The sequence below is a fragment of the Calliphora vicina genome, chromosome 3 (assembly GCF_958450345.1).
Source record: "Calliphora vicina chromosome 3, idCalVici1.1, whole genome shotgun sequence".
Classification (NCBI taxonomy): domain Eukaryota; kingdom Metazoa; phylum Arthropoda; class Insecta; order Diptera; family Calliphoridae; genus Calliphora; species Calliphora vicina.
This window is the reverse complement of record NC_088782.1, coordinates 22949135-23525850: the sequence shown is the minus strand read 5'-3', so window position 1 is coordinate 23525850 and position 576716 is coordinate 22949135. Positions and strand designations below refer to the sequence as shown.

The window sequence follows — 576716 nt, the reverse complement described above, 5'->3', positions numbered from 1 at the left end:
TATTACAACAGATAAAGAGTTTTTTTTGTAGGAATTTTTTAAAAAGTTCAAATGGTTTTTCGTGTTTATTGTAATCCTTGTATTATTAGTATTGTAATTTCGTTTAGGATCTCTATTAATATTTAATTGAAACATTATTAAATTGTGTATTAAGTTAATACTATTAACATTTCATTAAGAGAGAGAAGGGAAATTGTGATATTTTGGACAAATCTGTCAGCAAAAACTCAAGCTATAGACAAGTGAATTTTGCACAACGTGGTGGCCCTACATTGTTATCAATAAAGATAGCTTCTCTTTTATTGATACTCTGACTTCAGATTTCTAGTCATTTCGCAGTTAAACATTTTCCAAAACTACTCAAATAAGTTTTTTTGAAAAAAATTGTGCTTATCAAAATTTAGTCAAAACAAGTAAGAGAGCTATATTCGGCTGTGCCGAATCTTATATACCCTTCACCAAATTATACTTCAAAATAAAAATTTTAAATATTTTTAGGTAAACAAAATTTTGTTTTTTTTTCAAAGTTGTTTTTTTTTAATTTTTTGGAAAAAAATTTTTTTGAATAGTTTTTTAAAATTTTTTAAATTTAAAATTTTTTTTTTGTTTTAATATTTAGCGAAAAAAAAAAATTCGGGTGAAAAAATATTTTTTCCGATTTTGACCCATTGAAGGTCCAACTTACTATGGTTTTAATACATACGGCGTTGCAAAGGTCATTGAAATATATATCATATTGTCTGTATTAATGACTTAGTAATCCAGATATATATACATAGGTCAAAAATAGGCAAAAATTTTTTTTAAATTGCAACCGAGCCGGAAGAATTTCGGAGATATTGATGTATGAATCGTGTATGTAAGTAATTTGGGGGCTTCGGAAAGTTTATTTCAACAGACAGACAGACGGACATGGCTTAATCGACACCGCTATCTATAAGGATCCAGAATATATATACTTTATAGGGTCGGAAAATTATATTGTGGAAATTACAAACGGAGTGACAAACTTATATACTTATACCCTTCTCACGAATGTGAAGGGTATATAAAAAATTAGGTGAACAATAGGTATCCGCGGTATCTCAGTCATTTGTGGACCATTTTTTCTCGAATTTAAGTAGTAATCTAAGTCGGACTATGGCGGATATATTGATGTAAGTTATTTGGGGGCTTCGGAAAGTTGATTTCAACATACAGAAGATGGACATCGACTCCGCTATCTTTATGGGGTTCGCAAATTGAAAATGTGGAAATTACAAGCACATGCCCTCCACAGTTACGTTGCTAAAATATGCTTTTCCGTCTAGTCGAAATTTTTCATTTCTATTTTTATCCCTTTTTAAATTTAGCTTTTTCTTAAAAATCCGGACTGCTCATCAAAAGTAGTATCACGAATGATATCTTCAGTTTCTGACAACGATGATTCCGAAGACGGATGGTAAGAGCATCCAGAGTATTCAAAGTCACTTTGGAAGTTCTGAGTTGTTGAATTGCTGGCTGGTAACACAAAGCGGCCTGTTCATTAGTTCAAGACCAATCCATGATGGTATTAAAAATCGCTTTCAGTGACTTTAACTTCGTCTAGAAAAACTTAAAAAAAATGTATTTATCGCCCCTTGAAAATGTTCGTTTTCGAAAAATTTCAAAATTTACAAGATTTCCAGTGGTGAACTATTGCATGCATTGTGCCAGAAGTTTCTTTATTGAATGCTCTATATGAAAATTTAAGAAAACATTGTCGAAAGAAAAATGATTTGAAAAAATTTACATGAAAAACACTCAGTTTTTGTAAATTCTTTCGAATAGTTTTCATACAAATTTATTCGAATAATTTTTCTTTCGACATCTTGAAACATGCCCTAGAAATTAACCATCTGATGGCACGCGATAACCCCATAGGGTCCGAAAAAAAACATTATTTTTTGCATGCAAATGTTATTTTCTACCATAAAAACAAAAATAGTAAAGTACTCACAAACAGTTGGATCATCCCAGCCAGTCACCCGATCTCAACCCCATCGAACATTTGTGAGAACATCTGGACCGACAAATAAGAATAAAGAAATTGCCAGCAAGGATTCTATCAAATCGCTGATAAATGAGTAATGACAGAAATGTTCCGCTTGTATTTTTGATGCAATATATTCAATTGGAAAATCTCATGATATCGATCACCATTAACAGTCACTGCTTACCAGTCTCATTTTGGAAAAAGTATGATTCAATGGTGGCTCCAGGCCAAAATCTGCACCAAACAGTGACACATTGTAGATGAATTGTTTTTTCGATAATCACATGTGGATTCTCTGAGCCTTAAATTTAGAAATTTAGCTTCTTCGCTTAGGAGGATTTTTCTCGAAATGTGGCCTCTAAACTTTCAATATTTCTGAAATATTTTTCAACAGTGAAAGCAATTCTTACTAACTCTAAACCACTGATACGCACACAAAGATAATGTTAATGAATTGCTGTTTTACACTCAGAGTAATTTCTGGGCTCTAAACTGTCAGCTGTCAAACTGTGTATACCCTACACTACCCTAATGGGGCGGGTATATTGGATTAGTGCTAATGTTTGTAACGTACAAAAATATTTTTTTGTTTTGGTTGGCAAAACTTTACTGCAAAAATGACGGAAAATTACTTTATTTATACTGGCAACTAATTCTAATGTTTATTTTCAAATATTTTTTTTAAATCAATATTAATGGATTTTAAATTTGCTTAAATTAACTAAAAAATTTTGATATTTAAATAACCTACAAAAAAGTCAAAATTAATCAACATCTTTGTTTGATTTTACTTAATACATACTCATATTTAAATAAAATTCTTTAACAATATGATTTTGAATTTATTTGACGAAATTTTCCATGTTTTGTCAATAAAAATTAATGAATATAAACAAACATAAATATTTAGTTAAAAGACTTTAATTTAAAATGGATAAACAAATGATGACGAAGATGATAAAACAATATTTATCTTCTTTTCTGTGCATCTAGGATATTTTTTGTTACAATTTGACTAAGTTAAAACAAAAAGTAATGAAATACAAAAAAGTATTTGCTAAACAAAAGTTTAAAAATAACAAGCATTTAATAAAAAATTTAACAATTCATTAATAACCCCACACAGTCCTACATTAAATATGGATGAATGCTTAAATTGAAGAGGCAAAAACAACAAACAAATGACAGCAACAAAACCACCGAACCGAAATCTATTATCAAGGACATGTTTGTGTGAATCTTAGAAATGTTGCCTAAAATTTTGTTAAATATTTGAAAATAAAATAATTAAAATAATTTAAACAAATTAAAACTTACTTGTCTGGATTTTATGTAAAGTGCAGAAACGATAAAATTAAATAAAATAGAAATTAGGTGGGATTTGTTAATGAGTTAATATATAAAGGATATCGAAAAAGTAAATGTTAGGTGTGGATTTTGGGATGACGGCGTCATCGGTCCATATTTCTTTGAGAATGATGCTGACCATTCCATCACCATCATATATAAAGGTCGATGATTACCAACTTCTTTTGTCCGAAATTGGATGATATGAACACCAACGACATTTGGTTTCAATAGGACGGAGCTACACAGCTCATATCCCATTGGGCATTCAGCACGAGAGATTTGAGGGCATGGTCATCTCAAGTTGAGGTGATGTGAACAGGCCATCGAGATTGTGTGATTTAACCCCGTTAGAATTTTTCTTGTACGGCTGTATTAAGTCGCAGGTCTATGCAAATAAGCCGCAAGCCACAGCGGTCCTCAGAGCCAACAAATCCAGTGCCATCGGCCAAATTCAGCCTGATTTATGCGTCAGAGTTATCAATATTTTGCCATACTCCGGAAGTTGCTTTAGTAATACAAATAACATTTGATTACATATTTAGTTAAGAGTATTTGAGTGTTAACTTTAATTGCAAAGAAAAAGTAGTTGAGGAGCAATAACTTTATAAAGTCACTTACACTAGATTAGATTTTATGTAATTATTTTATTTTATGTCTTTATAAACTTTACCTATCCTATGATCCCCTTCTAACGCACTTGTTGTTATTATTATTGTTTTTCATACTTTACTAAACAAAACCATCAACATTACCAACAAGTCAAATTGCCAAATGTCTGCGAATGTCTATTTTTACATGAGTTTCTGTTCTCTTTTTTTACCTCAAATATTTTTTTTTCACCATGTTTTATTTTTATACGTCCCTTTCGGCCACTTTTGTAACAAACATGAAAAAAAAGAAAGCAAAAAAACACAAAGAATATTAATTCAAATTTTCAATGTCAAATGTGGGTTTGTCTGACGTCTCATGGTCAAATAAAAAACAATAAAAAAAAATGTTGTCTGAAGTTTTTGGACGGCTAAAGTATATTAAGGGTTGTTAACAAACGCACTCGTCGTGTCTAGCTACGATACTTTATCTGGCTATAAATATCGTTAATGCAATTTATATACTGCATACATTCAGACATACATACATATGTAATTCAGTTAAATAACACCATGTAACAAGAATATTCAGTGTCAATGCTTACAAAACGTGAAATAAAACTAGACCATTATGCAAAACAAATCATAGAGGATTTTGCAAAAGCTGGTAGGAATTTAATACTCGAGTAAAACAGTATAAAAGTTAATGGTTAATTTTCTAAAGAAATTATCTCTCAGATAGTGAGAGAGGAACATTCTCTATAGAAAATAACTGGCATAATGTGAGAGAGAAAAGTTGTTTATAGAAAATTACTGCCAGAATGAGAGAGAGTATATTTTCAATAGTAAATTTGTTTACAATTTAGGAGAGGGAAACATTTTCTATACAAAATATCTCACAGAATCTGAGAGAGGTAATTTTTTTATAGAATATGTTTCTCAGAATTAGAGAGAGAACAATTTTTAATAGAATGAGAGAAAATTTTTTTATAGAATGTGAGTGAGGAACATTTTCTGAGAAAAAAAGTTTCTATAGAAAATATCTACCAGAGAAACATTTTCTATGAAACAAGTAAGAGAGCTATATTCGGCTGTGCCGAATCTTTTATATCCTTCATCAAATTATACTTCAAAATACAAATTTTTAATATTTTTAGGTAAAATTTTTTTATTTTTTTTGGAATTTTTTTTTTCGAATTCTTATTTAATTTTTTTTTTAAATTTAAAATTTTTTTTTTTAAATTTTAAAAAAAAATATTTTGTTTTCTAAATTTTTTTTGGGAAAAAAATTTCCGATTTTGACCCATTGTAGGTCCAACTTACTATGATCTAATACGTCGTTGCAAAGGTCTTTGAAATATCTATCATTAGATATCCATATTGTCTATATTAATGACGTAGTGATTCAGATATAGGTCAAAAATCGAACAAATTTGTGGACCGATTTTGCTCATTTCAAATAGGAAACTTCTCGAAAGCATGTCTGACAGAATTGTTGAAGATTTGGATCCCGAAGATATCTGGGGTCTTCAGAAAATTGATTTCAACAAACAGACGGACAGACAGACAGGCATACATGGCTCGACCCTATAAATATATACTTTATAGGGTCGGAAAATTATATTGTGGAAATTACAAACGGAATGACAAACTTATATATACCCCTCTCACGAAGGTGAAAGGTATAAAAAGGCCCCAACAATCTAACACAGAATGTGATACAGTAAAATTGTCTCTCAGAATGAGAGAGACAGAAATTTGACCTAGAAAATATCTATCAGAATGTGAGAGGAACGATCAGATTTCTCAGAATTAAATAGAAATGAAAATTTTTTAATAACTTATATGCCATTTTGAATGGTTCATATCTGTCATTTATTTGCACTTAGTTATTGAAAATTATAGTGTAAATAACTATTTTTTTGCTACGACAATGTCGAATTTTAGGCCAAAAAAGCGTCATATGCCTAAAGTTTTGCTTCTTTAATTTGAAAAAAAAAACTGCCGCCACAAGACACCGATTGTTCACGAAAGCTAATGGTGAATGTTCGGTTCAATAGTGGTGATTTTGACACGGAAGACAAAGATCGCCTATTCCAGCCAAAAAAATTTGAATACCAAGAATTGGAGGCATTATTCCATGAAGATTGTTGTCAAACTCGACAAGAGCTTGCAAAATCATTGGCAGCTACTCAATCAGCAAATTCAACAATCAGCGAACAGCAGGATTCTTCCATACTAAGCTGAGAGACTTTGAAACAATATTTAACATGTTCGAAATGATGTTTGAATGCTATAAAAGAAAATCATTTTTGCACCGAACCATTACTTGCAATGAAAAATGTATCCATTACGATAACCTGAAGCGAAAAAGATCGTATGTGTAGCCCAGCCAACCAGCCGAGTCGACACCAAAATTTGTCTCAGAATGAGAGAGAGGAATATTTTCTATAGAAAAATTCTCTCAGAATGAGAGAGAGAGGAATATTTTCTATAGAAAAATTCTCTCAGATTGAGAGAGAGGAACATTTTCTATAGAATATGTCTCAAAGAATGAGAGAGAAGAACATGTAAAGAAAATGTATCTCATAATGAAAGAGAGGAAAATATGTCTCTCATTCCTCAGAATCTGAGGGAGGAAGTTTCCGTAGAAAATGTATGCCATAATCTGTGATAGAAAATTGTCTGTAGAAAATTCCTCTCAAAGGCTGAGAGCACAGTGTTACTGTAACTCTTGTAAAGCCAAACAAACATTATTGGAAGGTGTCCTTAGAGAAACACACATTTACAATTTCTTTTTTAAAATGATAAAAATAATTCTATATTTAATAAAGAACTCAAATTATGATAATTGAATTTATTACTATTTAAAGGATCCAAAATTAATATTTTCTCAGTTGTAATAACAAAATGTTAGTTGTTTTTTTATGAATTAGCAACATGTTGTTTTCTCAATTAAAACTATTTGTAATCACAATTAAAACTCTAAACCATTCAATGGGACACAACATAGACATTTTTATCGGTTTTGTAATGATTTCAAAGTTATTTTAAGTTCGTAGAAAACCCTTTAGACATGTCTAGCCAAGGTTACCTTCCTGCCTTCCTGGCGTAAAATACAACATTCTCATAATCATGTATTTCGTTGTGTTGTGCTAATCGTAATTTATGGCCTTGAATTTTTCTGTATTTTTTTTAAAAATTTTTTTTAGTTCCCTCTTTGACTTTAATATTAATTTGTTTTTATGTTTTTTTTTTGCTGCAATCCAAGGAAAATGATTTCAAAAGTGTCTGGTCAGACGACTACTGTTCCAGTTCTTATTCTGCTACTGTTGGCAGACTGACTAATGACTGGCCGGCTGGTTGACTGGCTGGCTGGTTGGTTGATTGGTTGTTTGGCTGTTCGGATGTGACTTTGTGCAAAAGTTAATTTTAGGTTGGCAACGGACAGCCCGCTTTTGTAGTGGAATTGATTGAATGTGTTTTAATTGAGTACGTTTTTATGGTCAATATTTATTTGCTAATAATTTATACAACATGTTTTCGTTTTTTTTTTATTTTTTTAAATTTTTGTAACTAAATTACACCTTAGGATTATTAATATTTATGAACCTTAATAAATTTGCTAAGAACTGAAATTGTTAAGCTCTTGTTTAAGTACTAGGCGGATTTGATATATAAATTGTGATCTGTGGTTGCAGAGGCTTTAGAATAAGGAGATTTTTTAAAAGGAAAATACCTTAATTACAGCATATTTTAGATATTGTGTTCAAAATAAAGTTCTAGGTACATTAAGTTAAATTAAAATAAGGTATTTTCTTTCTTTAAGAAATGTTAAAGGTTGCAGCTTTTAAATGTTGTTCACACCCTTGCAAAATGACTTATTTTGTGATAATGCAAAAATACATTTTTAGAGATGAACTTTCATAGATTTTCTGTTTATATTCCCAAACTGTTTTGTCACAGATCCTTTGAAAATAGAGACACCCCAAAATCACTGCTTGACAATCTCTGGTAAACGATACATTTCAAAGTCTGCAAAGTTATTGTTGCCAGCTCTCGTATTTTCACATAATGTAAGGAGTATAAATAATCTAAAAAAAAGTTTTCATTTATAAACTTTTAACAACCTTTTTGGCTTTGAATTGTAATTTTGAAATTATTGTAAATTAAAAAACTTTTATCAACAAATTAATAGAATTTAGAAGGATTTGGCAAAAAAAGGACCTTGGAGATTTATAGTAAAGTTTAGCAGTTAGTAGTTTTCAAAAGTCGAAAGTGATACAAGACAGATTTTTTGATACACTACAAATTTATATTTTAAATGAATCGCCCTTGGAAATATTACACTGTATTGGATTCCATTAGTAGAGGTGGGATATATTTTCTATGATTTTGTTATGTTTATACGACAGAAATATCTATATATATAAAAATTAAATGGTCCATGTATGTAATGTCATCACGTGAGAACGGCTCGAGCGATTTTTTTTTATTCGATTCGAAATTTTCAGGAGATGGTTTGTAAAGAAAAAAAAATTAAAAAATTCTGGTAAAACTCGGAAATTATTTTATTTGTGAGTCCAGTCAACTGTAATAAAAGAGCTCCCTAAAGTATGCAGTACAAATTTAGATATTTTATTTGCAAATAAGAACAGGCTGGTGTGCGTGGGTTGGAGATACTTGAAGAACTAACATTAGTAAATGCTACCGGGCGAATCCGGGGCGATCAACTAGTTTAGTAACATGAGAAAATGTATACTGATATACATCACAGTAGATATCTCTTAGAATTTAACCAAAAAATGTGTGTCAGAAACTGAAAGGGGAAAATTGTATATAGAAATATTCTGTCATAAACTGAGAAGGAACAATTTCTCTCAGATTACGATCGAGACAAATGTTCAATGGAAAATATTTCTCAGATTGTCAGAGGAAAAAATGTTATATAGAATATGTTGGAGAGAAAATTTTCAATAGAAAACTATTTTGTATATAGAATTTCTCTTAGATTCAGAGTGAGAATAACTGTCTATGGAAAATTTCTCTCATATTGAGGGATGGGGAAGTTTTTTTTTAGAAAATTTACCTCCGATAGTCAGAATGATGCCTTTTTAATTGGTTCAAAATGCAAGATCTTTTCAAAATTTTAACTTTTATTTTGAAACAATTGTATAATAGAAATTTACTCAAAGTATTTGCCATTGTTAGCTATGACCTTTCCCATATTTCTGGCAACATATTTATTCCGAGCCAAATGAACTTCTCACCTTTTGAGGCCATGAACTAATCAAGCCAATATCGGATACTCTGTTCCAAAGTGAAGCGTAAGCCAGAGTCTGCACGGTCTGCACTATGAAGCGGGTGAACAAAACTTCCCAACCACTTCATTCTAAATACTTTTTAACAGGTATTGCAGTATGTGTTCGAACTTTGTCATGATGCAATATTACGGTTTCATGCCTGGCGGCATATTCTGGACGTGTTTTGGCCAACGATCGCCTCAAACGAATCAGTTGCTGGTTGGCCGGGTTTCACATATGATCTCTTATGATTCGGGTGAGTGTAATGAATCCAATTTTCATCGCTAGTAAGGATTCGGTGCAAAAATGATTTTCTTTTATAGCATCGGCTTAAATTAATATGGTACGCAATTTCCCTGTTTTTGGTTGAATCCTGCTGCTTGCAAGCGTTTTTTCTGCTTGAGTAGTTGCCTATAATTTTGCAAGCTCTTGTTGTGTTTTACAACAATCTTCATGGAGTAATGCCTCCAGTTCTTGGACTTCAACCATTTTTGGCTGGCCTGGGCGATCTTTGCATTCCCTGTCAAAATAACCACTTGTGAAACCATCTCTCGCACGTTGAAACCGATGGAACACATTCAACATAAGCTTTGGTGATCAATCGGTGTGCTCAACGATTTCTTAGAATTTGCTAGAAATTTGCTGTAGAAAATTACTCAAAATATCCTTCAAATTTTCTGTTGAAAAGAGATCAGAATTTGTGCATAATTTTCTATAAAAAATTTCCAAATGAAATTGAAGAATATTTCCAAATTAACTCAATATTTTCTGTAGAATTTTGCTAAATTTACTATAAAAAAATTGTCTGGATTTGGTGAAAATGTTTTTTAGAAAATTTTTCTGAATTTTGGTGAAACTAAGCTCAATTTTCTATAAAATTTTTCTCTGAATCAATGTTAAATGTTCCATAGATAAATTTATCAGAATTTGGAAGAAATTTTTCAAAGAATATTTCTTAGAATTTGTACAAAATTTAATGTAGGAAGTTCCTCACAATTTACACTATATTTTCTATAGCAAATTTATCACAATCTCAGCTAAGTTTTTATATCTAATTTATCAAAATATGATCAAAATTTTGGCTAAGAAACTGGATTAAGTTTTCTGTAAAAAATTGCTAAGATTTTAAAATAAATGTTGTATAGAAAATTACTTTGAATTTGGAAAAAAATTGCTCAGAATTAAGGCTAAGATTTTAAAGATTTTAAAATTAAGACATTTGATTGGAATTTGGGCAAAACTTGTTTGGAGTCTGGAATAAATGTTCTATAAAAAAATACCCAGATTCTAAACAAAAAAAATTTTCTTTGAAAATTTTGATTTTTTATTTTCTATAGAAAATTAATTAAAATAAAAAAAAACTACAAAGCCAATGCAATGTCCATCAACCAGACTCAGAGTGCCTCAATTTGTGAATGTAGAGTATTAAAAAAAACTGAACTTTTGTAAAAATATTACAAAAAGAAACCAACAACCAAGTCTAAAGACAGTCATATAGACACAGACAAACGGACAGACGATTATGGTTGATGGCCTTATTGTTGATGCTGATGAAGAAACACACACAAACTCTTGCTAAAAATTCGAATGAAGGCTTGTTTGGTTGTACGGTCCAAATAGAGGGAAGGAAAGAGAAAAGGTGCCGTGTGCTGATATGCGGGTCAGACGTTGAATGTTGTTGCAGTATTTGTTTGCAACTGACTCGCGGTGAAGATGACGATGATGGTGATACTGGGTATGATTGTATGATGGTGGCAGTTGTAGTGGTTCCTTTTGTTGCCGTGGTAGTGATGATGATGACGACGATGATGGCTTATCGTAATTTTATGCACAGACAACGTCATTCCTCACGTTTAGTGCAGCAAGTATGAGTGTGTTTGTGCAGTGTTTGAATGTATTTTATGAACGTTGCAATGCTTTTTGCAATCATGCTGTAGTATTTTCCCCCGTTTTTTCTTTTCGACAACCTCCAATTTGCCACTATAGCTCAAAAGTTATTTCAAATTTAGTAGGAAATGTAAAAAATTTAAATTTCAAGTGATCAATATAGGAGGGACGAAACGAAAAATATCGATCAAAAAATTTAATTTTTGAACTTTTGCTTTTCTGAATTCGGTAAATAAATGGTATAAATTTTTTTCATGGCCATAGAAAATTTTAAATTCTCTAGAATTTCGAAATTCGTTTTAGTTTTTTTTATAGATTCAAAGCATGCAAAATATCTCAATTTAAAAGTTTTTCCTAGAAATTGATTTATCATTAAAACAGGATATAGCATATGAAACAGTCATTGAAAAACGGATATCTCATAAATGACATCTTCCATTTTCCAAAGACGTTGATTATATTGGATGTATGATTTAAAAATGCGGAATTTTTTCAAAGTTTTAGCTTTTATTTTGTAAATTTGTACAATATAAATTTATTCAAAGTATTGGCCATTGTTAGCTAGGACCTTTTCTCATCTTTCTGGCAACATATGGATTCCGAGCCAAAATAACTGCTTATCTTTTGAGGCCAAGAACGAATCAAGCCAATTTCGGATAATCTGTTCCCAGAGAGAACATTCTGCATCGATCGAAAAAAATATTAGTCTGGACTATAAGGCGGGTGAGGCAAAACTTCCCAATCACTTCATTCTAAATAGTTTTTAAGAGGTATTGCAAAATGTGGCCTAGCTTTGTCATAATGAAATATTATGGTTTCATGCCAGGCCTCATATTCTGGACTTTTTCGACCAATGCTCGCTTCAAACGAATCAGTTATTCAGATTTCAGCAGCTTTTGCTCCCACCAAATACAGAGCATTACCTTACCACCATGGATATCTGGCTTTTGGTATATATTTGGCTGGTTGGTCGGGCTTCATCGTAATGGATCCATTTTTCAGCGCAAGTGATGATTTTCTTTTAAAGCTTTCAAGCATCATTTCGGACATGCAAAGTCGTATGGTGAAGGCTTTAATTCGTATGGTACCCAATTTCCCTGCTTTTAGATGAATACTGCTGCTAGCAAACGTATTGAAATTGTTGCATGAGTAGTTCTTGTTGAGTTTGACAATAAACTTCATGGAGTAATGCCTCCAATTCTTGGTTCAAAGTTCAAAGGTTTTTGGCTGGTCTGGGCGATCTTTGTCTTCCATGTCAAAATCAACACTTCTAAACCGCACAAACCATCTCTCGCACATTGAAACCAATGGGGCACATTTACCGTAAGCTTTTTTATACCCTACACCACCATAGTGGGGAGGGTTATTATGCGTTTGTGCAAATGTTTGTAACGCCCAAAAATATTAGTCTAACACCCACCGATCGACTTAGAATCACTTTCTGAGTCGATTAAACGATGTCCGTCCGTCTGGCTGGCTGGCGGGCTGTCCATGTAAACCTTGTGCGCAGAGTACAGGACGAAATTTTGAAGATATATTGATCAAATTTGGTACATATTATTTTTTCGAAACTGGCTGAAATCGGTCCATCATTTCACCTAAACCCCATAAAAATGTCCTTCCGAAATTGGACTTTATCGGTCATAAATGTTTAATTTATATATGTATCTCCACAAATTCCGCTCCAAATAAGTTGTATATATACAAAATTCATGTCACCAAATTTTGTTAAGATCGGTCCATAATTAGTCATAGCTCCCATATAGACCCGCTTCCGAAAATCACTTTAGCGTGCATAAATCGCTTAAAAATTTTGGTATACTCACAAAATTCAACATAGTAAACTTTCATATAGACATAAATCACACGACCTAATTTCATGGTGATCGGTCCATAATTGGTCATAGCCCCCATATAAGGCCCACTTCCGAAAATCACTCACGAATATAAATTATTGAAATTTTTTTACGGGCCCCCAAAGATTTGGAGCCTCAATGTCATAAAAGTGATAATTTTGTCAGGCTCATATCTTCAAAACAGTTCGGAATTTTGATGTACTCTGTGAGACAAAGTTGTAGTGCTTGCCATAAATCACAAAAATGTTGAACATATAAAAAAACTCCATCTTCAAGATCAAAATCGCTAAAAATTCGAACGGTTTGCATGATATGAGCCTAAGAAAATTACCACTTTTTTGCATTTTGGGGGCCCATAAAAAAGTGCATGACTTTGGGCAAAACTGGGAGATACGGGTCTTTTTTTTCGGTCTTTTATCACGTATGGGTGTCCGTATATGGTTATATTTCCATGACTCAAAAAATTACACACAGTGTAACTAAGTGAGAATAAATGACAGATAAAAAACACATTCAAAAGAAACGCCATCTATTGTAAATCCAGCATTTTACCATCCATATACTACAGATTTTGATCCCTTAGAACATTTTATTGACCCACTGTGCATTTTCCTGTTATTTTTTGTGTTGACTTGTGTATTCTTTGTTTGGATGCAAGCATGCATGCATGTGCCCCGTGTATTGCATTGTGTGCTCTCTCATGCCTGTGTATTATATTTGTTAAAGTGTCTGCTTGTCTGGCTGTTTGCCTGCAAGCGCCTGTTGCAAGCTGTTCTTAAACGATAGAAGAAGCAAGAAATCAACAGCGAAAAAAAAAGTATTGAATAAAAAAAATAAACCAAATCTAGTAATGTCTGACTAAATGTCTTGCTTAAATGTCTGGCTGTATGAGAAAACAAAGATAGTCTCGTTTAGAGCTGATGGAATTGCGGCCCCGGAATAAATAACCCAAACAAAACAACAACAAGAATGAAAGCAAAAAAATAAAAAATAATGAAATAAAAACAGTGAATGCCATAAACATCGTGTCGCGACTTTTTCGAGTGCAGAGTAAATTTTCAGACAGCTGTTGTTTTGTAGGCTTTTTTAGGTTTTTAGAAGGCAACAGCACCAGAAGAGGAAAACACAGACAGACAGACAAACACACAATCATAAACTGCAGAATCAGGCCAAATGTTCAAGAGAGTGATTGTTGGTTATTTTTTTTGTCGTTTTATTTTGGCGGGACAATTTCCAATGCACTATTAAAGTGCAATATTGCTGCATTGCCTTTATGCACGAGGCAAGTGTTATTGACTGGCTGCAGCAATAGTAAATGTTAACGAACAAAAAAACTGCACTAAATATCAAACCTTCGATAAGTGTAGTGGTTTCTGTTGCTGCTGCTGCTGATGATGATGACAAAGCCAGCTATATAGAAGACGTATGACGATGACGGTGATGATGTTGCAAGAAAAAAAGGTCTCCTTTCTATCTTTAAGTTAAGTTAAACTTTATGTTTTTATTTTATTTTGCATTTAAAGATATTGTAGCAGTGAAGTATGCTTGAGTGGTATTTCTTGTCTCAAGTTGATTGATGTTGTCTGACACAGACAGTAACCAACCAACCAACCAATCTATGGGCCATATACCTACACCCCCATCCTCATGTTCTTCTCCCCCTTAATGCATCTTTGTGTTGTATATTTTGAAACCCAAAATGTAGTAAAACTCTTTTGTGCACTCAAATACCCAGACACTGTTAACAATTCAAACCAATCAGTATTAAATTCTATGAATCCTTTTGTTGAAAGCCATCATTATTGTACGAGATTTGATGATGATGATGATGCTGATGCTGATGAGAAGTGCTAATTTACCACGAATAGTTAAAACAATGTCTAATTAGGGATGACGAAAATTGCCAGAATAAATTAAATATAGATATATAGATCATCGTTAATCACAATCATTAGGGGATTTTGTAAAGAAAAGCTGAAATAGTTTTTCAAGAAAACTCTGATTGTGCACACTTTTCATATTTCCCCATAAAATAGTTCACTTAACTAGTCAAAACTAAATTACAAAACCATTTATTAGTTAGTCATTGTCAGGAAAACTTCAAAAAAAACTCTTAAAAGGGTATTTGATGTGCATAAAATATGCTGTAAAATACAAAACATTTGCTCTTAAAATTTAAAAAAATATGCTACTTCGAAAATGTCGTATTTTGTGGGAAGTTTTGCTTTACTTCTTTAATTTGCCGCTGAAGCACACCGATTGCCCACCAAAGCTTATGTTGAATTTGTTCCATCGGTTTCAATGTGCGAAAAGACAAAGATCGACCAGGTCAGCCAAAAAAGGTAGAAGACCTAGAACTAGAGGCTTTACTCCATGAAGATTGTTGTAAAATAATCGAAGTCCTACTAAAGTTCTTTTCGCATAAACCTAAAAGACCGGAAGACGTATTGAGAACCTTAACCCAAGAACATCACAGAAGACACCAGATTCAACGCCATAGTTAATTTTGGTACATTCAGTAATAAAGACGTTAGGGGCGTTACGTAGTTGTAGGTTGGGTTTAAGAAGGAGGAAAGCAGAAGGTATTCCGAAGTACTTCTGCTTAGTGCACCCGTGGACACGATCTAAACAGATCTCTGAAGTTTTCACAGTTGGTCCACGACGCACAGTGCTTGGTCCCCATATAACGATGGGACAAAAATAGAAGGAGTTGTCGTAGAGCTTTGAAATTTGGTATGCCAATATAAAATACCTTGGTTAAGAAAAATTAAATTTTTGGAAAAAATCGGACCAAGGACACGCCTCACAGTGCTTTGTTTAATGGACAAAAATCATAAACAAAATCATGTCTTTGATGTTCATGAAATTTATATTTTTCAATAGACAACTAAATAACTGATTTGTGTAAGAAAGACTTTTTTATAAATATCTATTTTTGTCGTCACTAGAGGTCGCTAAAGTTAGTACATTTTCAATATAAATTTTATGGAGAAAAATATATTTTTTTATGGTTAACTAAAATCATTGTTAAAAGTTCGTTTTAAAAGATATAAACTCGCGATTGGCTGCAAATGAAAGAATATGAATGTGAAATTATGAAAAATTACTGTCTTTGTCAAAAAAGGCTTAACAGTTTAATCTGCGCAATTTTGAATAATTAACATTTTTTTTATTGTAAGCCTGAAATTCTAAAACTTTGTTGGAATATTAGCAAAATACGTGTTAATCTATTTTAATTATGTTTAACTACAGAATAGCCTTAAGTATTATCTATAAGAAAATGTAATCATTGGTTGTCCTTACGTATGAAAACTATTAAAATTTTGTTTTTGTTTAAATGTATAAATTACCATTTTGTAAATTTTCAATTTGATGGTTTGGGGAAATAGCTGCAGATTTTTGGTTTTTTATAAAATAATACCGTTTTTTCTTTTAAATAACTAAGAAATATTGCGTTATTTAACAAAAGTAGTTTAATGGCATAAAGTGTAGTAATAGGTCTTTATTTGGTTCTTGATGTTGTATGTTTTGTTTGCTGAAATCAAAAAAAATTCGAAAGTTTGATTTAATTTTGAAAAAAAACGTGTTAATCAAATTTAATTTTTCTTTAATTTTATCTAATGCCTATCTCTTATTTATTATAATGTGAAATCAATATTTGTCCGTTTTGACTAGAAATTTAAAAAAAAATTTGTTGTTGATGGCACCCATATATAATACATTTTTACCGTAAATGTAAGTAACTCAATAATTGAATATAACCTACATATCCTTAGATTGAGATAGTAATATGAGCTTCTGCTGATATTATGAACACTTAAAGTATAATCCAACATCCAGTTTCTAATATTACAGCTGAACTATAAGGCTATCAACATTTGAAAATGTCCGTCCATTCATCCTTCCGAATTTAGAAAATACATACAATATTTCAGTATTTTTTTAAAAAAGGATATATGGCAGTTATGTAAATCCTTGCTAGAATTGAAATCTTAATAACTAAATTAATCTGATATTATAAGAGAACAATAATTTCTGAAAATAAATAATTTTATTCAGGTTTATAGGTTTTTTAAGGAAAAGGATGTATGACAGCCACCCGAATCCTTGCTGCGATTGTAATACAAATTTTCACAAACAACAATAACTTTATTAGAATGATTATAACCAAATTGGTTCCAAAATAAGAAACGATTTTTACGAATTTAAAAAAAAAATTAGATGTTATACAGGATATTGAAATCTTGATGTCTTGGAATTATGAATATCCTTCCAATAAAATTTACATAATTTTGCATCTAATATTGTAAGAGAACAATAATTTCTGAAAATTAATAATTTTATACAGGTTTATAGGTTTTTCAAGGAAAAGGATGTATGGCAGCCTCCCGAATCCTTGCTGCGATTGTAATAAAAATTTTCACAAACAATAATAACTTTATTAAAATGATTATTACCAAATTTTAAAATATTAGGAGTATAACTGTGAATTTTATTCATAATTATATGTTCAGGATATATGGGAGGTACCCGTGTCCTTGCACGGATTTTTTCAAAAATTATATTTTTTCTTAAGCTTACCAAAAGGTAATATTCTACTAATTTTGATTCGTCTGCAATAACTCCTTCTATTTTTGTCCATTGCCTATATGAAAACAAAGCACTGTGCGCCTACCTCCCATATATACCAAAAATATAATTTTTAATTTTGGCTACATAATTGATCTAAAAATCATGAAAATCTGCATTTGTTATACGAACTAAGCTAACAATCTTTCTGTTAATTTTTATTGTGATTGCAGCAAGGACTATTGGTCCTGTCATATATCCTTAATTGTAAAAATCCTATAATTTTTGCAAAAATTATCTGATTGTAATGAAACTTGGTATGTTTATTTGTATTTACCGAATAACTTTTTAGGTTGAATACGCTTTGTCCGTCCGCCAGTCTGTCCATCTCCATCTGTCTGTCCAAGTAAATTTGTTAATCAAGGTACATATGTATATGTCGCAATTTTAAACATGTTCCCATTATATTTGGTCCACATCACTTTTTCGAGCCAAGGAACAACTTTGCTAATTTTGGTCATAATCGGTTTATAATTTCACCTAGCCCCCGTACAAATGTCCTCTCGATCACAGTGGGGGGAATGAAGAAAAAGTGGAAATAAATCTGTAACTTCTAAAGCAACAGTTCGAAGTTGATAAAATTCCACGGCTATAGAGGAGGTGTAGCTGAGTTTAAGATTTGAATTTGGACTTTAGAAGGTAGGGCGGAGCCTCAAGGCCCCAAAATAGGGTATATATGAAAAATTAAAAATGATGCCAAATTGTTGTTCTCGATTTGATTTGAATGATTTTTATAGGTGTAGAATCTACAAGAAGATTGCTACAAAAAAAATTGCATGAACTATATTTTATCTCTTATAGTTGACGAGATATTCACATTTGAAAATTAAAATTTTAAGTTTTTTCCTACTTTAATCTGGATTTTTGCTAATAGTGAATCCAAATCTCTTTCTATTTTGTTAAAATATACATTTTTGAACTACCAACAAATATATTAGTAATAGAAAAAAATAGCAATTTTAAAATCTATACTAATTCAAAAGTTTTAAATTAAAAATATTTTAAAAAGTAGTTTTTTCACGAATTTTTTCGCAAGAAGTGCTTACATTAATGTTTAGTTATACAGAAAATAAAAACAAAATAAATAATGTGTTTATATTTTTCACAAAGATAACATTTTGGAAGAACTATAAAAGAAAAATAATTTCAAATCTTGTATATCTGCGAGTTCCATAGCCAAATTAACTCTTATCACATAGCTGCTTTTAAAATATTAAAACCATTCCTATATGTTCTTACACAAAGTCACAAACCTAAAAAATAAAATTTTTCGGATTTTTAAAATTTTTTTTTTTTTAATTGTGGATTCTCAATATGAATTCACAAATTTCTTTCATACTTTCGCATTTGGACCAAAAATTTTTATATAAGTTTCAAATTTCGATAAAAACGATTCATAAACAAAACTTTTATTGTATTAAAATTTTATAAAGAATCCGCTACCATTTTTGATTCCCATATTTTTGACAAAAGTCTTCTATCAGATTTATAATTCTTAAAAATTTAATATATTTTTGAAAAGAAGACACAATTTCCTTTAAGTTGATATATAATATGTATATGTTATATTTTCCAAAAGTCTCATTAATGGCTTCAAAATTCATAACTCACAGTAAATAACTTCATCTTGTTGTGTTCTCCAATTTTCGGCAATGCAGTGCACAAAAATATATTACAAAATGGCAATATTCTGTAAATTTTAAGATTGTTGTTGAATTTGAATCCATAAGAAAAATATTGAAAGAGATGTCACAAAAATAGATGGGTATATAAAGTATTACCTCATCGTCGCGACGTATTCCCTTTTCGTTGCAATAAGATACGTAAGAGCTCAATCCTCATTTAGCATCTAAAACAGCAGTGGTAATCAACCGTAATATTCTTCAGTGTTAACGCTGGTGCTAAGTGGAATCATGTTCCATTTTCAATAGCAAACAAACCTTATCAACAGAGAGTATTTGTGGAAAATTTCAGGCAGATAGCTCCTTTCGTTTGGGTTCTATCGCAGTTTTTTCATGTTCTGCAGCCAACTTTCACTACCTAAATAACTGACAAAATTGGATTTTCCAATAGCTCAGCGATGACGTCGCGTTATCTCGGTATACTTCATACAAGTTATATGGGCATGACAATTTTGTTTAATAATTTGGAAATGCCTTTCGGATAAATCGAATAAAGATTAACTTGTATCAAAGAGAACTCCAAGGAAATTTGTATCAAAAATAAATATTATTCATGAAAACATTCCGAAAACTCAGGGATCAGTTGAATTGATTTACAAAATTCTGTCATATTAGACAAATATGTCATATTGTTTTCTTTTGGTGAATTTATCAAATTCATTTTGAAAGGATTATTACAAATCCTGCAGGAACTTGGTAATGAATTGAAATTACTGAATACCATACTTTTTAATTACTACTACATATTGTCTGCATACTTGGCAGCAGTCTAGTAATGTCTTATTTATTTGCTGATATATGTATACAATTTTTACAAATAACGTCTTCTGTAAGTAATTACAAGTACTAAATAATTCTCAAAAATAAATATCTGTTTGTTACTAAGCCCACCAAAAGATGCTGATGGCCCCATAACATAATAATTTAATAAAAACTGATTTAATTATTCATATTATTGCTTTATTTCAAAGACAACAATTGATAACGAAACAAAATTGTTTGTGGTCATTATTAGTATGAGCACGAGTGATTCCATTTATTTAACATTTGCTTGATAATTCTAATTAAAAGCACAAGCACAAGCAGCAGCAGCAGCAGCAGCAGCATTTTTGCCAAACAAAGACGTTCATTCTAGAAATCGACACCACAAAATTCAGCCTACATAAAATAAACTCACACAGCGACACAGACACAATCTTTTCTATCAGCCAGACACTTTTAAATGAGTCAGACTAAAAAAAACAAAAAATATTAAGAAGAAAAAAAAGCATCAAAATCAAAATAAGCAACCCTTAAAGTTAAAACCTCAATATGAAACAATAGAAAACTGTCTGGGATCATTAAACATCGACATGCATACGGACAGACATACACAGCCAGAACAAATTGCACAGACATATACAATTCTTACCTTCATGAATATATAAAGGGTCTTCCAATAGGGACTTCTGAAATTTCATTGTTGATAGCGGCCCAACAATATGTTTGGCCAAATAAACATGGGCGGATATAGCATGCAAACGTTAAAATTGTGTGATCAAAATATGTGTTCTGTTCGGGAAAGGCTTCGCTTCGCCTATTTCTGGATGAATGGATCAACAATTGAAATTGTCGAATTTGGAACGATACCAATCCACATGAGATCCAAGAGTGTCCAAAACTTCCCAAAAAAGTCACTGGTTGGATTTTGTGGATTTGGGCTGGCTGGCATCGGTTCATATATCATTGAGAACTTCGTTGGACAGGTCGACATCGCACGCAGAGAAAAAATATAATTGGGCATGGTTACTGTAACCATTTAAATAGTGTTACAAGATTTTTAACAATATTATAGTCACAGTAACCATTTACATGATTGTGGTAACCATAACATGGTTAATTTATGATTCACATGATTGTATCAACCATATATATGGTTACAGTAAACAAATATATGTTTGTGGCACAACGGAACAGAAAGCCAACATAACCCATGCCATTAGCCAAGTTCAGCCTGATTTATGCTCCAGAGTCATGGGAAATTGGAACACCGAGCGCAGTCGCGGCGGACATCACGCTATTATATTCCATACGTAATGGCAACGTTAGGTCTTTCAAACGAATCCAAAATGTCAATGATATCTCACACACTAAAGATATGAAGCCCTTAATGAAAGACCCTTTATAAACAAATAATGTCTGGCTAGAAATAAATGTTAAATGTTTGAGTGTTTCTATATGTATGTGGAAGTGTATCTACAGGATGCAAGTGTATGCTCATGTGTGTGTGTTTTTTACTTACCGGCTAAAATACAACATAATCGACATAAAATGACAAACACATTCCATTCTGAGTTGGAGTGTAGACACAAATACTTACACTTGCATTCAAATTCAACATAATTCACATAAAAACGTTAAACAAATGCACACTCATATATGTACATGCAGCAGACATACATTTTATTGGGTGTATTAATAAATTTTAAGTCCGCTGCATTTAAATAACTTTCTAGTGTAGAAGAAGACAACAATACTTCATTAACAGCCAACAAATTAAGATCTGTTCAGGTCTCTAAAGCAGGTCTCTAAACCAGTGGTGGCCAACGAGAGAGTGCTTAAAATGCATATGTTGTAGTGAAAAAATAAATGAGTACTCAAATGGAAATGCGTGTGCTTTTCACTGAAAAAATTTTATGAAATTGTTTTTGTTTTGAGTTTACTTTGTGTTTTTACTCAGAGCATTCGTATTGCGTATGTATTAGTGAGAATATCATAACAACAACGGGTAGTGTTTGGCCACCAACGCTCTAAACCCGGGATCGGCAGACATATACTACTACATTTTGCACTTGTATAAGTGTAAGAGCGAAAAAACAAGAAATGAGAAATAGTTGCACTCTCATCTTCACTACAAGACAGACATGGAAAACTTAACATGTTAACTAACCTATTTGTCTAGCAATTATTGTATATTAAAAAATAATAATTTACAAGAAATTTCTAAAAACCCATTTAAGCATCTAAAGGTGAGAGAAAAAACATTTAAAATAGTTTATAATTCTAAAAACAAGTTAAGATGTAGTGTAGATGCTAAAAAAGGTACAAAAATAAAATGAATTATCCACCTCTGCTTTAACATTTATTCATAAACATTCATGTGCTAAACCAAGAAACGAGCGACAACACAACCTTCTTCAATGACAACTAATAAGAGACTGAATTGTGTTTTCTATGCGTGTGAGTAGTCTGTGTAAATTTAGTAACGCCCACAATGCACTGTGCATAGGAGTTGCCGATCCCGGCTCTAAACACATAGCCGCCAGTGGCAGAATATCATCGGTTATTAACCTGTAACTTTAAACAACACAAGTGTCAACGAAGTTCATAAAATATCAAATAAGAATCAAAACATGATCAGATTATAACAGAGCAAACAAGTTTTATTGCATCTATTTATGCACACCAATGCTCTAAAGTCACTAGAGCCAAAATAAATATACCTAATCTGTGATCACTTTTATTTCCCACCAATAATCGTTTTTTTTTTTTTGGGAAATTATGAAAGTGGATTTTTACAAACATAGACTATTTTCCTCTCTCATCATCACTTAATCAGATTAGGGTTAAGCGAACATCTGGCGACAAGTGTAGTTAGGAACTATCTTCATCCTGCGATGTAGGTTTATTTTCAATCATTATTTTGATTCCAGGATACTATCTAGATATTTCACACTGTCTGATAGGGAAAGTTCGCAGCCTCATATCCATATTATTGAGTTTAATACTTGGTACCTTGGTCTTATGGAACTAGTTATGTTGCTTGCGATTACTTCTAGCCCACTTTCTGTTTCTGAGTGTTTTTAAGGAATTGGCCATCATACTTTTAATCACTTTCAGAAACACACCTGGAACCAACAATCACTTTTATTTCCCAATTATTTAACAATGTCCTTGTAAACATCAGCTTTCACTTCTTTACTTCTCTTACATTATGCGATTTTTGTCGCTGCAATTCTTACTTCGTGGGCGAGAGGAATTAAAGGGAATGAAATGTACTATTCAATTTGCTTTCGTCAAAATCCCTCCAGTTACTGCCTTAAATATGAATCGGTGAGTCTTTCCAAGGTTTTCAACAGTGACTTCTTTTGTTATTTCTGGAGAAATAAATGAAATCCAAACATTTCCAAATGTAGTAGAAAGAGAGGAATATTTTACATATTATAATAAGCCTGTGTATAATGGATATATGTATTTGCACACTGCAGCATCACTGTAATGTTTAAAATTAACTACAACTTTCCAGAAATAGGAACAATCCTTTATTCTTTAATTGCCTATGTTGAATGTGTTCCATCGGTTTCAATGTGCGATAGATGGTTTGTGCCTTTCAAAAGTTGTGATTTTCACATTTGTTTTGGAAGACAAAGATCGCCCAGGCCAGCCAAAAAAGAATGAAGACCAAGAATTGGAGGCATTATTCCATGAAGATTGTTGTAAAATTCAACAAGAGCTTGCAAAATTATTGGGAGCTACTCAAGTTTCCAAAAGCAGTAAAATTAGTTACCATACGAAGCCGAAACACCTTGAAAGTCGATTTTTCATATTTGAGTTGCTCCTTGAATGGCATAAAAGAAAATAATTTTTGCACCGAATTATTACTTTCGATGAAAAATGGATCCATTGCGATAACCCGAAACGTAAGATATCATATGTGAAGTCTGGCCAGCCAGCCGAATTCACACCAAAGCCAAATATCCATGGCGCTAAGTTAACTCTGTATTTCGTGGGAACATAAGGGTCCTATCTATTATGAGCAGCTTAAGTCTGGCTAGACCATCACGAACCTGGAGTGTTACTTCCTAATTCGATTTGAAAGGAAATCTATCGAATTACAATGAATTTAGTACACAATTTCGAATATTTCCGTTTTCGGATTGAGTTACGCAGTAATCCCCCTGTATCAAACTCATCTCATTCGTTTGAAGACAACATTGGCCGAAAAAAAGCCCAGAATATGCGACCATACATGAAACCGTAATTTTCGATCATTGCAATACTCTACCGCTTTTTTAAGTTATACACCCACTATATAGAATACGTTACTATCTCACTATCTGAGAGACATTTTCTGTAGAGAATATTAATCCTTCACTGATCATCTGACAGAAATGTTCTATAGGAATGTTTCCTCACTTACTATCTGGGAGATATTTTCTATAGAAAGTATTCTCTCAATATTTGAGAGAAATTTTCCAGTTTTTTCGGAAACTAGTGGTGCTACGATACAATGAAAATCTGTGATCACTTGTATTTCCCACTAAAAATCTAAAAGTTCTGGCGTAGTAGATGGTAAAAGGACGATTTTGTTTGGATAAATTTCGTATGTAGTAAAATTCACAGGAATATCCGAAAAATTGGGAGATGATATTTAGATCAAATGTTTTTTTTTTACATTGTAAATGATGTAGTGAAGTTTAGGATGATGGAAAAGAAAACTCTTTCTTATTATATTATGGACTTCTGAGTAATAATGACCAAGCCTTTAGCTGGCACTCTTATATTAACAAATATTTTAAGGAAATTCATTAAAATAAATCCCTAATACAACATATTTCTTCCCGCTCAAACATCTAGTGACAATCCACTTTTCAAGTATTTATACAAATTTATACCCCCAAAAAATATTTCGAATATTTTTTAAACATGTCATTCATCATGACTGTCCCATTAGCTAACAGACCAAGAAATTATCTTTCCCACTCATACATCTAATGATACTTCAAAGCTCATTTAAGCCTATCATCGTTGTAGTTGTCGCCGCCATCGTAGTCATAGTCGTCGTCATCATTATCATTGTCATTATTATCACCACAAATGATTTGCTAAAACAAAAAAATATAAATATGTTTAAAAAAACAAAAAAAATTTACTGTGAACTCATACTAAATAGAGATGCTTTTTTGTTTGTTTGGATTTTATTTTGGGGAAAAACTAAATCAAGCATTATGACTGAGTGACTGTCTGTCTGGTTGACTGATTAAAAAAAAATAAAGAAAAAAAAGTCCAACAGACGAGTACTTTACCGGCTTGTTGGCTGAATGGCTCAATGGCAGGCTGGCTGGCTGCATGTTTGGATGTGTCTGGTTGTTAAGTTGGTTGGCAACATGATACCAGACGTTTGCAAACAAAAACAACAACAGCAGCAGCAAACTTTAAGTGCATTACTGATGAAATAATATCCACCCCAAGACACAGAAAGAGAGCAAGAAGTGGTTGGTTGGTTGGAAGTATATGAGTGGTGTGTCTGATGCATAAAATGTTTGTTCTGTTTGATGGTGTAAAATAACCTAAAATATATTTATTTCACTTTTTCTTTTATTTTGCTTCTCAAAAAAAATTGTGTATTAAACGATAACAAAGTATAACAAAGATACGAGTACTATGAACAAACATACAAACAAACCACTGCGCTACGTACCATGTTGTTCCATCATGACCTTGAAAAATATTCCAAAACCTACTCATTCAGTAAATTTTCTCGTATTATTTTAAAACATTTTTACGAGTATACAATAACAACAATAATAACAACTACAACAAACAGTCTACACAAATACGACACAGTCTACGACTGCACAAACTGACAGTTTAAGGTCACATAAAAAAGGATTTAATCCGTATAATAAGTTTCACAATATATCCATATAAAACCATCGCAATTTTGATTACTATCTGAAATTAAACTAAAGATAAGATGTACTATGATCAATAACTCATTGTTAATTATTTTTCACTTCGCAACCTTCGAATTTGGCATACTGCCGATTTTATTGAACAAAGTAATCCAATGGAAACTTGAAAAAAAAATTGTCGTCAAGTTGGGAAATTACCTCGTATTGAAAGGAACTTAAGTTCATCTTTCATCTATTCGTCTATTATTATATGGAAAACGCATGCGCTGTCGATATCTCCGATATCTGTTTCTCTATAAATATAGATCTGATCATTAGGCCAGACAAGACCTCAAAAATATCATTAGTTTTCTCCACAAAGCGGGATAATGCTCCGCTTCTCCATATTATCTCCGCTGCTCTTAAATACATTTTTTATTATAAAAATAACGTTTAAAGAGACGGTATCCAGTTATCACTGCTCATGGCTTCTAGTAATAGAATGCAATGAGGTTGATCTGATGAGACTTGGCTATCCTACAACCATTTATGATGACCCATTTTATATTCCCGTACTCTTCAAAACCGATACCGAAATCTACCACTACCAGAGAGCTTATACACAGTCAGTGAATCTCTTCTGGTCAGATGTTCCAGTGGAAGTTCCTCTTCCTTGTGTCCCGAATGCAATAAGATAGAAAGCCTTATGATCTAATACGACTTGGCTATCCCACAACCATTTGTGATGACCCATTTTATATTCCCAAACTCTGCAAACCGATGCCGAAATCTAAGATTCCAAGAGAGGTTATTCTAAGTTATTAAGCCTTTTCTGGCCTGATGTTCCTGTGTAAGTTCATATTTCCTGTAACCCGTAAACCAACTGATCCTTATGATACCGTTTAAAGAGACACCATCCAGTTATCACTGATACCAGCACCTAAGAATGGCTTTTAGTGATCGAATACAATGAAATAGAAATCCCTATGATCTAATACGACTTGGCTATCCCACAACCATTTTTGATGATCCATTTTATATTCACGAACTCATCAAATCGATGCCGAAATCTAAGATTCCAAGAGAGGTTATTCTCAGTTATTAAGCCTTTTCTGTCCTGATGTTCCTGTGAAAGTTCATCTTTCCTGTATCCCGAGAACCAACTGTTCCTTATGTTAAATTGCTCAGTGATCTCGTTAAGAGATGAGCGACATTCGTGGTTTTTTCCTTCAGGAATGAGGATTGCAAGGCTTTGGGATTGGATGGATGTTCCTTTGCCCCATAGGATCAATTATATGGCTACATTAACTTTTTTAATCGTCTCATTAAGAGATGACGACATTCTAGAACTGTTTTCGTTCTCAAGAGCGAGGATTAATGATGTTCCTATGCAAGTTCATCTTCCCTATATCCCGTGAACCAACTGATCCTTCTGTTAAATTGCAATCATCTCGTTAAGAGATATGCGACATTCATGACTTTTTTCCTTCAGGAACGAGGATTGCAGGGCTTTGGGATTGAATGGATGTTCGATTATCAAAAAACATGTGTACGACAGTCTGTATGTTCCTTTGCCCTTAAGGATCAATTATATGCCTACATTAACTTGCTCAATCGTCTCATTAAGAGATGATGACATTCTAGAACTGTTTTCGTTCTCAAGAGCGAGGATTAATGATATTCCTATGCAAGTTCATCTTCCCTATATCCCGTGAACCAACTGATCCTTCTGTTAAATTGCTCAATCATCTCGTTAAGAGATGATCGACGTTCTTGGCTTTATTCCTTCAGGAACGTGGATTGCAGGACCGCTATGGATGGATGTTCGATTATCAGAAAACACCTGCACCATAGTCTGTATGTTCCCCACCCCCACATGATCTATTATAACCATACATTAACTTGCTGAATCGTCTCGTTAAGAGATGTCTAGAACTGTTTACCTTCTCAAGAGCGAGGATTAAAAAGACGCAATTGATATTCGATTGTCAACATACATGACAATTGTGGAGTAAACATTCGATCCCAACCAGTGAGGAACTGCTATAACAGACACAATTTCTCAGCGCTTAAAAATTATTTCACAAATTAGGGATTGCAACCGAAGTGGTTAATTGCATCTAAATATCAGATCAATTCGAACTTACGGTTCTACTGTATGGTGAAATACAATAAGGATGTGCTTCACGTGAATTACCTGACCCAAAAAAAGCACGCATGTTCATGAAAATCATTCTGCTACTTACTCACGCAGAGAAAAAATATAATTGGACATGGTTACTGTAACCATTTTAAATAGTGTTACAAGATTTTTAACTATATTATGGTCACAGTAACCATTTACATGATTGTGGTAACTATAATATGGTTAATTTACGATTCACATGATTGTAGCAACCATATATATGGTTACAGTAAACAAATATATGTTTGTGACAACCATTCATATGATGAAGGTCTTATCATATTATGTTGCTCTCGGCTTAAGGCTTATCATAATCTGAGAACAACATATTATGATAAAATTATTCATCATAAATATGACTGCCACAAACATATATTTGTTTACTGTAACCATATATATGGTTGATACAATCATGTGAATCGTAAATTAACCATATTATGGTTACCACAACCTTGTAAATGGTTACTGTGACTATAATATGGTTAAAAATCTTGTAACACTATTTAAATGGTTACAGTAACCATGCCCAATTATATTTTTTCTCTGCGTGTACTCATTGAGGAATATTGGCGATTGCAACCGAACGATCTACATAACAGATGATGGACCAATTCTACTGAGTGTAGGGATTTTAATTTCCCGACCATTTTTAATTCCCGGGAATCGGGAAATTTTTTCTACATTCCCGGGTACCCGGCTATTCCCGAAATATATAATGATACTGTAAATTAGGAGGATTATAGCCAAATTTCATATAAAAACTTAGTGTTATAATTATTAAATATTAGATCTTCGAATTAATTAATAAAATTTTAGCTTAATTCACTAAAATCTTAATCCGGGAATTCGGTAGTGAAAAATTGGCAAAATTCCCGGGAATTCCCGGGATATAAACCCTAACTGAGTGTTATAAAAAGACCAGTGTCAAAGCTCAAAGATGTGTCTCACTTGGCCTTACCGAAGCTAAAGTATCATACCACAGACGTTTACATTGAGGAGTATGATAACAAGAGGCTTCAGACTTTATGAATCAGCTCTGTTGAGATCAAGAGAAACGGACCATATGAAGATCTTATACGAATTTGGTTTCAAGGCTCAAGGATTTTCGGTGATCCAGTTCTCTTGGAACTCCCAGCTGAAATGTAGGATAATGATGTCTGGAAGAGTTTTGGTTGCATTAGTTTTCTCATGAGATTAATGCCGAATTCCATGTAGCTTAAAACTCTTCTTTAGTTGATATTCTCCAAAATTCCTTTTATGATTGGCCAATATCCTAATCGGCATTTTGGAGGTGGATTTTTCATTTCATTCAATAACGACTCTTGCCTAATGACAACTGTCTAGTACTTGGTCTCTAAACTTTTCAATCAATTTAAGTGCACTTTTGGCTGTTCTCATATTATCGCCATTCACTGTTCTAAAAAAAAACACTGCCAGACAAATAAAGCCTAGACAAAAGCCGATGATGATGGTGGTGCTTTTGTTTATGTGGCCAATATTGGTGGTTCAGCTGATGTTGATGATGGTGGTGGTGGTGATGATGATGAGGATGACGACGAAATTGTTGGTGGTACTGGTGATGGTGGTGTTGGTGATGTTGGTGGTTGATGTCTGGTCTTTTTTATATTTTTTTGGTTTGTCGTTGTTCGATGTCGCAATTGTTATTTTATTGTTGTTGTTGTTGTTGTTGTTGCTGCTGCTGTTGTAAGTATGTACTTGGTTACTTGCTGAGTTTGGCTGCAATTTTTACTTGTTGTTGTCTGGATTTAACAAGAACAACAAAATGGAATGAATGTTAACGAGGACAAAGTAGTTAATACTCAATCTGTCTGTCTGGCTGCCAGCCAGCCTTCTTTACTTCACTTCAAACCGAGGAAATTTGGCAAAGCCACAATTATTAAATATATGTACTTAACAAATATTTATTTGTGACAAACAAATTGTCCTTCATCGTAAAAATTTAGAATTTTTGCATTACTTTTTGCTTAAACATTTCTAAAGTAAAACTTTAAATGCAATTGTTTGTCTGTGGTTTTGGGTTTAATTTGGTTTTATTTTGTGGTTATTTAATTCTAAATAAATACTAACTCTAGACGAGTCCAGGGAGAAGTATAAATGTAATCCCTCTTATTATAAAAATAAGTCATGGGAGTGACTGTCTGCTGGTGTTGTGCTGAATATTGTTAAAAATGTGTTGCTTTTTTTTGGGGAATTTTTTTTTGTTTGTCTGGCTTAAAGTTAACTCACGTTGACTTGACCAGCCTGAGAATTATCATTTATTTTTTTGTTTGTTTGGTTAGCTAAACTTACTTTGAGGATTTACTTTGGCTTTCTTTGTAATTTTATTTATAGATTTCTGTCTTGTTATTTTTGTTTAAGATTTGTTCTTCAGTTGTATTGACAAACATATTGAAGTGTTTTCTTTTAGTTTTAGGTACTATTGTTTATTTTTTCAAGTCTTGGCAGGAAATTCAAGTCTTTTTAGTTTATTTTCGTTTTTTGAAGATGTTTCTTAAGCTGCTTAAAATGGGTTTTTTGTTTTAGCTTCTTATGTATGTAATCACTTGGCAAAAGGTTTTTTAGTTATAAAGATATTAGTTGTCGGAGATGAAGTTGAGTTTCTTATTATTTTTAATTGCAATTTGTTTTGGCTTTATAAATATTTAGGTCACATAAGTTGAAAATAAATTTCTAGTTTATGTGGTGCATGATTTTGTAGTAATTTATATCTTATCCTCTTCAAAAATGGTAGCTTTTTAGAATAAGAAGTGAATAATATTGAAATAATAGAACATGTTGGTAAATTAGAAACTAAAAGGAAGTAAAAGGAACTTTAAAGAAGACTTCAAAAACAGTTTCAACCTCAGAAGAGTTCAGAACTAGTTCTGAAAAAGTCTCATGATTGATTCGTAGTGAATTGGATACCGACGCCAAATGAATATTCATCATTATCCACTTATTACCCATTTAGGAGTATGTAATGGGAATTGTAGCAAGCTTATTCAGACTTTATGGACCAGCTCGGCAAAGGTTTTCGTACATGGATTATGAGTAATCCATTTCTTTTGAACTACATGCCTACGGAAATCAACTTCAGTAGAGCCCAAAAGAAATCCTTGATGGGGATGTCTGAAATAGTTTCGGAAGATTACATAAAGGTACTGCGGTATTTACTGAAATCGAATCGAAAATGGAAAAAAGGCACTGACTTTGGTGTCTACATATTCGAGATGAATACAATGAGGTATTTTCCGGATGAATTTTCAATATTTCTAGCAGAAATCCTGACGGTTTGGAATGCATCAGATCTCGTGTTTAGAATAGTCACTTGCAGTAATAAGTTGAATTTTTATGTTGATAGTTAGGCGGCGTTAAGACTGAAGGGTTACAGGTAGAGTATTTATTTTCATATCCCGGGAAATCGGGGTTAGTTTTGAAATTTCCCTAGAACAAATTATTAAATTTTATGAATGTAGACTTTGTTAAAAATTTAAAAATGTCTTTGGTTTTAAAATTTAATAAATGAATCCAAAATAAAATTAATATAAAGAGATAAACTGACTCGATTTCTAATTTTGGTTATATACAAACCTTGAAGCCATTTCGATACTAATGAACCATTTGTAATTATTATCGGATTTCCATCAGATTTTGTTATACCTTCGTTATATTGTAATTAATTCTGTTAATTCGCAAAAAATAAATATTGTTACGTTTTAACCTTTTCAAAACGTTGGTTTATTTATTTTAAATAAACCGGATACTTTTGATTGCAAATAAAAGCCGTCTAATAGTTTAAAACTTGTAACAACTCTTTATTTATTTAAAATGTACAACAACAAAATTAAATAGTCACAGTGTTTTGTTATACACGTTTATAAATTCGCAGAAATACAGACACACTTTATAATGTACACGAATTCACTTGAAAAACACAGCACACTTTAAGGCTGTTGATGGTTATTCGATCAGCGTCTCTGATAAACTCACTTACGACTGCAACTTCTGCCACTATTTATAACAGCCATCTGCACTCTAGGTTGTTCTTTAACTGTAAAAGCACACGCCATCTCTGGTGAGCTTTCTATAATGTTATTTAGCTGTCAAAGCTCGTATATTAGAAGCCTAGATCACACGCCATCTCTGGTGAACTTTCTACAATGTTCTTTAACTGCCAAAGTATATTCGAATTCGAATATACGAGTCGCAGCACACATTCAGCGTTGCCATACTTACGATCAATGATCAACTCAAAGCTTTTATTTAATGTTAATAATGCCCACAGATATGTTACAATTTGAGAGGCACTGCTTTCAAATAGCATTATGCAACTTTAAATCAGCCGTTAAAATCGTTATATTTGAATTCAAGTACAATTTCGTAACAATATTTTATTATTTTAATTTTTAAAACCTAATAACATTAAACAAAATTTACTCTTTGCGAAAAAACAAAATACTAAAATAATTCCACTTTCGATCGGAATAGAATTCTGTGACAGCCCTGAACATTCACGAGTTTTTGGAATAATTTGAATAATAAACTTGTTATTGGTCTATTTGGGTTAAATTTTGTTTTGTTGTATGAATCTTCTACATTTGTTTTAAAGCTTTAATCATCTTTTAGAGAAAGTCAAGTTCAAAAAACATTACATAAAACTAAGGAATTCCGGCACAATTTCCCGGGATTTCGGGATGGAAAATTTTGCGGAATTTCCGTGTAAAACCCTAGTCACAAGGTCAAATCCAAGTTGGTACACGACTGTAAGAAACACTATGTGGTAAGATTGTGTTGAGTTCCAGGACGCTGGAATATCGAAGCAACGAGATTGCGGATGATCTTGCAAGGCAACGATCGGATCTATTCTTCAAGCACTTAGTCACATTCGCAGATTTGTTTTGAAGAAAATTCAACCAACTCTGTATGGACAGATCAGGAGGCTGAATATGACTGAACATTGCATGTACCATACTGCTACTACACTTTGAAAGAAGTACTATTTTAGTAGTCATATGTGAGGTTACAGACCATTTAGCCATTTAAAAAAAACCTTCAAAAATCGCCAAATACCACAACGAAATAAATTAAATACCTATCTCCTCAAAAATGAAGAAAAATAGAGTTTGCCTCTAGCTTCTCGTTATGCTCAATTAAAAATGTATTACATTCGATGAATAAAAATAAAACATAGTCATTAATTATACAATCTTAGTCTCACTTTTAACTCACTTTGCCCCTTTTTTCAAAGCACACACATTTAATGTTCAACCACAAAATACACCCCTAAAGGGTCAAAATAAAAGGTGTGATCTTGTCAAAAGAATTTTAGGTGGCCATTATTCAAAATCTAAATTGAGATGTTATAGCACATACAGACTCATACAGAGAGAGATACATTTATACAAAAAAAAAAAAAAGATTAAAATCATTTGGTAATTTGAAATAAAAAAAATCCATTTAGAATAAAAGGCAAACAATTACACACCAGTAGACAAAAAGGTTTTAGGTAAAACGGAGGGAAGGTGACAATGACTTTAAGCAAATATGAGGAAAAAAGTAAATGATAAGATTATTAAGAGAAATGAGGACAACAAAAACGATCATTTTGGTTCTTAAGATGTGCAAATACATACTTGAAAATTAAATATTTAAAAATTATTCATAACAAAACTCAAATGATTTATACAATTAGCATGAACTAGTTTTTTTAAAAAATTCTCAAGGACTTAGTGTCCTTTACTTTCTATCTTATATATTTGCACAATTCAAATTTCTTTTAAGGCCAAATAAAAGAATTGCAACAGCCACCAACATCATCATCACCATCAACCAAAAATTTCTTTTCAATCACATGTAGACTGGAATGAAATAAAAGAACGACTTATAGACACATAAAAATCAGTGTAGTGAGCATAAAATCTCAGACTATTTAAGTTTTATTTTACGGGTTTCATTTTAGCTTTTTTTTTGTTTGGCGTTCATCAACATCTACGACGTCTTTATGACAAACAATTTCTCTTTATGAATTTTTTATGCAATTGAAGGAAGACTGCATGTATGTATAAGCATAAGGGTTGTCCTTATTTTGTACTTTTTGGATTTTCTATGGTGCCAAGGTATAAAATTGTTTTGAGTCATCTAAAAACCAAATTCTGAAAATTTTAATAAAATCGGAAAAAGTTTAGAAGTTACACATTTTACCGGGACTTAAAAATGAGAATTTTTGTTTTAAATTTTTTTGCTTTTATTTTGAAATATGTACTTTTTTGTACAATATTGTTAGCTATGACCTTTTCCCATCTTTCTGGCAACATATGGATTCCGAGCCAAAAGAACGGGTCATCTTTTGAGGCCAAGAACGAATCACGCCGATATCGAATACTCTGTTCCAAAGTGAATCGTATCCCAAAGAGAGCGTTCAGCATCGATCAAAACAAATAGTAGTCGGACGGGCACAGTCTGTACTATAAAGAGGGTGGGCAAAACTTCCCAACTACTTCATTTTAAATCCTTTTTAACAGGTATTGCAACATGTGGCCTAGCGTTGTCGTGACAGTTTCATGTCTGGCTGCATATTCTGGCCGTTTTTCGGCCAATGATCGCTTCAAATGAATCAGTTGCGTTTGGTACAGGTTCCCTGTGATGGTTTGGTCAGATTTCAGCAGCTCATAATAGATAGGACCCTTTTGCTGCCTCCAAATCCAAAGAATTACCTTAGCTCCATGGATATTTGGCTTTGATGTTGATTTGGCTGGTTGGCCGGGCTTCACATGTGATCTCTTAGGCTTCGGGTTATCGTAATGGTGCAAAAATTTTCTTCTATAGCGTTCAAACATCATTTCGAACATGCAAAATCGTATTTCAAGATCTCTCGGCTTCAATTCGTATAGTACACAATTTCCCAGCTGCTTGCAAACCTTTTGAATTTGCTGCTTGAGTAGCACCCAATGATTTTGTAAGCTCTTGTTGAGTTTGACAATAACCTTTATGGAGTAATAGCTACAATTCTTGGTCTTCAAACATTTTAACCACTTCTGAACCGCACAAGCTATCTCTCACACGTTGCAGCCAATGAAACCCATTCACCATAAGCTTCGGTGAGCAATCGGTGGGCTTCAGCTTCAAATGGTAGTCGGATGCGTCAAGGTCTGAACTATAAGGCGAGTATCATGTCTCGCATATTCTGATCGTTTTTCGGCCAATGCTCGCTTCAAACGAATCAGTTGCATTCCGATAAGGTTCCCTGTGATGGTCTGGTCAGATTTCAGCAGCTCATAATAGATAGGACCATTTTGCTCCCTCCAAATCCAGAGAATTGCCTTCGCGTAATACATAGATACATACGATCTCTTACGCTTCGGGTTATCATAATGGATCCATTTTTCATAACAAGTAATAATTCGGGGCAAAAATGATTTTCTTTTGTAGCTTTCAAGCTTCATTTCGAACATGTAAAATCGTCTTTCAAGGTCTCTCGTCTTCAATACGTTTTGTACCCAATTTCCGTCTTTTTGGATGAATCCTGATGCTCGCAAACATTAGCTTGAGTAGCTTCCACCGATTTTGTTGAGTTTTATAACAATCTAATGCCTCCAATTCATTGTCTTCAAACTTATTTAGATTGCCTGAGCGATATTTGTCTTCTGTATCAAAATCAACACTTCTGAACCGAACAAACAATCTCTCGCAAGTTGAAACGTATGGAACACATTCACCATAAGCTTTGCTGAGCAATCGGTGGGCTTCAGCGACACTTTTGTTATACCCTACACCACCATAGTGGGGAGGGTATAATGCGTTTGTGCAGATGTTTGTAACGCCCAAAAATATTAGTCTAACACCCACCTTAAAGTACACCGATCGACTTAGAATCACTTTCTGAGTCGAAATATTTACAAAATTCATATCACAAATTTTGTTACGATCGGTCCATAATTAGTCATAGCTCCCATATATATCCGCTTCCGAAAATCACATTAACGTTCATAAATCCCTAAAAAAATACTCACAAAATTCAACGTAGTTTCATGGTGATCGGTCCATAATTGGTCATAGCTCCCATATAAGGTCCACTTCCGAAAATCGCTCAAAAATATAAATTATTGAAATTTTAAAAGAAACATGTTTTTGCACTTTTACTTAGTGTAGGGTATATACTTTCTTCCTTGTTTTCAAATTAAAGAAGTAAAGCAAAACTTCCCGCATATGACGCCTTGTTGGCGCAAAATTCGACATTTTCGAATCAAAAAAACTTGGTTGTTTACTAACTAAGTGAGAATAAATAATAAGGATATTATGTACTCTTCAAAATGACATAAACATAAACTATCTATTGTAAATCCCGCATTTTTAATTCATACTCCCAATATTTTTTATTATTTTTTTCAAAATTTAATTTTTAAAATGTTTGTGAAAATATTGCTACTTCAAATTTAAACTTCAAATCTAAAGGTTAACCGATTTTGATCAAATTTATAACATTTGATGGAACAGAACAATATTAGACCTTGGGAGCATCGTAAATCGCAAAATAAAGGCCATCCTAATGTACATGTAATAAAGTGTGTCTGTCAATTTGTATGAGTTTATAGAGTGGGATAACAAAAGTGGGCTTGCAGTTGTTGTGTTGAATATAATAATCATGCAACAAAATTGTTGGTAGTTACGTATTTTAACTATGTACTCAAATGTAAGGGTACATTTATTAATTAAGGTGGTACATTTTATAGTTACAAATAAAATTTAACACTTCCAAATACTCATTTTTATATAGAAAACTATACTCAAGTTAAAGTTCAATCAACATAGGATAATATCGTCCCCTTAATAAAACAATAGTGTATAATTTGTTTGCCATTTCGAAATATCTTTTGACCCAATTTGTGGAAGTAGAATTTTGACCACATTTAGAATCAGTTATATAGATTCTTATTATGCAATATATATGTATGTATATGCTTATACACTATTGTTTTATTGAGGGGACGATATAATTAACACAAAATATAATTTGTTTTACCTTAAAATGTTACTTGTATATAAATAAATTTGTACCCTTGATGACATTTGTATAGAATAATATAATTAACACAAAATATAAACTTTGTTGCGATGAAATGTTGCTCATATACCAGTAAATTTGGACCCCTCTAATATACATATGAATGTGAATTAACTCAAACAACCCTCTTCTTACAATGTTTCAACATCTGACAATAAATGCAAAGCTTTTGACAACTACAACAACAACAAACTAGACAGATAAACTTAAACAGCCGTCATTAGAATCGACAACTACTGTATTCATTTGATGGCATGTTGCTGCAAAAGACACAATCAAAATAAGTAGTAAAAAGAACGATAACAATAATACAGCTTGCTGCCAGCAACCTACTTATTGAAATGCCACCGACAATTCTTGTTGCTTTAAAATAGACAAAACAAAAATAAAGAAATTACTAATGTAAATAAAGACAAAATTATCTATTTTTATGGCTTAATCATAAAAAGGTGAAAAAAGGATATTCAAGTTTAAATAGACATATTTGACAATAAATGTAAATTGAGGATTAAATTGACTGAGTAAAGATCATTGAAATGGGATAAAATGTTGTTAGATATACTGCAAATTTACAGAATATTGGAAGATATTTACGGATTTGTCGAAAATAAGGTTGACCTTCGCGAATGTCTATTCGCGATCTTTGTTGATCAATGAATGCAGTCTTCCTCTTAGGGACAGATATTAAGGAAGGATCCAATTCTGGTAGCGCAGTTAACCGAAAATTGACATGACCAAATATTTAAATGTTAATAAACAAATGTATTTAAAGAACAAAAATTGTGTTGAAATCAAAAATCATTATGAAAATTATTAGTAGTCTTAATGTTTCCAAATAAAATTCCCCTAATTCAGGGATAAATAATATAAAATTTCTGTACTCAATTTTAATGTCTATAGAAAAGAACTCATCCCAAATTTGAATGCCAGCTCTGCATTCAAATACATGTATGTAAGTACATCCCTTTAGTTCTGCTGGAGACTATGTACCCTATAATTTATCTGATGTCTATTGGATGACTGCATTTTTGTAATATTGTTATGTCATTTGACTTATAAGGACACGTTAAATAGGATACTTTATAAAAACGACCGAATCATAGAGTTGAAAGAATTAAATCTTCAGTATAACAGTATTTTCTACAGAAAATGTGATATTTTTCAAATTTTTAGCTTTTATTTTGAAATATTTGTATAACATAAATTTATTCAAAGTATTGGCCATTGATAGCTATGACCTTTCTGGAAACATATGGATTCCAAGCCAAAACAACTGCTCATCTTTTGAGGCCAAGAACGAATCAAGAGAAGCGTTTCTCAGAGAGAGAGCGTTCTGAATCACAAATAGTAGTCGGACGGAGCAAAGTCTCTAAACTATAAAGCGGGTGAGCCAAAACTTCCCAACCACTTCATTCTATATACATTTTAACGCATGGGCGAGCGTTGTCATAATGGAATATTACGGTTTGTCGTTTGTCGGCCAATGCTCGCTTTAAATGAATCAGTTGCGTTCGGTACAGGTTCCTTGTGATGGTCTGACCATATTTCAGTAGATCATAATAAATAGGACCCTTTTGCTTCCACTAAATACAGATCATTACTTTAGTTCCATGGATATTTGGCATTGGTGTCGATTCGGCTGGTTGGCCGTGCCTCACATATGATTTCTTACGTTTCGGGTTATCGTAATGAATCCATTTTTCATCGCAAGTAATGATTTGGTGCAAAAATTATTTTCTTTCTTAGTGTACAAATCGTCTTTCAAGGTCTCTCGACTTTTGGATGAATCCCAAACGTTTGAAATTGCTGCTTGAGTAGCTCACAATGATTTTTCGATCTTCATGGAGTAATGCCTCCAATTCGTGGTTTTCGATCTTTATTGGCTGGCCTGGGCGAGCCTTGTTGGTACAAAATTCGATATTTTCGTAGCAAAACAAAACGTTGCACAGTGGTTTGGAAACATTTTTTTTTGTAAATAATTCGGCCCACAAAATTGGTCACCTCGGGTCTAAAATTTAAAAAAAAAAAACGTCAAAAATCCATTATTGATCCCAATGAACTGAAATTAAAACTAAAAATAGTCCTTTAGAATGTCTAAAAAAATACGCTTACATATGTGTAGATTATCCCTTTTAGTTGAAGAGATATTTTGTTTTATTTTTTAATTTTGCTCGATGTTTTTTTCGTTTGGTGAGGATATGGCGGGCCTATTATCGCCTATTGGCTATGAAATTCTAAATAAAATATCAATAATTTGCTAACAGTTATCTGATACATATAAAAACTTACACGCATCCAAAGTTGGAACATGTAAAATGGGGCATATTTTTTAAGTTTTTTCCCAAAAAAGTAACTATATTTTTTCTTTTGTAGAAAAAATTTTTCTTCAGGAATATATAAATTTATTAAATGATTCGTAAAGAGAACTGAATGCAAAAGCGTATAAAGTAAAATTTGGTTCACTTAATCCCCACCAGACGTATCCAAACTTGGCCAAATTTAAACAAAAATTGCAAAAAAGGAAAGAACCGATCCTCGAAAAAACTCCACATTTGTATAAATATTAAGGTATTCAATTAATCGGGTTTCTGGTTTAATCGGTTAATCGAGCAAATAATTAATCGAGGTTTAGATTTATTCGGTTAATAATCGGTTAATTTAAAATTATTCGATTAACCGAATAATTTCTATTTTAATTTTAAATTGAAAATACAACAACGAATTTTGTGTACAAAAACATAAAAAACACCAAATAAGTTATTTGAGATCATTTTTGTAAATATATCGCCTATTTGCAACAACGTCATAACTCAAAATCTGTATTTTTTGAACTGAGTAATACAAAATATAATCTTTCATATATTTTTATCAGTTTTCAAAAAAGTCAATTGTTTTTTGTTGTAAACATCAAAATTAAAATTCATGTTTTCTCGTATATTTGATAAGTAAAAATTTGGGTTAAATACAGATTAGAAAGATATTAGCATCTACAATTTATATTTCTGAAATCGCATGATTTGTTGAAAATTTATTTAAGAAATAAAATGTCATAAAACATTCAAAGACGTTTTTCTCGAAACGACTTTTTTTAATTATGACGTTGTTGCAGCAAATGAGGGATGTGTGAGTTTTTTAGGGTTTTAGTGAGATCTTCTGAAATAATATTTTATAAAAAGAATATAATTTAAACGATGTTTTTTCTTTAGATTTTATAAAACTTTTCTTGGAAAAACACTCTCTAGCTGATTGTATATGTTGGAGAAATCAAAAGCATGATAAAGAATATTCCTTTTTGGATTGTTTTAGATTTTGATTAATTTAATAGTTTCGTTTAGTTATGATAAAAAACTAATTTAAAAAAAAATTTCGTCTATACATGTAAATACAAACAAAGTTTCAAAGACATGTAAATTAAATATGCCAGTTATTATACATACCCACTAATCATGTTTATTGGATGTTCAAAAATATCTAATTTTAATTTGAAATTTGTATTTGAATTGAAAGGGAAAAATAAATACAAAAAAAATTTTAAAGTGCAAAAAATAGGACTTCCGGTTAATCGGTTAATCGACACAAAATAATCGGTTTATTTGTTATTTGAAAATCGGCAATTTTAAATTATTCGAACAGTTAACCGTCCAAAATTAATCGGTTAACCGATTAACGGTTAATCGATTGAATACCCTAATAAATATATATGTTTCTTAAATCCTACTAAAGTTTTTTTACTATCACACGGTAGGCACTTTTATAAAAAAAACTAATTTTTGGAACACATTTTCCCAATTTTAAGAAATTCGGTATTTCAAAATGAAAAATTTCAAAAATTATAATGCTATTGATTTAAGGACACTTGTATATAAATTAATTTAAAATTTTGTTATGATATCTTTAACCTTTAAACTTTTACATTAATTAAAATTTTATATTTTTCTTCATGGAAAATCATCATATTATATTTTTTTTAGTTTTTAAGGTAAATGACGTCTGAAAATTATTTCGTTTCACTAAAATATCAATCTCCAGGTCCTAAGGTTTTCAAAAGCTCCACAAACCTAACCCCCTTTAAAAAATTTTTCATGCAAAATGTATTTTTCTCTCTAGCACAAAAAACTGTGGGACCAGCAGTTTTTGTATTATTCCTTCGTAGATTTTACTATGGTGGGTTGTTTAAAAAAAACCTGAGAGAGATTGAGTTAATTAACTTCTCGAACGGACTTTGAAACTGAATTCAAATGAAAGACTCACCACTATTAGCGGTCAATAGCTTATCCCTATGAAACGTGTCTGTTGAAATATCGAGTTTAATAAATAAATAAATGGTAGTTTAAATCACTAGTTCAGGGACAGTCACCAGAACAGCAGGAATATCTACAAACATATCAACTTCTGTATAGTGCAAACATACTAATCTCACTATAGGTGTGTGTCTGAATATAGGATATTCAGAAGAAAAAAAAAAACCAAAATAGACTTGTTTTGTTTGTATAAATACAACACGTACATCTTTTTTGTTTATTTTTTTTAATATTTTTTTTTGGTTTTTTGCTTTGACAACTCCAGACGGCCTTCGCTTAAATAAAAAAAATAAAACAAAAACTAAACCAGACATTGTTGACGTTTTTGTGCTTATTTTTTAATTTTGCCTTTTTTGCATTTTTTTTTCTCTTCCCCGTTTAGTTTAGTTTTTGTTTTACTTCGTCTTCTGCAAGTTTTTATAGTCGAAACTTTCTTTATCCAACATTAGCAAGTAGCAGCAGCAGTTAATATTAATAAAACTTTATGTGGTTGTTGGTGTATCTTCCCTTATTTTATTTGTTGTTTTTGTTTTAGCTGTTATTATTTGTTTTGTTTTTAGTTGTTGTGAAAAAATGCGCCCTCAGTCAGTCTGTGTGGAAGTTTGTCTGGCTGCCTTTTGATTATTATTATGTATAAATACTTTTTTATTTCAGTTGCATTTGCTTAATTTTATGTTTCACAATATTTTGTTTTAAGTGTTGACAATACTTTCAAGTGCTTAATTAAGAAACTGATAAATTAGAAGTTTCTCGAAGGATCCTACTAATTCACATGTTTGGTTTTTGGGGGTAATTTTGATAAATTTGTTTTGAGAAATCATTTGTGTGAAAATTCGTATTTATAAACCGTTTCAAATTTGGATTTTTTCTTCTTAAAAAAAATCATGTCCTTCTCCGGGAAATTTTTGATACTTAATTAAGGCAAAACCAGTACATTTTTTCAAATAATTTCTCAAATTTTAATAATAATTTATTAAAAGATTTAAGAGGTCCGACCAGAGACCTGCGCTGACTAAATTTCGCGACGGCGGCGGCTGACTAAAAAAAAGGTCTGCGGCTAGCCGGCTGTCAGCCGACTAAAGAGTAAATACTCAAATTCTAAAAAATTAAAAATTGAAAAAGTGAAATTCTGAAAATTTTATGAAATTACTGAGGAACTTTTACCATAAACGGCGGCTATGTTCCAGCCGACTTAAGCCGAAAAAAGATTTGCCGTCGGCGGCTTTGAAAATTTATCGCCGGCTCGGCTCAGCTGTTCGGCGCAGGTCTCTGGATCCGACCGCTTTTTCAAATCATACATTCTGATACACAAATTTAAATCAGTATTATTGTCAACTTTATCTCGAAGTTAAAATTTAGAAAAAATCAAGCATTTTAAAGTTTTTAAACAAAAATTCAAAATAAATTACTTTTTATCTGAAATCTCTAGCAACCAATTTTTTACAATGCCCACTGTAGGTTATTAAAACTAATAATTTTTAAAAGCAAGAGCTGTAGCTTATACATTTTATGCGAAAATCTTTGTTAATAAATAAAAAACCAAAAAAAAACAAAAATTTAAATTTAAATAAAAACCACTGAAATTAGATGCAGTGAAGTGTGTGAGAGTCAGTTGCCAGGTTTTAATAACATCCATACCTGTTCTGTGGACCGTTGAGGTTTTTTTCCACCTTTGTTTAGTTGTTTGTTATTTTTTAATCAAAATTTGTTTGCAAATTACTTTAATTTAACTACTACTATCTGTTTGCTAAACAATTTAAAATATTTTATTAAAACTTTTTTTGTTTCGTTTTTTTTTTTTTTAATTAATTCTAAAATGTTTAACAAAGAGTTAATAAATTATTTTTATCATAAAATAAATTTGAAACAAAATAAAAAACACACACTGAGGAAAATAGAAAATTAATTACAAAAGCCATACAATTAACATGCACAGTTTGGATGGGTTTTTTTGTGTGCACTTTTTTTCTAAAGAGGACTTGAGTTATATCTGTAATAAAAATTTAATTATTTACAATTAGTTTCACTAGAAAGTGTGAGGAAGTTAGTTAGTAAGTTAAGGCATGAGTAATGATTTTGGTAAAAGTTTACAAAATTCTGCACAATTTCCAATACAATTAGAAAATTTTGAAAAATTTAAAAATTTTCTAATTGTATTTAGAAATTTCCATTTGTATTTCTATTAGAAATTTCTAAAATACAATTGGCCTAAAGCTGAAATTTACATACCAAATATATCTAATACGGAAGTCTTGGTAGCTGTATTTTTGCAGAAGGTTTAGCGGTAACGGTAATAAACCTTGTTATTAAGGTTCTAAGCGGAAATTCGTGATTTGCTGCCAAAGGAATGATTCGTTTAAAATTCATATATTGATTCGGGACTAGTAACAGACAATCAGCTGACATATAGGAACTCCTAGTTAAATAACCGAATTTTTTTCACCCCAATTTAAATTTTTCAGTAACAATAAATTCGGTTATCACAACCAAAACTGTACAATATTAATTTATTCATAGTATTGGCCATTGTAAGGTATGACCTTTTCTCTTCTGTCTTGCAACTTATGGATTCCGAGCCAAAAGAATTGTTCATTTTTTGAGGCCAAGAACGAATCAAGCCTATTTCGGATAGTCGTTTCTGAAGTGATGCGTAACCCAGAGAGAGCGTTCTGCATCGATTGAAAAATATATAGTCGGACGGGGCAAGTTCTTAACTATAAGGCGGGTGAGTCAAAACTTCTCAACCACATCATTTTAAATAGTTTTTAACAGGTATTGCAACATGTTATTTCATTACGGTTTCATGTCTGGTCGCATATTTTGTGCGTTTTTCGGCAAATGAATCAGTTCCGTTCGTCAAAGGTCTGGCCAGATTTCAGCAGTTCATAATATACAGTAGCTCCCAATGACTGCAGTGGTACGGTCCCTCTAATAAGGTGCTTCACATATTGGAGTTCGATTCAGTGTCGAACCCATCAGATGCACGAATAAACGAATCCATCTTCTTAATATCCAACTTCGATAGATTCATAAGGTCATGCAGAAAAGGACTACCCATGACAACTTTCTCCTTGCTTTCTAAGCATGTTTATTAGAATCCGTTGTCGATCCTGTGAGAGCCCCGTCACCTATGATAGTCGTATAAGGGGCCATAAAGTTCTCACTTTAAAAGTGACTTACAGAATTAAAGCGGTAAACCACACAAAAGATCGATCTCGCCGACTTGCAAGCGTGTGACCATCCGCGATCCCATTTACAGGTACATCAGAATGACCCGGCGCCCAAAGTAACTCCAGGTTTGAATGTCGTGCCATCTCGTTAAGATACAACCAGCATTCATGTACCAATATGGATGTCATGTAAACACCAGAGATAGATTTATCTTCTGAATGTATGACCAAGAAAGGCTGGCCGAATATATCCGAGTCAGCAAGGTTATAATCAGATCCTAATTCGGTTTTTAATTAGCCACCAGGACGCGGTGAATTAAATAGGTGAATTTAGTATTAGAAAGTTCCGCTGTGTTACCCTCGGACATAGGAACACTGACAGGAAATTGAGCATTTATCAAAACATCTAAGGTTTCCTTTCCGCTGGTAGTCTAGCTGTCGCTCGATGTCTGGATTTAATTTGGGGCGCAAAAGTCTCATCTCAGAAGATACTTCCATGTCGCTACAGAAGATTCTTCAGTATTTGCTATTTACGATTCTTAACAGGTTCTTGAATTTGTTTACAGAGGGCTTGCTACCACCATATTGTTCTCTGCAAATCATGTCGAAGTGTCTCAAATGTTTTGTTATTTGACCAGTTTTAAATAAGGCAATTATAACCTTTGACCTCCAATATCTCTAGTAACGGACTCATTTGTAAAATCGAATTACTGTATATGCATTGACAAATATCATTTTATTTTGGAAGGCATTTAGCTCATACACAATAAACCTTTTAAGCGAAGACACAACAGTGTTGCATAGAAAAGACTAGGGCTTGATAATTAAGTGCATTAATAAACTGTTTTCAGATATCAAGTGTATGAAAATACATAATTTCGGATAGGTAAAAACTTATTAAAGTTGCAGCAAATGCTTAAATATTTAAAAGCCATTTAATTTATTTTATTTTCATAATCAAACTTATTAAATGAAAACTCAACTTAAAAAGACCTTTATTATATATTCATTACTTCTTTTTTTTTTATAGATTGTATATTCTATTAACGTTAAATTTTCAAGTTCATCTAACTCTCAACCTTTTTCCTTTACGAGTTTATTATTATTTTTTTTCGCTTTTTTTGTTGCATTTATTTTGAACAAGTTGTAGTTCAGAGTCTCGATGTGAAAGACAATTATTTCTTTTTTGTTACTTATTTTTTGTTGTTAGTATGTATTAATATTATGAACATTTTAGCACTCGTGTCTTTAGTGCAACAATAAAAATTCAATGAACTTTGTTCATTGAATGTCTCAATAAAATAAATAGAAAAACAAAAACAACAACTACTTAAATGAAAATCATATTAAGCACTTAACTTGCAACAATGACAAAATAACAAAACAGAAAGAAACTGCTTGAAAATAAATAATAAATCTTAATTTAATGGGGGTATTCACTGTCTCTGGCCACAGGATATTTTTTTTAATAGTGAAAATTGTTTATCTAAATATAAAAAAATATGATTTTGTCAGCTAATGAGACTTAAGTTATCAAGTACTTGAACTAATGTTAATATATCTCATTCCTTCAACTATTTATTTAACTAAAATAATATTAAATTAAGAATAGATCCTCAGTTAATGATCATTAATGTATTGTTTCATCATTATATTGATCATACACAAAGTCATATAAGATCAAATAAATACTAATACCTGTGTGTAGAAATATGATTCGATTTCAAACAACAGTGATTTTCTAAAACATATTTTTATTTACTTTTATTTTTAAAAACTTTCTTCTCTCATCATATCATACGATCTCAATGAATGTTTATGGAAAAATTTAATATCAATAAAATTTCCTCTACAACATGTATTTCCTACTAGAATTTGTTGTCTTTATTATTTCTTTTATTTATATATTTAGTTCTCTTATCGTTCGACCTCCATAGCACAAACAAACTCCAATTATATTTATAGTGTTTATCTCCGTTAGATCATTGACGCTAGACAATGATAAATATTCGAAAAATGATCGTAAAACTGCTTCGATGATTTGTTTTTGCCAAATTAAAACCTAAAGTATAGATGAGTAAAACTATTAATGACTTGCACAAATTCAATTCATCGTTTTGTTTTATTTTTTTTTTAACAAAAGTAGTCAAAGAAAAGAAACTAGATTTTAAAGTTAGAGTGACGTCAATAGTTCCTAAAATATTGATTAATTAATAACACTGTGCGGCAAAAACATTAATGAATTAATCACTAGCTACACACTTGGCTAGACCAGGCAGAGTACTTTATATTCTCGTTAAGAATTTAAGATTTAATAGATATTTTAAAAATTTCAAAACAAATTACTTTAAGTAAATCGTGTCATAACAGTTTTGACTATATAAGTTGTTGTTTTCTTATATGAATTTTCGAAATCAATTGGATCTGATTTTGTGAAAAGAAAATCTTTTGTTTTGTGAATTAAAAAATCAGCTGAGTTGTTTAGTAATGACCAGGGAAACCGGAAATATGCTCTAAAAAAAGTGTTTTATGCGCATAAAATATGCACTTAAAAACGAAAAATATGCTCTTAAAAGATAAAAAATATGCACTTAAAAATAGTTGGTTATTTTTTGATTTCAAAGTTTTCTTAAAAAAATATATAAGAAGTAAATCAAATATTGAGATCATAAATTAAAATTGCTTATTATTGGGTTAAATTTCGATTTTAGTGACTCTGGGACTATATGAATTAATTTTATTATATTTAGCAATAAATTACTGTGTTTACTTAAGTTTTAAAATTTTCAAACTAAATCTTTATTTTAGATTTCCGTGTTTCTTAGACAATCTTAATCTATTGATTTGTCTCATCTTTTAAACTGCCCAATACTTCAATCTTTTTTTAGTAATTAGTGGCATACAATTTTACTTTCTCAATCCATATGTCAAATGTTTATAGGATCCCTACTGAGGATGTACCGAATAAATTTCTCGAAATATTTCTATTCTATAAAAAGCTTTAACATTGAATAATGTTTCAAAAACCCTATGAATATCGTGTGTCATTTTTTGGTAAAAAATTGCAATGGATTTTGGAGCATTCATATTGTATCTAGATTAATAAAATTGAATTTATTAATTTATTAAATTTAATTAGAATTATAAAAAAATGATTTGTTCTATTTTTTTCCTCATAAAATTTGAGGAGTTTCTATTTAAGACTGCGACAATTAAAAACAAACATTTTTGTTTGCAGTTTTATCATTGGGACTCAAAATACCGTGACATTTTCAATGTTTCTTCCTTTCTCATAAATTGTATCGGTATCGATATCCACGTATATTGTTTTTCTTTTAATTTTTTAATGAAAAATAAATGAAAATATACAACAAAAATATGCATTTATGAGTTAGATATGCAAAAATATGCTATAAAACGCAAAATATGCTAAAATATGCAGTAAAGAGCAAAATATGCAAAAATATGCACTAACAAATCGATGCCAAAATTCTTAAAATTGTCTGAAACGGATAAATAACTAACTCATATACATTATACGAAGCACAGCAAAAAATATGATATTGCATATTTTTGGTTGCCCTGGTAATGACTTGTAGCTAAGACACAATAAGTAATTAAGGAAAGACACAATACCGTATTGCAAAAACAAGTTTGAACATGATTTTGAGTAAAACAAGAAGAAACATAGCTAACACAATAATGTAAGCTAATAAAACATTGATTGTAAATATTTAACTTTAGTTTTACTGAAGCCAAGCAATTATCTGTGGATCTGTTTGGCTTATCATTGTAATATAATAAGGTAGATGTCATGTTTAATACCCTTCAACGTCCAAAATACACAACCGAATTTAATGAGATTCCCAAAAAAACTTATTTAATCATTATAAGATCATCATTATAATAATACTATACAACACCAAAATAAATGACGAGGTCCGACCAATAAATTTTGATAGAGGAGACAAAAAAAAGACACGTGTATCGGCGTTTTGAAAGTTTACATCTGAATTTCATTTGAGAAGGGGTTAAAGTTTACCAACTCTGGCACATTGTTATTGTTAATCGTCATAAGAAACCATGTGATCCTTACATTTTAGGTATAATATGTGTTCAGCAAAGTTATGTAAAATGTTGCGGAGAATATTTTTGTAAAATATGTTAACCCTCTAAATCCTCAAGGCATGGGTCTTTTTTGTCCTTCTTTTAAAAAAGAGCAACAAACTCCATTAAAACAGGGATTTAAGGGGTTAAATTCAACCAGAAAGTCAGAAATAAGACATAACAAAAGAGAGCTGAGGATTAATTTCGCATTTATTAAGAATTTTATTTTAAAGAACATTTTAGGTATAAAATGTATGCAGCAAATTTATGTAAAATGTTATTTTTGTATATTTTAACCCTCTAACTCCTCAAGGCATGGGTCTTTTTTGTCCTTCTTTTAAAAAAGAGCAACAAACTCCATTAAAACAGGGATTTAAGGGGTTAAAATGTTCCGAAAATTTTTTGTTGTGAAATGAGACACAACAAAAGAGAGCTTAGGGTTAATTTCGCATTTATTAAGAATTTTATTTTATTTATTGAAGAACGCTTATAGCTGACATATGCATATGGTAATAAAGTGGAATTGCCTAGAGCTAAAAAAATTTAATTAATGAAGACTTCCTATCCAAATTCTTAATAAATACCAAATTAACCGTAAGCTCTCTTTTGTTGTGTCTTATTTCAGAATTTCTGGTTGAATTTCCATTTTGGTGCATTTAATGACTTATAGTAAAATTTCACGGATAATATTTTTGCGGAACCTTTTAATGCCTTAAATCCCTGTTTTAATGGAGTTTGTTGCTCTTTTTTAAAAGAAGGACAAAATAGACCCATGCCTTGGGGATTTAAAGGGTTAACATATTCCACAAATATGTAACTTTGCGGAACACATTTTATACCTAAAATGTAAGGATCATATGGTTTCTTATGAAGATTAACAATAAGAATATGCCAGCGTTGGGAAACTTTAACCCGCTTTCAAATGAAATTCAGATGTAAACTTTCAAAACGCTGATACACGTGTCTTTTTTTTTTGTCTCCTCTATCAAAATTTATTGCTCGAACCTTGTAATTTTGGATAAAATTTGATTTTGTTGTATAGTGTAATTATTCTAACCAATTTGGTATTGTAAATCAGCAAAATCCGTTTAGTAGAAAAAATTGTGAAGCAAAATGTGAGAAAGATAACTTCTAAAATTTTTTCCCAAAACCACAGAAAAAAATTACAAAGTTACTTTTCTTAAAAAGGTACTTTTTTTGATTTGTTTTTGTTACAATAACAAAACACATGTAAAATTTACACTCAAAGTACACGCTTGTAAGCAAATACAATTTTGTGAAAATGAGCGAATTCATTTAATTGTGAATAAATTCGAAAAGAATCCACTGATTTTTGTGATCGATATCTCATTTTGTTCCTATAACATGTGGCTTTATTATAAAGCAATAAATCTGAACAATTTCTGCCGCTTTAGATTTTTCATGATTTTTTTTAAAACACAAAAATTGCTATTTTCACGTAAAAAATATATTTGTTCCTTCAATTTGTTATTATAACTCCGAAACTACTGAGCCGATTGAAACGCAATATATATGTGAAATCAATCATTCAAAAGAAGAACATTAACTACTCAATTGTATGCATATCAAACAAAAACTAAAAAATTGTGAAAATGAGCGAATTCACTTTATTGTGAATAAATTCAAAAAGAATCAATCGATTTTTAAAACAAAAGAATTAGCTATTTTCACTTAAAAATATATTTTTTGTTACAATTTGTTATTATAACTCCGAAACTGCAGAGCGGATTGAAACGCAATATATAAACGGCTTAAAGGTTATGTAAGCCTCAACTTTTCTAAGTTTATTTTAATAACATCGGACTAATCCTTTTTGAGTTATCATTTATTATGTGGAGAATTTTTTAATTTAACATAAAATTTTTTTAAAAAAAAATTTAAAAATTTTACCATTTTTGTACTTAGGTAGCCATGATGAATCAAATCTGTATAATGGTTAGTCAAGCCTTTTTTTGACTGTTGACCTGTGTAGTATTCTTAAAAATGTATGTATGTATAAAGCTATTCATTTTTAAAAAATATACTAACTCATTTATAACAAGTAAAAGAGCTATATTCGGCTGTGCCGAATCTTATATACCCTTCACCAAATTATACTTTAAAATAAATTTTTTAAAATATTTTTTGGTAAACAAAATTAAATTTTTATTTAATTGTTTTTCAAAAAAATTTTTTTTAAATTGTTTTTTAATTTTTTTAAAAAAAAGTTTTTTTAAATTTTTTTTTTTTAAAGATTTTTCCAAATTTTTTTTCCAAATTTTTTTTAAAATTTTTAAATTTTTTTTTTTTGGAAAAAAAATGTATGACAAAAAAAATTTTTTCTTGAAAAAAAAAATTCGGGTTAAAAAATATTTTTCCCGATATTGACCCATGTAGGCCTTATTATAGCCTTATCTACATCGTTGCAATGGACTTTGAAATATCTATCATTAGATACCCATATTGTCTATATTAATGACTTAGTAATCCAGATATAGATCAAAAATAGGTCAAAAATCGAGGTTGTCCCGGTTTTTTGCTCATATCTCCGTTATTTATGGACCGATTTTGCTGATTTTAAATAGCAAACGTCTCGAAAGCATGTCTGACAGAATTATTGAAGATTTGGATCACGAAGATATCTGGGGTCTTTAGAAAATTGATTTCAACAGACAGACAGACGGACATGGCTTAATCGACTCCGCTATCTATAAGGTTCCAGAATATATATACTTTATAGGGTCGGAAATGAAAAATGTAGAAATTACAAACGGAATGACAAACTTATATATACCCTTCTCACGAAGGTGAAGGGTATAAAAAGGTATTTTTTTTAGACTTTTTTATAATGTTAAAATATTTTTATAAAAAAGTACTAATTTATACTTTATTATAATTTATTTTATTTAGGCTTTTTATAAAATGGTACTTATTTAGATTGTTTTATAAAACGTTAATTATTTAGACTTTTTATAAAACGGTACCCAGTTTAAAAAGGTACTTAGGAACTGTTTTAAAAGGGTACATTTTGATACTTTTTTATATAAGAAATTTGGTATTAAAATTTAATACCTAATTAGAAAAACATAGAACAAAATGTGAGACAATGAATTTTCCCAAAACATGATAAGGTACTTTCTGGAAACAAATACTTTTTTAAAAAGGTTCTTCTTTATAAAAATTTTTTAAAAATGTTTTTTTTTTTCACCTTTCACCATGAGTGGCAGGTGGATATATATCTAAGTATGTCATTCCGTTTGTAATTTCTACGTTTTTTTCCGCAAAATTTTTTTCCACCAAATCTTTTTTACCAAAAATTTTTTTTTCACTAAAATTTTTTTTTGCGAAAAAATTTTATTTCAGCAAAAATAGGTTTTAATATTTATGTTAAATTTTACTTTGGTGAATAAGATTCGGAATAGCTGAATATAAAATTCTTTAAAAAGGTACTTTTCTACAAATTTATTTTCTTTTTTAATACTTTGTTTATACTTTTTACAAAAAGGTACTTTTTAAAAATTTTCTTTAAAAAGGAAATTTTGTGAAAACTACTTTTCTAAAAAGGTTTTTTCTGTTTTAATATTTGTTTAAAAGGGTACTTTTTTATACTTTCTTAAAAATGGACTAATGACTGCCCATTTTTAAAAATATTGAAATATTAAAATTAACTAAATCAATGATGTATGTTGTCTTGTGTATTCACCTAAAAATTACCCCTCCACAGCCATTATCTACCATTTTTAATTACTTTTTTTTGTACAATATTTCAATATTAATAAAAACGAACAAAAACTTGTATTGTTAACTTTTCCATCACCCCGCTACCAATTTCTTACGATGATTAACAGTCATTGAAATACAAACGGATCTTGTAGTTCAAAGTCTAGCTGTCTGTTGCTTAAATTAACACCTTCTATTTCGATTTCAAATGAAAGCAAAAAACAAAATTGCAGACAATACAATTTATTAAATAAAATATATTAACAAAGACATCAATATTCAGACATACAGACAAATTATTAGTTGGTTTTAAGAAGAAATACAATATTTAAAAAAGAAATAAATATTCTGGATGAAAAACAAGAAATCTATTGGAAAAAACTTTTATATTTTTATTGTATGGTTCAGACACATGTCAAATATTTGTGGCGTTTTATTTTATTTATTTTTTTGTTTCTTGCTCAGGTATTTCTTTTAAAGGTGAAAGATAACAAAAAAATATCAGTTTTTGTTTGTTTGTATTTTAAAGACAAGTTATTATCATTTATTATTGTCATTATTACTCCATTTAGGTATAAATAGTATAGAAATTTATTTAATTTTTTTTGTTTTGTTTGCTGTTATTTGGTACAAAAAATATAGAAATGTTTATGGTATTGGTACTCGTGCTAAGTTTTTTTTTAAGGTTGTATAGCTGGCTGATGACGAAAATCACATCAAGTGTTAATTAAACGTCTGGCTGTCTAATATTCGTCTGTGTTTGCACAACTATTAAATAAATATTTGATTTCTGGTTTAAAATTTTTTTGCCAAAATTTTGTTAATTTGGTTTGGTGTCTAGGTTTGCAAATTGATGTTTATGTTTTATTAAATGTCTGTTAAGAACAAAAGCTAAATGTTGATTTGGTTACGGGAATTTATTAAGTAGTAGTCGAAATAAAGTACGTGACAAAATTCTAATTCCGTTTATTTAAATTATGGCTAAAAGGTGTTGTTGACAGTATTAGAATTATTTGTTGATACAATTCTCTTAATAAGCTGATTCGGTTGAATATTGAATGCAAATATTTTAGAAAAGAAAACTACTTAAAGTATAAAAGACGGCTGTGCTCAATCTTAAATACGTTCCAAATAAACCACACTAATTAGTCTAGTCTCATTCACACACAAATTTGGAGTATTTTATTGTTGTTTGTTCGTAAACTTATATACAAATAAAAACAACAAATTCAGCAAACGTCAAAAATTGTTTTAGTTAAAATCATCAAATTTATTTTTTGAGCTTGTTTCACATTTCAGTTCATAACTATTTTTCTAATGCATCCATATGGGTGATTTTTAATACCAATTTAACTAAAACAATAATAAACATTCTGGAAGAGTTTCTTTAATTTTGGTTTGTCATTTTAGAAGTGACTGTAATTTACACATACACAAATTTAAAAGAATAGCTCAGAAGTTGATTCACATGCAAAACATCGTTCTTTTTCCATAAATGTTTACTGGAGACTTTCCTATTACTATTTGACTGCCAAATTTCACTTAATTTTGATGCCATTTATAGTTAAAACCATCATTTCTGTCTCATATAAAGTTTCTTTCTTCAATTAGACGAAATCCTTATCAATCACATCCATTGTTTTCTCTTGGTACAAAATCGATTTCGTGGCTAGATCTGAACTGCTCATCATTTGAGGCTAAGAACGAATCAAGCCAATTTTGGATACTCTGTTCCCAAGTGAAGAATATGCCAGAGAGAGCGTTATGCTTCGATCGAAACAAATAGTAGTCGGACGGAACAAAGGCAAATCTTCCCAACCACTTCATTCTAAATACATGTGACCAAGCGTTGCCATCATGGAATAATACGGTTTCATGTCTGGCTGCGTATTCTGGGTGTTTTTCAGCCAATGCTCGCTTCAAAAGAATCAGTTTCATTCGGTACAGGTTCCCTGTGATGGTTTGGGTAGATTTCAGTAGCTCATAATATACCCTTTTGCTCCCACCAAATACAGATAATTATCTTAGCGCCATAGCTATTAGGTTTTAGTGTCGATTCGGCCGGGTTTTACATACGATCTCTTATGCTTCGGGTTATCGTAGTGGATCAATTTGTGATCGCAAGTAATGATTCAGTGCAAAAATCATCTTGTCAGACTACAGCAGCTCATAGCAGATAGGATCGTTTTGGTCACAACAAAGTGCGCTATGGATATTTGGCTTTAGTGTCGATTCGTCTGGTTAACCGGGCTTCACATACGATCTCTTACGCATCGGGTTCTCTTAATAGATCCATTTTTCATCGCAAGTGCAAATGATTTCTTTTGTAGCGTTCAAGCAGCATTTCAGACATACAAAATCGACTTTCAAGGTCCCTCGGTTTCAATTCGTATGGTACGTAAATTCCCTGATTTGGATGAATACTGGTGCTCGAAAACATTTTAAAATTGCTGATTCAGTAGCTCTCAATGATTTGGCAAGTTCTTGTTGAGTTTGGTAAGAATCTTCATGGAGTAAAGCCTCCAATTCATGGTCTTCAAACTTTTTTGGCTAGCCTGGGCGATCTTTGTCATCCATGTCGAAATCACCACTTCTGAACCGAAAAACAAGTAAGAAAGTATGGTCGGTCAGGCCCGACCATATAATACCCTACACTAAGTAAAAGAGTAAAAACATTTTTCTTTTAAAATTTCAATAATTCGTATTTTTGAGTGATTTTCGGAAGTGGTCTTATATGGGGGCTATGACCAATTATGGACCGATCACCATGAAATTAGGTCGTGTGATTTGTGTCTATATGAAAGTTTACTATGTTGAATTTTGTGAGTATATCAACATTTTTAAGCGATTTATGCACGTTAAAGTGATTTTCGAAAGCGGGTATATATGGGAGCTATGACTAATTATGGATCGATTGTAACAAAATTTGGTGACATGAATTTTATGTATATAAAACTTATTTGGAGCTCAATTTGTGGAGATACATTTATAAATTAAACATTTATGACCGATAAAGTCCAATTTCGGAAGGACATTTGTATGGGGGCTAGGTGAAATAATGGACCGATTTCAGCCAGTTTCAATAGGCTTGGTCCTTGGGCCGAAAAAATAATATGTACCAAATTTGATCAAAATATCTTCAAAATTGCGACCTGTACTCTGCGCAGAAGGTTTACATGGACAGCCAGCCAGCCAGCCGACCAGACGGACGGACGGACATCGTTTAATCGACTCAGAAAGTGATTCTAAGTCTATCGGTATACTTTAAGGTAGGTGTTAGACCAATATTTTTGGGCGTTACAAACATCTGCACAAACGCATAATACCCTCCCCACTATGGTGGTGCAGGGTATAAAAATATCTCTCTCTCTCATGTTGAAACCGATGGAACACATTCACTAGATTTGGTGAGCAATCGGTGTGCTTCAGGGGCACTTTTTTCAAATTAAAGATGTAAAGCAAAACTTTCCCGCATTTGACGCTACGTTTTTTTTGTACAAAATTTTCAAGCAAAAAAAGACTTTGTTGTTTACACTATAATGTTCAATAGCTAAGTGAGAATAAATGACAGATATCTACCCTTCAAAATGACTTATAAGTTATTAGAAACAAAAACCGCATTCAAAAGATACGTCAACTATTGTAAATCCGGCATTTTTAAGTTCAAGTCATTTCCTTGTATGGGGACTAGGGATGAATGTTGCCCGATTTTCGCCATACTTTACAGTACAATTTCTCAGTACTTTTAACTAATTTTTGTAAGTCTGCGATGAATATTTCGATGTGTTATAAATGGAATGAAAAAATCAATATACCCCATCTTTTTTGATGGTGGGTATAAAAATGGTTCCCTCAAAAATCATGATATTATTCCAGATAATGATACAAGATGGAATTGTTAATTGCTGTGCTGCTAAAGCATTTAATTATTTCATTAACTTGTTTAACAAATGAAATAAATTTCCTTTCCAAATGGTAACATGAACAATTTTGCTTTGGAGTCACCCCAATAAAAAAAACGTATACGTAATATTTATTTATAACTCACAACTTTCAATAACAATAGGTGGCGTATGATAAATATTTAATCCTTTATTCATAAAATTGCTCATACTCGACAAAGACCTTGCAGACATATAAAAAAAATTTTTATTTACCTTCAATTTATTATCTATTTTAATTAAAGCCACGTGTAAGGTATTAATTAGTATTTATTTGTTTATTTTCAGTTTGTTTATAAATTATTTATGGTTATATTTACTGTTTGGCCTAAGAATCTACTACACACAACAACAACAACAAATCACAAAATTTGCAATAAATCGCTATTCATTTTTATAACACAACGAAACGAAAACAATGTAATAATAAATGCATCTGTTTAAAGTCGACTACAATGTGTAATGTGAACCTGTGTAGACTCTTTGTCTACGTATTCAGCACAGACAGTCAAATGTGTGCCAAAAAAAAAATGAAAAAAAACACTGCGAACACTAGCTAAGGCTGCAAAAAAAAAATCACTGAAATTTATAGGAATAACAAATACAAAATACAACTATACAACGAGTATTTACAAATTATAAGGCAAGTGTAAAAAGAAAATGTGTGTTTTTGTGTTTTTGAATCAGAAATTTAAAGTATTGTAAACGTTGCAACACAGAGAAAACAGATTCGTAATGGCAACCGAATTTGTTGCCAATCGAATGACTGGAATTCAACTTGTTTTACACTTGAATTCCAGCTATAGTCTTATATATACGTCGTTGAAAATGTCAGCCATTTGTGGACCGATTTTAAATAGCAACCGAGCCGGAAGAATTCCGGAAATATTGATTTATGAATCGTGTATGTAAGTTATTTGAGGGCTTCGGAAAGTTGATTTCCACAGATAGACGGACAGACAGACGGAGATGGCTTAATCGACTCCGCTATCTATAAGGATCCAGAATATATATAATTCATACGGTCGAAATATTATATTGTGGAAATTACAAACGGAATGACAAACCTTCTCACGAAGGTGAAGGGTATAAAAAAGTGCCTTTTAGGAAAAATACTTAAGAAAAAGCACATTTTATGAAAAATACATTAAGACAAATTTTATAAAGAAAAAGTACCTTACAAAAAATTATATCACGGAAAGGTACCTCTTAGAAAAAGTAATAATAATAAATACTTTATAGAAAAATATTTAAGAAAAAGTACCTTTAAAAAAGCTTTAAGAAAAGTAATTTAAATAGTCGATTCAATAATAAAAAAAATCATTAAACATTACATCATTTTAAAGTTCACTTGATATTTTGCGCAACATTTTTAAATGTATGCAACAAATGTGTTGCACACAAACCAGTACACATGAATACTTATATAGACAGAGTATTTCATGTCTTATTGATTACAAAGTTCATTGGGACCCAACAATACCCAGGAAAATAAAATATAAAGTAATTGTAAATAAAAAAAAATAAAAATAATCGTAAAATTACAACAATAAGAAAAGCACAATAATCTATTGTGTCTCGTGTTAGACTGCGTGAATGAAAAGCAAAGCAAAGAAAATAATCCAAGTTGATTCCCTTACATTCAATTATTTACGCTTAAAATTTTTTTCAAAATTACTTTCAGTCCGTTTCTTATCATTTCATTATTACACGAAGTGCAGCTACAAGAAAAAATAAGCCAATTCAGGCCATGCAACAGCAATAGCAATAGTTAGTAATTGCTTGAAAGTATATGCTGGTTCATGTCATTTGTTCATCATTTGTTCATTCGTTTTTATTTTATTTTTTATATGCAATAATTGCTGTAGTTAGTCAGTCAGTGAAACAGACAAATCGGCAGCAACACAACACAAAAGTCAACAACATTATCAGCAATAAAATAACTGCAATAAAAAAATGCATGAAAAAAAGAAATCGTACGATTTCGATCAAGTAACAATAACAACTAAAGTAAAACAGCAAGCAACACTTGCACTATGAGAATGAATGAGCTTTAGGAAATGTTTGTGCAATTTCACTTAAAAAAGCCCTCTGCCAATCATGTGTTACTCGCAATTGAGAAAAAGCGCCTGGGAGTGCAATAGTCCTAGTTAGGTTTTTTGGTTCCCAAGGATACTGATATCAGGATATTTCCATTCTCCTTAATATTACTTCAATGAGAGTACAGTTTGTCGCCTTGTCTAATGCTTTACATCTGTCAGTTATCATATAGAATTATATCGGCCTAGTAACAGTATCAAATAGCCAGTTGACATTTCTGGGTTTTGGGTATTCAGGATAGTTTATTGTCAAGAATAATAAAAATGAAATGAAATCTCTTTGACAACAATACGATGTAAATTTTTTCTCGGATTCAGATTTAATCCACAGGCTGTTATCCATTGATCGTCTCTTCTAGTCTCTGCGATACCGTGTTCAAGTAAATCCCTGAAACTGGTACAACTATATTATTCGCATTGGCAACAGTTTTATAGTTCATGGTATTCAATTTCCTGAGCTGGCACATGATACCAAACTTCACAGTAGCCAAGATAAGACGACCCCTAGTCAGTCTTGATATCGATTCACTTATTTGAAATGGTTGACCTGGATCCGCGCCTGCATTAGTGCCATGGATTTTTGGCTTTCCTGTCGATTCGACTGGTTGGCCGGGCTTCACATACTACTTATACGCCTCGGATATTCGTAATGAATCCATTTTATAGTAATGACTCGGTGCAAGTAATGACTCGGTACAAAATTTTTTTTATTTTATAGCGTTCAAGTTTAATTTCAGACATACTAAATCGTCTTCCAAGGTTTCTAAGCTTCAATTTTCTTGCTTTTGGATGAATCCTACGGCTCGCAAACGTTTTGAAATTGCTGCTTGAGTAGTTCCCAATGAGTTTGACAACAATCTTCATGGAGTAATGCTTTCAATTCTTAGTCTTCAAACTTTTTTGGCTGGCCTGGGCGATATTTGTCTTCCGTGTCAAAATCACCACTTCTGAACCTAATAAACCATCTATCGCACGTTGAAACAAATGGATCACATTCACCATAAGCTTTGGTGAGCAATATGTGTGCTTAAAGAAGTAAAGCAAAACTTCCCGCATATGGCCCCGCATTTTTCAGTCATACACTCAATGCCTTACGAATAAGTACAGTTTGAAAAAATATTTGAAGAAAAAGTACTTTTTGGATAAAGTACTTTAAGGAAAAAGTACTTTTCTTTATGTATTTTTTCTTAAAGTACTTTTTCTTTATTTATTTTTCACAAAATGTACTTTATCTGTAAAGGTACGTTTTAGAGAAAGTACTTTAAGCAAAAGTACTTTAAAAAAGTCTTATAGAGAACGTGCTTGGTAAAATAGAACCTCATAAAAAAAGAACCTTTCAGAAGTAACTTCTAGAAAGAGTTCCTTTTCTAAAAGGTACTTTAAGGAAAAGTACATTGCAGAAAAGTAACTTTTATAAAACTACTTTAAAAAAGGACATTTTAAACTATGTAATTTAAAAAAGTACTTTAAGAAAAGGTACATTTAAAAAAAAATGCATTTTAGATAAAATACTTTAAGAAAACTAAGTTTTTAGAAAAGGTACCTCAAATTTAGAAATATTACTGTGGTAAAAATAAACTTTAAGAAGTAAATGTCTTACATAACCATTCTGATATGTAGGCCCATAGTGCCTGAGTATAAAATTCTGTTGTCAGTGTTTTGTTGTAACTCTAAACAATTTTCTTGTTTTTTTTTGTTGTTTGTTATTTTGCTGCTGCTGTGTTGTTGTTGTGTGACATTTGTGCCTTTCTTTACATTGTTGAGGAGATTGATACCGAGTGACGATTTATTTGCATGTCTGACTGGCTGCCTGCCTGCTGCAGGAATGTGAGTTGCACTGTAATGCTGATTGCACATTGCGATTACTAGTGTGTAGCTTGATTATTATTATTTTTTTTGTTGTAGTTTACTTTACATTGTTGCAGTTAGTGTTATTTTGGTTTTAAGTGTATGAGTTGTTTGTCTGGTGGTTTAATGTGTGTGAACAGTATTGCAACACACTTACACTGACATATATGTAGCAAAGAAATACTTAGGAAGGCCCAAAAATTAAATGATCCTGATTTAAGTTTGTTTTAAGGTACCAAAATTGTAAATTCTTCCCTTCAAACAAATATGGAAAATTGATAGAAATAAGATTCCTACCATCCAGGAATCAGTTATATAACTAGTTTTTTAACAATTCCCTCCCTCTAGGAATAATACACCTCAATATAATTTTTATTTTAATTGATGACAACTTGTTTGCTTCTTGCAAATCGGGGCCATCCTATTGCATAGTTGGGTATGTATGTATGTGGATGTGTTTATATTTATAGATGATAATGACGTTTGACGGTGCTCATAAGCGTGTCGAAAATTTGCAATTTTGTTGATGTAACAAATTTTTGTTTGTTCTTCATTGTTTTTATAAAACAGTGACTCAAATTGCTTATATTCTTTAGAACATAACCAGCTTTTTGAAGGTGTTCCATTAGCTATAAAAACTATTTCATTTAGAGACCAGTCAGTAAAAACAAAGACTAAAAAAAATTGTAAAAATATTTTTTTTATAAACAATTAAATTTTGTGCGGATAAGCCCAAAACAGGCATTTTTATTACATAGAGGTTTATTAGGTATTACACTTAATATGTTTTCTTTCAGAATCCCTTTAAAATAATGTAATACATGAAAAAGTCACAAATTTATAAACATTTTTCCTTAGCAACCTCGTAATTAATATTAATCATACGTTCCGTAGGATTTTTATAAACAAATGCGATTTTTAATAATTTAGGCAAAATTTTTAGCACAAATTTTAAAAGATTTTAATAGAAGCTACAAAAAGCTTAGTAATATCAGACAATTACAATGAAAATTCTTGATTTTCTTTGATAAAATATAAATGGTTTTGACTTTTCTAATACTTACAAAATATCATTATTAACATAAAGCGATTTTTTATGTCAAAACCTTGGGAAACTCGGTTAGACATACAAGCTTATATACATGGAGGACTATTAGGCCAGACACGGATTCTGGTCAACCATTTGGAGGGGGAAAAATATTAAATTTATTTTACAATTTTCTTTTATTAGATTTTTATATTAAAACTTTTCGGTTTTGGGTGGGGAACTTCCTTTTTTCACCCCCACTGGATCCACGCCTGTATTATGCAATACTCTTAATATCTTAGCTTTCAGATTTCTTTTAAAATTATAAGATATTTTAGATAGCTACGAAATTATAGAGATTATTAGACAATAACCTCTTAATTAATATTAATCATACGTTCCGTAGGGTTTTCACAATCAAATACGATTTTTAACAATTAAGACACAATTTTTTGCAGAATTGTTAAAATTAACTAAAAAAAATACACTGAAATTTAATAACAATTTCAGATTTTCTTTGATATAAATTTTTGTATCAATTTTAATTAAAAAAAAAAACAAGTAAGAGAGCTATGTATGTATATTCGGCTGTGCCGAATCTTTTATACCCATCACCAAATTATACTTTAAAATAAATTTTTTTAAATATTTTTAGGTAAACAAATTTTTTTTTTTTTTTTGAAATTTTTTTTAATTTTTTATAAAAAAAGTTTTTTCCAAATTTTTTTAAAAAAATTTTTAATTTTTTTTTTAGATTTTAAATTTTTTTTTGTTGGAAAAAAAATGAATGACAAAAAAATTTTTGGATGAAAAAAAAATTTGGGTTAAAAAATATTTTTCTCGATTTTGACCCATTGTAGGTCCAACTTATTATAGCCTTATCTACATCGTTGCAATGGACTTTCAAATATCTATCATTAGATATCCATATTGTCTATATTAATGACTTAGTAATCCAGATATAGATCAAAAATCGAGGTTGTCCCGGTTTTTTGCTCATATCTCCGTCATTTATGGATCGATTTTGTTGATTTTAAATAGCGAATTCTCGAAAGCATGTCTGACAGAATTATTGAAGATTTGGATTCCGAAGATATCTGGGGTCTTCAGAAAATTGATTTCAACAGACAGACAGACGGACATGGCTTAATCGACTCCGCTATCTATAAGGATCCAGAATATATATACTTTATAGGGTCGGAAATGAAAAATGTAGAAATTACAAACGGAATGACAAACTTATATAAATTTTTGTAATGCCGAAAACATGGGAAATAATGTTGTACAAACAAGCTTCTAAATGTATTTCTTATTTCTGTTTGCCAACCACTTAAACCACTGTGCATAGCAAACTAAAATCCCATCACTAAAATTGGCACTTTGAAGCTTTTGTCGCAGTTTGATGGTCACGAACAACTAAAGCAAAGAAAACGGACAGACGGCAGCAAAACCATCATCAAAACAAAACAAAAATTTATACTACATATTCACTATAATTGTAGTATGTAGACAAATGCAACATACATAAATACAAAATGTATAAAAATGTTTTTCTTTTTTAAAAAAATATGTTAAATTTGTTTAATTCTTCAATTTAATGTCAAGTCAAAAGTGAGCTGCCGTCAACTGAATGTTCATAGTTTACTGACTTCTGGCTTTTTAAATTTGATTATATGCCTTTCAACTGTCTGTTTGTCTGTCTTTTGTTTATGTCAAGCCATATTTTTACTTTAACATAAAACTTGGCAATAAATGTGTTTAACTCAGCTTATCTGTAACTGTCTGTCTGTGTGACAGTTAGTCTTAATGTCATCTATATTTTTGCATATATTATTGCAGCTGGTAATCGTAGACAGCAAGATTTAAATACTACGTTCACACTGTTTAAATATTTGAGGTATTTTCAGCATATTTCTATTTAATCCTACGTGACTTTTGTAGCAACAAACAAAGATAACTAATATATGTAGTAATAACCTAATTTTAAATATGTTTATTTAAATAAAATGATTATTTCTATAAATATTTGCACAATGTGAACGTATTTTATGCTAGAGGCTATCGATTGTTATAATATATCTCTATATATAACTGTCTTTTAATCCTTTATATGTTACATGCGGCATATTTGTCTATTTCATGGGTTTCCCTCTTTCTCATTTTGTAATCTGCTTTATCTCATTACTTCAGCACTCCGTTTGAATACTAAATGATTTCGAAGTAGAGAGGAGCACGTGACAAATCAGTAAATCACACATTCTGACAAATAAGTCAACCAATATTTAAGCAATTTTTAATAAATTGCTTCGAAAATGGAAACTATTTTGCCGATCTTTTGTAGTTATTTCTAACAATATCCTGAGAAGTCATTGTAAATCTATAAGCAACAATAAATTATAAATCATTCTTAGAAAAACATTTGGAAAAGACCTCATATTTAAATTGGAGTAATTAATGGAATATGTAAAAAAACGATTTCAATACTTACATATATCCAAACAAGTAAGAAAGTATGGTCGGTCAAGCCCGACCATATAATACCCTACACCAAGTAAATGAATAAAAATATTTTTCTTTTAAAATTTCAATAATTTATATTCGTGAGTGATTTTCGGAAGTGGGCTTTATATGGGAGCTATGACCAATTATGGACCGATCACCATGAAATTAGGTTGTGTGATTTGTGTCTATATGAAAGTTATTTATGTTGAATTTTGTGTGTATACCAACATTTTTAAGAGATTTATGCATGTTAAAGTGATTTTCGGAAGCGGGTCTATATGGGAGCTATGACTAATTATGGACCGATCGTAACAAAATTTGATGACATGAATTTTGTATATATAAAACTTATTTGGAGCGAAATTTGTGTAGATACATAGATAAATTAAACATTTATGACCGATAAAGTCCAATTTCGGAAGGACATTTGTATGGGGGCTAGGTGAAATAATGGACTGATTTCAGCCAGTTTCAATATGCTTGATCTTTGGGACGAAAAAGTAATATGTACCAAGTTTGATCGAAATACCTTCAAAATTGCGACCTGTACTCTGCGCACAAGGTTTACATGGACAGCCAGGCAGCAAGCCAACCAGACGGACGGACGGGCATCGTTTAATTGACTCAGAAAGTGATTCTAAGTCGATCGGTATACTTTAAGGTGGGTGTTAGACTAATATTTTTGGGCGTTACAAACATCTGCACAAACGCATAATACCCTCCCCACTATGGTGGTGTAGGGTATAAAAAAGGCTAGCAATAATAGAACATGCGACTTGGCCTGGACCAATATGTATTATCAAGGTGGCAGCGTAACTACAACAATACAAGAACAAAAGTTATTTTTACCTTTTCAACTGTCAAAAAAAAAATTCACAAATACACACTTTTTAAAATGAAATAGCTTTTTCTTGCAATAATAGTACATCGCGTTACCAAAAATAATGAGAGTTTGGCGGTCACAGTTCGAATTGTCAAAACTCACGCATTTTGGATTTCAGAGAATCCACAATGTGTCACTGTTTGGAGGGGATTTTGGGGTGGGCCATTTGTGCCGTACGGGCCATTTGTGCCGATTTTCTTGATTTTAAATAGCAACGTATACTGGATATATTGATGTATCAATCATGTATGTCAGTTATTTAGGGAAATCGTAAAGTTGATTTAAACAGACACACGGCCAAGGCTATCTATAATGATCTGGAATATATATGGAGGATTTCATGTCAAGTGAACCAACTTTTGAAATCGATCGTAAAGGAATAGACCTAAGCTTTCTTTCGAGCAAAAAAAAAAAATATAAACAAGTAAGAGAGCTATATTCGGCTGTGCCGAATCTTATATACCCTTCACCAAATTATACTTTAAAATAAATTTGTTTAAATATTTTTAGGTAAACAAAATTTAATTTTTTTTTAATTGTTTTTCAAAATTTTTTTTTTAAAATTTTTTTAAATATTTTTTTTTTTTGAAAAAAAATTTATGACAAAAAAAATTTTTTGATAAAAAAAAAATTCGGGTTAAAAAATATTTTTCCCGATTTTGACCCATTGTAGGTCCAACTTACTATAGCCTCATCTACATCGTTGCAATGGACTTTGAAATATCTATCATTAGATATCCATATTGTCTATATTAATGACTTAGTAATCCAGATATAGATCAAAAATAGGTTAAAAATCGAGGTTGTCCCGATTTTTTGCTCATATCTCCGTTATTTATGGACCGATTTTGCTGATTTTAAATAGCAAACTTCTCGAAAGCATGTCTGACAGAATTATTGAAGATTTGGATCCCGAAGATATCTGGGGTCTTCAGAAAATTGATTTCAACAGACAGACAGACGGACATGGCTTAATCGACTAAGCTATCTATAAGGATCCAGAATATATATACTATATAGGGACGGAAATGAAAAATGTAGAAATTACAAACGGAATGACAAACTTATATATACCCTTCTCACGAAGGTGAAGGGTATAAAAAAGGTCCATTTTGAAAAAAAAATTTTAGATTTTGCAAAAAAAAAATCAAAAATTTTACGTCTGTAGTTCGAAACTGAAGCTAAAAATCATCTTCAGCAACAGGCCCATTTCTTGATGAATGGGTACGTCAACAAACAAAATTGTCCAATTTGGGATGAGAGTCAAGTGTGTTCAATGCATCGCGAAAAAGTCAATGTTTGGTATGGATTTTGAATATTTCTTTGAGACCAACATTGGCCAGGCTATTACCGTCAAAGGTGAGCACTACTTTTAGCCTGAATTGTATGATTTGGACACCAACGACATGTGGTTTCAACAGAAAAGCGCAATGTACGACACAGGTCATGCCACATTTGACATTCTGCACGAGCGACTTGAGGGCATGGTCTTCGCACATGAAGCTGATGTGAACTGGTCACCGAGATCGTGGGATTTGACTCCGTTAGACCTTTTCTTTTAGGATTTTCTTAAGTCTCAGGTATATACGAATAAGTCACAAAACACTAGCTGATGGTCTGAATAGATCTGTTAAATACACTTCCGGGGTTAAAAAAAAAACAAATCGGTTTATGAATGAACAAGATATCATCAACATTTTGTTTATGTTAGTATCAAAAAAGAAATCGTAGAAGCAATAAATTAGGATAAAAAGAACAATAATTTCATCAAAATGTTGTTGACTGGAATTCAAGTTGAAAGCAAGTGTAATTGAAGCCTTGAATTATAGTCAAGCAATTGAATTACAGTTGTATTAAACATTATTTCAGTAGCATTCTCCAGTAAAAATATTTAATAAAGTTTAAGACATAATTACATTAGGAGTCAAGTCCAATTCCAACAAAATATTGAAGTGCTTAAATTTTTGGGGCTTTGGTGCTTATTGGGTTAGCAAATGGTTTCGATATCTACTTCACATAAATACTTAACAAAAAGCTATACTTAACTATGTCATGCTCTGCTATGTCTCAAATAAGGTCATGTGAGGTCATGTCGTAGAAAAAGTAGCTAAATTGTTTGCCAAAAATACTAGCCAATTATGGACTATTAAAAGCGAGTTTAAGATATGCTAATATTAAAAATATGCTACAATTTACTTGAGTTATGTTGGGCATTGTGTTTGAATATCATGTCGGGCATGTTTGAAGAACACGACATGACTTGTTAATGTTTTGTGTGACTTTTGTGGCCATGTTAAGCTATTTAACATTGTCTGGCATTTATCAGTTTCTTGATACATATGTTATTTTTCCACTTTTAGTTAATTCTACTTCTTTGGAAGTTATTTTTGTGAGGAAATCGTATACATTTTATACTCAAATATTTTACTTTACTTCACCCTATCATCACTAATCCAAAGTAATAATTCAAGTTGTTAATACTGTACTTATTTTTATATTTGTTGCTGATTTAAAAAAACACATACTCGTACATACATATTTCTTATTTTTAAGATTGTCAATGTCATGTTTTGTGTGCATATTTACTCTACAGTACGTGCATTCATGTCATTTTTATTATTATTTAGTATTATTTGTTGTTGCTGCTGTCATTGTTGTTGCTGCTTTGTTTTAAGAAATAAAAAAAAAACTGTCTAGTGATTAATACCTGGAGACAGATTGGCGTTCAGATTAAATGCAATGATTGATATACAAATTACACTGTGCAATTGATAATGTTACGTTAGTTTACATGATGATGTACAAGTGTTTTAAAATTCATCAACATTACGCTTGTATTTTAAGATTCCAGAGACATTCAATGAAGTGTTACGAAAAATAATACTACACATTGGATTATTTTGAAAGTGGTGACAAAATAATGGTTTTTAAATCCATGACCACATTTACTCTTTTGGATAATATTCATACAATTCGAGCTCTTACCGTGCGTGTGGAAGAAGTCATCGCCACTGTAGACGTGAATGTGACAGAGAACTCGAATTTATCGATCCGATGCCGTTCTTAACAACTCGGACTCTGCCCGTCCACTACTTGGAAATCAATCAATGATCATAAATTGCATCGTGTGTTCGTTGAATTGATTGCGAATCTACTAGAAGTTGCACCACATTTTTATCGTCAAATCATCTTCAGCGATAAAGCTCATTCGTGACAAGCTAAATTGTGGTTTTTTGGGAGACAATCATTATGAGACTCTTGAGACTCCATTACATCCCGAAAAAATCACTGTTTGGTGCTGTTTACAAGGCGTAATTTGTCTTTAAATCTAAAACCGGTGCCAACATTTCTGTGAATGGCGAACGCTACAGGCAAATAATTCATGAAATCATCATTTTGATGAGCCAAAATGGTGCAAAATTGGACCGATAGGATCCAATGAGCTAATAAAGCCAAAATGGTGCAAAATTGGACCGATAGGATCCAATGAGCTAATAAAGCCAAAATTAAGGTCATTCCATGGAATTCGTCTCGAAATTATTTAAAATTTTATTCAAATTACTACTAATTGACAAAACTTTTTTGAAGACTGACACTAGTATTCCTAAAATACGATTTTCCAAGCTGCCGTTGTCGTTATTCTATAAATATTATTCTCCAAACACATTACGCATTTTTGCAACTGCTTCATACTAGAATATTTAAAAGAAGAAGAACCCTCACCAATTCTTTTTTTTCAAAATTTAAAAAAAAATATTTTTTCAAAATTTTTTCGATTTTTTTTCAAAATTTTTTCAAAATGATTTTTTAAATATTTTTATTAATTTAAAAAAAAAAAATTATTATAAAAAATTTGTTTGGTAAAAAAAAATTCGGTTAAAAAAATATTTTTCCCGATTTTGGCCCATTGTATATCCAAATTACTGGCCTTTGAAATATCTATCATTACATATCCACATTGTTTATATTAATGGCTGATATAGATCAAAAATAGGCCAACAATCGAGGTTGTTTTTTTCCTTATATCTCTGCCATTTTTAGTGTATCAATCATGTTTGTAAGTTATTTGGGGCCTACGAAAATTTGATTTCAATATACAGCTATATCGACTTCGCTATCTATAACGATCCAGAATATATATACTTTGTGGGGTCACAAATAAAAAATATAGAAATTATGTTGAATGTTATAAAAATGCTATTGATAGTGATTGTTTCAAATACTCTGGATTAATTCATTATAAAATTTAAGCTTTTTCCTAACCTGCAGTTTAAAACTGTTGCCAAGCATTGGAAACTTTTTAAAAAATTAAATTTCCGGAACTGCAAATAACTAAATTCGAAACGCTTTAATGTCTGCTTAAATATCTGGTCAAACATTTTTAAGCAGCTGATAACAAAACGAAATGTTAGAAACTAATCAAAATGGTTAGGTTTAATTAAACACTTGTCTGACTTCAAAGATAATTATCAGCCTAAAAAAAATGATTCCATTTAAGCTGGTACAAAGTTAAAATTGCATCAGACATTTAGTTATCAAGAAGATTTAACTAAAAATTCATAGTATTTTTTTTATTATTTCTTAACAGTCATGGTCAAAAACTACTATAAAAAAACAAAGAAAATAAATGTTACCAACCAACAACGATTTTACTTATTCTATATTTTTCTAAAAGTTTACAGAAAGAGTTAGCAAACGAGAGCATTCGTAATGAAAAGAGTTGGGAGAGGGAGAGAAACAGAGATATTGTTCCCAAATATCAATATTGTTTTTTTTTAAATGCATACAATATTGCACACAAACAATTTATGCAGTTTTGTTGTTTGTTTTTGTTGGTTTCAGCACTCTGTTGTTATTGTGGCCATATGAAAACCAAAAGCACCAACAAAAAAAAATAGAGATACGCCATATTAAGAGGAAGAGTTGTTGTAAATTTACAAATGAAAGAAGGAAGCACAAGAAGAAAAAGAAGAAGAGTCACACAAACAGAAAACAACTAAAAAGAAGCAGCATAAAAATTTAACAACAAAAATGCCTGCACACTTAAACTAAACAATAATTTATGAAAAATTAGAAAATATTATAGATTAATAATGCTTTATTAATAAATTTCCAAATATTTTTAACTAAAAACATTGTTTGGCTTTTTTTAATCTGTGTCATTACTGTGTCACTCTGAGTTTGCACGTGAATGCAGTTTTCCTTTTTGCGCTAAAGCCCAGCAATTACTTCAAAATAATAGAGACCTACAACCAGAGAGAGAGATAGAGAGAGTCAGAAATTATTTCTTGTAGAAATAGTTAGAGCAAGAGTGAGCATTATAGAAATTAGCACACGAATATTGAGAGAACTTTATTTTAGGCCAGTAATGTTCACGCCATACAACAATTGTTTGAAAAATTTACACACATTTGTTACGCTCTTTTAAAAACTTTTGTTCATTCATCGTTTAGCTCTCGATGAAAACACATACGACGGACTATCGTCATTTTTTTCAGACATTTACTAAGCATTGTTGTTGGTTGTTTTTGGACGAAGCATAGCAAACACAAGCGTTTCAATTGCAATTGAACACAAAATAACAAAGTCAAAAATAAATACAAAATTAAATAGAATTTAGGCCGTATAATGCATATTTTTTCTTTTCCTTAAAATTTAAATTACATTCATTAAATAAATTGGTTATATGTGACAAAAATTCTAAATCTAAACTTTCATTATTTTGTTCTTATTTTAAATGTTTGACATTATGTTTGCTGGGTAGCTCTCTCACCAATACATCTTCATTTTTATTTTTGAACATCACTGTTTTAGGCAGAAAAATGCAACCACTTGCCAAATTGAGTATGCAGCAGGGTTGGAAAATATGTGAGGCAGTTTAACTGTTCAGGAATTTTATAGCAAAATTAATGAAAATTTGGTAAGCATTTCAAAACAACATAAAATTAGTTGTATTGGTATATTGGGCTATGCTGAATATTGTATTCCTTCCACCTAGTAAATCTTAAAAGATTGGCTGGCTACCTTAAAATACTCTTTCAGCAATTGCAATTACCGCTTAAATTATGACAAGTAAAAGTTATATATTTTGTCCTTCACTTTAAGATAAAGATTAGAAACAATTTATTAGGTGAAAAAAGTAGTTTGTGAAAAAAATTAAAGTAAATTGGCCCATTGCACAGTGGTCGGTGCTGTATGGAGTCGGCGGCCAAAAATACTTCCAGTGTAGGTATCAACTTGTAATTTCGGTCACGGCTTTATAAATATGTCAGAACTGTTTAACCCGGCAATTCCCATACTCTCGCCAAAGGGAGAAATAATTTGTTTTTATTAAAAATAGTAAAAATACGTCTAGTTTACACTATATATAAGTTTAAAATAAAAAAAAAAATATAGCTAGTTGCGATTTTATAGCGGGGTCACCAATAGGTGACACTGGGCAGAGAAAGAATAATTTTCTAAAAATACTTGCTGATATTGTATGCCTGAATATCAAGCAGTATTTATTAAAAAAAATTATTGTGATACTTAACCGTTTGGCATTTTTATAACAACTTATTTATCATAAGACATACACCAGTATGTTAAAATCAAAAACACTGATTAAAGATTTTTAAAAATCCCCTAGTTAATAAAATTCTAGCGTTGCCAAAATAAAATCAGATATAAAACAGGATCTTGTCTTTATATAAATAATATCAATATTTATCAGTGATATCTGTTTCTATGTTTAAAACTACCGTTAATCTTTGTCACCTGTAGGTGACACTGGGAATTGCCGGGTTAATGATAAAATGGGAGTGTTTGATGACTCATACCCACCCCCTACCATACCTTAGCATCCAAATTCACCACAACGATCAGAGCGAGGTTATGACATTCTAGTTAATCAAAATTCCATATATCGGTAATAAATAATAGTACATTTATAATTTTTGGTACAATATATAATAAGGATATTACACAATTTTTTTTCAAAAATGGGCGTAATTTTACAACTGCCACACCCACTCCCCATATAAGTGAAACTATAAACTTTTTAAAATTGATAAAAAATTAAAAATCAATAAGAATTCTTACTAAAAAAATTGCAAACTAAATCTGGGTGTGGTCCGCCCGCTCATGTGAGTTTAATAAAATCGACTTTTGAAGCTATTCCTGAAGAGTATAGTTGGAATAAAACAAAGACAACTATAAATTTTAAAACCTTGTTTTTATAAGAAATATTGAGGACACATTTGGTGACAAACTTTTCACTTTGTTTTTTTATTTTTGGCCTATGGGATCGACCAGTGTGCATTGTTAATCCTAATTTCTAAGCCGCGATGTATATCGCTAAAAAGGTCTTTTATTGGATATGCATATTGTTTATGTACATAAGCATGGCCCTTATTTTGCACTTTTTGGATTTTCGATGTCCCCTGGTCTAAAATTCCAACTCCATCATCTCAAATGAAATGTGAGTAAAATCGAATATATATTTCCACATATTTTTGTCTATACTTGTACCGATTTTTCTTAACATTGTTGAGCTACTAAAAATAATAATAAATTACATACCCCTAGGTCCTTTTGTTTTGGACTATTGCAATGAAAAAAAATCAAGTATTTGTCCCTAAATAGCTGGCCGCCATTTAAAATCGAGAAAATCGGCCCACAAACGGCTGAGATATAAGGAAAAAGCGTGGACAACTTCGATTTTTTATCTATATCTGGATTACTATATAGATAGTATGGATATCTAATGATAGATGTTTTAAAGTCTTTTGCAACGACGTATACAATGGGTCAAAATCGGTAAAAATATTTTTTTAATTTTTCGAAATTTTTTTTTCACCAAAAATTTTATTTTTTCACAATCATAGCTAACAATTCAATAAATTTATATTGCACAAATGTTTCAAAATAAAAGTTAAAAATTTTAAAAAATCCCGCATTTTTAAGTCATACACCCAAAAATAACTCGATATTATGGTGAAAATTTGGTTTTGATGTAAAAAATCTGTTTTATGCTAATTCCTAAAGTACTCCTTCAAATGTAAATCACACGTCGCACAGTGGCTCATTTTCGTTTTTCATCGGCCAAAACTCTGTAACTTTTGAACCGGTACACTGTGGGAGAAATCAATAATTTAGTGGCGCAAAATAAAAAAAAAAACTTTGGCATATTTGATTTATTGTTATGTAGTTTCAATCTATAGTTGTTGCTGTACTTAAAAATATTTAATATTTATTAATAACTTCAGTGGTTTGGTATTGACAACTATTTAAATGTAAAAAAATTTTCAGAAATGTTTTTATGAAGAATTGTTTTCAAAGTTGTTATTAAGCAGGATAGTACAAGGTTTTTTTAAGTTGTATTTTTACTTTTTTTATGTAGATGGAATATGAGGCTTGGTAAATCAGAAAAATAAAAATATATTTTCCGCTGTTTGTGATAACCAATGGCCATATTCTTATAAAATTTTTTTTTTTTCTTTTTGAATTTTCGGAAGGTTGCCAGTTACTAATGCTGTGAGATGCAGTCCTAATTTTTTTACCAATATCAAGGCTATATTATAGACTACATATGGTGAAAAATTTAGCTGCGAAAAAGTGCGAGGTGAATTTATATAATTTTTTTAAGAAATTATTATCGTTGGGACGATGTAAAATCTCGTACTAAATTTGTTCCTTATTTTTTAAGATTGTACATAAGAAGTGCTATTGGTAATTACATTATATAAAAATGAAATTTATGTAATTCTAACTACTTACAAGTTGCTAAAAACAAATGCCCATATACCAAATTTGACATAAAATTATGAGTCCTTTTAAATATGGTAGTGCTTTATTTAGATTAAAAATATAACATTTGCAAAGCGTTTTATGTCAATATTAATATATTTGTTTTAACGCTGTGTTATATCCACATTGTCCAGAACTTCATCTGCAAGCTATAAAAAAGTGAAACTGTTATCGAAAGATGTTATGCAACTTTTGTTGGATCCATTATTTCCTAGTGATTCATCAGACTCCAGTTTTTTGATAACAGCGGGTCCAAATATTTCCTGATTTTCTCCATTCCGATTTTGGTTGTTGCATAGTGCAATTGTTATTCGTTTTTAAAAATAAACTTATTAATAAAACTAAAAAAAGTTTAACTTTATATGAATATTTCGACCTATGCCGGCAATAGGGTAAATGTCCAAAATCTATAGATTTAAATAGTTACTTGCTATAAATAAAATTACTTATAAAACTTAAATTTTTTGAAAGATATATTAAAATAATTTCTTAGAATTGAAAATAGTATAGAATTTCTTCCGAGGTAGTGTAGTTTAGCAGCCTCTCCCCCTCATTCTATTGAAGCAGCAGTACCCATTTTGCATTACTTTATTAGCTTACCCGCTTGCCTGCAATATTTCCATATAAATGAAATTAATTTGGCCAAGCGTTTAGGTTTTCTCCCACTGTACGATAGAGATATTTTAGATTTTTTTTTTTGGTGGACAGAATTTTTCTCCAGTTTTAATTTCATTAAAATCGGTTCAGCAGTTGTTGCATAACATTTAGTATGAAAATGCTAATTTTTTTGTTTTTTTGAATCAGCTATCGGCCAAGCTCGACTATATAATACCCTACACTATAATTTATTTTCGTGAATGATTTTCGGAAGAGGGCATTATTATATACATATACCAACATTTTTAAGAGATTTATGCTCGTTAAAGTGATTTTCGGAAGCGGGTCTTATATGGGAGCTATGACTAATTATGGACCGATCGCCATGAAATTAGGTCGAGTGATTTATGTATATATGGAAGTTATTTGTGTTGAATTTTGTGTTTATACCTACATTTTTAAGAGATTTATGCTTGTTAAAGTGATTTTCGGAAGCGGGTATTATATGGGAGCTATGACTAATAATGGACCGATCATCATAAAATTAGGTGACATTAATTCAGTTTATATAAAACTTATTTGGAGCAAAATTTGTGTAGATACATAATTAATTAAATTATAACTTCGGGAGAACATTTGTATGGGTGCTAGGTGAAATAGTGGACCGATTTCAGTAATTTTCAATAGACTTCGTCGTCGAGTCGAAAAAAATGTATGTACCAAATTTTATCGCAATATCTTCAAAATTGTGCCAATTTGGGAGTAATTTCATTAAAATGGAAAAAGTGTTCAACAAACAGGTCAAAACGGGTCAACAAGTATATATAGGCTTAAAGAGGATACTTTGGACTTTATCTTGGTTGTAAAATTTGTTTAACCCCTTTTGACCCTAAGCACTTTTACTCCACTGAAATTCAAATTTGGCTAAAATATAGTACCTGAGAAAAAAATTAATAACACATCAGGTATAAACGGTACAATGACAAATCATATCAGCTCTTAAAGACTATTATCCTACCAACATAACAAAAGAAAAATCATCCAATTATCTATAATAGTTTGCAAGTAATGATAATTTACTTCTGATCAAATTTACAAAAATCACATTTTTATAAAATGACATAAAATATTTGACTTCAACAGCATGCCACGCACACAATTGACAATATTTTTATCTAATTTTTTGGCTACATTAGTTTCAATGTGTTTACTATTGAATGGCATTAAAATTTTTGAAATCGGAGTTAACAAAAAGTTGGACTTTTGGCCGATGAAATTGAGATATGAGCCACCGTGCGTCGTACCGAATTTGTCTCAAAATGTTCAAAGCAAGGTTGACTATCGCCTTCCATAAATACCATATCTGGTCAAAATCAGAAGATATTACATGTTTAAGTTTGTATTGTCTTATTTTGATTACTCAGAAGTGAAAAACCAAGTCAATCTTGATAAAAAAAATATTTTTATCAAACATTTAAGACAATACAAACTCGGTCTCAGTGTTTTGCTATGTCATTTCGAAAATTAAAATTTTACTTACAGTGTTATTAACTATTTTGTCAAGATTATTTAAAAATCGTTTAAAAGTTGCCTTAAATATCAATTCTATGGAGACGTATGATTAATATTAATTGAGAGGTTGCTACGGAAAAGTTTATGATAATTTTTAATTCTATTTTAATTATTCTTGTTTTAATGGATTATGAAAGAAAAGGCTAGAGGATTTGTTGCTAATAGATTCTAATATAACAAACGAATATAACCTGTGACTGGACTTCTCATGTTTTGGAAAAATCTCTGAAATTTTCAATCACATTTTCAAGCAAAGACAGTAGAGAGTAAAATTTAACTAAGTATTTGATCAAAGTTGATATGAATGTAGATTTTTCATCCTTTAAAGAATCAGTTACTCTCACTTTTCAAATATTTTTAATGGAATGTCTAAAAGGCGATAAGATTTTAATAAAATTTCATAGGAAACGATTTTAAGCCAATTTAGTATAGAACACCAAGTTTAAACAAATGACTAGCTAATATTGGTATTAAAATTCAGTTAAATTACTCAATATCGAGACATTTTTTAGTGACAGATAGAAAATTATTTAAACCAAAATAAAATTTTACTGAAGAAAAATTTTTACTGGAAAAAAAAACAAAACATTTGGTGAAAAAGTTTTTTTAAAAAAAAAAAAAAAACAAACACAAACTGCGAAGCGTTTTGCTTGCCTGCAGTTACACCCAGAGTCTCTGCTGGGAATCGAGCGCGCAACCCTCAGATTAATAGTTCAGCACACTATCGACTGTTCTATCGGGGCACCCAAGTCGAGGTAGTCACGTTATATCTCAGCTATTTATGAGCCAATTTTGTTGATTTTAAATAGCAATCTAAGTTGGACTATAATGGATTTATTGTGTATCAACCATAATTGCAAGTTATTTGAGGGCTTCGAAAAGTTGATTTCAACAGACAGTCGGACATGTTAATTGTTTGTTAATTGGATCGCAAATGAAAAATGTAGAAATTACAAACGGAATGACAAACTTAAATATACCCTTGCCACTCGTGTTGAAGGGTATAAAAACTTTAAACAATCAAAGAAATAAAATTAGTTCAAAATCACCACAAATTCAATCAACCCCCTTTTTAGCTTTCAACAATAATTACAAATTCCCACATCTGCAGGCATAGAGAGAGAGAGCAGGAAAAAATTACCACCAAGAGACAATCTCTCTCTTTTTGAATAGAGGGAAAAACAACAAATAAAAATCCTTTTTTTTTGTGTACATTTTTCACTATTTCAAATAAAAACAGTTGCTCGCGTTCTACAGATACGAGCAGACACATGAAATAGAAAAGATTTCAGCAGTGCAATATTTTTTTTAGTTTTTTCCGTTTCATTTCTGCTTCTTCTTCTGTCTTGTCTAAAGAAAAATATAATTTTATGAAAATTAAAATTTTCAACAAATATTTTGAATAAAAATAAAAATACCAGCAGCAACAGCCCAAAAACAAGAAATATAAAAAGTAAAGAAAAACACGTTATTTAAAATAAATAAAGATACAATTAAAGTGCAAATATTGAAGATAAAAATTGAAGGTATTTAAAAAACAAATACAAATACATACCTACCATGAATGTAAAAAAATGCAAGGAAATGCAGAAAAAATAAGGAAAATTTAGCAGTAGGAAGTGCAAATGAAAAATTATAGAAGAAGTAGAAGGAGAAAACAAAACATGAAGAAATATTGATTTTTTATGTAAAAGAATGCGGTGGCACAAATGCAAGCGTTACAAAAAAATGTGGCAAAATAAAAGAAAAACTTAACAGGAATAAAGTTGTAAAAGAAAATTTCAACAAAAAAAAAAAACGTGCATAAAACAAGAAATATTATACAGTGGTAAAGAAAATAAGAAGTAAGAGAAAAATATTACAAAACTTATTAAAAATATTAGCAAACAATATCTTTTTAATTTTTGTATTAATTAAAAGTGTAAATAAAAAATTTCGTTTAAACTTATCAACTTATAATTTTTATAAATTTGTTGCAATTACAACTAAATAATAATAAAAATCAAAATCATTTTATTGAAATGTATGTATTGACATCATTACGTTACGTCACTTTTTCTTAACCGAGGCACAAAACACAGAATTTCCCATCTGAAATTCTTGCTACAAAATACAAAAACAAAAAAAGAACTCGGTTGCAGATTTTTTTCAACATCTTTTTTTTTTTGCTTTTTGTTCTTAATGTTTTGTTTTGTTGTTTTTTGTTTTTGTATGGGGACAACAACTAGAAATTGCATAGACACAGAAAATAACAACAAATTATTGCTACAACAAGACAGCACTAACAACAACACGCAGAAACAAAAACACATACGGAAACTGTAAACAATTTCTGTCTAAAGAAAACACCAGCAATAATAACAACTACAATAAGTTAGAAAAAAAAACACACATAACAACAACAACAACAGCATGAAATAAAAAATAAAAACACTTGAATATCTGTGATTTGTCATTACCACCAGAGTGGCCACTTGTCCAGGAAATGGGGAAAATGTACAAAAAATGTATTCCTTAATACTATGTTCATATTTGCAGAGTTAATCATCTCAAACGTGATTAAGCTCTAATCACTTCAAAATCGAGATGATTATCCATACATTTAAATGATTTGTTAATCACTTCAAATTGACATGATTAAATCTTAATCACTTCATTAATCACGTAGGATCAACTGAACATACCTCAAACTGATGATGATGTAGCATCGGCCACCTTTTAGTGTAGTACCGATAAATAAATTTTGACAGAAGTTTTTTTTTTCCTTAAAAAACCCTAAATAATTCATCAATGTTCACAATTTCATAATTAAAAAGTTTAAAATAAGCTGCTATCTTTAATAAAGTATTTATTTCCATATTTAATGCCTTAAAGAAATATAAATTTGTTTGTTGTTTTTTATTTGTCAACTTAATCATCTCAAATGTAATGTGAACGGCTTTGATTAACTTAATCAAAATTTTGCTTAAACGCGTTTAAAAGCCCGAGTGTGAACATAGCATAAGACAGATTTCCGAGGCTTCCTTTATATATATATTGAGCAAACAAGCAAAAACATACATAAGTATGTTTCTGAAGATCAATTGAATCGTTTATTTTAAAAACCAGTCAAGCAACAAATTATTGATTTTCAGTAAATCAAAGAAAACCTTCCCCCAAGCAACCTAAAAATAACATTTACAAAATTTATATTTTTTCTTATGAAAGCTATTCATTTGTGTAACGGTTTGCAAAACATAAAACTTTTTTTTATCTACATTAACATATATTTAAAAAATATTATAAAGTTTGCACTTGACTGGTTTCTGCAACAAACAACCATCACTATTGTAAATCTTATACGAAATATTCTCATTTTATTAGGAACTTCAGAAAAATTAATTTCATATTCATATATGGGGGATTTCATGTCAAGTGAACCAACATTTGATAGCTTCTTCTTCAGTCTTTCGAAAAAAAAATAAAATAATTTTAAAATTTTTTTCCGAAATCAAAAACTTTTTTGACATAATTTTCAAAATGGGGCCTTTTTTACGAAAGAAAGCTTAGATATTTACCTTGAAGATCTACTTGGTCGCTTAGTGGGATGCGAGTGGAATATAAATCAAAATAAATGTTTTGTAACTCAAAACATAAAATTTTTGACTTTTTTGCAAAATCAATTTTTTTATTTTTTTGCTCAAAAGAAATCTTACGTTCCTTTAAAAGGTTTTTGGTCGCTTAGTGAGCTGCGAGTGGGACAACATTTTGTAACTCAAGATATACAATTTTTGATTCATATCCAACCAAATAGGATTCTAGAGCTTGTAAATCTTTAATTGCTTCACACTTATTGAAACCTACAACATTTATGATAAAACAAATAGATTACGGCCTGCTAGGGCCAGTCAAGCGGATTTCTCGGCTTTGCTTCACCATATTTGGGAACAGTATTTATTTTATTTAGCATTAAATGATGCCTTTACCTTTACAAAATAGTAATCGCCCAATAACTCAATTTTGGAGTTTTTGTTGCTTAACTGGTTTTTGAAATAAACGATTCAATTAAAAGTCTGAACCAATTTTCAAAACGCTGATTCTTCTCCGAATTTCAAAACATTTGTTTTAAATAAAACTTCAAAATGATTTGTTGAGTGTCAAACTGTTTGTGCATGCATTGTCGTGATGAAGCATGAATCGTGAATCTGCTAAACAAATCAAATAATACAGTCGAATTTTGTTAGAATGAAGACTGAAAATCACAATCGATTTTCTCAAAATTTCTTTCGATCAAATGAAAGCTAGGTATTTAAATAATTAAGCATAGCGAAAAATTGTTTATAGGTTAAATGCTTTATTAAAGATAAGTAGGTAAAACTGCTATCATTTCGAATATAAATCACATTTCGATCTTACAATATCTGTTTCCGAACAGTAAACTTATTTTACCGGTTTACAGTCGATTTTAGAAAACCGTCACGAAACGACGAGTGGGTAAACAACGGCAATTGAATTTAGAAAGCCAGTAAAACATAATAACCTGGGTTCATCTATGACTTTTTCCCATCGTTCTGGCAATATAGAACTGTCCATCTTTTAAGGTCAAGAATGAATTAAGCCAATATCGGATATTCTGTTCTGAGAGAGAGTGTTCTACATCGATCGAAAGAAACAGTAGTCAGACGAGGCAATGTCTGGATTATAAGGCGGGCGAGGCAAAACTTCGCAACCAGCTCTTTCTAAATAGTTTTTAACAGTTATTGCAACATGTGGGCTAGCGTTGTCATGATGGAATATTACAGTTTCATGTCTGGTAGCATATTCTGGACGTTTTTCAAACGAATCAGTTGTCTTCGGTAAAAGTTCCCTGTGATAATCTGGCCATATTGCAGCAGCTCATAAAAGACAGAACCTTTTTGGTCCCACCAAATACAGAGCATTACTTTAGCGCCATCGACATTTGTCATTGGTGTTGATTCGGCTGGTTTCACATACGATATCTTATACTTCGGGTTATCGTAATGGATCCATTTTCATCGCAAGTAATGATTCGGTGCAAAACTGATATTCTTTTTTAGCGTTCAAACTCCATTTCCGACATTCAAAATCGCGTTTCAATGTCTCTTAGCTTCAATTCGTATGGTACATAATTTCCCTGCTTTTGGATGAATCCTGCTGCTCACAAACATTTTGAAATTACTGCATGAGTAGATTCCAATGATTTTGCAAGCTCTTGTAGAATTTTACAAAAATGTTCATGGAGTAATGCCTCCAATTCTTGGTCATCAAACTTTTTTGGCTGGTCTGGGCGATATTTAATTTCCGTGTCAAAATCACCACTTCTGAACCGAACAAATGATCTCTCGCATGTTGAAATCGATGGCACTCATTCACCATAAGCTTCGGTGTGCTTCAGCGGCACTTTTTTTTTCAAATTAATTGGTACAAAATTCGACATTTTCAAAGCAAAAATATCTTTCTTGTTTACACTGTAATGTTCAATAACCAAGTGAGAATAAATGACAGATATGTACCCTTCAAAATGACATATAAATTATTAAAAACAAAAATCGCGATCAAAAGATATCTTTTCCCGAACAAAACATAATGACCTGGGTTGATGGTTCTAATATGTTCTAGATTTAGTTGAATTTTTTTCCTACATATAAATATTACAAGTCTCTGTTTAAAAGGCAATAATCACTCAAAAATGCAGAAGATGTGTACTATCGAAGACCTCAAACATTTTGAGTTTGATTGTTAAAACATTTTTAGTAAATCTAATATACTTATGTTCAGAATTTCTTTTACACTTTGTTTAATCTAAATCTTTCTAAAATCTTTGCTAAAATGCTATATTGTGGGCTTTATTGATTGTATTGATTAAAGAAAGTGTTTTCTAACAGCTTAATTTTTTTTTTTAAATCCTACTTAAAAATAGGAAGATTCAAATATTAAAATACTTTTAAAGCATTTTTTTAAAAATATCCTCTGAATTGATATTAATCATACGTTATGTAGGTTTCTCAATAGAATTGTATATTTTTGGCAATTTTTAAACGATTTTGAAATAATTTTGACAAAGTAAGTAAAATGTTAATTTTGAGTCGTAAATTAAAATTTAATTTTTAAAATCAGAAGATATTCCAATTTTAAGTTCATATTATCTTAAATGTTTGCTAAAACCATTTATTTCAATAAAACCTTTTATTTATAGGGTGCAATTGAGATAATTTCGTTATAGTTTAAGGAAAAAAGTTAACAAATTATTATAACACTGCATATATGTAAATCTGGCTATTTTTTGTAGCCCTTTTACCGCTAAGAGTTGAGAATTTCTGTATAGGGCAACCCTAGTTTCCACCACTTTTGTTTCACTCTCTCATATTTCTTTTTAGTTCAACCATAATAAAGCCTCAGCCAAAGAAACAAAATAACAAAACACACACAAAACCAATCTCTTTCGTGACACACAGATACGAAAATCTGCCCTACACATACTCATTTTTACCCTCAGATACTGTGTGTATTTCTCTCTCTCTCCCAGTATCTCAACTACTTTGTATCTAATGCAACAACGAATGACAAATTGAACTAAATGCGGAGACAAAGTAAAATAACAATAATAAGAACGAAGAGTAGTGAATAAGGCTGTGACGAATCTTATGCACTATATTTGTTAATAATTTTTCTTTTGCAAAATAGGCATTTTGTAAAATCTTAGAATTTTTAGATTATGAATTTCAAGAAATTCTTTTTACAATTTCAAAAATGTCTTTATAGAGTTGTAGTTTGTTAAACCAAAGTATTTTGTGTAAGTAATTTAAAGTCTTGGCTTTTAAAATCCGTTTCAATTTTCAAAATATTTCAAATAATAAAGGATTTATAAGCAATTTTCTTTAAAAACCCAAGAATTAATATTAATCATACGTTATGGTGGCTTTTTAAATAAAAGTGCAGATTTAAGCAAGTTGCAAGAGATGTTTTGCAAATTTTTTTTAACTAGCGTAGATTTTATGATTTGTTGAAGACTCTGGCTGGTTTGATTAGCCAATAAACCATTAATCGCAATTACAAAAGCCTAAGAGTTGTAGCCATTTACATGTTTTAACTCTTGCCAGAAAAACCAATCGATCTTTCTAGTACTTTCTGATAGTTTTTCTCATAATTTTACAGGTTTTTTGTAACAACTTGATATATTTTGGAAATAACAAACCTACCACTTATAGTGAAGGTTATAGCGCAATAACAATAATAAACTTATACGAAAACACTTACTGAGCAAAGCAGAAGAGAGCTAACAATTGTGTTTATATGATAAAAAGAGCAAGAGCTAGATAGAGTGCGAGAGAGAGAGGGAGAAGCGAGCATATTGAAAAGCAAAATTTATATAGTAAACTGTAAAGTAGGAAATTTTGTTTTAAATATTACTGCAGCCATTTACTTTCAAATTAAACAGACATACAGTCAGTTGCCGTAAGATCATCTTGCGTGCCGGTTGTTCTTTTAAACGACAGCAAGAAAAACAAGAAGCAAACTACAAAAAAAGATATCTATGAAAAATTTTAACAAATAATACAACACACAAACGTTTAAAAACGTATTGAATTTTCAAGCTAAAATAATAATAATAAAAAAAATCAACAACAGATTTAGCAGACCAAAAGCCATGATTTATTCATGACAAATAAATAAAAAAAAAATAAGGGAAAAATATATTTAAAAAAAATTCAAATCTGTTAGCGTTCCTACACAAATAAAAAAAGTAAAATAAAACAAAACCAATAACAAATAAATAAATTATTATAAAATAAAATAAAATTAAAATAATCTACATTCCTAATAACGACAAAACAACAACAAACATCATCATTATTTTGTAATTATTATTGTAAAAAAACAACAAGCAAAAAATAAATTCTAGTTTTTATTTTATGATTTAATGATTTCAAAGCAAAAGCCAGCAGAAAAAAAGTGAACTTGTTTATTATTCATTAAATCAAATTAAACAAATACAAATATAAAAAATTACTAATTCTTTTTTATTTCAAATTCTATTTAAAGTGTAATCACTGAAAATTTAGAAGAAAAAAAAGTTGCAAAAAAAAACAATTTTATTTAAAACTAAAAAAAAAGTTTCAAAAATAATACAAAACAAAATAATTGTATAAATTATAGTCCATTTAAAAATTAAACAAATTTAATATAAAAATTTAAAAAAAAAATCCCTCCTTTTAACATCTACAAACAACAAATAAATAGTGACATTTAATTAACAACAAAATTAATAAATATCTAAAGTAAAACAACCACTAAGGATTACTGGAAAAAGAAAAACAATTAATGCTTAATTGCGCTAAAAGAAAAAGTAAGTAAATGTTAAAAAATTTTAATAAAAAATAATAATTTGGAATTTAAAACAAAAATATTGAAAAAAACGTAAATTTAATTTCAAACTGTTTAAAAATCATTTTATATTTTAGGTACGCCCACTCTGTTGCTTTACGAAATCGAATATTATCCTTTATATAATATATTTCCTTTAATAAGATCTTTATTTAGTTCGAAATATTTTTGTTTAGAAAAGATCACAAAAAGATCATGTAAACTAAAACAAAAATTTGCTAAAAGTTTGTTTATAACCTTTTTTATTTACAGTATAATCGATTAGCTTTGAAATATTATATCCTGTAATTTTCTGCTTTGCAAATACGAGCTATTTTTAACATATTTCCCATAACTTTTCACAAAATTTCGAGTGTAAAGGCCATGATTTCATTTATTAATTCCCCAAGTTTTCTCCACAAAAAGTTATAAAGAATTCAAACCATATATCTCATTCTTCGCCACCCTGTACTTACACATACTTCGTCTTACATTTGAGCAATGTGGAATTTCCACTTCCTTTTTAGATCAATTTATTGAATTTTTATTACAAATATGTTTGAAATACTAAAAAAATGGCATAAAAATGCGGATTTTTTTTTAAATTTTTAACTTATATTCAATTTAAATTTATTCAAAGTATTGACCATTCTTAGCAATGATCGTTTCCCATCTTTCTGGCAACATATGGATTCCGAACCAAAATAAATGCTCATCTTTTAAGGCCATGAACGAATAAATCCAAAATGAACTAAATCCCAGAGATAGCGTTCTACATCGTTCGAAACAAATGGTAGTCGGACATGGCAATGTGTGGACTATAAAGCTGGTAAAACTTCCCAATCACTTCATTCTAAATATTTTTTAAGAGATATAGCAACATGTGGCCGAGCGTTGTCATGCGTTCGCCAATGCTCGCTTTAAATGAATCAATTGCGTTCGGTACAGGTTCTCTATGATGGTTTGGTCAGATTTCAGCAGCTCATAACCGATAGGACCCTTTGCACCCACCAAATACATGGATATTTGGCTTTGGTGTCGATTCAGCAGGTTGGCCAGGCTTCACATATGATCTTCTCCGCTTCCGGTTATTGTAATGCATCCATTTTTAATACCAATTAATGATTCGGTGCAAAAATTATTTTCTTTTATAGCGTTCAAGCATCATTTCGGTCAAGCAAAATTGTCATTTAAGGCCTCTTCAATTCGTATGCATGGAAGTGTTTTGAAATTGCTGTTTGAGACGCTCCCAAAGATTTTCGTTTAATTTGTTTGGAAAACCATGGCTTGTTTTATTAGCAAAAAATATCCGGATCATTTACAAGCATAAAGTGACTAACAAAATGAGAGTTAGCTTTCAAAATCCGTTTCAATTGTTAAAATATTCCAAATAGAAAACAAATTATAACGAATTTTCTTCAATAACCTGCTAATTAAAATTAATCATACGTCCTGTTTGATTTTTCAGCAAAAATGAAGATTTAAACAAGTTAGAGGAAAATTTTTTAAACAAATAATAACGAATTTTCTTCAATAAGCTTCTAATTAAAATTAATCATACGTCATGTTTGATTTTGCAGGAAAATTTTTTGAAAGATTCTTTGATTGTGGTTAAGATTCCCTGTTTTATTTAATTAAATGTCTGAAGAGAATCTTTATATACATACCTACATTGAATTAGTGTCTCTCTGATTTTTATTTTATTTAATTTTATTTTTTTATTGTCAATTTTTTATAAATTTATTAACGGAAATATATTTTTAGCATATAAAACATATCCTTAAGCTCTTCTGTTTCAGAAACAGTTTTAAGTTCTCAAATATTTGAAACAATGACAATGTTATAACGAATATTCTATAGCTGCTTCGGAATTAATATTAATCATACGTTCCCAATAATTTTAATAAAGAAATGAGATTTTAAGACTAATAAACAAACATTTTGACAAAAATTCCACTAGATTATGCAAATAACTAATAGAAATAATTAATATTATGTAAAAAGTAACAAAAATTTTGAATTTTTTCAAAATAAAATTAAATAAAAGTATAGAAATTTAAATAAATTTTCTCAAGTAGGACAAATCATAATGGCAAATATTAGAAATGTTTTCTTGTAGTTCAAAAATTATATCCCAATTGAGAAAACCAAAGTGGTATTTGAGTCAGTTTTAATATCAAGACATTTGACTTAAACAGATAAATGAACATAAACATATAGGCTTTGCTTTCAAAAAAGCATAATTCTTTACATATTAAATTACTTGATTATACTCCTATCTATGTTAGGAAAATAGGTTTGTCATATTTAAGCGCATTGAAAAAAATAGCTTAAAATTTAAATGGAATTTATGAAAATACTTTGTTAGTGATTCCCACGTACTATGAGGATACAGCCTTAAGTCTTTGCATTCCAAATTTGAAAATATTTCTTGTATGTGTCAAATCATAAAGGATTTCAAAAGTTCTTACTTATTCAACCTTTGCTTTTAAATAAGCAAATAATTATCAAGAATTTTTTAACAACCTAACAGAAAAGAACAGAAAATTTCAAGCAAAATCTTCAAAAACACCCTTAAGATCAGAAAAAATCGTAAAATTATGTTTTTTCCATTTTTAGTGGAACTTTGGTGAATTTCAAGACATATTTTATAACACATTACTTGAGGTTAATAATTTCAAAGTTTAATGTGACTATAAGCTGAAGTCTTTGCTTTTAAAATCCATTTTAAATTTTAAAATACTTGAAACAATAAAGAAATTATAATGAATTTTCTTTATTAACCCATTAATTAATATTAATCATACGTCCTGTAGGATTTATTCATAAAATTAAGAATTTAAACCTGTTACATGGAATTTTTTACAAATTTTATTTAAACATTATAATGTTAACACAATAATCTGCCTTGTAAATTTGCAATGAAACTTTAAAGATTGGTTTACTTGCAACATTTAAAAAAAATATAAAAATTATAAAAAAAATTTAATTTCAAAATTGAAAAAAACTTTAAAAGCAGCCTCATAAACCTCCTTTTAATATTATTACATTTTTATTATTTATTTCTTTAGTGATCCAAAAAAAATATCATAAAAAATACGTAAAATTTTAAATTTATTTTCTTTAAGCTATTTATAATTTTAAAGAAATTCTTAAAATATTTTCGCATTTCACAAAAAATTTAAAAAAAAAACAACATTCATAAAAACAAACAACCAAACACACACTCAAAATGCCACTTGTTAATAATTGTCGAACATCAACAAAACCATACAAAAAATTTAAAAAAAAAAATTGCGAAAAAAAATCACACACATCTTAAAATATTTCTAAATTTATGTTTTATTATAAATTATTAATATACATACGTAATTTAGCCTATGACGCTTTTTGAAGGCAAAACAATGCAATAACAAAAATATATAGAAATTAGAATTGAGCAGCCTTAATGGAGGTTAAAATTATTATTAAAAAAAATAGCAACAAATTAAACAGAAAGAACTATTTTAAATGGAAAAACTATTAATTATTTAAATTTAGTTTTAAAAGGGATATTTCTGCACAAAGATTTGTGTCAAGTATTTTGAATTCTAATAATAGATCTTAAGCAAAAATGCTATAGTTTTTGACCACTGAAAAATAAGGCACTAAAAAACATTCAAATAATGTTGATCTAAGAGTTAAAAGGAAATTCCGCTTTATAGTCTAGATCGTGCCCCGGCCGACTACTATTTGTTTTGATCGATGCAGAACGCTCTCTCTGGGATACGCTTCAGAACAGAGTATTTGAGATATTGGCTTGATTCGTTATTGGCCTCTTAAGATGATTAGTTCTTTTGGCTCAGAATCCATATGTTGCCAGAAAGATAGGAAAAGGTCACAGCTAACTTTGAATACATTTATATTGTACAAATATTTTAAAAGCTGAACATTTTAAAAAATCCTGCATTTTTAAGTCATAGACCCAATATTTGTTTGTCAGTTTGTTTGAATTCAGCTTTAAGTTTCTGTTATTTTATTTTGGATTTCTTATATCTCTTACTCTTTTTATTTTACCTCCTTGCTTTCTTCTATTTCACTATATTTTTTCAAGCTTAACGCTAAAAACAACCAGCAACAGAAAAAACTGAAGAAATTAAAATCATCTTTGTTTGTATTCAAACCAACGTTCATTGAACTTTTTATGCGTAAAAGTGCTAAAATGTGAGCAAAAAGATAAATATACCAACATACATACATACAATCACATACAAATATACATATTTACATGAATATATAAAAAAAACCTAATACATGAGTACATATATGTACCCATTTATAAATGAGAAACTGAAAGGGTTAAAAACAAACTAGAGCTTATGAATAGAGTACCTTTATAACAAAAAACTTCTCTAGCTAAACGTCAAAGACTTCAAGTCAACTTTAGTTCTTTTTTGTTGTTGTTGTAAGAAACAAAAATACAACAATACTTAAACACACATACACCCATACAAACATCTTTTTGCTAAACTCTTGTAAAACAACAACTACGACATAAATTGTAGTTGTTTGTAGCCAAAGACGTCAGTCAGTCTTACACATGTTTTGCAGTTGTAGCTGTTTAACCATCTTAACTTGGCAACACATGTTTAAGCAGGGCAACAAAAAAACTAATATTAAAATAAGCAAATAAAGCAAGCAACAACATTAAGAAAACAATAATAGCAAACATGATAGAAAAACTTAGCAGGGCCCATCACAATTTAGATTTGAACTAAAAAAAATATTAGAAACAGATATAAAATAAAGCTAGCAATATTAGTTATTAAACACACAAATTATGAATTAATAGTTTGAAATATAATTTTGTTCATTTCATTTAAAAAAATTAAATTTTGAAAAAATTTAAAAAAAATTATTTTTTTTGTTATTCCCCAAAAAAAATAATTAATGAAACAAATCTGAATTTGTTTTTAACAACAAATAGTTTACACTATAAGCTTTCAAAATATAGACAATTTAATTTAATCTTTTTATATATATTTTTTTAATAAGAGTTTAAACTTTGTGTTAAATCAAAAGCCCACATGACGTATGATTAATATTAATTCATAGGTAAATAAAGAAAATTCATTACAACTTCTTTAGTATTTAAAATATTTCAACATTTTAAACGGTTATTTAAAGCCAATACCTTTGGTTATAAACTCATTATACTTTATAATTAAAAGTTTTAGGAATTTCTAATAAATTTTAATTTCTTGAAGTTAATTTCAAACATAAATATGTTTTGGAATATTTCTCACAAAACATAAATGCAACACACTTAAATTAAATTTCAGGACGTATGCTTAATATTACATCGATTACTATTTTAAATATTTCAATATTTTAAACGGTCCCTGAAAGCAAAGACTTTAGGTTATGAATATTTTGTGTCTTTGGTGGTTTCTTGGCAAAATTTAATAAAGTAGATCAGTGATCATTTAAAAAATAAACAAAACTTGCAATGATACTCTTGCGGAATGTGTTATCCGCATAAACAGTTCGTATGATTAATATTATTTCATAGATTATTAAAGACAATTCCTTATATTTCTTTTAAAATTTGAAATACTTAAAAATTTAACACTGATTATGAAAGCAAAGACTTTTAACCATTACCACATTGTACCTTTTAAGTTGTTTGGCAAAATTTGGCAGTCACAATACCACAATAAGCAAATAATATTTACAAGAAATCATATGTATTCTGTTTAAATACATATTTTTATTACAAAATCATACAAACTTATAATTTTAAAAGAAAATTATTTATAATTTCTTTACATTTGAAATGTTTTCTGAAAGCCAAGACTTTATATTAAGAAGACATTCTTCTCTTAATTCCTAAAATATTAATAACTAACGGCAATTGGCTGAAAAATTCAAATATAACTTGTTTAAATCCATATCTATATTATAAAAGGAAACGGACGTATGATTAATATTAATTCACAGATTGTAACAAGAAATTCATTATAATTTCTTTACTATTTGAAATATTTTGACATTTGAAATGGATTCTGAAAGCAAAGACTTTAGTTTATAACCACTTTATACTATGAGCAGCATTTTAGCAAAATTATACAAGATATTGTCTTTTTAAACCATAAAATTTTCAAAAGCGTATGACTAATATTAACTTTTAATTATGACTTAAAAATGCAGTACTTTTTCATAATATTTAACTTTTATTTTGAAACATTTCTACAAGCAAGCTATGGTCTTTTTTCCATCTTTCTTGGATTCCGAGCCTAAATAACTGCACATATTTTGAGGCCAAGAACGAGTCAAGACTGTCTATGATACTCTGTTTTGAAGTGTAGCGCATCCCAAATTTACGGTTTCATGTCTGGCCAATGATCGCTTCAAAGAAACTAGTTACATTAGATATAGGTTCCCTGTGATGGTCTGGTCAGATTTCATTAGCTCATAATTGACAAGACCCTTTTGCTCACACCAAATACAGAAAATTACCTTAGCACCATGGATATTTCGCTTTGGTGTCTATTCGGCTGGTTGGCCGGGCTTCACATATGATCTCTTACGCCTCGGGTTATCGTAATGAATCCATTTTCATTGCAAGTAATGATTCAATCGAAAAATTGCTTTATTTTATAGCATTCAAGCAATAATTCAGACATGCAAAATCGTCTTTCAATGTCTCTCGGCTTCAATTCGTATGGTACCCAATTTCCCTGCATTTGGATTAATCCTGCTTCTCGCGAAAAATTGGAAATTGCTGCTTGAGTAGCTTCTAGTGGTAAATCCCGCATTTTGTAGGCATACATTACATGTAACTTGCATAAATTCTTAATTCTGTTAAAAAAAAAATAAACAGGTCGTATGATTAATATTAATTCACGAATTGTTACAGAAAATTGCTTATATTTTTGTTATTATTTTATATATTTTAAAGATTGAAATGGATTTTGAAATTAAAGACTTTAAGTTAAGGGCATGTAATAGTTTGGAATTAAAAACTGCTCAAAATATTCCAATAACACTGCAAAATATGAACTATGGATGTTGACAAATTCAACAAATTTACATGTGCAATTTGTGTTTGAATAAGTTTTAGGGTTTTTTCTTCTAAACATTTCAGTTACTGTTATTATTTAATTTAATTATTTTGTGTACACTCACCTAGAGTAAGAATATCGTTGTGGAAGTTTGCCATAACTATTTCAACATTTTTACAAGTTTTTGTTAACTATACTATGGTTACAGTAATTATTTATATGATCATATATATGATCGTAGGTTATGGTTATCATATACCTAATGACAGTGACCATAATATTGTTAAAAAACTTGTGAAAATGTTGAAATGGTTATGTGAACACATATTTTTACTCTGCTTGCTGTTTGTTTTGAACTGTGACAATCCCAAATGTTTTACTTATAAAGTATTTTCGTATTTGTGTTAACAATTTTTCTGAGACTTATAAAATGCAGTAAAAATACAAACAAAAAAAAAACAACACAGAAAACAAAACAACTGCAATGCAGTGTGCTGTAGTAGCAGTGAATACACTGCTTAATATTGTATTTTGTTGTTCTTGTAATAATTTCCACCGGTTAATGTACTACAAAAGATTGTATTACACACATTTACATATAAAATATACATATAGAAACACATACGCATTTGCCAGAGATTTAAAAGAGTGAATTCATTAACAACTATAATTCAAAATAATTCTAGTACATGTTGCTGCAAAATGTTGCTATAGAAAATTTTGCAAAATGTATAAATAAACATGTTTCTATGTATTTAAACTAAATTGTGGCGTATTTAAAGAAATAGTTTCTAGCAACTTGTTGCAGGAAAATATTGACAAAGAAAATTTATTATAAAAATATTAATTTATGTTTATTATACAAGATATTTCTAGCAACATGTGGCAAAAAAATGTTTATAATAATTTTTTGTAGGTAACTAAATTATTACATTTATTTTTACATAGAGTTTTTCTATTTAAAAGAGCTGAAGATTTCATTATTTTGCATTTCTATTTGCTGTGGCATTTATTGCTCTAGCTTCATTGTAGTTAAGAGGTATGACCAAGTAACATGCAAAATACCTGTAAATGTGAAATAAGAAAATTCAAACTAAAAGAAATTCAAGAAAAATGTAAATAAAAGAAAATTGCAACAAAACTTAACTAAAAAGAAGAGAATAGAAAATACGTATGTAAAAGATTGGAAAAACTTCGAGAATACACTGTAAAGTTACAATATTATAATAAGTGTGCAAAAATTTAACTAAGATTTTTAAAAAGCATTATATTTATATTGTTTTGACTTCATTTTTTATTCAAAAACATGTACTTGATATTCATTTCATATTTTTTTTTTAATTTTACCCTTTTATTTTTCCTTGAGTTGTCTACAAATTAGACAACAAAAGTCTTTGTTGAATATTAACTAGAAATAACAGCAAATCAAAGCATTTTTGTACTATTTTTTCTTTTTTGGGTAAACACAATCTCTAAAGTTAAAGTAAACGCAGACAAACAAAATCACAGATAAAAATAATAGACGAAAAAAAAATCTACTTAAACCCACAAAACCCAATATAGACTTTGATCCAAAAAAATTTATTTTTTAAAGAGTCATACAACAACAACAAAAAAAGCAATTGAAATACCAACAAATATAAGCCAAAAACCAAAAAGTCATTGGTACAACAATTGAACAGCAAACAATGCTCTATATGACTCTAATGACTTTGATAAACAAATTTTTTTGGGGAAATATTAACCCATTTTGAAAAAAAGAAAATCTGAACAAAATAAATTGGACAGAAACTCTTAAAACTAGGGCCACAATATATTGCTTATTGAATAATCTTGAGAAATAGATGAATTTTAAAAATATGCTTACATCTTGTTTCAGCAACATGTTGCTAATAAATATTATGCATACGGACAACTTTTTCTACAAGGAAAATTGTATTGAGAACATGATTTTATTATTAAACGATTAATGTTTTTATATGACAAATGTTGCTGGCAACATGTTGCCAAGTCTATTTTTACATTTTGCAACATGTTGCTAGAATTTTTTTGTTACTAAAGTAAAAGACATTTAAGTCAAAATAAATAAAAATGTATTCATTCACAAATTTTGTTTAAAAAAATTTTTAAGCAACATGTTGCTGGTAAATATTTTTAATTAAAATAAACCAAAATTTAGTTAAATTTAATTGAAACATTGTAGTCCTTACTTTTTGTCAATTTTCTCTATCAACATTTCACAGTAACATGTTGTTAGACACTTTTTTTTTTTTTGAAAAATACATCACAATTCAATTTGAATACTTAAATGATCTTAGTTTATTCTTTTTGAAAAAATGTCTATCAAAATTTTACAGAATATATTTTCTTTTGAGGCGACACAATTAAATTTAAGTAAATATAAACTTTTCGTTGTTGTCAACAAATTTATTACATAACATAGTTTGAATAAATAGAAATACAGTTTTTTTTAAATAATTTTTTTTGTCAACATTTTCCTACAACATGTTGCTAGAATTTTGTTTTACTAAAATGAAAGACATTTAAGTCAAAATAAATAAAGATGTATTTGTTAACAAATTATGTTTAAAAAAAAAATTCAGCAACATGTTGCTGGAAAATATTTTTCATAAAAATGTTTATTTATACATTTTGCAAAATTTTCTTTAGAAACATTTCCTAGCAACATGTTGCTAGAATTTTGTTTTACTAAGATGAAAGACATTTAAGTCAATAGATGTATTTTTTAACAAATTTTGTTTAAAAAAAAATTCAGCAACATGTTGCTGGAAAATATTTTTCATAAAAATAATCCAAAATTTAGTTCAATATTATAGAAACATATTTTTTAGTGCTTTTTTAAACATTTCTCCATCAACATTTTACAGCAACATGTTGCTAGAATTTATTTTTACTAAAATAAGACATTTAAGTCAAAATAAATAAAAATGTATTTATTCACAAATTTTTTAGCATTGTGTATTATTTCAGCAACATGTTGCTTGTTAGTATTTTTCATTAATATAATCCAATATTTAGTTGAATTTAATAGAAGCATAGTAGGTGAAACTTTTTTACAATTCTCTCTATCAACATTTTACAGCAACATGTTGCTAGACATTTTTTTTCGATAATTGCACCACAATTTATTTTGAATAAATGAACTTAGTTTTTTATACATTTTCAAAAATGTTCTTTAGCAACATTTTCCAGCAACATTTTGCTGAAAATTTTATTACTAAATACATCACAAATAGTCTAAATAAATAAAGAAAAAATATTTTTTGCCAATTTTTTAAAATTTTATTTAGCAACATGTTGCTGAAATTTTTTTTAATTAAAATTCACCAAATTTTATATAAAAGGCAACTTAGTTTTTTTTAATTTTGAATATGTTTCCTATCAATATGTTTCAGCAACATGTTGCTAGCTAATTTGTTTAACAAAAATACTTCATAATTAAATTTAAATAAATAAAAACATGGTTGTTTAAACATTTTTTAAAATTATCTCTAGCAACTTATTTCAGCAACATGTTGCTGGAAATTTTATTTAGTTTTTTATTTTCTTTCTACCTAAAACAGTTATATTATAAACAAATCTTCACCTTAATGGGTTAATGCCCTGCCAAAATTGCAAAAACAAACAGCAAATAGAGAAATAATCATACAACAAACTAAACACACAAGAAAATCAAATCAAATAAAATAATTTTGTACACGTAATAATGTGCAGGTGGAAAGTTTTATTTCATTTTATTTAATTTCTTTTTCTGTGCAGATATTTTTTCATTATTTTCACGTAGTTATGTTTCGTTGCGTACAAAGTACACATGTGGTGTGGCATTCGTTTATTTTTAACCCAAAAATAAGTGATAAAAACCGCACACTAACAAAATAAAAAACAGCAACAAAACCTCAATAGAAGACTGTAAAGAAAAACCTTAACAAATTAATAAATTCATATATCAACTATAGAGATCAAAGTGATAATTCGTTTTAGGTATAAATAATTTTATGCTCAGAAATTTAATTGCGAATTAAATACTAGAAATTAACCAATGAAATGGAAAAATATTTATCAAAAAATTTATAGATTGTTTAAATTTAGGGCTACTATGGAAGATATATTAGATAATAAATTAATTAAATTTAAAATAGGGCCTTTTATCTTGAGGGTTATATTCTGTAGGGAAAGCAATTAAGTTCCAAATGTTTCAACATGTTGCAATTAGTTTACACATGTAAAATTGCTTAAGCAACATGTTGCTGGCAACATTTATAACTAATTTGAAACGTTTTACAAGTAAAAATTATTGTAATCAATATATTAGTGTAAAACATTACTAAGCTACATTTAGCTGGCAATATTTTTTGGAAAATAAAGACTTTATTTTAAAAGACCAACAAAAATCGATAAAAAAAAGTATAAGGAACATTTTGTATAGTCATCAAGTATAGGCAACATGTTGCTAACTAAAAAATCGATTAAAATTTATGTCTCGCAAACCTTTTCCAATGACTTAACAAAATCTATAGAAATGCTATGTTTCCAGCAACAATATACATGTGAAATTTTATGATTAAAAATCAAACACACTTTTCTAACGTGAACAAAGAATGAAACCGTCTCTTTATCATGTGTTTACGATTAAATGATCTTGAAATATTGTCCTGCTTAACTAACTCATTGCAGGGCAAAAATCTTATAAATTTAAAAATCACATTTATAACACTTAATCATCATCTTATGTTTGCAATAAACATAAAATTGTTTTTGGTTTTGAAATATTTAAATAATCATTTAACAAAATTCCATAAGCACTTGGTACTTGGTGAATTCTATGATGTTATTCTCCTTTTAATATTGTTATTTTGTTGAAATAATCTTTAAGAAATATTGACAGCTGCTAAACCTTTTTGACCTTTACTTCCCTTTTAATCTGAAATTCTCTAGTCAATAATAAATTTTATTGAAATTAAACAAAATGTTAAGATTGTTGCAAAAAGCTGACTAATTATTTGTTTCTTCATTTATTTTTTTTTTCAACAAATTTGTTTGGAAATATTTAGTATTCATGATTACCCCCATATTATAAATTATTTATTAGTTCATATTTATTTTTTTTAATTAATAAACACAAAATGTTTAAATGGTTTTCAAACTCTTATCGCAGAGACACAAAAGTAAGTACAAAGTCTTATTTATTTTGTTCATTATTTATTCGGGTTTGTTATTTTGTTCTAACAAATAAACTCTATTCAGATACGGCTAGAAATTGTATACATAAATTGTATGATTTCATTTGTTTTAGAAAAATAAAACAATACAAAGCTGAAAAAAACAAATGATTAAGCAACAGAAATAACCTTTTTTGGTTTGATATTGCGCCACAAAAGAACAAATCGAAAAAAAAAACAAAATAAAACTGAAATATAATACGTATTTCCGTTCCATAAATAATGACAAAAGAGAAATAAAAGATATAAGAAATATATATAAAAAAAACTTTTTTTAGATTATTTACTAAGAAATCAAAATGTTGCTGGCAACATGAAACATACTTTATAATAAAAATGCCATAATAAAGAAAATTGTTGCATTAGCAACATGTTGCTGGCAACATAAAGTTTACACAAACTTTTCTAAAAAATTATTTAGTTTAATATAAAAAATGAGCATAAAAATTTAATATTAAATTTATGTTTGCATAAAAATATAGCTCAGCAACATGTTGCTAGCATTGAAAAGCTAGTGAACAACTTTATAAACAATATTAAGTTAAGAAATACGTTGAAAAAGTTAAAAAACTCGGTTTTTCCCAAAAAATAGTTTGGCAACATTTTCGAGCAACATGTTGCTAGCAAATTTTTTTTCACAGAAATACACCAAAATTCATTTAAAATAAATAAAAACTTATTAATTTAAAAAATTTCCTAATTTTGTTTAGCAACATGTTGGAACTTAGTTTTAGTTCAAATACACCAAAATTTAATTCGAATAAGAGGAAACTTAGTTATTCTTATATTTTGTAAAATTTCGCTATCAAAATTTTTCAGCAACATGTTGCTAGCAAAATTATTTTTTTCTTTCACTGAAGTGCACCTAATTTCAGTATAAATAAATGAAAACTTATTTATTACAAAATGTTGTTAAATAGTGTTTAGCAACATATTTCAGCAACATGTTGCTTGAAATTTATTTTAGTTGAACTACAAAAAAATTTAATTCGAATAAGAGGAAACTTAGTTCTTCTTACATTTTGAAAAATATCTCTATCAACATTTTTCTGCAACATGTTGCTAGCAAAGTTTTTTCACTGAAATACTAAGTCTAAATAAATATAAACTTATTAATTTAAAAAATCTGCTAATTTAGTTTAGCAACATATTTCAGCAACATGTTGCTGGAAATTTATGTTAGTTGAAATACAAAAAAAAACTTAATTCGAATAAGAGGAAACGTAGTTCTTCCTACTTTTTGAAAATTTTCTCTATCAAAATTTTTCAGCAACATGTTGCTAGCAAATTTTTTTCACTGATATACACCAAAATTCAGTCAAAATAAATGAAAACTTATTTATTTAAAAATATTGTTAAATTGTGTTTAGCAACATGTTGCTGGAAATTTGTTTTATTTCAAATACAACAAAATTAAATTCAAATAAGAGGCAACTTAGTTCTTCTTACGTTTTGAAGAGTATGTATCAATATTTTTTTAACAAATCCTTTATAATTTTATAGTGGTTGTCCAGCAACATGTTGCAGGCATTATTAGCTTGTATAAAATGTATTAAAAGGAACGAAAAAAAGTCCCCTAAATTATATAAAACATTTTTTAGAAAGGTTTTGCTACAGTACCATTTTTTAGCAACATGTTGCTGACAACATTTTCAGATATATTTCATAAAATCAAGTAAATTATTTTATCAGTTTCTTTACAAACCTCAATGACAAAATTAACAATTTGTGTTTTTTGTTACTGACCTAATTTAAAAATGTTTTTTTTTTGTTTTTGCTTTGCGGAAAAGAAATACACTTCAGACAAAATTTTAGGAATTTTCTCATTTACTACTGACCTAATTTCAATAAAGTGGTTGTGGCGCACACACATGTTTATAAATACTTATTTTATAATAGAATTCTAGCGAAATCAATTCATCTTTTCAGACAATAAAAAGCACAATTCTTACACGACTTGCCTGCATGGCAACAAGCTCAAATACGTAAAAACCTTTTATATCATTATCTAAAAAAAACAAAACTGCAGGCAGAAAATACTTATAAATTTAGTTGGAAACAACATGAGAGCAAAAAAACCCAGTTACGAAACACACACAAAACTTCCCTATTTGAAAAAAAGCACTAAATAATCAAGAAGGAAACCAGCCACCACATTAGTGAGTGAGGGTAGCAGTAGGTAGGTAAGAATCATGTTTTAGGAATACACGCAAAACGCACATAAATAACAAACTCAAACATATTTCAAATCCAAAAAGATGATGATGATAATGATGACGATGCCGATGAGCTAAAGGAAACACACTCACTACTTAACAAAAGAAGGAAGGAGAATATGCCAACGAGAGCATTTAATGGAAATTAAGTAGGACAACAACAAAATAATATTAGTAGAGAAACAAATGTTTACATAGATACAGACATATTTATACATCTGAACTTATTCGCATAAGAAGCTTAGATGTGTATTCATACCTCAATCAAATCTTTGTTAAATTTCTAAAAGTAGGTCATCATTATATCTACCTACCTACAAAAATATAAAAGTTTACAAATGTATGTGGATATAATGCTGGTGATGCTGCCAATGTTTTTTGTTTGGTTAGATTTCAGGACATGTAGCAAAAGGTAGGGAGAAGAGAAGTTTATTTTATACAAAAAAGCATAATTCAAAAGAATTCGGCAATTTGTATTGTCTTGCTTGGAAGATATTTGGGATATATTATATAAATTTATATGTAAATGTTGCTTGTAACAAGATAGTTTAATAAAGACAGCTTCTCTTACCATACCTTTTATTAGGAACATGTTGCTGTAACTTTTAGTTTAAATTTTTAACTTATAAACAAATTTCCAAAGCTTTATTATTCCTTAGCAACATATTGCTAGAGAAATAAGGAAATTTGCTGAAGTATAACTATACAAGTTGTAGTTCAGCAAACAATTTATAGTTTTTTGTAATTTCTTCTAGTTTTAAAATTCTTTAGCAACATGTTGCTGGAAAAAAATATTCAAAATGAATTCACTTGGTTTGTTAAATTAAGAAAACCTTATTAATATGATTAAAATAACTATTTATTTCCTTTTGCAACATGTTGCTAACAAAAATAATAAATTAATAAAATGTTGCTAAGCTTGAAAATGTTATCAGTTTATTTTTGCAACATGTTGCTTACAAAATAGACATCAATAAAATGTTGCTAAGCTTACAAACGCTTAGTTTCACTTAGAAGCATGTTTCTAATGAAACATAACTGGATAAAATAATTGTTAAATGCTATAATTTTGCGTTTTCAACATATTGCTGATTTAGAATTGAAAGAAAAATGTATAATAAATCATTAAAATCTATTGCAAAATTATTTTAATGGCTTTTTTAAATGCAAAAATTATATAATTTCGGCATAATATTTGAATAAATCTTAAAAACAATTCCTAGCAAAATGTTGCAGAATTTAAGTTTCAAAGAAAAATGTACAATAAATTACTTTAATCTATTGCAAACACCTTCTAATAGCCTTTAAACACAAAAGGATGTCTTAGCAACATGTTGCTAGTCAATATTATTTTAAAGAAATTTTAGCAACATGTTGCTAGCATTAAATTTAAAAGCAAAATACTAATAAATTACTAAATTTTAATGCAAACCTATTTTAAATTTAGTTAACCTCAAACAAATTACATAAAATGTTGCAGCAACATGTTGCTAGACAGAAAAATCTTTAAACAAACTTAGTTATTTCATAGCGTTATAAGGTTTTAATTAAAAATTAGAAAATATAGCAAATACTTTCTAAAACACTATCAGCAACATGTTGCTAGCAATATAAATTAATCTAAAAATAGGGACTCTTTTAAAATTTTTCTCTAAAAAAAATCTAAATTATCTTTATTACAATATTGTTAGCATTATTATTTGACAGAAATATATAATTTAAGTGTTACAGTACATAAAGTGTCCTTAGCAACATGTTGCTAATGAAAAACTTTTTTAATTGCCTTAGAATATATTGCAAATAGTTTTTAAGTAAGACTTTGAGCAACATACTAACATTAGAATCATATTGCTAGCAACCAAGTTGATTTAAATACAATTTATTAGAAATGTTTTCGAAAACATCTACTAAGAAATCATTAGCAACATTATTTGTACGAAAAATTTAATTTAAAAATGCTTCAATATGCTGCTAGCTAAAAAATCTAATATAAACTAACTTACATTGTTGAGTTTTCCTTAGTTCAGGAAAAAATATCATTACATAACTGTTTTATTTCTGTTTAAGCTTGTAAAATATATTATTTATCAACATTTTTGAAAATTAATATAAAAAAATGTTTAGCAACATGTTGCTAATAAAAAAATTATCTAAAATTATTTTATTTTTCAATTTAAATTAAAAATTAAAATAATATTCCCAACATAAATCTAAAATTTTATAAAAAACTTATTACTTAAACAAAATTTAAGACTCATTCAAATTCTCTAAATCAAAATGCCACCATGACTGAACTATTTTGTATAACTAGCAACCTATAGACAGCTAGCAAATTGATCAATTAAACTCCACAGACACCACTTAAACCATTTTATTGTTCTAAATTTTGTTGCTATAAAATAATACTACTACTTAATACCAGTTAATAATAAAAAAAATACGCACGTAAACTATTTAATTTACAAAATACTTCAATACATTGTTGTTTTACGCGATCAATTTTTATCGCTTGAAATGAAAAAAAAAAAACAGCAACAATAATTTGTATAAAATTTACGAAATATGTTGTTTATACATACAATGGATGGACGGCAAGGTTTTTTTTATTATTTTATATATATTTTGTTGTTGATTTTGGGTCTGCTGTGTATTGGGTAGAAAACAAAGTATGTCTAGACTTTATAGACTCAATTAAAAATAAAAACAACAAAAGCCACACACCACAACAATAACAAAAGAAACTACAATGTATTGTTTTAAATTACCAACAATTTCAGCCATAAATACGAGAGAATGTAACTGAGAGAGAGTAATATATATAAAAAGAGATCAAAAAACATATAATATTTGTTTGGCTAGAGAGGATTGAAAGACTTTGTGGGGGGTAAAGGCAGGGGAAATGATAGTGAGTGTCACACCAATAAACAGTCTTGTTATCAGACAACACAAACGTCAGTTTTATTTCGTTTTTTTTTTATTTTGATTTCTTTTTTTCTTTTATTTTTTGTTTTTGCTCATTTCATCAGAAAATATTGAATAAAATTTAGCGAAAAAAACCCGGTCTATGATAAAATAAAAAAAAAGTTTCCCTTTCATTTTTTGCTGTTCTGTTTTGCTGGTGAATTTAACACTGAATAAATGGAAAGGGTTGTGATAAAAACAAATTTTAAAGGCAAGTAACAAAAATAGGGCTTTTTATGACTAGAAAATTTTTTTGCATTATTAGCAACATGTTGCCAAGAACATAAGATTTAGTTTCTATAGACTTAATACAAGATTAGTAACAAACATTTATAAAAATAAGATTAATAACATAAAATTTTAAAGTGTTTTTAAAAGGCTTGCTTTGTTTAAACATATTTAGCAACATGTTGCTAACGAAAAAAGTAGCTGGAAATCTAAAGTTACTAATTTTGCTAAACTATTTTTCTGTAATTAGCAACATGTTGCTAAGAGTTTGTGATAAAAGTATTTCATGTTGCCAAGAAATTATTTTGTTGCTATAGATTAATAACAAATTTGTATCAAAATACGGTTGCTAACATGAAATTTTAAAAGTCTTGCATTATTTAAACATATTTATGCCATTAGCGACATGTTGCCAATGGAAAAAGTTGCTGGAAATCTAAAGATACCAATTTTATTATACTCACAATGTTGCAAAACTATTTTTCTATAATTGGCAACATGTTGCTGAGTGGTTAAGATACAAATATTTAAAGGGATGTGAGAAATATACAGCTTTTTAAGACTAGGAACATTTTTAGTATTATTAGCAACATGTTGCCAAGAAACTATTTTGTTTCTATAGATTAGTAACAGAAATGTATAAAATTATACTTTCTAATATGAAATTTTAAAGTTTTTTTAAAAAGGCTTGCATTGTTTAAACATATGTATGTGATTAGCAACAGTTGCTAATGAAAAAAATGTTGGAAATCTTGTGACAATAATTTTATAATACTCAAAATGTTGCAAAATTATTTTTGTGTAATTAGCAACATGTTGCTAAGGGGTTGAGATACAAATAATTACGGGGAAGTGGGAAAAATAGGGCTTTTTAAGACAAAATGTTTTGTTTCTATAGATTAGTAACGAAATTGTATAAAAATATGGTTGCTAGCATTAAATTTTAAAGTGTTTTTAAAAGGCTTGCATTGTTTAAACATATTTAAATGCTTAGCAACATGTTGCTAAAGAAAAAAGTTGCTGGAAATCTAAAGATACTAATTTTATGGTACTCACAATGTTGTACAACTGTTTTTGTTGGATAAGCAACATGTTGCTAACAAAAAATATTGCTGAAAATACAAAATAATATTAATTTTATTATATTTTTAATATTAAAAACACATCTTGACAACATGTTGCAAACGAGTTACAACTATTAGCAACATGTTGTCATATAACAGGATAACAAAATCATTAATTGTTTTAAGAAAAAATATGAAAAAGCTTCTAGCAACATGTTGCTATCTGTAAAACTAATCAAATTTGAAACTAAAAACTTCCATAAACATGTTGCTAAAGATATTTGTAAAACAAACGATCTCATGCTGCCCTCAATGTGACATTATTTACTTCCATTTCCTCTTCCTTTTCATATAGTATATACAATATATGTGTAACCAAGCCTTAGCAACATTGTTGCCATTATGTAGCCCACATTATAAGCCATAAATTTACAATGCTTTACAAATGTTTCACAGAAGCTTGTTTTGTTTTAGTAACATACATTTCGCCAACTATCTACATGAAAGTATGTTTGTGTGTCTTCGACCCAAACAAAGTCTTTTTAGAATATTTTATTACGTTAAACCGAAAAGGAACATCAAACAGACACACACAAAAAATAAAAAAAACTAAGTATTATTTGTTTCATTCTTTGATGTTTTGCCGTCTTTTGTAATTTTATACTACCATAAATAAAAATAGCAAAAAAAAAAACAAACATATTGAGAAACAAAACAAAAACCCGTCCCAGTTTTTTGCTGCATTTGCAATAAATTATTAAATACATAGACAAATACATGCATACAGCTACATAGTATTTACATAGATACAAACATATTTAAATTTATAGATACATATTCATATAAACATATTTGCTTGCAATATTTAATTGCATTTTGTTGATTGATATTTTTTTTTTTTTTATTTATTGTTACGTTGTTGTTTTGTTTTTCTGTCTGGGAATCTAAAATTTCAGTAAACAAAAACAAAATAACAAACATTACAAACTTTTGAAGCAGAACCAAATAGAATAATTATTTTTATATTTGGGGGATTCAAACAGTCTCCTATTAGGACGTATTGTCATAATGTCATAAAATATTTTTTTAGTTTAAACAAATTTTTGTTGGGTTTCAAACAAAAAAGTTATGAACTAATAAGACTTTTTGAGCTATGTTTATTGGTTTGTCATAAAATAACACTTTTTTTTGTTTGCAGCACAAGAAGAATTTGTTTTAACTAAAAAAATATTTTACGACATTATGACACTACGACCTAATAGCAGTCTGTTTGAATCCCCCAATTATTTATACTATTGTTTATAGAAATTTAAAAGTTTCATACAATATTTGAATTTTTTTGCTAAAATACTTTAGCAACAAAGTTGCTAAACATTTTCTATTACAACATTTTAAAGCTCGGTATTCTATTCGATTTAATGTGAAAAAATATATTAAATTTTATATAAAAGAACTATAAATGAAATTACTGTGAAATTTATTTAAACATTTGCATCTTGTTTTTCATCATGAAATGTTGCTAGCAACATTTTTTCAATAATTCGAAAAGTATTTTCTCAAGCAACATGTTGCTGTTTATCGTATCTTATATGATTAGCAACATTTCAAATTTAAAACCAAAACAATTCATGCTGAAAATTGTTCTTATTTAATTTTAGATATTAAAATATTTCCATTATTTCTTCCTAGCAACAAAGTTGCTAAACATTAAAAGTGTTTATGTGAAAAAATTAATTTAAAGAATTTGATTATTATCAATTCTAAACTATAATTTCTAAAGCAACATGTTGCGAAAATGTTTAGCAACAATGTTGCTGAGCATTATTTTTATACAGTTTGCTTTAACTTGAAGCAATAATTGTCATTAGGGCTATGAAATTCAATTTCTAAAACATTTCTTAAGCAATTTATGTTTGGCAACATTTCTTGTATTGTACAAAAACTCTTTACCCCTTTGACTGCTTGCAACTTGCGTTATGTATTTGGTTCTCTTTTTTGTCTTTTGTTTTTGCTGATTGTTGTAATATAGTTTTATATTGTTGCCTCAAACTACTTGCGACTTAGTAGTGATGAAGCAACTTTAAAAGCCAACCACGAAAAATCGTTTGATGTTGTTAGTTTTTTTTTACAAAGATAAGAGTGTGTGAAACACACTGCCAAAGTAGTAGGGTGCTAGAAAGAGATAGAGATAGAAAAAAATACATAACAATAATACAACTTCTTTTTTGTTTTGTTGCAATATATGCAATGCATATACATATGTATGTAAGTTATATACATAAAGTAACAACTGACGCCACAAAGAACCAGGTCAATGAGTCATTGACCACTTTTTAGCATAAAGGAATTTAGAAACAAACAAAAAGAACATAAAAAGCAACAGCAACAATAACAAAACCAATAGTTTATACTAGAGAATTTGTAAAAGTTAAATACTTTACAATATTAAATAAGTAAGTTATGTTATTTTGTAGGGGAGACCTTCCCCAATTTATAAAATTTCATAATATTTAACTAGTTAATATAAAAATATTTAATGGATAGTGAGAAAAATAGAACTTTCTAGGACCAGGAACATTTTCAGCATTATTAGCAACATGTTGCTAAGAAAATAATTTGTTTCTATAGATAAGTAACAAAATAGTATAACAAAATGACTGCTAACATGAAATTTTAAAATGTTTTTAAAAGGTTTTCATTGTTTAAACAGATTTATGTGATTAGCAACATGTTGCTAATGAAAAATGTTACTGGAAATCTAAAGATACTGATTTTATTAAACTCACATTGATGTACAACTATTTTTGTTAGATTAGCAACATGTTGCTAACTAAAAATGTTGATGATAATCCAATATAAATATTCACTTTATTGTATTCTAAATATTGAAAACACAGCTTGGCAAAATGTTGCAAACAAGTTACAACTATTAGCAACATGTTGCCAAATAACTATTAATTGTTAAATTTATTTTCCTATGTGTAGCTGTGTCTGATCTACCTTAATTGTTCAATATTGGCTGTCGTAAGTAAATTCCTGTGCCCGTTTCGTAATCTTTTATGTACATTCTATAAATATATAGTTTTTAACTTGATGTTGTCGCAATGACCGAAATGTGTTTTATTATTGGGTGTATGACTTAAAAATGAGGGATTTTTTCAAATTTTCAGCCATTATTTTGATATATTTGAAGAATAATTCAATTTATTCAAAATAACTGCTCATCTTTTGCTTCCATGAACGCATCAATCCAATTTCGGATGCTCTGTTCCGAAGTGAAGCGTATCCCAGATATAGCGTACAGCATCGATAGAAACTAATAGTAGTAGGACGGGGCATGGTCGGGACTATAAAGCGGGTGAGGCGAAACTTCCCAACTACCTCATTCTAAATACTTTTTAACAGGTATTGCAACATGTGGTCGAGCGTTGTCATGATGGAATATTATGGGTTCATGTCCGATCGCAAATTCTGGTCAGTTTTCGGCCAATGCTCGCTTCAAACGAAGGAGTTGCGTTCGGTGCAGGTTCCCTGTGATGGTCTGGCTAGATTTCAGCAGCTCATAATAGATAGGATCCTTTTGATCTCACCAAATACAGAGCATTACCTTAGCGCCATGGATATTAAGCTTGGCAGTCGATTCAGCTGGTTGGCCGGGCTTCACATTCCATCTCTTGCGCTTCATAATGGATAGGACCTTTTTGCTCCTACCAAATACAGAGTATTGCCTTAGCGCCATGGATGTTTGGATTTGCTGTCGATTCGGCTGATTTTCCAGACTTCACATACAATCTCTTTCACTTCGGTTTATCGTAATGGATTTATTTTTCATCGCAAGTAATGTGTCGGTGCAAAAATGATTTCTTTTATAGCGTTCAAGCAGCATTTCAGACATACAAAATCGTCTTTCAATGTCTCTCAGCTTCAATTCGTATGGTATCCAATATCCCAGCTTTTGGATTAATCCTGCTGCTAGCAAACATTTAAAATTGCTGCTTGAGTAGCTCCCAATGATTTTGCAAACTCTTGTTGAGTTTTACAACAATCTTCATGATGTAATGCCCCCAACTCTTGGTCTCCAAACTTTTTTTTGGCTGGCCTGAGCGATCTTTGTATTCCGTGTTAAAATCACCATAAGCTTTGGTGAGCAATCTGTGTGCTTCAGCAGTACTTTTTTTAAAATTAAAGAAGTAAAGCAAAACTTCTCGCATATGACGCTTTGTTGGCACAAAATTCGACATCTTCGAAGCAAAAAAAGTTTTGTTGTTTACAGTAACTAAGTGGGAATACATAACAGATATTTACCTTTCAAAATGACATATGGGCAATTCCATGTCATCGTACGTGACATTAGAGTGGAATAGATTTTACAAATATAAGAATATCTGAAAAATAATTTGGTCTTTATGTTGCATTCAGAGGGTATTATATTTTAAAAAAATAATAAGTTCTTTCGAAACATTATTCTGCAAAATATCGAGCGAAATAAGGGTATATCGTACGTGACATAAAACGGAAGTAATTTTGAGGTACATGTAGAAATATCCCAAAATTTGGGAATCGTGAAAGGCTTTATGTTTTCTTTTAATTTCTTACACTAAACCAAATATTTTTCCTTTACAATCCGTCATATTTAAATAAAAAACAATCTTTGGATGATTTTCTAATAAATAAAATTTAATATCGTACGTGACATACCGAACGTGACAGAATTTTCTCTGAAGCCGGTGAAATATAACGATTTTAAAAATTGTATGAGTGTTTTGTTCTGTTTAAAACAGTGGTCGGCATAAAGTGCTTAGTTTTTTACTGGGGTGATTCCAAATTTTTTTTATCATTTTGAGTAGACGATCCATTACTACATACTTAGTTTCGACGGCTAATATTTATAATTTATGAAAATTTTAGCAAGTTTTTTGTTAGCAGTGAATTATTTTGTAATAAAAATCTTAAATTCCTTTAAAAAAATTTCAAATGTTTGCTTTAATTACAGCACCAACAAAAAAAACATAATTTCTCATTCTAGTTTTATATATTTTTTCCATATCAAGGCAGGGGGAAAAAATCCATATTGCACTGCGCATATGCATTTTTTTTTATAAGTTGGAGGCAACTAGCAACAGCAGCAGCCACAACAACAAAAACAACAACTACAAAAAATATAAAAAGAAAAATAAAAATCATAAGAAAAGCCACAGCAGCATAAAAAGAAACGGAATGCAAGAAAAGTAAAGATAGAAAAAGAAAAACGAAAGAAAATCAAAAAGCAAACAACTAAAAGGTGGTTGTCGCTTATATGCAGCAGCAGCTGCTGCTGACTGACTCTTTTACAAGAACACACTGATAGCAACATATTGCTGAGATAGACAGACTGACAGACACCCAAATGCTTTAAACAAAACTTTTGCCAGCCAAATAGACGTTCAAAATTTAAACTAAGCGAATGAAAGCCGTTGGCCGTAGTAGTGGTGTAAGTGTACCAGTCAGTACTTATGAAGCCCCTTCCCTGCCTGGCACTGAGGGAAAACAAATTGTGAAACATTTTTTGTTGTTGCTGCTATTTTTTTATTTCAGTGTTTTTTTTACATTCCGATTAAGTGTGACGTTGTGTCTAGCCAAATGCAAATGCTGATTAAATACACTAGTAGAAAAGCAGCAGCAACAAAATGAAAAAAAAACCAACAAATTGCAAAAAATATAAAACAACAATAACAAAATATTTTAAATACAAACAACAACAGCAGCAAAAAAAAAAAGTAAAATACGAAAATGTTGTAATTAAAGGTCATCGCCACATCATACCACCACATTAAATTATTGTATATATTTTGTCCGTCCGTCTGTACATTTTTAGTTTAGTTTTACGTACGTTCACTCGAACTGTCTAACTGTGATTACATTGTAAAACATTTTATATTTTTTTTTTGGTTTAAGTGCCTAGACTAGACATTTTAGAATTTGTTTCACATGCTAGGAAATAGATAAGAGCTTAGGGGGGGGAGGACTTGAAGAAGGTAAAATTTGTAACACATTAATTAAGACATTGTAAAATTCTTATGAAATTCTACTACAAAGTAGAGGCCATCATTAATCATTATAGATTAAGTAGGTATAGCTATAATAAATGAACAGAAGAATAACTTTTTTTTGGTGAAATAAAATTCATTAATTATTTAGAAAGTTTTAAAATGTTTGATAATTATTTGTTGAAAGTGCTAAAAAAAATAAAAAAACTTGAAAAATTTAGTAAAGTTCAAAAAGAAAAAAATACTTCTGGGTGGCTAACGAATTGAACGAATTGAAAATATTTTCATCAACAACAAACCAATACAAACAAAAAAATAAATTTGTTCAAGTTCAAATGTCGCGTTCTTGCATCTAAATCATCGTTTCTCATCAATACTCCGTGATCGTTTTAAACAAGTGGCTGAAATATCTAATTTAAATCAAACTTAAGTTAAAACTAAATAAACTTACTAAATAATCTACATTAGGAAAGGCAAGCAATAATAAATAAAATTGTTTATGTTCTAATGTCACGTTCTAATAACTAAATCATCAGATTGTTAATCAAATCAAAATTTAAAAGTTTTAACAATAAATTATGCAAATTATAATGGGAGTTAACATTATGATTAGCAAACTGTGTCACGTTCGCTATCGTTATAGATAAAGCATGAATACTATTTTTTATATGCCGTGAAGAGCTAGAGAAATTTACAAAAACAAAATGTTATACATCAACGACCTTTCTACCTCCACGGTTTGAAATCTTCTGGGCTACACATTAAATAAAAATAAAGTATTATTGTTAATGTTAACAAACTAATGCAAATAAGAATTAAAAGAGACCCAATATAAGTTAATTTTTTCCACTTGATTTTGTTTATGTTTTAATGTCGCGTTCTTGTACTAAAATTGTCGTATTTTATCAGTATTCTGCAATCACTCTAATCAAGTAGCTAAAAATTGTAATTAAAACCCAAATTTAGTTACTTTAACTAAGAAATGTTACTAAACATTTTAATTTTATTTTCTCACTATGTCGCGTTCGCTATCACAATTGGCAAAAACAAATAGCAAGTCGAGGAAATAAAAAAGGGAGACAAATTTTCGCTATAGAAAGAATTAAAATTATGTTAGAAAAAAAGATATTTTGCAAGCAACAATAGAGAAACTTAGTAAAGAAGGCAGAAAATATATTTGTTAAAGAGTTTAAGTCAACGTAAAAGTATTTGAAACCAATAAGTAATAAATTAATAACAAATTGGAAGCGTTTGTTATAATTACTACAACTGAAACCTATTACAAAGGTGACGGAAATTATGCCGCGTTATAAATGTCGCGTACTAAATCATATTAAACACTTATAAAAAATCGAATTTCAACATGACAAATAGTAACAGCAAGCCTTGTTTTATATATTAGTTTAAACAAAAATTACAAAAATGTGTCGCTTTTGTTAAAATTCCCTTAACTAATTACTATTAGAAAATGTAAGGGAAAATATGTCACGTTATAAATGTCTTGTGCTAAACCCTACTAATGCCTGTAGAAAAACTAATGTAAATATTTCAACGTGAAAACTATTAACAGAAAGCCACATTATTATACTTTATTTTAAAACAAAAATCACAAACGTGACGGGAAAATGTGTTCCTTTTCTTCAAATAGCTTTGACTAAACCCGTAAAGGGTAAATATGTCGCTTTTGTTCAAATTACCTTAACTAATCTCTATTACTAACTTAAAGGCAAATTATGTCGCGTTATAAATGTCTTGTTCTAAACCATTGAAAAAAATTAATGTAAATATTTCAACGTGATAACTATTAACCGAAAGCCACATTATTCCACTATAGTTTAAAACAAAAATTACAAACGTGACGGCAAAATGTGTCGCGTTTTAATGACGAAAACAAAATCATACTAAAGATTGTAAAAAAATTAATGCAACTGTTTCCACATAATAACTATCAGCAAAATTCCACATTATTGTACTTTAGTTTTAACGAAAAATCATTTCAATAAAATGGGTTTTTTGAACTCATGCCTATTGCTAAATATATTGGAAACAACAAAATCAAATGAAACCTTTTGATTGAACTAAACATAGTGGTAACAAAATGCTATCCAAAAATTTAAACAAAAAGAAAACAGTTAGGATTTCTCTTTTTTTCACTTCAAAGGCAAATGTCGCGTTCTTAACAGTGGAAATTCCCAAAATGTAACAAATCTTACATAGTGCTACTACAATGCTATCAAAAAGTTTAAACAAGCAAAACAAATATTGTTAAGATTTCTTTATTTCACTTTAGATGTATACGAATGTCGCTTTCTTGACCGTGGAAATGCTTTAATGTTCTACAATAACACAAATCATGCCAATACGTCCTCATGTATTGGGTTTTTGATAACAGACTTAGGTTTTTTGCAGTCAGTTAGCTAGTTAGTTGTCATATATGGTCTTGAATATATCGCACAGCCACAGAAATGATAATATTTTTTATACTTAAGATATCGAACGTGACACACTTTGCTAATCGTAATGTTAACTCCGATTATCATTTGCTTAATTTATTGATTTATAAGTTAAAGCCATCACATTTTGATTTTAATTAAAATTTAGAACGTGACATTAGAACATAAACAATTAAAATTTGTATTGCATGCCTTCATTCTTTCCACATACATTTTGGCAAATCTAAATAAGCATTTTACAATCTTAAAAATATTTGTTTTAGGAAAATGATACACTTACGATAGCGAATGCGACGCACTTTGAAAATCAATATAAAATGATTGTGTGTGATTATTATATGCAGTAAGTTAATTTAGTTAAAACTATTTAATTTTGATTTAAATTAGAAATTTCAGCCACTTGTTTAAAACGATCGCGGAGTATTGATGAGAGAAAATGGAGATATTGTTGTACTTAACACTAGAAATATTAGCAAAGATTTGATTAATTAAGTTTACAATGTAGTTAGACTTTTAGTTGCCTATGAGAGGCAATTTTAAATAATTTTTGCTGAATTGATAATATCGATCATTAAAATTCTAATATTTTTTATAATTTCTAGCTATACTTAAACCAAAACTTTTATTTTTCTAGCTATTTGAGTTTGTAATCATTTTGCCAGCCAGCATTTGTGGTTTTCATTATCGATTGTTTGAAAACATTTGCTTTAATTTGTTGTTTTTTATTTTTTTTTGCTTATTATTCAATATTAATTTTATACAATTTTACTTACACGTGTATGTAAATTTTTTAGCTATTTAACATATTTTGTTTTCGTCTTCTACCGCTACCACTTCTAATAGCAGGTTGTATGGCTTGTTGTATTTTAGATCAGTTGATGTTTATTTTTTTTTTTTTTGTTTAAAATGTATGTGATTCTTGTTTAGTTAGTTAAATTATACAAAATATTTATTTTGTTTATTTACTAAGTATTTCTATTAATTTAATTTAATTTAATTTTATTCAAATTGTGTGTCTACTAGTTGTCTGATTATCTATGCAGTTTGCTAAGTATTTAAGGTTTTTCTTTGAAAATTCTATAGAAAACAAAATGTATTAAAAGCAAGAATAGATGGATGTGTCTGTTGTTATGCCAACATTTGTGTCGCAGTGTGATTTTGTTAAACAAATATTAAGAAATTCCTAGAAAAGCAACATGTGCCAGACTGTCTGAGTTCCTTAAAAAGGTTTATTTGAATTCCTATGGGTTCTTACCCCTCAATATTTCAAGCAGAGATTTATGCCTTCCTTATGTGCGCGCGGTTGAGTATTTTAGGAGGAGTTTAATAGGCATTAAAACTTTTGACCTTTTCATTTATAATTAATCTGGGGGACTAACAAATTGGTCGCCCATAGTTCAAAGAATTTATTTTCATCAACATCAAATTTATACAAACAAATAAAACATATTCTTCAGCTTTTAATGTCGCGTTCTTGCACCTAAATCATTGTTTCTCATCATAACGGCGCGATCGTTTTAAACAAATGGCTGAAATTTATAATTTAAATAAAAATTAATTGGTTTTAACTAAATAAACTTACTGCATATGATAATCTCACACACAAACATTTTAAATTGATTTTCAAATTGTGTCGCATTCGCTATCGTAAGTGTATCGTTTTTAAGATTGTAAAATGCTTACTTAGATGTGATGAAAGAAGGAAGGTAATTGCTACAATCATGTGAATTGTAACTTAAACTTATTATGGTTACCGCCATCATATACCTAATGACAGTGAAAAATGTTGAAATGATTATGGCAAACATGCACAATTATATTTATTCTCTCGGGGTGTAAGCTCAGAGGTTCTGGAATAATAATGTTCATAATGGTGGTCTAATGAAAGATAACAAAACATTGAACCTATCTAATTAAATTGTTTATAAGTCATTTATTAGATCGAGAACAAAGCTATTTTATTTGATAAAATTTTTTTTAAAATTTTTGAAAATTTCTGCTGCTTTTTTTCTCCTCCCAGATTAACACATTTATGGCTGCATTAGTTTTTGAGCTTTTAAATAATAAATTAACAATCAAGATGCTAATGACAAATTCACAAGAATAGAAAATTGAACAAACAAAAAAAATGACAAATTCTGATCATAACAACAGTAACAATTGCATTAACTGGCGGGCACAAACATCTGCCCCAGGGGGCTCCAAACAATAAACGTAAAAAATAATTTAGCTTCAAGGGGTTCAGTGACATTTCAATTACTATCAAGGTAAAATAATTTAAAGCTCAGCTAATGTTTCTCAAAAATTTTGCAATTTTAGTTGACATTGAACTTGAGTTATATTTTCTCTTGATCTTGCTTCTACTAAATAAGTGTACTGTCATTTTGTCAAGTTTAGATTGGGATTTTTTTTTAGAATATTTTCTTTAAATTCAATTATTGTGATTATTGCTTTCGTGCTAATATCAATTTGTTTAAAATACAAAAGAATTTAGTTATGAGCTGGACAGGCAAACAGAAACCTTGAACTTGAATTTGAATTATTTCAAACAAATGAAAATTTAGCAAATAAAAGGTCTATTAAGAAGATATAAAAAAACCACAGATAAATACAAATAAATCGGAAACTCTGCTGTCAAAGACCTAACTCTATTGTCAAAAACCTAAGTAGTGAGAATGTAAAGTAAAGAAAACTAAGTATTTTGATTATATTTTGGTTTGAGTTTTTCTCTAGTTTCCGCTCTATGTGTATTTCTCTATGTAGAGAACTACAACAGAAAAAAAACTCAAACAAAAAAATTACTCAAAATAATCACACATACGAGTGATGTTTTTGTTTTCACCTTCTCACTACCTTAGGTTTTTTAACAACTGAGTTAGGTCTTTGACAGGAGAGTTTCCGATCTATGAATATTTCTCTATTTCTCTAACATTAAATACGAAAACAATGTGTGTTTACATTATTTGTCATATTTGAAAACATGTGCTTTTTCCACTATAAACAAATAACCGGAAATTCTAAATTATTTAATCAATAAATAAACTATTTTCCTTAACCAAACTCCTCACCTTCACTAGTTTTCCCCTTTGAAATTAATAATAGAAAAAACCAGTAAAAAACACAAAAATTATTAACCAAATGTTGGAAAAAACCAACACAAGCAAACAGCAAAAAATAAATAAATAAAAAAATGTTAATAATATTTAATATATAATAGTGTCTAGACTAGATAGCAGACAAATAAAGAAACTATTACACACTTTATGAAAAATAAAAAACAACACGAAATACGTAGCAAACAAAAATCCACAGCAGGCAGACACACGCAATAGTTTTGCTTAAAAAATAGCTAGAGAAAAAAAGTTTTATTTCAAAACCAAACCAAAAACAAAATAAATCTCTAAATTTAATGGAAACGTAGATGAACTCTTTCTTTCTAATTTATAAAAAACAGCACAAAATTATGATAAGAAATACTTGAACAGCAAAAATAAAGCAGATGTTTCAGAAATTAAACATTGTTTCTTATCTTTAGTATTAGCAAATAATGGGGCTGTAACAGTCTCTAAGTCAAATCAAACAGAAGCTGGAAAAAACAGATAAACTGGGAGAAAAAAAGCACAAACACAAATTAAACAATTAGATGAATAGAAATCTTAGGAACCAACAGCAATTACCAGCCATTTGAATAAAAAAAAATCATACTGGAATCAATGTTAAAAATTAATGAAATCTTGGGTTCTGGAGTAGAAATATTCAAAATGATGGCCTTTGAGAGGTTGGCAGTATGATTTATTTTTTAGCAACATGTTGCTGGCAACATGTTGGTAACATTAAGGAAATCATGGGCTCTGGTATAGAAATTTTCAAAATGATGGCCTTTGAAAGGATATCAGCTTGAAGCGACTCATAAAAATCTATCGTATGGTACTTAAATTTAATATAGCGCATTTTGCTTGCAACATGTTGCCAGAAAATATAGAAACATTTTGACAATTTAGCTATGATTATAGAAAGAAACAATAAATAAGCTGAATAACAAGCTGAATGTTTTAAATGTAAATATTTCGTTTTATTTTAGCAACATGATGCCAGCAGCATACATATTTTGAAAATTGAACAATAAACAAACATAAATTGTGTCCTTCCTTTACAATATATAAAATAAAAAGCTAAGCAACATGTTGCCAGCAAAATCAAAGTATAAAATGTAAAGCTCAGCAACATGTTGCCTGAAAGTTCAGCAACATGTTGAATGTTTTATAAGGATTATAACCAACAAAATTTTAATACTAAATTATATTGTTTAGCAATATTTGTTTAAAATTTCTGCAACATGTTGCCAGCATGTCTAGCAACATATTAAAAATTGTATAATGTTTATAAATAAAATTAAAAAATTATTTAGTAGCAAATTGTATTTATTTCAATTGAATATATTTTATTCCTTTTTCGCAACATGTTGCCAGCATGTTTAGCAACATTTAGAAAATTTAATAATTATTATAACTAGAAACAAATAATTATTTAAATACTTAAATAAATTTTTTAAAAACAAAAACTTATTTTGAATTTCTGCAACATGTTGCCAACAAGTTTATCAACATTTTAAAATTTTATAATATTTATAACTAAAAATAAAAAGTTTTTTAATATCGAATTATATTTGTTTAACTATAAATATTTTTTTTATTTCCGCAACATGTTGCTAGAAACTTTAGCAACATTTGGAAAATTAAATTATATTTAAAGACTAAATAAATAAGCTTTAATTATCAAGTTGAATCAAAAGATTTCTATTCTAATAAAAAAAAATATAATATTAAACTTGGCAACATGTTGCCAGAAAGTTAAGCAAAATGTTGCCAACAAGTTAAGCAACTTATTGAAAATAAATTTTAGTTGAGCTACATGAAAGTTAAATAAACTAAATTTGTTTGATGATTTATTTTAAAAATTTCTAGCAACATGTTGCTAAGCTATCACATTAATTCTCCAAAAGAACCTCATTTTAAATAACACTGTGTGAAAAATTCCAAAAAGCAAAAAATAATACATTATACATGCGGTTTTAGATTGCATTATATGAATTAATCAATCGATATTGTTGTTGGCCAGCAACAAACACTCTCAATCTTTCAAACACAAAAACCCCTAGATTTAATCAGACTTTAGTTACTCGTTATTTTCTAGACCTTGAAATTGCATTCAAGCGTGTCAGCCAGTGTTGTTTAACAACAATTGCACAACTCGTGTTATTTTTTGTGTGATTATTTTACACTATAATTTATTTATTTTTTATTTTTTTGTTTTGTTTGTTGTTAATTTCAGTTTCTAGTTCTTTAGCCAATGTAACATATTATTGCATACAGCTAGCAAAATTTATAGATGGAATTAAATTAAATTACCCGAGATTGAAAACGATTAATATGAAATAATTTTTTAATAATAAATAAATAAATATTTTCAAGACACGATGACAGCTTAGCAATTTGACACATTATTTATTAAATGACATAATGTTATTAGTAAATATTACAAACTACAGGAATTTATTCCATTTTAAATTTGTTCCCTTTAATATTAATTGGCTTTTTTTTAAATTTCAGTTCCTAATTTCCCTTGTGACTTTTATTTACAATTTCAACATCATTCATTCATTGTTTTCATTATGGGAAAAGTCCAAAACTCACATTTCTTTTGTTTACATATTAAATTGATAAACAATTTAGTATTTTTTTTTTCTGTTTTTTATTGTTGTATAAAATTTTCCACCATATGACAAGTGTCTAACTACTTGTTATTATATTTATTATCAACTCATTTAGAGAATGTTTTATGTGTGACAACTTAAATAAATGTTAATTTCATTTATTTTATTTTTCACTTTATTCACAAAATAAATACAAAAAGTCAGCATGTAAAAATCATCCAGTAATTGAATGTTAAATAAAAAGTTTTGTATGAGTATTGTTTGTTTGTTGTTGTTTTATTTTTTTTATCGAAAAATTTATTAATTTAAAAGTGTAAATTTTTGATGTTCCATAAAGAGCAGAAAAAGAAACAACAACAAATTAAATTAGAGTAATTGTTGCTAAGGGCGCAAAGTAAATGATTATAATAAAATGTATTTTTCTTTTTAAAAAAAAAAACATGTTGCTGGCAACATATATGAAACAAATAAAGAGGAAAGTGTAATAAATATGAAGGTTAAACAATATTTTTTACAATTTTTAGTAATTATTGTTTAGCAACATGTTGCCGGTATCTTGCAACGACAAATTAATTAACAAATTGTGTTAAATTTTCATAAATATAATTACTTAGATCTATTATAGATATTATATTGTTTAGCAACATGTTGCTAAGGTCCATTCTTTAATTACTTTAAAATATTTATGTTTTAGCAACATGTTGCTGGCAACATTAGTCATCATTTTGGCTAGCAACATGTTGTTAATTAAAAAAAGCAATAAAACACTTTAATTATGATGGTTTTCATTGTAAATATTTCTAGCAACATGTTGCCTCAATATCAAAATAAGTTTTTTAAAAAATTTTATGATAAAATCGTAATTAATATAAAGAAATTGGCATATTATTTACTAAATTTTTATCAATTTTTAATATATAAGGCTTCTCAACATTTTGCAGGCAAGATTTGTGAACTATTTGTAAACAAACTCAACAAATATAAAGTTCAGGCTACTAGTTTAATGTTTATCAATAAAAATGTTGATGCAACATGTTGCTGGTAACATAAAAAATAAATTATTACTAAAAATCATGAAAACCAATATAAAAATAAAGTAGACGTTTTTATGAGTATTTTTAAAATTTGTTACTTAGCAACATGTTGCTAGAACATAATTTTTTAAAATTTCTAAATCACACCATTATATCATTTCGATTTTTTAAAATGAATTGTTTTTAATGCATTATTTATGTTGCCAGCAACATGTTGCATCAACATTCACAAACATCATAATAGTATTGATGACTGGGAATATAAATGTTGAAACAACATGTTGCTAGCAACATAAAGCAAAATATATTATAAACAATAAGTTTGTTTAAATATAAGATAAATATTGACATAATATTTATATTGTGTTGAATTTCCTGCTAGCAACATGTTGCTGGCAGCATTAATTTTAGCATACTATTTAAAAGCTTTTCATTATAAATGTTGAGGCAACATGTTGCTGGCAACATTAAAAATAACTTTACCCAGCAACATGTTGCGAGTTTATGTAATCTGTAAAACACTTAATTAGTGTATGTCATTCTATTTTGATTAATTTTAATATAAATGTTGATTCAACATGTTGCTGGCAACATCAAAAAGGCATTAACCACAATTCATTTTAAAAAAGGAAATGACAAACCCATATTTACTGGTGTTAATACAATAAATTAAAAAAACTTATGTTTTAGCAACATGTTGCTGGCTACATAAAACTTCCCAGAGATTAAAACAGGTTTCAAATTTGTAACAAGAACAGAGTTTAGCTAAATATTTCAATAAAATTTAATTATAAATTCATAGCAACATGTTGTTAACATGGTTTTAAATAATTGTTTTCTAGCAACATGTTGCTAACAGCCTAAAATATTCATGAGCTAGAAACAGGTTTCAAATTTGTAAAAAAATAAAGTTTAGGTATCTACTTCAATAATGTCTTACAAAAACTGTATAGCAACATGTTGCCAACAACAAAATACTTTGTTTTGAAAATAAGTTTTGTGTTGCAAAACAAATGGCGCATAATCATACTTTAGCAACAATTAAAATATTTAATAGGTTTAAAATATGTTGGACAATATGTTGCCGGCAACATTGTATCCAAATTCTGATACCATACGGATTTAAATTGCTATTTTCCTCTGTCATATGTGACCACAACCACTTAAATTATACACATTGCTCCAGACAACATGACACTTTTTGTATTTAATTTTCTAAAAATAAAACAATTATATCAACTAAGTAATAAAATAAAATTAAAATTGCTTTTTATGCAGCAGCATGTTAAATGCATTTCAGTGACATTCACAGTTGTAGCAACATTTGTGTATATATAAAATAAGTGTGTTGCTTGTCAATCTGCAACTTCTCTAACACCCATTTGGGTCTGAGTATTGAAGTAAAAATGCAATGCAACTGTGTTGCTTTAGAAAACAAATATTTAATTTGTATGTTTTCTTTTTATTTTTTATACAAATAAATTTTTTTATTTTGAACTGAGTGAATTTGATGTCTAAATAGCGTGACTAGACATTGTGTCTACATCAGTTAAAAAAATGGTCATGTTTGCAAAATGTTGTTACAATGTTGCAAATTTATGAATACTGTTTTTTTTTTTTTGTTTGGTTCTGCTTTTATTTGTCTTTTTTTAAAATGTTTATAATGTGTGTGTGTGTTTATCTTGTTTGGCTGGCTGTCTGTCTGTCAAATTGTCTATTCTGTATTTTATATTTCTATGCATACATACATAAATGCCTTTATAATTTTGTTATTTAATTGTAAAAAAATAAAAATTATAAATTTTTTTCTTTCGCATTATTGTTATCTTTTTAGGACACACAACGCAAAAATTCACAGAGCTGTGGGCATAAAAATAGCAATTATACTTGTATAACGGGCATCCGCTGAGTTTTTGGCTAAAAAAAAATATAAAAACCAAACAAAGTTTAAGCCAAACGCTAATAATTGTGTTTGGTTAGAGAAAGACAGCGAGCTGTGTGAAAAGAAGACGAAGTATTTAATAGCTGCAGGAAGAACATCAGCAAGATTGAGTGCATCAGCATTATTAAGAATTATAGGTGCTCTGGCTTTAAATTTAACATTAGAGTCGGATAAAGAAACAATTTTATTTAAAGAGCCGGAATATACCGTATCCGTAAGTAATTGAAATTTTTTTTAATATAATTTTATAATAAATATTAAAAAATAGTAACATAACAACATGTTTCATAAAATTTCTTATGATTATCAACACAATTTTATAGGATATAGACTAAATATCAAAAATCGTTTGCAACATGTTGCTGGCAATATTTTTATTTTCTAAATTTTATTAAAATATTATAAATTTTTAATGAAAATTTAACAAAATTCATAAAAATAAAACAAATGTTGCTAGCAACATTTATATTTTCTTAAATTTCTTTAAGCATTAAAAGTTTCTAATGAAAATTTAACAAAATTCCAGAAAATATAACAAATTTGGTTTAATTTATAAATGTGTTAGCAACATGTTGCCAGCAACATATGTATTTTCATTTATTTCTTTAAGTTTTCTAAGCAAAATTTTACTAAATTCTTGACTACAAAACAAATTTGGTATGATTTCTAATTCTTATAGCAACATGTTGCTAGCAACATTTTTATTTTTCTCATTTTCTTAAGTATTACTTATTTTTAATGAATCTTTAGCAAAATTCTTGAAAATATAACAAATCTCGTTTGATTTATAAATTCTTTAGCAACATGTTTCTGGCAACATTTTTATTTTCTAAGTTTTATTCATTTATTATATATTTTTAATGAAAATTTAACAAAATTCCTGAATATATTTGTATGATTTCTAACTTTTTAGCAACATGTTGCTAGCAAAATTTTTATTCTCCTCATTTTCTCTATGTATTATATAATTTTAAAGAAAATTAAACAAAATTCTTGAAAATATAATGAATTTGGTATGATTTATAAATTCTTTAGCAACATGTTGCTAGCAACATTTTGATTTTCTTAAAATTCTCTAAGTTTTATTATTATTTTTAATGAAAATTGTACAAAATTTCTAAAACCATAACAAACTTGGTATGATTTCTTAATTTTTATAGCAACATGTTGCTAGCAACATTTTTATTTTCCTCATTTTCTTTAAGAATTATATTTTTTTAAAGAAACGTTTACAAAATTCTTGAAAATATAACAAATTTGGTTTGATTTGTAAATTCTTTAGCAACATGTTGCTGGTAACAATTTTAAAAATTGTATATTTTTCTATTCTTAACATGTTACACAATAATTTTCTTTTATTATCAACAAAATTTTATGAAATATAGATTAAATATTTAAAAACCTTTGCAACATGTTGCTAGGAAAAATTTTTTAAATTTCACATTTTCCTTAAATATGGAAAATTTTTCATGAGAATTTAACCAAAATCCTGAAAATAAATCAAAATTTTTAGCAACATTGCTGTCACGATTTTTTAATTTGAAAATTTTATTCAATTATTTTATATTTAGTATGAAAATTTAACAAGATTCCCAAAAAATATAAATTCTTCAGCAACATGTTGATAACATTTTCTAAGATATTATTTTTTATTTATGACGACCAACAAAATTTCATAAAATGGACTAATAACAAAATTACTTTGCAACATGTTGCTGGCAACATTTTTCATATTCCACTTTTTCTATAAAAAGTTATTTAAATCCTTGAAAATATTAAAAATTTGTTATTTTAAAAATTATTTAGCAACATGTTGCTGGCAACATTTTTTTAATTTCCACATTTTCATTAAATGTTGTAAAATTTTTCTGGAAATTGAAATGAATTCCTCAAAATATAATAAATTCGGTATTTTAAAAATTATTTATCAACATGTTGCTGACAAATTTTTTTTAAAAAAATTCAACTTTTTCTTTAATTTTTGTAAATTGTGTGTGGAAATTCAAATGAATACCAGAAAATATAATAAATTTATTTTGTTTTAAAAAAGTTTAGTAACATGTTGCTAGCAACATTTTTAAAATTACGAGTTTAGAAGAAAAACTTAAAATTGTTTTATAATTATCTTAATTTTCTAAAGAAATATTTAAAAATTTTATATAAATTTTCTTATGCAACATGTTGCTAACAAGGTATTTGTTCAATTCTAACGTCATTTTACAAAATTTAAACATTTATTACTTAAATTTTAATTCTATTTAAAAAAAATATGATTTAAATTCTTGGCAACATATTTTTTATTTAAACAACTATAGCAGTAATTTTAAACTTTTGCTGCAAATTAAATAAATTTCCGTTCTTTCAAGCTCTTTAATTTGCAAAAAAATAAATCTTTTAAATCTTATTAAATAGACATAAAGCTTACATATTTTATGTTTTCTCCAACATTATATCTACATAATTATAGCTTAGTTTAACTCATCTCAGTTGTTGGTTTTTTTGTTGTTGTTCGTTTCCATAAATACAACCTACATCATTAATAACAAGCAAAACCATAAAAGGCGGCCAAAAACCATAGACAAAGAATCACAAGGATTTGCAAAAGGATCTTAATGAAATGTTTTCGAAAAAGAAAAAAAACCAACAACAACTAGCGACAAAAGGGACTAAAACATAGACTTAAAATATTGTAATAGTTGAGAAGATTGAGGTATACATAGAAAAATATGCTTCAAAACAGACATTTACTTACATATGTATAAAATTTAATACATAACTATGTATTTTATATACTCAAAATTCATTCATACATTTCAAGGAGACTGGCAAGTATAAAAGGACGTACAGTATAAGCAGACAGACGGACGAACGAAAGGACAGACATACTCCCAGAGTTATACAAAAGAGCGTTGTGAATGTTAAAGTGGTCTAAAAGTTATTTTATGGCAAAATATATTCTACTGACAAATTCTCGTACCAGGAAAAAGCCATTTTTATTCCATGTTTTGTAATAAATACAGACAGCAGGACAGACACTCGCTACTCACACGCAGAGACGTTTTTATTATATAATACTTTCCAAACAGCCTAAAAGCAGACACACTCAATATTTATTTATTTATATATGTGTGTGAGTGCGTGCGTGTTAGTGTCTCGGTAAAATTGTTGGCAGCAACAAAAACTAAAGCCAATGCAAACAAAAATAAATTTAAGTATGTCTGCGTGTGTTTGTGTATGTTGTTGTTTTTTTGTTGTAACTTCAAGGACTTTTGTTTCCTTAAACACCAGCTCTCACTCACTCACTCGCTCACTCATACACATATACCCACTCAGGAAAATTTCAACCAGACAGACAGTCAGGCAGTCAGTCAGTTTGATATAAATGTCTGCCTTATATACTCCCTATTACAGTGTTTTTTTTGTTATATACACAATTTATGTAAATACTTATGTAAGTAGTAGAACAGAAATTGTTGTAGGTATTGTAAATAACAGTAAAATACACACTACACCATTTCCAATTGTATTTCAGAAAATTCCAATTAAATTTCAGAATTTTCTAATTGAATTTCAGAATATTCCAATTATATTTCAGAAGTACTACACCATTTCCAATTGAATATCCGAAATTTCCAATTATATTTCAGAATTTTTTAATTGAATTTCCGAAATTTCCAATTATATTTCAGAAATTTCCATTTGTATTTCAGAATTTTTAATTTATACTTAAAAAATTTCAAATTGTATTTCAGAATTTTCCAATTGTTTATCAGAAATGTCTATTTGTATTTCAGAAATTTCCATTGGTATTGCTATTAGACTATTCTGAAATATAATTAGAAAATTCTGACATTCCTGAAATACAATTGGAAATGGTGTAGTACTCGTACATTTAAACATTTTGTTTTTGCCTTAATAATATTTGTTAGTCTAACGGCATTTTTATTTTATTTGTTGTTGTTGCTGCTTGATTGTTTGTTCCATTTGTTGCTGAGGGGTTAGAGTTGCAAGTAGTAGTCTTGTTTTTGTGGCACGTTTTAACTTTTTTTTGTTGCGAAAAATTTATTTAACTTTTGTTTGTATCATTTTGGAACTTGCGTCAGCAAAATTTTGTTTAACATTTAAGACAGAATGATTACTAAATTTGTTTATTTTTATTTTTTTTTTAAATAATGCAAACTAATGGTGGAATTCAATAGCACAGACTTTTTACTATCAATCAATAAATTAATTTAAAAAACAATTAAATATGTAGGCATTTAGAAATAAATTTTAAAATTTCAAATCATCAATGCTGCTTAAATAATGTTCAGCAACATTTGTAAATTTGACTAACATTGTGTTGTATACAATGTTGATATAGAAATGTTTAGCAACAATTCTTGTCATGTTTCGAAACATTTTTTACTTTGAAGTAATAAGCAACATTGTTGGTAATACATTCCGTAGCAACATTTCCCAACCACTTCAATCTAAATACATTTTAACTCTTTGCAGTTTAGTGGTCGCTTTTCTAACCACCTTTTCTATAGTCTTTAAAACCTAGTTTATTGGCATCAATTGGCATTTTGCTAAACAATTATATTTTTTGAAGTCATTTTTGCAAAGCTCTACCGTCAGGGTGCTATGGTTTGAAAAATATATTAAATTGAATTCGATATAAAAAAACACAGAGTATTTATTGTTCATCGAAATCAGTGTTACTTTGCTATTTCGTTTGTTTGGTCAGAAAATTTAGTAAAACATATTCGATTTCCATTTCGATACGAAAATTTTTATCATAATTATTTTTAATGCCAATCGCCCCACTCCACAAAAACCTTGTGTCCTAGCGTTATGATGATATTACGGTTTTTCGGCCAAACGATTTCAGCAGCTCATAATAGATAGGACCGGACCTTTCTACTTCCACCAAATACGAAGAATTACCTTAGCGAAATGGATATTTGGCTTCAGTATCGATTCGGCTGGTTGGCCGGGCTTCACATACGATCTCTTACGTTTCGGGTTATCATAAGGAATGCATTTTTCATCGCAAGTAATGATTCGGTGCAAAAATTGTTTTATTTTATACGTTCAAGCATCATTTCGGATATGAAAAATCGTCTTTCAAGTTCTTACGGCTTCAATTCGTATGGTACCCAATTTATTTTATTTTCAATGAATCATGCTGCTCGCAAACGTTTTGAAATTGCTGCCTGATTAGCTCTCAATGATTTTGCAAGCTCTTGTTGAGTTTTACAACAATCTTCATGGATTTGAGCAGCATTGTTGCTAACATATTTAATTCTTAATGTTTATCAATATATATATAATTTAAGCAACATTGTTGCTAACATTATGTTTATCAATAATGTTGCTAATATCATGTTTAGCAACATAAACTAATGTCTAGCATCATTGTTGCTAATATTTTTAATTTTGTGTATATTTTATATTTAATGTTTCTAAAATAATATTAACAACATTGTTGCTAACATTAGTTTTAGCAACATTGTTTCTAATATAATATTTAGCAACATTATTGCTAATATAATGTTAATATAACAAACTCTGTTGCTGAGAAAATGTTTAGCAACATTATAAAATGATTAGCAACATTATAAAATGTTTAGCAGCAGTATAATATGTTAAGAAACATTGTTGCTAAAGTGATTGTAACTATCATAATGCTTAAAAAGTCAATTATAACTTAATTTAAGCAATTTTATGCAAAATTTCTCTGAGCAACATTTGTTGCTAATCTTAAATAGTAAACAATTTGCACACAATTAATATCTAAAAACTAAAAAATTCCCTAAAAATCTCAGATTTTTTTACATTTTATTAAACAAAAATACTAAAAATTTAAAATACAACAAATAAACCATATTTCAAAATAGCTATACATACATGAACATAAATTTTGCTAGACCACTTAAAATCTGTTGTAAACATGCATACGTACGAGTAATTCGTATAAGAGAAAACAAACAAAATATATACAAAATTGTTTTTTTTTTGTTTGTAGGCCACACATTTTTTTGTGATAATAACTCAGGTTATGACCGTCTATAACCATAACAACGTTAACCGAATAAAAAAGCATCCAAATACAAATGTGCATATAGTGCCACACAAACATGGCCAACCGAAGCTACAACAAAACAAATGGTATTTTGGCTAAATGCCAACTGAGGCAACTGCACTCATCATCTTTTTTTATTTTGACTTTTTTTTGTTTTGCAGCAATTGTTGTTTATGTCGCTAACAATACACGAGATATTGTTAGAAAAAAACTCGTGTATTTATGTACTTTAAAAATAACAAAAATACAAAAAAAATATATATATAAAATGTCTCACAACGCGGAATACAAAATAAATGTAGAAAATTACCATAGACTCATGTCAGACGTAAAGTCTCAAAATGAAACTAAAAAAACAGCAATAACAACAATAAATATACCCACGAAATATACATAGCAGAGCCAACAACTATAGAAATACGTAAAATAACAATATATTTTTAGAATTTTGATTTTTTTTTTTAGAAAAATATTTGAGTTTTTTTTTAAATTTTAATTTTCAAAAAAGGTAACAACTTATTAGGAATATGGCATATTAGAAAACAAGTATAGGTAGTATATAAGAAATCAGTTTAATAATAAAATATTTATAGTTAGTTGAGTTATTATTATTATTAATATGTATCTGGGTTTAGCAACATTGTTGCATAAACAAATAGGAACATTAATTTAAAATTTTCTTGTACCGATAAACTAACGTTAAAGTCATTTGGCTTGTCACCAGGTAAAATAAAACAATGTATTTGTTAATATTTTTGTCAATGTTGCCATCGATAGTATTAATGATCTAAAACACTAAGTGAACAAATAAATTTTTATTTTTTTTTTTGTTTAAATTTATCGATTATTGTGTTTTATGAGATTTTATTGATTTAGGGAAATGTTTAGCAACATTGTTGCTGGTTGAATTTGTTTTAATATTTAGTTGGCAATTGTTAAAAATGCTTTTAGAGCAGGTTATGGATTTGAAAGTATTGAAAAATAATGAAATTGTGGCGAAAATTAAAGATTTTTTTAATGTTCAGCATCATTGTTGCTTCAATAAAAGCTAGCAACATTGTTGATTTAATAATGTTTACTAAGTAATATTTTAAAAATTTCGCAACTTTGTTTCCACTAAGCGTATAGCAACATTGTTGTTTCAATAATAACGCCTTAATAAAATTAGCAATATTGTTGCTTAAATTCTGTTCAAAATCATTATTTCTTAAAAGACCTTTAGCAACATTGTTTCTACAATTTTTCAACATAGAGCTCAAAGGAGACTATGTTGAAAAATTAATTTTTTTTTATCCAAAATAATTAATAGTTATTTAGCAACATTGTTGCTCATATAATGTTTAGCAACATGTATAGCAACTGATATAATGTTTAACAACATATAATATAATGTATATCAACATTGTTGCTGATATAATGTTTAGCAACATTATTGCTAATATAATGTTTAGCAATATTATTGCTAATATAATCTTTGGCAACATTGTTGCTGATATACTGTTTAGCAACATTGTTGCTAATATAATGTTTAGCGACATATAATGTTTGGCAACATTGTTGCTCATATAAAGTTTAGCAACATTGTCGCTAATATAATGTCTACCAAAATTGTTGCACTTATAATGTTTAGCAACATTGTTGCTAATATAATGTTTAGCAAAATTGTTGCTCATATAATGTTTAGCAACATTGTTGCTGATATAATGTTTAGCAACATTGTTGCTGATATAACGTTTAGCAACATTGTTGCTGATATAATATTTAGCAACATTGTTGCTAATATAATTAGCAAAATTGTTGCTCATATAATGTTTAGTAACATTGTTGCTAATATAATGTTTAGCAAAATTATTGCTGATATAATGTTTAGCAACATTGTTGCTGATATAATGTTAAGCAACATTGTTGCTGGTATAATGTTTAGCAACATTGTTGCTAATATAATGTTTAGCGACATATAATGTTTGGCAACATTGTTGCTCATATAAAGTTTAGCAACATTGTTGCACTTATAATGTTTAGCAACATTGTTGCTAATATAATGTTTAGCAAAATTGTTACTCATATAATGTTTAGCAACATTGATGCTAATATAATGTTTAGCAAAATTGTTGCTCATATAATGTTTAGCAACATTGTTGCTGATATAATGTTTAGCAAAATTGTTGCTGATATAATGTTAAGCAACATTGTTGCTGGTATAATGTTTAGCAACATTGTTGCTAATATAATGTTTGGCAGTACTGTTGCTAATATAATGTTTAACAACATTGTTGCTAATATAATGTTTAACAACATTGTTGCTAATATGTTGTCTAGCTAAATTTTTCACATATAAAATTTAGCAACATTGTTGCTGATATAATGTTTAGCAACATTGTTGCTATTATAATGTTTGGCAGTACTTTTGCTAATTTAATATTTAGCAACATTGTTGCATATATAGTTTAATAGTTCAACATTGTTGCTAAAAATTATTGGAAATTGTTGCCAATAGTGTTTATCAACAATGTTGCTTTTATAATATTGAGCAACATTGTTGCTCCAATAATGTATAAGAACATTGTTCCTCAAAATATTGTTTAACGATGCTTAACCTCAATAATGTTTAGCAACATTGTTGCCTTAATATGGTTTAGCAACAATGTTGCTTTAACCGCTGTTCTAAACATGTTGCTAATGAAAAAAGTATAGCTTTCTTTTCAAAAGTATATAAAAAATTAAGTAAATTCTACCTTGTCTTGGGAATTTTTATTAAAAAAATGTCTGGCATCATTTTAAAATAACTTTCAAAAGTAAACAAAAAAAGATATACGTCTGCAAAATAACTTATTTTTTTCAGTTCCTCAACTCAATATGAATTTACATTTTTGCCAGTCATTTAGTTTAAAAACTTTAATGAATATTATGCCAACTTTATGAATAATTAATTAAAAAATGTTATTAGTATTTATTATAAATTATTTAAATAACTTTTTGTCTGGGTTTTAACACAGTCACACGCATTTTAAAACAACAAAAAAATCACACGTTTATTTTCAAAAAAAAAAAAAATCAAAACCAAATTCGTAAACACTTAAAACAGCCAATAACAAAAACCCATAATTAATAAGATGATATCTTAAGAAAACCGCTGATCTGTAAAAATATTTAGAAAGTGTGTTTCATAAGTAATTTAAAACTTTGTTTTCGCAAATATTTTTTAATATTGAAATGGAATTTTTTCGCACAATGATGTCAATGCCTAAATTACAATAAGTATTTGCTTAAGTAGTGCTAGCATTATGAGCTTGAGTGTTTTAAAGTTGTATATAATGAATTTTTAATAGCGCTTTTATGCTGCCATAAAATATAAATTTTAAATTTATATTTTCATAAACAATTTTTGCTGTTGTTGTCTAGTCTGTCTGCTAGTTTTGGCTCAGAGTTAATGGGTCCTGTGAAATAAATGTGGTCATAAATATTTATATTAATTGGTTTATAGAAAATTATAATATAAATACTTAAAACCATACACAAACTATTTGTCGTAATAAAAAAAATTAAAAGATTTACTTAATGAAACATTTGTGTATATTTATTTAAATAATAAAAAAATCTTAATGATGTCTAGTTTCAAAGTGATCAAGACATTTGTATTCCTTCTTAATGTAAAAAAAATGCAATTTATGTTTACAATTGACCTTTAAAAGTATAGCAACATTGAGGTGAAACATGTTGCTGTTAAGCATATTTAATTGAAACGGAAATTGAGAAGGGATTAATATAAATAATTCATAAAATATCATTATATAATAAACATTTTCCATAAAAACATGTACAAGAATTCAATAATGTTTAGCAACATTGTTGCTTACACAGTTTAGCAATATTGTTGCTCCAATCTGTGTTACTTGAATCATTTTGAAAAACATTATAGCATCAATAATGTTGCTACAAAAATGTTTAGCAACATTGTTGCAAAAGTAACATTTACAAACATTGTTGCCAAAGCAATACTTATTGCCACATACATTGCCACATTTCTGTTTTTCAAAATTCTCTTTTTAGTTTTAACTTTAAAAAAACTTTATTTTAAAGCCATTATTAATTATTTCCATTTTAATTTTACTTTTAGATGCTATCGGTACAGACAGCCGGCTGCGCGGGAATGGAGCGGCTTGGCGTTCCAACCCGCACCTCTTTAAACACACCGCCCGATGATAGGTAACATAAAATAGTTAAAATATTTCCCAAATATAAATATTAATAATATATTTCTTTGTCTAAATAACAGGGGCCAATACATTTGTAGAATGCGTTTAGATGCAGCAAGAGAACTTTTAGCAGTACGTAGCGAAACTGTGATTCGTGGCAGTAGCAGTAGCAGCAGCAGCAGCACTAATAATACTAATAGTAAAAACAATAGCAATATAAGTAACAATCAACTACAACAAACACAACAGCAACAGCAACAACAAAATCATCACACAAATAAAATACATTCCCACCATCATCATCATCAGCAACAACAACAGCAGCAGCAACAATATCATCACAACTACAGTTTGAATAACTATCAACGTATGACGACAACACCAAATAATAGCAGCAGTAGTTGTAACACAGCAGCAACATCAACAAGTGGCAACCATAGTATTAGCAGCAGCGGTCTCAACAATAATAACGCCAACCACACCAGCAGCATTAGCCAGCAGCACAACAACAACAGTTTTTCCTCAATGACCAACAATAGTGATGGCAGCAGTAGCCTTAGCAGCAGTAGTGGTAGTAGCAGCAGTGTTGCCCGTGGCGGTATAGAGGCCACCACCTTGAAATATGGCAATACGGCCAGTGGGAGTGGTGGCAATGGCAGCAGCAACATTAGCAGTTCTTGCGGCAGTAGTGGTTCATGCAGTTTGGCCTGTTCGGTGAGTTCGCATAGTCACGATCATCATCAGCACTATCAATATCTGCCACAACAGCAGCAGACTTTATGCTGTCCGCATCATGTGCCGCTGCCCGACAGTGAGTGGACACCCTCGGAACGTTACAGTGCTCCGCTTAGAACCAGTTATCAAGTAAGTGTTTTATTTCTTTTTGAAATATTAAAAAAAAATTGCTAATTTTTTATTTTGATTTTTAGCAATCGGAAATAACACGCTCCTATATCAAGCCACCACCCAATAAAACAATTAAAGATGTTCCAGATCATTCCTTGGCCGCCGGCCTTTATTTGGCCAGCAATTATTCTAGCACTAGCAGTAGTTCATCCAGCTTACATCATCATCATCACCACCAGCAGCAACAGCAGCAACAACCAAAATCAAAACCTAATGTGATAACAAAATTCTTTTATCGAAAAAGTTCACCAAAATCTCCAAACAATCTAACGTCGGGTTCTTCGTCAGCTTCACTATCGTCCTCATCCGGCTCCTCATTATGCTCATCACTGTCATCGGCCTCTACGTCGTCATCGTCTTCGGGCTCCTCATTAGCTTTAGGCAGTAATACGTCCTTATTGTGCAACACCACAGCCTCGGTAACATCACTAACAACGGCACCACTTAACACGCTACCCATATCAACGGCCTCAACGCTAAAGACCACGCTCTGCAATTACGGTCCAACACAATTGCCACACTCAAACTCAGGGACATCAAGCAATAATATATCGGCTGGTCTAGTACCCAGTACCCAGCTATTAACCACAATCGGGGTAGCAACCCCAACGGCAACCACAACATTCCCTCAAACATCGACTACACAACAACAACATATGGAACGCATACCAACACCACCCTTATCGGTGTCGGTGCCCATAGCCTCATATCATCCTCCACAACAACAACATCAACAGAAACAACAGCTCCACCAACAACTACTATTGGACAGTTTGGTGGGCGACACTTCAGTTTCCGCTTCCAGTACTCTACAGACTCTCAAGAGTAGTTCATGCAGTCCCACATTGGCTGTCTCTGCGTCTGTTTGCTCGAAAGACGAACTCGTCCATATGGAATGTCAATCGGGCAATATAACGCGTAACAATAGTAATACAAGTATGAAAAGTCTATCGGCATCAGCGTGCAATTGTCATAATAGTAATTGTAAGCACTGCAATACGTAGTAAAGAGATGCACGAGTAAACTGTGTGTTTTTTTTAGATTAAAAAGGTTTGGAATGTGGTGAACATTAAACAATGTTTATAAACATAAGTGAGAGAGAGCGATAAAAGAGCAACATGTTGCCAAAATAATAATGCTATACAATGTTCTGAATAATCAAACTAAATTCAGCATAAAGTTGTTGACAAATTGTTAGCAACATTTAACTATTTCAAACGTTTCTTTGTTCCCAAGTTGTTACACATTTTCTTAAATATTTATAGCTGTCTTTAAGCATAAAAACATTAATTTGGATTTAGCAACATGTTGCCCAACAATAGATATCCATTTAAAGTATGAGCAACATGTAACCAAAGTTATATAAACATGTTGCTGAATTATCTATTAAAATGACTTTAAGCTGTTTCCAATTTAACATATTTTCTGTCGACAATTTAATAGCAATATTGATAGCAACATGTTGTTGTTAGCAACATGTTGCACAAATATTGAAATAGAAATGTTCAGCAATATTTAATAAAAACCTTTTGATTAACTTAAAAATGTTGGAGTCCATGTAGCAACATGTTGCTGGACTATAAATACACATTTGATATATTAGCAACATGTTGCCGGAGTAATTTCAAAATGTTGCTGAATAATGAATCGGTATACAAAATCCTTTACGATTTCCAAAAAAAAACGTGTCAAATTAAACAGAAAATGCCTGTTAAAATAAATATTATTGACAGCAACATGTTGCCAAAAAATAAATCAAAATTTTATCAACATTTTAACTTTAATTGCAAAATTAAAAAAAGTACTCGGAAACAACTTGTCAGCAAAATTAAACAAAGTTGTTTCTAGCAACATGTTGCGAATATTATGATCTTTTCAGTCATATTTATATCACTCTAAGCTTAAAAACATTTAAAAGAGAATTTTGAATCATTTTTATATTAGTCTATGTAGTAACATGTTGCTGGACTATAAATACTCACTTGATATATGAGCAACATGTTTCCAGAGCAATTTCAAACTGTTGCTGAATAATGTATTAAAACAAATTTAAGCTGTACTCGATTTGCAATGTTTTTTGTAGACAACATGTTAGCAATATTAATAATATTCATTACTAGCAACATGTTGCGCAACATTTCAAGCAACATATGATTTAAATTTTTGAAACTTATATAAAAAGGTATTTTAGTTAAATTGTCAATTTTTGGTGTGTTTCTGGCAACATGTTGCTAGACTTTAAATACAAATTTACTTATAACAATATATTTTCTTTGATATTCATAATGAGCAACATTTTCATTCTTGTTGCCTTTAATGCGTCTTTACAAAAGATCGTCAGCAACATGTTGCTGATGTAAAATACCACAATTGTCAGTATATTATTATATCATAGACATTGAAGTATTTCTTTTTGTAACATTATTTTCTTTAAATTATTATTCCGGCAACATGTTGCCAAGGTAGTTTTTATAATTATTAACCAAGTTTTTTTTTTTCAAAATGCTGCTAGCAACATGTTAGTGGAAATGTAGTTCAATACAAGTTTATATTATTTGCTAAAGCTTTATGTTCATAAGTTCTAAATAAACTTTGTTGCAGCAACATGTTGCTAGAATAAAATTTTAACAATAACAATAGAATAATTACACATTTTACCAGGCTTTGAATATTTCTTTTTTAAAAATGTTGCCAGCAACATGTTGCCATAAACTCTCTCTCTCTCTCTAAAATCTTAATAAACATTAACATAAACAAACTAAAGACTGCTTTTCATGAATAAAATTGATAAATAAATAAATAAAAATCCAAACATTCTTAACAGCCTATAGAGAAAACTTTTAAAACATAATTTAGAGAAATGGTTTAAAATGATAGATATTTGTTGCCCACAATTACTATGAAACAATGTTGCTGCATTTTGATGCTAAATACTAAGTGTCCACTTTAACTTTAAACATAATTATTAATAAATAAAATATATATAAAACAAAACAAAATACACATCATTTCCATTTGTAACTAATGTCGCTATATTAAAACAAAACAAAATAAAAATAATAAAAAAAACCAACAAAATAAACATTTAAATACCATACTTATAATAATGCTTTATATATTTTTATTTCTATATATTTTTTCTAATTAAGACAAAATACAAAAAAATCTACATACATAATTTTAAAGAAAATAGTAAAACAGCGCTTTAAAGACACACATACACAAAAACACAATAAAAACCTAAAACAACATTGCCACTTTTTATAAAAACTTAAAAAAAATATTTAAAAATTTTGTTAACTTTATAATTTTTTAAAATTTTTATTTATTTATCATTATTTTGTTTATTAACTTATTTAAAAGCAAGAAAAAAAATCACACATAATGTGTTCAAAATTTATTTATTTTATTTAATTATAATTTGTTTATTTTATTTTTTTATAGAAAATTTATTATTGTAGAGGAAATTTATTTTTTTTGTTTATTTCTTTTTATTATTAAAATAACATAATATTCATGGCAATGTTAACAACTAAGTATTTTAATTTAATCTTATTTTTATTCTATATAATTTAATAAAAAAGCGCATATTTTTCTATTTTATTTTATAGAAATTGTTTAAGTTTTTATTTAAAAATAAAATATAATATTGTACATATATATAAATCCAACATATTTTTTTTAATAATTACAATTTAGTTTTTAGTTTTAGTAAATTTAATTATTAAATATAATTATATATATATTTAAAATATAATAAAAGAATAAAAGAAATTTATTTAAAAAAAAAAAATCTAAAAATATTTATATACCTTAAAATTATTACAAAATATATTTAATTTAATAAACAAAATTAATAAATTATATAGAAAATCTTACACTCCGCTCTATACTTGAAAAAAAAATCATAACTGATATTGTTCAGTTATGATTCCAAATAACAACATTTTGTTTCTAGCAACATGTTGCGAATATATTCATATCACTCTTTAAGCTCAAAAACATTTAAAAAAAGGATTTTGAACAAGTTGTATATTTTGTAGAGTATGTTGCTGCACTATAAATACACATTTGATATAAAAGCAACATGTTGTCAGAGTAATTTCAAAATGTTGCTGAACAATCTATTGGAAACATAACAATTCATACAGTGCAAATTTAAGCAGCTGTATACAAAATCCTTTACGTTTTCCAAAAAAAAATGTGTCAAATTAAACGGAAAATTTCTCCGAAAATAAATAATATTGTTGACAGCAACATATTGCCAAAAAAGAAATAGAAATTTTTTCAACACTTTAACTCACTTGTCAGAAACACTAAACATTTTTGTATCTAGCAACATGTTGCGGATAGTATGACATTTTCAGCCAAATTTATATCACTCTAAGCTTAAAAACATTTAAAAAAAAGGATTTTGAACAAGTTGTATATTTTATAGTATATGTAGCAACATGTTTCAGGACTATAAATACACACTTGATATATGCGCAACTTGTTGCCAGAGTAATTTCAAAATGTTGCTGAATAATCTATCATAGACATAAGATTTCGGAAAACAATTCAAACAGAGCAAATTTAAGCAGCTGTATACAAAATCCGTTAAGAATTCTAAAAAAAAAACTTGTCATGTAGCTGTCAATATTATTGACAGCAACATGTTGCCAAAAAATAAATTAAAGTTTTATCAACACTTCAACACACTTGTCAGAAACATTAATCAGTTTTGTTTTTTAGCAACATGTTGCGAATATTATGTCATTTTCAGCCAAATTTATATCACTCTTTAAGCTTAAAAACATTTAAAAAATAAGAATTTAGAATAATGTTGCTGGACTTTAGATACACATTTTATATACGAGCAACATGTTGTCAGAGTAATTTCAAAATGTTGCTGAATAATCTATTGGACACATACGATTTCACAAAATCCTTTACGGTTTCCCAAAAAAGTGTGTCTCTGAAAATAAATATTATTGACAGCAACATGTTCACCAAAAAGAAATTAAAGTTTTATCAACACTTTAACTCAGTTGTCACAAACATTAAACATTTTTGTTTCTATCAACATGTTGCTAGACTCATTCTCTAAGCTTAAAAACATTTAAAAAATAAGGATTTTCAATCATTTTTATATTTTGTAGTCTATGCAGCAACATGTTGCTGGACTTTAAATACACAATTGATATATGAGCGACTATTGCCAGCGTGATTTAAAAATGTTGCTGAATAATCTATCGGAAACATAAGCTATTAGAAAACAATTCAAACAGTGCAAATTTAAGCAGCTGTATGCAAAATTGTATGGATTCCAAGCCAAGAGAACTGATCATCTTTTGAGGCCAAGAGCGAATCAAGCCTATATCGGATGCTTCAAAATGAAGCGTATTCCAGAGAGAGCGTTCAGCATCTTATCGAAACAAATAGTAGTCATACGGGGCAGGGTCTGCACTATAAAGCGGGTGAGGCAAAACTTACTAATAGGACCAAATACAGAGAATTACCTTAGCGACATGAATATTTGGCATTGCTATCGATTCGGTTGGTTGACCGGGCTTCATATACGATCGATTATGCTTGGAGTTATCGTAATGGATTCACTTTTCATCGCAAGTAATGATGCAGTGCAAAAATGATTTTCTTTTATAGTGTTTAAGCAGCATTTCGGACATGCAAAATCGTCTTTCAAGTTCTATCGGCTTCAAATTCGTATAGTACCCAATTCCCATGCTTTTGTTTGAATCCTGCTGCTCGCAAACGTTTTGAAATTGCTGTTTGAATAGCTCCCAATGATTTTGCAAGCTCTTGTTCGGTTTTACAACAATATTCATGGAGTAATGCCTACAATTCTTGATCTTCAAACATTATTTATCAGTAAAAAAAATTTTGTGACAAAAAAAAAATGTCTGAAAAAAAAATGTTATAAAATGTTTTTCCTGATTTTGACCCATTTTTCGACTAACTATAGCTGTATATACGCCATTTCAAAGGTCTTTGAAATATCTATCATTAGATACCCATATTGTCTATATTATTGTCTATAATAGGTAAATAATCGAAGTGGTCATGGTTTTATCCTTATATCTTAGCCATTTGTGGGCCGATTTTCTCGATTTTAAATAGCAACCGAACCGGGTCTATAGTGGATATATTGATGTATAAATTATGACTGTAAGTTATTTGGGGGCTACGGAAAGTTGATTTCAACATACAGCCTGGCAGACGGGCGTGGCTATATCGAGTCCGCTATCTATAACGATCCAGATTATATAAACTTTATGGAGTCGCAAATAAAAAAATGTAGAAATTACAAACAGAATGCCACTCATGGTGAAGGAAAGTCTGGTATTTTAAGCTGAAAATAGCAATTGCATTTATATCATTAATTAGTTGAACAATATGAACATAAGTAAACCGAAATTTCCACAGTTTACTAACATGTCTTTAGGAATTTTTCAAATGGTAGAGCGTATTTTTTCTTAAATATCTTTTATTATTTATATTCTCATGAATTGGAGCTTCCATTTTTGTTTAAAATTTTAATTAAATATAACATTATTTAAATAAACATGATAAAATACTTATAATTTAAAAGGAAATGCCTACTTTTAGGCCCTCCATGAAAAACAAAAAACACCTAAAAATATGCCCTTTCATAATGTAAGTATATTTTTTCTTTAATTAAATTATTTCCTTAACTTAAGTTTAAAACAAATATTTAAATAAAATTTAACTAAAGAAAAACATAAAACAAAAAAAAAATGGTTTCATAAAAAAACACAAACATAAAAAGATAAACATAAAGAAAACATAACAAAACAAAACAGCAACAAAATATTTCAATTAAAACTAAAAACAAAAGAAAATATAAAAAGAAATTTAGCCAATATATCGATGTCTATAAAAAGAATAAAAAAAAATATATAAACAAATAGCCTCAAGCATTAACAAAATATTAAACAAAATATAGACAAAATAACTTAATAAAATAATAAGAAAGCAAAATTTATTAATTAAAAATAATTTTTAATTAAAGCTAAAACTTTTTTTAAAAAAATCTTTATAAATTATGTTTAATTTTAATAAAAAAAACATTAAACAAGATATGAAGAAAAAGCAAAACAAAACAAAAGAATATTAAGCCTATTTTAAAACTACCTCTGATATCAAATTTATCTATAATTTAAAAGAAATATATTAAAACAAAACACAAAAATTATAATATTATAATTAAACAACAACTAAAATAATTATTTATAAAATTAATTTAAAGAATTTTTTTTTTAGTAATTAGTAATTTAAAATAATAAGAAATAATAAAAATAAATAAAACGAAAATTATTTAAAAATAAAATAACAAAGTTTTAAATTCGGCTGGGCTGAATCTGTAGTATCCCCTTAACTTAGCTTTCGATTATAGAGTTTTACAAAAATGTTCTTTAATGACAGTGTAAATTATATTTTCCTTCTAAGATACATTCACACTGCTGAATTATAAAACTTGATACTTATCTCGCGGATCCAAGGGGAGAAGGAAATTTCCACACCCAAAAACCGAAAAGTTTTAATATAAAAATGGAAAAAAAGAAAAATGTAAAATATATTTTACTTTATTAACGCCTCCCAAATGGTTGATCTAGACCATTTATCTGCTTTATCAGTTTGAAAACATTTGTTGATGAAAAAAACATTATTTCTTTCAAAATTAATATTTTATTTGTGCAAAAAATTTGGTTAAACAATAAACTTTTGTTAAAAACATTTTGGTTGAAAAAAAACTCGATTTTGACCCATTGTTGGTCCGAATTTCTTTGGCGTTTTATAAGTCGTTGGAAAGCTCTTTGAAATATCTATCATTAGATATCCATATTGTCTATATTAATGACTTAGTAATCCGCATATAAAATATAAGTAAAAAATATCGAGGTTTTTGCTTATGTATATCTCAGCCACTTGTGGGTCGATATTCTAGATTTTAAATAGTAACGAAACCGTTATTTGGGGGCTCTAGAAAGTTGATTTCAACATACAGACGCACAGACGAAGATGGCTATATCGACTCTGCTATCTATAACGATCCAGATTATATAAACTTTATGGGTTTGCAAATGAAAAATGTAGAAATTACAAACAGAATGAAGGGTATAAAAAGATCACAATAGTCAAACTTATTACCCTAAATTCTTTAAATATTTGAACATTTTGAAAAATGATTTCACAATTAAATAGTTTTTATCGACAAATATCGACTTTTCAATTTGATTTTTATCTAAAGGAATTTTAAAAATGGTTTTCATAAAAACCGGTTTTTGAAACAAATAAAAAACATTTTTCAAAACGAAAGAGTTTTTTTATCATAATCGTTTTTAAAACAAAAAAAAAATGGTTTTCATAAATTTTTTTTTTGCGACAACCGTTTTGCATTAAAATAAACTTTTTCCCACAAAAATTGTTTTTGCCTTAAACGTTATTGAACGATATTAAACAATATTTTACGATGCAAAAAACAAAAGGTTCTTAATTAAAATAAGACGTTTTTGAAACCAAAAAAAATTGATTAATAAAAAACGTATTTCATGAACAACATTTTTGAAAAAAAAAAAAATTGTGTAATTGTGTTTTTAATAAAACTTTAAAATAAACTTTATCCTACCTAAAACGTTTTCATCCAATTAAATGGCTCCTTTTATACTGAGTTTTTAAACATAATCGTGGCTCTTTTTAAACTTAATCGTGGCTCCTTTTATAGTGAATTTTTAAACTTAATCGTGGCTCCTTTTTTACTGAATTTTTACATATAATCGTGGCTCTTTAAACTTATTCGTGACTCCTTTTAAATTGTTTAAACTTAATCGTGGCTCCTTTTTTACTGAATTTTTACATATAATCGTGGCTCTTTAAACTTATTCGTGACTCCTTTTAAATTGTTTAAACTTAATCGTGGCTCTTTATTAACTTAATCGTGGCTCTTTATAAACTTAATCGTGACTCCTTTTATAGTGAATTTTTAAACATAATCGCTGCCCTTTTTAAACTTAATCGTGGTTCCTTTTTTACTGAATTTTTACACATAATCGTGGCTCTTTTTTACTGAATTTTTACACATAATCGTGGCTCTTTTTTACTGAATTTTTACACATAATCGTGGCTCTTTTTAAACTTAATCGTGACTCCATTTACACTGATTTTTTAAACATAATCGCGGCCCTTTTTAAACTTAATCGTGGTTCCTTTTTTACTGAATTTTTACACATAATCGTGGTTCTTTTTAAACTTAATCGTGACTCCATTTTCACTGATTGTTTAAACTTAATCGTGGCTCTTTTTAAACTTAATCGTGACTCCATTTTCACTGATTGTTTAAACTTAATCGTGGCTCTTTATAAACTTAATCGTGGCTCTTTATAAACTTAATCGTGACTCCTTTTATAGTGAATTTTTAAACATAATCGTGGCTCTTTGTAAACTTAATCGTGACTCCTTTTTCACTGATTGTTTAAACTTAATCGTGGCTCTTTATAAACTTAATCGTGATTCCTTTTCACTGATTGTTTAAACTTAATCGTGACTCTTTATAAACATAATCGTGACTCCTTTTTCACTGATTGTTTAAACTTAATCGTGGCTCTTTTTAAACTTAATCGTGACTCCTTTTATACTGATTTTTTTTACAAAACAAACAACAAAAACCGTGAAACAAAAATGTTTTTCAGAAAAACCGTTTTTTAAGCAAAAACTATTTTTACGACCCGTTTTCACATAAAAATCGTTTTTATGCTTTCCACAAATTAATATTTATTGAACGAAACGTAACGTTTTTAACAAAAAACCGGCAAGAAAAAAGTTTTTTTTTAAAAAGCCATTCTGAAACAGAACAGAAACGTTGTTAATGGTTTTTTCGTATCCTTTTTTAAAAAAGGATTCGTCTTCAGCGAAACAAAAAAAAAAACCTGCTTAACAAAATAAAAGGTTTTAAAGTCTTTGAATCCAAAAAAAAAAATTGTTTTATAACAAAAACCGCTTTTGCAGCAAAAAGTTTTGAAATAAAAATTATTTTTAAGAAACAAAAAAAAGCTTTTAAAAAAAACCGTTTTTGGAAAAAAAAGTTTTCATGAAAATTGTTTTTGAAGAAAAAAAACTTTTTTAAAATACCAAAAACTTTTTTTATAAAAACCATTTTTGAAACCAAAAAAAAATATTTTTATAAAAACTGTTTTTTGAAAGAAAAAAAAAAAAAAAACGTTTTGGCCAAAAGCGATTTTCATAAAAATGTTTTTTAAACAAAAAAAAGTTATTCATAAAAAATTTGTTTTAAATTAAACCGTTTTTGATACCAAAAAAAATTCCATTTTTTGAAGCATGAAAACTTTTTTTCAAACTTCATAAAAAAATCGTTTTTAACAAAAACATAAAAATAAACAAAATAAATGTTTTTCATAAAACAGTATTTCAAATAAAAACAAACGTTTTTTCAGTTTTGGAAACCAAAATTTTGTTTTTGAAAGCAAAAATTGCTTGTTCATAAAAACCGATTTAAAAAAAGTGTTTCGTAAAAAAACATTTTTGAAAATTTCATAAAAATTGATTTTGAAACAACAAAATTTATTTTTTCACAAAAGAAAACATTTTAATTCTAATTTATTGAAATTTTTTTAAACCGCTTTTTGGAAACGTAAAAAAGTGGTTCATAAAAACCGTTTTGTAACCAAAAACGTTTTTTATAAAAACTGTTATTGAAGCAACAAACAAGAGAGGAGATGAGATTGGAAGATTTTACTCTTTTTCTTCCTCTGTCTCTTATATAAACCCAAAATTTGCTCAAGTAAACTTGAAGTGTGTGAACCAGCACTTAATAAATTTTTGTTTTACGTTTTTCCCACCAAACTCGTTTTTTGCAAAATCTATTTTTTTAAATCACAAAAAAAACTTTTTTAACTCCATATTTACTACCATTTGCACTAAAAAAGTGTATAACAAAAATCCTTCTTTTAAAACCGTTAATACATTTTCTAATACTTTTTGCAATTTATAAAATCTTTTGCTTTTGTTAGGTTATTAAAAGAACATTGACATTTAAAACTCTAAAAACATTTTGTTCAATAAATAAATGTTTTAAAAATTAATTTAAGTAAAAGCTTACTTTTAAAACAAAAATTATCAAAAACAAAAAAAAACATAATGAATAGAAGAAAAAACACCGTCGACTGATACATTTTAAATAATTTAATTATGTAATAATTAATTTAATTAAAAAACTAAACTTAACTTTAAAAGAAATTCTAAAAGAACATTTGAATTAATAATAAAATAAAATTACCATTCTAAATTCAATAATTTGTAAATAAAGTAACAAAATTTACAACTGTTAAATTATTGTATTATTGTAAAATAAATTTATAATTTTGCCATAAGTCTCAAATATTTCCCCATTTCCAAAAATTATTTGATATAATTAAAAAATAGTAAAGCCACAACAAAATCCAATATTTAAATCAAATTAACAATAATTACAGATATTTAAATTATACAAAACATTATTATTATTAAATAATAAATATTATTACTATTATTATTGTTGTTGTCGTAATAATTAATATTTATCTTTAGGAAAACAAAAACCAAAATAATAATTATAAAATAAAAATAAAAAAATAATGATTAAAAGAGAACAAAAAAACAAAATCAATGAAAATCTAGTAAAAATGCAAAAAAACATAAACAAAATGATCCAGAAAATAAATGAAAAAAAAAGAAAAAACGAGAATTATAAATAAAAATTTAAATCAAATATAAAATTATTAAATAAAAATCATAAAACAAAATTGTGTTTTATTTACAACCAGAAATGAATGATATGAAACTTTACTGTTCCCCTGAATTGATACTTTACTGTCTCCTTGTGACCCAAACGTAATCAATTGCGGTGATTTTTTGTACTCTATTTATCGGATTAGGTGCTTAATTTTTATATTATAGGGCAATTTAAATTTTACTGTGCTTTAGTAGAGCAGAAAATGCTTAGTTAGAATGATTTTAATTGCCTTTTCGGACAAACTACTTGACTGACCCCAAGTTATCTATGGTGATAACTTGGGGTCACCATAGTCACATAGATTTTCAAAAAATCTGTTACCGACGCACGGTAGCTCATATCTCAATTTCATCGGCCAAAAGTCCAACTTTCTGTTAACTCCGATTTCAAAATTTTTTATGCCATTCAATAGTAAACACATTTAGACTAAGGTAATAAATAAAAATATTGTCAATTGTGTGCGTGGCATGCTGTTAAAGTCAAATATTTTATGTCATTTTATAAAAATGTGATTTTTGTAAATTTGATCAGAAGTAAATTATCATTACTCGCAAACTATTATTTTCGTTATGTTGGTAGGATAATAGTCTTTAAGAACTGGTATGATTTTTCACTGTACCGTTTACATCTGCTGTGTTATTACATTTTTTCTCAGGTACTATAATTTATAAATATGAATTTCAGTGGAATAAAAGTGCTTAGGGACAAAAGGGGTTAAACAAATTTTACTACCAGGAGAAAGGCCAAGGTGTCCTCTTTAAGCCTATATATACTTGTTGACCTGTTTAGACCTGTTTGTTGAACACTTTTTTCATTTGAATGAAATTACTCTCAAATTTTTTTTCTATTTTTATTTTACCTGTTCATATGACTGGCGCAAAGTACAAGTCGCAGTTTTGAAGATATTGCGATAAAATTTGGTACATATGACTGAAATCGGTCCATTATTTCATCTAGCAGCCATACAAGTGTTCTCCCGAAATTATACTTTATCGGTCATAACCACAAATTTTGATCCAAATAAGTTTTATATAAAATGAATTAATGTCACCTAATTTTATGATGATCGGTCCATTATTAGTCATAGCTCCCATATAAGGCCCGCTTCCAAAAATCACTTTAACGAGCATAAATCTCTTAAAAATGTAGGTATAAACACAAAATTCAACAGAAATAATTACCATATAGACTTAAATCACACGACCTTATTTCATGGCGATCGGTCCATAATTAGTCATAGCTCCCACATAATTCCCTCTTCCGAAAATCATTCACGAAAAAAAACGATTTTTTTGGAAATAAATCTGGCATTTATAAACGGGATAAAATTTGAATAAATTTTCTTAATATTTTATTCAACAACAAGGAAAAAGTAAAATAGGAAACAAAACTCAGTAAAATTTTGAACGTTTTTTAAATTTGTCATGCTAAATACTAAAGTTTAAAAAACTTGAAGAAAAGTCAACGAGGAATTCCAAAAATGTTATTTTTTACAATTTTGCCCTTTACTTCGGGGCTGGGAAAATACTTTGGGGATAAATAGGGAACTCAACAAGGTTTCTAAAACTGCTTATCGCTTTCTGATCCCAGCTTTGGAATTTTAGAACATGTCACCCAAAGTTGAAATGTTTATAAAAAATAGATCAAATTCCGAAGGGCGTAGGGGCGACATATTCCAAAAATATTACCAAATGATACCAAAATGTTCTCCGTAAAGATACCTTACAAAAAAACATAAAATTGATATATATTCTTAAAGAAAGTTTTTTTTTAATAAAAAAAGAGTTGGGTCCCATTTTCGTCCAAAAAACTAAAAAAATCTACTTTTTTAAAGTTTTTGCATCCATAATAGCCATTGCTCTGAAATTTATTGTGTATTATTAGTAATTTAGTTGTTTAACTAACAAAAAAAAAATTCGAGTTCATTCGGTCCTAAAGTACGCCCTATAGTTTTAAAAAATCGGATTAAATTATGGCAAAATTTTAAAATTTAAATTTTGAAATGCCTATAACTCGGAAATTATAAGAGACACATAGCCGAGCTAAAAAAAATATAAAAATCTTTGAAATCCAATGGGAACCAACAAATGGCACGTGTTTAAATATTTTACATGTCGAAGGCACCCTGTACCCCCATAGCGCCGCCCCTGGGGAATTTTTGGTAACCATAATATGGTTACCACAAATTTATCTACCATATATATGGTTACAGTAAACAAATATATGTTTGTGACAACCATTCATATGATGAAGGACTTATCATATTATGTTGCTCTCGGCTTAAGGGTTATCATAATCTGAGAACAACATATTATGATAAAATTATTCATCATAAATATGGTTGCCACAAACATATATTTGTTTACTGTAACCATATATATGGTTAACACAATCATGAAATGGTTACTCTGACTATAATATTGTTAAAAATCTTGTAACACTATTTAAATGGTTATAGTAACCATGCCCAATTATATTTTTTCTCTACGTGCAGAAAGAACTAATCAAGCCAATTTCGGTGTATCCTAGAGAGAGCATTCTGCATCGATCGAAACAAATATTATTCGATCTCTAAGGGGGATGAGGCAAAACTTCACAACCACTTCATTCTAAATACTTTTTAACAGGTATTGCAACATATGGCCGAGCGTTGTCATGTTGGAATATTACGGTTACATGCCTGGCCGCATATTTTGAGCATTTTTCGGCCAATGCTCGCTTCAAACGAATCAGTTGCACTCGGTACAGGTTTACTGTGATGGTTTAGTCAGATTTCAGCAGCTCATAACAGATAGGACTCTTTTACTCCGATCAAATACAGAGCATTACCTTAGAGCCAGGATGATATGATTTTGGTGTCGATTGGGTTATCGTAATTGATCCATTTTTCATCGCAAATAATGATTAGGTATAAAAATGATTTTCTTGTATCTCTTTCAGTCACGTTTTTTTGTGAATAAGTTTAAAATCAAAACAATTGCATTATTACTTTAATCAAAGTTGTAAGACAAAATAAATCAAACCATACAAAAAACCACCCCATTCCATTTTTTTTGGGGGTGGTTAGTTTACTAACCACCTTGGCGATTGGCATTTCAGACATACAAAATGGTCTTTCAAGGTCTCTCGGCTTCTACTCGTATGGTACCCAAATAGTGTCTGCTAGTTAAATAACCCAAGAATGACTCAGTTCATAAAAATTAGCAAATGAAAACTTGGCTTCTAGAAAACTTTCTGACTTGCTGGGTAAATGACGATTTCTCCAAATTATTTTCCATTTGTTTCTATTCAATACTTTAAATAATGTTCAAATCATGTGTGTTAGAAGTTCAATAACAACAACTTTGTATATGATACACATTTGTTAACATTTACTTAACTTTAATTGTATTGTTAAAAATAAAAACAAAATAATTATTTAAATATTTATTTATTTGTTTGTAAATAATTTCGAATGCGTTATCTTTTTCTGTTTAAACAAAAACCTCAACCTGAAAAACATTAAAAATTCAAGCAAAAACAATTAAAATTGTTTTGCAACAAAATGCCGGTGATGAAATTCCCAGAATAATATTTATTCACTACAGAAATTGATCTACATATAAGTAGTAAAAAGTTAAGGGCAAATAAAATAAGTAAATTAACAAAAAAAAAAGTAAGAGTAATACATTCGGCTGTGCAGAATATTATGTAACCTTCACCATAAAAAATAATTAGGTGAAAAAAACTCGTTGAAAAGAAATTGGTGAACAAAATTGTTGGTGGTTTTTTGTTAATTTGTATGGGGACTAGCTGAAATCATGGACGGGTATTACCCATTTTCAAATCCAAACATACCTCATCAACAGAGAGTATTTGTGGAAAATTTCAGCCAGACGGACGGACATAGCTAGAATCTTATGAGGATCCAGAATATTTATAATTCTTTTGATCTACTACCATTATTTCGTTATGTTACAAACGGAATGCCAAAACCAATATACCCCCTATCTTTTTTGATGATGGGTTTAAAAATGTAAACAAAACTGTTTCATGTTTATGTCGCAAAAAATCATTTATTAGTATTTGCCCACAACTGCATGAGGGTAGAACTTTTTCCTACCTTTTTCTATATAAAGTAATTGTCAAACTACAAATTTAACACAGTGACATCAATCTTACTTTGGCATTAACACCTCTTACTTTGTTTATACTTCAACATGAAATTCAGCATTTTAATTTTTGTGGTTTTTGCGATATTATCAGTATTTGTAAAACTTGCTCCTGCTACACCAATTTTGGAAAATGCCAAGACTCCAAATGATTTAGAAACCGGGGTAAATTATATTGTTTTGCATAAGTGTTACTTTAACTTTAATTATAATTTTTTTTCTAGATATCAGTTAAGGAACCTAAGCAATGTGAACTTGTTGGCGGATCATGTTATACTGCAGATGAATGCTGCACTAAACGTTGCCATTTTTATGCTCATAAATGTACGACATAAATTTTTAATTGTAATAAAATTAATTTAGATAAATCAAACATTATCCTATGACTCTATTTGCATCAAAATGTTGGTGAAAATGGGAATTTAAGTGAAAAAATTCTGTGCATTTGGGTTACGAAATTTGAGTTCCAAATTTGAGGCAATTAGTTCATACTCTAAATAAATTGCACCAATATTTAAGGTTTAAGGTGATTTAAAGCATCTTAAAAGGAGCTGAACTAATAATAAAGAGCTGACTCTTATTATTAGTTGAAGTATTTTATATTATTCAGCAATTTTATTATAAAACATAAACTCCACTAGATAAAATCCGGCGTGGCTCGCTACCCGTATCGTAATGAAATAAAAAGTTTAGATTAAAAAAATATTGCTACGAATTTGCACTAGCGATTTAAATTTAACGGTCTGTAGCAACTGCCAGGAACATTTATAGTATTTATAAACATTTCCATCAGTAGAAGCTACTACTTATCAACAATGTTGATAGCATGGGGTTGTTAGCATTGTTTGAAAGTATGACAGCACTGATTTTTTAACATTAAGATCGTTAAGATCATTGTAGAAGGTACACGAAAGATGGCGAGTGTATAAATAGTGGTAGAGGTTGCAGTCGTGAATGAATTTATTATATGCGCTGTTAGAGTTAACATCAACTGTCTTGTATATTATAAAGTGTGTCTGTATTTCTACGAATTTATAAACATTTATAGAAACACTGAGTGACTATTTAATTATGTTGTTGTTGTACATTTGAATAAATAAAGAGTTGGTAAAATTTTAAACTACTAAACTGCAATCAAAAGTATCAGGTTTTCTTAAAGGAAATAAACCAACGTTTTAAAATGGTTAAAACGTAACACTATATTTAAAATGAGAGAGCTATTCGGACAAAGTTTGAAGAATCTTGCCATTATAGTTCTCAAAATATAGAAATAACTATTTATGTGAATCACCCCCTGTACCGATTCTTCCCATTTTTTGATTAAACTGATACGAAATAGTTTGAAGACTTTCACAATTATAGATCACCAAATATCGAAATGTCTGCTGCCTGCCGGTTTTGTTGTGCATTGAATATTTCCATATTTGTTTTTCTCTAACACTGTGAGTTCAATTCTAGTGGTTCATAGCAAATATATATTTCCTTCTCTAATTTGACTGTACCAAAAATGTATCGTAGACGTCTGCTGGTACTTGAACTTGTTAGATTTCAAATGCATTATATATGAACAGTTTCTATGATCAAGAACGCGACATTCGTAACTCTTTTCAAGTGAAAAAATAAAGAAATCTTAAAGTTTTTATTATTCGATACCATTTCAGTAGCATTATGTAGGTTTTGTCTATTTGTTCAAAAACGCGACACAACTACTTTTCTAATGCATCTAGAAAAATGTAAAATTTTCAAATTTTGGAATATAATCTTTTTAAGCGATATTTTTAAATTAAAGTAGAATAATGTGGCTTTCTGTTTATAGTTGTCATGTTGAAATATTTGCATACGTTTTTGTTTTATATTTAGTATGATTTAGCCCGCAACGTATTTTCCTGTCACGTTCGTAATCAGAATTAGTTCAAGTAATTTTTAGCTTATCCCACTGGTAATGCATTTGCTGGTGTTTTGCAGGTATGAGGCTTAAAATTTGTTCTTTGCATCGCGTAGCAATTTCTGCCTTATACGATATATTTTCCATTTTTTCATTCAGCAGCTTGATATTTGATTCAATTTCTCAGTTGCTTTATTCCAATATTCTTTATACTTTAGAAGATCTCCGCATTGCATCGAAACACATTTTATCCATCCAAATATACATATTTAAATAAAAAATATTTGGTTTTGAAATAAATACACTTACGATAGCGAACGAGACACAGTTTGAAAATGAAAATAAAATGTTTATTTGATTAGTTAAAGCTTGATTGATTTAACTTTTGATTTGAATTATAATTGTCAGCCTTGTGTTTAGAACGATCGTTGAGTACTGATTAAAAACGATGATTTAGGTACAAGAACGCGACATTAGAAAATAACTAAAATCAAATGAAGAAGTTGAGATCTTCATCAATATATTCCGTATAGTCCTGGTCCGGTTGTTATTAAAAATCGACCAACAAATGGCTGAGATATAAGCAAAAAACGACCACTTCAATTTGTTGACATATTTTTAATTTTCAACAAAATTTTATTTTTCACCAAATTTTATGCAATATTTATTGTAAAGTATGCTTCACCATGAATGGCAAGGGTTTACATAAGTTTGTAATTTACAAATTTTTCATTCATCAACATTCATCATATTTATAAACATGTTCATCAGTAGAAACTTCTACTTATTATTTATAAGTATGACAATATTAACTGTGAAGCAGCTCTATTTCATTGTTGAAATAGAACATTAGAGTCCTTCAGTTAGATTATTCTTGAGACTTCTAGAAGATGGTGATGAGTATATAAATAGTAACTGAAAGTTGTGAGTGAGTCAGTGTATCGTAGGTGCTGTTATATTTAACATCAACTGTATTACCAGTGCACTTTGTTCTTGAAAACACAACATGACAATGTGTTTCAGTGGGCATGGCAATACACAACATCAAGTTTGCGTTGTCATAATATAATTGCGAAATTTAAGACGTGTTAGACAACCATATAAAATTATGTCACCCCTTAAAAACTAAGTTTAATTAAATTTAATATAATATTTTGAATATATTTGTTCTTTTTAGCGTTAATAAGCTAGTACTCCGAATTAAATGCTGTATTTTCCAAACAATGTGATTTTTTTATTATATGAAAGGTCTTTGGCCTGCGTATAAGATAAATTGAAACTGGCTGCCGAAATTTTTGGAATTAATATAAAGAGGCTTCCAGTAGGGACTTCGGAACTTTGATATTTGGTAGCGGCCATATTGTAGAAGCTACATCTGTCGAATTAGCTGTCATTTATTAAGTTGGTTTTGCCAAATCATCATGGATGGATATAGCGTTCAACAACATGTGCTAATGATTTAAGGACATGGTCATCTCTCATAAGTAAGTGTATGAACTCGCCACCGAAATCGTTTTATTTGACCACGTTAGACTTTTTCTGGTGGGGTCGCAGGTACATATATGCGATTTATCCACAAATACAAGCGTCACTCACAGCCAACTTAACCCATGCCATCGATCATATTCAGCATGATTTATGCGCCATAGTAATGGAAAATAGAACATTTAGGATGCGCGCCACTCTGTAAAGCAGCGGCGGTTATTTGCACGATGTTATATTCCATACATAATGGAATCGACAGGACTTTCAAATTAATAAAAAAAATGTCGATGATATCTCACACACAGCTTGTTATACCCTTCACCATGAGTGGCATACCGTTTGTAATTTCTACATTTTCCATTTGCGTCCCACAAAGTATATATATTCTGCATCATTATAGATAGCGAAGTCGATATAGCCATGTCCGTCTGTATGCTGAAATCAACTTTCTGTAGCCCCCAAATAACTTGATTGATACAGTATATCGGGAATTCTTCCAGATCAGTTGCTATTCAAAATCGAGAAATTCGGCCAAAAACCGGGACAACCTCGATTGCAATGATGTATATAAGTACCTAGACCTAGAATGGGTTAAAATCGGGAAAAATATTTTTTAACCCGATGTTTTTTTATACATTTTTTCACTAATAAATTCCAAAAAAAAATTTTAAAGAAAGTTAAAAAAACAAACTTCAAACATTTTGAAAAAAATATTTTTTTTTAATTTTGGTTACCTAAAAATATTTAAAATTTGTATTTTAAAGTATAATTTGGTGAAGGGTGAATTTAGCTCTCTTACTTGTTTTATATTTATACCCTTCCCCTTCGTGAGAATAAGTTTGTAATTTCCACAATATAATTTTCCGACCCTATAAAGTATATATATTCTGGATCCTTATAGATAGCGTAATCGATTAAGCCATGTCCGTCTGTCTGTTCATATCAATTTTCTGAAGACCCCAGATATCTTTGGGATCCAAATCTTCCATGATTCTGTCAGACATGCTTTCGAGAAGTTTCCTATTTAAAATCAGCAAAATCGGTCCACAAATGGCTGAGATATGAAACCAGGACAACCTCGATTTTTGACCTACATATATCTGGATTACTAAGTCATTAATATAGACAATATGGATATCTAATGATAGATATTTCAAAGACCTTTTCAACGACGTATATAAGACCATAGTAAGTTCGGAAGTCAAAATCGCCAAAAACTATTTTTTAACCCGAATTTTTTTTCACCAAAAAAAAAAAATTAAAAAACAAAAAAAAATTTTTTAAAATTAAAAAAAAAAAAATTTAATTTTAAAATAGCAATTCGTAAAAATTACTTTGGAAAAAAAATTAATTTTGTTTACCTAAAACTATTTAAAAATTTTATTTTGAAGCATAATTTGATGAAGGGTATATACGATTTGGCACAGCCGAATAAAGCTCTTTTACTTGTTAAATTTACAGATAGGAAGACCCTTTAAAAATTTAGTATTTTTGAAAATTTTCTAATGATTTGTTGAGAATTTTGTAAAAATTTCAAATACTAAACCCATTTTAATAAGCACGTTCTGAAGCATTTTAAAAATCTCCTTAATTTATTTCTATAAACATCTTATTTGTTAACAATACGTTAAGTGTATTAAAGTTTATTACTAAAATAATAGATATCTTGGGGATTTATTTGCTAACAAATATGTTTTATTTATTTTGCTTGCCAAACAAAACATTTTGTCTGTTGCAGTCAGCCAGCAACCGAAACCATGGCAGGAAGGAAGGAATGTATTTTGACAACCCAACTAATAACCACAGTAATGCAGGGGGAAGTATACCACACAATTGATGTTCAAATTCTGACAGGAGTCAGCGGACATATGACTATTGACAGGAGCAGTGGTGACCTTTCAGTTAAGAGCCGAGAAATTCAATATTTCAAATTCTTATTAAGTAATATTCCTTTGGATACCTTCCCTTTTAACTATACAAACAACTAAGTAACTAAGTACACCTGTTCTCTATGCCACACACTATTTTTGCAGTTCAATAAACGACAGACAGTGCAAAAAAGAACAACATGAATACGGATCCAGTGAAAAAAATTGGGAAAATGTAAGTAAATAAATACTAGACAACAAATACAATTCAAACTCACAAAACAAAATAGAAAATCTTTTTGAATTTATTTATTGTACACTATTGCAAAAAATAAATGCAAATAAAAACAATATCCGGCGGATGTAAAACATCTGGCAAACGGAACTAAACTATAAATTTCCATATTTACTTATAAGGTAGACACAGCAACAAATAAACTGCTAAAGATAACTCTTCTTTTAAATTGAATTACTAAAACTATTATTCACTTCACCATCAGCAAAGAACAAATTGAGATGGAGTATAAATCACGGCGAAATTATCCCCGTAAATGGTCGAGGTTTTGCAATGAAACACCCTGGAAAGAAATGTATAATCAAACCGAAATCAACAACAACATGAAAACGGATTTAAAAGGTAATTTATATAATTTTATTATTTAAAATTATTTTTAAATACAAAACAATAACTTTTACTTTCTAATTAGAACAAACTTGCCCCTTTAACTATTCTAATGAGGGTGATTCATATTTTGTTTCATCGGAAATGCATAAATCTTTAGTGGCTGTCTGTCGTTGTGGTCGACCACGCAGTGATTTGCATTTGCTTAGATGTTTGCAAAGTCAACAGAATAAATATTTATTAAAACATTTAAACAGTAATGAGGAGAATAGGGTAATAAACTTAAACAAATTACCAGCAACATCAAGTGGTAGGAAAAATTTATTTTATAAGAAATGTTTAAAAATACATATGTTATTTATAATAAATATTTTATAGGTTTTGTGGGATGGCAGTCAAAGCAACCAAATTATAAACAATGGGAGAATTCTATGAAATATGTCTCGCCCCTGTATGATATGCCGGGAGAGAAAATTACCACCACGCCTTATAATGCCATCATTATTGGTTAAATAAATATGTAATAATTACTAAGCAGCTGATGAAAACCTTTGTTTCTTTTTAAACTAAACTACACACTATAAATAACACTCTGCTACAAAATGACACTTTTTGTCAGAACTTGAAAAGCCACCTAATGGGGGGTTGTAGGCCTAGGTGAGGACATACTAAAACCGTTTTCAAAGATTTTCAAACACCCTCAAAATTTTGAGATATTTTGAAAAAACTGTTTTAGGGTAGGTCGTAGTACTCTACTACCTCTAACTCACACATTTTTAGACCGATTTCAAACTTTTAAACAATTATGGATAGACAAAGAATTAAACTTTCATAAAATGTATGCACGAAATGTGTATCAAGAAAAAATTTTTTTTAATTATTTTTTATTTTTTTCGTAATTTTTCATATTCAACAATAGTTAATTTAATTTTTTTCAATGAAAACCTATTCTTTTTTGTACAGTGTTTTAAAGACAACTTTATATGGGAAAAAATTAGATATAACTTGTTAAAATCGGTTCATATTTGCAAAAGTTATTAAACTTTTTTGAAAAAAGTTCGAAAAAATTTACCTTGTAAATTCAACATTTTACAAATATAAGTTTGTCATTCCGTTTGTAATTTCCACATTTTTCATTTGCGACCACATAAAGTATATATATTCTGGATCGTTATAGATAGCGGAATCGATATAGCCATGTCCGTCTGTGTGTTGAAATCAACTTTCCGAAGCCCCCTAATAACTAATATACACGATTCATACATCAATATCTCAGAAATTCTTCCGGCTCGGTCGCTATTTAAAATCGAGAAAATCGGTCCACAAATGGCTGAGATATAAGGAAAAAACTAGGACAACCTCGATTTTTGACCTATTTTTGACCTATATCTGGATTACTAGGTCATTAATATAGACAATATGGATATCTAATGATAGATACTTCAAAGACCTTTGCAACGACGTATATAAGACCATAGTAAGTTGGACATATAATGGGTCAAAATCGGAAAAAATATTTTTTAACCCGAATTTTTTTTTCATCAAAATTTTTTTTTTGTCATAAATTCTTTTTCCAAAAAAAATAATTAAAGAAATTTAAAAAAAAAAAATTTTGAAAAAACTTTTTTTAAAAAAAATTAAAAAACAATTTGGAAAAAAAAAATTTAAAACATTAAAAAAAAAATTTTGATTTTATTTAAATAAAAATATTTAAAAAAAAAAAATATTTTTAAATATAATTTGGTGAAGGGCACAGCCGTTTTTCTACAGTTTTTTGTTTATTGTTATGCGCTGGGGGAGAAAATACTAAAAATGGTGTTTATTAAAAGTTGAATAACTTTTACAATTTTCATCCAATTTGAATAATTAAAACCATGTTTTGTTAAGAACTAAATTTCCTATATATGTTGGTATAAAGTTTTATAAGCTTTCATATCAAAGTAAGCAATGAAAAGCGACTAAAATCAAAAATTTTAGATTTGACTTTTCTTTTAGTTATTCTTAACAAAAACAATACTTATAACTTACAAATGTATCAAAAAATGCACGTCATTTTAAAGCGTAATCAGTTTTCTTTCCAAACCCGTTAAAAAATTTAAAGTCGGACAAAAACTGACTAAGCTACAGGTCGATAAGTCGACGAACATCACTGAAAACTGTTTTTTCAGAATAACTTCTGAATTTGAGGGTGTTTCTGAAATTTTTAGAGACAATTTGTAGTGTACTCAGCAAGCACTATAACCCACGCTAGGCCGTTTTCCAAGTTTTTTTCCATCGTAGCACCGTGTAATTGACAATTAGATTAAAGTATAGTCGGTCAAGACCCACTATTCAATAATCAATAAGTTCCTGGTTTAGTAAGGGATTTCCGGAAGTAGTCCGGAATTATATGCAAGTAATTTCTGTTTACTTATACCCTACACCACCATAGTGGGGAGGGTATTATGCGTTTGTGCAGATGTTTGTAACGCCTAAAAATATTAGTCTAACACCCACCTTAAAGTATACCGATCGACTTAGAATCACTTTCTGAGTCGATTAAGCGATGTCCGTCCGTCCGTCTGGTCGGCTGGCTGGCTGGCTGTCCATGTAAACCTTGTGCGCAGAGTACAGGTTGCAATTTTGAAGATATTTCGATCAAATTTGGTAAATGTTATTTTTTCGGCTCAAGGACCAAGCCTATTGAAACTGGGTGAAATTGGTCCACTATTTCACCTAGCCCCATACAAATGTCCTCCCGAAATTGGACTTTATCGGTCATAAATGTTTAATTTATATATGTATCTCCACAAATTCCGCTCCAAATAAGTTTTATATACACAAAATTCATGTCACCAAATTTTGTTATGATCGGTCCATAATTAGTCATAGCTCCCATATAGACCCGCTTCCGAAAATCACTTTAACGTGCATAAATCGCTTAAAAATATTGGTAAACACACAAAATTCAACATAGTTAACTTTAATATAGACATAAATCACACGACCTAATTTCATGGTGATCGGTCCATAATTGGTCATAGCCCCCATATAACCCCACTTCCGAAAATCACTCAAAAATAAAAATTATTGAAATTTTAAAAGAAACATTTTTTTTTGCTCTTTTACTTAGTGTAGGGTATTATATGGTCGTTTTGTTTTATTGGATACAACAATTTTTAGGAGATTTATGCTCTTTAAAGTGATTTTCGGAAGTGGGTCTTATATGGGAGCTATGACCAATTATGGACCGATCAGCACATAATTTTTATATATTTCTATATACAACTTATTTGAGCAAAAATTTGTGTGTTGATCTGTGTAAATCAGGCATTTGAGGAAATTTGTTTTGGGGCTAGATGAAATAATGGACCGATTTTAATAGGTTTCGTCCTTAGGCTTAAGGAAATGTATGTGCCAAATTTGATCGAAATATCTTCAACATTGGACAGACAACCAGACGGACGGACATCGTTAAATCGACTCAGAAAGTGATGCTGAATACATATACTAGTGATTTTAGCTACCATCTAGTGCTTAATCAGACGCCATGAATCATAATATAGAAACTATTGTATTTAACGATGAAAACAATTGGCACGGGAAGTAGAGTTTCTGTGAGAAGTTGGGTATTAAATAGACATCTAGGTATTTTCAGAAGCATAGTCAGGCCGCCAAAGAGGCAATTGGTAATAGAAATATTAACTCGAGTCATCCATTGTCACAGAGAACAATACGTACTGAAACTGTGCTGGTAACAAGCTCCTAATAATATTGGAGGTATTAAAACCACCCGAAGCGAATGTTGATACAGACGTCAGTTGTGAGGATATAGGCCCTGGCGTTGACTTTGTATACAAGACGACAAGGTTCAGATTCGATGCAGACCAGGCGCGGATCTAGAGGGGGTGAAATAGGAAACTTAACCCCCCCAAAACCGAAAAGTTTTCATATAAAAAAGGAATAAAAAGAAAAATGTAGAACAATTTTTAATTTTTCAACATCCCCCCTCTCAAATGGTTGCAATAATTCTTAGAGATGTATAATGACGAAATTCTGGTGGGAATCTAAAAGCAATGGGGTAGTGGATAGAGGTGTGCAGTTCTGATTCAGTTAAAAGGTGGGATTTGTGTGATTGCACTTTAGGAAATTTCACCTATTTTTGTGGCCATAATTAATTACAGCCAAACGACATGTGTTCCAATTGTGCAATGTCCTGTAATAAAAAAGAAACAATTAGCCTAACTTATTTGGTCACGACGGAATTCTATAAATTCTGTAGATTCGTCCTGCCGGCATCATATACGGGCCATGTCGACCACGTAATAACGCTGGTGCATTCATTGGTCCATCTGATCTGTTCTGTGCAGTTTTTGTTTGAACAATCGTCTTGCAATATGCATGGGAAATACCAGAAAAGAGGTCAATAGCCAATCTATCTGCTATATAATTTACTTTGAATTTCGCTGTGTCCAGGGACCCATATAAGCGTTATCCTAGAATGTCTTGCTATCTCATTTAGGGGTACTCGGCATTCTTCAGACATACGCTATTTTATTAAAGCCAGCCTTGCTATCAGTAAATATACATATATCCCCAGATATTCGATACCTAAGCCAGTTTTATGGCAATAATTTCCGCCTGAAGAGCATTGCAAAAGTTTGGTAGCCTAAAGTAGGATTTCATCACATAGTTATCGAAAAAGAATCCTCCACCAAAACTATTACTCCTCTTGGACCCGTCTTCCATAGTAGTCCAGTATTTTAGAGTGTCATAGGTCCTTATCAGACCAGGAGCCTCGATCGTTCAATTAATGTAGTGAAGGGGCCGACACTGACAACACCTACCGAAGTACCAGCCACCTGCGCCGAACGGCTGTAAGCCGGCTGTGCCGATAAATTATAAAAGCCGATGCCGCCAAAATTTTTTTCGGCTTAAATAGTCTTGAAAATAGCCGCCGTTTTTGATAAAATTTTCGGAGTTTCACTTTTTAAATTATTAATTTTTTATACATAATTTCAATAATTATTCTTTAGTTGGCTGACAGCCGTCTTTGAGCCACCGCCTATATTTTTTGGAGAAAGCCAAGAGAAATCCCCAAATAGGGATGTATGGAAGATTTACCAGACATCCCTATTTGGGGATTTCTCTAACTATCTTTTTAATTTTATAAATTAATTTTTCATTTAATTTTAACACTCGTTTGACATTCTAACTATTTATATCCATAATAAATTACTGTAAAAAATAAATATAAACACAGCTATATGTCAGAATTTAATTAGATATTAAATAACAAATAAAAAAGGTGTATTTTTATTATTTAATATTTTCGGTAGATTATTAGTTTGGCTATTGAGTCATCCATTTGTGCAGTAAAGTGATGCCAACAAAAAAAAATAGTTTTAAGATTACATTGTTGAACGATATTTCAAAAAAATATTCTCTCATGTTGAACGATATTTCAAAAATGAATTTGTTTGAATTCTTTATTCTTTTAACATTCGAAGCAGTCAACATGACAATTAATCAGTGTTTTGTTGTATCTTCTATTTATATAAGACCAGTCACAATAATTATTAGTCACAATAATTATTAAATTTCAGAATAAAAGACCTTGAAATAAAATTTCTAAAGAAGGTGCTAATGATTTATGTGACATAAACAGGGCTGTACCGAATATAATTTAGGCACCACCAATATAATACAGGCATCGATTGTTTTGCGTTTTGTATACAAAAATGTTTCTGCTTCAGTCGATTTGGTTAGTATTTCTAACACTAGAAAAAATCAGTGGTAAATTTCACAAGCGTTGTTCTTAAGGCAGTACTCTTCGACCTTAGCTCATCTATTAGCTAACTTGTTCAGCACTTAATACCGTGACGGCCGTGTCACGCCAATTCCAAAAAAGGATTGGCTAATAACCCTAAAAATGATCATTCAATAGAAATTTGTTCTGCACTTGTCCAACAATTTACTTAAAAATGAAGTCGTTCCATTCACCGTTAAGTTAAGAAAGTTAAGTGGTGGCTTCGATAGAGTGTGGCAATTAAACTTATTACTTTTGGTGTCGGTATTAACATCTCTCGATTTATATCGAGCTTTCTCAGAGATCGCACTATACGAGTTGTTATAGTTGGGATCGCATCAAACGAGTTCAAGATAAATTCAGGGACTCCTTTCTTTCTCCTACTCTATTTCTTATTTTTCTAAACGACTTTCTACGCCACATTTCCAACCCTATCTATTGCAGATGACAGCAATATTTGCCATTCACATTTATTCAGTTACAGACCAATCCTGTCGGAGATTGGGGCAGTAAGGAAAAACATGAACTATTGCCTTAATCGGGACCTTCTAATACTCTCTGAATGGGGTCGTGCGAACAGGATCGCCTTCAACGCTCGCAAGACTCAGTGTTGCATGTTGACACAAAAACGAACGGCTTCATTTGTATTTATGGGTGATGTAAATGTTGTGGAGTCAGACGCTCCACAGTGGTTTTGAAACTTTTTTTTTTAAATAATTTGGTATCTCGCGAACTATTAGACACATTGTTACGAAATTTCACATAGTTGGAGCTGAGGGGTTCAGCTTCCTAGCGATAATGGGGACCAGTGCATAGCCCCCCAAAGTTGGTCACCTTGGGTCTCAATTTTTTTCAAAAAATTGCCAAAAATCCATTTATGATCCGAATGAGCTGAAATTTTTAATATAGTCCTTGAGAAGGTCTACAAAAAAACTCGCTTACAAGTGTAGGTTATCTCTATTAGTTGAAGAGATATTCAGGTTTATTGATTTATTTATTTTAATTTTGCTCGATCTTTTCATGGTTTTTTAGATATGGCGGGCCTACGGAGAGTCGAAATTTATTTTTAAAATATCAGCTATATTGGCGATAAAATTCTAAATAAAATAAAAACAAGTAATAGTGGTATATTCGGCTGTGCCGAATCTTATATACCCTTCACCAAATTATACTTCAAAATTTTAAATATTTTTAGGTAAACAAAATTTAATTTTTTTTCCAGTTGCTTTTTGAATTTTTTGGAAAAAAAAAATTTTCGATTGTTATTTTAATTTTTTTTTTTTAAATTTAAAATTTTTTTTTTTAAATTTTAAAAATTTTTTTTTTAAAAAAAAAAAAATCGGGTTCAAAATTTTTTTTTCCCGATTTTGACCCATTGTAGGTCCAACTTACTATGGTCTTATATACGTCGTTGCAAATGTCTTTGAAATATCTATCATTAGATATCCATATTGTCTATATTAATGTCTTAGTAATCCAGATATAGGTAAAAAAATAGGTCAAAAATCGAGGTTGTCTTGGTTTTTTCCTCATATCTCAGCCATTTGTGGACCGATTTTGCTGATTTTAAATAGCAAAATTCTCGAAAGCATGTCTGACAGAATTATTGAAGATTTGGATCCCGAAGATATCTGGGGTCTTCAGAAAACTGATTTCAACAGACAGACAGACAGACGGACATGGCTTAATCGACTCCGCTATCTATAAGGATCCAGAATATGTATACTTTATAGGGTCGGAAATGAAAAATGTAGAAATTACAAACGGAATGACAAACTTATATATACCCTTCTCACGAAGGTGAAGGGTATAAAAAACTGTAAAAAGGGCCGTATTTTTTACTTTTTTTTTTCCCAAAAATGCCAATATATTTTTTCTTTTGTAGAAAAAAATTGACTTAACACATATTGACTTAACAGAAATTTTAGTGTAACAGTTTTTTACAGATTTTGGTGGATGTAAAAATATGCTAATTTTTATTTCATTCCACAGTAAAAAGATTCATTGACTGGACTATATTCCAAGTTACATATGTATCCATGATACCAGTTAATAATCTAGCTGTCTGTGCGTAGTTAATTATTTTGTTTAAATCATGCTTAATAATAGGATTTCAGTTAAACGAGTTTGACCTACCATAATTTCATGTTTTTTATTAAGAAAAAAACTGCATATTAATTAAAACTTAACACTAAAATCCCCCGTTAAAATGTTGTTTACTACATCTTCGTTACGTATTCATAAAAATGGCAAATATACTAAACAAAAAAACCAAAACATTTTCGGCCAGCATTCAAAACAAACAAACAAATATGAGAAAGATACAGAAATTTAAACTGGATTTAGTTTAAAAATCGGGAGAATGAACCTCTACTCATAAACAATTGATTAAATTGGCAGTTACTTTGTTTTCGTTGGCTTATTAAATTGAATATGAATGAACGACCGACCACCATGATTCACAATTAATTGAAATGAAATGAAATGAATACAGGTAAATATATAAACAACTACAGCTTAAATTGAAACTTAAAAAAGCAAATCAAATCACTTGCTATAAAGATTCGTCTAGCATCACACTTAAAGATTCAGTTGAATTTTAGATACATTCGCAGTAACAACACGAAACTAAAAAATGTGGCCGGCTTTGTGTTTTAACAAAAGTAATATTTATTCAACTAATTAATAAAAAGCAATAAGCAAATAAATAATAAACAAAATTTAAACATTTGATTTATGAACTTTTACAGTTTTCTCAATCATCGTTATTGTAATCATCAGCAGCTGTTTCAAATTCTCATACCAGCAAGATTTTCCATTTAATCCCTTTGAACCTTTTCCCAATTTCCAAAGGCCTCTGAGACAGAACAATTTCAATACCCAAAGCGGTTTAAACAATCAAAATTGGCTAAGTCCTGGCCAACAGCTGGTGTTTGCCACCACCACTTCTAGTCCCCAAGATAACTCGGTGGTTTTCGTCAATAATCAGCCAGCTGTGCCCACCATGGTGCCATTTATACCAGCAGCTACCACTCCCACGCCTCAGTTCCTGGACTGTTTTAGTAGATGTCCCACCACTTCCGAGTTCAATCCAATTTGTGCCAGCAATCGCGAGCAGTATGGCAACGAACAGAAATTCAATTGTGCCCGACAATGTGGAGCAGGTATGTACAGAAAGCTGAAATGTGTCAAAGATGTTGAGGCTGGTTTAATTTTGTGTGTATAATAAGTGTTATTAGGTTGTTAAGTCTTTGAAAAAAAGTCACGTAAATGATAATTGAGTTTGAATACTTAATTTGTTTAAACAAAAATTCATTGCCAAGTTCATAATCTTGTCCTCCATTGCTGTGCAATAAGTGAGAAATTTCAAATTCGTGTCAAATTTTCGGTTCACAGAAATCTAAGGGAAAACTTTTTTAACAGGCCTTATTTCTCCAATACAAATTTTTAATCTGCAAAGCTTTAGATGAAATAGCTCCCAAAATAGATGTAATAATTCCCAAAACAATTAAATAAAAGCCTACAAAAAAACAAGTAAGAGAGCTATATTCGGCTGTGCCGAATCTTATATACCCTTCACCAAATTATACTTTAAAATAATTTTTTTTACAAAAATTTTTTGATAAAAAAAAAATTCGGGTTAAAAAATATTTTTCCCGATTTTGACCCATTGTAGGTCCAACTTACTATACCTTATCTACATCGTTGCAATGGACTTTGAAATATCTATCATTAGATATCCATATTGTCTATATTGATGACTTAGTAATCCAGATATAGATCAAAAATAGGTAAAAAATCGAGGTTGTCCCGGTTTTTTGCTCATATCTCCGTTATTTATGGACCGATTTTGCTGATTTTAAATAGCAAACTTCTCGAAAGCATGTCTGACAGAATTATTGAAGATTTGGATCCCCAAGATATTTGGGGTCTTCAGAAAATTGATTTCAACAGACAGACAGACGGACATGGCTTAATCGACTCCGCTGTCTATAAGGATCCAGAATATATATACTTTATATGGTCGGAAATGAAAAATGTAGAAATTACAAACGGAATGACAAACTTATATATACCCTTCTCACGAAGGTGAAGGGTATAAAAATAAGCCGGCCACTTTAAACGTCTACCAACAAAGCGTCATATGTGGGAAGTTTTGCTTTACTTCTTTAACTTGAAAAAAGTGCCGGCGAAGCACACCGATTGCTCACCAAAGCTTACGGTGAATGTGTTCCATCGGTTCCAACGAGCGAGAAATGGTTTGTTAGGTTCAGAAGTAGTGATTTTGACACGGAAGACAAAGATCGCCCAGTCCAGCCAAAAAAGTTTGAAGACCAAAAATTGCAGACATTATTCCATGAAGATTGTTGTAAAACTCAACAAGAGCTTGCAAAATCATTGGGAGCTACTCAAGCAGCAATTCCCAAAGGTTTTGCGAGCAGCAGGATTCATCCAAAAGCAGGGAAATTGGGCAACATACGAATCGAAGACGAGAGACCTTGAAAGACGATTTTGAATATCCGAAATTATGCTTGAACGCTATAAAAAAAATTATTGTTGCTCCGAAACTTGCGATGAAAAATGGATACATTACAATAACCCGAAGCATAAGAGATCGTATGTGAAGCCCGGCCAACCAACCGAATCGACACCAAAGCCATGAAGAATGTCGTACTTGGAGGTCGCCCACCACCGATAGCAGACGCCGAGAAGGTTCTGCCGCGTGGAACAAGAGTCGTTCTGGCACAACTTAGATCAGGATGGAGCAACAGGCTTAATGCCTTTTGGTCTCGCATAGACCGTGCCATCCTTAACTTATGCCCAGCATGTGGTCAGGGTCCTCATGACACCCTCCACATATTTAGCTGTTCAGCCAACCCTACTTCACTCAGTCCAATGGATTTATGGACTCATCCTGTTGAAGTAGCTCAATTTCTTGGACTTGAACAACATGCAGAACCACCAGAACATCCAGATTGATTATTGTAAATTGTTCATGCTGCTACAACAACAACAACAACACCAAAGCCAAATATCCATGGCGCTAAGGTAATTTTCCATATTTTATGGGAGCAAACCATCAAAGGAACCTGTACCGAAAGCATCTGATTCATTTGCTGCGAACATTGGTATAAATATGCAGCCAGACATGAAACTGTAATATTCCATCATAACAACTCTCGGCCAAATGTTGCAATACCTGTTAAAAAGTATTTAAAATGAAATGGTTGGGAAGTTTTGCCTCATCTGCTTCAAAGACCAGACCATGCCCCGTCCTACTACCATTTGTTTCGATAGATGGAGAACGCTCTCTCTGTGATATGCTTCACTTTGGAACAGAGTATCCGATATTGGCTTGATTCGTTCTTGGCCTTAAAAGATGAGCAGTTCTTTTCGGTTGGAATCCATATATTGTCAGAAAGAGAGGGGAATTCTGAATTTCTTCAGCAGTACAATAAGTTAACATTTTGCTTAAAAACTCTCCAAGAAAATCTCTTTGAAACCGAACAAGTTTACTTATTGACCATCAGTGGGACTGAAATTACAAGGGGTATGCCAGAGATAAACCTGGATCCTGGGTTAAATTGCCATTGTAAAAGCATATATGACCTTAGCTATTTGATAAGTTGTCAATAGGAAAATTAGAGTTTGTTTATTTGACATTTTGGTCTAATATACCACCAATATTCTCTTGGTAATGCTGCGATGGATAGATTTTTTGAAACTATAAAGAATTCATTACGAATTAATGCCTTTGTATTTCAAACGTAGTGAATTCATTTCTTTGAGAACTAATTCTCTATAGAATTAATTCCTTATTGAATCATTAAATATTTCATTATTTGAAATTCATTACAAAATAGCTTAAATAAATCTATTGAATAAAGGATTATATATAAACGATTAACCCCCATGAAGCCTGGTTAGGTATTAACCAATACTTATGTATACTGTCGGTGAAAATTATTTTTGTTTGAATACTGCCAGTATAACTATTAGTTAAAACATAACCTGACTTCGTGTTAATGGGGGTAAGTAGATGTTTTTCAGTTCATTTTGTAAATGATTAAAATTAAAACAAAACTGAATGAAGAAAACATATTTTAATTTAACTCATATTAGATTTCAATTAATTTGAATTCAAAGATTGAAAGAATGCTGTTTTGAATTACTTCAACGATGAATGAATTCTATTTAAATAAAAGCCTTTGAATATAGCTAAAGAATTATATTATGGGAATGGATTTATGGAATGAATGGCTTACATTTTTTAAATTCCGATTTGCTTAAATGGATCGGAATATTCCAGCACTATTTTGCATAAATGTGGCTGAATTTTCTTTTATTTCCTCCTTCAATACACCAGTGGTTGTGAGCTTCGAATTCAAATCTCGCGCTCCAATTAACGGGGTCAAATTCTAATTACCGAAACCGAGAGACTACTCGATCTGAAAATATCACATGCAGTAATTAAATCGTTTCACGTGCTGTAAGACATGTGGCACAGTCCAGTTGAATATCCTTCATTTTAAGCAGAAAGGACTCTGTAATCTTAACGCGATATCCAGCAACAGTACAGCCAGTGTTTGATCAGCCTTATTTTCAAAGAAGTATGGTCCAATTATATCTAAAATATGTACCAAATAGCGACATAATGCAACGAAGTGGATGCATTTGTTTTTAGACAAATACATGTGGGTTATCTTAACCCCAAATGCGGCAGTTTTGAGATTAACAAAGCCTTCAATGAGAAAATGTGCTTCATCTGTTTTTACTCGATACTGTGGCCGTTAAACTTTCAGTAATTTTGAAATATTGTTTAACAATGAAAAGGCGATATTCTGTCATATAATGCTTCATTTTTACCAAACCTAATCTGTCAGCACCTTACTATACAAATGTCAGTAAATTCAATTCTTTTGGATTTTAGGACCGCATTATATCCAAATAAATCTCAAATTTTCATATATTTTTTTCGAATTTCCTACCGCCAGAAAAAGTGTAAAATATTTAAAACTTTTAAATTGATTACCAATTATTTTCAGGGACGCCAAAAATTTACTGCACGTGTCAAATTTCAACAAGAGATTAAAATATCAAAAACAAGTTCCTTTTTTTAACAACAGTTCAAGTACGTTGCATATAACAAAAAAAAACAAAAATATTAACAATATACATAAAATTATTCAACAAAAAAAAAAACCGGTGAATTCAGTATTTATTGAAAATAAATGTTTAATAATTATAAATAATGAAAACAGACAAGGTCATTTGGTTCCATAACCCATTAAAGAATTTGTGCGATGCACTCAAATCATCAAGAAAGTCAATATTCAAATAAGATTTGCTTATTAAAAACAAAATTATTGTGCAAAAAATATGTATGTAGGATAATTAAAATTTAACAAAAAGTTATTAAAACAAAATTTTTAATTTTTAAATCTTAATCTTGCGGATGTAAAATAGTTATAACTGGAATAACCTTAATTCCCAAATATTGTCTTGTATAGACAGTTTTCTATAGAAAATTGTCTTTGTTTAGACAGTTTTCTATAGAAAATTGTCTTTGTTTAGACAGTTTTCTATAGAAAATTGTCTTTGTTTAGACAGTTTTCTATAGAAAATTGTCTTTGTTTAGACAGTTTTCTATAGAAAATTGTCTTTGTTTAGACAGTTTTCTATAGAAAATTGTCTTTGTTTAGACAGTTTTCTATAGAAAATTGTCTTTGTTTAGACAGTTTTCTATAGAAAATTGTCTTTGTTTAGACAGTTTTCTATAGAAAATTGTCTTTGTTTAGACAGTTTTCTATAGAAAATTGTCTTTGTTTAGACAGTTTTCTATAGAAAATTGTCTTTGTTTAGACAGTTTTCTATAGAAAATTGTCTTTGTTTAGACAATTTTCTATAGAAAATTGTCTTTGTTTAGACAGTTTTCTATAGAAAATTGTCTTTGTTTAGACAGTTTTCTATAGAAAATTGTCTTTGTTTAGACAGTTTTCTATAGAAAATTGTCTTTGTTTAGACAGTTTTCTATAGAAAATTGTCTTTGTTTAGACAGTTTTTCTATAGAAAATTGTCTTTGTTTAGACAGTTTTTCTATAGAAAATTGTCTTTGTTTAGACAGTTTTTCTATAGAAAATTGTCTTTGTTTAGACAGTTTTTCTATAGAAAATTGTCTTTGTTTAGACAGTTTTTCTATAGAAAATTGTCTTTGTTTAGACAGTTTTCTATAGAAAATTGTCTTTGTTTGGACAGTTTTCTATAGAAAATTGTCTTGGTTAAGACAGTTTTGTATATATTTTCTCTACAAAATTGTTGTTGTTAAGAAAGATTTCTCTACAAAATTGTCTATGTTTAGACAGTTTTCTATACAAAATTGTCATTGGACATGATCATCTATTTATCTAACAATTGTTGAGAAATATAATTCAGAATTGTTTACAAATCTATGTACGTCATAAATGTCTAACAACGTATAAGTAAATTTCTGTATTAACCCACATTCGTTTATATACAATTATAGAATAAGTTTTTCCTAAAAAAATCTTTAGAAGTTAAAGCTAAAAACCTCTTACTCATAATCAGCTGCATGATCTTATTAAACTTAATGCGTGTAAACAATTGAAACAAAATGACATGTGTTACACATGTAATTTACCCTGAATTTATAAACTATGAAAATGATGTGAATTTTATTAGTATAACAATAGTTTTGCTACACTATGTTAAAAACTATGCCCGACATTGTCTTCGTCAGCCTAGTTGGCATGTTTGAAGAGCACGACATGACTTGGCAAAGTTTGGTGTGACACTTGTTTGCAATGTCAATTCAAATTAAGAAGTTGTTTAGTTTATACTTTGTACTTGTACATAGTTCAATTTCTTAAATATACATACATATATTTTGCTCTACAAATTGTTAATTTCCTTTTTTATTTTCAGCTATAGAAATTGTACGACGAGGTAGCTGTCAGGGCCTATTTCCCATGGCTAGAGGTTAAATATTTGGAATCAAAATTTTTTTTATGACTTAAACACCACCGACAATGCATTTGGATTCTAGTTTTAAGAGGCTTTTTTTACGATATTAATAAAAATTAATTACATTACATTTTCGATGACTGTTATATTTTTTTGACACAGAAAAACAATTCTTATCTGAAATGAATTTTTATATAAACTGAATGAATTTGACATTGAAATTTATTACCAACTTTTTAATTGCGAGTAGAACATCGTCGGAATGTAGGCAGCTTATACTTATGTTACAGATATAACCAAGGGTGTTGTTCAGCAGACATAAGTAATCTTATACATAATACTCGCACTTTCATTCGGAGCACAGGACTATCACGCAGATCGCACCCGTCGCAATATAATATTTAATCATACGTCAGCAAACACTATTCGCTCTTTCCACCTTCCCATAACTTTATTTCCTAACATCAAAACAATGCACTACATACACAGAAAAAACTATTTCTTAAACCGTTTCAATTCAAACATTTATCATATATTAAACTGGTTTTAATTATTTCATAATTGAATCATGTATTCATGTGCTCAAAAACACAATTTTCTGATATTTTCTATTGAATTTTGAGTTTTGAATTTGATAATTTTGACAATTGAATATACAATTTTCGTTATTGGATGAAATTTAAATACAAAAATTATTGAATAGATAATTTTCGTAATTGAAAACACAGTTTTGTTATGTTTTGTCAAAATTATCAAATTCAATAGAAAATATCAGAAAATTGTGTTTTTGAACACATGAATACTTGATTGAATTATGAAATAATTGAAACCAGTTCAATATGTGATAAATGTTTGAATTGAAATATAGTTTTTTCTGTGTATGTATATAGGGGTATCCCCTGAGTGTTGCTTACACAAAAAAGTAAATCTTAAACCTTTCAATATAAAACTTCTCAAAAATACTTAAATCTAGGCAAATATTGTCCAAATTCGTTAAACATTAAAATATTGAAATATGGAAATCCTCCCTTTAAAGATGTTATAGTTGCTTCCGTTACCCAATTGAACGAGGTGGTCCACTTACGCTAAAAATTGGACATCTCCTGAGATACCTTTTCTGTGTACTAAATTATTTTTTTACAACAGCCCTTTCCACACGCCGAAGTTCTGGACTGTTGGGTGGATTTACTTCTCTTTGGTACAAAAATTACATTATTGTTAGGTCCTTTTTTCCATAGTGACATGATGCCAAATCGGGCCAGCAATATGAAAGCACTCTGTGCTGTTTTAAGAAAGGTAAAAGCCATTTTTGTATACACTCCATAAAACAAGTATATATCTGTGTTTATCATGCCTGATGTTACAAATGATTGGTTTCTTTTGCCACAACAGCAAATGGCTTGCCACACAAGAATATTCATGGGGAATTTTGTTTGTTTTTCGTCTGGTATTATTCCTAAACATTACCTCGTCCATCAGCCACATAAAAATTCTAACCCGGAAGTTTTTAAAAAGTTGCCAGTACATAAATTTCATCAACCATCACACAACAGCTGTATTTTCTTTTTAATAAATTTTAACTCTTCGCTCGTTATTTTGCTTTTAAGTTCTTTAACGTACTGCGATCTGGAACTTTGTACGACTTCAACCCAGCATTAGCTTTACCTCTGTGCACAAAGGAATCAGAGCTGCGTTTCTGATAGAAGTGTTCGGTGCTCCTCGAAAAAGTTGTTCGGCTTATTTTATCTTTCCAATATCAGTGAGACCTTTTTTCTTCCTGATCCAGGGTTTCTTTCAATGTTTAAGTCTTCCTTGTACTGTTTAATGGCTTTTGAAACAGTGTGACGATGAACCTTCAAATCTTTTGTTATTTTTTTCAAAATCCATATTGGATTTTTTTGAAAAGTTTTAATTATTTTTTCACGTACTTTTTTTTACTCAGTCTTTAAATTTATTCAAAGTATTGGCCATTGTTAGCTATGACCTTTTCCCATCTTTCTGACAACATATGGATTCCGAGACGAAAGAACTTCTCATCTTTTGGGGCCAGTTTCGGATACTCTGTTCCAAAGTAAATCGCATCCCAGAGAGAGCGTTCTGATTCGATCGAAACAAATAGTAGTCGGATGGGGCAAGGTCTGGACTATAAGGCGAGTGAAGCAAAACTTCCCAAGCACTTCATTCTAAATAATTTTTAAAAGGTATTGCAACATGTGTCCTAGCGGTGTCATGATGGAATACTTATTACGGTTCCATGTCTGGCCGCATATACTTATAATTTTTCGGCCAATTATCGATTCAAACGAATCAGTTGCATTCGGTACAGGTACCCTGTGATGGTCTGGCCAGATTTCAGCAACTCATAATATATAGGACTCGTTTGCTCCCACCAAATACATAACATTACCTCAGCGCCATGGATTCGCTTTGGTGTTGATTCGGCTGGTTGACCAGGCTTCACATACGATCTCTTACGTTTCAGGTTATCGTAATGGATCCATTTTTCATCATGAGTAATGAATGATTAGGTGCAAAAATGATTTTCTTTTTTAGCGTTCGGACATGCAAAATGGTCATTAAAGGTCTCTCGTCTTGAATTCGTATGGTACCAAATTTCCACTCTTTTGGATGAATCCTGTTGCTCGCAAACATTTTGAAATTGCTGATTGAGTTGCTCCCAATGATTTTACAAGCTCTTGTTGAGTTTGACAATAAACTTCATGAAGTAAGCCCTCCAATTCTTGGTCTTCAAACTTTTTTGACTGGGCTAGGCGATCCGTGTCAAAATTATCACTTCTGAACCGAACAAACCATCTCTCGTACGTTCAAACCGATGGAACACATTCTCCATAAGCTTCTGTGAGCATTCGATGCATGTTTGGAGAGCACGAAATGACTTGACAATTTTTAAAAGAGCTTTAGTAGCACCTTTAATAATATCTTTTACAAAAATTTATCTTTTCCATTTGTTATAAACATATGTTTAAGCTATACATCTTTACTTGAAACGTCATTTCTTTTTTATTTATTTCCAGCCATTGAAATTGTACGACGAGGAAGCTGTGAGGGACTATTTGCCATGGCTAGAGGATAAACAATTGGAATCAAAATTTATTTATGACTTAACCAGACAATGTGCATTTGGTTCTTAGTTTTAAGAGGCGTTTTTTTAATCAAAATTAATTACATTTGTATACAAATATTTATTAAATTTAAACAAAACAAAAATAAACAATTCTTTTAGGAAAAACAAACAGACAAAATTGTGTTTCAATACCAAACCAAATGATAAGAACTGTAGAGGGGCAATTTGATAATAAAGATGGGGGAGAGATGATGATGAAGAGTATTATTAAATAAAATAAAGTTTCAAGATAAGAACCAAAAACATTTGGAATAGTGTTTTTAAAAAAAGCTTACTTTTTCCACTTAGTTTATATTTGAAACCCGGAATAACAGCAACGAGATGTTATTGAACGCATTTAAGAGAAAAGGTATTAAAAAGAAATGAAAATAAAAATAATTCCCCAGCTAGATACATTATTTATTTGTAATTTATTTATATTTTCTACTTGCATAACACCAACTGTTTTATTTTGCTGCTGAATGTGTTTTGTGTTTGTGTTCAGTATTATTCCTTTGTGTAATACTTGGTATTGGTGGCATTTCTGCTTTGGCACGTGTAGACAATAATTGGTCACACAGGCGACCAAACCTTACAGTGACCCAAAATCATGGGGGTCAAGCTGGCTATCGACCAGGCTATCAACAACCTTTAGTGCGCAATCAAACCCAATCATACAACAATCAGCAGCACAACCAACAGCAGCAATGGCAACAGCACAACAATCGTCCTCAAGCCAACCAATCATATGCAAATGCATATAAACCCCAACAGCAGCCTTCATATGGTCAGGGAGCATTTAATCAATCACGTCCTTCGTGGCAACAACCTTCAGCTCCAAATGCATATAAACCCCAGCAGCCTGCATATGGTCAAGCAGCTTTTAATCAATCACGTCCTGCTTGGCAACAACCAGCCAATCAGCCTCAATATCCTTCCCAAGGATCCGGCGCTTTTAATCAAACGCGTCCCGCTTGGCAACAACCTAATGCTCCCCAACATCAACAATATCCTCAAGCACCCAACTATCCACAATATCCTCAACCTGCTTTCAATCAAACACGCCCTCAAGCACCCAACTATCCACAATATCCCTCTTATGGAGCACAAAACACTTTAAATCAAACACGTCCGGCTTGGCCTCAACCTTCAGCTCCACAAGCTCCAAATTATCCAGCACTACCCAATAATGTCAACAATAAGCCAGCAGTACCCTCAAACTCTTGGACTCCTCCAGCTAATCACACACACTTATATCCCCAACTACCCAATACAAATTTGCCACAACCTCCACCAGCTATCGGAATCAATGGTATACCTTTAGCTCCTCTACAACCTGCTCCGCAAAGCCCTCAAGGCCCCCAGAATTGGCATTCAGGTGGTCAAGCTGTGTTAAGTTATGGTCCGGGTTATAATCCGTCTCCAGCTGGAAATCCAAATAAAAATCCACCCACTCATCAGGGCAGCAGCAATCCGTATGCAAGTATGTTTAATTGAAATTGAGAGATAAGTAAAAAGTTTGAGAGCAATAAAAATTAATAAAATCTCCAAGTTGTGAAAAAAGAGCTCAATGCATTTCTATGATATTTATGCTCCTTAAAGGGTTTTTTGGAAGTGGGACTTCAATGGTCCCGATATGGTCCGATCGCCATGAAATTATGTAGACTCTGAGTCGATCGATCTACTTTAAGGGTGGTGTTAGAACATTTTTGGTCAATACAAACTTCAGCACAAACTCAATAAACCCTACCCACTATGGTGATGTATGGTATAAAAAACAAAATAAAACTAAGGAGAATTATTGCTCATAACTCAGCCATAAGAGACTGCTGATTTATAATAATTGTCTTACTAATTATTCTGATTGTTTAATTAATGTGGGATTTTGGATTGTAATATGTACAATAATGTTTATGCCATTTCCAAATGCAATTCTATTAACTATAAAAATTATAAAGAAAGGAACGCTCAGCAAAATAAAAAAACTCAAACGACCTTGCCTGACCTTGAACAAAAGGTTAATTAAATTTGTGTAAATCAAAAGTAGTCTAGCACAGTTTCACTTCTATTAAGTCAATAAAAGACTTGTGTTACAAATAATGTGTAAATTAAAGTTTAATGTACATGTTGGAATTTTTAACAAAACCAATAAATGTTCATTCTACAAAAGCGACACTAGCTCCATCTAGTAGTCAGTAGCAACAGTAGAAAGATATTTTGGTTTGTGTCTGCAATAAACAATACAGTGTTGAAATATGGACAGCTACAGTTGAATATAATTTGTTTAAAAATTGTTGAATTCGAAAATGTATGCGTTATAATAGAATATTAATTATACCCTACACCACCATAGTGGGGAGGGTATTATGCGTTTGTGCAGATGTGTGTAACGTCCAAAAATATTGGTCTAACACTGTACACGTCGCAATTTTGAAGATATTTCGATAAAATTTGGTACATATACTTTTTTCGGCCCAAGGACGAAGCCTATTGAAACTGGCTGAAATCGGTCCATTATTTCACCTAGCCCCCATACAAATGTCCTCTCGAAATTGGACTTTATCGGTCATAAATGTTTAATTTATATATGTATTTACACAAATTTCGCTCCAAATAAGTTTTATATATACGAAATTCATGTCACCAAATTTGGTTACAATCGGTCCATAATTAGTCATAGCTCCCATATAGACCAGCTTTCGAAAATCACTTTAACGTGCTTAAATCACTTAAAAATTTTGGTATACTCACAAAATTCAACATAATAAACTTTCATATAGACATAAATCACACGACCTAATTTTATGGTGATCGGTCCATAATTGGTCATAGCTACCATATAAGGCCCACTTTCGAAAATCACTCACATAAATTATTGATATTTTAAAAGAAAACTATTTTTACTCATTTACTTGGTGTAGGTGGTCTCACTATAAACGGTTTATACAGTTGTTTATCAGGGAAGATGATACGAAGGTCCGAAATTTGCGAAAAATTAGTTATATTTAAAGTACATTGGGGGCCATTTTGGACTGACCTGAATGGGGTACCGACAAACCAGGTAAAAGCTGGGATGGAGTAGACTTTATAAAGTAAAATTGATTTTACTTTTTTCCATTTTTTATTAAAATTGGGATGGAGTAGACTATATAAAGTAAAATTGATTTTACTTTTTTCCAATTTTTATTAAAATTGTTCGGTTTGGATTCCTTTTTTCAACCCTGGACCCAAGCCTGATATAGGATATATGCAGTTGTTTCTTAGGAAGGGCGCTATTAGGGGTGAAATTTGTTCAAACATTTATGTTCAGAGAGCGAAAAGACCTGAATGGAGTTTCGACATACCAGGTAAAAGCAGAGAGGGAGTAGATGTCAAAACTATAGAGGGTATATGCAGTGTTTTCTCAGGGAGGGCGCTACGAGGGGTAGAATTTGATATAACATTTATTTTCAGAGAGTTACAGTGGCCATTAAGGAATGACCTAAATGGTATTTCGACATATCAGGTACAAGCTGGCAGGGAGTTGTTTCTCAATGTGACTGATCCGTCCTACAAGAACTCAGATTAATATATATCGGTACTCTTTCATGATCTAGACTGTCTCAAAGCTGTCATGACACTTTAAATCCGTCTGCAAAATTTTTCAAAAGTTCCGGTTGTTTCTAACTGAAACGACAAGATACACAAAGTGTTTAGGGATTATGGAGGAGGATTTTTATTAGTCAGAATTATACGTGAAAATGTTTAAGTGTATCACAATGGGCCTGCCTTGTAAACCGTTTAATGTAATTAGAGTTAGTTGAAATGAACTTTAGAAAATTTTATTAGGATTTTTAAAAAGATTTAAAAAAACCTAACAGGTTTTTGGATAAAAAATTATTTTATTTTTGAACATTTTTTGTCCAACATTTTGTATCCTTTCCAAAAAATAAGATTTTTCGAGATCATTTCATCGTTGCAGTCAAATCTCTTTCCGCCGAGACATTTTTTCAAGTTTAGAAGCATGAAATATTCACTCGGAGCTAAATCCAGAGAATACTGAGCCATGTGAGATACTTATGGCTTTCACAAGCTCTTGCACTTTCAATCTTATATCGGCCAACACCATATCGTATTTTTTTTTCAATTGTTTCGGATGTAGGGACCTCAACTGAGAATCAAAAATAATGACGATCCGTTACATAGTTTTTAATATACATATTGTGTCTGAAAGCGGACCAAATTACCTAAAAATGGTCTGAAATCATTGGACAATTTACTGTAAAAGAGGTTTATTCAATATTTTTTACGGCACGGGCGTCACTGTGCGACGTATATAGGACCATAGTAAGTTGGACCTACATGGCCAAAATCAGAAAAAATATTTTTTAACCCGAATTTTTTTTTTCACCAAAAGTTTTTTTTTCGCTAAATATTAAAAAAAAAATTAAAAAACTAAAAATAAAAATTTTTAAATTTTAAATTTTTTTTTTAAAATTTGAAAAAAAAAATTTACAAAAAATTAAAAAAAAAAACAACTTTGGAAAAAAAGTAAATTTTGTTTACCTAAAAATATTTTGAAGAATAATTTGGTGAATGGTATATAAGATTCGGCACAGCCGAATATAACTCTCTTCCTTATTTACCTTTGAAATTGATGGTGCAGAGTTCCCATAGTATTTAAGTAGCTTAGCCTTAGTTTGAAATATGGCTAAAGAGCAAAGGAAATTTACTTTTTTCCAAGGGTTTATAATGCTTCTCAAGTCACGAGGCAGTCTGCTATCAATGGCTGTCAAACACAAACTAAATGCCTATTAAAATTTTGACAGGAGTAAACTGACAGATACCTGTTGACAGCAGCAGTGTTGTCCTTTCAGTTCAGAGCCGGGAAAAAGTTGAGGACCCACCGTTGTACCAACTTTGCATTTAAATAACTACTAATTTGCAAGACTATTCCTTAAAAAATATTCCAACTTCCTAGTAAGTGCACCTCTTATCATTTCACTCACTATCTAAATGCCAGTTGTGTTATAAATTTCAAACTAATATTCAAACGAATACGTTTAACTGAATAATTATTGCAATAAATTATAATGCAATTAATATTACTTATACGTACCCACCCTCCACAGACAAATCAAAGTGAACTGATATCATTTCTTCACAAATGGCATAAAATTTATGCATGAATGCAAAATGCTTATTATTTTATATTATAAATAATTATGACACACAATTATTGCAAAACATTGATAGATAATGATCGATAAAATGCCAAAAAGAGAGTCTAACAAACGGCTGATGTTTGTAAGACCAAAATGAAATGGCAGCAGAGACATTGGCAAACAATGTATATTTAAATGCGAAAAGGGAAAAAAGGTGGTTAATAACAGAAATACAAAATGCATAATTCAAATGCATGAGCATTGCACAGACTCCAAATAAGGGAGAAAGTGTTAAGTGCAATAGAAGAGCAGCAGGCCTCTTGTGAATTTTCTATATAAAACTTGCATTTTACTGCTAGATTGTAGTTTTTCTAGAGAATTTCAAACAGTTGGTTGGATAACAGCAACAGATTTAAGGATTTAACAATGAAATTGGTAAGCAGATTAAAATATACTCTACTGTTTAAATTGTATAAATAATAATTTGTTTAATTTTAGCTTTTGGTAATAGTGTTGTCAGTTTTGGCTGCTGCTGTTAAGTCGAGTATTATACCAGCAAATCCCATCACAACCACCTATGCTTTGCCAGCTGCACCAGTGGCTACCTCTTATCAAGTTGTGTCTCGCAATGTCAATCGTGTAATTGTGCCTCATGTGCCCTCTATAACCACCTCAGCGGTAGCATATCCCGGCTATGCCTCCACCTGGGGCAGTTATCCCTATAACTATCGTTATGGCTTTGGCTATGGTTATCCTTATGGCCATGTTCACAACTATGGCTACGGTTATGGTTATCCTTATGGTTATGGAGCCACTGTTTGGTAATTCTTATATTTTATTAGTAGACTAACCTTAAGACTGTGTAAAACCAAATATAAATAAAACAAATAAATAAAATACCCACCACCCTTCAAAATATTCTTTAATCCAAAAGGTCACTCAACTTCTTGTTTTGTCTTATTACTTGTGGTGTGCCTTTATTTGTTTCTTTTTAAGTAAAACACAACCTTGGCATGATTTCCATTTAAATTTTTGTTTTAACATGACAATTGAGTTTCTTTCAAAGACCTCACAACCCAAAAAACCAACAGCACACTGAAGCACATCATACATTTATTAAAACAAAACAAATATATGTAAACAAACCATAACTTTTATGTTATAAACAATATAAAAAAAACTAAAAAAAATAAACATTAATAACTACGTGCTCCCACTACTGCATTTAGCAGTTAAGCAAATGCATAATACTGGATTATACCAGAGACAGCAAATAAGGGGACCACTTATTTTCAAAAGATTATCAGCAATCGTTTACGATTTAAAATTCTCTTTTTGCAGCAAGGCTCTGAGAGAAACATTTATGAGAGAAATTGGTTGATAAGGGCATTCAACCAATTTCTCAACCATGAAATGCATTGTGTTGGAACTAGGACAAGAGGTTATGGGAGGGAGGATAGATGGAGTAGTGCTTGCGGATATTTGGTTTGAATTTTCCTAAATTGAATGTGACGGAAAAGACGAATAAAGAACGAATTTTCCCTGTAATTCGTTGTGCGATCCACTGTCGAGTCAACGACAAATTGATAAGCCCTTTCCGAAGAACGTGCATTGAGTAAAAAACTAAAGGTTTCGGGTACAAGTTCCCTAATTTCAGCAGAGCACATTCTATTGTAGTATCGGTAGAACAGTGAAACAAAACCCACATTTCAACCATGTTCAGTGAGTCAATAGAGCTGGATTACCTACTTTCACCGATAACTACCTTCGCCATCTCCTGAACGCGGTCTCCAAAATAATCTTCGAATCACCGTAACATACATGATAGTTGTATTACTTTGATGGAGTGAAGTATTTCCTAAACCGATTTAGAAAACCAAGTCACTTGAATGCTTCTTTCGAAACTTGAAAAATGTGTTTGGTTCAGCGGACATGAATACTCATGGGTTATCAGCAATCGTTTACGATTTAAAACTAGGGATTTGTGGAAAAACTCAAGTTCCCTAATTTCAATGCAGTATCGGTAGAACAGTGATTTACAACCCACATTTCGACGATGAACAGTGTTATAGGAAAAAATAGAGGTAAATAAATATGTAACTTCTAAACGGTAAGTCTGATTTGAATGAAATATCACATGCGCAAAGAGGAAGTGTTTGCAAAATTTAAAACTTGGACCTCATAGGCCCACCAGGGCACAGTGTGGTAGATCGCAAATCTAACTGGACAAAATTAATAAATCACGTTCGGTTCACTTCTCACTTATGAATCATATAAAAAATGAGTTCAAATATATAAACGATTATAAAGAACCAACATTTTTTTCGCAATGTATTTTGGGAGTTTTTACCCATTCTTCAAAAATTTTCTTTCGTGAAGTCATACTGGAAAAGTGAAAAAATTTATGGCGGTCGCAAGAATCCGCAAGATGTTTTTGATTTACCTTGAAGTGAACACTTGACAGATTAACCCAAATATAGTTTTACAGCGGAACTATGCGGAATAAACAGCTTTAACTCTACTTGAAAAAAGGAAATATTTTATTTTTTCTTTGTGTAGGTCATACTGGAAAACTGAAAAAAAATTTATGGCGGTCGCAAAAATGCGCAAGATGTTTTTGATTTACCTTAAAGTGAACACTTGACAGATTAACCCAAATATAGTTTTACAGCGGAACTATGCGGAATAAACAGCTTTAACTCTACTTGAAAAAAGGAAATATTTTATTTTTTCCAATTTCTGATCTCACAAAAAATAGTTTTTTTTAATAGTTACAATGGAAATAATTAAATGAAAATTGTTGCATATTTCTTTGAAATAGAGCTTAATAATAATATAAAAAAATTATGACAATAAAATCACCGTAGCCTTTTTAATCATAAACCAAAGTCACACAAAAAATACACTTCTCTTTGAAATCTTAATGTACCTGTTGACAACAACTGACTTTAAAGCTTCGTTCTTCCTAATCGGAGCTAAAAACCAAAAAAACAAAACATGAATTACAGTTCCCTATTGTATTGTATAGATCAGAAGGAATGTTGCCAGACATTTATTTTTTAATTTTGTCCAGCTATATTTGTGATTTACCACAGTGTGCAGGGGCGCGACCAAGGGTCCTCAAAGTAGGACACCTCGGGTATGTTCAATTTTTAAAACGATCCTATTTCTTCGTTTGTGTTCCGATTTCAAAATTGCACATACAGAATCTCCTCATCGATCACTACAAAAAACATCCTCGAGACTATCAATTATCTCTAATAGCTTAGGAAATATTAGCATTTGAAAGATAAATTTTCAACATTATTAACCACCTTACTCCAGCGGATGCAAATATTTCTCCGATTTTCTCCAATTTTCATTTATTGGAGTAACAACACATGTATGTATCAAATAGAAAACGAATTGTTTACAAATAATGACTAAGTCCAAAATTATATGCATTTGAATTTAAAAAATGTTAAAAAGACGATTTTTTGCTAATTTTTGGGAAAAGGTACTTTTTTTCTTTTTAAGTTATCTCAAAAAATTTCTACGAAGATGTATAAGAAATTTCTACTTTTTGAAAATCCAACTTTTCATCTAATATTTTAAATGAAAAAAAAAATATGGAAATTGTTGATACCGAGTGGACCAGGTCCATTCAAAAAATGTCTATTTTTTATGTTAAATTCAATTTTAGGGCAAAAATTCTCAAATCGCATATTCGATTTCTAAATATAGTAACCTATTTTATATGGCCCAATATGTTTCTAATTATTTTGTAAAGGATTCCGATAACCCCGACCCTGGTATGGATATTATAGCCAAAAAACTAAACATTTCCATTTTTGGGATTTTTCAACACTTTTTGGGAATTGTGGGATTGTTGATAATAAATTTAATTTTTTTTCCATTTTAAATAGAAAATTCTGTGAAATTTTACGAAAAAACTATTCATAAATAAAAATTTAATTTCAATTTGAAAAATTTGTATCTAAGCAAAAATTCAATAGAAACACACAGCAGTCGGGCGGGCCTATAAAGCGGATGAGGCAAAACATCCCAACCGCATCATTCTTAATACTTTTTGACATATTCAGGGCTTTTTTCCATCAATGCTCACTTCAAACGAATCAGTTGTTTTTGGTATAGGTTCCATGTGATGTTCTGGTCTGTTCTTATTTCAGCAGCTCATAATAGATATGACCCACCAAAAGGACGCAAAGCCTTACCTTAGCGTCATGGCTTTGGTGGCGATTCGGCTGGTTGGTCGAGGTTCACATACGATCTCCTTCGCTTCGGGTTATCGTAAGGGAACAATTTTTCAACGCAAGTAATGATTCGGTGCAAAAATCATCTTCTTTTATAGCGTTCAAGCATCATTTCGAACATGCAAAATTGTGTTTCAAGGTCTCTCGGCTTCAACTCGTAAGATACCAAATTATCCTCCATTTGGATAAATCCTGCTGAGGCCAAGAACGATGAATGAAGCCTATCCCAGAGATAGCGTTCTGCATCGATCGAAACAAATAGCAGTCGGACATGGCACAGTCTGGACTATAAAGCGGGTGGGGCAAAACATCCCAACCACTTCATTCTTAATACTTTTTAACAGGTATTGCAACAAGTGGCCGAGCGTTGTCATGATGGAATATTACGGTTTCATGTCTGACATATTCTAGGCATTTTTCAATAATGCAATAATGCTTCAGCATTCAGGTTCGACGGGTTCTACGTGATGGTCTGGCCAGATTTCTGAAGCTCATATTAAATAGGAAATTTTTTCTCCCACCAAATACAGAGTACTACCTTAGGGCCATGGATATTTGGCTTTGATGTCGATTCGGCTAGTTGATCAGGCTTCACATACGATCTCTTACGCTTCGGATTATTATAATGGATCCATTTTTTATTGCAAGTAATGATTTTTATTTAGTCCTATTTCGGAAGGACATCTATATGGGGGCTAAGTGAAATAATGGACCGATTACCAGTTTCAATAGTCTTCGTCCTTAGGCCAAAAATAATTCATGTGCCAAATTTTATCGAAATCTCTACAAAATTGCGACCTGTACTTTGCATACAAGGTTTACATGGATAGCCAGCCAGATGGATTGACTCTGAGGTACATTTTTCATTTAATTTTGTCCTAATGTCGCGTTCTTGTATATAAATAATGTTATAATCATGTGGCGTACAATTAAAATACAAATCAAAATGGAGTTGCATTAACTAAAAAATTTATTGGATTTTCAAAGTGTGTCGCGTTCCCTATCGTAATTATATCAATTGTTATCAATATTCCACGATCGTTCTAATCAAGTGGCTGAAAATTTTAATTCAAATCAAAATTTAGCAGCTTTAACTTTAATACAATAACCACTCTAAACAATTTATTTTCAATTTAAAGTGTGTAGCGTTCGATATCCAAAATTTTTAATCATATTCATTTGTGGCAAATTTGGATTTTCTAGATCTACACGTTTAGACGCAATCATGTTTTAATGTTCTTTAAAAGTTGAAAAGGAATTTTGTTTTAACATTTTTTTGTTTACACCAAATTTGACGACTATCACTACCCAAATTTGAGCACAATCGAATTTTGTACATTATTTGTTTAATTTAATTCTAAAATTATGTTTTGCAAAAACCGAGATCGAATATTGAAGTCTGGAAATACTTTTACAAAACTTAATTGAAATCTATACTGAATCCTGCTGCACGTTTTGAATTGGTTCATAATTCAAGGCTTGAATTACACTTGTTTTGAACTTGAATTCTTATTGGTAATTAAGTCATACACCCAATAATACCCAGCATTATAAACAAATAGCATTTTATAACAGTTTTATAATTAAAGTAATTTATTTTTCATAACTAAAAATAAGTGGTAATTTCTAACACTTGGATTTAAGGACAAGTTATTTTCGGTCTCTGCAATATAAGTACCTACTCATGATCATATGTAAGTAGCACTTGTGGTTGTTTTTGTTTTCTTTGGTCTATTTTGTTGGTCATTTTCATATCCATAGCTCCCGCACCAGCACCACACCACCACCGTTTGCTTGTTAGTGGTAATACTGTCATGGCAGACAGTCTTCATTGCAGTATTTTTTGGACATTTTAATTTGTCTACGTGCCAAGTTTTATTAAAATTTTTAATTTCAATTTCAATTGTTCGTTTTGTAGTTTTATTTAACCATTATTATAATTATTATTTTTAATTAACTTTAATATAATTTCCAACACATTCGCCTTTACTGTTTGCTGGTTTCTTTCCACTTTTCAACGTGTAAATGTTCGCGCTTACATTGTCACTTTATTTACAAGTTTTTATTTTCTTCTGGTGTTTTATTTAATCATGCCAAAATTGGTTAGATAAGTTTGTGTGTTGAGTGACAGGAAATTAGAGGAAAATATTAAGAAATGTTAGAAAAAAAAAACTATGAAAATATGTAATAGTGGTGATAATACATATGTACCACTAGTATTCCCCTAGAATTTTTGTTATACCATTTACTATTTTAAATTACATTTTCTTGTGATTGCACAGATCTTTTAAAATTTTCTTATCAAGAACAAATATGAAAAGTGGCCAAAAAAAGCTCGAATAAGGGTTAAATTTTCATATGATTTTGTTTATATTCTAATGTCGCGTTCTTTAACGGGATTTTAGATTTGATTTATTTGTATACAAAACTTATTTGTGGACAAATTTGTCCTATTTCGGAAGGACATTTATATGGGGGCTAAGTGAAATAATAGACCGACTACCAGTCTCCGTCCTTAGGCCAAAAATAATTCATGTGCCAAATTTTATCGAAATCTCTACAAAATTGCGACCTGTACTTTGCGTACAAGATTTACATGGATAGCCAGACGGACGGACGAACAGACTTCGTTAAACCGACTCAGAAATTGATTCTGAGGTACATTTTTCATTTGATTTTGTCCTAATGTCGCGTTCTTGTACATAAATAATGTTATAATCATATAATCATTAAATTACAAATCAAAATAGAATTGCATTAACTAAAAAATGTATTGGATTTTCAAAGTGTGTAGCGTTCCCTATCGTAATTATATCATTTGATTTTTTTCTAATGTCGCGTTCTTACATCTAAATTATCGTTATTTATCAATATTCCATGATCGTTTTAATCAAGTGGTTGAAAATTTGAATTCAAATCAAAATTTAATCGCTTTAACTTTAATACAATAACCACTCTAAACACTTTATTTTCAATTTTAAAGTGTGTCACGTTCGATATCCAAAATTTTTCTTTTGTAAGAAAAAGAGAAGCTGGAGCATTATAGCTGCATGAAAACGTTGGGAAAAAAAGAATAAATAAAGGCAGCTGAAATAATCATTTGTGGCAAATTTAGATTCTCTAGATCTCCACGTTTAGACGCAATCATGTTTTAATGTTCTTGAAAGGGAATTTTGTTTTAAAATTGTTTTGTTTACACCAAATTTGACAACTATCACTACCAAATATTTCAGATAAACAGAGAATATTTTGGAATAAATTCATCTACCTACCTTCATCGTGCCTTCAAACGACAGATGATCAGATTGACTAGAATTTGATAAGGACCCAGAATATATATACTTTTGTGGATAAACATATGTCAATGTGTTACAAATGGAATGACAAAATCAATATATCCACCATCATTTTTTGTAGTGGGTATAAACAACGAAGCTTCTGTTTTAAATACTTATTAGGAAAATATGTCGCATGCTAGAGCATACTTAAGATTGTAAACAAAACCAATGCAAATGTATATGACAACTATGAACTAAAAGCAGCATTATTCTACTTTTGTGAAATTAAAATCGCTAAAAAATACTGTCGAAAGCGAGTTTTTATTTTTGTAGCGTTATGGATCCCATATGCATTGCTAATATATCGGAATCAACAAACCTTTATTCAGCACTAAACTATAGTGCTAATGAAATGCTGTCGAAAATGGAATCAAAAAAAACTAATTGTTAATATTTATTTGTTTTTCACTTTAATTCCAACGAATGCACGATGGGGCCAACGACCAGTTTTGAGGCAATAAATCACAGGAAACAGCTAGACCTTTAAAACTTCGTACAGATGATAATAATAAGTTTTTAAATCTTCAGTAAAAAATTTAAGTCTATCGGGCAGTGCCACGCCTATTTCCAGTAGGTGGATTAAAGTGCAACTACGGATGAAGATCACTGGAATATAATAAGTTTCTGACTTTCAATTAGGTCGCATAAATGTTCACCAAAGACTTTAGTAAACATTTCAAGTCAATCCGCCTACTGCCACACCCACCTCTAGTGACAGGAAATATATGCACGGCGATAGGCGGATCGTGAAATTAAGCGAGGAGCTATCACTAGTTATGGACAAATCGCCCTAAAATTAGGTGGCATGTTTTCTGTGTATATGAAACTTATTTGTGTTGAATTTTATTTTAATACGAACATCTGTAAGAAATCTATGCTCGTTAAAATGATTTTTGGAAGTGGGTCTTATATGGGAGCTATGACTAATTATGGACCGATCGTTATAAAATTTGGTGACATGAATTTTGTATCTATAGAACTTATTTGTATTGAATTTTAATGGAATACCCACATTTTTAAGAGATATATGCTGGTTAAAGTGATTTTCGGAAGTGGGCCTTATATGGGAGCTATGACTAATTAAGGACCGATCGTCACAAAATTTGGTGGTGCGATTTCGGCTTATATAAAACTTATTTGTGGTGAATTTGGTTTGGATATCTATATAACTAAGATTTTTATGAGAGCTTAACTATTTTCAGATAGGGCAATTATATAAGGGCTAGGAGAAATAATGGACCGAGTCTAACCAAATACAATAGGCTTTGTCCCTGGGACAAGAGAAATACTTGTACCAAATTTTGTCGTATTATCTTTAAAATTGCAACCTGTAGTTTAATTACAAGATTTACATTGACAGAAGGACAGGCGGACGGACGGACATCGGTTAATCGACTCAGAAAGTGATCCTCAGCAGATTGGTACACCATAAGGTGGGTGTTGGAACAATATTTTTGCTCGTTATAAACATCAGCACTAACCCAATATACCCTCCCCACTATGGAGGTTTAGGGTATAAATATCCAAATTTTTAAGTTATACGCTATCTGGAAATAAATTTTTACAAACAGCGGCAGATGGTTTTTCTAAAAAATTATAGTACACATTATTACCTTTCCCCAAACATATATTTTTTCACGGATACGCTCGGACAAACAAAGTTCTATTGCAAAGAATATATGGACGACAGCAAAAACTTCACAAAAAAGACAACACAAGTTGACACAAAAAATTATTTACAAAAATTAAATTTACAAGTGTTCTCCATTTTACAATTTATTCTGGATCCTTATAGATAGCGGAGTCGTCTGTCCGTCTGTTTGTTGAAATAAATTTTCTGAAGACCTTCAATAATTCTGTCAGACATGCTTTCGAGAAGTATCCTATTTAAACCTCGATTTTTTACCTATATCTGGAGTACTAAGACATTAATATAGACAATATGGTTATCTAATTATAGATATTTCAAAGACCTTTGCAACGACGTATATAAAACCACAGTAAGTTGGAGCTACAATGGGTCAAAATCGGAAAAAAATATTTTTTAACCCGAATTTTTTTTTTCATCAAAAAAAAAAGAAATTGAAAAACCAAAATTTTTTTTTTTAAATTTAAAAAAATTAAAATAACAATTCGAAAATTTTTTTTTCCAAAAATTGAAAAAAAAAAATTGGACAAAAAAATTTGTTTACCTAAAAATATTTAAAATTTTTATTTTGAAGTATAATTTGGTGAAGGGTGTATAAGATTCGGCACAGCCGAATATAGCTCTCTTACTTGTTTAAAATCTATTTTTATTGAGCAAAAGAACACAAATTTGAATCGTTTGAGACCTGATCTTAACTAACAGAGTGTTATTGGGAACTCGAGTGTGTAAGTGCAAAGGAACACAAATTTGAACCGTTTAAGACATATTTATGTCACAAAAACTTTTGGCAAAATGGATTATATTGAAATTTCAAGCTTGAATTTTTCGGAAATATGTATGTTGTAGAAATATACTCAAACTATTCGTATGTAGTACACAGAAAAAATTATATTTCAATTTAAACATTTATCACATATTGAACTGGTTTCAATTATCATGTGCTCAAAAACAAAATATTCTGATATTTTCTATTGAATTTTCAGTTTTGAATTTGATAATTTTGACAATTGAATATACAATTTTCGTTATTGTTTGAAATTTAAATACAAAAATTATTGAATAGATAATTTTCGTAATTGAAAACACAAAAAATAACAAAAATGTGTTTTCAATTACGAAAATTATCTATTCAATAATTTTTGTATTTAAATTTCAAACAATAACGAAAATTGTATATTCAATTGTCAAAATTATCAAATTCAAAACTTAAAATTCAATAGAAAATATCAGAAAATTTTGTTTTTGAGCACATGAATACTTGATTCAATTATGAAATAATTGAAACCAGTTCAATATGTGATATATATTTGAATTGAAACGTTTTAAGAAATAGTTTTTTCTGTGTAGATAAGGAAAAACATAGAAAATAAATATGAATAAGGTCTTCATCCCTGCTAGTGACTGAAAATCAAGATATCAAAACAATTTGTCTATCAATTCCATCAAAAAGACTAAATGTGTTTTTTTGTTTAATAAATTAGTTTTTTTTTATTCTTTATTCCACTCACATCAATTTATCCATAATTAGCAGTTGTTAAATCTTTAAAAGAAAACTGGTGCGGGAGCAGCATCATAAGTCAAAGGAGCAGAGTAGGCCAAAGGAGCAGCAACAGGGGTTGCATAGGCGGCAAAGGTTTTGGCAACAACAGGAGCGGCTACGGGAGCAACAACGGGAGTGGAGACAATACCATTGTGGTTGCGGGCAATAAATTGGCTACTGGTGGCTGTAACAACACCGGCTGGGGCAGCAACAACAGCGGCAGGAGCAGTGTAAGCCAAAGGAGTACCAATCAAACCGGGTTTGGCAGCAGCACAGGCAATCAAGGCAAAGATAACAAAGGCCTATAAGATAATAAATCATAAAGTTAAACCAGTGTTAAGTAACATGAATTATTTTTAAAACAAAATACTTACAAATTTGAACATTTTAAAAACTTTTTTATCAAGGAACTGTTTGGTAAAACAACTAGAAAGAGATTGATAACAATCTGGAAGTGACCAGCACAATTTATAGGAATTAATTTCAAACTTGATTAAAATGCAATAAATGTTTTAAATTTATTGTATTAAGGTTGAAAATAAAAACCTACTTGTGTTTGCAAGTAATGGTGGAGAACTACACTAAACCAAACTTAAATACGTACAACTAAATGAAGTAATTGTTTGAAATCAAATAACTAATACAGTTCATTATTTATGCGTGTGACAAACTGTCATTAATATTTTTGGAAATTTTATTATTATTTAGAGGACTGTTTAGATTTGTGTTTATATTTGTTGAAAGACAACCTTAATTCAAGAACATTTTCAATAAAATCAATGAAGGACTTTGTTTTAGAAATAGGTAACGGGTTTTTATATTACAATCCCCTGTTCAAGTATAAATACCCAAAAATTTAAGAAATTTGTCATCAGTTACAAAAACTAAATCTGTTAACCAACATTAAATCTTAACTTCAACAAAATGTTCAAATTCATCGCTGTTATCCTTGCTTTGATTGCCTGTGCTGCTGCCAAGCCCGGATTTGCTTACACTGCTCCCGCTGGAGTTGTTACTGCCACCAGCAGCCAATTTGTTGCCCGCAACCACAATGGTATTGTCTCGACTCCCGTTGTTGCTCCCGTAGCTGCTCCTGTTGTTGCTAAAACTTTTGCTGCTCCATTTGTAGCTCCAGCTGCCTATGCTGCTCCTTTGGCTTACTCCGCTCCTTTGCACTATGCCGCTGCTCCAGTTTTATTTTAAGGTGTAATAACTGATGACGACTTGGTATAAGATTTTTAGGCAATAAAATAGATAATTTATTAAAAAAAAAAAACAATAGAAAAAACGATTTTTTATTAAAACAAATTTCAATACCGACGATTTATATGGGGATTTTTAAGTGGGATTTATATGGAAGCTATGACAAATTATGGATCGATCTCCATGAAATTAGGTCGCTATCGGCCACATGTTGCAATACCTGTTAAAAAGTATTTATAATGAAGTGGTTGGAAAGTTTAGCCTCACCCGCCATTTAGTCCAGACCGTTCCCCGTCCGACCACTATTTCTTTCGATTGATGCAGAACACTCTCTCTGTCATACGCTTCACTTTGGAACAGAAGTGGGACTGATAAGGGAGCTATGACAAATTATGGACCGATCGCCATGAAATTAGATCGCTCGATTTCATTCTATATGGAACTTATTTGTGATGAATTTTTATATAAAACTTATTTGTAGACAAATTTGTATGGATATTTATATAAATCAAGCATTTATGGTCGATTAAGTCCTATTTCTTAAAGACATTTGTATGGGGGCCAGGTGATATAATGGACCGAGTTTTACCAGTTTCAATAGGCCACATTTTTAATGATCACAATCGAAGAAAAACCATTATCATTTATGCAATTTTCTTTTATGTAGCTTCTAAATATTCTAAAACTCTTCTTTTTGCTTCCATTTTGATACTTTTAATTAAAAAATACAAAAACTATTTTATTGACACAAACGAATTGCAAAAACCATAACAAGAAAAGCTGTTCGATAATTGAGGGTGAAGCATGTAGCATATTTCCGGGGTTTTAGGGCAACATTATTTGAATAGAACACGTTATACTCTTACCAAACTACATGAGTCTTATGGTGTTTTCTTTTCTGGCATAAATGATGCATTTTTTACGCCTTTTACCCCTCTTTGTGTTCTTTTCTAATAATGTTACCCTAAAACCCTGAATATATGCTACATGTTTCACCCTCAATTTTATCAAAGGGTTAGAAATGCACCACTTTTTATGTAAGCAAAAAGTATAGTTTTATAATATTTAGAAGCTATATAAAAGAAAATTGCATAAATGGTAATGATTTTGTTCTATTGTGATCGTTAAAAATGCAACACATTATGAGGGTATGGGTAACATTTAATAAATGGTACAAAATATATAGGCAACATTTTGTGTCAGAAAACACCATTAAGTGTGTTAAAATTAACACAGTTTAATTTGCCCCATATTGACATTGTCATGAGGTTAATATTAAGCGAGTCTTCTGCATTCATTCTTGACAGTCTAGTATCAGAAAGATCTGATCTATGGTAAAATGAATACGAGTGACAAATATTACTGGCATTCGCGAAATAATAAATATGTTTTGTAGTGACTGCTTCATGAAAATCAAAAATAGGGAATGAGATAGAATAAAGCCTTGGCGAAATCCGGAAATCAGTGTGACTACCTTATTCACCCTCATGCGGTGTATTGATCGAATTAATTAACAAGGTTCAATATGATCTCCATAACTTTAGAGAACCCAGAACAAATTTCGTTTGGTCTGTAGTTCGACGGGTTTGAGGAGTAGATTTTTTGAAAATTGCTTGGACGTTCAAAACCATCAACAATGAGAAAAATTACTGAATTCCGGAATTCTAAATAAAAGAGTCTCCTATAGGAATTACTTACTTAAAACAAGTGCAGTTATAGTATCCGAAACAGGATATTTCTTTACACTGATTTCGGATAGAATCTTCTTGACTATTCGAGTCCTGAAGAATATTGTTACGTTTTAACCTTTACGTTTTAACCTTTAACGCTGGTTTATTTCCTTTAAATAAACCGGATACTTTTGATTGCAAATAAAAGCCGTTTAGTAGTTTGAAAATTGTAACAACTCTTTATTTCTTTAAAATGTACAACAACAGAATTAAATAGCCACTCAATGTTTTTTTATATACGTTTATAAATTCTCAGAAATACAGACACAATTTATAATGTACACGTATTTACTTGGAAAAAAACACAACACACTTTAATGCACTTAGTTGATGTTTATTTGAAAAGCGTCTCTGATAAACTCACTCCCGACTGCAAACACTGCCATCTGCACTCGAATATTCTAGATTGCTCTTTAACTGTCAAAGTTTGAATTCGAATACAGCGTTGCCAACTTACGATCAAATCAACTGAAAGCTTTTATTTAATAATGCTGTAACAGATATGTTACAGTTTGCTATTACAGCACTGTTATTTGAAAGCATTATGCTACTTTTAAATCAGCCCTTAAAATCGTTATATTTGAATTCAAGTACAATTTCGAAACAATATGCTAGGTCTAGTAAAAAGAAGAAAGATTATAATCGAAAACAAAAGAATTTTATAAACAAATTCCGCCTAAATTTGTTGCCTGTGCTATCTTTTCATTAGAAATACAAACTATTGAAAAATTTTACATTTGACCTTCACGATTTAAAGGTTAACGTTTTCCGATTTTAGTAAAACTGTCAGACCATATTTAAAATTACCAGGACTATAATATTATGAATAGGTTTTACTTAAAATTAGTAACAGGAATTTGGGCTCATTCGCCAAAATATGGACAAAAAATTAGTTTTTCTTGAAAATCGCAAAATTTTAAATCGCAGGTACGGAAAAACTGTAAGATATATTGACATAATTTTTTCATATTTTTATTCCCTATTATGATCTCAATAAATCCCAATGTGATGATCAAAAAATTCTGAAATTTGTTTAACAAAATTTTTAAAAATTTGAAAATGGAGATTCGAAACAGCCGTTAAAAAAATATTTTTTTTTGGCCACACCTGCAAATAGGTTAACGGTATCCTACAAAGACAAAAATTCATATACAAGTAAATACGGATATATTTTCAATAAAAATTAACTTTTTAATTTTTCTCGAAATATGTTAATTATACCCTACACCACCATAATGGGGAGGGTATTATGCGTTTGTGCAGATGTGTGTAACACCCACCTTAAAGTATACCGATCGACTTAGAATCACTTTCTGAAGATATTTCGCAATTTTGAAGATATTTCGATCAAATTTGGTACATATAATTTTTTCGGCCCAAGGACGAAGCCTATTGAAACTGGCTGAAATCGGTCCATTACTTCACCTAGCCCCCATACAAATGTCCTCCCGAAACTGGACTTTATCGGTCATAAATGTTTAATTTATATAGGTATCTACACAAATTTCGTTCCAAATAAGTTTTATATATACAAAATTCATGTCACCAAATTTTGTTACGATCGGTCCATAATTAGTCATAGCTCCCATATAGACCCGCTTCCGAAAATCACTTTAAAGTGCTTAAATCACTTAAAAATGTTGGTTCAACATAGTTAACTTTCATATAGACATAAATCATACGACCTAATTTCATGATGATCGGTCCATAATTGGTCATAGCTCCCATATAATTATTGAAATTTTAAAAGAAAAATATTTTTACTCATTTACTTGGTATGGGGCATGACCGACCATACTTTCTTACTTGTTTTTTTTCCTAAATTTCAAGTTTTTTCCTAAAGACACGTTAATGGTCTGGCGAATTTGTAATAACTTTAAAATTTTTTAACCAAATTTTGTCATTTATATCTCATTACAACGATAATTACTTACACATTTCGATTCTTTTGCATTCAATTGCAAAAGTATTTATTTAGTAGCAAAATTTTTACAAACAATTTTTTTCAGAATTTTGGCGATAATACAGTTTTTGGGTCATTTTGACCCAAAGGAGATACAGGGTTAATTTCCCAAAAAAAAAATTAATGTAATATTCATTAATATAAATAAATCTACATATTTTTAGAAAACAATGCAGAAAGTTAACGAGTTTCTTCTATTTATTTCATATAAATAGTAAAATTTTGCATATATCTGAACTTTAACCCCGATGCGCATCCAGAAATCGTTGTCCGATTTGGCTAAAATTTTCAGCACTTAAATTTTAGGCCTAGTGTCACAATATTCCACCCGGCACTATTTGCACTTTTTTTTAAACAAACACAAACTGAGATGCGTTTTGCTTGTCTGCAGAAACACCCAGAGTCTCTGGCAGGAATCTAACCCGCAACCCTTGGATACACTATCGTCTAACCAATCGGGGCACCCTTAATAAATAAACCAACAAAAACCTAAAATTTCATATTTAAATGTCTGCAAAATGATCAAAAGAAAAAAACAAAAAAACTCTCAATTTTGTTTATAAATAAATTATGTTTATTTTGTATTTCGTTAAAGGATTCTAGTTACAGTCTATTTTTATCATTTACCACAAGGCAGGTGCAGCAGCATAAGTCAAAGGTGCTGAGTAGGCCAAAGGATGAGAGTAAGCGGAGGCGTATTTGGCAACAACGGGAGCGGAGTAAGCCAAAGGATGAGTGTAAGCGGCAGCATATTTGGCTACAACTGGAGCAGAGTAAGCCAAAGGATGAGTGTAAGCAGCAGCATATTTGGCAACAACGGGAGCGGTATAGGCAGCAGCAATTGGAGCAGTATAAGCATCAACAGTCTTAGCAACAACAGGTGTAGCTACGGGAGCAACAATGGGAGCGGTAGCAATACCATTGTAATTGCGAGCAATAACTTGGCTACTGGTGGCGGTGACAAATGGAGCTGGAGCAGCAACAACGGCAGCGGGAGCAGTATAAGCCAAAGGAGCACCAATCAAATGGGGTTTGGCAGCAGCACAGGCAATGACAGCGAAGATGACAACGGCGAATTTGAACATTTTGTTTAAGTTGATTGATTTTGCTAGAAGTTTGCTTAATGAAACTGTTTAACTGAGTTTGATGTTAAATCCCAGTAAACATAAACTATTTATAACAAAAGCAGTTTTAAATTGAAGCGCTCAAAAAACAAACAAAACACAAATTAAAACCATTGTCATTAATTATGCATGGAGCATAAATACCGCAACGTACAGTAAAGTGTGCTGTGACGTGATTTTAGCAGCAAACAATGATTATCTATAGATACTTTTAACCCAAAATTAAAATATAGTACTATTCAAGACATACATACGTATGTAAATATATTTAGCATGTTTATTTCTTTCACAAAAAATTTCAAGAACATGGACATGACCAACATGAAGGACAATATGAAATTTTGTAAATAACTGTAAAGTTTTAATTGTTTGTTTCATATAAATACCTTTAACGTTAAGCTTACTTTATTATTAACAATTCTTTTTTTGTGAAGAAAACATTATCAAAAACAAATTTCTACAAAATGTTCAAATTCGTAAGTTTTTCTTTTTCAAAAATTAAGTTGGTCATTTAATAATTCTCAATTATTTTAGGCTGTTGTCATCTTTGCTTTGATTGCCTGTGCTGCTGCCAAACCCCATTTGATTGGTGCTCCTTTGGCTTACACCGCTCCCGCTGCCGTTGTTGCTGCTCCAGCTCCATTTGTTACTGCCACCAGTAGCCAGGTTATTGCTCGCAATTACAATGGCATTGCTACCGCTCCCATTGTAGCTCCTGTAGCTGCCCCTGTTGTAGCCAAAGCTGTTGCCCCAGTTGCTTTCGCTGCTCCTGTTGCCAGATACGCCTCCGCTTATGCAACTCCTTTCGCTTACACTGCTCCTGTTGTAGCTAAATATGCTGCTGCCTACACTCATCCTTTGGCCTACTCTGCTCCCGTTGTTGCTAAATATGCTGCTCCTTTGTCCTACTCAGCACCTTTGACTTATGCCGCCGCTCCTGCTTTGTGGTAAAAACTGTTTTGTAACGAAAATATTAAATAGTAATAAAAAAAAAATTATAATTTATTAAAAACATATGCCAATGTCGTTTTTTTACTGGATTTCAATAACTGTAATTTGTTGGACATAAGTTAGAACACAATATGTAACTCATTACCAAGGCAAGGATTTTCATGCACAAAAAAATTAAAAATATGCATAATATGCACTATAAAGAGAGAAAATATGCACTAAAAATAACAAAAATATGCAATAAAAACATGTTTTTTATTTGAAGTATATTTATTAATACAAGAAAAATATAAATTTCTGGTCATAGTTTCAAATCGGGCAACGATTTCGAGACACGCATCTAGGTCAAAGTTCAGATATATGCTAAATTTTACTATTTATATTAAATAAATAGCACTGTGACACAAAATCGAAAATCGAGCAAATGAAAGTCTACGTTTTCCATAACAAAACTCTCAAGGCTTTTTTCTAGTTCAGCGCTAGATTTTTTTTACATGCATTTGAAGTTAGTGATTTTGGAACGCTGGCTAACAAGAAAAAATCATTAAAAATTTGATAAAACACTGCTTATATATTTTTATTATCCCGGAAAGTTATGGTATCATACTATTTTTGGGGTCGGGGAATCCATTTTTGATATTTATTTTTACCTAAAAGTCATGCTAGAGGGTGCTGCACAGTGGTGTAGAAAAATAAAGAGCGAAATAAATCTGTAACTTCTAAACGGTTGGTCCGATTTTAATGAAATTTGGAAAAGAGGAAGTATTGTCGTATTAAACTTTTGAACTAGGACCTCATGAGCCCACCAAAGGCGCGGACAGGGGTTCCCAAAGTTGGACACCTCGGTATGTTAAATATTTAATACAATACTATTTTTTCATTTGCTCTCTGATTTAAAAGAAAAATACATGTATAGAATCTCTTCGTCAAGCACTACAAAAAATCTTGTCTTAGCTATTAATTAACTTTTATAGCTTAGGAGATATTCGCATTTAAAAATTAAATTTTCAACATTTTTACCCCCTACTCCAGTTTTTTGATAACAGTGGGTCTAAATATTTCTCTATTTTTCTTTTATTGGATTAACAACAAATGTATATGGTAAACAAAAAAAGAATTGTTTAAAAATCATTACTGAGTCCAAAGTTATATGCATTTGAATTTGAAAAATAGAAAAAAGGTCTTGTAAAATGGGATTTTTGTTTTTAAAAATAGAAAATTGTCAATTTCAATAGTGGGGTTATTTTAACCACAAGTGCCATTAAGGGTTAATTTCCATTTTTGTTCTGTTATTATAAATACTAGACTTCATGTTATAATTCTCTTAAGTTTCATCAAAATCGGCGCAAAAAATAAATAACATTACGCTATCTTTAAATTAGAAATTCCAAATATTGAACAATTTGACCTTTGACCTTCACGATTTAAGGTTTAACGTTTTCCAATTTTAATAAAACTTTCAGAGTCTATTTAGAATTATTTGGGCTATAATATTCTGAATAGGTTTTACTTAAAATTTATAACAGTAAGGAAATAGAGCACATTCGCCAAAAAATGGACATATAATTGGTTTTTCTCGAAAATTTCAAAATTTAAATCGCAGGCACGGAAAAAATAAAAAGGAGCTTTTGTTTTAAAATTTATCAAAATATGGTCTTCAAAATTGCGACCTGTACTCTGTGCACAAGGTTTACATAGACAGCCAACCAGACGGACGGAAGGACATCGTTTAATCGACTCAGAAAGTGATTTTGGCATTACAAACATCTGCACAAACGCATAATACCGTCCCTACTATGATGGTGTAGGGTATAAAAAAAGAAATAGAAAATATTTGGTTTTAATAAATTATTTCGTTTATTTGTCAAATCACATCAACTTGTTAACAAAGCAACAGTTTTTAAAACAAAACTGGAGCTGGGGCAGCAGCATAAGTCAAAGGTGCGGAGTAGGCCAAAGGATGAGAGTAGGCAGCAGCATATTTGGCAACAACGGGGCTAGAGTAAGCAGAGTAAGCCAAAGGAGAAGAGTAAGCCAAAGGTGAAGAGTAAGCCAAAGGATGAGAATAGGCAGCAGCGTATTTGGCTACAACAGGAGCGGTATAAGCAGCAGCAACTGGGGCAGTGTAGGCAGCAACAGTCTTGGCAACAACAGGGGTAGCAACATTAGCTACAATGGGAGCAGTAGCGATACCATTGTAATTACGAGCAATAACTTGGCTGCTGGTGGCAGTAACAACACCGGCGGGGGCAGCGACAACAGCAGCTGGAGCAGTGTAAGCCAAAGGAGCATCTAAGAAACCGGGTTTGGCAGCAACACAGGCAATCAAAGCAAAGATAACAACGGCCTAAAGAAGATATTTAAAATTCTGTTAAATTTTGTTAATTTTTTTAAACCAAATAAATAAACTTACGAATTTGAACATTTTGTTTGGTTTAGGAAGACTTTAACAACTTAAAATTTGTTAATGATACCTTAAACAACTGAAATGACAGTTTATATAGCTCAAAATAATTTACAAATTTACTGTTCAATAACGGATTTTTAGTTCAATTAAATTGACCCTCATAATAAATAGCATGTTCTTGAATTAAAATTAAGCTAAGAATTCCATACAGTTATTTGGTGGGTTTTTTTATTATAAAACAATATAATTTAAACTAATTTAAAATCACAGCTGTGTGAACACAGTTAATCGCTAAAATTGACCATTACTCATTGTAAAATACTAAGCAGTACGCATGGCTTGATGTTAGTATGCCTGATGAATAATTAAATCATGAATTAAAACTGAAAGTTGAACCCTTTATATTATTTATCAAGTAAATGTTTTTAGTTATTGATACTTTTGTATTAATAATAAATCGTATACAAGTTGTAAGATTTAAAATTATTATAAATAGTTTTAGTTAATTTGAATTTTTCATCAAACACATTTTATCTCTTACGATAATCATAACATTTCAAAATAACTTCAACAAAATGTTCAAATTCGTAAGTATTTTAAAATATTTTCTAAAATCGACTGAAATATTAATTAAACTCAATTCCTTTAGGCTGTTGTTATCTTCGCCGTCATTGCCTGTGCTGCTGCCAAACCCGGTTTCTTAGGTGCTCCTTTGGCTTATGCTGCTCCTGCCGCCGTTGTTGCTGCCCCCGCTGGTGTTGTTACTGCCACCAGTAGCCAATTCGTTGCCCGCAACCACAATGGTATCGCTACTTCTCCCATTGTAGCTCCAGTAGCTGCCCCTGTTGCCGCCTATACCGCCCCAGTTGCTGCTGCCTACTCTCATCCTTTGGCTTACTCTGCTTACTCCGGCCCCGTTGTAGCTAAATACGCCACCGCTTACTCTCATCCTTTGGCCTACTCAGCTCCCTTCACTTATGCTGCTGCCCCAGCTTCAGTTTTGTTTTAAAAAACTGTTCTATCATGAAAAACCTGTGTTGATTTTTGGAAAATAAACGAATTTATTTATTGTATTAAGAAAGATTTTATTTTTTTTTTCAATCAATTGAAATGGAATATGAGGTAATTTTGGTTCTAATTGAAATATCGAACACATGTTTGTTAGTTTTTGGTTACTTTTCTTATTAACTTACCTAAATTTTTCTAAACATATGAATTACTTAGCATGAGCTCCTATTAAGATCCTATTAAGATATTTAGTAGGAGTTTATACAAAATGATTTGTAAAAAATATAATGTTTGTTTGTTCGTTATTTTAGTTGAATTAATAGGACTCTCTTACTTAGTTACTGCAACATTATTTAGCCTGATTTGTCTATTTCATATACTAAGTTAAAATTTGAAGCTAGCTTTACTACTTCCAAAGTTATAGTGATTTTAGTAAAACAAGCTCAAATTAATATTAATCATACGTACTGTGGGAAAATTTTAAAATTTTAGTTTTTTGTTATTTAAAACTAGAAACTTAAAAAATTTTCAATAAATTCATATTAATTACAATTAGAACTTGGTTATTACAAAAGGAGTCAAGCATATAGCTAACATTTTTCTTTAAACAAAAATATTTTTTTAGAATTTTTAAAATTTTTAAAATTTTCATAATTTTATTTTAATGTTTACATTGCTGCTACGCCATTTCTACTTGTAATTGTGAAGACCCCAATTTATATTAAAAAAAAACAATCTGAAATTGAGAAATCCAAATTATTATAGAGAAAATATATATTTTTCTTAAATTAATAACTAACCCTCATGGTTATTGCTGTAAAATTGCTTAGCCTGCTTTATCTTCTTTCTATACTATATTCAAATTTAAAGCTAACTTTACTAATTCCAAAGTTATAGTGATTTTTATGAAACAAGTTCAAATTAATATTAATCATACGTACTGTTGGGAAAAATTTTAAATTTTAGTTTTTTGTTATTTCGCACCAGGAAATTAACAAATTTAAAATTAATTCATATTAATTGCACTTTAGAACACCGCTTAAATTTTGATTGAAATAAAATTACTTTTCATAAAATTTTAAAATTTTCATATTTGATTTTATTGTTTACCCTGTTTCAACACCATTTCAACTTCAAATTGAGAAAATTTATATTCAGAAAAAAAAAAAAAAAATTAAAAAATTTAGTTTTTTGTTATTTCGCAGCAGAAGATTAACAAATTTAAAATAAATTCATATTAATTTCAATTCGTACTTTGTTTTTAAATTTTGATTGAAATGAAATTTAAAATTCTTACCTTATTTCTGCACCATTTTAATCTGAAATTGAAAAAATTAAAATTATTATTAAGAAAAACAAGTAAGAGTGCTATATTCGGCTGTGCCGAATCTTATATACCCTTCACCAAATTATACCTTAAAATTTTAAATATTTTTAGGTAAACAAAATTGAATTTTTTAATTTTTTGGAAAAAAAATTTTTTCGATTGTTATTTTAAATTTTTAAAATTTTTTTTTTTTAAATTTTAAAATTTTTTTTTTAAATTTTAAAAATTTTTGTCTTTAAAATTTTTTTTTTTTTTTGAAAAAAAATTCGGGTTAAACATTTTTTTTCCGATTTTGACCCATTGTAGGTCCAACTTACTATGGTCTTATATACGTTGCAAATGGCTTTGAAATATCTATCATTAGATATCCATATTGTCTATATTAATGCCTTAGTAATCCAGATATACATATGTAGGTCAAAAATCGAGGTTGTCTTGGTTTTTTCCTCATATCTCAGCCATTTGTGGACCGATTTTGCTGATTTTAAATAGCAAAATTCTCGAAAGCATGTCTGACAGAACTATTGAAGATTTGGATCCCGAAGTTATCTGGGGTCTTCAGAAAATTGATTTCAACAGACAGACGGACATGGCTTAATCGACTCCGCTATCTATAAGGATCCAGAATATATATACTTTATAGGGTCGGAAATGAAAAATGTAGAAATTACAAACGGAATGACAAACTTATATATACCCTTCTCACGAAGGTGAAGGGTATAATATCTGTCTTTCAGCAGCAAACAAGAAAATCAAATAAATACATATTATTACCAAGTTCGTAAGTTTTGAAGAGATACATAATACGAAATATCTTCTTCAAGTTTTAGTTTAGTTCATCCTTAATTAAATTATTAATAAAATTTACAGAAATTTTAAATATAGAATAAACATATAGAACGGAAGGCGACAGAAATGTTAATTAAAAAATTAAACCATATTAATATTTTTTCACACATGTAGGTGAAACAATAACAAAATACAAAATGGAAATATATTATCATGAATTAGATTTGACAACAGACTTATTAGGGTTTTGGCTCTCAGTTACCAATCTAGTAGTTGTCATCTATGGTTGGTAATTTATTATGAATTTTTGCCTGATGAATTGTGCTACATTAAATTTTTTGTAATGCATGGAATTTATTCAATCTTTTTTTCATTTGAAAGTCCATTCTATGACAAATTGTTTAATTAGTCTAATGATAAATGCCAGTCCTGCTCGTTGATGCAGATGTGGGATCTGAGCAAAAAGTTGTTCATTACTGCCAGCACAGTTTGTTGTCGCTCGAATTGATTGTTTTAGTTCATCCACATTTGTCGGTTGCGATTTGTAACACAACCTGTTAACAATAACTCCACAAGAAAACGTCCGATGGAGTTAAAGGTTATTTTAGGAGTAACGGTAGCCAACCTGGATTTTTTCAAACGCTTGTAGTTTCGTTTTATATATAATGAGGCCCTAAATATATTTTCTGATTTCAATATCGAACGATTCTAAAACAATTTGTATTGATTTTTTTTCATACAAATTAACTTCATATTTATGCCAGTTTAAAAGTTTTTGGTCCAATCGCGAACTCTAATTTCTTAAGTACTCATTAGAGAAGATCAGCATAAAATCAAAGATATATCCACAACTATTCTTTTTAAATACTAAACCATATCCTATTTTAAATAAAAAAACTACAGAATTTTTTAAATAAATAAATTTTTTATATTTCACATGCTATTGAAATATCAACAAGAAATTCAGCTTTTAAAACAAAACTTGTGCAGGGGCAGCAGCATAAGTCAAGGGAGCGGAGTAGGCCAAGGGATGAGAATAAGCGGCAGCATATTTGGCAACAATGGGGGAAGAGTAAGCTGAGTAAGCCAAAGGAGAAGTGTAAGCCAAAGGATGAGAGTAGGCAGCAGCGTATTTGGCTACAACGGGAGCGGTATAAGCAGCAGCAATGGGGGCGGTATAGGCGGCAACAGGGGCAGCTACTGGAGCAACAATAGGAGCAGTGACGATACCATTGTGGTTGCGGGCAAGAAATTGGCTACTGGTGGCAGTAACAACACCAGCGGGGGCAGCAACAACAGCAGCGGGAGCAGCATAAGCCAAAGGAGCACCAATAAAACCGGGCTTGGCAGCAGCACAGGCAATGACAGCGAAGATAAAAACAGCCTAAAGAAATTGAGTTTAATTAATATTTTAGGCGATTTTAGAAAATATTTTAAAATACTTACGAATTTGAACATTTTGTTTAAGTTATATTGAAATGTTATATTTATCGTAAAAGATAAAATGTGTTTGATGCAAAATTCAAATTAACTAAAACTATTTATAATAATGTGATTTCTTACAAGTTATAACAATTTTGAATAGTACAAATATTCACAAATACTTAATACATTTATAAAATAGTTTAACACTTTCAACTGATTTGATGTAAATCATGGTTTAATTATGCTTAAAGCATACAACTAGCAAACGATTCATACTGCTTAGTAATTTTTTGGGTGAATAATAGCAGTCTTCAGTTTTGTTTTAAGTGTGAACAGCTGTTAATATGAATTTGTTTAAAATAATTAAGTTAATTTTTGAGGAATTCTGTCTTTTATTTTATTTCAAGAACATGAATATTTTTAAGGTCATTTTATGATTTAAACCCAAAGCCTTTTAATAACGGTTTTTAATTTGTAAATAATTTTTAGTATAAATATGTTCATATCAAGTGTTTAAAGTATCATTAACAAATCTTAACTTGTTAAAGTCATTCTCATTTAAACAAAATGTTCAAATACGTAAGTTAAATTTATGCTTTAGAAAATTAAAAAAAATCTAATAAATTTTATATATTTCCTTTAGGCCGTTGTTATCTTTGCTGTCATTGCCTGCGCTGCTGCCAAGCCCGGTTTGATTGGTGCTCCTTTGGCTTATGCTGCTCCCGCTGCTGTAGTCACTGCCCCCGCTGGTGTTGTTACTGCCACCAGTAGCCAATTTGTTGCCCGCAACCACAATGGTATTGCCACTGCTCCTATTGTTGCTCCAGTAGCTGCCCCAGTTGCCGCCTATACCGCCCCCATTGCTGCCGCTTATACCGCTCCCGTTGTAGCCAAATACGCTGCTGCTTACTCTACCCCCTTGGCTTACTCTGCCCCTGTTGTAGCTAAATATGCCGCTGCTTACTCTCATCCCTTGGGTTACTCCGCTCCTTTGACTTATGCTGCCACTCCTGTAGCTTATACTAATGCTCATTTGGATGCCGCTTATGCCAGCAGCCGTGTTGACCTCAAGCAAAACTACAATGCTGCCGTAGTTCCTGCCACTTATGCTGCCGCTGTAGCTCCTCTTAAATATACTGCTGCCCCAGTTTTGTTCTAAACTTAGATTTTCTTAATGATGCTGCGAAAAAAAATAAATGATCTGTGATTTAACGATTTTAAAATTACTTATTTTGTTTTCTTTGAATATCTTTAAATTTCTTATTGAAGGATTTGGGACCTGATTGAAAAACACGGAGAGAAAATGTATTTAAACAAAATTTGTATGAAAAGCACTTAGTTTTAAAATAAATGTTGAGTCTTTTTCTTACTAAATTTTTATAGGGACAAGTGATTAACACCTTTTTTATTTCACTGGCTTTCACAATTTATTCATTATTGTAAAAGTTTTGTGTCACGTCCTGAAAATGAACTAAAATATTAACCTATATCTATAAGTGGGTAAATAATGGTTCAATTGGAAAAAAAGCGATAATCTGTGATCACTTATAGTCTCATATAAAATTTAACTGAAACATAAACGTGGCTATAAGTCGGTAAATAATGGTCCAACGAAAAAAATACGATAATCTTTGATCACATTTATTATCAAGCAAAAATCGATTTTTTATATGAAAATAAGTGAAGACGAATTTAAAATAAAATATTAGAATAAAGAAAAAGTTACAATTATTCCTTTTTGTAAGTTTCAATTTTACTTAGCTTCATAAGTATCTAATTTCATAATTCCAAGTTCATTATTATAAATTACTAGTTAGTTCTTCAAGTTTCTCAAACCCACATACACCTGCCTGTTCTAATTTGTTTGCAAATAAATTATGTAAATTTGTACTGCATACTTAAGGGGCATTTTTTATTACAGATGACTGGACTAAACAAAACACTGGACTCATGTTATATTTTTCTTAAGTTTCATCAAAATCGGCCCTAAAATATATAACATTTCGCTATTTTTCCATGAAAAATTCCAAATATTGAAAAATTTTACCTTTGACCTTCTCGATTTAAGGGTTGACGTTTTCCGATTTTAGTAAAACTTTCTCACTATATTTAAAATTACATGGACTATAATATTCTGAATAGCTTTTACTTAAAAATCATAACAGTAAGGAAATTTGGCTCATTCGCCAAAATATGAACAAAAAATTAGTTTTTCTCGAAAATCGCAAAATTTAAATCGCAGGTACGAAAAAACTATACTAGGTATTGACATAATTTTTTTCACATTTTTATTCCCTATTATGTTGACAATAAATCCCCAAGTGCTGATCAAAAAATTCTGAAATTTGTTTAACAAAATTTTTAAAAATTTGAAACTGCCGTTAAAAAAAATATTTTTTTTTGGTCATACCTGGGAATAGGTTAACGATATCCTACGAAGACAAAAACTCATATACAAGTAAATATGGATATATTTTAAGTAAAACTAAGCTCTTATTTTAATATTTCTCAAAATATGTTAATTTTGTTCCTACGTTTCTTGTTCTAGTGGCCTGAGACACATTAATGGTCTGGCGATTTTTCAATAACTTTAAAATTTTTTAACCAATTTTTGTGTTTTATATCTTATTAGAACGACAATTACGTACACATATCGATTCTTTTAAATTAAATTGCAAAAGTAATAATTTAATGGCAAAATTTTTACAAAAACTGAAAAAATTTCATTTTTTCCCTTTGTAAATGCACCACAAAACTAAATCGCAAGTCGGCACGGGTTGCAATCATGATAGAAAGACAAAATTTCATATTTAACTATAGTTTTATATATATAAAAAATTAGAGGGTATGCGTTCCGAAATTCCAAAAAAAAAATGTTTGGGACGCTCTAATATATTTAGATTAAGAAAGTACCATTCGAGTACAGAAGAAATACCCCCATTTGGATTCTAAATCACTCAGAACAATATACGAATTTCTGATTATTATAAATTATTCAAAAAGTACCATTAGAATAAACAAAAGGTACCATAAAGAGTCCCCCATGGATTCTAATTCATCCAGTACCATATATGCTTAATTTAGTGTATCTTAGTGGAACGAAAAAACATCATTTGATTTCTCTTTATGGTACCTTAATAACTTTAAGCAACCTATCTCTAATTCTAACATCACTCAGAAGTATATCGGCTAACTTTTATATCTATAATTTAAATAATTTAACATATTAAAAAAGTACCATTAGGAGAAAAAGTACCGATTTATCTTTTCCCTCTAGAATACCCATCAAGTTTGAAATTTCAAAATACTCCATTGTGTTGAACTTTTTTTGTGAAACAATATGTCTGAAATGATTCAAGTCTGTATTTATGTGCTCAAGAAAAACACTTGTTCTAAAAAAGTACCACTGTGTTCACCCAAATTTGGCCCAATCTACACCTTCGCTCACTAGTTGCAAATAACAATCTGTTCTTTAATTTTTATTTCACTGGAAGACCCAAATTTTATAAAATGTTTGCAATTAATTTTTTGGATGCAATTAATTTTCCTGTTTTTTACCGTTTTTTGGTACTTTTTTTTGTTCCCATTCAGATGATACAAATTTTATTCAAAAAATTTTAGTATCATATTAAGAGCTCATATTAAGATATTTATATTTCTATGTTAATTTATAGAAAAACATATTTTATGAAAAAAGTACTAAAATAAAAAAGATTTTTGCTGCTTAAGCGTTCGAATTTCCAAAAAGTACCAAATTCATATTTGGTATTTTTTGAGATGCTAAGAATAAAATTTAAAATTTATTTTATAGGTTTAAAAATACATATGGTATCAAAAAAGTACCAAAATTAAGTTTTTCCAGTTTTCTTCCCCAAAATGTTGGAATTTCGAAAAAAGTACCAAAAACCTATAATAATTTAGAAGTTATAAGTTTACAGAATTTAGCCCCTAAACCTTCGAATTTTAAAAATCTCTTCTTAGAGGATCTACATAGGGAAAGAGAAACCTGTAGTACAAATTTCATATCTTTACATTTTGTCCTTGGACTGGTCGATGTTGAATCTATCAGTCACTAACTAACTTTACTCTTTCATATTTATAGATAATGTTTTTTAAAATTATGGAAATATAAAACAAAATTATTAATTTTAAAATCGTTTAATCACAGATCATTTATTTAATTTCGCAGAATCATTCAGAATATTTAAATTTACAACAAAACAGGGGCGGCAGCATAAGTGGCAGGAACTACGGCAGCATTGTAGTTTTGCTTGAGGTCAACACGACTGCTGGCATAAGCGGCATCCAAATGAGCATTAGCATAAGCCAAGGGAGTGGCGGCATAAGTCAAAGGAGCAGAGTAAGCCAAGGGAGTAGAGTAAGCAGCAGCGTATTTGGCAACAACGGGAGCGGTATAAGCAGCAGCAATGGGGGCGGTATAAGCAGCAACAGGGGCAGCTACTGGAGCTACAATGGGAGCAGTGGCAATACCATTGTGGTTGCGGGCAACAAATTGGCTACTGGTGGCTGTAACAACACCAGCGGGGGCAGCAACTACGGCGGCAGGAGCAGTGTAAGCCAAAGGAGCACCAATCAAACCGGGTTTGGCAGCAGCACAGGCAATGACAGCAAAGATAACAATGGCCTAAATAAAATATATAAAATTTATTAGATTTTATTTTAATTCTTCTAAAGGATAAAATTAACTTACGTATTTGAACATTTTGTTTAGTTGAGAATGACTTTAACAAGGGAAAATTTGTTAATGATGCTTTAAACAATTGAAATCACAATATTTATACTAAAAATATTTCACAAATTTACATTTTAATAACGGTTTTTTAGGAACATTTTGACCCCCAAAATAATGTCCATGTCCATGTTCTTGAACTGAAACTGCTAAAAGAATTAATTCAATAAAACATTATTTAACTGTTATTAAAACAAATTCACAGAAACAGCTGGTTTCTACTGAAAATAAAACTGGCTGACCATTATACTCACATAACTGTGCTGAGCAGTATTTTTAATTTGATGATTGTTAAGTATGCTTGATGCATAATTTTAACATGATTTACATACATAAAATCAATTGTAAGAGTTCAACTATTTTAAATATTTGTCCAGTAATTATGTTTTTGTTTTATTAACCTTTTAAATTTTACATTCTTTTTAGTTTTGGAAATAATTTTATTATAAATAGTTTAAGTCGGGTGTTAAGTTTCATCAAAATCATTTTATTTGTTGCCATAAACAAATCAGTTCAACAAACTCAAACAAAATGTTCAAATTCGTAAGTATTTTTAAATATTTTCTCAAATTTAACCGTGAAATTAATTGAGTTCTATTTCTTTAGGCTGTTGTTATCTTCGCTGTCATTGCTTGTGCTGCTGCCAAGCCCGGTTTGATTGGTGCTCCTTTGGCTTATGCTGCTCCCGCCGCTGTTGTAGCTGCCCCAGCCGGTGTTGTTACTGCCACCAGTAGCCAATTTGTTGCCCGCAACCATAATGGTATTGCTACTGCTCCCATTGTAGCTAATGTTGCTACCCCTGTTGTTGCCAAGACTGTTGCTGCTTATACCGCTCCTGTTGTAGCCAAATACGCTGCTGCTTACACTCATCCTTTGGCTTACAGTTCGCCTTTGGCTTACTCTTCTCCTTTGGCTTACTCCACCCCTGTTGTAGCTAAATATGCTGCTGCTTACTCTCATCCTTTGGCCTACTCAGCTGCTTTGACTTATGCTGCTGCCCCAGCTCCAGTTTTCTTTTAAAAACTGTGATTGTTACGATTTTGTTATGAATGCGATTTGTTTTATTAGTTCGAAATAAAAGATAATATATTTATTAAAAATTTTTTGTTTTATTGAGGTTGGTTTCTTAAAGTCCGAATTAAAATTAAACTGCTATAAATTTAGAATGACAGTTTTTTGCTGGACTAATTGGAATGTAATCTTAAGCAAGAGTTGAAAATAAAATGATTTATATAGTAAATTTTCTTACATTAAATTAGTAAACTTGTGAAACATTACCAATTTGTATAAATAAGTAAGAAAAATAATACAGTAGACCATTGTAAGGATTCTATTTTTGAAGATTATTTCATATTTTTATACCTTTCAATCTTGTGATTTCCTCAATATTTGTTTGTAATTTCCAAATTATTTATTTGAGACTCTAAAAATAAAGTTTTTTGTATATTCTGTAACATTACTCATTAAAAGGAAAGACTATTTGAAAGTGTCCGTCTATAGGTTGAGTAGAGCTTTCACAGCTTCCTAAGCACTTACTGACTTATTTTATTACATCAATATATCGTAAGTCCTTTTGACTGTGTTGCTATTAAAGATCATACATATCTCTCAATAAATTCTTCATATAAATAGTTTTTCATAAAAATAGTGAAATGAAAATGAATCACGTACTTCTGATTAGAATTAAGAAAATTGTGTTTTGGTAATTTTAATACTTTTATAAGGAATTTTGAATTTTAAACTGTTTATATAAAGAGTTTTTCCTAATAATATAGAATTCCAAAAATAAATCCAATAATTTTGATTCAAATTTAAATTTTGGGTATTTTGGGGATTTCAGTTATTTTGTTTAGGAATCTAAAATATTTAGTTACAAATTGATTTTTCACTGAATTTTATTCTTAAAATAACTAAAAATCCATTTTTTAATATAATTTTTAAAATCGATATTTTGGGCATTTTTAATTTGAGATTTCTTATTTTTAAACAGTAGTTGGCATATTATGTCTCAAACAAGAATATCAATCAATTATTTAAATTTTTCATAAATATATAGGTATTTTGTGGATTTTTATTGGAAGTTTGGTAACTTACTTTTACATAAGAATTGTTAACTGAGCTATTTTTCTTTATAAATATTTAATTTTGAATTTTAGTTTGATTTAGGAGTAATGAAAGTTATGGGGATTTAAATTTCTATTTTGGGAATTAAAATTATTGTTGTATCATGGATAAATTAAACAAAAAATTGTTAATACAGTTTTTTTTTCTTAAAATCTGTCATTTGGGATTTTGATTTCAAATTTAGAAATATTTTTTTAACTTTAGATTTTTTATTTGAACTCATTTTCTTAAATAATTTCTGTAAACAATACGAATTTTTCAAAAAGGTAAAGTAATTTTAGTTTGTATAAATAAATGGGTATTTTAGGGATTTTCATTTTACTTTTAGGAATTAAAATTTCTTTCAACACAATTAGTTTTTTACAAATAAACTGGGAACAATACCAAAAATGTCAAATATATTTTTCTTAAAATTTAAATCTGACATTTTGGAGATTTGGATTTTAAATTTGGGAATTTGAAATTTCAAACGAAATTCTTTGAAATTATGTATATGACAAAATAAACATGGTTTTGTGATTTATAAAAACCAAATTTGTAACACATTCGTTTGTTGATGAATAGATCTTTTAGAAATTAGTTAATTTTATTTAAAAATTTTTCATTTTAGCGATTTTTATTTTAAATTTGGGAATTTTCTTTTTAAACAACAGAATTTGTATTTGAATACATAATTTTCAATAAATATTGTACACAATAGAAATTTACCCAAAAATCAAGTAATTCCAGTTTGGGGATTTTAGAGATTTTCATTTTACTTTTGGGAATTCAAATTTTTTTTAATTAAAATTAACGTTTAAACAATATGTTAAAAGTTGCTGTAAATACAAGTATTTTTTTCTTAAAATTCAAATTCAGTAATTTTGGGGATTTGGATTTTAAATTTGGGAATTTGAATATTAACTTTAAAAGTTTAATTTGTAGACATTATGTTTAATAATTATTGTAAACATAAGAAATATGACATAAAATCTATCAAATTCTGTTATGGGTATTTTAGGTATTTTCATTTTACTTTTGGGTATTCAAATGTTTTTAACTAAAATTTATTTTTAAGCAATAGAAACAAGTTATTAACTTCCCAATAAGCATTTTTACCGGAATTAAAGTTGAAAGCAAGTGTAATTCAAGCCTTGAATTATAGTCAAGCAATTGAATTACTATTGTATTACACTTTATTTCATTGGCATTCTCCAGTAAAAAGAAAACATAAATTCAAGTCATATGATTTTTGTTTGAAAAATATTTAATTTTTTCAAACATTTTTCAAGTTTAAAACGTAATTATATTTGCATTCAAGACAAATTCCAACAAAATGTTCAAGTGCTTGAAATATTGTGGCTTAAGTGTTTATTGGGTTTATTTTTTATCTCAAGTTAATTTCTTAAGTAATACAGACAAATATTTCTTCATAAAAAATGTTTTTAAAATCCCCAACCGCTTGCACATATTTGCATTTTTAGAAAATATCTCCCACAAAAACAAAGCAAAACAAAATTTTTAAAATAAATATTTTTTTTATTATTTAAAACAAATCATATCATAATCACAAGTTGTTATTACAAGCATTCCCAAAAATTACAGTTTTTAAAACAAAACTGGAGCTGGTGCAGCAGCATAAGTCAAGGGTGCGGAGTAGGCCAAAGGATGAGAGTAAGCAGCAGCATATTTAGCTACAACAGGGGTGGAGTAAGCCAAAGGTGAAGAGTAAGCCAAAGGATGAGAGTAGGCAGCAGCATATTTGGCTACAACGGGAGAGGTAGTGTAAGCAGCAACAGTCTTGGCAACAACAGGGGTAGCAACAGGAGCTACAATGGGAGCAGTAGCAATACCATTATGGTTGCGGGCAATAAATTGGCTACTGGTGGCAGTAACAACACCGGCGGGGCTAGCAACTACAGCTGCAGGAGCAGCATAAGCCAAAGGAGCACCAATCAAACCGGGCTTAGCAGCAGCACAGGCAATGACAGCGAAGATAACAACAGCCTAAAGGAATTGAGTTTAATTAATATTTCAGACGATTTTAGAAAATGTTTTAAAATACTTACGAATTTGAACATTTTGTTTAAATGTTTTGAAATGTTATGTTTATCGTAAAAGATAAAATGTGTTTGATGAAAAAGTCAATCTAACTAAAACTATTTATAATAATGTGATTTCTTACAAGCTATAACAATTTAAATAGTACAAATATCCACAAATACTTCATACATTTATAAATAAGTTTAACACTTTCCGATGATTTTATGTAAATCATGGTTTAATTATGCTTAAAGCATACAAATAGCAAACAATTCATACTGCTTAGTAATATTTTGTGTGAATAATAGCAGTCTTCAGTTTAGTTGTAAGTGTGAACAGCTGTTGTTATGAATTTGTTTAATACAATTAAGTTAATTTTTAAGGAATTCTGTCTTTTATTTTATTTCAAGAATATACTTAATTGTAAATCACACTATGAGGGTCATTTTATAATTTAATCTAAAAAACCTTTAAATAACGGTATTTAATTTGTAAATTTGTAATTTATTTTTAGTATAAATATTGTCGTTTCAATTGTTTCAAATATCATTAACAAATCTTAACTTGTTAAAGTCATTCTCAACTAAACAAAATGTTCAAATACGTAAGTTAATTTTATCCTTTAGAAAATTAAAAAAATCTAATAAATTTTATAAATTTCCCTTAGGCCGTTGTTATCTTTGCTGTCATTGCCTGCGCTGCTGCCAAACCCGGTTTCTTAAGTGCTCCTTTGGCTTATGCTGCTCCTGCAGCTGTAGTTGCTGCCCCCGCCGGTGTTGTTACAGCCACCAGTAGCCAATTTGTGGCCCGCAACCATAATGGTATCGCTACTGCTCCCGTTGTAGCTCCAGTAGCTGCCCCAGTTGCCGCCTATACCGCCCCCATTGCTGCTGCTTATACCGCTCCCATTGTAGCCAAATACGCTGCTGCCTACTCTACCCCCTTGGCTTACTCTGCACCTGTTGTAGCTAAATATGCCGCTGCTTACTCTGCTCCCTTGGCTTACTCTGCTCCTTTGACTTATGCTGCCACTCCCTTGGCTTATGCTAATGCTCATTTGGATGCCGCTTATGCCAGCAGCCGTGTTGACCTTAAGCAAAACTACAATGCTGCCGTAGTTCCTGCGACTTATGCTGCCGCCCCTGTTTTGTTGTAAATTTAAATTTTCTAAATGATTCTGCGAAATTAAATAAATGATCTGTGATTAAACGATTTTAAAATTAATAGTTTTGTTTTATATTTCCTAAAGTATGTACTTAAACATTTCTTATAGAAGGTAACGTTACTGAATGACTGACAAAAAGTAGAGACATGAAAATTGGACTACAGGTTCCTCTTTCCCAATAAAGATCCAATAAGAAGGAATTTTTAAAATTCGAAGGAAAAACGTGTAAATTCTGTAACCTTATATCTTCAAAAGTAATACAGATAAAAAAAACTTTAAATGCATCTTCATCTACGTAATAAAAGTATTTGGTACTTTTTTGAAATTCGAATATTTTGTGAGAGAAAATGGGTAAAAACTATATTTTAGCAGTTTTTTGGAACCATATGTATTTTTAAACCTATAAAGTTAATTTTAAATCATATTCTTTGCATCTCAAAATATACTAAATATGAATTTGGTACTGTTGGAAATTCGAACTTAAGAAAAAATTGTATTTATGTTTGGTACTTTTATCATAAAATATATTCTATAAATTGACATAGAAATATGAATATCTTATCATGATCTCCCGCTATGATACTAAAATTTTCTTGAATAAAATTTGTATTAGTGTGGTACTTTTGAGCACATTAAAACAGACTAGAATCGTTTGAGACATATGTATATGAGGAGCCGCAGAACAAAAGGTACTTTTTTGCAGGGACCGAAAATAATAATTATTCTTGAAATTTCTAAGGAAAAAAGCCATCACAGGATAATATCGGAGAGTCAAGTCAAGCATACCATTTTGATTGTTTTCAACTATAATTTCATAAAATAACATGCTTTTTAAATTCTTGATTTTTATTTTTTTTGTCAGAAATAATTGTTATTTTCTGATTTTTATTTTTTTTGTCAGAAATAATTGTTATTTTTGATTTTTATTTTTTTTTGTCAGGAATATTTGTCGGACTTTGAGTTTTATTTTTTTTGTCAGGAATATTTGTCAAACTTTGAGTTTTATTTTTTTTGTCAGGAATATTTGTCAGACTTTGATTTTTATTTTTTTTGTCAGAAATAATTTTTATTTTTTTTGTCAGATATATTTGTCAGACTTTGATTTTTATTTTTATACCCTTCACTGTGAGTGGCAAGGGTATATATAAGTTTGTCATTCCGTTTGTAATTTCTACATTTTTCATTTGCGACCTCACAAAGTATATATATTCTGGATCGTTATAGATAGCGAAGTCGATATCGCTTTCAACTTACCGTAGCCCCCAAATAACTTACAAACATGATTGATACATCAATATATCGGGAATTCTTCCGGCTCGGTTGCCATTTAAAATCGGCCCACAAATGGCTGAGATAACGGGACAACCTCGATTTTTGGCCTATTTTTGATCTATATCTGGATAACTAAGTCATTAATATAGGCATTATGGATATCTAATGATATATATTTCAAAGTCCATTGCAACGATGTATGTATATAAGGCTTTGACCTACAATGGGTCAAAATCGGGAAAAATATTTTTTAACCCGAATTTTTTTTTAACAAAAAATTTTCTTGTTTGTCAAAAATTTTTTTGTTTCCAAAAAAATTTTTTTGTCATAAATCTTTTTACCAAAAAAATTTTTTGGTAAAAAAAATGCCTATATTAATGACTTAGTTATCCAGATATAGATCAAAAATAGGCCAAAAATCGAGGTTGTCCCGTTATCTCAGCCATTTGTGGGCCGATTTTCTCGATTTTAAATGGCAACCGAGCCGGAAGAATTCCCGATATATTGACGTATCAATCATGTTTGTAAGTTATTTGGGGGCTACGGAAAGTTGATTTCAACATACAGTTGATTTCAATAGACGGACATGGCGATATCGACTTCGCTATCTATAACGATCCAGAATATATATACATTGTGGGGTCGCAAATGAAAAATGTAGAAATTATAAACGGAATGACAAACTTATATATACCCTTGCCATTCGTGGTGAAGGATATACAAATAAAAATCAAAGTCTGACAAATATATCTGACAAAAAAAATAAAAATCAAAAAATAACAATTATTTCTGACAAAAAAAATAAAACTCAAAGTCTGACAAATATTCCTGACAAAAAAAAATAAAAATCAAAAATAACAATTATTTCTGACAAATAAAATAAAAATCAGAAAATAACAATTATTTCTGACAAAAAAAATAAAACTCAGAAAATAACAATTATGTTGTGATTTTTATTATAAATGTCATAATTGTTACGGTCCCTGCTTTTTTGCTCATTTAAAAATTTTGGAAAATTTATTTTTTCTTATAAAAAAACCAAAAAAACTTTTTGTCTTTTCTAGTCTGTTTTAATGTGCTCAAAAGTACGACACTGTTTACCCGGATTTGGCCCAATCTACACCATCGCACTCTAGTTCCAAATAACAACTTGTTATTTAATTTTTGTTTCACTGCAGGAACCAATGTTTAAAATTTTATCTACATTGGCTTAATAACTGTGGATGCAATGTATGTATGTGTCATTAAATCATGTACACAATGATTGATTCAAGATCGAATCCTTCTAGCTTGAAACTGTTAATTGCAGCTCTCATTAAGAATATTGTAGGGCATAAAATTGATCTTAAAATTGACTTGTTCTTAAAAATTGTTTTCTTGATGCTCACATCAATAGAATGTGATTATTTAAGAATGACTAACCTTGAATTAATGTCAAAATGAGCTTCTTTCAAGATTTCTGATCATCATTTAAGCTTATATTTTTATATTGAATTTTTCCATTCTATGTAATGCAGTGTAATTCATTACTATACCACTTCTAAGTAATGCAGATGTAATAGTATCCAATAACTTGACAAATCCTTTGAAATGTCTAAATAATTTCACTTAAATAAAATAACTATTATTCAAAATTCGTTAGATCACAGATCATATATTTTAATTCGCAACATCATTAAGAAAATCTAAATTTACAACAAAACTGGGGCAGCAGTGTATTTAATAGGAGCTACGGCAGCAACTGTGGCTACGGGAGCAGCCAAAGGGGTAGCTACGGGTACAGCAGCGGCGGCAGCATAAGTGGCAGGAACTACGGCAGCATTGTAGTTTTGTTTGATGTCAACACGGCTGCTGGCATAAGCGGCATCCAAATGAGCATTAGCATAAGCTACAGGAGTGGCAGCATAAGTCAAAGGAGCGGAGTAAGCCAAGGGATGAGTGTAGGCAGCGGCATATTTAGCTACAACAGGGGCGGAGTATGCCAAAGGTGAAGAGTAAGCCAAAGGATGAGAGTAGGCAGCAGCGTATTTGGCTACAACAGGAGCGGTATAAGCAGCAGCAACGGGAGCAGTGTAGGCGGCAACAGGGGCAGCTACTGGAGCTACAATAGGAGCGGTGGCAATACCATTGTGGTTGCGGGCAACAAATTGGCTACTGGTGGCAGTAACAACACCAGCGGGGGCAGCAACAACGGCGGCGGGAGCGGTGTAAGCCAAAGGAGCTCCTAAGAAACCAGGTTTGGCAGCAGCACAGGCAATGACAGCAAAGATAACAACGGCCTAAAGGAAATTTACAAAATTTATTAGATTTTTTTAATTTTTCTAAAGGATAAAATTAACTTACGTATTTGAACATTTTGTTTAGTTAAGATTTACTTTAACAAGTTAAGATTTGTTAATGATATTTCAAACAATTGATATGACCATATTTATACTAAAAATACTTTAACAATATTCATATTAATAACGGATTTTTTTGTTAAACTTTCAATAACATTAAACTGACCCTCAAAATAATGTTAATGTTCTTGAATTAAAACTGCTGTAAGAATGTCATACAAATTGATTTTATTAAACCATAAAATCTAAGTAAATCAACAGCTGTTTACACTTACAATAAAAATCCTTAGTTTAAAACAAAAACTCACCATTAGTCATATTAAAATTGTAAGCATGGCTTGATGGTGTTATGCTTGACGCATAATTATTTCATGATTTACATATAAAATCAGTTTTGAATTGTTAAACTATTTAAAAAAAATTATCAAGTAAATGATTTCTTATACAAAATATATTGAATATTTGTATAAAGAAATCGTCTACAAGTTGTAAGAGCTGAAATCATAATATTAATAGGCAAGTCGATTACTTTAGACCCCTTTTACGCTCACATTATACATTCAATTTAGGAAAGAAATATACCATTTTAAAGGGATTTATTCACAGAAGTGCAGAATATATATTTTATTGAAATCGGTTCAGTTTTTTAGGAGTTATAAGCGTTTAAAGATGTAACTAACACATATGCAAAAACGTGTACATGTGAACCTTAAGCTAAAAAGTAAACAAAGCAATGCGTGTTTGTCCAATTTGTTGTTGTAAATAAGAGAAACAATTAAACAGTATTGATTTCGCTCCGTTTTAAGTGAGATTGGTTATAGAAAACAATTAAGAAGAAGATTTTAATAATTTAAAGTCGCTTGAAAGAAATATTTTGAAGGTTTTTTTTATTTTGTAATATGTAAATAGTAAGTATATAGTTATTTTATAATATCTGCAGAACCATAATTGTGACGGTCTTTAAACTTTATACGAATCAATTTCTTATCACTGCATGAAGTTTAAGCAAAAATGGGACGGATCGGAACAGGTGGCGAGTCACCTCCCATATAAAGTAAATAGTTATTTTTAAATATTTTGTGAGCTATAATTCCAAGATTATTCAAACTTTGTATAAATGGCTCTGTTATCATTTTGCATAGTTTCGCTGAAAATTTTCGGGATTAAATAAATATTTATTGAAAATAGGCGAAATTAGATTAGAGGACGTAGCACCTCCCATGCAAAGTAAATATTAATTTCGAATGTCTGGGGAACCAAAATGGGAGGGTCGGAAAAGGATGTGAGTCACCTCCCATACAAAGTTATAATTACATGATTCTTCAAACTTTGTCCGCATAGCTCTATTACCATTATACAGAGATTGGCTGAAAGTGGCCGGGATTGCATTAGTGGTGGCACCTCTCATTCAAAGTAAATAATTAATTTTGAATATCTGGAGAACTATAATTCTAAAAGTATTTAAAATGTATATCAATCAATTTATTACCATATTAAAAACGAATTTATTCTTGATCATTTTACAAAGTTTAGCTAAACATGATCGGCTTAGTTGGAATGACGCCTCCCATATAAAGTAAAGTTAAAGTGAATATGAGTTATTTTTTTACATAAAATACATAAAAATGGGTGGGATCAGAACAGTGAAGTAGTGTCTCCCATACCAAATTAGTTAATGTTTGAATATCAAATAAACAGTAATTGGGAGATTCTCAATACTTTGCATGTGTTATTATCATACCATTGTACATAGTTTAATTTTACTAGGATAGGGGTAGCGAAGTGCACCGGGATATACTAGTTATTATAAATAGTTTCAATTAGGTTGCAAATTTTATCAAACTAATTTTGTATCTCTTACGATAAACAAATCATTTCAACAAACTTAAACAAAATGTTCAAATTCGTAAGTATTTTAAAAAAATTTTTAATATTAACAATGATGTTTATTAAACTTAATTCTTTTAGGCCGTTGTTATCTTCGCTGTCATTGCCTGTGCTGCTGCCAAGCCCGGTTTGATTGGTGCTCCTTTGGCTTATGCTGCTCCCGCTGCTGTTGTAGCTGCCCCCGCCGGTGTTGTTACTGCCACCAGTAGCCAATTTATTGCCCGCAACCACAATGGTATTGCCACTGCTCCTATTGTTGCTCCAGTGGCAACTCCTGTTATTGCCAAGACTTTAGCTTACACTGCTCCAGTTGCTGCCGCTTATACCGCTCCCTTTGTAGCTAAATATGCTGCTGCTTACTCTCATCCCTTGGCTTACAATTCTCCCTTGGCTTACTCTTCTCCTTTGGCTTACTCCACCCCTGTTGTAGCTAAATATGCTGCCGCTTACTCTCATCCCTTGGCCTACTCCGCACCCTTGACTTATGCTGCTGCCCCAGCTCCAGTTTTGTTTTAAAAACTGTAATTTTTGGGAGTGCTTGTAATAACAATGTGTGATAATGATATGATTTGTTTCAAATAATAAAAAAAAATATATTTATTTTAAAAATTTTGTTTTGTTTTTGTGGGAGAAATTTTCTAAAAATGCAAATATGTGCAAGCTGTTGGGGGTATTAAAAATATGCAGCCCAATTATGAATAAAAATTCACCGGGAGTTTTTTTCCCTTTTCTCATTATTCCTATTCAAATTCAATGGGAAAAAACTCCCGGGGAACAAACTGCCTCGGAATTTTTTATTCATAATTGGGCTGATAGTTTTATAAGGAAATATTGCCTGAATTTCTTAAGAAATAAAATTGTGATAAAAAAATAAACCTAATAAACACTTAAGCCCCAAAATTTCAAGCACTTGAACATTTTGTTGGAATTTTACTTGAATGCAAATATAATTACGTTTTAAACTTGAAAAATATTTGAAAAAATTAAATATTTTTCAAACAAAAATCATATGACTTGAATTTATGTTTCCTTTTTACTGGAGAATGCTATTGATACAAAGTATGTATAATACAACTATAACTCAATTGCTTGACTATAATTCAAGGCTTGAATTACACTTGCTTTCAACTTCAATTCCAGTAAAAATGCATATTGGGAAGTTAATAACTTGTTTCTATTGCTTAAAAATAAATTTTAGTTAAAAACATTTGAATTCCCAAAAGTAAAATTAAAATACCTAAAATACCCATAACAGAATTTGATAGATTTTATGTCATATTTCTTACGTTTACAATAATTATTGAACATAATGTATACAAATTAAACTTTTAAAGTTAAAATTCAAATTCCCAAATTTAATATCCAAATCCCCAAAATTACTGAATTTGAATTTTAAGAAAAAAATACTTGTATTTACTGCAACTTTTAACATATTGTTTAAACGTTAATTTTAATTAAAAAAAAAATTTGAATTCCCAAAAGTAAAATGAAAATCTCTAAAATTCCCAAACTGGAAGTATTTGATTTTTGGGTAAATTTCTATTGTTGACAATATTTATTAAAAATTATATATTCAAATACAAATTCTGTTGTTAAAAAGAAAATTCCCAAATTTAAAATAAAAATCGCCAAAATGTAAAATTTTTGAATTTCTAAAAGATCTACTTTCATCAACAAACGAATGTGTTACAAATTTTGTTTTTATAAATCACAAAAACTTGTTTATTTTTTCAAATAAGTATTTTTTATACCAAAATTTCAAAGAACTTCGTTTGAAATTTCAAATTCCCAAATTTAAAATCCAAATCTCCAAAATGTCAAATTTTAATTTAAAAAAAAAATATTTTAAATTGTTGGTATTGTCCCCAGTTTATTGTTAAAAAACTAATTTTGGTGAAGGAAATTTGAATTCCCAAAAGTAAAATGAAAATCTCTAAAACACCCATTTATTATACAAACTAAAATTACTTGTACTTTTTGGCAAATTCGTATTGTTTACAGAAATTATTTAAGAAAATGAGTTCAAATACAAATTCTAAATTCATAAAATTAAAATCCCAAAATAACAGATTTTAACAAAACAATAACTGTATTAACAATTTTTTGTTTAATTTATCCATGATACAACAATAATTTTAATTCCCAAAATAGAAATATAAATCCCCATAACTTTCATTACTCCTAAACCAAACTAAAATTCGAAATTAAATATTTCTAAAGAAAATGAGCTCAGTTAACAATTCTTATATAAAAGTGAGTTACCAAACTTCTAATAAAAATCCTCAAAATACCTACATATTTATGAAAAATTTAAATAATTGATTGATATTCTATATTTATAGCTTGTTTGAGACATAATATGCCAACTACTGTTTAAAAATAAGAAATCTGAAATTAAAAATGCCCAAAATATCGATTTTTAAAATTATATTAAAAAATTGATTTTTAGTTATTTTAAGAATAAAATTCAGTGAAAAATCAATTTATAACTAAATATTTTAGATTCCTAAACAAAAAAACTGAAATCCCCAAAATACCCAAAATTTTAATTTTAATCAAAATTATTGGATTTATTTTTGGAATTCACTATTATTAGGAAAAACTCTTTAATATAAACAGTTTAAAATTAAAAATTCCTTATAAAAATATTAAAATTCCCAAAATACAATTTTCTTAATTCTAATTAAAAGTACTGGATTCATTTTCATTTCACTATTTTTATGAAAAACTATTTATATAAATAATTTATTGAGAGATATGCATGATCTTTAATAGCAAATTAGTCAAAAGGACTTACGATATATTGATGTAATAAAATAGGTCAGCAAGTGCTAAGGAAGCTCATAGCAATCTATAGACGGACACTTTCAAATAGTCTTCCCTATTAATAAGTAATGTTACAGAATATACAAAAAAACTTTATTTTTAGAGTCTCAAATAAATAATTTGGAAATTACAAATAAATATTGAGGAAATCTCCAGATTGAAAGGTATAAAAATATGAAATAATCTTCAAAAATAGAAACCTTACAATGGTCTACTGTGTTATTTTTTTTTACTTATTTATACAAATTGGAATTGTTTCACAAGTTTACTAATTTAATGTAAGAAAATTTACTATATAAATCATTTTATTTTCAACTCTTGCTTAAGATTACATTCCAATTAATCCAGCAAAAAACTGTCATTCTAAATTTATAGCAGTTTAATTTTTATTCGAACTGTAAGAAACCAACCTCAATAAAACAAACAATTTTTAATAAATATATTATCATTTATTTCGAACTAATAAAAACAAATCGCATTCATAACAAAATCGTAACAATCACAGTTTTAAAAGAAAACTGGAGCTGGAGCAGCAGCATAAGTCAAAGGAGCTGAGTAGGCCAAAGGATGAGAGTAAGCAGCAGCATATTTGGCAACTACGGGGCTAGAGTAAGCCAAAGGAGAAGAGTAAGCCAATGGAGAAGTATAAGCCAAGGGAGTAGAGTAAGCAGCAGCGTATTTGGCTACAACAGGAGCGGTATAAGCAGCAACAGTCTTGGCAACAACAGGGGTAGCAACATTAGCTACAATGGGAGCAGTAGCGATACCATTGTGATTGCGGGCAACAAATTGGCTACTGGTGGCAGTAACAACACCGGCGGGGGCAGCAACTACAGCTGCAGGAGCAGCATAAGCCAAAGGAGCACCAATCAAACCAGACTTGGCAGCAGCACAAGCAATGACAGCGAAGATAACAACAGCCTAAAGAAATAGAACTCAATTAGTTTCACAGTTAAATTTGAGAAAATATTTAAAAATACTTACGAATTTGAACATTTTGTTTGAGTTTGTTGAATTGATTTGTTTATGGCAACAAATAAAATGAGTTTGATGAAACTTAACACCCGACTTAAACTATTTATAATAAAATTATTGCTAAAACTAAAAAGAATGTAAAAACTAGACAAATATTTCAAATAGTTGAACTCTTACAATTGATTTTATGTATGTAAATCATGTTAAAATTATGCATCAAGCATACTTAACAATCATCAAATTAAAACAAGTAAGAAAGTATGGTCGGTCAAGCCCGACCATATAATACCCTACACCAAGTAAATGAGTAAAAATATTTTTCTTTTAAAACATCAATAATTTATATTTTTGAGTGATTTTCGGAAGTGGGCCTTATAAGGGAGCTATGACCAATTATGGACAGATCACCATAAAATTAGGTCGTGTGATTTATGTCTATATTAAAGTTAACTATGTTGAATTTTGTGTGTATACCAACATTTTTAAGCGATTGAATTTTGTATATATAAAACTTATTTGGAGCGAAATTTGTGTAGATACATAGATAAATTAAACATTTATGACCGATAAAGTCCAATTTCGAGGGGACATTTGTATGGGGGCTAGGTGAAATAATGGACCGATTTCAGCCAGTTTCAATAGGCTTGGTCCTTGGGCCGAAAAAGTAATATGTACCAAATTTGATCGAAATATCTTCAAAATTGCGACCTGTACTCTGCGCACAAGGTTTACATGGACAGCCAGCCAGCCAGCCAGCCAGCCAACCAGACGGACGGACGGACGGACGGACGGACGGACATCGTTTAATCGACTCAGAAAGTGATTCTAAGTCGATCGGTATACTTTAAGGTGGGTGTTAGACTAATATTTTTGGGCGTTACAAACATCTGCACAAACGCATAATACCCTCCCCACTATGGTGGTGTAGGGTATAAATACTGCTCACTTAGCACATTTATGTGAGTATAATGGTCAGCCAGTTTTATTTTCAGTAGAAACCAGCTGTTGCTGTGAATTTGTTTTAATAACAGTTAAATAATTTTGTATTGAATTAATTCTTTTAGCAGTTTCAGTTCAAGAACATGGACATTATTTTGGGGGACAAAATATTTCTAAAAAACCGTTATTATAATGTTAATTTATAAATTATTTTTAGTATAAATATTGTCATATCAATTGTTTGAGGTATCATTAACAAAATTTAAGTTGTTAAAGTAAATTCTAACTAAACAAAATGTTCAAATACGTAAGTTTATTTTATTCCTTAGAAAAAGTAGCAAAATCTAATCAAATTTTAAATATTTCATTTAGGCCGTTGTTATCTTTGCTGTCATTGCCTGTGCTGCTGCCAAACCCGGTTTCTTAGGTGCTCCTTTGGCTTACACCGCTCCCGCCGCCGTTGTTGCTGCCCCCGCTGGTGTTGTTACTGCCACCAGTAGCCAATTTGTTGCCCGCAACCACAATGGTATTGCCACCGCCCCTATTGTAGCTCCAGTAGCTGCCCCAGTTGCCTCCTACACTGCCCCCATTGCTGCTGCTTATACCGCTCCCGTTGTAGCCAAATACGCTGCTGCTTACTCTACCCCATTGGCTTACTCTGCCCCTGTTGTAGCTAAATATGCCGCTGCTTACACTCATCCCTTGGCTTACTCCGCTCCTTTGACTTATGCTGCCACTCCCTTGGCTTATGCTAATGCTCATTTGGATGCCGCTTATGCCAGCAGCCGTGTTGACCTCAAGCAAAACTACAATGCTGCCGTAGTTCCTGCCACTTATGCTGCCGCCGTAGCTCCTCTTAAATACACTGCTGCCCCAGTTTTGTTGTAAACTTAGATTTTCTTAATGATCTTGACAAATAAAATAAATAATCTGTGATTTAACGATTTAAACAAAGTTTACATGTTTTTATTAATTTATTTAGAATGTAAATTATAATGGTTCTCGAAACAACAAGGGCTGAATCCTTAAAAAAAAATATTAATTGTTTGAATTTCATATTTAAATAGTTATTAACAGTTTGCTCGTAATACAATTTGGTTGACACTTTTAAATGTCTTTTGTCTGAATGTTAGATTTATTAAAATTCTTGTTATTTGGATTTAATGCTTCTGATATTATCATGTCTCAGTCTTGACATTATAGGTCCTTCTAGATATTAGCATGTCATGATTATAGTTTTGCAATTGATTGAATACAGCTTTGGAAAATAATAAGGCAACCAAACCTTTTGCAATCGATTTTCGACAAAACATTGGAGCACAATTTCAAGAATTGATCGCGAAAATTGAAACAATTTCTTGAATAATTTTGTATTTTTATTTTTAAATAAGGAGTGAGATCGAAAAATTCTTAACATACATATATGTTTATAAAAAAGAAACCACTAAACTTACAGCTTTAATTTTTTTTTTATTTGATTGAAATTATTATTACAATTTACAAAAAAAATTATTTTTATAGTTTTAATCACTAGTGATGAAATTTTGAACCTTTTTCGGAAACCCTTCCATTAACGTTTTTATAGTGCTTTCTGTCACTTTGCTCGAACATGTAGTCCATCTCCGTTTAAAATCTACCACACTTTTGGACACCTTTTTTGTACTCTTCAATTCTCTTTTAACAAGAGCCCAATATCTCTCCACTGGCCTTAGCTCCGGGCAGTTTGGAGGATTTGCCTCTCTTGGTACAAATACCACATTATTGTTCTTGTACCACTCAAGGGCTTGTTTGCCATAGTGACAGGATGCCAAGTCAGGCCAAAAATAAGTGGACACATTATGAAGTCTTATGAATGGAAGCAGCCTTTTTTGTAAACATTCCTTGATGTAAATTTCGGTATTTATAGAGCCCGTTGTAACAAATGAGTGGCTTCTTTTGCCGCAACTGCATATTGCTTGCCATACCAAGAACTTTCTGGGAAATTTTGTCTGCTTTTGGGTCCTAAACTTTTCTTCAACATTCCCTCGAGCATCAGCAACATAAAATTTTTGACCTGGAAGTTGCGAAAAATCTGCCAGAACATACGTTTCGTCATCCATTATGCAGCAAGAATATTTTTTTATAAAACTTGACTTCAATTTCCGTGCTCTGTTTTTGGCCTCTAAATTTTTAGTAGCGTTCCTGTCAGGAACTTTTTGAGCCTTGTATGTTTTTAAACCTGCATTAGCTTTAACTTTTCGTACCAAATAGTCCGAGCACTGAGCTAACCGGGCTGCTTTCCTACCGGATGTGTTGGGAGCTCTTTTGAAAATGCGTTCTATTTTTTTGGCTTTAGAAACATCATGTGGACCATTCCTTCTACCTGAACCAGGTTTTCTATCAACTGACAAGTTCTCCCGGTACTGTTTAATAACATTGGAAACAGTTTGACGGCAGACCTTTGTATGCTTGGCCAACTTTTTGTAAGACCAAGTTGGGTTTTGTTGAAAATATTTAATAATTTCAGTACGCACTTTTTTCTGGTCACTCATTTTAATCAGATTAACAAAAAAATTAATATAATTGACATTACACATAATAACTGACATGTTTTTCAAAGGTAACTTGATCAAAAAAAAATTCAAATAATACTTGGGTTAAAAAATGTAATGAAAAACGTGTGTTAAGAATTTTTCGATCTCACTCCTTATTATCAAACATTTACATATGAATGTGTTTTAGGATTAATGATGGAGAATTACTCGTTTTTGCTGGAGTTCATAAATATTTCAGAACTTTCGTTTTAACTCTCGAAATGGAATATAATGGTTTTAATACCAATGATTATTATTATCCCTCTCTAAATTCTAATGTGCCCTACTGAATTAATATTCTATTCATGATTTTCAATATATTTTATGTGGTTTTTTGCAATGATATTCAAATTGGGGTTTGGTAGGACACCTTCAGCTAGAAAGGTACTTCCATAGGAGCGAACAAAAAGTATAATTTAAAGAGAATAATTTCAAATAAATTTAATACAGAATTACACAGGTTAGCAGGATGCTTCTGTTCCGATAATATTCCTATTTGATATAGCGGGAATTGGGTAAATTGTTTAAAATAACTTCTAAAGGACAATCAAATTTGCATCTGCTTTGAATACTCCCCCAATTTTTGATACTTATGGTGAAACTTCAATAAAATAGACTATTTGTTAATTCTGTCCTGCAGTTATTTAACCATGAAATTCAGCAGCGATCTGATATTTGCAACAGGGTACTTTTGAAATGATGAATATGTTGTAAATTTTCGATATTTTGTTTGTCCCATAACGAAATATTTAAAACCCATTTTAAACTTTGAATATTATCCATTTTATTCGATCTTATTTAATTTTTATAAATTAAGTTCCATTTTCTCAAAGTTTTTCGTAACGATATACTTCTAATTAATATAATTTTTGTAACAGAACTGTCAGTATATCGTCAAGATAAAAAATAATCAGATATTGAGAAAATGGAGCTAAATGTGGTACTCAACTGAATGAGGTGTATTAAGTTAAAGTTTTATTGTAATAATATAAAAATAAACGTAATTATTATAGACATATATAGCAGATTGTAATGCATTTTCTGGACCGCTACGTTCTTCTCCAGCACTCTTCTGGCCGGCAGAGTATAAAGCCGTAAATATCATATATTTAACTCACATTTTTTATACACTGAAGCCAAATTTCATTAAAAATATATTTCTTTGTATTGCAATTAATGAATATTATATGCAGAGCTAGTTTTTCTAGCTTTTTGCTTGAAAAGTAAACTTTGCATATTTGCGAAGTTTTTTTTTTTTTAATATTGAACACTGCATATTTCGCACTTTGTCTTTAAAGAAAATATTGCTTTTGAGTTTTTTATCCACCACGATTGGCTGTAGATCCCCTAATTTATATATATTTTGGGTCCTTAAAAAACTTAACGACCATCTAGCTATGTCCGTCGGTTTGTCTGTCTGTTTAATAAAGATAATTTAATTTTAAAAACTAGAAAAAACATTTTAATGTTCTTTGTAACCAAAGCATTTTTACTGGAATTCAAGTGTAAAACAAGTTGAATTCCAGTCATACATTCAAACTTCAAGGGTTGAAATACAGTTGTATTACACATGATTTCAATAGCGTTCTCCAGTGAAAAGGAAACTGGAATTCAAGTCGAACATAGCAGTGTTAATACAATTGAATTCCAATTAAATTTCCAATGCTTGAATTTAAATTTATTGGGTGCTTATTGGGAATCAAATGAATTTAAAGCTTTTATTTATATTGTTCCTTTGAATATCCATGCTTTTTTCTGCATATCTGTGGGCATATTTTATAGTTTTTTTGAGCCTTTTTACTTGCTTATTTTAAATTTGTTTATGCATATTTAAACTATCCTTGATTATATGTAATTAGCGCAAGTTGATGGAAGGATTTTTTATGTACGATTATTTTGCTATTATTTTGAATTCACTACATTTCACAAAATTTTCGGACCGGATTCCAAAGTGATGAAAATTCCCAAAAGCGTACTATTTAAGATGTTATATTCTAATCTGTTCTACAATTTGATTTCTGATAAGAGATATGTTTAAACCTGTTTAATTAATGCCAGTAAAAATAAAAAGTTTTGTGTTTGTTTTACTATAATAATAAATTAGTTCGTTTATTTTTCACATCAATTCAAATTCGTAACAATCACAGTTTTTAAAACAAAACTGGAGCTGGGGCAGCAGCATAAGTCAAAGGTGCAGAGTAGGCCAAAGGATGAGAGTAGGCAGCAGCATATTTGGCTACAACTGGGGCAGAGTAGGCCAAAGGAGATGAGTAAGCCAAGGGAGAGGTGTAAGCCAAAGGATGAGTGTAAGCAGCAGCGTATTTGGCTACAACGGGAGCGGTATAAGCAGCAGCAACGGGGGCAGTGTAAGCAGCAACAGTCTTGGCAACAACAGGGGTAGCAACATTAGCTACAATGGGAGCAGTAGCAATACCATTGTAATTACGTTCAATAACATGGCTACTGGTGGCAGTAACTACACCGGCGGGAGCAGCAACAACGGCAGCGGGAGCAGCGTAAGCCAATGGAGCACCTAAGAAACCAGGTTTAGCAGCAGCACAGGCAATGACTGCGAAGATGACAACAGCCTGAACAAAATATTTAAAAATTTATTAGATTTTGCTTATTTTTTTATCAAATAAAATTAACTTACGTATTTGAACATTTTGTTTAGATGAGAAAGACTTTAACAAGTTAAGATTTGTTAATGATACTTTAAACAATTGATATGACCATATTTATACTAAAAATACTTTACAAATTCATATTTTAAATAGCGGTTTTACAGTTTAAAATGTAAACTATCTCTTAAACTTAATATTGACCATGTTCTTGAAATTAAACAGCTAAAAGAATTCAATACAAATTATACAATTTCTATAAACTTATACAAAACAGCAGCTGTTTACACTTACATTAATTATATCGAATACTCCCCCCAAAAACAATGAACAGTTTGAATAGTTTGATGGTTGTATGCTTCATGCATAAATAAATCATGATTTAAATAAAAATTAGTTGAAATTAGTTCAGTATGTTAATAAATGCTAATAAAATTGTTTACAAACTCAATCACTATAAATAGTTTTAGTTTGTTTTAAGTTGTCATCAAATACATTTAATTTGTCGAGATAAACAAATCATTTCAATCAATTAATCAACATGTTCAAATTCGTAAGTATTATAAAAAAACATTCTTAAAATTAAACGTGTTATTAATTAATTATGTTTGATATATTTTTGTATTTAGGCCGTTGTTATCTTCGCTGTCATTGCCTGTGCTGCTGCCAAACCCGGTTTCTTAGGTGCTCCTTTGGCTTACGCTGCTCCTGCTGCTGTTGTTGCTGCTCCCGCCGGTGTTGTTACTGCCACCAGTAGCCAAGTTATTGAACGTAATTACAATGGTATTGCTACTGCTCCCATTGTAGCTAATGTTGCTACCCCTGTTGTTGCCAAGACTGTTGCTGCTTACACTGCCCCAGTTGCTGCTTATACCGCTTCCGTTGTAGCCAAATACGCTGCTGCTTACACTCATCCTTTGGCCTACACCTCTCCTTTGGCTTACTCATCTCCTTTGGCCTACTCTGCCCCTGTTGTAGCCAAATATGCTGCCGCCTACTCTCATCCTTCGGCCTACTCTGCACCTTTGACTTATGCTGCTGCCCCAGCTCCAGTTTTGTTTTAAAAACTGTGATTGTTACGAATTTGAATTGATGTGAAAAATAAACGAACTAATTTATTATTATAGTAAAACAAACACAAACGTTTTATTTTTACTGGCATTAAACAGGTTTAAACAGGTTTAAACATATTTCTTATCTGAACAGATTAGAATATAACATCTTAAATAATACGCTTTTGTGAATTTCCAGCACTTTGTCTGCAGTTCAGATATTTTGTGAAATGTAGTGAATTCAAAGTAATAGTAATAAATACTCATAGATAAAAAACCCTTCCATCAACTTGCGATAATTACGTATAATCAGGGATAGTTTAAATATACATAAACAAATTTAAAATAAGCAAGTAAAAAAGCTCAAAAAAACTATAAAATATGTCCACAAATATGGAGAAAAAAGCATGGATATTCATAGGAACAATATAAATAAAAGCTTTAAATTAATTTGATTCCCAATAAGCACCCAATAAATTTAAATTCAAGTATTGAAAATTTAATTGGAATTCAACTTTATTAATACTACAATATTCGACTTGAATTCCAGTTTCCTTTTCACTGGAGAATGCTATTGAAATCAAGTGTAATTTCAACCCTTGAAGTTTGAATGTATGGCTGGAATTGAACTTGTTTTACACTTGAATTCCAGCAAAAATGCTTTGGTTACAAACAACATTAAAATGTTTTTTCTAGTTTTTAAAATTAAATTATCTTTATTAAACAGACAGACAAATCGACGGACATATCCAAATGGTCGGTAAGTTTTTTAAGGACCCAAAATATATATAATAATTTTTATTATTTATATTTTTCCAATAAAACTTCAAGTTGAGACACCTCATTCAGTTGAGTACCACATTTAGCTTCATTTTCTCAATATCTGATTATTTTTTATCTTGCCGATATACTGACAGTTCTGTTACAAATATTATATTAATTAGAAGTATATCGTTACGAGAACCGATAACCAGACATTTAGAAAATGGCGCTAAATTTATAAAAATTAAATAAGATCGAATAAAAATTAAGATAATATTCAAACTTTAAAATGGGGTTTAAATATTTCATTATGGGACAAACAAAATAGTGAGAATTTACAACATAATTTCATCATTTCGAAAGTACCCTGTTGCAAATATTAGATCGCTGCTGAATGTTTGCATCCGCAGCCTTATAAAAATCTGCAGACACCCCCTGAACTTCATGGTTAAATAACTGTAGGACAAAATTAGCAAATTGTCTATAGTATTGAAGTTTCACCAAAAGTATCAAAAATTGGGGGAGTATTCAAAACAGATGTAAATTTTATTGTCCTTTAGAAGTTATTTTAAACAATTTGTAAAAACCAATTTCCGATAAATTAAATAGGAATATTATAGGAACAGAAGCATCCTGCTAACATGTGTAATTCTGTATTAAATTTATTTTAAATTATGTTCTTTAAATTATACTTTTTGTTCGCTCCTATGGAAGTACCTTTCTCGCTGAGTTTCTCCTGAAGGTGTCCTACCAAACCTCAATTTCAATATCATTGCAAAAAACCACATAAAATATATTGAAAATCATGAATAGAATATTAATTCAGTAGTGCACATTAGAATTTAGAGAGGGATAATAATAATCATTGGTATTAAAACCATTATATTCCATTTCGAGAGTTAAAACAAAAGTACAGAAATATTTATGAATTCCCGCAAAAACGAGTAATGCTCCATAATTAATCTTAAAACACATATGTATGTAAATGTTTGATATTTTTTAAAAATAAGAATACAAAATTATTCAAGAAATTGTTTCAACTTTGGCGATCAATTCTTGCAATTTTGCTCCAATGTTTTGTCGAAAAACGATTGCAAAAGGTTTGGTTGCCTTATTAGTTTCCAAAGCTGTATTCAATCAATTGCAAAATTATAATCCTGACATCTTAATATTGAGAAGGACCTATAATATCAAGACTGAGACATGATAATATCAGAAGCATTAAATCCAAATAACAACAATTTGAATATATCTAACATTCAGACAAAAGACATTTAAAGGTGTCAACCTAATTATATTACGAGCAAACTCTTAATAACTATTTAAATATAAAATTCAAACAATTAATATTTTTTTTAAGGATTCAGCCCTTGTTATTTCGAGAACCATTATAATTTACATTCTAAATATGTTAATAAAAACACTTAAACTTTGTTTAAATCGTTAAATCACAGATTATTTATTTTATTTGTCAAGATCATTAAGAAAATCTAAGTTTACAACAAAACTGGAGCAGCAGTGTATTTAAGAGGAGCTACAGCGGCAGCATAAGTGGCTGGAACTACGGCAGCATTGTAGTTTTGCTTGAGGTCAACACGGCTGCTGGCATAAGCGGCATCCAAATGAGCGTTAGCATAGGCCAAGGGAGTGGCAGCATAAGTCAAAGGAGCTGAGTAAGCCAAAGGATGAGAGTAAGCGGCGGCATATTTAGCTACAACAGGGGCAGAGTAAGCCAAGGGGGTAGAGTAAGCAGCAGCGTATTTGGCTACAACGGGAGCGGTATAAGCAGCAGCAATGGGGGCAGTGTAGGCGGCAACAGGAGCAGTTACTGGAGCTACAATAGGGGCGGTGGCAATACCATTGTGGTTGCGAGCAACAAATTGGCTACTGGTGGCAGTAACGACACCAGCGGGGGCAGCGACTACAGCTGCGGGAGCAGCATAAGCCAAAGGAGCACCAATCAAACCGGGCTTGGCAGCAGCACAGGCAATAACAGCAAAGATAACAACGGCCTAAAGAAAATATTTAAAATTTAATTAGATTTTGCTACTTTTTCTAAGGAATAAAATAAACTTACGTATTTGAACATTTTGTTTAGTTCGGATTTACATTAACAACTTAAATTTTTTTAATGATACTTTAAACAATTGAAATCACAATATTTATACTAAAAATATTTCACAAATTTACATTTTAATAACGGTTTTTTAGAAATATTTTAACCCCCAAAATAATGTCCATGTTCTTGAACTGAAACTGCTAAAAGAATTAATTCAATACAAAATTATTTAACTGTTATTAAAACAAATCCATAGCAACAGCTGGTTTCTACTGATAATAAAAACTGGCTGACCATTGACTCACATAACTGTGCAAAGTGAGCAGTATTTTTAATTTGATGATTGTTAAGTATGCTTGATGCATAATTTTAACATGATTTACATACATAAAATCAATTGTAAGAGTTCAACTATTTTAAATTTGTGTCTAGTAATTATGTTTTTGTTTTATTAACCTTTTAAATTTTACATTCTTTTTAGTTTTAGAAATAATTTTATTATAAATAGTTTAAGTCGGGTGCTAAGTTTCATCAAACTCATTTTATTTGTTGCCATAAACAAATCAGTTCAATAAACTCAAACAAAATGTTCAAATTCGTAAGTATTTTTAAATATTTTCTCAAATTTAACTGTGGTATTAATTGAGTTCTATTTCTTTAGGCTGTTGTTATCTTCGCTGTCATTGCCTGTGCTGCTGCCAAGCCTGGTTTAATTGGTGCTCCTTTGGCTTATGCTGCTCCTGCTGCTGTAGTTGCTGCCCCCGCCGGTGTTGTTACTGCCACCAGTAGCCAATTTGTTGCCCGTAACCATAATGGTATTGCTACTGCTCCCATTGTAGCTAATGTTGCTACCCCTGTTGTTGCCAAGACTGTTGCTGCTTATACCGCTCCCGTTGTAGCCAAATACGCTGCAACTTACACTCATCCATTGGCTTATACTTCTCCATTGGCTTACTCATCTCCTTTGGCTTACTCTAGCCCCGTTGTTGCCAAATATGCTTCTGCTTACTCTCATCCTTTGGCCTACTCAGCTCCTTTGACTTATGCTGCTGCCCCAGCCCCAGTTTTCTTTTAAAAACTGTGATTGTTACGATTTTGTTATAAATGCTATTTGTTTTTATTAAATAGTGTGAAATAAATGATAATATATTTATTAAAATTTTTTGTTTTATTGAGGTTGGTTTCTTACAGTTCGAATTAAAATGAAACTGCTAAAAATTTAGAAATGCATTTTTCTGGATCACTTGGAATATATGTAATCTTAAGCAAGAGTTTAAAATAAAATGATTTTATAGTAAATTTTCTTACATTAGATTAAGAAACTGGTGAAACATTTCCAATATTTATAAATAATTAAAAAAATAACACAGTAGACCATTGTAAGGATTCTATTTTTGAAGATTATTTCATATTTTTATACCTTTCAATCTGGTGATTTCCTCAATATTTGTTTGTTATTTCCAAATGATTCATTTGAGAATCTAAAAATTATGTTTTTTGTATATTCTGTAACATTACTCATTAAACGGGAAGACTGTTTGAAAGTGTCCGCCTATAGATTGATTAGAGCTTCCACAGCTTCCTTAGCACTTACTGACTTATTTTATTACATCAATATATTGGCTTTACTTTTGACTATTTTGCTATAAAAAATCATACATATCTCTTTATATAAATAGTTTTTCATAAAAATTGTGAATTGAAAATAAATCCAGTACTTTTGTATTTTGAGGATTCCTTATTGAATCATTAAAATTGTCTTTAATTCAACCTGAATGAAGAAAAACCAAGTAAGAAAGTATGGTCGGTCAAGCCCGACTATATAATACCCTACACCAAGTAAATGAGCAAAAAGATTTTTCTTTTAAAATATCAATAATTTATATTCGTGAGTGATTTTCGAAATGGGCCTTATATGGGAGCTATGACCAATTATGAACCGATCACCATAAAATTAGGTCGTGTGATTTATGTTTATATTAAAGTTAACTATGTTGAATTTTGTGTGTATACCAACATTTTTAAGCGATTTATGCACGTTAAAGTGATTTTCGGAAGCGGGTCTATATGGGAGCTATGACTAATTATGGACCGATCGTAACAAAATTTGGTGACATGAATTTTGTATATATAAGACTTATTTGGAGCGGAATTTGTGGAGATACATTTATAAATTAAACATTTATGACGGATAAAGTCCAATTTCGGGAGGACATTTGTATGGGGGCTAGGTGAAATAATGGACCGATTTCAACCAGTTTCAATAGGCATGGTTTTTGGGCCGAAAAAATTATATGTACCAAATTGTATCGAAATATCTTCAAAATTCCGACCTGTACTCTGCGCACAAGGTTCACATGGACAGCCAGCCAGCCAGACGGACGGACATCGGTTAATCGACTCAGAAAGTTATTCTAAGTCGACCGGTATACCTTAAGGTGGGTGTTAGACCAATATTTTTGGGCGTTACAAACATCTGCACAACGCATTATACCCTCCCCACTATGGTGGTGTAGGGTATAAATATTTTAGTTCAATTTGTAATAGATTTGATTTAACAATAATTGAATCATGCAAAGCTCGAATAAATTCGTTTATGAATTAATTCTATTATGAATTAAATCAATGATGAATGAATTCTGTTTTAATAGTGGTGTTAAAATACATATCATTACAATATCGATGGAATTATTTAACAATTTTTAATTACGATTAGGCTGGGCAACTGCGTCAGCTAGTAATATTGGGTGTTTTTTTTAATGCTAAAAAAAATATCTAAATTTACTTAGAAAATCAGTCATGATTCGCTTATAGACGATTTTTTTATAGCAAAATTGTGTTCAGCGATGATGTTCATTTTGGTTTGTTAATAAACAAAATTGCAGCATATGGTGTTAAAATGTGCGAATTCACTTAATTGTGAATAAATTCGAAAATAATACATCGATTTTTATGATCGATATCTCACTTTGTTCCTATTACATGTGACTTTGCGATAAAGCAATAAATCTGCACAATTTCTGCCGTTTTCGATTTTTTATGATTTTTTAAAAAAAAAAATATTTTAATTTTCACTTAAAAAATATAATTTTTGCTTCAATTTGTTATTATAACTTCGAAATTACTGAGCCGATTGAAACGCAATATATGTGTGAAAAGTTGTACATAGCATGTGGAAAATGTTTTCAAAATTCAATCATTCAAAAGAAGAACATTAACGACTCAATTTTATGTATATCAAACAAAAAACTAAAATTTTGTGAAAATGAGCGAATTCACTTAATTGTGAATAAATACGAAAATAATCGATAGATTTTTATGAGCGATATCCCATTTTGTTACTATTATATGTGGGTTTGCGATATAGCAATAAATCTGAACAATTTCTGCCATTTTTTGATTTTTAATGATTTTTTTAAAACAAATATTTTTTTTATTTTCACGTAAAAAATATAATTTTTGCTTCAATTTGTTATTATAACTTCGAAACAACTGAGTCGATTGAAACGCTATTAAGTTTATTTTAATAATATCGGACTAAACCTTTTTGAGATATCATTAATTGTATGGAGAAATGTCTAACAAAATTTATAATTTTACTTAAACATTTTTTTAAAAAAAAAATCTATTCACAGAATTGAAAAATTTTACCATTTTTGTACTTATGGTTAGTCAAGCCTTGCCTTCTTTGCTGTTAACCTGTGTTATGAATATGGGGTCAATCTATAATATCTACTTTAAACCAATTCTTCAACTAACAGTTATATTTCAAGTGAGGAGCCGCCAAACAAAAGGTACTTTTTCCAATTTTTTTAAACATTTATTTTTTGGTATTTTTATAATATTTGAGTAGAATTCATCTAGAAAAAATAAATTTCCTAAAATTTTTAAATTTTCAAAAAAGTAACTTTTGTTCTGCGGCTCCTCAAGCAAAAATTGTTCCATTTTCAAAAACAATTTTTATCATTTACATAAACTAAAAAACCAAATAATTACTTTTGTCATTGATAAACACTAAGAACTATTAATAATTCCCTTACATAAATACTTATTATTTAAAAAAAATACAATATGATCTTGAAAACATAATAACTACAAATACACCTTCAATAAATATTTTGGTTTATGTTCATTCACATCACGTACCCCCAAATACTTGCTCTTTAAAATCTACGCTCTTACTACCAATTTAATATACAAGAAGCTTAAATTTCAATACACTTCAATTGTGTATAAAACTCACTGGGAATTAATTTAAAATCATATTTCAATTACTGTCTTTCAACAGCAAACAAGAAATTTACCAAACAATCTACAAAATGGCCAAATTCGTAAGTTTTAAATTATTTCTAAATATTTGTTTAACAATGTATTAAGTAAAATCCTTTTTTAAATTATAGATCATTGTATTGTGCGCTTTCATTGCCTGTGCTGCCGCCAAACCCGGTATTGTAGCTCCTTTGGCTTATACCGCTCCCTTTGCCGCTGCCACTCCTTTGGCTTACTCATCCCCCTTGGCCTACTCTCATCCCTTGGCTTACTCTGCTCCTTTGACTTATGCTGCCGCTCCCGTAGCTTATGCTAATGCTCATTTGGATGCCGCTTATGCCAGCAGCCGTGTTGACATCAAGCAAAACTACAATGCTGCCGTAGTTCCTGCCACTTATGCTGCCGCCGCTGCTGTGCCCGTAGCTACTCCTTTCGCTGCTCCCGTAGCCCCTCTTAAATACACTGCTGCCCCCGTTTTGTTGTAAATTTCTGGTTAATGAATGTTGTTAAGGAAATAAACTGAAATATCTGTGATTAATTGTTTTAAAAAAAATTAAGTTGTTTTCTTTTTATAAAATTTTTTTAATTAGCTAAAACTTAAGCTATGGCAGTTGCTGGATTTTGTGAATATCTTTCTAAAGATTAATGATCATAGCCCACAATTTAAATACGCACGAATCTCTTATAAATGTCGTAATCAGTTTGAAAATTGACATCTATAATCTTCATGTACACTAGGTTGGGTCACCCGTGTATGAAGAAAAATTTTGTTTAAGTTTTTTTTATGGGCACGGTGACAAAAATGTGCCAAATTATAAATATTTTCATGTCACTAAGTTTGGCTGCAATCGGAAATAATTTTCTGCCTCCGGTTTCATGTTGAATTTTTAGAAAATTTGATTAAAACTGACAATAGAGCATGATAAGCAAGTTTATTCTAGGTAACTGTATTTATTTGTAAAAATAGAAATCAATTATAATTATATACATATAAAGGTATTTATAGACCACAATACTGAGTATTAACACTTTTCAAATTTAAAATATTATTGAATTCATTCGGTATTTCAAGAAATCGTTTCGAAAAATACATTTATTCTTTACACGACAGTATTACAAATATTTTATTTCTTTGTTGATGGATATTTTTCAGCAAACTTTTTTTATACCCTTCAGCTTCGTGAGAAGGGTATATATAAGTTTGTCATTCCGTTTGTAATTTCTACATTTTTCATTTCCGACCCTATAAAGTATATATATTCTGGATCCTTATAGATAGCGGAGTCGATTAAGCCATGTCCGTCTGTCTGTCTGTCTGTCTGTCTGTCTGTCTGTCTGTCTGTCTGTCTGTCTGTCTGTCTGTCTGTCTGTCTGTCTGTCTGTCTGTCTGTCTGTCTGTCTGTCTGTCTGTCTGTCTGTCTGTCTGTCTGTCTGTCTGTCTGTCTGTCTGTCTGTCTGTCTGTCTGTCTGTCTGTCTGTCTGTCTGTCTGTCTGTCTGTCTGTCTGTCTGTCTGTCTGTCTGTCTGTCTGTCTGTCTGTCTGTCTGTCTGTCTGTCTGTCTGTCTGTCTGTCTGTCTGTCTGTCTGTCTGTCTGTCTGTCTGTCTGTCTGTCTGTCTGTCTGTCTGTCTGTCTGTCTGTCTGTCTGTCTGTCTGTCTGTCTGTCTGTCTGTCTGTCTGTCTGTCTGTCTGTCTGTCTGTCTGTCTGTCTGTCTGTCTGTCTGTCTGTCTGTCTGTCTGTCTGTCTGTCTGTCTGTCTGTCTGTCTGTCTGTCCGTCTGTCTGTCTGTTGAAATCAGTTTTCTGAAGACCCCAGATATCTTCGGGATCCAAATCTTCAATAATTCGGTCAGACATGCTTTCGAGAATTTTGCTATTTAAAATCAGCAAAATCGGTCCACAAATGGCTGAGATATGAGGAAAAAACCAAGACAACCTCTATTTTTGACCTATTTTTTACATATATCTGGATTACTAAGACATTAATATAGACAATATGGATATCTAATGATAGATATTTCAAAGACATTTGCAACGACGTATATAAGACCATAGTAAGTTGGACCTACAATGGGTCAAAATCGGGAAAAAAATTTTGAACCCGAATTTTTTTTTTTTTTAAAAAAAAAATTTAAAAAACAAAAAAAAAAATTTTAAAATTTAAAAAAAAAAAATTTTAAAATTTAAAAAAAAAAATTTTTTTAAATTTAAAAAAAAAAAAATTTTTTAAATTTAAAAAAAAAAAATTTTAAATTTAAAAAAAAAAAAAAAAATTTAAAATAACAATCGAAAAATTTTTTTTTTCAAAAAATTCAAAAAACAACTGGAAAAAAAATTAAATTTTGTTTACCTAAAAATATTTAAAATTTTGAAGTATAATTTGGTGAAGGGTATATAAGATTCGGCACAGCCGAATATAGCACTCTTACTTGTTTTTATTTTATATTTTGTTGACATTTTTGTTTGCTTTTGTTTAGACGATGACATTGTATTATGAAACTTGAGTTTTTGACAAATATTAATATTCAGTATTGCCGTCTATAAATACCTTAACATATTAAATATTTAGAGAGAAAAAGTATTACAAAAATGTTTACAGAAGCGAAAGAAAGGATAATCAAAATAATAATAAAGTGTTCATTTAGCGACAAAATTCTTATTGCTATCAAATTTTGGTATTGATTTTCTCGATTCTATCTGAGCTTTGACGAAGAAGAGAAAGCTCTTCTTGTTTTGTTGCCCTCTTTACCACTTGAGTATGGCATGAGGGTTAAAATGGCTCAATTCCTCCGTTGTTTTCTTCTTCAATAAACAGAAGAAGATTTTTTTCATCTACAGATTTTAATATAGGTGATTCAGTAATATTTGCATCCCATTTCAAAAGGTCAAGTCTGACGAAACAGCCGTAATTTATTTGATGTTGTGGATCTATTTTTCAAAATTCGATGGACAGCTAATTCACGAATATGTTGTTGGGCATCTGTTAACATTACAATTAATAAGTTTTCAGGATGTGCTGTTTCTTTGAATCACTGGGCCGAGAAACCTTCAAAGTTGTTGTTAATACATATCTGCTAAGTTTGATTAGTTCAAAAAGGTGTCGAGGTCCTTCTTTACAACTGGGAAGAGTTTTTATAGAAAACCACACTGGATCGTAAACATTTACAATATATATTGCAAGAGTTGTTAGATTTGTTCTCAACTGAAATATATAGACGAATATCTGCTCTTATATATTCAACGCAAAGCTCTGGTATGTTCGTTTTTTACCAAATATTATTGAAATACGTTGAACCGGCATTGAATAAGTGCGCTTAGGTTAGTTCTGCGACTTGTTCACTTGGGACAATATATGAGACAGGTCTTGTATTAACCGAAATTGAATACGTCCATTTAGGTAAGTTCAGAGACCTGTCACAAAGTGTCATAAAGGTGTCAATTAATCCCTTCCTAGGACATTCCCATGTTAAAGTGACAGTTCCCCTTCATATAAAGTGTTAGAACTAGAACCGGTCCCTACCACTTTGGAACTGTCACGTGATAAGTTTGGTGTTAGTTCCTTTTCCCCTAGGGATACTTCAGGATTTTGTGACCAACAATTCATAATTATACAGTCCACGTCCGGAAAATTCATTACCCTACACCAAAAAAATGGGGGTATATTGATATTGCTACGTTTTAACCTTTTCAAAACGCTGGTTTATTTCCTTTAAATAAACCGGATACTTTTGATTGCAAATAAAAGCCGTTTAGTAGTTTGAAAATTGTAACAACTATTTATTTCTTTAAAGTGTACAACAACAACAGAATTAAATAGCCACTCAATGTTTTTTTATACACGTTTATAAATTCTCAGAATTACAGACACTATTTATAATGTACACGAATTTACTTGAAAAAAAACACAACACACTTTAAGGCACTTAGATGATGTTTCTTAGAAAAGCGTCTCTGATCAACTCACTCACGACTGCAACCTCTGCCACTATTTATAACACTGCATTACCATCTAGAAAGCTCAAAGTTCGAATATTCTAGATCATACGCCATCTGTGGTGTACTTTCTACAATGTTCTTTAACTGAATATTTGAATACAGCGTTGCCAACTTACGATCAAATCAACTGAAAGCTTTTATTTAACAATGCCCACAGATATGTTACAGTCTGCCATTACAGCACTGTTATTTGAAAGCATTATGCTACTTTTAAATCAGCCCTTAAAATCGTTATATTTGAATTCAAGTACAAAAAGTCCGTGACTTTTTGAATGAAACACATGGTTTTGGATAAAAAATCATTTTATTTTTCAACATAGTTTCCTTTGAGCTCTATACACTTTGTCCAACGTTTCTCCAATTATTTTATTCCTTCCAAAAAATAAGATTTGTCGAGGTCATCAAAATAGGTATTTTTTGTGAGATGATTACATAGTTGGGGTCAAATCTCCTTCCGCCGAGAGTATAGGAGTATAGGACGGTAAGGAAGCAATTCGTAGCCTAATTTATGTTTTTTTGACATGGAAACTCTTTTGTGTACCCGAGTATGAAAACGTGGCAGCCATCTTGTGAAAAGCTTTCGCATACCCAAGTGATAATTTATTATTGCAAACACAGATCCATGTGAGATGCCTATAGCTTCTCTCTCCCACTTTTAATCTCCGACCTCAACTGGACATCCAGAACATTCGGCATTTTCCGTGCTTGTACGACCACAACGAAATTCAGTAAATGGTTTTTTTCCGCAAAAAATAATGTTTAATGAGCACACAAAATTAACTTTTATCCATTTTATCCTCAAGTCACGTGGTAGTCTGATATCAATGGACTCAAACTCAAACTAAATGACGCAGCTTGTTCAAAATTTGACAGGATTAAAATGACAGATTCAAGTTGATAGGAGCAGTTAAGAGGCGGGAAATTCAAAAAGTCACGGACTTATTGACTCGTCTTCGTAACACATGGAATTATTGGTTGTAGACCCAAAGGTATTTATAAAATTATAAGACGATATAGCTATGTATGTTTGTCTGATTAAGACCTAAAGGGACGGATTTAGGGGGATGAAATTTTCCCAAAACAATTATTTTATTTTGATCGATTTAAACATAGTGTTAAACATGGACAAAATTGGTCCAACCAAAAAAAAGTAGAACAAAATGAATCCCGATAACATTTAAATTAAAAAATATCAATTCAATAAATAAAGTTTATGACACACTAATTCTGTTTAGTTTGGGTTAGTATAGCCAAATGGCAATTCCTTTTAGAGACGATTTAATGTCCAACTTTGTGGTCAAAGTACACAAGGCAATTTTAAAGATTGCGGAAGAAATTGATATTATTTGCGAATAGTTTCCAAATTAGTTAAAATCGGTACATGATTTCAGAACTTCTTAGAAGGTTACAAAGTCCCTGAACATTCATAGTTTTATAGAAACTGTAACCAATTACGCAATGATTTACAATATCAGTAACTGCTAATGTTAGGAGTAAATAAAAAACCAAAAAATTCAAGTTTTAAATAGGTAATTTTTTTATTTCGCACTAAACTAATCTAAATCACAGCCGATACAGTTTTTAAAAGAAAACTGGAGCTGGGGCAGCAGCATAAGTCAAAGGTGAAGAATAAGCCAAAGGATGAGAGTAGGCAGCAGCGTATTTGGCAACAACAGGGGCGGAGTAAGCCAGAGGAGAGGAGTAAGCCAAGGGGGTGGAGTAAGCAGTAGCATATTTGGCTACAACGGGAGCGGTATAGGCGGCAACAGGGGCAGCTACAGGAGCTACAATGGGAGAAGTAGCGATACCATTGTGGTTGCGGGCAATATATTGGCTACTGGTGGCAGTAACAACTCCAGCGGGGGCAGCAACTACAGCTGCAGGAGCAGCATAAGCCAAAGGAGCACCAATTAAACCGGGCTTGGCAGCAGCACAGGCAATGACAGCGAAGATAACAACAGCCTAAAAATACAGGATAAGTTTAATTTTTATAATTTAAACATTTTGCTGACAATAAAACTTACGATTTTGAACATTTTGTTAGTTTTGAGTTTATTCTACTTGAAGAAGTGGAAACGAGTAAGTGATGCCAAAAGCTCTCAAGCAGCTAATATTTATACCAGAATTTTAACAAACTTGGAACAGTTATTTTAACATTTGTGTTAAAAAAAGTCCTTCGGATTTACATAAATTTACACTTCTTGAACATTTTATGAAAGAAGTTTTGATTTTTAAATAATAATTTTTATTTGTTGCTTTACAAAATTTAACAATCACAAGAAATCTAAAATTTAATATGTAAATCATCACAAAATGTTGGTAAAATTCAGCGTTAAATTATAGATAAAAATTCCAAAAGTTAAAATACCAAAAATTGTTTAAAATTCATAATGCATGTGAACACAAACTAAATGATCGTTATAAATAATGAAGTTTAACACTTGTGTTTAATGTTACATTTATTTTTAAGACCCTGATATCCACGTATTATTTAGTGATTTAAAATATCAAGACGTGCCTTAATTTTACGCCTCTTAATTAGTTCATTTTATAGATCTATTACTATAAATAGTTTAACGGATTCTCAGTTGATTATCAATTACAATTTAACTGTTTTAACCAACAAGTCTAAATCACAATCATCTAAACAAAATGTTAAAATTTGTAAGTTTGATTTTTGAAAGAAAATTTTAATAAAAACTGGAATATTAATTATAAATTTTTATTTATTTTGAATAGGCCGTTGTTATCTTCGCTGTCATTGCCTGTGCTGCCGCCCAACCTGGTTTGATTGCTGCTCCTTTGGCTTACACTGCTCCCGCTGGAGTTGTTACTGCTACCAGCAGCCAAGTTATTGAACGCAACTACAATGGTATCGCCACTGCCCCTGTTGTAGCTCCAGTAGCCACCCCTGTTGTTGCCAAATACGCTGCTGCCTACACTGCTCCAATTGCTGCCGCTTATACCGCTCCCGTTGTTGCCAAATACGCTGCTGCTTACTCTACACCCTTGTCTTATTCTTCTCCCTTGGCTTACTCTGCTCCAGTTGTAGCCAAATATGCCACCGCTTACTCTCATCCTTTGGCTTACTCAGCTCCCTTGACTTATGCTGCTGCCCCAGCTCCAGTTTTCTTTTAAAAACTGTTAACAGACAGGCTGGACTTACATATTACAACAACCAAAGAACTGTGATTTAGAGAAAATGTTAATAAATTCGAATATTTTATATTATTGTTAAACATACAACTTTAAGAGTTTTCATTTTAAGTGTCTATCACTAGAATTAGCTAAGTGGACTTGATTAAACATGTCAAGTCCGCTTTTTTTTAAAATTTGGATTAGAATACAAAATGTAAGAATAAATCAAAATACGCTGTTTGTTCCAAGGTCAATTACTAAGGTCTGTGCAACTCTACAACAATACAAAAAAGAAAAACACTTAGAAAAAATCCGACAGCCATGGTGGTTAATAAACTAACCACCCCATTCCACAAAAACCTTGGAATGGGGTGGCTTTTTATACCCTACACCACGATAGTGGTGTAGTTTGCACAATGCGTTTGTGCAGATGTTTGTAGCGCCCCAAAAATATTAGTCTAACACCCACCTTAAAATATACCGATCAAATTAAAATCACTTTCTGAGTCGATTAAACGATGTCCGTCCGTCTGGCTGGCTGGCTGGCTGTCCATAAAAACCTTGTGCGTAGAGTACAGGTCGCAATTTTAAAGATATCTCGATAAAATTTAGTAGATATAATTTTTTCGGCCTAAGGACGGAGCCTATTAAAACTGTCAGAAATCGGTCCATTATTTCATGTAGCCCCCATACAAATGTCCTCCCGAAATTGGACTTGATCGGTCATAAATATTTAATTTATATAGGTATCTAAACAAATTTTGCTCCAAATAAGTTTTATATTTACGAAATTCATGTCACCAAATTTTGTTACGATCGGTCCATAATTAGTCATAGCTCCCATATAGACCCGCTTTCGAAAATCACTTTAACGTGCATAAATCTCTTAAAAATTTTGGTATGCTCACAAAATTCAACATAGTAAACTTTCATATAGACATAAATCACACGACCTAATTTCATGGTAATGGGTCAACAATTGGTCATAGGCCCACTTCAGAAAATCACTCAAAAATATAAATTATTGAAATTTTAAAAGAAACATGTTTTTGCTCTTTTACTTAGTGTAGGGTATTATATGATCGGGATTGACCGACCATACTTTCTTACTTGTTTTTATTTATTTTTTCATAATAAATAACTAATCTTAGTTAAAGTACAAATGCAATTGTTTTGATTTAAAATTGTAACACCTAAAATCGTGGCTGAAAGAGTTAACCCCTCTAACCCGCAAACTTTAAAAAGATAAAAAAAAGTTGTCGAATAAAATTTTTTAGGGTAATTATGACCCAGTAAACTCAAAACAGCCAGAAACTAATTTGCAAATTAAGCTTAGGAACCTGGTGCAAAATGGTGAAGAGTGCCTCAGGGCATTGTTGCCAGTTTAGGTGTAAAAAAATAATAATTATGATACGATTTTATTGAAAAACTAATGAAAAAGAACTAATAACAAATATTTCGAATAGATCAGGCAACTAAAAGTTAGTAAAACTTTGATTTAAAAAAAAAATTACTCACAAAATTTTACGTGCTAAAATTATGACATCACTCACCAAACAGCTGACAGAACAAAAACTAAAAGTCAGAATGCATTTCGATCTTCGAGGGAAATATTAACAAATCTGTAACTAATGTCACAAATAAATTTAAAAAAAAAATTTTAATTACTTTTTGAGATAATTGGTGTTTTGTAATGCATGCCTTGAGGCACTCTTGCGTGTTAGAGGGTTAAGTAAGTCCCTAGTCGATCTATACCTGCATATAGGAAGCTGGAATGCTTAAAACAATTCACGATATGAAATTTAAATGGTACTCCACATTAGTAGTAGTAGTATCGAAGAATTTTAATGGTCTCCACCAGGGTTTGTCCAAATTAAAAGACACGCCAGAGAAAATGCAAAAAAAAATTAAAACGGGATTGAATTCACTTAAAATATAATCACAATGACGCGCTAGTTGTTAAACAAACCAGACTTACTTTGCGATTGGACTATACTGAGCTTTGTTAACAAACAGCTGACATCAATACCAAGTCAAACCTACTTATCAAGGCGAATTCAGCATAAGGTGGTATCGATAGCACAGCTGATTACTTTTTCCTTCATAGATGCTCAAGCTGTCAAATTCACTAGTGTTTGTTGTTGCGAATACCACAACAAACGTAAAAGCAAGAAAAACAAAAGGCAGACTTTGACAGTTCCAGCCAACTTAAGCAAAAATTTTGACAACCACAGTATGTGAACACAAAAGGGAAAAAAATAAAACGATCACCTGATTAGTTGCAAAACCCGTTTATAACACGGTGCTACGATGGAAAAAACTTGGAAAACGACCTAGCGTAGGTTATAGCTTGCTGAGTACATTAAAAATTGTGTTAAAAAATTTCCAAAACTGAGGGTGTTTTGGAAAACTGAGGAAGAAGTTATTCTGAAAAAACCGTTTTCAGTTATGTCCGTGAACTTATCGATCTGTAACTCAGTCAGTCTCTGTCCGACTTTAAATTTTTTAACGGGGTTAAAAAGAAAACTGATTACGCTTTAAAATGACGTGCATTTTACAAATTTATACCAACGTATTAAGGAAATTTAGTTCTTAACAAACCATCGTTTTAATAATTCAAATCGGATGAAAATTGTAAAAGTTATTCAACTTTTCATTAACACCTTTTTTAGTATTTTCGCCCCCAGCCCATATGAATAAAAACAAGTAAGAGAGCTATATTCGGCTGTGCCGAATCTTATATACCCTTTTTTAAATTTTTTTTTTAGTTTTTAAATTTTTTGCTCATTTCTCCGTTATTTATGGACCGAATTTGCTGATTTTAAATAGCAAACTTCTCGAAAGCATGTCTGACAGAATTATTGAAGATTATGATTATTGATTAATACTGATTGCTGAACAACCACCGCACATCGATGTAGTGAAGTAGTAGTCGTTAAGAAGATTCGGTTTAAGGAGGTCGTAATTAATTATATGGGAGCTACGAGCAATTATGGACCGCTAGCTATGAAATTAGTACTTGAAATTTATTTCTTTTGAATTTTATGTGGAAACCAATATTTTTAAGGACCGATCGTCAAAAAAATTGGATGACATGAATTTCGTATATTTTAAACTTATTTGGAGCGAAATTTGTGCAGATAGCTATAAAATTTCGGGAGGACATTTGTATGGGGGGCTAGTTGAAATAATGGACCGATTTCAGCTAAGTTCAATAGGCTTCGTCCTAGCGCCTAAGCAAATGTACAGTGGGGAGCTCAAATGAGTACATGTTTCTATTTTGTGCACATCTTATGGAATACAAATAAAACTAATAAAGCAAATCCAAAAATGTTTTCTGTCATTTATTTTATGTTTAATATGTAACAAAATGAATTACAATTCAAAACAATAAACATCCAGTTCTAAATAAAAAAACAGACAAAACTAAAATAACTAGCATGTACTCAATTTTGCACACCACAATAACTTTAGGGAAGAATTGCATTTTTTTAAAAAATTTTCAAAATCCTTTATTACGAAAATAAAATTTTACACGCATTGGCATATTTTCTATAAATTTTTCATTAACTTTTTTTGGAATACTCTCTCTCTCGTGCTCAATCCGCTGTTAAAGCTCGTACAAATTGGTAGGAGTTAATCGGTATTGTTTCAACCGCCAATTCACGATTCACTAAAAATTCTCAATAGGATTGAACTCAGGACATTGAGCTGATAACTGCATTAATAAGAATTTTTTCTAGGAACACCATTCTTTACGATTTTTGACGTGTGTATTGGGTCACCATCCTATTGAAAAATTACTTCTTCTGCAGGATAAGCGTTATAATGTACAAAGTCAAAAGATGAATGTGAAAAATACAAAGATGATTGCGTATTGAGGTCGGTATATCGAACTGGACACTATTTCGGTAGAAATTTTGCTCACTAAACCAAGTTTTTGATGAGTGCTTTAATTCGCCGTCCTGCTGTAAAATAACTTCTTCGACATGATTGGCGCTCTTATCTACAAAATCGGAATGGCAAGTCTATAAATTCGGTATGATTAGTCTTCAATATACGCAGATAGTCTTCTTAACTCATTATTTCGCCTATTTTTTCAAAATTGGTGACACAGTAAGGAAACAGTAAAACACGGTAATGATATGGGTTTGCTTTATATGGTGTCACCTTGGACTAATGCAAAGAATCAATGAAATAATGGGAAAAGAAAACCATCTGCGTATTTTGCAGACTCACCATACCGATTTTGTAGTCTCATCATCACGTTTTTGTATATAAAAGAGGAAATCCTGCAGAAGAAGTAATTTTTCAATAGGATAATGACCCAATGCACACGTCAAAAATCGTAAAGAATGGTGTTCCTAGAAAAAATTCTTATTAATGCAGTTATCAGCTCAATGTCTTGAGTTCAATCCTATTGAGAATTTTTAGTGAATCGTGAATTGGCGGTTGAAACAATAACGATTAACTCCTACCAATTTGTAAGAGCTTTAACAGCGGATTGAGCACGAGAGAGAGAGTATTTCAAAAAAAGTTAATGAAAAATTTATAGAAAATATGCCAATGCTTGTAAAATTGTATTTACGTAATAAAGGATTTTGAAATTTTTTTGTAAAAAATGCAATTCTTCCCTAAAGTTATTGTGGGGTGCAAAATTGAGTACATGCGAGTTATTTTAGTTTTGTCTGTTTTTTTATTTAGAACTGGATGTTTTTTGTTTTGAATTGTAATTCATTTTGTTACATATTAAACATAAAATAAATGATAGACAAAATTTTTGAATTTGGTTTATTAGTTTTATTTTTATTCCATAAGAAGTGCACAAAATAGAAACATGTACTCATTTGAGCTCCCCACTGTATGTGCCAAAGTTGATATAAATATCTTCAAAATCTCCATCCAGTCAGCGTTTAATCGACTTAGAAAATCATTCGATCGTGTCGATCGGTATACTTTAAGATGGATGTTAGACTAATATTTTGGCCGTTACTGGTATAAAAAGTAATGCTTCTGGTAAATTTCGAAGATGATTTCATCATTTGTTAAAAAATAAAAAAAAAACTTAAAATTTGTATACCTAAATTACATAAAATATTTATTAATATTTTCTTTAAATCACAATTAGTTAATTAATAACATTTTCGCAGCCAGACTAAACAGTTTTTAGAACAAAACTGGAGCTGGGGCGGCAGCATAAGTCAAAGGTGCTGAGTAGGCCAAAGGATGAGAGTAAGCGGCAGCGTATTTGGCTACAACAGGAGCAGAGTAGGACAAAGGAGCTGAGTAGGCCAAGGGGCTGGAGTAAGCAGCAATAGGCGAAGTATAAGCAGCGGCAACTGGAGCAGTGTAGGCAGTAGCGTATTTGGCAACAACGGGGGCAGCTACGTGAGCTACAACAGGGGCAGTGGCGATACCATTGTAGTTGCGTTCAATAACTTGGCTGCTGGTAGCAGTAACAACTCCAGCGGGAGCAGTGTAAGCCAAAGGAGCAGCAATGAAACCGGGTTTGGCAGCAGCACAGGCAATGACAGCGAAGATAACAACGGCCTATTCAAAATAAATAAAAATTCTAATTAATATTCAAGTTTTTCTTAAAATTTTCTTTCAAAAATCAAACTTACAAATTTGAACATTTTGTTTAGATGATTGTGATTTAGACTTGTTGGTTAAAACAGTTAAATGGTAATTGATAATCAACTGAGAATTGGTTAAACTATTTATAGTAATAAATCTATAAAAACATTAACGAATTAAGAGGCGTAAATAAAAGGCACGTCAGAAATTGTTAAATCGCCTGCTATTATTATGTGTATCAGCGTACATTTAATTGAAACTTTAAAAACAAGAGTTTAATTTCGTTATACAACTGGCAATTTAGTTTGTTTTTGTATGCTTTATGAATTTTAAAATATTGTTTTGATTTTTATTTAAACTCTTGGAATTTTTATGTTTGATTTAACACTGAATTTTACTCGCTTTTTGTTTTGATTTTCTTAAATCAGATTTGTACAAATAAAAGCTATTATTTAAATTAAATATAAAAAAACTTCTTGTATAAAATGTAAATCTGAAGGACTTTTATTAAACTTAAATGTTTAAATAATTATTTCATTTACATTTGTACTTTGTATTTGCCAATTTTATTAAAGTTCTGGTATAAATATTGGTTGTCTGAAAATATTTGATACCAATTCTGCTAGTAGCTTCAACCTAAAATATAACAACATGTTCAAATTCGTAAGTTTTATTGATAGAAAATTTAAAAATGATCTGACTTTAATTTATCCTGTGTTTTTAGGCCGTCGTAATCTTTGCCCTCATTGCCTGTGCTGCTGCCAAACCCGGTTTGATTGGTGCTCCTTTGGCTTATACTGCTCCCGCCGGAGTTGTTACTGCCACCAGTAGCCAATTTGTTGCCCGCAACCACAATGGTATTGCCACCACCCCTATTGTAGCTCCAGTAGCTGCCCCTGTTGCCGCCTATACCGCCCCAGTTGCTGCTGCTTATACCGCTCCCGTTGTAGCCAAATATGCTGCTGCTTACTCTACACCTTTGGCTTATTCTTCTCCCTTGGCTTACTCAACCCCTGTTGTTGCCAAATATGCTGCTGCTTACTCTCATCCTTTGGCCTACTCTTCACCTTTGACTTATGCTGCTGCCCCAGCTCCAGTTTTGTTTTAAAAACTGTGATTACTGTGATTTGATTTGATTTGATTAGTGCTAACAAATAAATAAATAATTTAAAATTCCTAATCTTTTGGTTTTAATAAGTCCGTGACTTTCTGAATTTCCCTCCTCTTAACTGAAAGGGCAACACTGCTCCAGTCAAAAGTCATCTGTCCGTTGACTCCTGTTAAAATTAGAACAAGCTGCGTCATTTTGTTTGTTTAGCAACAGGCTGAATCAAATACCTACATATTTTGATGACCTCGACAAATCTTTGTTTTGGAAGGGAATTCGGAATTAAAAAATGTTGCATTCCTAAAATCTAATTTTAAAACTTCATTCAAAGACTATTATTTAAACAGAATACATTAATCTTTGAACTAATTCATAGTGGAATTAATTCATAATAGAATTCATTCAACCTTTGAATGAATAATTTTTTACAAGCCGCTAAATATTTTAATATGAAAAGTAAATTTTTGGTTAAAAACATAAATGATCGAAGATTTTCCTCCTTTTTCCATTTGCACCACTATTTACGGACTCTTATCCACATTTATGTTTCATTTCCTTTTTATGTGTTAAATCTAGTTTTGTTTGCAAATGTAAGTGATCAGAATTCCACTATTTACCGACTGCTGGCCATGTTAATTTTTTAGTTAATTTTCATATGAAAAATCGATTTTTGGTTGAAATCTCAGTGATCACAGATTTTTGTTCCTTTTTCTATTTGAACCACTATTTACGAATAATTCAAAATTGTCGATTTTCAAATAACGAATAAACCGATTAATTTGTGTCAGTTAACCGATTAACCGAAATTTCTTATTTTTGCACTTTAACATATTTTTTTTGTTTTTAATTTTCCATTTTAATTCATAGAAAATTATTTACTTTTTGGTTGAATTGTTATGTTTTATTTATTTTTTATGTTTTTGTTCTTTTTATTAATAAAATACTTCAATAAGTTCACAAAATTCGTGATTTAGTTTCAGTTTAACATTTAAATAGAAATTATTCGGTTAATCGAATAATTTAAAATTAACCGATTATTAACCGATTAAATCTAAACCCCGATTAATTATTTGCTCGATTAACCGATTATACCAGAAACCCGATTAATTGAATACCCTACTATTTACTGACTTATAGTAGGGTCGCCAATTTTATTTTTTCAAAAAGCGGACAACATGTGGCAGTTGTCACGGAAAATTCATGCTTCAAATGAATCAGGTGCTTTCGATACAGGTTCCCTGTGATAGTCTGGCCAGATTTCGGCAGTTTATAGTAGATAGAACACTTTTGGTCCCACCAAATACAGAGCATTACCTTAGCGCCATGGATATTTGTTTTTGGTGTCGATTCAGCTGTTTGACGGGGTTTATATCTTATGCTTCGGGTTATCGTAATGAATTCATTTCTCATCGCAAGTAATGATTCGGTGCAAAAATGGTTTTCTTTTATAGCGTGCAAGCAGCATTTATAGCATACGCACAGTGGGTTCGATGGTACCCAAAGTGGAGATTAATTCATAGAAGCCGTAGTTTTAAAATATAATATTTTTTTATTGATGAGTTATTATAAGCACATAAAAACACAACATTTTAGAAAAAAAAGGTTAAAAACAATTTTAAAAAAAATTTTAACCCTTTAAGCGCATTATTGTTTTTAGGAAAAAAAGTCCTTAGCTCATAATTTATGCTATAACTTTGGAATGGAAAGCGATAAATTAATGAATAAATTTGGAAATTAAAGCATTCTTAATGTGCTATTAAAAATATTAAATAATAAATTTATTTTATGTATTTATAGTAGCATCAATTTAATTTAAATTTTAATTTTTGTTTTTCACAAAATTTTATAAATGTAAATTTTGTTCAAAAAAGTCACACAAGAGAATATTATAAATTTTTGTAATGAATGAAATGAAAAAAAATGTAAAAAAAAAAATTTAAACTGTTAGGCGTTTTTGTTTTTCGGAAAAATATAATTTTCGTTGTAACTTTGAAAACAAAGTAAATTTAAAGAATAAGTTAATATGTAATATGTATTTCTATTAGTATAAATTTGTATCCAGTTTTTCTTTCACTAAATTCAGTAAATGTAAAATTTAATCTGAAAAAATAAAAAAATTCAAAAGTTTTGGGGGAATCTTTGGTTTCGTTTTACCTTCTCAAATTCACCACAAATATCTCAATTATCATAAGTTTCATTATAATCATTATCTTCATCATTATCATCATTACTATCTTCATCGTTGTTATCATTTACTGGTCTTGTTAAATAAATGACAACCAGAGTTTTTACACAAAAATGAAAATAAAAAAAATTACTTTTTTTTTCTTAAATATAAGCTGATCTCCTATACTATTCTAAAATCTATAAAACTAATTTCAACTATTACTAACTTAATACTTGTGGCCCATTAAATTCGGAAATTATCCCAATTTTGGACCTTTTTTAAAAAAATTATTAAAAATGTATACACATAATTTTTATAAAAAAAAAAAAAATTACTCTATACTTAAATACCTGATGTTGAAGGTTCCATTATAAAATATTTACGTTTAATAGATTTAACACTAACAATAATCGCTTAAATTGTAAAAATTTCCAATTTTTTCACTTTTTTCAAAAACAGCAATAATTTGCTAACTTTGACCGCTCACTGAAAAGAAAGTAAACAACTTAAGGCCATTATTACAACTTGCCGTTATAGTTAAAGTTACCTTTAAGGTACCTTTTTCTATTGCTTAAAGTTACCTTTAACTATAACGGCAAGTTGTAATAATGCCCCTTAGTTGATTTATTTTTAAAGCTAGTGATGTAGAATTTTATCTACTTTTACCATATACCAAAATTTATTATAAAAACTTTATTTCTAATTTTCAATTAATCGCCACTTTTATACCATTTGAACCCAACGTGATACGTTTTGAAATTGCTGATTGTGTAGCTTGGCCAGCTCTTGTTGAGTTTGACAAAAATCTTCATGGAGTAATGCCTACATTTCTTATTCTTCAAACTTTTTTGGCTGGCCTGGGCGATATTTGTATTCCGTGTCAAAATCTGAACAGCACAAACCATCTCTAGCACGTTGAAACCGATGGAACCACTCACCATAAGCTTTGGTGAGCAAGCGGTGTGCTTCAGCTGCAATTTTTATACCCTACACCACCATAGTGGGGAGGGTATTAATCGTTTGTACAGATGTTTGTAACGCCCAAAAATATTAGTCTAACACCCACCTTAAAGTATACCGATCGACATAGAATCACTTTCTGAGTCGATTAAACGATGTTGGCTGGCTGGCTGTCCATGTAAACCTTGTGCGCAGAGTACAGGTCGCAATTTTTCGGCCCAAGGACCAAGCCTATTGAAACTGGCTGAAATCGGTCCATTATTTCACCTAGCCCCCATACAAATGTCCTTCCGAAATTGGACTTTATCGGTCATAAATGTTTAATTTATAAATGTATCTCCACAAATTGCTCTCCAAATAAGTTTTATATATACAAAATTCATGTCACCAAATTTTGTTACGATCGGTCCATAATTAGTCATAGCTCCCATATAGACTCGCTTCCGAAAATCACTTTAACGTGCATAAATCGCTTAAAAATGTTGGTATACTCAGAAAATTCAACATATTTAACTTTCATATAGACATAAATCACACGTACTTATTTCATGGTGATCGGTCCATAATTGGTCATAGCTCCCATATAAGGCCCACTTTCGAAAATCACTCAAAAATATATATTATTGAAATTTTTAAAGAAAAATGTTTTTGCTCTTTTACTTAGTGTAGGGTATTATATGGTCGGGCTTGAACGGCCATATGTTCTTACTTGTTTTTTTTGACACAATATTTGACATTTTCGTAGAAAAAAAAACTTTGTAGTTTACACTATAATGTTCAATAACTAAGTGAGAATAAATTACAGATATCTGACCTTTAAAATTACTTACAAGTTATTAAAAACAAAAATCGCGTTCAAAAGATACCCCCCATCTATTGTAAATTCCGCATTTTTAAGTCATACACCCAATATTTAAATGAATCTTTCCGAACTTTTCGTTTCAAAAACATACTACGCAACAAAAATTGATAAATGGCGCAGAATTTCATAAAATGTAGCCCATTCTACATTATTGAATGGTAGATCGACTGCGGAAGTTTATTTTGGATTGATTTCATAATAAAGTTATTTATTTTATAAAGCCTATTTTTGTTGTATCAAAGAACAACTTTAAAATATGTTATTTGTATGCAAATTGTGTATTTATTTCAAAAAAATAATAATAATTGTATTTTTTTAATGATAAAAACAACTAGTTATAATAGGCATTATAAACTATTAAAATACCCTACATTTAAAGATGTCATACTCTACATCACTTTAGAATCATAGATAAGGAACTTTCTCTCTTTATGATACAATATTTCCTTAAAGAATTGATGATTTATTACGTTTTTTTTAGAGGACCACTTTTATTTTAACGATTATTTGACACCATTTATTTATAATTTTCTAGGAAAATAAAGAAATTAACATGAATACCATTTAAATTTAACTTTGACCTAAATTATTTAGATATTTTAAATAATTGAACAATATGTCTATCTATATAAATATATAAATGTCTTTGTAAGTTTGTTTGTTGGTTTGTTTGAGCATCACGCCTAAACGGCTGAACCGATTTTATTTAAATTTGGAACATAGATAGATCCTTACTTGGAAGCGTCAATAGGGGGAAAACCGGTAAAATTGGTACCTTTAGTTCTTAAACAATCAAGAGAAAACGGATGCACCGATTTGATTGAAATTTGGAACATAGATATTCCATTACTTGGAAGCAATAATAGACTATACAGGGAGTGTGACACCTCCCATACAAAGTAAATAGTTATTTTCAAATATATGGTGAACTATAATTGTAGAAGTCTTGAAATTTAGTCCCTTATCATTTTACATGGTTTGGCTGAAAATGTGCGGTATTAAATTAGTGGGCGTGGCACCTCCCATACAAAGTAATTAGTTATTTCTAAATATCTTGAGATCTAAAATTACTAGATTCTTCCAACTTTGTCCGAATAGCTCTCTTATCATTTTACATAGAATAGCTGAAAATGGGCTGGAGTGGATAAGTGGGCGTGTAACTTCCCATGCAAAGTATATAGTATTTTCAAATATCTGAGGAACTATTATTGCGACAGCCTTCAAACTTTATACGAATCAATTTCTTACCAGTACATGAAGTTTATCCAAAATTGGGACGGATGGGAACAAGGGGTGTGGTACCCCTTCTTAATTTCTGGCATAACAGGACACTGGCATCAACGTAATTTACACAAAGTTTAAATACTCTTACAATTAGATTCACTTGATATTCGAATATTTATATATTTTATCTACAATGGTAACAAAATAACTCATTTGAAGCATTAATTTAACTATTATAATAAATAACTTTCATATCATTATAAGGCGTCTGACTAAAAATAGGCGAATGTCTTAAAAAAAAGCTTCAAGATTTTTTAAAATCACAGGATATTTTTAATACCTTCAACGGCATAGTATGCAATTAATCACAATCAAGAAATTCCGGTATTAATTATATTAATTTATTAGCTTGTAAAATCTTTTCACATTTTTTTATTTTACTTCGACAGGGGTAGCGAAGTGCAGCGGGCCAAGCTAGTAATAATATATTTAAAAGGCCAAGTGTCTTAAGATCGTTTGTAACGGTTTAAAAAGTTTCTTTAAACCGTTACTAACGATCTAAAGCAATAAAAATGCCTTAAGCTGCACATTTAACATCGCACTAATATAAAACGTAAATTGTTTTAAAATATTTAAAACAATTTTAAATTCAAAAATCATACCTCACACACCTACCTACATTCATGCTAAAAATTAAAGGAATTTCAAAAAAAAATTCTTTTATAACTCTAAAAACCAAAAAAGCAAGGCTGTGCAAAAAACTACTATTTCTTATGCATTAAACGTCATATTCATTTTAAAATTTGTTAAGAAAACTCAACACGTTTTATTTAATGTGAATTAAATTAACCATCTAGAGTATAAAAACGGTAGCACAACACAGCAGCAACATTCAGTTTTATTCAAACAGAAGCTAGAAAATCAACCCAAAAATCAAAATGGTCAAATTCGTAAGTTTAAATAAAATTATATTTAATTTTAAATATTCTTTTTACACAATGAATTTCCTTCTTTTTTTAGATCATTGTCTTGTGCGCTTTCATTGCCTGTGCTGCCGCCAAACCCGGTGTTGTAGCTCCTTTGGCTTATACCGCTCCCTTTGCCGCTGCTGCTCCATTCGCTTACTCCGCCCCTGTTGCTGCCTACTCTGCTCCTTTGGCTTATGCTGCTGCTCCTGTAGCTTATGCTAACGCTCATTTGGATGCCGCTTATGCCAGCAGCCGTGTTGACATCAAGCAAAACTACAATGCTGCCGTAGTTCCAGCCACTTATGCTGCCGCCGCTGCTGTACCCGTAGCTACTCCCTTCGCTGCTCCCGTAGCCCCAGTTGCTGCCGTAGCTCCTCTTAAATACACTGCTGGCCCCGTTTTCTTGTAAATGTGTTGCTTTTCGAGTTTTTGTAAATAAAATGAATAGTTTTAATTGAAAGTAAAAAGGATTATTTTGTTTTCTTAAATCATTGAACTGAATGCAAGGATTGGTTAAAAAGATTATAAGCAGAAGTCGGTCTTATATGTTGGATCATGTATGAAACTAAGATTAAAGATAAAACTAAATTTAATTTAATGAAGTTCGATGAAAACTACAACTTGACTGGATATAAAGAACTGCACTTGAAACTGGAATAGGACTGGATATAAAGAAATACGAAGAAAGCTAAAAGAGGACTGGATGTAAATAAATAACTATGATTAGAGCTCAAACTGGACTGGATATAAAAATCATTAAGAACCACCATTGATGCTTAAACTTGACTGTATAAAGAACTACGATTGAAGCTTAAACTGGACTATATAATTAAATACGATTTAAGCTTAAACTGGACTGTATAAAGAACTAACATTGAAGCTTAAACTGGAATGTATACAGTACTTAGATTGAAGCTTAAACTGGACTGTATAAAGAACTAACATTGAAGCTTAAACTGGAATGTATACAGTACTAAGATTGAAGCTTAAACAGGGCTGTATAAAGAACTACGATTGAAGCTAAACTGGACTGTTTAAAGAACAACGATTGAAGCTTAAACTGGACTGTATAGAGAACTACGATTGAAGCTTAAACTGGACTGTATAAAGAACAACGATTGAAGCTTAAACTGGACTGTATAGAGAACTAAGATTGAAGCTAAACTGGACTATATAAAGAACAACGATTGAAGCTTAAACTGGACTGTATAGAGAACTACGATTGAAGCTTAAACTGGACTGTATAAAGAACTATGATTGAAGCATAAACTGGACTATATAAATAACTGCGATTGAAGCTTAAACTGGACTGTATAAAGAACTATGATTGAAGCCTAAACTGGACTATATAAAGAACTACGGTTAAAGTTTAAAGTGGATTCTATAAAGAACTACAATTGAAGCTTAAACTGGACTGAATACAGAACTAAGATTGAAGCTTAAACTGGACTTTATAAAGAACTAAAATTGAAGCTTCAACTTGACTGTATAAAGAACAACGATTGAAGCTTAAACTGGACTGTTTAAGGAACTACGATTGAAGCTTAAACTGGACCGTATACAGAACTAAGATTGAAGCTTAAACAGGGCTGTATAAAGAACTACGATTGAAGATAAACTGGACTATTTAAAGAACTATGATTGAAGCTTAAACTGGACTGTATACAGAACTAAGATTAAAGCTTAAACAGGGCTGTATCAAGAACTACGATTGAAGCTAAACTGGACTATTTAAAGAACTACGATTGAAGCTTAAACTGGACTGTATAAAGAACTATCATTGAAGCCTAAACTGGACTATATAAAGAACTACGGTTAAGATTGAAGCTTAAACTGGACTGTATAAAGAACTATGATTCAAGCTTAAACTGGACTATATAAATAACTACGATTGAAGCTTAAACTGGACTATATAAATAACTACGATTGGAGCTTAAACTGGACTGTACAAAGAACTAAGATTGAAGCTTAAACTGGACTATTTAAAGAACTATGATTGAAGATTAAACTGGACTATATAAAGAACTACGGTTAAGATTGAAGCTTAAACTGGACTGTATAACGAACTGCGATTAAAGCTTAAACAGGATTCTATAAAGATAAAAAGAAAAGTTCATGTGTATGTTCTCTTTTGATACTATTTATGAATTTGTTGAAAAACTTTGGTAAAAAAAAAAACTATAAACTCTAAAATTATTTTTGTTCTTAGGAATTCAATTTATTTCGGCATCATGTATCAAATCTTTACAGTTTTTAAAACAAAACTGGAGCAGCAGCATAAGACAAAGGCAAGGAAGCGGAGTAAGCCAAAGGAGCAGTGTATGTCAAGGGAGCAGCTACTGGGGCAACTACGGGAGCAGTGGCAATACCATTGTGGTTACGGGCAATGAATTGACTGCTGGTGGCGGTGACAACTGGAGCGGGAGCAGCAACAACGGCAGCTGGAGCGGTGTAAGCCAAAGGAGCTGCAGCCAAAAAGCCAGGCTTAGCAGCGGCACAAGCAATAAGGGCAAAGATAACAAAGGCCTAAATAAATAGAAATTTTAGTGAAAAATAAAATAGAAATATTAAATAATTTTTAACTTACGAATTTGAACATTTTTGCTAATGTTGTGGAATACAATTTTCAAACTGAACTGTTTGAGGTATTATAACAAGCGGGTATTTATAGGTACACCATTTTAGTTAAAGGTTAGTTAATGACTCAAAGAATTTTTGTGTTAAAACTTTAAAACTATTTTGTTTACTTTTTCAAAAAGGCATTAATCAAAATTCTTTAACCAAAATCGTTTAAAAAAAAAACTCGAAATTCATTGTCATAGTATAATAAGGTTTAGAAATTCCCTAAAATATTGTTGATAACACAAAGCACGTACTAAATTAATTTAACCATTTAAATTGAATACCAACTATTTTTGATATGAAAAGTAAAATAATCAAAGTTAGTACTTGATACTTAATTTAATATGTATTTACTTAGTTTAAAAACTGTTTTAAAGAGAGACCTCCTCCTTTCGCTTACTCAGCACCTTTGGCATATATATTCCAGCTCCAGTTTTATTGTAAAGTTTGGATATGTTGATCATAATTAACATGTATTAAATAATTTTGTATATATTGGATGTCCCCCATCGTATTCGACACAATCCAAATGACTCACTTCTTTGACCATAAGCCATGTGTTGCTACTATTTTTGTTTGATTAAAATAATTTATATTTTTTACATACAAATTAAACAGTTTAGAGTTGTTAAATTTGTTACGTGCCCTGATTTCACATGTGAATTTGTGGGAATTTTTTACAATTTCTAAGACTTTGACACTGAAATTGATCGATTGTTTTAATTTTTATTTTGGCCAGGGAGTTCAGCGGGTTACATTTACTTCGTACAATTCAATTGATATACAATTCAAATCAATTTAAGGAAACTCTTTTCAATTCTTATAAATTAATGATCATAGAAACATGATCTATTTTAAAATAATTGACAGTTTCGTTAAAATCACAAATAGCTTTTAATTAAAATAATTATGTTCATAAACAGTTTACCGCCATACTTAATTGATTTAAATACAATATTTTATTAGCTTTACCTAATATTACTATTAGAGCTACTATTGAAAATACAATTTTTACGTGCTCTGATTCACATTCAGGCATTTTGAGTGGAATATCATCAATAATCAAAGTGAAGTGTTGATGTAGATCAGGTTTTATAACACAAGTATTACAGTTAATAAATATTAAAAACCGTTTACATTTTATTTATTTAATTAATTCTTTAGGAAAATAGAAAACACAACTGGCTTCTTCCCTTATGAAAAAGAAATTTTTTATCCGAAATATAAGTGATCACAGATCGAGCTTCTTTTTGCGATTAAACGCTTATTTACAAAGTTATGAAGGATTTTAGATTTTTTTTGTTTTTTCATATGAAAAATCGATTTTTGGTTACAAATATGAGTCATCACAGATCGAGCTTATTTTTGCGATTAAACGCTTATTTACAAAGTTATAAAGGATTTTAGATTTTTGAGTTTTTTCATATGAAAAATCGATTTTTGGTTAGAAATAAGAGTGATCACAGATCGAATTCCTTTTTTCGATTAAACGCTTATTTACAAAGTTATGAAGGATTTTACATTTTTTTGTTTTTTCATATGAAAAATCGATTTTAGGATAGAAATAAGAGTGATCACAGATCAAGCTTCTTTTTTTCGATTAAACGCTTATTTACAAAGTTTGAAGGAATTTAGATTTTTGAGTTTTTTCATATGAAAAATCGATTTTTGGTTAAAAATATGAGTGATCACAGATCGAGCTGCTTTTTGCGATTAAACGCTTATTTACAAAGTTATGAAGGATTTTAGATTTCTGAAGTTTTTCATATGAAAAATCGGTTTTAGGATAGAAATACGAGTGATCACAGATCGAGCTTCTTTTTTCGATTAAAGGCTTATTTACAAAGTTATGAAGGATTTTACATTTTTGAGTTTTTCATATGAAAAATCGGTTTTAGGATAGAAATACGAGTGATCACAGATCGAGCTTCTTTTTTCGATTAAAGGCTTATTTACAAAGTTATGAAGGATTTTAGATTTTTGAGTTTTTTCATATAAAAAATCAATTTTTGGTTAGAAATATGAGTGATCACAGATCGAGCTTCTTTTTGCGATTAAACGCTTATTTACAAAGTTATGAAGGATTTTAGATTTTTGAGTTTTTTCATATGAAAAATCGATTTTAGGTTAGAAATATGAGTGATCACAGATCGAGCTTCTTTTTTCGATTAAAGGCTTATTTACAAAGTTATGAAGGATTTTACATTTTTGAGTTTTTTCATATAAAAAATAAATTTTTGGTTAGAAATATGAGTGATCACAGATCGAGCTTCTTTTTGCAATTAAACGCTTATTTACAAAGTTATGAAGGATTTTAGATTTTTGAGTTTTTCATATGAAAAATCGGTTTTTGGTTAGAAATATGAGTGATCACAAATCGAACTCCTTCTTTCGATTAAACGCTTATTTACGACGTTATGAAGAATTTTAGATTTTTGAGTTTTTTCATATGAAAAATCGATTTTTGGTTATAAATATGAGTGATCACAAATCGAACTCCTTCTTTCGATTAAACGCTTATTTACGACGTTATGAAGGATTTTAGATTTTTGAGTTTTTTCATATGAAAAATCGGTCTTTGGTTAGAAATATGAGTGATCACGGATCGAATTCGGTTTTTCGATTAAACGCTTATTTACAAAGTTATGAAGGATTTTACATTTTTTTTTGTGTTTTCATATGAAAAATCGGTTTTTGGTTAGAAATATGAGTGATCACAGATCGAGCTTCTTTTTGCAATTAAACGCTTATTTACAAAGTTATGAAGGATTTTAGATTTTTGAGTTTTTTCCTATGAAAAATCGATTTTTGGATAGAAATATGAGTGATCACGGATCGAATTCCTTTTTTCGATTAAACGCTTATTTACAAAGTTATGAAGGATTTTAGATTTTTGAGTTTTTCATATGAAACATCGATTTTTGGTTAGAAATATGAGTGATCACAGATCGAGCTTCGTTTTGCGATTAAACGCTTATTTACAAAGTTATGAAGGATTTTAGATTTCTGAGTTTTCGATTTTTGGTTAGAAATATGAGTGATCACAGATCGAATTCCTTTTTTCGATTAAACGCTTATTTACAAAGTTATGAAGGATTTTAGATTTTTGTGTTTTTTCATAAGAAAAATCGATTTTTGGTTAGAAATATGAGTATCACAGATCGAGCTTCTTTTTGCGATTAAACGCAAATCGATTTTTGATTAGAAATATGAGTGATCACAGATGGAGGTCCTTTTTTCGATTAAACGCTTATTTACAAAGTTATGAAGGATTTTAGGTTTTTGGTTAGAAATATGAGTGATCACAGATCGAGCTTCTTTTTTCGATTAAACGCTTATTTACAAAGTTATGAAGGATTTTAGATTTCTGAAGTTTTTAATATGAAAAATCGATTTTCGGTTAGAAATATGAGTGATCACAGATCGAATTCCTTTTTTCGATTAAACGCTTATTTACAAAGTTATGAAGGATTTTCGATTTTTGAGTTTTTTCATATGAAAAATCGATTTTTGGTTAGAAATATGAGTGATCACAGATCGAGCTGCTTTTTTCGATTAAACGCTTATTTACAAAGTTATGAAGGATATTAAATTTTTTAGTTTTTCATATGAAAAATCGGTTTTTGGTTAGAAATTGAGTGATCACGAATCGAATTCGTTTTTTAGATTAAACGCTTATTTACAAAGTTATGAAGTATTTTAGATTTTTGAGTATTTTCCTATGAAAAATCGAGTTTTTATCCAAATATGAGTGATAACAGATCGAATTCCTTTTTTCGATTAAACGCTTATTTACAAAGTTATGAAGGATTTGAGATTTTTGGGTTTTTTCATAAGAAAAATCCATGAGTGATCACCAGGGAAACCAAAATGCATGCAAATGCATGTTTTTTCTGGTGAGTCTAATGAGCACATGGATAAGATATTTACACGTTTCAGAACTATTTAAGAATTTTGGCATCGATTTGTTAGTGCATATTTTTGCATATTTTACCCTTAAATTCATATTTTTGCATATATTTGTTTTAAGAGCATATTTATGTCATATTTTGCGTTTTTAGAGCATATTTTACTGTTTAATAGCATATTTTGAGTTTATCAAAAATAAATTTTGTCTTACTTATTTTTCGCTGTTGTGTTACAGGTTTTTACTTCCTTTGTTTAAAATTCAAAAATGAAAAATAGATGTGAAAAAAATGTTCACATAAAAAAAAATTTTTTTTTCCAAAAAATTAAAAAACTGAAAAAAAAATTTTGTTCACCTAAAAATATTAAAATTTTTTATTTTGAAGTATAATTAGGTGAAGGGTATATAAGATTCGGCACAGCCGAATATAGCTCTCTTACTTGTTTTAATATAAAATAAGCACTATTTTAATAATAGCTCCATCTAAATATCAAATTTTAGTTCTAATTCAAACATAACCGTACTAAGTGTTAAAGAAATATTGTCTTTTAAATTTGCTCCCGTAACATCAGTTGCTGTCGAAAGAACATTTTCTATGTATAAAAATGTTTTCAGATCCAATAGACAACGATTTTTATTTGAAAATTTAAGTAAATTTTTTTTGGTTAAAAATTATGTAAAAGTTTGTTTTTTTAAGAGCATATTTTTTAAATTTTAAGAGCATATTTTAAAGTTTTTACTGCATATTTAAAGCGCCTAAAACGCTTTTTTTAGAGCATATTTCCGGTTTCCCTGGTGATCACAGATCGAATTCCTTTTTTCGATTAAACGCTTATTTACAAAGTTATGAAGGATTTAAGATTTTTTTTGTTTTTTCATTGAAAAATCGATTTTTGGTTAGAAATATGAGTGATCACAGATCGAGCTTCTTCTTGCGATTAAACGCTTTTTTACAAAGTTATGAAGGATTTTAAATTTTTGAGTGTTTTCATATGAAAAATCGATTTTCGGTTAGAAATATGAGTGATCACAGATCGAGCTTCTTTTTGCGATTCAACGCTTATTTACAAAGGTTTGAAGGATTTCTGAGTTTTGAGTGTTTTCATATGAAAAATCGATTTTTGGTTAGAAGTATGAGTGATCACAGATCGAGCTTCTTTTTGCGATTAAACGCTTATTTACAAAGTTATAAAGGATTTTAGATTTTTGAGTTTTTTCATATGAAAAATCGATTTTTGGTTAGAAATATGAGTGATCACAGATCGAGCTTCTTTTATTTACAAAGTTATGAAGGATTTTAGATTTTTGAAGTTTTTCATATGAAAAATCGATTTTTGGTTAGAAATATGAGTGATCACAGATCGAGCTTCTTTTTGCGTTTAAACGCTTATTTACAAAGTTATGAAGGATTTTAAATTTTTTAGTTTTTCATATGAAAAATCGGCTTTTGGTTAGAAATATGAGTGATCACAGATCGAACACTTTTTTCGATTAAACGCTTATTTACAAATTTATGAAGGATTTTAGATTTCTGAAGTTTTTCATATGAAAAATCGGTTTTTGGTTAGAAATATGAGTGATCACAGATCAAGCTTCTTTTTGCGTTTAAACGCTTATTTACAAAGTTATGAAGGATTTTAGATTTTTGAGTTTTTTCATATGAAAAATCGGTTTTTGGTTAGAAATATGAGTGATCACGGATGGAGGTCCTTTTTTCGATTAAACGCTTATTTACAAAGTTATGAAGGATTTTAGATTTTTGAAGTTTTTCATATGAAAAATCGATTTTTGGTTAGAAATATGAGTGATCACGGATCGAACACTTTTTTTCGATTAAAAGCTTATTTACAAAGTTATGAAGGTTTTATATTTTTGAGATTTTTCATATGAAAAATCGATATTTGGTTAGAAATATGAGTGATCACAGATCGAGGTTCTTTTTTCGATTAAACGCTTATTTACAAAGTTATGAAGGATTTTAGATTTTTGAAGTTTTTCATATGAAAAATCGATTTATGAAGGATTTTAGATTTTTGAGTTTTTTGATATGAAAAATCGATTTTTAGTTAGAAATATGAATGATCACAGATCGAGCTCCATTTCTCGATTAAACGCTTGCTTATGAAATTATGAAGGATTTTATATTTTTGAGTTTTTCATATGAAACATCGGTTTTTGGTTAGAAATATGAGTGATCACAGATCGAGCTTCTTTTTGCAATTAAACGCTTATTTACAAATTTATGAAGGATTTTAGATTTCTGATGTTTTTCATATGAAAAATCGATTTTCGGTTAGAAATATGAGTGATCACAGATCGAGTTCCTTTTTTCGATTAAACGCTTATTTACAAAGTTATGAAGGATTTTACATTTTTTTTTGTTTTTTCATATGAAAAATCGATTTTTGGTTAAAAATATGAATGATCACAGATCGAGCTCCATTTCTAGATTAAACGCTTGCTTATGAAATTATGAAGGATTTTAGTTTTTTAGGTTTTTTCATATGAAAAATCGATTTTAGGTTATAAATATGAGTGATCACAGATCGAACACTTTTTTCGATTAAAAGCTTATTTACAAAGTTATGAAGGATTTTAGATTTCTGAAGTTTTTAATATGAAAAATCGATTTTCGGTTAGAAATATGAGTGATCACAGATCGAGCTTCTTTTTGCGATTAAACGCTTATTTACAAAGTTATGAAGGATTTTACATTTTTTTTTGTTTTTTCATTAGAAATATGAGTGATCCCAAATCGAGCTGCTTTTTTCGATTAAACGCTTATTTACATAGTTATTAAGGATTTTAGATTTTTGATTTTATTCATATGAAAAATAAATTTTTTATCCGAAAAATGAGTGATCAGAGATCAAGCTGCTTTTTTCGATTACACGCTTATTTACAAAGTTATGAAGGATTTTACATTTTTGAGTTTTTTCATATGAAAAATCAATTTTTGGTACGATATATGATTGATCACAGTTGAACATTTTCTTAAGGTTTTCCATAAGACAAGAACAGTAACTGTAATTCTAAAGAAAACCTTTATATGGTCTAGTATTTTTAGGGTTAAAAGTCAATAACATTTAACTATATTTATACAAAAATTTAAACCACAAAATAACTATTACTGTTAAGCAACAATTCGTGTGCAGCCCTTTTAAAAATTATTTTTCATTGTCAATGTCAAAAATCCAAAAAACAAAAAACAAAAACATTTTAACCAAAAAAAGAATCATAAAAATTCCCATACAATGTCTGTAGTAAAAACCCTAAGCACGTACTAACATTAAAATACCTTTAACAGTAATTTGTAAAAATTAAATTAAATTCAAATAAATTTTGAATGAAAACAAAAGTAATCAAAACAGAAGCAAATGTGTATGAATCATAAGCATGTATGTATACAAATAATCTTAATTCGTTTTATATATAAATAGTGCATTGAAACTTCAATTGATATCATAAACACTTTAAACTTTTAGAAATCGACAACATTTCAAAAAACCACAACCCAAAATCAACATGTTCAAATTCGTAAGTTGTTGAATTAAGGAATTAAACCTGGTGTTGTAGATAATTAATAGATTTTGTTTTATTTTATTAATAGGCCGTTGTTATTTTTGCTGTCATTGCCTGCGCTGCTGCTAAACCAGGTTTCATTGGTGCTCCTTTGGCTTACGCTGCTCCCGCCGCTGTAGTAGCTGCCCCAGCTCCTGTTGTAACTGCCACCAGTAGCCAAGTTATTGCCCGTAATTATAATGGCATTGCTACCGCTCCCATAGTTGCTAATGTTGCTGCTCCCGTAGTTGCTAAAACTGTTGCTCCAGTAGCTTTTGCTGCTCCTGTTGCCAGATACGCCACTGCCTACTCTACACCTTTGGCTTACTCCACCCCTGTTGTAGCTAAATATGCTGCCGCTGCTCCCTTGGCTTACTCCGCCCCCGTTGTTGCCAAATATGCTGCCGCTGCTCCATTTGCCTACTCTGCTCCTTTAAGCTATGCTGCTCCAGCTTTGTGGTAAATGTTAAAGACATTGGTTGTATCATTAATGGAAGACTGACTTGTTGAAATAAATTATTTGAAATAGTTACTAAAATATGTATTTGTTTTATTGCTAGGAATATCATTTTATTTTTCTAAATGTAAATTCAGAAAAGATTACTTTAATATAAATTATTCTGCCATAGTGTGAATGCTGAGTTGAATAGATTGAATGATTGAGGGGTAGCGCAACTTTCTCCTGCTCTAATTCGTATTTTTCTAAATGACGTTCAATTTCTATTCCTAACAATTATTTTGCAGATGACACCTACATTTGTTTTTATAAACAAACTCAAACTGTGAAGCCTCTTGGCTTGTCTGTAAATACATCCAGAGCCTTTGGCGGGAATCGAACCCGCAACCCTCAGATTGATAGTCCAGCACACTATCGTCTAGTGTGTGGGGGTACTAGGCTGGCCCTTAATAAACGAAAGTTGGATTTTGGCCATTCTCACCCCCCAGTTTGGTGAATATTAGTAAAAAAATCATCCTGATTTTATTTGATTTTGAAAATTTTAGGTAAATCGGTTTGGGTTAAGACGTGCCCTCTGAAGGGTACCCATCTTATCTCATCAATCGTGGTCTTCTTATCAATTCAATTGGATCCATGACGCATTCCATAAGCATTTCTGAATGGAATTGCTGCAATATGATAAACTTTAATAAATTCAAGACCCCCATGTTAACACCCAAATGCTTGATGAAACATATTGCTTCAACTATATTTATTGGTGGTAATAATATTAAGGATTCCGATGTATTTGATATTTTGGACATAGGCAATCAATAAACACACATTTTAATTGCCCAAAGAAAGATGTTCGATGCTATTTGACTGAGTACAGGAGATATTGAGGTGGTTATCGATGACAACCAAGTATCCAACTCGATTCTTTCATTAAAACATTGTGGCAATGCATGATGTAGGTATTTCAATGTTCTATCTTTACCTATAGTAATGCAATGATTTCGAATGAATCACGTTCATAAAGATGAGCTCAATCATTTGTCATCGATTGGCCAGTGAATCGTGCAACACTTTAGAACGTTCTTTAGCCGTTCTGTATTTAATCAAATATCCGCAAACACTATTTCCTGCGTCGCGTCGTCCTTCCAATAATTTATTTTCCTAGTGAGGTCGATAAAGCTTCGTTTCCACCAGTTAGTTATTAAAGTAACAGATCTAAGTATGTAATAGAGAACAGAGTAACTGTGGTGTTGATGTATAGTTTCAGATACCTCCGATAATTCGTCCTGTATCCTTTAAAGTTTATTGTTAGAGTCCACGTCTCTTTAGTCGAAATTGTGCTTTACATATGGCTGAATTTCGTTGAATTTCCTCATTCAACACAGGGTAGTTTTGGGCTTGTTGGTGGCATAGACCTTTGACTTCTAATAACCTAATAAACAGGAATCTAATGATATTAAATCTCATAATCCAGAGGAGAAATTCTGATCACCGAAACGAGAGAGTACATGACCTGGAAATGCCTCATATATTTGTATGGCATTTGGCAATGTCTTGATGAAAACGCATGTCTTTTATTTGTTTGCTCTTAGAAGATAAAATCTCCAGATTCAACTTTAAACATTTCCAGTCTACATTGTGACGATCTAGCTTGTCTGTCCCAGTCTGAAGCTGATACTCATGCTTTCTTTACACTATCCGAATTGAAGAACTCAGCTGATTTAGGAAAACTTCTCAGATCTGAAAACTTATTTTTTAAGAACTTATAAATAAATCATTCATTGCATTGAGTGTATGACTTAAAAATGCGGGATTTTTTTTTTAAATTTTCAGCTTTTATTTTGAAACATTTGTACAATATAAATATAGTCAAAGTTAGCTGAGATATTTTCCCATCTTTTTGGTAACATATGGATTCAGAGCCAAACGAACTTCTCCTCTTTTGAGACCAAGCTCGAATCAAACCAACATCGTATACTGTGCGAGAGAGCGTTCTGCATCGATCAAAATAAATAGTAGTCGGACAGGAACGATCTGGACTATAAAATGGATGAGCTAAAACTTCCCATTCTAAATACTTTTTATGGAATATTATGGTTTCATGTCTGGCCGCATATTCTGGACGTTTTTCGGCCAATGCTTGCTTTAAACAAATCAGTTACGTTCGGTACAGGTTCCCTGTGATGTTCAGGTCAGATTTCACCAGATCGCAATATATAGGATCCTTTGGCTCCCACCAAATCCAGAGTATTACCTTAGCGACATGGAAATTTGGCTTTGGTATCGAATCCTCACTTCACTTACGATCTCTTATGCTTCGGTTCGTAATTGGTCCATTTTTCATAGCAAGTAATGATTCGGTGCAAAAATTATTTTCTTTTATATTTTGAATATGAAAACTCCTCTTTCATGGTCTCTCGATTTCAATTCGTATGGTAGCAAATTTCCCTGTTTTTGGATGAATCCTGCTGCTCTTCATGGAATAATGCCTACAATTCTTGATCTTCGAACTTTTTTGGCCATCTCTCGCATGATGAAACACATTCACCATCATCGTTTGGTGAGCAATCGGTGTGCTACAGCGGCATTTTTTATCAAATTAAAGAAGTACAACAAAACTTACCGCATATAACTATTTGTTGGTACAAAATTCGACATTTTCGTAACAAACAACAAGTAAGAAAGTAAGAAAGTATGGTCAAGCCCGACCATATAATACCCTACACTAAGTAAAAGAGCAAAAACATTTTTCTTTTAAAATTTCAATAATTTATATTTTTGAGTGATTTTCGGAAGTGGGTCTTATATGGGGCTATGACCAATTATGGACCGATCACCATGAAATTAGGTCATGTGATTTATGTCTATACTAAAGTTAACTATGTTGAATTCTGTGTATATACCAACATTTTTAAGCGATTTATGCACGTTAAAGTGATAAAGCGGGTCCCATAAAGTCGGAAGCGGGTCTATATGGGAGCTATGACTGATTATGGACCGTAACAAAATTTGGTGACATGAATTTTGTGTATATGAAACTTATTTGGAGCGGAATTTGTGGAGATACATATATAAATTAAACATTTATGACCGATAAAGTCCAATTTCGGGAGGACATTTGTATGGGGGCTAGGTGAAATAGTGGACCGATTTCAGCCAGTTTCAATAGGCTTGGTCCTTGAGCCGAAAAAATAATATGTACCAAATTTGATCGAAATATCTTCAAAATTGCGACCTGTACTCTGCGTACAATGTTTACATGGACAGCCAGCCAGCCGACCAGACGGACGGACGGACATCGTTTAATCGACTCAGAAAGTGATTCTAAGTCGATCGGTATACTTTAAGGTATTAGACTAATATTTTGGGGCGTTACAAACATCTGCACAAACGCATAATACCCTCCCCACTATGGTGGTGTAGGGTATAAAAACTTTGTTTACACTATAATGTTCAATAACTAAGTGAGAATAAATGGCAGATATGTACCCTATAAAATTAAATATATATAGGTTATAAAAACCATAAACAGCGTTCAAAAGATACGCCATCTATTGTAAATCCCGCATTTTTATGTCATACTCCCATTATAACCGAAATATAATATTTATTTCACATTTCATCTCATTATTTAGGTGGCGCCCGAATATTGAAAGGCTTTGTAAAAAGTGCATTTCAAATACTCATAGAAAGACCTCATATCTAAAAAATCTTCTTTTAACACCTTTTTATAGACAAATTAAAACAATGCAGCAATAAATCAACATGACCTACGTTTAACATTAACCTCCCATTGGATATATTTAATCCAAAAGAAGAAACCGTTAAATTAAAATTTAAATATTGTAAAATTAATAAATCATTAAACATTTTGTATTTCTTTGTATTGTAGTAAAACTATTGTAAGTAAGTTAGTGACTTGCCATAAAAACCCACTAAAAAAAACATACGACACTTGGGTCGTACGTGAAATGCATTAATAAATAATATTAACCACCTACAACTCGCTTATAATTGTTGAAGAAAAACCTAAAATCTAAATCCAAAATGTAAGTAGAAAAAAAAATAAGCAAACAATGGTAGTAGCTCGTTCGTTTATATTGTTAATATTGACTAAGGTCAGTTAGTCCAAATATTGTTCAAACTATTTTTTTTTTTTATATAAAAACTCAAAGAGTTGAACGAAATATTAACAAAAGTCATTTACATTTCAAAACAATCAGTTCATACGAACCAACAAAATTAATTCATCCAACAAAATGTTCAAATACGTAAGGATTATTAAAAAACAATTGTATTTTATACATATAAGTGTTAATAAAAAAAGGAACTCTAGGATCTTGAAACTAATTATAAATATTTCTTTTATACTTTTAGGCCGTTGTCATCTTAGCCGTTATTGCCTGTGCTGCTGCCAAACCCGGTTTAATTGGTGCCCCCTTGGCTTACAGAGCGGCTCCCTTTGTTGCTGCCCCCGCTCCAGTTATTACCGCCACCAGCAGTCAAGTTGTGGCCAGAACTTACAATGGCATTGCTCATGCTCCCATTGTTGCTCCAGTAGCACCTGTTGCCAGAGTTGTTGCTCCTGTAGCTCCCGTTGCTAGAGTTGTGGCTCCTGCCCATGTTGCTCATGTAGCTGCTCCTTTCGCTGCCGCTTACTCAGCTCCAGTTGTTGCCAGATACGCCACAGCCGCTTATGCCCATCCTTTTGCTGCCAGATACACTGCTCCTTTGGCATACAGTGCCCCTTTGGCTTATCCTCATGCCGCTTATGCCACATCCTATGCTTGGTAAAGAATCAACAGTATTAAGAAATATTTCTGTTTAAAATTTTATTGTTATCCGTAATGGACTGATTTAGTTGTAATAAAAAACAAAACAAATATAATTATTTAACGAAAAAAAGCCTTTGTTAATGAATTCCTTACATGAAGAATTTTGATACACAACTATCGGTTAATAACTTGATTCCTTTCTTGCATAACCATCATGTTATGGAAACTCTGATCAATCGATCATAAAGAACAAACGAAGATACATAATACAAGGTGGCGCAAAAGTAAACTTCCGATGTTTTTTTGGCTGTAATTAAAAAAAATAATGAAAAACTTTGATTCTTCATCTTGTGGATTATTTTCATTTGGTCTTTTAATTTTTTTTACATCAAGTCGAGAATATGATGTCATGTAAATGGCCGCCGCCACAGTTGTTTGTCATTTGAGGCCTTTTTATGGCATTTTCCATCACTTCCGGCGATAGGTCCTCACATTCTTGACGGATATTGTCTTTAAGAGCTGCAAGAGTCTGAGGCTTGTTGACATAAACCCGCGACTTCAAAAAGCCCACAAAAAGAAGTCTGGAACGGTCAAATCAGGCGATCTTGCTGGCCAGTGCAAATCGCCAAAACGGGAGATTAGGCGCCCGGGAAATGCATCCTTCAGCATATCGGTTGTGCACGTGCAGTGTGTGCCGTTGCACCGTCCTGTTGAAACCACATGTTTTCCAATCCCAATTCATCAAGTTGCGGCAAAAAGAACACGTTGATCATTGCTCTGTAGCGCTCACCATTCACAGTAACCCTTTGGCCCGCGACGTCTTCGAAGAAAAAAGGTCCGATGACTCCTCCAGCGAAAACAGCACACCATACAGTGACTTTGAGCGGGTGTAATGGCTCTTCGTGGGTTACACGCGGATTTTCAGTGCCCCATAAGCGTAAATTTTGCTTATTTACGTACCCGCTAAGATGGAAATGGGCCTCAACACTCATGATTATTTTTGATGAAGTCACCGACCGATTATTGGTCAAATAAATAGTCAGCAATATTCCGCGTTCTGGAGCAGTGTAGCGTAACATTGTTTATTAACGTGTATTTCGCATGTGTTTACTACACAAATGTCAAAACAGAACTGACATTAGGGGCCAATCGGAAAATTTATAGCATTTTCTGATAGGAGGATTACTTTTGCGCCACCTTGTACATTCTCTCGTATTAACCTGAATTACTTAAACTCAGTGTTCATTATACATATGGCTATCAACAAATGAAATAATTTATTTCTAAATAGGAAAACTTAAATACTTACATAAGATCAATAACTAAACTGAACGATCCAAAGATGTATAAGAAACTAGACTGGTTGGATCTACACTAGTATTGTTCTGGCTCTTTAACTTCTGGAAGCAGAATCTAGACTGGTTGCATCTAGTACTCTTCCCACTAGTATTGATCTGACCCTTTAGTTCGTAACGTGTGGTATGAATTTATCAAAATGATGTCTTATCGATTTTACTTCATTGCGAAAATGAGACCCCTTGTAAGGATTCCAGTTGTAACCTATATAAACCATTTAATATTCAATTGAAATTTCAGACAACAAGGCTTTTATTAACGAATACCGAAAATAGAGAGACTTGATTCCATAAAGTTTATGTGCAAAAAGTAGACGACCAATGCACTGTGGTTCCAAATCAAAATCTAGGTGGAGAAAATTATTTGGCAATCTTTTTATATAGAATTGTTATCGCCGATTCCAAAAAAAATCTTTAAAAATTCCATTCCGTAAAAATTAAAAAAAAGTATTTCGGCGGGTGCTGGCGGCTACAATTTTTTTACAAAGACATTCCCCAGAAGTTTCTTTAAATGATGTATATAGTCAGGCATCGACGGTCTTTTTTTTGGCAAGCTTTATAACATTCTTAGAAAAAAAAATATCAGTATATTTGAGAACCAAGTTTAAAGGACTATAAAAGGAAAATGGAGAGGCCCATAAATATAAGATATACATTTAATAAAAGCCTATATCAATATTATCTATGTTTTGAAGTATGAATTTCTATATGGTAAAACCATTGAGATATATCTAATTTAGTAAAGCAGTAAAATATTAAAAAAAACTTAACGAAAATATGATTCAAAATTTGTTGAACTTCTGGCGCTTCTGTCGAGAAAACGAAATGTTCAATTGAAAAACCCATTTGTATTGGAGGAGAGCAGATTGTCAGCTTCCGAAAAAACTTAGTTTTTCCAAATTCTGAAGATACCGATTTTCATAATGCCAACTAACGACCTTTTGAGTGCTCTAAATACTCATTAAAGATTCCAACCGATCTCAGCTGGAAAAGTGTCTTATATATAGCCACGTAATGATTTCCAGTCCGAACCCGTAAGTACCTCCAATCGGGAATTGTGTTCAAGACAAAGTCTAATCATCCTCATCGTTAGCTCTTCAGATCATAGTTTTTGAAAGTATCCACCATAAAACTTTTGTCGTTCTGCCAGTATCTATCAGTCACTGACTAATTCTTGAGATTCATTTTGAATTCAGTTAATAGTTATTTGTTTTGTTAAGTATTGCGGAATGTTTCCATTTAGGATAATTCTTCTGGCTTCTCGTTTCCAGTTAATTATGAATTAATTACGGATAACCTGAGAACTTCATATCCTCGAAGGAATTCTACATATCCTCATACATATTTATGCATATGTATTTAAATGTTAAATAAGCAACTCTAGAAAAACTATTCTGACTACGCAGGAAGTATATAGTACCTAGTCAGTAATGAAAACCACTAAATAAGTAAATGGTAAATAGTTATCACAGCGAAATCCACAATTTCTTCACTGCACGTAACCTGCAGCTATCACCAACGAAGTCATCGGCAACACTCTTCACCACTTGGACGAAGGAGGTAAAACTCAACTAAGGCATCATAGTTGACGACGTACAAATTCCGACAGTGAGCCACCCGAAAATCTTTGGTGTCACTTTTGACAGCCTTTTTAATTCCTCATCACACGCCACTGCAATCTCGCATAAACTGGGAAATAGGAAGAAGGTCCTCAAGGCACTAGCCGACAGCACTTGGGGCATGGACAAAGAAACCTTGCTAGCAACCTACAAGGTGATTGGCCGCTCAGTGGTTAACTATGCTGCTCCAGTGTGGTCGCCTTCTTTAAGTACTCAATGGAGAAATATTCAAAGTTGTCAAAATGCAGCCTTAAGGCTGCCTCCAAATTACCTCCGAACATCACCTTCACTAGGAAACTAAGGTTCTATCGATCAGGGAACACAACGTCAGGCTAACGCAACAGTTCCTTTTGGGATGTCACCGAACTTCAACATCACACAGTTGGAGTCTCCCCCGAGGCATGTCGGACAGGACCTTAGAAAACACGAGGAGAGCATACAGAGGTATGTGTAGGATTCATTTTATCGCAGCTGGTATATGACAGCATTGAACAACATTCATGGAGACTTGATGGCGTCTCAGTTCATCAAGGAGCAGCCAGGTTCCAGGTGACCATAAAACCTCTGTCGATCATGTTAATAGCTGAAGAGTTATAGTAGAGCGATCATTAGAATGGCGCTTTCCTATTTATCTAAAATTCGAAGACTTCGAAAAAGCTTTTGATACTAAATTAATAAGACTCATTAGTGTTATATATCTAAAAGAACCTAGAGGAACTTTTCTGATTACGCTGGAAGTATATAGAACCCAGTAAGAACTACCTCAGTAATACAAACCACTAAAAAAGAAGCTGGAGAATTTGTTACATCCAAACAACAACAAATTGTATGTTGGGAAATGCTCTAAGGAAGTATATATTTTTGAAATATGTAAATCTAAAAAAAAAACATGATTCTCACCTCTTGGATAAATCAGAAAAACTATAAAAAGGAGACCTGAAGATCGAAAAAATTGGAGAGGAATTAAACTATTGAATACGATCAACAAGGTGATCACTCTGATTTTAATTAAACGATTAACGAACAGTCCTTCAACGAGCAACCAGGTGCCCACGAATCCTTTGTCCACCATGTTTAAGCTATCTTTATAATGGGAATCGCATATTTATCTAACAATCGAACACTTCGAAAAGTCTTTTGACACTGCAAATCACTCAACTATATGGAGGTCACTGGATGGCTATATGTATGACATTTGTATACTCAACCACACCTTCTCAGATATGCAATCTAAACTGATTCTGGTACAGTAAGCTGCTTCATGAGTTGAGCTGAGAATAAATATAGGCAAAAAGAGAAAAAGCCATTAAACATGAATAATGAGCAAGCATTTAACATACGCGGTCAGACACTGAATGATGTGTGGTTTTAAAGATGACATCTCCGAACTTATAAACAAAGCTCGTTAAGTCATTGGCAATTTTAAGTCGGGGTGGAATTCGATAAGTGTAACGAAACACGGAAAATCCACCTTGCTATATGGATACGAGACATGTAATGCAGCATACAATGCATCCAAGTTTTCATAAACAAATGTCTGTGGAGAATACTGCAAATGTATTGTTCCAAGAACAATCACGAATATACGGCTCTGGATATAAACCAAAAAACCACCGATATAAATAAAAATGCGCAAGCGGAATTTAATCCACTGACATTGCAAGAAAAGCCACCAACTGAAATCCGCGAGGCCGTTGACGAAGAGGAAGCAAAAAATTTAAAAATAAATATCCGAAATATAACTTCGATGGAATGAAATGAAGCATCACGAAAATATTTTTAATGGAATGTTGGTTCTTAGTTATTTGGATTAACAATTTTTTTTTATGTAATTAAGATATCTTTAAAATAAAAATTCAAAACGAATTATCTACTCAAAATGAATTATCTGAATCACTGTAAACTTGAAATAACTGCAACGAGTAGTGTACATTTCAAAATAGCAAAAATTGCATGTCAGTGTCATTCCTACGACAATTGGATCTAGGTTCCGGAACGACTCGAGTCTCGACTGCAGTATCAGCCAAGTATCGGTAAGTTTTTCTTTACTTCATTCATTTGAAAAGTGCCGTGAATGTGTCCCATCGGTTTCAAGTGGTAATTTTGACATGGAAGACAAAGATCACCCAGGCCAGCCATGCCCAGGCCAGTGCGAATAGAGTCGATTTCAATGCACGCAAGACTCAATGTGGTATGTTAACACACCAACGCACAACAGATCATGTTGCTCCATCTGTTTTCATGGGTGGTGTAAATATTAAGGAATCGGAAGCTCTTGATGTTCTAGGCATGAGTATTCAGTGCGATGTCCGCTGGACAAAACACATTTTTCGAGTGTCGAAAGAAGCATTCAAGTGCCTTGGTTTCCTTAAACGGTGTAAGAATAACTTCACTCCATAAAATGGAATACAACTCTCATGTATTCGAAGTCTATTTTGGAGTTACTCGACCGCGTACAGGAGAGGGCGAAGGTGCTTATCGGTGACAGTAGGGTATCCAGCTCTATTGACTCACTGGAACATCGTCGCAATGTGGGTTGTGTTTCACTGTTCTACCGATACTACAATGGTATGTGCTCTGCTGAAATTAGGGAACTTGTTCCCGAAACCCGTAGTTTTTTACGCAACACACAACACATTACAGAGAAAATTCGTTCTTTAGCCGTACTGTCCGTATGTGGAATAATCTTCCTCCTAAAGTCTTTCCTGTCACTTTCAATATAGGAAAATTCAAATCTAATGTCCACAAACACTACTCCCTCCCATAACCATAACTCAATGCTTTGCATGAGTAGGGGTCATCCCCTGAGTACTGGTCCAAGAAAAAAAAAAAAAAGCCTTCAAAATCAAACAAAACTTTTGAGAGCAGGATTCATCCAAAAGCAGGGAAATTGGGTACCATACGAATTGAAGCCAAGGGACCTTGAAGGCGATTTTCCAAATCTGAAATGATGCTTGAACACTATAAAATAAAATCATTTTTGCACCGAACCATTAATTCCAATGAAGAATGGATCCATTGCGATATCATATGTGAAGCCCGGCCAACCCGCCGAATCGACACCAAAGCCAAATATCCATGGCGCTAAGGCAATTCTCTGTATTTGGTGGGAGCAAAAAGATCATATCTATTATCTACCTGTACCGAATGCAATTGATTCGTTTGAAGCCAGCATTGGCTGAAAAACTCCCAGCCAATGCTGGGAGTTTCCCATAACAAGACAGGAAACCGTAATATTTCATGATGACAACGCTTAACCACATGTTACAATACCTGTTAAAAAGTATTTAGAATGAAGTGGTTGAGATGTTTTGCCTCACCCAATTTATAGTCCAGACCGTGCCCCGTCCCATTACTATTTGTCTCGATCTAAGCTGAACGCTCTCTCTGGGATACGCTTCACTTTGGAAGAGACTTTCCAATATTCATTCTTGGCCTCAAAAGATCGGAATCCATATGTTGCCAGAAAGATGGGAAAAGGTCGTAGCTAACGATGGTCACATTTTTAAAAAAAGTATCTGAGTGAACCTCCAACCAAGGTGACGACTAGACAGCAAACTATCAAATCATAAGAATAAGAATGTAGGGAGTTTAGAAACTGGCAACGAATTTGCTAATATTTTGAATATTCGAAACCCAAACATAGGCTGACTTCATAAACGCATTTTGCAAAGCAACACTGCAATGCATAGTGTTCATAAACGCAATAGATTTTGTTTTGGCAATGTCGCAAGTTCATGATTGTATGGCAATGCTTGTCCATGCGCAGCATCTGTCAAATTTGTGAACTGTTTTTGTTTATGATTCTTTACAAAACATTTATGCGTTCATGAATGTCACAAAGTATTGCTTTGCCTTGTAATTGCTTTGCATTACTGCGTTTATGAAGTCGGCCATACTGAAATTCTCAGACCAATGAACTGATTACCATAATACCGAGTGCGATAAAAGTGAAAAGCTTGTCATATTTATTGCAAAGAAAATATATCTTGTGTTTTATTGAAACTTAAACTAATAATAATAAAAATGTTCCAGTTATGAAGAATAAAACCATTTACAGTGTGAATACAAATTGTGGATGTAAGTATCATGATGATATGAGGTGCATGAGGTAATTGTGATAAAATCAATATATCGCAGCGGCTGGGGCCACTAATCTGGCAGGAGCAGCCACGGCTGGTGCAATTAACTTAGCAGGAGCAGCCACAGCAGCTGGAGCAAAAGGAGAAGCAACATAAGCAGCAGGAGCTGAAGCTATCAGTTTAGCAGGAGCAGCAACAATAGCTGGATATTTATTATAGATATCAACACGGTGACTATGAGAAGTGGAGCTTAAAGGAGCATTAAAGGCAGCAGCATAGGGAGCAGTATAGGCGGCGGCATAGGGAGAGGCATAGGGAGCGGTGTAGGCAGCAGCATAGGGAGCTGTATAGGCGGCAGCATAAGGTGCTCTGTAGGCAGCAGCATAAGGAGCACTATAAGCAGCAGCATAAGGAGCACTGTAGGCAGCGGCATAAGGAGCACTGTATGCAGCATAAGGCGAAGTATAGGCAGCAGCTAAAGGCGCTGTATAGGCGGCAGCTAAAGGTGCTGTATAGGCAGCAGCAATTGGTGCAGCAACTGGAGCAGCCGCTAAATGGGCTGCAACAGCGTGACCAGGCTTAGCCACAGCACAACCCAACACAGTAAGTAAAACAATGCACTTTAAATAAGTAATATAAATTTAAATTATTTGCAAATAACTGTTTGTGTTAGTCCTTACCAATTTAAACATTTTTAAAGTTTTTTTTTCTTGTTTTGTTCGAAATTTAAATTCTGTAAATTGTTGCGAAATTTAAAATGTCTTAACACTTGTTGGTTAACTGATTGTAATTGTTATGAATACTAAATGACCAAAAACTGCATTTTATATACTTAAGAGGTAAATGGAATAGTTTCCAACAAAACAGTTGTCGCAGTTGGCACATTGCCTGTTAGACATTTTGGCTTTGATTTTTTCGTTGGTATTTTATTTTTATTATTTTTAATTTGGTTAATAATATATTACCAGGTTACCTTCATTGTTAAATAATAAACCTATAACATAATATGCATTAAAATTTCAAGGTTATTTCTTAAGAAAATCAAAAATATTTATTTAATATCAACAAATATTTAAACTAATTATGGAAAATAAATATTTCCTTCTTTTGGTTAAAGGAAATTCATTTCATTTTCAAACACCAAATAAATCTTTATTCCTTTGACTCTTTGCTAAATTGTACTTATCGGTGGCAAAAATAAAAAGAAAATTTACGGTTTTAAAAGCAAACCCACAAAAATATTCAATTGGTTTTTTACAAATTGTACTTTTTTACAGCTTTCTACTAAGGAGTTTATGGCTTTGTCGAGAAAGAAAAACTTTAATAAAATTCAGTTTTACAAAGCAACTACATACTTACAATTTGTGCTGCTTTACTTGCACCTTAACATGGAGTAAGTGCATATTATCATGCACAACATGTTTAAGGAGTTCGTAAAGCACTTTCTTTGACTTTATTTTATTTACACTTTTGATCAATTGACATGTGTGGTTGCCATTTTAAGTATTTTTATTTATATTTTTGTAATAATGTTATGGATTGGCAACATATGGATTCTGAGTCAAAAGAACTGTTCATCTTTTGAAGCCAAGAACGAATCAAGCCAATATCGGATACTCTGTTCCAAAGTGAAGCGTATCCTAGAGAGAGGGTTCTACACCGATCGAACCAAATAGTAGTCGGATGGGGCACGGTCTCGACCATTGGTAGGCAAATAGAGGCATTTAATTTGTGTGCTTTTTTGGGTAAAAAATAAAATATCCACAACAACATCAAGCAACTGAATGAAATGTGTGTATTTTTACGCTCTTTTGTTCACATTCGGGTTGTTTGACGAAAATCATCGTAACCTGAACAATATGAACGCCTACCATGGGTCTAGACTATAATGCGGGTGAGGCAAAACATACCAACCACTTCATTCTAAATACTTTTTAACAGGTATTGCATAATGAGGCCGATCGTTGTCATGATGGAATATTATGGTTTCATGTCTGGCTGTATATAGGCCAATGCGTATTTCGGACAATACTCGCATCAAACGAACCAGTTGTGTTCGGCACAGGTTCCTTGTGATGGTCTGGTCAGATTTCAGCAGTTCATAATAGATAGGCCCCTTTTTGCTCCCACCAAATACAGAGAATTAGCTTAGCGCCATGGATATTTAGCTTTCATGTTGATTCGACTGGTTGGCCGGGCACCACATATGATGTCTTACGCTTCGGGTTATCGTCATGGATCCATTTTTCATCGCAAGTAATGATTCAAAAATGATTTTCTTTTATAGTGTTCAAGCATCATTTCTGACATGCAAGATCATCTTTCAAGGTCCCTCGATTTCAATTCGTTTGGTACCCAATTTCCCTGGTTTTGGATGAATCCAGCTGCTTGTAAACGTTTTCAAATTGCTGCTTGAGATGCTCCCAAATTCATGGATTAATACCTCCAATTCTTGGTCTTCAAACTTTTTTGGCTGGGCGATCTTTATCTTCCATCTCAAAATCGCCACTTCTGAACGGAACAAACCATCTGTCGCATGTTGAAACCGATGAAACACATTCTCCATAAGCTTTGGTGAGCAAAACTTCCCACATATGACGCTATGTTGGCACAAAAGTCAACATTTTCGAAGCAAAATATACTTTGTTGTTTACACTATAATGTTCAATAACTAAGTGAGAAAAAATGAAGTTATTAAAAACAAAAACCGCGTTCAAAAGATACGCCATCTATTTTAAATCCCACATTTTAAAATAAGTGGTTAATTTTATATAAACAATAAAGAAGATCTGAAATCATCTATAACTTAGTAAAAAAAAATATCGTTTAATCGCGAAAAATGAGTTCGGTCTTTGATCACTCCTATATCTGTCCCAAAAATCTTAAATCGTCAATATCAAAGCACATATTTGTGATCCAAAATTAAATCCCTACATAAAAAACCTAAAATCGAGTACAAGGAAGACTCTATCATATTTCAAACCAAAAATCATTAGGTTTTTTACCCGGGAATTCCCGGTACAAATTTCCCGGGAATTTGGCCAATTTTTCACTACCCGATTCCCGGGATTTTTAGTCGGTAATCCCAGGAATTAAAAACTGACGAAAATACATAGAAAACAAGTTAGAACTCTGTTTTTTTATATCTTGGCAATAATAGATCGCTTATTATTATTTATTTGGGGTTTTTCGTATGAAAATTTAAAAAGAGAATTCATTATTTATAGAATTTATTTCTTATTGAATCATTCTAACATAGACAACAACTAGATAGGTAACTGAGAGCCAAAAACCTAATTCATGAGAATGTTTTGCATGTATTTTGTTTTTGTGTCACCCGTATGTGTGAAAAGAGAATAATTTTTACTCTCACCTTCCTTCCTTCCGTTCTATGCGTTTATTCTATGCATTCTAATTTCTTTAAATTTCTTCTTCAAATCCATAACAAAATAGCTTCAAAAATTTATTAAATGATTAAATTTTTCTTCAATTAAAATCTAGTACAAAAAGGTTTAATACATTTTTTTCAATTAATTTTGTAAATGATTTGATTAATCAAAGTTTGAATAAATTCTGTTATTAATTAACTTTAAAATTAATTCAGTTTCAACAAAGGCTTTGGAATGAATTTAACAAATTAAATATTAGGAATGGATTTATGTAATGAAAGGCTGACATTTTTTAATTACGGATTAAGATTTAGTGAATTAAGCTCAAATTTTATTAATTAATTCGAAGCTCTGATATTTAATACTTATAACACTAAGTTTTTATATGAAATTTGGCTATAATATTCCTAATTTACAGTATCATTATATATTTCGGGAATAGCCGGGTACCAGGGAATGTAGAAAAAAATTTCCCGATTCCCGGGAATCAAAAAAGGTCGGGAAATTAAAAACCCTAGTGATCATTAAAATTTTCAACCGAAAATTGATTTATTATTATAAAAAAAAAAATCAAAAATTCGTAAATCGGTTAAAAATAAGCGATCTTGTTTATATCATAAACTTAAATCGGCTACAGCTTTAAAAAAAAATACTAGTAAGAGTGTTATATTCAGCTGTGTCGAATCTTTTATAGGGTCATTTATGCACCGATCTTCACAAAAGTTAGTAGAAAGATTTAGGTTCATATAAAACTTGTTTATGTCCAATTTAATCAAGATATTAATTATTATAAGACAATTATGAATGTTCAATTAATTTTCTGAGGGGACAACTGTTGCCCGATTTTCGCCATACTTTATGTGCAACATTTTATCAGGATTGCCGTATAATCAAAGAGTATTCCGCGGGAACATTTGTATGGAGGCTAAGAGGAATAGTGCACATTTTCAATACCAAACAAACCTTATAAACAGAGAGTATTTGTGGAAAATTTAAGCCATATTTCTGACCAATTTTTACACAAATTCTAAATTTATTATATGTATTTATTTTTATTAGCCATAGCCACCCTCAACGAATGACATTCTAATCGTTAAAACGAAATCTTTCCCAGTATAAAGGAGAAAGTTTCATCAAATTTATGGCAGAAATAATATTTATACGAGTTTTCTTTCCCCTTTTTTACAATAATATTCATTTTTATCACAGTTTCAATCAATTTATAGCATTTTGCAGACAAATCAAGTTTATACATCAACCATTCGGTATAAGTCTTGACTACTTTTTTTAGCTAATACACAAACCATGAAAGAATATAACAATTGAATATATGCTATAATAAAGGACAATGAAATTGTGAAGCATAAAAGTATGCTACAAAAAAAATTGGGATAAAGAAAGTTGAGAAAGTTGGTTGGCGTAAACGTCATACGCCTACGACAGTTTCGTACTAGATTAAAGAAACAGTTTGCATTTTATCTTTAATCTATTACGATACAGTCGCAGGCGTAAGACGTTTACGTCAACCACGATAAGGGTGAATATGTCAATGACATACTCATTTTATTGACGATTGCATGGTAAACAAATAATAATTATGTATAGAAAAAATTCATAAAAATTTACAGAAATTTAAACTTACCTTTTTAATGCTGCTTGTTGTATAAAATGTTTGTTGTACATACGAGTATTCCAAATGTATGCAAAAGTTTTCTTTTATTTAACTTATGTTTGATATCAATAGTTTTGTAAATTTGTTTATTTAATTTAATATTTGTTATTAATTATTTATGTCTTTAATTTATTTAAATTTATTGCATATGGGCATTTCCACCGAAAGGTCCACCCAGACCGAAAAATTAAAAGTTAACCAACAGGTTTAACAAGTTTTTAAATTAATTAAATTAAAGAATTCAAGGCTTTCCTTAGTTGCGATGGCGATATACCGAGCTACAAAGTTCAAGTTCTTGTTTTGGTCAGTTGTGTTTTATTTCTAAGGGCATCTTCTCATTACAATTTATATATCTAGGAGTAGTTGTGCAATCGGACTCTTATCGCATAACCTTTGCTACAACAACAGCTAACCGTAAAATAAATGCAAAAGAGCAAACAAGTAAAAATTAAGTACCGCATTTTAATTTGATTTTAATGATATTTTCAAATTTCACTTTTTCATTAATATTTTTTACATTTTGTCATACAAATGTCACGTCACGCCATAATGGAAATGCCCATATACTTATGTATTTAAATAAATTTTTTATAATTGAATAAATTCTTTATATTTTATTATAATTTTCAATTTCTTATTTTATTAATAAACTTTAGTTTCTGTAAATTTTCTTATTTTTTTTAATAATAACATAATTTATTAAATTTTTTCAAATTTATTTTAAATGATCTTTATTTTATTTGAATTTGAATCAATATTTTCTTAAATAAACTTGATTCATTTAAAATAATTTTAATAACTTTTATTTATTTAATTATATTTCTTTGAAATATTCTTAATTTTCTTTATATGATTTATAAACTTTTCTTTTTAATATTAAATTATTTATATTTCTTTTTTATCAGTATGTATTTGAATCAACTTTTTTTAAATCTATTTTTACATAATTTTTTTTAAATTGCAATTTTATTAAAATTTTTTTTTTTCTTATTTTCACCATTTTATTTAATTTTTATTAATTCAGATTTTTTATTTATTTATATTAATTCCTTTATTAGCGTTGAATTTTTTTATTTTCTCTTTTCGTTATAAAGGTATACCTAATTTCAAATTAATTATTTTATTTAATTTAAATATTTTTTTATTTTTACTTAAATTTCTATTTTTTATTTGCAATGTATTTCAAGTAGTTTGTTTCTTATTTTCCACCATTTAATTTATTAGTGTTGTATTTCTTTTATTTTGTCTTTTTCTTATATTCAATATAATTTTAATGAAATTATTTTTTTTATTTAATTTGAATTTTTTTATTTTTACCCAAATTTCTATTTTTTATTTGCAATATATTTCACCATTTATTTAATTTTCAGTAATTTTTTGTTTAAACTTTTTTATTATTTTATTTATTTAAGTTAAATTCCGTTTATTTGTTATTTTCCTTAAATTCATTTAAATTCTTTTCTCATCTATTAATTGGATTTCCCTTTTTCCATTTATTATTTTCTTTATTTAAATAAAATTCCTTTTATTTGATATTTTCCTTATGTTTATTTAAATTTTTTTCTCATGCATTAAATTTTATTTCCGTTTTTCCATTTACCAACACTTTTACTAACTTCCGTTTCCTTTTCCATTTCCTATTACCTTGTTCTCTTTTACTAATGCACTCTCTTACACATTCTCTCATGCATGCATTTTTTGCAACCATCATCCCTTGGGGACAGCCTAATGTTTTCACTTGAATAACTAAACAAATTTCATACTTTTTGCAAATATTTTTTATTAAAATCACTACATTTTCTTTAAAGATCAATTATACACACTTTTTATTAAAGTTTATTTAGTTTTTCTATAGTTTTTTAAAGTTTTATTAAGACACCACAATTGTTTAACATTAACAATGACTCGTTGAAAAAATAAACTAACACCAACATAATGTAACGGTAGTTTTGTTATACGTGTGCGACATTTCATGTTGGCAATATTTATGTTATGTCAAGTTTACCAAACACTTCCTATAAAACAGCTGTGAGTTTTTTTGTTTATTTTGAAATTGTTGGTATAATTTGTTAGTGAAAGTTGACAGTTGTGGAGAAAATTTCTAGGTATAAAGTTGTCCAACGAAATTTTGGAAGTTTTGTATTAAAATTAAATAGAAATAAGAAATTTTTTACTTATTATTGTGAAAAATTTAGTTAATTTATAGTTGTGAAAAGTTAATCATTAAAAAAAAGTACTTAAACATGTTTATTGAAACCTGTATAGCACCCGTAAATATAGCTTTAATTAAATATTGTAAGTAGAAATTATTATTGTTTAATTGACTTTTAATAAAAGAAAACTTTCACTTTTTTTGTGTGATGTACTTGGCACTCTAATCCCAATTGTTGGCTGAACTAAATTTATGGCATATTTTGTGGTGAATGTTAAATTCTAGGGGGAAAACGAGATGAAGAATTGATTTTACCGATAAACGATTCATTAAGCATGACCCTTAGCACCGATGAGGTAAGAAAGAGGCACAATGAAAGCTATTATGTATAACAATTGTTTGGCTTTCATATGCTAAATAAATTTAAGTCCATATGTATGCATATAATATACAAATATGTAGTACAATATGCCACCTTTGACATGCGTTTCATTTTTCTTTTGTTTTCCATTTTTTACCCCCAAACCACAAAAGATGTGTGCAAAAACTACAGCTGCTGCTTGTTCAACGTTTAAGGAACATCGTATGTGGTTGAATGGTGAGGAGGTGCCATTCGAAGAAAATCCTCGTATTATGAGATGTTTGAAAGCTTGTAAGTTGTTTAATTAGAAAAATTATTATGTTTGAAATTACTATAAATAACAATTAAGATTTGTAAAACTTGTAAATGAAATTAAAATTATTTGTTTTAAGGTTTCTTTAAGCATTTTAATAACTTGAAGGCCTTATACAAAATCATTGAATTAATTCATAGGCTTCATTCCGTTGTACTCCAAATGTATTGAATTCATTCCTTTCAGAATTGATTCTTTATACAATTAATTCCTTATAGAATCATTAAAATTTTATTGTATTCAAATTCAATTTTTTTAATTCATTTTGTAAATGAATAAAAGCAAAACAAAAACCATTTTATTTGGATTAACAAAAATTTAATCATGCAAAGGTTGAATGAATTCTGTTGTTACGAATTAATTCTAGTTAAGAATAGAATTCATTCATCATTGATGTTGAGAATGGATTTATGGAATGAGTAGCTGACATTTTCTAATTCCGAATTAAGATTTTAGTGAATTAAGCTCAAATTTAATTAATAATTTCGAAGCATGGATTGGATTCACCCATTATGTTTTCTAATATTTAAATTAAAAACAATTTGAAATTTTTGTTTTGCCTACTTGCAGTACAACGCTTAGCTTTGGCGAAAGGAGAATCATTGAAATTCCCCCTAGAATGGAAGCTGCATTTAGTGTCACGTAATAATTTTCCCACGGCCGCTGGTTTGGCCTCAAGTGCTGCTGGTTACGCTTGTCTGGTCTACACTCTAGCCTCCTTATACGGCATCGCCGATGAAGAGCTAACAGCGATTGCTCGCCAAGGCAGTGGCTCAGCTTGTCGTAGTTTACATGGTGGTTTTGTGAGATGGCATATGGGCAAATTGGAAGATGGCAGCGATTCTGTAGCTGCACCCGTGGTATCGGCCTCACACTGGCCAAATATGCATGTTTTGATTTTGGTGGTTAATGATGGCCGTAAAAAGACCAGCTCCACCAAGGGCATGCAACGTGCCGTGGAGACTTCAGATCTCATCAAATATCGTGCTAAACATTGTGTGCCGCAACGCATTAACACCATTACGGATGCTATAAAACAAAAAGATTTTGAGACATTTGCCAAAATAGCCATGCAAGACTCAAATCAGTTTCATGCCATTGCTTTGGATACCTATCCCCCCTGTGTGTACATGAATGATGTATCGCATGCTATAGCCTCGTTTGTGCATGCCTACAATACGGCCGTAGGACATACTCGTGTGGCTTATACCTTCGATGCGGGACCAAATGCCTGTTTGTATGTGTTAAAAGAACATGTAGCTTCTGTATTGCAAGCTGTTAACAAATCATTTCCCAATGATAACTCCTCCAATGTGGAATACTTCAAGGGTATACCCATAGATAAAGAATCCTCTACTGCTTCACCTTCTGCCCATGATGATATACTTTTAAATGGCAATTTTTCATTTGTCATTAATGAACGCAATCTACTTAAATACATTATACACACCAAAATCGGTTTGGGACCACAACGCTTAGCAAAAGATGAAAGTCTCTTAAATTCCACTACTGGTCTTCCATTTTAAATTGCAATTCCACAAAACAGCAAGTAAATAATACAAAGAACCTGCAACTTTAGAGTGAAAAATTTAACTTCGAACAAAGAAACAAACAAACTAAAAACGCTTCACATAGTAAACGATGACAATAACGAAACAATTTTTTTTTTATATATACACTTTAGTATTAATCAATAATTAAATGTATGATTACGTAGTAATCCAATCTACATAAATATTTATATTTATATATATATTATTAATTAATATGATGTAAACATATACAAACCATACATAAATATTTACTTGTAAATGAAGAGAGAAAATCAATTGTATTGTGTACTTGCTTTCCAAGTATGTAAAATTAAAATTTAAGTAGAATAATTATTTGTATATTCAATACAAAACGCTTTGCTTACTTAACTTTTTTTTAAAAATGCTAGCAAAAATAAAACAAAGTAGTAGATGGAAATTTTAAACAAAAAAAATATATTTAAAGGGTTTTATTTATATGTATCAGGGGACTATGGCTTAATTTGATTTCTATGGAAAATGTTTCAAAGTCATATATATCGATGGTATAGATGGACTTACATATTGGTAACTGATATAGAGTAATTGTTGGTGCTGAATATTGTTGTGATCGAAATGGCAAATGTTGTTGGGAGTGGTGTATTTTTAGGCTGGTAGCTAATGAGACCTCTTTCACAAAATATTGAAGATCATATAATTGATATGACAATGAAAGGCAAATACTCACGATCAGTAGCTGAAAAACTCAAAATAAGCCAATCTATCGTCATTAAGCGTAAACATCGTTAACACCAAACTGTCTAGAGCAAGTTTATAATAAATGTTACCCGATGGACAGCAAGGCGAGCACTTCACAGTATTGGCTACATAGCAGCTGTAAAGAAACCCAAGTGTTGTCAAAAAAGAATGCTGCTGCTCATTTGAAATTTGCAAAAGAACACAAAACCTCGACCCATGAGGACTGGAAACGAGTAATTTGGTCGGACGAATCCAAATTCAACCGTTTTCAATCCGACGGAAAGCAATATTATTTGAGCCGACCTGAAAAAACATGATGGAGGCAACATCATGGTGTAGGGATGATTTACTTGGTGGCGTATTGGCCCATTGCAAAAAATCGTTGGAATTATGAGGATTATTTGAATACTCTGCAGACCCCATTTTCTGGACATGGTCGCCTACCCTGAGAATTAAGTCATATTTCAACAGGATAGTGACACTAAATACACCGCAAAGATCATGAAGGAATGCTTAAGTGCGCAGAATTTTCAAATAATGCAGTGGCCGGCGCAAAGTCTTGACCTCAGTCCGATTCAGAATTTATAGTCAATCGTAAAAAAGTTGTCTCTGTCAAGAGCAATTTTTTATAGAAAATGCTGTTTCTGCCTAGAGCAACTTTATAATAGAAAAAGTTGCCTCGGCAACTTTTTAATAGAAAAAGTTTTCTCTGTCTAGAGTAACTTTTTAATAGAAAAGTCGTCTGTGTAGAACAACTTTATGTAGAGCCACTTTATAATAGAAAAATTTGTCTCTATATAGAACAACATTTTAATAGAAAAAGTCTCAGTCTAGAGCTACTTTATAATAGAAGAAGTTGTCTCTATCTAGAGCAACTTTTTAATAGAAAAAGTCGGCTCTGTGTACAGCAACTTTATAATAGAAAAATGTGTCTCTATATAGAGCAACTTTTTAATAAAAAAGGTTGTCTCCGTCTAGAGCAACTTTATAATAGAAAAATTTGTCTCTGTCTAGAGCAACATTTTAATAGAAAAAGTTGTCTCTGTCTAGAGCAACTTTTTAATAGAAAAAATTGTCTCTGTCTAGAGCAACTTTTTAATAGAAAAAATTGTCTCTGTCTAGAGCAACTTTTTAATAGAAGAAGTTGTCTCTGTCTAGATCAACTTTTTAATAGAAGAAGTTGTCTCTGTCTAGAGCAACTTTTTTTAATAGAAAAAGTTGTCTCTGTCTAGAGCAACTTTTTTTAATAGAAAAATTTGTCTCTATATTGAACAACATTTTAATAGAAAAAGTCTCTGTCTAGAGCAACTTTTTTTAATAGAAAAAGTTGTCTCTGTCTAGAGCAACTTTTTTTAATAGAAAAAGTTGTCTCTGTCTAGAGCAACTTTTTTTAATAGAAAAAGTTGTCTCTGTCTAGAGCAACTTTTTTTAATAGAAAAAGTTGTCTCTGTCTAGAGCAACTTTTTTTAATAGAAAAAGTTGTCTCTGTCTAGAGCAACTTTTTTTAATAGAAAAAGTTGTCTCTGTCTAGAGCAACTTTTTTTAATAGAAAAATTTGTCTCTATATTGAACAACATTTTAATAGAAAAAGTCTCTGTCTAGAGCAACTTTTTTTAATAGAAAAAGTTGTCTCTGTCTAGAGCAACTTTTTTTAATAGAAAAAGTTGTCTCTGTCTGGAACAACTTTTTTAAAGAAAAAGTTGTCTCTGTCTAGAGCAACTTTTTTAATAGAAAAAGTTGTCTCTGTCTAGAGCAACTTTTTTATTAGAAAAAGTTGTCTCCGTCTAGAGCAACTTTTTTAAAGAAAATGTTGTCTCTGTCTAGAGCTACTTTTTTAAAGAAAATGTTGTCTCTGTCTAGAGCTACTTTTTTAAAGAAAATGTTGTCTCTGTCTAAGCAACTTTTTTAAAGAAAAAGTTGTCTCTGTCTAGAGCAATTTTTTTAAAGAAGAAGTTGTCTCTGTCTAGAGCAATTTTTTTAAAGAAGAAGTTGTCTCTGTCTAGAGCAACTTTTTAATAGAAAAAGTTGTCTCCGTCTAGAGCAACTTTTTGGCAGATAAAGTTGTCTCTGTTTAAAGCAATTTTATAGTAGAAAAATGTGTCCTTTTTAGCTGAGTACTTTTTATAAAAATATTTACCCTCGAGAATTACAAATTTTGAAATTCTTTTTTCCAAATAGAGTTTGAGCTGCTGAATAAAACAATTGAATTAAATTTTTTTTTTAAATTTTTATTTGTATCATTAATGTCAATATTACATTTAATAAATTGATTAATATTTTTCTTTTTTTTTTCATCTTAATTTTGTTTCTTTCTTTTCTTTGTTCAATTAATTAATTTTATTTATTGTATGAATTTGTTTACTATTTATTTATTTAAATTATTTATTTCTTGTTTGTTTATTTGTTTCTTTATTTTATTTCTTTCTTTAGTATGGAGGATTTTGTTTAATAAATTCTATTTAATGTTTATTTGTTTATGTACGTTTTTGTTTTCTTTTCCTTCTTTTTTTTGGACTAATTAACTTTTTTAGTGGGTTTTTTCAATTAATTATTATTGTATTGTATAAATAACACATGCAAATAGTAAATTGTTTTTGATGTTGTTTTAGTTTTAGTTAAAGTTTTGTTTTCTCTTTAATTTGGTATGAATGTAGGTATTTTGAATAATTTTGGTGGTTAGGAGGAGAGCACGAGTATATATTTAATATTAATTTATAACTAAATTATTAATATTTAAGAAAAACAAATTAAAATAAATATGAAACGGACAGAATTTTATATTTAGGAAAATGTGTGTTTTTTTGTTTCTTCTGCTTAATTTAGTAACTAAAACAATTGAAGAACTTAATTTCTCAACAACTTTTTGTTTTTTCATTTTTTGTTTACTTAATTATCCTCGCTTTTTTTTATTAATTTTTTCAATAATTAGGAAATCTAACGTTTTTTAAGAATAAGTTTAAGAGTATTTTTTTTTTGTTTAATTTTAATTATGTTTAAATAATAACATATATTTTGTTTAAATATAAATACATATACAATTGTAAATTTAAATTTAATTAATTATTCTTTTTTATATACATTTAGAATAGTTTTTTTTCTGTTGTTGTTATATACAAAATAAACTAAAATTAGTAAAACAATTAAAAAAAAAACAATAAAATTAAAATGATTATAGCTTTATAATAAAATTTAGCTTGCTTGACTGAAAGTTTATTAACTAATCCTAAGTTAAACCGGAGATTTATTTAAGCTTAAACATATAAATTGTTAAATTTGTATTGTTTTTAAAAATTTGTCTTAAATTTTATCGTTTATTGCTGGTTCACACACGTCAAGTTTACTTGAGCAAATATTGAAGAGCGAAAAAATACTCCTCTTCTCTTTCATCTACAAACTCAAGACTTGCTCAAGTAAACTGGACGTGTGTGAACCAGCACTTATATGTATAATTAAATCATTTAAACCTGGTTTAAATAGTGATTAGTTAAGCGGCCTTTGTTCACATTATAATGAGATTCTTAAATTGTCATTTAATCGTTTTTTATGATTTTAATTAACTGCTATTGACAAATTAAAATAAACAATTACGTTAATCTTTCTTTTTTTATCAATAATTTCAATAAATTTTAAATAATTTTAAAATGGTTTCTTTTAAATTTGTTCTATTTAAGAGTATTTTCGTTAATGTTATAAAAACTAATTACATTGTATTAAAAACAATAATTTTTACTTAAAAATGCTTTGGAAATTATCGATCATTCGAAATTAAATGCTAAAATCAATTGCGTTTGTTTTTAATTTGGTTTAAAAACGAAATTATTTGGAATGAATTTAATAAAAAAAAATTTGGAAAATTTCATTACAAATTGTTTATATCGGCTCTAGTTTCTGGGTGGTAGTTAGATTAAACATTTATGACGGATAAAGTCCAATTTCGGAAGGATATTTATATGGGGGCTAGGTGAAATAATGGACCGATTTCAGCCAGTTTCAATAGGCTTGGTCCTTGGCCCGAAAAAATAATATGTACCAAATTTGATCGAAATATCTTCAAAATTGCGACTTGTACTCCGCGCACAAGGTTTACATGGACAGCCATCCAGTCAGACGGACGGACGGACATCGTTTAATCGATTCAGACAGTGATTCTAAGTCGATCGGTATACTTTAAGGTGGGTGTTAGACTAATATTTTTGGGCGTTATAAACATCTGCAGAAACGCATTATACCCTCCCCACTATGGTGGTGTAGGGTATAAAGAGCGGTGATTGTTCGTAATCGATAAACTCAAGAACTACTGAACAAAATCGGGCCAACATTTAAACGTATGTTTTATGAAACGTGAGGAGTAATTCTGTAAAGTTTGTTTTTATAGGATAGATGGCGTCGTAGTTTTAGATTTTAGAAAATTACACTTAACCCCCTGAAACTATAGAAATTTGAAGCATCTAAGAAAAGTAAGAGAGAAACCGAACCAATACTATAGCTGTTATATTGAAGTATGAATCATGTTTGTAAGTTAATTGGGAGCTTCAGAAACTAGATTTTAACAGAAGACAGAAGGACAAGTCTATATCGACTCCGCTATCTATAACGATTTAGAATATTTATATTTTATGAGATAAAAGGATTAATTTGGAACCAATTGTTCTATAAATATTTTTGATTCAAAATCATCTCCCGGGTTAATTTAATAATGAACAAAATAATTTAAAGCTACCAAGAATTTTTTGGTATGATTACAATTTGTTTTAAGTTTAACAAAACGTAAAATTAAACCTAGTTTAACTAGCAAACCAAAAACTAGAACTTAATTACAAACAATTATAAAATGACAAAAAATGTGGCTTACATTCAACTAACTTGCTTATGTTAAATGCAATTGATACAAATACATACATATAAAATCTAATCAAATCATATACGTATCTAAATATTTCTGTAAAACATCATGCACTTTATATATGTACTATGTATAGTCTTAAAGTATGTCATATTTAAAGCGGTATGTTATAAAATTTTTCAACATAAAATTAAAAGCGAATAACTTACGGCGACAACGTTTCTGTGTGTTGCGTAAAACACTCGTAGAGGAAGTGGTAGAGGCACCCAATGATAGGCCTTTAAATGAATTAATTGCTGTTGAAGGCTTTTCCAATATTGATTGATGATGATGTGGCACATGGTGTGGCACATGATGAGGATGGTGGGATGGATGATGATGACATTTTAAATTGCTAAATGTTGTAGTAATACGATTTGTTGATTGATATTTAATATTGCTGTTGTTATTCAGGTTATATTTATTATTGTTGGTAGTAAAATCAGACCATGATGAGGACGACGAGGAAGATGTATCATATAAAGGTTTTTTGTTTTCAATGCGCGGACATTTATAATGATGCTGAGGATGGTCATGTTTATAAGGAGATGTAGAGTTATTTGCAGTATAATGCTGTTGCTGCTGCTCATAATATTGATTTAGATTTGTGATGTAGTAATAATCATTGGTGGCTAGCACATCTATTTCAGCATAATTGTCATCATCTTCCTCGTTAATGTTAACGCCATCCCAGATATTCGCTGCGTTTGTATTGTTGTACAAATGGTTGTAACAATTCGTTTGGTGTTTTATATTAGTTTTTGATTTATTTTCCATAAATTTATCAAATCACATGTTTTCATCAAATTTGGCGAAATTTGTATTGTCATCATCCCAACCTGCTGTACTGCCCGCGTTACCACCACCACCACCATTATTACTACCGCCCGATCCACCATTACCGTTTGTTTTATGATTTTCGGTTTTATCGTTTGCAGCTGCTGCTGCTGCTGTGTTGGCCGTGAGTTGTATGGTAGAAGGAGGACTATTAAAGAACTCATCATCTTCAAAGGGATCTTCGACTTTTTTGGCAAATATATTTACCGACTCGGATTTCTTAATCAAATCCTGCTGGCGTTGTTGCAATTTATTATTGCGTATTTGTTGTTTGGTTGTTTTCTGTATGGACTCTTGCCACTGCACATCATCATTTTGGAAGGCATCAAATGTGGCCTTGGAGAAGTCATCCTCAAATGCATCATCGAATTGTGACACCTTGACATTGTCATCGAAACGTAGCTTTGGTGTACTGGTCTGGGTCTGAGAGGTTTGCGGCGATATGCCTCGGTTTTCTAAATCATATTGCTGCAAGGAACCCGCCGGGGGATGTTGGAAATGTTTTTCCCGGTCCTGGCCAGCTGAAAAGTCATTGGAAAATCTAAATGAAGACTTGGAAGCCGGTGTATTGGCGGCACTGACATTGGCTGCTGGTGTAGAATTGCAACTGGAGGCTGTACCAGCGGGTGCCGGGGGCGGTGAGGATTGATTAAAGTCAGATTCGAAACCTACATCAAAACTAAATTTGGTACTAGCATTTGGTGTGGCTGTGGGTAAAGCACTACTTGTATTCGATCTGGGCGTGGGTGTCTGTTCATATTCACCATCATCTCCATCATCATCGTCGAAGCCATAGTCCTGGGGATGTTTGGGTTCGGTAGGTGGGGGTAAAGGCCTTCTTATGTAGCCGCCCTTACCACCCTTACGGTATGCCATCGAACTTACTTGCGGTTGTGCTGGTGGTGGCACCTCTTTTCTCCTTCTAACATGGGCATCCATCATGCGATTGTGCATTTCATGGCGACGCATTTCAAGACGAGCAAATTTGTCCTCATCCGCTGGTGAAATTTCATCATGTTCAATGCCACGATCTTCTTCCTCTTCTTCTTCTTCGTCCACATAATCCTCGGCATCGTCATCCAGATCTTCACATGAGATATAATCATAATTGCCACTGCGGCCATATCGACCAGCATTGCTAGGAATGCCTGGTAAATCCTTATTGCGTGTAGTCCTCTTCTTGCGGTATCTAACAAAGTGTTATAAAACGAAATTCAAATAAATATCACTTGAAATAAGTACGAAAGCTATATTCGGCTGTGCCGAATCATATATAAACAATTTGTGTAGAAAAAAAATAAATATTCCTCAAATACCTGCGATCTTTATCTTCATCCGAGCCGGAAGGTGTTTGTCCTTTAACAGCAGCTCTTCGTCGTTCAGCCTCGGCTGCGCTGGAAGGGCGTTTCCAAGAGGACGGAGTAGTTTTTTGTCCCGGCAAAGGAGGTTCTAAATCAAAAAAATAAATGCAAATTTCATTAGATACTCATAAAAATAAAACAAACTCGACTTACCTTCCCCGTCCCAGGGACTTGAACCACTACTCTTGCGAATGCGACTCTGGGAACCCAACACACTGCCGCCAGCTCCTACAACAACCCCTCCAACGCCCTGAGTAGTTAATTGACTAGGTCTCTGCAAACTTCTAGTATCACAACGTGATCTTTGATCACGATAATGATATTCCTTTTCTGAATCTTGATCATAATCAATATCACCCGTAACACGTAAGGATTTCAACGATTTGCGCAACGAACGACTTTTATCGGCCGTCATCACACAACGTTCACGACCATGGTATTCATCACGACTATCACAACTGCCATAAGGATCCGAGGGTATGCCGCCACTATCATAGCTACGTCTACGTCGCCGTTGTACCACATTGGAGCCTTCGTACGATTCAAGACTTTCACGATCGAAAGATTTGCGATCACGTTCATACATGTAGTCGGACGTACGTTGTTGACGATGTGTTGGCAATGGAGGCGAACAACATTCGGCCTTCATTTCTTCGTACATGGAGGCCAGATGTGCGGGAATTTTTCCCGAAGCAGCCAACATTTCATCGAAATCGTCCAGATTGTAAATGCGTTCGGCAGAGCGAGGATTGGAATCTCCACGATAGTATTTACCACGTTTGTCATAGACACCTCCACCAGCCGAACGTCTATCGTAACTGGAAGTGGGTGGTAGAGGAGGACCCACACCTCTTTTATCGTAAATAGGAGGTCCGTAAGTGGTTCTTTCATAGGCTGAGCGCTCAAAGTTGCGTCCCCGGGCCTGTTCGATATCTTGGGAGGACCAAGTGTGATGTGGATGTTGGGGACCATGATGGTGATACCAGCCAGGAGAATCTGCAAAAGTTTAGAATGTCTCAATCTCTGAAAACTCTTTCTTCTATCTCTGTCTTTCGGCTACTTACCCATTTCAAAATTATCCCTACTTCTGCTCAAACTATGCTTATATTTACACTGCTCCCTGTCTCTGCGGCTAGTGGTATAGTCTTGTTCATAACTACAATCAAAATTCAATCAAAAATATTAGCAAATCTTTTCAAAACTTACTGTCTCTCTCTCTGCAAAACCTTTACTTACTCATATTCATCATCACAGGAATTCATGCGTCTGGCATGACGTCGATAGTAACCATGACGGTCAGTCGTTAGACTACCTTGTAATTGCCCAGACAAACGTTTACTTGGCGGCGGATAGTCCAGAACATGAGTTGGCGGTATACTACCTTGATCTTCATCCCAGCTTAGATCCCGCGATGAGGAGGAAGTATTTTGTCGTTCTTTTTTGTGATAACGTCGTTGCGCTGAAGTGCTACCACCTAAGGGAGCTGCTTGATGTCCCAGCGATAAACTACTACCACCCATGGTGTGTTTGTGCCAAGCTTCTTCTCGTGGATCCGAAGAGCAAGGCGACTCTATGGCACTATCATTTTGAGAACAATTCGAAATGGAGCCGGGAGGTGGTGGTAAATTAAGGAAATTGTTGGCTTTTGCCACAAGTTTAGCCGCAGGTCTGGCCCGTTTATCGGATGCTATGACCGGTTGGTGTTGCGGTGTATCAAAAGTGGCCCAGGAATCGTTAGAAGTCTTTGATATAGCATCGCTTTGTATTTGTTTGGTAGCAGCATCGATTATTTGCGAAACCACTGTGAGTTGAGAGGGTAGTGGCGATACTTGTTGGGGTGATTTGTTGTTGGGCGACTTATTTTGTTGGCTAGTTAGAGAAGGTAACGGCGACCTTTGCAGGGGTATGGGTGATGTGCTGACATCATTGAAATGCGGTGGCGTCATGGTGGTAGTAGTTGAGTGGGTGTTTTGTTGCTGGGGCGCTATGGCTGGTGAATTACGTTCTCTAGAATCTAGAGACAAGTTGGAAATGGCTCTATGCATTAAATCGTCGATTTCCAAGTCATCTTTGGAACCCGATAGGCCCGAAGAAGCCACACTAACCACCGATAAATATTTACTGTCGCTGTTGGTGGGCATTTGACTTTGAGTGATACTAATTTGGGGATTATCATTAAAGATCTCGGGTTTTTCCTCAATCTCCTCCAATTGTTGATTGGAGCTGGCTAATTGTTCGTATTGTGTTGTTGGCATGGTGTCTTTGTCTTGTTCCTTTTCATTGCTATCGGCACTGCTTAAGCCACCAGTGTCTTCACGTCCATTATTCCGGCGCTCTTCTTCCTCCTCCTCGTCTTCATCTTCCTCCACAGTTATGGCTGATGAGGAGGGTTCCACTAGAAAGCCACGACTGTCTACTAGGCCCAATCTTTGCTGTTGAGTGACCGCATCCAAAGTTGAGGCTTGATCCATTAGTTGTCTCAAGTCCTGATCTTCTTCGTCATCATTAAAACCACTAAAACCTTGGAAGGGTGATTTGTTATCGTTATGTCCCAACGTTTCCATATCGGTGGTAATAGAAGGCGGTTTGGGTGCTGGTTTGTCAAACAGATTTTCCACCAATATCAAGTCACGCAAAGCCGCATAGCGATCTTTAGCCTGGGCCAATACCTCGGAGATTTTGGTGTCTATTTTGGGCGGCTGGGGTCCAGGCACCTCCATCATATCGCCACTTAAAAGATCAGTTTGATGCGTTACATTCATGTCTAAGTCGGTTATAGTGGTAGCCTCAAATGGTTCTTCATCCGTGGCGTGAGGAATTTCCGTTTCCATAACATCTCCTATTAGATCAACACTTTCCTGTTGCTGTTGCAATTCTTGATCGATAATTTCACGGAAAACAGCATAACGATCTGCTGATGGCACCAAGTTGGCATTTTGAGTATTATCCTGCCCGGGCGGCTCCACACTGACTGTATCAAATTGGGCAAAATTCGCTTCAAAGCTGGTTGAAGTTCCTGCCGAAGAGTGTTGATGAAAATCTTCTCCGAATGTATCATCAAATTTCGCTACAAATGTGGCCTCTTGATCAAAGTTCACCTTAAATATAGGCGCTGAGTGTTGTTGGGTATTCTCTTGAGAGGTTTCCACTTTGTATTCTACTTTAGTGGGTTTATTTTGTTCCAAGAATTCCGACAGATACGAGGTCAATTCAACCAGAGTCATTGTCGAGAGTTTGCTCGTAGGCACATTTAATTTAACAGCCAATTCATCGATGCCCAGAGTTAGGAGTTGTGTGAGGGTATGTATGGCCCCTGGAGCGGGACTGTGATGTTCTAATATTGTTTGTTTCTGCTGCTGCTGTTGTTGTTGTTGCTGCTGTTGGATCTGTTGCAGTATTTCACTTTTGTTTTCATATATATCGTGCGCCTTACTTTGCTGATTAAGCGATTGTTGACGTTGAGTCCGAGCCCTGGAGGATGTTTGTGTGGGAGGCGGCAACAGAGGAGGCACATCTGACATTATACTGGCATTTGTAATGGAGCTACCTGTGCCGGAGCCGATTAGAGATATGGGTGCCAAATAATCATCTTCGGTATGACCGGGCTTGCGTGGCCTTCCCGGCCCGGGATAAGAGCCATCGGTACGTCCCACTCGGCGTGAAGGCAACGGTATAGGAGGCACATCTGTGTTGGCAGAACGTCCAGTTTGGCTTTTAGAGGCCAGCACTGAGTTAAGACTATCGTAACGGTTGCCGGCCATTGATTGATTTACCGTTGAACTCAAGCTGTGACTGGGTCCGTTGCGTGATCTTATGACAAAATCATTGAATTGCTTTTTAGGTGGTAAGGGTGGAGGTTCAACGCATATAGCGTAATCTGGTCGGGGTGGAGGTTCTGGAGCGGTTTCTGTTTCACTAAGAGAATCCGACTCCTGCAGGCGTCTCATGTTTATGGAATTCGAATCGCGTTTGGAAAATCTTGACGATTGGCCAAAAAGATGAGGCATTTTCTTATTCGATATGCTGGAAATCACATCGACTGTCTGCTGTTTCAACATCGAAGTAGGAGGTAGTGTGGCTCCTGAGGCAGGCGCTATGCCAACACCACTTGTTACAGCACTCATGGCCGAGGGTACCGGACGTGATCGCACCGTACTAATGGGTTGCGCTGAGTCACCTTCAGGTGGTAAATTCACTTGCAAATGGCCGGCCAACAGATCTTGGGAAACCTGCGCACCACTACCAGTCAGTTGGTCGACCGTTGAGGGCGATAAAGAAGTGGCAGCTTTCCGAGTAATGTCCACCTCACCAATGCCACTGTTGGTAAATTCAAATTCAAAGGGATCCAATTTCGAAAATAGATCACCGCCCTCTTCGAAGGGATCACTTTTCTTGCGAGTCGGCGAAAAGGGATCGGTGTCACGGGGCAACATGACGGGATCACCGGTAGCAGCTGCGGGTACGGCAACTGGTTCTAGAGGAGGATGATATCGAGAAAAACGTAAGGTATTAGTTTGATTCAAAGTAGTTGAATTCTGAGTAGTTGTTGATGATGTTGTTGTTGTTGGAGTTGTTGTTATTGTTGTTGTGGTGGTGGTGGTGGTGAAAGATGATGATGACGATGTTGTTGTTGTTATTGGTTTTATTGATGATGATGATGAAGATGATGCATTTTGAAACGCTGCTAAGACCGAACCACCTTGACCACCACCACCTTCACCAGAACTACCAACACTCATAATACTCATATTGCTCATATTCATGGCCATCATATTCAAAGGCATGGACATGGGCATTGATTTTTTGGCTAGTGATGTTGATGGTTTCGATTGATGATGATTGGTTGTTGTTAGTAAGAGATTGCTACTACTAGTATTTTTATTGATGTTGTTAGTATGGTTAGGAATATTGTTATTGTTATTTTTATTATTATTATTACAATTATTATAATTAGTATTGTTAGTTGTATATTTATTATTAGTTGATGCATTGGTTGTTGTACATGTTACAATTATGGAGGTGGGACAAGTGCATATTAAAGAAGTTGATGTACGAGTAAAAGCAGAATTTAAAGTAGTGGTGGCAGAAGCACAAGAGGAAGAAGCAGTGATGTTATTCTTAATATTAGATACATTTACAATTAAATTATTTGTGGCACAAATTGTGTTGGTGTTTTTGGTGGTGGTGGTGGCTGTGGTGATGGTGGAACAAGTTGCTAATGAGGCATGACTATTATAGACAGTTGTAGCAGTGCTAGTAGTGGCTGATGTGGCAATAGCAATAGCAATTTTATTATTCCTATTATTATTATTATTATAATTAATAGCAGTAGTAGTAGTAGCAGTAGTAGAAGTACTAGAGCTACTAGCATTCTTAGTATTATTACTAGTAGTACTAGCAGTAACAGTACGGGGGATAATAGTAGTAGTATTAGTAGTGATAGTACCTGTTGTACCTGCAAGGTTAATTATTGTATTGGCTGTTGTTGTTGTTGGTAATATTATTGCTGTTGTTGATGATGGTATTGTTGTTGTTGTTGATGATGTTGTTAGTAAAGTATTTAAAGTGGTAGTGGTGGTGGAGGTGGAGGTGGCACTTGTCATTTTATATGCTTGCTGTTGATTTTGATGATATTGCTGTTGCTGATATTGTATTGATTTCATCGATTCTAAATCGCCTAAGTTCAAAATGTCATCTGAGCACATATTTTTCATTTGATTTTCAGCCATTAAATTTATACCAGTCGATGTAGCCGTAGCCATCATCATGTTAGCTGCCGTTGCAGTTATAGCTGTAGTTGTTGTGATTGCATTAGTTGTTGTCAAATCTTTGAGTACTTTTTTTGGAGGATTTTTAAGCTCTTGGAAAAAGTATTTCTTATCCACGTAAGGTCTGGTGCGACCAGTACCTAAGGGATCCAAATCTGTAAAAGCATCTGATCAATTTGGACAAAAGGACAAAACACACAATCATCAATAAAGCTTTTTTTATTGTTTTATCTATCTATTGTTTTTTGTTTAACCACGAAACAGCGACAATTTTTTTTTATTTATTTATTTATTTTTCATTTCATTTCTTTAATTTTTATTTATTATCAATTGCAAAACAAATAAAACAACATACAATAGTATAAAATAGTTATAGAAAGAAATACTCATTGATTTGGTGGTTTTGATTGATTGACTGATTGATTGACTGTTTGACTGACTGATTGGTTGGTTGGTTGGTTGGTTAGTTGTTCTGAGTGGTTTGGTGGATAAAATGTGCATGTGCAAGAATTCTAATAATTGTGATTGAAACAATAAAACAATTAAAGAAACAAATAAAAGGAACATTTATGTCAATAAAATGAACATAGACTTGATTTTTTGGAACTCAGCATCATCATATCTTATAATAAGAGAGCAATATTCGTGTGACTGAAAACAATTTATCTCAGCCATTTGTAGGCCTATTTTCCCCGAATTTAAATAACAACCGAACCGAGCGAATATATTGAATATTATTTGGGGGCTTCGGAATGTTGATATCAACAGACGAATGTGGCTATATCGACTCCTCTATCAATAACGATCCAGAATATACTATATAAACCTACTATGTGACTGCCCAGCCATACAAGAGCATAGACTTAATACATCTTTATAGAGCTCTTTTTCATGATCTGCACTGTCTCAGAGATGTATCACTAGTAAATATGATCAGATTTATTAGAAGTACCGGTTGGTTCTCACGGGGACCACAGGCATCACATCGAAGCAGCCAACGAAATTAGGGAGGGAAACTATTCTCCTTTCATGTATGAATTCTCAGCATAAGGGGAATAGTATTTCTAGGGGTACCACAATGGCCAATAAGGCCTCCGAGTGAACTCGCTAATTTGCTATTAACCCACGTAATCTAACCTACCTAATGGGTTCGAAAATGAAAAATGTAGAAGGTGCAGCCCTCATTAATTTATTAAAAATTAATGAGGGCTGATTTTCAAAATTTTAATTTGTTAAAAGGAAACATCCCATAATACTTTTAATTTGCTTTTCCTCACAACTGTCTTGAAATTAAAAAATCGTGCCTGTATTTTTCAATACCCCTTTGTTTATACACATTTGCAGACATATTTTGTAGAGTGTCCGGGATATTCGTATTATGTCAGTTCCATACCATTAGCAATCTGGTGGTTTTGTTAAGCTGACCTTTAACCAATTACATATTTAATTGGTGTCATCAGGCCACAGTTGAATTTATATTTCCAATTACTTATTTTAAAAGAGTAATTATCGCTTCGCGCCCAAAAAAATATGCTTATATTATTAGTTTACAATTATTTTTCCAATAATTTACAGTGGATGTAAAGCAAACAGGGACATAGCCCAAATAAAAGTTCAACTAATCAAAAAATATTTTAGAATCTAAACAAACAACAACAAGAAATGTTAAAATTAATTGTAACAGCACAAAAAATAACAATAAGCTAAACAGGAATAGAAATTTGGAGTTAACACAAGTTAGAATTCTAAATACCCAGCATTTATTTGTTTTATTTTTTAATTTTTTATTCGTAGTAATTCTTATGTTAACAATCCATTATTATCAGGCCTGTCACAGTTCCTATTCCGATCAATTTTGTTTCAGCTTATTCAGATTCCATTCAGACATTGACAAAAGTTTAAATCATTCGGTTTTCCAGTTTTAGTTAGGTAAGATGGTACATCATATTATCTGATGTGACTCAATGGTGTATAATTTGGTTAGAGAGATCAGATATTTTCATTATTCTTCAGGCACTCTGTTCTATGGAATAATCTGGGATTGTTAGCTTTATTAGTTATTTCATATCTTTTGATCCAATAATTTTTTCTATTTTGACTTAATTCGCATAGGTCTCCGAGTGAAACTATACTTTTTTCTATACACTACATCTTCTAACCTAGGCAACAAAGTTTTGGTAAAGAAATTGATTAAAGATTTTAGAAAAACATGAACATACAAACAGGTGATCTCGGAAAATATCAATTTAGTTTTTCTGAAGTAGCAAAATATGGAAAAATTCGACTTTCGATCGGTATATAATTCTGTGTCAGGTATTTTCGAATAATTCGACCATCAGGAAATTCCTCTGTGCTACTTGTACATTATACAACATGAAGCCGTGACGGTCTGTTTTGTTTTGGTTAATGTAAGTACAGCATTCAAAGACGATGAAATCCTTTGGACTATCCAGATGTTGTGGGTAAATGGTCTGACTCTAGAATAAGTATTGTTTGACAGTTTGCGTAGTTGATCAGACCCGGACTTGCTATATAGTGTCGAACTCGAGATTAAGAGACGATAAAATCGTTAGGTCGATACAGATGTGATGGGTAAGTGAAGTGTTTGTTAGTTTGCGTTGTTGATCAGACCCGGACTTGCTATATAGTGTCGAGATCGAGAGAAAGAGTTCTATACAGCATGTTTTGTCGTCGGATTTGCTATACTGTTTTGCAGCATAAATTGGGTTATCTCAGACGAGGCTTTCCTATTTCCTAGACTTCCAAAAAAGCTATTCATTCCGGTTAATTTTTTAATACTAAATTAAACCAAAAACCAGTAAAGTTTTCGAATGCGAAGTATCAAATTCAATCAAGTATAGATTCAACAATTTTTTGAGATACATTTTTAAATTTTTTTTTTAAATAAATTTTTCCGAAAAAAAATATTTGGTAATTTTTTTATAAATTCGATTCGAATTTTTATGTCACACTCAGGTTTTTGAATTTTTAATACAATTCCCTATGTCCTAACTCAATATTTGTGATATAGACAAAAGAAATTAAAACAAGTAAGAGAGCTATATTCGGCTATGCCTTCACCATGTTATTTATACATAATTTAAAATAAAATTAAAAAAATTTAATTTTTTTTTCAAAATTTAAAAAAAAAATTTACTTTTTTTAAATTTATTCGTAAACAAAATGTATAACAAAAAAAAATTTTTTGGTGAAAAAAATAATTCAGGTTAAAATTTTTTTTTCCCGATTTCGACCCATTGTAGGCCAAACTTACTATGTAGAAGGACTTTGATATATTGCCGATTTTTTTCGCTTTTAAATAGCAACCGAACATGGTTTATAGCTGATGTATTAATGTATGAATCATATCTGTAAGTTATTTGGGGACGAGTATAAAAACGGTCGTCATATTGTTCAATATTCAATAGCTGAGGCCTCATAAAACATACACATTTCAACCAACACAAGGGCCGAAGAGCCGTTACCGCAAATTTTAAATATAGATTCGAGTCAGGTTGATATATTTGTAAAAAAAAACTATTTGCGTTTTTTGGATTAAATCAATAAAAAAAATTATCTCCAAACTTTACCGCGTTTTGTGGGGTGAACTTTTTTGACATCCGCGAAAAAGTAATACCATTTTTTTAATCTTATATATAAATAGGCCACACGTTTTTTTGTAGTACACTTTTAAGTATGTTATTGTCCACCAATATTGATGAAACATATATGTTTTAAAAAGGTTTTTCTCTAGAAAAAAAGTGGTAAAAAGCGTTTTAAAAGTGGTCGAATTTCGGCCACCAGGCGATCCTAGTATATGTAAGTTTGGTGACGTGGATAAGAGAAACAACTTGTGGTACAAGTTTGGCATGTTGGCAGACATTTTAACATTTCTTATTATATTAGTTAACTAGCTGAACCCGGTCCGCGTTGCTGGCCTTTAGAAAACATCTGTTTTATATTGCATCTCGAATTTAATATACAGTGTCGGAAAAAGTCGGTAATCCAACCTTCAATGTTAATACATGTGGTGGAATTTCGGCTGGTTCGAATGAATTCAAAAATTATGTAGGACAATTCTACATTCTTCTTCGTTCTTCGTTCATTACTGTGTCAATCGATTTGTATTTTATTGTTTCGCCAGACACTTTCAATTGCATTTGGTGTTCATCGAGCTTGTTAACATCATCATTTTTTGATTAAAAGTAGATTTCATATGGAAATTTCTTATTCATCCACAAACCGAAAATCAAAAATCTGAGGCTTTTCTGAAGATTCCGTGAAAATTTTATCAAAATCGGTCCAGCCATTTTTGAGTCCATACGGAACATTCATACACACATCCATTTTTACCAAATATATGGCATTAGCGGTATAATGTAAAAATTGGATTTTTACACGCCCCTCCGCCCACAGACCGAATTTCATCAAAATCGGTCCAGCGGTTTTTTATATATATAGATGACATTAGCGATATAATGTATAAATTTGATTTTGCCACACCCCTCCGCCCACAGACCGAAAATCAAAAATTTTACTTTAGAGTGTTACCCGCTAGGCTATTCTGAAGATTCCCTGGAAATTTCATTAAAATCTGTCCAGCCCTTTTTGAGTTCATTCGGAACATACATTTCCATTTATATATATATAGATGAAAAATGTTTGTATGAGAAAATTCGAAAATCTTCTTTACGAAATCACCGAATGAACCTAATGTAGTCTTTTAGGTGTCCAAAACCATATTCAGAAAATTTCCTTTCCAATGATACCAGTTTGGATCTAATCGGTTGTATGGTCTCAGAGTCTATAACGGACATAGGTAGAAACACTTTTTGTATTTTATATATTTGCTAATAAATAGATTCTCTCTTAAATTAAAAACTTATAAAAAAAACTCTGTTGTAAAGAAAACAGCAAATTGCAACACCTGTTTTAATTACTTGAAAATCTATTAATGCTATGTTCCTGTTTGTCTTCCAACCACTGTGTATACATTTACCATAATTTAAAATAACAACATTTAAATTCATTAATTTAAAATGAAAATTCGTAGATAGTTTGCCTCCATAATATACAGTGTATATTATGGATGGTATGTGTTTGAGCACCACTGCTCTAGAGTAAGTATTGTGTGACTGATTGCGTAGTTGATCAGACCCGGACTCGCTATCTAGGTCGAGATCGAGAGAAAGATCTCTATACTGCATGTTTTTATGGATAATGAATGTGATGCTTCACCCTTGTCTGCGGTTCGGTCCTTTTGTTTTGATTGGATTTGCTACACTGTTTTGCTGCATAAATTGGGCTACCTCTAGGGATGCCAAACGGGACTGGGTTTTACAAATCCCGGGATTCGGGATTTTTGAAATGTAAATCCCGGGATTTTTCGGGACCCCGGGATTTTTCGGGATCCCGGGATTTTTCGGGATTTCGGGATTTTTCGGGACTTCGGGATTTTAGTTAAACGTCAAAAACATCAAATTCAAGAATAAAAACTATTAATTTCATTAATATATTTAAGTAAAAATATAACAAATCTAAAACTATGCATTGAATTAAAATATAATGGTCCATGATTTTCCCTACATCCATACAATTATCCCCCGGAGTACTGTTTGAGCAGTCCTAAATATCCCTATAAAATTTTGCACAAAATAAGTTGTAAGTACTCTGAAATTATACTGTAAAGCATTGCGGAAATCGGGCTACATTTGCCCATAGTCCCCATCAGAAAATAACTAGAACATAAATTTCGAAAAAGTGTAAATTGTGTAAAAGTCTGTCAATGCAAGGTAGACGTGCTGCTCCCTGATTCAAATGAAAAAATCTGTCTGCGTTTGGATTTGAAGCGAGATTAGTACACAGAGAAAACAGATTCGTGATAGCAACCGAATTTGTTGCCAATCGAATGATTCGGTTGCACACATAAAGTCAGTTGATAAAGAAGAATTTCAGTTGAGGCAACCAAACTTTAGTTACCCCTTACAAAATATTGTACCCACAACTGTAAAATTCGGTCACTAATTATAAATATGCTGAAATTTAGCTTTCTAGGTATTTTGGGTACTTCAAAAATCTTCCTAAAATATCAAAAATCTCATAATATTCCGGGATTTGTTAATCCCGAAAAATCCCGGGATTCTTTTTCACAAATCCCGGGATTCGGGAAATCCCGATCCGGGGATTTTCGGGATCGGGATTTCGGGATTGGCATCCCTAGCTACCTCAGATAAGGCTTTCCAATTTCCTAGACTTTCAAAAAAGCATTTCATTCCGGTTAATTTTTTAAAACTAAATTAAACCAAAATCCTGTAAAGTTTTCGAATACAAAGTTTCAAATTCAATCAAGCAATTTGTGAATTAAGTTTTAACATTTTTTTTTTTTAAATAAATTTGTTTTAACGAAAAACAAGACAAAACTTTATTTCGACTTATACTTTAAAATACAAATTAAAACTTTAAAAATTATTATTTAAAATTTTTGAAAAAAAAAATTTTATTATTAATAAAAAAAATGTTGGGGAAAAAAATTTTAAAATTTATTTTTGAATTTTTTTTCGAAATTTTTTTTTTTAATTTTTCCAAAAAAAAAATTTTTTAATTCATTGCCTATTACATAATTCAATATCTGAGATATAGACAAAAATGGTCATGATAATTTTCAATATCACAAATTCTGATGAAAATATTTGTTATATTGAATCAGGATAGGATATCTGAGACCACCTAAAAACGTACATATTTCAGCCAACACAAGAGCCGAAGATCCTTATAAGGATCCTAAATATACATATATAATTTTGGTGACGTGTATAAAAACTACTAAAATTTAATAGTTCAACAATCTATGATCAGTTGCGATATTTGCCAGATTTAAAAAAATTAAAAATATTCATTATTATTAAAAAAATATAGTAAATTGAAATTTTGTTAATCGTTTGAGTTACATTAGTTTTGATGAATGCATAGAAACAACTTGTACTACGAGTTTTGCTTGTGGCCTGACATTTTAGGAAGTTATAATTTAACATTTCTGTTTATTTTAGCTAATAGATACATATATATAGATATATATTTAGCAGATAGATAGAAACTATTAAATAAAACTCTGGTCTAAAGAAAAAATCAAATTGTTACACCTGTTTTGATTACTTGAATATCGATTAAAGCTCTATGCCTGTTTGTCTTCCAACCACTGTATATACATTTACCATAATTTAATAACAACATTTAAATTCATTAATTTAAAATGAAAATTCGTAGATAGTTTTTTACCTCCATAATATACATACATAAACATATTACAATTTCTCCAAAATCTATATACATTCTTATGACACCAATATTTTTTTTAGTTTTTTAGTGCGAGAGTATAGAAGAAATTATTCAGAAAAAGAATGAATAATGATACAAGTATTAAAGAAACACAAAAAGCATTTGAAAATAATATCATGATGATTGTTAAATTGATTGGTCAAATGTTAGTGTTTTATTATTGTTTGGGTTAGTGGGAAACATAAAAAACAACACTCAACTTAAATACAAAGTCAATATCTTAAACGTAATGCAGTAAATAGAACACAACAGCAACAACAAAATTTTCCACTTACCCGATTTAATATCCAGTTTAGAGTTTTGTGCTGACTCCGCGGCAGCCGTTTGAAATATATCGGATAGACTAGAACTATTGGCTAAATTATTTGTGTTGGTATCGGCATTGTTGGTCGCATTATTGCTAATACTTGAGAGTTCGGCCATGTCCGCTGGCATAGGGTTGGCGGAACATGAAACTGTTTCGTAAATATGATTGGGTGGCGTATCGGATGACTCTCGGGCAGCTAGAGGGGCTCGAGAGGGTAGTGGCACAGCTGTGGTTAGAGAACTGGCTAAAGGTGGCATGCCCATTAAGCCGGGCACTACCGTTTTCGAGGTATCAAAGACATCGCTGTGGGCATCTAGTTCGCGCAGCCAATTGTCATCATCATCGTCCAGGGGTTGTAAATTAACCGTTGCCGTATTAAGACCTGCAGAGACGGGTGTTAGACGGGTCTGTGTAGCAGTGGGTGAAAGTAAAGAGGAATTACCGGCTGTAGTAGTGGGTATGTTGGTGATGGTTATGTCATTGGGTTTAGTGGTAGTTTTACTACGCAGACGTCCCGGCTCGGGAGGTGGTAAGGTCTACGGGGGAAAAACAGGCATGTATTAAGTTATTAAGGAATTTATAACTACCAAAAGCATTAATTTTAAATATACCGGAAAGCTAGTAAAGGAATCACCAAAAGGATCATCACTGCCGCCACCACCACCACCACCAACGCCGCCAGCACCACTTCCCACCAGAGTGGTGGTAGCTTTTGCAGCGTTAGAGGTCAACGTGGAGGTTTGCTGAGAATGTGCATCATTGGGTGTAATACGTTCCATTTGTGTAATACCTCTTTGCAAAGAACTAAGCTCTTGCTCTAAATCTACTAAATCAGCCACAGACTCGGGAGAAATCTACAAAATATATTGGTTTTAAGTAAAAATTAAATTCTTGTATTAATATTAAGCAAAGCTTCACCTCTTTGGAAGCTCCCTTAGAATCCAAATTAACACCCAAACGACTGGTATTTGGTGTATTTGTTGAACTACTAACCATGGTATTCAACATGCTAAGCGTAGCAGCCGATGTTGTTGAACCTCCCAGCCCTGACAGATCATTTTGGCCCGCCGTCCCAGCCGCTGCAGCACTCTTTAGCGATGACAATGAGGACAATTGATGTTGGCCATCATGATGATGCAGTGATTTTGACTGTATCTGTTGGCGTGCCAATTCAATTTCTTTTTTCTTCAATTCAAATACCACCTGGAAGAGATCACGCATTGCTAAAACCACCTGAGAGGCAGCTTTATCGGTTTTAATGCCAAAGAAACGATGACCACTGTCGGGCGAACCGAATATGTAACCAAATGCACGGGAATCAGTCATATCTTGTGCTATAAATGAGATCTTGTGTACGGGATGGTGATAAAGTGAATCGCCGGTTTTCTCATCTCTCAAGCGCAGGCCATCGATGGTGACGTGTATGGTGATGCGTTGTTTGTGTTCGCCCGCGGCTCGTATTGCCATTTTTAGATCTTGTAAGGCCTCTTGACACATGCGATCGCCACGTGCCTCGCCCACCTCCAAGATGCCAATAAGTTTGGCTTTGAATTGCACGCCATCGCCGAAAAAACGCCCCGGATCATTGCGATCTGAAAAGAGAAGAGAGAGAGAGATAAAGTGAATTTTGTATTGAATACATGTTAAAGGTTTAAGATTAATATTTAAATTAGAAATTTGTAGGTATTAAAGCGATTTTATAAATTTCTACATTTATAATTTTGGAATTTTAAATTATAGTATAAACAAGTTGGAGTACCAATTTTGGCTTATATAAATTTAAATTTAATTGTTTTCGAAACTTTTTTTTTAATTTTTTCCAAAAAAAAAATTTTTCTCAATTAATTTTTTGAATAAATTGAAACCCAATTTCTTTTGACGAAAAAAATTTACTTTTTTTTTTAATAATTTTCTAAATTTTTACGTACATATTTTTAAAAATTTAAAATCAAAATTTTTTTTTAATTTTTTCTATTTTTTTAAATTTATCAAAATTTTTTTATTTTTTCAAAATTTTTTTTTTTCAATGGTTTCGATAAAGTTTTGGACGAATAAAATTGTTTGGAAAAAATTAAAAATTTTCTCTGAAATTCTATTCATATTTTTAATTTGAGCTGAGGAGGCGATTGATCTCTTTTCTCGTATTACCGTTGCAAAATGTAAGATTATTGTATAGCAGAGTCTATCAGCCCAATTATGAATAAAAAATCCGCGAGAATTTTGTTCCCTTTTCCTATTCAAATTCAATGTTGAAATTGGGAAAAGGGAAAAAACTCACGTGGATTTTTATTCATAATTGGGCTGTATCGAGGTCTACCTGCACCGTAAACGATGCCGGCAGGACGAATCTACTTATAGAATTACGTCATGAGCAAATAAAGTTAATTGTTTCTTTTATTACAGTACACTGCTTAATTGGATCACATGCTAGAAGCATGAGTCTCCGTTATAACAATTACTGTAGAAGCTATCGAAACGAAGAAGACGTGAAGAATATTTCCCACCTATTCAGCCAATGTTCGGTCTGACAAACTTGAGGGAACGTATTTTGAAACCCCCTTGCTCTAGTGTTTAGACGAGTTATAGAGGATGAATCTGAGACGAATCTGGTTGGTTTACATTGGAAACAACGGATGTAGTGTAAATATCGAGCTATTTACTTCATGAGCATCACAATGGGATCAGTTTTGAAAGGTGCTGTTTGACGAGTGGCGGCTGCACATGGAACCTAACCTAACTTTTTTTAATATTTTCCAACTATTATTTTCGATTAAAAATTTTTTTGTTTCAATACCAAATTTTTTTTTGGGTAAAAAAATGTTTTTGACGAAAAATTTCATTTACCCCCATTAACACGAAGCCTGGTTATGCGTTAACTAATAGTTATACTGTCGGTTAAAATTATTTTTGTATGAAAACTGTCAGTTTAACTATTAGTTAACACATAACCAGACTTCGTGTTACTGGGGGTTAGTATAATTTTCTGTAAATTAAAAAAATTTTTTTTAAAAAAATTGTGTTTTTCAAAAACTTGTTTTTAAATTTTTTACAAAATTTTTGTTAAAAAAAATTCGAAAGTCAAAATTTTCTCCGAAATTTAATTCTAAGTCATGGTACAGGGTCCGCTGGTGTTTGAAATACCTTTCATTTGACATAAATATTTTCTGAATACATACTGATCTATCTGAGATATATGTAAAAAAAATCGAGGTATTCGCTGTTTTTTGCTTATATATCAGCCATTTGTGGGCTAATTTTCCTAAATTTAAATACATAGTTACCAAACCAGGATTTGTGTGCCCCAAATCCCTAGAGAAATATAGAGAAAAATTATCCAATTTTCCTAAATTTTAATAGCAACCAAACCAAGACTATAGCGGATATAGTATGTAAATTATTTGGGGTCTTCGGAAAGTTGGTTTTAACAATGTAGAAATGGAAAAGCGTATTTTCACGACTAATTCTGAAACGTAAGAAGTATTTTAATGAAATTTTGAAAATGTTTGGAGAAGTTTCTTTCACAAAATCATACAAATTTGCAGCTTAGGCCAACTTTTCGCATAAACTTTTCCTGGGGCCAACTAATACACTTATATTATTATACCAACTTTTTTCTATTACAAAATCAACCAATCACTAGCAACATGAAATCTAAGCTAAATAATCAAAATACCATTAGTTTTTTCAAATATTAACACTAAATACCTAATTTCCTCAATAAAAATATATTAAATCCCAAATTCTATTGATGATTTCATTACAAATTTGCTGATTACAAAGCTTTGTGTGCCCCAAATCCCTAGAGAAAAATGTATATAAGTATTAGCAATAAATAATGTATAAAAGAAATATAATTAAAACACAAAATAAACATTTACATTTTAAATAATTATCCCCAGAGATGGCGGTGGAAGCTGTAGAAGAGGCAGCCGTATTATCATGATGATGTTTTCCATGGCTGCTACCAAAACTACTGGCAATCGATAAGGTTGAAGAGGCAGACGATAATTTGGATACCAATGATTTAACCATAATGAGACAAATGAAACTGATACGGGCTGCAAACAATTGCTAGTCTAGCTGCTACACATAGACGGCAGTATTGCGAACTTTTACTAGTAGAGCAAGCAGTAGAATTAAATGATGTGATTTTTGCTGGGTTTTTATTTCAGGTTTTTGTATGATGTCGTCTTCTTATTTTAATGAAACGGCAATTGCGGCAATTGAATTAAACAATCATAACGAAACTAAAACAGCAACAACAAGACCAGCACCAAATACACATAAAAATAACAATAACATTAAATAACAATACAGTTTGTTTGATGTTTTTCTGCAGCCACTGCTTCAGTTGCTCTGTGGATTTGGATAAAAATTTGCACAATTTACGTTTAAAGTATGCAAGAGCGAGTGTGCACACCTGGAGGCTAGTGGGGTGGGGTATTATTAACGCTTGTTATTGGGTTGAAATTTAATTATTTCTCTGTTGATTTTCGCTTTGTTTTTTTCAATATACATATTGAAATTTTCATTTATATTCTATACTCTACCCATTGGGTAGTGGACAATACTACTTAATACTGTATTGAGAATAGAGCCAGTTCGAGCCCATCATCAATTTGTTTTTCAATACTTTGTCGTTTTTTTTACACTAAATGTTTTGTGTTTGCATTCTTTGTTGTTGTTTTTTGTTCTCCATTTATGTATCTGTATCATTTAAATAGTTTTACTTTTGCCATCACACAATTTTGTTCATTCATTTATTCTAAATGTTTTCACTTATTGTTATTGTAGTCTGTCTGTCTGCCTGCTTGCCATCTACACCACCTCTTCCTAGTTGTTTTCAATAACTGGAATTTAATTTTTTTGTCTATTTAACTACATTGATTAGTTAGTTAGTTCTTTGCGTTTTGTTTGTTTTTATTCAATTTCTAATTTGGGTGATCTCAGCAGCATTTTTTTAATTAATTTATTTTCACTCTTCTCTCTTGAAAGTGTGTACAGCTTGCTTTTGAGTTAATTTTTATGTTTTAATTTACAATTTCTTTAAAATTTATTAACAATTATATTAAATAAATAACTAAACACAATTGATTTCCAGCTGCCACTAAATTTTTTTGTTTGTTTGCTTGTTCGTTTCCTGAAGTTGTTTGTTGCAAAAACAATTGAAGAGAAATGAGAAAAAATTTGTAATTCTGCTCTGTGTTTGATTTCCACAAAAAACAAATTCTGCGACAGAAAACAACATCAAGCTGTCACTTCACACGAACAAATGTAATCCTTACCTGCATGACAAAATTAATTTTACTAGGTCATCAAACAACTTCAAGCGCTTATGGGAATTTACACGGCTGCTTGAAAGAGCTGCTTGACATACGGGCATTTATTTTGCGCTGCCGTTCCAGTCATGGAAAGTTCAAAAACAAATATAAAATACGACTCTGTACGAATGGAGGAGCAAAACAAATGTAATTGCAATTTATTAAAAAAAATATGGCACCACTATTTTTAAACAGCTGTTCCTTTTTGTATCGTTATCCGCAAAAAAGTCGCTATAATAATTTAAACATTGATTGCATTTTCATCAACATTATTGACCTCTAATTATACAAATTGTGTTAGAGAAGTGAGGAATGATGACGTTTTAGATAAATACATACAATTGAAGAGAAATGCAGTGGCGATTTTGATGTTTTTCTTTTTCTCAATACTGCATTCTACATGAGTAGAGTTGTCAAGTTTAGTTTTGCATTAACAGCTATAATTGTGCTACCAGATTGGGTACATTTTAATGGAAATCCCTCTTTCGCTGCAACCGGAAATTGATTTAAGTTGTTTTGGAAGTTATTGAAATGCATATTTTTATTATTTCTGTGCGCTATTAAAAAAAGAAACTCATTGAGATCAATAACTCACTAAAAATCTTAACTATCTTCAATAATAACACCATCCCACCAAAAATTTTGTGAATTTTTGTAATGGCAACTAAATAGTTACCACATACATCATTTTGTAATGAGTGGTCGTAACCCAGCACATTAATTTATTTAGTAGAGTACGAGATGTTAATGGTTCAACACCAGTCGAAGCCATTCATTTTTTTGTTCAAAAAACCATTGTTAGCTTACGATCAAATAACTCGTACATGGAGCAATGAATTCAGATAGACTTTTAAATACAAAAAATCATTCCTACAAGGTAATTTTGTTTCTGTTTTTTTATCTACATATTCCTGGGGTGAATGTAAGTACATTTGTAAGCGAGACGCATGAATTTTATCAAATTTGCGAGAGTGAAACGCAAAACTCTTAAAGACAGCAAAAAAGGACAGCTTCTTTCTCCACCCAGAGCTCAATTCCGAATGTTTAAAAAGTTTTATAGTGTAGATTTATTAAAGGTATTTACATATGACAATAATGTGAAGAAAATATTTTGACTTTCTTTAAATTTAAATCAAGAATGGAAAAATGTTATTGAAAATTTTTCATAAAACATAAATAAATAATAAAGGTAATTAGATTAAAAATTGAATTTGTAGTTTTTAACTCCATTATTCCCCCTCTACACAAAAGTCACCCTTTTCGAATGTTTTGAAGGTTTGGATTGGTTTTTCGAATTTTGAATGACTCGTTCGTGAATAAGTTTATTCGTTTCGAAGAAATTTTGTATTTGAAAGATTAATTCAAGGTTGTGATTTTAGGGTTTAATATTACTTCTTTCAATGACAATTTCGATTCTAGAAAATCACCAGTAAGAGAAACATTTTCTCATACATATACAAATTCTGCTGCTGAGGCTTGTAGATCTTCCTTAAAAGATGCACGTAGCCCTAAGAACATTATGGATAATGTCTTAGTTCACTGTGACATGATATTGATGTTTTGAGAGTTCTATGTAACCGCTTTACCATTCCATTGGATTATAGGTGTTATGCTGTGGTGTTTTGAATTTTAGTGCCAATAGATTTTTGTCTACCTCGATCTCAAATTATTGTATCAGGAGAGCCAAATATTGATAGCCAATTATTTACAAAAGCAAATGTTACTGATTCTGCTGTAAAATCGTGCAAAGGAATAGCTTCCGGCCATCTGTCAATATGTAAGTAAATCCTTCAGATTTTGTAAATGGACCAACTAAATCCATATGTATGACCATAAATCTCTGTGAGGTTATTGGGAAGTTAACCTGTTTACTTTTATTGTGCTTCGTCCTATTTGTTTTTTGACAAGACTAGGAATTTTGCAATCATTGTTCATTTGTGGCAAAACAAAATGTTGAGAAATAAATGCCCGGATGCGAAAGATTGTCGAATTCTATGCCTCATTATCACATCTCTACTTACTACCTGATAATTGACACAACTGAAGTTGAAAACTGGTTAGCTAATTCAAAAGACTTTTTTCATTACGTTGCGATTCAGAAAGTTTTGTATAGTTTATTGATGATATATCTTTTATACAAGGTAAAGCATCAGCAACATTGTTAGATGAGCCGGATATATGGACAATATTTGTTGTGAATTGTCCTATAAAATCCAAATGTCTACGCTGTCTGTATTGCTATTTAAAGGATTTTGAACATCAAATGAAATCAAATGTTTATTATCAGTGAATAAAGTGAATTCGTTTGCTTTTAATAAATACCGGAAATGTTTCATGGATTCGTATGCCGCAAACAATCCACGATCATAAGTATTATTCTTATTTTTAACATGACTCAACTTCTTGGAAAAGAATGCAAGGGGTTGGAAATTACCATTTACTTCTTGTTCAGGAGAGCAAAGTCTAAAGCATGACCTTAAAAGAAAGTGGGGTATCTTTAACTGGGTGGGCTAACTTATTGCATTAGCTATCTGCGTTTTATAATCCTCAGATGCATCTTGAAATTCTGTATTCCGGATCACTAAACGTTTCTCGTTTTTAACGGAACCTTTGAGATACACTTTAGTAATTGTCTTGCATTTGGATTTCATAGGAATCCATGAAAATCCACTTTATTTTATCCAAACTCACACTTTGTTGGATTTACTACAATTTTAAAGTGTTTAAAAGCAGTTCGAAGATGTTCTACATGCTGTTTTTCAGTATACGATGCAATCAATACGTCATTAATATACACGAAGATGAAATTTAAATATCGGCATTTTCCATCTATTAGTCTTAGGAAACTTTGTGCTGCGTTTCGTAAGCCAAATGGCATTTTCAGGAATTCATACAAACCGATTGATATAATAACAGCAGTTTTGGGAATGTCGTTTGGATTCATTGGTATTTGATGGTACGAGGTCAATTTTAGAGAAGATGAATCGACCGTGTAAAATACGAACGTAATCAGTAATTAATGGGATGGGATATCGATCAGGAATGATTATTTTATTCAACTGACATTCGCCAATCTCCATTCTTTTAGGGAACCATATGTAGGACAATTGACCAACATAGTTTATGATGGACGTATGATACCATTTTCTAGCATGAACTTAAATTCGTTTTTAGCAATGCTTACCCCCATTTTCTCAATCTCTGGTTATAGTTTATCATAACGATATAATTCCAATTAATATAATTTTTGTATGAGAACTATCAGTAAATCGCCACGATAGAAAATAACCAGAGATTGAGAAAATGGGGGTTAGTCTTTTTGAATCTATCTTTGCTTTAACTGTTGGTCCTGACGTTTCAATGTTATGATATACGTTGTTTGATTTTGAGTGAACTGATGTTTATACGTTATGAATTTCAGGAAATTCTTTTATAAGTTTTTGGTAAACTGAATTATTTTTCAAAATTGTTGAAATTCCAAGTAACGAAATTTATGTCTTACCATCAACAAGGACACGATTTTTTAAATCTTGATTGAAGGGCTTTAGAATCCAAAGTATTTTTAAATTCGTATAAAGCTTTCGGTAAATTTGTAAAATGGATTATATATAGTATATCCATATTGCAGATCCTTTAATATTTCCTAGGTCGGAGGGTTTTCGTTTTTATAATGTTCTGATATTGGTATGTTAATCCAAAGTCGATTCGAAAACGAATGTAGAAACTATTGATATTCAGCCCAATTATGAATAAAAAATTCCCCGGGAGTTTTTTCCCATTGAATTTGAATACGAAAAATGGGAAAAGGGAGAAAACTCCCGGGGAATTTGTATTCATAATTGGGCTGATTGTTTAATTAAGCAATTTTTTTTAACTTCTTCCTCGAATATTCGAAGAATTTTTATTCGAACGACAACCTTACTGGTCACCTTTTCAACAATTATTTTAAAACAAAATCTGGCAACTACACTATTACACCCACTTAAATTTCAACTGAATTTTACGTTTAATTTGAAATGTAAACAAAAATATTTTTTTTGCAAAAATGAAAAACAAATAAAATACTTACATTTACAGGGGCTTGTTTTCTTTCTTAGGGTTTGCATATTTTTGAAAAATTGCTTGACATCCGTACGCTGCAACGTTAAACACTTCCTTTACCGACGATTTTCTAACAAATTGAATAAAAAAAACACCGAAAAAATACCGCAAGTTAAAAAAAAAACAAACAAATTACTTTATCGCAGATAAGACAGATTGAAATCAAGTACGTGTGTGTTTGAATGTAAATATCACATGAATGACATTTATAAGAAATATAATAAAAACAAACAATAACACAACAACAAAATTTTACGTTAAACTGAATTATTGTATGTAGTTGTAGTTGAATGTAATTTTTGTGTAGGTGGTGTATGGCTACCGTCTGACATAAACTTACGTTTTGTTTACTTTTTTATTACTTTTGTTGTTGTTTGCTAGTTTTTTTTATCAGATGTTTTTCGTTATTTTGTTTTTGACTTTTTTTGTTTTGCTACGCTAAGAGAACGGTAACAGCCGAAATACGAAGAAAATTGGAGGGTGGTAAATAAGTATGTAACGGTTTTTGTTTTCGTATTTTTGTTTGGGGGGTGGAAGAGGGTGTAAACAAAAAACAACAAAAATTATAACACTGCGCGTCGATATGAAAAAAAAAGAACGGAACAACAAAAACACACACTGACAGCTTAATTCACCGGCTTCGACACTCACGCACACCAGCAAAAAAGCCAGATAAGAATGAAGAATACAGCAACTTTTATCGATTTTTCACTTGAATGAAAAATTACGTCTGAAGCAAATCAATTTAATCAATTTTTTTCTTCGTTTATTTTTACATGAGACTTGCGGGATTATTTAATATTAATACATGTTTTGTTATATAAAAGATTTTAATAAATTTACATTTTTCGCTTTATTATTTTATTAATTTTTAAATGTAGGTAGGTATTACACAAACAAATATTTATAGGTATTAATTATTTTTTATAAAACTTTATTTAATTAATGGAATTTTTTAAAATTATTTTTACATTTTCTTTAAACATTTTACGTTTTCCTTTAATTATTACTATTACTAATTTATATATTTTAATGGGTTTTGCAAAAATTTTAGACTTTTTTTTATGTATAACATAAAATTTATAACATTTTTTCACACTGCTTAAAATTTTCACACGTCTATTTTAATTTATATTTTACATATTTATTTTACACTAAATATATTTATTAATTAATGAGGAATTTTTTAAATTCATTGCTTTTTATGTTTATTTTAGTTGGTTTTATTAATATCTTCAATTAATTTGTGAAATTTTTATTAGAAAAATTTTCTTTAACAAGTCCTCCGCCCTTAACGCTTTGAAAATCATTGAAAATTCGATTATGGCAAAGGATTTTTCTATTTGATATCCTTTGACAGACACAACGTACATTTTGACAGTTATTTTTTTTATGCTGTGATTGTGTTGAAACGGAAATTTAGTTTTGTCATTGTTGTCATAATGTTGCCGTATTGATTTAAATGTAATGGCTGTGTGTGGCCATTTGTTGGGAGTTTTTGTGTATTAGGGTTTCGATTTTAGTTATTTATGGAATTTGTTTGGGAATTGTAAAAATGCGATATAATTTTTTGTGTTGGTTTATTCACATTAACAAACAGTGAAAGAAGTTTAAATTTTTAGCAATTTCTTTAATATAAAACAATTTTTAATTAATATATTTAAATATACCAAAAATGTAGTGTTCATGTATCAAAAACATGATCAGTTACCAAATATAAATGTATATTTTAAAGGTAAATTCAAATTTACACTTGGTCTTCTATTAAAATATAGTAAAAATAAAAATTTACAAAACAATGGAAACTTTTAAATTTCAGCAAGACAGTTGACTAAATAAAGAACATCATTACTGTTATTTCAATAATTATTTTATTTTGGTCATTTCTTTTTGTAATTTTTTTTCGCAAAACTTTTCCAAGACAAGATAAGTTATCAACCCAAGATAAATAGCAAGAGAGGTTAGCAATAATCTAAGATTGGAAATTGGTTCGTGAACTTCTAGATGTCGTAAAATTGAGGCTGGTCTTATAAAAATACAAGGGATACCCATCGAAAGACTGACTCATTAAAAGTGTCAGACAATTTTTTGATGAAACCTAAGTTTCCATTGTTTAGTCAATACTATGATATAGAATAAATATTTCTTAAGAATTGTTTGGGTTTTGACTTAATAATTGAATATATTGAAAAGTTTCCATTGAATATTATGTTTTATATGGAACTATATATAATTTTGTATTAAAAACGTTAACAATTTCAAGAGAAGGCAAGGTTTGTTAGTCTTCTGATCGGTAGATATAAGTTTTATATATAAGTATTTGGTATTGTACAGGGTGCCTGACGTGCCATGACAGTTATTCAATCCTTTTTCATTTAAAAGCTCATTGAATTGTATTAAAAATTGTTTAATTAGTCTTAAAAATAATTGAATTTAAATGCTAAAAGTTGTTCATAACTGTCAGTTGAGGCTGGAATTTTAGATATTGTCGCTCGAATTGATTATTTTAGTTCATCCAAATTTGTCGTTTGCGATTTGTAACACTTCCTATTTACACTTCCTATTTACAATAACTCCGGTGGAGTTAGGTGACGCCACCTGCGGGTCGAACGGAAGGTTTCTTGAAATGAGTAAAGTATTGACCATTGTTAGCTATGAACTATTTCCGTCTTTCTGGCAACATATGTATTCCGAGCCAAAAGAACTGCTCATCTTTTAAGGCTAAGAACGAATCAAGCCAATATCGGATACTCTGTTCCAAGAGAGAGCCTTCGAAACATCGAAACAAAAAGTAGTCGGACGGGGCAAGGTCTGTACTATAAAGCGGGTTATGCAAAACCTCCCAACCACTTCATTCTAAATAGTTTTTAACAGGTATTGCAACATGTGACCGAGCGTTATAATGATGAAATATTACGATATATTCTGGGTGTTTTTCGACCAATGCTCGCTTGAAACGAATCAGTTGCATTCGGTACAGGTTCCCTGTGCGCTTCGATTTATCGTAATGAATGCATTTTTCATCACAAGTAATGATTCGGCGCAAAAATGATTTTCTTTTATAGCTTTCAATCATAATTTCGGACATGCTAAATCGTGTTTCAAGATCTCTCGGCTTCAATTCGTGTGGTAACCAGTTTCCCTGCTTTTGGATTAATCCTGCTGCTCGCAAAGTCTGCTCTTACACAGGACAAGTTTTCTTGCCGCAAGTCTGAGTTTATAGCGCCGATTTACACCATGAATTTTACGACGTCGTTTTTTCTTAATTCTCTTTTGATTTTTAGAGTTTGTGGATAAGAGGGGTGGGGTAAAAGCAACTTCAAAAGAGAATTAAGAAAAAACGACGTCGTAAAATTCATGGTGTAAATCGGCACTTAGATTTTGATATACAAAATTGAACACAGACTTGCTGTGTGTAAACAGACGAGCAAGTTTAAAAGGGAATCGAAGAAACTTGCTTCAAGTAAACTTGCTGTGTGCAAAAGCAGACAAACCTTTTGAAATTGTTGCTTGATTTTGCAAGTTCTTGTTGAGTTGTACAACAATCTTCATGGAGTAATGCCTGCAATTCTTGGTCTTCAAACTTTTTTGGCTGACCTGGGTGATCTTTGTCATGTTGTTTACATAAAGATCTATTGTAAATCCCTCATTTTTAAGTCATTCACCTAATAAATATGGAAGCAGTAAAAAAAACTTTTTACATAGTTTTCTTAGATATTATTATTATTTGTTTTTTAGAAATATAATCACAATTTATAAATATAATTTTGTTTAACTTTAATTTTTTCTATATTTTAATATAAACCCTAGTAAAATACACTTGGAATGTAGTTTCAAAAAAGTTTCCATTGTACTGTCACTCACTGTATCTAAAATCGTTTACGATCTACTGAATTATTTTGTGATGGCTGTTTAAATTCATTTTAAATTTTTTTTTATAATTATTAAGTATTTTTAATTAAATACAAATAAAACTTAATAATGTATAGGAATGTTTATATAATCATTTAAAATTCAAAAATAACTTAATTATAACATCCCCTCAATATCTCACACCTTAACAGCTCTGACTTTAACAGAACAACTCTGCAGTCTGGCAGCTTATAACATTTCTTACAGTACTTCTCAAACTATAGACAGCAATGCTCCTAAAACCCCTGTTCACAACCTAAACTCTTCCCAGCACAAGTACTGTCGAAGTCTGGTGGCAATTGGAAAATAAAAAAAAAATAAACATGTTTTACAATCGTTTTGTAGAGTATTTTTACTTTTCAGTCTTCTTTCTATACTTGTTCCGTGGAGTCGCAAAAATTCCTATAGTAGTTCGAAAACAACAAAAATATATAGATATATCAAAGTAAAAAATTGAAAAAAAAAGAATCTACCGCATCAAAAATCAAATAAAAAAAAGTTAATAGTTTTTATATATTTGTCTAACAAAAAAAATAGTGTTTTAAAAGGTGTGTTTATGTTTATAAATTTTAAAGATTTAAATGATTTGTTTATGAAGTTTATAATAATAAATATTACCAACAAAAAAGTGATCAGATCTCTACAATAAGAAAAGTTTATATAGAAAAAGAAAAATTATAAGAAGCAAAGAAACCCCCTCAAACACCAACTGGAATTTTAGTGTTGTGTAGAAATTAAATTTCTTAAAGTTTTTTTTAAAAGAAACAAGTGTATTTTGTTTTAAATATCAAAATTTATTTTTATTAATATGAAACAAATTGTAATTTCTTTTTAAATTTTTTAGTAATTTTTAACAAATTTCTTGAATTTTTCTTAATTTAATTGGTTTTTTTTACTCATTCAACTTCTTTTTTTTCTACTCTTTCAATTGTGTATGTGTGTTGTGTTCAAAAAAAATAAAACAAAAACAAAATTCAAACACAAAAAACCAGTCCCGCGGCTGTTAACATCTTGAGCTGTAACAACAACTACAACAACAAAAGCAAGGATTATAAGCAAAATAAAAAAATAACAACAGCAAAGACAAAATTATAATAATAAAAAAAGATCTTGCTGTCAAATCCAATATCAACAGGAGAGTTAAATACTACTGCTAACAACAATAACAACTAAAATACAAAAAGAATAAAAACAAAAATTAATATCAAAACAAAACCTTAAAAAAAGACAGTTGCAAAAACAAAAACAATAGCTAGATAGTATTACAACAGCAAACTCAAAGAAGAAACAAAATTTGCGTCGTCTGTATTCTTGGCATTTCTTTGTTATTGGAAAAATTATTAGATTTATTTTAATTAAATTAACTAAACAATTTAATTTCAAACTAAAACGAAAATGAATAAAACCTGTGCTCGCTGCCAAAAGGTGGTTTATCCCATTGAGGAACTTAAGTGTCTGGATAAGGTGAGTCTTCCTAGTTGGTTACATGTTAAAAAGTGTTTTTATTATTATTTTTTTGTTCAATTTTCTTTTTCACCTTGATTTGTGTGTTAATCTTTGTTTTACTTTGTGCTTTTGTCTGGTTTTATTGTTCGGTTTAATCTATGGAGACTTTATCAGTTGTAAAGAATTGTGTGGCAAAAAATTTAATTAACGTCAATATGAGAAATCTATTGTTTTTTTCTGGGTGTCGGGTGACCAGGTTTTGTTTAAATTAGGAATTCACATAAATTTTTTAGCAAAATAATATAAATTTTAAATCGTGTATAAAAAGTACACAGTTATTTGGAAACGGTTTAGTTTGAAAAAACATAATTAAGTAGCTTGTGGACGATTGGATATGTCTTGAAATAATATGAAATTTCTGAGTTCTGAAGTGTTTCTGATTTTATTTTTGGTATTTATATAGGTTTGTGGTAGGTATGGGCGCTAGTGGGGGTTTTCTCAAAAAAGATCACATCGGGTCTACAAAATTTAAAAAAATATCACCAAAAATCAGTTGTTATCAGAATGTCATGAAATTTTTGCTACAAAGAAACAATCATATCCCGATTTCATCAGAAATTTTAAAATTCTAAAAATTTTACTTCTGTATCTTTATATATTGCGCAGTCCATATATCCATGTCAGTTTATCCGTGTGTATGTTGAAATCAACTTTCCGTAGTTCTCAAATAACTTAATTTTTTTAACTGCAATTTCAAAACTCCAATTTAAAATTTTTAAAAATTTTGTTAAACAAATATCAGAATTTTTTTAACATAACATTGGGATTTATTGAGAACATAATAGGAAATAAAAATATAAAAAAAGTATGACAAAACCTCTTATAGTTTTTCCGTACCTACGATTTAAAATTTGCGATTTTCTAGAAAAACTAATTTTATTGGCCATATTTTGCTGAAATTGCCGAACTGTTATGAATTTCAAGTAAAACCTATTCAGAATATTATAGTCCAGGTAATTTTTAATATATATATTTAGTCTAAAAGTTTTACTAAAATCGGAAAACGTCAACCCTTAAATCGTGAATGTCAAAGGTAAAATTTTTCAATATTTGAAATTTCTCATGGAATGATAGCGAAATATTATATATTTTTGGCCACTTTAGTGTCTCTAAGTAACCTAGAGTGTAGCCACTGTAAACGTTTATTTTGTACTGCACTTTAAAAAGTAGTTATATTTCCCACCATAAGTAATTTATTGGAGAGTAAACATATTTTGCACGATTTAGGAATTTAGGTATTAAAATAAAGACAATTGCAAACATTATCAACCTATTCATTAAAATACATTTTGACCTATATAAATTCCAAATTTTATGACATTATCTTAATCCGTTCGTATTTTTTATTTATTTGAATTTGAAATTTTTCTTCACGAAAATTCAAAATTTGCAATTAAATGTAAATGCTGCAAAATCTAACGGAAACATTTTTATTTTTTTAAATGTTAATGCTCAAGGCCTAAATTTTGTAGAAACATTTCGGTAATGAGTGTGTACTCTTACATAATACACTGTTTTGGCAGAAACAGCACATTTACCGACAAAAAAAAATTATGTTTCTAGTGCAAAATGCATATAAATAATATATGTGTAAAAAACCACACAATTACCCTCTTGTGTGGTTTTCCACACATATGCAATTTCTATGTATTTTTTCATTTCGCTATCAAAAAATATATTTTTGAAATATTTCTGTGCCAAATCAATTTTTTTTTGTATTAAATATATTAATTTTGTGTGGTTTCTCACACAAGGGTTAAATGGGAGATATTACCAAATACTTGTACATGAGGAGACTCATACAGATGATTTTTTTTTTTGTTTGCATTTTAGTCGTTTAGGAAATATCCCCTTTGGCGTTGTACAGACTGATGAATCGATTTTGACCATTTTCATATCAAAGATTCTTGATCAACAAGATTCTATTCGTTTAGAACTTTATCTCAAGGGCCTATTGAGGTTTCAACAGCCAGACATCAAAATAGTTTTGGAATTTTATAAGAATATCTTTTAATTTTCAATTTTACTCTTTAAAATAATTTAAAATTTTTAATTCAATTATATTTTTTTACTTTTTATTCTTCTTATTTTCAAATCTTAAATAACTAGACTTTGTACTGAGAATGCAAAAATAAATAAACAAATATAAATTGTATTTATTATTTTATAACTTCCTACGCAGTAAAAACCTCCACGAAATAATTAAAGATGTTGAAAAAACAAAAATTTAAAAAAAAAAATCTTCAATTATAAAAGATGTATACTAAAAATTACTATAGTCCATACACATAAATATTTAAACAGCCAAAATGGGTCAACATTTCTATAAAAGGGGGCCAAATAGTTTTTTCAACAAAAAATTTTTAGTTTGGAAATCGTAAACTGGGAAATAATCTACATAAAGAACATTGTGTAAGGGATTTTCAAAAATATTAGCCAATGCGCCACTAAAAACAAATCATAGTTTTGAACATATTTCAAGAGCTCTATGATTGGGACTACTCTGTTGCTTTAATTTTAAGTGTAATAAATGAATAAATACTGCAAAAAAAAGAACTATTTTTATACAAACAAACATTTGTGAGTTTGTATAAAGTAAATTATTGTAGTAGAATCATATAAAGACACATCCATACATCCATACACGAGTACACACACATGATTCCGATAAGATCCATCCAATAATACAACTGCAATAGTTGAGTTTTGCATATTTTATACTACCACACACACCATACATTGAACATGTTGCACATTAAAATGGGTTGGGAAGGTATGGTGGAATGGGATGAAATGAAATGGAGTACATGAAATGGATGGCAAATGTATTTACGAAAAGTATGATGAAAATATGCCCAGCAAACAAAATTCAGATATAAAAAAAGTGGAAATGATCAACGATTGAACAACGATTTAATGTTATTATGTGGCAAATTTTGAGGTGATCTCTAAATGATTCGTGCTTGGTGCTAGCATTTCCGTTATTTTTGCAAAATAGAATCAATACGTCTATCACCGCCACTGTGTGACTTGCAAGGATCATACAGTTGACAACTTCTTGTTCATTGACTGCATAGATCAATGCACAAACCGCTTGCTCGAGACCTCGGGCTATCTAATCCCTGTCACCCATAACAATTATGAAAGCAGTAACATCCGGCCTGGTAACCCACTCCGATATATGATCTCTGACTTCAAAAGCTCCGGCCGATAAAAGTCAAACTGCCCAACAATCAGTATATCACGAATGCCATCACCCCAATACGTTTCCTGAGCACAAGGCCAATTGCTATCTACTACAGCCACTACATGCTCACCGAAGTAACCTCACTATCGATCCGACAGGACAATTCCTGGGTCCCCGTAGTACTAGATAAATGCTCTCATCAGCTGTGAATTTAAAAGGATTAAATTCTTACCAGGAATGAGGTCCCTGCAACTCGGAGCCCTGGTTTCGCCCCATAACATCAAGGTGTGCAGCTTCACCAAGATGAACAAATATGCTCCAAGGGTGGACATCTCATAGACAGTCAATAACCGATTGCTTGTAAACAAAGCATCCATCAACAACTCTCCAAGAGACTACTTCATTGTTGGTGTCAAATCTCTTTCTGCCGAGACATTTCCTTAGGTTTAGAAACCTAATTCATTTATTTATTCCATGTAAACTGCACATGGTGCACCCTTGCATTGTCCTGCTGAAAATACAATTTTTTCTTGGTCAAATGTCTCTTCAAATATTCATTAAATCCATAAGTTGCCATAATTTTCTTCATTGACTTCTTGGTTTTATCCTTTTGAAGGTAGTAAATGTGGACCGGCGCATTCCAAAATGTTCTTTGGGGCCCAATTACCCCAAGAAACCCACTATTTTGGCAGCAGTTTGTGGTCGTCTCTCGTGTATTGTGGTGGAGACACGTTTCATCCACCGTTACAGAAATGACACAAAAACTCGTCTATATTGCGGTTGAACAGCGCCAAACACTCCTGCGAAGTAGTCATACGATTTCGATTGTGAGCAAACGCTTCACCCATTTTGCTTTCTCATACCCAAATAATCATTCTAAATTGAAACCACTGAGCAATGCCTTCCACAATCTCTCGCACTTTCAATTTTGTAGCAGCGTGAACATGTAGATCAAGTCCAAGGAATTGTGCTACTTCTACTGGGTGGGTCCATAAATCCACTGGATGTACTGAAGTAAGGTTGGCTGGACAGTTGAATATGTGGAGGGTGTGGAGGAACGACTCTTGTTTTACGCGGCAGAAATTTCTCGGCATCTGCTATCGGTGGAAGGCGACCTACAAGTACGACATTCATACGGTATCCTGCTACCGCGGAATTGATAGCGTCTCTATGAATGTCGTTCAAAGCTGTCATATACAACAATTAAATTTTGTCAATTGTTTCAGGTGTAGAGATCTCAACAGGGCGTCCAGAACGTTCGGCATCTTCGGTGATTGTACGACCACAATTAAATTCAGTAAACCACTTTTTATACCCTTCACCTTCGTGAGAAGGGTATATGTATATAAGTTTGTCATTCCGTTTCAAATTTCTACATTTTTCATTTCTGATCCTATAAAGGCTGTAATTAAAAAAAAAATGAAAAACTTTGATTCTTCTTGTGGATTATTTTTATTTGGTCTTTTAATTTGTTTTACATAAAGTCGAGAATATGATGTCATGTAAATGGCCGCCGCCACAGTTGATTGTCATTTGAGCCCTTATTATGGCATTTTCGATCACTTTGGCCAAAACTTCCGGCGATAGGACCTCACATTCTTGACGGATATTGTCTTTAAGAGCTGCAAGAGTCTGAGGCTTGTTGACATAAACCCGTGACTTCAAAAAGCCCCACAAAAAGAAGTCTGGAGCGGTCAAATCAGGCGATCTTGCTGGCCAGTGCAAATCGCCAAAACGGGAGATTAGGCGCCCGGGAAATGCATCCTTCAGCATATCGGTTGTGGCACGTGCAGTGTGTGCCGTTGCACCGTCCTGTTGGAACCACATATTTTCCAATCCCAATTCATCAAGTTGCGGCAAAAAGAACTCGTTGATCATTGCTCTGTAGCGCTCACCATTCACAGTAACCGTTTGGCCCGCGACGTCTCCGAAGAAAAAAGGTCCGATGACTCCTCCAGCGAAAACAGCACACCATACAGTGACTTTGAGCATGTGTAATGGCTCTTCGTGGGTTACACGCGGATTTTCAGTGCCCCAGAAGCGTAAATTTTGCTTATTTACGTAAGCGTTGGACGGCCAGGAAATCTGCGACGAAATTCACGTTGTGCCAAAGTCACCGACCGATTATTGGTCAAATAAATAGTCAGCAATATTCCGCGTTCTGGAGCAGTGTAGCGTAACATTGTTTATTAACGTGTATTTCGCATGTGTTTACTACACAAATGTCAAAACAGAACTGACATTAGGGGCCATGGCCGGCCAATCGCAAAATTTATAGCATTTTCTGATAGGAGGATTACTTTTGCGCCACCTTGTATATATATTCTGGATCCTTATAGATAGCGGAGTCGATTGAGCCATGTCCATCTGTCTGTCTGTCCGTCTGTTGAAATCAATTTTCTGTAGACCCCAGATATCCTCGGGATCCAAACCTTCAATAATTCTGTCAGGCATGCTTACGAGAAGTTTGCTATTTAAAATGTTTGCTGGGCTATTGCTCAAGCAGTTAGCAAGTACAATAGATAGAGTGTGAGTGCGAGGTCTGTCCATTTTTCTGGAATAGTTTTGCTCATAAAGTACTTATGTAGTTTACATTATACACACATGTGTTGTTTACTTTTTGCTAGTATTGTTGTTGTCATTGGTGATTTTTGCACTATATACACAATATTGTATTTGTGGTATATAAGTAGTAGATACCTACACTTTTTGTTTTAAATTTGAGTGGCAACAAACTACTAACACACATATTCTTTTATACATAAATAGTGTAAATTTTGTTGTTGTCGTTGCAGTAAATTCCTAGAAAATTTAGCAGAGGTATAAAACAATATGCCATAGAGAGAAGAGAAGTTAAAGCTAAAATTAACTAAAACGAATTTAAAATACGCTAAAATATAATGTTATATTTAAATACTTATGTACTTAAATTATCATTAAAATGTGGTAGCTTTTATTAAGATCTTTAAATATAGATATCAAGCCTTAACAACGAAAATATCTTAATCAACCTTGTATTTTAAGTCCTTGCGGTTTAGTGGTCACTTTACTAACCACCTTTTCTATAGTCTTTAAAGCATAGTTCACTGCCATCTATTGGCATTTTGCTAAACAATTTTATTTTTTGAAGTCATCGTTTATGTTTTATTTGCAAAACTTTGCCTTTAGTTTTTTTAAGAGACTTTCACGCATTCAATAAAAATCTCAGAGTTTTTTGGTTTGTTTGGTCAGAAAATTTAGTCAAAAATGTTATACGAAACGAAAATTTTTATTATAATTATTTTTAAATCCAACCGCCATGGTGGTTAGTAAACTAACCACCCCACTCCATAAAAAACCTTGGAATAATGGGGTGGTTTTTTATGTTTTCATTTATTTTTTTTTACTATTTATAATAAACTAACCTTGATTAAAGTAAAAATGCAATTGTTTTGATTTTAAACAAAAAAAACGTGGCTGAAAGAGTTAATGCAAATCGATCATTTAGAATCGTTTAAATAATCTATTGAAAATTCATAGAGCCACATTGAAACTTTTACTAAACTTTTACTAAAATCGGAAAACGTTAACCCTTAAATCGTGAAGGTCAAAGGTCAAATTTTTCAATATTTGGAATTTCTCTTGGAAAGATTTCGAAATGTTCGAAATTTTGTATATTTTTGGGCCGATTTTGATGAAATTTAACAAAAATGTAACACAAAGCCTAGTATTTACAAAAACAGCAGAAAAATTAAAATTAACCCTATATAGCACTTGGTGTTAAAATGACCCCAAACTTCTAAAACCATAAACAAATTATGATTTTAAAAGTTTGGTGTCATTTTAACCCCAAGTGCCATTAAGCGTTAATTTCCATTCTTGTGCTGTTACTATAAACCCTTGAGTTTATGTTATAGTTTTGTTAAATTTCATCAAAATCGGCCCAAAAATATACAACATTTCGAAATCTTTCCAAGAGAAATTCCAAATATTGAAAAATTTGACCTTTGACCTTCACGATTTAAGGGTTAACGTTTTCCGATTTATTAAAAGTTTCAGAGTATATTCTGAATTATCTGGACTATAATATTCTAATTAAGTTTTGCTTAAAATTCAGAAGAGTAAGGAAATAGAGCTCATTGGCCTAAAAATTGCCAAATAATTGGTTTTTCTCGAAAATTTCAAAATTTAAATCGCAGGTACGGAAAAACTATAAGAGATATTTTCATAATTTTTTCACATTTTTATTCCCTATTATATTCTTAATAAATCCCAATGAGATGATCAAAAAATTCTGAAATTTATTTAACAAAATTTTTAAAAATTTGAAAATTGAGTTTTGAAACTGCCGTTAAAAAAATTTTATTTTTTTGTTCATACCTAAGAATAGGTTAACGATATCCTACGAAGACAAAAACTCATATACAAGTAAATATGGACATATTTTAAGTAAAAATTAGATTTTATTTTAATATTTATCAAAATATGTTAATTTTGTTCCTATATTTCTTGTTCTAGTGGCCTGGCGGATTTTTAATAACTTTAAAATTGTTAGACCAATTTCTGTTTTTTATGTCTCATTAGAACGACAATTACGTACCCATTTCGATTCTTTTAAATTAAATTACAAAAGTAATTTTTTAATGGCAAAATTTTTACAAAAACTGAAAAAAATGCATTTTTTCCCCTTGTAAATGCATCTCAAAACTTCAGAGGGCTTGCGGCACGTCTTAACCCCAACCGATTTACCTAAAATTTTTTCAGGATGATTTTTTTACTAATGTTCAACAAACTGGGGGGTGAGAATGGCCAAAATCCAACTTTCGTTTATTAAGGGCCACCCTAATATGTATACACAAAAAAACGTGGCTGAAAGAGTTAATGCAAATCGATCATTTAGGATCGTTTAAATAATCTATTGAAAATTCATAGAGCCACATCATCCATATATTTTTATTGAATTAAAACATGCTAACAAACAATCACAAATAAATCTTCTGCTGTAAAGTTTGTTGTTATGCACTTAAGATATTTTTGCGGTTAGGGCTCGATAAGTTCACTCTGATGTATTCCATGGGAATCCCTTTTTCTGTTAGAAAAACTCTCTTTTAGTCATTGACTTTTTACTGCTGCAATTTTAGATATGCATTTTACTTATTTTTTCTATATTTTAAACAGAAAAATGAAAACTTTTTTTTGCTCTAAACAAATGCAAAACGTGACTTTAAAGAGATTTTTTTTACTGCTTGAAAAAATTGAAAAATTGTGTATTTTTACGAAACAAATATTTAAAGTTGGTTTGTTTTTTTATTATTTTATATAAAAAAAAATACTTGTAAAACTCAAAACAGCTTAGTGAGAAATGTATTTGCACTTTTTTCTATTTAATAATTTAGATTTAATTATTTTGTTTTGCTTCTTTTTTTTCTAGCTGTTGTCTAATTAAACATATTTATTTCTTTGCCACCAGTTCAACCTGTTATTACCGCATACCAATAGTTAAATATACAAAACGATTTAAAAAGTTGTTTAAATTCGTTTAAATAGAAATAAAAAATAATCTTACATGACACTGTATGTAAGTAACGGCAGCAGTTGAATCAACTTTGTGCAGAAATGGTCAAAGTTTTTATTATGGCGGGGCTTGGCAGGTAGTAAAATGTACCAGAGTTATTACTAATGTTTTAAGATGATTAGATAAGACTTTATTATCATTAAGTTTGAGTTTTTTAATACAACTTATTCGAATAATCGTGGAAAAAATATATTTTTTATTCGAATAAATTAAATTTTACAATTTCGAATAATAAATTATTCGAATAATTTTTATTCGAATAATCGTGAATTAAATATTTCAATTTAGAATTAAACATAATTCGATCAATAATCGTCGATTAATCGAAGAAATTTATTTTCATTTAAAAATTTAAAAAAATAAACAAAACCAATAGTTTATATTTTTAATCCAAATTGGTTTCATTGAAAATTTTATTTGAAACAACTTTCTACATTCATTTTCCAATCGACATTGGATTAACACACCATTACAAGAACATTATGCAACCCAACTTAGGAAAGTTTAAAGGACGAGGATGTCTTCGATTTTTTTTTAATTTTCCTGCTCTTAAATGAAAGGTCAACACTGTTCCTGTCAACAGGAATCTGTCAGTTGACTGCTGTCAAAATTTTAACAAGCTGCGTCATTTAGTTTGTGTTTGATAAATACTATGTTAAATCTGCACCATCAATTTCAATGGTAAAAATGTGGTTTACTAAATTTCGTTGAGGTAGTACAAGCACGAAAGATGACGAACGTTCTGGACGCCCAGTTGAGGTCTCTACACCCGATATATAGCTGATCAGATATTGAAAATCCGGGATATTGTGGAAGCCATAGCGATCTCACATGGCTCATTGGTTTTATCTTGCGAAAAGTGAAAATTTAAAATTTTTTATATGCGATATATTTTACCCCTCTTTCCAATTTTAGCTTACCTCTACCTGACCCATTTTATTTCTTCTAATATTTTCCATGTTCCCACTTAACAATAAATAATTTATATCAAACAAAATCTCTATATAAAAACATTTAAACCACTTTTAAATCATACAAACAAACAAAAACTAGACATGATTACTTTAAGATCTACGAGTGAATACATTCCACATGCATAGAGATTTCATTTGAAACATGTCGATGGCAAACTAATACACCTCAAGCGATATTTGAAGTTTTTCTTTGTCATTTTACAACAGCAGCAATCTTTTCTATTTCTATGCAATATCTCCAGCATTATCCCCCCACCTAACTCCTCTGTACAATGTTGGCAAATGTAAACTTCAATCTGTTTTCTTTTCCATATAACAAAAGAAGGAGAAAAAAAATAGTTTTAAATTAAAATCTCTTGAATTCACCAAATTAAAATAAATAAAAAAAATCTCTAGAATATATTTATACATACTTATGTAGTACTACATAGTATTTGTGATGTTAAACCAGCAACAATAAAATTGTAGTAATGAATGAATTTATTCTATTTAAATTCAGCGGAAATAAAAATTAAAAATATATATATGTATTTAGATGTATGTATATAAAAGTTATGCTCTCGCTTATATGTATGTGATCTTTATTTTATTGTTCTTCTTTTCCTTCTCCTTTTTGTGAATGACGATCACCACTCTCTCTGTGTTTATTAGTGTTAATTGGGAGATGAGTAGAAATAGCGAATCGTTAAACGAAACTAGTTCAATTAATTTACACAGTTTTGCAATAAGTTTGTATCAAAATATAACTCCAGCAATTTCTTAAGTCTTAGAACATTATTTGAATGCAAACTACATATTTGGAAACTAAAAGAAAATTTTTTTTAAAAAAAATAATGAAATTGTTATACTTTTTTATATTCTGGCTCTATTACAAACCATTTACAGTACATTGGCATCAGAGATGGCAAAGTTGGTACAATTGTACTTTGTTTTTGCAACAATTCAAAGATGAAAAGTAAAATAGGTCAGCAATTGTTAAAAATACTAACTTAAATAAAAACAAGTAAGAAAGTATGGTCGGTCAAGCCCGACCATATAATACCCTACACTAAGAAAAAGAGCAAAAATAAATTTCTTTTAAAATTTCAATAATTTATATTTTTGAGTGATTTTCGGAAGTGGGCCTTATATGGGGGCTATGACCAATTATGGACTGATTACCATGAAATTAGGTCTTGTGATTTATGTCTATATTAAAGTTAACTATGTTGAATTTTGTGTGTTTACCAACATTTTTAAGCTATTTATGCACGTTAAAGTGATTTTCGGAAGCGGGTCTATATGGGAGCTATGACTAATTATGGACCGATCGTAACAAAATTTGGTGACATGAATTTTGTGTGTATAAAAATTATTTGGAGCGGAATTTGTGGAGATACATATATAAATTAAACATTTATGACCGATAAAGTCCAATTTCGGGGGGACATTTGTATGGGGGCTAGGTGAAATAATGGACCGATTTCAGCCAGTTTCAATAGGCTTGGTCCTTGAGCCGAAAAAATAATATGTATCAAATTTCATCGAAATATCTTCAAAATTGCGACCTGTACTCTGCGCACAAGGTTTACATGAACAGCCAGACGGACGGACATCGCTTAATCAACTCAGAAAGTGATTCTAAGTCGATCGGTATACTTTAAGGTGGGTGATAGACTAATATTTTTGGGCGTTACAAACATCTGCACAAACGCATAATACCCTCCCCACTATGGTGGTGTAGGGTATACAAGTAAGAGAACTTGTATGCACGAATATAGTCGAGAGCATAGGTGTCATCATACCATGTTCTTTTTGAATTTTTAACACCGCGATCTTTGATATTTTTTACATTGAAATATATACTCCGAAAATTGACCTTTAATCTTTTGGAAATAAACAATTTTATTCACACTATTTTAAGGACAATATCGAGCCCTTAGCGCCAAATTATCGTAAGCGACAAAACACAAATTTTACAGGAGAAGGTTTTTTTTTGATTATTTTGAAATTTATACATAGAATTAAAAATGTTATGATGCGATATAATATAATTTCGTTCAAGCTATTTGTCTCTTTTTCAAAAATATTTATAACTTTTGACAATTAAAAATTCATGGAATACTTTATAGAAAAATATGACAAAAAATGTTTTTTATTGAATTTTTGCACAGATACAAAATTTTCGAATTGAAATAAAATTGTTATTTATAAATAGTTTTTAATGAAATTTCACAGTTATGTAGATTTTTCTATTTAAAATGGAAAAATAAAAACGAATTTGAAATTTATTATCAGCAATCCCGCAACTCCCAAAAAAGTGTTGAAAAATTCCAAAAATGGTAATTTTAAGTTTTTTGGATATAATAACCATACCAGGGTCGGGGTTATCGGGACCCATTACAAAATAATTAGAAACATATTGAGCCACCTATGATCGGTTACTATATTTTGATATCGGATACGCGATTTGAGAATTTTTGCCCTAAAGTTTTATTTTACATAAAAAATAGGTGTTTTTTGAAAGGACCTGGTCCCCTCGGTAACAATAATTTTGAAATATTTAATGAAAACTAAGCTTTCAGAAATTAGAAATTCCTTATACATCCTCTTAGAAATTTTTTGCGATAACTTAAAATGAAAAAAAGTTATTTTATCCCAAAAAAAAATAGCGAAAAATCGCTTTTTAACATTTTTTTAAATTCAAATGCATATAACTTTGGACTTAGTCATTATTTTTAAACAGCTCTTTTTCCATTTGACACATACATGTGTTGTTAGTCCAATAAAGGAAAACTGGAGAAAATTGGGAAATATTTGGATACGCTGTAATAAAAAAACTGGAGTATGGTGGGTAAAAATTTTGAAAATTTCATTTTCAAATGCGAATATCTCCTAAGCTATAAGAGATAAGCTACGACGAGGTTTTTTGTAGTGCTCGATTACATGTGTAATGTTTTTGAAATCAGAACTCAAACCAAGAAATAATATCGTTTTAAAAATATAACATACCCGAGGTGTCCTACTTTGAGGGACTTTGGTTGCGCCCCTGGTGGGCCCATAAGGTCCACGTTTAAAACTTAAACTCGACAACACTTCTATGCGCATGCGAAATTTCATTCAAACCAATCTATCCATTTAGAAGTTACAGATTTATTTCTCTCTTTTTTTATACCACTGTATGTCGCTTACGATAAAATTTGTTTACTGTAAAATATAAACATTGACTTACGATAAAATCTTACCCCCTATATTTTTGATGTTATTAACAATTTTGATATTCTGAGAATGCTAAAACAGTCGGTCCATAAAATTTTAATTTCTGCAATAAAACAAAAATTTTAAAAATGTCGCTTACGATAATTTGGCGCTAAGGGCTCGATATCTTTGCCTTAAAAATGGAATCAAAAATTATATTGGACTTTGAGTAGTTTTAATGTTATGGTCAATTATGTATATATAATTTTAGACAATTTTAAAAAATTTTTCATTTATCAAATCGCGATATTTTTGAAATGGAATATTTGAAAGTCATAGATTTGAGGAACTCTTTGGAACCGTAATATGTGTGGTAAAATTCATTAAAATCGAAGATGTCAAATCCGAAAATAGCTGATTTCTGTCCGTTTTGATATGGATTCTCCCATATACTTAATAGGATCGGAAAATTATATTGTGGAAATTACAAACGGAATGACAAACTTATATATAACCTTCTCACGAAGGTGAAGGGTATAAAAAATTCACAAACTCAAACAGAAAACCATAGACAAAAACTCTCCTGTCGAAGACCTAACTCAGTTGTCAGAAACCTAAGTGATGAGAATGTATTATTAAAAAAAATGTATTAGTTTCAGTTTCGAAAAAGTATTGTACAATTTTGAATGTATGTTGGTACATTTTTAAAATTTGATTTGCCATCCTTGATTGGCATCACTGATTAATAATAATGGCGACAATTTAATACAAGTATTCGATTACTTTACTACCCACAACACCGTTATGTACACAACCAGCTAAATAAATGCAAATATGTACAAAAATACATATAATAAGTAGGTACATTATGTATAATTTATTGTGCGTACAAAAACCAATAACAAATATTTGCATTACTCATTCACCCATACTCACTCACTCACTCACTCATTCACTCGCTCACTTACGCTCATTCCTTCCTTCGTTCATTCACTTGGTATGAATTTGTTGCTGTCCAATTGACAGCAGCAGCAACAACACCAACCACATCATCGTGTTTGTTGTGCTAAAACCAAATGAAATCCATTAATATTTCATCCTCTTAACATTTTTGTAATGTTGTTTTTTAATGTTAAATATTCCGTTGACCGACCGACCTTGAATGCAAACAACCAACATGTTTTACTTCTTATTGGAGTTTTTTTTTTTTTTGATGCTAAAAAATAAATAAAAATCCAGTTTTGTTGTTCGCATTCTTCTCTCTATGTCTTTTAATTTTTCGCATTCATCATCATCAGAGCAGAATTTTTTTTTATTAGAAAAATATTAAATTTTTGGTTTTTTGTTTATTTTGCAATTGATTTTGCTTTATTTCGGGTTTTTAAATGTGTATTCAATCAATTCTTTATTTACTTTTTCAAATATTTGTTTAACGTTTTTATGGAATGTTTGACAATTTTGAGCTTAATATTGCAGAACATATATACATATAATAAATAATAAAGACTTAGCAAAAACTTGGTAATGTCTTGCAATTACTCAATAACTTACTTTTCAGTGACTACTACATACCGTCTGCATTACTTAGAAGTAATCGTATTGTGACTTATTTATTATATGTTATATTTACTATTCATTTGCATGGGCAGATTCTGTGAGTTACTTAAGTCATTACTAGTAACTAGTTTTAGCGATATTAGAGTAATGAATACAGTGGTAGACAATACAATGGAAATTTTTCCAAATTTTCAATTAATTAATTAAAACAAGTAAGAAAGTATGGTCGGTCAAGCCCGACCATATAATACCCTACACTAAGTAAAAAGCAAAAACATTTTTCTTTTAAAATTTCAATAATTTATATTTTTGTGTGATTGGAGCTTATATGGGGGCTATGACCAATTATGGACCGATCACCATAAAATTAGGTCGTGTAATTTGTGTCTATATGAAAGTTTACTATGTTGAATTTTGTGGGTATACCAACATTTTTAAGCGATTTATGCACGTTAAAGTGATTTTCGGAAGCGGGTCTATATGGGAGCTATGACTAATTATGGACTGATCGTAACAAAATTTGATGACATGAATTTTGTATATATAAAACTTATTTGGAGCGAAATTTGTGTAGATACCTATATGAATTAAACATTTATGACGGATAAAGTCCAATTTCGAGAGGACATTTGTATGGGGGCAAGGTGAAATAATGGACCGATTTCAGCCAGTTTCAATTGGCTTGGTCCTTGGCCCAAATGTACCAAATTTGATCGAAATATCTTCAAAATTGCGACCTGTACTCTGCGCACAAGGTTTACATGGACAGCCAGTCAGCCGACCAGACGGACGGACGGACATCGTTTAATCGACTCAGAAAGTGATTCTAAACGTGATTCAAACGCATAGTATCCTCCCCACTATGGTGGTGTAGGGTATAAAAATAAACAATGGAAACTTAGTTTTCATTTTTTCGGTTTACAACGAATACGAAGGAATTAAGTTTCTAAACCACTGTGTGATGGTCTACGCTCTCTGAACTTCTTTTCTGCTCTAACTCCTCTAATTTCCATCTAAAACATCTCTTATCAATCCTAACACTCATCTTATCGCCTTCCCTATTCTTTTTTACTTGTCTATTTTCATTATCTTCGAAGGGAACACGTGAGCTGTACAAAGGAACACGTGAGCTGTACCTGAAGACCTAACCTAGGTTTCATTTTCACAAAAATGTTCTGCCTCTTTTAGTGACTCAGTATTTTGTTGGATATAACTTATCTTAAAATTTAAATAAAACAAAGTGTGTGTGAGATATCATCCCTCATCCGAAATGCCCATGTCTTGATCTCATAAATCAGGCTGAATTTCTTCGATGGTATGGGTTTTGTTGGCTTTGAGGACTGCTGAGGTTTGGGGCTCATGCGCATAGACCTGCGACATAAGAAAACCCCACAAGAAAAAGTCTAACGGGGTCAAATCTCACGATCTCGGTGGCCATTTCACATCACCTACACATGAGATCACCATGCCCTAAAATAACTCGTGCAGAATCCAAAAACTGTTGGTACTCATCTACCACGATCTTCTCATCGCGTTCATGGGAGGAAGATCGCATTCATAGCAATCTTGTTAAGAACGAAAAACGCCTTGGCGTATCTTGATCTGAGGTTGTCTTTCTGACTCTTCCTCCTTATTATTTTGTTCTTCAATTGATCGCTAACCTTGGCATCCGAGCGAATAGATTTGTCGACTAAAGTCTCTTGACTGGATGCTAGGTTGTCTTCTGATGACGACCCGAGATTGTCAGTTTTCTTTTGTTCGTTGTTATTGTTATTGTTCATATATTGATACCACTGGTAGGCAAGTAAAATGATGGAGCATCCAATTTGTGCATGGACTAGACAAAATAATTACAACTGGTCTGTGTCCTAGCACCGGAGGGGAGATGTTTGCGACTAATATTTTTCCACTTATTAGTCAGTCAGGTTCTCTCAGGGGGAGAGAAGGGATTAAAAAGGGTAGGGAGTATAACCGTTTGTCGTGAAGGCTTTTGAGTTCATTATCTCGAAAGTTGACCCTGCCTGCATCAGCGGAATCCGCACACCAAGATAAAACAATCATTCACAATAGTGACATTTGACATCACTGTTTAACGTAACCCCCTGTCTTGACAAGACATCAATTTGTTGATGCAGCGAACAACTGGTCCGTGTCCTAGCACCGGATAGGAGATGTTTGCGACTAATCTTCTTTTTCCACTAATTAGCCATTCAGTTTCTCTCATGGAGGAGAGAAGGGATTAAAAAGAGTAGCGAGGATAACCTTTTGCAGTGAAGGCTTTTGAGTTCATTATCTCGATTATCTTCAAGATAAAAACAACCATTCACAATAGTGATATTTGACATTACTGTTTAACCCCCTGTCTAACTTGACAAATTTTTATCATGATAAACGTCAAAATGGTTGTCAAGATAAAAAATTATCATGTATAGTCTCCATTTATTAGTATTATTGCTTCGTTATGACAAAATTGTTAGTGCTTTTGCTAAGACAACTTTGTATTGACAACAAATGTCATTTATTGTTATGATAAATATTTGTCAAGTATAGACAGGGGGTAACGTTACCCCCGTCTTGACAAGGCATCAATTCCTTCACTTAGCGAACAATTTCTTCACTTAGCGAACAATTTCTTGTGCACACATGAAATTGTTTTGTGTGGACTGGAACATAACATTGACAAAAGGTGTCCAAACCAAATTTAAGTGCGCACAAGAAATTGTTCGCTAAGTGAACAAATTGATGTCTTGTCAAGACGGGGGGCAATGTTAAACAGTAATGTCAAATGTCACTATTGTGAATTATAATTTTTACTTTGTTTCATAAAGTAGCCACATTATTAACAGATAAAAAAAGTTTTAATTTGTTCAAAAACTGGAGAATCAGAAGTAAAATATTACTAATTGATGTAATTTGATAAACCTGTGACTAATAATACTTTTGGAGTTTACTTTAATAACACAGTACAACACATGATTTTGGGACTCAATTCTGACAATTACACGTGAAAGTAGCCCCAAAAATAAGAACTTCTGTATAATTAGTTTTGTCAAGTTGGCTGCCGTAATAATTTAATGGCCATACGAATTTTTTTTCCTCATGGTGGATTTTTATCACTTTTTCTATATTTTAGAACGGTTATATCTCGTATACCGTACGGAATATCTCTTTTGTGGCTGAAGCAAAGTTGTAGATATTGAATAGTAGAAAAAAAAGTACGGAACATACCGTACTTTCAAAGCATCCAGTGCTTTGAAAATCGCAAAAATGCACATTTTTTAAATTTTTTACCATTTTTTCACCTTTTTTGCTCAATAACTGGATTACAAATCCAATTATGGACTGATCACAATGAAATTAGGTCGTGTGATTTGTGTCTATATAAAAGTTACTTATCATGAATTTTGTATGTATACCATAATTTTTAACAGATTTATTCACTTTAAAGTGATTTTCGGAAGCGGGTCTTATATGGGAGCTATGAATAATTATGGACCGATCATAATCAAATTCTTTGTCATGAATTTTGTATATATAAAACTTATTTGGAGCGAAATTTGTGTAGATACATATATAAATTAAACATTTATGACCGATGAAGTCCAATTTCGGGAGGACATTTGTATGGTGGCTAGGCGAAATAATGAACCGATTTCAGCCAATTTCAACAGGCTTCGTCCTTGGGCCGAACAACTTATATGTACCAAATTTTTTAATGATCGGTCCATAATTAGTCATAGCTCCCATATAAGACACGCTTCCGAAAATCACTTTAAAGTGAATAAATCTGTTAAAAATTATGGTATACATACAAAATTCATGATAAATAACTTTCATATAGACACAAATCACACGACCTATTTTCATGGTGATCGGTCCATAATTGGATTTGTAATCCAGTTATTGAGCAAAAAAGGTGAAAAATTGGTAAAAAATTTAAAAAAATTGTCATTTTTGTGATTTTTAAGGCACTGAATGCGCCTTTTTCGGCTAGATATGTTCCGTACTTTTTTTCTACTATTCAATATCTACAACTTTGCTTCAGCCACAAAAGAGATATTCCGTACGGTATACAAGATATAACCGTGCTAAAATATAGAAAAAGTGATAAAAATCCACCTTGAGGAAAAAAAAATCGTACGGCCATTAAATTATTACGGCAGCCAACTTGACAAAACTAATGATGCAGAAGTTCTTATTTTTGGGGCTACTTTCACGAGCAATTGTCAGAATTGAGTCCCAAAGCAATGAACTGAAAAATGTTGTACTGTGTAATGAAAGACTGTTTCTAAAAATTTGCCAATAATTTTGGCTTGAAACTTTAATATACATAATAATTGTGTGTATTATTCTTTTTTTTTAATTTGCTTGAGATTATTATAGTTAAATTAAATTTTCATAATAAAACTAGTTTGATTATTTAACTTGTTGTGTGCTTCTAACCCAAATTCCATTTAGACTTCTGTTATTTCCGAAAAGAAACACACGAAAATAAATTCTATTGAAATTGACATTCCTTTTTAATAAAAATACAGTTTGTAGAATATTTTTTTTAATAATTTTTTTTTTTATTCAACAAACATGAAAAAAAATTAGTTTGTTATACATTTGGTTCTTTATTATTCTTGCAACTTTTATTTTGTACAATAGTATTTATGTATGAAATAACAATAGTTTAAGTTATGTTGTTTTGAACAATAGAATTTTAAAGTTTTTGAAGAGTAGTAGTGGAGTAGAGTATCAGTTTATTTTTTCTTTTCTTTTTTTTGGTTGAAAGTTGAACCGTGAATATGAAAATATATTCTTGTGGTGACCAGAGACTCTACAATTTAAGCTGTGACTATACGATGTCGTTTATGAAATGAAATTGATTAAGTTTATGAAATTACAAAAGCGGTCCATTGTTCACCTAAACTATTGTGAAATATTTAGAAAGTTTTTTTTTTCTTTAGTTTGTTGTACAACCAGGGGGTAAAATTCGACAACTACAACGATAACAAATGAAAAGAAACTCCAAATACAACATCAAAATTATACCGTCACTTCGAGCATCTAATGGAACAGGGAGTTTACAAGAATTAGAACGAAATGCTGTCCGTCTGTCAGTCGATGGTGGTTGTAGGTTGCTAGGTTAAAATATGAATGACCAGTTTAGCTGCTTTGTACATTGCCTCTGCTGTCTCTGTTGTCTGCTGGTTGTACGTTTTTGTGCCTGCACAAAACGCATTTTAAATTAAGTCAATTAAGTATTTGAGTTTGAGATTGTACTCCAATGAATTTTCTTTCTTATTTAAAAGAGACTTAATTAACAAACAGTTACTTAGTTGTGCATACTTATTTGAAATGTTTATTTCGAAAGTGCCTTAAGTCTAAATGTCTGTAAAACTTTAGGATGTTCTTCACAACATTTTCAACTTTTTCTATTGGGCAAATGTAAAACCTGTTTTTCATTCAAAATAATATGATAGCTTTATAAAACGAGAGAAATAACATTCACAATAGTTGTGAATAAAATTGAAGTCGTAAAAATCGAATTGTTTTAGGCTTGTTATTGGGTATGACTTAAAATTTTTTTAAATGTTTAGCTGAAAAACGTGAAATTTATGTTCCCATGAAATATACATTTCCCTCGAAGGGAAAAATTGCTATCATGATATTCCCCTGAAATTTTCATTCACAATAGTTCATTTTGTTCGTAACAGCTGTTTATTGTTTACAAAATTCCATATAAAATTTTCACAACATGAGGAATTTTTTCACGTGAACAAAGTTTATGAACGAAAAATGGGAAAAGGTAACATATTTCATGTGAAATATTGATTCGCGATAGGGGTGATGGATTCCGAGCCCAAAGAACTGCCAATATCGAATTAAGCTAATATTCTGCATCGATCGAAACAAATAGTATTCGGACGGGGCACAGTCTGGACTTCAAAGTGGGTGAAGCAAAACTTCCCAAACACTTCATTTTAAAAACTAGTTAACAGATATTGCAACATGTTTGCGAGCGTTGCAAATTCTGGGCGTTTTTCGGACATTGCTCACGAATCAGTCACGTTCGGTACGAATCAAGCCAAACTCTGTTCCAAAGTGAAGCGTATCCCAGAGAAAACGTTCTACATCGATCGAAACAAATAGTAGTCGGACGGCCCACGATCTGGACTTTAAAGCGGATGAGGCAAAACTTTCCAACCACTACTGGGCACATTCTCGGCGTTTTTCGGCCAATGATCGCTTCAAACGAATCAGTCACGTTCGGTAGAGGTTTCACTGTTCCCAGCCGAATCAACACCAAAGCCAGTATTGATTCGTCTGGTTAGCCGGGCTTCACATACGATCTCTTAAGCTTCTGATTATTGTAATGAATAGATTTTTCATTAACTTTATTCTTGTTTTTGTAAACAAAATTTATAAAATATTAAATTCGAGGGAATCGGAGAGAGACGGTCATCACTATATTTTATATTTTTCAGATCTGGAGATCAAGAATTATTCACTATTGTGTATATTTTGATAACAGCAGTTATTTGAACATTATCATCAAAGACTTACATTTCTAACAGTCCATAGTTTCATCAATAACGCATCAATGAAAATAATCTAGTCATTTATACAATAAATTCCAAAATAGCTCTATAATTATACCCTTCACCATGAGTGGCAAGGGTATATACAAGTTTGTCATTCCGTTTGTAATTTCCACATTTTTCATTTGCGACTCCATAAAGTATATTAATTCTGGATCGTTATAGATAGCGGAATCGATATAGCCATGTCCGTATGTCCGTCTGTGTGTTGAAATCAACTTTCCGAAGCCCCCAAATAACTTACATACACGATTCATACATCAATATTCTTCCGGCTCGGTCGTTATTTAAAATCGAGAAAATCGGTCCACAAATGGCTGCGATATAAGGAAAAAACTAGGACAACCTCGATTTTAGACCTATTTTTGACCTATATCTGGATTACTAAGTCATTAATATAGACAATATGGATATCTAATGATAGATATTTCAAAGACCTTTGCAACGACGTTTATAAGACCATAGTAAGTTGGACATACAATGGGTCAAAATCGGAAAAAATATTTTTTAATCCGAATTTTTTTTTTGATCAAAAAATTTTTTTTGTCATAAATTCTTTTTCCAAAAAAATTAATTAAAGAAATTTAAAAAAAAAAATTTTAAAAAACTCTTTAAAAAAAATTAAAAAACAATTTGGAAAAAAAAAATTTTTAAAAAATTTTAAAACATTAAAAAAAAAAATGTTGATTTTGTTTAAATAAAAATATCTAAAAAAAAATATTTTTAAGTATAATTTGGTGAAGGGTATATAAGATTCGGCACAGCCGAATATAGCTCTCTTACTTGTTTTTTACTTAAATTCAATAAATAATAACTGCACTATACTTTCAATAATTCTCTTATATTTTAATTTATTTTATTATTATTATTCCACTTCTAAATATAGTTTTCATCTTATCAAAACTCCCATTGACGTTGTTATGTATTATACTACTACTGACTGACTATTTCACTGTTTGACTGGCTGACTGACTCATCATTATAAATTTCCCATATTTAACTTTACATGCCATCCTACAATAATAATAACAACAAGTTATCACTCCCAAACAGACAAACAAATTGTTGTGAACTTTAGAATACTTTATGGTCGTTTCCCCACTCGAACTTGTAAAATACTTATTAAAAAATTATTATTATTATTGTATATTACAATTTGTTACGTTAAGAAATCATCATGATACAATATTTACTGGCTACACTCTGAAATAGAAATATGTACTGAAGAGTTTTAGAAGATGGTATAGAAAACAAGTAAGAGTGCTATATTCGGCTGTGCCGAATCTTATATACCCTTCACCAAATTATACTTCAAAATTTTAAATATTTTTAGGTAAACAAAATTTAATTTTTTTTCCAGTTGTTTTTTGAATTTTTTGGAAAAAAAAATTTTTCGATTGTTATTTAAAATTTTTTTTTTTAAATTTTAAAAAATTTTTTTTTTCAAATTTTAAAATTTTAAAAAATTTTTTTTTGTTTTTTCAATTTTTTTTTTTAAAAAAAAAATTCGGGTTCAAAATTTTTTTTCCCGATTTTGACCCATTGTAGGTCCAACTTACTATGGTCTTATATACGTCGTTTCAAATGTCTTTGAAATATCTATCATTAGATATCCATATTGTCTATATAATGTCTTAGTAATCCAGATATAGGTAAAAAAATAGGTCAAAAATCGAGGTTGTCTTTGTTTTTTCCTCATATCTCAGCCATTTGTGGACCGATTTTGCTGATTTTAAATAGCAAAATTCTCGAAAGCATGTCTGACAGAATTATTGAAGATTTGGATCCCGAAGATATCTGGGGTCTTCAGAAAACTGATTTCAACAGACAGACAGACAGACAGACGGACAGACAGACAGACAGACAGACAGACAGACGGACATGGCTTAATCGACTCCGCTATCTATAAGGATCCAGAATATATATACTTTATAGGGTCGGAAATGAAAAATGTAGAAATTACAAACGGAATGACAAACTTATATATACCCTTCTCACGAAGCTGAAGGGTATAAAAAGAAGTAAAAGATAGAAGCTGGAATTTAGTTGTTTGTAATAAATTTATTTTGCAGTTGAATGCTTGATATTTTAGAGAAATATATATAAAATTAGAAGAGAATTATTTGTTTTTGAAGTTGAAATAAAATAATAATGTTATATAGAGTTGAATAGAGGTTGAATATAAAAGTAAATTTTATTAGACACTAGTTGAGCTCCCTGGCTTCGCCCGGTAGCTATTTACTAATGTTAGCTCTTCAAGTTTCTCCAAAAAAATTTTATTATTAATAAAAATGAGAAGTGAAAAGGAGCTAATATATTGAAAATTTTTTTTTATTGAAAATTTTGAATCAAATACAAAAAAAATCAGCCAAATCTCTCCAGTGATGCCATTACATACATTGACCATTTCATTTTTATATATATAGATTAAATAGTTGGTCAATTTGATTGAATAATGAAATATGTATTTGATTTTAATTTAATTTCTTATAAAATACTTTTTTTGTCTGTCAATAATATGTAAAATTTATAAAATTATTATAATTCACAATAGTGATAATAAATTTAAATTAGACAGAGTCTAATTTCGAAAGTGAAATTCAAAGCAAATTTAGTTTCTTCGGAAACTGAAAACAATTGGATTTTAATAATTTTAAATGGCGGAACACTATTGTGAATGTTTGTGTTTTATGTAGGATTTTAAAGTTGTGATATTATTAACAATCAAATAGGTTAAAGTTTACACGATAACAACAATTTACAATGCAAAGGACATTCCAATGTGCTAATATGTAAAATAAATATAGTTTTAGGAAAATTAATTGTATGTTTTTATCACTTTAAACGTTTGGACACTATTGTGAATGTTTTACAATTAGTTCTCAAATTACCAACAAAGAAAATAAAAATTATAGCATCAGAACAATTTATAATGTAAAGAGGGACATTCCAATATAAACAAACATTCACAATAGTGATAAAAACATTAGACATAAAACCAACGAAATTCATTAATAATTATGGAGTCATATAACAAATGGAAAGTATTCTAGGGTCGCTCCTTAATTTGTAAGCATTCACAAAGATCTCTTTGTAGCATCTGAAAGTTTGAAGATTAAGTATTGGAGACATTACTCCATGAAGATTGTTGTTAAACTCAACAAGAGCTGGCAAGATTATTTGTATCGGAATCTATATTTTGTCAGAAAGATAGGAAAAGGTTATAGCTAACAATGGCCAATACTTTGAATAAATTTATATTGTACAAATGTTTCAAAATAAAAGCTAAAAAATAAATTCCATATTTTCAATTCACTAATTCGGAATTAAAAAATGAGATTCATTCAATCCATAAATCCATTCCCAACATTTAATTCTTTAGCTTCATGCAAAGGATTTTATTTAAATAGAATTCATTCTTCGTTGAATTAATTCATAACAGAATTCATTCAACCTTTAAATGATTAAACTTTTGTTAAATCAAATCTAAGACAAATTGAATTAAAATATTTTTTCTTGATTCAGTTTGGTTTTGATTTTAGTCATTTACAAAATGAATTGAAAAATGTTGACTTATTTATTAAGCCTTTTTAAAATAGATTTGAATTGAAAACAAATTTAATTATTCAATACATTTTTAAAGCGATTTTTTAATGGTTTTGAATTCAAGAAAATAAGGAATTAATTCTATAAAGAATGAATTCTCAATGGAATGAATTTAAAACACCTGAAGTACAAGGAATTAATTTATAATGAATTCATTAACGGAATAGTTAAGAGATACAATTTAATTTGATTTCTAAACTGGAATTAATATTGGACCAATAACACTGTTCTAGTTGAAAAAACTGTCAAGCGGGGCACCCTATGGGTTAAACTAATTCGGGTACGATAAATTCAGTGGTGCTAACCGTTTTTTTTTTAGCTTAGCTCGTATTTTCGAGATATACCGTTATTTCGAATATTAAGGAGGTTGCACGACATATATTCGCGTAACTTAAAAACGGTTTAGTTTCTTGAATAAACTAAAAACCGAAATTCCGCAATAAAATTGCCTTTAAAAAAGGCTTAACATGTCTTCGCAGTCGTTTTAAAAATATAATTTTTTTTTTGACAAACAAAAAATAATTTTTTAGCAAAATTTCGAAATTTTTGTGTTTTAGACAGATTTTAATCATTTAGGGCTTGTTTTATTTGGAACTTCGTTTTCTATATATGTATGAAAAAAAATTAAGAGCGTATATGCATTTTCCAATTTTTAATGCCGTTTTAAAAACCAAAAATTTCTAAATTTTGCTAAAAAATAATTGTTTGTTTGCCAAAAAAAAATTTATATTTCTAAAACGACTATGAAGATTTAAAACCTGTTAAGCCTTGCTTAAAGGTAATTTTATTGCGGAATTTCGGTTTTTTTCATTTTATTCAAGAAACTAAACCGTTTTTGAGTTACGAATATATGTTGTGTAACCTCCTCCATTTTCGAAATAACGGTATATATCGAAAATACGAGCGAATTAGTTTTGACAGAAAAAAAAGTGTTAATTTCGTGCACAGTGTAATTATAGCCTTCACCATTTGCTACGCCACAAAGTATATGGGGGATTTAATGTCAAGTGAACCAACTTTAGAAATCGAAATAAATCAAAAAAGTTTTTGATTTCGAAAAAAAAATTTTAAAATTTTGTTATTTTTTTTAGTTTTTTTCGGCAAATTAAAGAAATAGCTATACAAATTAAAGAAATGCTATATCTAGACTATAATAAGTAATCAGCAGGGAAACCAAAATATGCAAATGCATGTTTTTTCTGGTGAGTCTAATGAGCACATGGATAAGATATTTACACGTTTCAGAACTATTTAAGAATTTTGGCATCGATTTCTTAGTGCATATTTTACCCTTAAATACATATTTTTGCATATATTTGTTTTAAGAGCATATTTATGTCATATTTTTGCGTTTTTAGAGCATATTTACTGTTTAATAGCATATTTTGAGTTTATCAAAAACAAATTTTGTCTTACTTATTTTTCGCTGTTGTGTTACAGGTTTTTACTTCGTTTGTTTAAAATTCAAAATTGAAAAATAGATGGCTTTTCACCAAAAAAAAAATTAAAAAACAGAAATTTTTTTTAAAATTTAAAATAACAATTCGAAAAATTTTTTTATCCAAAAAATGAAAAAATTAAAAAAAATGTTTGTTCACCTAAAAATATTTCAATTTTGTCTTTTTATACCCTTCACCTTCGTGAGAAGGGTATATATAGGTTTGTCATTCCGTTTGTAATTTCTACATTTTTCATTTCCGACCCTATAAAGTATATATATTCTGGATCCTTATAGATAGCGGAGTCGATTAAGCCATGTGCGTCTGTCTGTCTGTCTGTCTGTCTGTCTGTCTGTCTGTCTGTCTGTCTGTCTGTCTGTCTGTCTGTCTGTCTGTCTGTCTGTCTGTCTGTCTGTCTGTCTGTCTGTCTGTCTGTCTGTCTGTCTGTCTGTCTGTCTGTCTGTCTGTCTGTCTGTCTGTCTGTCTGTCTGTCTGTCTGTCTGTCTGTCTGTCTGTCTGTCTGTCTGTCTGTCTGTCTGTCTGTCTGTCTGTCTGTCTGTCTGTCTGTCTGTCTGTCTGTCTGTCTGTCTGTCTGTCTGTCTGTCTGTCTGTCTGTCTGTCTGTCTGTCCGTCTGTCTGTCTGTTGAAATCAATTTTCTGATGACCCCAGATATCTTCGGGATCCAAATCTTCAACAATTCTGTCAGACATGCTTTCGAGAAGTTTGCTATTTAAAATCAGCAAAATCGGTCCACAAATGGCTGAGATATGAGGAAAAAACCAATACAACCTCGATTTTTGACCTATTTTTGACCTATATCTGGATTACTAAGACATTAATATAGACAATATGGACATCTAATGATAGATATTTCAAAGAAATTTGCAACGACGTATATAAGACCATAGTAAGTTGAACCTACAATGGGTCAAAATCGGAAACAAAAATTTTAACCCGAATTTTTTTTTCACAAAAAATTTAAAACAAAAAATTTTTAAATTAAAAACGAAAAAAAAATTTTCCAAAAAATTAAAAAAACAACTGGAAAAGAAATTAAATTTTGTTTACCTAAAAATATTTAAAATTTCGAAGTATAATTTGGTGAAGGGTATATAAAATTCGGCACAGCCGAATATAGCACTCTTACTTGTTTTACTATAGAAGTAACCTTGGTGCAAATTTCATTCCGATCGAAAGACATCGATTTCAAAAGTTGACATGAAATCCGAATATATTTAACGATATTGATAAATATTTTCGGTATTTCAAACTTTAATGCGAGTAAACAACCATGACAAACAACTGTTAGTTTATTATGTTGCTACAGCCAAATTGTGATAACATCAAATAAATTATTCGCTAACATAAGAGCAAAATTCACATATTTGGCAAACAAAAAAAAAAATAAATAAAAAACTGAAATACATATTAAAATCTTTTATCAATTGTAGACTATTGTGTAACATAATACCGCTCCATTATTGTGTAAATGTAAATTATTATGTCAAGTATGTAATTAAATACATTCATGTAAATTGCGCTCATAATATTTCGGTAAATAAAACCAAAGTTATGTAAATTATACAATTAAGTACAGAAAATAAATACATAACATTTAAAAAGAAATAGCAGTCACTTGTTGCCAAAAACTCAAAACATTTACTATTAAAATGAAAAACAAAATTGTAGACAAATACTTAAGAACACAAAAGTTAAGACTCTTAAGAAGTTGGAAGACAATGGTGAGACATTATTTTTTTGTTTGCCTGACCTACGTTAACAATGTTCTACTAATTGTAAAACATTGTCAACTTTTAAACATTTACAACTAAACTGTGGAGATGTTTTTCCTACTTATTTCGAAATTGTTATGAGGATTTTTGCTTGTTTTGTGGTTGTTGGTGGCTGGCCACCACAAGAAGACTCTAGAATGGAAGAAAAATTAAAACCAAAAACCCCATTGGTTTTGTCCTTGTTTTTTTCAACATAAGTCTATTAATGGCTTTTGGGAATGTTTTTGTTTTTTATAATTTCCTAGATGTAAATGGTTGCAACATTTAATAGTTTTGGCCAAATTTTCCCCCTTTTGCAATATAGCTATTGTACAACAAAGGAAATTCCCATTTTAATACTTGTTAAGAACATGGTTAATAGCCCCCACAAAAACCCCTTTTACCTTAACTTCCCTCCCCCCCAAAATGTTTAAAAGAGAATATGTTTAAAGGAAAAAAAGAAATATTAAAAACAAATTTTTAAGTAAAAAAAAAAAGACAGCAGCAACAAAATAAACAACCGGCATAAAAGTTTTTCTTTCTTTTATTGCCACCACAATTCCCCCAACAGCTGCGCAAATTTTGCCGCTTGGCTGCTTGTATTTTTCTTCAAGTTGCAACATTTTTTTTGCAAAATTTATTTGATTTTGGTTTGTTATTCAAAGTTCTTTACTTTTCGGGATTCCTTTTATTTTTTTTTTGTTGGCCTCTTTCATATTTGTTTTCTTTCATTCTTTTGGCCGGTTTTTTCGTTTTTCATTCTTTGGATTCTATCACTATTTTGGCAAATTATCTATTGTGCCTGAGTGTGTATTTGTATTCATTTGGTATGTTGCTGCCTGCCACAATTGCAACCAACCATCCAGCCAAATGTTAAAAATTACACATTCTACCCAAAAATAAATACAGATATGTATAAAAAAAAGCTTAAGAAAGAAAGAAAAAAACACAAAACTGTATTACAAACCAGGCCAAATGAGGTCATTTACTTTCGCTTAACAAAATTCTCTAAAATTTAAATTGCTATTAAAAAAAAATAAAAAATATTGTTAATACTACTATTACGACTGATACGAGCAATTAAGCGATAAAATAGCTTAAGTATTTAGCTGCTAATGATGGCGAAATAAATGTTGTTCACAAAATTAAACAAATATTTAGTTTAAATCACGATAATTATCTTTAATAAGTTGTTAACTGTTAAAACTGTTTAATGTAATTATAAAATGATTAAAATAGAGCCAAATCTCACAGAATTTGGTTTGATTTCATCGAATCATTACTTGCGATGAAAAATGGATTCATTACGATAACCCGAAGCGTAAGAGATCGTAAGTGAATTGACACCAAAGTCCATGGCGTTAACCCTCTAACCCTCAAACTTTAAACAGCTTAAAAAAAAGTTGTCGAATAATTTTCTTTAGGGTAATTATGACCCAATAAACTCAGAACAGCAATCAGAAACTAATTTGCAAATTAAGTTTAGGAACCAGGTGCAAAAAGGTGAAGAGTGCTTCAGGGCATTGTTGCCGGTTTAGGTGTAAAAAACAATAATATGTAAACATTAACCCCTATTTTCTCAATATCTGGTTATCGTTTTTCGTAACGATAAACCTCCAATTAACATTTCTTTTGTATGAGAACTGTCAGTTTATCGTCACGATAAAAAATAACCAGAGATTGAGAAAATGGGGTTAATTATGATACGATTTTATTGAAAAACTAATGAAAAAGATATAAATAGTAAGAACTTTCTACGATGATGCTCATAAAAACAATTTGTGGCATTTGATCAGCATAAATGAAGATCGCATTTTGAGCAAACACACTGTGTTTGCGACTTTTTGCATAGTTTGCACCATCTTTTTTGGCTAACCCGATTGGAAAGTATCATAACTGGATGTTTTGCTTTTTCTGCAACTTTTGAACTTTCTGGCTGTGGATCTTCTTGTGGAGTACCAACTGATCATTAGTCAAGACGGATAATTTAATCCGTCTGCAGTCTCTATCTACCATTCCTATAGTTTTTGATTTATTCGGTTAATAATCGGTTAATTTAAAATTATTCGATTAACCGAATAATGTCTATTTTAATTTTAAATTGAAAATACAACCATGAATTTTGTGAAGGATTTAGGGTTTTATTGAAAACTTCTGAAATATACCATACATCTGTATACTACACTATATAGAAATGTTAGTCCAAGAGGTAATGTTGGAACTGGAATATTGGGATATCTGAAATAATCTTGGAATTTGAGAAATTTATATTTGAAAATGTAACACCCCGTCTACAACAGGCATGAAATTAACATTAACACTAACATGATGTTAGTGTTAGGTATAGAGACATCATGTTAGCGTTTTTCTCATGTTTTAACATGGTTGTTAAACCATGTGTTTTAACAACTCTATTATAACATGAAATGACGTTTAAGCTTGACAGCAGCCATTTTGTTGCTTTTTTTTTCATTTACAATTTTCATTCGACAAACAAATAAATGCTGTAAATACTATAAAACAAAAAATAAATAAAATAAATAAAAATGGATGCTAACGTTGCAGAAACTTTTAAAATCATTGGATTATACGAACAGTTCCCATGTTTTATAGAATTTGCTTCGCTGACAATCAAAAAATAATGAAATATCTTAATATTGACATGAGTACGATACTCCACCATTAACATATTAATAATTTAACATGAAGTCTTAACATCATGTTTTAACAGCATTTCATGCCTTTTGTAGACGGGGTGTAATATTGCTGGATAGGATTAGTGACCATTTTGGCATCTTGGTGAATGATTCGCACAATACCCTACATAAAAATGGTGGCCCAAGAATTACTTGTTGGAACTGTAATAGTGGGATAGCTGAAGTAATCTTGGAATTTAAATAAATTTGAGTTTAAACAAGTAAGAGAGATGTGTTCGGCTGTGCCCTTCACCAAATTTTACTTTAAATAAATTTTTTTAGTATTTTTAGGTAAATAAAATTTTATTTTTTTTTATTTTCTAAATTCTTTTTTTAATGTTATTAAAAAAAATTATGACAAAAAAATTGTTTTTGGTGAAAAAAATTCGGGTTAAAAATATTTTTCCCGATTTCGACCCATTGTAGGTCCAACTTACTATGGTCTTATATACGTCGTTGCACTGGACTTTGAAATATCTATCATTGGATATCCATATTGTCTATATTAATGACTTAGTAATCCAGATATAGATAACACAAGTAAGAGAGCTATATTCGGCTGTGCCGAATCTTATATACCCTTCACCAAATTATAATTAAAAAAAAAATTTTTTTCCAAATTGTTTTTTAATTTTTTTTAAAAATTTTTTTTTCAAAATTTCTTTAATTAATTTTTTTGGAAAAAGAATTTATGACAAAAAAAAAAAATTTTGATAAAAAAAAATCGGGTTAAAAAATATTTTTTTCCGATTTTGACCCTTTGTATGTCCAAAGGTCTTTGAAATATCTATCATTAGATATCCATATTGTCTATATTAATTAGTAATCCAGATATAGGTCAAAAATCGATGTTGTCCTAGTTATATCTCAGCCATTTGTGGACCGATTTTATATAGCGACCGAGCCGGAATTTCGGAGATATTGATGTATGAATCGTGTATGTAAGTTATTTGGGGGCTTCGGAAAGTTGATTTCAACACACAGACGGACAGACGGACATGTCTATATCGATTCCGCTATCTATAACGATCCAGAATATATATACTTTATGGGGTCGCAAATGAAAAATGTGGAAATTACAAACGGAATGACAAACTTATATATACCCTTGCCACTCATGGTGAAGGGTATAAAAATAGGCCAAAAATCGAGGTTATCCCGGTTTTTTCCTTATATCTCCAGCCATTTATGGGCCGATTTTGCCGATTTTAAATAGCAACCGAGCCGGAAGAATTTCGGAGATATTGATGTATGAATCGTGTATGTAAGATATTTGGGGTCTTCGGAAAGTTGATTTCAACACACAGACGGACAGACGGACATGGCTATATCGACACCGCTATCTATAACGATCCAGAATATATATACTTTGTGGGGTCGCAAATGAAAAATGTAGAAATTACAAACGGAATGATTACAAACTCATGGTGAAAGATATAAAAAAAGGCTTCAGATGATATGTGACCATTTTGGGAAATGGGTAAATGGTTCGCATACAACACTATATAGAAGGATGAAAAAGAAATATTTTTTTTGAACTATATAATTTTAAATATTTAATTTAAGCAAATATTGTATATAATTTTTTTTATATATTTTAAATGACTAAAATTTTTATTATTTATATCTTTTCAGGTATGTTTTGCTTAATACATTATTGTAATCTAATGATAAATCTAAGGTAATTATGTTCAAACTAGTATATAAGCCTGGCCAAAACAGAAATACCTTTCGCTGCCTGAAAGAAATTAGAAAATCTGGTTCCATTAAATAAATAATACAAAGCGATTAGTATTATTTATTTACAATTATATTTAAATTGGATCTTCTAAATCGATACGCATAGAAGTTCTTAGGATTTAGTTATTTTTAGTTTTATTTTCTCAGTCAAAAATTGTTGTAGGAATTTAAAACAACATATTGTTGCAAGTGAAGGTGTCAATTCCAATTTTAAGGTTACAGTAAAATGGTAGGGTGTTGTTGATGCTAATATATATAATAATTTTTAGTATTCCTCTAACACCTACACTTATTATGTATTTTTCTAATTATCTTGCTGTCATGAAAATTATCTCATAAAAACTCACATAAATAAATAAATTTGTTCTGGTAGATGTTTTTGTTTACAAGAAATGAACACATATGTATGCAAAAGGGTGTTTTTTTAAGGCCGATAGGAATTGAAATTGTAAAAAAATAACACAAACAAGTTAATTTTAATCAAACATATGTTTTTTTATTCGAAATATCAATACATGGCATTAAAAAGCAACAAAGCGTTTCTGGAAGTCCAATTTTGGGCCACTTTTTCGAACCGTATGTCACTAATAACATGAACAATGTTGGCCCCCAAGGCGTCAATTGTTGCTGGTTTAATCGGAGACCAATTGACAGGTCCATTTCTCGAAATCAAGTTATGGCCAAATTTTGAATTCATTAAATCGCAACCATCCTACGTCGCCGTAGGGCACGTAGCGCCATCCTGTTGAAAGCAAATTTCGACCGAATCATTGGCATCCGTATTTTCAAACCATATCCATTGATCAAAACGCCAGCTCCGCCTTCGTTTTTTGGAGAAACCTCACCAAACGGTGTTTTTTTCTGGATGAATTGGAGTCTGTAGGGTCGGATGTGGATTAACAAGACCCTTAAGCTAAAAAATGAGCTCCATCTCTGAACACAATTATCGTCTATAAGTTGGCGAATCGATGACTGATTTTCAAAGTAAATTTGGTTAATTTGGTAACATTGTTCAATCGTCAATATATTCATTATGATTTGCCAGAGTATGACAGTTCGTTTGACAGTTAACCCTTTTGGTTAGCTCCATCGGACTTAAGAAAACACCCTTTATTTACATATACATTCAAACACTGACAAGAATCCATTAAAAAATACATGCACCATACATAAAATCAAAATAATCATTTGATTTGTTTCTGTTTCTGTCTCTGCTGCTCTTTTTCTCCTCAATCTCTCTCTCGCTGTCCTTTTTGATGTGAATCAATTGTTTAGTTGTTGTTTTATGTGGTTGATTGATTCTGCAATGGATCGCTGCTTCTGTTTATACAGCTACTGCAGCATAGCTTCTGAGCTTTTTATTATTTAATAATTCTGTTTGGGGGGAACGTGTGGCAAATGAAGCATAAATGAATGCACTTGAGTTCAAATGTAATAAAAAAAAATAAAAAATTAAAATAGAATATACAGCAAGAGTTAGATAGATAGATCTTTACAACTTCACCACACTTCATTGCAGGGTTAAAAGATGAAGAAGACAAAAAAAAGTGGAAGAAAAAACCAGCAACAAAAGTTTTTTTTTTATAAAAACAGAAACATCAACAATGACATGCAGAACAAATGTGATGTAAATGCGGCATTATTATGATGATGGTGTAATAAAAACAAAAACTAAAGAAGTTTTGTTTTTTTGTTTTCTTTTTGTGAAAATTAGTTTTTAATAGTGATACAAAAGAATGAACCCCACTGTGGGTTATAAAGATTTATTCTCCAAAAAATCTGTTTTTTTCTATTTCCACTTGAGAATTGTACACCTCTATTGAATTTACAATTGGACTTCCCCTAGAAATAGGAAATTTAGCTTAAAGATTGTTTCAAACGAAATTGAAAAATAACTACATATTAGGGTATTTTTTTTGTGAATTTCGAGTAGAGCGTGTCGAATTATTCTGACACTTGATTAATGGTCCAACTTTGAAAAATTTTAGTAAAATGTTCACTGAACTTTAATCATCAGACCTGATGGTAGTTTCTCTGAAGTTTCATTAAAATCTACTAATAAATACATAAAAATGTTATGTTTTTTTTATGAAAAATGCTTAATAATAAAAAAAAATTGACCTCGGAATTTAAAGGGTTAAGGTATTAAGATTCTAGTACAATCTACTTGGAATATTTCTTCGAAGTTTCATTAAAATCCGCTAATAAATTCTAAATAATTCATCATTACTTTTTAATGAAAAGTTCCAAATATTTAAATTTTGACCTTTGACCCCCGGTTAATGTATCCTGTATCTCGTTTCTGTATTGTATGTGAGAAACTTTTCATTCGAAAAATTTATAAACTTCTTGTTAAACACAGGGCGAGTATTAGTAAATCGTTTACTGTGTCTGTACTTTTAATAAATTCAGTTTAAACATTACCTAAGTCATCCTGTTAAAAACTGAATGACTACTAGAATTTTTAAATTTTTTTTGATGCGAAAACTTCTCACAAGTTACAGAAACGGGGTACAGATCTTAGTAAAATCTTCATGGAATATTTCTCCGAAGTTTCATCAAAATCTACAAATAAATATAAAATAATTTGTTACATTTTTATGAAAAATTGGAAATTTCCAAAATGTTGACCTTTGACCTTTTGCTAAAATATTTAATGGTACCCGATGTCAGTCACAGTATATATTTCCTGTGGATAAAATAATAATAATCTGAATTTGCTTTATTAAAACTGAGCAACAGTATAAACTAATTGTATATTGACCAAACTATTGCCATTTAGAGACCTTCCTTTATATCAATTTATCATGAAAAATAATAATAAGGAGAGATTAAAGAAGGGTGTTAATGCCTGGTATGTTAAATTGGATCTATACATCTGTTGAAAGGCATATTATTACTTATGGTGGAAGAAGGGAGGTGGCAGTACACCTCAGGCGCCCTTGGATATAATCCTAAACCGAAAAGCTATTGAAAAATATGTTAAGAGTATGGCGGCCAGAAACTTACTTAAGCTATTTGAGTCTTCGTCAGTAAAACCATTGCGGGAAGGTCGCACTAAGATATTGTATGAGGCAGGTCTTATCGGTCAGAATAATATTCACACGGGAATCTCGGATCACCTTTAACTTCGCTGTCTCACCCCCAGTGGAGTTCTCCTGTAGTGATGAATGGATTGGATCCGATCAACTGTTTCATGGGGATGCAGTTATCACTGATGGTACCAAAATAAACTTTGGTACAGGAGCCGGTGTTTATATGGTCGACAACGGTATTATACAGACTTCCTGGCGAATACAGGCAGAGATCTTCACGATCTGAGAAGCCACGGAGTTGATAAAAGCACATGCCACAGAGGGGTCTGTAGTGGCAATTTATGTAGACAGTCAGGCGGCACTTAAGGTTCTGAAATGTCATGTAATACATTCTAGCTTAATGGTACACAACCAATGCACTGTAACATACAGGAAAATGGGGGTAGAGGATGAACTGGTTAGACATGGCGCAGATCTTGACCATAATACAAGGTAGCGCAATCATATTTGACATCCGCAAGAGCGTGGAGTAATTGTTTCGATTTTTTACCAATAATCGGTAGGTGGTGATAGCACAGCGTGAATTTCTTGGTCGATTTCCGTATCGTGACGCTCCAACAGGCCAATCATTACGCGGCTTAGCTGCTCGCCTCGAACAGACTGAAACCACAAGAGATCTTTCAGGACGTGGACGCCACCGGACTGGTCATTCTGTCGAGAATATCGCGGCTGTGGCTGCTGATGTTGCTGAGAACGAAGAACCAGACGACCAGGCGACGTGCCACGGAATTGGGCGTCAGCAGCAGAGACCTGCGCCGACTAAATATCACGGCGGCGGCGGCTGACTCCAAAAAAGGTCGGCTGTCAGCCGACTAAAGAATAACTACTCAAATTCTAAATAATTAAAAATTTGAAATTTGAAAAAAGTGAAATTCTGAAAATTTTATGAAATTACCAAGGAACTTTTATCAAAAACCGCGGCTATTTTCAAGCCGACTTAAGCCGAAAAAAATACGGCGGCGGCGGCTTTGAAAATTTATCGGCGGCTCGGCTCAGCCGGCTTACAGCCGTTCGGCGCAGGTCTCTGGTCAGCAGGCGGATCCTACAGCGAATTTTAGTGAAAGACTTTCACAAAGAGCAAACAGTGCATCAGTTAATACCTGCTGACGGTCAATCGCGTGTGAATTACTGTAGAGCCGTCCTATATCTCAACAACGAAGTGGACGATTTTTAGTCGAAAACCATCATGAGCGACGATTGACCATCCCAGACTTCATTCTTTGGGTATACTTGAAGTCGCGGATTTAGAATATTCGACAGGAATGCCAACAGTTATCACCAGAAATCATGCGGGAAGTTATGGAAAATCCGATAAAACGGGAACAAATGTGTTTCAATACAGGCGGCAGTCACTTGACGGATATTATATTTTTCAAGTAACCGAAAAAAGTTTAAAGGTCCATATGAAGATTTCCACCACTCAAAAAATTTTGCGCTACCTTGTATTAGGCAACTGGTAGAAAGACCTCATATTTGTCACTACCACTCCTGGAATAGTAGGACGGATTGTCAAGTCTCCAAAGCCTTTTGCCAAAACTGGATGCAAAGGCAACCAGAACACTTATTGGGTTCGATATGTGTTTTATCGGAGAAATAGGTTGGATAATCTGTGGTGATTTGGAATCTGTAATTACTCTCACCATCTTTACGTAGATTTGGATTTTTTTTGCCCCTTTTTTAGACATGACATTCTTTTTTCTCTGAATCTGTGAATGTCCTAAGCAGGATTCACATGCTGGTTACATAGCTTCAGTTATCCTACTAGCTACCTAACCTGTTATTTCAACATGTACGGTAGCTAATTGACCTCAAATAGTAAGCTATGAAGACATATCATAGACAGTCCAATAAACGATTGCTTGTAAACACACCTTCCTCCGACAACTCTCCAATAGATTCCTTCTGGTGGGTAAAATAAAGTGCAGTACAAAAAAATCTTTGAAGTGACTTCACCATAAGTTACTAAGAGACACTAAAGTGGCTATTGAATTCATGCTATTTTACATGGGATATCAGTATACTTAAGCAAAAATAAAAATAAACTGTATGAGAATTACATATATCAACACATATTGTATAAAACCAGTTTGTACGAATTACTCACACAACGTTTAAAGTGACAACACTCCAGATTACTTAGAGAAACTTGAGTGTCAAATGTCTACATGCTAGATTACTTGGGATGTATAAAGTAACCAATTGTCTTATCTCTGCACTACAAAGAGCACATACGTGTCAAATGACCAAAATATATAAATTGGAGTCAGCCAAGTGATAAGACTTTTGTAACAATTACTGTCTTTAAGGGATACATTGACTACTTGCTTAACTGCTGGGATAGTTTATAACATGTTATTATAATACTATCTCTTTATGCCAACCACTGCTTTATATTCAATTTCATACCTTAAGCATACCTTCCCCTAAATATATTTTGACTAAAAACAGCAGCAGCAATAAGTTTAAATAATTCCCACACACGCAGCGCCACCGCAAACTTCTCTTAAACTTCACTTCACCAGAAGAGATCTTTTCGCTAACGATAAAGAAAAATGGCAAACAAATAACAAGAGGGGAAAATATTTACATTATTCTTGTTGTTATTGTTATTGTATTTCCTTAAGAAAAAAAAACAACAACTAAAAGTATCAACAAAAACAACTTAGTCATAAATGTAATTGACTACTTGAAAAGTCAAATAAAGTTCAATTGAATTTAAAAGCTCAACAACAACACAAAAAAAAACAAGAAGTCAAAATTTTATTATGATCCACTCAACTTTTAACAAAAAAAGGTCATTCATTTATGAATTATTTTTATTTTATTTTGTATATTTTACAATTATAATTTGTTTGTAAGTTTTTTTACAACTAAAAAACAATTATAATGATTACACAATTTATTTATTTTGTTCAGTTTTCATTCATTCATTTATACATTCAGTCAGTCAGTCTTTCTTGTTTTGTTTTCGTTTTAATGTTAAAAAGCAATTAAACTTGACAATAAACAAAACGATAGATAGATAGTCAGACAGTTGAGAGTTGCTGGATACCGAAACGTATTTACGCTGCTGCGCGTACATGTAAGTTTAAGTTCAGAAAAAATATGCCGCTTTTTAGAGTTTTTTTTTTATTTTCAATTTATATTTTCTTTATCTATCACCACCACCGCTCACTCACTCACCTCAGCACAAACACTCAGATTTATACAGGAAATCAATTCCGCCAAACAATTCATCAACGGCCAACAACGACAACTACAACGATGACATGTGAGAAACGGTGGAATATGTTCAATATTAAGCGACACACACGAAGATAGGGGTTTTGCAGCCAGGAGTTTTATCTTTAGTTGGTTTTTAGAGTCCTGGTTTCCATTAATACATCAACAAATTTCAAGTCGCGTGTTGTGGGCAACTTATTCATTATTTTATTACAGTTTTGGAGGAGAGCTTCTCTAAAGTTTGGAAATGCTTTAACAAAACAACAATTTTTGTATTTATTTCTAATGGAATCGTAATCTGTAGGGAATTATCTTTCTAAATAGTCAAAAATCGGTTTAAAAATGTTCGAGTTATTAAAAATTCCCACAAATATTATATGAGACCATCAGCGCAAAAGTGGTGTAACCCACAATTTTTGTTGGTTGCTGTTCTGGTGTATAATAACATTCCTTACATTACCAACTATCAATACTAAAGTGAGGTAATTATACAAAGTTTTGGTGTTACACCTCTTTTGCGCTGATATCCTCATATGTCCCAGGACAGAATTAAAGGAAAATGTTAAAAAAAAGTTTACTAATTTTGTGAAATTTTTATAGTTCAAACAATTTTCAAACTTTCTATAATTTATAAAAACTGTACAATTAGGATAACGTTTAACCGTTTGACTGAGGCCAAACCAGAAAAATGTATTTTTACTATTTTCGAATTTTTTCCAAACTTTTTTTTCATTTAAGATTTCATTTAGAATTTTATAAAAATTAATATGAGAATTTATGCCAAATGTTGACATACCATTTGATCTTTTAGGATTTTGAGAAAAACTTAATTTTTGGCAACAATATTCTCAATACAACATTTTAATAAATAAAAATTGAAGTTTTTACTATAATCGGGAAACTTTAACCCTTTCAAAGTCTGGGTCAAAGTTCAATATACATATTTGAATATTAGAAATTTTCATTAAAATATTTTGAAATTAAAAATATGCAACAAGATTTAGAAATTATGTGGACAAAATTTGAAAATTATGAACCAAAATGTACTGAAAAAATTTGCCCAATTTTGCCCTTAAATATATATAAATATATTAAAATATTCAAATGTTCATTTTTCAAACAATTAATCGGACAGAGTTTTTAAGCGTTTTATAGAAAATGGAGTTTATATTGACTTTATACCCTTTACCCTGAGTGGACGTTTTAAACGATGTATATAACACCATAGTTGCTCGGGCCTGCAATGGGTCAACATCGATATAAATATTTTTTTAACCCGAGTTTTTTTATCATAATTTTTTTTTTCACTCCAATTTTATCATTTTGGGCAAAAAAAAAATATTGAAAATTTTGAGCAACAAAAAATATTGAAAATTTTTTTCACCGAAAATTTTTTTTCTTAAAACCTACTTTGGTGAAGGCTATATACTAAAGTTTAATTCTGACATCTCATGAATTTCTCTGAAGTTTCATCAAAATCTCACACAAAAAATTCTTAGAAAAATCCCAAATATTTTAAAAAACCTTTGACCTTTGACCCTAGTATTGAAAAGGTTTGAGGTATTCAAAGATCTTGGAATTTTTTATTAAAATACGGCGAAATGTTATGTATTTATTGGCGAATTTATAAGAAACTTCAGAGAAATATTTAACTGGTTTTGAAAATTAGATTTAAGGTAAAAAATGATTAATTGATTTATGATTAATGGAATTATTTTCGTTTTAAACAATCACATTGTGATATTCGTCTTTTAAACATAAAGCAGACACTGAATTTAAGTGTTTTTTTTTAATTTCGGTTATTATGACCCTAAGTACATCAAAGGGTTAATTTTGTTTAAAATTTAATTTTCAGATCTGCTGGAATATTTCTCTGAAGTTCAATTAAAATCTATTAAAATCTTAGTAGTTAAATGGGAAATATCACTTCACTTCATGAAACCAAGTGACCTAAATAAAATATTTTTTTTCTTTTTGAAACAAAAAAAAAAGAAACAACTTAAAATATTCTGCTTAGCAGGGCTTCTCAAATTATTGCTTAATTTTGTATCTAACGGTAGTTTTCCCCAAATTTTATTTTATCTAATCTTAGGTTTTCATACAAAGTATTTTTGTATAAAAAGTTCCGTAATCAAATTTTATGTTTAGGAGAAGATAATAATTGTTTTTTTCGTTGTCTTTAAATCTCTGTAAAAAAAACATCATTAAAATGTTATTAAAAATTGTGCTGTAAATAAGTTTTTTTTGGGGTAAAATCATTTCATTAGAATCTCATTGTTTTAGTATTTTATGGGTTTTTTGTAATTTTATTTAGCTTTTTAATTATAACTGTAATACTTTTTTAGCCACCATCCAAAAAGGATCAAAATATTTGTCGTATCCCTCATTTATATTTATTCTGGGTCCTCATAAGATTCTAAGACGAACTAGCTATGTCCGTTCTTCTGTCTGTCTGTTGAAAAGACGCTGCACAGTGGGGCAGAATCAAAATTTTTTGGATAAAAACGGCTGGTTCTATTGGACGTGGGCATATACAAGGAGTATTCGAGTTTAAGTTATTTAAAATGGACCGATCCTACAAATGCTCCAGGGGCGGCGCTATTAGGACAAAATAGGATACATGTACAATTTTTATATTTTTGGAAAGCGCTCGGCTAGGTCTTGACTGGATTTATTTCCAAAAAATTTTGATTCTGCTCCTCCGTGTGCTGTCAAATATATTTTATTATCGCTCTCCTTAGCACTTGAAGAATTCAATGGAACATTTTAACAATTGTTTCCTCTTGTCCATTTTGTATGATTTCCATTAATTTGAGTTAATAATTGCAATTTGCTGTAGTAATTTCTTAATAATGTTATTCCTGTTATGGAAATTGACTCCAAACTTAAAGGCTTTCCATACAATTATACTTTAATCCTTTAAACTCCTTGTGAAATAAAACTAAGACAAATTTTTTTTTGTGTTTTCCTATAAAAAGAATAAAAATAAAAACTAATTAAGCACCATCATAATTGATATAATTACAATGACTACTTAAGCATACAATACAATTTAAAAAATGCAAGAAAACAAAAGATGCCACCATCATAACCGCCAATATCCATAAGATACTCTCGGTACAAAAAGAAAAAAATCCAAAATATATTTATACGAAACATTATACAAATACAATAAATAATGTATAATAGGAACCACCCAGCAATTCTTAATTGACTATTCCAGTATTTATTTACTTTGTAATGCAAAGAGATGACAATTGGTTACTTTATATATCACAGGTAATCTAGCCAGAAGTCAATTATCACTTTAGTGGCTCTGAGTAATCTAGAGCGTAGTCACTTTAAACTTATTTCTACTACACTTTAGAAATTAAACCTTTCAGAAAGAAGTAATATATTGGAGAGTCAATTGTCACTCAGTGTCCTATTGTAATGCGGAGAGGATAACTAGCCACATAGCTTAGTCTGTAACCAGTGGTGAACCTGATAATAGTTGAGCAACGGTGGACCAGAACTGCAGGGCATATATAAGAGCACTTGTATCAGCATCTGCAGAACGACTGGCGGTTTCAGAGGGAGGAGGGAATTTATGAAAAATGGTTAATGAATGAATAGTCAAAGTTTTTACTTGTATTGTAATATGGAGCATAAAAAACTCAATTAATATTTTATGTGCACTGAACAGACATTTTTTACAGCAACATCGTCTTCGACATCCACAACTCATAACCATTGTTACTTGTTATGCATTAAAAAATAAACAAATAAAAAAATAAAAGACAAAAAAGCGGAAAAGTAACGAAAAATTATGTAAAAAAGGGGAAAAAAATTAAAAAGAAATTAAACGAAAACAAATGGCAACTTTGCTTTACTGCAGTAATTTTTAAATAAAAAAAGAGGTTTCAAAGAATAAAACCGCCATTTTAAATATGGGAAATCTAAGTTCCACTAAACTGCAAAAATACACTTCTACTCGGATATCCATAGAATCCATTATGATAAATTCCCTTCAACAGAATTGTAAACTGAAATACATATAATTGGTTAACTGTGACAACAAATAATACCGAATTCTATGTATCAAAGTCTATGCATTCAATTAATGTACTTGAGCCTTGGGACTCAGAAGTAGGACACTTCGGATATATGGAAAATTTAAGACGATGCCAATGAATCCCGAATTATATTTCTCATAAATTCTGAGTTAAATAGAATATTAAGGAGATAATGTTTATAATAATCGTTTGTCTGGATAGAAAGAACGTTTTGGTCATCTTTGAACACCGAATGTCTACCGAATAATGGTCTACCAATTCCCTCTAACGTACACGAAGCAGAGAGGAAGTTTCGCGAAACTGTCAACGCAACAGCTACTTGCTTCGAATCAAATATCAGTAGTGCTACCTCACTTTCCAGTAGAAGCAGATGGGCATGATGACAACGGAAGATCAACCTTGACACAAGGATCGCCCAACTGAACCATGATATCAGCCTTTTGGTAAATGAGGACAAGCTAAACAAATGTCTGTATCATTTGAAGAACTGCAACTCGAGTTCAGGACTTGACAAGTTATTGTCTCTTTTCAAGCCGAGAAAGAATAACGATATGGTTGCGATAAAATTACCGAATAATTGTCTACAAATTCCCTTCAACATACACAAAGCAGACAGGAAGTTCAGCGAAACTATCAACGTAGCAGCTGCTCGCTTCATTCCCACTGATCGAATATCCGTAGTGCGGCCGCACTTCCCAGTAGAAGCAGCTGGACTCGCAGATGACCTTGATGACTCAATCAACAGGTCTTAAATGAGGACAAGCGGAACCAATGCCTGGATCATTTGAAGAACTGCAACTCGGTCTATGATATCTCACCTTTACGACCCAAGGATCGCCCAACTGAACCATGATATCAACAGGTTAGTAAATGAGGAGAATCGGAACAAATTGATGGATCATTTGAAGAATTCCAACTTGAGTTCAGGAGTTGACAAGTTGTGGTCTCCCTTCAACCCGATAAAGAATGATGATAGGGTTGCGATAACGTTTTCGTACACTTACCGGCTTTTTATTGAGCACCCCGAGGGAGATAAGGCAAAAATAAGATTTGTTCGCAAACTACATGACCTTGCAGACTCCGACACACCTGAACTTTATACGCCAATTGAAGTTGCAGAAGTAATAAACGCAGCCAATCCTTCAAAGGCCATAAGAGAAGATGGATTCTCCACACTGCATTATCCAGCATAGTCACTCAGATCTCACAGGGCTTAAACCTGCAAAGGCCGTGAGAACGCACTATCCTAGTGACATTTGACCTGTCGAAGGCCTTAGCCACACTCTTCCAGGGCATCCAGCAGTCCAAAATGACCAACATTACGAAGATATGGCTAGTAAGTCATCTAAGTGGCAGGCAGTCGTTCGTAGACAGATGATCAAAACCCAGTAGAGTTAACTTCATCTCAAATTGGGAAATATAAACAATGTCCTCAATGAACTAGCCGACAACTCTAGGGGAATGGATAAAGAAACCTTGCTAGCTACCTACAAAACTTTTGGTCGGCCAGTAGTCAACTATGTGGATCCAGTGTGGTCACCTGCGTTAAGTGATATTCGGTGGAGAAATATTAAAATTTGTCTAAGGCTGACTTCAAATGACTTCCCAACACCATCTTTATGAGGAGACTAAGGTTCTTGCGGTCAAGGAACACAACGTCTTGTTGACGTTACAGTCATCACAGTACTCATACAAAGTTCAACATCACACAATTGGAGGCTCCGCCGAAGCATGTCAAACGGGACCTACAGAGGTAAGCATATGATCCTTTGATCGAAGCTCGTGTATGACAACATGGAAAGACAATCATAGATACGCCATCAATTTCACTGTAGAAGTATACCTAAATGTCGTACTTGAATATCGCCTACCGACTAAAACAAGAAACGTTCTGTCACAACTGAAATCAGGATGGAGCAACATGATTAATGCCTTCTGGTCCCAAGTTATGCCCAGCATATGAAAAAGTTCCTCATGACACCTCCGCACATATTTAACTCTCCAGCCAACCATTCATGGACTCATCCTGTCGAAGTAGCCCAATTCCTTGGAATTGATCTCGTATGCCAAATATCTCATTATAAAACAAGACAATAAAATGGAAAAAATCTTAATTTTATCCAAGTTTGAGAATTAAAAACATACCTTTACTTCTCTGGCAAATACTTAAACTCTCGTACTATTTAAAAAGTCATGTTCAACATTTCTTCAGACATCCTCCATTTAGTTATTCATACATTCATTCAGTCATTCATTCATTTTTCCTTCATTCGTCATACAAACAAACTCTATTGAGGCATGTGTTATTGCAACTAGCTGCTGGCTGTAGCATGTACCACAAATAGAGACAATGCCAAGCCGTAATGATTATACTTGAATCAAGTATTATTTGTATTGAGTAAAAAAAAAACCAACAGAAAGAAAGAAAATAAAAACAATAACGAAAAAACTAAAATAAAAACTATTATTCACAAAAGAAAAGTATTGTTTTTTAATAAAACAATGGTAAAAAGGAAATTGCATACAGGAAAGAAAGGAAACCTGTATCTACATACGAAAGCAACTGTGGAAACTTTTCTCCACTTTAGTTTTTGTTGGCTACTGTTTTTCTATTTTAATTTTTTTGCTGATGTTTTTTGCTGCTGCAACATGAACATTTAAACTGGAGCAGTTTTTTTTTGTGTGTGTGTTTCGTTTGTAAGTTTAAATGGTGTCTAACGAGGCTGGGAAGAGGAGTTTGTTAGAGTGTTTAGCTAGGTCTACTGTAATCATGTTTAACTCAAAAGGCTGTAATATTATTTTGAGGACTTTATGGAATCGGAAAAAAATCTGACCAAATTTTTTGTTTTAATGATGTGTTATAACAAATATCAGCAAAATCTAAGATTTTCTCATGTGTTCAGAAGGAAAAGTTTGTGAAACCTGAAGTTTTTGCACTAAAACAGGGATGCCTATTGATATTTCCCTTTGGAATATCTCAGGATGAGTCATTCAAACATCAACATCACACAGTTGGCGATTCCCTCGAGGCATGTCAGACGGGACCTATAGAGGTATGAACATCAAGAGTCGTTCTGTCACAACTGAGATCGGGATGAAGCAACATTAATGCCTTTTGGTCCCGCATTGGCACGGTCAATGTCTGGATGGACAATTTCTTAAATGGAAAATTTCTTAATTTCAAGTTATGTTTCATCGAAATCATAAAATTAATTATTTTATGCCACCCTGAAAACTTTTTAACAATTTCTTAATAAAAAAATTATCAAAATTTACATTTTTCTCTTAAACCAATTTGGCGTCCAGCCAGCTTATAATTTGTGCAGGGTTTAAAAAACTGAGATGTCGATTAATATTTCAGGTATTTTTATGAGGCAAATGGAAAACTACGTGCTTTGATAGCCCTTGATTTCATTACTACTTCACAGCGACAATACATTGAACATTGATAGAGTCAATCGTCTCCTTTGAAATATTTTGCCATTTTGAGTCCACATTTTGCGATTTACAATTTTCCATAGGTTTTCTAAGGGGTAGAGTTCCACTTCGAAACACGTACCTCATTGGATTTTTACCACTTGGTTACAACCCTAGAGAAATGTTAGGGGTCTTTGTCGTGCTGGAATCTCCAAACTAGAAACATATTTTCCTCGGCGTTTGAATCGTTTAGAATGCATCTGTACACAATTCCAGCCAGAGTATCTTTTTGATAATATGAATTGGACCCATTTTCTCCATTACCCCTCTTGGGAGCATATAGCTTCCACAAAGCTTCTCCATTTTATACAATTTCTTGCAGTTGTTTTCGCGTCTTTCCCATATAAAATTGCACTGTCATGGAGTATCGTTCGTCTCCATGTACGATGTTGCCATAAGATCCAGTCTATTGCTATTTTGCCTTGTTTCAGTATCTTTAATCGGTTGTTGTTCCTGCTAAGTAGATGATTAGTGGGGGGTTGAAGCCACTTAATTGCCCTAAAAAACAGACCCTAAATTGTATTTAGATTATACGGAAAAGCGAACAGTTCCATTTCTATCTCGACCACTTTAAATGTTCTTTGGCAAATTGTATAGTATCTGAATGGTTTTTTAGGAGAGATGATTTCTCGCGGGGCAATAGCAACCAAAACCAGCTCCATTTGCCCTACAATTTTAAATGATTGATAACCTCTCGGATAGTAATTTGGAGTAGTTTTACAAGGTCTTCCTCTCCTATGTTGATTTGACAAAAAAGAGTCCTTCGGTTTCAATGTGTGAGAGATGGTTTGTGCGGTTCAGAAGTGGTGATTTTGACATGGAAGACAAAGATATCCCAGGCCAGCCAACAAGTTTGAAGACCAAGAATTGGAGGCTTTACTTCATGAAGATTGTTGTAAAACTCAACAAGAGCTTGCAAAATCATTGGGAGCTACTCAAGCAGCAATTTCAAAATGTTTGCGAGCAACGGATTCATCCAAAAGCAGGGATATTGGGTACCATACGAATTGATACCGAGAGACCTTGAAAGACGATTTTCAATGTCAGAAATTATGCTTGGTCGCTTTAAAAGAAAATAATTTTTGCACCGATTCATTACTTGCGATGAAAATTGGATCCATTACGATAACCCGAAGCTTAAGAGATCCTATGTGAAGCCCGGCCAACCAGCCGAATCGACACCAAAGCCAAATATCCATGGCACTAAGGTAATGCTCTGTATTTGGTGAGAGAAAAAGGGTCCTATCTATTATGAGCTGCTGAAATCTGACCAGACCATCACAAGGAACCTTTACCGAACTCAACTGCTTCGTTTGAAACAAGCATTGACCGAAAAACGCCCAGATTATATGGCCAGTCATGAAACCGTAATATTCCATCATGACAACGCTCGGCCACATGTTTCAATACCTGTTAAAAAGTATTTAGAATGAAGTAGTTGGGATGTTTTGCCTTGCCCCATCCAACTATTATTTGTTTCGATGGATACAGAACGTTCTCTCTGGGATACTCTTCACTTTGGAACAGAGTATCCGAAATTGTCTTGATTCGTTCTTGGCCTCAAAAGAGGAACAGCTCTTTTGGCTCGGTATCCATATGTTGACAGTAAGATGGGAAAAGGTCATAGCTTAGAATGACCAATACTTTGAATAAATTTGTATTGTACAAATGTTTCAAAATAAAAGCTAAAAATTTGGAAAAAAAATCCGGGATATTTAATATGTTCTAGATTTTTACTGCTAACTTTTTAATTCACCCACCCATAATTGTTATATCCATCCATTATAATCAAATATTTATACCTGGTTTTGCTCCTAAACTGTAAAAATAAACTTTTTTTCTGACAAAGTTTTTGTTTTTCGTTTTTGTGTGTGTGTTTTTTTAAGAATTTTATATGTTAATGGTACAACAGAAAACAGACATTAAAATGGCAAACAGAAAACTGCCAAACAATAGAAAGTAAAATAGAATTAGCAACTTGTTTTACAATATTGTTTTAGTTTTAAGTTTTGTTTGTTTTTTTTTTAGTTTTTTCCTACTATTTACTAAGTACCCAGCAGTTTTAGTTAAGACACCCGAACTAGTGATTAATTAAAGTCATTCTAACATGTGCGTGACCCTCCATAAATTACAAATACTGAACTCTGCACACTTAGTGATAATTTATTCTTCAATAGACTACTTGTGGAATAACTATTTTCTAAACTATTTTTAAAGTGACTGCACTCTAGTTTACTTAGGGACTCTAAAGTGACGCTTGACGTCATGCTAGATTACCTGGGATGTATGGAGTAACCAATTGACTTCTTTGTGCATTACAAAGAACAAAAAATTCTATAAATTGATGTCTGCCAATTAAACATTACTGAAAGTTAATGTCTAAAATGGATACTTTATATATTGCACTTAAATATCAATGTAGAACTGCTGGGTATTTAGTTGCTTTTTTAGTGTTAACTACAACCGTAAATTTCGATTTAGTTTGGACTAGTATTTGCTTTTAATTAATGGCCACTTTTATGGTGATTATCTGAGATTCTGTTACAGTTTTAATTGTTGACATTACCATTGGTTGGTTTTTGAGGTTTAGTTAATTTCATTTGTTTTTTCGCTTTTATTTAATAAGAAATTGGTTTATTGTGTTTTAAGGTTTTCTTTGTACAGAAAGTGAAATTTTTAAGTTGGTTACAATTGAATTGACATTTTATTACAATAGAATTTTAAATATTAAATGCAATTAGCCCAAAAACTAAAAGGGAGGACAAATAAATGTCAAAGGAAGCTAAAAATATATTCAATTTGTTAAAGCTATCAAGTTAATCTTTTAAATACATGGTTTAAACTATGTTTAAACAAAGATTGTTTAACAAATTTCATGATAAATATAAAACAATTTTTATATTTTATTTAATTCCTTAACTGTGATGTAATTGATTTTGATGATTTCATCAAAATTGAATTAAAATATTTCAGAAAACAAAATGATTCACAATAACCGTTAAAACTCAAACAATGCACAATATAAGCAACAATGCAGCCAGCCATTCATTCCCCTCTCTTTACTCACAAAACACCTTGACCTTGGTTTTTATATAAAAAAAGAGGAATTAAAACAATAATTAAACAAAAACACAGCTATTTGTTTAACAACAAAACAGGTAGAATGTAAAAACTACAATAAATGCACCTGTAACTGTTCAAATATTTGAAAAAACGAACACACTCTATTTTGTAGCTCAAAATAGTAACAATGAACTACAAAACAGAAACTAAAAGTTATTGGAGCGTAATTATTAAATTGAATTTATGTTAAATTGACCAAAACAACATATAAAATGTAATAGAAATAGAAATAAAGTAAAACAAATAAAATTTATACATTTGAAAATGCAATTGATGATAATGATGACAAAAAAGACTTTGATGACCTTTTTTGAAATAAAAAAAAAATAACATTGATGGCAAAACGGGGGTTAAATATCATTAATTGTATTAGAAAATGTAAAAACAAACTTGTGAATTAACTAAATGCGGGTCTTAAATTATATTTGAAATATGCTCAAGTTAAAATACCAAAAAAAATACTCAAAAATAAGCGGGTTTAGTTATGGTTTTTGTAAAACAAATATACAGTGAGTGACTAAGGAGTGAGATCGAAAAATTCTTAACACACGTTTTTCATTACATTTTTTAACCCAAGTATTATTTGAATTTTTTTTTGATCAAGTTACCTTTGAAAAACATGTCAGTTATTATGTGTAATGTCAATTATATTAATTTTTTTGTTAATCTGATTAAAATGAGTGACCAGAAAAAAGTGCGTACTGAAATTATTAAATATTTTCAACAAAACCCAACTTGGTCTTACAAAAAGTTGGCCAAGCATACAAAGGTCTGCCGTCAAACTGTTTCCAATGTTATTAAACAGTACCGGGAGAACTTGTCAGTTGATAGAAAACCTGGTTCAGGTAGAAGGAATGGTCCACATGATGTTTCTAAAGCCAAAAAAATAGAACGCATTTTCAAAAGAGCTCCCAACACATCCGGTAGGAAAGCAGCCCGGTTAGCTCAGTGCTCGGACTATTTGGTACGAAAAGTTAAAGCTAATGCAGGTTTAAAAACATACAAGGCTCAAAAAGTTCCTGACAGGAACGCTACTAAAAATTTAGAGGCCAAAAACAGAGCACGGAAATTGAAGTCAAGTTTTATAAAAAAATATTCTTGCTGCATAATGGATGACGAAACGTATGTTCTGGCAGATTTTTCGCAACTTCCAGGTCAAAAATTTTATGTTGCTGATGCTCGAGGGAATGTTGAAGAAAAGTTTAGGACCCAAAAGCAGACAAAATTTCCCAGAAAGTTCTTGGTATGGCAAGCAATATGCAGTTGCGGCAAAAGAAGCCACTCATTTGTTACAACGGGCTCTATAAATACCGAAATTTACATCAAGGAATGTTTACAAAAAAGGCTGCTTCCATTCATAAGACTTCATAATGTGTCCACTTATTTTTGGCCTGACTTGGCATCCTGTCACTATGGCAAACAAGCCCTTGAGTGGTACAAGAACAATAATGTGGTATTTGTACCAAGAGAGGCAAATCCTCCAAACTGCCCGGAGCTAAGGCCAGTGGAGAGATATTGGGCTCTTGTTAAAAGAGAATTGAAGAGTACAAAAAAGGTGTCCAAAAGTGTGGTAGATTTTAAACGGAGATGGACTACATGTTCGAGCAAAGTGACAGAAAGCACTATAAAAACGTTAATGGAAGGGTTTCCGAAAAAGGTTCAAAATTTCATCACTAGTGATTAAAACTATAAAAATAATTTTTTTTGTAAATTGTAATAATAATTTCAATCAAATAAAAAAAAAATTAAAGCTGTAAGTTTAGTGGTTTCTTTTTTATAAACATATATGTATGTTAAGAATTTTTCGATCTCACTCCTTATATAAGTAGATAGCTTTTTGATCTCTACTTAGTTAAATTATTATTTATTTCTTACAATTTTACCCACATTTTTAATAAATTCCCTCTGCTACTTGTTTTATTTTGAAATACATATCTTGTTGACATCACTGTATTTACAGTTCGCCATTGTTTTAATAATAAACGAGTGTAAGTGTGTGTGCAACAATAACTGACTGCATTTGTCTAGTTTTAATATTCCACTGCATTTGTAAACAAACCAAAATAACAACAACAACAACACTTAATGTTCATTTGGATGACAGGGTTGCTATTCAATTGCAAGCATGTTGTCATTTCAATGTGAGTGAGAGTGTCTAAATGACGTCCTGTTTGTGTAAAAGTCTATTTAATAAAAAATAAACTCAAGTTAATTGCTAAAATTATGTTTACAGCTTGTTTAAAATATTATTTAAAGTGGTATAATAAAAATAAAATAATTTAACTGGTTACTACTTATGTTTTGAGAAATTTATTTGTATTATGAATCGCCTTTATATATATTTTAACATATTTTTATACCCTTCACCTTCGTGAGAAGGGTATATATAAGTTTGTCATTCCGTTTGTAATTTCTACATAAAGTATATATATTCTGGATCCTTATAGATAGCGGAGTCGATTAAGCCATGTCCGTCTGTCTGTCTGTCCATCTGTCTGTTGAAATCAATTTTCTGAAGACCCCAGATATCTTCGGGAATCCAAATCTTCAATAATTCTGTCAGACAAGTTTGCTATTTAAAATCAGCAAAATCGGTCCATAAATAACGGAGATATGATCAAAAAACCGGGACAACCTCGATTTTTGACCTATTTTTGATCTATATCTGGATTACTAAGTCATTAATATAGACAATATGGAAATCAATAGTAAGACATATAGACAATATAGTATGTTGGACCTACAATGGGTCAAAATCGGGAAAAATATTTTTAACCCGAATTTTTTTTTCATAAAAAATTTTTTTTGTCATACATTTTTTCAAAAAAAAAAGATTTAAAAACTAAAAAAAAAAAAATTTTTTAAAAAAAAATTTGGAAAAAACTTTTTTTAAAAAAAAATTTTGAAAAACCTTTTTTTAAAATAAAATTATAAAACAATTTCAAAAAAATAAATTTTGTTTACCTAAAAATATTTAAAAAAATTTATTTTAAAGTATAATTTGGTGAAGGGTATATAAGATTCGGCACAGCCGAATATAGCTCTCTTACTTGTTTTTAAATTCATTTAAAATAACTTCTTCAGCATATTAAAATGTATGACTTTTTCTGCTATTCTTCCCAAACAAATAGATATTTATGCCTATAAATTAGTAAAAATAGTAATAAACATTACTGTTTAACAACAATTAAATTAATATTATTATATTGATGTCATTTTGTCTAATGTAAACAACTTTAACCTAAATTTTCTACAAAAATAATTGCCATATAAAGTGTTAAATATTAAATATTCTATTGTACAATGGAAAAATAAATAGAAAATATTAAAAATCAATGTGAAATAAAAACATCTATACACAAAACATTGAATATATCGTCACCTAAAATGCAAAATAAGGTAACAACCAAAATGAATAACTTAAAAATTATAAAGAAACAGAAAAATCTTAATTCAACAATATGTTTGTCATTCTGTTTAAAGATAAAATCGGAGAAGTTAAGTTTATATTATATAGATACTTTTTTGGTTATAATGGTTTTTTGTCATTTACTTTTAGAAGTTTTGAAATGATGTTACGTTATTTTGCATTTTAGGTGACGATATGTATTTTTGTCTACTGTTTTACAAATATACTATTTTGTAAATACAAATAAATACTAGAACATTTATTTTCAAATTTAGTATTATTATTTTAACAACTCACAACCATAAATGGCAAAAACAACAAATAATTGTCAACTAAACTGCTCGTGTTGCACTTTTAAGGTCTTTTTCTAAACAAAAACAAACAAAATATAAAGAATCATAATACACAGAATCACACTCAAGATTAAAATACTAAGTACGCTTATTTCAGAGTAATCTGAACCTACTTAATGGAGTAAAAGTGACACATATAAATAATATTAATTTTTTTTAAAAACAAATTAATTTCGAATTCATTTTGAGTATTATTAATAAAGTGTACTTATTATTTTTACCATAAGTAAGCATACAAAGCAGTGTTTAAAAGTATACTTCAATGGAGTAGCAGATGTAAAAGAATGATTTCTGTTTTTATCTGGAAACTTTTGCTAATAATTTTATTGAAACTTTGGGAAATATCTTATGGATATGACAATGACTTGATACATATATGTATGTATCCTTCAATTAAATACTAAATTTCTCTAACATTCCTTATCTACACTAAATTTAGAAGTAAGGTATGAATAAAATAATAATTGGAGCAACGCTAACACATTTTCAGCCTAACCACAAAAGCCTTAAAGTCGATTTTAAGTCCATAAAGTTGACTATTATTTTAAATTTCGTACCATAAAACAAATTTTAAATATAATTTAAAATGTTGTTTTATTATTTTAAAAAAGCTTTTTGTTTTGAACATTTATGTACATTTTGTTTTTTTAATTTTTTGAAATTTCTTTTTTTTATTTACATTCATTAAAAAATATTTTCAATTATTTGAATGTATATGTTAGAAAAAGTTTTGAAGCTTTTTTCAAATAAAAACAAAAATTCTATTTTAGAATAAAGTCGACTTTAACAAAAATTAACTTTAAAATTTCTTTCATAGTTAGGGCCTTTGTCTTTAAAAAACCAATTATATTGCTGCCGTTTACGCCTTTTAGAGGGACAAACGTGAAATATTATGATTTCCTAATAAAATTTTACGAAGTGAATTTAACTCTTTTGTATGTCTGGATAATAATTTTATGTAGAATATGCTAGCAATCAGTGTTGCCGTTCTAAATTACAGATCGAAGTGACTATAGGTCAGAGTCTATAGGTCCTCCAAACAAAATATGTACTGGAATATTTACTATGTTCTCCTGTATAACAATTCGTTGTCTTAATTAGGAAAAATGCGAAATTTTTTTTAAATTTTTTGCTTTTATTTTGAAACATTTGTTCAATTAAAATGTACTCAATGTATTGGGCATTTTTAGTTACGACATCTTTCTGGCAACATATGGGTTCTCAGACAAAATAACTGCTCATCTTTTGAGGCCAAGAATGAATCAAGCCAATTTCGGATACTCTGTTCCAAAGTGAAGTGTATCTCAGAGACAGCGTTCTGCTTCGATCGAAACAAATAGTAGTCGGACGGTGCAAGGTCTGGACTATAATTCGGGTGAAGCAAAAGTTTTTAACAGGTATTGCAACATGTGGCCTTGCGTTGTCATGATGGAATATTACGGTTTCATGTCTAGCCGCATATTCACCCAATGCTCGCTTCAAACGTAACAGTTGCGTTCGGTACAGGTTCCCTGTGATGGTCTGGCCAGATTTCAGCAGTTCATAATATATAGCACCCTTTTGGTATAACCAAATACAGAGCAATACCTTAGCGCCATGGATATTTGGATTTAGCGTCGATTCGTCTGGTTGGCCGGGCTTCACATACGATCTCTTACGGTTTGGGTTATCGTAATGAATAAATTGTTCATCGATTTTCTTTTATAGCGTTTAAGCATCATTTCGGACATGAAAAATCGTCTTTCAAGGTATCTTGAAATTGCTGATTGTGTACTTCCAATGATTTTGCAAGCTTTTGTTGTGTTTGACAGCAATCTTCATAGAGTAGTGCCTCCAATTCTTGGTCTTGAAACTTTTTTGGCTGTCATAGGCGATCAACCGCACAAACCATCTCTCGCACGTTGAAACAGATGACAACACATTCACCATAAGCTTCGGTGTGCTTCACCGTCACTTTTTTTATACCCTTCACCTTCGTGAGAAGGGTATATATAAGTTTGTCATTCCGTTTGTAATTTCCACAATATAATTTACCGACCCTATAAAGTATATTCTGGATCCTTATAGATAGCGGAGTCGATTAAGCCATGTCCGTCTGTCTGTTGAAATCAACTTTCCGAAGCCCCCAAATAACTTACATACACGATTCATACATCAATATCTCCGGAATTCTACAACTCGGTTGCTATTTAAAATCTAGAAAATAGGTCCACAAATGGCTGAGATATAAGAAAAAACCAGGACAACCTCGATTTTTTACCTATATCTGGATTGCTAAGTCATTTAATAGACAATATGTATATCTAATGATAGATATTTCAAATACCTTTGCAACGACGTATATAAGACCATAATCAAAATCGGAAAAAAATATTTTTTAACCCGAGTTTTTTTTCGCTAAATATTAAAAACAAAAATTAAAAAACAAGAAAAAAATTTAAAATTTTAAAAAAACTAAAGGGTACTTTAATAGGTACATTCGAACACAAAGCGGCTATATTGTTCAAGCTACATCTGTCAAATTGGCTGTCATTTATTCAGCGTTCAGCAATAAGTGCAAATGATAAAATTGTTTTATCAAAATGGGGTTTCTGTTCGGGCAACGTTCCGCGTGCTTCACCCATTTTACGGTGAGACCCACTTTTGGGGTACGTCAACAAACAAAATTGTCGGATTTGGGACGATACCAAAAAACTTACAGTTTGGTGTGGATTTTGGTCTGGCGACGTCATCGGTCTATATTCTTTGAGCACGGCATTGGCAAGGCCATCAGTGACTACGGCGAGCACAATAGGTCGATGATTACCAACTTGGCCTGAATTGGATGACATGTGGTTTCAACAGGACGGCGCTACATTTGACATTCTGCACGAGCGATTTGAGGGCATGGTCATCTCCCACCGAGACAATCTCGATTTTTGGCCTATTTCTAAGTAATTAATGTAGACAATATGGATATCTAATGCTATATATTTCAAAGACCAATCGGCACAGCTGAATATAGCTCTGTTACTTGTTTTTGTTTAAGTCTTGGCAGAATAATTAAGAATAATATGTGATATTTTGTTTAAGGACAATTTTTTTTAAATTTAAAGAAATCTTTTACAAAATTTCCTACCATGGCAGCACTGACACTGCAGTGTCAGAATGACACTACTCCATTATTTACATTAGCTAAACAAACATAAACAAAAAAACCTGCACATAAAACCTCCTATCTCTTATGTTCTCGCCTCTCCATTCTGCTTCCTTTTACATGATTTGTATGAAATTTAACAACATTATTATTTATAATTTTTCTATGTTTTACCTTGTGTATTTTGCCTGTCATACAATTCAAATTGTATGCATTAACATTTTTTTTACTCACATAAATAAACATAAAAATACATTTTGTGTAGATAAGTTACATTTCTTTCTTTTTTATGTGATTTTGTAAGCCGCTTGTAATTTTCTCTTTCATTAGAAATTCCTTATACGTTTATAATTAGTTTAAAGTTTCATCATTTTAGTTTAGTTTACATCAATATGTTGTTGTGTTTATGGTGTTATTGTTGCTATTGTTGTTGTGTTAATATTTATGTCGTAATTCATGTTAGTGTTAATGATGAGAGTAAAACATGCCTAAATATGTATGTTGTTGTAGATACTATGTATGTCTGTTCCTTTTTTGCCAGTGTTGATATTGATGGTGTTACTGTTGTTTTTATTGTTTTTGTTATTGTTCGTTTATGATGATTATAGGTTATGTTTACATTACCTTTTACATGAGAATGTAAACAGAGAGGAATTGAATGAATTTTATTTCTAATTTACTCAAGCGTGTGTGTGAGAATATGAATGATTTCATTGCATTCGATGGAAATATAAACAAAACATCATGCCTGCATTTGTATATACGAGGTTTGCTTTAAAATTTGTTAGAAATAAATAGAAAATAGAATTAATTTTGTTTAAACTTAAATGTTTCTTGAAAAACCTTCTCAGTTTACCCTCTATTTTTACACAAACACATGGAAATTTATGTTTTATACAAATATGTACATCACGTAATATTACATTGTTTTTGTGTATATTTTTTTTCTCTACATGTTACAAACATTCCTTTAACAAATGCAATCATTCATTCATTTTATTTTTACTCGATTATTCGTGTGTAATATTGTGTATTTGTACAAATGAGTTTGAATTGTATTCATATACATATATGGCCTTTTAAAGCATAATTGTTATTTATTTATATCAGGTGTTAATTGCAGTATATTTCTTTTTTTTTTTTTTTTGAAGAAGTTAATTTGTGTTGAATTTATTTATGGTAATTATTATTTTTGTTTATTTATTAAAAAATTCCCACGATATTTTGTTCAAACACATTACAGTTCCTCCTCCAAAAGTGTTTAGGGGTTTATTAATAACACATATTGTTTGTAACACTTTTCAAATACTAATTGTTAAAGTTTTATGAAATATTTATTTGGTTTACCACATTGATTACCACAAAATTTTGCTTATTTGATAACATTACTCTTGGTTATGTTATGTTGGACTCTTTAGGTCCATAGTTTTAAGAAGAAATGTTTTGCGATATCGCTCTTAAATTATTCCTACGATTGGTTATGGCCATTGACCTAAATTCTTTTTACGCTTGGTTTGTACTAAAAAAATCTATTCGGCATAGCCGAATACAGTACCCCGACTTGCTTTTATATAACTTTAAGTCATTTTCCTATTGATCCAGCCTTTAACCTTTTGCTATATTTAAAGGAAAAGAAGACCTAAAATAAAAATGCTTAAACTAAAAATATAAAAAGTTATTTTGTAAAGAGAATAAATGAATATTTAAATTTTACAACTATTACGTTGTAGCAACAAAACACTCACATACGTACTTGTACTTCAGTGTTGAAGTCAGACAATTGCTCAGTCCCTTAGTCATATGTTCAGTACAGAGATGGATATTATACGCAAAATGTTCTATAGAAAAACTTTTACACAAAAATGTTTTAATTATTCGGAAGATCATGACATTAACATTTGAATATTATTTCGGGCATATGGCCACCGCTCCTGTAGGGTCTGTTGTGGATAGGTCTCACTCCGGCAATTTTGATTATTAACAATCCCGTTAAGCCAATAATGGACACAATTTTGCGATAAAACAGTCGTCCATATGTTGCGCAAATCAATGACTGAATTAAAATTAAATTTGGATAATTTGGTAGCATTGTTCAAGCATCAATTTATTCATGATGATGTGCAAGAGTATACTGATCATAAATGTCAAAAAGTAAGCGCATCATGACAGTTCGATTGACAGTTAACCCTTTTGTAAATTATATCGGGCTTTAAAAACACCATTTGAATAAAACATTTTATAAAAAAAATTTAGACACACAATTTTCTATACAAGTAAGAGAGCTATATTCGGCTGTGCCGAATCTTATATACCCTTCACCAAATTATACTTTAAAATACAAATTTGAAATATTTTTAGGTAAACAAAATTTATTTTGCTTTTTTCAATTTCAACTTTAATTTTTTTTTAAATTAAAATTTTTTTGTTTTTGAAATTTTTTTTTTGGTGAAAAATATTTTTTCCGATTTTGACCCATTGCAAGTCCAATTTACTATGGTCTTATATACGTCGTTGCAAAGGTCTTTGAAATATCTATCATTAGATATCCATATTGTCTATATTAATGACTTAGTAATCCAGATATAGGTCAAAAATCGAGGTTGTCCTGGTTTTTTCCTCATATCTCAGACATTTGTTGACCGATTTTGCTGATTTTAAATAGGAAACTTTTCGAAAACATGTCTGACAGAATTATTGAAGATTTGGATCCTGAAGATATCTGGGGTCTTCAGAAAATTGATTTCAACAGACAGACGGACAGACAGGCGGACATGGCTTAATCGACTCCGCTATCTATAAGGATCCAGAATATATATACTTTATAGGGTCGCAAAATTATATTGGGGAAATTACAAACGGAATGACAAACTTATATATACCCTTCTTAAGAAGGTGAAGGGTATAAAAACTATTGTACACAACAATTTCTGTCAATAAAAAACTGTTATACACAGTTTTTATATAAAAAAAACTGTTATATACAAATTTTTTTTATAAAAATTTGTTTTATACAAAATTTTTTCTGTAGAAAAAACAGTTGTGTATAATAGTTTTATAGAAAGACTGTTATACATAAAATTTTCAATGGAAAAAACTGTTATACAGAAATTTTTTACAAAAAATTGTTTATCACAACTATTTCATTATATAAAAACTATTATACACAGAGAGTTTCTGTCATGAAACTGACTGAGTTTCTGTCTAGAAACTTACTTTGTTTCTGCATAGAAACTGACTGAGTTTCTATCTGGAAATTGACTGTCTTTCTGTCATGAAACTGACTGAGTTTCTGTCTAAAAACAGATTGTATTACTGTCAAGAAACTGACTGTGTTTCAGTATTGAAACTGACAGTGTTTCTGCATAGAAACTGATTGAGTTTCCGTCTAGAAATTTACTGAGATTCAGTCTAGAAACTGACTGACTTTCTGTCTAGAAACTAACTAAGATTCAGTCCAGAAACTGACTGAGTTGCTGTCTAGAAACTAACTGATATTCAGTCTAGAAACTACTAACTGACTTTATGTCTAGAAACTGATTGAGTTTCTGCTTAGAAACTGATTAAGTTTCTGTCTAGAAATTGACTGTATTACTGTCAAGAAACTGACTGTCTTTCTGTCTTGAAACTAACTGAATTTCTGTTTAGAAATTGACTTAGTTTCTGTCTAGAAACTGACTGAGATTCAGTCTCTAAAATGAATAGGATTCTGTCTAGAAACTGACAAACATATATAAAAACTGTTATACAACATTTTTATTAGTTCTTCATTTACTTAACCGAGCCCTTAGGACCTTATATGGTTAATAAAAGCTACTAACTATACAACAAACTACAAACTTCCTGTAACAGAAACTGTTTTCAATACAAACACAATATATTGTATAGGAAAACTGTTATACTGAAAATGGATATTGGACATACTGTTGTACGAAAGAAAATAATATGAAAAAACATGTTTACATCGAACTGCAAATCATTATGATTCTATAGGTATTTATGTGTAAAGTTGTGTTTTTTACATAAAGTATTGAAAATGGTGGCCCTAGTCTACTTTAATTTTAAATATGAATTGTTATCAAATATTCCATCCCTGGTTCAGTCTGTCAGTCACATGTTTTCAAGCAGAACAAATTATTCCATCTTGTTCTCAGCTTATTTTGCATTCGTTTTTCTACTTACATATATAGAGAGTAGACATGAAAAAGTATTAAAAATAAAAATACAAACAAATATTGCTAGAACTTTTTTGTTTAAACAATTCGTTTAAACGATTTTAAATTACCAGTTTATATAAATTGTTATACGTTTTCGGGTGTTAACAGAGGGCAGTATTTTAAAAGAATGCATTTAAAACTATAAACAAAAAACTTGAAAAACAAATTGATTTATTTAAAATATAAAAATTTTAATAATTAAAGTTGTTAATAAGAAATAAATATTAGACTCAAATCGCTATTTATTTTAAATCTTTCAAAGTCTGTTATAGATCAATAAATGTTTTCTAAAGCTATTTTGTCTCCTATAGTCCCTTTACTAAATATCAAATTCCATCCCTGTTCAGCATATCAATTTATTGTGAATGCCATTATTCATAAAAAGAAGAAAAGTAAATGTCATACAATATGTTACGAAAATAAATCCTAATAAAATTTTGTCATGATAAATGTCAATATCGTTGTCAAGATAAAAAATTATCAAGTATAGTCACCATTTATTAGTATTATTGCTTCGTTATGACAAATTTGTTAGTGCTTTTTTCAGACGTGAGTCTTTACAACAAACGTCATTTAATGTTATGATAAATATTTGTCAAGTGTAGACAGGGGCAAAGGAATTGCTTCTTTTAAATCCCCTGTTTTAATTCTATCACTTTCCAAGTTTGGATTTCCATAATAATTGTTGAATTCGAGCAGTTGTTTTATATGTATGTATAAATGTTAGTTTCCTAGTGTATTTTTTTTATAATAATTGTTATTAATTCTTGAGTGCTAATGAGTCATTTCATTGAAATTTTAATAGTTCTTAACAGACAAAAACTCATATACTCAGCAATTGGTAGAATAAATACATACATAATAACAATTTAGCAAACTCAAATAAAATAAAATGAAATAAAAAAAATTTAATTTGTTAAGTCAGCATATTCAATGTGCAAAATGTACGAGAACGACTGTTTAGAAAACTGCTTCGAATTTCCAACTAAAAACATTTTGTATGCGAATTGAAGGGACACATCTGTTTTATTTATACGGCTATATATGAGTTGTAGCTTTTTAAATTAAAGTCACGTTGCTTAGAAGTAACAACAAAAAAATATAAAACAAAAAACAACTACAACTGCAACATATAAATAATAAAGATTTATTTATTAAAGGAAGAAGATTCAATAGAAAATCTATTAAATCATTAGCTGGATGACAGCAATTATTTATAACATTCCGTTTTTAACGTATTTTATTTTCAAATTTGCTTTTACATTTTTAGCTATTTAATAGAGAGATGGATGACTAATTTTGTTTGTAAATAATTTAATTTAATTCGATTTAAATTATTTTAGAAATATGTAGGAAAAGTACATCATAATTAGAACATATTAATTTTGTATTTCAATAAAACGTGTATTGGCAGGGCCCAACAAATTACTAATTGTCGGAATAATTGTAGAGTGATATCCCGAACTTACATTTTTTGAAAATTAAAAATTTACTTAAAAATCTAGGTAAATTATAGAATCAAGTGTAATATGCTAAAATCCTAAATTTTTAATAACTAGTACCAGGAATATACCAGCTAGCAACTGATTGAGATTCAGACTAGAAACTGACTGAGATTCAGTCTAGAAAGTGACTGAGATTAAGTCTAGAAACTGACAGAGTTTCCGTTTAGAAAGCGACTGAGTTTCTGTCTAGAAACTGACTGAGATTCAATCTAGCAACTGACTGAGATTCATTCTAAAAACTGACTGAGATTCATTCTAGAAGCTGACTGAGATTCAGTCTAGAAAGAGATTCAGTCTAGAAACTAACTGAGATTCAGTCTAAGAACTGACTGAGATTCATTCTAGGAACTGACTGAGATTCAGTCTAGGAACAGACTGAGATGCAGTCTAGGAACTGACTGAGATTCAGTCTAGAAACTGACTGAGTTTCTGTCTAGTAACTGACTGAGTTTTTGTCTAGTAACTGACTGAGTTTTTGTCTAGAAACTGGCAGAGTTTTTGTCTAGAAAATGTCTGATATTTAATCTAGGAACTGACTGTGTTACTGTTTAGAAACTGACTGAGTTTCCTTCTAGATACTGACAGAGTTTCTGTCTAGGAACTTCTTGAGATTCATTCTAGAAATTGACTGAGATTCAGTATAGAAACTGACTGAGAAACAGAACTAGAATCAGTCTAGATACTGATAGCTTAGAAAGTGACTGAGATTCAGTCTAGATACTGACAGTCTAGAAAGTGACTGATATTAAGTCTAGAAACTGACTGAGATTCATTCTAGAAGCTGACTGAGATTCAGTCTAGATACTGACTGCGTTTCTGTCTAGGAACTGACTGAGATTCAGTCTAGGAACTGACTGGGATTCATTCTAGAAGCTGACTGAGATTCAGTCTAGAAACTGAAAAATATTCACTCTAGAAACTGAAAGAGATTCAGTCTAGAAACTAACTGAGATTCAGTCTAGGAACTGACTGAGATTCAGTCTAGAAACTGACTGAGATTTATTCTAGAAGCTGACTGAGATTCAGTCTAGAAACTGAATGAGATTCGCTCTAGAAATCTAAAGGGATTCAGTATAGAAACTAACTGAGATTCAGTCTAGGAACTGACTGAGATGCAGTCTAGGAACTGACTGAGATTCAGTTTGGAAATGACTGAGATTTAGTCTAGAAACTAACTGATTTCCTATCTAGAAACTGACTGAGATTCAGTCTAGGAACTTTGAGATTCATTCTAGGAGCTGACTGAAATTCAGTCTAGGAACTGACTGAGATTCAGTCTAGGAACTGACTGAGATTCAGTCTAGGAATTGACTGAGATTCATTCTAGAAGCTGACTGAGATTCAGACTAGAAACTGAAAGAGATTCAGTCTAGAAACTAACTGAGATTAAGTCTAGGAAATGATTGAGATTCAGTCTAGAAACTGACTGAGATTCATTCTAGAAGCTGACTGAGATTTAGTCTAGGAACTGACTAAAATTCAGTCTAGGAACTGACTGAAATTCAGTCTAGGAACTGACTGAGATTCATTCTAGAAGCTGACAGATTCAGACTAGAAACTGACAGATTCAGACTAGAAACTGAAAGAGATTCACTCTAGAAACTGAAAGAGATTCAGTCTAGAAACTAACTGAGATTAAGTCTAGGAAATGATTGAGATTCAGTCTAGAAACTGGCTAAAATTCAGTCTAGGAACTGACTGAAATTCAGTCTAGAAAGTGACTGAGTTTCTGTTTAGAAACTGAGTGAGATTCAGTCTAGAAACTATCTGAGATTCATTCTAAAAACTGACTAAAATTCAGACTAGAAAGCGACTGAGTTTCTGTTTAGAAACTGACTGAGATTCAGTCTAGAAACTATCTGAGATTCAGTCTAGAAACTGACTGAGCTGTGTCTGGCAGAGTTTTTGTCTAGAAACTGACGGAGTTTTTGTCTAGAAAATGTCTGATATTTAATCTAGGAACTGACTGTGTTACTGTTTAGAACTGAGTTTCCTTCTAGATACTGACAGAGATTCTGTCTAGGAACTTCTTGAGATTCATTCTAGAACTGAGATTCAGTCTAGGAACTGACTGAGATTCAGTCTAGGAACTGAAAGAGATTCAGTCTAGAAAGTGACTGAGATTCAGTCTTGAAACTGACTTCCTTTCTTTTCAAAACTTCCTGAATCAATAATTTTAATAAATTTTCAAAATTTTTGTCAATGAAACTTGAAATATATATGAATTTCTCCGTTTTTTTTGAAGATCACACAATTTTATTTTTCATAAATTTGAATAAATTTTGATTTCAATTAAAATTGCATAATTTTTCATTCTTTGCAATCATTTTACAACAACATGTAAATACAAATTTCAATTAAAATTGTTTAAATACCATGGTTAATTACTTGTGGCTTTTTTTTTACAAAAAAAAAAAAAAAAAATTCAAATCTGGTTTTCAAAGTCTGCTGCCTTCTAAAAATAAGCACCTTTTGAAAACGACAATAAAAAAAAACTAAAAAGAAAAACGTCTCAAAACTTCAAGTAACAAGGTGTGGTGTTGGTGTTGTTGTTAGTGGCATAAAATTAGAAAGGATTGATAATCATTTTGTTTTTATTTTTTTTTTCTATTTTTTTCACAAATGTTGCAATTTTATTTTATGTATCTTTCTTAACATATATTAAATTGCAAATGCTACAGAAATATTTGTGTAATTATCAAAACAAAGCAGAAAAAAAATTCCAAAAGACTTTCAGCCGTTTGAGACATTTGTCAATAAAATGTCTTATAAAATTTGTTAAAACAAGTCGAATCAAGTTAAAACAAGTAATTGGCATTTACACAACAACAAACCGGCTTGCAAGAACAGCTAAAGAATTTTTGTTAAAGAAAAATAATAAAATAATCAAAGAGTTACCTCAAGGTTTCTTTGGTAAGATGGTCAGTGTTTGTTTCTTTCTTATAAAATCCCAAAAGGCCGTAATCTAAAGAAGAGAAAAAAATTCAAGATGACTTTCATTCGATGATAACGCATTATTTGTTTGTATTGTATTTATAAACTTGGCCTAAACTCAATAATAATGCAGTAGTAGTTAGAAGAGTTTGTTTAAAGACTTTTAGTACATGACTTCCAATAAAAAAAAAAAAAGATTTCACTTTCACATTTTATGTTATACAAACAAACTAAAAAAATAAAAGAAGACAAAAGAAATAAACATAAAAAATTTAACTCGTGATGAGCATAAAATTAAATATTTGAAAACTGGTTACTTCATCGCCCCCCAATGTAATGTTACCTGTAAACGTCTGAATGTAACTTTTTTCTTAACTTTTTTTAAGAGTTAATAACAGATTTTAATTAAAAGCTGTTTTAAAAAATACCATAATTTAGAATTTATGTTTAAAATTTAGTTTATGGTTTTAAATTTATGAATATGCTTAAGAAATAAAAATAAAATGATTCAATTCCTTATTGTTGGACAACAACATTTAAGTATTGGTTGGGGGTAAAGGTAAATTTACTAAAAGTCTTTATTATACCCTTCGCCATGAGTGGCAAGTTTGTCATTCCATTTGTAATTTTTACATTTTTCATTTGCGACCCCACAAAGTATCTATATTCTGGATCGTTATAGATAATGAAGTCGATATAGCCATGTCCGTCTGTCTGTATGTTGAAATCAACTTTCCGTAGCCCCCAAATAACTTACATACATGATTCATATTAATACATCGGGAATTCTTCCGGCTCGGTTCGACAAAATCGGCCCACAAATGGCTGAGATATAAGGAAAAAATCGGTACAACCTAGATTTTTGCCCTATTTTTTATCTATATCTGGATTACTAAGTCATAAATATAGACAATATATAGGCTATAGTAAGTTGGACCTACAATGGGTCAAAATCGGTAAAAAAAAATTTTTAACCCGTATTTTTTTCACCAAAAAATTAAAAAAAAAAACAAGTAAGAAAGTATAGTCGGTCAAGCCCGACCATATAATACCCTAAACTAAGTAAAAGAGCAAAAACATTTTTCTTTTAAAAATTCAATAATTTATATTTTTGAGTGATTTTCGGAAGTGGGCCTTATATGGGGGCTATGACCAATTATGGACCGATCACCATGAAATTAGGTCGTGTAATTTGTGTCTATATGAAAGTTTAATATGTTGAATTTTGTGAGTATACCAATATTTTTAAGCGATTTATGCACGATAAAGTGATTTTCGGAAGCGGGTCTATATGGGAGCTCTGACTAATTATGGACCGATCGTAACAAAATTTGGTGACATGAATTTTGTATATATAAAACTTATTTGGAGCGCAATTTGTGGAGATACATTTATAAATTAAACATTTATGACCGATAAAGTCCAATTTCGGAAGGACATTTGTATGGGGGCTAGGTGAAATAATGGACCGATTTCAGCCAGTTTCAATAGGCTTTGTCCTTGGGCCGAAAAAATAATATGTACCAAATGTGATCGAAATATCTTCAAAATTGCGACCAGTACTCTGCGCACAAGGTTTACATGGCCAGCCAGCCAACCAGACGGACGGACGGACATCGTTTAATCGACTCAGTGATTCTAAGTCGATCGCTATACTTTAAGGTGGGTGTTAGACTAATATTTTTGGGCGTTACAAACATCTGCACAAACTCATAATACCCTCCCCACTATGGTGGTGTAGGGTATAAAAATAAAAAAACAAGGCGTCATATAAAGGACATTTTGCTTTACTTTTACACCGATTGCTCACCAAAGCTTATTTTGAATGTGTTTCATCGGTTTCAACGTGCGAGATATGGTTTGTTCGGTTCAGAAGTGGTGATTTTGCAAGCAGCAGGATTCACCCAAAAGCAGGGATATTGGTTTGAAGCTGAGAGCCCTTATAAGACGAGTTTGTCTCTCTGAAATTCTGCTTGAACGCTATAAAAGAAAATTATTTTTGCATCGAATCATTACTTGCGATGAAAAAGGATATTATTATGATAACCCGAAGCGTAAGAGATCATATGTGAAGGCAATCCAAACTAACCGAATAGATTCCAAAGCCAAATATCTATGGCGCTAAGGCAATGCTCCGTATTTTGTTTGAGCTGCTGAAATCTTATCAGACCATCACAGCAAATGCGCTGTCTCTGGGATACGCTTCACTTCAGAACAGAGTATCCGAAATTGGCTTGATTCGTTCTTGGCCTCAAAAGATGAGCAGTTCTTTTGGCTCGGAATCCATATTGAAAGCACTCAGTCATTTGAGATGACTATGGCATTCTCAATCACTCACACTTTCAAATTTTGATAGGCCACCTCCATATGGTGTTTTTTTCAATGTCCAGAACGTTTGACATCTTCCGAAATTCAGTAAACCACTTTTTCCATTGAAATTGATGGTGCAGAGTTTCCAGAGTATTTATCAAGCTAAGACTTTATTTGAGTGATGGAGTAAATTCAGACTACCTCGAGGTAGTCTGCTATCAATGGCTGACAAAAACAAACTAAATGACGCAGCTTGTTCAAAATTTTTGTATTATTGGGAGTATGACTTAAATTTACAATAGATGGCGTATCTTGCTTCTAATAACTTCTATGTCATTTTGAAAGGCACATATCTGTCATTTATTCGCACTTAGTTATTGTAAATAAGATTTTTTTTTCGTCATATGCGGGATGTTCTGCTTTACTCCTTTAATTTGAAAAAAAGTGCCGCTGAAGCACACCGTTTGCACACCAAAGCTTATGGAGAGATGGTTTTTTCGGTTTAGAAGTGGTGATATTGACACGGAAGACAAATATCGCCCAGGCCAGCCAAAAAAGTTGGAAGACCAAGAATTGGAGACATTACTTCATGAAGATTGTTGTCAAACTCAACAAGAGCTTGTAAAATCATTGAGAGCTACTCAAGCAGCAATTTAAAAACTTTTGCGAGCAGCAGGATTCATACAAAAGCTGTAAAATTTTTACCATACGAATTGAAGCCGCGAGACCTTGAAAGACGATTTTGCATGTTCGAATTGATGTTTGAACACTATAAAAGAAAATAATTTTTCCACCGAATCATTACTTACGATGAAAAATGGATCCATTACAATAACCCGAAGAGTAAGAGATCATCTGTGAAGCCCGGCCAATTAGCCGAATCGACACCAAAGCTAAATATCCATGGCGCTAAAGTAATGCTCTGTATTTGGTGGGACCAAAAGGTTTCTATGTATTATGAGCTGCTGAAATCTGGCCAGCCCATCACAGGGAACCTGTACCGAACGGAACTGATTCGTTTGAAGCGAAAAACGCCCAGAATATTCCATCCTGACAGCGCTAGGCCAAATGTTGCAATACCTGTTAAAAACTATTTAGAAAGAAGTGGTTGGGATGTTTTGCTTCACTCGCTTTATAGTCCAGGCCATGGCCTTTCCGAATACTATTTGTCGATGCAGAACGATTTCACTGAGATACGCTTCGCTTTGGAACAGAGTATCCGAATTGGAGGTTTTACTCAACAAGAGCTTGCAAAATCATTGAGAGCTACTCTATCAGCAATTTCAAAACGTCTGCAAGCAGCAGTATTCATCCAAAAGATGACAAATTGGGTACCATATGAATTGAAGCCGAAATACCTTGTAAGAGGTCTTTCGGCTTCTATCCATGGCGCTAAGGAGCAAAATGCTCATCATCGAATGAAACCTGTAACGAACGCAACTGATTCGTTTGAAGCGAGAATTGGCCGAATAACATCCAGAATATCCGTCCAGGCATAAAACAGTAATGTTCCATCATGACGCGAGGCCACATGTTAAAACTATTTAGAAAGAAGTGGTTGGGAAGTTTTGCCTCATCCGTCATATAGTCCAGAACTTGCCCCGTCCGACTACTATTTGTTTCGATCGTTGCAGAACGTTCTCTTCACTTTGGAACAGAGTATCCGAAATTGGCTTGATATATTGTTGGCCTCAAAAGATGAGCAGTTCCTTTGGATCGGAATCCATATGTTGCCAGAAAGATGGAAAAAGGCTTTGAATAAATTTATATTGTACAAATGTTTGTTTAAGTCATACTCCCAATAAATATAAATGAATCGCCTCCCTGAAACGATTTTCTGTCCCTCCTTCAAAGTACACAATTTAATTTTTCAATATTTTTATGCAATTTGTTGTTCACCCAAAAACTGTCAACTTGTATGATTTAAAACACTTAGGAAAATATGAAACAAGACAGGAAAAAAAACACAGGTCCCTATAGAACACTGGAGTGGCACAATGGAAATGAATGTGAATGAATATAAAATCAAGTCATACATGCAGCAGTAACTACTAACAAAGTAAACTTAACATTACTAAGGGACTGACTAACTGTCAAGTTGACATATTTACTCTTTCCAGACTTTCGCCTCTCAGTCTCACATCTAGTATTTTTAGTTCTTGTGTGTTTTTTTTTAGAATTGGAATTGGTTAGTTGGGTGGTCATGGAGTAAACAATGAATTTATGTTCCTGCTGCAATTTATGAAAAAATAATAATAAAAATTCGAAAAATAGAAAAAATATAAATCTTTGCAACTGCGACAGCATAAATACAAAAAAAAAACGGGGTAAAACTATGACAACATAATTGTTTCAACATGGCTTTTGTTCTGGTTGCAAAATTTGTTCGGAAAAGAATGATTTGGTATTTTTCATAAAAAAATAAATATAAAATTGGAAAAAAACTAGAGTAGCAAACAATTTAATCCATCCTCTAAATCATTATTGTTTTCATTTGCTCTCCCAATCATGTATGTACCAGCAGCCAGCAGTACTCTAGCTATTGTTATAAATTTGTGTCTATTGAAAGTCCGTCCCACTGCCTGACTGCCTGGCTGACGGTCAGTAAATATTATTTTTAATTTAGTGTCATAATTTACATTGACAGGAATTATAATTTGTAAAATGCTAACACATCAGTTGTTGTTTGGAATTTTATTTTATATTGTCTTGTTTTTGCAAAACATTTTTCATATAGAGATAGAAAATTGTTGTTGACACACTTTGAATATTTAATATTTGAATTTCAAATTTTTGTTTTCAACACAATTGATAAATTTTCAAATTATGTATATGAGAAAAACCTTGAATTGAAGCTTAAAACTTGAAAACATTTAAGAAATCAACAACAATTTGTTTTAATTTCAAGAAAGTGGGTTCTGAACTCCTCCTCCTCTTCCATAGCATGTGGGGGGCGTTTTAAAGTAGTTTTTTTTCAAAACTCACTCAAACGTTTAGAAAATTTTGAAATTTCTTTCTGTTAACACCCTTCAAAACAATGAAACCATAAAATCCCTTTCAAACAAATTTAAAAACTTTTATTATCACATTAAACTACATATTTTTCAACACTAACTGGCCAACTCGAAACATAATTTAAGTATCATCATCATCTGTTGGCATATTATATAAATATTTTAAGGTTTTTTTTTTTTCAAATGTTAAATTTATGTTTAAATAACATGTTGGTCATCATTTGTTAAATGAAAATGTTGTTTGAACCAAAATAAAATAAAACTATAAACAGAAAAAAACCATAAATATTTTTATTTTTATAGTTTTTTCTTCTTCTATACAGTCAAGAGCTTAAGGTGCAACGCACCGTTAAATAGACTTTTCATTTAATTTACGGTTGAAAATCAGACTACTTACCCGTATATAAATATGTATAAACTTAGATACACTTGTAACATACTTTGATGCCCCATACATTGAAAAGAGCTGAGCGGTATGATGATGACTGTGATATGTGATTTTAATACATTTCGTTGATTACCTTAACTGGGACGGACGGACGTACCGACTGACTGACTAAATGTCTAGCTGTGTGTAACTACCGTTAGTTAGACACATAAATAAAGCTCACTTTTATATATTTTTTTACAAACAAAAAATAGCATTAAATAAATTTTTCTTTACCACATACTATTATTTAATGGTTTATTTAGATAGTGGATTATCTTTTAAACCAGTGGTCGGCACTCATAGTCGTGCGGGGGCCGATAATGATCGTTTATTTATATAAGTTCATAAAAATGGTTAAAAAAAAGAATCAAAAATCACCGTCAATAGCTGGTCAAATTGCAACATAGAAATTAAGTGTTTAATATATTTGGGGGATTTAACGTCAAGTGAACCAACCAACTTTTAAAATCGATTAAACCTATTCGATAGTAATTCAGACACAATTTTTCAACAAGATCGGTCAAGAACTCTCGGAGTTAGAGGGGGTCAAAATTTTACATTTTGGCCAAATATGTGGTTTTTCTCATCCATATAACTTATTACCTATTGTTCTTAGCAAAATGTATCCCAAATAGTTTAGATAGCTATTTCTTCAATCTTTCGAAAAAAAATATTTAAAAAAAATAAAAATTTTTTAATTTTTTTTTTTTCGAAATCAAAACCTTTTTTGACTTTTTTTTCAAAATGGGCCCTTTTTTTCTTAAAATAAAGCTTTGATATTTTCCTTGAGGACCTATTAGGTCGCTTAGTGGGATGAGAGTTCGATATCTATCAAAAAACATGTTTTGTTACTCAAAACATAAAATTTTTGAATTTTTTTGCAAAATCCAAAATTTTTTTTACTTTTTTTTCAAAATAGGACCTCTTTTAATTTTTTTTTTTTGTTCAACAGAAAGCTCACATATTTGCCTTGAAGACCTATTTAGTCGCTTATTGGGATGCGAGTGGGATATCTATCAAAATAAATGTTTTGTAACTCAAAATATGCAATTTTTGACTTTTTTTTCCAAAATCTAACTTTTTAAAATGGGCCCTTTTTTTATTTTAATTTAAAGTTGGTTCACTTGACGTGAAATCTCCCATTTATATAATCCATCTCTATGCCGACCATTGGTTTAAACTCATTAACTGGCAAAGGGTAAATATTACAAATCTGGTAAAGCTTTTTCGATATACAATTTACAACACAAGGCAATGCTGATTTTGCGGCTCAGGATTTTTAGTCAATTTAGATCAGATATGGATATTCTCAAACCTTCCAGAAACTGAACGACCGGTGGAGCTATTTTCGAATATTTTGCTATAGTTGTTCTAAAATGTTTGTAAGAAAAACGTCCACAATCAGTTTGATGGTTATATATTGGCTATATGACTTAAAAATTCTGGATTTTATTTTAAAATTTTTAGCTTTTATTTTGAAGCATTTGTACAATATAAATTTATTCAACATATTGGCCATTGTTAGCTACGACCTTTTCCCAACTTTCTGGCAACATATGGATTCCAAGCCAAAAGAACTACTCATCTTTTAAGTTCAAGAACGAATCAAGCCAATTTTGGATATTCTGTTCCAAAGTGAAAGTTCTGCATCGATCGAAAGAAATAGTATTCGGATGGGGCAAGGTCTGGACTATAAGGTGAAGCAAAACTTCCCAACCACTTAATTCTAAATAGTTTTTAACAGGTATTGCATAATGTGGCCGAGCATTGTCATTACGTTTTAATGCCTGGTAGCTTATTCTGGGCGTTTTTCGGCCAATGCTTGCTTCAAACGAATAAGTTGCGTTCGGTACAGGTTCCCTGTGATGGTCTGGTCAGATTTCAGCAGCTTATAAGAGATAGGACCCTTAAGCTCCCACCATTTGCATAGAATTACCTTAACGTCATGGTGTCGATTCGGGTGGTTGGCCTGGCTTCACTTAAGCTTCAGGTTATCGAAGCGTAAAGTAATGATTCTGTGCAAAAATTATTTTCTTTATACCGTTCAAGCAGCATTTCGGACATGTAAAATCGTCTTGGAACCCAATTTCCCTTCTTTTGGATGAATCCTGCTGCTCGCAAACGTTTTGAAATTGCTGCTTGAGTATCTCCCAATGATTTTGTAGGCTCTTGCTGAGTTTGACAACAATCTTCATGGAGTATCCTCTGCATATTTAGGTCCTTATTTTTTTTGGAAACTTTATACTGGTCATTTTGTACCTCCATTGTAATTGTTATATAATTGCCAGCGTCATTCTATCAATCGATATCAGCCATCATGCTATTTCTCTTTAGGATCTTTAGCAATTCTCCGGAATCAGAATCACCATAGTATTTATTCCCAAAGCGGGAAAGATAAACAACATTACCGCAAGGATTACAGATTGATCAGTATGCCAGTATGTTTTTACTGAAAACACTGGAAAGACTAATTGGACATTATCAAGAATATCTGACATCTTTTGCAAGGCACAAAACATTTAATGGAAATGGAGGCGGCCTTTCATCATGTTATCGGTACTATCAAGGGGAAACTTGATTTAAAAGTACCACTTCTACCAAAATTTTTATGCATAGATTTTGGTAAGCCAGGATTCCTGATAAAATGGAAAGATATCCCACAATACCGCAAAGGATTACAAACCGAACTGTCTGTCATCGTTTTTACTGAATACACTGGAAAGATTTGTTGATGTCCATATCAGGAATATCCTCTCCCCTAACAATTTCTGCTGAAATAAAGGATGCATTTAACAATATGTATAAATCCTCGTAGTAATTTAGGTATTGATTCACGGATAACGAACTGGTCGTGTTACATGCTAAGAGCGGAACCGTAAATTCGAATTTGGGTATTGGAAAGAAAGCCATGACAAGATGCAAACCATAAGTGTTGTTTTTCAACTTTTGTCGTTATTAAATCGTTTTCTGACTCAGTGGAATAGTTACCAAACGATGACGACGATGTGCTTCTTATTAAAGGGAAATTATTTCTCACAATAAATGAACTCAGGGAATCATACCAACTATTAAGGGTCTGTGAAAACGCTCTGCTGGTCAATCTGGCAAAGACCTGATACGGATGATACCATTCTTAAATTTTCGACAGAAGACAAATGTCTTGGAGACTGCTTTACGTTAAAAAATACCTCTACATTCTGAACGAGGTATGGAGACTAGCCAATATTGCTGTTAGCTCCTGTTGGCTCCTCAGGTCAGTCTGGAGACGATGCTGTACATACCTTACCTCTATGTTTATATCAAATGCATTTCTCGAAAGTCTGCTCTTAGACTCAAAGGGTCAGGCAGACTGAGGCATGACCGTATTGATCACGGCACCATCCTACATAAGATAGGAAGGCCAATCGAACGGACTATATACTATCTACACCGTATATTTATAAGACCTTTGGGATAATAATTGCGACAAGCAAATTCTGCAAATTCTTGGGAACTCGAATACTGATGAACTTTGTTTCTTAGTTTCTCCCAGACTGTCCGATATCTGCACCATCATCCGGACAGAGATCTAAATAATCGACACAATCTCCTCATTGCATAAGGAGTGAACAATGAAGAAAAAACGAGTAGAGGGAATAATAACTGAATGCCGTCAGCTGGAATATTATTAAAAACATAGATAAAGATAATTCGAAAATTGTTAGAACATTGAAAATTTTGATTAGATTCGTATTAGACCAAATATTAATATTTTTACTGTTTCAAGTTTAATAAAATAAAATTTTTTTTTTCAAATTTCTTAAATTATTTCGCTTTATAATTCTCCCTTTAATTTTGCTCTTAACTGTATTTGTTTCATAAAATACCATATCTAATGGCTATTTTTGTATGGATTGGAACTTTATCATCTCCCTTTTATGGTGTTATGTTTGTTCGAGTACATGAGCTAAACTTTGAAAGTAAGTATATTTTTACGACTATGTCTTAAAACCAAGTTGTTAATATTTAGAGCAGAAATGCATGTTAAAAAAAAGTGAATTTTATTTTTATTTTATTTTTCATAATATTCCATATAAATTGCATAATACTAAAGTAATTTAACACCTTTAAATGTAACAAAAACATAAAGTAAACAATATATGAAAAACCATTTAGAGTTAATAGTTTTAAATTGTAATAAAAATCAACTGCAATTTGAAACTAAAGTTATAACAAAATAAATCCCTTAATCTCCAACAAAATTTGTTCCTGTAAAATTAAATGACCATTTAGGGATTAACAAATATTTTGAATATTATATTATGCTTTCTAGCTGGAATTTGTAAGGGGTTTTAGTTTTCATTTGTTTTAAGTAGCCATTTAGTGTTTTCTTAAAGACATGTCACAACATGTCAGTCACTCATATTCAAATGCATAAATAGTGTAAATTTATCTGTCAAGCTACTACTTTAATTTATGTCTACAGATTTTCTTGAGGTAGTTTTAATGTAGATTTTTTGTAATTTAATACGTTTATGGGAATTGTTTATTTGTTTCAATTTCAATTTCCCCTGCTTTAATGCCACCAAAACCACAAATATGTCAATTTTACTTTTCTCTTTTGCAGCTTATTCCTTTTTTGCTCTCTCTAAATGTCAATCTGGTTCATTTTTTTTATTTTAGTGTGATATTTATTTAGTTTTAAGCTTTAGTTTTCTTTTTAAATGCAGCATAGTTATTTTAATATTCTTATTAAATATATTTATTTGTATTTCTTTCTATTTCAGACTTGGCATAAAACCTGCTTTAGATGTACAGAATGTGGCATGACATTGAATATGAAAACATATAAAGGATTTAATAAATCACCATATTGTGAAGCGTAAGTATTAACAATTAATTTAGTTTCATTATTTATAAATCCGCTGATACAGAATTCTATTCCAAACGCAAGTGAAATTATTGGCGCATTAAGCTTTATCGAAATTTTAGCTTTTTAATGTTATTTTCTTCAAGAAATTAATTGGCATCTTCAAGATAATACAAAATTTTACTTCAAAATAAAAATTTTAAATATTTTTAGGTAAACAAAATTTATTTTTTTTTCCAAAGTTTTTAATTTTTTGGAAATTTTTTTTTTCGATTTTCTATTTTAAATTTTTTTTTAAATTCTACATTTTTTTTTAAATTTAAAAAAAAAATATTTTTTTAAATTAAAAAAAAATTTTCTTTAAATTTAAAAAAATTTTTTTGTTTTTAAATTTTTTTTTTTGGTGAAAAAAAAATTCGGGTTAAAAAATATTTTTTTCCGATTTTGACCCCTTACTATGTAAGTTGGACTTAGTAGGTCCAACTTACAATTAGTATTATATACTAATACGTCGTTGCAAAGGTCTTTGAAATATCTATCATTAGATATCCATATTGTCTATATAAATCACTTAGTAATCCAGATATAGGTAAAAAATCGAGGTTGTGCTGGTTTTTTGCTCATATCTCAGCCATTTGTGGACCGATTTTACTGATTTTAAATAGGAAAGCATGTCTGACAGAATTTTGGATCCCGAACATATCTTGGGTCTTCAGAAAATTGATTTCAACAGACAGACGGACAGACGGTCAAAAACAGCTGACTACAATACCAAGCCAAACATACATATCAAGGCGAATTCACCATATGGTGGTGTCGAGAGCACAGCTGATCTTCACTTGTTCAGTGGCTGAAACTGTCAAATTCACTAAAGTTTGTTTGTTTGTGAATTATTGAGTAATATTTTAGGTAAATGTTTATCAAGTCGTTTTCAAACGCTTGACATTGGAGAATGGATAGAATTTCAAATCATTATCAAATTGATAACAAACCTAAATATTTGCTGGTGAATGAATCCATATTTGGACGATCTTACGAAAACAAAAAGCGTACAATAAGGTCGATTGGAAAAAACTGATAGTACTAGGATGGGTCAATAAGTCCGCAACTTTTTGAATTTCCCTACTCGTAACTAAAAGAGCCACACTGCTCCTGACAACTGGCATTTGTCAGTTGGCATCTGTCAAAATTTGAACAAGCTGCGTCATTTAGTTTGTGTTTGACAGCCATTGATAGCAGATTAACTCGTGACTTGTGGAGCAATTGGAGAAAAGTGAATTTCGTCTGCTCATTAAGCATTATTTTTTGCGGGAAAAAACATCATAAATACTTGGGAGCTCTGCACCATTAATTTCTATGATAAAAAAGTGGTTTACTGAATTTTGTCGTGGGCGTACAAGAACAGAAGATGCCGAACGTTTTGGACGCCCAGTTGAGGTCTCTACACCCGAATCAATTGAAATAAATTCACGATATGGTGTTGGACGATCGGAGATTGAAAGTGCGAGAGATTGTGGAAGCAATTTTGAATGATCATTACTTGGGTATGAGAAAGCTTTCCGCAAGACGACTGCCGGGATTGCTCACAATCGGGTGCACAATATGAAAATCCATGAATTAGGCTACGAAATGCTTCCTCTTCCGCCCTATTCTCCGGATTTAGCCCGGAGTGACTTTTTCTTTTTTTCGAACCTAACGAAATGTTGTGACGGAAAGAGATTTGACTACAACGATGAAACGATCTCACAAAAAAAACCTATTTTGATGGCCTCGACAAATCTTATTTTTGGAAGGGTTAAACAAATTGGAGAAACGTTGGCCAAAGTGAATAGAGCTCAAAGGAGACTACGACAGATTTTGGATAAAAAATCAATTTATTTTTTATCCAAAATCTCTCGTAAATCTCAATCTGCTAAACTGCTGGTCCGGGTAACAAAAGTTTGTAAGATTTCATTAATATATCTGCAATCGTTCAAGATCTAAGGAATTATTTCCAAAATAAAATGTTTCATTCGAAATTGATATTTACTCCTAAAATAATTAAAAACAAGTAAGAGAGCTATATTCGGCTGTGCCGAATCTTATATACCCTTCACCAAATTAATTTTTAAATAGCAACCGAGCCGGAAGAATTTCGGAGATATTGATGTATCATTCGTGTATGTAAGTTATTTGGGGGCTTCAGAAAGTTGATTTCAACACACAGACGGACATGGCTATATCGACTCCGCTATCTATAACGATTCAGAATATATATACTTTGTGGGGTCGCAAATGAAAAATGTAGAAATTACAAACGGAATGACAAACTTATATACCCTTGCCACTCATGGTGAAGGGTATAATAAGTAAAATAAGTCACTGAAATCTACAGTACAAAATTGATGCTCAATATTTAATGCATGTCCTAGCCTGACTCTATTTCACAAAAAGTCACATGATGATGATGATTTATCCTAAAAACGAATCATCTTTAGTAATTCATTATATTTATAAAGTTTCTAGCTCTCTAAAAAACAAACATTTGTTTTTTCCAGTTGAAATTGTATGTAGTACATATTTACTTAATAAAACTTTAAATTAAACAAATTTAAAGTTTTATTATTTTAATGTCGCAAAAAAAATTTACTTGGATTGCGGCCAAACTGTATACATTTTTATAACAAACCTACAGAGAAATTTAAATCATATTATAGCAACAAATATGAAAAAAAAATAGAAAATATGCAAGTTAAGTTGCTGGGCAATGGCGCCTTTTTGTTGGGGATAGATAGACATTACTTAATATTGTACATGAATATTTTAAATCAAATAGAAAAAAAATTAAAAAAAATATTAAAACTTTAAATTAAATTAATTTTCATTTCTACATTAAAAATTGATAAGTAACCAAAAATTTAAAAGAAAAGTTTACTTTTAAGGTGTTCAAGAGTAAATAGTTACTTGCAAACAAAATCTAGGTCACATTTCCTGGATATTGCCAACATCATCACTAATTTATAATATCCTGTGCCAGAGAAGTTTTGAAAAAAGTCTACTTTTATTGCAACTTAATAAAATAATAAAAGTATTTTTCTAGTTTGAGTATAAGTTGAGTGTGTTTTAAGTAAAATTGTTATAAATACTGCATTTCCCTTTTTACAAATTGAATATTCTCGTAGTTGTAGATTTGCTTATCTTCTTTTATGTATTTTTTTTAAGTATCACTTCTTTTTTTGTAAATAGAAGTGACATTGTCAACAGAGTGATAAATACATTTACACATCACTTACAAATCTGACATAGAGACAATTGCATTACTTAAGCAATTTCATATGATGGCACTTTAGAGCATAATAATAAGGTAGATTTACAGCCCATACAAACCCTATAAACTTCATCTCAGATTAATCATTTAATATAAAAATTAACTTTTGGAGACTTCCAGAAAACTTATATAACTTAAACAAATCAAATCTGTGAGAAATACATTCTGTATTGTGGGCGTAAAAAGAATCATCGAAATCGGTTTTAGAATAAAAGTAACCGGTTTATAAAAAACCCAGTTTTTCGGTTCTAATGAAATTGTTCATATCCCATTGAAATTTTTAGCTCTATTAAAGTTTTCCGGCTACGCCTACTTTAGAGTGGGCGTGGCTTTAAACTTTTAAATATGTTTGCCTTGACATAGACACTTCTCTGTTTTTCTCTATTGCGAATTATTTATCTAACCATGATATTTTAAGAATTTAAAGGCTTATTATCTATTAACACACTCCTTATATTTAAATATTTCTTTTTATAAATAAATTTCGTATACCTATTATTATTATTTACAGTGGTGTATTATACACATTAAAACACATTGCCACATTGTACATATTTTCTCACTTTATGTCAACAACGTCATCATCATCAACAACAACAGCAGCAACAACATAAACCTCAGTTAAACAATAAACTTTCAAACAAACAATTGCAATAAAAACAAATCAGAAAAAAATCTCTCAGCATGAAACAAAAAGAGAGAGAGGAGTAAGAAATGCAGCAAAAAAAGAAAAGAATGTTAAAGTTTATAACATCCTGTTTTGCATACTGACACATTTTCCTTCTTTGTTACTTCTTTTTTTTTATTATTGTTCTTCTTTCTCTCTACCTTAAAATATACAAAAAAAAAGAAAACAATACAAGTTTGCATTTGAGTGTGTGGATATAATCTGTAATCATATCGCTAAAATCAAATCATTTCAAAAACTATATACAAAGAGTCAACAATCAGTCCCAAACCGAAAAAATCTTCGGAAGTAACAGCGCATTTTCCGCAATCATTTGTTGTTTTATTGCATTGCTGCTGTTGCTACTTGTTTTTCTTTGTTTTGGTTGTTGTTGTCATTGTTTGAATGGGGCGAATATGCATATTTGCTTATGTAACAGGGATGGATAATTAAGTACTATTATATTTATTTGATATTTTCATAACTTATTAAGGGTTGTATAAAAAAATGCTAGTTTGCAACAGAGAAAACATGTAAAATCATCCACATTCAATTTTTTTTATAGAAACATTTATTTGGAAATACTTTGGACCTGGAAAGTTCAATAACGACCAAATGATTAAAGGGAAATCTGTAACGTCCCAGCAAAAACTTTACTTACCTAGTAAGCCAGCAAGTATAATTGGAGCAGAGCGATAACTACTTATTGTTTGACTGAAACACTACTTACCGTTGTTCGAGATTTTTAAAAAATTCAGGGGTCATGCTTACAAATGTACTTACAATCAGTTGAGAAATAAGTAGTAAATTCACAACAAGAATATATAGCTAAAAAAAAAAACACAAAAAATATTGCCTTGTGTGGGAATCGAACAGTCACATTATTTGCTTGTGTTTGATAGTTAAGCTGCTAACTCACTGCTCCATGTACGACTTATTTTATTGTAAGTTAACAATAGTTTTAACATCAACATATAAATGATTATGATATGAACAAAAAAATTAATGGCTTTGACAGGTGGCTAACCTCCCGTTTCCAGTCAAACACACTAGATAGCTGTGCTAAATGCAAAAGTTCATTACCAGCCTGTATAAAAATAAGTACTTATTCTAGTAAATAAAATAATGTGCTGGGTTACCACCACTCCTTACAAAAGAATGCATGAAATAACTAGTTGTCATTACAAAAATTCACAAAATTTTTGCTGGGGTCTAAAATAAAAGGGATGAATTCAGACTCAAAAAGATGATGAATTCTTCGAGATTTAAAATTTGAGAACAAAGATTTTGCATCGCTTTAAATTTTTCATATACCAGAGGTACTACATTTTGGGGCATTGAGACTCCGTTTTCCCTTTGTCTTTAACCCGCCAGTGGTGACACAAATTTTACTTTCATAAATGGTGACCCCGGTCTAAATTCGCCAGCGCCCTTATAGGAAAATATTTTATTAGCAGGTTTTTTGACGCACAGTGGCGGCCGTAGAACAAGTGATGTTGTACCTAAAAAATATTGAATAAACCTATTTTAAAGGAAATAGTCTAACGATTTCAAATGTGCTACTATTATTACAATCGGATTTTTGGTTCAGAAAATATAGCACTCCAAAGTTGACTGATTTTCAGTGTTCAAAAAAAAAAAAACAGACCACTTTTAGGTAATTTGGTCCGCTTTCAGATACAGTACCTCGAAAACTAAGTAACGGATCGTCATTATTTTTGATTCTATTGATAGATATATTTATTAAGAAAATAATAAAAAAAATGTACTGATTCCAGAAAAACCGATAATCACCAACTATCCATATTTCTCAACTTTGATCGAAAATAAAAAAAAAACTATGAATTTCTATATTTGCCATATTTTCCAAATAAGTTCTTTGATTATTTCTTTACCTAATGCAATAATGTCCAGCTGCCCGTCCTTGCGCAATAATTTTGGTAATATTTTGAAAAATATTTTACAAAAAATTTCAAAATAAGTTCAAAAATTCAAAAATAAATTTAAAAAAAAAATATTTTAAAATTTTTTCTGGAATAATTTTAAAACAAAAAAATCAAAAATTTACAAAAAAAAAAAATATTTTATTTTACTTCCCATAAAATTGATTTTTCCAGAAATTTCAACTTCGCTAACCCATAATTATTCACCTAAAACGCGTATAGTCCTTTTCAAACATTCATTTCATAGGCTGATCAATTATATGTCATATGCCTTTTAATTTTTTTGATTATCTCATTTGGTTCAAAAGTTTTGATTTTTGCAACGAAAAATCTTAAATGTGCGTTGTTTTGTTGTTTAATTGTTGTCTCGATTTTTTATAGCAAACAAACAAGGCCTCCACAGACTGTCAAAATCGCCTGCCCCTGTAGAAAAATACTGTATTTACAGGTTTTTCGACGAACCTCACACTTCTAAAGTTTTTTCCAACTGTGAAACTGGCAAACTAATCACAATATCCCATCCCCGCTGTGTGCGTATGTTTATGTTTGTGGAGCACAGGAGAGTGTATAGCACCAGTAAATTATTAGCAAAATTTACTGTTAAATGTAATAAATCTATTGTTTTATTGCATTGTGTGGTTGTTGTTTTCGTTGTCGCCGTTGTTGTTTTTCTCCACAAACAATATTTTGTTGTCATTTATGCAGTAGACATGGCAAAGAAGAATTTAACCGGCATATTTAGCGCAACATAGACAACACAGACAGGGACGGAAATATCATTTTCATAAATTTTATATCTGTTTTAATTTTGTGCTGTCTAGTAAATTGAAAATTATTAAAAATTTGGCCTAGTAAAGAAACTGTGAAGGCAACTTGATGTTTTAGAGATGCAGTGACATTAAGTGACGGCACAATGGTGTAGAATGCAAAAATAACTGGGTTTAAAATATAAATATTTTATGGGTTAATTTTAAACACATGTATGCTCATTAGAGTTGAAGTGTAGATTAATAATACTGCGCTACAACGAAAAAGTATTAGATTAGAGGGTAAAGGTAGGCTATTAAGGAATTCAGCAACCTATATTTTTAAAATTTTTGAAATACTCCCGATATTTCTCAATACTACAAGTATTATATAGACATTTCTTATAAGCTAAACAATTTATTACTTAAATATTTATTGTGTGTTGTACATACAACTTCTGTAGTAATATCAAATAATTTACAAAATTTATATTTACCAATGTTAAAAACCATATAATATTTAATATCTTACTGCCAATACATTTTGTAATATAAATTATCGAACCACAATAAAGTTATTAAGCAAAAAAAAAAATGCACAAAGTATAAAAAAGACTGAATTTCCGCATATTTGAGCTTGATAAAGTTTATTATAAGAAATAATAATAATAATACGAATACATCAAGTAAGAGATAAGATAATAGTTTGTTTGCAACAGAATAAACTTCAAAATTGACACACAGTACAACAATATAACCCACCAGTTAAGCAAGTAGTCAATGTATCGCTTTATAGAGAGTAATTGTCACTGTCTAATTTTATATATGTATATTTTGGGTCATTTAACACGTATGTGCTCTTTGTAGTGCAGACAGAAGTTAATTGGTTACTTTATACATTCCATGTAATCTAGCGTAAAGACAATTGTCACTTAAGTGTCTTTAAGTAATCTAGAGTGTAGTCACTTTAAACGTTTATTTTGTTTTATACAAATTGTCTTGTTGTAATACTCATACATTTTATTATATTTTTGTTTAGGTATACTGTCATCCCATGTATTCTAGCATAAAGTCAATTGACACCTTAATGTCTCTAAGTAACCTAGAATGTAGTCACTTTAAACTTTTATTTTGTACTGCACTTTAGAAAGTAATTACTTTATCCACCAGAAGTAATCTATTGGAAATTTGTCGGAGGAAGGTTTTAAACTGAATATTTGAGGTCAATTAGCACCCCTACATGTTAAAATAACTAGTTATGTAGCTGATCAAGTAACCAGTTAGGTAGCTAGTAAGGTTACTAACTCTATGTAACCGGTATGTGATTCCAATGCGTTGACTACTTTGGACCAGCTATAACTAGTCACGTAGCTAGTTATGTAACTAGTTGTCATCCTAAATGATAGCTAAAATCTCTAGTTCGGGACCGTCTCCTAGAACTGCTGGGAAAATATACAATTTACTTATAAATATGTATAATAAGACTGTTTCAGTATTTTCAACATTGTAAACAATTGTAATCGTAATCATGATTACGTTCATGCTTCCAAAAACCATTCATTGCCAAAATGATAAAAGTCTCAATATAATACAAAATACACAATACAGTTTTCATTTAAATAATGGATATATGTACATTTTTAAATATATGCAATTACATATATATTTAAAAATTGTTTAATCAAAACTTTTATTAAAATAATAGTTTTAAATCACAAGGGAATTGAAAATGTCTATTAAACATTAAAATTTTTTAAATTATATTTAAATATTGATAGTATTGACTTAAAAATGCGGGATTTACAATATACAGCGTATCTTTTGAACTCCGCTTTTGTTTTTAATAATTTAAATGTAATTTTGAAGGGTACTTATCTATCATTTATTCTCAGTTAGTTATTGAACATTATAATGTAAATAACAAAATTTTTTGTCTTGAAAATGTCGAATTTTGCACCAACAAAGCATCATATGCGGGAAGTTTTGCTTTACTTATTTAATTTGAACAAAAGTGTCGCTAAAGCACACCGATTGCTCACCAAAGCTAATGGTGAGATGGTGCGAGATATAGTGTATGCGGTGATTTTAACACGGACGACAAATGTCGTCCAGACCAGCCACAAAAGTTTGAAGACCAAGAATTTGAGGCATTACTCCATGAAGATTGATGTAAAACTCAACAAGAGCTTGCAAAATCATTGGGAGCTACTCAAATAATAATTTAAAAACGCGTGCGACCATTTTTCATCCAAAAACAAATCAGCCAAATCGCTCCAGCCGTTCTCACGTTATGACATTACATATATTACATTACATATATATAGATATATAGATAATGGGTCTTCCAATAGGGACTTCCGAACTTTTTGATGTTCTGTTTGTTTTTCATAAAAAAATCATCTGCACCGATAATGCACATTTCTGGATAAACAAGACATGACACACAGCTCATGTCACATTAGAAATTCTGCAAGAGCGATTTGAAGTCACGGTCATCTCAAGTGGAGATCAACTAGATCGTGCGATTTGACCCCGTTTTACTTTTTCTTGTTTTTAGTCTATGCGTATAAGCCACAAATCAAAAACAACTGCTGCTCTAAAATATGAAATTCGGCGCTGCTTTCAGGATAGGGAATGCGGTGGGCATTTGGACATCATATTCCATTATTAATTCCCACATTTCTTCTTTACATGCATATCAATAAAACCGAATTTGTCAATAAAAAATTTACTTCATAATCTCAAGCAACTGAGAGTAAAATATATTAAAAATATTTACTCTCTCAAGCCTTGCTCAACCTTTTTTTGTTTGTTTACTATTTTTCTGGCCAACACAGCTGTTGTTTGTTTACCTTTTTCTTTGAAGATTTCGGGTTGTATTTTTAATTTTACAATGTTGCCATTACTACTTATACAGGACAAGATAACATTTTAATTAATTCAAAACTGTGTTAATTATCATAAAAATTATGTATTTTAAAGCAAAAAATAATTAATCGAATTCGAACTTTAAAGTTTGGCTACAAGCTGTCAATGTCATATTTCGTATTAAACCTCTCCTTCAACGAACATTTTACCACATATAAGATCTTTATTTATTTAATTTATTCACTTCATATTCATTACCACTGCAAACAGGGAATATGCATTTTTACATGCATATAAAAACGAGGTCATATTAATGCGCACCAGCCAGGCCATCACATACAAGGGCTTCTTGGCCTGCTCTGCAAAAATTCTTAAATTTTTCTTAAACGTAACATCCTGATCCATCCAATTCGTTGAGAATAAGGAGTAACTTAAATTTTGAAATTCAAATTCCATAATGGTGCCATAATAACAGGGAGGCAATATTTCGGCCGGCATGCAAATTAAATAAATGGAATAGTAGATTAAAGTAAAGGGATCTCGGGCAAATAAAATCATAAACACAATGACCACACACATATTCATGCTGGTGAAAAGTATTTGAAAGAACATGTACTGGGAAACCACCTCCTCCAGTTTGCTGCGGTATCTAAAAGATTATAAAATGCATTAAAACAAAATAACTTAACTTTTTTTAAACCTTAAACTTACTCCAACAAGTCCTTGTGATCTTGTATACATTCCAATAGCTCCTGATTGTTTTGCTCTTTAGACTTCTTTTTATCATAGCCTATTTTGGCAACACGCATACTCAAGATATGTATCTGGCCACTTAGCAAAGCCATATGCATGCCGGCAAACGTATCATTAACCATATTCTGTAGAATTTGAAAGGACACACCAAAAAACTGATAAACATGAGCCACTGCATACAACCAATGGTTGGCAAACGGATCGAAGGGAAAAAAGGCAGGATACATTAGACCCCAGCTGCCCAAAAAACCATTTGTCAACACAGCCACTTCAGCGGTAAGACCCGCTCCCAAAAATAACACTTTAAACATGAGCATTATTTGATCCAATGAGGGAAACACCACAGTTTTATAGTATTCAGACTCGTCTTTGGAATTACTAATTCTTTTGTCCTGTCTCCTTATAATATCGAATATATGCTGGACATTTTTGAATTTCAGCCAAATAGCAAAGGTTTTTATGGAGCACGCCAGACACGTTAAATTAATGGCCAAATTTTTGATTACATCAGATTTCGTTTTACTCCGAAACAGGCCAATCATCAAGTGCAAAGGATAACCGATTGTTATGACAATATTGATGAAAATCGAATAAAATATATAGAGCTTGCGATAATTCTTAGTGGGTGAATTGCCCAGTATACGCCAGAAAAAGAAGTGCAAATGAAAGGATTTTTCACCTTGTAATGCTGGCTGTGCTAGTGCTTTGGTCATCTTGTCCACTGTGATTAAAAGTTTCAACTAAATAGTTTAGTGCTGAGAGTTGTTACTTTTATATATATAGGGATAATTAGAATTATTAATTAAAAATTATACATTTTTAGGTGTGCCTTTTAAAATATTAAAACAGATTTGACAGCCATATAATGCTAACCATTTTGAATGTCTGTAGTTGGTGTTAATTTGTTTATAAAATATTTAAACATTAATTGTTATTATAATAGTGTTAAACTGTTTAATTTCAAATCCAACCCTTTTTCAATAGACATGCGTGTCATATGTATTATGTCCCTAATTAATTAATGACATAAAAGGTTTATTACTTTTAAATAATTATCTTTTAAAAGTCAACTTCAAAATTTTTTAATTTTTGAGACAATTTTGTGTATACGTCTAGTGTTGTCAAATGTTCCGCTTTTCGTGGGTTTGTTCCGCATTCTCTCAATAAATCCCGTGTAGTAATCGTGATTTCCACTTTTTTAGATTTGTCAACCCAAAACTCTTGCAAAGCATTGTGTTGAAACTAGGAATATAGGTTATGGTAGAGAGGAAAGAGGGAGTAGTGTTTGTGGATATTCCATTTGAACTTTCCTACAATGAAAATGACAGGAAACACGAATTTTCCCTGTAATGTTTTGTGAGGTCCACTGGCCAAACGACCACAAAGGGATGTGTTCTTGATGAAAAACGTGTATTACGTAAATATCTGCGGGTATCTGGAACAAGTTCCCTTATTTCATCAGAACACATTCCATTGTAGTACCGATAGAACAGTTAACCGCAGCCCTTATTGCGTCGGTTCTCCAGCGAATCAATAGAGTTGGATACCCTATTGTCACCAATAATCACCTTCGCCCTCTCCTGTAGGGGTAAAAAAGCTCCAAAATAGACTAAGAATAACCGGTCCATACATGGGTGTTCTTCATTTTCGATCGGATATCGGTGATGTAAATAGGTAGTGAGGAGATCAGATGGAGTGAAGTAATTCCTAAACCGTTTCAGAAAACCGAGACACTATAAAGCTTCTTTCGACACTTGAAAAATGTGTGACATTTTTGTAGCATCTGAAGATGCTACAGATGAAGTGACTTTACAATAATCAATCTGGATGTTCTGGTGGTTCTGCATGTTGTTCAAGTCCAATAAATTGTGCTACTTCAACATGATGAGTCCATAAATCCATAGGACTGAGTGAAGTAGGGTTGGCTGAACAGTTAAATATGTTGAGGATGTCATGAGGACCCTGACCACATGCTGGGCATTAGTTAAGGACGGCACGGTCTATGCGGGACCAAAAAACATTAAGTCTGTTGCTCCATCCTGATCTAATGGCGTTTTCTTTTCTGACACAAAATGTTGTCAACATATTTTGTACCATTTATTAAAGATTACCCATACCCTCATAATGTTTTACATTTTTAACAATCACAATAGAACAAAAACAATTACCATTTATGCATTTTCTTTTATTTACCTTCAAAATGTTGTAAAACTATACATTTTGCTGTTTAAAAAGTGCTGCATTTCTAACCCTTTGATAAAATTAAGGGTGAAACGTGTAGCATATCTTCGGGGATTTAGGGCAACATTATTTGAAAAGAACACGTGATAACTTTACCAAACTACATTTTTTTTAGAAAAGAACACAGACAACGGTAAAAGTCAGAATAAAGGCATCATTTATGCCAGAAAAGAAAACGCCATAAGTTGTGCCAGAACGACTCTTGTTCCACGCGGCAGAATCATCTCGGCGTCTGCTATCGGTGGTGGGCGACCTCCAAGTACGACATTCATACGGTATCCTGCTACCGCGGAATTGATGGCGTCTCTGAGAATGTCGTTCAAAACTGTCAAATACGAGCCGCAATCAAATGGATCCTGCACATACCTCAGTATGCTCTCCTCGTATTTCCATAGGTCCTGTCTGACATGCCTCGGGGGAGACTCCAACTGTATGAGACATGGTCTGTCGTTCGTTTTTGTTTCGAATCTTGCGAGCGTTGAAAGCGACTATATGTGTACGACCCCATTCAGAGATTGTCACAAGGTATTGATTAAGATAATCATTCATGTTTTGCCTCATTGTCCCAATTTCTGACATGCTTGGTCTATAACTGAATGAATATGAATGGCAAATGTTGCTGTCATCTATGTAATAGAATAGAAGGTTGGAATAGAGTAGGAGAAAGAAAACGAAATTTTCAAAATTTAAACTTTAATATCTTTCAAAGTATAAGAAATAACTTGGAGAAATAAACTGTATTTTCATTTTTTGCCTATTTGCTTTATGAAATCTATTTTCAATCTGTCTAAATACATACAAGTTAGGAGCTCTACAAAGTTTTGCACGCCAGAGTGGTCTCAAATTTAATTTTCTGAAAGCTACATTACTTTGCAATCGGGCATGTAGTTTAGAAGATACAGATTTAATACCACTTTTTTCTATCGACCCCACTGTGCACTGGTTTAAATTGTGGTTTAAAACATTTGCCACAGTATTTCCGTGATGTTGGAAATAAACTGTCAAAAAACTAGTTAAATGAGAGAATCTGAATTGTAGAGATCGGTTAAGCTGGAGGTCCACACCACGCGTTTTACGCTTTCTCACATTCTACGCGGCTGTCAAACAAGTAGAATCAATGTATTTGTACGCTGGAAATTACAAGTACAAAAGCGTAGAATGCCATTACGCGTAGAATGCTTAAAGTAGATCTACTTTCTACTTTTATAAGCATCAGAAGCGGCGCACGAACATGTCATCTGACAATTTATATTCTTTTTTTAATATGTATTTTTCAATTTTAATAAATTAAAACAAGTTTAATGGTGAAAAAATAAATAAAAGCTGCAGTTTTTTAATAATAAAACAAAAAATTTACGCTTAAAAAGCATCGCATGTAACTTGAAGCGTAGAATGCGAAGTAGGTATGAAAAGCACGCAATACTTTGACGCGAAGACGCGTAGTGTGGACCTCTAGCTTTATAGTTCTAACACTTTGGAAAACAAAAATAAGTAAGAGAGCTATGTTCGGCTATGCCGAATCTTATATACCCTTCACCAAATTATACTTCAAAATAAATATTTTTAATATTTTTTTAGGTAAACAAATTTTTATTTTTTTCCCAAAGTTGTTTTTTTAATTTTTTGGGAACATTTTTTTTCAAATTGTTTTTTAAAATTTAATTTTTTTTGCAATTTTTTTTAATTAATTTCACTTTTGGTGAAAAAAAAAATTATGGTTCAAAAATATTTTTTTCCGATTTTGACCCATTATAGGTCCAACTTACTATGGTCTCATATACATCGTTGCAAAGGTCTTTGAAATATATATTATTGGATATCCATATTGTCTATATTTTCTTTATATTTCTCAATTTTATATAGCAACCGAGCCGGAAGAATTCCGGAGATATTGATGTATGAATCGTGTATGTAAGTTATTTGGGGGCTTCGTTGAAAGTTGATTTCAACAGACAGACAGACATGGCTTAATCGTCTCCGGTATCTATAAGGATCCAGAATATATCGTCCCCTCAATAAAACAATAGTGTATAAGCATTAGGGTGGCCCTTAATAAACGAAAGTTGGATTTTGGCCATTCTCACCCACCAGTTTGGTGAACATTAGTAAAAAAAATCATCCAGAAAAAATTTTAGGTAAATCGATTGGGGTTAAGACGTGCCCCAAGCCCTCTGAAGTTTTAAGATGCATTTATAAGGGGAAAAAATATTTTTTTTCAGGTTTTGTAAAAATTTTACCATTAAAAAATTACTTTTTTTAAAGGCAGTTTCAAAACTCCATTTTCAAATTTTGAAAAAATTTTGTTAAACGAATTTCAGAATTTTTTGATCATCTCATTGGGATTTATTGAGAATATAATAGGGAATAAAAATGTGAAAAAATTATGAAAATATCTCTTATAGTTTTTCCTACCTGTGATTTAAATTTTGAAATTTTCTTTTGACAAGGAAAGGAATAGTTCCTTTTAGGTAATTGTGTAGCAAATATCCCGCAGGGCTGTTCAGAATGTAAATAATATTGTGAATTCTATTTACAATTTCTTGTTGTGAATGTTGCCAGCATTGATTTTATGCTGATTTTATATGTGGCAACTCAATAATTTTTGATGAAATTATTAAAATAAATAAATTTATACTGTATTAATTTTATATGAATAATAAAATAACAAAAATCTATCGTGACCTAGTGTTCTACACAAACGTATAATATGTTATATTTATTTTGAAACATTAAACAACATTGTCTATAATTTAAAGTGCTCTACTAATAGTATGGTGCAGCATTTATTCTTTAAACTGTTAATTTTAAAAATTTCACTTCATATTCATTATTAAAGCAAACATAGAATATGCATTTTTGCAAGCGAATACAAATGTACTTAAATTGATGTGAAACAACCAGGCCATAATACACAAGGGCTTCTTGGTGGCCTCGGCAAAGATCCTTATATGTTTCTTAAATATTGCATCCTGCTCCAACCAATTCGAAGAGAATATAGCGTAAGTAACATTTTGAAATTCTATCTCGATAATTGTGCCATAATAACACACCGGCATAATTTCTCCAGCCATTGATAAGAAATAAACTGAATAATAGATCCAGGTAAAGGGATCATTGGCAAAAAGTATTAAAAATGCAATAGTAGAGCACATATTAATACTGGTGAATAGGATTTGAAAGAACATATAGAAAGAGATAATCTCCTCCAATTTGTGGCGATATCTGTAAATAAATAAGATAGAAATTAATTAGAATTTTATTTAAATACTTAATATAAAGTTTAACTTACTGCAATAAATCCTTATGATCCTGTATACACTCCAATAATTCCTCATTATTTTCGCTCCTCCCCTTTTTCTTGTCTGTACCCAGTTTGGCTACCCGCATACTTAATGTGCGCAACTGGCCACTCAACAAGGCCAAATTCATGGCAGCAAATGAATCACTAGCAATGTCTTGCAGAATTAAAAATGACACACCAGCAAACTGATAAATATGAGCCAGAATATACAATGTTGAGCTAGCATATGGATCAAATGGAAAATAGGCGGGATACATTAAACTCCAGGTGCCCATTACACCGTTAAATAATACCGACAATTCGCTAGACACTCCCGCTGCTGCATACAATATCGTAAACAATTTCAATATTTGTCCCAATCTCTTCAAACTCTCATATTTTATATAGAGGCTCTCATCTTTGGCCAAAGCAATTCGTTTATTTTGCCTTCTTATTATATCGAACATAATTTCTATATTCTGAAATTTCAGCCACGTAACAACGGTTTTTATGGAGCACACTAAAACCGTTAGCATAACGGCCACATTTTTGATTATCTCAAATAATGTGGTACTCATGAATAGACCAATCATCAAATGCAATGGATAACCGATTGTTATAATAACATTTACTAATATCGAATAGACTGCATACAGTCCACCATAATTTTCGGTTGGCAAAAAGCCCATAATGCGCCAGCAAACGAAATGTGCACGAAATATGGTTTCAACCTGCATATTTGTTGTAGTCATGTTGTTGCGTGTCACTGTTTCAATGGTTAAATCAAATTGAAAATCACCACTTTTCTGTTTTGTATTCATTTTGGTTGCAACTCTTATAAGTAGCTTCTAAGTAGGTAATTGATTGCCAGTTTTATTTTTTCTAAAAAAAGTGGGTATAATTTTGAATTGTTGGATTTCCAAAACTATGCGATAAATATAAATTTACCACAGGTTATAAATGTGCTGCTGAAAAAAAATGTATTTTCTAAAATTAGACGATCCCGGGAATAGCGTTACTTTTGGCAACTCTACTAGATACTTTTATAAGTGTATAACTTATGGTGATAAACTGTGCTATGATTTTAATTATGTTTAATTTATGAGAAAATTATGAATAATTGTCTTAGTGGATAAGCATTTTAATACATATTTAATACGAAATTATTTTGCAGATTACGTTATTCACACGTCTTTGTTTTCTACAATTTGATTAAGAATAATAATCTTTTGTATACTTTAATCGGCAAAATTTATTTTTTTTGTTTTACTAAAGTAAATTTCCCGATTTCCTATTTATAGTAAATTTTCAGAAATTTGCTATTTATGTAAATTTCCAGAAATTTGCTATTTATAGTAAATTTCCAGAAATTTGCTATTTATAGTAAATTTCCAGAAATTTGCTATTTACAGTAAATTTCCAAAAATTAGCTATTTATAGTAAATTTCCAAAAATTTGCTATTTACAGTAAATTTCCAGAAATTTGCTATTTATAGTAAATTTCCAAAAATTTGCTATTTATAGTAAAATTACTGAAATTTGCTATTTATAGTAAAATTACTGAAATTTGCTATTTATAGTAAAATTACTGAAATTTGCTATTTATAGCAAAATTACTGAAATTTGCTATTTATAGTAAATTTCAAGAAATTTGCTATTTATAGTAAATTTCAAGAAATTTGCTATTTTAGTAAATTTCAAGAAATTTGCTATTTTAGTAAATTTCAAGAAATTTGCTATTTTAGTAAATTTCAAGAAATTTGCTATTTATAGTAAATTTCAAGAAATTTGCTATTTATAGTAAATATTCCCGAAATTTGCTATTTATAGTAAATATTCCCGAAATTTGCTATTTATAGTAAATATTCCCGAAATTTGCTATTTATAGTAAATATTCCCGAAATTTGCTATTTATAGTAAAATTACTGAAATTTGCTATTTATAGTAAAATTACTGAAATTTGCTATTTATAGTAAAATTACTGAAATTTGCTATTATAGTAAAATTACTGAAATTTGCTATTTATAGCAAAATTACTGAAATTTGCTATTTATAGTAAATTTCAAGAAATTTGCTATTTATAGTAAATTTCAAGAAATTTGCTATTTATAGTAAATTTCAAGAAATTTGCTATTTATAGTAAATATTCCCGAAATTTGCTATTTATAGTAAATATTCCCGAAATTTGTTATTTATAGTAAATATTCCCGAAATTTGCTATTTATAGTAAATATTCCCGAAATTTGCTATTTATAGTAAATATTCCCGAAATTTGCTATTTATAGTAAATATTCCCGAAATTTGCTATTTATAGTAAATATTCCCGAAATTTGCTATTTATAGTAATTTCCAAGATTTTGCTATTTATAGTAAATTTACCCGATAAATGCTATTTATAGTAAATTTCCAGAAAGTTCGAAAATTCGAAATCGATTTGGAAATTTAGAAAATTTTTAAAAATAATTCCAAAGAATTTTTTTGCAACTGAAAAAAGTGTCCGTGTCCGCTTTAGAGAGATGTCCGCAAAGAGAGAGTTCACTGTAATTATAATGGTCTTTGGCCATCTTCGAAAATAAGAAATTAAGTTTGAATTAGTAGAAATTTTTGTTAACTATTATTAATTTAAGCAGTTTTTGATGATTTCTGGACAAGTTCGAAAATTCAAAATTTCGAAAATGATTAAAAATTGGAAAAATGTTAGGAAAACATGTTTTTCTTGTTAAATACGTTTAAGTTAAGCTATTTTAAAATTATTAAAAAATTTTACAAATTTTTGTTAACTGTTATTGATTTCAGCAGTTTTTGATGAAATTTCAAAAATGATTAAAAATTGGAAAAATTTTAGGAAAACAAGTTCTTCTTCTTAATTATTTATTTTAATGTTTTTTGGCCATCTTCGAAAATTCGAAATTGAGTTTGAAATTTCGAAAATGCTTAAAAGCTGCAAAAATTTAAGTAAACCATGGTTTTCTGCCAACTGCAATTAATTTAAGCATTTTCTATGGTTTTTGGCCAAGTTCGAAAATTCGAAATTGAGTTGGATATTTAGAAAATTTTTAAAAATAAAAAAAATATTTTTTTTTTCATTAATTAGGATTTATTTAAGCATTTTCTGCAAATGTTTAGCTACCTTCGAGAATTCGAAATTAAGTTCGAAAATGATTATAAACAACAAACATGGAAGGAAAACATATTTTAATGCCAACTGAAATTAATTTAAGTAATTTCTGATGGTTATTGGTCAAGATTGAAATTAAGTTCGAAATTTCGAAAATTATTAAATTTACCGAAATTTTCTATTTAAAGTAGTTGAAAGAATTGCTTTTGTACTGCTTTCATATACGTGACAAAACGAAAAATTAGTGTACAATACCATTACTATGAGACTAATATTGTAAAAAGAACCTGTGTTGTTTGTTGTTGATGTCAAACATTTTTGTTTGTTTCCTCTCTTGCATACGATTTGTTAAAATTGTTTATAAATATTAAAATAACAAAACTCTGTCGTGACTGTGTTTTACACAAACGTATTTATTTTGAAACATTTAACATTATTGACTATAATTTTTAGTGCCCTACAAATAGTATGGTGCATTTATTATTTCAAAATTTATATTTAAAAAACTTCACTTGATATTCATTATTAAGGCAAACATGGAATATGCATTCTTGCAAGCGAATAAAAATGTCTTTAAATTGATGCGAAATAGCCAGGCCATAATACACAAGGGCTTCTTGGTGGCCTCCGCAAAGATCCGTATATGTTGCTGGAATGTTTCGTCCTGCTCCAACCAATTCGAAGAGAATATAGCGTAGGTAACATTTTGAAATTCAGTCTCAATAGTTGTGCCATAATAGCACACCGGCATAATTTCTACCGTCATTGCTACAAAATAAACTGAATAATAGATCCAGCTAAAGGGATCGTTGGCAAACAAGATCAGAAATACAATAACACAGCACATATTAATGCTGGTAAATAGGATTTGAAAGAACATATAGAATGAGATAACCTCCTCCAGTTTCTGGCGATATCTGTTGTTGAATAAGAGAGAAATTAATTTGCATTTGTATTTAAGTACTTAAATATAAAGTTTAACTTACTGTAATAAATCCATGTGATCCTGTACACACTCCAATAATTCCTCATTATTTTGGGTCTTTGCCTTTTTCTTGTCTCTACCCAGTTTGGCTACTCGCATACATAAAGTGCGCAACTGGCCACTTAACAAAGCCAAATGCATGCCAGCAAATGAATCGCAGGCAACATCTTGTAGAATTAAAATTGAAACACCAGCAAGTTGATAAACATGAGCCACAATATAGCATATGAAACTGTCAGTTGTATCAAATGGAAAGTAGCCGGGATACACTAAAGTCCAGGTGCCCATGTAACCATTAAATAATACCGACAATTCGGCAGACACCCCCGATGCTGCGTACAATACTGTAAACATTTTGAATATTTGTCCTAATCTCTTTAAGCTCACATATCTTATATAGAGGCTCTCGTCTTTGGCCCGAGCAATACGTTTATGTTGTCTTCTTATTATGTCGAACATAATAAATATATTCCCAAATTTCAGCCACGTGACAATGGTTTTTATGGAGCACAATAACACCGTTAGCATAACGGCCACATTTTTGATTATCTCATATAAGGTGGTACTCATAAATAGGCCAATTATCAAATGCAATGGATAGCCGATTGTCACAATAATATTCAAGAATAAGGAATAGGCTGCGTACAGTTGACGATAATTTTCCGTTGGCAAAAAACCCATAATGCGCCAGCAAAAAAAATGTACGCGAAATATAGTTTCAACCTGCAGATTTGTGGTCATGCTGTTTCGTGTCGCTGTCGTTAAATGATGTGAATGGATGATTATCACAACTTTGCTATTGCATTAATTTTGGTTATAACTTTTATAAGTAGATGCTAGGGTTTCCAGTTTTATTTTGTTCCCAAAAAGCCGGTAACAATTATAAAATAGGTGAAAATCTTTGGATTTTCTAACGTAAAAGGGGTATCATTCTAGAAATGTATCTGCTAGAACATGCTGGAAATCGTCAGAAGATGCCGCTAATGTATATAAATTGTGATAGCGAGTTGCTGAACCAGTCAGTTGATACTTAAGTTAACATCAAACTGTATTACCATTGTGGTTTTAAAGTGTTGGAAAAATAATAGGGAACCGACTGAAAATTTCAAATAAAAGAGTGGCTGTTTTTGTTACAATTTTTATCTTTACACAAATCGTTAATTAAACATAAAATTTAAACAATTGAAATGTTTTCTTTCCGTATTTTAGTTTTTAATGTTGCCAGAATTGCATTCGTACTATATTCATAATCAAAAACAAGTAGTCATTTTTGATGAAATTGCTAAAAATTATAATTTTTCTACTTCCTATCAATTTTATATGAATATTAAAATAAGAAAAATCTTTTTCGTGACTGACTGTGTTATTCATAAACTTATTTATTTTGAAATATTTGACAACATTGCCTCTAATTTTAAGTGCTCTACAATTAGTGTCGTGCATTTATTATTTAAAATTTATATTTTAAAAATTTCACTTCATATTCATTATTAAAGCAAAACTAGAATAGCAATTTTTGCAGGAGAATTGAAATTACTTTAAATTGATGCGAAACAGCCAAGTCAGAAACCAATATTTTATTTAAAACAAGTAAGCGAGCTATATTCGGCTGTGCCGAATCTTATATACCCTTCACCAAATTATACTTCAAAATATGTACAAATCTATATATATAAAAATGAAATGGTCCATGTATGTAATGTCATCACGTGAGAACGGCTGGAGCGATTTGGCTGATTTTTTTTTTATTCGATTCGAAATTTTCAGGAGATGGTTTGTAAAGAAAAAAAATTCAGAAATTCCGGGTAAAACTCGGAAATTCTTTTTTTTTTGTGAGTCCAATCAACTGTAATAAAAAAAGCTCCCTGAAGTATGCAGAACAAATTTAGATATTTTATTTGCAAATAAATAAGAACAGGGTGGTGTGTGTAATTTTTTGTTAAATTTTTTTTTTGTATTGTTATTTAAAAATTTTTTTTTTAAATTTAAAAAAAAAATTTTTAGTTTTTTAATTTTTTTTTGTTGAAAAAAAAATTTTTTTTTAAATTTAAAAATATTTTTTAAAATTTTTTAAATTTAAAAAAAAAATTTTATTTTTAGTTTTTAAAAAATTTTTTTTGTTTTTAATTTTTTTTTGGTGAAAAAATATTTTTTCCGATTTTGACCCATTGTAGGTCCAACTTGTCTATATTAATGACTTAGTAATCCAGATGTAGGTCAAAAATCGAGGTTGTCCTGGTTTTTTCCTCATATCTCAGCCATTTGTGGACCGATTTTGCTGATTTTAAATAGCAAACTTCTCGAAAGCATGTCTGACAGAATTATATCTGGGGTCTTCCGAAAATTGATTTCAACAGACAGACAGGCGGACATGGCTTAATTGACTCCGGTATCTATAATGATCCAGAATATATGTATATACTTTATAGGGTCGGAAATGAAAAATGTAGAAATTACAAACGGAATGACAAACTTATATATACCCTTCTCACGAAGGTGAAGGGTATAAAAAACTGAACATAGAAAATAGCTAAGTTAATGCTAAGTTTAAATAGTGTGGTGCAAATAATTTCATAATTCAAATTCAAATTCCATTCCCTTCACTTTATATTCATTATGAGAGCAAACAGAGAATACGAATTCTTGCAAACGACTAGAAATGAGTTTAAATTAATGCGAAACAACCAGGCCGTAACATACAACGGCTTCTTGGTGATCTCGATAAAAATTCTTAAATTTTTTTTAAATACATCATCCTGATCGATCCAGTTTGCGGAAAATAAGGCATTAGTTAAATTTTGAAATTCAATCTCCATAATAGAGCCATAATAACATACAGGAAAAATTTCTGCCGTCATCGATAAAAAATAAATGCAATAATACAGGATGGTAAAGAGATCGGTAGTAAAAAGAATCACAATCACAATAGCAGCGCACAAATTTATGCTGGTAACTAGAATCTGAAGAAACATATAGAAAGAGATAACCTGTTCCAGTTTGCTGCGATATCTGTGGAAATATAAAATATATTACAATCATAAAATTAACTTAATTAAAGTTAAACTTACAACAATAGATCCTTATGATCTTGTACACATTTCAATAACTCCAAATTATTTTGTAACTTTGTCTTCTTGCCCAGTTTGGCTACTCGCATGCTTAATACATGAATCTGGCCACTCAGCAAAGCCAAATGCATGGCAGCAAACGTATCATTGAGAGCGTTCTGTAATATTTGAAACGACACGCCAACATATTGATAAATATGAGCCACAGTATACAATTCTGTGCTGGCAAATGGATCGAATGGAAAGTAGGCGGGATACAGTAAACGCCACGTGCCCATTAAACCATTTATTAACACCGACAATTCTGCAAACATGCTGGCTCCTATGCACAACATTACAAACATATTCAACACCAGACGTACTTTCTTAAAAACCACATTTTTATAATAGCGTTCCTCGTCTTTGGCCAAACAGATACGCCGGTCCTGCCGCCTTATAATATCGAAAATATTTTCTATGTTGTGAAACTTTAGCCAAATGGCCAGGGTTTTTATGGAGCACACCAAACACGTCAGGTTAATGGTCAAATTTTTAATTATATCAGACATGGTGTTAGTCTGAAATAGACCAATCATCAAATGCAATGGATAGCCGATTGTTACAATAATATTCATGAAAATCGAATAGGCTATATACAGTTGGCGATATTTTTCCGTGGGCAGGAAACCCAAAATCCGCCAACAAATGAAATGTGCGCGAAATATAGTTTCAATTTGCAGATTTGTGGTCATGTTGTTGCGTGTTGCTGCAGTTTAATGATTTGAATGGATGATTTTCCTAACTTTTCTATTGCATTCATTTTGGTTAGTACTCTTATAAGTAGGTGCAAAGGTTGCCAGTTTTATTTCTCCAAACTGTTACTTTATCCCGAAGTCTGATATTCGATATTCGATCCTTCACATACCTTCGTATGTGCTCGTTGTATACACGAGGCTTCTTCCAGGCAAATATCGTGCTACCTCAAGTGCTATCGGCCAGAATTTTGAGAACCTTGTTTCCATTTCGCATGAGGCTATTACAGGAGACTCTTAGAAATGTATAGATGTTTTACAGTAGGAATTACAGCTCGAGCAATAACGACACCAAGGTTAACATTCTACCATATTAATGTCTTCGGAGTACAGTTTAAGCTACGTTTCCTCAAAACACCGTAATCGGCACCGAAAACGGAATTCCATACATTTGCACCGAAAAAAAGTTCGTTTCAGAAATCGGCAACGAAAATTGAGAACGAAACGGCACCGATCAGTAACGAAAAACCTGTAATTTGGGGCCGGAACGAAAACAACTTCAAGTAGGTTGTTTTCTGTGCTGTAGGAACGAAATTATTTTTTAATTCAAATTTAAAGAAAATCAAAATGAATAAAACAAATAAATTTTCTTTATTGGAAGAGAAAAAAATAATGAAATTCTATTTAATGTGCGACATCCAACATTACAAAAAAATTTCGTTTCTGTTTTATGCCGCAACGCATCCAACTGAAACGAAAACAGTTCGGAAACGAGATGGTGACGAACGCCAACGTTTTTCAGTTTCAGTTTTCGTTATCGGCGCCGATTACGGTGTATGCGGAAACCCAGCTTTAGCAGTAGACCTTGAAATATTTCAATTTTGTAATCTGTTTCAGAAACTAAAACTTTGAATCAAAGTTTGGGAATAATTAATTCTTAATTCGGTTTTGTAAATCCGATGATAAACTAAACATTGAAAAGTGCTATTAATGCTAATTCTAGCTACAATTAGTGTGTTGGCATTCCCAATCCCTTCACTTCATATTCATTATGAGAGCAAACAGAGAATACGAATTCTTGCAAACGATTATAAATGAATTTAAATTAATGCGAAACAACCAGGCCATAATATACAAGGGCTTCTTGGTGGTCTCGATAAAAATTCTTATATTTTTTTTAAATATATCATCCTGATCGATCCAGTTTGCAGAAAATAAAGCATTTGTTAAATTTTGAAATTCATTCTCCATAAGAGTGCCATAATAACACACGGGCAAAATTTCTGCCGTCATCGACAAAAAATAAATGAAATAATACACGATGGTAAAGAGATCGGTAGTAAATAGAATCACAAACACAATAGAAGCGCACAAATTTATGCTGGTAACTAGAATCTGAAGAAACATATAGAAGGAAATCACATCCTCCAGTTTGCTGCGATATCTGTGGGAATATAAAATATATTATAATCATAAAATAAACTTAATTAATGTTAAACTTACAACAATAGATCCTTATGATCTTGTATACATTTCAATAACTCCAAATTATTGTCTACCTTTGTCTTTTTCACATCAGTTCCCAGTTTGGCTACTCTCAGGCTTAAAGCATGAATCTGGCCACTCAACAATGCCAAATGCATGGCAGCAAACGTATCATTGAGAACATTCTGCAATATTTGAAATGACACGCCAACATATTGATAAATATGAGCCACAGTGTACAATTTTGTGCTGGCAAATGGATCGAATGGAAAGTAGGCCGGATACATTAAACTCCACGTGCCCATTACACCATTTAACAATACCGCCAGTTCGGCAAACGAACTTGCTCCTATACATAATATTACAAACATATTCAACACCAGACGTACATTCTTAAAAACCACATTTTTATAATAGTATGCCTCATCTCTGGCCAAACAGATGCGCCGGTCCTGCCGCCTAATAATTTCAAACATATTTTCAATGTTGCGAAACTTCAGCCAAATCGCCAGGGTTTTTATGGAGCACACCAAACACGTCAGATTAATGGCCAAATTTTTTATTATATCAGACATGGTGGTACTCTTAAATAGACCAATCATCAAATGCAAAGGATAGCCGATTGTTACAATAATATTCATGAAAATCGAATATGCTATATAGACATGGCGATATTTTTCCGTTGGCAGGAAACCCAAAATGCGCCAACAAATGAAATGTGTGCGAAATATTGATTCACCCTGTAGACTCTTGGTCATCTTGTTGTAATCCGTTTGTTTCAGTAATTGGAAATAAATTCAATACTCTTCTATTCAAGTTTGTTCTCACTTTTATACCTTTATGTAGGTATAATAGGGTGGATCGATTTGTTTGACAAAAAATCGTGGCTAGAAATGATTCTACGAAGAATTCTAAGCAACTAAGGTCTAAAATTGATTTTCACCTTGCAAATCTAAAAATACCAAAAATAGAAACGTTTTTCTTCTGAAGTTTTAATAAAGTTATTAGAAATGTGCAGCCGAATTGATAAATGAAAGAAAAAAGGCCAGAATTATTATCATGTTTCACAACACATACCAGTTAACGCAAATTTTACACATAAATCATATTTTTTTTAATTTCTTAAGGTCGAAATCCATTTTAGACCTATGGTTTCTAAGGCAAAGTTGCTTGTGGCTCCCTTTCATTTTGAAGATTTTTTATTTTTCGATTCCATATAAAGCGACCCACCCTATATGTATAATATTTAAGGTGCTGGTGCTAAACTGTGTTAAAATTTGGTTTATATTTAATTTATGGGAAAATTGTCAATAACACTATGCAACAAATGAAGACTTTTGGAAAAACACAAGATCATGACAGTATAGGTTCGACTCTACTACCAAAGGGTAGTAAAACCCTATACTCAGTTTGTCCATTTTGGTGACCGATTTTTTTTTATGGGCCCCCAAAGTTTCTGAAAATCAGTGGGGCCTCTAAAAAAGGTGTCATCAGTTTTTGGTTAACAGCTAATTCAGACTTTGTGATACGGCTTAACTTTATATGGCAATAATGTAGCTAAGGGTCCGCCAAATAAATTTTGTTAAAATTTGTTTCCAAAAAATAGCTTTTTCGTGCACTTTTGTTGAAAAAATATAGGAAGAAAATTTTTTTTTTTACTTTTTTTAGAATATCTTCCAGGGACTCCTAATTTTTCAATAACAATATTTTGCAAAGTTGTAGCTACGGTAAATCTGAATAACTCTTGTGAACATATCGATGCAATCCGAACATATCTAGGCATTCTAAATAGCTGTCAAAAATCACTTTGTAGCTTAACAATTTTAGTTTTTTACTATTTTTTGACTCTAAAACAAAAATTTTTTGTTAAAAATGTATGTTCGAGTGTATACTTCTCTATTGAACTGGAATAACGAAGAATGGGCAAATCATTATCGGTATGATCCGGGCGCATCACTTTATCCAATCTTGATTACGCAAGACCGGCTTGATGCAAGTTATGAAAAAACATTAAAATTTTTGAAAGTGGGCAAGGTTTGTGGAGCTTCCGAAGAGTAAATATAAGCTTTTTATATAAGTTTTTGATATTGGTGGAAACCTTGTGACTTGGAGATTGACATTTTAGTGAAATGAATAAATTTTGTTTTTTTTTCGGACGTATCTTACCTTAAAAACTAACTATATTATAAAATGGTGATTTTCCACCAAGAAAAATAAAAACTTTGAATTAATGTAAAATTTGAACAGTTACAGACATCACAATAAAATTTGGAAGTAATATAGATCTAAATGTTCTTAAGTCAATGGTATCACCAATGTTGCCATTCTTTGTTTTCAAACATCGAAATTCCTAAAACGGGGAAAATGTGTTCCAAAAACTGAGTTTTTTTTAAGAAAATAGCCCACTTTGACGTTATTTACAGTATGAAAGTAAAACCGTTTTGTATGTATATAAATAATATATAGGGCTATACAAATATGATGAGCTTTTGAGGATCGGTGCTTTGCGTTTTTAGAATTTTTTACTCAAACCTAAAATTTTGTTTCAAAATTGGCCAAGTTTGGATAGCGCTGGGGGGTACAATGTCCGCTTAAGTTAGTCAGATTTTACTTTATACATTTTTGCATTAAGTTCTCTTTCTAGATCATAAAAAAATGTATATAGCCACGAAGAAAATTAGTTTTTTATAAAAGAAAAACTATGGGGACTTTTTTGGGAAAAAACTTAAAAAACACACGCATACAAAGTTGAAATATATAAAAAGAAGCTTCAACTTTGGATGCGTGTAACTTGTTATAGGGACGAACTAATTTTTATCAGGTTTATTTTATTTTCTTTAGAATTTTATCGCAAATATACATCGTATATAAAAAACAAATTTCGACCTTTCGTAGACCCATCATATATAAAATACAAAATAAAGATCGAGCAAAATTTAAAAAAAAAATTTAACTTAAATATCTCTTGAACTAAAAGAGATACCTACAGATAAAAGCATATTTTTGTAGACCTTCTCAAGGACTATCTACATTTTAAATTTCAGCTCATTTGGATCATAAATGGCTTTTTGGCGATTTTTTTTTAAATGTGTGACATTGAGGGTCCACTCACTGATCCCCATTCCGAACACCTCAGCCGAGTAAATAATACAGCACAACATAGATGTGTGGACTTGATCATACTATTTTAACAAAATATCTTTGTTTTAGAGTCATAAAATAGTAAAAACGAAAATTGTTAAGGTACAAAGTGATCTTTATGTGCTATTTAGAGTGACTAGACACGTTCAGAATGCATTGATATGTTCTCAAGAGTTGTTCAACTTTATCGTAGCTACAACTTTGCTAAATATTGTTAGTGAAAAATTAGGAGACTCTGGAAGTTATTCTAAAAAAAAGTAAAAAAAAAATTTTCTTCCTATATTTTTTCAACATAAGTGCACGAAAAAGCAATTTTTTTGGAAAAAAAATTTAACAAAATTTATTTGGCGGTCTCTTAGCTATATTATTGCCATATAAAGTTAAGCCGTATCACAAAGTCTGAATTAGCTGTTAACCGAAAACTGATGACACCTTTTTTAGAGGCCCCACTGATTTTCAGAAACTTTGGGGGCCCATAAAAAAAAATTGGTCACCAAAATGGACAAACTGAGTATAGGGTTTTACTACCCTTTGGTAGTAGAGTCGAACCTATATAGTCATGATCTTGTGTTTTTTTCACTGTTGCACTGTGTAATTGTTTGAGTGAACGAACGCGCTTTATTACGATTTTCTTTGTTGCATATGAATGACGTAAATTAGGGAGTATCGATTGACAGCAAGTTGAATGTGGCTCCCTTAACATTTATTAGGAGAAAATCCTAAATTTATTTCCACAATATAATTTTCCGACCCTATAAAGTATATATATTATGGATGCTTATAGATGGTGGAATCGATTCAGCCATGTCCGTCTGTCTGTTGAAATCAACTTTCCGAAGCACCTAAATAACTTACATACACGGTTCATATATCAATATCTCCAGAATTCTTTCGGCTCGGTTGCTATTTAAAATCGAGAAAATCGGTCCACAAATGGCTGAGATATAATGGAAAAAACATGACAACCTAGATTTTTGACCTACATATATCTGGATTACTAAGTCGTTAATATAGACAATATGGATATCTAATGATAGATATTTCAAAGACCTTTGCAACGACTTATATAAGGCCATATTAAGTTGGAGCTACAATGGATCAAAATCGGAAAAAATATTTTTTAACCCGAATTTTTTTTTCACCAAAAGTTTTTTTTTCAATAAATATTAAAAAAAAAATTGAAAATTTAACAAAACAATTGGAAAAAAATTTTGTTTACCTAAAAATATTTAAAATTTTAAAACAATTGGAAAAAAAATTTTGTTTACCTAAAAATATTTAAAATTTTTATTTCGAAATATAATTTGGTGAAGAGTATATAAGTTTCGGCACAGTCGAGTATAGCTCTCTACGTTTCCGCATACACAGTAATTGGCACCGAAAACGAAATTCCATACATTTGCACCGAAAAAAAGTTCGTTTCAGAAATTGGGAACGAAACGGCACCGATCAGTAACGAAAAACCTGTCATTTGGGGCCGGAACGAAAATAACAACAAAATTATTTTAATTATTTTTTTTTTAAATTTAAAGAAAATCAAAATGAATAAAAACAAGTAAGAGAGCTATATTCGGCTGTGCCGAATCTTATATACCCTTCACCAAATTATACTTTAAAATAAATATTTTTAGGTAAACAAAATTTATTTTTTTTTAATTGTTTTTCCAATTTTTTTTTTTTTTTAAATTGTTTTTTATTTTTTTTTTTTAAAAAGTTTCTTCCAAATTTTTTTAAAAAATTTTATTTTAAATTTTTTTAAAAAATTTATTTTTTTTTTTGGAAAAAAATTTATGACAAAAAAAATGTTTTGATGAAAAAAAATTCGGTTTAAAAAATATTTTCCCGATTTTGACCCATTGTAGGTCCAACTTACTATAGCCTTATCTACATCGTTGCAATGGACTTTGAAATATCTATCGTTAGATATCCATATTGTCTATATTAATGACTTAGTAATCCAGATATAGATCAAAAATAGGTAAAAAATCGAGGTTGTCCCGGTTTTGCTCATATCTCCGTTATTTATGGACCGATTTTGCTGATTGTAAATAGCAAACTTCTCGAAAGCATGTCTGACAGAATTATTGAAGATTTGGATCCCGAAGATATCTGGGGTCTTCAGAAAATTGATTTCAACAGACAGACGGACATGGCTTAATCGACTCCGCTATCTATAAGGATCCAGAATATATATGCTTTATAGGGTCGGAAAAGAAAAACGTAGAAATTACATACGGAATGACAAAGGTGAAGGGTATAAAAACAACTTTGGAAAAAAAAATTGTTTACCTAAAAATATTTAAAATTTTTATTTTGAAGTATAATTTGGTGAAGAGTATTTAAGTTTCGGCACAGCCGAATATAGCTCTCTTACTTGTAACTATTATTTCTGTTACTCTTGGGTCTTTGGCAAGCATGTAAAATTTACTTAAATACTTATCATAATAAAACTGTTCCTCCCCAATATTTTGTGTAGGGTATTGTGGGGTCTTGCTTAAATCTATAAATATTTAATTACAATTTGCCATAATTCGGTAATACATTGTATAGAGTATCATTAATTATATTATGAACCCAACCATTTATAAACTCGTGCAAACTACAGTCACCACATATTTACAAAAGGGCTAATGAATGAGTGTGAGTGCTTTTAACATCAATCATATTAATTATGTAGGAAAAAAAGATTAATTTACACACCATATTGAAATAATTGCATTTTTGATATTGGATTTTTAACCCATTTTCAGTTCAAAACATTTAATATTTCACATTGTTGCCTGATTCAATTACCAATATACATATTCCCAAATATCTTCACTGTTTCCAAAGTTATCACAAAGGATCATAGGCAAATTTTAATGACTTTTTTATAAAAAAATAAATTGTTTAATGGCTCATTATTTTAGGCCTTACATAGTTAAATAAAATTAAAAAAATTTGTTTGATAATAAAAAAATTCAAAGTCAGTAGTTTAAGGAAGCATACATATTTATTTCTTTTCAATACAAATATTCGTCTTAAACTTTCCTGAATCATAACCAGACCAATAAGCTTTTCATATTTTTTTTTCTTTGTTTATTATTTCATTCCTTTGAATTATTTTCTTCTTATTTTGTACCTATATTCTTATGAATTAGACTTGCTTGAGACTTAAAAATCTGGCACGAATTTGACATTTACCTTGAAATAAAAAAAATATAACATTTTCATTTAACAGGAAATCAACAAACCTTAATAAAAAATAAGCCTTCAAGTATGCTGTACTTTTTAATACTCTCATCAATGAAAGGTTTAATTCTCTCAGGACATGTTGATGTGTTTTGTTTATTTATTTTTTTTTAATATTTAATTTTTCACAAGTTCATTGAACTTAAATGCCGGGAATTTTTGCTCAATGGTCACTAAAACACACAGACACCAAAAATAACTAGCAATTTAAACATAAATAATAAATTAATTTATGTCATTTTCATTTAGTCATACACTTGAGAGCGACTTTTCTATATTAGTTTTGTTGTGTGTCTGTGTAAATGTGTGGACAGTGAGTGGCAAATGGTCAATAAAAGAGAATGGAAAGAGAAGATAATTCTAGTATGTAGAACAAGGATGGAAAATGCAGTACTATTGTGCTTACTTTAGTATTTAGATTAAACTAATGATGATAGTAGGAATAAATTAATCAATCTGTAAATTAATTAAGCATTTACATCTACTTTTGTTTTTATACCCTTCACATTCGTGAGAAGGGTACATATAATGGAATTGTAATTTCCACAATATAATTTTCCGACCCTATAAAGTATCTATATTCTGGATCCTTATAGATAGCGGAGTCGATTAAGCCATGTCCGTCTGTCTGTTGAAATCAACTTTCCGAAGCCCCAAATAACTTACATACACGCGTCATACATCAATATCTCCGGTATTCTTCCGGCTCGGTTGCTATTTAAAATCGAGAAAATCGGTCCACTGACCGAGATATAAGTGAAAAATATCCTATACATATCTAGATTACTATATCATTAATATAGACAACATGGATATCTAATGATAGATATTTCAAAGACCTTTGCAACGACTTATATAACACCATAGTAAGTTGGACCTACAATGGGTCAAAATCGGAAAAAATATTTTTTAACCCGAATTTTTTTCGCTAAATATTAAAAAAAATTAAAATTCAAAAAACAAATTTAAAAAAATAATTCGAAAAATTTTTTTCCAAAAAATAAATTTTGTTTAACTAAAAATATTCGTATTCTTGGTATTGAAATTTGTAACAACTCTTTATTTATTCAAATTTTTTAGTTGTTTTAATACACACACACGTTTATAATTCACAACATATACAACACACTGTAAGGTAGTTAATTTATCTTTACTTAATGATGCTTCAAATTAGACTGGCTGTCTGACTGATTGATGTTCTCACGGCCAACTTAAATAAACTGTATTACTATCTAGAACTTTCCAGCTCCATCTATCGATGCTTCTTGAAAGCTCTATTTCTACAATGATCAAATCAAAGCTTTTATTCAATGTTATGTTAACTGCTGTTAATCAATCATTAAATCGTGAATTCAAATACAATTTCGTAACAATATGGATTCCGTGCAAAAAGAAGTGCTCATCTTTTGAGGCCAAGAACGAATCAAGCCAATACCGGATACTCTGTTCTGAAGTGATACGTCTGGTTGCCTGGTTGGCCAGGCTTCAGATACGAGCTCTTACGTTTCGGGTTACCGTAATATATTCGTTTTTCATCGCATTTAGTGATTCGGTACAAAAATTATTTGCTTTTATAGCGTTTTAGCATCATTTTGGACTTGCAAAATCGTCTTTTTTGAAACGTTTTGAAATTACTTATTGAGTAGCTCCCAATGATTTAGCAAGCACTTTGTCAGCGGCACTTTGTTTTAAATTAAAGATGTAAAGAAAAACTTCCCGCATATGACATATGACCATTTTTCAATAACTAATTAAGAATCAATTGATAACAATCTTCATGGTGTTGTACTGCTCTTTTTTGTCATAAATAGTTGGCATCACTGCTTAAGAGCTCTAATTTATTCATTCTCTCACTTGGAGTTGCCAGTTATTTTAATATTTTTGTGTGAATGCCTAGGAAGAAGAAGAAAAATACTAAAATAGCCCTGGTACTTTACACATCCCCAGAGAGAATAATCTAATGGCTTCAAATCAAATGAACAAGGTGGCCAGTTAACAGGTCCATTTGAATTTGAATTATTCTTTCTAAACGCAACCGAACTTAAGGCCTGTTTCACGATGTCCAAAGAAAAATGATTCGAACAAATTTGTATGAAAACTATTCGAAAGAATTTTAAAAACTGAGTGTTTTGCATACAAATTTTTTCGACTCATTTTTCTTTTGAAATCGTGAAACAGGCCATTTATGTGCTGTTTTTCTATAGCGAACGAGTACTTTGAGTGGAAATTTAACATGTGTTTTGTTATTGTAACAAAAACAAAATACATGTAAAACGTTCACTCAAAACGCTCATTCGCTATAGAAAAACAGCACATAAGTTTATTTACATTTTCTCTAAGAAGCGGAATCCGCGAGTTTCTATTACTAATTAATTTTTCCAAAATATCAAATTAACAATTGAAGAATGAAAATTTCATGAGATTCATTGTTAGAATAATAAACGTATCGGATATTTTAAAGTATTTTTAACGCTATTAAATATTAGTCACATTGTTTGTTTAAATCGATTTCCAGCTAAAGTGGGTTAAATATGCTCCGGTTTACATAATTTTTTTTTTATTATTTTCATATTAAATAATATTTATTTTTTTTTTGTTTGCTTTATATATATTATATGTGAAGAATTTTAATTATTTGCAAAAAAAAAAAAAAAAAAAATTGTTGCTTGTGAACTTAAACATACGTACATTAAGAGGGCATCTATTGATGTGGAAGAATAAGAAATCCAGTAGTAAATCTCAAGCTGTGGTTTTAACATTATTAACCTCCATTAACACGAAGCCTGGTTAGGTGTTAACTAATAGTTATAATGTCGGTTAAAATTATTGTTGTATGAAAACTGTCAGTATAACTATTAGTTAAAACATAACCAGACTTCGTGTTAATGGGGGTAAGAATTTAAATTGGACAAAAAAAGTTTTACTATTATTTTTTTTTAAATGTTCAAACGAAGTTTAATTCTTATTCACCACTTACCATATAACTCCCTGTTTCTAAACACCTCCCTAATAATATTTCCATACAATCTGCGACATTCATGTATTATTTTCCATTGTTTATGCACGAAGTATGTGATATTTTGTACTTGATATTTATACATAGTAAAATCTTTTGTTTTTAACCATGTCATTATGTAATCAATATCTCTTTTCTATATTTATTTACTTGTATTTTTTTTCAAATGTTTTCAATAGCCATTGGTTTCCATTTGGCAAAATCTATGTCACCAAGTGCATTTAAATTTATTTGTGCTTTTCTTTCTTTTTTTTGTGAATATGAGAACTGCCGTGTCTGTGCGTGTCTTATGAATTCTTAAAAAATTCACTTCGAATTCTAAAATTTCAAGATCAAATTTAAATTAATTGAAAATTTGTTTAATTTTACTAATTTGAAAAAATATTTCCGAAACTATAAATTCTACTTTATAAAAAACCTCCCTAGAAGAGAACTAGCTTTTTTTGTGAATATGAGAACTGCAGTGTCTGTGCGTCTCTTATGAATTCTTAAAAATTCACTTCAAATTCTAAAATTTCAAGATCAAATTTAAATTAATTGAAAATTTGTTTAATTTTATTAATTTGAAAAAATATTTCCGAAACTATAAATTCTACTTTATAAAAAACCTCCCTAGAAGAGAACTAGCTCAAATCTATTCATTTGACTGGATGTAAAATTGGGAGATGGAAAATCAGTGTCGGATTTCATAGAATTTAGGCCCATAAACAGTTCGTTTCTTAACATTATTTTTACTGTGTTAAAGTTGAATTTTTCCGTTACATTTTTCTACCATTCATCCCCTCCTTTTTATTAACATTTTGTTGGCACCACATACAAATAAAGAGATTAAACATTCATTCGATGATAATGATACCAAATAAATAATACCAACCGCAATTCTGTATTAATTTTTGCCCCCACAGGAGAAAAAAAAATATGTGTTATTGTGGCAAATAATGAGAAAGTGTTGCTCCAATTCAGCACCAACAACTGCTTTTTACATACATGAAACGTGAGGAGTAGAAAATTTGCAAGTTATTGGTTGTTGGAGAAGAGTGGCGAGGGGACTAGTTGTTGTTTGTTAAACAATAACACAATTTTAATCGAAAGATAACAAGCCAATTTCTGAGAGAAAATAAGGGGGGTTAAAAAAAAACCAAAGCAAACAATAAATAACACATGCATGCATTGCCATATGTGTGAACTAAATTGTTTCAGTAGAATCAAAACCCGGGAATGGGGAATTCCCCAAAAAAATCAGTTCAGTTTCAGTTCAGTTTCAGTTCAGTTTCAGTTCAGTTTCAGTTCAGTTTCAGTTCAGTTTCAGTTCAGTTTCAGTTCAGTTTCAGTTCAGTTTCAGTTCAGTTTCAGTTCAGTTTCAGTTCAGTTTCAGTTCAGTTTCAGTTCAGTTTCAGTTCAGTTTCAGTTCAGTTTCAGTTCAGTTTCAGTTCAGTTTCAGTTCAGTTTCAGTTCAGTTTCAGTTCAGTTTCAGTTCAGTTTCAGTTCAGTTTCAGTTCAGTTTCAGTTCAGTTTCAGTTCAGTTTCAGTTCAGTTTCAGTTCAGTTTCAGTTCAGTTTCAGTTCAGTTTCAGTTCAGTTTCAGTTCAGTTTCAGTTCAGTTTCAGTTCAGTTTCAGTTCAGTTTCAGTTCAGTTTCAGTTCAGTTTCAGTTCAGTTTCAGTTCAGTTCAGTTTCAGTTCAGTTCAGTTTCAATTCAGTTTCAGTTCAGTTTCAGTTCAGTTCAGTTTCAGTTTCAGTTTCAGTTCAGTTTCAGTTCAGTTTCAGTTTCAGTTCAGTTTCAGTTCAGTTTCAGTTCAGTTTCAGTTCAGTTTCAGTTCAGTTTCAGTTCAGTTTCAGTTCAGTTTCAGTTCAGTTTCAGTTCAGTTTCAGTTCAGTTTCAGTTCAGTTTCAGTTCAGTTTCAGTTCTGTTACACCTCTGTTTCAGTTCAGTTTCAGTTCAGTTTCAGTTCTGTTACACCTCTGTTTCAGTTCAGTTTCAGTTCTGTTTCAATTTAATTTCAGTTTCCCCCCAAAGTAAAATGATACAATAAATAATAAACATTGTTTAATATTTTAATTAAATTATTGATTTTCAAGGGTTAAATGAGGTTATACAATTTTAATTGCAATTTGTATTTGCATCTTTTTAGTTTTAATACATATTTTGAATTTTACACTGTCAATTAATATAATTGACATGTAATTCTCATGTTGCTTTTATTTCCCCGGTTAATTATACTTTATAATTGAAAATACAAACAAAAACGTAAAAACAATTGTAATGGAAAACAATATGCTTGAAAGATGAGCGAAATGGCGTTGAACAAAATTATATCAAGATTAATTGAAATATGAATACTGAACACTGAACAAGTTGGAGTGATATATACGACTTTGGCGACTCTTTTATATCGTTCACCTTAACAAAAGTCCCCATATATGTTTCGTAATACCTGATAAAATACGTCTATATATGTAAAATTACTTAACTTATGTTGAGTTACGTTATTATGCGCTATTGCCACAGATTTATTTTAAATATTTATACTTATTGTAGCAGCTCATTTGCCAAGTTTGTCAACGAGTATGGAACATTTTCTCAAATTAACATAAAAACCCATTGAACCAAATAAAATGGAACCTGGATATAGTTGGAACTGTAACATCCACATAGAAATAAATTCAAATACAAAATACATAAATGTACCGATGGATGTCTTTTTATATTTAGTTTTACTTTCGTTTAGTTATAAATTTAGAAGATTAAAAATAAAATGAACAATATATGTATATATTTTTTGCAATTGCCAAACAAACAAAAGCCAGCAACATTATCTCATATCCAGCAACTGAAATGAATAGTAAAAATAATAATAATAAAGAAAAAAACTTTTAAAAATTATTATAAATCAAACTACAGACAACTTGTACTTAAAATAATTGCCACAAAAATAAATAGAACATAAACAATTCGCAAAACTACATAAAAAAATCACATAAAAAGAAACAAGATTAAAATGTATCATAAAAATTAAAATATTAGGAAAAAAGTGAATTTGTTATACTCCAAATAAAACAGAAATAAAAACGTTTTTTTTTGTAATTTATTGACATCATCCTACTCAAGAGCAAACCATTTTATTTGAATACTGTTGAAAGTGATCACATTGAATGATCGACAAACAACACCATCACACTTTCCGCTCTGGGCAAATAAATGCTAATGAACTGGAAATAAAATTAAATCTTTAAAAAATCAAATATTTGTTTAATAAAATCGCAAAAAAAAAATCATTTAGTTCTCAAATTCAATTAACAAATATTGTGTAATACTTTAGAAATTTATTTTGCTGTGTTGAAATTTATTGTTTTTATATAGCGCATCCATGAAATGTGACGTACGCATCTCTTTCTACTTGGTTTTTAGCTTAAAAAAGGAGTGTCTCTATAATTAATGCTGTTTTGTTTTTTTTTTTTTATTTTTTACAACCAAAATTGATTTGAAATAGTTTACACATAAAAATAGTTCAATCATAGGAAAAAAATACGATAAAAAATGAAGCAATCGAAAGTAATGAAAAAAGTTAGAATGTACAGAATTAGTGCTAAAGCAGGAGATGCCAACCTGAATAGTGATTTTCGTGGTTTACTTTAGACAGTGCAGCCAACTTTCTGCTAGTTTTTTTATAATTTCAGTTCAGTTTCACTTAAGATTCACTTCAATCTCAGTTCATCACTTCAATCTCAGTACAGTTTCAGTTCAGTTTCAGTTCAGTTTCAGTTCAGTTTCAGTTCAGTTTCAGTTCAGTTTCAGTTCAGTTTCAGTTCAGTTTCAGTTCAGTTTCAGTTCAGTTTCAGTTCAGTTTCAGTTCAGTTTCAGTTCAGTTTCAGTTCAGTTTCAGTTCAGTTTCAGTTCAGTTTCAGTTCAGTTTCAGTTCAGTTTCAGTTCAGTTTCAGTTCAGTTTCAGTTCAGTTTCAGTTCAGTTTCAGTTCAGTTTCAGTTCAGTTTCAGTTCAGTTCAGTTTCAGTTCAGTTTCAGTTCAGTTTCAGTTCAGTTTCAGTTCAGTTTCAGTTCAGTTTCAGTTCAGTTTCAGTTCAGTTTCAGTTCAATTTCAGTTCCAGTTCAGTCTCAGTTCCAGTTCAGTTTCGTTTCAGTTTCTGTTCAGTTCAGTTCAGTTTCAGTTTCAGTTCAGTTTCAGTTCAGTTCAGTTTCAGTTCAGTTTCAGTTCAGTTTCAGTTCAGTTTCAGTTCAGTTTCAGTTCAGTTTCAGTTCAGTTTCAGTTCAGTTTCAGTTCAGTTTCAGTTCAGTTTCAGTTCAGTTTCAGTTCAGTTTCAGTTCAGTTTCAGTTCAGTTTCAGTTCAGTTTCAGTTCAGTTTCAGTTCAGTTTCAGTTCAGTTCAGTTTCAGTTCAGTTTCAGTTCAGTTTCAGTTCAGTTTCGTTTCAGTTTCACTTCCGTTTCAGGTTCAGTTTTTCTATCTTGCGTTTTACTTTTTATTATATTCTGTGATAGTATAGAGGTGTCAGGTTAAACAGCGTTAGGTCATGTTACGAGTTCAAATACATGCTCTTTCTAAAAAAAAAATTACAAAAAACATTTTGTTAAATTCTTTACTAAACTTTTATTTATTTTATTATCTATTTACAGACACATTCCAAAGGCCAAAGCTACAGCTATTGCAGATACGCCCGAATTAAAAAGAATAGCGGAAAATACTAAAATCCAATCGAATGTAAAGTATCATGAAGATTTTGAAAAGGCTAAAGGCAAATTTACCCAGGTCAGTCTCAACAACAAACATTTTGTTGTGTATGTAATGTTGCATGTATTTTTTTTTTTTTTTTGAGTAACTTTATTTTGTAACAAATGGAATAAAACACCGTAAAAAAGGCGTTAACTTGTTCATAGTAAAAAAAATAACACAAAAAAGAAACAGATTTCAAAATATTGCGTTACTTTGGCCTCTACCAGGCTTCAGTAGAGTATCACATGATTTAATTTCATTCCATTCCACATTCGCCATGTACATACTTAAGTGGAATGAGAAGAAGTGTTGTTGCCCACTTACCACGAGGCAAAGATTTACCATTTAGTTTTAGTTTATTTTAGTTTACATTTATTTTAGTTTACATTTTTCTAACCTCTTTTTTTCATTACATTTTTTTTGGTTAAACTCATTTAATAATTCCACCTCATGTTATCTGTCTTTTACACTTCTTCCGCTGCTGTTACTCACTCTCCTCACCCATATTGTGGAACATTGATGACAGGTCGCCGATGATCCTGAAACGTTGCGTATTAAACAAAATACAAAAATCATATCAAATGTGGCCTATCATGGTGATTTGGAGAAAAAAGCTGCCATGGAAAAACAACGCGGTGCCGCCGAAGCCTCTGAAAATTTAAAAGGTGGGTATTAAAGAGAAACTATAAAAAATAGTGTTCCTTTATAAGTAGACAGACAGACATCCATCTGAGAACAAACGGATGTATTTTTATATCATCATTTGTCTGTTTATTCTTCTAAAAGTCTCTAAAATTTAACGCATGATATAAATTGTATGTTTAATTTTGCATGCATGAGTACAAATACGAATATTTATGTCTTATATATTTCAACAATTAATTAAATTATTTCACTCAAACTTAAGTTTGTGTGAAAATAATTTGATTACGTCAATAATTCGTGTGTGAATTTCATTTAATGTTTATTTAATAAATTTTCAGTTTTATTAGGAAGTTTTGTTAACATCTATGTTTTTCGTTTTAATATTAATTTTGTTTTTTAGCAAAATCATTTAGTTATGTTATTTTTAAATGCTCATTTATTAAATTTGTTAATTTAGTGAAATACATTAACACGCTAGTGTTATCGAAAGCAAATAGATATGTGTGTCAATATCTGTAGATTGTATTATATTCTGTTGCTATCAATCATTTATGACAATTTATTTGTATGGTTCGCTAACATTTAACTGGAACTGAACTTGAAAATAAACTGAAACTGAACTTGAACATAAACTGAACTGAAACAAAACTGAAACTGAACTTAAACTGAACTGAAACTGAACTGAACTGAAACTGAAACTGAACTGAAACTGAACTGAAACTGAAACTGAACTGAAACTGAACTGAAACTGAACTGAAACTGAACTGAAACTGAACTGAAACTGAACTTAAACTGAAACTGAACTGAAACTGAAACTGAACTGAAACTGAACTGAAACTGAACTGAAACTGAACTGAAACTGAACTGAAACTGAACTGAAACTGAACTGAACTGAAACTGAACTGAAACTGAACTGAAACTGAACTGAAACTGAACTGAAACTGAACTGAAACTGAACTGAAACTGAACTGAAACTGAACTGAAACTGAACTGAAACTGAACTGAAACTGAACTGAAACTGAACTGAAACTGAACTGAAACTGAACTGAAACTGAACTGAAACTGAACTGAAACTGAACTGAAACTGAACTGAAACTGAACTGAAACTGAACTGAACTGAAACTGAACTGAAACTGAACTGAAACTGAACTGAAACTGAACTGAAACTGAACTGAAACTGAACTGAAACTGAACTGAAACTGAACTGAAACTGAACTGAACTGAAACTGAACTGAAACTGAACTGAAATTGAACTGAAACTGAACTGAAACTGAACTGAAACTGAACTGAAACTGAACTGAAACTGAACTGAAACTGAACCTGAACTGAAACTGAACTGAAACTGTACTGAAACTGAACTGAAACTGAACTGAAACTGAACTGAAACTGAACTGAAACAGAACTGAAACTGAACTGAAACTGAACTGAAACTGAACTGAAACTGAACTGAAACTGAACTGAAACTGAACTGAAACTGAAACTGAACTGAAACTGAACTGAAACTGAACTGAACTGAAACTGAACTGAAACTGAACTGAAACTGAACTGAAACAGAACTGAAACTGAACTGAAACTGAACTGAAACTGAACTGAAACTGAACTGAAACTGAACTGAACCTGAACTGAAACTGTACTGAAACTGAACTGAAACTAAACTGAACCTGAACTGAACCTGAACTGAAACTGAAACTGAACTGAAACAGAACTGAAACTGAACTGAAACTGAACTGAACTGAAACTGATAGGAAATTTGACTAATAACATTTAGAAACTAAAACTTTGAATTATTTAATTATTTAAGTTATGTATTTTATTATTCAAAATATTTTATCAATTAATTTTACTTATTATTTTTTTTTTCATTTTTTTCCATTTTAATTTTATGTTTTAATTGTGTCATCCTGTATGTTGCTTGTTTTGTGAAAATAATAAACTCAACTTCACCAAATTTTCACCTTAATCATCAACCACATTCAAATTGACCACCACACCACCATTCATTACAACATTCACCACAACAAATCAAATTAATAAACCACAAAAAAATGTATAAAATACAAACCTCAAACTTGTGTGGTGGTAAAAAAAAATTATGAATTTTATCAATGACAACAACCTAATTGGAAATACAACAATATATACTCACCGCGCACACAAATAAATAACAAACTAAAAAAAAAATCAAAATTTAATAGATGAATCGGAATATTTCTCAGAACAATTGGCAGCTGAACAATTCGCACAATACGCACCCCAAATACAGACATCCCATTCACCATTGCCACCACAACAACAGTCCCCACGTTTGCCCATGCAACAACAGCAGCAGCCACAACCACAACAACACCAATACCATTATACACCACAACAACAACAACCACAACCACAGCAGGCAATGCCACCACCACCCATACACCATCAACAACACAATACTGCTCACATTGTACCCAGCAATCAAGCTGGAACAACACAAGTCTATCAGCAACACAACAGCAATAGTAGACAGCAACAACAGCAAACATCACAAACACATGCGCAACAGCAACACCATCAGCATCAATATGCTACACCACTACAACAACAATTTATACAACATGAACAGCAACAACAACAATACCAACACTATCAACAACCACAAACATTGCGTCAATTAACCCCACAACAACAGCAACAACAACAACAATTGCAACATCAGCAACAACAAGGAATAAAACAAACTTCTCATTTATATCCATCTTCTACTTCGACAGCAACCAATCTGCAGCAACAACAACAACAGCAACATCAGTTGCAACAACAACATCAGCAGCAGCAACAACAGCAATATCAACAACCTAGTAATACATATAATCAATTGCGCTCAGCTATATTACAAAGTTCCCATCATCCAACTGGTGCCATTCAGGCCGATTCCTCCCAATCATCCACACCATCCTCTTCCTCCACACCCTCTTCATACTCCTATGATCAGTACGACAATAAAAACTATTCCAGACCACAAGCGACACCAACATCACAACCACAACAACAGCAACAACAAACACACTCTCAATTATATCAACAACACCAACAACAACAGCAGCAACAACATCACATTAACAATAACATCAACAACACTGCAACACTACAAAACAATAACGGTGCTCCAATTGCCACCCTCCAACAGCAAACCTCTTCCGCCTCTTCCTATACTTCCTCTGGATCCGCTAATCCCGGCAATACTGCTTCTGCTACTCAACAATTATTTTCCAACACTAATTACAATAATTATCCATCAGCAACTAATTTGCCAACACCATCCTCATCATCTGGCCAAAATTCATTTGCATCGTCTGCTAGTGCCGCTAGTGCTGGTGGTGGTGGCGGCGTCGTCAGTTCCCTAAATAACGGTGGTGTACAGACCACATCGCATCACCACCATCATCATGCCAATAGCAATGGTGTTGTCATCAATGGTAGCATTGGTAAAATAGCTGACTATGATCCGCTATCAGATGGTCCACGTAATTTACCGAATCCAAATAGACAAAGTACTACCCTGATCTATAGTTCCGATAGTCGTGGTAATGGTGAGTAGTAGTTGTAGTTAGTTACATTTTAAAATGCTAATATAATAATAGTGCGGTAAAAAGTTGAAAATTTTATTTTAATTCACACAACAAAAGTATTTAATGAGAACCAATCAATGTAGATTTGAAATGTAAAATTACATAAAAATATTTTTCGTTGAGGCCAATAACTTATGGGCAAATAAAAAATTGAAAAATGTTTAATATAAAAAAAATGTAAGCAAAGAATTTTGATAAAAAAAATTTTTATTTATTGTAAACGGAATTAAGATAAATTAATTTGCCTTTCGATATTATTCCGCAATTCAATCATTGATTTCTAAATTCTCTTTATATTGACAGTTTTTAACTCATTTTTAGTTGAGGAATCTACATTTTTTCTGGATACTTACTTTCCACAGAAAAAACTATTTTCTAAACCGTTTCAATTCAAATATATGTATATCACATATTGAACTGGTTTCAATTATTTTATAATTGAATCAAGTATTCATGTGCTCAAAAACTAAATTTTCTGATATTTTCTATTGAATTTTGAGTTTTGAATTTGATAATTTAGACAATTGAATAATACAATTTTCGTTATTGGTTGAACTTTAAATACAAAAATTATTGAATAAATTATTTCCGTTATTGAAAACACATTTTTGTTATTTTTTGTGTTTTCAATTACGAAAACTTAGTTTAATTTATATTCTTTGATGTAGGGTCTTTCAAATTTAGAAGACTCGACATTCCATCCGTTCATCATCCAGTCACAAAATTTAAAAATCTGTTTACGTCGGTTTAATTTGTTAGGTACGAATTTGAATACTACTTGATTAATGAGGAACGTGCTGTTATAATACCATTATATTAACATAGTTTTTATTTTAATATGTACTGCGTTTACATTTTTCATATTTTTTTGCCGAAACGTTACTGTAAATGGAAATACATAAATTTTAGTAAATTATACTTTATTTATTTCTTTTTATGACAGCTAAAAACAAATTGGAATGGCGTGCAATGGCCTAGATTTAATGTCATTTTTATTATCTATTCAATATCGATAAATTACTTAACCATCAAACTGTCTAAAGCTAAATTAAATTCAATTGTTTCAGAATCATTTGATGATTTATTATAAAAATTAAACAAAAATTAACAGCTGATCTCAGCCTAAACCGTTAGAGGGTTAAAATTAAGATTATAAACACAAGCTTGCGGAACAGTATGAGATTTAATTTGCGGAATCCGTATTGAAATCCATAAACTTGCGTTTCTACACTAAGTCCGAATTGTATTGCAACATGTATAATTGTACTGAATTTATCATCCCTGCCATTGATAAGGCTTTTATTTCATTACTGCTTCATTTTATTTGCAACTACTGTGTTTTCAAGCTTCCCTTTTTGTGTGATTTATTTATTTAATTGTATGTTTTACACATCTTTCATGCAAAAAATATTATTTGTTCTAATTAATTTAATTTAAATGTTTTTTTTAATTTGAGACATTTTCATTATTATATTGGGTGTAAACTTAAGAATGCGGGATTTTTAAAAATGTTTAGCTTTTATTTTGAAACATTATTTGTACAATATAAATTTATTCAAAGTATTGTTAGCTATGACCTTTTGCCATCTTTCTTGCAACATTGGATTCCGATCCAACAAAACTGCTCATCTTTTGAAAGAGCGTATCATGCCAATTTCGGATACTCGGTTCTAAGGTGAGGAGTTTCCCAGAGAGATTGTTCTGCATCGACCGAACAAAGTAGTATTAGGACGGGGCAAGGTCTGGACTATAACACGGGTGAAGCAAAACTTCCCAACCACTTTATTCTAAATAGTTCTTAACAGGTATGTAATACATACCTGTTAAGAACTATGTCATGATGGAATATTACGGTTTTATGTCAAATGCTCAAATGTCTGGCCAGATTTCATCAGCTCATAATAGATAGAACCCTTATGCTCGCACCTTGAATATTTCAGTTTGGTGTCGATTTGGTTGGTTGGCCGGGCTTCACATAGAATCTATTACGCTTCGTGTTATGGTAATGGATTATCGCAAGAAATGATTTGGTACAAAAATTATTTTCTTTTATAGAGTTCAAACATCATTTCGGACATGCAAAATCGTATTTCAAGGTCTCTCGGCTTTCAATTCGTATGTTAGCCCAATTTCCTTTCTTTTGGATGAATCCTTCTGCTCGCAAATGTTTTGAAATTGCTGCTTGAATGTTCAAGCTCTTGTTGAGTTTGAAAACAATTTTCATGATGTAATGCCTCCAAATCTCGGTCTTCAAAACATTTATGGCTGGCCTGAGCGATCTTTGTCTCTAAACCGAACAACCCATCTCTCGCACTTTGAAAAGTATCCGTTTTTGAAATATCAAATGATAAAGTACATTTTCCAATTTTGTAGGTCCAATAAAGATGTAACAAAATTTTATCAAAAGATACCACGTTTGTTTAAATCGAATAAGGCGTTCCAAAGTTAATCAATCCTGATCATTGCTAATTTTTCATAACAAATTCGAGATGTTCAATATTAGAGATCTATAAAATATGAACCATTGGCTTAGTTTATAGGCCATAAAATGCGATGCAGGTCCCTATAGTATTTAAAAAAAAATATTTGGTTTATTTGGAAATATGTTTAACCCGCCAGTGGTGACTCAAATTTTACTTCCACTAATAGTTAACTTTGTTTTTAAATTTATGTTTTTTGACAATAAAACAAAGATATTTAATCAATTAAATATCTTGTCCTTCAATTTTAAAATTATGAAATTTACCTGATAAATTTTTATTATGATAAACGTCAAAATGATTGTCAAGATAAAAAATGATTAGGTATAGTCTCCATTTATTAGAATTATTGCTTTGTTATGATAAAATTGTTAGTGCTTTTGCTCAGAAAACTTTGTCTTGACAACAAACGTCGTTAATTGTTATGATAAATATTTGTCAAGTATAGACAGGGGGTAATGGAGAATAAATTTATTTGATTTTAAATTGGCGGGTTAATTACGTTTTTAAAATTTGTTTCTATTGTTTCATTATATTTTGCAATTTATTATTTAATTTGTTTCTTTATTTGCCATTCAGTTAATAATTCTTATCCAAAACGTATTGGTTCGGTAGCCGATATTGATCCTGTTAATGGTATTTATGGTTCTTTATCAGCTGAACAACAATTGCAACAGCAGCAACATCAATTACAACAACAGCAGCAATACTATCAACAAATGCCAACAGTTCAACAGCAGCAGCAGCAACAACAACAATTACATCACAGTGTACAGCCAAAACAGTCGAAACAGAGTTTGGTAAGTTTTCATAAACATTTCGTATTTGTTATTACAACGAGTCAATTAATATTAGTTTTGGATTTCTTAATTTCAAGTTATTTTTCTCAATATTAACAAGCTTTTCTAAATTACAATTTTTATTTTCTCAATATTACAGTTTTACCATTTTCCATTTTTAGTTAACAACGATCTATAACCTTTTTAAGTGATTTATTAATTTGTTTGGTTTTATCTTGCAGCGTGTTTATCGTGCTCTGTACGATTATGAAGCCCAAGATGTTGACGAAGTTAGTTTCCGTGAAGGTGATATTATATTCGAAGTGGAGTCTATTGATTCGGGCTGGATGACTGGACGTGTGGAACGTACTGGCAAAACCGGTATGTTGCCAGCTAATTATGTAGAGAATGCGGTTATATAATAGGGAATGAATGCAACTGTTGCCACTAATAATAAGGCCAATAATAATATGAACAACAACACCACCACCAGCAATGGCATCAAACACAAACAAATTATTAAAAATGGCCATGGCAACAGCAATATTAACAGCAACAGCAGCATGAATGGCATCAGCAGCAACACGACCACCACAAATGCGACAATTACCAACAATGGCCCAGCACCCCTTATAAATCGACGTAGTAATTTAATGACTACGTCACGTAGTAATCTTCGTAATATCAGTAGCAATAATTTGTCAACAAAACACAGTTGTTGTTGTACAAATCACATTGCTGTCATTTTAATATTATGCGTTTATTTAGCTCTTGTATTTATAATATTCTCTAATGTCTTTTTCGATGATAACAAAAGCAACAACAACGAAAATAATAGCAACAATAATAAAAACACTATTAAACATAAATCGCAAATAAATGGAGGCGTTGACACGCACTCCAAAGAGGATGATCGATCACAACAACAAAATTTTTATTATTATTTACTAAATCATGTATTTTAACAAAAATAACTGAGTTTTATTTGGAAATTATTATATGAGAAAAGCAACCAACAAATTAAGGAAAACGAAAATATTTTTAACCCTTAACTAACATTTATTATTATTAATCATTAAACTATAATCAGGGTTTCTCTTTCAAAATTTCAATTTTGAAAAATTTGTATTTGTTTTTAATTAAATTCTTGTTTTTGAATATATTTTTTTTTTTATTTATATTTCTTGCTAGCAAAGAAATATAAAGTTTTTTATATAAATACTTACATACAAACATACATAGTACATATATGAATATGAAATAAGACCAATTTTATAATACTAACAATTGTATATTTTGAGCAGCTTTAATTTATAAAAGAAACTATTTAAAACGAAATTTTTTTGCAAAATATGTATCTAAAGAAATTATTAATTTTTAAATGTTCTTTCTATTTTATTAATAAACGAAATGAAAAATAAATTAATTGAATTAAATAATATTTAAGTAATAGAACAACAAACATACTCCTAATGAATTTGTTTAAAAAAAAATATCAGGCCTCTCACACATTTCAATCGGAATGGTTTTAATCCATTAGTTATTATTCCGATCGATTTGGTTTTAGCTTCTTCAGATTACGGTTGATTTTGATAATTCCAAAAAGATTTAATAATTCTCCCAATAAGCACCAAAGCCTCAAAAATTCTAGCTCTTGCACATTTTTTTAACTTGAAAAATATTTGAAAATATTTTTCAAATAAAAAACATGGCTTGAATTTAGTGTAATACAAGTGTAATTCAATGGCTTGACTTTAATTCAAGTCTTGAATTACACTTGCTTTCAACTAGAATTCCAGTAAAAATGCTTATTTGAACTGTTTTTCTGATTATAACTCGACAACGTAGTAAAATTTTAATCAGATATGGATTAACATTTTGAGAAAAACAAATATCAATTCCACTTGTAAAACTGAATGTGGTTTTTTCATTCCGAAAAAAATATTCGTTCTACTTTTTCTGAAGAAGCAATATATGGAATTAATTCCACTTTTGTGACAGGGTTAATAATACTATTTATTTATGGCCTGCTTTTATAAAACGTATGTAAATTGAATGCGCTAATGCAATTGATTTTATAAGAATGTCATTTTATAAAACGAAACGTTTTGAAATTGTAATTTTTTCCATAAAAACTTATTCAAACGTTTAACATGTTGTTTAACAAAATGTCGCATGAACTTTTTAAGTTTTTCACAAAAGATTTGTTTTAAATTTCCAAATGTATTTTTATAAAACTTTAAATATTAATGAAAATCACTTTAATTTACCACTACAAACTTCCGTTCTATATATTTATTCTATGTTACGGGCAATATTATTTGGTTTTGCATTTACATTATAACAACAAATACTTGAATTTCAAACAAGACATTGGGAAAATTATCATTTATGGTTTATTAAAGATTACAAAAAATCATTTCAAATTAACGATTTTTGTATAAAAATTATAAAAATTGTTAATCTTGTTTCATTATTTCAATAATGCCAGTAATTTCAACAAATAGATATCTACGGTTTAAACTATTTATGCCCATAATACTATGCACTGATAGATATATATTTGTTGAAATTGCGGACATAAAACCTTAACAAACATATAAAATTACTAATTTCTAAATAGGCCTTTTATAAATCCCTTACCCTAAAATTTGTTTATAAAAAATATAAAAACAAATGTATGAAATAGGTCTTTATGTGAGTTGAAATGAATTTCAAAATAACGAAGTAAATGAATGTATGTATATCTATCTTTAAAATGAATTTACTATAGCCATAAAATAGTGCATTTAAAAAAATATATATTAAAAATTTTAAATGAGAAATTAACACATGATTAATAAAATATATACATAAATAGATATTGGGCCGCCTCATTACAAAAAAAAAAATACCAGGAAGCAAACTTTAAATTATTAACCCCCTTGACAATTTTTTTTTAAAAAAATCTATTTATCATAACAATTAATAACGTTTGTTGTCAAGACAAAGTTGTCTCAGCAAAAGCACTAACAAATATTTCATAAATGGGGACTATACGTGATAATTTTTTATCTTGACAACCATAGGGTAACGGGCATGTTCTAACACGCGCAAAACATTTGTGATTTGAACTCACAGGACTCTTGGCGAATTCAAATTGGATGAGTGTACTTAAGTGAACTAATGATGTATTTGGACTAAATCAAACTTTAAATAAATAATAAAATGGTTAATAATTATTAGACTATAGTTAATTTTTGTGACAAAAACTATAAACTAAATATTTACAGACTTCATAAAATCGTATCTGATATTTTGTAAATAAACAAAAATCTATTGGGGTGCAGTTAAAGATTTTAGTCGGAAGAAAGTTATTTTTAAAGTCGAACCGAAAGGAGGATAATTTTTATTGGTAAAAATGTTTAAGTGAACTCTCAACACTTGATTTAATAAATGTTATTTAATGTTAACAAAAATTATTAAAAACATTAAAAGTAGAGTTATTAGAGTATAATTTCCCGGACTTTTATCACTCCCGGAAAATATTAAAAAAATCAGTTCATTCCCGGGAATTTTTTAATACTAAATTAAGCCAAAATTACACCGGGAAAAAAATGTGTAGTTCGTTTCAAATAATAACTTTTTATATAAACAAATTTAAGCCAATATTATTGTCGTTATTTTCTCTAAATATGAAATTCCTTAAAGTTTTTATATTATGTTAAGCATCTCAATAATTCCTAAAACTAAGACGACCTATTAGAAATGATAATTTTCCTGATCCAAGCTAGTGATTCACTCTTAATGTGAATCACTAGCTTGGATCAGAAATAATATATGAATATAAACGAATCATTCGATTGGCAATAAATCATAACTTTAAGAAGAAAGCTTGTACAGAATTTCCCTAAATGTCCCGACAATAATATCACGGGATTTTCTACAAAAATATTCCTCGGAATTAATTAATTCAAACGTAATTTCAACAAATAGATATCATCGGATATCATAACTTGACATTAATTTCAAATCAATATCTACTTGTAAAAATTGCCAATTATTTTTTCTCCCGTAATTGATATTACGGGCATTATTTCGACATTTAATAAGAAATGAAACACTGTCGAATCGCAATGTTTATTCAATTTTGTTTTAAATATACATAATTTTATTAAAGTATTTTAAAAACAATTCTCCTTTGGTGTTTTCAAATCAAAATATTTTATTTTGTAGATTGACACATTTAAAGGTAATAAATACACATACAATTAATACTAAATTTCAATAACTGAGTGGGGATGTTGAGGCGGCCTATTTGTATATCACATACAACAATACAAATACATAGTTAAAACTGTTTTTTTTTTTAAATACTTATAAAGAAATTTGATAAAATGTTTTTTATTATACAAGTATATAAAATAAAACCAACAAGCTTTTCTAGTTAGTCTAATATTATACATGCATATAAACAATTAAAAAAAAACTGAGAATGGCAATGCAATGGGAATCCAAAAAAAAAAATTCTGAAAATTTCTCAGAATTTTAGTGAAACCGGCCAGCTGGAAATTAAAACATTTAAACAAACATCATCTACAGATCATTAAATTAATATATAATATGAAAATATTATTAGGTTTTCAGTACAAATTGATTTTGTCTAGCCATTTGATAGAGACATGAAACATGTAGCTGGGAATTTGTTAAAAGGAATCAAAAGTTGTTATTGCCATCTTATTATCTATAGTAATAAACCTACATATACAACATAAATCAATTAGTAACATATAAAAACAAATAAAACCCTTTTTTAGAAAACCACAAAAGTCTGTTAGAAAGAAAAATTATACAATAATTAATAAAATATACAAAAAAAAACCTTATTAAACATTTTTACCGCAATTTTATACACAATTAGAAACAACATTAAAACACTAAACAAAACCAAGCTTTTACTTTTAATTTTCAACTAAAATGGTTTTAAGATTTAAAAAAAAAACTAAATAAAAATACTTTAAAAGTGCCTTTTATTTGCAAAAAAAAAAAAAAACTATTATAAAGAAAAGTTAAACACAATTTTCTTTAATAATTTATATTTAATTTATTTAATGTAATTTTATTAAATGATTTACTAACATTTTAAAAAAGTGGATTTATAAACAAACAATTATTTATTGTTAAATAAAGAAAATAATAAAAAATCTTTTAAAAATAAACCAAGTTAAACTTGCATTTATATAATAAATTATCTACATAAAAAGAAAGTATTAAATTATTAAAACAACTTTAAAAATCTGTTTTGCATATGGAAATTGAAAAAAATACTATTAAACTCAAAGCAAAAGCAACAGTTTAATTAATACAAATCTTTATCTGCATATAAAGAAAAGTTTTTAATTTTGTTCTTTATGAAATGTTATTATTGCATGTTAATTTTGAAACTTTTATATTTAGTTAATTAATTTAAGGAATACCATTAAAAACAAACAAAAACATAATAATTATTTTATAAAGTAGATAAAAACAAGAAGAAGTAAAACACCACAAATACTACAAGCAATCACAATTTATGAATTTATATGCAAAAACAAACAAACAAACAGCTTCTTAATAAATAAACTTATCGACAACTAAAAAGCCAGTATAAATAAATATTATAAAAAGAAAATAAATTAAATAAAACTATTGAATAAAACTAAACGAAAGTGTGTGTTTCAATTAAAAATTTTAAAAACGAATGATTTTGTACATTCAAACAGGTATGTTTACACGAAAGTAAAACTAGTAAATCATGTGGATTCGATTTACAAAACACGTTTTGACCCATTGTAGGTCCAACTTACTATGGTCTTATATACGTCGTTGCACAGGTCTGTGAAATATCTATCATTAGATATCCATATTGTCTATATTAATGATTTAATAATCCAGATATGGATCAAAAATAGGTCAAAAATCGAGGTTGTCCTGGTTTTTCCTTATATCTTAGCCATTTGTGGACCGATTTTCTCGATTTTAAATAGCAACCGAACCGTTAGAATTTCGGAGATATTGATGTATCATTCGTGTATGTAAGTTATTTGGGGGCTTCAGAAAGTTGATTTCAACACACAGACGGACAGACGGACATGGCTATATCGACTCCGCTATCTATAACGATTCAGAATATATATACTTTGTGGGGTCGCAAATGAAAAATGTAGAAATTACAAACGGAATGACAAACTTATATGTATATACCGTTGCCACTCATGGTGAAGGGTATAATAAGTAGACAAGAGAGCTGTGCCGAATCTTATATACCCATCACCAAATTATACTATAAAATAAAAATTTTAAATACATATTTTTAGGTAAACGAAATTTAAAAAAAAAATTAATAGGGAAATTTTAATTTTTTTTCACGTTTTTCTTTAATTAAAAAAAAAATTAATGTATTAGTGAAAAACATTTAATAACAAATTTTTTTGTTGAAAAAAAATTCGGGGTAAAAAATATTTTTCCAGATTTTAACCCATTGTCTGTCCGACTTACTTTGGCCATTGCAAAAGTTTTAGAAATGTCTATTATTGGATATCCATATTATCTATACTTTATGCCAAAATTTTTTTTTTAATTTCTTTTAAAATTTTTATTTAATTTAAAAAAAAGAAAATTTTACTTTATTAGTGAAAAACATTTAATAAAAATAATTTTTTTCCCGATTTTGACCCATGTAAGGTCCGACTTACTTTGGCCTTATACACGTCATTGCAAAGGACTTTAAAATATCTATTATTTGATATCCATATTATCTTTACTAACGAATTAGTTTTCCAGATATACATATATACAAAATAGGTCAAAAATCGAGGTTGTCCTGAAGGGTATAACAACAAAAACTAATAAATGTCACATATTGGCGTAGCAGGTGCCGAATTACCGCATTCATTATCTCAACAGAAATAGCAGCAACAATTAAACAATACTACATAGTTATTTTTCTTTTAGTACATCATTATTTGTACTTGTAAAATATATTTATTAAAAATACCATATGTAGGCAATAAAAAGTTTAGTAAATTTGTAAAAATATATAAATCAATGTGATATGTTTAGCTTAATTCTATAATTTGTGAAAAGTTGATTTTTTTAAAAAAATTTAAACTGGACGGAACTTTTTTGAATGTTACGAATAAAAATATGTATGCATGTACTTAATAAATATTGTTTGAATAGAGAAGGCACTTAAAAACTTATAAGGCAATACAATTATTAAATAAAATAAATGGAGGGATTAAAGTATAGAAATAAAATATATATCATCATATAATATACAAAACAACGTAAAAACAAAAATACCAAAATCGAATGTTTGATAAATTATGATTAATAACTTACTAAATAGTAATATAAAAAAAAACTAAATTATATTACTATCATTCTGTTTAAATTTGTGAAAATTAGTTTATATGAGAGATACTTTTCATATTGCAATGGTTTTTTGCCCATCACTTTAAAATATTTTGAAATTTTGTAACGTTATTTTGCATTTTAGGTGACTATATGTAAAACTTGTACATTCAATATCAAGCATAGCTGATTTCATGATCGTAAGCACGCTCACGATACTCTTCACTATCGGGCAATGCATGATGTCTTAGACCACAGAGACGTGGTCCAAAACGTAGCATTATGATAATAACACCGACAACGAAAAGGGCTAATGCAGCTACGGCTGGATACAGAATAATAAAAGCCATTTTTAATAAGTATTTAAAAAAAAAACGAAAAACAATTATATGTCGCTTTCTCGTTTTGTATGCAATTCTACGTATTCTTCACGTTGCCTTTGTTGATGCAAACCTCTGCCTTCGTGACGAGGATGTCTTTGTTGGTACTGGTGATGTATTGGCACGTCTTCTACTTGAGCTTCGATATCTTCGCTAAAAAGTCGTGGAGCGGGCTGTAGGAAAAAATAACATGGTATACATAATTCTGATACAAGTAATAGTAAAAATTACCTGTAGACTTTGAAAATATTTGGCGTCTTTCAGTTCGGTAAAATCTAATGGTGGTTGATTATGAGGTGTGGCCGACCAAATTGACACTAGCCAGCGATTGCCTGTATGTCTATCCTGCCAGTACTGACGATGTTTCGAACAGCAACCAAAGATTATATTCAAAATTATTATGGAACCAAGTACAACGGTACACACAGCAATTGTCACATAAAATGGCGAAAAATTCCCATAAATATGACCAGTAAAAAATGGATTATTTTTGTAAGCTGTTCGTTCGTCGAGCGTTGACATAGTCTATCAGCGGAAGACTACTTTTTCAAAACAAGTCAAACTTGGAAAAACGTAATGTAATAATAACACAAACAGCGTCTTTTAGTTACACCCTATTAAAATGCTAGCAAGCATTAATAAGTAAACAACATGAATTTTATTTTGAACACTTGTGACGACACGATTCACCATAACAACACGCATTGATATTTAATAAGTCTCTTAGAATATTCCTGTGTATTCCAAAACGCCAAAGTATATCACTAAAAGGAAGAAAATAAAGAATATTTAGCTTACTATATAATTTGACTTGAACATTTTCTAAATTTTCGATTTAAAATGAGTTTTTCATTGTAGACACTCCCCAATTTATAAGCTTGGCTTTTTTTTGGGTGTGGCGTTTAATTCGTATTAGAATCTTTAACATGGCAAAAGCACAAAAGTTATACATTCGCCGTAAAATATCTTAAATAAATACTCACAATTTGTATTTAATGTCAAGTTTTTTTATATTTTTTAATTTACATTTAGTATTTTGTTAATTCCACATTTATTTTCGATTATTTATTTTTCTTTTTATGATCCTCATAAAAAGTCTCCAACACAACAAATAAAAAATTATGAATGAACCCGTTTTTTATATTTTACTATTTATTGAGCTGTGTTTAAACAGCGTTTAATGACAGCGTTGCATTTTACACATAAAGAAAAAATATATTTATTGCGAATTCACAATTATAAATATTCTTGATTAATTCACTGAAATTTATTGTAGTGGGATAATCTATTTGGCATAAATCAAGATCATCGAAACAGCTTGCATTTTAATATTTTTTTTGGTGTTTATAGCTCTCATAATTATAAGCACAAAAATGTTAAAATTTTTTCCTGCTCTCTTAGTTTTAGGGTTATAGGCATTTAATGTCAATGACGCATATTTATTTATTTATTTATTTATTTATTTATTTATTTATTCACAGTAATATAAAAGCCTTCCTAGGCCAATTAACATATATTACAAGATTAATTGCACCTTGGACAGAACTACAACAAATACAACATCAAGGCGTATTTAACAAGGTGACAGCAGTGGTGAATTGAAATAAATACAGGCGAATTCACTTATTTTTTATATATAGAGTTTGACAAGGCGAATTCATACAAGGTGGTGTCAGTTCTACAAAAACAACGATTGGTCTTAACAAATGTCAAAAAACCAAAATGAAAAATTAAACAAATAAGTATTTAAACTTAATATAGTGTAGATAATTGAATAGTGAGGGCTTTAATTATTTATGTAAACAATAAATTTTTTGTTAATAAGCTTAGTATATGTAGATATTTAAATATAAAAACAAGGTTTGACAATTGTTAGAACCAAAAAGCGAAAAAAAAATTATCAGCTGTTTGACTGACTCCACCTTGTATAAATTCGCCTTGGAGTTTGACGTACGGGCGAATATTTTTTATATATGTAGTTTGACATTTGTGCGTGCTATTTCTATAATCAGCTGTGCTGCCGATGGCACCTTATTAAATGCACCTTGGAAGGTGACGACAGACCTACAACAAATACAACATATACAAAAACAACAGGTACTTTGTTTTTGTAAAAAGATAAGTCAACTGTCAAAGTTGCCTGTGGTTGTTTTTGCTTTTGGGTTTAAGATAACACCACTTTAGTAAAAAATTCAATATTGAAAAACTAAAATACAGTCCTAGACTCACAATGGGTTAATGGATTTAGTCATATTCACCCTTATCATGGTTGGCGTAAACGTCATACGCCTACGAAGTTTCGTACTAGATTAGAGAAACAGTTTGCATTTTATCTTTAATCTAGTACGAAACAGTCGTAGGCGTATGACGTTTACGCCAACCACGATATATTGATTTTATATCAATCGAAATTATATTATATATCATATCAATTGATATCCATATTGTCTAGAAGTATTATCCAGTATAGTAGATATTTACAAATATATATCAAAATTTTAAAGGTGTATAACTCGTAAACCTTAAGAACAGACAAATTTTTTTAAATTTTTTACATTTTGGCTTTCATAGTCCTTCAACACTAAATTTTTTTTCAAAATTCAAGCTGTTTCGCAGGTCTTGATGAGTTCCCAACTTCGGCATAATTTAAATTTGTAACATGGTTAGTGTTGATGGCAGAACTAGGGGCAACTGGATTATTAATAGATCGCATACTGCCGTGTTAGAATTTCGTGATGATGTTGTAGCAGAATTACTTAATTAGTTCCATTTTGTTTATTGCTTAAAGTTTATTTTAATATATTTCAACTAATTTATAAAGGCTTAAAAAAAAATACACTAAATTTAAATAGTGTACCCTTTTGCTTGAAATCTTTATTTATTTGCTATTGTTTTCTGGACTTATTTTTGATAGAAAAGAACAAACCAACAAACATTAAACAATTGTTCTTTAAATCGTCCGAAATTCATCACATCTTTATAAATCGATGGTTTTCCATCACTACCCGTCAAATTTTGAAAAACTTTATTTTTGAAAAACTTTATTAGTTTGCCTTTAGATATATTAATAATTAGAATTGTATTGCTTATGATTAAATATGTATGTATATAGTTTAAAAACTAGTTTTAATATCAAATGTCATGATTAAATTTGTGCATAAATTTTGTATTATTAAAAGCGTTGTTTGTGTTAGGCATACGATATGTTAAAAGTATTAAGGCACTTTTATTAAAGTTAGCTTCTGTTTCTAAATACATAAATATGTTATATAGTGTTTTTATAATTGACATATGTAGAACATGCCATTGCAATCTGGACATTTCTTGGATAATTCATAAGGATTATTTGGATTTAATGATAGAAAATATCGCTTAACGGCTGCTGTAATTTCATTGCCTTTATTTGCGATGTATTCGTAGCTTAAATCTTTATAATTTTCCAAAACATGTTTTACCATACGATATAAAACAGATTCAGTAGGTATAAATAACTTCAATACTCGATGAATTTCGTCCAAGAAACGTTCTATGAAATCCTGAGCCAATTTCATTAAAAATCTTAAAACTTGCTCTTGGAAATTGTCGGCCATACTTAATATAACATCTTGAAATTTATAACCATCTGTAATATTTTTCATAAACAGGTCTCCATACTGTTTTAAAAATATGATAACACCATTTGGTAATGCTACTGCCAGATTGCGCAATATCGATATAATATTTTGTGAATTGTTGTTAGGATTTAAGGGATCTTGATTAATATCAATGGCCTGCTCAATAGTTCCAGTCGAATACAAAAGTCTGGCCATTTTAGGTGTTTGTGTTGTATAAGTGTCAGAGTTGTGAGTAGACGGTATGGGCCGAGCAACTTGCTCCAATATATTAGGACCTTGTTGATGTTGTACACTTTGCCTAAGCGCGGCCGTATCTACCGGCAACTCATTATTTAAAACTACACCTTTGCCAGCTTCCCCGAAAGCTGGTCTGACATTACGTTGGTTCAGTTGTTTATTAATTTTAAATAAATCATTTAAATATTGCCGGTCTGGAATTTCATTAACGCCACGTATGATATCCATTTTTCCTTGTGTGCTACCACGTATACGCACCGTTTCTTTTGACATTTTATCGAACATTTTTCTGCAGAGAAAGTTTTCATTTGCATTAAAGTCTCAATTCAACATATTACACACACTACTCACCTTTGCCGATTACTTAGGGTTTCACGATAGGACTTGATCGAATTGACCCGAGCATCATTGGCGATTTGTGAAGCCAATTGGAAATTATAAACCGAATGTGTAAATAGGACTAATGACGCTGATAATTGTAGAACATCAAGCGAAGAAATTTTATCACCATCGTTATATTTCTGCGCAATGAAATAAACATATGTAATTTTTAATAGATCAATATATTGGAACACGTTTTAGTTACAACATGACTTACAAATATTAAATCTAGAACACCATTCGCTACACCACTACCGGAAAGTACAATCGAAGATATATTTATGCCATTGACCAAAACTTCTATACCCTACAATTGTTGAAAATAATTAATATATATAGACTTCAATACTTACACATTTCGATTTTAAGAACTACATACCGCCGTAGCTTTACCAGCTGCCGCCATTGATGTCATAAAACGAGTTGCACCGGCAGCAAACACACCAACGGCACCACCAATCACACCAAGATAACTGCCTCTAGCTTGGCTATCGGTTATACTAATCGACTGTTCGTGTTTTTTACGATCGCTCAAATTCAAAGCTGAGGTTATTGATGTAAATGCTCCAACGCCTAGACCAATTAAACCAGCCGCTCCTACGACTGGAGCTGCTATTGGTAAGGCTATAGCTGCTAGAGGCACACATGCTGCACCAATACCCATTACAGCTGAACCAGTTTGTGCAATATTCATAGCTTTTGCCCCAGTTGTCCCATTCGGCGTACAATATATATCCAATATTACTTCATTCTTTTTATTGAAGTTATAAATACCGTTTCGTGGTGCTACCATTGTACCAGCGGGTAAAACATTTTCATCTACAAACGATTTCCAATTTTGATAAACTCTTCCTGTTTCATCAACATAAATCATACAGCATTTACTACTATCGGAACGGTCTTGAAATGTGAAAATTAATGTATTATATGTAAGTAAAATAGAAAATTTGCTGTTTTTTAATATGGAATTCAACCTACTAACACATTTTCTACAACGAAATACGGGATGACATGAAAATTCAGTGGAATCGAGTGCAGTGTTGAAATCTTCATCTTTTGTTACCATCACATAAAATATATAAGATACGGAAGTACGATTTGTGTATTTTCCTAAAAGTACATTAGTGAAAAATTGTTATACAAAATGTTCTGCTGCTGTGATGTGACTTACTTTGAGCCCAAACGTTTTCAAAAATAGTATTTCTTAGATTTACGATGGTTTTTTGTCCCTTTTTTTGATCAGGTATTAATTGTTTTATTTTATTCTTCATAACTTTAGCATCATTTAAAGTTAATCTAAAATAGAAAAATATATAATGAATTAATAAAAACCTATTTCATTCTATAAATTTATTTTTGTCGTAATAATTCCACCGCTGAAATTGTTCCTTAAAATTTAAACCATATGTACATTAGGTATATAACTAATTTTGGCAAAATTTTTGGCATGCCACCACTAATGACCAATGTTGTACATTCCCACGACAGCCGGTTCTACGCAACGGAATGACCCGAGTTCACTCGGCCAAGGGCTGTCAACTCAGCAATCACTGCTGATACAACAACAACCAATGTTGTATAAATAATGAAAATAATTTTTTTAGGTCATTTGGAATCACCCAAATTTTTTTTTCTCTGAAAAATTATATAAATAATTTCATTTTTTTTTGCAAGTGTGAGGGATATAACCTTCGTGAGAAGGGTATATATGTATAAGTTTGTCATTCCGTTTGTAATTTCTACATTTTTCATTTCCGACCCTATAAAGTATATATATTCTGGATCCTTATAGATAGCGGAGTCGATTAAGGTATGCCCGTCTGTTGAAATCAACTTTCCGAAGCCCCCAAAACATGCATACACGATTCATACATCAATATCTCCGGAATTCTTCCGGCTCGGTTGCTATTTAAAATCGAGAAAATCGGTCCACAAATGAGATATAAGGAAAAAACCAGGACAACCTGGATTTTTTACCTATATCTGGATTACTAAGTCATTAATATAGACAATATGGATATCTAATGATAGATTTTTCAGAGACCTTTGCAATGACGTATATAAGACCATAGTAAGTTGGACCTACAATGCACACTGGTTTTTTTTCCGTTTTTTTTTTGGCATAAACTCTAATTATAAGCAGTTGAATTGAAATTTGGTTTGTATACATTTTGTATACTCCTAGTTTCATATGATTTGGGGCACTATTTCATATAGCTGCCATATAACCGATCTGGTCGACATTTTGACGTTGATTTTTTCAAAAACGTGTGGATTCGGACAAAAAGGATTAGTTTCTTATTAATCTGCACACTTTGGTTAATAACTTCTCACTTACAACTTTTTGCAACGCTTTGCCATGCAAAAGTACTGATCCACGAAACACAACTACACTTGTTAAGCTCATTCTAAAAATACATATAAACAAAACACGGTACAATTGGACAAAAACACATAACAACGTCACAAACATTGGTAAACTATAGTTTTACATACCAGGACAAACGTATTTTGAAGTATAATATGGTGAAGGTATATAAGGGTACTGCTACAAGTTCAATATATATTGTGATATTTGGATCGCGATCCATTTTATTGGATCACTCAAAATTAGGTTATTCTGCAGTTTGGGCACTGCAACACGTTCAACATATATTGACCACGATCCAGTATCGCGATATTTATTGAACGTGTAGCATGCAGTATTGATGGATCGCGATCCAAATCGCAGAACAACATAATTTTGCGTGATCCATTACAATGGATCGCGATCCAAATATCACAATATATATTGAACGGACAGAAATAAAGCGGAAAATTTATCGAAATAATGAAAATCTGGCCTTACAAAAAAAAAACGAGTTAGGGCCTTTCTATATTAAGGAAACGATATATAAGCAGAAAAAAAAATATAAACTGATATTGATCCTCTAACAAATTCTATTTCCGGCCGGAACGCCGCTTTTGTTTTCTTCATAAATCAAAAAAGCCAACTTTGCGATACTGCAAAACTATTTTAGCAATAGAAATTGATACGTAATTACGTATACGTAAATTAATTTGTATTACTTACATACATATGTATGTATGTATATAAAAACATACATACATATGTTCAACTGTATGAACCATAGGTTTTTGGCAACAGACTTAGGTTTTCTCCCTCTCAGTAACGCTTCTATGAATATATTATTCTATGTTTTTAATAATGAAACATAACTACAAGTTCTTATTTAATCATAATAATAAATGCGCAATAAATTTGTATGTAACTTACAGATCCCATATAATTTGATCTCCAAACCCACAATTTTGTGCTAGTTCCTGTTGTGCTTCTTTTATGTTTTTTTTAGCAGCAGCAATTGCAGGCAACTCTTCTCCAGCCGCTTTAGATTGACTTTCCATTTCATTAAAAACAATATTCTCCTCAGGTGTTCTTGATATTCCACTTAACAACTCCTCCAATTGAATAACATTTAAAGAATCAATTCTAACCATATCAACAATATCCACTTCGTTACAACCTAAAGATGTCACTAAAATGTTTTCCATGTGCTCACGACTTCCTTCCGCGGCTATATTTTTCTCCAACATTATTTCTTGAAGCTGTTCCAAGGAAAGAGATGAAACTTTTGTTCTCCTAACAATTGGAATCTTATCAGTTCCTATATCTGCACGCAATTGCTGTTGTAGTTGCTCCTTAGTCCTCATACTGGCTGTTGTACTGGCGATTGTCGACTGTAGTCGTTTGGTATATTTCTATCACTCTTATAGACTACTTTTCTCATAGAAATGATGGGAAACCCCAAGTTCGGAATTTAAAAATCACAGACCAAAAGAAAATCCGAAGAATTTACAGGGTGGCGCAGGCCAAAAATAAAAGCTGAAGGGCACCATACACTATCAAAATGCTTGATGTCACTTTCGTGTATGTGTAATTTGATGCTTTGATGTACATTTGATTAATGACTCGTCAATCTGCATTTTATTTTGATTTTGTGGTGTTAACACCAATAGCGGTAATAATATTTAATTTTTATTTGCACTAAAATCTATTTAAAATGTCAATATCGGATGCAACTTTAATTGCAATAACGACATGTTGAGAATAAAGAAAAAAACTAAAATAATAAGTGAAATATGTAATATAAAAAATTATTCTCTTCATCCGACACACTCATCAACCTCACGCCTTGAAATATTTTTGTAAATGACTTCGTGATTGATGAGAAAACACCATACCAAGGCGAATTTATACAATGTGGAGTCAGTTAAACAGCTGATAATTTTTTTTTCGCTTTTTGGTTCTAACAACTGTCAAAGCTTGTTTTTATATTTAAATATCTACATATTCTAAGCTTATTAACAAAATATTTATTGTTTACATAAATAAGTAAAGCCCTCACTATTCAATTACCTACACTATATTAAGTTTAAATAATTATTTGTTTAATTTTTCCTTTTGGTTTTTTGACATTTGTTAAGACCAATCGTTGTTTTTGTAGAACTGACACCACTTTGTATAAATTCGCCTTGCAACATACACTATCAAAAAGTAACATCAAGCATGATAAAAATCAATATGTTTTTGATTTTCCATCATCCGTTGTCACTAATACTACCACAGTGCTTGATGAGTATCAAGGCGTATTTAACAAGGTGACAGCAGTGGCGAATTGAAATAAATACAGGCGAATTCACTTATTTTTTATATATAGAGTTTGACATACGGGCGGATATTTTTTATATATGTAGTTTGACATTTGTGCGTGCTATTTCTATAATCTGCTGTGCTGCCGATGGCACCTTATTAAATGCACCTTGATGAGTATTTTGATCATGGTGTAATGATATACAAGGTGACATTAATTAAACAGCTGATTATTTTTGCTGTAATTTGTATACATTAAGCAGCTGTTTTTGACACTATTAAAGTTACATATTTGTTTTTGTATTGTTGTATTTGTTGCCGTAACGCATACACCTTATAATCCAAGGCGTATTAACAAGGTGAGTGCGTCCCGGCAACAAATACAACAATGCAAAAACAACAGGCAATTTGTTTTTGTTAAAATGTACGGTAAATGTCAAAATCAAGGCGAATTAAAATATTACTATGTTATTTACAATAACAAATGTAAACATAAACAAAGTTTGACATATAGTGTACATAAAACCACAGCGAATTAAGAAACAGCTGATTTTATGCACTCACCTTGTTAATACGCCTTGTTATAATCATTACTCCAGCATTACTGACAGCAGTGGCGAATTGAAATAAATACTGGCGAATTCACATATTTTTTATATATAGAGTTTGACATACGGTCGTACGGGCGAATATTTTTTATATATGTAGTTTGACATTTGTGCGTGCTATTTCTATAATCAGCTGTGCTGCCGATGGCACCTTATTAAATGCACCTTGATTGTGTATGGTGCGCTTAAAAGAAAATCAAAGAATATTTATACAGGGTGGCGCACAATTAGATATATGGTTTAAATTCTGTACAACTTTTTCCATTATTTTTTCTTTGTTTTTTTAACCCCCCGTTGCCACATGCAAGTAATTATGTACTTTCAAGTAATGAATACGTATGTATTATCATCGAAAAACACAGAAAAACAACAAAAATTTTTTGTGTGTCTACAGTGTAGACTCTACACTATGCGTTGCAAGTTCATTTTAAAAATGTCGCCAACAACGAATGTTCTTGCAAAATTTGCTATGTTGATACTATTACTAAAATCGGAAAACGTTAACACTTAAATCAAAGGTCAATTTTTTAAATATTTGGAATTTCTAATGGAAAGGTAGCGAAATGTTATTAACTTTAAAAAACATAAAAAACCTTGACAATTGCAAAAGTGCTGATCAAAATTTGATTTTTAAATGAAGCAAACTTAAAAATATTGTATTGTTTTTTAAACGGCAAAATATTCTGTTTATACTTGATTTTTGCATTGACAACGTAATTAATATTTTATTAAGTATTTTATAAGAATAAAATTGATTTTACCCCTTTAGTGTACTTTTGATTTATTAGATTTAAAAAAAACTTGAATGATTCAGTTTATTTAATTATAAAAAACATTAAAATTGACACCATTCATATTGACTGTATTTTTCGTGATTTTAAAAATTTGAGTGTCATTTTAACCTCAAGTGCTATTAAGGGTTAATTTCCATTTTTGTGCTGTTATTATAAATACTAGACTTCATGTTATATTTTTCTTAAATTTCATCAAAATCGGCTCAAAAATAAATAAATTAGAAATTCCAAGTACATATTGAAAAATTTGACCTTTGACCTTCACGATTTAAGGTTTAACGTTTTCCAATTTTAGTAAAACTTTCAGAATATATTTAGATTCATCTGGACTATAATATTCTGAATAGGTTTTACTTAAAATTCATAACAGTAAGGAAATAGAGTTCATTCGCCAAAAAATATTTTTTCCCGAAAATTTCGAAATTTAAATAAATTTTTTTTCCCCTTGTAAATGCATTGCAAAACTTCGGAGGGCTTGCTAATGTTCACCTTTTTTACTAATGTTCACCAAACTGGGGGGTGAGACTGGCCAAATTCCAACTTTCGTTTATTAAGGGCCACACTAATCTATGTACCCTACCCACTTAAATTTTAAAAAAAATATACCAAATATTTTAATTTTTATGCTTGCAGATTTCTGTATAAGTAATACTAAGATTTACATTTATTTTGAGAATGTTTTTTTTTGTTTAAGTTTAATACAATATTTATTCAATTTTCTTTTAAATTAATGTTTATAATGGAAACATGTTTTGTAGATTCAATTTAATTAAAACACTGTTTTAAACAAACAAAAGAATAAAAAATATGTTGGTTTTTATTTTTCATGTAAACGTAAGAAAAATAATAATATGTAGTAAGTAGTGTAAATAAATAAATTAGGAGAACAAAGTTGAGAAATCAGGATAAAGTTCATTAAATTATGAATAGTATAATAAAAATAAGGAATAACTGAAAAGTCTAACAATGTTTAACCTGTATGTAGTAATAAATGGCTGAAAATAACCAAAAGTTATAAAAGTGTTATCAATAATTATAATAATAATAATTGTGCGAGAGAGTATAAACGTGTGTTATATCATCATCATCGCTGCCGACGGTGGTGGAGTTTTTGTATTATAAATTGTTTAAACTCTTGACAAATGTTGCAATAGATTACAAGGCCAAAATGCTTCAATGCGTTCTTTGAGCAATTGAAAAGGATATGATATCCAGGTAAGTACTGTTTGCGCCAATAAACCCATGGGTTCGGGATACTGGTGTGTCAACAAAGCCAGCAGGGCGGTAAAAGAACACAAGCCCGCTGTGAAGAGTATAAAGAATGGTAGCTCTTTCTTGGGATAAACGGATACTTCATGAAAGGCCGGTAACAACTCACGATCAGCACACTCTGTACATGTGGGGTATGGATAAAAGAGATGACCGCGTTCCAAGGGATAAGGTAACATGCGAAATGTTCCCTCCCAAGTACAATGTAGCAGATTCAATGCACCTTCTATGTTCTTCCAGTGTTTCAAATGAAAGAACGCGTATGCCAGAGCCTCGGAATCACCTCTTTTCAATATGTGTTCTGGTGGCAGGATTAAAGGTTTGGTTTCAAGTAGATATTTCGGCACATGAGGATTGAACTCAACGGCTCGATGTATAGCTTCCACAGCACACATTTCTGCCGGACTTAGGCCTCGCTTAGATGCGATATCTGGTGAAAACTTATCTGCCACCGCTCTGGCTTTAAGCAGTGCCGCTGTATAACAAATTGTTGCCGATTTTGGCAAGGAGATGTCGTCGTACTTTGCTAATACAGCTTGGCAATCAGCATACGCTTGCATCTCCAATAATGTCTCAATGAGATTCTCATGAATGTTTAGAACATTCATTATTGAAGGAATTTCCTTTGTTAGATCGCGAAACATTTTCGCGGCCTCCTTTAATTTACCCAATTTGCGTGCACACATCGCCAGGCGACGTCTTATATAAATAAGAACATTCGTATCTCGTCGATGCAGGCCCTCTGCTATGGGTCCTTGATGCTGAGTAAGTTGTGATTTGCGGTAATTTTGCTCTGCCACTTTTAAAGCTGTACGCAATATACGTTCGGCCTCTAAAATTGTTGTTGCCTCTTCTTCGGCCAGTAGAATGTACGCTGGAGCACATTCTGGATTCATTTCAATTGCATTGTGTGCCGATTTTATGCGTTGCACCGGATTCCGTTCGCGCCAGGCCGTCTGCATAATCTCATATTCCTCTTTGCGCGCATCACCCTCACATGTAAAAAACGTCTGATGATCTTGGGCCGACAAGTTCATGTCATAGTAAGTTAACGGCTCTTTACTGGTGGCCCAAAAGAAACGCTGATATTCGGCACCACGAAACAGATTTAACGGATTACGCCATACTTTACATTCGGGCATTTGTTGACCACTTGCCGATGTCACGCCGACGCCAGTTGCCCCGTTACCGTTTGTTGAGCCACTACTGGAGCTGCTGCCACTGCCGTTGGTATTCAAATCACTAGACGAATCGCTGCCGTTTATCCAAGGACTTATGTGGTTTATGGAAACTTGTTCTGCAAATAGTCATACAAATATGCATTATTGATTGGTACCTATATTGGAAAATTCTAGTTTAGAGAGTATGTTTCGAATTAAAATTCCTCTAATTACAGGATGTTATAAATAGAATACTGATTTCCTTTGGAATCAAAGTGATGTTTAAAAAAAATGTCGGTACACATATAGCAACTCACCTATAAATGAAGTACCGTATTTACGAAAATACCACCACTCGAATATCAATATAAGTCCTGATATTAAACTGGATGTTCCCGTCAAAGCCACATAGAACTTGGGCGTCAAAGTGCTGAGGAACATGGATGAGTCCCACATGACGCCGTTGTTGCCTTCTTCTTGGGCTTCTTCAATATTTGCCAATATTTGTATTATTATTACTAACAAAACGAAAAACGTTTTCTTGTTTTTTAGTTTTCCTAAACAAGTATCCCTTTTTCACATTTACTTTACTCCAACACTACTACTGACTATTATTAAAAAAAATAAAATATTTTCTTATTATCTGCTTCTTCCTTTCAGTGTCTTGTGCAAAAGTTTTTCTCTATTCGATTTTCTTAATTCACTGCAAACACATTCAATTTCTTTAATTCTCAGTTGATTAGAACACTTTATGTTTCTAAAATATCTTGGCTTATTTTATTTATCGTTATTAATAATTTTAATAATTGTTGTATACGTGAAACAAAATAAATATTTTGTAAAATTTTTTTGTGGAAAATTTCGTTTCGGTGTATACTTTCTTCTATTTCTTTTTCACATCAGAGTTGCAAAGTACTCTTAAAAAGAATACACTTAAAAAAATCATACATGAAACAGTAATTGTAAAGCTATATGTACACCAAGGCGTATAAGTAATAATAATTTTGAATGAATTCACTTTTCTGGAAAATTGGTCAGTCGATTTTCTGCATGAAAAACTTTTTATATACATTGGGTGATGTACTTTTACGTACCTTGGGGGATAGGTTGTCGCTGTGTGTTATTTCTGCCCATTTTGGATGGAGTTAAAAATGGACATGATTAAAACTTAACCCCTTGTTGACCAAGGCTTTAAATCGTTGAAAAAGTTTTATTTTTTATGAAATATTGAAAATAAGGACTTCAGGAAGTTATTTACAAAATTTTAACTTTGTGGAGGACCTGCAAGTATCCGAAAGGGACCTGGTACCGCTGGGTCAACATCAGCCAAAACTGATAAATTTTTGTTTAAATTTTATTAATATATTGCTTAGTCTGCTTTTACACAGGCCAAGTTTTCTTGCGCAAGTCTAGAGTTTATAGGAGAGAGAGGCAAGAAGAAAGAATAGGGGTACACACTAGCTTGTACTGGCAAGTCTCTTCAATTCTCTTTTGTTTTCTCATTTTCACTATGGCGTCTATTAGGTTTTGACATACAAAATTGAACACAGACTTGCTGTGTGTAAACGGTCGAGCAAGTTTAAAAGGGAATCGAAGAGACTTGCTTCAAGTAAACTTGCTGTGTGTAAAAGCAGACTTAGTTTTGTAACTTTTATAACATTTTTTATTAAAAGTCTATTTTATGGCATTTTACGTAACAGTATTTTTTATCATTACAACATAAAATATATTATTCCAAAGATGATAGAGTACTTCGTAGTACTTTTGGGAAAAGGGTCAAAATATGTTTTGTTTTCATTTTGTAAGCTTATTATGTTATGGTACTTATAAGTACCGTCGGTCGGAAAAGGGTTAATCAGGTGTACTACCGATAATTAAATTTTGACAGAAATGTTTTTTCTCATAAACAACCTTTAATAATCGATAAATGTTCACAATTCCATTATTAGGAAGTATTTCTTTCCATTTTGAAAGCTTTTTTTGTCAACTTAATCAACATTTAGCTTAAACAGGTTTAAAAATTCTAGTCTGAACATACCATAAATTCCCATTTCAGTGAATGGTTTATTTTTAGAATACACACTCTTTTATTAAGTGGATATTTTTAAATTCCCATTTCTCTGAATTCCCAAAATCACTAATTTGTTTTTGAGATTTCAACGCTATCTTGCCACACGTATTTTACAAAAACTAGACAGCTGATTTTTGTTGTTTGTTTTGGTACGCTTATTTTTTATTTTGAGCGCATTTGGTGTGTCGTGCAAGAAAATATTTTATTTTGTTGAATTAGATTTTATTTTATTATAAAAAATAATCATTATGACGGAAGAAGATAAAAACTATAAAGAATACACCTTGGAGGCTGATTCTGAACTACGTTTTGAAATCGAAGATAAAAATGCAAAAGTTCAAATAATTGTAAGTATATAAGGTGTATGTACATGCAACAACGTTGAGAAAAAATGTAATTTTATTTTCAGCTAATTTCAGGATTTGCTGAAATGTTTGGAACTGAACTGGTGAAAAAGAAAAAGTACGATTTTTGTGTGGGTGCCAAAGTGGCCATCTTCACATATCATGGTTGTGTTTTGCAGTTAACGGGAAAAACGGATGTCAGTTATATTTCCAAAGAGACACCAATGATACAGTATTTAAATTGTCACTCGGCTTTGGAGCAATTACGTGAACAAGCTGAAGATAAGGATGAGCGCGGTCCCGTTGCCATGGTGGTGGGTCCAATGGATGTTGGTAAAAGTACTTTATGCCGTATATTACTAAATTATTCCGTGCGTCTGGGTAGAAGACCTTTATATGCCGACATCGACGTGGGACAAGGAGCTCTAGCTATACCTGGAACTATAGGTACTATACTGATAGAAAGGCCAGCCAGCATAGAAGAAGGTTTATCGCAAACAGCTCCTTTAATATACCATTTTGGCTACAAGACTCCCTCAGGGAATAATACTTTGTATAAGACGGTCATAAGTAAAATGGCTGATGTTACACTGGAATCGATGAATGTGAATAAACGAAGTAAGTTATATTTTAGCATCATTAAAATATAATTTCTTAATTTTAATATAATAATTATTTATGCTTAAGGTCTTTTTTATAAAAATATTTAATTTTTATTTCAATATTTCGCTACATCAATGTGTAGCGAAATATTGAAATAAAAATTAAATATTTTTATAAAAAAGACCTTAAGCATAAATAATTATTATATTAAAATAAATTTAAAAGGTCAAATAAAATTAAATAACTATAATTTCTTAAATAAACACTTTTTAGCCAAGCATTCTGGTATTGTTATAAATACCTGCGGTTGGGTTAAGGGAGACGGATATGCCAATTTGGTACATACTGCTCAGGCTTTTGAAGTGAATGCAATTTTTGTTTTGGATCAAGAGCGCCTATATAACGAATTATTACGGGATATGCCCTCATTTGTTAAAGTTGTGTTACTACCAAAAAGTGGTGGTGTAGTTGAGCGTAGCAAAGGACTAAGAGCCGAGAGTAGGGATCAACGTATCAAAGAGTATTTCTATGGTTCAAAGACGCCCTTCTATCCATTCTCGATAGAAGTAAAATTCGCTGATTTAAAATTATACAAGATAGGGTCACCTCCGCTTCCAGATTCGTGTATGCCCATAGGCATGAAGGTATGTATATAGTGTAAATGTTTGGGACAAATTAAAATTTATTTATTTTTAAAGGCTGAAGATAATAAAACTAAGCTGGTGACTGTTACACCTTCACATTCACTTTTACATCATATATTAGCTGTTAGTTTTGCCGAAACTACCGACGAAGATGTAATTGGTACAAATGTGGCGGGTTTTGTTTGTGTGTAAGTTTTAAATATATTATCTTTCTGATCATTTGCTAAAAAATATTCAATTAATTTTGTATAATTTCAGTACCGGAGTAGATATGGAACGACAAGCTATAACAATATTATCACCGCAGCCACGTCCTCTACCCAATACCTTGTTATTGCTCTCAGATTTACAATTTATGGATAGTCATGCCTAACACTATTACATACGAATGAATCTAAAAAACTTATGTATATTTTTTTATAAATAGAAAATAAAGTTTATTTTAAATATATTTCTTTTGAAATAACTAAGTATTTTGTGGTTTTTGTACTTTTGCCAGCTCCGTTTTAAATTTGGATATTGTTTCTCGGGCTAATTTCAATTTGTCCTTTAACGTATTTATTTCTCCTTTAACCTTGTGTTTAACATCCAAAATATTTTCCAAGGTTTTTTGCTTTTTCGCTTCAACTGCAGAAATGAAAATAAATATAATTTTTGTTTAATTGATAAAAATTAATTTCAGGTTTGGACTTACAGTCAGTATCGTGGGTATAGGGACCATTTGTGAAGGGCTGAACATTCATTAAAAAGTGTTGCATAAGTTGTGTTGGTTCTTGGAAAACAATTTCCTCGTACGATTCCGAAACTAAACCCTTCTTAGGATCCATGGTCGTTGTGGACAATTCGCCATCGACTATTGGTGACTGGAACAATTTTAATATGTGATAGCAAGTAACTGGCCTCTCGGTGGGATCGTGAAAGTAAATTTTTATGACCACCTCAAATTCTCCCCAGCCAGTTTCGGTTATTTCGTATGGCGGCTTTGTAACAATTCGATTGGGATTTGCATAACTTTCATGGAGTTTAAAGTGGACTTTTTTAACATACACCGACATATCCTCGTTGTGGTATGGCTTGACATAAACTTTCCATTGATGGGTATGACCATCTTCTTCACGTTTTTTACCAAATGATCGGGCAATATTTCCATAAACAATGGGCTTTACAATTGTAAGGCCTTTAACGCGACCTCCCGAATCTGGACCAAAGTCAGTGGGTATATTTAAACTATTCATTATTTAAGTATTATATATTTTGAACAAATGTGAGTGTTTGTTTCCAAAATATTAGCTTCTCTGAAAATGTAAACAAAATATATAACAGCATTGCCAGTTGCAATTAAAATTTTACAGGGTGATTTAATATGATTGAAATATAATAATAGTGTTACCAGTCTATGTACATGGATTTTATGTATATGTATATGTATTTTATGGAGAGCTTCGAGTTAATAAATTAAATATAAGCTTACTACACTGAAGTCTTAATTCAGAATTAAAAATGTCTTCAAATAATTCCATAAAACCATTCCTAACATAACAAATTATTAATTATATAATGGAATTAATTCATAATAGAATTAATTCCAAATAAATTTATATATTTTCAACAACCTAGCATTATGCCATTAACTGTTATAAATTTCTACTATAAAATAGTTTACATAAACTATGAACTTAAATATAATTAAAAGTAATTTAGGCAGCAGTCATGTGTAATTTACAATTATTTTATTATTTATTATGTATAATTACTTATATTTTGATGGGCTACAAACTTGTGAGGTTTTATGATTTGTGGTTTAAATGTCTTTATTATTATTTCTTAATTCGTTATATCGATTTTTTTAAATTTTTTTTATTATTATTTTTGATGTATAATCAATTTGTGAGTAGTATAATTGGAACCGATTATGGTCTATTGGCTAGGATTTTGTAGCTGAATGCATATAAATAAATAAAAATTATAACAATGGCAACACTACTAACAAAATCCTAACGTAGTGCTACCAACATTTAAATATTGTACATTGACATTTTGTCAATTCTCTTAAATTTTACGACAAAAATTGACAAAACCAATTTGAACGCGCTGGGAAGTAGACGTGTGTGTTGTGTATAGAAAAACTCTAGTTTTTCCTATTTATTTGTTCTCTATAAACCTTTAAATGGTATTATGGAAACCAATACTAAATTAAAGAAAATGTGTTTTTAATTCAATCACTATTAGACAAACCGGAAATTATTTAATAGACAAAATATATTTGATTTTCTTATTTCATAACGTTTAAGGAAAACAGAGGGTGCTTCTCTGGACCACAAAAATATACATTTTCATTGTGTTTGCTTTTGTTCTAAAATAAAACAGCATATTGTTACCAAAAAATAAAATATTTGATTGTTATTTATAGCTTTAAAAGCATATAAAATTAAACAAATGTATTTTTATATATAAAAAAGAAATTGTGTTAATACAAAAATTAAGTGTATATACAAATAGTTTTATTGGTCATTAAAGAAAAACAGCGAGGAAACAAGTTGCCTGCAAATTGGCAATTGAAGAAAAATATGTGGCATAATATTGTGGCAGTGTTGCTGCTAGCAATTATTCTACAATCAAACGTAAATGCTGGTAAGTTAAAGGGATTTTTAATTAATTTGTAAAATTAATTAGTAAGCCAGGCTTAAATTACTGTTTTGGGCGTGTTCTCTCTCTCCTATGAGTCGTTCTTTCATTAATTATGAGTTGTCAATGAAGTTTTTCTTTTTTGACATTTGTAAATACTTTTAAGAGTAGCATCGTGAATAGTTAAAAGAGTTTCAAGTTAAAATGTGAAGAGTAGTTGAATTAAAAAGAGAGTTGTATAAACAACACACCTGCTCTTTTGTGTAACGTGATCTGTTTGTTTACTTTATTTTTATCTTTGTTTTGATTTTCATAATTTGTTTACTAAATAGTTATGCTAAAAAATTAAACTTTTATAAAGTTTTAAAAAGTAATAAATATATTAAATTTATTTCTATATTAAACAATTAAAACAGCCTTACCAAAGTAGATACTATTTACAAATCATTTGTTAATTAAATTATTTTGTTTTTGACATTTATTTTAATAAAGGGTTGCCACATAAGAATAAAATTCTATCTATTGATTTGTTGGAAATTTAGTTTGGTTCAAATAGAATTAAACTTTTTTTCCAAAAATAGCCAAGTAAAAGAACAACCCAAATTGAAGCTTTAAACTTTAAAATTATTTGAACAAATTAATTTTTTCAAAACAAAAACATTAATTTTGAATCAAATTATCTTTTTTACGTGAGAAATATAATAATAAATTATAACTGGACTCAAGGCAGGAATTAGATTTGTTTTTAAAGTTAATTCCAAATAAATTTCATAAATTTAGGTATAAAAAAAATAGTTGCAATTGACACTTTCCAACAAACAACAGAATCTGGCAGCTTTGACATGTTTTTGTAGTTATTCTCCCTCTCTTGTTATTAATTAAAGTTATGAAATTTTATAATAAAATAAAATAACAAAACAACGCCTTAAATTGTTGTTGTTTATACCCGATACTTATTTAACTTAAGAAGATAAATAAAAAAGGCCTTATTCATAAACAATTTTTGAATTTAAAAAATGTTTTAAAATCAAATGGAAATTTTGCTTTAAAACTTTGTTTAAATTAAATTTTTTTTGGATAAGGCCTAAAGTATTTATAGCTATGTATTTAATTAAATCTGTCACATTTATCAGTAAACAATTTATGTCATTAATTTAATACACAAGTATAGTGACTCACAATGTAATTTGGAATGTAAAATATTAGTTAATTTATAGTTAGTTGCATTAATACAATTATAGTAGTAAAACTGACGATCATAATAACAAAGTATAGTATTTCTAGTGATAGTATTTTCATCAGACTTTATTTCTTATTCGATTTTATGAAATCATAACTTGTATCATCCTTTACCTATGGGTTTAAGCGCATGTCTGCACATTTTCGCAAATTATATTATACATGTAAATACACGTGCTTTTTTCATACAACAATAGTTGGTAAAATTTAATGTTATATGCTTTTCTTCTTTATCATCACAAATCCATTACTTTAAGGACATCGCCTTTAGACAATTCTTTCCACATGGTGGAATAAGATTTGTTAATACGTTTTCAATTGCGATTTGTTGCATTATGTACTTTATTGTTGAAATGGGACTTGGACTGTCATTCGAATACAAATCTATAATTGTTTTTTCAATTTAGAAAAAAAAAATATTCGATCAATAATTGTCGATTAATCCAATAGTTAAAATTTAAAAAAAGGAAAAATGATTTAAATTAACAAAATTTTGAAAAAACAATCCCAATTAAACAATCCCAAATTCATAAAAAATTTTAAATTTAGATTAAATTTAAAAATTAGATTTTTAAACGTTGTTTAAATTTAAAAATTGTTTTTGAATAAGGCCTTTTATATTTATTTTAATTATTCCATGTTGGTTACATTGAAAATTGTATTGGAAACGACTTTACATAAATTTTCCAATCGACTTTGCATTAACACACCAATATCAGAAAATTATGTAACTTAGAAACGAAAACCTTGTGACTACTAAAAACCTAGGAAAGCTTAAAGGTGTCTACAATAGGGTATGAATGATTTTCCAATTTATAACACAATTTATAATCTATTTTAGTTAAATTCCTTAAACAGTTTTTTTTATACGAGATTAGAAATATTTATCGGACTTTATATAATTAAAATTCTCAAATTTATTATTATTTACATCTATACCTATAATTATTAAATTAAGAGCAAAATATTGATCTTCTCGAGACAAAAACATTGATATAGATATCATACTTTAACATCAGACTGTAAATGTCAAATATATAACGAAACATTTTAAAATGCGATCGCTACGTACGGCAAACAAATCTTTTATATTTTTCTTAAGTTTCATTATATTCGGCACAAATATATACACTAATACACCGGTTTGCCTCGCTAATTGGGCCTGGAGAAACGCGACGCAAAACAAAGCACGATTTTCCATACATTTGTATTGATTTTCATTTAATTGGTTCCTAGATTCATAATTTTTGTTGAAAAAGTTGATTTTTCAATACAAACTTTTACATATTAACGACGCAAATCCAAGTACTAACGACGCAACTTCGAAGCCATTCGACGCAAACTGAAACAAAAACAATGCAAATCGAAGCACTAACGACGCAACTTCGAAGCCATGCAACGCAAACTGGAACAAAATCGACACAACTTGGAAATCACAGAAATTTTAAAAGACGCAACTTCGAAACCGACGCAGAACGAAGCGACGCAAACCGGGGTATTAGTGTAATTCTTTCATTTAGAAATTCCAAATATTGAAAAATTTTACCTTTGACCTTCACGATTTAATGGTTAACGTTTTCCGATTGTAGTAAAACTTTCAGACTATATTTAAAATTACCTGAACTATAATATTATGAATTCATTTTGCTTAAAATTCATAATAATAAGGAAATTGGGCTCATTCGCCAAGATATGACCAAAAAAATAGTTTTTCTCGAAAATATCAAAATTTAAATCGCATGTACGAAAAAACTGTAGGAGGTATTGACATGATTTTTTTCATATTTTTTATTCCTTAATAAAATAAAATAAATCCCAATGTGATGATCAACAAAATCTGAAATTTGTTTAACAAACCATACCTGCGAATAGGTTTGCGGTAACCTAGGAAAACAAAAACTCATACACAAGTAAATTTTAAGTAAAAATCACCTTTTATTTTAATATTTCTCAAAATATGTTAATTTTTTCCTAAATTTCTGGGCCTGGGGAATTTTTTATAACCTTAAATTTTTTTAACCAATTTATGTCATTTATATCTCGTTACAAGGACAATTACGTACACATTTCGATTATTTTGCATTCAATTGCAAAAGTAATTATTTAGTAGCAAACTTTTTTTAAATTTTAGCTATAATACAGTTTATGGTTCATCCCGAAATTTTCAGCACTTATCTTTTAGATCTAGTGTCACAATATTACACCCGGCAAACTTTTAAATCTAAAAACAATCGGCTGTCATCCTAATATACATACATAAGTAACTCCAATTTAGTGCTTTTTTAATTTCAGAAATTTTTTTTTATTAAATATGTGTGTAATTTACAAAAAATATTTGGGAGTCTCAAACGGTCTGCTTCATAAAAAAAATTTAAGTCAAATAGTCAAAACAATAAATATACATAGTTACAAAAGTATTATTTTAGAATTTTTTTGTTTGAAGCTCAACAACAATTTGTTTAAACGGTATGGTTTAAACTATCATAATATATTAGGACATTATGACAATATGACTTAAAATATTTAATTATGAAAATAATTTTTAGAAAAAACTTTTAAAATTATCAACTAGGGTATTAAAATAACAAGGATATAAAAAAAATAAAACCCGAATAATTCTAAAACAAACAATTTAACAACCCTTTATTTATGTATGCATATATATTTAACTAGACTGATGGCTGATGGTTAGAAATCTACAAACTTCTTGTGACCGTCAGCTAGTCAGACATATGCATACTTTGGCATACTTGAACTGAAGGTGATGTTGTTGGATTTACCAAATAAACAAATAACAGTAATAAAAACCACCCTCTGCTATAAGTACATCCTTATGTAAGTATGTATGTACATACAAATGTCTGCATATCCTGTATACCCCTTAGTTACAACATACGAAATGGATTTAAATCACATAACAAGTGCAAGAATTTTTTACAATGCAAAATTTATGCATTCATTTAAAAGTTTAGAATTTTTTTCGTTTTGCTTAACACAGTGGTGGTTTTTTCCAACAATTTGTATTTACGTTTTTATAATTATTTTACGTTGTTAGAATTTTACTAGAGCAAAAGTTCAAATTTTCAAGGAAGTTTCTTTGTTTGTCCTAAATCTTATAAATTTTACTACTAGTACTACTACTATTTTTTATGGCAAAAGTCACGAATATTTCATGTTAGATTTTTGACACTAATACTCACGCACCAATCACTGTTTGTTTATTCATGCTCTATTTAAGTTGGAATAGTTTATGGATTAGTTTTTCTATATATTGTACGTAATTGAAAGGATTTTGTTTGTATGGAAATCGATCAATGGTTTGATAGGTGTTTTAAAAACTTGAGGGTATTTGTTGGAAATATTTTTGAATATATGTAGTTGCAAATTATGCTTTGTTTAGATTTCTTAAGCATGCAGGACTTATATGCCAAACTTGTGTATCAATCAAAATTTTTTATATATTTTTTATATTATAAGTACTGCTATGTAATATATTATAAATTCCTAGAACAAAAAGTTCCATGTTCCACTTAAATGTTTACAGTATAACACAGCAATGTTATAGATATTTATTTATAAAGTACATCATGTATCATACACGAATCAAAAGTTATCAGCAAACATATCAATTATAACTTTTGATGTTAAATACATATCGTCACCTAAAATGCAAAACAACGTAACAGCAAAAATTCCAAAATCAAATGTTTGATAGGTAATGAAATAACTTAAATAATAATAAAAGAAAATCTTAATTTTGAAATGTGTTTTTGTGTGATATTAAGTTTATATCAGAGATACTTTTCATTTTGCAATGTTTTTTTGGCCATCACTTTAAACATTTTTAAAATGATGTTACGTTATTTTTCATTTTAGTTATATCAGCTATCTCCAAATCATTTTTTTAAATAAAATATAAGATATCTAATCTACTACATATTTTTGTTTTAATTTCAAAGTAATATAATGTTAAAAATCCTATGAATATTTTAAAATACCATATATTTACCAATAATAGAGATTGTGAGATTTAGTAGAAGTAGGGTATGGAATGGTACCAATATAACAAACAATTTAAGTAAACGAATACAAATTGTATATACTGTATGCTCTAAAGTATATATTCTTTCTATAAATTCATTTATTTTTCCTCATCCACACTCACACATTTTTTTTAAAAATTTTTCGCCACTTAAATCATGTCATGTCAGTCAGGCAAGGAGTATTATATGAAAAAAATAACAACAAATTTAATTATAAACAAAAACAAGGAAAACAAATAGGGTATAACAATATTTTTGTTTTTTTTTATTTATTTTTATTCAAAATTTATGTAATATAAGCTTTAAAGGCCCTAAAAATTCTACATATTACACAGTAACAATTCCTGTATAACGTTAAATTAAACTAAAATAAAGAAAGATTTGAATTGATTGCCAGGCAATCTAAATGTGATGGTGAATTGATTTGAAATTTATAATTTTTGTTATATCCGTTAAAATGTAAGAAAATCAAGCTTTCCAAGACTGCCAAAAATCGTGATAATTTGCATGAAAATTGATCCTCGGAATACGCTAATGAACATGAAAAGATTAAGGTTATCCTGAATAAATATGCAACATTGTATTTATATACAAATATTTAGCACTTATGACGATGAAAGTACTCACTCATATTAAACAAAAAAAAACTAAAACAAATTTAATTAATAAATAAATAGAAAATATGGAAATTTGCCAATATTATATATGTATTAAAAGAAATATTTAACATAATACTACGCGCATATGTTTGCAACAAATGTTTTATATCCATAACAAACCATCAATACACTTCAATATGTTATTTATACTTGTTGAACTTATTTTTATTTTTAGATTCCTACAGTGATTACTTTTCGGACTATGAATGCAACACACCGTTAATGGAGAGGGCCGTGCTAACGGCCACCTCTGCACTCAATGATCGTGGACCCGAAAAAGCTCGTTTAAATGGTAAGTTTAATGTTATATAGTTCTTTATATTTCTATAATTTGTTATTATTTTGAGTTTATTACATTGCTTAATCAGTTAATATTTTATTTTAAATCCTCTTTTTTGTATTTAGTTAATATGATGCTTTTTTGATAAATTAGTGTTCTTTTTTTTTGTTAGATTTTATAGAACTTTATTTATTTTATTATTGTAAACTGATGCATTTTCTAGTTTTGAACTTTCTAGAAGTTTTTAATTAAATTTTCATTTTATAGTTCTGCTCAGTAGCTATTTTTTTTTTAGAAATTTTTATATTTTTTATTTCGTACTTTTGCTACTGCATTCAAATTCTTGACAATATTTATATTTGACAGAATAGTAGGACTCGAAAAAAATTAACTCAAATTTCATTATCAGCTATTTAGGAACATGTTGAGATATGGTCTCATTTTATTTAGAATATATTCCAATTTTTAATAACACAATTAAACAGAAGTGCATTTAATTTCTTATTTATTTACAAATTAAATCGAAGCACGCTTTATTCTCATAAAATTTAATTTTTTTTTCATAAATTTAAAAGAAATATTTAAATTCCCAGATCAAATTTTATTTATTTTTATTACAGTATTATACATATTTGTTTTACATTTGTTTTAAAGAATTTAGACATTAATTTTTTTGTACTAAAAGTTGAACCACTTCAAAATTTTTTTGCTGGGTTCACAAACAGCTATAATTTGAAAATATCTCCTAAAATAATTATTCGATCTCAAATATTTTGATCAGAGTTGATCTCTACAAAAACCCTTCCTTTTAGTAATTCAGTTTAAAAGTTTTAAATTTTCAGTTAAGTCAGATTAAACAAAAACCAGCCGTTACTTTTTTTTTTCTAAAATAGATTTTGGAAGTAATATAGTTACATATGTAGATATATTTTTGGCGAGAGAATAGCGAACTAGTGTCGAGATCTAATTTGCATAGGCCGATAAATTTAAACAAATATAGAAACTATGAGAAGCCCTAAACAAAGCTAGAGCAACCAAACATTTTGGTAACGCTATTTTTAAAGCTTCACAATGAGTGGTAAGGGTAAATATAAGTTTATCATTCCGATTGTAATTTCTAGATTTTTCATTTGCGAACCCAGGAGTCGAAATAGCTTGTCCGTCTAACTGTTAAAATTAACTTTTCGAGCCCACCAAATAATTAACATACCTGATTAAGACATCAACATCCACTATCTGGTTCGGTTTCAATTTTAATTCGGGAAAAACGTACCACAAATGGCTACTTCGATTTTTAACCTATTTTTTATCTATATCTGGATGATAAACATTTCAAAGACTTTTCCAACTTTTCATATAAATTCGGACCGATAATCCGGAAAATAAATTTTTAACCCAAATTTTTTTCCACATTCATCATAGCTCTTGTTAATGTTAAAATTGCTACAAATGGAGAAAATATCAAAAAATCAGTTACGTTCAGTTTTAATATTTTTAGCAATACAATTTTACTCTGCTTTTACGGTATAAATTATTTCTATATGTATTTTAAATGTTGGCACCACTGCGTTTTCTTATTTTCCATCTCTTTGTTTTTATTATTTTGTTTCTCTCTTTCGCTCTTTACTTTTTGTTGACAGTTGTTCTTATTAGAAAAACTTTACAATTTGACACATACCTCATCATCATCACATTCTTAAATGTACACTAGTGAATTTAATTAAACTATTTTTTTTATATTGTATACACATTTACTTTAAAATTACTGTACACACTACTAAGTTTTAATGACTTTAAAACTATAAAAAACCAATAATAGAAATGACAAATAAATTACAAACGACACGATGGGCATTTGACCTAAGCACTTGGTCACCGACATTAAATCAACTAACCCAAGCAGTTGCAGTCATTCAGCCGGAGGAAAGGACTAGGTTAATGAAATTCTATTTTATAAATGATTTTCTATCATCATTAGTGGGACGTTTGCTTATGCGTAAATATGTCAGTGAATGTTGCAATTTGCCCTATGAAGACATTAAATTTGCCAGAGATTCAAGAGGAAAACCTTATTTGCTGAGAAATGAAGTGCTGGATAAACAACCTACACCTGCTCTCAGTTTTAATGTATCCCATCAAGGCAACTATGTGATATTAGCCGGTGTCATAAATAATACCTTAACAGATTTTAATGATTTTGGCATAGGCTGTGATGTTATGAAACTGGAATATTCTGGTGGCAAAGATTTAAAGGAATTCTTTCGTATTATGCATAGAAAATTTGCCGACAGTGAATGGAGATTTATTAGACAACCTCATTTTAATCAACAGCAACAGTTGAAGGCATTTATGCGTCACTGGTGTCTAAAAGAATCTTATGTAAAAGAACTGGGTGTTGGCATAACAGTGGATTTACAAAAAATAGTATTTACTGTGGACAATAGCAAAGATCTCAGCTTGGAATCTCAACCGCTATGTGGCACAACACTTAGGTGTAATGATTTGCCCATGACTCAATGGTATTTTGAAGAACATTTGCTAAATCCGAAATATTGTGCTGCTATTGCATTTCGCAATTTTAAACCTGAAACAAGTGATACATTCAAATTATTGCCAATAACACAACTATTGCAAACATCTGCTGCCCAAGATGACAAAGAAATTATAAATTATTGTCGTAGCGTCTTAAGTAAACCTAGAAAATAAAAAAACTATTTATGGCTGGCTCATTAAGGAGTGTCTATACTTCTAGATTTAGTTTATAGTTTGTTAAATATTAAAGTTAGACATGTAATAGACCAATTAATTGTTGTTTATTAAATTTATTTGTTTATTTTTTGTTGTAATATTTCGTGTACATTTCTTTTTTTATATTTTGTAAAGTTTTATCAATGTTTATGTTAAATCAATTTTTAAAAAAGGGGAGAATTATTTTTATTGACCTGTAACTATAGTAATGGAATTGTTATTTTTTACTGAAATCATAAATTAGGACAAATATGTAAATAAATTTTGTTAAGCAAATGTTTTTTACAAAGGGTTGACATTTATTTTACTGTATTTGAGAAAAGTACAATTATGTTGTTTTAAAAGACTTTTTAATGACTTAAAGTTTTTACAGAAATTGCATACATAAAAAAACGAAATAAGCAGCGATATGAAACAAAAGGATTAAAATAATATAATAAGTTCCTATTAAAAATAAGTTCTATTTTTTATTTGCTTATTCAAAATCTGTGGGATATTCCAATTTCTTTTGTAGTTTTGATTTTATTGCGCTTCAAAAAATTTGACGGTTTAATGAATTTCCTTTATGCGAGTCAAAACTAAGAAAATTTGATTGTATGCCATATTGCCAACTAAAATAAGTTTTGACATGTGTACAAAGAAATTTATAATAAGTTCTTAATGTGGAAAATATCGTCTTCTTTAGTTTTAGTTATAATAGGTTTTGCATTATGCACACCTTTATTTACTCTTTTGTAATGGCTTCTTTGTGTGAAATGTTTTTATGCATCATTTGATTTATAAATTCAAACAGAATTTTAAATGAACTAATTATTTTGTTATTATGAAATACAGAAGTTTAAACATATTTAGTTGTTGTTGTAACAGTTCCACTGTTTTCGAGAGTTCTTTCTTGGGGAAAAACATTCAGTTGATAAGAGTAAGACCGAGTAAGACTCTGGTCGTTCCGGAGCAAAGATTCAATTGTGGCAGCGATAAAAAATGTTTAATAAGGTATTTTTGTGTAGAAGACGTTCTCCCGGATGAAGTATTTGTAACTTTCGTAATGGTTGAATTTTGGCTTCGCTTATCAACGTCGGCCTTAGCCCAGGCTTAGGCTATGGGTTCGGTTGCTATTTAAAATCGAGAAAATCGGCACACAAATGGTTGAGATATAAGCAAAAACCCAGGACATCCTCGGTTTTTATACCCTTCACCTTCGTGAGAAGCGTATATATAAGTTTGTCATTCCCTTTGTAATTTCTACATTTTTCATTTCCGACCCTATAAAGTATATATGTATATTCTGGATCCTTATAGATAGCGGAGTCGATTTGTAGTGCCAACTCATCACCCATTATTATATATTATATTACTAAACATATTCATAACTTACTTTAACTTAATTTCTTAATTGTAAGTTACTTTAATGTTAACTAAACACCCATTATTATTTATATCATTTATTATTCTTGATATACATATAACTAACTCCTTTATACTCATTGCTTAATTATAATTTGTCCTCTCACTCTACATAATATTTGTATAATTGAAACTCATATACTTAACAAGTTTTAGTATAAATAAGCATAAACATAGATTAAATAAAGAGGCTGTATTTCAGTCATAAAACAACAGTCAATACAATCGGAGTTTCTTTTAAATATGCCACCATCCACTATATGGCGACCGTGACAGGACAACTGTCGATATCGGTTTTTTGTCTTGTGAAATTGTGACTATTAAATTTTAAAAGTTTTTTTTTTTTCTTTAAAACACGTTTTCTAAACGCGGTAGTGTTTAGTGGAAAAATTGATCCACTATTAAAAAAAATTAAACAAAATGCGATCGAAGTCGTCTGGTCAAATAAACGTTTTAGGTGGCTGTGTGAATTAAAACAATTATAATTTAAACAATTAAACAATATAAATTTGAAATTTAAATAAAATAGAAAATGCAAAAGCCTAAAAAAAAAAATGAAACAAAAATCATATAAAAAGTAAAACTATGTGAACTAAAACAAATTTGAGATCAATTAAAATTTTAAAAAAAAATACAGAAAAAAAAAACCAATTTATGAAAAAAAAAACTAAAAAAAGGGCAAAAGAAAAATCTTTTATATGGAAACGACCACCTACTTAACAAAAAAAAAAAAGGATTTTAATATTGAAATAAAAAAAAAAAATGTAAGCCTTATGTGAAAAAACTACAAAAATAATAAAAAAAAACCTACATATGTGTTAATAAAACAATATAAAACAAAAACCCAACTTTTACTAAAATTAAATAAAAATCATTAGAAAAAAAACGAAAGCTCAAAAAAAAAAATAGTTAAAATTTCCAAAAAACGTGGTTGTGAAAATAAGCAACAAAAACAATCATAAATATTTTTTGTGGAAAAAAAAAAAACCAAATAACTGTAAATACCAAAAGAATTTAAAGTATGCAGTTTAGCAAACAAATGTGACAAAAGTAAAAAGAATAAAATAAATCAAAAGAGCAGTAAGAAAAAATAACTGCTTTAAGAAAGGAATTTCGCATATGCAATAAAAAAAAGATAGAACAAAAGATTAAAGAAAGATCGAAAGGAGAGCGAGCTAGTGTGATAAAGTGCAAAAGAAGAATATGAAGGAGAAAGAGTGCAAATAAAAAAACATAGTACAACATAAAAAGAAAACTGCATTACAAAGAAACGAAATAAAATATCAAAATTTGAAAAAAAAGACAAGAAAGAGAAGGAGAGTAAAACTACAAAAAAAATGTGTTTTTGGAGGCAGCAGCTACAACAGCGTCACCGTTTCATCATATATCTACAGCAGTAGCATCGTATTAGCAGCAAAGCTTATTTTGTAGTTCATCAAAAAAAAAATTATTGTAGTTTGTGGTGTATGATAGAACATGTATAAGCTGAACATTAATACCTATTTACTTACTATATTATATTATAAAATTATTGTTCTTATATTAATTATAAATTTTATTAATTATTCTTAATTATTTATAAAATAATATTCTACGTATGATTGAATATAAATAATAAGAAAAATCAAAAAAAAAAAAAAACATACTTTTTCTAAAAATATATTATAAAAACATTATACTATATCAAAATATATTTTGCTTAAAATTATGAAAAAAAATTATTAAAAATCAAAATTTTCACATTCTATCTAAAATTATGCCTACATAGTGTTAAGAACTATTTTTTTAGATTTATTTAATAACTAAGAATTTTGTTCTTTAATATTAATTTAATATTATTTAATATTAATTAATAAAATAAGTGCTAAATTTTGTAATTTTTTTTAATAAACAAAAAAAAAAGAAAATATACATATGTATAAAAACAAAACATAAAAAGTATAAAAATTGATTTATATGGGAAATTAAAAATGAAAAATGGAAATAATTGTAAATAAAAATCAAAAATTCAAATATTTGAATCAGAAAATCGTATAATTAATTATAAATATTTGAAATATTAACTTAGTAAATGTCTACAAATGATTTTGAAATTACAAAATTCAATGAATTAATTTCTAATTTTTATAAAATTAAAAGAAGAATTCTTCAAAAGCGTCCTATTTCAAGTAATAAAAGTAAAGTTGATGAATATATAAATTTAATTACAGAGTCATATAACAATATTTTATCTTACACAAATGCTTATAATGATCAATTATCTAACAGTTTAAAACCAATAATTCATAACAAACTATTGCACTGTAGGGAATTATTATTGAGATGTTTTTGCAAACTCGAATGTAAAATTAAAGTTCCATTTGGTATCGATTTATTTGAACTCGTATGTAAGGAAGTTTTGACAGATAGTGGCTCCGAAACAGAGTTTGTTGATGATAAAGAGGAAAGTTATGAAAAAGAGCAATTATATTCAAGTACGGGGACAGATAAAGAAATGAAAATTGGTACAGTTTATGTTTCAAATAGTTTGGAAATGGCTTCGATAGACGAAAAGACAAAATTTATTTCGATGTGTTCAAACATCATTCGTGAAAATTATGACGGAAACCCTCTAACTCTTAATTCTTTTCTTGATAAAATTAGTTTGATTGAGGAACTAACAGCACCAAATTTGAACATATGCCTCATTTCTTTCATAAAATCCAAATTAGATGGAAAAGCTAGGGAAGTTTTACCTGAAAATATATTGAGCATAGAAGAGATTAAGGATTCCCTTAGGAGTAAGATAAAACCAGACAGCTCAAAGGTAGTAGCTGGTAGGATTGCATCATTAAATGTTAGAAACAATAATTATGTAGATTTTGCTAAAAATGTTGAGGAACTGGCAGATGCTTTACAGCGTTCACTAGTAATTGAAGGTATTACTAAAGTAAAGGCCCATGAAATGGCTATAGAACAAACTGTGAACATTTGTAGAAGTAATGCCAAGTCTGACATGGTAAAGGCAATTTTGGCATCTATAGTTTTTTCCGAACCTAAGGATGTAGTGGCAAAATTAATTGTGGAAGAATCAAATACGGCAAAAGAGAGTCAAGTGCTAGCAATGAATTATAGAAGAAATGGTTCAAATTTTAATAACAGTAATATGAATAATTCAAGAAACTCCAATGGAGGTTATCATAATTTTTACAGATCTAACAATAACAATAGAGGTCATAATGAATATAGTGGCTATAGAGGACGTAATAACAATATTCATGGTAAATTCAACAATAGAGGTAGACACAATCGTGGTGGATACACTAATCGTGGTCGACATAATAATTCGGGTAATAATCAGAACAATTCCTATGGCCAAGGTACTTCAGTTAGAACTTTAAACGCCGAAGTCCCTCAGCAGGAAATGCTGAGGGAGGAGAACAATCAAATTTAACTAATGAAAATATCTTTAAATCTGTATATAGTCTAAATTTAAACTATTCAGATTTTATACATTTAAATTGCTCTGCATCACCATTTAAAACTAACTCTTTTCTAGTTGACTCTCAAGCAGACATTTCAATTTTAAAAATGTCTAGCATAAATAAAAATTTTCCAATAAATGATCGAAATAACATCAATATTGTCGGCATAACAGCAAATACAGTAAAGTCATTAGGTACAATAAATACTGAATTACTTATTTCGAATTATTCAATACCGCAAACTTTTCACATCGTGTCTGACAACTTTAATATCCCATCAGATGGTATATTAGGTAAGGATTTTCTAAAGACGAATAAGTGCAACATTGACTATAATACAATGACAGTTTCTTTTTATGTATTTGGTGAAAAAATAATTATTCCAATTTACCATGGAATTAGCAAAAATTCTTATTTCCTGCCACCAAGAAGTGAAGTCTTTAGAATAGTTTACATTGACGATGTGACAGAGCCAGTTTTTATTGATTCTCAGGAAATCTGTGATGGTGTTTTCATTAGTAAGTGTATGGTAAACACGAAAAACCCTGTATTACGTATTTTAAACACAACTGATGAGATTAAATTTATGCAAAATTATAATGTTAAATTTGAAAAACTTTCTCAATTTTATATTTACTCTATCAATGAAAATATTTCTTGCGATGATCGTATCAATAACCTTAAAATGATTTTAAATGATAAAATTCCACATTATGTTAAGGACGATTTAATGTCATTATGTGAAAAATATGCTGATATATTTACGTTGAAGAATGATAAGATGACTATAAATAACTTTTATGAGCAGAAGTTAAGGGTTAATGATAAGTCTCCAGTTTATGTAAAAAATTATCGACTGCCATACGCACATAGAGCCGAAATAAAAAGGCAAGTACAACAGTTACTTGATAATGATTTAATTGAACCCAGCACTTCCAATTACAATAGTCCCTTAATTTTAGTTCCAAAGAAAAGTCCAGATGATAGCAAATCCTATCGTATGTGTGTTGATTTTAGGGCTATTAATAGAAAATTGGTTGCTGATAAGTTTCCACTGCCGAGAATAGACGATATACTTGATAATCTTGGTCGAGCTAAGTATTTTTCCACAATGGACTTGTTCTCTGGTTTCCATCAAATACCTCTTCACCCCGAGTCAAGAGACTTGACTTCGTTTAGTACTGATCAGGGATCGTATCGTTGGAAAGTCTTACCTTTTGGTCTAAATGTAGCTCCAAATTCATTCTCTCGTATGATGTCAATAGCATTTTCAGGTCTGGAACCAAACAAAGCTTTTTTATATATAGATGACATAATTGTAATCGGATGTAGCAAACAACATCACTTAAAAAATTTAACCAGTGTTTTTGATACCTTAAGAAAATTTAATTTGAAAATTAATCCCTATAAATGTAATTTTTTTAGGCCAGAAGTTACATTTTTGGGTCATAAATGTACCTCAAATGGATTGTTGCCAGATGACACTAAAATATCTGCTGTTAGAAAGTACACAGTACCTACGAATAAAGATGCTGTTAAACGTTTCATTGCTTTTGCTAACTATTACAGGAGATTTATACCTAATTTTGCTTCTCTTGCAGCACCACTTAACTATATAACAAGGAAAAAAGTAAATTTTGTGTGGGATGAAAACTGTCAACAATCTTTCGAAAAAATTAAAGAACAATTAATTTCTCCAAAAATTCTTCAATATCCAGATTTTACAAAGCAATTTCTTATTACAGTGGATGCTTCAAAAATTGGTTGTGGAGCAATCCTAAGCCAAAATTTTAATGGATTTGATTTACCAATATACTACGCCTCTAAAGCATTTAGTCATTCTGAACAAAAGAAACCAATTATCGAACAAGAACTGCTTGCTATATATTTTGCCATAAATCAATTTCGACCATATGTTTATGGTACAGAGTTTGTCGTTAGAACAGATCATAGACCTTTGGTATACCTATTTAACATGAAAGATCCATCTTCTAAATTGACTAAAATAAGACTAAAATTATCCGAATATAATTTTTCAATCGAACACATTAAAGGCAAGGACAATGTCGGTGCGGATGCCTTATCTCGCATTTCAATTGACGAATTGAAAAACAATACGAGTACTGAGAACATTTTTGCTGTGACAACTCGAGCAATGTCTAAGCAAAACGACAAAAACAAAGAGCCATTAGAGTGTGTTGGAAAGTTAAAATTACAAATTTATGATAAATATTCCCATGATTTTAATAAGAAAGTTTCAAAGATAAAGTCGGAAATATATTATATTAATGAAAAGATAAATGCGATTAAATTGAAAGTTTATAATAAATTTAAATTGAAATTTCTTATAAATGTTGATATTGTTAACGAAACATTGAATTTCGATGATATGCTTTTGAGGCTACAGGAAGAAGCCAACAATAATAACATTTATACTTTGGAATGGGTAAAGAACGATACATTTTTTACTGTATTCACTATTCAGGATTTAAAGAGCCATGGTAATAAAATATTAAAAACGTTAGAAATTATACTAGTAGACCCAATTGAGACTATATTTGATGAGGATAGGAAAAAACAGCTAATGGAGATTTATCATAACGATCCGATTTTAGGTGGACATTGTGGGCGTAAAAGGTTGTATGCCAAATTAAGAACGAAATATTATTGGAAGCAAATGACTAGGGATATCGCTTCATTTGTTAAAAATTGTAAAGATTGTAATTTAAATAAAGTTAAAACTGGAACTAAAGAGGAACTTGTTTTGACTCCAACTCCTGTTAAACCTTTTGATGTTGTTGTGTTGGACACCATTGGTCCACTGCCTACATCAAAATTTGGTAATAAATATGCGTTAACATTAATTTGTGATTTCACGAAGTATCTAGTTACAATATCTTTGCCTGATAAAAGTGCAACAACAGTCGCACAAGCAATTTTTGAGAATTTTATTTTGGTTTATGGAAGAATGAGTTGTATTATGTCAGATTTAGGTACAGAGTTTAAGAATGAGGTGTTTTGTGAACTTTGTAAACTTTTGAATATCAAAATAAATTTTTCAACAGCTTATCACCACCAGACTTTGGGAACAGCAGAACGTAATCACCGAGTTTTTAACGAATATATTAGATCATATGTTGATGAGAATATTTCAGACTGGGATACGTACTTAAAATATTTTACTTTTTTTCATAACACAACTTCGAGTTCAGTATTCGATAACAAATATACACCATTCTGTCACCGTCTGTCTGTCTGTTGAAATCAATTTTCTGAAGACCCCAGATATCTTCGGGATCCAAATCTTCAGACATGCTTTCGAGAAGTTTGCTATTTAAAATCAGCAAAATCGGTCCACAAATGGCTGAGAGAAAAACCAGGACAACTTTTGACCTATTTTGTACCTATATCTGGATTACTAAGTCATAGACAATATGGATATCTAATGATAGATATTTCGAAGACATTTGCAACGACGTATATAAGACCATAGTAAGTTGGACCTACAATGGGTCAAAATCGGATAAAAAAATTTTGAACCCGAATTTTTTTTTTTCACCAAAAAAAAAAAATTTTTAAATTTAAAAAAAAAATTTTTAAATTTAAAAAAAAAAAATTTAAAATAACAATTAGATAATTTTTTTTTCCAAAAAAATGAAAAAACAACTTTGGAAAAAAATTAATTTTGTTTACCTAAAAATATTTAAAATTTTTATTTTGAAGTATAATTTGGTGAAGGGTATATAAGATTCGGTACAGCCGAATATAGCACTCTTACTTGTTTTTACCTATTTTCGATTTATATCTCGATTACTAAGCCATTAATATAGACAATGTGGATATCTAATGATATTTATTTCAAAGACTTTAGCAACGACGTATGGACCTTTATAACGCCATAGTAAGTCGGACCTACAATGGGTCAAAATTGGGAAAAATATTTTTTAATCCGAATTTTTTTTCATCAAAACATTTTTTTTATCACAAAATTTTTTCACTAATAAATAAAAAATAAATTTTGAAAAAAAAATTAAAAAATTAATTTTGTAAAAAAAAATTTTGATACAATTTTTTTAACTAAAAAATTAAAAAAAAAATAAAAATTTTGTTTTCCTAAAAATATTTAAAATTTGTATTTTAAAGTATAATTTGGTGAATGGTATATAAGATTCGGCACAGAGGAATATATGTAGCTCTCTTACTTGTTATAACAAAATGCTTAGGATTGAAGGAACTACTCAAAAAATCTTTTTTCATATTTATTTCATCATTCAAAAAGCAGCGCATAACCTTTTCCTCATTGCTGTTAACTTTAACGTACATATATTTAAAACAATTTGGAACAAAATTACAGATTTTAAAGCATAATAGTTTTTTTTTACCTAAAAAACACTGCATTTTTTTTGTCTGAAATTTAGTTTGTGGCCACTTTTATTTCACACCCCTTTTGTTGAGGTTTACTTTACTACAAGTTCTCATATTTCAGCTATAGCAATCATTAGAGTGATGTGTACCTATAGTATTTGCCCAGCACCCCATTTACCGATAACAACAAAAACTGTAAAACAAAACGTTTGTTATTTGTTTGTTGTAAAGTAAATTTACTTTTACACATTTTCTTTTATGGGATTATTGTTGTTCGTCAATTCAATTCATTGCAGTGTGGAATACTACTTGGAATGCAATTTTTATTATTATTTTTATCGTTTTGTATTTTTAATTGTACTGCACTATTATGGTTTAAAGTACCCCTAGAGTAGTTTCCAACTGATTGTGTTTATTATTGTTGTACTCCTAATTTATATTTTATTTTGCTTTATTTTGTGTTGAACAACTATTTTCATGTGCAGATGTTTAACAAGGGGGTTGATGTTTTAAATGGTTGATTGGTTCGTTGCCTCTTGAGTGGGTTGTTAAGTTTGCAAAAGCAAATTAAAGGGATTTGTTAGGATTTTTATTTGTTTTTGGTTCGCTTGCAATGTAATTTGTTCTTTAGAGACATTATTTTCAATGGAGTTTGATGATGTTGCTTGTGGAATTATTTTTTGTTGAGCTTTAAGTGTCAAAATAGTTTGGAATACTGAAAGTTTGTCTAAAATTTTTGTTAATCGTTAGGTTAGCTAAAAAATAAGTTCAAAAAGTAAGAGGTTATAATGGAAACAGAATCACTGCCAACTACTTGGATAAAACTAAAGTTTAACATAAAGCAATGATGGAAAAATGCTTTTCGAACGCTAAAATTTTTTTAGCAACAGCAATGCAATACATATTAGTACTTTTACAAACGTATCCCCAGTCTTTGGGATTATAAGCTAATTAAAAATGTAACTGGTACACACAAAGAATTAATCGCCCTTATCGCGGTTGTCATAGGCGTTTTATGCCATCAACAATTTCATACTAGATTGAAGATAAAATACAACCTGTTTCTTCAATCTAATACGAAACTGTCAATGGCGTAAACGCTAACCGCGCATCGCAAGAACTCCAATTCTATAATGTTTTAACAGTGTTTATGAAATACCGCTTGATTCAGAGTAGTTTTAAGACTTGTCATTGAATATGAACTAGTATTAAGATATTTTTTTTTTATAATTTTTAGAAAACACCCTATATTTTTAAATTATAAACAGTTTTCATTGATTTCATGTTGTTGTTTCCTTACAATATGTAAACATTTTCCCCCTTATAGTAATTAAACAAAAAACCTTGACCCACTCTATTGCATTTTAGCTTTAAATTGCATAATAAATTTGTACAAATGCCAACCACCCAACAACCATTTTAAACACATTCTGTCCTTTTTTAAATAGTTCATAGTTATAGTTACAATTTTAATTTATATACATTTAATTTTCAATTACCAAGAGTTTCTGTAAAGTCACGTTTATCTTATAAAATTAGCTAAAAGTGTTGAAGTTAGTTTATTGTCTATTTAGGGGTCGTTAAATTTAAAATTGTCTTGTTTTCCATTATTCTTCTATCCTGTCTGTATCCATTGTCCTTTGTTTTGTTTTAACAACTGTCATGAGTTGGCGTGTGTAATGTCCATTAAGTCATGCATATTTTTGAGCGTAACAGATTAATGTTTTGTTTCGAGTTTTAAATTGACATGAATTGTCATCTTTATGGGCAGGGCAATATAATTGATGGGCAGAGACTAGATTGTTAGAAGACAATGCAAACACATTTTAGTTTGTAAACGCAAAGATTTTGGAATAATAATTGGTGTTGACTTTTGCTGGTTTGCAAGTTTATATAGGTATGTGTAGATATAGTAATTATACAGATGAAAATACACATAAAAGAAGTAGTTACTGTAAGTAGCAGATTTAGCAAAAATACTACAGTTTACAAGATAACATCTTTCAAAATATATGAAAAGTTAGCGCGACGCACTCTTCATTGTAAACTAACATTGCAATGATGGCAAATATTGCAAATTTATCAAAAATACTATACTATGTCTTTCAAAATATATAAACATTTCGCGGAATTAACTAATGATAGTAAACTAGCCTTGTAAACCTTGCAAGTTTATCAAAAAATTCTATACTTTGCAAAAAAATCTCAACAAGATATTTGAAACTATAGCGGAGTTCAGTATTTATAGTAAATTTTGAAAGTATATCAAAATGGATAGTTTACAATACCAGCACAGTAAAATATATGAATTTAACAGAAGTTAAAACATTACCAATCTGCCTTGCAAATATGCAAGACCACAAGCTATTTTTGTTTTGACGTAAAAAATCTTCGTAATAAAATTATCCTTGCAAATCTTGCAAATGTAGGTTAGTTTCCATGGGCTGCTGCTCCTCAAACAGCTCACTTGGGTCCATTCAAATCTGATCCCATTGTGATACCCAAGGGGTAGGTAGCAGGGTATTTACAATACTTAAATTGCCTCCAAATTAAATCAGTCAGATTCCCGGATGAAGGAGTAGATTCGTCTAAGATTCATCCTTGATAGCTCGTCCAAGCATGATAGGAATGGAAATCCGAGGATGCGTTCCCTGAGGTTTGTAAGAGCCGGACATTGGCAGAAAAGGTGATACACAGTCTCTTCCTCTTCTTCATTATGGCAGCTTCTACAGTAATCATTGTACCGTAGGCCCAATCTTCTAGCATATGTCCCTATTAAACAGTGTCCTGTAATAAAGGAGACAATTAGCCATATTTTCTCACGAGGGTATTCTATAAGTTGATTCGTACTGCTGGCATCATATACGGGCACAGGAAGGTTCATTAGTCCACCTGTTTTGTGCAGTCTCATATAGTTTCTGCTGAACAGTCATCTTGCTTTTAACAAGGGAAATACCAGAAAAGGGGTCGATCGCTTCCTCACTCATCATCGCACCCCTTTTGGCTAAATCATCTGCCATACAATTACACTGATTTCCATCGTGTCCAAGGACCCATATAAGCGTTATCCTAGAATGTCTCGCTATCTCATTTAGGCATACCCGGCATTCATCGGTTAACCTAGATGTCGTGAAGATACCCGCTAATCCGTTAACGGCAGCCTTGCTGTCAGTAAATATACATATATCACCAGATATTCGATAATACCTCAGCCAGTTGGATGTACGTTTAATGGTAGTAATTTCCGCCTGAAGAGCAGTACAGAAGTTAGGTAGCCTAAAGTAGTATTTTATCCCAAAGTTTTCAATATAGAAACTTCCACCGACACTATTTCCCCTATTAGAGCCATCAGTGTATATCCGTATGACATCAGCAGGGGGAAGAGTCCGCGCTGCCATAAATCCCTGTTCGGGATCATAATATGGAAATGCCTATCGAAAAAAGGTTTTGCGATGCAGTAGTCAAGCCAAATGGCTTAGCGGGTTTATTTTTAAGAAAATTTTGTAATTATAAATTTGATACAAATAAAAATAAAACAAATTACCATGAATGTGTCCATAGTAATTCAGTACCTTAGAGAGTCCAAGGGTACCAGTCCACGAACAACCAGCATTTAGTCTCGCAGCAGAGTTGAGAGCCATTTGTATCACCATCAAATCCACTGGTAACCAGTTGAGAATAGTAAAAAGTGCCTTAGAGGAAGTAGACCTTATAGCGCCTGTAATCAGTATCGCGAGAGTTCTTAGAACTCGTTCAACGGACTTTCGGTGAGTAGCATTATCCAAGGCCCAGAGACCTGCGCCGAACGGCTGTAAGCCGGCTGAGCCGAGCCGCCGATAAATTTTCAAAGCCGCCGCCGCCGTATTTTTTTCGACTTAAGTCGGCTTGAAAATAGCCGGCGTTTTTGATAAAAGTTCCTTAGTAATTTCATAAAATTTTCAGAATTTCACTTTTTTCAAATTTCAAATTTTTAATTATTTAGAATTTTAGTAGTTATTCTTTAGTCGGCTGACAGCCGGCTAGCCGCCGCCGCCGACCTTTTTTGGAGTCAGCCGCCGCCGCCGTGAAATTTAGTCGGCGCAGGCCTTGGCAAGGCCTGCCACCACACCAATACTTCATAGAAGAAGATGGGTTTAACAACTGCTTTGAAGATCCAATTGATACCTTTCGGAATGCACATGTAACAAGTTTACCAAAAAAACCTAGAGTCGCTGTACCAGAACAGCAAAATATATGAATTTATAATCGACTACACTTGAATTAACTTAAAACTCTGCAGACCGGGCTTGCAAATATGCAAGACCTCAACAGTTGAGTGTTTATTTAAGCAGTTATATAATGAGGACTAGAAAATTTAAGAATACATTTTTTTGACAACTAAGGAAAATATTTGTCTTATTTTTTATTTCTTCAACATTCCTACAATTAATGCTTCTTCTTACTATAGTATTAAAGTACCCTTGTAAACCTTGCAAATGCAATAAGTTTTTAAAAATGGTACAGCAAAATATATGTACTGTTATTTACTACTCTTGAACTAATTTAAAACATTGCAAATATGCAAGACCACAACAGTTGAGTGCTTTGAATTCTCCCGGCTCGGGTGTTATTTAAAATCGAGACAATCGGCTGAGATATAAGGAAAAAACCTGGACAACCTAGATTTTTGACCTAATACTAAGACAATATGGATATCCAACAATAGATATTTCAAAGACCTTTGCAACAGTGTATAAAAGATCAAAGTAAGTCGGGCCTACAATGGGTCAAAATCGGGGCAAAAAATTTTACCTCAAATTTTTTTCACCGCAACAAAAAAAATTTTGTTTTAATTAAAAAAAAATATATTGCAAAACAAATACAATTTTTTTTGAAATTGTGTTTACCTAAAAATTTTTTTAATTTATTTGGTGAATTTTATATAAGATTCGATAGTTTTGCCATGGGCAATGAAATTAAGATCAATTTATATATAAATTCTTCAGGATTTAAAGAACCGTAATACAACTCAGCCCTCAATAGCCCATTTTATCTAATTTACTTTTAATTTATTATTTATATTTTTTGATTTTTTATTTCATAATTTATAATTTTTTCTTTTTTAATTGAAACCCCAAACACTTAAACCTAAAAGCTGGTACATCGTGGTCTGCTAAACACTCGGATTTTGATCAACGTTTAATAATCGATTTGGGCAATGTTAAAAATGTTACACACATTGCTCTGCAGGGAAGACCGCACAGCAATGAATTTGTTACCGAGTACGCCATCAGTTATGGTATAACAGATTTAGAATTTGCCGATTATAAAGAACCGGGCGGCAATATAAAGGTAAAAACGGCAACAAAAACTATAACAAATTAAGAAAACTATTGAAACAAAACAAGGATAAGGGATTCTAAAAACAAACAAACTAATTGTTACTAATAAAACGGACTTAACCTAACTAATATGTAAATAATTTAAAATTTTTTTTGTTAAAGCACTTTGATTTTTTATTTAGTGTAATTATGCTTCTAGTTGTTGGAATGTTATATTTTTATTTTTTATTTTCAAATTCATTATTCCATTTAATATAACTAACCTTCTTTCATATCTTAATATTTAACTAACTTTTTTTTAATAAACTAATTGTGTACTAAAAACATTAAGGTAATTCGGCATGGACTCCCGTTGAAAATACTTACAATCACTTCTTAACTATTGATTTGGGCTATAAAAGCACTACACGTAAAATAGCCACTATGGGACGGCCATTAACTAATGAATATGTTACTGAATATATTGTACAATATTCAGATGATGGTGAATATTGGCGTTCCTATGTTAATCCATCTAGTGAGCCACAGGTAATTATTATTATGTTACAATGATTTTTTTGTTTTCTTTTGTTATGTTTGGGTTTTGTCCACGTTCTTTTTAAAATTCAAATTTTTGTATTTGTCCTAAGGTTTCTAATTTCCCGAACCTTTTTATTCCCAGGAAATTTTTTAATAATCTATCTTCTATATATATAAAAATGGATGTTTGTATGTGTGTATGTATGTATGTATGTATGTATGTATGTATGTATGTATGTATGTATGTATGTATGTATGTATGTATGTATGTATGTATGTATGTATGTATGTATGTATGTATGTATGTATGTATGTATGTATGTATGTATGTATGTATGTATGTATGTATGTATGTTCCGAATGAACTCAAAAACGGCTGGACCGATTTTGATGAAATTTTCAGGGAATCTTCAGAATAGTCTAGCGGGTAACACTGTAAGGTCAGATTTTTGATTTTCGGTCTGTGGGCGGAGGGGCGTGGCATTATCAAATTTTTACATTATACCGCTAATGCCATCTATATATATAAAAAACGGCTCCACCGATTTTGATGAAATTTTCAGGGAATCTTCAGAATATCCCAGCGGGTAACACTGTATAGTCAGATTTTTGATATTCGGTCTGTGGGCGGAGGGGTGTGTAAAAATCTAATTTTTACATTATACCGCTAATGCCCTATATTTCATAAAAATGGATGTGTGTATATATGTTCCGTATGGACTCAAAAATGGCTGGACCTATTTTGATGATATTTTCACGGTGTCTTCAGAAAAGCCTATTAGGTAACAGTGTAAAGTCAGATTTTAATTTTCTGTCTGTAATAAACAATTTGGTTTGCTTATAGGGTCATGAATAAGATATTTCCATACTGAATTTTTGAATTCATTAGAACCAGCCGAAATGCGACTACATGTATTAACATTGAAGGTTGATTCACCGACACTGTATATTAAAATCGAGATTGATATGCAATATAAAACAGATGTTTTCTAAAGGCCAGCAACGCGGACCGGGTTCAGCTAGTATAAAATAAAACCTAAAACCATTAAAGTTTTCGAATAAGTAGTCTTCAAAGACTTGCCTGAGATTTTATACCCTTCACCTTCGTGAGAAGGATATACATATATAAGTTTGTCATTCCGTTTGTAATTTCCACAATATAATTTTCAGATCCTATAAAGCATAGTTCCTCGCTAGTATTGTCCAGAATACGAAGATTTTCGTCAATTTACACGTACACAACCCGAATGTAAACAATAGAGAGTAAAAATACAAATATTTCAATCAGTTGCTTGATGTTGTTGCGGATATTTTATTGTTTACCCATACATGCACACAAATTTAATGCCTCTATTTGCGGGACTATGCTATAAAGTATTCTGGATCCTTATAGATAGCGGAACCGATTAAGTCATGTCCGTGTCTGTCTGTTGAAATCAATTTTCTGAAGACCCCAGATATCTTCGGGATCCAAATCTTAAATAATTCAGTCAGACATGCTTTCGAGAAGTTTCCTATTTAAAATCAGCAAAATCGGTCCACAAATGGCTGAGATATGAGGAAAAAACCAGGTCAATCTCGATTTTTTACCTATTTTTGACCTATATCTGGATTACTAAGTCATTAATATAAACAATATGGATATCTAATGATATATATTTCAAAGACCTTTGCAATGACGTATATAAGACCATAGTAAGTTGGACCTACAATGGGTCAAAATCGGAAAAAATATTTTTTTACCCGAATTTTTTTTCACAAAAAAAAAATAAAAAACAAAATATTTTTTTTAAATTTAAAAAAATTAAAAAAAAAAAAAAAAAATTTTAAATAACAATTCGAAAACATTTTTTTTTTAAAAAAATTAAAAATACAACTTTGGAAAAAAAATACATTTTGTTTACCTAAAAATATTTAAAATTATTTTTTTGGAGTATAATTTGGTGAAGGGTATATAAGATTCGGCACAGAAGAATATTCATGTTCTGTTTGTGTCGGTTTGACCGATCTTTTCAAACTCAAAGTTTTAATCGGTCAAAATTCTTAAAATTCTATTGTTTTTTTTAACGACTTAACATGCACAATACGTTTCGTAAACATCAAAATGTTTATACACAAATTTAAACCAGTATTATTGTTATTATTTTCCCTAAATATGGATTTAAATAAATATTTTTTCAATTTTACTCACACGAACGAAACTGTTTCAGTTGTTATAACCGAATTTGTAGCTAATCGAATTAATGACCTCTTAATGAACCAATTTTTCGATCAAGAAATGAATCAAGCCAATATCGAATACTCTATTCCAAAGTGAAGCGTATTTCAGAGAGAGCGTTGTGCATCGATCGAAACAATTAGTAGTCGGACGGTGCACGTTCTGGACTATAAACTTTCCAACCACTTCATTCTAAATAATTTTTTAAAAGGTATTGCAACATGTCTGGCTGTTTTTTCGGCCAAAGCTCGCACCAAACGTATCAGTTGCGTTCGGTACAGATTCTTGTGATGGTCTGGTCTGATCTCAGCAGCTAATAATATATAGGACCCTTTCGCTCCCACCAAATACAGATAATTACCTTAGCGCCATGGATATTTGGCTGTGGTGTCGATTCGGCTGGTTGGCCGGGCTTCACCTAGAGATGCTAATGGGGACTGATTTTTGAAAATCCCTGGGATCGGGATTTGGTAAAGAATCCCGAAATCCCGACATCCCGAAAGAAACGTAATTATGTCTTTACAATTGAAAGTAAATTTTTTATTTAGCTATTCATTTTTATTAAACACTAAAAAGCATACTATTGCATCTATGGTTTTGTCTGCCATTCTGGAACATATGCTGCTGTCGAAAAACATCTTTCGTATTGGCAAAACGGTTTGCAAATACTTATAACAAATCTGCAAGTATTTTCCTCTTGTTCCTTCAGAAATAAAGTGATCTTTTTCTTTTGCAAATTGCAAATCTACATTATAACTTGGTTTCGTTATTGTTATTTGGGTTTTTTACATCTATCTATATACATTAGAGTGACAATCAGTTGTATGGAAAAAATTTTTTGTTAAAATTTTGAAGAGTGCCGGGTGGAATATTGTGACACTAGGCCTAAATGTTAAGTGCTGAAAATTTGAGCCAAATCGGGCAACGATTTCTGGACGCGCATCGAGGTCAAAGTTCAGATATATGCAAAATTTTACTGTTAATATGGAATAAATAGGTGAAACTCGTTAACTTTCTGAATTGTTTTCTAGAAATGTGTAGATTTATTTATATTAATGAATATTACATTAAAAAAAAATTTTGGAAATTAACCCTGTATCTCCTTTGGTTCAAAATGACCCATAAACTGTATTATCGCCAAAATTAGAGAAAAATGCAAATTTTTCAGTTTTTGAAAAAATTTTGCTACTAAATAAATACTTTTGCAATTGAATGCAAAAGAATCGAAATATGTACGTAATTATCGTTGTAATGAGATATAAATGACAAAATTTGATTAAAAATTTTTAAAGTTATTACAAATTCGCCAGACCATTAACGTGTTTCAGGCCACTTGAACAAAAAATTTAGGAAAAAAATTAAGATATTTCGAGAAAAATTAAAATAAAAGCTAATTTTTACTTAAAATATGTCCATATTTACTTGTATATGAGTTTTTGTCCTCGTAGGATACCGTTAACCTATTCGCAGGTATGACCAAAAAAATTAAATTTTTTTAACGGCAGTTTCAAAACTCCAATTTCAAATTTTTAAAAATTTTGTTAAACAAATTTCAGATTTTTTCGATCATCACATTGGGGTTTATTGAGATCAAAATAGGGAATAAAAATATGAAAAAATTATGTCAATACCTCTTACAGTTTTTCCGTACCTGCGAAAAAAATTTTTCAATATTTGAAATTTCTAATGAAAAGATAGCTAAATGTTATATATTTTTGGGCCGATTTTAATGCAACTTAAGGAAAATATAACATAAAGTCCAGAATTTAAAATAAAAGCACAAAAATGGAAATTAACCCTTAGCAGCACTTTTGCTCCAAATTACCCTCAACTTTTAAAATCACGAAAAACACAACCATTTTGACCCCAAGTCCTCTTAAAGGTTAAAATCCGTTTCTGCACTGTTGTTGTAAATGCTAGACACCAATATATATTTTCCTCAAGTTTCATGAAAATCGGCCCAAAAATATATAACATTTCGCTATCTTTTCATTAGAAATTCCAAATATTGAAAAATTTGACCTTTGACCTTCACGATTCAAAGGTTATCGTTTTCCGATTTTGGTAAAACTTTCAGAACATATTTAAAATTACAAGGACTATAATATTATGAATAGGTTTTACTTAAAATTTATAACAGTAAGGAAATTGGACTCATTCGCCTAAATATGGACAAAAAATTCGTTTTTCTCGAAAATCGCAAAATTTTTATCGCAGGTACGGAAAAACTATAAGAGGTATTGACATACTTTTTCCACATTTTTATTCCCTATTATGTTGTCAATAAATCCCCATGTGATGATACAAAAATTCTCAAATTTGTTTAACAAAATTTTTAAAAATTTTAAAATGGAGTTTTGAAACAGCCGTTAAAAAAATTATTTTTTTTGGCCATACCTGCGAATAGGTTAACGGTATCCTACGAAGACAAAAACTCATATACAAGTAAATATGGACATATTTTAAGTAAAAATTAGCTTTTATTTTAATTTTTCTCGAAATATCTTAATTTTTTTCCTAAATTTTTTGTTCAAGTGGCCTGAAACACGTTAATGGTCTGGCGAATTTGTAATAACTTTAAAATTTTTTAATCAAATTTTGTCATTTATATCTCATTACAACGATAATTACGTACATATTTCGATTCTTTTGCATTCAATTGCAAAAGTATTTATTTAGTAGCAAAATTTTTTCAAAAACTGAAAAATTTGCATTTTTCTCTAATTTTGGCGATAATACAGTTTTTGGGTCATTTTGAACGAAAGGAGATACAGGGTTAATTTCCAAAATCTTTTTTTAATGTAATATTCATTAATATAAATAAATCTACACATTTCTAGAAAACAATTCAGAAAGTTAACGAGTTTCACCTATTTATTCCATATTAACAGTAAAATTTTGCATATATCAGTACTTTGACCTCGATGCGCGTCCAGAAATCGTTGCCCGATTTGGCTCAAATTTTCAGCACTTAACATTTAGGCCTAGTGTCACAATATTCCACCCGGCACTCTTTGAAATCTAAAAAAAAAAATCGGCTGTCACTCTAATATACATATATAAAAATGAAATGGTCCATGTATGTAATGGCATCACGTGAGAACGGCTGGAGTGATTTGGCTGATTTTTTTTTATTCGATTCGAAATTTTCAGGAAATGGTTTGTAACGAAAAAAAAATTCAAAAATTCCGGGTAAAACTAGAATTTTTTTGGAGTCCAGTCTACTGTAATAAAAAAAGCTCCCTAAAGTATGCAGTACAAATTTAGATATTTTATTTGCAAATAAATAAGAAAAGCCAGGAGTATGCGGGTTGGAGATACTTAAAAACTAACTTAAAAAGTAAATGCTACCGGGCGAAGCCGGGGCGGTCAACTAGTTTATTAATAATATCTTTTAGCCTTTGAGCAATCCAAATATTTTCATTTTGTTCGAGCTCCTCATCTGAGATAAAATCAATTTCGTTTGAAGAGGATTTAAATTGAGTTTTGTTAGATAACTTACAAAAAAATGTGAAGAATTGATTTTCCAGAGCCCCACTCTAGGAAAACCAAAAAATACCGCTTTCCTTTATTAACTATGTTGTAGCAGGAGTTGAGCTTAACAACTTTGCTGAACATCACTTTGTGATATTCGGGCATGTAGAATTTAAAAATGCATAAAAAGGCACATTTGGAAAATCCCGAAAATCCCGGGATTTAAAATTAAAAAACCCCGGTCTTCGGGGTTTAAGAAATCCCGAAAAACCCGGGATTTTCGTGAACGGGATTCCCTGTTTGGCATCTCTAGCTTCACCTAAGACCTCTTACGCTTCGGGTTATCGTAATGGATCCATTTTTCATCAAGCACCATACAAAATCTCTTTCAAGGTCTCTCAGCATCAAAACGTATGGTACCCAATTTCCTTAGTTTAGGATGAACCCTGCTGCTCGCGAACGTTTTGAAATAGCTGCTTGAATAGCACCTAATGATTTTGTAAGCTCTTGTTGAGTTTTACAACAATCTTAATAAAGTAATGCTTCCAATTCTCGGTCTTCAAACTTTTTTTGCGTAGCCTGGGCGATATTTATCTTCCGTATCAAAATCACCACTTCTAAACCGATCAAAACATTTCTCGCACATTGAAACCTGGAACACATTCACCATAAGCTTTGGTGAACAATCGGTGTGCTTCAGCGGCATATTTCTTAAAATTAAAGAAGTAAAGCAAAACTTCCTGTGACGCAATTCGAAATTTTCGAAGGAAAAAAAAATAAAACTTAAACTATAATGTTCAATAACTAAATAAGAATTCAAGTCAAATTCATCCTAAGTAAGTTAGTCGTCATAATTATAAAAGGTAAAATATTTATTTGTTTCTTTTTTTTGGTTGTGGTCTAACTAATGTCCTTATTGTGTGTTTAAACTTATTTTAATTCAATGTTTTTGTGTCTCATATCAATTTTGCATCAAAATTTATAAAAATTTTTCCTATTTTATAAAAAAAAAAAAACAGATGTTCAAAGGCAACTCCGATGGCAATTCCATACACTACAATGTTTTTGAAGTACCAATTATAGCACAATGGATACGTATAAATCCCACACGTTGGCACGATAGAATTTCTATGCGTGTTGAACTTTATGGTTGTGAATATGGTAAAAATTTAAAACAAATTAATGCTAAATCAAATGAATAATTCTTTATTTTTATTTATTTTTTATTCAGTTGCTGAAAATCTGTACTTTAATGGCACCGGCTTGGTGCGTTACAATTTGTTGCAAGAGCCCATTGCTTCGACCCGTGAATCCATACGTTTTCGCTTTAAAACGGCTAATGCCAATGGCATACTAATGTACTCGCGTGGCACCCAGGGAGATTACTTTGCCCTGCAATTGATGGAGAATAAAATGGTGTTGAATTTGGATTTGGGTGGTGGTATTATGACTTCGCTGTCGGTGGGCAGTTTATTAGACGATAATGTTTGGCACGATGTAGTCATATCACGTAATCGTCGCGACATTATATTCTCAGTAGATCGTGTTATAGTACGTGGCCGCATTAAGGGTGAATTTAGTCGTTTGAATCTTAATCGCGAACTGTTGCTGGGCGGTGTGCCCAATGTTCAGGAAGGCATATTTGTTACACAAAACTTTACCGGCTGCATGGAGAACATATTCTTCAATTCCACCAATTTCATTAGAGATATGAAAGATAATTACGAAAGAGGTGATACTTATCGTTACAACAAAGTTAATACCGTGTATGCCTGTCCTTCACCACCCATCTATCCGGTTACCTTTACTACACGCGGTTCATTTGTGCGTCTAAAGGGCTATGAGGCTCAAAAGTCACTCAATATTTCGTTCTATTTCCGCACCTACGAAGACAAGGGCATGATGTTGCATCATGAATTTGCTTCTGGCGGTTATGTGCGCGTTTTCCTAGACTTTGGCAAAGTAAAGGTGGATTTGAAGTTATCTGATAAGCCTCGTATTATTTTGGACAACTACGATGATCAATTCAATGATGGCAAATGGCATTCGTTTGTCTTGACCATACAGCGCAATCGTCTAGTCATCGATATCGATCAACGTCCCATGGCCACCACCAAAAATATACAAATATCTACGGGTCGCCTGTACTACATAGCTGGAGGTATTGAGAAGAGCAATGGTTTTGTGGGTTGCATGCGTTTGATTTTGGTTGATGGTAATTACAAACTACCCAAAGATTGGGTACAGGGCGAAGAAGTGTGCTGTGGTGATGAAGTTGTTGTGGATGCCTGCCAGATGATTGATCGCTGTAATCCCAATCCTTGTCAGCATAGCGGAGTTTGTCATCAAAACTCTATGGAATTCTTTTGTGAATGTAGTCACACTGGTTATGCAGGAGCTGTTTGTCATACATGTAGGTTTTCTTTTGTGCATTTAATGGAAGTCTTTATTTAATCGAGTTTTTGTTTTAAATTTTAGCCAATAATCCTTTGTCCTGTACTGCTTATAAAAATGCCCAAAGTGTTAAACCTCGCGTTAGCATAAATATTGATGTAGATGGCAGTGGACCATTGACCCCATTCCCGGTTACTTGTGAATATTACAGTAAGTAATTGGTTTGAATAACATTTCTAGCAAGTGAGAGATGTCTTGTAAATTTCATGCAAATGAGAGATTTCTTTAATAAATTTCGAGCTAGCGAGAGATATTTCTTTTCGAAAATTTCGAGCAAGCAAGAGATATTTCTTTAGAATATTTCAAGCTAGCAAGAGATATTTCTTTAGAATATTTCAAGCTAGCTTGTGATATTTCTTTAGAAAATTTCTAGTTAGCGATAGATATTTCTTTACAATATTCCGAGTTAGCGATACATATTTCTTTACAATATTTCGAGCTAGCGAGAGATATTTCTTCAGAATATTTCGAGCTAGCGAGAGATATTTCTTTAGAATATTTCGAGCTAGCGAGAGATATTTCTTTTGAATATTTTCGAGCTAGCGAGAGATATTTCTTTTGAATATTTCGAGCTAGCGAGAGATATTTCTTTAGAATATTTCGAGCTAGCGGGAGATTTCTTTAGTAAATTTCCAGAGCTAGAGATTTATTTTGAAAATAATATAAAATATTTATTATTATTCCAGCTGACGGACGCGTTATTACAACATTGGGCCATAGCCAAGAACATACCACAACTGTAGATGGATTCCAAGAACCCGGCTCTTTCGAACAGAACATTCTCTATGATGCCGATTTGCAACAAATCGAAGCTCTATTAAATCGTTCTCATACCTGTTGGCAAAGATTAAGCTATTCATGCAGATCTTCTAGACTTTTTAATTCACCTTGTAAGTTTTTAACATCTACATCCAGTGTAGTTCTAGAAAGTAAAAAACAAAACATTTCAAAATAATTTTCTAGCTGAACCCGGCAATTTCCGTCCGTTCTCTTGGTGGGTCTCACGTCACAATCAACCTATGGACTATTGGGCTGGCGCTTTGCCCGGCTCACGTAAATGTGAATGCGGTATCTTGGGTAAATGTCAGGATCCCACGAAATGGTGTAATTGCGATTCAAACAGTTTAGAATGGATGGAAGATGGTGGTGATATCAAAGAGAAAGAATATTTGCCAGTGAGAGCAGTTAAATTTGGTGACACCGGTACTCCATTGGATGAGAAACAGGGACGTTATACATTGGGACCTTTACGTTGCGAAGGTGATGATTTGTTTAGCAATGAAGTAACCTTCCGCATAGCAGATGCCACCATAAATTTGCCACCCTTCGATATGGGTCACTCGGGTGATGTTTATTTGGAATTCAAAACCACCATAGAGAGTGCTGTGTTATTCCATGCTACCGGTCCTACGGATTACATTAAATTGTCTATTATTGGTGGCAATAAGTTGCAGTTCCAATATCAAGCCGGCAGTGGGCCCTTGGGTGTGAATGTGCATACCAGTTATCATTTGAATGACAACAAATGGCATACAGTTAGTGTGGAACGTAATAGGTAAATTATATTAAATGTTTTTATACGTGGAAATGGTATATTTAATTAATTTTTATTATAACTTACAGAAAAGAAGCCCGCTTAGTGGTGGATGGCTCTATTAAAGCCGAGGTAAGAGAACCACCAGGTCCGGTTAGAGCTTTACATTTGACTTCTGATTTGGTAATTGGTGCCACCACTGAATATCGTGATGGTTATGTTGGTTGCATACGTGCCTTATTACTAAATGGCAAAATGGTGGATTTGAAACAATATGCCCAGCGAGGTCTCTATGGCATTTCTTCCGGCTGTGTGGGTCGTTGTGAGTCTAGTCCTTGTTTGAATAATGGTACTTGTACAGAGGGTTATGACAGTTATTCTTGTGATTGTCGCTGGAGTGCATTTAAGGGACCCATATGTGCAGATGGTAAATTATTTGAAGATTTGTTTCGTTAAATAGCTTCAAAAACTGAATATTTATTTAATTTTTTTTTCAATATTAGAAATTGGTGTCAATTTACGCAGTAGCTCTATGATACGTTATGAATTTGAGGGCTCTTTCCGTTCTTCAATAGCAGAAAATATACGTGTTGGTTTCACCACAACCATACCTAAGGGTTTCCTCTTGGGCTTCTTCTCCAATTTGACCGGAGAATATTTGACCATACAAATTTCCAATTCAGGTAAGATTCAATGCAAATAATTTTCTGTATTTAATTATATAACTAACCTAATTTATTTTAATTCTAGGACATTTGCGCTGTGTTTTCGATTTTGGCTTTGAACGCCAGGAGATAATATTCCCCAAAAAACACTTTGGTCTGGGCCAATACCATGATCTGCGCTTTTCACGTAAAAATAGTGGTTCCACCGTTGTCCTGCAGGTGGACAATTACGAACCTGTCGAATATCATTTCGATATTAAGGCTTCTGCCGATGCTCAATTTAATAATATTCAATACATGTATATTGGTAAAAATGAATCGATGACTGATGGCTTTGTGGGCTGTGTATCGCGTGTACAGTTCGATGATATCTATCCATTGAAATTGATGTTCCAGCAAAATCCTCCACAAAATGTTAAATCATTGGGCAGTAAGTTTTTAAATCATTTTTAATATTTGAAGGATTTTATATTTATGACATATTTTTTTTTGTAGCTCAATTAACCGAAGATTTCTGTGGTGTTGAACCTGTTACCCATCCACCCACTGAGGTTGAGACCAGACCGCCTCCACTCATTGACGAAGAGAAATTGCGCAAGGCATATAATGAAGTCGATTCAGTATTATTGGGATGTAAGTTAATATGACAAGCTTCTTAGAAAATACAAGCTTAACAACGAACAATAGAGAGATTTCTTTAGTGAATTTCAAGTTAGCGAGATAGTTTTCTTTAGTGAATTTCAAGCTAGCAAGAGTTTCTATAAGAAAATTACAAAGTAGCAAGAGAGAGTTTTCTTTAGTGAATTTCAAGCTAGCAAGAGTTTCTATAAGAAAATTACAAAGTAGCAAGAGAGAGTTTTCTTTAGTAAATTTCGAGCTGGTGGAAACGAGAGATTTCTTTAATAAATGTCGAGCTAGAGGAAGCGAGAGATTTCTTTAGAAATGTTCGAGCTGGTGTAAGCGAGAGATTTCTTTAATAAATTTCAAGCTAGCGAGAGAGATTTCATTAGTAAATTTCGAGCTGGCAGAAGCGAGAAATTTCTTTAGTTAACTTCAAGCTGACGGAAGCGAGAGATTTCTTTAGTTAATTTTGAGCTGGCGGAAGCGAGAGATTTCTTTAGTAAATTTCGAGCTGGCGGAAGCGAGAGATTTCTTTAGTTAATTTCGAGCTAGAGGATGCGAGAGATTTCTTTAGAAAATTTCGAGCTGGTGGAGGCGAGAGATTTCTTTAGTAAATTTCGAGCTGGTGGAGGCGAGAGATTTCTTTAGTAAATTTCGAGCTGGTGGAGGCGAGAGATTTCTTTAGTAAATTTCGAGCTAGCGTGCGAGAGATTTCTTTAGTAAATTTCGAGCTAGCGTGCGAGAGATTTCTTTAATAAATTTCAAGCTAGGGAGAGAGATTTCTTTAATAAATTTCAAGCTAGCGAGAAAGATTTCATTAGTAAATTTCGAGCTTGCAGAGATTTCTTTAGTAAATTTCGAGCTGGTGGAGGCGAGAGATTTCTTTAGTAAATTTCGAGCTGGTGGAGGCGAGAGATTTCTTTAGTAAATTTAGTAAAATTCGATTTGGCGGAAGCGAGCGATTTCTTTAGTAAATGTCGAGCTAAAGGAAGTGAGAAATTTCATTAGTAAATTTCGAGCTGGTGGAAGCGAGAGATGTCGAGATGGAGCTAGCAACATAATTTGATTTAGTAAATTTCAAGATGAAGCTAGCAACAGTAGTAAACTTCAAGCTAGCGTGAGAATTTTCTTTAGTAAACTTCGCTCTTACGCCAAAACATATCTTTCTTACTAAACATTTGTTTTACAATCAGCCTTCATATTTTTTTGTAATTTTCTGTTTCAGGTCTTCTAGTCATACTTTTCCTATTATTGTGCTTGATGATCTTCTTGATTGGTCGCTATTTGCACCGACACAAAGGTGATTATCTAACACATGAGGATCACGGAGCCGACGGAGCTGACGATCCCGATGATGCTGTAGTACATTCAACAACCGGCCATCAAGTAACCAAACGAAAAGAATGGTTCATATAGTTTGGAATGTCTCCAGTAGGCGAGTGGTCAACACGATAATAAACTTAAGCCGAAGTTAAGCAATGAAAGAACGAGCAACAACACAGCAACAACCGCAACCATTTTAAAAACGAACACGACATAAGACGACTTGAAACAGAACAAACAGAAAGACTTTTTTTCAACAACAACTATTTAATTCGAAGCGTAAAGAATAACTAAAAAACCAAAAAAACAAAATGAAAATTAAAATTAAAAGCTGGCCTTAAAACTTTAAAAATGAAAAAAAACTTAAACAAAAATAGAGCTGAAATGCGTTTTTTGCATATTCATCCATAAGTTACTGCCGATTTATTTTGCGCATAATTTACAAGAAAAAAAACAAACAAAAAAATGGTTTAAATTCTGTTTAGTGTAGCAGCTATTTTCTGAAAATTTCTTTTATTTTATTTATTTTTTTTTACCAATTTAGGTTTTGTTAGAAATAATCTTCATTATGCTGAACGTTCTTTTTTTAATTATTGGTTTATATTTTTTTATTATTATTAATTTCTTTACATTGTCACAATAGAGGAAGAACCATTTTATTCTAATCTAATTTACTTACTTATGATTTTCTTTATGCCGTCCATTATTTTGTACTTTTTAGTTGGTAATTTCTATAATTATAATTTGCTTTTAAGTTTTTATATTATACAAATTATGCAATACATACAAATTGTTTTATTTTATTTTTTAAAAAAACATCATTACATATTTATCTTTAAGTTATACTTTTTTTTTGTTTAAAATGTGTTTTATTTAAACCTAACATCTAAAAAGTCTTAACGAATCTAATCGAAAATCTAATTGTAATAATTATTAATTTACAATTCTATTTGTATACACGTTTCTTTTTCTTTTTTTTTCTCTCACACAATTTGTTTATTATAAACCAGCTATATAACTATTGCATTTAATTTAATTAAAGTTTTTTTTTTTTTTTTTTAAAAAAATAGTAATATAACTAAAAGAACAGGAAACGTGTTACTACATTCCATTATAATCTAACATACAACATAAAACTGTAATTGTGTTACAACAATAATTTTAATTACATATTTGTCTACTTTTTTTTGTATTCTTTTTTTTTAATGTAGCAATTAGTTTGTTAATTATAAAAATAAAATATAAATTTTAAAATTTTACAAATAAATATAAACAACAACAACAAATATAAATATAAAAAAACTAAACAAATGAATTATTAATTTTTGTATGTGATTATAAGCAAATACAAAAAAAGAAATATATATATAAATATGAATTAATATATTTTATAGATTAAATCCTTTTTTTAACACTTTTGGTTAAGTTGAGTTTTCTTAAAACCACTTTTACAATGGCCAAATAATTTTCTTAAATTTCTTTATCATTCGCTAAATTTTTATTATGCTAAATTTTTTGCTAATTGATTAGCCGCAGAACAAAAGGTACTTTTTTGAAAATTTTGGGAAATTGATTTTTCCTAGAAGATTTCAACCCAAATATAAAAAATATCAAAAAATCAATTTGTAAAAAAATTCAAAAAAGTACCTTTTGTTCTGCGGCTCCTCAATTGATTTATTATCTTAATAAAGGGAATAACTGGCTGAACTGATCATTTCCACATATAAATAATCTTTAGGTATTTTCAGTTTACTTAGGTTTCTGAGAACTGAGTCGTTGACAGGAGAGTTACTCAAAAATACACATTAAAATGTTAGCATATTACTCGGTATTTATAAATTTATCCACTTTTAAAGATTTTTTATTTGCTTCCGCTACATTTTTGGACGCGGTGGTCCATATTTACGTTTAAAATCGTACATGTCATGAGATACATTTCCCGTGTTTTTCAATTCTATTTTTACAAGAGCCCAATACCTTTCTACAGGCCGAAGTTCTGGACAGTTGGGAGGATTTGCCTCCAATGGAACACAATTTACATTATTGTTTTAATACCACTCAAGGTCCTTTTTCCCATAGAGGCACGATGCCATATCGGGCCATAAATATGAAGGTACTCTGTGCTGTTTTAAAAAAGCCGGTTTTGTAGACACTCCATAATATATCAGCCCAATTAAGAATAACAAATCCGCGGAAGTTTTTTCCCTTTTCCCATTTTTATACCCTTCACCTTCGTGAGAAGGGTATATATAAGTTTCTCATTCCGTTTGTAATTTCTACATTTTTCATTTCCGACCCTATAAAGTATATATAATCTGGATCCTTATAGATAGCGGAGTCGATTAAGCCATGTCCGTCTGTCTGTCTGTCCGTCTGTTAGTTAAAATCAATTTTCTGAAGACCCCAGATATCTTCGGGATCCAAATCTTCAATAATTCTGTCAGACATGCTTTCGAGAAGTTTGCTATTTAAAATTTTTTTTGTCAAAAATTTTTTTTCAAAAAAAAAAAAATTTTAAACAAATTTGAAAAAAACTTTTTAAAAAAAAATAAAAAAAAAATTTTGAAAAACAATTAAAAAAAAAAAATTAAATTTTGTTTACCTAAAAATATTTAAAAAAATGTATTTTAAAGTATAATTTGGTGAAGGGTATATAAGATTCGGCACAGCTGAATATAGCTCTCTTACTTGTTAACATTGAATTTGAATAGGAAAAATGTGAAAATGGAAAAAAACTCTCGCGGATTTTATATTCATATTTGGGCAGTATATTTCTGTGTTTATCGGGCCTGCAAATGGCTTGCCGCATAAGAAACTTCTTGGGGAATTTTGTGTGTTTTTTTGTCCGGTATTGTTCTTGAACATTATTTCGTCCATCAGCCACTTAAAAATCTTGACCCGGAAGTTTTGAAAAGAAGCCAGGGGCCGAATTACCGCGATCGAATGAACTATCGTATCGAAAAATGATTTCGATATCGTATAATGTCTGATATATAAAAAACGACGGCCACATCGGCATTAATTCTGTTATGAACGAATTCGCAAAGGAAAGAATTCAATATGTTTGAAGTACTAAGGAATTATGGCTAAATTAATTTCATTTTGATAACTAAATTATTAGTTTTAATTCATTCAAAATTCGATAAACATTTCAGAATACTTTAAATCATAGAGAATTATACATAGAGACGAGACACTACGATTTGTCAAATAGAAATACAACAAAAAATATGTTTGATACAACAACAAAATACATTGACTAGCATGTATTTTGTTGTTGCGAGAGATAGGTTTTTGACAACAGACTTAGGTTTTTGACAATTACGTCTCGTCTCTATGCTTTAAATGTAAAATAATAATAATCACATATTTTATATTTTTTACTATGTATTTCCATTTGAAACACAAGTTAGAGCAAGGTTTGTGAACGATTTAAGAATAAAGTTATTTCCCAATTTGAAAAAAGTTTGAAGGACAATCCGTTAAAACACATTGGATGAAATTCTCTAGTATACAGGCCAGTCTTTTTGGTTCTTCAGAAAAAATAACACGAAAATTTCTTTCGGAATGAAACCACTTTCAGTTTTCAAAGTGAAATTGATATTTCATTGTAACTATATGTTTTTCTAAAATTCTTCTCTTTTCTATTAATATAAAAAAACGCTGTCAAATTAATATCACAAATACAGAATTATTAAATATTTTTTGGAATTAAAAAAAAAAAAACGGAATCTGTTGAACCTAAAACGAAATCGATTGGAATAAAAACTACGGAATTGAAACCATTCCGAACAAAATGTGTGAAAGGCCTGATAGGCCTCATAGTTTACATACTTAGATATATGTTGAGCTTGGACTGATTTCAAGTTAAAAGTTGAATTAATTACAAATTCTACATATTTTGATATGTTGTAATTTCTACATTTTTCATTTCCGACCCTATAAAGTATATATATTCTGGATCCTTATAGATAGCGGAGTCGATTAAGCTCCAGATATCTTCGGGATCCAAATCTTCAATAATTCTGTCAGACATGCTTTCGAGAAGTTTCGATTTTTGACCTATTTTTTATCTATATCTGGATTACTAAGTCATTAATATAGACAATATGGATATCTAATGATAGATATTTCAAAGTCCATTGCAACGATGTAGATAAGGCTATAGTAAGTTGGACCTGCAATGGGTCAAATATTTTTTAACCAGAATTTTTTTTTCATCAAAAACTTTTTTTGTCATACATTTTTTTCCAAAAAATTAAAATAAATTTGTAAAAACTTTTTTTAAAAAAAATTAAAAAACTTTTTAAAAAAAAAAATTTTTGAAAAATAATTTAAAAAAAATTAAATTTTGTTTACCTAAAAATATTTAAAAAAAATTATTTTAAACTATAATTTGGTGAAGGGTATATAAGATTCGGCACAGCCGAATATAGCTCTCTTACTTGATTTTTTTAAATTTTATTCTTCCGATACCTTTTATCAAATAAAAATTAATTCAGTTGCTAATATTCAAATTCTATAGATACTTATGTATATTGACAGTGAATATCTGTGAAATGTATTTTATTATTTTCTATAAAACTTATTTGATAATTTTATAAATAGTATTAAGTATTTTTAGTATTTAATAAGAAGTTAATATGTATGTAAACAAATATAAACAAATAAAGAGAACAATAAATTTTAATACAAAATAAATTTAGTTATCATTTCAAAAATAAATAATCGAAAATACAATGACTCCATGAGTGACAAAACAATGGAAACTTTTTTTGAAAACCTCTATTAATCGAAATTCCAATAGTTCCAACTTACAATGCATTGCATGAGTAGAGGTCAATCCCTGAGTGCTGGTCCAAGAAAAAAAAATTTTAAAAATGTGTGTAAATAATATAATAGCAAAAAAACCATTACCTTAATAAATAATCCAAATTAGCGTTACCTTTTAATCGTTTCGAATCGTTGACTTTCAATAAAATTCATTTATTTTTTAATATTAAAATTGAGTTTTTGTGATAATTACGGCTCACCATTCGTCTTGACAGGATAACGATATGTTGACGTAGCGAATTGTCTCGTATGGATATTAACATAACATTGACAAGAAAAATTTATTTGAGCGCATAAAATTGTTCGCTGAGTGAAAAAAATTATGGTTAGTCTAGACAAGTGTTGTTCTCACATTTTTTTTCACTTATGACATACTCATTACTTACCTACTTACCATTTGGCTTTTTTTATTGTATATCATTCAAACATAAATAAAACAAATATTTTATATATTTTTTTCTTAATTAATTTTTGATTTATTTGATTTGTTATCTAAACTATTACAATTCACATACTCGTACTCTCATACTCATGAAATAACATCACTAAATAGTACTTATTAATTGCTAATCAAAAAATAAATTTCTTAACATTTATTAAATACATACTACGATTTGTTTTATTTATTTTTGTTTGTTTGTGTCTCAGTTAAATATGTATCTATAAGTTTACTAGCACAATAATTATTTCATATTTCCAATATATTTATGTAAATTTAATTACATTGTCTAGTAATTGGTTTGTAAGTAGTACATTACATTCTATAAAAAAAAACTATTGCAAATAGTCATTCTATAAACGAATTACTACAGTTGCAATCATAAGATTTAGTTTTTAATCTAGAAAAAACTGGTAAATTATTTGAATATCGTAAAAAGCTTGAACATTTTTTGAAAACAGATCTCGAACCGGTCCTTCTTCTGGAAGAAAATACTGTTATACACAAGATTTTCTATAGAAAATACTGTTATACTCAAGATTTTCTATAGAAAATACTGTTATACACACAATTTTCTATAGAAAATATAGTTATACCCAAGATTTTTCATAGAAAATACTGTTATACACAAGATTTTCTATAGAAAATACTGTTATACACAAGATTTTCTATAGTAAATACTGTTATACACAAGATTTTCTATAGAAAATACTGTTATACACAAGATTTTCTATAGAAAATACTGTTATACACAAGATTTTCTATAGAAAATACTGTTATACACAAGATTTTCTATAGAAAATACTGTTATACACAAGATTTTCTGTAGAAAATACTGTTATACAAAAGATTTTCTATAGAAAATACTGTTATACAAAAGATTTTCTATAGAAAATACTGTTATACAAAAGATTTTCTATAGAAAATACTGTTATACAAAAGATTTTCTATAGAAAATACTGTTATACACAAGATTATCTATATAAAATACAAGATTATCTATATAAAATACTGTCATACACAAAATTTTCTATAGAAAATACTATTATAAACAAAATGTTCTATAGAAAATACTGTTATACACAAGATTTTCTATAGAAAATACTGTTATACACAAAATTTTCTATAGAAAATACTATTATACTCAAGATTATCTATATAAAATACAAGATTATCTATATAAAACACAAGATTATCTATATAAAATACTGTCATACACAAGATTTTCTATAGAAAATACTGTTATAAACAAAATGTTCTATAGAAAATACTGTTATACACAAGATTTTCTATAGAAAATACTGTTATACACAAGATTTTCTATAGAAAATACTGTTATACACAAGATTTTCTATAGAAAATACTGTTATACACAAAATTTTCTATAGAAAATACTGTTATAAACAAAATGTTCTATAGAAAATACTGTTATACACAAAATTTTCTATAGAAAATACTGTTATACTCAAGATTATCTATATAAAATACAAGATTATCTATATAAAATACTGTCATACACAAAATTTTCTAAAGAAAATACTGTTATACACAAGATTTTCTATAGAAAATACTGTTATACACAAGATTTTCTATAGAAAATACTGTTATACACAAGATTTTCTGTAGAAAATACTGTTATACAAAAGATTTTCTATAGAAAATACTGTTATACAAAAGATTTTCTATAGAAAATACTGTTATACAAAAGATTTTCTATAGAAAATACTGTTATACAAATGATTTTCTATAGAAAATACTGTTATACACAAGATTATCTATATAAAATACATGATTATCTATATAAAATACTGTCATACACAAAATTTTCTATAGAAAATACTATTATAAACAAAATGTTCTATAGAAAATACTGTTATACACAAGATTTTCTATAGAAAATACTGTTATACACAAAATTTTCTATAGAAAATACTATTATACTCAAGATTATCTATATAAAATACAAGATTATCTATATAAAACACAAGATTATCTATATAAAATACTGTCATACACAAGATTTTCTATAGAAAATACTGTTATAAACAAAATGTTCTATAGAAAATACTGTTATACACAAGATTTTCTATAGAAAATACTGTTATACACAAGATTTTCTATAGAAAATACTGTTATAAACAAAATGTTCTATAGAAAATACTGTTATACACAAAATTTTCTATAGAAAATACTGTTATACTCAAGATTATCTATATAAAATACAAGATTATCTATATAAAATACTGTCATACACAAAATTTTCTAAAGAAAATACTGTTATACACAAGATTTTCTATAGAAAATACTGTTATATACAAGATTTTCTATTGAAAATACAGTTATACAAAAGATTTTTTATAGAAAATACTGTTATATACAAGATTTTCTATTGAAAATACAGTTATACAAAAGATTTTCTATAGAAAATACTGTTATACAAAAGATTTTATATAGAAAATAATCTTATACAAATGATTTTCTATAGAAAATACTGTTATACACACAATTTAAGATATAAGATATTGGTACAAAATACATTTTTTCCACTAAAAAAAGAAATGTCTATCTTTGTGTAAACTTTTCTTACGTTTGCAATTGTAATTCGTTTATTTTTCAATACAAATTTATTTCATACAAATATTTTATAAAAGTTTTCATAAAAATTTGTTATAAATAAAAAAAGGTGGGTTCAAATTATATTTATTAGAAATTTCTTGGTTTTATTTTCACTCTTTTTCAACATTTTATTTATTGTAATAAACACATTATTTGTTTTAATACTTTCTAAGTAAGTTCTAAGGCTAATTTATATTTTATTTTTTTTATATGATATTATTATATTTTTGCTTAAAGTTTTCAACTAATATTTTAGTAATACTAAGTTTATGATTTTGATTATAATTTTTTTAAATAAAAATATTCTACAAATAATAAAAAAATACTACAATTATTAAGTGCTTTATTCAGAAACAGGGACAGAAAATTTATTTGAAAAATTTGTATGTTCTCAAATACATTTGTATTTTTTTTACAAAAATTTGAAAATTTCCGTTTGTGTTTCTGAATTAAGGGATTAAAACACTGGATTAGGAGATCGGTAGTTGTTTTTTGAAATTTAAATTTTATCTTTTCTCTTACAATTTGAGTTTTTTTTAGCCGGCTCTCTAAAGTCACTGCAGTCGCCGTAAATTACAATTCGAGCAATTTTTTTTAAGCCATCTAAAAGTCGATTTGATCGGCTTAGGTCACTGACTAGATCAGTAATTTGAAAAACTTAAAATCTTAAATATGTTTTTCCACATTTTTCTCTAAGTATCCAGTGTTTTGTTAAAACTAGGTTTCTACATTTAAGTCATGGTTTTTAATTTTCGTTTATATGATTTTAAGGAAACAATTTCTAATATTTCCCTAAACCCTTTCTAATGTTTAACATTTATGTATATGTATTTATATCGTTGCTATTTATTATCTAGATTCTAGAACATATAGATGGACACATATTGAAATCTCATAACATGTCTTAAATATTTGTATTATAAAGGTAACGTTTGGCATCTATATATCAATTTCAGTTACAAGATATCAACATGTAACCCCCGATATATAAAAAAATTATTCACAAAATATTTATTTGTTTAAATATTTTTTAAGGGTCTTAATTACATATAAAATTCACATAATTGATATTTATTTATTTGCAAATTTTGAGAGTTCTTCAAAGATCAATTCGTATGATCTTGATCCTAAATAGAGTCCATGTCATTTCGATCAGTGTGATCATCTTGTAATATTGTTTTATAAATTTATTTATATTTTGTTTGTATTGTTTTGTAATTATTGTCTATTTTTTCTTATATAATTTTGATCGTTTTTAAGAAATTTTAAAACAATTAATAAATATTTTGTGAATATTACTGTAATGATATTATATATTCTATAATAATATAAAGCAAAGTTATATTCCAAATGATTTATTTATGCAGAGTTTACACCTGAGACAAGATAATAATACCATTTTTTATTATTAATGCAATATTATTTTATTATCAAGATTAACTGAAGCAAAACTACTTAGTTCCTTGGCAATAGAGACTGGTTTTAGTTCTAACACTTTATATGAAGTCAACCTGACACTTTAATATGGCATTGTCATGAGATAAGTTTAATTGACAGCCTTAAGATATATTTTGACAGGTCTCAAATTGAATCTTAATGAACTTGTTTACTTTTAATTACTAATTATTGTTGCAAGAAAAACTGTAAAATTTCTTCGATAAGTTGTCTACTTTTGAAGGCATTTAAACCAATTACGTAATGTGAGCTTTATCACTAGACAAGATTTGAGACATTTTGTAATACTTTTATTTTCACAAGTCAGGGGATGAGTTGTTTTACAAGGGTATTTTCTCACAAATTTGGCACCAATTCAATTCAAGGCATAGACTACTGAAGACAATTATGGTAGGGCCTTAATAAGTGTAAATCATTTGGAATAACTTTGCATCCTAAGTAATTACTAATATAATTTAATATGTATTTAATATTGATATGCATTAATTGCACTAAGAAATAATTGTATAAATAATATTAAAAATTCTACTTAATATTTAAAATTCATTAAAACTAAACTATAATTGTGCTTTCATATAAAATAAAAAAAACTTAAACAGCAATTAAGGTTTTAAGATTCGTATATAGATTTTATATAAAACCAATCTAGTTATTTTTTTTAATATTATTCGTTTATTTAATTCTTTGTTAAACAAAAATTCGTTAGGTGTTAACATCCATGGATGTTATTTTAACAATAAATTGGAATCATATGATAATATTTTCATTAGTTAATGCATTTAATTTGCAAGTGATTTGTAATATTCGATTTTATTTGAGTTTTCGTTGTTAGATTATTTTGCCTATCAGCGTAAAGTAAAAAATCAATTCCAAGGAAGCAAAAAAAGTAGAATTAAAAGCTGAAGCAACATTTGCTATAGAAAATACTGTTATGCTCTAATTTTTCTAGAGAAAATACAGTTGTGAACAAGATTTTCTATAAATTTTATATACGCAGGATTTTCTATAGAAAACACCGTTACACACAAGATTTTCTACAGAAAATACTGTTATACACAAGATATGTCTATAGAAAATACTGTTATACACAAGATTTTCTATAGAATACTTTCTATTTGCAATCAAAAGTATCCGGTTTATTTAAAGGAAATAAACCAGCGCGCGTTTTGAAAAGGTTAAAACGTAACAATATTTACCACCATTTTCACAATATCTGGTTATTTTTTATCGTGACCATAAACTGACAGTTCTCATACAAAAAAACTGTTAATTGGAGGTTTATCGTTACGAAAAACGATAACCAGATATTGAGAAAATGGGGGTTAATAATATAGTTACACTTAATTCAATTTAACTGAGATAATAATTTTGCAATGTTAACAAAACATGTTTGTTTAACATAAAATGGACTTAGAACATTTGCATACCACATTACAAACAGTTGGGGTATTCACACGGTCTGCTATTAGTCATATTGTCATAATGTCCTAATATATTATAATAGTTGTTGTTGTGTTTTAAACAAAAAAAGTATTATTTTATGACAAAACAATAAACATAGTTCAAATGTCTTATTAGTTTAGAACTTTTTTGTTTGAAACACAACAAAATTTTGATTAAACCATCATAATATATTAGGACATTATGACAATATGACCAAATAGTAGACCGTGTGAATACCCCAACTGTATTTTTATACCCATGAGTGGCAAGGGTATATATAAGTTTGTCATTCCGTTTGTAATTCCTACATTTTTCATTGGCGATTCCATAATGTATATATATTCTGGATCGTTATAGATAGCGAAGTCGATATATCCATGTCCGTCTGTATGTTGAAATCAACTTTCCGTAGCCCCCAAATAACTTAAATACATTATTCATACATCAATATGTCGGGAATTCTTCCGGCTCGGTTGCTATTTAAAATCGACAAAATCGACCCATAAATGGCAGAGATATAAGGAAAAAACCTCGATTTATGCCCTATTTTTTTTATCTACATATATCTGGATTACTAAGTCATTAATTAGACAATATAGATATCTAATTATAGATATTTCAAAGTCCATTGCAACGATATAGTAAGTTGGACCTACAAGGGGTCAAAATCGGGAAAAATATTTTTTAACCCGAATTTTTTTTTCATCAAAAAATTTTTTTTTGTCATAAATTGTTTTTCCAAAAAATTTTTTTTAAAATAAAAAAAAAAAAATTTTAAAATTTTTTTTAAAAAAAAATTTAAAAACAATTTGGAAAAAAAATTTTAAAAATTTTTTTAAAAAAATAATTTTAAAACAATTTAAAATAAAAAAATTTTAATTTTGTTTAAATAAAAATATTTTGAAGTATAATTTGGTGAAGGGTATATAAGAATCGGCACTTTTACTTGTTTTTATTTTAGTGCATTATATTAAAAATTAATTTTCATAGATAGGATAAGTATCTTTTAAATTGTTATTTAAATATAAATCATATGATTCCATCTTAAAGTTATGGTCTCTACTAAGTCCAGAGAAATCATTTAATTCAGCTGCAAGTATCTAAAACTTATTTTCTTTATTGTATATATTAATAAATTATTTTAATTTTTAAGCTAAATCATAAATAACAAAACTAATTAAAGTAAAAAAGTAATTAATACTTACTTGAAGAAATTGTAAATGATAATTTTGTTTCCAAAGTTTTGTTTACATTTTGTATCTTAAAGTTTTTCCCAGTTTTCATTTTCAATGAATTTTGTCACACATGTTTGTTTTGATGGTTGGTAAAAAAATTATGTTGCTGTAATTATTTTATGTACATTTTCAGAATTTTTCAGATTTTTGTTGTTGTATTGTTGTCCTGATATAAAAAAAATATTGATGTTTCCTTAACACATCATAACAATGATCGCCTTTAATCAACAGCCTCATCACCAGGTTCCAATGTAACATCCCCACCTTTATAGTTCTTCATATGGTCGATAAGCCATTGGAAAAGTTTATCTCACAATATTGTGCAGACCACAAAGAGAGCGATGACAAAAAACATCATTGCCACAATGTCTTTGTGCAGACTGCGATCCTTGTAAAATGGTCTTGTTATATACGATTCCTTACGCGTACGATTCAACAGCCACAATGGAATAACCAATTGCATAATGTCAGGGACCATAAAACCAATATCGCGTACAATTTGATGGGCATAACCTTCGCCGCGCAAGACATTAAAGAAGAACTGATCAAAACTGCTGGCAATGATGTGCAATATGGCAATGCCCACAATGCAAAAGATCTTTTTAGTTGTAATAGTATTTGAGCTATCGGCTAAATGCATTACCATAACGGTTGATATGATTTCGGTTATCTGGAAGTAGAAAAAAAACAAAAGAAAAAAGAAATAACAATTGAAAAGAAAATCAATTTTTAGTACTTACCGTAAAAAACAATTGATGATTCCACTGCTGATAGTAGTCATCATTGTAATAGTTCATGTACGCCCACCAGGCATAATAATGCGAAAATATTGAGAGACTAAACAGCACCAGCATTGTGTAGCGCAAACGTTGCTGCAGTATCAAAGCAATCAAACGTTTTATACATTCGTACAAGGCAATCACGGCAAATACAGTCAGCAGCCACATTTTAAATGTATTCTGAGTGGCATTGAAATACATGTGCTTGTAGGAGGCCACACCAGACTCATAGGGTCCCTTGAAGACCGTATCCCAGCATGAGCACGTACAGAAGTGCTTATCAACGTAGCGCGCATAATTTTCCCAAAAATACCACAATATCACAATGTGAGCGGGTGGTATTAGAGCTGGTGCTAAACTGCCGCACGCAGCTGGCAACCATCTGGTATCAAACATTTTTATGCTACAATTAAAAAATAATGAAAATATGTATTACTAGCAGACCCGGTGCGCTTCGCCACCCCAATTAGAAGAAAGAAATAGTACTATTAAGTCTCCGTTTGTGAATCTAATTGTAAATGTCTAATTTCATATTTCTGGGTCCATTATTATAGAAAATGCAAAATGTGTTCCTAATTTAAAATTTTTATGTTTATTATTATAAAATATTCAAAAAGTACCATTGCAATAAGGAAATAGTACCACTGATTATCACTTTTAAATTCGCATTCACTAAACCATAACCCGTCAAGTTTGAATTTTAGATTTGTATATCATTTCCTATATTATCAACTAATTTTGTTTCTTTAATACTTAAGATTTAATAAATTATCACAAAACCGAAACCGATCGGTTTTTAATTTTTTAAAACCGAAACCGCGGTTTTGAAATTCTTCGATTTTTTGGAAACTCTAGGTCCATTATTATAGGAAATTCAAAAAAGTACCATTAGAATATATAAAAAGTACCAAAAATCCCCCACTTGTGGTTTCCCACTCACTCCGGTCCATATAAGCTTAATTTCATGTTTTTAGGTTCATTGGTGAAGAAATTACAAAAAGTACCATTCGAATAAAGAAAAAGTACCAAAAAGTCTCCCCTAGAATTCTAACTCACTTAGGACCATGTAGTATGCTTAATTTCATGTTTTAAGTCCATTGCTATAGAAAATTAAAAAAAAGTACCATTAGAATAAACAAAAGGTACCATGAGGTATCCGCTTGAATTTTCAATCACTTAGGACCATATACGCTCAATTTCATATTTCTAGGTCCATTATGTTATAGAAAATTCAAAAAGTAACATTAGAATATAGAAAAAGTACCAAAAAGCACCCACTTGTAGTTGCTCACCCACTCGGGTCCGTATAACCTTTATTTAATGTTTCTAGGTTCATTGGTGAAGAAATTACAAAAAGTACCATTTGAATAAAGAATAAGTACCAAAAAGTCTCCCCCTAGACTTCTCACTCACTTAGGACCATATATGTTTAATTTCGTGTTTCTAAGTCCATTGTTATAGAAAATTCAAAAAAGTACCATTAGAATATAGAAAAAGTACCAAAAAGCAGCCACTTGCGGATTCCCACTCACTCTGGTCCATATAACCTTTATTTCATATTTCAAGGTTCATTGGTGAAGAAATTACAAAAAGTACCATTCGAATAAAGAAAAAGTACCAAAAAGTCTCCCCCTAGAATTCTAACTCACTTAGGACCATGTATGCTTAATTTCATGTTTTTAAGTCCATTGCTATAGAAAATTAAAAAAAAGTACCATTAGAATAAACAAAAGGTACCATGAGGTATCCGCTTGAATTTTCAATCACTTAGGACCATATACGCTTAATTTCATATTTCTAGGTCCATTATATTATAGAAAATTCAAAAAGTACCATTAGAATATAGAAAAAGTACTAAAAAGTATACACTTGTGGTTTTCCAGTCACTCGGGTTCATATAATCTTTATTTCATGATTCTAGGTTCATTGGTGAAGAAATTACAAAAAGTACCATTCGAATAAAGAAAAAGTACCAAAAAGTGGCCCCCTAGAATTCTAACTCACTTAGGACCATGTATGCTTAATTTCATGTTTTTAAGTCCATTGCTATAGAAAATTGAAAAAAGTATCATTAGAATAAACAAAAAGTACCATGAAGTATCCGCTTGAATTTTCAATCACTTAGGACCATATACGCTTAATTTCATATTTCTAGGTCCATTATATTATAGAAAATTCAAAAAGTACCATTAGAATATAGAAAAAGTACCAAAAAGCACCCACTTGTAGTTTCACACTCACTCGGTTCCATATAAGCTTTATTTCATGTTTCTAGGTTCATTGGTGAAGAAATTACAAAAAGTACCAATCGAATAAAGAAAAAGTACCACAAAGTCTCCCCATAGAATTCTCACTTACTTAGGACCATATATGCTTAATTTGATGTTTCTAAGTTCATTGTTATAGAAAATTAAAAAAAGTACTATTAGAATAAACAAAAAGTACCAAAAAGTCTCCCCCTAGAATTCTCACTCACTTAGGACCATATATGCTTAACTTCATATTTCTATGTCCATTATTACAGAAAATTCAAAAAGTACCATTCGAATATAGAAAAAGTACCAAAAAGCAGTCACTTGTAGATTCCCACTCACTCCGGTCTTAATTTCATGTTTTTAGGTTCATTGGTGAAGAAATTACAAAAAGTACCATTCGAATAAAGAAAAAGTACCAAAAAGTCTCCCCATAGAATTCTCACTCACTTAGGACCATATATGCTTAATTTCATGTCTCTAGGTCCATTGTTAAAGAAAATTCAAAAAAGTACCATTAGAATATAGAAAAAGGACCAAAAAGCCCACACTTGTGGTTTCCCACTCACTCGGTTCCATATAAGCTTTATTTCATGTTTCTAGGTTCATTGGTGAAGAAATTACAAAAAGTACCAATCGAATAAAGAAAAAGTACCAAAAAGTCTCCCCCTAGAATTATCACTTACTTAGGACCATATATGCTTAGTTTCATGTTTCTAAGTCCATAGTTATAGAAAATTCAAAAAAGTACCATTAGAATATAGAAAAAGTACCAAAAAACCCACACTTGTGGTTTCCCACTCACTCGGTTTATATATAAGCTTTATTTCATGTTTCTAGGTTCATTGGTGAAGAAATTACAAAAAGTACCATTCCAATAAAGAAAAAGTACCAAAAAGTCTCCCCCTAGAATTCTCACTCACTTAGGACCATATGTGTTTAATTTCATGTTTCTAAGTCCATTATTATAGAAATTTTAAAAAGTACCATTAGATGAACAAAAAAGTACCTATAGTACAGTTCACACATTTTGGTACCTAAATATTATCCCCTAGTCCTAACACTAACTTCACTCAAATACATATCAGCTAACTTTAATGTCGATAACTGAAATAATTTAAATTTTAAAAAAGTACCATTAGGAGAAAAGTACCAATTTCCCTTTTCTTACTTGAACACCCCTCAAGTTTGAAATTTAAAAATATTCCATTTTGCCAAAATTGTTTATGCTACAGGCATGTATCAAAATATTAAAATCTGTGTTAATGTGCCCAAGAATAAATATGTTTTAAAAAAAGTACCAAACTGTTTACCCGGATTTGGCCCAATATACACCTTGGTACTCGAGTTCCAAATAACACCCTGTTAGTTAATTTTTGTATGAATCCAGGAACCAACGTTAAAAAAAATTATCAAAATTGGCTTAATAATTTCAAATATAATGTATTTTCCCGATTTTATCCCCTTTTTGGTACCTTTTTTATCCCCATTGAGGTGGTACAATTTCATTGAAATAAATTTCTGTAACGTGGTGGGAGCTCATAATAAAATATTCGTATGTCTATGTCAAATTATAGAAAAACATATTTTATGAAAAAGTACCAAAAATTAACACAATTTTTATCCCTTAAAGGTTCGAATTTCCAAAAAGTACCAAACTTATATTTTTTATTTTTTGTTAATTAAAGAATACGATTTAAAATTTGTTTCTATGTTTATTGGTTTAAAAGATACATAGGGTGCAAAAAAAGTACCAAAATACAGTTTTTACCCGTTTTCTCCCCTAAAAGTTTCGAATTTCCAAAAAGTACGAAACACCTGTCAGCTTATTTTTTAAATGGAGTAACATGCTATTTTAAGTTTTTTTATATCTTTATTAGTTTTGAAGATATAAGGTTACCGAATTTACCCGTTTTTACCCTTTTTTACCCCCTAAACGTTCGAATTTCCAAAAATCCCTTCTTATCGGATCGTTTTGGGGAGGGAGGAACCCACAGTTAAAATTTCGTGATTCTAGCTTCAGCCGTTTGGGCTGTGCGATGATGAATCAGTCAGTCAGTCAGTCAGTCAGTCAGTAACGTTACTCTTTATACCCTACACCACCATAGTGGGGAGGGTATTATGCGTTTGTGCAGATGTTTGTAACGCCCAAAAATATTAGTCTAACACCCACCTTAAAGTATACCGATCGACTTAGAATCACTTTCTGAGTCGATTAAACGATGTCCGTCCGTCCGTCCGTCCGTCCGTCTGGTTGGCTGGCTGGCTGTCCATGTAAACCTTGTGCGCAAAGTACAGGTCGCAATTTTAAATATATTTCGATAAAATTCGGTACATATAATTTTTTCGGCCCAAGGACGAACCCTATTGAAACTGGCTGAAATCGGTCCATTATTTCATATAGCCCCCATACAAATGTCCTCCCGAAATTGGACTTTATCGGTCATAAATGTTTATTTATATATGTATCTACACAAATTTCGCTCCAAATAACTTTTATACATACGAAATTCATGTCACCAAATTTTATTACGATCGGTGCATAATTAGTCATAGCTCCCATATAAGACCCGCTTCCGAAAATCACTTTAACGTGCATAAATCGCTTAAAAATGTTGGTATACACACAAAATTCAACATAGTTAACTTTAATATAGACATAAATCACACGACCTAATTTTATGGTGATCGGTCCATAATTGGTCATAGCTCCCATATAAGGCCCACTTCCAAAAATCACTCAAAAATATAAATTATTGATATTTTAAAAGAAAAATATTTTTACTCATTTACTTGGTGTAGGGTATTATATGGTCGGGCTTGACCGACCATACTTTCTTACTTGTTTATATATATAGATTGTAAATTTAATTTGTATTTCTGTATTTGCAACAGCTACATGTAACATGTAACAAGTAGCAAATAAGAGTAATATATTCGGCAGCGCCGAATTTTAAATACCCACCAACAACATATCTCACAGTTTGGTCCATAACTCTGGTTCTATTTGACCGATTTTTCCCCATTTTCAATACTAATCATTTCTCATCAACAAAGAAAATTTGAGAATATATGGCCTATCATTCCACAAAGGGACAAATGGATGGACAGACTGCTACTCCCAATATTTTTGGTGGTGGGTATAAAAAATATATATAGAATAAGATTGACTACCGTTACAGCTAAGCTACCGTTACCGAAATAACCCCAATTACCGTTACCGATATAATCGATATGCAAAGAATTACCGCTAAGCTACTGTTACCCATTAAGCACAACTTATTTTTTATTTCTGTAAATTTTATTAATAATTTTATTCAGCATGAAATACCAGTTGCCAAAATAATAGCAACTACCGTTACCGCTAATCTACCGTTAAAGAAATAATCCAAATTAGCGTTACTGTTACATTTTAACCTTTTCGAATCTGTAGCCAACCTTGATAAAATAGAATACATTTCAACAAGTATTTCCTGTTTCATTCTTTTTTACCATCATCTTGATTATAATTGAAAGTTGTATCTACTTAAAGCACTAACTAACAACTTTTACATTTTTAAATTGAAAAAGTAATAATAAAAAATATGAAAAAAAAATTTATATTTCTGTGCTAACAACAGATTTAAATAATGTTCTTTAATAACACTTTAAACATGAAGTATATTTTAAAAGTTTTAACGTTTTTTTCACAGAAATTCTCAACAAAAAAAATATGGATATGGAAAAAGTAATTTTAAAAACAAGTATGTACAATGATTTATTCGACTGTGTTGCATTATAAGTATCTTCCAAGACTTTATCGGTCATAAATGTTTAATTTATGTAGATATCTACACAAATTTAGCTCCAAACAAGTAAGAGAGCTATATTCGGCTGTGCTGAATCTTATATACCCTTCAGCAAATTATACTTCAAAATAAAAATGTTAAATATTTTTAGGTAAACAATTATTTTTCCATAGTTGTTTTTTTCATTTTATGTAAAAAAAAAAAATTTCTAATTTTTTTTTTAATATTTAGCGAAAAAAAACTTTTGGTGAAAAAAAAATTTGGGTTAAAAATTATTTTTTCCGATTTTGACCCATTGTAGGTCCAAGTTACTATGGTTTTATATTCGTCTTTGCAAAGGTCTTTGAAATATCTATCATTAGATATCCATATTGTCTATATTAATGACTTAGTAATCCAGATATAGGCCAAAAATCGAGGTTGTTCTGATTTTTTCCTTATATCTCAGCCATTTGTGGACCGATTTTCTCGATTATAAATAGCAACTGAGTTGAAGAATTCCGGAGATATTGATGTATGTAAGTTATTTGGGGGCTTCGGAAAGTTGATTTCAACAGACAGACGGACATGGCTTAATCGACTCCGCTATCTATAAGGATCCAGAATATACATATATACTTTATAGGGTCTGAAAATTATATTGTGAAAATTACAAACGGAATGACAAACTTATATATATCCTTCTCACGAAGGTGAAGGTTATAATAAGTTTCATATATACGGAAGTCACGTCACTTAATTTTATGATGATCGGTATATATTTAGTCATACCTCTCATATAAGGCCCACTTCCGAAAATCACGAGCATAAATCTCTTAAAATTGTTGGTATTTAAAAAGAATTCAATAGGAATAAGTTTCATTAAGATATATTCACACAACCAAATTTATTGGCGATCGGTCCAAAATTGTTCATTGCTACTATATAAGGCCCACTTCCGTAATTCACTCACGATTATAAATTATTGAAATTTTGAAAAGAAATACTTTCTTACTTTTTATACCCTTCACCCTTCACAGGGAATCTGTGCTGAAATAACACTATAAATACAGAATTTTCTGAACAAATATTCCCGAATAGGAACCCTAGTATACACTCTTAAGCCCTTGTTCATATCTCAGCAATTTTTGGACCGATTTAGCTGATTTTGAATACCAAAATTCTCGAGATCTTTTTATACCCTTCACCTTCGTGAGAAGGGTATATATAAGTTTGTCATTCCGTTTGTAATTTCCACAATATAATTATCCGACCCTATAAAGTATATATATTCTGGAAACTTATAGATAAAGGAGTCGATTAAGCCATGTCCGTCTGTCTCTTGAAATCAACTTTCTGAAGCCCCTTAACTTATATAAACGATTCATACATCAATATCTCCAGAATTCTTCCGGCTCGGTTGCTATTTAAAATCGAGAAAATCGGTCCACAAATGGCTGAGATATAAGGAAAAAACCAGGACAACCTCGATTTTTGACCTATTTTGTATTTTATATCTGGATTACAAAGTCATTAATATAGACAGTATGAATATCTAATGATAGATATTTAAAAGACCTTTGCAACGAAGTCGCGACCATAGCAAAATCGGAAAAAAAAACATTTTTAACCCGAATTTTTTTTTTCACCAAAAGTTTTTTAAAAAAAATATTAAAATTTAAAAAAAAAATTTTAAATTAAAAAAAAAAATATTTAAAAAAAACAATTGGAAAAAAAATTTCCAAAAGATTAAAAAATCGTATATAAGACCATAGTAACTTGGACATACAATGTGTCAAAATCGGAAAAAAATTTTTTAATCCGCATTTTTTTTTTCACCAAAAGTTTTTTTTTTTGATAAATATTAAAAAAAAATTTTAAAAAACAATCAGAAAAAAATTAAAAAAAAAAATTTTTAGAAAAACAATTCGAAAAAATTTTGGAAAAAAAAAAATTTTGTTTACCTAAAAATATTTGAATATTTTTATTTTGAAGTATAATTTGGTGAAGCTCTCTTACTTGTTTTTATTATCCTCTAGCGTAAAGTCTATTGGATTATAGTGTTCCAGAATAATATATAGTTTATTCAATTTAAACTTTTTTAAATTTCACTTTAGGAAGTAGTTATTTTACTTCTTTGTAATCCGGAGTGTAGACTGATTTAAATTCTTTTCATTTAACTTTAGGAACACTTACTACAATTTCTTTTTGCCATTTGACTGCCCTTGTTAGATCAAAGTGTGGTCACTTTGAAAGTGTAATTATATTTATCATTGAGAACTAGTTACTTTACTCACTTATCCATTTAGATCAATTTCCCTATCATTGTCATTTAGAAATGAGTTTGAAATTAATTTTGTAGTTTACCTTAGGGACTAGCAGCACTATTTTAAATTAAAAACTGTGTTCTAGCTAATAGACGGCAAACTGTTTTGTTTTTAAATTTACATTAGGGAATATTAACCGCTCGTTAGTTAGCACACATTCAGTAATTTTGAACAAGGCTGTTAACTTAAATGAAGTAATCTCCCGTCAGGTAAATTTCCATATGGGCAATTCCACGAGAATCGCTACAACGACAGAAAATACAAAAACCCTTGAAGATGATCTGAATAGAAGAACATAATTAAATGTTACTATGTGAAACTATTTAGATCATATTACAACATTTTAAAGACAAAAATAATAGTTTCAACTGATTATATTTAATTTTTTAATGTTTTAGGCTAAAATTGCGGCGAAAACTAGGCTCCCAATTAGCTTGTAGTATGAAATGAATTTGACTCTGATGGTTTTTTTGCTATTGTCAAATTGTTTATTGAAACCTAAAGTATATTTTCTATTCACTTTTTTAGTTTTTGTATACATATATTTACAGAATTGTTTTATTATAAGAGAAAAATCAGTCACGTACGATATAAATTTTATTTATTATAAAATCATCCAAAGATTGTTTTTATTTAAATATGATGGATTGTAAAGGAAAAATATTTCGTTTAGTGTAAGAAATTAAAAGAAAACATGTACCGCATATTTCTACATGTACCTCAAAATGAGTTCCGTTTTATGTCACGTACGATATACCCTTATTTCGCTCAATATTTTAGACAGCAAAACTTTTTATTATTTTAAAATATAGTACCCTCTGAATGGAACATAAAGACCAAATTATTTTTCAGATACTCTTATTTTTGCCAAATCTATTCCACTCTATAGGCGTACAAATGTCACGTACCATGATATGGAATTGCCCATATGCTTGCAACTTTACTATCTGTTGTCAGTCAACCAAATTTGACATTTTATGTTCGCAATAATTGTCAACGAAAAACTGCAATTATTGTCAGGTACGATAAAGATGAGTCTTCATTGGAGATAACCTAATTTTGACATTTGCTCCAATATATCGAGCCCTTAGCGCCAAATTATCGTAAGCGACATTTTTGTTTGTTTTATTGCAGAAATAAAAATTTTATGGACTGACTGATGTTTCAGCATTCTCAGAATATCAACATTTTTAATATCATCAAAAATATAGAGGGTAAGATTTTATCGTAAGTCAATGTTTATATTTTACAGTAAACAAATTTTATCGTAAGCGACACATAGTGGTATAGAAAAAAAAGAGGGAAATAAATCTGTAACTTCTAAATGGTTATATTAGTTTGATTGAAATTTCACATGCACAAATAAGAAGTGTTGTCGAGTTTAAGTTTTAAACGTGGACCTCATGGGCCCACCAGGGGCGCGACCAAGGGCCCTCAAAGTAGGACACCTCGGGTATGTTACATTTTTTCTTGGTTTGAGTTCTGATTTCAAAAACATTATACATGTAGAATCTTTTCATCGAGCACTACAAAAAACCTCGTCGTAGCTATCAATTATCTATTATAGCTTAGGAGATATTCGCATTTGAAAATTAAATTTTCAACATTTTTACACACCCTACTCCAGTTTTTTGATAACAGCGTATCCAAATATTTACCGATTTTCTCCAGTTTTCCTTTATTGGACTAACAATATATGTATGTGTCAAATAGAAAAAGAACTGTTTAAAAATAATGAATATGTCGAAAGTTATATGCATTTGAATTTAAAATATTTTTAAAAAGGGATTTTTCGCTTCTTTTTAAGTTATCGCAAAAAGTTTCTAAGAGGATATATAAGGAATTTCTACTTTCTAGAAGCCTAGTTTTCATAAAATATTTTAAAGGAAAACCAATTTCAAAATTGTTGTTACCGAGGGGACCAGGTCCTTTCAAAAAACACCTATTTTTTATGTAAAATAAAACTTTAGGGCAAAAATTCTCAAATCGCATATTCGATATCAAAATATAGTAACCGATTATAGGTGGCTCAATATGTTTCTAATTATTTTGTAAAGGGTTCCGATAACCCCGACCCTTGTATGGATATTATAGCCAAAAAAACTAAAAATTACCATTTTTGGAATTTTTCAACACTTTCTTGGGAATTGCGGGATTGCTGATAATAAATTTCAAAATTCGTTTTCATCGATTTTACATAGAAAAATCTACATAACTGTGAAATTTCATTAAATACTATCGATAAATAAAAATTTAATTTCAATTCGAAAAATTTGTATCTATGCAAAAATTCAATAAAAAACATTTTTTGTCATATTTTTCTAAAAATTCCATGAATTTTTAATTGTCAAAAGTTATAAATATTTTTGAAAAATAGACAAATAGCTTGAACGAAATTATATTATATCGCATCATAACACTTTTAATTCTATGTATAAATTTCAAAATAATCAAAAAAAACCTTCTCCTGTAAAATTTGTGTTTTGTCGCTTACGATAATTTGGCGCTAAGGGCTCGATATGTTAATGAATTTATTGCCCGTCTAGACGGCGGGTTAGGGACTAGCTATTTACCTAATCAGCAGTATTCTCTTGCAAGAAAATTTATAATTTTACTCAACCAAGTAATTCAAATTGTAGACACTTTCAAAATGCAAAATTTATTATCGCACTTCTTTCACAAATATTTTATAGTCATTTGAATACATCCCAAAACGATGCTAATTATGAATGAACTAAATACAAATAATTCTGAATAAAAAAAAACACACATATTTAGACGTCAGACGATGTCTCACCGTTGTACGAATACAAATAAATTAAAGACGTCAGACAAATTGTTAGTCAGTGTTTAGTTTTAATATCAAATTGAGCATAAACATTTCAGCATCATATGAACTAAATGTGTAAATGAGTGTACGAATAGTGTGAATTAAATAAATTTATTTAAATATTTAGCATGCTACTGCTACTTATAAATGTGAATAATTTTATTATAATAAAATGTTATTCTGTGTAATATATTTTGGCACTTCATTTTATTAATTGCTCAATAATTGCAAGTTAATAAATGGAAAAATGTAATTTTTGCAAAATTTTTTTTGTAGATTGTAAACTTTTTGCAAATTGCTTCCGCATAAAATATTTTCTGCAGCCCTAAGCTAAATTTGTATAAAATAAATTCAAAGTTCATTCACTTTGGTTTCCAAATATATAGGGCCAATACTATTTAACAATGATACTTGCTTATATTGAAAATATAAATAGTTGATCTGAAAAACGAATTATTTAAAATTAGCTTTTGAAGTATGTGCCCAGTTATTATTAAAATAAAATATATATATTGTATTTCAACAAAAATAAAAGCAGTAACAATTTTGTCATAACGAAGCAATAATACTGTGGGTACACAGTAGGGTTCATAATTTCCCGGACTTTTTTCTTTCCCGGAAGGAATTTAAAAAATCGGTTCATTCCCGGGAATTTTTTAACACTAAATTAAACCAAAAACCAGAAATTTGTTTTCGAATAAATTGACTTATAATTGTACAAGGGTTTTAAAAGAAGTATAAAATAACCATATTTGGTTGTACAATGTTGGTCCAGCATTTATAAGGGTTTCTAATTTAAAAGGGACATTTTATCGGAATTGTCACAGTCGTACTTTTAATCAGTATAAAATCAATAAATTCTTAAGAACTTAAGAATTTCGACTATGTTAAATCTATAAAACATGCGTAGTTAGAGACATTTTTCATATCTGATTGTAGATAAACAAATTTAAACCACTATTATTGTTATTATTTTCTCTAAATATGATAATATTCATTGAATATCCCTAAAAGTTGTAATTTTAGGCATCTTAATAATTCCTCTAAGAGCATAAGCTTTAAATTAGATTCATTCTTAATAACCAAATGTTTCTGTTGTGGCTTGAGTTGAGTGAAAAAAATTCGGTTATATCAGTCGTAATACTTCTTTGACAACTCAATAGCTGTTGCTAGAAGCGAAAAAAATCTATGGATATAATAGAATGATTCAATTAGCAACAAATTTGGCCATCGAAACGTATCTGAAAATTGTAACTTTTAGAAGAAAACTTATGAAGAAATTCCCGACAAACATTTACCGAAAATTAACAAAAAAAATTTAATTTTTTATTAATATTTTTATTGCTTATGTACAAGAGAGTATTTTGAGTGGAAATTTAATATTTGTTATTGTAATAAAAACAAAATACATGTAAAAATTATAATCAAAGTACAGGCAAATCCCGGTATAACGAACGATTTGTTGTCAGGCCCATTCGTAAAATCGAAAAATTCGTTATATCGAGATTTATTTTTTGAATAAGTTTTAGGCGGTGTGACATAAGCTTGATTTGAGGCATTACCAAGGATTAATAAATCCTTCATTAAAAGGGATTTCGGTTTTAAAATTGATCCTACCATTAAAAATATCCATTATTTCAATGAAGATAGTCTACAACAACACTTTGTTACGAAAAGAGCGACGTGTATTTGCCCTTCAAAGAAAAGAAATCTTCTGTGTTCCACATTCATTAGAGTAAACCAAAATTGTTAGTCTATCTTTCGATAACTTTCTTTCTGGATTATTAGTTTCTCTAGCGTGAACAAACATTTTATCTTGTATCATTTTCCAAAAGATATCAGTTTTATTCGCTTTGAGAATAACATCAGGAGTTAGATTGTGTTCAAGTGTAATTGTATGCTGATTCTTTAAGAAGTCTTACACCGTATTTTTTTGAATACAGATAACACTTGCATGAAATGAAATCCATTATTATAAAGCCAAAGCCAAACATGTTGCTAGAGTTCGTCAACATGTTGCTAGAGTTCGTCAACATGTTGCTAGTGTTCGTCTACATGTTGCTAGTGTTCAGAAACATGTTGCTAGAATTTAACAATTTCTACAAAGTTCAAGAATATGTTCCCAGAGGTTTGCAATATGTTTCTAGAGTTCGTCAACATGTTTCTAGAGTTCGTCAACATGTTGCTAGAGTTCAGCAACATTTTGCTAGAGTTCAGAAACATATTGCTAATGTTCAGCAACATATAACTAGAGTTCAGCAACATGTTGATAGAGTTCAGCAACATGTTATTGTGTTCTGAAACATGTTGATAGAGTTCAGCAACATGTTGCTAGTGTTCTGAAACATGTTGCTAGTGTTCAGTCACATGTTGCTAATGTTCAGCCACATGTTGCTAGTGTTCAGAGACATGTTGCTAGAATTCAACAATTTGTTTCTAAAGTACAGCATGTTGCTGAACAATTTCTACAAAGTTCAACAGCATGTTCCCAGAGGTCATCAATATGTTGCAGAACATTTACTAAAAAAAAATTTTTTAAATTAAAATAAAATTAAAAAAATTAAAAAAAAAATTTTAACAAAATTAAAAAAAAACAATTTGGACAAAAATTTTAAAAAATATTTTGAAAAAAAAATTTAATTTTGTTTACCTAAAAAAAATATTTTAAAGTATAATTTGGTGAATGGTATATAAGATTCGGCTCAGACGAATATAGCTCTCTTACTTGTTATATACATGGCATTAGCGGTATAATGTAAAAAATTTATTTTTAGAAAATTTATTACCCGCTGGGCTAAATTTCATCAAAATCGGTCCAGACATTTTTGAGTTCATTCGGAACATACATACCAACATCCATTTTTATATATATAGAATATTGTTTGATTTTTAATTATTATGTTTTATGAAAATAAATAAAAATATTACGAAATGTGAGTTTGATTTTGTGATAGGTCCTATTTTAGTCAAATATTTATTTGAGTTTATACATTTTGTGATTGAATACGAAATTTATTTTTTTCTGTGTGCGGAAAATAAAAATTAATATCTACAAAAATATTACTCATACCAGCTGTAGTAAAGATAGGGTGGGCATTAGAGATGAGCAATCTCGTGATTGTTGAAGGAAGTCGTTCTCAGTGAACATCGATTTATAAATCACTTTATTTTAAGCATAACAGCAATGTTAAGAAGAATGGATTATGTACTATTTTCATTTTTAAATCTGCTTTTATATTAACCTAAATCTATTACTAACGGTTTTAAACCCGTTTAAATAAAAACATAGGAAAATAACAGAATTAAGCAAAGACAAACTAATTTTATGAAAACTGGTATGTTACTTAACATTTCACTTTATACACTATGTGAGAAAGACACTCTTATAACTATTAATTAACAGTATTGTTAAAATATATGAAAGAACGTCATTAAAAGTATCTGTTACTTGTTATACATACTCAGTAACAGTTGTTACCAGTGAATGTTGAAATATATAAAAAGAACAACATTTAACAGTATGTTGAAAAATATGGAGAACGACTTAAATGTACCTGTTACTTGCTATATTCAGTAACTGTTGTTACCAGTGATTTTTCAATCACTGTGATGGAAATATCGCCCATTCATCCTTGTGGGAAACACTCACATAAAAGTAATGCACTTGGGAAATATATTTTCACAATAACAAGTTTTTCTTTTTCCCAAAATTATCGTCAGCTAAAATACAAAACCACGGAACATCATTTCAACTAAATATTTTAAAAGATTTGTGCAAAAAAATCATCCCAAAATGAGAAATATCTCTGTTAATTTTTTATATATAAAATTAACACAGAATGCAAAACTCATTTCCAAATTAAAATTTTGTTTTTGTTTTTGATTTTACGATTTTTATTATTTTACATTTTTTTGTGGCGATATTTACAATATGTAAACCAAACACCGTTACTTCAAAAAATATCACCTGCTGTGCGTATACTTAATATTCAATTCAGTCAAAAAATTCATCAGCACTCATACGCCCACAATATGCAAACAATTTGAAAATTTATTTTAAAATAAACAATATCAACATCACTCACTCACTCACTCATTCACCTTTCAGAAGCGAAAGCGAATAAATTTAATATATTTAAATGCACTGAACTGAACTCTAACAAATGTAAACTTAAAAAGAAAAATTTAAATGGAAAACCATCAACATTCAGCAATCAACAATCATTTTACACATATGTACGAGGAAATGTTAATACAGGTGTTGCTTAGGTGTTGCTATTGTTATTGTTAAAAAAATATAACACAGCTACTGGGATTGATATGTGTAAAATCAGTACACATTCACCTAAAACTGTTTTTTATATATATTAATGAGGAACAGTGTTGATTAAAGTGAAAGCGCAGTGGTTTTGAATTACAGCTTTTATTTTTTAACCGTCGAGAGAAGGTTATATATAAGTTTGTCATTCCGTTTGTAATTTTCATAATATAATATATATATTCAGGATCCTTATAGATAGCGGAGTCGATTAAGTCATGTCCGTCTGTCTGTTGAAATCAATTTTCTGAAGACCCCAGATATCTTCGGGATCCAAATCTTCAATAATTCTGTCAGATATGCTTTCGACAAGTTTGCTATTTAAAATCAGCAAAATCGGTCCACAAATGGCTGAGATATGAGGAAAAAACCATGACAACCTCGATTTTTTACCTATTTTTGACATACCGACCCCTTAGCGCCAAATTATCGTAAGCGACATTTTCTAAATTTTTTTTTATTGCAAAAATTAAAATTTTATGGACCGACTGATGCTTTAGCGTTCTCAGAATATCAAAATTTTTAATAACTTCAAAATTATAGGCGGTAAGATTTTATCGTAAGTCAATGTTTACCTTTTACAGTAAACGAATTTTATCGTAAGCGACACACAGTGGTATAGAAAAAAAAGAGGGAAATAAATCTGAAACTTCTAAATCGTTAGATTGCTTTGAATGAAATTTCACATGCGCAAAGTAGAAGTGCTGCTGAGTTTAGGTTCTGAATCTGGACCTCATGGGCCCACCAGCGGCGCGACTAATGGCTCTCAAAGTAGGACACCTCGAGTATGTTACATTTTTAAAACGATCCTATTTCTTCGTTTGTGTTCCGATTTCAAAAAAATTACACATATAAAATCTTCTCATCGAGCGTTACAAAAGACCTAATCGTAGCTATAAATTACGTCTTATAGCTTAGGAGATATTCGCATTTGAAAATTAAATTTTCAATATTTTTACCTAACCTACTCCAGTTTTTTGATAACAGCGTATCCAAATATTTTCCGATTTTCTCCAGTTTTCCTTCATTGGACTAACAATATATGTATGTGTCAAATAGAAAAAGAACTGTTTAAAAATAATGACTATGTCCAAAGTTATATACATTTGAATTTAAAAAATTTTAAAAAGCCGATTTTTCGCTAATTTTTTGGGAAAAAAGAACTGTTTTTCTTTTTAAGTTATCACAAAAAATTTCCAAGAGAATGTATAAGGAATTTATACTTTCTGAAAGCTAGGTTTTCACAAAATATTTTAAATGAAAACAAAAATTCAAAATTTTTGTTACCGAAGGGACCAGGTCCAATCAAAAAACACCTATTTTTTTTTTAAATTAAACTTTAGGGCAAAAATTCTCAAATCGCATATTCGATATCAAAATATAGTAACCGATTTTAGATGGCCCAATATGCTTTTAATTATTTTGTAAAGGGTTCCGATAACTCCGATCCTGGTATGGATATTATAGCCAAAAAACTAAAAATGTCCATTTTTGTGATTTTTCAACACTTTTTTGGGAATTGTGGGATTGCTGATAATAAATTCGTTTTTATTTTTCCATTTGAAATAGAAAATTTTACATAACTGTGAAATTTCATTAAAAACTATTCTTAAATAACAATTTTATTTCAATTCGAAAAATTTGTGTCTATGCAAAAATTCAATAAAAAACATTTTTTGTAATATTTTTCCATGAATTTTTAATTGTCAATAGTTATAAATATTTTTGAAAAATAGACAAATAGCTTGAACGAAATTATATTATATAGCATCATAAAATTTTTAATTCAATGTATAAATTTCAAAATAATCGAAAAAACCTTCTCCTGTAAAATTTGTGTTTTGTCGCTTACGATAATTTGGGGCTAAGGGCTCGATATGTATATCTGGATTACTAAGTCCTTAATATAGACAATATGTATATCTAATGATAGACCTTTGTAACGACGTATATAAGACCATAGTAAGTTGGACCTACAATGGGTCAAAAGCTTTTAACCCGATTTTTTTTTTTCACCAAAAAAAAAACATTTAAAAAACAAAAATTTTTTTTCAAATTTAAAAAAAAAAAATTTAAAATAACAATTCGAAAATTTGTTTTTCTAAAAAATTTAAAATTTGTATTTTAAAGTATAATTTGGTGAAGGGTATATAAGATTGGGCACAGCCGAATATAGCTCTCTTACTTGTTTTATAAAATTTTGTTTTATTCAATAATATTTTCTGTTTCATTAAAAATTTTATACATATTGTGAATAAGGGCATTTCCAATGGGATAAAAATATTCGGAAATACTTAAATTTTGATGTATTTCTTTAAATTTTTGTGTAGATCGCATAATCTTAAAAACAATTAAATAGGATTTTCTCTATTTTTTACAAAATCGGCAAATACTGCGATTGCTCCGTCATGTTATTCAAACCTAATAATCATGATCAAAACATGTTCGCAACGTTGTAGTCCGTTTGATCATCTTGATGAAGAATATAAGCTATGGACACTTTAATTTAATACAATTTAAGCATTTTTCTTTAATAACACAGTGCAACAGTGCAAAAAACACACGATCATGACAGTATATGTTCGACTCTACTACCAAAGTATAGTAAAACCCTATACTCAGTTTGTCCATTTTGGTGACAAATTTTTTTTATGGACATCCTTCAAAAAATCAGTGGGCCTTCAAAAAATGGTGCCATCAGTTTTTGGCCAACAGCTAATTTAGACTGGATGATACCGCTTAACTTTATATGGCAATAATATAGCTAAGAGAATCCAGATATACATATCGAACAAAAAAAATTGGTCTCCAAAATTCACAAACTGAGTATAGGGTTTTACTACCCTTTGGTAATAGAGTTGAACCTATACTATCATGATCGTGTGTTTTTCGGAAATAAATTTTTGTCAAATTTTAATTTTTCGCTCAAGTTGGATTTTTCATATGTAGTACTATTAAAGCTATTATTTTAACCACATCTACACACCAGATATACATATGTATGGTTTATAAATCACATTTGTTTGCTCATTTCATAAATTTTGTATTCAAATTGTACTTAATTTATTAAAAGCATTTTATTTAATGCCTTTTGCTTATTTTAGACAGTCATGTAAATACATTAGGGTTCATTGAGGTGGCCCCCAAAAAAATTGTGGATATGCCTTAAACTGAAATAAAAATTTAATTCGTTCTAAGCTATCGTTTCTTAAAACGTTTTTCTTGGGTTCAGTATTTGGTGAGCTGAAGAAAACATATAGCTAACATAAGAGCGAAGAGAAAATCGGTTTCAAAAATTTCAAATAGATTGAATTTCGAAAAACCAATTTCGTTGAATTAATATGAGATTTATAAAGTTTTACTTTAAATATTTTGAGGGATTTACAATAGATGACGTATCTTTTGAACGCGGTTTTGTTTTTGATAACTTATATGTCATTTTGAGGGGTACATATCTGTCATTTATACTCACTTAGTTATTGAATATTATAGTATAAACAACAAAGTTTTTTTGCTTCAAAAATGTAGAATTTTATACCAACGAATCGTCATGTGCTGGAAGTTTTGCTTTACTTCTTTAATTTTAAAAAAGTGGTGGTGAAGCACACCGATTGCTCATCGATTGTTCCATCGGTTTCATCGTGTGAGAAATGATTTGTGCGGTTCAGAAAATGTGATTTTAACAACGAAGACAAAGATCGCCCGATTGTTGTAAAACTCAACAAGAGCATGCTAAATTATTGGGAGCTACTCAAGCACATATTTCAAAACGGATCCATTATTATAACCCCAAGCGTAATATATCGTATGGGAAGCCCGGGTAACAAGTCGAATCGATACCAAAGACAAATATCCATTGCGCTAAGGTAATGCTCGGCCACATGTTGCAATATCTGTTAAAAAGTATTTAGATTGAAGTTGGGAAGTTTTGCTTCACCCGGTTTATAGTCCAGATCGTGGCTCGTCCGACTACTAATTGTTTCGATTGATGAAGAAAGCTATCTCTGGGATACGCCTCATTTTAGAACAGAGTATCCGATATTGGCTTGATTTTTTTGGCTGGGAATCCATAAGTGGCCAGAAAGATTGGAAAAGCTCATAGCTAATAATGGCCAATACTTTGAATAAATGTATATTGTACAAATCTTACAAAATAAAAATTGAAAAAATCCAGCATTTTTAAAGGGACCTTTTTATCCTTTGATCCTGCTGACCAAGTACTGATACGTCAGGATAAAAATTTTAAGAAATGATCTCTTCAAACACACTAAACTTTCATTTTAGTTGGGAACAACGACATCTCATTTTTCCTCCTAACAAACGGGACTAACCTAATGTACATACATATGTAATTCTATATAAAGTAAAATTCCCCAAATCAGATGTAATTGCACGTGCAATATACAGACACAGATACATTTACCTTTACAGCAGAATATATAAATATTAGTGTGTTGCCATAGCAAGAAAATTTTGAAATAAATTTATTTTGCTTCATTTACTAAAAGAGAGACAGAGAGTAAAAAGTTTGTTGTTTTAAGAGAGCAAAATGTGGCAATGATATGAGAATAAGCATTTAAATTATAGATAAACTTTAGCAAAATGTTTGTTCGATAATAGTTTTGTTTTTATTTTTATATATTTTTGGCTGGCAAAAATTTTATTTTTGGATTTATGCATAATAATTGTGCTGCATTTGAATGTGTTTATGAACTTTTTAATATTTCGTTTTTATTTTCATAATTTATTTTTCTATAAATTGCTGAATGTTGATGGTAATGGTATTTACGTTTTAAATTAAATGTGAGATTTAAAGGAGAAGTTAAAAGTACTTTACTAAGTTTACATTATTATCATTAATACAGAAAAGGTTTTGTGTAGAGTTCAAGAGTGAAATGAATATGAGCAAATCCTTAAACAATTTTAATTGCTATTGAATTATACATATTTGCAATAATATACAAACACAGTACTACAAAAAAAAACAATTGGCGGATTCAAACGGTCTGCTATTAGGTCGTATTGTCATAATGTCGTAAAATATTTTTTTAGTTTAAACAAATTGTTGTGCTGCAAACAAAAAAGTGTTATTTTATGACAAACCAATAAACATAGTTCAAAAAGTCTTATTAGTTTATAACTTTTTTGTTTGAAACCCAACAAAAATTTATTTAAACTAAAAACATATTTTATGACAATACGTCCTAATAGGAGACCGTTTGAATCCCCCAAATATTTTATGTAAAATCCAAAAATATGTTATTTAAAATTTAGTTTTCATTAATAAAATATTTTTAATTTTTTACGGCAATTAATTTGAAAGTTTCTTTTAAAACGATTTTTATTTAGAAAGACATTCTGAATAGAATAGACTTTAACACACTAGTTTATTAATAAGCTAGTGTATTAGCCTGTCAATACCATGGAGAGCTGTTGCTCGCTGTGCGTTAAGATTCGAAACGCGATTATTACTATAAAAATGCCGAATTTTAGTTTTGTAAGTATTTTGTTAGCTCCAGAAAGCTCCCGAAATATTAAAAATCCCGAACAATTTGGGATTTATTAATCCCTATATATCCCACGCTATTTTTTCACAAATTTGGGATTTGATACAAATATCAAATGGAAGTATTCCATTGGTTTTATGAAAAGTTAAAAATGCCCATAGTAAAGGATTTTATTGTCAACAATGTCCAATAAAAGTGATAATATAACCCTCCTTGAAGTGTGCCTCTAGTCACAACATTTCATGTTCTACCCATATCCCAACCATTTAATTATTCTTTGCTCTACCCCCAAAATTACTTTTATGACAACATCTATTCACTACATTTCTTTCTGCTGTTAAGTCATTTGTTTTTTTTTTTTTTATAATTCGGTAGTACTTAACAATTAGATTTTTATTTTTGAATTGATTAGTACATAATGGGTTGGTGGTTAGAATTTCGGTTTCAAAATTTAAAAAAAAAATCATCAAAAATCAATTCTTTTCCAGATGTAAACATTTGTATATTGTTACGAAGTTGCATTACGAAGCTGAATTTAACGGTCTGTAACGACTGCTTACAACATTCATCATGTTTATAAACATTTCCAATGCTCGAAACTTCTACATATCAACATTAACAGTTAATGCTACCTTACCCTCAAACAATGTTAATAACAGCGTGTTTTCAACATTGTTTGTGGGTAAGGTAGCATTAACTGTTAATGCTGCTAATATTAACATTAAAGCCGATAAAGAAATAGAACATTATAGTTTCGTCCGTTATATTGATAATTCATGATACTGCTGGAAGATGGCACTGTGTATATAAATAGTAACAGAAAGTGAGTCAGTTTTTACAGGCGCTATTATAATTAACACCAACTGTATTACCAGTGAATTCTTCTAGATTATCAGTGTGTAATACAAGTGTGTACATTAGACCGTACCTCAAAAAAAAGTTCGCCGTACACCCCCTAATATGAAGTATTTCTGCAAGGTAGTATATTTTTCGTTATATCTTTGCCAATATACAGTCGGATCTTAAAGTATGATATTATTGTCTTCTCGAGAACATTGATATATCATACTTTAAGATCCATTGACATTAAGTATCCGGTTCTAGTATTTATCCACTAGATATGTATCTGTTCCTACTACTTTAACATACCACCGTAATTTCAGAAAATTAATGCTCGGAAGAAATATTAAACCTTTGCTAACCTTATAGAAAATTTTTTTTTCGAGACAAAAATATTGATGTATCATACTTTAATATCCGACTTTAAATGCCAAAGATATAACGAAAAATGTAAAAAGGCGACCCCTACATTCTGCAAAAAAAACAAATAAGAAAGTATGGTCGGTCAAGCCCGACCATATAATACCTTACACTAAGTAAAAGAGCAAAAACATTTTTCTTTTAAAATTTCAATAATTTATATTTTTGAGTGATTTTCGGAAGTGGGTTTTATATGGGGGCTATGACCAATTATGGACCGATAACCATGAAATTAGCTCGTGTGATTTATATCTATATGAAAGTTTACTATGTTGAATTTTGTGAGTATACCAAAATTTTTAAGCGTTTTATGCACGTTAAAGTCATTTTCGGAAGCGGGTATATATGGGAGCTATGACTAATTAGAGACCGATCGTAACAAAATTTGGTGACATGAATTTTGTATATATAAATCTTATTTGGAGCGCAATTTGTGGAGATACATTTATAAATTCAACATTTATGACCAATAAAGTCCAATTTCGGAAGAACATTTGTATGGGGGCAAGGTGAAATAATGGACCGATTTCAGCCGGTTTCAATAGGCTTGGTCCTTGGGCGGAAAAAATAATATGTACAAAATTGCGACCTGTACTCTGCGCACAAAGTTTACATGGACAGCCAGCCAACCAGACGGACTGACGGACATCGTTTAATCGACTCAGAAAGTGATTCTAAGTCGATCGGTATACTTTAAGGTGGGTGTTAGACTAATATTTTTGGGCGTTACAAACATTTGCACAAACACATAATACCCTCCCCACTATGGTGGTGTAGGGTATAAATATAAAAATTTTGTTAGTAACTGCCTTGGTGAAATACTTCATATTAGGAGGTGTACATTAAAAGTGTGTGACTATTTAAATTGTTGTGTAAATTTAAATAAATAAAGAGATGTTACAAATGTTAAACTATGTACTCATCGCATTTATTTGCAATTAAAAGAATACGGCTTATTTAAAGGAAATTAACCACCGTTTTTAAAAGGTAAATTTAGTTAGTACTTGAACGAATTTCTTCTAAAAATACGCATACATGTGTTAGTTATTTTATTTTAAATGATGGCCTTCTTGTTTTTGGTATGAAACTTTTTAAAAAGTTTCATAAAATTATCTGGTCCCTGTATAAAGTTAAACCTATTCAAATTCGGAATATCTAAAATAGGGCATATTTAAGTTTTTTCCAAGTCAACATATAATTTCTCTTATAGAAAAATTTCTGATTTATCTAAAAATTATTAAAAATATAATACTTGTTCATAATGCTTATATCCAAACTTCAGGAGACTCACAAACATTGACTTCTCATGAAATTTTTAACGTTTTTAGAGCTAAATGTGTATAGTTTGGAAAATAAAAAGTATGTAAACTACTGGGTACTACGAGTGGTATGAGTTATATTTTTCTAAATAGTAATTTAGGTTTGTCTCAAACAAAATACTTAATTTCAAAAAAAGGTTATTTTTAATGTTGAACTTCTACGCCCTTTAGCTGGTAATATTTGCAAAAAAGTGAATAAAATGGACGAATCTGGGAAAGTAAACAACCAGTAGATATTTTGAATTCACCACAGATTTGAGAGACTTGATTACTGCAAGATTGTCCACATTGATATCAATGGTTGATGACTCGATTAAATTCTTGGATAATATTCCATGCTGAGATTTATACTAAAATCTAGATCATCAGAAAATATTCCCGATCCAGTGCTCATTTCTACTCTTGTTCAATGAGGACTTGAGCTTATTGCTTATTGCAGTTATAGCAAGACATTCTAGTCTCTGCACTTTATATAGAGTGGGGAGAGTTCTGTGTAACATAGATGTAACATGGAAGACCTTCGGGTTGAGAATCGAATATACTTATGCAGTTGTCAAATAAATAAGTGGTAATATTATAAATAAGCCATTATTGAGCAACTTCTAAGTAATTCAGACAATATTTTGAAAATACAGTGAGATGGTCAAATAAATGTTTTAAAAAAGCCTTTGTGGTAGGAAAATTTATATTTATTGTCCAAAATTTTATAATTAGTTATTCCAATTCTGATTTAAACATATTTTTTTATGTTTTGTTTTTAATTATTAATTTATAATGTTATTTAAAACCCGGCATTACATTAATTTATTTTAAAGGAAATTCTCTCCTAGTAAATATGCTCTTTACAATATGCCCTAGACGAAAGAGATGTAAACAAATAAATCGTGTTGTGTTTTGCAAAGCAAATTAAAAAAAAAAAATAAGAACGAGGTTAGTAACCGAGATGCCGGTAAGTATACACACATATTTGTTACAAGAAAATGAGAAGAAAAAAAAAACAGTGAAAAGAAAAAGAAATACAACAATAACGAAAATGAAATGTTGAAATTCTTATTTGGTGTTTTTCTTCTTTAGCCGTTCATTAATTATTTGTAGATATTTTTCTGGTTTCTTTTGCTTTGCACTAAATAATGTTATGAAATCAATTCCAATTAGCTGTATATTTTATACATATATTCACTTAAATTTCTTTATATATTTTCTTAAGTTTTATTTATTAACAATAACAAAATAGGTACGGTTATATATGTACACATATTTTGCACACAGCATCCAATAAATTTTGCTTAGAAATATGGAAATTTTTTTTTTTTTTTATATAGGAATTTTCTTTAGCACTTTTATACTTTTGATTATGTAGATTTCTTTTAAAACACTTTGTACAATTTGATTGGTTTTATGTAATTTATAAATTCTTAATTAGTTATTTTCATTTTTATTTAATACAAAATATATTTCGTTTTTTTTATTTAAATCTCTATAAAAATTTTACATCACACAGCAGCTTTACACAGACAACTAAAATGTCTGTGTTGAATTGTATCACAAAGTTTCCGTTTTTCTGCTCTCTCTCTCTTTATTTTGTATTTTGCTATCTCTCTTTTCACAAAATTCACCTTTATATCATAAATATGTATGTATGTATTAGGAGGAGATGGCAGAGATGTTTACATTACATCCAGCATTGTACCGTTATTCACGCATTGTTGTAATTTACCGTTACATTGTTTTTGTAACAGAACTACATACATAAATACTTTGTTTTTGTTTATTTGCTTAAACAATTTTATTATTTTGTAGTTTTTATTTGAATTTTTTTTATTGTTGTTTTTATTATCTTGTTTATTTTTGTTTTTCTTTATAAACATAGGTATAAAATATTTCTACATTAATTACTCTTGCATTCTTTGCGTGTTTTTCCTAATTGTCTTGTGCTCCTACGCTCTCATAATATGAATAATTTATTGCACTCTCAATTTTCAATAGTTTCAATAGGGTTTGCCTTGTAGCTGATATTTTTAGATTAAGCGGTTGATAATTTAGAATATTTTAATAATTCTTACCTTTTTCATTATTGCCATTAATAAATTCTCGTTTTAATTTAAGTTTGTTTATTCTTTTGCTTTATTTTATAATAATAATTTTGTTTTTTGATATCGTTTCTTTTTAATATTTATACTCCCATATTCATAAACAATTTTTAAATTTCTCAAAGGTTTATAAAACAAAATTGCCATAAAAAATTTGATTTATAAACCTTTGATAAATTTAAAAAATTGTTTATGAATAGATTTTACTTACAACTAAAAAAGCACACTTATAAAAATTGTTGTATTTTATAATTCATTTTGTATTTTGTTGATAAATTTCAATCTGAATAATTTGTGAAAAGAAACTTTAACATTATTTACAATTTAAACTATATTTTTTTATCACATTTATTATTACTATAAAAACACTTAATTACTTGTGGTTTATTTGTTTTATAAAAAATATGTACTTTTATTTTTTCTATAAAACTAAATCAAATGTTTCATTTACAAAACGGTTTAAATTCAAAATGTTTACACATAAAGCACAAATACGGATATATTGGATTTTCTAATGGTAAAAGCCGATCAGCTAGTGTTTATACAGTCATAATTTAAGACTAAATAAGTTCAGTACAAATCCAAAATATCCAAATTTTAATAAATTAAAAAATGTTTGTAAAAAAAACTTTATAAAGCTGGTTTAATTTTTATTAAATGAAATAAAAATTTCTGAAATCGAATTTCAAAATTCTGAAATCCAATTAGACATTTCTTAAATGTAATTATAACTTTCTGCAACAACATAGACATTTCTGAAATATCATAAAATATTTCTGAAATAAAATTAGAAACTTCTGAAATACAATTGGAAATGGTGTATAACAAATTTCAAAAGGTACTTTCATAAATGAAATAGCTGAAGCTGTTGCTGGAGCACTGAGTAAATCTGGTATCAAATAGTAAACAAATAGAGTATAAGAATTCTCTACCTATTTCAAATTCCTCCTGAAATGGGTGCAGTACATGTTAAAGATGAGTAATATCACAAATTTTGTGGATTTTGGTATATTCTGATACTTCTTCTGGAGTAATGTTATGTGCTCTCAGAAAATTAAGTCGGTGGATCACCGAGAGTCATTTCCCGAGGAAAACAATTTTCAATTAAAATATCTGACGCTGCACAGTGGCGCCATTTGAGTTTTTTCGTTGCAAAAATCATAACATTTGAATCAAATGAGATAATCAAAAAATTTAAAAGGACCATGATAGATAATTGATTAGCCTATGAAATGAGTGTTTGAAAATGGTTCTATGCCTTTCAGGTGCCTACTTATGGGTTAGCAAAGTTGAAATTTGTGGAAAAATCAATTTTATGGAAAGTAAAATAAAGTATTTTTTAAAATTTTTGATTTTTTATGTTTCTTTTTAAAGGCTTTTATGATTTAAAATTATTAAAGAAAATATTTAAATTTTTTTTTTTTTGTAAAAAAAAATTTTTATTGCTTTTTCACGGTTAATGTAATTTTTGGAAACATGTCTTTTTTCAAAATTTTACCTCTAGCAAAAAATGGGGCAAGGACGGTTAGCTGGAGATTTTTGCATTAGGTAAAGGAATAATCAAAGAACTTATTTTGAAAATATGGCAAATATAGAAAATGATAGTTTTTGTTTTTATTTTACATCAAAGTTGAGAAATATGGAAAAAATGGATAGTTAGTAAATATTGATTTACCTGGACAAATACAAAGCAAACAGTAATATTTTATATTATTCATTACTTAATAAATAGATCTATCAATGGAATCAAAAATAATGACGATCCGTTATATAGTTTTCGATATATTGTATCTGAAAGCGGACCAAATTACCTATAAATGGCATTCCCACGACAGCCGGTTGTACGCACCGGAATGACCCGAGTTCACAACAACAACCTATCTATTGTTGTGTTTTTTTGAAAACTGAAAATCAGTCAACTTTGAAAGGTTATATCTTCTGAACCAAAATCTGATTGTTATAAGAGTAGCATATTTGAAATCGTTGGACAATTTACTGTAAAATAGCTTTATTCAATATTTTTTAGGGGCACGTAGTTCAAAAGCATAGACTCAATTGTCGTGGGAATAACCACCAGTTGTGGTGAGAATTGATGTTGAGGAGAATATTATCGAACTTCAGGGTCACTCAACTTGGGGGGAAATCTCAAAATCTCTCAAAGAAAGCGAAATTTCTACCTGAGATTTTGACCGTAAACTTAAATGGACACCTAATCTGAAGGAAAGAGTTAAAAAGACATATGCGATTATGCATTCCTCACAGGAATTAATAGGTAAAACGTGGAGACCAAGAATAATTTATTGGGCTATAATTAGGCCAATATTTTCATATGGGTCATTTGTATGGTATCCGACGACGGACGTATTTACCATTACGCGTGGATAGAATAGTGGCTTCGTGTATTAAGGATGCTCGAAGGTCTACAGCTACCGATGTTGTGTGAATAATACTGAAAATCAGTCAGTTACATCTTGATATCAAAGTATAAGAAATTCAAGACAGAAATCTTATAGAATCATACTTGATATGAAAATCTTACTTAGAGAACACAATAACGGCTCAAATTATATGGGACAAGGAGATTATCACAATTATTATTACAAGCATTATAACTGGGAACAATTGAATCGTAATACTGAAGCAATTGAATGATTCACTGACGGCTCAAAGAAAGAAAATAGCACGAGATGTAAAGTTTTCCATGAGTAGTTGTGGATCAGACATTGCTATAGACTTCGTAAACTCATGCTGGATTTTGAAAACCTGAACCTGAGACAGTAAATCTGAATTCAGGATGTATGTAGGTATAATTACAGATCATAACGATCTCTGATATTTTCTAATGAAGATTCGACTGTGCGCTAATACTCGTATTTGCTGATGGTGTGGTGAGAAAGAGGAGAACACTCTTAATTTCCTCTCTATATGCCCTTTACTATAACAGCTCTAGCATTTTAGATAAGTGTAAATCAGGATTACTGTACGAATTACGTGGAAGTTATTTTAGCATCTATATAAGAAGTTGTAATGAAGTATAGGAAGTAATGAATGCAGGAAGCTGTTGGCGTTAAAGTTAGAACGCGTTTTCATTGCTTATCAATATTTAAACAATAATGAATGTTTGGTGGCCACGGAATATTCAATTTAAAGATATATTGGATAAATTGGTGATTAAAAACACAATGTTCGTCGAAAAACATGCCGTTCAAAGTGCTAGCTGATTTTTCGATAAAAATCTTTCTAAGCGATGAAGCATATTTTTAGCTTGATCGTTTTGTTAATCGTCAAATTTGCTGGATTTGGAGTTAAGAGAACGCTCGTGTGTTTATCGAAATATCAATGCATCTACAACGTATTATTGTTTGGTGCGGATTTTGGGTATCATTGCAAAATAATTCTTCGAAAAAGAGAGTAGTCAAGTATTGACTGTTACTCGATATTGCGACATGATGACAGAATCCTTTCTGTCTAAATTGGATGATATTGAGATGGGCGAAATGAGGTTTAAATTCATCAAAAATATTAATGGAATTACGAGTATTTATTTATTAAAGTGCAAATTGTAAAAATCTTATGGAATTTTCTTTTCTCGATGCATTTATTCTTCCTTTTACCCTTATTTGTATTCTTTTGTGAAAAAAATTAGTTTAGTTTCAAATAATGTTGCCCTAAAAAACGGAAATTATGCTACTTTATTCACCCTCAACTTTATCAAAGTTTAGAAAGGTAACAGTTTTTAAACAGCTGTTGTTGTGAAAATGAAATAGTTTTTGTATTTTTTTGATTAATATATTAGAATATTTAAAAGCTACATAAAATATTGTTTAAAAAGTAATACATTATGAGGGTATGAGTAACCTTTAATAAATGGTACAAAATATGTTGGCAACATTTTGAAAAGAAAACACCATTAAATAAAAAAAAGTGCTTTTGCAATTCCGAGGCCATCAGCGCAAAAGTGGTGTAACCCACAATTTTTTTGTTAGCTGTTCTGGTTTTATATAAAGTCCTTACATTACCAATATCAATACAAAAGTGGGATAAATTACCTTTTGGTATTCAAAAGCAGACGGAGCTAAAAAAATTATTTTTGCACAGAGCATAATATAACAAAGTAATGTAGTAAAAGTGGTGTAAGTTGAATATACCATTAACTAAAATGTTTGGGGTTACACCATTTTTGCACTGATAACCTCATATTTCAACTGAAACATTGTTAACATTGTGATAATTACTTAAAAGTTGTACAAACATTTTACTTAAATCTAATATTGTACTATGCTGGCTATTTATACATTTGGTTGGATTATTTGGCAAATTTATTAACTTCAGTTTAAGATTTTTTCAAAAAAATTCTCTAAAATAAAGCATAAATAATAAAAATTAGATGGCTATATTCGACTATAAATACATATATAAGTATAAACAAGTAAGAAAGCTATATTCGGCTGTGCCGAATCTTATATACTCTTCACCAAATTATACTTTAAAATAAATTTTTTTAAATATTTTTAGGCGAACAAAATTTATTTTTTTTTTAATTGTTTTTCAAATTTTTTTTTTTCGAAATTGTTTTTTAATTTTTTTTTAAAATTTGTTTTAATTTTTTTTTTTTGGAAAAAAAATTTATGACAAAAAAAAAATTTTGATGAAAACAAAATTCGGGTCAAAAAATATTTTTCCCGATTTTGACCCATTGTAGGACCAACTTGTAGGACCTTATCTACATCGTTGCAATGGACTTTGAAATATCTATCTTTAGATATCCATATTGTCTATATTAATGACTTAGTAATCCAGATATAGGTCAAAAATAGATCAAAAAAAGAGGTTGTCCTAGTTTTTTCCTTATATCTCAGCCGATTTTCTAGCGATTTAAATAGCGACCGAGCCGGAAGAATTTCGGAGGTATTGATGTATGAATCGTGTATGTAAGTTTTTTGGGGGCTTCGGAAAGTTGATTTCAACACATAGACGGACAGACGGACATGGCTATATCGATTCCGCTATCTATAACGATCCAGAATATACTTTATGGGGTCGCAAATGAAAAATGTGGAAATTACAAACGGAATGACAAACTTATATATACCCTTGCCACTCATGGTGAAGGGTATAAAAATAGGTAAAAAATCGAGGTTTTTTTGCTCATATCTCCGTTATTTATGGACCGATTTTGCTGATTTTAAATAGCAAACTTCTCGAAAGCATGTCTGACAGAATTATTGAAGATTTGGATCCCGAAGATATCTGGGGTCTTCAGAAAATTGATTCCAACTAACAGACGGACAGACAGACAGACAGACGGACAGACGGACATGGCTTAATCGACTCCGCTATCTATAAGGATCCAGAATATATTACTTTATAGGGTCGGAAATGAAAAATGTAGAAATTACAAACGGAATGACAAACTTATATATACCCTTCTCACGAAGGTGAAGGGTATAAAAACGATGAAACAAATTATTAAAAATCGAATTTCGAAGAAAAAAAATTTGGAGGAAAAAACGTTTTTTTACGAAAATTTGGTTTCGTTAGGATTTAAAAAAAAACAAGTAAGAAAGTATGGTCGGTCAAGCCCGACCATATAATACCCTACACTAAGTAAAAGAGCAAAAAAAAATTTTCTTTTAAAATTTCAATAATTTATATTTTTGAGTGATTTTCGGAAGTGGGCCTTATATGGGGGCTATGACCAATTATGGACCGATCACCATGAAATTAGGTCGTGTGATTTGTGTCTATGAAAGTTTACTATGTTGAATTTTGTGAGTATACCAACATTTTTAAGCGATTTATGCACGTTAAAGTGATTTTCGGAAGCGGGTCTATATGGGAGCTATAACTAATTATGGACCGATCGTAACAAAATTTGGTGACATGAATTTTGTGTATATAAAACTTATTTGAAGCGGAATTTGTGGAGATACATGTATAAATTAAACATTTATGACCGATAAAGTCCAATTTCGGGAGGACATTTGTATGGGGGCTAGGTGAAATAATGGACCGATTTCAGCCAGTTTCAATAGGCTTGGTCCTTGAGCCGAAAAAATAATATGAATCAAATTTCATCGAAATATCTTCAAAATTGCGACCTGTACTCTGCGCACAAGGTTTACATGGACAGCCAGCCAGCCAGCCAACCAGACGGACGGACGGACATCGCTTAATCGACTCAGAAAGTGATTCTAAGTCGATCGGTATACTTTAAGGTGGGTGTTAGACTAATATTTTTTGGCGTTACAAACATCTGCACAAACGCATAATACCCTCCCCACTATGGTGGTGTAGGGTATAAAAATAAAAATTTGTTAATGAAAATGTTGTTTTGATTATAAGTTGTTCGCCAATAAGCATTTTTACTGGAATTTAAGTTGAAAGCAAGTGTAATTCAAGCCTTGAATTTTAGTCAAGCAATTTCAATAGCATTTTCCAGCAAAAAGTAAACATAAATTCAAGCCATATGTTTTTGTTTGATAAATATTTAATTTTTTCAAGTTTAAAACATAATTACATTTGCATTCAAGACAAATACTAATAAAATGTTCAAGAGCTTGAATTTTTGGGGCTTTAGTGCTTATTGGATCAGTTAATCTATTTGCCAAGTAATTTATTTACATGCAATACTTGAAATTATAATTGTATTGAATTATTTTATTCTTATTTGATATTTTATAATTTAATTTACGATTTATACCTTGTAATAAATGTAATAAAATCAATTTCTGTATATATTTCTAGTTATTTATATCAAAATTTAAAGCACTCACATTTACTTTCTAATATTAGTTTACAACACAAGTCCTTTAAAGCACCCTTAAATGTTAATAATTTTTTTTTTAATTAAATTCGTTATGAAAAGGTCAGACATTTATATTAGCTTACATTAGTTTACATATTCGAAAATATATTTAGTATATTTTAATACGATTATTGTGGTGGAAAATTGAATATTATTTTACTTACACAAAATTTTATTTTTTATCGTTGTGGAATTTACTATAAAATTTATTAAAACAAATCTAACACTTTCAAAAATTCGTCTCCAATGGCTGGTTGTTAAAAGTCCCTATATCATCCACATCCAAAACAAAAATACCAGCTTCTTCCGATGACACCACCGGACTTATTTGTTTTACAAAATGCGAAGATTTCTTATGACGCTTATGACGATGATGAAACACCCCGGCAGAAGCATCAGCGATCCCATAAAGACTAGAATTGACTACACCTCCAATAGTTGCATTATCTAGGGATATTTTTGATCTTAAACTACTTCGATATGCTTCCAACTGCTTGGCTGACACGATATTGTCAGCTGCCACCTCATCAACACGATTACGCCTGGTAGAGCGTGTCATATAAGAGGAACGTGTCATGGAATATTGATAAATAGGCTTACGTTTGCAGAATAGCCGCTGCAATTCATTGCGAAATCTTTTATGTGAAATTGTGTAGAGAAATGGGTTCAAGCAGGCGGCTGTTTTACAGAACAAAGCCGGTATCATGGAACGTGTAGGTGTCAGATGTTCTTCCATGCCAAAAACACCAGCCATAGCCACAATGGAATACGGTGTCCAAGCCAAAAACCACAAACCAATAATCAACAATACAATAAATGCCAAACGTTCTTCCACCTTATGTTTGTTGTGATTACTTTGTATATTCTTGGATTTATAGACGGCCTTCAGAATATGATAATAACAATAAAAAATAATGATAAGCGGCACACACCAGGCAAAAACAAAGAATATAAACATAAACACTCGCGCCGGCATACTCTTGTCCAGATAGTCAAAGGAACAGGTGGTCAAATAGCCCTCGGGTACATAAACCGACAAGCCCACCTCTAGCAGCGGTATGACGGAGAAGCCAAAAGCCTCCACCCAGGCCAGTACCAAAAGAAAGTAATAGTATTTTGTTTGATAATTAAAACGTAGCGGACTTAGAGGATTCACCACTACACTATAACGATCCACCGAGATGACGGTCAACAAGCCAATGGAGGCTGTACCACTGAAACCACCCACAAAAGCATATAAACGGCAGCCTGGAAGCATAAAATATAAAGTTATTTTTTAAATAATTTTTAGAGGAAATATATACAAATTACTCACCCCAGTCTCCCAGAGCAGGTCCACGCATGAAATTATTGTAGGCTGCCAGGGGACATTTGATGACAATCATTAAATCACTTAGAGACAGGTTAAAAACTAATATATTGGATGCTGTTCTTAAAGCTTTGCATCTGAAAAAAAGTAAATGAAAATGTTTAGCTTACTTAAAATAAGCTTAAAGAATTATTAAACCAAGCCATAGAGAATAGACATAGAGCGGAAACTCTCCTGTCAAAGTCCTACTCAGTTGTCAGAAACCTAAGTGGTGAGAATGTATTAGTAGAAAAAACTATGTGAAAACAAAAACAACACTCGTATGTGTGATTATTTTGAGTATTTTTTTGTTTGAGTTTTTATCTAGTTTCCGCTCTATGAACCAAGCAATAAAATGTAATGAACTTAAAATCATAGAGAACATAGAGCGGAAACATAGTTTTTACATAGGTTTTTTTACTAATACATTCTCACCACTTAGGTTTTTGACAACTGAGTTAGGTCTTTGACAGGAGAGGTTCCGCTCTATGTGTTTTCTCTATGCTTAAAATTACTTCGTTTTGAGTTAACTTTTGACTTTCTTAAAATTTACTCTCAGGGTTTTTGAGTTCCAGCTGATATTTTTAGGGTCTTTCATATCTTTAAATTTAACTAAAATAAAGCGTGTGTTCGAAACTTTTAATTCGTTTGAAAGTCCAATCCATGCCGCTTTGCTGGGTGTCGCAATTACGAAATGTGTAATTTTCCATGACTTTGGAGCATAAATCAGGCTTTACGTTTGTTGACCATGCGCTCAAATCGCTCGTGCAGAATGTTCAATGTGGCATGTTCCATGTGGAACGATGACACCGCCAGACGAAAATCCACACCATTTGACACTCGTGGATCTTAAGTGGATTGGTATCGTCCAAAATTCGACAATTCGATGAAACCCATTCATCTAAAAATGGGTTTCATCGCTGAAGATGATTTTGTTATGAAAAGTCACGTGAAAAATATAGCTTCAACAATAGGACCGATATCTACTGTCTAAGTTCGGATGTCCTTATTGGAAAATCCTTTAGAATATTCTCTTTAGGCCGAACTCTGCCTCTGCGTAACAATTATTTATTATTTTGAACGCCAAATAAATCTGTAACTCTTAACCCTTAGGAAGTGTTGTAGAGTTTAAGTTTTGAAATTGGACCTTATGGGCCCACCAGGGGCGCGACCAAGGGTCCTCAAAGTTACATTTTTAAAACGATCATATTTCTTCGTTTGTAGTCTGATTTAAAAAAATTACATACATAGAATCTCCTCATCGTTATCAATTATCAATTATAAGGTAGACATGTTATATATCAATGCATAGAGGATTTTGTCTATTTTTCAAAAACTTTTCCAAATATTCCATATGTAGCCCAAAATTTAAAATATTTTTTTAAAATAAATTTTTTTTTTTTAGGATTTTACTTGTATAGTTTTAATTATATAAATTAACTGAAAAACAAATAACATAATTAATTATATTCTGAAAGAAGGGAACAAAATTAAAAATATTCACTATTTCGCTACTGACAAAACAATGGAAACTTTTAAACTTCTGCAAGAAAGAAGTGTAAAAAGCATCCTGTTTACAGTTATTTTATTTTATTTTTAAATTCTGGTAATTTTTCACAATTTCTTTTTCTAAGTTTTTCACATAATTGCTTTTTTCAAAGTTAACGAAAATGGCTAAAGTTAAGATTTGTGAAGACTGGTTTAAAACAAAAAAGTATCAGTGACAAATATTCAATAAATAAATGAGCAGTTTCAAAATTTATAAAGAAATTTTGTGAGACCGGTGCTGTAAAAACTCAACATTTAGGTGGTAGACCTCGTAAGACTACTCCTAGACAAGATAATTTAATAGCGAGAGAGTTAAAGAAATTCCCAAAAATAACTTCTCGAGAGGTTGTTAATAACGTAAAATTAGAAATAAGTCCCCGAACAGTTAGTCGCTGGGCAAATGAGGCTGATCTTGGTTGTTATCGTCCTGTGAAAAAACCACTCATTTCTAAAAAGAACCGTTCTGCTCGTCTACAATTTGCCAGGGATCATTTAAACTGGTCGATACAGAAATGGAATACTGTCCTCTTTTCCGACGAATCCAAATACAAGTTAAGAGGCAGTGATGGGAGAACATTTTGTAAGACGACCAAAGGGAAAAAGATTAGATCCAAAGTACACAAATAAGACTGTAAAGTCTGGCGGTGGCAATATTATGGTATGGGGATGTTTTTCAGGGCAAGGTATGGGCCCAATTCATATTATAAAAGACCATATTAAACGATGTTATGTATCCATACGCTGAGGAAAATATGAACCTAGTTTGGAGATTCCAAGACGACAACGACCCGAAATACACCTCTAGGGTTGTAACCGAGTGGTCACAATCTAACGAGGTACGTGTTTTGAAGTGGCCTGTCCAATCGCCAGATCTCAATCCCATAGAAAATCTATGGGAAATTGTAGATCGTAAAATAAGGACCCAAAATTACACCAGGAAGGAAGATTTATCGGAGGCGGTTATAAGGGACTCATTGACTCTTTAATTGGTTCAATGCATCGTCGATGTGTAGCAGTTATAAAAAATAAGGGATACCCAACAAAATATTGAGTTATTGCAAAGTTTAGACCATATTTGTTAAAAAAATACCTAAGTTTTCATTGTTTTGTCAATGCCGTAATAAAGAAATCTTTTAATTTTGTTTCTCATTTTTAGAATTGAATTAATTGTGTTTTTTGTTAAATTAAGTTAATAAAAGTATACAAATAAAATACTACAAAAATTTTAAAATTTTTTAAAAAATTATTTCAGATTTTAGGCCACTAATGAAATATTTGGAAAAGTTTCCATTGTTTTGTCAACCACTGTATAACTTTTGATAATTAAAAAATTCATGGAATACTTTTTTGAAAAATATAACAAAAATTGCTTTTTATTGAGTTTTTGCAAAGATACAAATTTTTCAATTGAAATAAAATTTTTATTTATGAATATTTTTTAATATAATTTTACAGTTATATAGATTTTGCCATTGAAAATAGAAAAGTAAAATCAAATTTTTAAAGTTGTAGTCAGGAATCCCGCGATTCCAAAAAAAGTGTTGAAAAATCCCAAAAATGTTTTTTTTTTTTAGTTTTTTGGCTATAATATCCATACCAAGGGCGGATTTATCGGAACCCTTAACAAAACAATTAAAAACATATTTGGCCATCTAAAATGGATTACTATATTTTGATATCGAATATGCGTTTTTGTTTTTTGTTTTTAACAACTTTTATGTCATTTATTCTCTTTGTTATTGAATATTATATTGTAAACAACAGGGTTTTTTAGCTTCAAAAATTTCGAATTTTGTACATCGAATCGTTATATGCGGGAAGTTTTGCTTTATCTCTTTAATTTGAAAAAAAATGCCTTGTATCGGAATTTTTCTTCGTATCGGAAAGATTTCTGGCACCATACGAGTGTTTGCGATAAGAAAGGATTAATTTCTTGCTTATGGAATTTTGGGAGAGAGCGTGTACTTTGTGATTGTGCTATATCAAGGAAGGACTTTAATGGCAGCAATGGATAATTGGCTTCATATGAATGAAGCCTTGGCCAAGTTTTATTGTGTTAAGGACTGCAAAAATTATCTCATGGATTGCGGTGCATGGATACTGTCTAATAATAATACTACACACTAGTTCTAAAACTAAAAACTTTAGAACAATTTCAAATGTTTATACTTTTAACTTACCTAGCAAACATGTAGACCACCAATCCATTGCCGGTTACACCAAACACGAATATAATCATGTACAATGTTCCCATCACATAATATGATGTATCACTTGGTGGCTCAAAAGTCAGCCAAAAAGGATTAATACGTGATATCATCTTGTAGTCATATGATCCTCGAAAACCCTTAAGAGCAGGATATAAACTATTGGCGGAAAGAAATTAAATTAAACAAATAGAACTAAAGATTATTATTATAGGATTTATAAATTACAATAGAATTGTAAGATAATGTAATGGTTGTGCAATATTGTTAATTTCAAATAGATTAAATTTTAAAATAAAACTTTTCACATTGTCTATCATAGAAGATTCTGCCTCGTAACGTCATCATGTTTAAATTCGTCGCGGATGAAATGAAATGTAGTAACACCAGTCGTGAAGAAGTGTACAACTACAGTCATATATTTAGGGCAGGCGCGGATCCAGAGAGGGTGAAATAGGAAATTTCCCCCACCAAAACCGAACAGTTTTTAATTAAAAAAAGGAATAAAAAGAAAAATGTAATTTCCCCCCCCCCCAAATGGTTGACCTGGATCCGCGCCTGATCTAGGGGGATACTTTTTACTGACTTCTAGAAGTAACGAATACGACTATTCTGAATATGTCAAAATAGTGTCAACGTATGGATTATTACACTTAAGATAAAGTCGAAGAAGTGTCTTCTAATTTTAATCAATATGTTACTTTTGTTCCAAGGAAAATTATTTTCTTTCAACATTTCAAAAATGTCGAATTTTGTGCAAACAAAGCTTCATAAGCGGGAAGTACTTCTTTAATTTGAAAATATGGTTTGTGCGTTCAGAAATGATGACTTTGATACGGAAGACAAAGATCGCCCAGGCTAGGCAAAAAAGTTTGAAGACCAAGAATCGGAGGCATTACTCCATGAAGATTGTTGTAAAACTCAACAAGAGTCTGCAAAATCATTGGGAGCTACTCAATCAGCAATTTCAAAACGTTTGCAAGCAGCAGAACTCATCCAAAATCTGGGAAATTGGTTACCATAATAATTGAAGCTGAGAGACCTTGAAAGACGATTTTGCATGAGCCAATAATAATTGAACAGAGCTACATACATTATGGAATTCCTCTTGTACTATCAGCTAAATAGCATCTGGTAGAAACGACAAAGTTACATTTATATCTGCATGAGTATTTTTTGATTTCGTATAATAGTTTGTCTTATTCTAGTAACTTCTGGTAGTAATGAAGAAGTAACAAACGGAAGACGGAAGTACGATGCTAATGTATTATTGAAAAATTTACTAAAATCACCCTTCTAACTAATAGATTTGACGCAGTAGTCACAAAGACTCTTCCAAATGCAGGCAATGTATGTAGAAAACAGATTCGTGATAGCAACCGAATTTGTTGCAATCGAATAATTCGGTTGCACACATAGAATTTTTCTGTTCTATCAACTGAAAGTCAGTTGATAAAGAAGAATTTCGGTTGAAGCAATTAAACTTTTGTTACCCCTTCCAAAATTTTGTAGCTACAACTGTAAAATCCGGTTACTAAGGTAGAATCATTCGATTGGCAACAAATTCGGTTGCTATTATGAATCTGCATTCTCTGTGTATACATACATACATATGGGCAATTCCACGAGAATCGCTACCACGACTGAAAAAACAAAAACCCTTGAAACTTTTGTTCAAGATGATTTGAATAGAAGAAAATAATAAAATGTTACTATGTTAAAGTATTTAGATCATATTACAACATTTTAAAGATAAAAATAATAGTTTAAACTGATTATATTTAATTTTTTAATGTTTTAGGCTAAAATTGCGGCGAAAACTAGGCTCCCAATTAGCTTGTAGTATGAAATGAATTTGACTCTGATTGTTTTTTTTCTATTGTCAAATTGTTTTTTTTAGTTTTTGTATATATACAAAAAAAATTTTTAAAAAAGGGCCCATTTTGAAAAAAAATTCGAATTTGCAAAAAAAAAGTCAATAATTGAATGTCTTGAGTTACAACATTTTTATTTTAATAGATATCCTACTCACATCTTCCTAAGTGACAAAATAGGTCTTAAAGGAAAAGACCTAAGCTTTCTTTTGAGCAAAAAAAAATTTTTAAAAAAAAGTCCCATATTGGAAAAAATTTCGATTTTGCAAAAAAAAATTAAAAAATTGTTACAAAACATTTATTTTGATAGATATCCCACTCGCATCCCACTAAGGGACTAAAAATATCTTAAAGGAATGGACCTAGGCTTTCTTTTGAGCAAAAAAAAAAATTAAAAAAGGGCCCATATTGGAAAAAAATTTTGATTTTGCAAAAAAAAATTAAAAAATTGTATGTCTTGCGTTACAAAATATTTATTTTGATAGATATCCCACTCGCATCCCACTAAGGGACTAAAAATATCTTAAAGGAATGGACCTAAGCTTTCTTTTGACTACAAAAAAAATTTTAAAAAAAGGGCACATTTGGAAAAAAAATCGTATTTGCAAAAAAAAAAGTCAAAAATTGTAAGTCTTGAGTTAAAAAATATTTATTTTGATAGATATCCCACTCGCATCCCACTAAGCGACCAAAAGGGTCTTCAAGGATAATATCTAAGCTTTTGTTTGACCTAAAAAAAAAGATTAAAAAAGGGTCCATTTTGAAAAACAAAGTCAACAAAGTTTTTGATTTTGCAAAAAAAGTCAAAAATTTTATGTTTTGAGTTACAAAATATTTATTTTGATAGATATCCCACTCGCATCCCACTAAGCGACCAAGTAGGTGTTCAAGGAAAATATCTAAACTTTATTTTAAGAAAAAAAAAAAAAAGGGCCCATTTTAAAAAAAAGTCAAAAAAGTTTTTGATTTCGGAAAAAAAATATTAAAAATTTTTTATTTTTTTTTTTAAATATTTTTTTTCGAAAGATCGAAGAAATAGCTATCTATACTATTTGGGACACGTTTTGCTAAGAACAATAGGTAATAAGTTACATGGATAAGAAAAAACCCCTGTTTGACCAAATTGTCAAAATTTTACCCCCTATAACTCAGAGAGTTCTCGACCGATGTTGTTGAAAAATTGTGTCTGAGTTACTATCCAATAGAGCTAACCTTGGTGCAAATTTCATCCCGATCGGAAGACATCGATTTCAAAAGTTGGTTCAATGAAATGCCCCATATATATATTTACAGAATATATATTGTTTTATTATAAGAGAAAAATCTGTCACGTATGGTATGTCACGTATGATATCAAATTTTATTTATTATAAAATCATCCAAAGATTGTTTTTATTTAAATATTACGGATTGTAAAGGAAAAATATTTCGTTTGGTGTAAGAAATTAAAAGAAAACATAACGCCTCTCACGATTCGAATATTTTTGCATATTTCTATATGTACCTCAAATGAGTTCCGTTTTATGTCACGTACGATATACCATTATTTCGCTTGATATTTTGGACAACAATGTTTTGAAAGAACTTTTAGTACTAGCCTCTGAATTTAATATAAAGACCAAATTATTTTTCATATACTCTTATTTTTGCAAAATTTATTCCACTCTATAGGCGTATAAATGTCACGTACGCTGATATGGAATTGCCCATATGTGTTATGTTTATTTATCCTGTGGAATGAGTTGTGGTTTTGACCATAGAGAAATACACATAGAGCGGAAACTAGAAAAAACTCCACCAAAAATTACTCAAAATAATCATACATACGAGTTTTGTTTTTCTTTTCGCATACTTTGTTTTTTAACAACTGAGTTAGGTCTTTAACAGGAAATTTTCCGTTTTATGTGTATTTATCTATGATTTTGAAAATTCTCTTTATTTCTCACACTTACCTTTCGTTTAACTCAATTAAGCCATTTAACGAAGAATTCACATATTTAATGCACTCATTTGTATAGTTATCGGGAAGGCACACCACCAATTCATGTTCCAAAACTTGCTCAGCTGGGGCCAATGTTGAGGAATAGGCTTTGACTAGAGAGATCAAGCTTAAAAGCATAGACGAAACAGTGCAAATTCTTAATTTAAATATTTCATACAATAACAGAGAGCTTTTGTTGTAGAGATGAGAGTAAAAACTATTGAAAAACTGTAATGAGGGCCTGTAATGATGCCAACTAATAGTGCATGTGATCTTGGTTGATAGAGGAGAAGTTGGTGGTGTTGTTGTAGTTGTTTGCATAGGTGGGCATATAGTTTGCATTTGTTGTTGTTGTGTACATTGCTGGTGTTGCTTTTGTCTCTTGGTTTTGTTTTTAAATTTTGGGCAAAGAGCAGACTTAAACTTTGATTTGATACTCGTACTCGGTTTATCCATTGTGTTGTTATTGTTGCAGCTGTCGTTATATTTGTTGTTGAAATGATAAAATTAAAAAAACGATCAACTTGTTCCCATAGAAATGATGGTTTCATTCGTGTGTTTTGAATTTTAGAAATTCGCACAAAATTATTCAAAATTTTAAAGTTCAAAATTCTCGTTGTTGTTATCGCCTTGGTTAGTAATTGTTGCTTTAATTGTGTTTGAATTTTTTTTATATTTCGTTTGTTGTTATGGCTGTCTTGTGGGTTAAGCTGGATAATCCTTAGAACATGCTGACAACATGTATGGATGTCCTGGAAATACATATAATGCAAACATTTATTAAATTTTGTATTGTTTACTTTAAAACAAATCAAATATTTTATTTAGTGAAGTGAACTTTATGAACATTAATTGCAATTTCTTTAAACAGATTAAACATCTTTTCACAATGTAAATACAGTATATTTATGGATATTATTTTATTTATTCTGGCTTGTCTTCAGAATTTCGAAAAAAAAGTGTTTTGTTTGTTTGTTTTCATTTCGATTTTTCTGCCATGCCAATGAGCCCACACAAATTTTGCTGATTTCTCAAAAACAAGTAGGAAGGAGCATTAGGAGGGCTGTGTAATAAGTTCTTACATATGAACGCTTAATGATGACCGTCTATTTGTCTAGCTCGGTGTATGAGGAAATTCTAACTAAAATTATTTTTAACGTTTGTATTGTACATATACAAAATCAGCATATATACACGGAGAGAACAGATTAGTTGTGATAACCGAATTTGTTGCTCAATTGATTCTTTGCTTTTCAATTCTAGGAACAGACATTTTATTGATAAAGATAAATTACAGTTGAAACTATCAACGTTTTGTTACCTCGTCTAAAATTCGGGCATTACAACTAAAACATTCGAATATCTTAAAATTCTGATGTCATAACAAAACTGTTTCCTCGGTGTAGTTAAATAGTTCGTTGGCCGCTATGAAATAATTTACCTACTAATTATACCCTTCACCTTCGTGAGAAGGGAACACAGAGAAAACAGATTCCTGATAGCAACCGAATTTGTTGCCAATCGAATGATTCTGTCTTAGTGACCGAATTTTACAGTTGTGGCAACAATATTTTGGAAGGAGTAACTAAAGTTTGGTTGCCTCAACCACAATTCTTATTTATCAACTGATTTTCTGTTGTTAGAACTGAAAAATTCTATGTGTGCAACCGAATCATTCGATTGGCAACAAATTCGGTTGCTATCACGAATCTGTTTTCTCTGTGTATATATAAGTTTGTCATTCCGTTTGTAATTTCCACAATATAATTTTCCGATCCTATAAAGTATATATATTCTGGATCCTTATAGATTGCGCAGTCGATTAAGCCATGTCTGTTGTCTGTCTGTTGAAATCAACTTTCCGAAGCCCCCAAATAACTTGCATACATGATTCTATATCACGATTCATCAATATCTCCGGAATTCTTCTGGCTCGGTTGCTATTTATGAGGAAAAAACCAGGACAACCTCGATTTTTTACCTATTTTGACCTATATCTGGATTACTATGTCATTAATATAGACAATATCTAATATCTAATGATAAATATTTCAAAGACCTTTCCAACGACGTATATAAGACCATAGTAAGGACGTATAATGGGTCAAAATCGGAAAAAATAATTTTTAAACCGAATTTTTTTTTCACCTAAACTTTTTTTCGCTAAATATAAAAAAAAATTGAGAAAACAAAAAAAAAAAAATTTTAAAATTTTAAAATTTTAAAATTAAAAAAAAATAAATTTTTAAAAAACAATTGAAAAAATTTTTTTTCCAAAAATTAAAAAAATAAATTTTGTTTATTTTGAAGTATAATTTGGTGAAGGGTATATTAGATTCGGCACAGCCGAATATAGCTCTCTTACTTGTTTTAGATCATAATCTGAGGAAAATATATTCGTTATCATGTAAATGATTGCGAAAATCGTTTTAATTAATACTGAAACATAATATGGTTGAGTCAATCATATTCTAGATTAACTGGTAATCATTTTACCAGTGATCATGACACAAATCTTTAATTTATAGTTGAGAACATCGACTATATTTATTTAATTTCTTACATATGCAGCCACCCTAATGTTTATAAGTAGATATGACTTCCTAGGTGTTATGCAAAATAATCAAGTGTTAAATTTGTTTGTTGTGTGTGTTTCTTCTTCAACAAATTGCCATTATTAGGATTTTACCATGGTTTCTTATTGTTAATATGAATAAGAAGTATTTTATAATTTAAATATTATAATTTGTTGGTTGATTTTTGGCATTGCGGGTTTTATACTTTTCAAGTGCAACAAAGTATCTAAGCTAAACACGCTCATGTCAAAAATACTAAACCGTCTCAAATGAAATTCGTCTATAATGTTTATTATTACTCAATTTGGTATTGAAAATTATGAAAATCGATTCAGTAGAAAAGCTAGTTATGAAACTAAATTTAATGTTCTTAACGACAACATTGTTACAGTTGCTTAGTTTGGGATTACAACTAACTTATTCATGAGTTTAATGTCCCAGTTGGCCATGTCTTTAAGAGATATCCAACGATGATTACACAGTGATACAAACTCGAACTTTCCGAATCGGAATGGGATGAAAACTTTTTTTAGTTTAGCGCTAGTTTTTATACCCTTCACCATGAGTGGCAAGGGTATATATAAGTTTGTCATTCCGTTTGTAATTTCTACATTTTTCATTTGCGACCCCACAAAGTATATATATTTTGAATCGTTATAGATAGCGGAGTCGATTAAGCCATGTCCGTCTGTCTGTCTGTTGAAATCAACTTTCCGAAGCCCCCAAATAACTTACATACACGATTCATACATCAATATCTCCGGAATTCTTCCGGCTCGGTTGCTACTTAAAATCGGGAAAATCGGTCCACAAATGGCTGAGATATAAGGAAAAAATTAGGACAACCTCGACAATAGACAATATGGATATTTCAAACGTATATAAGATCATAGTAAGTTGGACCTACAATGGGTCAAAATCGGAAAATTTTAAACTCGAATTTTTTTTCACAAAAAATTTTTTTTTTTCTAAATTTCAAAAAAAAAAAAAATTTTAATTTCAAAAAATTTAAAATAACAATTCGAAAAAAAAATTTTCCTAAATGGAAAAAATTTAAAAAATTTTGATACTGAGGGTACCAGTATCAAAATTTAGGGTGAAAATTCCCAAATCGCATAGTCGATATTAAAATATAGTAATCCAATTTAGATGGCCCAGTATATCCTTAATTATTTTGTAAAATGGTTTCGATAACCCCATCCGTGGTATGGATAATATAGACAAAACGCTAAAAAATTCCATTTTTGGGATTTTTCAACACTTTTTGGCTTGTCTTATCATAAATACATTTTTTAGAAGTCACTTTTAGTTTCACTAATCTCGTGGTCCAAAAAGTTTAATAAAAAAAGCACATTTAAAACTATGTTGCTCATGTTGTCGTTAATATTGTTTATTAGAAGACAACTTTCAAGATAACACTAAAGACTTTGACGCCTATCTTGACATCATCAGATTTCAAGATCGAAAATATTGATTATCTTGTTGTGGACACAATAAACATTTGCTGTAAGTAGTCGTCATTATAAAATTTCTTAATGTAAACCAATTTTAATATAATCACTAAGTAATGGACAACTTTTAAGAATTTGTTGCCTATTTTTACAACTTTTCAACAGACAAGTGGATATCTGCTCCAGAACGACCCCCAGTAAAAAACTATCGACAACAATTGACCTGTTACAACAACATTTCAACTGACTTTTACAGAAGATAACTTTCAGAAATGTATGGGGGTTAACGAAGTTTTGCAAAAGACAACATTCAAGACTAGATATTACTACCTATTCGTTAACAGAGTTAACAAGGGACAATATTCCGGACTTGCATTGTCACTCGATAGATTAATAAAAGTCAACATTACAGAATATGTCGATCATATTGTCCACATTATTATCTAGTTAACAGAGGACAATTTTCAAGTATATGCAGCTTATCTTGCCATTGATAGAGTTTAAAAAAATATAAAACATTTAAAGCTTTTTCGCTCATCTTGAGTTTATAGAAGACAAAATTCAAGACTTTGTCATGAACAGAGTTTGAAAGGACACCACTTTCGAGACTTTGTCGCTCAACTTGTATGTAACGGACTTAAACACCCGTCTTGTAATAAGCAGAGCTAATAGAAATCAACATAAATTAATTTGTGGCTCAACTTAACATAAAAAAAGATTTACAGAAGATGCTATTTAAGTTTAAGAAAAGTTAACTTACTAAACATTTCCACTAATCTTGTTACCAAAGTGTTTAACTTTGTCGTCTTGTATTTAACAGAGAAAATGGGGGTTAACATTTTCTCAATATCTGGTTATCGGTTTTCGTAACGATAAAACTTCAATTAAAATTTTTTTTGTATGAGAACTGTCAGTTTATCGTCACGATAAAAAATAACCAGAGATTGATACCAAAGAGTTTAATTAATTAATTAATTAAACTCTTTGGTAACAAGATTAGTGGAAATGTAATGTAATCTCTTACCCCCATTTTCTCAATCTCTGGTTATTTTTTATCGTGACGATAAACTGACAGTTCTCATACAAAAAAAATTTTAATTGAAGGTTTATCGTTATAGTCTTAAGACTATGTCGCTCATTTTGTCGTCTTGTATTTACCGGAGTTCAAATGATAACATTTTTAAGAATATGTCGCTTATCTTTACAAAAATTTGACAGAAGACAATTTATAAGTCATTAATTTTTTGTTAAAAAATTTTAATAAAATATGTAAATCATTCTGACCATAGAAACGAGACCGTAATTATCAAACTAACTAGCTCTCGCTAATTAACTAACTCTCGCAACTACAAAATACATGTTAGTTAATGAATTTTGTTGTTGTATTGTATAATTTTTGTTTGACAAAAAGGAGTATATCGTCTCTATATATAATTACATCAGAATCAGACTATTTCGCTCTTCTTGCTGTCAACTGTTTTCTAGTTTTGTCGCTTATCTTCTCGTTAATGAAAATTTCCTCACTTTATTAACATAAATTGTCCGAGATAATGTCTTCTGCAACGATTTGACCAACTGGGATGGACAGGTTGTGTATAGGGTCGTGTGTAAATTGGCATCAATGAAGAGTTGAACGTAATTTAAGATTTAGCTCAGGTACTGATCTGCGCCTGATTTAGCTGTAGCGTATTTAAGATTCGCCACGAATATAGCATTATAATAAGCCATAAATAAAACTAACTTTATAATGCAGCTAATTAAATCGTTCATTCATTAAGTACATACGTTGCAATCACAGATTTAACTGACCATCACAATACTATTTTAGTATAAAATAATAGTTCTTTCCTTAATTTAGATGAAGGATATAAAACATTACACGAATGCTGCTGTCAACTGCAAAACATGTAAAATAAAACTACTGTTAGAACATCCACACTCAGATTAGTTTGCCAGTTCCATTTGAACAATTTTGACCAGCAGTAAAAAAGATGCAACCAATTTGTACTCATTGTATTTCAACAAAAAAAATAAAACACAAAACTAATCTGGACAAAGTGTGGGCACTAACAGTTACACTCAACAACTTTATTTCCTCAAACAAATTCTTACTGAGTTTTAGTTTTAAGATTTTACACGAGTTTATGCCACTTATTTACCATTTATTTTATACGGGAATATGAAATCTACAAGTTACCAGAAGCTATTTTTTTCACTTATTCACTCATTTTTATCTGTATTACCACTTGAATTGAAACAAAAATTGTGCAATTTTATAAATTTTTTCTTCTTTCATACATTTTACTATTTTATTTATTCATGCTTGTGTAGTAGTACTATTATTGTAGATATTTGAAATAGTTGCAAACAAAAAACAAAAAAGAAAGAAAAATATAAAACCATAAACTAAAATTGTAATTGTAAATTATTGTGCATTAGATTAAATATTCAAGTTGCTTTTTGAAAAAGTTACATTTTCTTTGCAAAAGAGAATTTTAAGGGGAAATCAATAAATTGTACAAGTGGTTTTGATTTGATGTTTGTTTTTATGTTTTGTTTTTCTTTTAAAGATTCTTTTAATATTTTTTTCAGGGATATCCGTTTAGTATAATAGTTCGAAAGTGTAAAGAAATATGTAATGAAAACCGACTGAGTATATAAGTAGTTTGTATTAATGTGCAAAACATTCATCACCTTCAAAATAATATAAAAATATTTTAATTAAATACGGTAACGTTTTTACATTTGAAAAACAGTGGTTTATTTTCTTTAAATAAACTGGATTCTTTTAAATTGCAATAAAGGGCAAAGAATTTTTAGAATATCAAAAATTCTTTATTTATTCAAATTTACACAACAATTTAAATAGTCAATCTCTTTTAATTCACACTCTTATATTACATACTGGTAATACGGTTGATGTTAACTCTACTTGCTCACTCACAACTCGCTATTACTATTTAAATATACAGCGCCATATTCTAGAAGTCTCTTGCATTCCCACGACAGCTGGTTATACGCACTCGGCCAAGGGCTGTCAACTCAGCAGTCACTGCTGCTACAACAACAACAAGAAGTCTCTTGAATAATCTAACGAAAATACTAGAATGTTCTGTTTCCACAATGACCACCTAGAGCTTTTAAAGCTGCTGTACAGTTAATGTTGTCATACTTATTATTATATTTATGTCACGTGGCAGTGCGTTCCACGTCTCGCTGGCATATAGGAGCGCGGCTTTGACACAGCTGTTGAACAACTTTATTTTGGTGTTGAAAGATATCGAGCTCTTAGCGCAAAATTATCGTAAGCGACAAAACACAAATTTTACAGGAGAGAGTTTTTTCGATTATTTTGAAATTTTTACATAAAATTAAAAATGTTATGATGCGATATAATATAATTTCGTTCAAGCTATTTGTCTATTTTTCAAAAATATTTATAACTATTGACAAATAAAAATTCATGGAATACTTTATTGCAAAATATGACAAAAAATGTTTTTTATTGAATTTTTGCATAGATACAAATTTTTCGAATTGAAATAAAATTGTTATTTATGAATAGTTTTCAATGAAATTTCACAGTTATGTAAAATGTTCTATTCAAAATGGAAAAATAAAAACGAATTTTGAAATTTATTATCAGCAATCCCGCAATTCCCAAAAAAGTGTTGAAAAATCCCCAAAATGGAAATTTTTAGTTTTTTGGCTATAATAGCCATACCAGGGTCGGAGTTATCGGAACCCTTTACAAAATAATTAAAAGCATATTGGGCCATCTAAAATCGGTTACTATATTTTGATATAGAATATGCGATTTGAGAATTTTTGCCCTAAAGTTTAATTTTACATAAAAAATAGGTGTTTTTTTTTCATTTAGAATATTTTGTGAAAACTTAGCTTTCAGAAAGTATAAATTACTTATACATCCTCTTAGAAATTTTTTGTGATAACTTAAAAAGAAAAACAGTTCTTTTTTCCCAAAAAATTAGCGAAAAATCGGCTTTTTAAAATTTTTTAAATTCAAATGCATATAACATTGGACATAGTCATTATTTTTAAACAGTTCTTTTTCTATTTGACACATACATATGTTGTTAGTCTAATGAAGGAAAACTGGAGAAAATCGGAAAATATTTGGATACGCTGTTATAAAAAAACTGGAGTAGGTTGGGTAAAACTGTTGAAAATTTAATTTTCAAATGTGAATATCTCCTAAGCTGTAAGAGATAATTGATAGCTACGACTAGGTCTTTTATAGCGCTCGATGAAAAGATTTTATATGTGTAATGTTTTTGAAATCGTAACACAAACGAAGAAATAGGATCGTTTTAAAAATGTAACATACCCGAGGTGTCCTACATTGAGGGCCCTTGGTCGCGCACCTGGTGGGCCCATGAGGTCCACATTCAGAACTTAAACTCGACAGCACTTCTTCTTTGTGCATGTGAAATTTCGCTTACGATAAAATTCGTTTACTGTAAAAGGTAAACATTGACTTACGATAAAATCTTACCCCCTATAATTTTGCAGTTATTAACAATTTTGATATTCTGAGAACGCTAAAACATCAGTCTGTCCATAAAATTTTAATTTTAGCAATAAAAAAAATTTAGAAAATGTCGCTTACGATAATTTGGCGCTAAGGGCTCGATATGATGGCTGATTTCCATATTGGACTTAACATGCTGAAGGCTTGATTGGCCCTTGATATTCTGTATGCCACATCATTACTAGAGCCGCCAGTTTTCTACCAAGATAACAGAAAGATGTTACATCATCCAGATCGACGTTGCGTATTTTGAACCTGTTGGTATTGAAGGTGTTACATCGCATGCTTTTTCTATTGGCAGTGTTTATCTTTAGACCAGCCTTTGCCGCTTCGATCTCTAGAGCCTTCAGTTTTGATACCATGTCTCTGTGGCTATGAGACATTATCAGATGTCGTCTGCATATTCAAGGGGTTCATTGATGACCCATCTTATTTTTTTGACGCATCCTTGCCTGACTCCTGTAAGTACTTCGAAGCGGTTGCTTAGGGTATTGTCATACACAACACGGCAAAAAACATTCTTATAGAGTAATTGGATAAGTTGGTGGAATACCTTTACAAGCAAGAGCGCTCCATATCGAAAGTCTATAAAGACCTTATACAAAGGAAACTGCCACTCGTTGGACTGTTCCGCAAGCAAGGTATTGATGTGATCAGTACAAGGCTTCTGTGGACGGAATCCAGCTTGCTCATTCCGAAGTTCCGGCAAAAATAGCTAGGGATATTCTATTATTTATAATGTGCGCAATGATCTTGTTCACTGCGAATTGTTATAGGTACCTCTCCAATTTTTACATTCCGTTAGGTCCCCTTTCTTGCGAATGTTTACGAATGTTTGAGCCATGGATCCAATTCGTTTGCCTGTAGAACTGTTTAAAGACGGAGGCGACGAGTTGTTAAGGAGTAGGCACCGACTTGTTAGAAAAGAAAAGACCTCTACGAGACGTTTAATACCAAACAAGTTTTTAGATCCAGTGATCTATTCAACATTTTGTTGGAAAAAATCCTTCGTGATGCTGTAGTTAACAGAGCATGCACAATTTACATGATATTGATATCATGGAGCGGACTGAATGGTAACTGCAACATTCTTCAGCATCGAAAAGAAGTCGGCGAAAGTTGGTCGGATAGTAAATGAAGATAAAACAAAGTTAATGTTATCAACGAACAAGGAAGCAAGATAAAGATTCTTCGCAAAATGTACGGACATTTCTGTGTCACGAATGAATCACGAGCTATATGATTTGTACGAGCGCAACACTGGCTAGGGCATACATCATACGTATGGATGAGAATGCTCCGGCGAGAAAATCATTCGAATTCGATCCCGTAGGAAGGCGTAGAAGGGGAAGATCCAAACGACGGTGGAACGATCAAGCTGAGGAAGATCTCGCAAAACTTGGTGCTAGAAACTGGAGACGAAGCGCATCTCATCAGTAGGTAAGTAAGTTAGTTTCTCTGTTTGGGATTGCACAGTGGGGTCGATCGTACAAAAGTGGTAATAAATCTTAATGTTTTAAACTACTAGTCCGATAACAAAATCATTTACAAATTAATCCTAGAGGAGGACATGTTAGAATACAAGGTGAAATGCAGGCTGTAAAAGTCGACCACCTCAGGTTAGGAAACTTTTACAAATATGAACAGATTTCTATAAATGGAACCTTGTAGTCTAACAGAAGTTTCACGAATGAGATTTCCTTAAAGCCTATATCCTCTTCGTTCACACCCAATTTTGCAAGCGTACCATTAGTTTAGAAGATTCAGATTTGATACCACTTTTTTATGACCTTCCCCACTGTGGGTTGGTATATTGCCTTCTAGTCTCACACTGTGTTTTGGCCTTAGCAAACATTGCTGACCATTTGTTCATAATTTTCACACCCTACCGTATTACTTTTTACTACATGAAACACTCAAGAATTTTCAAGGAAAATAAAATGATATTTTCTTTAAAAAAATTTTCATATTTTTCTTGTAAGTAATGCTAAATGTATGTAAATATTTCCACACTGTCAAATTGCTTGTAAATGTGCATATGTCATGCTCACCACAGCCTGGTACTTCATGCATTCATTTGTTTCATTTGAAATAGTTTTTTGCTAGTAAAATATACATATTTTTGATTTTTCCTTCACTTTCCACAAAATTAAACATTTGCAAAATACTTCTAAGTTTGTCCCCAGTCGCTTAAACAATTATTTTAAGAGAATCTTTGTGTTTGACAAGATGAGAGACAAAGATTTAAAAAATATCTTCTAATAAATCCTTTCAAGCACAAAAACGAAAGCACTTAGTTTTGAAAGTTTTCTTTTATTAACCTTAATTGACGAAAAGAAGAGTGACACAGTTTTAAATGTTGACTTCTGCTAAACTCTTTTGACGACAAGATGAGCGAAGAATCTATAAATATTGTTTGTCAAACTCTATTGAAGTGAGATGAGTGACAAAATCCTGAAATGTGTGTATGTCTTAACATAACATTTACCGGCAAATTTGGCGACAATATTTTTTATGTTCTGTTCAAGTTCTGAATGTTGTTTTTTGCTAAATCTGTTGATGATATAATATTTGATAAAATCTATAATATTGTCTTCCTTAAAACTAAGTTGACTTTAAGAACAAAGACTTGAAGTTGAGCGTATTGGTCTTAAATGTTCAAATACTTATGAACTTACCTAGATGAATATACTTTTTTAAAATAGAGAATATCTATTTCAATTCTCCTTACTCTACTTTTATCTACCCATGGAAATGGATTTGTGATACCTCTCTCGTGGTCCTAATTAGAATTTGTCTGCTATAACAGTTATAATTTTGATTAGCAAGAAATTCAATGTTCTACGATCATTTGGCTTATTGGGAAATTATAGATTTAATTACTAATGCACTTTTAAATCTGTATTTATGAGGTTGCAAATAAATGAATTTCTATTATTTCTACATTTGTATCCACTAATTAAATTCTGGTTTTGAAATATGTTTGGCAATTTTAAAAGTAAACATCCAGGTACTTGTATTTACTTAAATTTTTTAACTTTATTTTGCAACACAAACATCTTTTGGGTGGTAATGAACCTCGTTCTATCATCAGTTCTCTAACCTTTAGATTCACCAACATTTTGTTGATGTTGTTGGGTTTACCTCAGGCAGTGGTTACATTGATGGCTGGCTGGAGTGTAATGTGTATTTGTTTGAATGCTGTGGTTTTTTCCATATGTCTTCCCAGCAAAATGTTTTAACATTTTCATTACCTCTTAATTTTTATTAACAGTGCACTGTAGTTGTTGGCACTAATAGACACCAGGGGCGATCGAAAAATTACCCCACAAAATTATCAAAAAGGAAAATTTTGTTCATTGCATTAAATACTTAACTTCTGATGCAAAGAAAATATATCGAAAAATAAGACAAACAATTTAATTAATGATGTTATACTTCTATGCGCCACTGTATTTTCATTGTTGCTGCGATTGAAATGTGAGAACATATTATTTTTTTCCATTGTGGGATTGATTTTGTTTTTAGTACTTACATTACGTAAGGATTGGTAAATAGATTTAGTTTAACATTGTATTTGTTTCTTTTAACAAATTATTATAGGCTTCCCAATTTCCCGGACTTTTTCCATTAAATCGGTTGATTTCTGAGAATTTGTATACCCTACACCACCATTATGGGGTTTGTCCAACACCTTAAAGTATACTGTTTGATTCAGAATCACTTTCTGAGGTGATTTAAGTGCGCAAAGAAGAAATTTTAATGAAATTTGGCACTTTTTGGATATTTTTATCGGAATTTTTTGAAAATGGTTGAAATCTGTCCATTATTTCACTATAAATAATCCACACAAATTTCTCCACAAATAAGTTCTATATAAACTGAAATGGCATTTAACTTTTTTTTTGAGGATCAATTCATAATTGACAATAGCTCCCATAAAAGATCCACTTCCGAAATCCGGAGAATATGGAGGATATGGGAGCATTTCGTAGCCTAATTCATGCATGTATGTTGTGCACCCAATTATGTGCAAACGCGGCATCCATCTAGCGGAAAACTTTTTCATACCCAAGTGATCATTAAAAATTTAAAGCACTGAGCCATGCAAGATGCCTATGGCCTCCACAATCTCTCGCATTTTCAATATCCAATCGGCCAACACCATATCGTGATTTTTTTAAAATTGTTTAGGGTGTAGATACCTTTACTGGGCGTCAAGAACGATTGGCGTCTTATGTTCTTGTACGGCCACAACGAAATGCAGTAAATAAGTCATTCCGTTTGTAATTTCTACAATATAATTTTCCGATCCTATAAAGTATAAGAAAATCGGTCCACAAATTGCTGAGATATAAGGAAAAAACCAGGACAACTTCGATTTTTGACCTATATCTGGATTACTAAGTCATTAATATAGACAATATGGATATCTAATGATAGATATTTAAAAGACCTTTGCAACGACGTATATAAGACCATAGTAAATTGGACATGGGTCAAAATCGGAAAAAATATTTTTTAACTCGAATTTTTTTTTCACCAAGTGTTTTTTCGCAAAATATTAACAAATAAGAAAAAAAAATAAATTTTAAATTGAAAAAAAAAATTTAATTTTAAAAAAAAAAATTTAATTTTTTAAATAAAAAAAAAAACAATTCGAAAAAATTTTTTTTTCCAAAAATTTAAAAAACATATTTGGAAAAAAAAATTAAATTTTGTTTACCAAAAAATTATTAAAGTATAATTTGGACATGGGTCAAAATCGGAAAAAAATATTTTTTAACCCGAATTTTTTTTTCACCAAGTTTTTTTTCGCTAAATATTAAAAAAAAAATTAAAAAATCAAACAAAAAATTTTAAAATTTAAAGAAACAAAAAAAAAATTTAGTTTTACCTTAAAATATTTAAAATTTTTATTTTGAAGAGGAATTTGGTGAAGGGTATATAAGATTCGGTACAGCCGAATATAGCTCTCTTACTTGTTAACCATTGAAATTGAGTTCCCATAGTATTTATCAAGCTTAGCCTTTATTACAAAATATAAAGCTTAATGAGCAGACAAAATTAACTTTTTTCCAATTTCTCTTCAATCGTTGGCTGTCAAACACAAACTAGACAGGATTCATTTTGACAGATGTCTGTTGATAGGAGAAGTGTTGCCCTTTCAGTTTGACTCGTACATTTATTTTTCATATATTTCAAACATCATTTACTAAAACACGAAGACTTTGTTTCAATTTTAAAGACAACGTGATGAAATCTCTAGCCCAAGGTTGAATCATATTGACATCAATTCATGACATTTATTAACGTACTCTCGGAACTGCGCTGAAGAACTCATGAATTCGTTAAAAACCCTAGAATCATTAGACAATTTTGTAAAAATGTTTTGTCTATATAAGAGGGTGAGACTTTTTGAATTAACTGGCTCTCAAATTTTTTTTATTTATTTTCCAACAAATAAAATTTATTGAAAAAATTTTGAAATTTTTGATTGTTTTTTACATTTATTTGGAAAACAAATTTTTGTTGTTGTATTTTTTATGTATAAAAAGAAAAAACACATTCTCAAAAAAATGTTTTTTCTTTGAAAATTTAAAAATCTATGAAAAATATATTGAAACGAAAACAAATTCTCAACGTTTGATTTTGATGTTTCAAGCGCTTGTGAACGTTTTGTTCTGTTTTATAAAATTCAATTTTATATACAGAAACGAAAAATACGTTTTGAAAAATATGAAAATTCGAAAATGAGAAATTTTTTCGAAAAAAACGTTTCGTTACGTATTACAAAATTAGGGCATTAGTTTGAAGATACAAAATGAGGCCATAAATTATTTGTTATGTTTATTTAATATTTTTATTTATATAAACCTTTTTTTTTAGGTTTTGCTTTAAATAAATTTATTCGAGTAATCGATTATTCGACAATTATTGGTTGAATAATTTTTTATTCTAAATTGAAAAATTGTATTCATTCTAATAAAAATAAAATTTTTTCCTCGATTATTTGAATAATTTTTATTCGAATCAGATACATACTCATTTATAGGGACGCAAAAAAATCTACCAAGTGACAAAAAAATCGTATTCTATGGATCAAAATAAGAAACATTGCCCAAGGAACCATACCTCTAAAATTAATTCTGATGTTGCTTATTTTGACCCAAAGGTCAAATTTTGAAAAATCCATTTAAACTGCCCCAATCGAGTCTAAATATATGACCGACCTCCACTAACTTTGTAGGGCCGACCCACCCATGCTAGTGGCACACCCCCTGGAACCCTCTGGGGGTATTATTAATGAGTATT

General features: G+C 30.7%; 47 protein-coding genes and 1 pseudogene across 60 annotated transcripts; 23 read left to right on the top strand and 25 right to left on the bottom strand.

Moving 5' to 3' along the window:
- Positions 1-83951: 83951 nt before the first annotated feature.
- LOC135953909 (serine-rich adhesin for platelets) lies at positions 83952-132277 on the top strand. Its single transcript, XM_065503941.1, has 5 exons — positions 83952-84108; positions 119938-120259; positions 130230-130318; positions 130389-131172; positions 131238-132277. Exons 3-5 carry the CDS (start codon positions 130230-130232, stop codon positions 132216-132218), a joined length of 1854 nt encoding a protein of 617 aa, XP_065360013.1. The 5' UTR covers positions 83952-84108; positions 119938-120259; the 3' UTR covers positions 132219-132277.
- Positions 132278-152559: 20282 nt separating this feature from the next.
- On the top strand, positions 152560-153552 carry LOC135955933 (uncharacterized). Its single transcript, XM_065506363.1, has 4 exons — positions 152560-152647; positions 152913-153049; positions 153120-153344; positions 153413-153552. Exons 1-4 carry the CDS (start codon positions 152613-152615, stop codon positions 153544-153546), a joined length of 531 nt encoding a protein of 176 aa, XP_065362435.1. The 5' UTR covers positions 152560-152612; the 3' UTR covers positions 153547-153552.
- Positions 153553-161362: 7810 nt separating this feature from the next.
- Positions 161363-171067, top strand: LOC135954451 (uncharacterized). Of its 2 annotated transcripts, none has more exons than XM_065504625.1 (3): positions 161363-161485; positions 161573-161986; positions 170840-171067. In XM_065504625.1, the coding sequence occupies exons 1-3, from the start codon at positions 161458-161460 to the stop codon at positions 170896-170898; spliced, it is 501 nt and encodes a 166-aa protein (XP_065360697.1). In that variant the 5' UTR covers positions 161363-161457; the 3' UTR covers positions 170899-171067. The 2 variants fall into 2 exon arrangements, with proteins under 2 accessions (XP_065360697.1, XP_065360698.1); XM_065504626.1 differs by lacking the exon at positions 170840-171067 and adding an exon at positions 167766-167902.
- A 181-nt stretch (positions 171068-171248) lies between these two features.
- On the top strand, positions 171249-172494 carry LOC135954218 (sporozoite surface protein 2-like). The gene is made up of 2 exons (XM_065504297.1): positions 171249-171298; positions 171434-172494. The coding sequence occupies exons 1-2, from the start codon at positions 171271-171273 to the stop codon at positions 172423-172425; spliced, it is 1020 nt and encodes a 339-aa protein (XP_065360369.1). The 5' UTR covers positions 171249-171270; the 3' UTR covers positions 172426-172494.
- A 4004-nt stretch (positions 172495-176498) lies between these two features.
- Positions 176499-176988, top strand: LOC135955349 (annexin B11). Its single transcript, XM_065505703.1, has 2 exons — positions 176499-176507; positions 176571-176988. The coding sequence occupies exons 1-2, from the start codon at positions 176499-176501 to the stop codon at positions 176895-176897; spliced, it is 336 nt and encodes a 111-aa protein (XP_065361775.1). The 3' UTR covers positions 176898-176988.
- Positions 176989-186771: 9783 nt separating this feature from the next.
- On the bottom strand, positions 186772-187237 carry LOC135955348 (uncharacterized). The gene is made up of 2 exons (XM_065505702.1): positions 187226-187237; positions 186772-187153 (listed from the first exon to the last, which is right to left on the bottom strand). Exons 1-2 carry the CDS (start codon positions 187235-187237, stop codon positions 186854-186856), a joined length of 312 nt encoding a protein of 103 aa, XP_065361774.1. The 3' UTR covers positions 186772-186853.
- A 530-nt stretch (positions 187238-187767) lies between these two features.
- Positions 187768-188094, top strand: LOC135954569 (pupal cuticle protein C1B-like). The gene has a single exon (XM_065504760.1). The coding sequence runs from the start codon at positions 187776-187778 to the stop codon at positions 188052-188054; it is 279 nt and encodes a 92-aa protein (XP_065360832.1). The 5' UTR covers positions 187768-187775; the 3' UTR covers positions 188055-188094.
- Positions 188095-192298: 4204 nt separating this feature from the next.
- Positions 192299-192832, bottom strand: LOC135954564 (cuticle protein 16.5-like). Of its 2 annotated transcripts, XM_065504754.1 has the most exons (2): positions 192622-192832; positions 192299-192519 (listed from the first exon to the last, which is right to left on the bottom strand). In XM_065504754.1, exons 1-2 carry the CDS (start codon positions 192830-192832, stop codon positions 192371-192373), a joined length of 360 nt encoding a protein of 119 aa, XP_065360826.1. In that variant the 3' UTR covers positions 192299-192370. The 2 variants fall into 2 exon arrangements, with proteins under 2 accessions (XP_065360826.1, XP_065360825.1); XM_065504753.1 differs by having other exon boundaries at positions 192299-192832.
- A 503-nt stretch (positions 192833-193335) lies between these two features.
- LOC135954567 (cuticle protein 16.5-like) lies at positions 193336-193887 on the top strand. Its single transcript, XM_065504758.1, has 2 exons — positions 193336-193347; positions 193406-193887. The coding sequence occupies exons 1-2, from the start codon at positions 193336-193338 to the stop codon at positions 193820-193822; spliced, it is 429 nt and encodes a 142-aa protein (XP_065360830.1). The 3' UTR covers positions 193823-193887.
- A 1768-nt stretch (positions 193888-195655) lies between these two features.
- LOC135954565 (pupal cuticle protein C1B-like) lies at positions 195656-196247 on the bottom strand. The gene is made up of 2 exons (XM_065504755.1): positions 196236-196247; positions 195656-196169 (listed from the first exon to the last, which is right to left on the bottom strand). Exons 1-2 carry the CDS (start codon positions 196245-196247, stop codon positions 195723-195725), a joined length of 459 nt encoding a protein of 152 aa, XP_065360827.1. The 3' UTR covers positions 195656-195722.
- A 528-nt stretch (positions 196248-196775) lies between these two features.
- Positions 196776-202004, top strand: LOC135955347 (cuticle protein 16.5-like; annotated as a pseudogene).
- On the bottom strand, positions 200324-200811 carry LOC135954568 (cuticle protein-like). Its single transcript, XM_065504759.1, has 2 exons — positions 200800-200811; positions 200324-200737 (listed from the first exon to the last, which is right to left on the bottom strand). Exons 1-2 carry the CDS (start codon positions 200809-200811, stop codon positions 200324-200326), a joined length of 426 nt encoding a protein of 141 aa, XP_065360831.1.
- A 2913-nt stretch (positions 202005-204917) lies between the features above and the next one.
- Positions 204918-205501, bottom strand: LOC135954566 (larval/pupal cuticle protein H1C-like). The gene is made up of 2 exons (XM_065504757.1): positions 205490-205501; positions 204918-205423 (listed from the first exon to the last, which is right to left on the bottom strand). Exons 1-2 carry the CDS (start codon positions 205499-205501, stop codon positions 204989-204991), a joined length of 447 nt encoding a protein of 148 aa, XP_065360829.1. The 3' UTR covers positions 204918-204988.
- A 558-nt stretch (positions 205502-206059) lies between these two features.
- On the top strand, positions 206060-206628 carry LOC135954927 (cuticle protein 16.5-like). Its single transcript, XM_065505175.1, has 2 exons — positions 206060-206071; positions 206135-206628. Exons 1-2 carry the CDS (start codon positions 206060-206062, stop codon positions 206546-206548), a joined length of 426 nt encoding a protein of 141 aa, XP_065361247.1. The 3' UTR covers positions 206549-206628.
- A 2611-nt stretch (positions 206629-209239) lies between these two features.
- LOC135955020 (cuticle protein 16.5-like) lies at positions 209240-209712 on the bottom strand. The gene is made up of 2 exons (XM_065505294.1): positions 209701-209712; positions 209240-209638 (listed from the first exon to the last, which is right to left on the bottom strand). Exons 1-2 carry the CDS (start codon positions 209710-209712, stop codon positions 209240-209242), a joined length of 411 nt encoding a protein of 136 aa, XP_065361366.1.
- A 554-nt stretch (positions 209713-210266) lies between these two features.
- Positions 210267-222031, top strand: LOC135955346 (cuticle protein-like). The gene is given in 3 exon segments (XM_065505701.1): positions 210267-210278; positions 210342-210826; positions 221359-222031. Coding segments are annotated over 3 exon segments (1104 nt in total). The 3' UTR covers positions 221966-222031.
- On the bottom strand, positions 213736-214466 carry LOC135953367 (cuticle protein 38-like). The gene is made up of 2 exons (XM_065503243.1): positions 214455-214466; positions 213736-214390 (listed from the first exon to the last, which is right to left on the bottom strand). Exons 1-2 carry the CDS (start codon positions 214464-214466, stop codon positions 213803-213805), a joined length of 600 nt encoding a protein of 199 aa, XP_065359315.1. The 3' UTR covers positions 213736-213802.
- Positions 216345-216946, top strand: LOC135953368 (cuticle protein 16.5-like). Of its 3 annotated transcripts, none has more exons than XM_065503246.1 (3): positions 216345-216356; positions 216419-216605; positions 216753-216946. In XM_065503246.1, exons 1-3 carry the CDS (start codon positions 216345-216347, stop codon positions 216851-216853), a joined length of 300 nt encoding a protein of 99 aa, XP_065359318.1. In that variant the 3' UTR covers positions 216854-216946. The 3 variants fall into 3 exon arrangements, with proteins under 3 accessions (XP_065359318.1, XP_065359317.1, XP_065359316.1); XM_065503245.1 differs by having other exon boundaries at positions 216419-216616; positions 216752-216946; XM_065503244.1 differs by having other exon boundaries at positions 216419-216946.
- LOC135953369 (cuticle protein 16.5-like) lies at positions 219591-220159 on the bottom strand. 2 transcript variants are annotated; one of them, XM_065503248.1, is made up of 3 exons: positions 220148-220159; positions 219769-220084; positions 219591-219714 (listed from the first exon to the last, which is right to left on the bottom strand). In XM_065503248.1, exons 1-3 carry the CDS (start codon positions 220157-220159, stop codon positions 219671-219673), a joined length of 372 nt encoding a protein of 123 aa, XP_065359320.1. In that variant the 3' UTR covers positions 219591-219670. The 2 variants fall into 2 exon arrangements, with proteins under 2 accessions (XP_065359320.1, XP_065359319.1); XM_065503247.1 differs by having other exon boundaries at positions 219591-220084.
- A 3696-nt stretch (positions 222032-225727) lies between the features above and the next one.
- LOC135955345 (cuticle protein LPCP-23-like) lies at positions 225728-230174 on the bottom strand. Its single transcript, XM_065505700.1, has 5 exons — positions 230163-230174; positions 229586-230097; positions 226304-226334; positions 225943-226238; positions 225728-225837 (listed from the first exon to the last, which is right to left on the bottom strand). Exons 1-5 carry the CDS (start codon positions 230172-230174, stop codon positions 225801-225803), a joined length of 888 nt encoding a protein of 295 aa, XP_065361772.1. The 3' UTR covers positions 225728-225800.
- On the top strand, positions 226813-227401 carry LOC135953668 (cuticle protein 38-like). Of its 2 annotated transcripts, XM_065503636.1 has the most exons (3): positions 226813-226824; positions 226901-227099; positions 227235-227401. In XM_065503636.1, the coding sequence occupies exons 1-3, from the start codon at positions 226813-226815 to the stop codon at positions 227333-227335; spliced, it is 312 nt and encodes a 103-aa protein (XP_065359708.1). In that variant the 3' UTR covers positions 227336-227401. The 2 variants fall into 2 exon arrangements, with proteins under 2 accessions (XP_065359708.1, XP_065359707.1); XM_065503635.1 differs by having other exon boundaries at positions 226901-227401.
- Positions 230175-230730: 556 nt separating the features above from the next.
- LOC135953670 (cuticle protein 16.5-like) lies at positions 230731-231252 on the top strand. Its single transcript, XM_065503637.1, has 2 exons — positions 230731-230742; positions 230806-231252. Exons 1-2 carry the CDS (start codon positions 230731-230733, stop codon positions 231217-231219), a joined length of 426 nt encoding a protein of 141 aa, XP_065359709.1. The 3' UTR covers positions 231220-231252.
- A 3173-nt stretch (positions 231253-234425) lies between these two features.
- On the top strand, positions 234426-234966 carry LOC135955123 (testis-specific gene A8 protein-like). The gene is made up of 2 exons (XM_065505429.1): positions 234426-234475; positions 234545-234966. Exons 1-2 carry the CDS (start codon positions 234464-234466, stop codon positions 234896-234898), a joined length of 366 nt encoding a protein of 121 aa, XP_065361501.1. The 5' UTR covers positions 234426-234463; the 3' UTR covers positions 234899-234966.
- Positions 234967-239919: 4953 nt separating this feature from the next.
- Positions 239920-247180, bottom strand: LOC135955344 (cuticle protein 38-like). The gene is made up of 4 exons (XM_065505699.1): positions 247169-247180; positions 246714-247094; positions 240431-240463; positions 239920-240368 (listed from the first exon to the last, which is right to left on the bottom strand). Exons 1-4 carry the CDS (start codon positions 247178-247180, stop codon positions 239988-239990), a joined length of 807 nt encoding a protein of 268 aa, XP_065361771.1. The 3' UTR covers positions 239920-239987.
- Positions 247181-247772: 592 nt separating this feature from the next.
- Positions 247773-248253, top strand: LOC135955120 (cuticle protein 12.5-like). Its single transcript, XM_065505427.1, has 2 exons — positions 247773-247784; positions 247846-248253. The coding sequence occupies exons 1-2, from the start codon at positions 247773-247775 to the stop codon at positions 248227-248229; spliced, it is 396 nt and encodes a 131-aa protein (XP_065361499.1). The 3' UTR covers positions 248230-248253.
- Positions 248254-254280: 6027 nt separating this feature from the next.
- On the top strand, positions 254281-254877 carry LOC135955122 (pupal cuticle protein C1B-like). The gene is made up of 2 exons (XM_065505428.1): positions 254281-254392; positions 254463-254877. Exons 1-2 carry the CDS (start codon positions 254381-254383, stop codon positions 254817-254819), a joined length of 369 nt encoding a protein of 122 aa, XP_065361500.1. The 5' UTR covers positions 254281-254380; the 3' UTR covers positions 254820-254877.
- A 1726-nt stretch (positions 254878-256603) lies between these two features.
- LOC135955124 (uncharacterized) lies at positions 256604-257045 on the bottom strand. The gene is made up of 2 exons (XM_065505430.1): positions 256998-257045; positions 256604-256936 (listed from the first exon to the last, which is right to left on the bottom strand). Exons 1-2 carry the CDS (start codon positions 257007-257009, stop codon positions 256664-256666), a joined length of 285 nt encoding a protein of 94 aa, XP_065361502.1. The 5' UTR covers positions 257010-257045; the 3' UTR covers positions 256604-256663.
- Positions 257046-264464: 7419 nt separating this feature from the next.
- On the top strand, positions 264465-265038 carry LOC135954276 (cuticle protein 16.5-like). The gene is made up of 2 exons (XM_065504379.1): positions 264465-264476; positions 264550-265038. The coding sequence occupies exons 1-2, from the start codon at positions 264465-264467 to the stop codon at positions 264961-264963; spliced, it is 426 nt and encodes a 141-aa protein (XP_065360451.1). The 3' UTR covers positions 264964-265038.
- Positions 265039-269210: 4172 nt separating this feature from the next.
- Positions 269211-269830, top strand: LOC135954275 (cuticle protein 19.8-like). 2 transcript variants are annotated; one of them, XM_065504378.1, is made up of 3 exons: positions 269211-269222; positions 269329-269509; positions 269597-269830. In XM_065504378.1, exons 1-3 carry the CDS (start codon positions 269211-269213, stop codon positions 269743-269745), a joined length of 342 nt encoding a protein of 113 aa, XP_065360450.1. In that variant the 3' UTR covers positions 269746-269830. The 2 variants fall into 2 exon arrangements, with proteins under 2 accessions (XP_065360450.1, XP_065360449.1); XM_065504377.1 differs by having other exon boundaries at positions 269329-269830.
- A 6837-nt stretch (positions 269831-276667) lies between these two features.
- LOC135955343 (cuticle protein 18.6-like) lies at positions 276668-277474 on the bottom strand. Its single transcript, XM_065505698.1, has 2 exons — positions 277463-277474; positions 276668-277402 (listed from the first exon to the last, which is right to left on the bottom strand). The coding sequence occupies exons 1-2, from the start codon at positions 277472-277474 to the stop codon at positions 276827-276829; spliced, it is 588 nt and encodes a 195-aa protein (XP_065361770.1). The 3' UTR covers positions 276668-276826.
- A 6554-nt stretch (positions 277475-284028) lies between these two features.
- Positions 284029-286660, top strand: Mvd (mevalonate diphosphate decarboxylase). The gene is made up of 4 exons (XM_065505302.1): positions 284029-284138; positions 284281-284351; positions 284530-284647; positions 285240-286660. The coding sequence occupies exons 1-4, from the start codon at positions 284087-284089 to the stop codon at positions 286193-286195; spliced, it is 1197 nt and encodes a 398-aa protein (XP_065361374.1). The 5' UTR covers positions 284029-284086; the 3' UTR covers positions 286196-286660.
- Positions 286661-292610: 5950 nt separating this feature from the next.
- On the bottom strand, positions 292611-317302 carry Dab (DAB adaptor protein). 3 transcript variants are annotated; one of them, XM_065503882.1, is made up of 10 exons: positions 317192-317302; positions 316820-316921; positions 308348-309021; positions 308041-308283; positions 307398-307965; positions 295256-298493; positions 295084-295175; positions 294173-295015; positions 293975-294107; positions 292611-293847 (listed from the first exon to the last, which is right to left on the bottom strand). In XM_065503882.1, exons 2-10 carry the CDS (start codon positions 316854-316856, stop codon positions 292611-292613), a joined length of 7065 nt encoding a protein of 2354 aa, XP_065359954.1. In that variant the 5' UTR covers positions 316857-316921; positions 317192-317302. The 3 variants fall into 3 exon arrangements, with proteins under 3 accessions (XP_065359954.1, XP_065359953.1, XP_065359952.1); XM_065503881.1 differs by lacking the exons at positions 316820-316921; positions 317192-317302 and adding an exon at positions 311308-312373 and having other exon boundaries at positions 307398-307811; positions 307872-307965; XM_065503880.1 differs by lacking the exons at positions 316820-316921; positions 317192-317302 and adding an exon at positions 311308-312373.
- On the bottom strand, positions 298539-304994 carry LOC135953719 (uncharacterized). Its single transcript, XM_065503696.1, has 3 exons — positions 304787-304994; positions 298640-299954; positions 298539-298554 (listed from the first exon to the last, which is right to left on the bottom strand). The coding sequence occupies exons 1-3, from the start codon at positions 304992-304994 to the stop codon at positions 298539-298541; spliced, it is 1539 nt and encodes a 512-aa protein (XP_065359768.1).
- Positions 317303-321698: 4396 nt separating the features above from the next.
- On the top strand, positions 321699-450187 carry Lasp (lasp). Of its 3 annotated transcripts, none has more exons than XM_065506335.1 (7): positions 321699-322227; positions 397603-397697; positions 436892-437024; positions 437515-437653; positions 439829-441202; positions 444301-444521; positions 444743-450187. In XM_065506335.1, the coding sequence occupies exons 1-7, from the start codon at positions 322159-322161 to the stop codon at positions 444920-444922; spliced, it is 2211 nt and encodes a 736-aa protein (XP_065362407.1). In that variant the 5' UTR covers positions 321699-322158; the 3' UTR covers positions 444923-450187. The 3 variants fall into 3 exon arrangements, with proteins under 3 accessions (XP_065362407.1, XP_065362408.1, XP_065362410.1); XM_065506336.1 differs by having other exon boundaries at positions 321865-322227; positions 440384-441202; XM_065506338.1 differs by lacking the exon at positions 439829-441202 and having other exon boundaries at positions 321900-322227.
- On the bottom strand, positions 407453-408682 carry LOC135953716 (odorant receptor 59a-like). Its single transcript, XM_065503694.1, has 2 exons — positions 407928-408682; positions 407453-407865 (listed from the first exon to the last, which is right to left on the bottom strand). The coding sequence occupies exons 1-2, from the start codon at positions 408680-408682 to the stop codon at positions 407457-407459; spliced, it is 1164 nt and encodes a 387-aa protein (XP_065359766.1). The 3' UTR covers positions 407453-407456.
- LOC135953714 (odorant receptor 33b-like) lies at positions 413024-414311 on the bottom strand. Its single transcript, XM_065503692.1, has 2 exons — positions 413500-414311; positions 413024-413432 (listed from the first exon to the last, which is right to left on the bottom strand). The coding sequence occupies exons 1-2, from the start codon at positions 414309-414311 to the stop codon at positions 413024-413026; spliced, it is 1221 nt and encodes a 406-aa protein (XP_065359764.1).
- On the bottom strand, positions 417117-417795 carry LOC135955125 (odorant receptor 33a-like). Its single transcript, XM_065505432.1, has 2 exons — positions 417595-417795; positions 417117-417525 (listed from the first exon to the last, which is right to left on the bottom strand). The coding sequence occupies exons 1-2, from the start codon at positions 417732-417734 to the stop codon at positions 417117-417119; spliced, it is 549 nt and encodes a 182-aa protein (XP_065361504.1). The 5' UTR covers positions 417735-417795.
- LOC135953713 (uncharacterized) lies at positions 420194-423635 on the bottom strand. The gene is made up of 5 exons (XM_065503691.1): positions 422896-423635; positions 422432-422836; positions 421566-421651; positions 420662-421406; positions 420194-420602 (listed from the first exon to the last, which is right to left on the bottom strand). The coding sequence occupies exons 1-5, from the start codon at positions 423633-423635 to the stop codon at positions 420194-420196; spliced, it is 2385 nt and encodes a 794-aa protein (XP_065359763.1).
- Positions 450188-451457: 1270 nt separating the features above from the next.
- On the bottom strand, positions 451458-452224 carry wrm2 (wurmchen 2). The gene has a single exon (XM_065505520.1). The coding sequence runs from the start codon at positions 452222-452224 to the stop codon at positions 452051-452053; it is 174 nt and encodes a 57-aa protein (XP_065361592.1). The 3' UTR covers positions 451458-452050.
- A 35-nt stretch (positions 452225-452259) lies between these two features.
- wrm1 (wurmchen 1) lies at positions 452260-453379 on the bottom strand. The gene is made up of 3 exons (XM_065505519.1): positions 453238-453379; positions 452486-453018; positions 452260-452427 (listed from the first exon to the last, which is right to left on the bottom strand). The coding sequence occupies exons 2-3, from the start codon at positions 452774-452776 to the stop codon at positions 452260-452262; spliced, it is 459 nt and encodes a 152-aa protein (XP_065361591.1). The 5' UTR covers positions 452777-453018; positions 453238-453379.
- A 1899-nt stretch (positions 453380-455278) lies between these two features.
- On the bottom strand, positions 455279-460229 carry pst (pastrel). The gene is made up of 7 exons (XM_065504541.1): positions 459764-460229; positions 457658-457782; positions 457465-457596; positions 456866-457386; positions 456704-456793; positions 456457-456626; positions 455279-456394 (listed from the first exon to the last, which is right to left on the bottom strand). The coding sequence occupies exons 1-7, from the start codon at positions 460195-460197 to the stop codon at positions 455533-455535; spliced, it is 2334 nt and encodes a 777-aa protein (XP_065360613.1). The 5' UTR covers positions 460198-460229; the 3' UTR covers positions 455279-455532.
- Positions 460230-463331: 3102 nt separating this feature from the next.
- On the bottom strand, positions 463332-465860 carry LOC135953976 (protein ST7 homolog). The gene is made up of 2 exons (XM_065504018.1): positions 465286-465860; positions 463332-465105 (listed from the first exon to the last, which is right to left on the bottom strand). The coding sequence occupies exons 1-2, from the start codon at positions 465422-465424 to the stop codon at positions 463667-463669; spliced, it is 1578 nt and encodes a 525-aa protein (XP_065360090.1). The 5' UTR covers positions 465425-465860; the 3' UTR covers positions 463332-463666.
- Positions 465861-467229: 1369 nt separating this feature from the next.
- Positions 467230-469103, top strand: cbc (crowded by cid). Its single transcript, XM_065504798.1, has 5 exons — positions 467230-467386; positions 467449-468001; positions 468260-468630; positions 468685-468818; positions 468889-469103. The coding sequence occupies exons 1-5, from the start codon at positions 467288-467290 to the stop codon at positions 469001-469003; spliced, it is 1272 nt and encodes a 423-aa protein (XP_065360870.1). The 5' UTR covers positions 467230-467287; the 3' UTR covers positions 469004-469103.
- On the bottom strand, positions 469034-469917 carry Gas41 (YEATS domain-containing protein 4 Gas41). Its single transcript, XM_065504799.1, has 2 exons — positions 469325-469917; positions 469034-469257 (listed from the first exon to the last, which is right to left on the bottom strand). The coding sequence occupies exons 1-2, from the start codon at positions 469863-469865 to the stop codon at positions 469097-469099; spliced, it is 702 nt and encodes a 233-aa protein (XP_065360871.1). The 5' UTR covers positions 469866-469917; the 3' UTR covers positions 469034-469096.
- An 863-nt stretch (positions 469918-470780) lies between these two features.
- Positions 470781-507789, top strand: Nrx-IV (neurexin-4). 3 transcript variants are annotated; one of them, XM_065503014.1, is made up of 13 exons: positions 470781-471261; positions 477372-477488; positions 495110-495306; positions 502009-502150; positions 502221-503402; positions 503468-503593; positions 504130-504333; positions 504407-504998; positions 505067-505404; positions 505481-505660; positions 505728-506072; positions 506138-506275; positions 507489-507789. In XM_065503014.1, the coding sequence occupies exons 1-13, from the start codon at positions 471198-471200 to the stop codon at positions 507677-507679; spliced, it is 3816 nt and encodes a 1271-aa protein (XP_065359086.1). In that variant the 5' UTR covers positions 470781-471197; the 3' UTR covers positions 507680-507789. The 3 variants fall into 3 exon arrangements, with proteins under 3 accessions (XP_065359086.1, XP_065359085.1, XP_065359088.1); XM_065503013.1 differs by lacking the exon at positions 495110-495306 and adding an exon at positions 494592-494788; XM_065503016.1 differs by lacking the exons at positions 470781-471261; positions 477372-477488 and adding an exon at positions 494653-494788.
- LOC135953653 (L-aminoadipate-semialdehyde dehydrogenase-phosphopantetheinyl transferase) lies at positions 479211-480537 on the top strand. Its single transcript, XM_065503613.1, has one exon. It carries the CDS (start codon positions 479298-479300, stop codon positions 480180-480182), a length of 885 nt encoding a protein of 294 aa, XP_065359685.1. The 5' UTR covers positions 479211-479297; the 3' UTR covers positions 480183-480537.
- Positions 507790-519650: 11861 nt separating the features above from the next.
- LOC135954510 (uncharacterized) lies at positions 519651-545445 on the bottom strand. The gene is made up of 3 exons (XM_065504692.1): positions 545313-545445; positions 520348-520789; positions 519651-520277 (listed from the first exon to the last, which is right to left on the bottom strand). Exons 2-3 carry the CDS (start codon positions 520780-520782, stop codon positions 519918-519920), a joined length of 795 nt encoding a protein of 264 aa, XP_065360764.1. The 5' UTR covers positions 520783-520789; positions 545313-545445; the 3' UTR covers positions 519651-519917.
- Positions 545446-553093: 7648 nt separating this feature from the next.
- Rh7 (Rhodopsin 7) lies at positions 553094-558095 on the bottom strand. The gene is made up of 3 exons (XM_065505696.1): positions 557941-558095; positions 554180-554310; positions 553094-554112 (listed from the first exon to the last, which is right to left on the bottom strand). The coding sequence occupies exons 1-3, from the start codon at positions 558078-558080 to the stop codon at positions 553094-553096; spliced, it is 1290 nt and encodes a 429-aa protein (XP_065361768.1). The 5' UTR covers positions 558081-558095.
- Positions 558096-576716: the final 18621 nt, after the last annotated feature.

Excerpts from the sequence above, each read along its gene's own strand:
- LOC135953909 (XM_065503941.1), top strand. The coding sequence starts at position 130,230 with ATGCTATCGGTACAGACAGCCGGCTGCGCGGGAATGGAGCGGCTTGGC. Across the intron at positions 130,319-130,388 it reads AACACACCGCCCGATGATAG|GGGCCAATACATTTGTAGAA; the intron begins GTAACATAAAAT and ends TCTAAATAACAG. Across the intron at positions 131,173-131,237 it reads CGCTTAGAACCAGTTATCAA|CAATCGGAAATAACACGCTC; the intron begins GTAAGTGTTTTA and ends TTTGATTTTTAG.
- LOC135955933 (XM_065506363.1), top strand. The coding sequence starts at position 152,613 with ATGAATACGGATCCAGTGAAAAAAATTGGGAAAAT. Across the intron at positions 152,648-152,912 it reads GTGAAAAAAATTGGGAAAAT|CAAAGAACAAATTGAGATGG; the intron begins GTAAGTAAATAA and ends CTTCACCATCAG. Across the intron at positions 153,345-153,412 it reads ATTACCAGCAACATCAAGTG|GTTTTGTGGGATGGCAGTCA; the intron begins GTAGGAAAAATT and ends AATATTTTATAG.
- LOC135954451 (XM_065504625.1), top strand. The coding sequence starts at position 161,458 with ATGTGGCCGGCTTTGTGTTTTAACAAAA. Across the intron at positions 161,486-161,572 it reads GGCTTTGTGTTTTAACAAAA|TTTTCTCAATCATCGTTATT; the intron begins GTAATATTTATT and ends GAACTTTTACAG. Across the intron at positions 161,987-170,839 it reads TGCCCGACAATGTGGAGCAG|CCATTGAAATTGTACGACGA; the intron begins GTATGTACAGAA and ends ATTTATTTCCAG.
- LOC135954218 (XM_065504297.1), top strand. The coding sequence starts at position 171,271 with ATGTTATTGAACGCATTTAAGAGAAAAG. Across the intron at positions 171,299-171,433 it reads GAACGCATTTAAGAGAAAAG|TATTATTCCTTTGTGTAATA; the intron begins GTATTAAAAAGA and ends GTTTGTGTTCAG.
- LOC135954569 (XM_065504760.1), top strand. The coding sequence starts at position 187,776 with ATGTTCAAATTCATCGCTGTTATCCTTGCTTTGATTGCCTGTGCTGCT.
- LOC135954564 (XM_065504753.1), bottom strand. The coding sequence starts at position 192,832 with ATGTTCAAATTCGCCGTTGTCATCTTCGCTGTCATTGCCTGTGCTGCT.
- LOC135955345 (XM_065505700.1), bottom strand. Across the intron at positions 226,239-226,303 it reads TAAACAAAATGTTCAAATAC|GCTGTTGTCATCTTCGCAGT; the intron begins GTAAGTTAATTT and ends TATTTTGTTCAG. Across the intron at positions 225,838-225,942 it reads GCTTACACTCATCCTTTGGC|GACTTATGCTGCTGCCCCAG; the intron begins TTACACCTCTCC and ends CTCTGCACCTTT.
- LOC135955344 (XM_065505699.1), bottom strand. Across the intron at positions 240,464-246,713 it reads CCCCAGCTCCAGTTTTGTTC|AATAAACTCAAAACTAACAA; the intron begins TAAAAACTGTTT and ends TTCTTCAAGTAG. Across the intron at positions 240,369-240,430 it reads CTAACAAAATGTTCAAAATC|GCTGTTGTTATCTTCGCTGT; the intron begins GTAAGTTTTATT and ends CTGTATTTTTAG.
- Mvd (XM_065505302.1), top strand. The coding sequence starts at position 284,087 with ATGTTTATTGAAACCTGTATAGCACCCGTAAATATAGCTTTAATTAAA. Across the intron at positions 284,352-284,529 it reads TGACCCTTAGCACCGATGAG|ATGTGTGCAAAAACTACAGC; the intron begins GTAAGAAAGAGG and ends AAACCACAAAAG. Across the intron at positions 284,648-285,239 it reads TATGAGATGTTTGAAAGCTT|TACAACGCTTAGCTTTGGCG; the intron begins GTAAGTTGTTTA and ends GCCTACTTGCAG.
- LOC135953719 (XM_065503696.1), bottom strand. The coding sequence starts at position 304,994 with ATGCAGTATAGAGATCTTTCTCTCGATCTCGACCTAGATAGCGAGTCC. Across the intron at positions 299,955-304,786 it reads TGTTGTTATTTTAAATTATG|ATGCTTTTACAGATTTGGAT; the intron begins GTAAATGTATAC and ends CAAATTGATCAG.
- Dab (XM_065503880.1), bottom strand. The coding sequence starts at position 311,461 with ATGGTTAAATCATTGGTATCCAAATTATCGTCTGCCTCTTCAACCTTA. Across the intron at positions 298,494-307,397 it reads TAAACTGGATATTAAATCGG|AACCAGTTGCCGTACCCGCA; the intron begins GTAAGTGGAAAA and ends ATCCTCCTCTAG. Across the intron at positions 293,848-293,974 it reads GATGAAGATAAAGATCGCAG|ATACCGCAAGAAGAGGACTA; the intron begins GTATTTGAGGAA and ends ACACTTTGTTAG.
- Lasp (XM_065506335.1), top strand. The coding sequence starts at position 322,159 with ATGAATAAAACCTGTGCTCGCTGCCAAAAGGTGGTTTATCCCATTGAG. Across the intron at positions 441,203-444,300 it reads TTCCGATAGTCGTGGTAATG|TTAATAATTCTTATCCAAAA; the intron begins GTGAGTAGTAGT and ends TTTGCCATTCAG. Across the intron at positions 444,522-444,742 it reads AACAGTCGAAACAGAGTTTG|CGTGTTTATCGTGCTCTGTA; the intron begins GTAAGTTTTCAT and ends TTTATCTTGCAG.
- LOC135953716 (XM_065503694.1), bottom strand. The coding sequence starts at position 408,682 with ATGACCAAAGCACTAGCACAGCCAGCATTACAAGGTGAAAAATCCTTT. Across the intron at positions 407,866-407,927 it reads GATCACAAGGACTTGTTGGA|ATACCGCAGCAAACTGGAGG; the intron begins GTAAGTTTAAGG and ends ATAATCTTTTAG.
- LOC135953714 (XM_065503692.1), bottom strand. The coding sequence starts at position 414,311 with ATGAATACAAAACAGAAAAGTGGTGATTTTCAATTTGATTTAACCATT. Across the intron at positions 413,433-413,499 it reads GATCATAAGGATTTATTGCA|ATATCGCCACAAATTGGAGG; the intron begins GTAAGTTAAACT and ends ATTTATTTACAG.
- LOC135955125 (XM_065505432.1), bottom strand. The coding sequence starts at position 417,734 with ATGCATTTGGCTTTGTTAAGTGGCCAGTTGCGCACTTTATGTATGCGA. Across the intron at positions 417,526-417,594 it reads GATCACATGGATTTATTACA|ATATCGCCAGAAACTGGAGG; the intron begins GTAAGTTAAACT and ends ATTCAACAACAG.
- LOC135953713 (XM_065503691.1), bottom strand. The coding sequence starts at position 423,635 with ATGACCAAGAGTCTACAGGGTGAATCAATATTTCGCACACATTTCATT. Across the intron at positions 422,837-422,895 it reads GATCATAAGGATCTATTGTT|ATATCGCAGCAAACTGGAGG; the intron begins GTAAGTTTAACA and ends ATATTCCCACAG. Across the intron at positions 421,652-422,431 it reads GCTCTCATAATGAATATGAA|GTTCTCAAAATTCTGGCCGA; the intron begins GTGAAGGGATTG and ends AATGGAAACAAG.
- wrm2 (XM_065505520.1), bottom strand. The coding sequence starts at position 452,224 with ATGGCTTTTATTATTCTGTATCCAGCCGTAGCTGCATTAGCCCTTTTC.
- wrm1 (XM_065505519.1), bottom strand. The coding sequence starts at position 452,776 with ATGTCAACGCTCGACGAACGAACAGCTTACAAAAATAATCCATTTTTT. Across the intron at positions 452,428-452,485 it reads AATATTTTCAAAGTCTACAG|CCCGCTCCACGACTTTTTAG; the intron begins GTAATTTTTACT and ends TTTTTCCTACAG.
- pst (XM_065504541.1), bottom strand. The coding sequence starts at position 460,197 with ATGAGGACTAAGGAGCAACTACAACAGCAATTGCGTGCAGATATAGGA. Across the intron at positions 456,627-456,703 it reads GTGTTCTAGATTTAATATTT|AAATATAACGATGGTGATAA; the intron begins GTAAGTCATGTT and ends TTCATTGCGCAG. Across the intron at positions 456,395-456,456 it reads ACCCTAAGTAATCGGCAAAG|AAAAATGTTCGATAAAATGT; the intron begins GTGAGTAGTGTG and ends CTTTCTCTGCAG.
- LOC135953976 (XM_065504018.1), bottom strand. The coding sequence starts at position 465,424 with ATGTGGGACTCATCCATGTTCCTCAGCACTTTGACGCCCAAGTTCTAT. Across the intron at positions 465,106-465,285 it reads ATACGGTACTTCATTTATAG|AACAAGTTTCCATAAACCAC; the intron begins GTGAGTTGCTAT and ends GACTATTTGCAG.
- cbc (XM_065504798.1), top strand. The coding sequence starts at position 467,288 with ATGACGGAAGAAGATAAAAACTATAAAGAATACACCTTGGAGGCTGAT. Across the intron at positions 467,387-467,448 it reads ATGCAAAAGTTCAAATAATT|CTAATTTCAGGATTTGCTGA; the intron begins GTAAGTATATAA and ends TTTTATTTTCAG. Across the intron at positions 468,819-468,888 it reads GTGGCGGGTTTTGTTTGTGT|TACCGGAGTAGATATGGAAC; the intron begins GTAAGTTTTAAA and ends GTATAATTTCAG.
- Gas41 (XM_065504799.1), bottom strand. The coding sequence starts at position 469,865 with ATGAATAGTTTAAATATACCCACTGACTTTGGTCCAGATTCGGGAGGT. Across the intron at positions 469,258-469,324 it reads CTATACCCACGATACTGACT|TTGAAGCGAAAAAGCAAAAA; the intron begins GTAAGTCCAAAC and ends TCATTTCTGCAG.
- Nrx-IV (XM_065503014.1), top strand. The coding sequence starts at position 471,198 with ATGTGGCATAATATTGTGGCAGTGTTGCTGCTAGCAATTATTCTACAA. Across the intron at positions 505,661-505,727 it reads CATACAAATTTCCAATTCAG|GACATTTGCGCTGTGTTTTC; the intron begins GTAAGATTCAAT and ends TTTTAATTCTAG. Across the intron at positions 506,073-506,137 it reads AAATGTTAAATCATTGGGCA|CTCAATTAACCGAAGATTTC; the intron begins GTAAGTTTTTAA and ends TTTTTTTTGTAG.
- LOC135953653 (XM_065503613.1), top strand. The coding sequence starts at position 479,298 with ATGACAAATAAATTACAAACGACACGATGGGCATTTGACCTAAGCACT.
- LOC135954510 (XM_065504692.1), bottom strand. The coding sequence starts at position 520,782 with ATGTTTGATACCAGATGGTTGCCAGCTGCGTGCGGCAGTTTAGCACCA. Across the intron at positions 520,278-520,347 it reads ATCATCAATTGTTTTTTACG|ATAACCGAAATCATATCAAC; the intron begins GTAAGTACTAAA and ends TTCTACTTCCAG.
- Rh7 (XM_065505696.1), bottom strand. The coding sequence starts at position 558,080 with ATGATATCACGTATTAATCCTTTTTGGCTGACTTTTGAGCCACCAAGT. Across the intron at positions 554,311-557,940 it reads GTGGTCTACATGTTTGCTAG|ATGCAAAGCTTTAAGAACAG; the intron begins GTAAGTTAAAAG and ends ACTTTTTTTCAG. Across the intron at positions 554,113-554,179 it reads ACCTGCTCTGGGAGACTGGG|GCTGCCGTTTATATGCTTTT; the intron begins GTGAGTAATTTG and ends TTATGCTTCCAG.